Source organism: Parasteatoda tepidariorum, chromosome 2, assembly GCF_982258835.1.
Source record: "Parasteatoda tepidariorum strain Cologne lab strain chromosome 2, Ptep-v5.0, whole genome shotgun sequence".
In the NCBI taxonomy this organism is placed as follows: Eukaryota; Metazoa; Arthropoda; class Arachnida; order Araneae; family Theridiidae; genus Parasteatoda; species Parasteatoda tepidariorum.
This window is the reverse complement of record NC_141756.1, coordinates 40,051,470-40,628,185: the sequence shown is the minus strand read 5'-3', so window position 1 is coordinate 40,628,185 and position 576,716 is coordinate 40,051,470. Positions and strand designations below refer to the sequence as shown.

Here is a 576,716-nt window from a genome sequence, read left to right as displayed (position 1 = left end):
ACTAATAGAAGCTGAACACTGTTAAAACTAAACCAATTTTTTTTTTTGTTGCATGTTTTGATATTCTAACTAAAATAATTGCACTGGTGTCTTTTTTATTTTGAAAACATTTTACAGTATTCAAATGGTTCTGTAACTAGTTTTGAAGTTTGATGAGAAACAGCTAGCTACCAAAGCTGAAGGCAGCAAACTGCAACAACTGTAATTACCTTTAGCTGTTTTCTAAATCATTGGTCGTAATAGGGATACCAAGTAGATACAACCGGAATAGAACATTTAATAAAAATATTATGAAATGTAAGCCATATTTTACCATATAAGTAGAATTATTTCTTGAAAAAGTAAAATTATGATAATAAATTGTCAAATTCAACATTCAAATAAAAATACATAAAATATGATTACTTTTCTAGTTGTTCAAAAGCAAAATACTGAGAAAAGCTGCTTGACAACATAATAGTTCTTTTGATTTTGTGATCCTTTATGAATTTTGTAAGAAAGTCCAGATATTCTTTCACTCTACTCTGAAAAAGAATAATAATAATAACAATTAAAATGTTTATTACAATTAAAGAATACAATGTCCAAAGACGCCAGGACATGGGGGAAAATGCCTTTTGGTGGTGGGGCATTATTGACGCTCAGATTTTATAAAATTGTCCTCTCTGTAAAAAATAGAAACATGCAAATATTCTCCATGTTTTTTATATTAAAATATTAGTAGCACTTTATGATAGGAATTATGACACCAGTTTGCTTACATAGACTCCTTCCACCCATCTTCAGTCTATAGTTTGTCTATGGTAAGAACTCCCTCCACCCCAAAGTCTGAGGCCATCTGCTACTATAGAAACAAGAATAACACATTTGAGGAAGGTAGTTTCTCTTCACTCTAGGGCTAACATAATAGACCAAAGAAAAATTCTCTTCTGACCTGGGCCAAAACTTGTCCTAAACTGCGACCCCACGCTCCTACTTAAAATAGTCATACCTCGTTACCATAGTCACTGCCATGGGTTCAGACGAATGGCATGGGGAGTTCTTACTTTAGACAAACTATAGCTTTTGCACTCTATTTTTATTTTATTTTTCTACTTTGAAAAAATTGAAGCCAGTTAATATTTTAATTTCCATTTCGTTTGATATTGATAATATTAATTTTATAGACAATCTGCGCATTCTGCATTCTTATGTATCCCTTATCTCGAATATATAAAAACAGTATAACATATCTAGCAGTATAAATACATAGATATTATTTTTCTTATTTCATTTTAATTCATAAAATGATATTTGGGGGAGATAGTAGTTATGGTATTAATTTGTTTACATTGTTTTTTTTAAAGAAATGCTGAGATTATTCTCTTTTATTTTCTGTTCAGGATTAAAATTTTAAATAAAACTAAATAGGAAAGCATTGTATTATTTTCAACAAATTTTCAAATCATTTTATCATTTATATCAACTTGCTCCTCCCGACCTTTCTTACTACTACCCCCACCAAAATGATATTAAATGATATTTGGTGGGGGTAGTAGTAGTTAGGGTAGTAATTTGTTTATAATGTTTTTGTTTTTTTTAAAAAAGGCTAAAATTATTCTTTTTTATTTTCTGTTTAGGCTTAAAATTTTAAATAAAACTAAATAGGGAAGAATTATATTATTTTCAACAAATTTAAAAAACGGATTTTTTAAAAATCATTTTAACCTTTATATCAACTTGCTCCTCCCAACCTTTGTTTAATTTCAGCATCCCAGAAATTAGTAGAAAGTATTATAAGGATAACAATTAATGAAAGAGGTAAATAAAATCATAAAATACGTACATTGACTAATGGAGCTCTATGCTGAATGATAACAAGTCTTTTTTCTTTACATTCATACACTAAAAATATACAAAATTATCTTATTTGACTGAAAAATTATTTTAAAATCACATTTTGAATAAATTTATAATTTATACATATAACAATGTGTAGCAAGAACATATACTGAAAAAACTATATTATAGGGAATATTATATCAGATACTTCTCATAAAAAAATACTATTTTAAGAACATTTTACAATGAAATTGGCAATTTAAAAACTTTATAACGAAGTGCAACACAATAAAAGAATAATTGTAGAAAACAAAATTTAAAAATATTTAAAAAATAAATACATATAGTTTAATAATGCCACATTATAAAATAACTAGTTTTTAACTGTTTTCAGATGGTTATTTAATGGTGCTTAAAACCCATTGAAAATTGTAAAAACAAAAGGAAAAATTAATCATGAAAAAATTTACAATAAAACTATTTTATGATTTTTTTTTTTTTTTTTTTGCAAAATATTATTATAGAAAAAAAAATTAAATTGCAAAAATTTAAAAACAAAATTAAATTAAAAGCAAAAATTAAAATTTTAAATTTAACTTAAAAAGCTCTGAAAAATTTTATTAACATCTTTCTTATTGAAAAGAAGAAAAATATACAGATGGATAAGTCACAACATTTGTATTATTATTAAATTTTAAAGATAAAAATTTTAATTTAAAGAAAATTAAAAATCCTAATACATAATTATAGAAATTACTCCTTTTAAAAAATATAGTCCAATCAAAACATTATCTGAGCAAAAAAGAACAACTAATAACAATAAAGCAAGAACATATAAATATAAAAATAATAATGATTGTAATTACTTAGATTTAATTTTCTTGCATTATCCCAACAACATAAATGGCAATATTTAAAAAAATGAAAGGCCTTAAACTAACAATAAAAGTAGCAACAAAATAGTACCACCAACAGAGAAATTCTGAATATAATTGAAGCCTATTCACGATTTATTATAAAATGTTATTAGTACTAATAGTATTTAAATATTAATTTATAAAAATATTCTGTTTTTGTTCACAATATAATAAAATTCATAAAATTATTTTGCTTAACCATAACAACTCCATTTTTATGAATTTAGAGATAGTACTTAAGCTTGGTCTAATCTAATTTTTTATTACTTTGGAGATGATCAAATAATATTAATTAAAAAAATATTAAATATTTCTCAAATTATTATTTTATAATATTAATTATTATTTTGGAGTGTGTAATCTGTTTATTTCATTCTGAAAAGCAATTGTTATTAACTGTAAGCATGTAGAAAAATGTTAGTAAGTTTATTTAAAAAAATGTTTAATTCTTCTATTACTTCAAAAAAGATTCTGTTTTTGTTTTAAAAACAATACAAACTAACATTATATTTTTTTTAAAACTTTATTGATTTAAATTGATGAATTTTTTAAAAAAGAATCAGAATTAAGAATTTTAAATTGGATTTTAAGAAACAAACTTTAAGTTCGAATTTGATCCGAGTTTTAAATTTGATTTAAATTAAAGACATCATGGTATAGAGAAAAATATGAAATTGGCATATATATTTTTACATAACATTCTGGTGGGAGACACTTACTTTGACAACTTGTTGATAACTTATCGCTTTGGGGATCAAAAGCATCTGCTCCAGCAAAAGGTAAGAAACATGGATGATGGAGATAAGCAAGATTGTCTACATTTAGATTTCTAAGTAATAAATCTATTGCTAACTGCCCAACATTTCCAACAGCAATGGCAGGCTAGAATAAATTAATATTTCGTAAATTATATTCATCCACTATCAGCAATCATCAAAGTCTCATATAGTACTTGCAAGAAATTTTTAAAAAATATTTAATGGCTTGCTTGGAAGAAAAACTTTAGATTCAAGTTTGCTTCCAAAATATTTTTTCTGGTGTCAAGGGATGTCTCTATATTGGTACTATCTGTTTGCCAACCCTGACCCCAAGGGGCCAAAATGTAGATGTACTTTCAAAAATTAAAAAAAAATTTATGGTATGACCAGAGAGAGTATGAATCATACCCATCATGTTCGATCTCTTCTGTGATATATATACAGGGTGTTTATAAAGTCCCGGACCTATTTTGATGTTTAATAACTCATAAAATAATAAAAATAGATTAAAGTTAATAACATAAATGGTTAGATAGACTCAAAAAGCTTCATGACCCTTGTCAATGAACTTCCATGTGTGCCCCCTTCGTCGCACGGAGAATATTGGTACTGTATAGACATCCTGTGTGTGTGTATATATATATATATATATATATATATATATATATATATATATATATATAAGTCTTACTCATGCCATTGCCAAATTGTTGTTGAAATTTGCAAATAATGGAGATCTTACCAAGTTACTAACATCAGATTATAGTCATAACTTAGTGACTATTTAATGGCGATATTTGTTATTAAAAAAAACTTTTCTCTGGTTAATGTGAGTATTATGCAATGCAAGAAAGTAGAAACCATTATTAGAAATATTTCTATTATACTTTTTCAGAATGGACACCCGTTGGCTGAGTGGTAGCGTGTCACGCTCCCGTGCCACAGCTCCTGGGTCGGATCCTCAGCCCTCCATCCCTTCGGTGGGTCGATAAATGTGTACCAAGCATGCTTGGGAACTAAACAATGGGGGTACCGCAGTCGTTTGACCACCTGACCAGAACATCTGCTCCTGCACCCCAGAGCCCAAGGTCAAGAAAACTGAGATGGGCACAGTAGGACTTGGCTCTCTATGGGCTGTCACGCCATTGAGTTTAGTTTAGAATGATCTCCAGGTATTGACAGAAACTGGCCAGGAGCAAGAGAAGAAAAAAATACAGTTAGGAGAAAAATTAAGAGATATAATTCATAGCCCCTTTACAGAAAATCAATAAATATATAGATGCATACATATATTTTTTAAAACTTGAATTATATACAAGAATGGGCTGTGGCACTTAGGCAGTTGTAGTAAAATCAACAAGGCGGTATAGGAATATCATCCTAACATCATTCGAGAAACCTGAGACCAAATAAACATCAAACAATCAGATTGCTTAAAAATCTGCTAATTGTCATTATCCTTGAAATATATTGTTGCACAATCATTAAAAAAACAATCAATTTTAGAAATCGATCATTTACGGTTAAAAATACACAATAATAATATTCATTATTATTGTGTATTTTTAACCGTTTCAGAACAATAATAATACTCATTATGTCAACAGACAGTACGTAATTATCATTTATGACTACAAATTATTAGCTAAAACACTGTAAGTAATTAACAGTTATGGCAGAAAATTATTAAATACGAGGATGTGAGTAATTATGATAATCCTCCCAAAGAAACACTTCATTCCAGAATGAAAATTACACGAAAATCAAATTGAGCAGCAGAAATCAAAAAACTCTTTAAGGGCAATAATATATGGTTCGTAAATATTTTATTGTATAAAATCAAATCAATTCCAGAACAATTACAATAATCCCTCCCCACAATAATAATTATGAAAAACTAAAGAGAAAAAATTACGATTATAAGAATTAACAAAAACATCGTAATGCGTTCGTTGGTTACAGCGCTAGTTAATTGAAGAATCTGTTATTAAATACATGCTTTTAAAACCGTAGTATATTAAGTGTTGCAGAGTAATCTACATCATTAAATTACTAAGTTATCGGAGCCTCCTTAAATAAACCAATTTATTAAATGTTTCAAACGAAATAAGTAATGCCTACTAACCAAAATAAGAGTATAGTTTTCCAAATTTGTATTTTTTGTTTTTTCCCAGAATATGAAAGACATACTGAAAAATATGTTTCTATAATCGCAGGAAGGAATTAAAATATAACTAATTAATATTCTTAGAATAATATAAAACAATAATTTTTTCTTATTTGAAGAAATAACGCTGCTACCGCTCTCAAAAAATGTTTCGTCTGTTTACTATTTTTTGTCTTTTTGCCAATCATTTGTTTTGATTGCTACTTCGTGGTTATTTCACATCACTTCTTTTAAGCAAGCAATCATACATAATTAATGCTTACTGTGGAAAAACGCAATGACATCACAGAAACACACTTTCCAAAGCTGTACAGCAGAGTCCTCTATGAAAACTTTCCCTTAAAGACCATTCTCACTGTAGACTTGAATTGGAATGAAAACTTGATTGGTGAAATGGATGGTGTTTTCTACACTAGGGAACCCTGCAAGCTAGGTACCACCTAGATTTCCGGGTTTCTGTTTCCGTTGTATTTTAAAGCCATTTGGCATCGTTGTGTTTTGAGATTCTTGCAAACAATGTATTTGATAACTTATTACTTGTTTTTACAATGCTAACAATACTTGTGTTTACAATGCTAAAAATGTTAACACTAACGTAAGATGGTTCACGGCTTGCAGCAAGAACAAACAGTTATAAACTTATGGAAAGTGGCCAAATCAAGACTGCCAAAAAAGAGAGTTATTCAAAATCTAGCAACCATGTCGCCTTTTCTAATAATAAATAACAAAGGGTGGAATTCAACTGCAACATCGACTGTCTTAAGACGGGTGAAATCGTAACTTTCGCAATGCATGATGGGAAATCTCGTAAGTTTCAATTCAACTGAAACACTTACGCTGAAAATGACAAATCGGTCTTAAGACGGGTGGTTCGACTGACTTAAGACGCCCTAATCCAATATGGCGTTTGTGTTGTTTTGTTATGATGATCCGTTGGTGATCATGAAACAAAACTTACCTGTTAATTCTTAAATATTATTGATTTAATCCTTCTCATTTATCAGTCTGCACTTGTTATTAGTAATAATGTCCACAAAATTTGTTTTAAAAAGATAAATAAATACGAACCTAACACCTTATTTTTACTCTTATTCCTGTAAACAAAAAAGTATGTTTAATTTTATTTTTCCTGAACTGAAGTAAAACGTAAGAGTTCTATTGTTTAATGTGTGCATATTAAACTCTTTTGTATGTAAATTTTATTTGACTATTTTTTATATCTTCATCAAAGTTGTTTGCTGTATGTTTTGAACTAAAGCTATTATCGAATATAAATTTTTCTTAAAAGTACACGTTTCATACGTAAGTAATTTATTTGGTTACAAAGCGAGTAATCTTACGAAATTTAGTTAAAATTGTATCGATACACATTTTGTTATCTTTATTATTGTACAGTTATAAATTATGCTTATTTTTTATTGATATGCTTACGGATAATCTATTTCAGTTCTTAGGTTTATAAAATTTTAAACCCCTTAATGATTCTTGGTGTATAATAATTATTATTCATTTTAATTGTTAATAACTTTTAACTCTTTATCTTTTTAGATTTAACTGTTGCTAACATTTAATACTACAAAATGCACTAAATTTTTACCTTTTAAACTAAGAATAACTTTTTCATTGTTTTTTTTAAATTATTTATTTTTGTAGAAAAGTTGGTTTTGTATAAAGATATATTTATTGAAATCCTATCATAAAACATGTTTAACAATTTTAGAAATACAATTACTGATTTTTTAAACTTATATGTTCATTAAAAATATGGGATTATTTCTGTATCATGATTTGTCATGCCAACTACAATTGCTGAAGTCCCAAATAGCTTTTAAACTTGCAAATTTTTGTAAGAAAAAAAAACATGTAGATGTTTGCCCGTGGGTGGCTACGAGTTATTCTTTTTGTGATGTTTTTGTTTCTCGTGGGCCGCTGCCCAGAAATTGCCGAGACTTGGCAATAAATTACGATCCAAAAATCTCCCAAAAAATATTGGCTGTGTGAACTTATTTTATTACAGACATAACTGCTGTTTATGGATGTAAACTTTACAGAAATTAGGAAGTGAAATGCTTACAAGCTTGGTAATTTATGCTTTTGTGATGGTGTAATAAAAAATTGCCATACACTCTAGCAGAAATTTGTTGGCTTGTTTTAAAACATCCAGGAGTGATTGAAGATCAGGATACAATTATTACCTGTTTCTGAAGTTGAATAGACTGTCTTTTATTGTTAGGTAAGAGTGCTTACAATTGATTCAAACAATTATTTAAATTTTTTAATTAAATCCCAATTAATAAAAACTAATTGCAGATTTGCAATTAGTTTTTATTAGTTAGGATTTATAGGTCTTTTTATTGGGTTATGTTAAATGAATAGTATTTAGTTGATGACTTGTTTTATATGTGTATCAAAAATTTTAAAAATACTGTGATCAAATTTTAAATTGCCTTATCACATATAATATGCAAAATATATGTATTGTATTCTCTGTTACGAAGAGCATGTTAATTTCCATAAATAAGTGCTGTTATGTATGAGTACTTGAAACAAATCTTGGATAATATACCAAAGGCGTTTCTCAACAGATATTTTTTTTATACAGATTTCATTATTTATGTTACCAATTGGTAAAATTATAAAATAAAAATAATCTTAATGATTTTTTAATGGTGAATTTTAACTCTAATGCTGAACTCTTAATGTTGAATAATAACATAAAATTTTTAAAAACGAAAAACAACGTTAATATTCTAAACTCAAAATCATGGAAAAATTTAATGAGCACTTTCAAGAGCATTTACTGTTTCATGGTATTTAATTTAAAAGATAAGACTTGAAAATTTTTAACAGAATTATTTCCATATTTTGATAGCTATTCCTCTTTGATTTTACTTGAATAAATTTGGGTTAAGAAATTAGCTCTTGTAATTCTGTTGCTAAATGTTTTTTTTTTCTTTTAAAAAATGACAAGTGGTGAAAACCGTAATTAATATTTAAAATTACTATTAGTATTAATATTTGTAATGAAAATTTTAATAATTGAGAAAAAATTTAAAGTTATATTAAGTAAATAAGATTCAGAAGTAGTCTATCTTTTACTTTTAGGTACATGTTAATAGTAAATTGAAATTTATAATTTTTTAAATTTTTCAGTTCTTGCAGATTAGCATAAAGTAGTTATCAAATATGGTTTTTAAGTCAGTTTGTTTAGATATATAAAATAACTTGTATATAGCACTTAGGCTATCGAAATACATTTTTCTCGCAAAAAAGATCAAAAATATATATAAACGATTTTAAAATCTATTGAGTACTGACCTACTGATTCAAAGTCTATCATAATATGATTAAATCTAAGTTTGACTAACTTCAAAATATCTGTTAAATGCAGTTTTATTCTAAACCAAAAATCAAGTTTAGAAAATAACATAAATTAAGTCAGAGTTAATTAGTTAGAAATTTTACTTTTCTGAATAATGATTAGTAGTATTGAATTGAAGTCTTTTTCAATTTTATATCAATATAGTCTTTTTCAATTTTATATTTATTTTCATAGTTATTTTCAATTATTTTTAATTTATTATCTGAAAAGTTAGTGGTCTAAAGTTTGTTTTTTATTCAAAAAGAAGCACTGATAGCAACTTTAGAAATAAACTATAATATGGATTTTACTAAATTAAGTTCCAGCTTTTTTGTTCAATTTATAATGGTATTCATTTGAGAATAAAGTGCTTTGAATCATGTTAAAAGATAAGTTTTTTTCTTCCAAAAATTATTCCCCTTGAAGTGCATTTCTGCTAAAAGAGGGACAGGTTAACTTAATGTGATAGAAATCGATATATAAAAGGCACAAGATAAATTAAAGCATACTGATAAGCTTATACTCATGAATGTCATTCTTAACAGTAAGAATTTGTTCTAATAAACAATTTCACACTCAACTAACATATATCTCATATTTACTTTTGGCAAATGTAGGATTCAGTGTTACGATTTAATCTCATTAAAAGTAGCATACGACAATGCATTTATTAAAATATTAATAGTCATTAGCTTCATTGTTTTTCTTTTTTAAAGTGATTAACAACAATTAATTCAAAAGTACACTCAACAACAAACAGCACCGCATAGATAATTAAATTATTATTTGTAATTGAGTTGTATAAAAATATTGTTTTTATACATATAAAATGTGCTATGAGAAATTATTATTCTCATGTCTAGCAAACTAGTTAAATATTTTATAAAGCCTTTCTACCTTAGAATAAGCATCAGTAATTTTTGAAGTTAATATTGATATTGTTAATTATTTGAAATATGTTACTTTTCATTTATAAGACTATGCATTAACCAATAGGAAACTAAAAATTAATTCAATGCACAAAATAAAGGTTCTTTTTAATTTATTTTATAAATAAATGTTTTTTCTTTCTCTTTTACTACCATCATTAAATTTATTTATTAAAATTTTTAAACACCTTAGAACTAAAACTATTAATAATAAAAATAACAATTGTTATTAGATATGTGTATGATTTTATTTAAATCTTAATTGTTTTTCTTTCGTTGGATCACATTGAAAATTTCTGCAATCACTATTGTTTTCGTAAACATTTTTCGAATTTATATTTTTATTTTCAAATAAATTTAAAACATCAACGATTAATAAACGGAAACTAATCATGGAGCTTTTAAAGAAGCTTTATTACGCGACATGCGATTTATGCTTGTAGCTTTCTTTTCTTGTTTATTCACTGTGCAAAAGAATCTGATTGGACAAAAATATTTTGACGTCACTGCTGATCGTAGGGAGAAACAGGTAACAAAATCCCCGTCTTAAGCCAGGGTAAATTTAAGATACGACGCAAGTGTTTCACTTGAATAGCTATTTAAGACGATAGGCGTAACTTCCCGAACTTAAGACCGTCGCATACGTCGAGTGGCGTGTCTTAAGACTGTTTCAGTTGAATCCCAGCCAAAATAACTAAAACAAATTTTCACTCCAAACTCCTCAGAATTACATAATAACATTAATATCTTACGAAATACGGCAGATTTGAGCTCAGAAATCATCTAATTTATTTCTCTTATTAAAAACAAAATTATCCGTTTGAAAACATCGCCTATCAGAATAACATGTAGTAAGCAGCTGCAAACTTTTTAACCGGAACTAGAGTAGGTGCCGAGCTCGAGATTGTTATTGTTTACATTTCTACTGAAAACACCATCCATAAATTTCATGCAGAACTGCTAACCAATCAAAAGCAACACGATCTAGAAAACATATATTAGTTTGAGATGAAAAAGTCTGCTACTGAATTTACTGTCATCTAGTGAAAACTATAAAATATAAAAATCTCTTGCTATTTTTCTTCTTTTCTTTACAGAGTATCGTCTTATATAAAACTTGCTTTTAATGCAACGCATGCGTCATTAAAATAGTTTTATCTTTTTTTAAAAGAGAGCGAAGGGAAAGCAGCAGATTATTAATAACGTAGATAATCTTCACGTTCTGGGACTCAATCTTATAGGTTTGAAGGTGTTACTACACATTTGCTAATTAATTAGTGCAGACACTATTTTATGCAACGAAATCATACACAAAAACGTAATTTCTTTGAATAAACTCTGAAACTATTTTTTTTTACTGATTCGGATTTCTTACCCCTTTGGAAATATGGTTCTAATAGTTTAGTCAGGAGAGCTATCCAGTGCTTGGACCCCGTTAGGCTAATTTTACTTTCTGCGTATTTTGCTTTAACTCGATAACTTTTTAAGCGAACCAACAGTGATATCCTTTCTTTTGATATCCAACAGCATTTGTAAATGCTGGGAGAAAATCGGCCTTTTTGCAGCATTTTTCAGAATGGAATATTTTTTTAGATATTTTACAATATTATAATCAGGGTCCATTTTTATAAAGCACAATATTTCGTTATGATATCGTATAATGTTTAATTCTACGTTTTTACGATCTTTGCTAAAGGTCTGGTTTCTTAGGACAATTGCCTTATCTGAGCGTCAGCGGGACGTCAGCGTCCCGCTGACGCCAACAAAATATTGGTTTGTTAGCTCAAGACCTGGTTTCTTAGAACTAGCGCCTTATCTGGGCGTCAGCGGAAAGTTGACGTAGAGCTGATGCCACAAAAATACTTTTTTGTTAGCTCAGCTTGAGCAGTCGGTCCAACGCAGACATTATCTCTCATTGCGCATGCGTTAATAACGTAAACAAATATTTATTTTGAATTTGTATTGATTTTGTTATTGTCGACTAGTGTTTTAGAGAACAAATAATGACTTTGTCCAAGAAAAAACACATTATAGCTGAGTTAAACGAAGAGTGCTATGTTTAATGAAGAAGCTATGTTTAATGTCAAAATCAAAATCTTGGCTGATTTCAATGTGCTGTTGGATGTTGTCCGCCATTGCTTCTGTGGTTAACGTCACGTTGTAATCCAACTGCAGTTGAGTTTGACGGCAATTGTAGTTCAAGATGAGCGTTCAATGACGTATACTATCAAATTCACAAATGAACCAATCAGAGGTTAACGCTGATTTCCAGCTGACGGCGTCCTGTCCTAAGAAACCAGGCCTTAACTAGGGAAAGTTTCAAGCTATCTAAGTAATTAAGAGCTGTTCTCTCTAACTACTATTTTTTCGTATGTGAAAAAATCGCATCTGAATTAGAGTCTTCAGAATTTTATCATAATATGAAACTTTGAAATTATAAGCATATTGAGTACTTTTAGCTTCAACGAACTAATAGTTAATAAGGATAATTTAATTTGTCAAAATTTTATAACTTACTATTTATAACTATTTTCTTATACATAAATATTTTATTATTTATTATTGGCGATTGCAACACTCGAATACGCCATCTGGGGAGAGACCGGTTTCATGCTTTTAGCCCTTCTCCCTTCCCTCTCCTCCTCTTTTCAGTTGCATGGGAATGTACTACGCTATTTTCCCTTTTCTTAATATTTTTCCATTTTATTTAATAAAAATATTTTTTTAAAATTTCAGTGATACTTTTCTTTAGAACTATGTTTAATGTAGTTTTCAGTTCCATATAGTTTTCCAACTTAAAAGATTTTAATCCATATGAAAATCAAGAGAGAAACTAACATACTTCCTTCCTCTATGACTTTCCACACGCTAATGGTGAAAGCATGTGAAGTGTTGCCATAGGTAAAGAGTTCTGCTTTACGCCACCTGCAGCCCATTTCGATCGCCAATATTTATGATTATTCTACTATTTATAACTATTTTATTCTGTATCTGCAATAGACTACATGCGTATTAATATAATAGTGGGATGCATGAAATAAATTTGCTCATTCATTTATTTTTTGTTAAATAGTCGTTAATTTAAGTAGTAGCATTTTTTCAATGTTTGTTAGCTTACATAATCAGAAAAAATAATAGTTAATAAATTAGGGATAGCAATTTAAAAAATAACTGCATTTTCCATTTTTCTCTTTTATGGATTTTCTTTCTTATTTTCTCACAATTGGAAACTTATACATTTTACAAAAATAATAATAATAATAATCGTTAGTTTTTCAAAAAGCAATATTTCTTCTCTTATATAATAGTTTTTTTAAATAAATTACAATTTGCAAACACTAGCAACACAATATTTGTTTTTTCAAATTTAATAACTTATCTCTTTTTAGAGAATTGTATTTTTAATTGCTATGTGTTATTGAACTAGATTTGGTAGTATATTCTCTGCAGCTAAATTTTCGCCTTTTATAACCCTATTACATTGAGCCTTACACAATAGACAAGGGTGCCAAGTAGTGTCTTTATTTGTCATTTAAGTATTTCATGTTAGAATTTTTAGTAATACAATTTCAATGTTGTTGCTCTAGCCGAAAGGGTTATTCATGATTTTTTTTTAACATTACAAATCCGTGCCTGTAGTTTTACTCGATGCAAGCGCTTTCACCAGTAAATTGACAGGTTTTCCCTAGGAGTAGAAACAGGACGTCGAAGTGTCGTTATTTTTCTATCCCTGACCCATTTGATAGTTGCGAGTTTAGAACTCCTATAGCTAACGTGTAGTTTATAAAAATTCGCAAGCGCATCTAGGGCAGTCACATGCAGTACACTTGCAGTACTTCCCTTCACACTTGGAGAACATTTTCTTCCCCTTCAGATCTATATCTAAATTGAGGAACAAGCTTGATATTCTTAGAAGTTTTATTATTTGTCCTTCGTATTTTAATTTAGCTGTAATTTTACCGTTCATCAAGAGTTTTCTGTAATATATAAATTCTACAAGATCTTGTGCCTTAAAAATGTTAAATAAAATTAATATCGTAATATAGATAAAGCGTAAGATTCGCTATGTTTCCCCCCTTTTTTTGTATTCCATATTTGGCTATTCACGATCGCAACACTCGAATACGGCATCTAAGTATAGAAGACCGGTTCTATGTCTTCTCCTCTGATCAGTTGTATGGAAATGTACTACAAAAATTAATCCTTCTATAATACTTTTTGTGTTTAATTGACCAAAATATATTAGAAAATTTCCTCATTTCTTTCTTTAAGAACTATGTTTAGTGCAGTTTTGTGTTTTATGTGGTATGATAAATTAAATTTTAATCTGTTTGAAAATCGAGACAGAAACTTACATACTTCCTTCCCCCTATGACTATCCACACGCTAATGGAGAGAGTATGCAAAGTGTTGTCATTGGTAGAAATTCTGCTCTCTGCACATTTCGGTGACCAATATTAGTGTAAAATATCATTGTTTGTTATTTTTTGCGTATCATCATGGAATGTTCGTGGTGTTGTCCAATTTCATTCTCAGATAAAAATTAAGTGGATTAGGATAAAGTTATAAGGAAAAAATACGCTATATTGTAAAGGTAGATACTTCTGCGGGACGTTATATTGTAAATAATGCAAGTATAATAAACTGGGAGGCACGCTTTTTCAAGCTTAGGCGTAAAAATAAATTAGAAGTAATAAACTGGAAGTCGTAAGACGAATTTTATTACATAGCGCCACCTTTGCTTTGTCTTAAACAGTCAACCATATACAGTAGTCCGTTCACACTGAATCAGACTCCGGCCCAGTGTGGCGATGCTTGACCCTCCATTCCACTGTGATCCCCTGAATACGGTTCTGCAGATTTTACGAGCATGCGATATACATGCTCGTGAAGTCTATGGAATCGCAAATCCAGTGGTAGTGTGGCGTAACTACCACTACGTTTATTAAACATCAATTCACTAGTATGTATATTTTGATTGATGAAGGTTTGCATGATCGATAGCTTCTTTCCCCACATTGGCGACCTGTGGATGCAATATGAACTCTCCTACATCGAAAGTTAAGACTTTTTCGATGGGTGGTCCACATAGAATAGTTGATTTGCTGTTTGTGAATTCGCCATCGTCTCCTCACCCTGTTGCTTCTCAGTTTCCTTTACACACAATGGGATCCTGCACACACTCGACTGTTAATAGCAACACAGAAGGGATCACACACACAACCATGAACTCAATACAGCTCTCACCACAAGTGCTCAAAATCCAGTGAACTTAATACAGCTCTCTCGGACTTTCGCAAATACGGAAACTAGTGGTATCCGTACATCGAATTCTATCCCTTATAAAATTTTGGTGGGGGAGTACTGTGGCGTAACTACCACTACGATTATTTAGCATCAATTCACTAGTATGCATATTAGACATGCTAACTCGTTTCAATTTTGAGGTACTTTTTGATTGATGAAGGTCGGTATGGTCGATAACTCCAGTTTCATACTTTTGCCCCTTCCCCCTCCTTCTCTTTTCAGTGTATAGGAATGTACTACGATATTTTTCCTTTTCTTATTATTTTTCGTATTTAATTGTTAAAAATATTTTTTAAATTTTCAAGACGCTTTATTTTAGAACTGTGTTTAATGTAGTTTTCAGTTCCATATAGTTTCCTAATTTAAAAGATTTTAGTACTTCCTCCTTCTATGACTCTTCTCACGCTAATTCACGAACGCAGCGACCTGTAGGGGGCATTGCTATTTGAGACGAATTCCTGCTAGCAGAACAACGGGATCATCAGTTGCACTGGAGATTTCTTCAGAGTAGCATGGTAATATTCTTTCTATATTGTAGCTTATTAAATTTGAAAAAGAAAAGTGTATGATATTATTTCTTATGCAAGTGGAAACAAAATGGAATATCTTTTTTTTTAAAGAAGGAGCATCCAAAACACATTGGAAAATATTTATAAAACTCTTGTAACTAGAGTTAAAACCTAGTGTCGGAGAAATCGTTCTACTAAATTTAATGATCTAGTGTGAAAGATCTTTTTTAAATTTTGGATTCCATGCTTTTCTGTATACAGAAAAGCATGGCATGCAAAAAGTATACAGAAGCACATAATGTTACGTGCTTGTGTTAATGTTACAGCAGCTGAATACTTTGTAATCGGAACAAGAGCAGGTTTTGAGCTCGAGATTGTAGTTGTTTACATTTATATTCGCGATCGCAACGAACTATAGGGGGCGTTGTTGTATGAGACGCATACCTGCGATTTCTATATGAACAGTCATTCAGTTACTCTGGAGACGTCGTTAATGTAGCGTGTAGCATTGCAACGTTCCTTCTTTAATGTGGCTTATTAAATTTAAAAAAGAAAAATGCTTGATCTTCTTTCTTGTACAACCGACTAAAAACAATAGGAAATTGGCGTAATTCTGGCAAATATATATATACATATCAAAAACCCTTCCGAAATTATTCATTAATTGATTAATGAGCTATTCGGTTCGGTAAGTAAGATGTAGGTATATAAAATTTTCATGATTCAATTCTTTTGCTTTGTAATTTAAACATTATATATTAATTAAATACTACATTAAACATAATATTAAATAATAATTAAACATATATATATATATAACTACAAACTTGTACGGTTGCGCAAAAAAAACTTCTTACTATTAGTAACATTAGAGATCTTATAAAATCTTCAGTAGACATATTAAATCAATCTAGTAGACATACTAAATCTTCAATTTAAAGTTTCGAAAAAAAAAAAAAAAACATTTCAATCTACCATGACAAATTAATAATTAAAAAATATGCAAATATAAACTATTTGTTAGCTCGCTTAGCTCTTAAATTTTTAATTAGTTTAGAAAAAAATATTTTTCATCGAACGTACAAGTTGCAGGTGTGGAAAAAATATAAACATAAGCATGTCAGAAGGCTTAACACCTCCAAACATACTATAAAATTACGTCACTGTTTGCGAATATAAGAATTGAATAATGTGATATAATTAAATAGTTAAGCAGCCTGGACATGAAAAAAGAGGAAATCGATGTAATTCTGGCAATATATAATTATATATATTAAAAACAGCACATACCTGCCAAGATCAGAGAATTCGCTCACTTCAACAAGGTGCATTAATTCAGATTCATCTACAGCTGGTTTGCGTTTTCGGGCTCGCTTAATCGAAACACTTTCATTTCACTTACATTATGAGCTAAGATATAAATCTTATGAGACGAAATTAGATTTAAATATAAGAAGACAAAAGATAAATAGACCGCAGGCATAGCGGACAATGATAAACAGCATCTTAAAGGATTACGGTTGCGGTTTCGAGTGGAATATCGTAGATTTCAGTATTTAGAGAAAACAATCGATGTCGTGACAAAAACACGATTGCAATATTGATATCAAATATTGTCCGAGTGTTGTTCGGATATCTCTAAATTTATATTTTAAATTTATTTTTTGGAATTATAACTATTTGACGTCATTTTTTGTCTTTTAAATGATTAATTTTGATTTAAGAACACAATAAAGTTTAAAATGAAAAGTTTTACAAACAGACTTTTAATGTGAAATCGACGGGAATTGTACAATATCGTACACACAATTTCGATTTTCGCCAATATTGACAATGTCGGTCGATGTAGATTAAAGCTGTTACAATATCCCTGTGCTACTTGGGTCTATATCGGCTCATTTTCCACCGAAATCCGATTAACTATTTTGATTTTAAATAAAGTGTTTTATTTTATGAATTGTCGCAAAAATTTTAAGTGTAGATTGGCGGCACTTAAAAACCGCCAAATCTGTAGCGGCGGTGGCGTTAATAAAGTACCGAATTTTTATTCCATACTTTTCTGAATCATATTATTTCAAACATTGGAATATACAAGAAGTATACATAAATACATAATGTTATATCATTTAATTTTTCAAAAGTATTTTGAGAACAATTTTTATCAAAAAATTATAAACTAAAAAACGGAAAATAAAGAATTCTTAGGATAAAAAAAAAACGATTTTAAGAATTCTTAACATTGAAATAAAAACTTTCATATTGTTTCTTTTTTTATTATTCTTATAGTTCTTAATCAGACGTAAAAAACCATTCTGTAGAGAACCATCATCAAATGAAAAAAAATATTTACAAGCAAATTTTTTATTGTAAAAATCATTGCACTTACCTGATTTATGATTCCGGGAGAATTCCAAAATGATAAGTTCCTTGTTTGAAAACTTTATTCTCAAATAATAGATACATAGTTTATACCTTCATTACTTTTAGATAACATACTACACAGCAAAATTTTATAATTGATATGAATTTGAATATGTAGCTAAAAACAGAATAGCTGAATTCTAGTTGAACTTATTCTTTCAAAATTAGAAAATACTTACCAAGAAAACGATTTAAATTAATTAAGAATCAGCACAAATGGCACTATTTCAAGTAACTTGGATAATTTTTTATTGTTGTTTTCCGAATTATATGGATACAGAAACATATACTATTCTATAACGAAGAAGGATATGCTATAACTATTACAATTCTGTATGCTCTGAATTCATATTTATTCACTGGAATGACGAAAGCAATGTTGACTTCACTTTAATTCGTAATGAATTGAAGACAGAAGAAATGCATTTTACCTTAATACACACATCTGTAACAGTATCCGAAATCGGAAGTCATCAGTTGCAAGTTTGTTGATAATAGAAATTAAAAATTATTGAGGAATTTTTCTTCAAATGTTTGGCGTGTTCTGTTCCTGAAAGATTTACTAATATTCTGGAGATTTTTTTCAAGTTCTTCGGCCTTTTCCTTAGGGAAATTTTGTTTCTTATTTGCTGCTAAAAAATGGCGTCTGATTCAGTCAATGATTTCGATGGAACTAAATGAAAACGTGATAAATTAATGTCCGATATTTACAGGCTCCCGCTAGACGGCGTACTCGAGCGTTGCGATCGCGAATTGAAAACACCATCCATTTGTTGTTAAAAAAAATTGCGTCCGATTCTGCCAATGTTTCAAATAGAGTAAATGAAAACTTAATAAATAAAAGCCTGAAAATGTACTACCCGCTAGAGGACGGGTTCAATCGCTTCGATCGCGAATTTTAAAAAGTGTTGCCATAAGTAGAGAGTTATCCTTAACTTGTTTTTTTTCTACCTCTATTCATTTCGTCTCGATGGCAACAATTCTTTCTTGTGAAAAGTATCGATAATGTCGTAAATTTAATCGATTAGAAGTATCAAAAATTAAATCGAATATCGAAGTTAAAAATACCACAAATGATTCAATTAATCGTTGGAATGTTAATCTGATTCTACGCTATAAACGTAGCCTTTGTGTGGATTTATATAAAAAAAAATTGATATTTTAGGTAGGCGTTACGTAATTTATGGCTGTTCCGTGTGCAGTTTGGTTTTTCTGAAGTGATGTGATCCTTGATTACAGTTTGCACTTGTAATGATTAGTTAAATTTACATACTATAAGTAGCCTTTAGCACTAATGTTTATAAAATGCCTGTCGATTTTCGGGATTGCTTTTGGGTGAGTTTAAATAACTTTTTAAACATTTATTTCAAATGTCTGATTTCCTGTTATCTAATTTTTTAAAGATTTGATACAATCAATACACTTTTCCATCAAACTTTATTTAAATTCCTTAAAGGAAAGTTGCATTTGTTTAAATTTCACTTTGCACTGTATGTTTTTATAATTATTGCGATTTTATTTACAAACAATCATTTCTTTATATTAATTTTTGATTCTGCCGTTTCCTGTTATAAACGCCGCTACTTATGCTTTATTTGTTTAAATATGATGATCGGTAAATAATCCATTGAACAAAACAAATCACTGCGCTTAAAGCATTATTAAAGCAACTGAATTACACTTAATGCATAATTTTTCATTTTATTCAAACGTAGCAATCCTTCTTCATTTGAATAATTGGTCATTGTTTATCTCTCTGATATAATATGTTACTAAAATATGCTTAGTAAAATATTGAAATGTTTACTTTAATTGATTGTATTTACTTTACATTTTATCTATTTAATAGTTCTTTTCATTAGCCTTGTGCGTTAAAATGATTGACTTTTACTTTTCGTACTGAGTATTTAATAGAATTATTTAGCACTCTTATCATTTCAATAAATTTTTCAGGGTGAAGGAAATAATGGATTTCATGTACTCTACCGTAACATGAAATATGGATATGTTGTTAGTAAAGATTTGGCAGAATTCTTTAAAGAAAGGTATTAGATAGAATGCATTGAAATACTTATATTTATTTATTTATGAGTAAGAATTTTGAAATTTTTTGTTTTATTTACTTTGTCTAATATTAAAATCAAAGTGCTGTTGCTGAATATTTCCAATGGTGTTATCTACTCCTGCTAATTAAAATTGTGGAGGCACCAAATATAAATTGTTTATTATTTTGTAACTTAGAATCAATTCAAGAAATGTATATGATACTTTATAATGGGTTGTTATGAGTTTTATTTATTAAGTTTGTCCCATTCTGTGAATGTCCTTTTAGGTTTCTCCCATGCTCTGCTAAAAGCTTCCCAATTTGGCAATTTTCTATTGACCCAGATCAATATAGAGAAATTTTTCATACTACTGTATTTCATTTTAAATATTATATTAAATTACAAAAATTTCGATAGGTCAGGGTCAGAAATTTCCTTAAAGTGAGTCACATCATCTTATGTTGTTTTTTAATGCTGGAATTTAGGTATTTTTTACTGTGTACCAATTTTTTAAAGACAACACCTGATGTGCTCTCTATAGCAGAATGTTTGAATTAAGCAAATATTTTATCTCCAGACTTTTATAATTGCTACCACTTTAATAATAAAAAAATTAATACAGAAGATAGGTAAAATTTGGCAGCTAAGTTTATCTTAATTTAATGAAAAGAAATGAAAATAAAAGGATATAATTTGATTTAAAAAATAAAATTTATGTAAAATCGCATTAAATGAATGATTTTTAGTTCGTTTTATATTTATACATTTGCAAAGTAAAGATAAGTCTTAAAATAGAGTTTATATTTGACTGTTACACAATAATGAATTTAATTGAAAAATAAGCTATGTTTAATCATAAAAAATCATCCTTTCTTTAAAATAAAATAAATTAGAATTTAAAAAAAAATGTGGCGTGCATCGTGGAGAGGGGAGAAAAAATAGAAATATAGAATCTAATAATATGTTAATTCTTTTTTTAAATTTTTTTAATGTAAAATGCCAAATTGATTCACTATGAATGGAGGGAAGGTAGGGTTTCACAGAAAAATGTTCAAAATAATAGATTTAAATTGAAATATGGACTATTCAACAAGCAGAGTTAGATAAAATAGAAAAAGTCATCTGAATAAACAAATTACAAAGAAAATGTTTTTTCCCCCACCTTATTAACTTATATTATTCTAAGACTAATCATTAAAAATCTTCAATAGGCAGAAATATCACAGAAATCGACTTGAGCATTCAATAATTAAAAAATAATTAAAGATTTTTCTAAATATTAATGCTTAACCAATATTTCTGCGTGACAGCACATTTTATTATTGTCTTATAAGACATCTTATTTTGAAAAAAAAATTCTTTTCTATTAAGGATAATAATTTCTTCTTAGCATTCTTGTTCACAATAAATTGATTCTTCTTTCAAATATTTTAATTGTGTTCTATGAATCTTAATTCTTAAATTTGTGATTAATTGTTGTCGAAATCAACTCCACCCTATTTGCAATTTTTAAGTTTTTATCCTTCCCTTTTCCCACCAAAATAATGCAACTTTTTATCTTTTTCTAAAAAGAAGCAGGGGATGTCAGAGTTTTGACAATTTTTTGTTATTTTCTTTAACCTCTTCACTACCTCGGTCCGCATACGTCTACCTTCGCTTCTTAGCTTCTAAAAACACACTATAAGAAAATGTATAGTTTTACCCTTGCTGAAACATTCGTGGGCATTTAAACTTTCTGGGGATTTCAAAAGCAGCAGAACATGTAAATTATTTAAGTAGAATTCCGTAAAAACAGAAGTGATCTTCGAAAAGTGACGCTGAATCCACATGCTTGAAAACATTAGCAATTTTAAATATTATATAATTTAGTTATTCAGAAAGTAACATTTTTCTTTTGACTCAGTAGTTACATTTGCATTATTATCAATCAAGTTTATAAATAAATTGTAGTTAGTTTGTTAAAGAATAGTGTATAAATTGTTTGAGATTTTTAAATATTATCTCTCACTCAAGTATTCTACCATAATTTTACATTAATAAGAAAAAAAATGTGATTTATGGATTTTTTAAATTTTTCTTTAGCTGCATAAATTTGAACTTTTTAGTTATTAGAAAGTTTTAATATAATATTTTATTTATTCTACAGTAATTTTATGTTTTTTATTGGTTTAATAATGAGCATAATTTTTTTACTTTGTTAATTTGTAATTTATATTTGCATAGTACATAAATTCCTATTTTGTCATATTGAATTAAACTTTGTGATATGATTACATTTTTTTTAAAATTGCAATTAGATTTACTGTATGTAATATTTAAGTTTTTTTTTTCAACATTTTATTTACACATGTTAAAAATTAATAATATCATTCGAGAAATACTTTTTTCTTTTATGTTTTATAAATTTCATTTACAATTTTTATCATAATTTTTTTTTCTGTAGGTCTGTTATTGAGGAAACAAACTCAAAATTATTATCCAAATTGGCAAAACATGCCAGTAATTGTTGCTCTCAAGGGTATGTTTCGATTTTTTTCTTCGAAATCTTTTATTGTGTTTGATGATTTAATTTTTTTTTTTAAATATTGAATTTACTAATAAATTACTTGTAATAAATTCATTTTTGATTGATTAGTTTCTATTGGTTTTGTTCATAAAAGTTTTTTTATTGTCACTTTAATCTCTATGATAAAATAAATTATTTTATGTTGTATGTATAAATTGTAAATATTTTATAATTTTTATGCTTTTTTATTATTTTTAATATACTATCTTAAAATTTGAATGAAATTCTTCTTTCAATATAATTGTCTTTTAAAATGCTTTAATTTGTGTCTGAATTATCAAAAAGAAAAGCCAGGGTGTGTAGTTAGCTTGATTTAAATTAACACACTCTGCGATTGGAAATTTCAATCCTTATCTAATCAGTAAAATAATTCCAATTATTATTTAAATCAACTAAATTTTTAAAAACTTTTTTATTATTTTAGTTACTTTTTCTAAAGAAATCATTGATTTAAAAATTTACAAAGCTAGTTTAAAAATTTACTTTAACTTAAAATTTACTTAACTTTTATTTACTTCTATTTTTTATTTTACTATTACCTTGTACTTTAATTTAGGATTTTTGAAATATTTTGATTTTTTTTTCTTCAATTCATTTGATTTAAATTAATTTATTGTATTTAAATTTAATTTTCTAAATTTTGGATTCTGTTTCAATTTATTATTATTACTGTAGTATTTTTGCTGTTGGTGTTGTTAAATAAAGAGAAATTGTTTGCCTAAATTTTTTTTCATTGTTCATCCTTAAATATGAAGTTTTATTCCATTTTTATAAATATGAATAATGTACTGCATATATTATGCCTTACTGAAACAAGTTTTTAAGCAACAATATTATTTTTAATATATTTTATGATTTATAATTGTTAAAATTTAGTAATATTTAGGAAATTTAATTTATTATAAACTAAATTTCTTAATTTACCTTTGAAAATATTATAAAAAATATTCAATTTAAGAAAAAAAAACTTTTTTAAATGACACAAAGCTTTAATGAAAACATGTTTTAAAATGATTAAATGTTCAACACGTATGCTGTGAAATACATTATGACTAATAACTATTGATTCCGAAAATGTTTGAAATATCTATGCAAAATTCTCCCCAGTCATAGTCAGATTCTACCTTTAGCAAACATTTGGTCAGAAACATCTAAACAGTATTGGCAACAGAAACAAAAGAGATATAATATGCTCGATAGTTTGTACAGCAACATCTTCTGTTAGCTTTTGTGATTACCACCTATAAAGGATGAACAAAAGTTGCCATTATGCTTCTGTGGCCTTAACTAATGACCTTAATTTTAGAAATAATATGTATAAGAAATTTCGCATGTTTCTCTTTATTTCTTATCTACAAACAGTTTTCAAGCAAATTGAACTAAAAGAGTGTTTTTAATTTTTTTAACAAGCAATGAAATTTTCAAGTTCAGTGAGATTTTTTTTTGTTGCTGATATATTTATTGAAATAATTTTCCAGAAGTTTTTAAAAAAATTCATCATTAAATTATTTGTAACAATTAAGTCAGATTTAGTCTTTTCAATATGAAATCAATGTGTTATTGTAAATTCTCTTGTTTACTTGAGTTTGCATTAAATAAGTACAACTGAATGCAAATATAAATGTTTTCTGTTACGAATAATTTTCAAATTTATGTGCATAATTTTATAAGAATTTTAAGGATCTTCTATATTTTTTTAAATTTTTATAATGCAGTTTCCATTTTGGAATTTTTTTTTATCTCAAGTAAAATTTTATTTATTGATTTTATTTTATATTTAAATCTATATGTTATGTTTTAGGAGTTTTGCTCCATTATGGTCCATTTTAAGAACTTCCACTGAAAAGTTAGCTACATTGCATATGCAAATGGTTCAAAGATTTCAAGAGCTTATAAAAGACATAATTAAATATTCTGAAGATCAGCATAAGAGACATAAATCGGTAAGATAGTATTTTATTTTTGAAAAAGTTTATGTAGACTTATTATAATTATATAAAGATATGCTTTATCTCTCGTATTAAAAAATTGTAAGAATTTTCACTGCTACTTTGGATGTTCAACAAAACGTTTCATTTGTCTTTCTGCTAATAAATAAATTAATAAATACAAAAATAAGATTTAGAAACTTGAAGTGAAAAAAAGGATTGTCGAAAAATGCAACAGGGAGTATGATGTGATAAAAATTAGATTAGTAATTATTAACTGTTAAAGTTAGCTTGAAAAATACCAGTAAGGTTGCTCTGCAGGCCTCATGGATGGAACTACACAGTTAAAATTTGGCATGCTGAAAAAGCTCTATTTGTTTATTGATTTTTTTTCCTTCAAAATTCCAATTTTTTGAAAAGATATTGCTATTTTATGTGCTTTTTTGCAACTACACATTAAGTTGTTGAATCACCTCTTTAAAGGTAAATTTTATTCTTCTTGTGCACACAATTTAAATAATATTCATTTATATATTTAGTGTAAAGAAGAAGAGTCTGGGACTTGTGATGTTGTACAAACTATACAGCTTACAACTATTGCTTTACAAAAGGTATTTATCATTATATTTTAGTATTAGTAATACATATTTATTTTATTAGAAAGATCTAAATTATGTTTCTTCAATTTCTTATTATTTATCAATTAAAAACTTCTTACTCAAATGAGTCCAATTGCAAAGAAAAGTTTTTGTTAATTCAAAAGAATCTTATACCAAGTCATGAGGCTAAAGCCAACTTTCAGAGGGGAGCATTTTAAATGTGCTTATTATTACGTATTAATACCAAAATATAAATAAATGAAATAATACAAAAAAACACGGTTCTTGCTTTACATTCCTTTGTTTTTTGGTATGAAACACTCGGGTACTTAGATCTTTTTGAATTACATACCCTAATTATGAAAAAATTTTAATATTATCAGGCTTATAGAAATATTGATTCAATATCGTAAATTGTTGTTCTGTTCGCTATTTATTACTTTAAAATTTATCAAACTATGTTAACATTCTTTCCTTTACTGCAAATAAGCCTGTTTGATTGACCATCTTTTATATGAATGGAAGATTTAGATTGTTATCAATATTATACATTATCCAATAATTTTAAGTTTTTGTCCTCTTAAGCAAAGTACTTAAGGAAAACATAAGTCTAATTATAGTGAAGCTGAAAGCTACTGCTTTTTTCTTTAGTTGATATCTATATGAAAAGAAATTTTTAATGATATTCTCAAAGTGAGAACTTGATCTCTTTTATTTGAATAGTTTTTATATGTGTCATAGATTAAATTTTGCACATGTAATGCACATTGAAAATGTTTCATTTTCCAACTACAGTGGTACCTCGAGATACGAGTGCCCTAACATACGAGTTATTTGAGATACGAGCTATCGAACGAGCGAAGTTTTGCTTTGAGATACGAGCGACATTTGAGATACGAGGATCGACCATGCAAGTCCTTCTCGTCCTCGACAATGCTCCTGCTCAACCACCGAACCACGAACATGACATCCTCGAAGAGTTCAAGTTTATAAAGGTTCTCTATCTAACACCACTCCTATCCTGCAGCCCATGGATCAGCAGGTGATTTTTAATTTTAAAAAGCTGTTCACTAAGCACCTGTTCCGGCACTGCTTTCAGGTGACAGAGAACAAAAACCTCACCCTTCGAGAGTTCTGGAAGGACCACTTTAACATCATGATATGCCTCAGAATTATTGATCAGGCCTGGCTGAGTGTCACAACGTGGACCTTGACTTCTGCATGGAAGAAGCTGTGTCCTGAGTGAGTGTATAGCCGAAAATTGTGCTGTGGCCTGAGTCTGCAGCTTCGAAGGATTCGAACCCGAAGTGCCAGTGGAGGAGGAGATTGTGTCTCTGGGAAAATCTATGAACCTGGTGATGGGCGAGAGAGACGTGAACGAGCTCGTCTAGGAGCACTCTCAGGAACTGACGACCGAGGAATTACAAGAGTTACAGTCGCAGCTGCATTCGGGAGTTCTGCATGAAATTGGTTTCCAGGAAGAGCCAGAGGTGGAGGAGGTTACCTCTACAAGTGATATAAAAGAGTTCTTGGGAATGTAGGAGAGAATTTCACAGTTCATGGAAAAGAAACACCCCGAAAAAGTTGCAACTGGTCGTGCATCGGAGCTATTTCATGAAACTTGCCTAACTCATTTCTGCAGCATTCTGATAAAGAGGACGAAACAAACCTCCTTGAACAGTTTCTTTTAATCCGGCTAAAAAAGCAAAGACCAGTGAAGAGAAAAGCAGTGACTAAAATTAAGCATGCAGTAGCATTTAAGTTGTGTGTAAGTGACCGAAATACAAAATATGTATTTACACTTTGTAAAACCAGTTTTTTTTGCTTTACATTCTCTTTTATTATGTTTTTATACAATATTTGTCATTTATAAATACATTTCTCTTATTCAAAAACACGTAACAAAAAAAATTGGGGGGGGGGGCAGCATTTTTGGGGCTGGAACGAATTAATGGCATTTCAATTAATTTCAATGAGGAAAATTGCTTTAAGATACGAGCAAATTGACATACGAGCAAGGTTACGGAACGAATTAAACTCGTATCTCGAGGTATCACTGTAGTAATGTTTTTGCCCTTTGACCTTATGTATAGACTTATTGTGACCTGTTCTACTGAGTACTTCTTCGGATTAGCCAATGTCTCTAATATGCTTTTTTAATGCTTATTTGAGTAGCTAAGGAGCATTATTTGTATTTTTTGTGTATTTCCATCTTTTATTCCATTTATAGCATTTTATTTTTCTCTTATTTAGGCAAAAGAAAACTTCAATGCTAGGTCAATGGAGTATGAAAAGTTACGAAGAGACAATGCATCCTTAAAAGAACTAGAAAAGGTATAATATTGGAGCTTTGATAGTTTTATATTTGTTTTGCATTACTCTCAAAACAGTTGTGCCAATTTAAAATCATGAATATTTTAGTCAATTTTTAAAATTGGACTTTTATTATAAAAATATTATAATAAATATAATAAAAATATTATATTTTTACACTCTATTTTTTTTTTTTTTTACATTGTTTGCTTGACTAATATAGAAAGCTAAAAATGTGTTTAATTTGGGATTTTTATTTTCATTTAAACAGAATAATGAATTTAACTTTTGATATTTACTCATTTATTTGAAACTATTATAATGAATTTTGTGAGTCTTTCTTTATTGAATTATGTATACTTTATTCAACCATTACTATAAATTTTGTTAATTGTTATTATTGGAATGAATTAAGATAGTAAATAATAGGATCGAAACAATGAATTAAGGCAGTTTTTTGTTGGGCTATTAAAATTTATGTATCTGATCATTACAGTAAATTTTAGTGTTTTTTTTTAATAAATCTAGCTTTTCAACTATAATAAAAATCTTGGTAGTTCTTTCATTTTTTTAAAGCATATTTTCATTCATTATAAAGAAAGTTTTTCTTGGTTTTACTTTTTTTCAATAAGTTCAAAAATTTATGATTAGAAGCATTAGTCCTTAAGACAAGATCAATGCACAAATCAATTTTTAATTACCAAAAAGATTCCCATTTTTTCAGCAGGGTAAAATATAAGATAAATATAACTGAACAAATAACTGCCATGTATTTGGTGAAATATAAACATATATTTATTTTATTAAATTTTTTGGATTAAGCAAAATTTGAGCATCTTGGATAAGAAATATGCATAAATTTTGACTTTTATCCCTTAGTAAAATGATTAGTCAGTACTAGATTTAAATTTGATTTTTAATTTAAAATCTAATTTGGTGAATTTATTTATATTATAAAATGTTAAAATTTTATGTTAACACACTATGCAATTTTAAAGTTCGCTTCTAATATTCAATTAGGATGCTGTAAATTCTTATTCTAATTGAATTGATTGGTACCAAATAAAAATTCAATTTTTCTAATTTTTCTGTCTTTTTCACTAAATAATATATAAATATTTTATAAAATATGAAGATTAGGATTCCATCTTAATCTATTTTTAGCCATACTTGGTGTCCTTAAGAATCTTTTCTTTATACTTAAAAATTTTACAATTAGAAATACTGTTACATTATTTTTAATATCTTTTTGTAAGGTGTGAAGAGTAGTTCTTAATGTTACTGATACTGACTTATGCAAACTAAATACTATTTATAGAATTTTGCTTGATGTAGTTCATTTTAGATAAATGGAATTAATTAAAAACGAACCCTTTGCAAGTCAAAAATTACACTAAAGGATTATTGAAATAATTGACCAGATATTTGGTATAGGGTCATGAATATTTGAAATTACGAATACAGAGTATCTGCACACCCGGAAAGTCATGGATTTCAGTAAGGAACAAGATTTGCCATGAAATGTCATGATTTTCACTATTTTTTAAAAGAAAATTATGGAAAGTCATAGGTTTAGGTTGCCAAAAATTCTAATTTTTAAAATGGAATTGACCCCCTCTCCCTCCCAATTTCATAGTGTTGCAGATACCCTGCAAATAGAATTTTAACTATGCTTATAGTTTTCATTTATATTTTAATCACCCTTCCAAATTTAATCTTCTTGTTTCTTAGCCAGATTTTTAGAAATCTATATTTTTAATTTTAATGGAAAACTTGGTTTTGTTTTGTTAAATTGCAAATTCCTTAAGTGCATCATCTCATATGAGGTATTTCATACTACTGGGTTCCCACGGTCCTTGAGAGTCCTTGAAAGTTCTTGAATTTTTTTTGCTAAATTTAGGTCCTTGAAAGTGCTTGAAAAACGTCTTAGGTCCTTGAAAAACTTGATAGGACCTTGAATTTGTCCAATACTGCCGGCGGCCCTTTTTATAAAACACCCGCGGGTCTTTCTGTTTTGTTCCCGAGCTCTCTCACGTGGTTTTTAACGCCACCGTTTCTAACCGGGCCTAGCGTCTTGGTGTCTGCCAAGAGCGCGGAGCACAGCAGACAATCAATGCGTTCGGGGCGAGACTCCACTTCATCTTCTGTCGCATATGCATAGATCTTCTTTTATCTTATCGAAACTGGAATACTCTCGAATTTCGTAACAACATGTACCTTGTAGTTTTCAATAAATTTGCCGTTTTACCATCCGCACTTTTCCTTACGTTTGCGTCATTTCAAAACTTTATTGTAAAGCGTATTCGCAAAGGCACGACTTCGTATTTGTGTTATGTAGTTTAGACTAGTTATGCTTGGGAGGTGCTAATTTAATCCCCAATGGATGGATAATCAAGCTTATAAAGAATGGATTTTATCGATGCCCGAAAAGAAGTTCAGAGCCAAGTGCCGATTATGCATGAAGGAGATTGATATCGCGAAAATGGAAGAATCTGCTCTGAAATCACACATCAAAGAAAGGTAAAACAAAAAAGCAGTCTCATGCCCTGAGTTCTCTTTTTCCAAAGACATGAACATCTAATTCATTTGGTGTAAATACTCCTTCAACATCATGTGCCCCATGTGAAACAGAAACTTTAGTGGCCGAGGTAACATTGTCTTCTTATCTGGTCAAAAGGAATGTGCTTGATGCTGAAATTCTCTGGAGTCTGAAGTGCATCACTAGTAATTATTCATGTAACTCCTGTGAAGGGATTAGTAAATTGTTATCCAAAATATTTGCTGATAGCTGTATAGCGAGACAATTTTTTTGTAGTGCCACAAAGTGAGCCTATTTGGGCTCCTTTGGATTGGCACTATACTTCAAAGGGATTCTTATAAATGAGCTGAAGAATGTTGATTGCTACACTGTACTCTTTGATGAGACGTTAAATCAGTCTCTACAATCTAAGCAGGTGGACATTATGGTAAGAATTGATAATAAAGTTTGCACTAAGTATCTTACCTCCCAATTTATGGATCATGGAACTGCAGAAAATATTTTGTCCTCTTTTTACAAATGCATGGATGATGGTTAAAAGCTCTCTAAAATACTTCAATTATCCATGGATGGACCCTATGTCAATTGAAAATTCTATTAGAAGCTTCAGTGTGAATTAAAAGAGAAATATTCCCACCAGGTCATATTCATTGGCAGTTGTGGATTACACATAACGAATAATGCTTTTAAACATGGTGAAAATGGGATATGTTCCTTCTAATTTTTATTTTCAGAAAGAATTGTTGCTGCATAACATTTAGAGAAGGTTGTGTAAATTATGGATGAATAATTTCAGAAACGATGTTAAATAGAGGAGAGGAGGGGGTTATGGAATAGTCATGGAATATGGAATACCTAAGATTTAGCTCTGTCTTTCATGCAGCCTTCACATGGAAATACACAGGATTAAAGGATTTCACCATTAACACCTCATTACCATTAGTTATAGATTGTGCTGAAAATGATTTTGTGAATTAATATGTAAAACCAGTAGGGTTGTTTTTAAAAAAATATAAATTTTAGTCCATAATACATATTCTCTCTTCTCTCTATATCGGCAAAGCATTTAGGTATTATATTTGAAATTAATTATTGCCACAACAAGCATTGTTGTTTGTAGTAAAATAGAATAATTTTTAAAATTGGTCTTAGATTAAGGTCCTTGAAAATTTTGTTGAGGTCCTTGAAAAGTCCTGGAAAGTCCTTGAATTTCAATCTCATCATAGAGTGGGAACCATGTAGGTTATCCGATACAAGTAATACAAAGGTTTGAAAAAATAAATCATAAATTTTCTCTGCTCATTTTTTAATGCTGTAGTTTAATTTTTAATGAGATTATATTTGTTTATATCATTTAAGGGATTTTTAATAAATTAAATTTTTTTGATGCTTTTATTTTGTAGGCGGAGATGAAATGCAAGAAAGCCTGTAAGTGTTTTTTTATATTTTTAATATGCTTAATATTAAAACAAATACAGCGATGATTGTGCTCCAGAAAAAATCGAGATTTCCGGATTTTTCGCTAACCTCGATCCATAAGTTTCTCGGAATCCAAGGTCCAGAAATTTCAAGAAATCATCCATCGCATTTATAAATAAAAATTCTTGTATGTTTTTTTTTTTTTAAAATATTAGAACTAGAATTTATACTTTGCATCTCTTTCATTTGTAAATATTTTTTCTGGTAGAATAATAAATATGATTAGAGATAAAAGTTAACTTATACAGAATTATTCATTTAAATTATGCTTCATATAATTTATTTAGAATTTCATGTTTTAAAAATATTGATGATTTAAATTTATAAACACATTAATTTTTTGAAATGCGTCATTAATGATTTTACTCAAGAAATTTTCAGGATTTTTGAGTTGAACTCACAATCACCCCTGTAAATATATCTTCTTCATCAATATATGTTTTTCATAATTTGGTTCATTTACAGGGTTCCCACGGTCCTTAAAAGTCCTTAAAAACTGCTTAGTTTTTATTTTGAAAATTAAGGGCCCTTAAAAGTACTTAATTTTGATTCACAGTCCTTAAAAGTCCTTAATTTCTAGTAACACTAGTTGGTTGAAACAATTTTTTTATCTTAGGAAAATATCCACAATTAAAAAGTAACGTCTTTCGCCTAGAATGAGATCCTGCATTGAGGGTAGAATATTTTGAATGTGTGTGAGGATAGGGGTTACAAGCAAGTGGAAGAAAACACGTCCTTATTGTTTTTTTTTTCTTTTATTAATTTTTTCATTAAAATATTTCTTTCTGGATCACTCTGAAAGAAAAAAATTTAGTGTGGGGAGAGGGGAGCGGTCTTGACTTATTTTTAGACAGTACTTAGAGGTACTTTATCAGCTGAGGACCTGCATTGACCTTCAACAGCCATAGGGTTCGAGAAATTCAATTCTTCTGACAGCACACGTGGTAGCTTTGATACTTCATTCAAATGTGAAATTGTTAGAAATGCCAGGAAAGTGTGTTTTTAATAATTTATGCACACTTGATGAAAAATATAAGGAATGGATTAGCATCTAGTGATCGTCGCAAGGCAAAGTGGATTTTTTTCCATTGTATCAGATTTTCTTCTGAAATTGAATTTTATAAGTGACTCCATTTTTTTAATATAAGGGATATTACGAATATTCGGCGAAGTATAATTTTAATCAGGAAAGTCATTTCCGTCGTTTTCTCATTGACACTTTATTTTTTTTAAAAGAGTGAAATGTTTGCTTTCTGTTTTCACTTTTGCTGGGTTTTTTTTTTTTTATTTCATAGCGCGGCAATTGAACAGCGTTTCTGATATATTTTATCTCCACTTTTAAAGTTATACAGATAAATAGATAACCGGTAAAATAAAAAATTGAATTTCTGCGTTGCAAGTTTTGTCTTAAGAATTTAGGAAAATTTTCTGTTTCTCTTTTGCTTTTTTGATTATGTGTGTTTTTTTTTATTTATTTTGATAGCATGTTTTAAAGAGCTTCTTTTTCGTCATTTTTTCTAAAAATCCGGCGATGGGAAACACTTAAAGTGTATTTTTCAACGTAAAATTTTTCTTATAAAAATTGAGAACGATTTTTTTGTTTTTATTTCGTTTGGCTTTCCCATTTTTTTTTATTTTTTAAAAAAAGCTCTTGTTTTTGTTATGATGCGGCAATTTTAAAGAGCGCTACTCTTAGACATTTTTAAATCGATGTATCGCGATTTATCGACTTAATGCACAATTACTTTTATTTTAGACAGTGCATCAGGAATCTGATCTAAGACGCTCTTTGTTTTTCTTGCCTAATCGATGTATCGCGAATTATCGACGTAATGCACATATCGGCAAACCGATATAATTACTTTTTTTATTTTAGGCAATGCATCAGGAATCTGATTTCAGACGCTCGCGGTTTAACGTGCGAGGATTCTTGCCTATGCTAACGCTATCACCGCTCTGACGAAGACTATTTTGATTTCGTCTAGCTGCGAAGATGTTGATTACATTTTTAGCTACGAAGATGATGTTCGTTTCGTGATATTGAACATAGCCACCGAGAAATAAGGCCGTCGAGATCATCAAGGTCTTTTAGTGACGTCACATTCTGTGGGGATATGTGATTAGCCGCCAATTTCAAATATTTGTCCTTCATTGAATAGCAGTGTTGTTTGTCCGTCGGATGTGTCCTTTTAAACGATTTAAAATAATCGTGTGTAGTTCCAAGATGTAAAGGGAACTACAAAAATGTGCCTAAAGTATCAGTATTTAGGTTTCCAAAAAATGAGGAAATTTGAAAAAAAAAAAAAATGGATTAATTCTACCAAACGAGACAGTTATCAAATAACCGTTAATAGTCGAGTAAGTATTATTTATCTTTCATGTTTTAATATTCGTTTTTGCAGACTTAATAATAAGCTTTTTAATTAAATATTGAAATAAATTGTATTTAAGAATTACATTGCTTTAGGTATTGCTTATTGTTGGCAAACATTAGAATATGAAACTAGCAAAACATTCGTGCTTTTGCAAAACTCTTAGACGTGGAATAAAACAAATTTAAACATCATTTGTCGTGTTTAAATGTATATATAAACAAATATAAGATGTCATTAAGAGTTAACATTTATATTATTTAAAAAAAACTAGTAAAGAATCTTTAGTTTTATACTTTTAAAAGAAAGAAAAATTAATAACAATATTGATTGGCATTTGAAGCTTATTTATTCTTAACGATAGCTTACGATCATATGAGTAAAACTTCATAAATATTCATACTTGAAAAAAAAAACTCCGGTACATTAGATTATCTTAATAATAAAGGAATTTGATTCATTGTTAGTAGCCATTTTAAGTTTTGTATGTTATTATTTTAATGAATATTAATGAAACTGTTGTTCTTGATTCATATGGTATGAATCTTTCGAATACAGATGAATCGTATTTGTGTTATCTTTGTGCTGATACCTTAAAATTTTTTTTTTTTACTATTTTAACAATTAACATTTCATACCAATTAAGGACAGTTCTGTAAACTAATATATTTTATTTACTATGTTGAATTCGTTTTAAAACTCGCACCTGAAACTGTTTCGTTCTGTATCATTTTCTCCCTCATTTTGTGAAAGGCATGTATGTATATATATATATATATAAAATATATATATATATATAGCCCGAGCATTGTAATTTTCCCCACGAAGCTAACCAATCTAAAATTCTGCCGTTACTTGCTAGTGTGTATATATTAGAATATAATAGACAACTTTTTAATTAATATTCAAAGTAGTTTGTTCATATTAAAAAATCTTCTCTATTTTCTTAGAATATGTTTTTTTTCCCTATAATTATCCAATCAATATTTCCTCCTTGTAATATATTTTTGTACAAATCTAGCAACAAAAAATTATTATTAAATTGTTATGTTAATATTTTCTTTATTATTTTTTGAACTACCATATAATGATCTATACTAAAACTAAAAAAGAAACACTATTTTTTTTTTAAAAAATAAATAAAATTTAAATTTAGATTTTTGCAATTTTAAGGATAAATAAATTTTGAGTTTGCTCCAGAGATCTAAGTTATATATATATATTTATATACTATTCTCATTTTATCCCAAATTTAATGCTTATTTTATAAGTCTGGAAGAGTATATGTAAATTAAAAACTTCATAAATGTGCCAATAAAACTATTATTTCTTTATTTGTCTCTTTTTTGTTTTGCCATGATATAACATATTTTTATTTGTCTCGTATCCGTTTCATTATTAAAATGTATTATTTCTTATTTTCAAATACATATGATTAAATCTAATGTTTAATTACATATTAGAAAATAATAAATTATACACTTAAATAAGGTTTATTCTTTTGATATTAAAAATAGTTGTAAGGAATCAAGATTTAAAAGTGAAAAATTTCTTATTAAATTTGCTGTCTTCATTTCTATTCATTCATTTCTATTGAAAAGCATCAAGAAGTCCTACAGGTTCATTTTATTGAGTTGTAACTTTAAAAATAACTGAAAAAGCTAAAAATTCACCACTTGAAAAAATTTTTAATTAAAATTTAATTTTTTAAAAATTATTAGCTGAGGCAAAAATATATTACGTGGCTCAAAAGTTTGAATTATTTATTATAGTTTTCTCTTAATACAAACCTGTATACCGCGTTATCTTAGCTTCGCTAACCCGTCAGAGGATGACGTCACAAATCTACTGAGAGGCCTTCACTCTCGGTGGCTATGTATTGAATAACGAAGAGTGAGGATCAGCGTTGAAATATAGAACGCGATGCATAGTTTCCTTATGCTCCATTTTTTACCTTGGGATTTTACGTTTCTTGAAGATTATTTTCAACGGGACTTATCTTGCGTTCGCTGTGCGTTTTATTTCGACTTGATATAGCATTTCAAATAAATTATTTTCAGTGAGACTTCTGCTACTTAGCGATCGTTGCGCATTATTTCGTCACTTTTTTTTTCCTGTTTCGATTTAACGTTGTTAATTATTTTCAGCAAACCCACTGTTACTTGGCGATCATTGCTCAATCGCTGTTATCTTAAATTTTCGTTCTGAACTTAATATATTACTAAAACGAAATCATGAATTAAAAAAAAAGATTCATTATTGATTTTTTTAAAAGTGATACAATTTAATATTTTATATATTTTGTATTTAAGTAATTTATATTTTGTCATAGAAAGTAAATTTTTTTTAAAATTTATTTAATTCACGTTGCACCCCAGAGCCCAAGGTTAAGAAAACTGAGATGGGCACAGTAGGCCTAGGCCCTCTATGGGCTGCCGGGCCATTGAGTTTAGTTTTTTAAATATAATAATTTGATTAGTTTTTAAACCAATAAATCTTCAGTCGCTTTTAGTTTAAAAAAATTAGAATAAAGCCTACATTTAATTAATTTACTTTTATTTTTGAGGAAATTGAAACAGAGTTTGCCTTCTTTCTTTTTTTTAAGTTGGTTGTTAGTTAAAATGACTAAATTTTTTTAAATTAAGTAAAAAGTTAAGCAATGTTTTAACGTTTTTCATAATTTAGCAATAGTGCTCTTAAATATAGAATATATATATATATATATATTTTTAAAAATCCCTTCAATACATGTTCGTTTAATAATTTGTCAGATAGTGAGTATTATTTTTAAACATTTAAATCTTTAGTCTATTTCATTTTCAGAAAGGAAAATAATAATAAATAAATAAAAAAACTTACATTAAAACCATTTGACCATTAGTCAATACAACTTTATTATTTTAAATAAGTAATTAACAAAAGCCTAACAATGTTTCAAAAGCACATTTTTTTTTCCAGCAAATAATTTAAAAAATGTTTTATTTAAGTGGACATTTTCTTTTTTTTTTAATTTGTAATGTATGTAAAATATTTTGAAACAGTTTTATTATTATTTTTAAAAAATCTAAGTCGTTTTTAATTTAAAAAATTTAAAATAAAGCTTGTGTTTGTTTTTACTTTAAAACAAGTCAATCCTTAAGACAGTCTTAAGTCAATCCATCTTTATTTTAATTGAAAAAATTAAGCAATGCTATTGATGTTATAGAATCCATTTTTTTTAGAATTAACATTTTCTTTTGTTATAAATTTATTTTTGATTGATTTAAAGATCTCTGATTGATAAATTTTAAACATATGTTAAATTGCGATACATCGCGATGTCTGACTGACGATCTATCATGATATAAAATTTCTTACAATGCCCAGACCTATTTTTACATGAACAATAAAAATTCCTGAGGATTTTTTTTTTTTAAATGTTGTTTGATCACTGGGTAGGCGGCCGTTTTATTTGGCCAGATATTTGACTATTCGACCAAATCACTATTCATTATTCCCTACTTTATAATAAGTAATATATATATATATATATATATATATATATAATTCATATATTTGCATCCAATTTTCATTACCTTTGATTTATTTGAAAAATTATTGATTTATAATTTCAGACAATACTTTATTCCAAACAAATTTTTTTATCATCGATTATTTTAGTTCCTTTAATATCTATACAAGACACAATACTTTTTAATTCAATAAATTGTAATTCCTCAGAGGTGCAGTATTCCTTATCAGTGTAAGCATACAATTTTTTATGACTAAACGCAGACTATTTTACAAAGATTTTTTATCTTTTTTTATAAATGATGCTTCTGATTCCACTATGTTTTGTTGTTTTTTCCCCTTCATTCACAATAAATTTTGTACTTAATGAATTATTTCATTTCAATTTTTAGATATGGAATTTTTTCATTTTTATTTCAATTGATCATTACATCCTGCCTTGTCCTGTGTTTCAATATTTATGTTAGCACTTATTTTAACTATCATTTCTGTTTCTCAGTTCTGTTTAACTATCATTTTTGTTTATTTTAACTATCATTTCTTAATTTTAATTAATAAGTTTTCCTTGTAGTTTATTTATTTCTTTTTTCCTGATTGTTAGGTAATAAATATATTCTGATTTTAATCATTAAATTTTTTATATTTTGTGATATTAATAAATCTTGAGCTTATTATAATTAGGTTTTACTTAGTTTAAAATAATTGTCTTAACCTCAATAAACTTATATTTGTTAGTTTCTTTTTGTCTTGGTTTAGTATTAGTCACTTAAAGTAATATTTTTATTAATTTAATGAATTTACCGTCATAATTTATATATTTCTATATGTTTACACAATTTCTTGCTATTTTTAAAATAGAAAATTTTAATGTTTAATCTGAATGCTTTGAGTTTTTCTTTATATTCTTAAAAGCTTATCTGAGGTGATTAAATGCAATCTAATTTTAATTAAATACAGATTATTTGTATTAAACATTTCTTTCTTTCTTTATTTTTTATTTTTTAAAGGGTGTTGAAGAAAAGCTATTTCATTTTTTTTTAATCTATTATTATTAATCTATGATGTTTTATTTGATGATAAATAATCATTTTTAAGGTCCTTAATTTCTACAAAAAAAAGTCCTTAATTTTTTTGATAAAAGTCCTTAAAAGTGCTTAATTTTTGCTTTGATAAAAGAGTGGGAACCCTGATTTAATTGAAATTATCTTTAATCAAAGAGGGAATTTTATTTTAACCGTTTTTATCACATTTGTTATTACTCTGATAGTTTAATTGCAAATTTCGAAAAAAATACTGTCCAACTAATTTAATTTGGCCTTTATCAAAGACTGCATAGAAATCTCCAAGTGTAGTAGACTCTTTAAAATCTGCATGGTTTCAGACTGGAGGATTTGTGGCTTTTAGGTTGTTTAGATATTTATTTCAATTTTAACTAGGCAGTGTTTCTTCGTGTCTGAATATATAGAGTATATTTGAATCTAAATGTATTTTGATGCGATTTTTATTTGTGTCGAAAATGAACATTTAAGGATAAAAAACATATAAAATTTAAGTATAATTTATTTTTATTTTTTATCTGATTTTTAAATCTTTCAACTATATAGTTTTCTTGAGTTCTCCCCAGGAATAAACAGGGACATGGTGCTTCCTCACGGAAAAGGGCACTTTGATTTTTGAAATAGCACTCACTTCGTTAAAATTTATCAAAATGTGTAATATTATGTAATAATTGTATTTGATCCTCAGCAGTTTTTAAATTATCCTCTTATACTATTATATGCGGGTAATTCAAAAAGTAATTTTCACTCATTATCAAAATACGAGAAAATTTTGTAGTACATAAGAAATAATTAAAGGCATGCTAAAAGACAATTATTGTGTAGAAATTTTTTTCAAAAAAAGTAACCTAAAGAAGAAATTAATTTATAAGCAACTTGAAAGCTTTTTTTTCTCTTAAATTTAAATTGAAAACTTTGAGAAAGTGAACATTTAAAGGACATGAACATTTAATAATCATTTAAAAAAAAATGTAATTATTTAAATAATTTTAAAATTTAAAGTATCTTAATTTTTTAATATCCATAAAGAAGAGAAACTTATAAAAATTTAACCAGTTGGGAATAATCTTAATGATAAATATTTGTAATAGTATTAAACCTGTAAACAAGAATTAAACCTATAAACAGGAATTAAACCTATAAACACAGATAATTTCACTAGTGTATAATTATTATTTAACCGACCGGCTTGTGTAGGGGGCAGGGAACTGCCCTTTCATCAGAAAGGTACTGTTTTCGAATCGCGGGCAAGGCATGGATGTTCTTTCCTTCTTTGTACTATCTGTACTTACTGTGGGAGTGACGTTGGCCCACCTAATATGATGCCCCTATAAGAGAAGTCAACAAATCGCCCTGTAGACGCCTGAATCGACGGATGTTAACACAGGCGGGCATTAGAAAAAATTAATAAAAATTATTATTTAAATAGTGAATTAATTTTTTTAAAAATGGAGTATGAATAAAAAGGCAGCATATTTAAGAAATGGCAGTTTTTTATTTATCTGTTATTTTTTTTTATAGAAAGGACACATAAAAGGGCAGGTTGCCCTTTTGAAAACGCTTAAGAAGAACATTGCTTTTCTTTATCGCAGGTTGTAAAATAAAGACACAGATGGAATCATTCACGAATTTGAAAATTTATGCAAACTTTATTTAACTTAAGTCATAAAAATTATTTTATTTGGAAATTTAACTTTAATTGAGTTGTTTACTTTTAAAAATAAGTGAAAATTTTAGGATAGCTTTTTTTTAAGTATTGATATTGAAAAACAGCATTGGAAATTTGATAAAGCAAAAATTTAAGAAAAGAATAAAGAACAATTGAACTTTTTGCTGTTTACATGTTTGTTTAATCCCTTTTAACCCAATTAACACTGTTTATTTTAATGTAGTTTAGAAAAAAAAAATTCATCAAGAGAAAACTTTCATGCCGAACTTTATTTTACCAGTTTCAAGCCCGTTCCTAACTAACTCAATCCCTTTTATAATACTCAATAAATTATTCTCTCATATGACATGTTCACGAATCAAAATACTCCACTGCCATTTAAACTATGAATTATAAAGAGTCTGAGAATCATTTATAAGACTGCTTTGTTATTAGTACAGTAAAACTTGTGTAAGTTGACCACTTGTGGTGCATTGTTTTAGTGGTCAACTTAGACAAGTGGTCAACTTATAGAGGGGGTGGGTCATTGTTTATGTTTACTTTTCCGTTTCCTATATCATGTTGCTATTTAATTTTTTTTTTTACTTGACTTAAAAATTTTATTCAGAAAATATGCAAATGAATGTCTTAAGAAATGTGCTTAAACCTGAATGAACTTCAATTTGATATATTGTATAATTCTAATAATTAGCTAATTTTTTAAAAAAAATTTATTTCGTTAGTTATGCATGTGAAGTGTTTAATAAATATAATTTCTTAAAATATCAGAACACGAAAACATGTAATTTGAAAACTTTAACAAAATAAAATTATTTGAACACTTTAAAATTTATTTACTACACTTAAAAATCAAAGACCATAAATAAAGGATCAAAGCATATTTCAGAGCATTCATTTATTCAAATGCTCACTATTGCAACTGGAAGAATAACTTTTCAATTAACACACCTGTTTTCAATGAACGGATGAAAGAAATAGTCAAAAGCTTACAGTTTCCCTTGATGGTCAACTCACAAAAGGGTTTAGATTAGCTTTTTACACTATTTCACCAAACAAGTGAAATTTTAACATGCATTGCCAAAATGACAGAAAATTTTCTTAATTTTTCTTTTCTGGTCAACTTATGAGGGTTTTAGAATAGAATTTCATAATACTCCTATATAAAATTGACATATTTCAGTGGTCAACATACAAGATAGACAGGTGGTCAAGTTACAAAGGTTTTGCTTCTTTATATTATATAGGAAAAATTCTGTTCTTGATAATTGAGGTCAACTTATGCAGGTGCCCAACTTACAAGGGTGGTCAACTTAGCAGGTTTCACTGTATAATTTTTAAAACTTCAAATAATGATATTCAAATTTGCTATCATATTTTAATTAAAGTTATTTTTTGTGATTGATTTTCATTATATATATGCATTTAAAGCATTGTATTTATTTTATTAAATAAATAATTGGCATGAATTTTTTTTTTAATGAAATGCATTTTAATTACATTTATCTAAAATTTTTATATTGATTTATTAAAAAAAAATTTTTTTCTTCTGAATATTGGTATTTACAAATAACTCTCTTAAAAATAAAGCTTTTTTATTTATTTTTTAAACTGGAGTATCAGAAAGTATTATATTTCTGTTGCCTAAAGTAATGTAATTATTTTTATTGCTATTTGTTTGTCTTGTATTTAAGTATGATTGTTCTTTTTCCGTTACAGGTGATGATTACAAATTTTATATTGATAAGTATAGCACTGTTCGCGAAGATTTTGAAAAGAAAATGATGGTGACTTGTGAGGTAAGTCTTGTACTATATCTTGTTTAAAGAATTCTTATGTTTTTCATTATATTTTGCAATTTTTGAATAATTTTTTTTGTTTAGTGCAAGTTTCCCTTTCTACCTTTTACTGATGTAAACTGGGATCAAAAATTTTAGGACCTAGTTATTCTGACACTTAAATTATTCTAACTGGCATCTCAGTTTGTAGTTTTTCTATTCAATAAAGTATAGACATTTTAACGGGTCAAAAATTTTTTAAAATTTTGTCTACCTCATATTTTAAAAAAAAATTAGGTGTTAAGTATTTTTGTATTAATTTGTTGTATTATTTTGTATTTATTTAAAAAAATAGTAAAATTTAAAATCACAACAGAACTCAATGTACCCTCCAGATAAAAGATGTGAATATCTCTGAGGCCAAATGTCATGCATATTTTAATTATATAAAAAAAAAACAACAAAAAAAATCTTATTAAAATTAAGGAATGAAATTGAAAATTAAAGTTAAATAGTTATCAGTAACTAAATAAATCAGAAGTGGACTCTTCATTAAAACAGATGGTTACATGTAATCATATTTATAACTTGTTGGTATATTAAAAAAGTGCTTAATATGGTGTCTTTCTAATATCCTTTATCTATTTTCTTCCTCTCTATTAGCACTTTCAGAGCATAGAAGAAGCTCATATCAAACAAATAAAAGTTTTCCTTTCTAATTATGCTCATGTGCTAGAAAGTGGACATGCATTAATAGGACAAGTAAGTACACATTTCGTATTTGTTTTGTATTTTGTTCCATATATTAAAATTTCAAAACCAACACTGAAAATATTGATGTAGATGACCGAAACATGAAACTTTCCTCTTACTTGTTTTCATTAATAAAAGCATTTCTTGATGAAGTAAGAGGAATAGAATTAAGGAAATATTAAAATTAAAGATATGAACTCATAAAAGAGATTAATTTTTAAGGAATCAAAGATAAATATTTAAAAGTTATTAACAAATTGAATATGGTATGGAGTGGATTTGTTGTACAATGAATGTGATTTTGAAATTTTGTTTATAAATATTCTTGTGAGGCTGATTGCTTTGATCTTGCGAGGATTCAAAAAGAATAACTTAACTTTGCAAGGAAAACTGGTATTGATATTTATTCATTCTTTTTGTACTGTTTTATATGGACAGATAAATAATTTATTGCCTAGCCATGCATAATGACAAAGTGTGAGCATTCTATAAAACATGTATTTATTTCTGACACTTTTTGATAAAATGGGGTACACACAATTTATTTTGGAATTACAAAAAATTTTCTTATGTATTGTCATTATTATGGCTGTAGTGATTGGCTCACAGCTAGACGGCGAGTTAATCACTAACCCAATTAAAGAATTAAGAGAAGAGGAGCCGGCGTGTAGGCTGGTTTTTCCTTTATGAGAATATCTTTTTATATTTCTGTATTTTGGCCGCTGAGGGCCCTTAATATTTTCATAATTGTTTTGTTTATTGTTTTAAATATTAATAAATATATTTTTGTTGCTGTTGCGCTTGGATATATTTCAAAAGCAATAATCCTCATGACATTGGCGCATTAGACGCCAGGATTCGAACTGAATCACGTGAGTAATTTTTTTTTCTTCATATTTGTATGGAAAATGACTTTCCTAGTGAAAGGTAGGAAAGAGGATTTGCAGTTTATTGCTGCTGAATTTGGTGTTGAGAACACCCAAGACTTAAAACTTTATAAATTAAAAATAGCGATTGTTGAGAACGCTAACTATGAAGAAAATTTTGTTAGAGAAATGTTATTTTCAATAATTGATAGACAAAAAGAAGGAAATGAAGAAATGAAACGAAAGGAAAATATGGAGTTAGAATTACGAAAAGCTACTTTAGAATCAGAAGAGGCGAAGCTCGATTTGGAATCCCAGTTAGAATGTGAGAAAATAATTTTTGAGAAAACAAAGCTTGAGAAAACTTTGGCATCAAATATTTCATATTTAAGTACCTTAAGACTGTTGATTGCATTATAATATTTTTGTGTAAAATTTTAAATTGCTTACGTGAAATTTTGTTGCACCAACCTTATTTTTTCTTTATAAGTTAAAGTTTTTATTTTCTAGGTGCATGTAGAATTTTTGCAACAATGTAATGAAATGGATGTCGACAAGCTTTTAGAGCATATGATCAATGAACGAGGTACTGGAACTGAAAAACCAGGTGCGTTATTTTTTCAGGATTATCTATTCATTTAAATTGTTTACTTGTTTTTATTTTAGCTGATATATACTAATTATAATTTTAATTTTCAGAACTTTAAAAATTTAATGGTTAAATTTGATTGATTTTGACAATTACTTTAGAAGAATTATTTCACTTTTACTTGTCTTCTGATATTTGAGATAATATCTTCAAAAGTTCCATAAAAAAAAAGAACAGAGTAATAAACAAACCGAACCAAAAGAGACCTTTTCTTGATTTAAGTTTCTTACTTCAAATTTCTTATCGATTCTTTTCTTTTTCTTTAAATTAGTTGAGTATTATCTTTTTTCGAATGGGAGGGGGCATGCCATTTTAAAAATAAATTTAAATAAAAAAAATTAGTTCTTAACCGTATAATAATAGTGGTACTTCCCAGATAGCACAGGTCTCTTTGAAATGAATATTTTGACACCATTATTGTTAAAATTGGAAATACCATATAAACTTCTGCCATATAGCCGATTTCTGTTGAGGCTAAATTATCTGTTATGAAAAGGTTTTCTTACTTAATCCTTTAAAACTGGTTTTCAAATTTGAATTGTTTATTTTTTTTCTCTCTCCATTTATGATAAGGGCCTGTAAGTTTTGAAGATGCTGACTTGTCTCCAATAGGACAGCCTCAATCTCCGGACTCATCAGAAAATCACAATGAAGAAAAGTCATACAAGAAAGAAGGTAAAAAAATGTCACTTCACCGCAAAAGCAAACCATCCCGCCGAACCACTTCCTTACTGGACTTGTTTTTTTCATCATCCCTTGGTATGTTTTCTTACCTGCTGCTTCCAATGCACCATGCCATAGTTCTCTTGGCATGTCTGGTTTTAAGATTGCTTTTTCCTTCCAAGTAAACTCTTCCTTGTGAAAAGCCTTTCATAAAAGTTATTTTTGATGTAAAGTGTAGTATTATAAGAGCTGTAATTCATGTTTTAAGAATTATGGAGAAAAAGAATTAAATTATATTTTTAAGAATATTTACTATTAGTTTTATATTTCATAGCTGATAATTTATTTCTCTTATTCAAAAGAAAAAGTAAGGACTACAAATATTTATAATTAAATAAGTAATGAATAAACTATGCATCATTACTTACTGTTTATTTTCACATTTTTGTGCTATTTGTTTAAAAAAAAAAATTGGATTAGTTAATTTCCTATGCAAATTCTTATTCTTTCATCTTAATCCGCTAGTGTTTTTTATTGTGTCTAAAATGGATGCTCAGGATAGTACTCAGTTACAAAACTTTTAGTATTAAATTGCTCTTATAAGTGTAATAACTTTTAGTGTTAAATTGCTACCCAAGATTTTGTCTTTAACACCAGTGGTTCTGGATCTTCATCACTAATATAAAATGTAGATTTTGTCAAAATATAATTTTATGTATTATATATTATTTATTAAATTTTTTGTTTTTTAATCAGCAAAGCAATGAAAAATTTTTTCTAAAGCAATTTTTAAAAAAAATTATGAATTTATAATAATGTAGAACAGCAATTCCCAATTTTTAACTATGGAACCCTAAATGGCAGCAAAACACTGACTTTATAAGGATAGTATATATTGGCAATTTTATTATTAAGAAAAAAATGCTACTTTGTTTTAGAAATATTTAATAATAGGAAAGAAATTTTTTAATATTTTTAAATTATGTTTTACGTTCGACAGTTATGTATGTTATATTTTCTGACAAATTTCTTTTTTGTTTATATATCTAAACTAAATATGAATGAATTAAGTTGAATAACTTTCGTCAAAATTAAAGCAGAAGTTAACTGCAATAAATGTTGAAAATGGTTAATAAGGAAGCATGTTCCTTTATTAAAAAATTTAGTTATTTTATTTTGATTTTAATAGTGTAATGGGAAATACTATTTCAATTTTTTTAAAGCATAGTTTTTTTATAGTTTTATGCTTTTTTTATAGCGTTATTAAAAAAAGCATATTTTCTTGAAAAAAAATGAAGTACTTGGCATTTTTTATTTATTTACACTTAATTTTAAATAATTTCGTAAAAGCAATCAAAATATGAAGTAAATAATTGGTTTTTGATTGGATCTAAATGTAATTGCAGGTTTCAAAAGCATTTGAAAAAAACTTTTCTAAAGTAACTGAAAAAACTGCACAATTTTATTTGAAATCATGATTTTTATTACGAGAAATTACAATACTAACACTTATGTTACGAAGCTTATCTTTTGATTATTTAATAAGCTTAAGAATAATTTTTTTAAAAATCTTTAAATAAGGATAATGAATAGTTTTTGTAAGGATAATTAATAGTTTTGGAATTTTATTTAATTGTGATTGAGGGGTATTCACTTTCTACCTTATTATATATATGTTTTATACTTTATCAGAAAATTTTATACACATTCATCAACAACTTAATCTGATCCTTGTTTACCTACCATTTTTTTATAGTAATAATTTATTGTTGTTATTAGGGAAAAACGTTTAGGAAATAATTGCTTTAGGGTTGTATGGTATTTTTTCCATGTCTGGTAAAATCAATGCCTTAGTGTTAATAAAATGTATTTCTTAAAGGGACTTAACAAGATACTACATAGTTTGATGATTTTAGCTTTTACCACTTATTTAATTGTCACATTTTAAATTTTATTGCATGTCCATATAAATATAACAACAGTTTTTTTTTTATTATTTCAATATTCTTGAATATTTGATTATTGATTTGAGAAATGAGATAGGTAATTTTGATTCCTTAAGCTTTTGAAAAAAAGTTTTCATATGATATCTTTTGATTTGACTAAACAGTTGTGTCATTTTGTTGAGGGCAGAAAACTTTCATTACTTACATTATTTTTATAATTGATTTTTATTTAAATGTGCAGTTTGATCGATTGTGCTTTTTTTTAAGTAAAGAAAGAATTTTTTTTTTTTTTAGAAAAATCAGAATATTGTTTTTTCCCCCCATTTAGTATAAAAATTAATTTAAAAAAAGCAATACAAAGTAAACAATTTTTAAAAAAACCATTTACTTTTTATTTTAGGAAATGAAAAAAAAAATTTTTTTTCTTTCAAAAAAACTGATACGTTATTATCCAAATGTAATTTTATACAATTATTTAATAATCATAATATTTAACTGTCAAATTAAAATCAAATAAAGAGAAAAGATTAAAAATTTTTTTTTTACTTAAACTTTTCGATGCTTTGTTAAAATTATAGGCATAACTTTTTAACAAATGGAACTAGTTTTTTAATGGTTAGCTACAGTAGTTACCTATAAAAACCTGTTCTTTGTTTGCCGAGATAGTTTTTTGTTTTGTTCCTGCTTTAGCAGCCTATTAAAATTGGATTATTCATGAGTATTTGTAACACTTAAACATTTAAACACTTACATTTTAAATATGTACACTTGTTAGAAAGATTCGTTTATGTTTTAGAGTGCTTTATAGAGTATGTCTTTTCTTTATAGATTATGTAAGTACAGTATTATACATATTTGTGTGCTACATAGTTATAGACTGTTATTATATCTGTGTCTGTATGGTTAGAAATTTGTTCTAGTAGAATCATGTTTATGATACAGCAAACATTTCAAATAAGCAATATATTTTCTTTATAAATCGTTTTAATAATTTCTTTTTAAAAGTCCCTACCATGATTATTTATACTTTGATTCATGTATTTAATTTTTTAATTGTCGAAATTTTTATTTCTTAATTGTTTTATCCTTCATATGAACATTAGTTTTTGAAGGTTATAAAAAATAAAAATTGTTCTATTTAGTTGAATAAAAATTTGTTACTCATGCTACCTTTGAAAAAATCAATAATAACAAAAATATTATTAATTTTCATTGACAAGTTACATCATATTTTGATTATGCTATCAAAAAAAAGGGAAAAAAATTAAACATTTAATTGTAATATATTTTTCATTTATTTATATATTCATTTTACGAAATTTAAATTGAATATCAGTTCTGGTAAATTATTTATACCTAATTAAGGTATTAACTTTTAACTTTCTTTAGTATTATGAGCAGACTTCAATTTATTCAATGAAAAAATATATGTATGCATTTAAGAAGTAATGTCAGTACTAGCTTATTTTAATTAGTATGATAGATGAAAATATTTCTATAGTATTTTTTTAAAAGATTTTTTGTTTTAACTGTTAGATAATTGATGCAGATTTTTTGTTTTGCCATTTGCAAAATTCTTTCATACAATGGCTGAGCTTGTATGCAGTTAATCTTACAAGTATTCAAAGTTAATACAAATTGTACCAAGAGCAGACATATCAGTTACTACAAATTTTAGTTCCGATAGCATAATCAAGGAAAGTTTTTAGAAATAATAAAAAAGTAAAGTTTAAAATTTTTTTAATTATGCATCTTTTTTGTTTCTTTATTTTTAAATTTTTGAATGATCTCTTCATGTAATTTATGTTTTATGTCCTTTTTAACTTTATTTATTTAGAAATAAGATTTGAAACTATATTTCATATACTTCTCTGAGTTGTAAATATTTTTAATTATTAAACCATTTAGATATTGAATTTTAATATTTTTAATTAATAATAATATTTTTATTTTTTAAATAAAGGTCAACTTTAGAATTTTATTTAACCATACTATTTTTGCATTTTAATATTATTAGAGAAAGCGCAACAGAAAATAAGTTATCTCTCTTGCTTCAGAGAAACTACTTCTCATGGCATGTTATCCTTATAGCAATTGTAGCATCCAAAAGTAAATTCACATTATTCGAGAAAAAAAGATCAATTCATTATTTCTTTAACTAATATTTGCAAGGTAATTAAGTGTTTATGTGTAAATGTAATGGAAATTCTAATTAAATGACAGGAATATAATAATTTGTTATAACATTGAACATTTTTTTTCCTTTTTTTAGTACTCTTTTTGAATTGTTTAAAGTAGTTTTAGTTGCTAGTTTTATTATTTTTCTATGATCAAAATTAAATATTTAAATTTTTCAAATCAATATGTAATAATAATTTTGCAAATTAAAATGTAATAAAATTTAACTTGGAACACATATATACTATGATTTTGCTCCTCATTTAAATGTCACAACCAAACATTCAAATCAACATGAAAGTACCAGCCATTGCATATTTACCAACTTATTAAGTGACAACTTATGCACTTAATGATGATAAACATGTCATAAAAATTTTTACTATGGTTCCCAACTTATGTATTGATATTTTGTTCCCATTCCTTGTTCAAAGGTATTTTTAGGGATGCTAAATTTTTTGAAATTTTTATACTAATGTGTGTCTCCAAGGTATACCAAATAAAAGAATTGAAAGATTCAGAAAAGAGGTTTGAAATGTGGTAAATAAGGGCTGCTGTTTTGGTTCTGCTAGAAAGTTAAGCAAATGTGCCTTACACCATTACTGAGTACCTTTAGCTCTTTGTGTTAGAGCATAATTCTGTTCTCTCTTTTTTTTTTTGAAATATAGTTTAAAAGTTAAAAGGTAACATGCTAGTGGTAATTAGTTTTTGATTTTTGATATTGATATTATCAAACTAGTTTTTCTTTATTTTAGATCTAAAATCAGTAATACTCCTTTCTAATCTTATTTAATAAATAACTTATTTGAAATATTTGCTGATGTCATGAGCTGGCTTTAATTGTTATAATTGCCATGATATTTATCAAAATTATTTTCAATTGGCATGATGCTTGATTAGTAATTAGATGGCTTGCATATCCCAGCATGGCGTCTTAGCTAGTTGGGGGTTCTGCTCATCTCTTGGGGTTATGCACTTGAAACAAAAAGTGTATTTTGTAGTGTCTTTGAATGAAATTTTCTAGGTAACTCGGATCCCAGTGGAGTGACCAATTCAACGCCACCAAATAATCAGGTCATTGAGAATGATAATGATGTACCAAAGCCTACACCCCCTATCGGTAACACACTGAATAGGACTAACTTCCGAGCCTCAAAATGTAATTCAGCTTTTATGTTCTATTTGCCTCCTTTATTTTTAAAAAATGCCAAATAATTTATGTAGCCAATAGTTTATTTTAAGCTTAGTAATTTAGATAGTCTATCATATTTGTACTTTCTACATTTTTATGTGAGAATGATTAGATATTTTAAGAATAAGAAGTGTGAGACTATAAGCAAAATTTTCTCACCCTCATTTCGTAATATGACTAGTTTTCGCGATTGATAACCTATACTGCAGACATCTGTTGCTTTACCTACTTGAAAGCTGCTGTGATGATATATAGAAAATAATTCTGCTGAGATACATGACTTTGACTTTATTATGTTGCCACCAAAAAATTTATAGTTAAAATTCTAATTAAAAGTTACTACTTACAACAAAAGTTACTAATATGTTGTCCTACCTTTATTTTTTTTAATTCAAATTTATGTGTAATTAATTGCACAGACCATCCAATCATGGCTAAGTACTATTTTAAAGGCTTTATAGTCATGGTAAGAATATATAATTTTGAATGTGGACAGTGCTTGAGCTGGTATTTCTTTCTCTCCCCAAGAAAGAATAACACAAACAAGAGGACTTTGCATCACGATGGATGTAACTTGCACCTTGCCGTATATTCAAGCAGATTGCTTAGTGGGCAGCCAGAATTTAGCTCGTGACTCCCAGTTTTTCACCAGCTGTGAGAGTGATACCCTAACTGACTGCTTCATCTGAGCAATGGCAAATAAATTACACTTTAATTACTAAACGAACTATTTTCCCAAAATCTAAATATGATTAAATAGTTTTCAAGTAATGAAAATCTTCATGTGCCTGCAGTTTAGATTTTACTACTTGACAATTTTTGCATTGTTATTTTTTCAAACTGAATCAATTTACATATATTAGTATTGGGTATAGTAATCGAAACTTACAAAAATACAACTTTCCTCTTTTGTATGAAGGTTTTAAAACTTGCATTTATTTTTTAGTTCTTTTTATCGTCCATTTAGTTATGAAAAATAAAATCTCTTTATTAAAGTTAGGTTTTAGTTAATGAAAAAAAAAAAATTGAGAAAAGGGCTTCTGTTTTTAAGTGTATATAAGTTGCACACTTTTATGTTTTTCTGTTATAGACATGACTATTTTTAACTCTTGTATGTGTCTTATATTCACCCTGTTGCAAAACCCTATTTTTCTGTCTCTGTTGCAAAAGTGACACACATTCGTTGTTCATCTCTTGACACATATTTACCCATCTCTTCCATACTAACTTCATTTGTTGGCGGTGATGGTTTGCTTGAAGACATTATATGCATGTTTATATGATGTTGTCATGATTCTGTTTCATACTATGTTCTGCAATTCTGTAAATGCTGATCTGTGTTATTGCTTTATATGAATGTTAATGTTTTATAATGCAGTTTCAATAGCCATGGAATGTATCTTATGTGCTTTTCTTTTTATCACTAAGGGTGTTTCTTATAGATTACAGGCATAGCTGGTATGTGAACTATTTATTCTGTATTTTAAAACTCTTTTTAAATAAGGAAAATAGAGTTAAGAATTTGACTATTGTGAAGGTAATTTTTTTATGTAAGTTTAGTTCTTTTTTTTTTAAGTTAGATTTTTTTTTTAAAAATTAATATGAATAATAATATTTGTAATTGTGCAGTAAATGTAATTTTTTTGTTACTTTTAGACATTTCTTTAAATTTTTTAAAATTTCAATTTTTTTTTTATTACTTAAAAAAAAAATTTATTTTCTGAAATATTGTTAACAGTTTATAAGTCAACCTGTGATAATTTTAAAAAAAAGATTAGTTAATCTTCTCATAATACTGCTGTGTTTATAAATCTATATATTGCAACCTGAAAAGAATTATCATGCAACTGAAAAGATCCTCATTTGATAGTTCATTAAAAAGTATTCTCTTATTTTGCTAAATCAGAATAGGAATAATTTTTAAAAAACAATACCACATAAACCTTTATTAGTTAGAAATTAAGTTACATTATAAGATTTTTAAAAAAAATACACATTATATTGCATTAATAGATTAAGTTAAATTAAAAAATTACATTAATAGATCAAAATTGAAATTATTCAAATTAAAATAATTGAGTTATTCTTGCAGTGGGGCTATTTAATTGGCATATTTTGCTAACATTCAAGATTTATTTAAATATCAAACAAAGTGATAAGCTTAAGCAACACATTATTTTTTTTTGTAATATGTATATAATTTTTGTAATTTTCTTTTAATTCTTAGTTTTTTTTTAAGCATGTGGTATTATTTACAGTTTTCATGATTTTAGTTTTGCTCAGGTCTTTGGATGTATTTCATTTAGTGCAAATAGCTGCTTGTAACTAATGTAACACTATATAATTTGAACTAAAATTGAAACTTTAAAAGAAGTAGATAGAAGAAAGACATCAAAAATGACAAATTGCTTAATTATTCAAAATCCTGAAAAGCACTTCATTTACAACAATAAAAAATTTTGTTGTAATTTTAAAGGCTGAAGGACAAAGTGTTCCATTTTCATGATATTGCTTTTGGGAAGCAAAGTTTCAAAATCTAGAATCTGCACTGAATGACTGACTAAAATTTATGAGCAATATTATAAGATGACCTATGAAAAAACTTTATTGTATATTTAACCTTACTATATCAAGTAGTATTTATACTTCATTGAAATAACAAAAGTTGCATATTTGTCGGTTTCATAATTTTATTTAAAGTGTAGCATGTTTTTGCCCAAATTTGTCCAATATTGATGAAATAGAGGTAAATGTGTGTATTAATTTTATATACTGATAATATAGAGACTTTTCGTTGTAGCGTCAATTTTCGTTTGGACCATACAGACTGTTATATCGAGCGTGACTCTATTTATTTTTAACTAAAACGTACAAATCCTATTAAAAAATATTTTCAATAGATGTTTTTTTTTTTAAATTTATTTTTGTTATTTTTAAATTTAAGTTTTATTTTATTTAAAGAGAATTTAATATTAAGAGTTATTTTATTAAAGAGAATTTAATTAAAGAGAAGTTAATATTTTGAACTTGTATTTACTTTTGTAAAATATTGCTTGATCTTCAAATTGAATAAATTTATCTAAAAGTAATTTTAAAATAGTTAAGACATGTCATATTTTTTATAATGCATCAGTTGTGATGAAATACTATTACCAGTCCTATATAACTTTTAACATATTCTTTTACCACTATTATACCACTCTTACAACAAATGTTAGTCCCTGGTATTTTCTTTCTTTCTTTGTGACTGAGCATGTAAGTACTAAGTATAATACTACTTTTAATCCTATTTCCAATTCAGCTTTAATGAAATGATAACATTCCATTGTATTAATAACTAACTCTTTGCTGTCTTTTCCCTATGGCTGTGGCTCGCATGGATCACAGACTGGCAATCCTACTGGAACTCCTGGAGTTCAGGTGGCTACAGTCTACTTTCTTATTATTCTAACATTTCTGTCATTAACAATTTTAGAGGATGTTGTTTCTCTTTTATATTAAAATGGTTAAATGCTTAATTTTTTTTATTTCTTATTGCATGTTTAATTATCATCAGTGAATATTGTTTGATATCATAAATTCTTTTTCTTCAAATCTTCTCTTAAAATCTAGTGTAGTATTAAAAAAATTGTTTTGTAATTTTTTTCTAGTCTCTAAGAAATTTTTTTCGTATAAAAAAAATTATAATACTAATTGAGCATTAGGGTGAGGCCAAACTTTTTCTTTTTGACTTGTAATAGAGCTACAAAAAACTACTTATGGTAAGAGTTAATGTTTAAATATTGACAAATATCTGTTAATGTCTTGGATGTACTGCAGCCACAAAGTTTTATTGTAATTTTTCACTTAAAATAATGATTTTAACTAGTTTTATTACAGTATTTTATTTGTAAAAGATGGTTATCTAATAAAAATGTATTAACTGATATTCCTAAAAATACCATGCCATTTTAAGGTGGTGTTGCATCAGTTTGTGTTAAAAAAATGCAACAAAAAAGAAAGTTTATAAAATTGAACTAGAATTCCAGTTACATTTTTAGATTTGAATTGAGGCAGCTTTTAAACAGCTTTGAACTTTTAAAGAGCTTAACTCTTTTTTAGGAAGAACAATTAAAATGTTATTAATATATAAATATCTTTTATCAGTAAAAGATAGTCAATAAAATTAGTTAAAGCATTACTTTTCATTATCAGATGAAGAAATTGAGGAAAAAAAACCTATTAAAAAGTAAAACTTCACAACAGTGCCCCTTCAAGTCATTTATCAATATTTGTTGCATTTTGCTCATTAACTAAAATCAAAGGTAACTTTTGACTGGTATTAAAATTTGAGGTGAAAAACTTTTTTTTTTCCCTACACCCTATTGTGTATGCATTGGCTTCAGAATTATTCATCTTTAAAGCAAAGTGTTTCAGAAAAATATGAAAAATAAAAAGTGAATCTGATATTACATCAAACCTTAATTTTTGACTTCTGTTATTAAATTTAGGGTTTAAAACAAGTTAATAATTTTCATTTGGCTAAATTTATTAATCTTTTTTTTTACTATATTTCTATTAACATGAAAGAAAATTTTGATATCAAATAATAAAAGTAATTTTTTTCAATAATTTAAATTTCAGTTGCTTTAAGGTTTTGCAAACTGCAACGATTTCCACTATGATATTATTTAAAGTTTATTTATTTTTTACATTTAAGGGTTTCTAAAGAGTAAAAGAGAAAAAAGAAAAGAAAAAAAGAAGAAGAAAATGAATGGTATTAAAGATGATAGTGGTGTTACCAGTGGAGATGGGTACGTTTTGTTATTTTTTTTTCATTTTAGAGTAATAATCCTTCCAAAAAAGTTAATATTAATTTTTATTTCTAGGTATTCTAAAGATGAACACAATTTAGATAACAAAATTATTGAAGATAAAGTTATATATTTTTTTTACAGACAAAATTTAGATAACAAAATTATTAAAGATCAATTAACTATTTTAACTATTGTAGATAACTATAGCCACATAATTTTTTCTTCTTACAAACTCTGACCCAAAGTTGTTTGCAAATTTTGGATTTTTAAGATCAATAAAAATTTGTGCGTATGCTTAGTTTATTTTGTTAGAAAAAGTTTTTATCATTTAAAATAAGCTGAGAAAATTGAACAAACGAGAAAATCTTAAAATTGAAGAAAATGTTACTTTAGAATGTAAAAAAACAAATGCTCAAAAATATTCTAAATACTATTCTTATATTCTTCTATAAATCTACTAAAGAAGAAAAGATGCTGTAAAATTCTAAGAAACCTTAATAGAGAAGATCTAAAAAAATGAAAATGTGTTGGTGTGATGGTCATCAAAATCAGGATCTTATAATGCATTAACATTTCACGATCAGTAAAAAGAATATACTCAATTTAAAAACTTGTGTAAAAATATACTTACAATTTTTCACAGTCTTTAAAGTGTTCTGAAATCAACTAATTAACTGGAAATTTTTTTTTAATTTGACTTATTTGTGAATTTTTTTCCTAGATTAAAACAAATAATAACAAAATTCTAAAATATGATGATTGATATTATAAATAGCTTGCCGAATCTGACCAATTCATTATTTTACAATTTAAGAAAAAAAAGTAAGGAACAAAATAATAAACATAGATTTGGAAAAAAAATTTTAAAATTAATTTTAGTAATTTGGTTTGTTAATTTTTATTTATTCTTAGAGAAACATTTTGATTCTAACATTTACTTTGTTTTGATATTGAAAAACATTTTGATACTAGATATATGATTGATACTCTTGTAATGCTACTGGTCAAAATGTCACTAACACAAATTGCTATAAGTTTTGATATGGGCTGTCAAATTGCTAGTTGCTGACCAAATATTAATCATTTGAACGTTTTCTCTAATATTTATTTTGTTTAATGTCTCTAATATTTATTTTGTTAATTTTTTGAGTAACTGATTTTTATTTATTTCCTTTTTTAGGGATTCTCAAGATAGAGTGGTAAGTGTTTTGAATTCAAAAAATTGCTTTTTGTTTGTCTTCTATTTAACTTTTTTCTAAATATTTTTTAAAATATCTTTTATTTTTGTAGACTAATCCTCAGATTGATGCTGAAGGTTTTACTATCAGACCTCCAGAGAGAAATCAAGAATGTATCCTTACTTTTGAATAACTTTTGTTTGAAATTTATATTTTATTAAAAGACTATTTGTTTGTGATTTTTGAAACAAAATTTATTTTGTACTTTATATTTACTTTTCATTTATTATATTTTATCTATACATATTTACATATTTTCCAATTTCTGCTTTTGCCAACAGATTTTTTTCAAAATGTTTATAGAGTGGTAGGATAATTATATATTTAATATCATAAGGACTTAGACCACCATTTTGTGTGGTTAATTTAAATAAACGTACAATATCCGATAACCGTGCCACACATTTTTCAAGTGCTGTCAAATTTTAAGAACTTAAACTTTTCTTATCACTACAAATATTGTGCTGAATTGGACTTTTAGGTTCACTTGCATGCTTTTTCTGTGTTATTATTTTATTTGAACTATATTTAAGTTATTTATAGTAAATTTTTTTAAGATTAACTTGTTTATATTTCAAGTCAATTCAATGAAAATTGACAAAGTAATGCAGCTTAGAATGTTGTTTATGATTGCGTGAATATAACTTAAATAGCCAGTGTATGAAAAACATGTTTTTAAAGTTTGACTTAATTTCTCCACATCCAATTTATGTTTCCTTTTTATGTTCAGCAGTAATTTTGTGAGTTCTTAATCATTCAATTTTTCCTCTCTGATTAAAATTTGATTTTTCATGGTTGATCACAGAATAATGTTCAGGGTAAAAAAATTAGTCCCTAAAGTTTGCAAAGTTTTGTTAATTACAGTTTTTAAAACTTTTAACTGAATGTTTAAGTATTAGTTTATATTATTATTAAATGAAATCCCGTCGAAATTCTTGATTTTTGATTATTTTTCTAAGAAAAAGAGATGACACCACAATCATAATTATTAATCACCTTTGACGAAAAACAGCCTCAAAAGATTCGTTTTTTTATTTTGAAAGTGTTGCTTGTTTTTTAATTTAAAATTGTGTTTGAGTTCTTACTTTACTGTTAAGTATAATCTCTTAAACTTTAAATGTTTTCTGTTTACTGTAGTAGGTTCAAATTTCTGTTAAACATATTACGAGGAAAAGATTGTTAGGAAAAGACATGAAACTACTGCAGTTTAGTGACATGTGATCTCAATGAATCTTTTTCTTGTATTTTTGTGTGTTTCTGTCGAAACACACAAAGTATTAAATGAAATTTAATCCTTTATTTTAGTTAAATAACTTAAGCATTTTTGTTTGTTTTATGCTGTGATTCCTACTATTCTTTCTTAATCATAATTTTAGATCAGAAAGATCCTTTTTATTCAAGTTCAGATAATGACTCTGGTAAGAAGTATTTTAATTTTTTCACTTGTCAACTTTATGCAGTATTAATATTGCTTTATTTTGTTTATTATTTTATTGATTTATTTTTATTTTACTTATCTCTGTATAAATATTTTGTTCATTTAAAAAAATTGGTGAATTGAAATTTACCATTTTAATTTTTAAAATTTGATCTAAAAATATATGAAATTTTTAGATCACTTCCTTATTAGAATTTTTGTGCCCTTTAATTATTTGCTATGGGACTTCATTATTTCAAAATATCTACCTTTGTTTATCGTTCATTATATTGGTTCATTTGCAAACTAATCCCATAATAATTTTTGTTGCTAACCTCACTGTGTGTCTTCAGATAATACTTATGTTGATTAAATATTTTCAATTTGTTAGGTTTTTTCTAATAAAAAGTTTTCTCAGTTCTTCAAATTTATTTTTATATTTGACTCATGTCTTTCACAAATATATTGTGTTAAATATTTTTTACCTAAAAAACATAACAAAAGTTCATTGACTGAAGAAAAGTTCACAATGAACTATTTACGTAAATATGACTATTTACATAATATTACTATGTTAATGTATAATAAAGAAAAAATATATTAACAAATAATAAAGTAAGTGCTCTTAAGTAAAAAGGTTGAACATTTCTTTTTTAAAATTGTTAAAATTATTCTGTTTTAAAATCTTAAAAAAAATTGCAGCAGCAACAAAAGGCAAATAATTTCATCTAACTTCTTAGATCAGTTGCAAAAACATATCTTATTCATGTGTCAGCAAAGACCTTTAAAAAAATAAGTATAATTAAAAACTTCATACAAAAAGTGATAGGTGGAAATTGAATATTGTTAACTTGCCGAAATTAATATCTAAAAGATTAAATATCAGGTACATTTAAATATTTAGTTTTGTATGAATATAAAGAAAAAATGATTGCAAATTGTGTTAAAATTCTATATATTTTAAAATGATCTATCAAATGAATATATCTGTTATTCTTTTGTTAATTATTTTTAAACCTTCCTCACTTCAAACATCAGCGGCAATTATTTAAACTGTTTTTGACCGAAGCCACGTGTTATTCAGTGTAGTCTGATTTGTATGAGTGTCTTCTCAAAGAATGTTTCGATACATAGTGAGGTGATGTTAGAGGTACGCATTTATAAAAATAAAGTTTTCACTATATTATTATAACTTTTGAATGGTTAACGATTTCCAAATAAGCATGTGTTAGTAAAAAAATAAATATGTATAAAAAAATTACCCAATTATTACCTCAAACTAAAGTATGCTACGACTGACTTGGAAATTTTGTATCATAAGCATTATTTTTTTCAAAATTCAAATTTTTTAAGAAAAATTAATATTTATTATTTAGATATATTTAAATTATTATTAATTTGAACTTTAAAAAAATCTCCCAGGTGGAATATTTAAGCTCAACTACACACTTGATAATTATGCTGTGTGTGTATAAAACTATCATTAAACCTCTATCATTATTTTTCAAAATTTATTTCTTAAACATTTCAGCTTTCACTGATTCATTTCTTAAATTTTTTTAATACATTTAGCATTTTAAATGCATATTTCTTATTTATTAATAATACTTTAGATGCTACTACTGCATTTTCTCCATTGGGTGAGTGCATCTTTAAATGTATGATTCTTGTTTTCCCAATCTATTTTTACTATATCTAGTTTCTGAAAAAATGATTGCAAATAGCTTTGTTTTTTTTTCTTCACTATTCTAATTATTAATCATGAATTATAGATGATGATGAAAAAGATTGTAAAAATAGAATTCATATTGAAATTAAACCTGTGAGTAACTGCACTGGTATGAGTGCTAGTAATGATGAGCTTATAGCTACTGTGGGAAAATTTTCTTTATCACCGGATCCTCAGAGAACAGTAAGTGGTAATCAAATACTTTGGTTTCAATACGCTTGATAATTGTTTTACTTTTATATTGTAACTGATACGCTGTTTGAAATATATTTTGTGTTAATTTTTTTACATTGTACATTAAATTTTAAACAATTAAAGTTTTATCAAAAGAATGATTAGGACAATTAAGTGATATGTTATTTAAAAAAAAAAAAAATTTGTGCAAAAGGATTCAATGTAGCTCTGTTTTGCTTTTTTTCTTTTTTCGAAATAATTGTATTAATAATCCAACATTTATTAAAGACAGCATTGAATTATGTTTTCTGCTTAGCATGAAAATTGCAAGAAAAAGTTCTTATATATTATTCAATGAAATATATTATTCAATCTTCTTATATATTATTCAATCTTTTTATATTATTCAATGCAAAAAGATTAGATAAAATCCCAAAAATATTTATAGAAAATTTTTCAGCTTAGCATAAAAATTGCAAGAAAAAGTTCAATCTTTTTATGTTATTCAATGAAAAAAGATGAGATGAAATCCAAAAAATATTTATAGGGAATTCCTCGAAGCTTAATTCAGAAAAATTATAAGCTTTTGTGACAAGTTAAAAATTTTAATTGTTAGAAAATTCATAGTGTATTTAAGTAAAGGAAATTAACTTTTGCAAATATAAGTTAATTATTAACTATAGACAGTCAAATCAGTAAGATAATGCTTTTTAATTTCAAAATATATGAAAAAAAGTTATAACTTTTCATAATTTTGTTTTAGCGAAGGGTAAGTCAAATTAATTTTATTTGTACCGTAACTTTAAATAAAAATATTCTGATTTTTTCAATGTCAATGGCTCCTTTTGGCAACAATATTTTAGAAATTTTTATTGTTAAATTTTAAAATAATATTTTATTTTAATCTTTAAATAAACAAGTAGGGAATTTTATTATTTATTTCTATCTGATTTTAGAAAATCTTGAAAGATTCTACTTTTTTTTAACATCAAAATTTTCATCAAATATTTTTTTAAATTCTTGAATAATCATAGTTAAATCACATATATTTAATCAGCAATTTTTCTCCTGTAGATTAATCGGCCGACTAGCAGCGCAGCATCTACTCCAGATGAGGGACCTTTGAAGCGGTCTATCTCTATGTCTAATCCATTAAAGTAAATATGTGCAATTTTCTTTTAGGGGATTATTTTATCAGACAAACATACATATATACCTACAAATATATCAGACGAATATATAAACATAGCTGCCAACTCTACTGGATTTTCCAGTAGACTACTCTTCTAGTCTCTACTGGTTTAATTAAAATTCTTCTGGTTTTTGTGCATTTTAGAAAATTCCCTAAAATTAAGTAAGTTTCTTAAAAAAATCCCTATTGAAATAGTATTTTTGTATAGATTATTGCTTGCTTGAATATTTAAATAAGTGTTACTGATGCATGATGAAGCAAACCTCATTAATAGAGATCAGTTCAAAACTCTTTTTTTTCTAAACTGTTCAGTTTATTTTTATTCAGAACTTTCTTTTTTAAGTTAATTAAAAAAATCTTTTAACTATATTTGATGAATTTTATGTCTATTAATATTCAAAATTTTGAGTAAACATAATTCATAACATTTCGGGCATTGTTTAATGTCAATCATAACTTGAAAATATTGTAGTTTTTTATTTTTATTTTGATGACTATAAAAGTCTATAAAACTATGTGTAAAATATTTACTACATTATGTAACAATTATCACGAAATTTATATTATTTCGTAAAATCTACTGCATTTTTTCCCCTAATCATTTTGACAGCTATCATATTGCAATATAATAGGATTAAACAATATCCTATTATATACAATATCTACAACAATTGTCTGATTTTGGTTTTCCTTTTACACATAACTTTAAATATTGTATTTAATGCAAAAGTGTTGTCTTTAAAAATAATTATTATAAAATTTTTGATGAATCATTTTTAATTATAATTTCCAAATTAATTAGATACGAGTACAGTTTCATTTTTAATTGAGTCCAAAACACACAAAATCTTTGCATGTAAAAATTACCAAGTTTTTTCCTGCACAGAGACCAGAGTTAACAGTTAGCATTAATGATTAGAAATCAGTCTTTTAAATCAAGAATTTATTTTCTCAGTAAAACAGTTAAAAATCTCCAACTGAACTGAATATCAACCTACAAAATTTTTAACAATTTTCCCAAACTTTCATTTAATTTTTTTAGGTGCTTTTTTGTTTTATTATTTGAATTCTCACATTCGATTGTTTTACCTATCCTTTTATAGTAAAGCTGATACTGATTTATTCAGCATCTTCAGCCCTAGTGCATCCAGTGCCTCAACACCTACTGGTCCTGCTGTGGGTGGGTTTCCAAGCCCCTCAAGTAGTATTCCTAACTCTAAACCTCCATCATTGGGAGAGATGGCTCAAAGTACTACAGAATCTAAAAATTCTGGTAAGCAATGAACCTCACTTTATATTTTATACTGTTTTATAGTTTCAGATTTAGAGGTTGCGGCATCAGTAAATTATATTTTGAAGATCATTCATATTTAAGTTTTATGATTTAAAAATTTTAATGAAATGTCTGCTGTTAAAAATCATTAATTCAGAAATATTTCTTTTTGTTGCATTTTTTATTTTAAATACAGTTTTTAAATTTTAATTAAATTTTTTAATGGTTTTTTATATAATTTTTTTTAAATATTTTATTACAACTATGTAATTATTATCATTAATCAAAAAAAAAAAGTTTAGAATCTAAGTTTTAGATTTTGTTTTCAAGGTCTTTCTTTAAAAATATAATAAGCTAAGTTTGCTCACCTATATTTTTACAGGTATTAGTCAAAAATGTGGTCGCATATTTTGTTGACATTTTCGTGGAAAAGTTGGAAATATTTAAGTGAAATTGTTTGCGTAACCAATTGCTTTGTTTTTCTTTCAAAATTTTGCTTGAAAATCGAAATATAATTTAGCTCCCTGACAATCACATAAAATAGAAAGTAGCATTCTTCTCCATATCCTTCCATGTTATTAAATAAGGAATTGGTGTATAGAAGAGAAATATTTTCTCAAATTAACCCAAAACAAATTGTAATTTTATTTAGATTTTACTGTAGCAACCAAAATTATACCCTGTTTTTTTATTCTTTTTGCTATTTATATTATTTGCTACAAGTTGTTATATTTATTTCATAAATTTTATGAAGTTTCATTTTTAAGTAGCCCTAGATTCTTCCTCTGAAGTTGAGCCTGAACTTGCCAATAATGAAGTACAGAAGCCATTGTCAACAAGTCGAGTAGGCACTCCTACAAGTTCCATATTACCTCATGTTCTTCCACGGCCTCCTTCCAGAAGAGCTTTCGAAGTAATTTATTTCATTGCTTTTGTTTATTTTAAGTTAAAAAGAAATTTATACATTTTTGGCTTTTTGCACTAATAAGTATTTATGTCCCAAAATTATTACAAGTTTTGTTTACTATTCTTTTTCACTTTAAAATTGTTTTTTAATTGATTAAAGAAATTTTTTGATAAAAGCTTAGTAAATATAAATAATTGGCTTTTTTTAATCTGTTTATTTTTTATCTCTATTATTATTTATATATATATTATATTTTTCATTAGATTATTTTGATTCAAAAATTATTCAAAAAAATTAAAAAAAATTATTCAAAAAATGTGTTTAACCTTTTTGCTGCTCTTTACTTAAAATTCATATTTTAATAAATAATTTGTATTTTAGTACAATTTAATAATTATGTTGAGATATAGCTTTAATTTCACAGATTTGCTCTGTCTGTTTGGCAAGTGTATGCTTGATAAAAGTTTTGAAAAATGTCTAATATTTCTAGCTTGCTTGATACTTCTTGTTTTGCGTTAGTACAAATAGTTAACTAGTTCATCATTCTGCCTTGATGAGCAGTACAAAAAAATAAAAGTTTTTTATCGACCTTTAATTCATTTAATCTTGCATTCATCTGTAGATAATTAATTTTTTATATGTAATGAAGGAATCCCTGACCCCCAAAATGCCTTAGTTTTTCTTTTTCATTTTATTTGTTTCTTCATCTCGCTTTTTTATTACAGCAGACATAGTTTGTAACATTATTATGGGTTGTTTTGGTAAATATAGCAATATTCGATTTTCATTTCATTGAATTTAAACCAATCTTTAGATTTAATATTGACTTTTAAAACAAATGTCACTTGCTACTGATATTTTGAAATGTCTGTATAATGTATAAATGTCTAATAAATAAAGATGTTGAGTTCTTTGTGAACAATAGTTTGTTCATTGTAATTTATGTTCCTAGGCAACAACGCGTGGACGCATGTCCCCTCTTCCATATGCAATGACAAGAACAGAAAGTATTAGTAGCCTAACTAGCGACTTCAAAACAACATCTATGCCTGTTGGTTCCTCCAGGGGTCCTTCTCCATTAACAATTGGAATGAGTGACACTATACCCTTAGCCATTGCATTTAACGAAATTGTAAATGCATGTTTCAAGGGAACTGATGAAACAAGGTACATTTTTAAAGAAAGTGTAAAAGAATCCTTATTTATTCTAGTTCTTTATTTCCAGATACATTTTGTTGTATAATTTTGCAATAGGTTATATTTATCTGTAAATATTATTATTACTCATATAAGTTTATTGTAATAAACTTGCTAAATTGCTTTTAAAGAATTGAGTATTTTTTAATTAAATTCTTTATAAATTTTTTTTTTATATGTCTATAACATTTAATTTTTTTCCTAAATGTACTTTATATTGTTTTTCGAACGAAAAAATATCATACTTATGAGTTAACTTTAGTTCATGAAACTCCCTATAACTAGTGAATCTTTACAATTAAAAACTTTTATTTCAAAACTTATATTTTATTTAATTTTTCAATTTGAAATTTGTGCTTGAAATATTACACATAAATCTTCCAACCTGCTTAAACTATTTATTGCATTCTATAATAAATTTTTTTTCTTCCCATTCTCAGTTTAATACAAATGGAAATAAAAAACAGCAAATTTTTTGATGAAGTGTTCCTATGTATCTTCAAATTAAACTATTGAAACTGTATTTTCTAGATTGCAACTACTTCTTTCAATATTTTAAGCTGTAAAAGCTCAAATCCATTAAAAGAAAAGTTGCAGAAAAGTTATCAGAAAAAGCCATTCTGTTTTATAACTTATTAATCATCGGTTTTAAGTGATAAGTACACAAACGTCCTTGAAATTGTTAATATGCAATTAAATAGCAGAAATTCCAGTTATGCAATCAAAAATTATTTTTAGTAAGTTTTCTTTTATGTCCATTTTAATAACATTTTTTTTTATGTCCATTTTAATAATTTTTTTTAAAAGGCTTTTTTTTAGCTTCACAATTCTGCAACACAATTAGTATTAATTTGTGTTAAAATACTCAAATTGTTTTGTATTTTTTGTGTTGTCTTTACACATGACTGCATTCAAATAATTCTTTCAGGTGTCAAGTTCGTTTAATGGGTGATATGAAAGTGTCTTTTCCGGCTGGAATTGTTCAAGTTTTAGCCAACAATCCATCCCCTGCTCATCTTGTGTTCAAATTATCCAAAGCCAGTAAAATTGAAACTATACTGCCAAATAAGCAACTCATCTCCTTGTAATTGCTTCTTTTATTCATTTTTTAAAAATGTTATTCTTTTAGGCAAAACTTGACAGTTAAATTAACTGGAATAAAACCAAAAGTTTGCCAAAAACTATTATATTAAATTTGCAGTCAATTAAAATATTTTCAATAATTCAGCTTTTGCCATGTGACCTAAAGAGAACTGGCAATTTTAAAGGTCAATTAAACAAATCAGAAGGAGATATACAATGTACAGTTTGCTTCCTTCTGTTTAGAAAACTAGAGATTTTATTTCAGTGTTTCACAATTATTTATAAATTTCAATGACAGATGGCAGTGCTTGGAAAATTATCCAAAATGCCGGATAATATTGCTAACTGAGGAAACCTTTAAAACAACTTTCTTTTAAACGACTATTTGAAGCAACTATATGATGCAATTTGAGGACGGAAAAAGCTGCCTTTAATGATAGAAAAAAATAATTATTATTGCTGCACAGGTCCTAATTATGAATTTCTTTTTTTTGGAAAGTGATTAAAAATATTTTTTGAGTGCTTAAAAAGTACTTTAATGGTGCTTATTTTTTGTTGAAAAATCTGGCTATGCACCCTGCTTTATCTTTTTTTCTTTTCCCAAATAGTAATTTTTTGAGACAGGTGAGTTTTATTATTGCAATTTTATATATGTTTCTAAGTTACAGATGCATTTACTAATTTAAAAATCTATTATAGTAAGGGAAATAAATTAGAGGCATATAGAGCTGTAATTATAATACATCTATAGTTAAAATGCCTATGAATACATAAAAGGAACAATAAGCTTGCATTTTATAATCTATTTGCATACTATTGTGGAAATACATAATTTTATACATTATAGTATTACCACATTATAGTGTTTTTTATTCTAAGTTTCTTCCCCAGTGGAAAAAATGACCCCATAAGAATTTGCTTCTGTCCAACCCTAGTGGAAAAAATGGTAGAAACTCTTTTTCAAAAAGAAAATTCAACATTTAGAATGGTTTCAACAATTAATTGCAATCTAATTTGAATAAGAATATTAATGTTTAATCTGTTGTAAATAATTTTTAAATATGTAAAGAATATAAGAGTAACAATTTGAAGAAAAAAAAAATAACTATAATAACTTTCTTTAGAAATTAAAATAACTGATTTTTCAATTTTTTTTATATAAATCAGTATAATGAAATCTAAATTTATAATTCTATAAACAACTGTTAAAATAACAATCAAATTCCATGATTTCTACTTCATTAATAAATCACATACTAAACATGCACACTACTACAAAATGCATATTGAATTATTATTACAAATAACATACTAAATTTTATTATCAAAAGTTGTTAAATACAAATTCTTAAGCCAGCATAAATTTTTAAAATTCTGTATCAAACTTGTTCTATAATATATTTAATTTGTTTTAAATTTAAGTTATTCTTACACTACTTTTTGCTACCCAATGCTTATAATACTTATTTGTCATTTTTAATATTTTTTCTATTTCACCCAGTTTTTCCTGGAAGAAATAGGTTTCTTCCATAACAAATGCCAACCCTGCATGTAGCTAAACTGAACTTAATGGCTCAGAAAATATGTGTTGTGTAATGCCTGTTCGATTGTTTTTAAAATTATAGCCACATTACTTCACGTTCAATACATATTCCCCCACCCCTGTTGTAAACTTATCATCAATGGTTTATATCTATATGGTTTTTCTTTTGCAAAAGCAGCATATTTAAACTTCAGTTAGAACAATCAATTATTACTTGCTTATAAATATAATTTTTAAACATAAAACTACTACTAATAATAGTTTACTAATAATAATTGCACTGAGTTTTAATTTTTAGTATTTTGTTGCTGTAGAGTTTTGAATCTTATATATTTTGTTTGTGATTAATATTTTTTTAATATGTGTTGTATAATATCTTCTTGTAGAGATCCTAGTCAAAGTACAAAAGAGCAATATGTTTATGAATTTAATATGCAAGCTTTAACAGCATTACTAAGAAAGCAATATGAACAGTCTCCAACTGCATCATATTTTAACATAGATATTCTAAAATATCATGTAAGTATTAATCATTGATTATGATATTACTAAAATAAGTGATTATGTGCCATTTTATTCATTTTTTTTTTTCAATTGAGAATGCAAGTATTTGTTACCAATTATTCATTACCTTCATTAACAATTATTGTTTCATAGTAGTTAGTAATTTTTTATGCTTTATTTCGCGAATTGTGTATTATTTTACTAATTTTTTTCTCAGTTCAACATAGGAAGGGTTGAAAATGGCATTCTGAAACATAAGTGGTCAATATACCAGACAAGTTGTTAAATTACTAAGGTTTTGCTTCCTTGTATTATAGAATAAATTTCATTCTTGTTAAATAAGGTTAACTTAGGCAAGTAATCAACTTACAAGGGTAGTTAAACTGACTTGTTTCACTGTAACTTTAAAAGGAAAACATCTTAATACCTAATTATTGGCAAATAATTTTTTTTCACTTAATGTATTGTTTTTTAATCCATTTGAGAAAGTATATTATAAAAACTTAGTAAATATAAAAAATTGGCTTTTTATTTATCTCTGTTATATCTTGATTATTATTTATTTCTATTATATTTTTAATTCGATTATTTTGATATAATCAACCAAAAAATGTATCTAACCCTTTTTCTGCTCTTTATTTTAAAATTTCATTAAATAATTTGCATTTTAGTACTATTTGATAATAATTTTAATTGATATAGTTTTAATTCTAATTTATGGGTGAAATTCATTGATGTATCAGAAAAAAAAGTGAGATTTATAGCTAGTTGTCCTAGGAAATTACCACATAAGTAACGGCTAAATTAATGACAGCTGTTCTATGTACTACCTTGCATTGTTATACATTATAACATGAATGATATTTTTTTTTAAATTACAAAACCTGTTTTCGATCAAAATTACTTTCATGAATTTTGGGACACCTTGCATTTGTATGCGGATAGACAAACATCTTTTACTGATCTTTGATCCTAGCATAAAAAAAGCTTATTATATTTATAATTATTGTTGATCATAATTGACGTTTCATAAATTTTTAACTTGTTTTTAAGATCAAAACTCTCCATGGAGCAAAAAGTACTCCCTTGCATTTAGTTGCTTATTGGAAGTGTGAGCCTACATCTACAGATCTGCGTATAGACTATAAATTTAATGCTTCTTCTTTATCAAATCCATCTTCTTTATCTAACATAAATATTATTGTTCCTGTAAATGGTGGTGTCACTGATGTGCAGTCTAAACCTAAAATCATATGGTAAGTCTGTTTCGGAACTCTGTCTTTATAAATAAAGTTTACTAAGGTAACTGTGAGTGCTATAACCAATAAAAAGCTATGAATTTGATATTTACTTTGAGGAATTTGATATTTAATTTTTATCGTTTTATCATTAGTAATCTTAAATCAGGTTTTATTTCCGACATTTAAATTCACAGTCTTTGTTCTGTATCTAGCCTCGTTATGAATTTGTTTTTGGTGTATATACATCAATGAATAAAATAAGCAGAATTATGATTTACTTTGAGGTGAAAACTGCTGTTGAAGTTGGTTATTAAGGAAACATATATCTTTATTAAAGAATAATTTTATTTTGATTTGAAAAGTACGGTAGGAAATACTAATATAATATTTTATAAATGTTTCTTCTTTTCATAATTTGTTTATTATATGGTTATTAGAAATATTATATTTTCTTTTGAAAAATGCCACTTCCATTTCATTGACATTTTATTTGAAATAATTTCATAGAGATAATCGAATGATTATAGAAATTGTAGTTTGTATCTAAATATAATCAGAGGTTTAAAAAATCATCACTGGTTATAAAAAAGTACTTACTTAATTCCCTTTTCCGTGGAACACTAAAGTGTTCTGGAGCATTATTTGGGATCGGCTGCTCTAAATAAAAGTTCGAGCAATTAATGTATGTTCTTTTAATTTTTTTGAAGTTATTTATATATCCAGTCAACATATTACTCATACTAGGAAATTATAAAATTTAAATCTGAAAAATAATCACAAAAGGATTAATAATAATAAAAATAAAAAAAAATATTTTGTGTAGTACTTTGTGTTTTAATAATTTCCAGCTAATCAATTACATTAAAATTATTTTGTCTCTTCTTTTGTGTTGTGTTAATGATAATAAAACAAAATGATACAAAACTGTGTTTATCTATGTACAGTGCACGGAATAAAAAACAGAAATTAAACACTGACAGTTTTTGATGAAATAATTCAATTTTCAATTACTAAGCTGTAACCTTTATGATTCGAGAGACTAACCTTAAACATGCTAATTACTTTTGCAAATGATTTTTTGAAGTAGTAAAACAAAATTCTCTGTAAACATTTTTTTAATGTTATGGATTTTAATTCTCAAAATAAGGAGTAGAGACAATCTAGAAAATAAGGTAACTAGGTGGAAGAATGGCCCTCTTAATCTCTTAACCTTTATTTTACTTTTTGCATATTTGGTCATATCTCACGAACTAATTAAGGGAATTATAAACTTTTCATACCTTATTATAAAACTCATTTATTCAAAAATATTTTCATGAAAAATAACATAGTTTTGTCAATTAATAAATATTTTCAATTTAATATTGATTAAAAAAAAATTTAAATTTTAAGTTGTATAAGTTTCATCATATTCCTTCTTATTCTAATTAACAATATATGAAATTTAAGCAACATCCATTAGTCTCCCAGTACTTAAATTTCAAAACACTTTTGTGCCAAAACGTCTGATCATTAAATCAAAAATTGTTAATGTGTTCTTTTCTTGCACACTGTAAATAATATGAGTAAATGTTAAAATATTTCCTCTCTCTTTTAGGAATAGTGATACGAGCCGTGCAATGTGGAAGCTAGCTGAACTTTCTCAGTCATCGGATGGAGGTGGTCTAGGCTCTCTTCGCGCTCATTTTGATTTAAGCTCAGGGCCTTCTTCAGTATGTGCATTAGCTGCTCAGTTTATATGCAATAACACTTCACTCTCGGGAGCTGAATTTGAGCTTGTTGGTTTGGGGTATCGTCTGTCTTTAGTCAAAAAACAAGTGGTTGCTGGTGAGTTAAAATTTGGTTTTTAACTGGCAGAAAATTAATCTAACTGAGAATCTTTTTTACTGCATTTTGAAAATTTGCATACAGGAATTTTTCATAAGATCCTGATTGGTGAAATATTAATACATAGCTGCCAACTCTTCCGGCTTAGCCGAAAGATTTCCGGTTTTTTATCAAAACTTCCGCCGCCTTCCGGTTTTTTATTTTAATCTTCTGATTTTCCACGATTTAAAAAAAAAAAAAAAATTCCCATTTTATTTCATATTTTTTACAACAGAGCCACCGAATTTGTACCCGAACACATTTTTTAGAGCAGGAATCAAATTCTTGCATCTTCCTGGCACGTGCTCGAACAAGGGAGAAAATCAAAGCTACGACGCAGAAGTTGAAACTCACTTGGAAGCACAGCTGCATTTGAGAATCTGAAAGGCAGTGAGAACGCTCCCTAATGATAGATTGGGGAGAAAACGTTTCACTCGGCTACCGAACGAAGACGAAATTTTTTTAAAACAAATTCAGTTGACGGCATCTGGCAACAGAGCAAATGTTTACTATCATGAGGAAATCTCGTGCGTTTTTTAGCTTCTTAATCTACGGTTTTGAATCTTAGTTTTAAAAGGTAATTTAGTTAGTAGTTTATCTTAGTTTTTAGTGAAACCATTTTAAAATCACAGTTTAGGTCATCTCTTAGTGATGAGATACTAGAGAAAATATTAAAAGCTGATTATTTTTGTAAAAATCAAAATTGCTACAATGTAGCATTTGATGAAAATTTTTTAAAGAAAGCCAAATCGTGCACAAATGAAACTTCGAAAAATAATTAAAATTGATGTCCCTAAGTGTTCTTAATTGTCTTAAGATCTTTAAATTTAATTGTGTTCTGGAGAAAGAATACGTTGAAATTTTACAGCTTTTAATATCTTAAATTTTTTAGAACAAAATTTATTGTATACCTCTTATTTATTGTATTGCAATTTATTGTATACCACTTTAAAAAAATTTTAAAATTGTTTTTTAGGTAAATATCTGTGTGAATCTGATCCAGTATCTAATTATTATGGATAAAATATGTAAAGGTATCATCTGTAAAATCATTCCATTTGCCATATGCGATGAGAAATCTGTCTTCAGATGCAGTCACAAAAGTCTTTTCTTTCTAGAGGGAGCTCATCATATGAATGTAACGTTGCTGGATATTCAGAAATAGTTAAAATATTCAGAGTGAATCTTGCAACTATGGCTCATCAGAAGGCATGCACCTTAGAGTTGTATTGTTTAAGGCAGTAGTTATATTAATGTTAAAATACTACAGGCAAAACACACATTCGTAAAGAAATATTTTAATATTTTAAGTTGGCATTCTTTTAAGCATACTATTGTCAATGAACAATTTCTTTCTCAAAGAGTAAGATAAATTTTTTCACAAAAAAGAGTTGGAAATAGAAAATTAATAATAGTTTTGAAAATCTTAGTGGAATCCTTTGCCTAGAAACTACTAAGACTTGCTTAGATAGACTCAAGACTTGCCCAGAAGTTTACTTGATTTTGTCAGTCTCATCTGGTTTAATGAAAAATGTGCCTGTTTTTTTTAAATTTTTTTATTATATATTTTTGAAAAATACCCTAATTCATGAAATCTTCTAAAAGAAAATTCCTATTAAAATGTATATTTTACTCAGTTTATTACTTGTTTGAGTACTTAAATAAGAATTATTGATAAATAAAAATTGAAACGTCATTAGCAGTACCTAACATTACTTTTAACTTAACTAAAATGTACTTTTTTAAATATTTTTAAGTTTGTTTTTTATTTAAATCTCTTTATTTTTAAGTTAATTAAACAATATGCTATAACTATTTATTTGCTATCGATAAAATATTTTACATATTATGTAATAGTTGGCATGAAATCCTTATTATTTCATTTGGTAGCTATGCCGTCAATCAAAAAAGTTTTTTTTTTTTTTTTTTTTTGTTTTTGTAAAACATGATTTCATTATGAATGTTACAAATTTTGACCAATACAAATTTTAGCTTTCTAATAAGAAAGGCATTAAGGAATGATATTGGTACATATAAATGATATTGGTATATATTAAGGGAAAAAATTATTGCAAGTAGGTTCAGAGAGTTAAAAATATTAATTATGTTTATCACAAGTTATGCACTTATAATTTGGATTTTTTTCTCTCAAAAATAGCCAGCATTAGTTCGCTTTTAAATTTAAAACTATACAATGATATTTTTTAATGTACTTTTGAAATAATATTGTTTTTATTCTTAGAATCTTATATTATATTATAACCTTAATTTGCACCCAAATATTGTTTAGAAAAATACATTAAATAAAAAATAAATACCTTGTTGTTTTCAAAATTATTTAAACTAATAAGATTGCAATATGGTTTAAAAGTAACATCTATTGTTTATTATAAAAGAACCCTTAAAAATGAAAGCATTAAAATTCTGCTTTTTTTTGGCTTACAATATAGATATTTTTTTCTTAAAAACTGAATTTATGTGTTTAAGTAATTGCATAGATATACAGGGTGCTCACTAAAGTTTTTATCTATCCTTTTAACTTTCAATGACAACAGCTGTATTTGTAAAGGTGGTGTTTAAGTCTAGTAAAGTGGCTGTATGCTACAAGATGAGATTGTTTACAGTACCACCTGGTGGGAAACTCCAGAGTGAGTTTTTGCATCCCGAAAACGGCATGAGATAGTTAAGGCATGAGTTATTAAGTTGTAGAACATCAAAAATAGACTTCCTATGGGTATTATCCTTCCAAGCATTAATCCAAACTTTCAGCTGCAAGCTTTTATGCATCAAAGAAATGGTTTTTTTCCATGTTATTCAATAAGAAACTAGTTGGTTGCAGAGTAGTTCATGGGCTCAACATTTGGAAAGTTTATGCAAAAATGTAACTCTTATATATCAAAAATAATAGTAATTTGTAATAACTAGTTTTTTTCCTGAAATCCTGTTTTGTCACATTTCAGGAAATCTCAAACAAATGAATTCATGCTCTATGTATTTTTTCCAAGCAATAATGTTCATAAAAATTTTATACTTCATGCTAATGATGCTCTATAATGTTTACTTTTTTCTTCATTGCTGTTTTTGATGTAAGAATACTTTTTTTTAGGATTCATGCTTTAGTGCATAGTTTCTTCACTATCCCTTGACACCACTTTAATAATTATACCTACAACCATTTGAAAGTTAAAAGAGGGTGGTTACTGTATGTATATATACAGTTTCCGATACATATGCAGTACGCACCTGAGTATCAATTTCACAGTTTGTTAGACAACTGTTCCTTAGAGAAAATATTTTGCATACTGTTCAAATTGCTACAGTTACTACAATTTTTGAAAAGTATTTTGTCCGTAAGTTATACCCGACACTATTTTACTTGTGTGAAATTTTACCTCACATAATTTGTTTTAATGACTAGATATTCTTTTATTTTTCTATTTTAACCATTTGTTGATAATAAACTGTTCTTTTACTCTAATAAAAACTTCTAAAAAAAGATCACCTGTAAAAATATTTGGAAATAACATTTTAAAAACATTTTACTGATCATCTGTTGTTATTCCATCATCTAATTTGAGGAATAATCGAACTCTCAAATCATAATTATTTTTCATTATTGTATCTATCTGAGAAAATAAAGTAACTGATCATAATATGTTGAAATTATCTTCAGTTTTGTAGATTGAAACATTTATAAATATGTAATTTAATTTAGTAATCGATTTTATCTGAATTTCTTGGGGTCTTATTTAGAAAAATTGATCTTCAAAATGTATCTATTGATACAAGTGATTGCTTTGTAAATGTGTAAATAAATTTTTTAGTATTTATCCAGTAGGTTTTGATAAAATTTCTCACTTCTGCAAACTATCCGCTTTCTGTGATATATATATATAAAAAGCTTGCCTTTGATAGGAATGATAAAAGCACATCTACACATTAGTTATACCTATTTTTCATACATAATTCATTGATTACTGAAAAGTTAGAATTTTAAAGCTTATATTGTTAAGGTGCATGCCCTGCTGCCAAAGAACAGTTGTTTTGTGAGAAATGTCTAATGTACAGTCGTATGTGAACTGCTGTTTTTTTTTTTTTTTTTTTTTACAAATTATATATACACATATTATATATCATATGTACATAAGCTCTAGTTTTTTAACTTTTGATCTAGATTTACAATGTTATATTTTTTTGTATTTTATTTTCTGGCACTAGTATTATTAATGTTTACTACGATTGAAAAAAAAGAAAGTAATATTGTTGAATTGACTTGTGAGTTTTGAAATTTTTAGGCTATCGTTGCACTTGCCAAATCAATAAATGTTTGCTTGCACCTATCCATTTTTTTTTTAAAAAATTGAATTGTTATGTTTTATGTTTTGTTAAACTGTTATCAAAACAGAAGCTATATTATATATTTATTTTTTGTTAACTTTGAAGTTCTTATAAAACTATTTACATCTTATCAATAGAAATGAGTTGCATGTACAAAAGTGTTTTATATCTTATCAAATAATTTACTCTTAATGAATTTATTGCTTTTATTTTATTATATTATGAATTTTAGTATTTATTTATATGTTAGATGCTTAAAATTTATTTTTTAAATTCAGTGTTTTTTACCATCAACTTCTTTAATCTTGCAAACAAACTAAAATAGCATGCAGTATAGGTAATATATACAAATGTAAAATGCATTCAGCTCAAGCAGCTGCTTTGTAAAGAAATATTTCTATTTGACATTAAAGTTGATTATGAATATATTTGTTGAATTTATTACTCTTTATTATACTTTGAAAGGGATCTAGACGATTTTTATTTCATCAAAAAAGTATCAATGTTCAAATTTTTTTGATTTACATAATTTCTTAAAATCAGAGATGAGATTTTTCCGCTTTTTAGCGGATTTCCGCTTTTTTCACTTTTATCTCTTAAATTTCAGCTTTTTTATCAAAAATTCAGATTTTCTAAAAATTTCATTTTTTTTAATAAGTATTCCGCTTTTTCAGAAAATTCACCGATTTTCAAAGAGAAACAGAAAATTCAAACTACATAGCTACCAATCCTTTCTCATTTTTACTTATTTTACCTATTTTCTCCCCTTTTACAAGCAGCAGATAAGATTTTCCGAATTTTTTACACGCCCTCCAGATAGATCCGATTTTCGTAGTTCAAACGACGCTACTTCTGACAAGCCTTTTAGAGGTCTCAAGCCTGGAGTCTGCTAATATCTCGATTCTTATTCACACGATTTTAATATCAAACATAGCTTTTCATATTTGCGTGTTGCGATTCTTATTCAGCGATTTGAATATTGTACGTTGCGATTCTTATTTACGAGATTTAAAAATCCGATATTGTGATTCGTATTTACGTCTTTTTAAAAACCTATGTAGTGATTCGTATTCACGCAAGTTTAAAATTCAATGTGTTGATTTGCTCATGCGGTTTATAATATCAAACATTGATTTTCGTATTTATACGTGATTTTAAAATAAGGCATTGGGATTCGCATTCACGCATTCTAAAAGTTATGCATCATAATTCTTATTTATGCAATCTAAAAATTGCGCATCATGATTCGTATTTACGCGATCTAAAAATTATAAATCGTGATTTGTATTTACGCGTTTTAAAAATTCTATCTCCCAATTTGTATTTTCTCATTTTCAAAATCGTATATCTAGTTTCATATTCATGTGATTTCAAAATCCATAATTGTTATTCATATTCACGCAATTTTAAGATCAACAATCGTGATTCTTGTAAGAAGTAAAGTTTTTTTTTAATTAGTTACTATAACAGGGTTCCCACGGTCCTTAAAAGTCCTTAAAAACTGCTTAGTTTTTATTTTGAAAATTAAGGGCCCTTAAAAGTACTTAATTTTGATTCACAGTCCTTAAAAGTCCTTAATTTCTAGTAACACTAGTTGGTTGAAACAATTTTTTTATCTTAGGAAAATATCCACAATTAAAAAGTAACGTCTTTCGCCTAGAATGAGATCCTGCATTGAGGGTAGAATATTTTGAATGTGTGTGAGGATAGGGGTTACAAGCAAGTGGAAGAAAACACGTCCTTATTGTTTTTTTTTTCTTTTATTAATTTTTTCATTAAAATATTTCTTTCTGGATCACTCTGAAAGAAAAAAATTTAGTGTGGGGAGAGGGGAGCGGTCTTGACTTATTTTTAGACAGTACTTAGAGGTACTTTATCAGCTGAGGACCTGCATTGACCTTCAACAGCCATAGGGTTCGAGAAATTCAATTCTTCTGACAGCACACGTGGTAGCTTTGATACTTCATTCAAATGTGAAATTGTTAGAAATGCCAGGAAAGTGTGTTTTTAATAATTTATGCACACTTGATGAAAAATATAAGGAATGGATTAGCATCTAGTGATCGTCGCAAGGCAAAGTGGATTTTTTTCCATTGTATCAGATTTTCTTCTGAAATTGAATTTTATAAGTGACTCCATTTTTTTAATATAAGGGATATTACGAATATTCGGCGAAGTATAATTTTAATCAGGAAAGTCATTTCCGTCGTTTTCTCATTGACACTTTATTTTTTTTAAAAGAGTGAAATGTTTGCTTTCTGTTTTCACTTTTGCTGGGTTTTTTTTTTTTTATTTCATAGCGCGGCAATTGAACAGCGTTTCTGATATATTTTATCTCCACTTTTAAAGTTATACAGATAAATAGATAACCGGTAAAATAAAAAATTGAATTTCTGCGTTGCAAGTTTTGTCTTAAGAATTTAGGAAAATTTTCTGTTTCTCTTTTGCTTTTTTGATTATGTGTGTTTTTTTTTATTTATTTTGATAGCATGTTTTAAAGAGCTTCTTTTTCGTCATTTTTTCTAAAAATCCGGCGATGGGAAACACTTAAAGTGTATTTTTCAACGTAAAATTTTTCTTATAAAAATTGAGAACGATTTTTTTGTTTTTATTTCGTTTGGCTTTCCCATTTTTTTTTATTTTTTAAAAAAAGCTCTTGTTTTTGTTATGATGCGGCAATTTTAAAGAGCGCTACTCTTAGACATTTTTAAATCGATGTATCGCGATTTATCGACTTAATGCACAATTACTTTTATTTTAGACAGTGCATCAGGAATCTGATCTAAGACGCTCTTTGTTTTTCTTGCCTAATCGATGTATCGCGAATTATCGACGTAATGCACATATCGGCAAACCGATATAATTACTTTTTTTATTTTAGGCAATGCATCAGGAATCTGATTTCAGACGCTCGCGGTTTAACGTGCGAGGATTCTTGCCTATGCTAACGCTATCACCGCTCTGACGAAGACTATTTTGATTTCGTCTAGCTGCGAAGATGTTGATTACATTTTTAGCTACGAAGATGATGTTCGTTTCGTGATATTGAACATAGCCACCGAGAAATAAGGCCGTCGAGATCATCAAGGTCTTTTAGTGACGTCACATTCTGTGGGGATATGTGATTAGCCGCCAATTTCAAATATTTGTCCTTCATTGAATAGCAGTGTTGTTTGTCCGTCGGATGTGTCCTTTTAAACGATTTAAAATAATCGTGTGTAGTTCCAAGATGTAAAGGGAACTACAAAAATGTGCCTAAAGTATCAGTATTTAGGTTTCCAAAAAATGAGGAAATTTGAAAAAAAAAAAAAATGGATTAATTCTACCAAACGAGACAGTTATCAAATAACCGTTAATAGTCGAGTAAGTATTATTTATCTTTCATGTTTTAATATTCGTTTTTGCAGACTTAATAATAAGCTTTTTAATTAAATATTGAAATAAATTGTATTTAAGAATTACATTGCTTTAGGTATTGCTTATTGTTGGCAAACATTAGAATATGAAACTAGCAAAACATTCGTGCTTTTGCAAAACTCTTAGACGTGGAATAAAACAAATTTAAACATCATTTGTCGTGTTTAAATGTATATATAAACAAATATAAGATGTCATTAAGAGTTAACATTTATATTATTTAAAAAAAACTAGTAAAGAATCTTTAGTTTTATACTTTTAAAAGAAAGAAAAATTAATAACAATATTGATTGGCATTTGAAGCTTATTTATTCTTAACGATAGCTTACGATCATATGAGTAAAACTTCATAAATATTCATACTTGAAAAAAAAAACTCCGGTACATTAGATTATCTTAATAATAAAGGAATTTGATTCATTGTTAGTAGCCATTTTAAGTTTTGTATGTTATTATTTTAATGAATATTAATGAAACTGTTGTTCTTGATTCATATGGTATGAATCTTTCGAATACAGATGAATCGTATTTGTGTTATCTTTGTGCTGATACCTTAAAATTTTTTTTTTTTACTATTTTAACAATTAACATTTCATACCAATTAAGGACAGTTCTGTAAACTAATATATTTTATTTACTATGTTGAATTCGTTTTAAAACTCGCACCTGAAACTGTTTCGTTCTGTATCATTTTCTCCCTCATTTTGTGAAAGGCATGTATGTATATATATATATATATAAAATATATATATATATATAGCCCGAGCATTGTAATTTTCCCCACGAAGCTAACCAATCTAAAATTCTGCCGTTACTTGCTAGTGTGTATATATTAGAATATAATAGACAACTTTTTAATTAATATTCAAAGTAGTTTGTTCATATTAAAAAATCTTCTCTATTTTCTTAGAATATGTTTTTTTTCCCTATAATTATCCAATCAATATTTCCTCCTTGTAATATATTTTTGTACAAATCTAGCAACAAAAAATTATTATTAAATTGTTATGTTAATATTTTCTTTATTATTTTTTGAACTACCATATAATGATCTATACTAAAACTAAAAAAGAAACACTATTTTTTTTTTAAAAAATAAATAAAATTTAAATTTAGATTTTTGCAATTTTAAGGATAAATAAATTTTGAGTTTGCTCCAGAGATCTAAGTTATATATATATATTTATATACTATTCTCATTTTATCCCAAATTTAATGCTTATTTTATAAGTCTGGAAGAGTATATGTAAATTAAAAACTTCATAAATGTGCCAATAAAACTATTATTTCTTTATTTGTCTCTTTTTTGTTTTGCCATGATATAACATATTTTTATTTGTCTCGTATCCGTTTCATTATTAAAATGTATTATTTCTTATTTTCAAATACATATGATTAAATCTAATGTTTAATTACATATTAGAAAATAATAAATTATACACTTAAATAAGGTTTATTCTTTTGATATTAAAAATAGTTGTAAGGAATCAAGATTTAAAAGTGAAAAATTTCTTATTAAATTTGCTGTCTTCATTTCTATTCATTCATTTCTATTGAAAAGCATCAAGAAGTCCTACAGGTTCATTTTATTGAGTTGTAACTTTAAAAATAACTGAAAAAGCTAAAAATTCACCACTTGAAAAAATTTTTAATTAAAATTTAATTTTTTAAAAATTATTAGCTGAGGCAAAAATATATTACGTGGCTCAAAAGTTTGAATTATTTATTATAGTTTTCTCTTAATACAAACCTGTATACCGCGTTATCTTAGCTTCGCTAACCCGTCAGAGGATGACGTCACAAATCTACTGAGAGGCCTTCACTCTCGGTGGCTATGTATTGAATAACGAAGAGTGAGGATCAGCGTTGAAATATAGAACGCGATGCATAGTTTCCTTATGCTCCATTTTTGACCTTGGGATTTTACGTTTCTTGAAGATTATTTTCAACGGGACTTATCTTGCGTTCGCTGTGCGTTTTATTTCGACTTGATATAGCATTTCAAATAAATTATTTTCAGTGAGACTTCTGCTACTTAGCGATCGTTGCGCATTATTTCGTCACTTTTTTTTTCCTGTTTCGATTTAACGTTGTTAATTATTTTCAGCAAACCCACTGTTACTTGGCGATCATTGCTCAATCGCTGTTATCTTAAATTTTCGTTCTGAACTTAATATATTACTAAAACGAAATCATGAATTAAAAAAAAAGATTCATTATTGATTTTTTTAAAAGTGATACAATTTAATATTTTATATATTTTGTATTTAAGTAATTTATATTTTGTCATAGAAAGTAAATTTTTTTTAAAATTTATTTAATTCACGTTGCACCCCAGAGCCCAAGGTTAAGAAAACTGAGATGGGCACAGTAGGCCTAGGCCCTCTATGGGCTGCCGGGCCATTGAGTTTAGTTTTTTAAATATAATAATTTGATTAGTTTTTAAACCAATAAATCTTCAGTCGCTTTTAGTTTAAAAAAATTAGAATAAAGCCTACATTTAATTAATTTACTTTTATTTTTGAGGAAATTGAAACAGAGTTTGCCTTCTTTCTTTTTTTTAAGTTGGTTGTTAGTTAAAATGACTAAATTTTTTTAAATTAAGTAAAAAGTTAAGCAATGTTTTAACGTTTTTCATAATTTAGCAATAGTGCTCTTAAATATAGAATATATATATATATATATATTTTTAAAAATCCCTTCAATACATGTTCGTTTAATAATTTGTCAGATAGTGAGTATTATTTTTAAACATTTAAATCTTTAGTCTATTTCATTTTCAGAAAGGAAAATAATAATAAATAAATAAAAAAACTTACATTAAAACCATTTGACCATTAGTCAATACAACTTTATTATTTTAAATAAGTAATTAACAAAAGCCTAACAATGTTTCAAAAGCACATTTTTTTTTCCAGCAAATAATTTAAAAAATGTTTTATTTAAGTGGACATTTTCTTTTTTTTTTAATTTGTAATGTATGTAAAATATTTTGAAACAGTTTTATTATTATTTTTAAAAAATCTAAGTCGTTTTTAATTTAAAAAATTTAAAATAAAGCTTGTGTTTGTTTTTACTTTAAAACAAGTCAATCCTTAAGACAGTCTTAAGTCAATCCATCTTTATTTTAATTGAAAAAATTAAGCAATGCTATTGATGTTATAGAATCCATTTTTTTTAGAATTAACATTTTCTTTTGTTATAAATTTATTTTTGATTGATTTAAAGATCTCTGATTGATAAATTTTAAACATATGTTAAATTGCGATACATCGCGATGTCTGACTGACGATCTATCATGATATAAAATTTCTTACAATGCCCAGACCTATTTTTACATGAACAATAAAAATTCCTGAGGATTTTTTTTTTTTAAATGTTGTTTGATCACTGGGTAGGCGGCCGTTTTATTTGGCCAGATATTTGACTATTCGACCAAATCACTATTCATTATTCCCTACTTTATAATAAGTAATATATATATATATATATATATATATATATAATTCATATATTTGCATCCAATTTTCATTACCTTTGATTTATTTGAAAAATTATTGATTTATAATTTCAGACAATACTTTATTCCAAACAAATTTTTTTATCATCGATTATTTTAGTTCCTTTAATATCTATACAAGACACAATACTTTTTAATTCAATAAATTGTAATTCCTCAGAGGTGCAGTATTCCTTATCAGTGTAAGCATACAATTTTTTATGACTAAACGCAGACTATTTTACAAAGATTTTTTATCTTTTTTTATAAATGATGCTTCTGATTCCACTATGTTTTGTTGTTTTTTCCCCTTCATTCACAATAAATTTTGTACTTAATGAATTATTTCATTTCAATTTTTAGATATGGAATTTTTTCATTTTTATTTCAATTGATCATTACATCCTGCCTTGTCCTGTGTTTCAATATTTATGTTAGCACTTATTTTAACTATCATTTCTGTTTCTCAGTTCTGTTTAACTATCATTTTTGTTTATTTTAACTATCATTTCTTAATTTTAATTAATAAGTTTTCCTTGTAGTTTATTTATTTCTTTTTTCCTGATTGTTAGGTAATAAATATATTCTGATTTTAATCATTAAATTTTTTATATTTTGTGATATTAATAAATCTTGAGCTTATTATAATTAGGTTTTACTTAGTTTAAAATAATTGTCTTAACCTCAATAAACTTATATTTGTTAGTTTCTTTTTGTCTTGGTTTAGTATTAGTCACTTAAAGTAATATTTTTATTAATTTAATGAATTTACCGTCATAATTTATATATTTCTATATGTTTACACAATTTCTTGCTATTTTTAAAATAGAAAATTTTAATGTTTAATCTGAATGCTTTGAGTTTTTCTTTATATTCTTAAAAGCTTATCTGAGGTGATTAAATGCAATCTAATTTTAATTAAATACAGATTATTTGTATTAAACATTTCTTTCTTTCTTTATTTTTTATTTTTTAAAGGGTGTTGAAGAAAAGCTATTTCATTTTTTTTTAATCTATTATTATTAATCTATGATGTTTTATTTGATGATAAATAATCATTTTTAAGGTCCTTAATTTCTACAAAAAAAAGTCCTTAATTTTTTTGATAAAAGTCCTTAAAAGTGCTTAATTTTTGCTTTGATAAAAGAGTGGGAACCCTGTATAAAGGTGACTGTTTTTCTAACGACGATTATTAGTATATGTAAGTGTTACAACATCAGAGAAACTGGAAGGGAATATATTCAAAACTTACATTCTGTGCTTGCAAAGAAGAAAAAATAGGATTTGTCACAAGATGTTTGAAGATGGACTAACGACTAAATATAGCAAACATAAAAGATATAGCAAACAAAAGCAATCACTTAAAAAGGGATTTAATTAAAAAAAATTTTGGGGGAAAAAGAGTTAATTAACTCATCTTCAAAATTTTATTTATAATTGCTGTTATTTATGCTATAAAATGCAAAATTCTTATCAAATAAAAAACAATTATCTAAACAGTTACTGATTGTCATGTAATTTTTCAAACTAAAATAGCAATTTTTGTATGTTAAGGAGTTACTATATATATTTCTACTTCACTGTTATTAATATGTTTCAGAGGGCTGTAGTTAGATTAGACTATAATATGAACATAATGATTCGGTCCATTGTTAAAGTTTTTTTCCCCAATACAATTTAAAAAGTAATATTACTGATATATTTCCTGTAAATCACATAACAGTATTTATTAAAAGAAATAAAATATTAATATATATTCTCAGTAGTTTTAATTTGCTAAACCAGGTACTTTTTCAAGTAGTAATTGTCTCTTATGTGAACTGAGGAAAAATATAATTTCCAGCTTTATTTTTTCAATTGGTAATTTTTTTTTTCACTAAATGTTAAGTATCAATGTGATCGTTTTTATAATAATAGATTAGTACACAATTGTATGTCGCCACATTTTTTATTACCTTAAACTGTCTGGAATTTATTATTAAAGGGTTGCGCTTGCGTAAAATTTACTATCGTGGAAATTCAGCTTTTTTGCGTTTTGGCTAATCTCATCCCTGTAAAATTTAACTTAGGATTCAGTATTTTTTTATGAGAGTTTAACTTAACATCATCATCAGTAGCTCGACAGTCCTCGGTGGACCCTGGCTTTCTCAAGAAGACTGCACCAGTCCTTTCTTCTGCGTGCCACGGCTTTCCAGTCTCTGACCTTGATTGTGAAGTCCCTTTGGAGGCAATCCGCCCATCTCAGTTGGGGTCTGCCTCTCTTTCTAACTCCAGTTGGCCTTGCCAAAAAGATTCTTTTAGTTGTTCTGTCATCATTCATTCTTACAATGTGTCCGGCCCATTCCATGCGCTGGATCTTATGGTATTTCAGAATGTCCGGTTCGCTGAATGTGCTGTAAAGTTCAGAGTTAGTGTTTAACTTAACACTGACATTATTTAAATGTAAAGACTTGTGAAATAATTCAAATTTTTTTTTTAAATTTCATTTTGCTTAGATCTGAAGTATTAAGGAAAAACAATACTATGAAATCTAGTATGGGCAATGAAAGTTTTAAAAAATCATGTTAGTGACTTGAAACCAATTTTATTATAGTCAAATATGCACTCGTTATAAACCTCAGCAGCTTAGAGGAATTAATATAAAAAGTATATTTTTGAATTACGTAGAGGTTCTGCCCCTCTCTCACTCCACTGGACCAAAGAATATAGAAAGAAGTCCAGAACTTCAAATACGTAACTAACATTTGAAACTCTTTGGTGAGGCCTGCTCTACCAATAAAACAACTTGAAGGGTAAGCAAAATGCTGTTTCCCTCACCATAATTTTCTTTTTATGTCAAAATGAGTTCGTATATTCATCTAATATGGATAATAAAAATATTCTCAAAGAAATATCTTAATTAATAGTATAGTACTGTTTATCAATGGTGTGAAAATGTATAAAAAGTAAAAACTTTTCCTCTTCTCCCCAACCCTTCTTCAATTCCAGTAGTGGATTGGCAGAAACCCGTTTCAAGAACTACTGCTGTGCCCTTAAATGTTATTTTTTCTTTTACACATAGGGACCGCAACAAATCTATGGAATATAGTCTTGGTGCGGTGGTTTACATTATGTCTATGGAAAATAGACTTCCCTCCCTATGTATATTCTTTGACTCGCCAATCACCATGATTGCTTGTCATTCATCATTGTTTTTTTCAGCCAATATTTTCCTCAAAAAAAAAAAAAAACAATTTCTTTTTTGTTAATATAATATATTACTAGTATTATAATATGTAATAACATTTTGTTAATATGTTAATCGTTAGTGATGAATGATTGCTTTTATTAGACAAATAATCAACTGTAATTGGAAAAGAAAAATTAACTTGGGAATACTAATTGTGTGACTCAATAAGAAAATAAATGAGAAGTCATTTCACTTGTTAATGAGAATCTCTATAATAGTTGAAACAGGAAACTATTTTTACCTCGTGAGTTTAGGCTTTTACATTTTTAAAAATTTCAATCTAAATAAAGGTTAAGATTTATCATGTTAAGTTCTTAAATAAGAATTACCTTTTAAGCACGTCAGATTTCAACTCTGAAATTGCATTGCTGTGGTCGACATGTTATTTTTTACTGCAAGTTTAACAGTTAATAATATTCGAAGAAATTCTCAAATATTTAATATTTTTATTCCATCGTACTCTCTATACATATTTTTACTCACCCTCGTTAATTCAAGTTCATTATAATGAAATGACTTATAGTTCATATGCAGCAAAACTAAATGTAATGGAAAGTTAAGCACCGTTAACAGTGCTTAAGTTTTTTTTTTTAATGTTCAAGGGAAAAAAAACTTACTTTTTTGGATTATTATAAAAGAATTTATTTTGTCCACCCCCCCCCATTTTTTTTTTTTAAATATTGAGAGGCTAGTATGGATTTAATTTTTTGCAACAGGCTTTACTGAAATTTACCTATTTTACTGAAGGCTTGCTGAATTACAGGCTTTACTGAAATTACCTATTTTTAGCTACATTTATTAGAAATCCAGTAATCTTGTGCACAGAGTGAATAACTTTCAGTTGAGAAAGTTGTTAAAGTACTTGAGTCTGCAAATGATAGTTGTTTAAAAAATTGATGTGTCATTTTCCGTTTTCAGCTAGTGGGTTTCTCTATTTTTGCCGTAATTTTGGAAGTAATTTGACTATGATTTTGTTCTTTTGACAAATCGTTCAGTATAAAATTGGTCTTATCTTGCATTTCTTCAACAAAAAATCGCGAATTTCGTTGGGAAAAACCTTTTAGGCTGCTTTGTGAATGACTAAAACCAAATTTTATTTTATCGTTCATCTATTGCTAAAATTTCGCTCTAAAATTGCAAATTTCACTTCATCATTCAAAATTGATTTTTTCAGTAGACTTAGATTTTTGGGAGGCTTTTCATGTTTTTAAAAGCAATGCATCCGTAGCTAATGACTTTACTTTGTAACTATTTTTCTCAAGTATAAAACCTTTTACCTTTGAACTACTCCACCAGATGTAAACACTCGCTTTCTTCTAAGGGTTTTGATAATACAATGCTGTCTTTTTCTCGTTTAATTTCATTGGTTTTCTTTCTTACAAAGATAGAACCCGCTGGAAGCAAAGTTGTTAATATCAAACAAGCATTAGATGAACAAATATTTCTTCTTAAAAGATTTTAATAAAGGGGAAAAATATTTAAGTTTTCATGTGCTTGACCTTAGTCACAATTTGCTTTTGTTAGGTTTCACGGACTCTTAGAGGGTTTTGCCCTATATGCATATTATATTTAAATAAAAATCTATGGTATGTAATTTTTTCATACTATTCATTTTTATGTGTAAGTGTATAAAGTAAAAGAATAACATTAATAAAAAAAATATTTGCATGTTTATTAGTAAATCTTACTTTTCATTTAGGTTCAAAATTTTAGTGACGCTTGTCGTAAAAAAACAATAATTACTTATCGAGGAAGAAGAATTGTTCATTGTTTTTACCTCTTATTTTTACATAAAATATTAAATTTTTATATACTCCGTAATCATAGAGCACTACAAATATTTGTAAGCAATTATAAAAATTTTTCTTACAATAATGTACAAAAGGAAGTATTAAAAAATATACCAGCGCTTTATTTGCGGATATCACTGAAATGAAAAATAAAGGGTGTTTCAGAAGAAGTTATAGTAAATACGCGTAAATAAAAAGTCGTGATTAGCACTTAGAAAAAAACAACTATTCAACGGAGAGAGAACTTCTGCCTTCCACTTGTTTGTTGTGGAGAAATGTGTGGATAAATTTGGCAAATAGACTTGTGATGATGAAGAAAAAATATCCTTTGATTTTTCTTTATATAGTATTATTAATTTACGTCTTTTGTAAAAATTTATTACCGTGAAATTCAAGTGTCCATTGTAAAAAGTCCCTGCGGACAAAATATGCTGAAATCTCTTTAAAATCATAACTCAAATGCATAAACTAACTCTATATTGTCTCGAAAGGACCCTAGAGTGTCCCGAAAATAATTGATGATTTGAAAAATTAACATTCTATCATTTAAATATTTCAGTCGGAATGGTTTAACAAGCAACAGAAAACTTTTATTTAAATTTTTTTCAGCCTGCTATCGGTTGACTAACGTCGGTGAGAATGAATATTTCTGGTTTCCTATCTAGCAAAAAATAGCGAAAATATTTTCGAGATACCCGGTTGTTCTAATTTAGAGACATGTATTGAATTCTTTTTTTTTTTTTTTATATTTTAAAAATGATAGTGGGAATAATGTATAATTTTATTTTACTCTTATCCACGGACTATCTCTCTGGTAAAAACGCTGTCATTGTTAGAACTTTTTTTTCATCCCACTTTTTGTAAGATGGCTAACTTGAACTAAGACTATATATATCAATACTCTTATTTCTTCTTAGAAAATTCACGGAAGAACTTATCCACATTTTCATTTCCTGAGGAAAATCTGAAAAATGCAGTTGATTTTTATTTAATTATGTGTTATTATTGGATAAATTGAAACAGTAGTAAGTTTACCGGAAAGTTTTAATTGAATCAGGGCTAAATTTCGTGATTTTCTGATCTAGGAAAAGAAAATATTTTGAGTTTGTTCTACCATGTCGTAGGGTCATTTGTTCCTGTTGAAGAAATGATGAACAGAGAAAGAAAATAATGGCAAAAAGGGAGTATGCGAAAGTTAAACAAGAGATTTCCATCTAAAGATTAAATATTCAGCAAAATATAACTCCTTGCCACAACTAAAGGAAAAAAAATAAATTCAGAAACGAAGTGTACATAGTGACTGTTGACCTCCGTAGATCATAATCCCAGCAGGTCACTACTAGTCTTCTTTTTTTTTTTCTTCAGGTAAAGTCATTATGATTTTGAGGTAAGGTCACTTTTGCATGCAAAGTAACTTTTTTAGTAAAATAGTCGCAATTTTTTTCACGAGCACTGAAAAATTGTCGAAAACTGACTAATTTTTATAGAATTAAAAGTAATGGATGGCTTAAAGATGTTTAATAATGATCCTGTTAGTGCTTCTGTAACTAAAGCGCTAATTAAAATTGGTTCACAATGCACATCACAGTTATAAAATGTTCAGCGAAGAACAAAAAATTTAATTATTAAAGAACACTTTATTAAAAAGAACTGCGGAAACAGAAGAAAATACAATTATAAAGAAGGTAAAAACAGACATTCAAAACATAACATCGGAGTAGAAAGCAACTATAAAAAAAATTAAATAAAAACCTATTTCGGGAAACTAATGAAAGGTTAAAAAGTGCAATCTCAAAAAGTAATTTTAAAGAAGTCAACTTAACTGAAGAAATGATGGCTGATGTTTGTCGTCGCGTAAGTCAAAGGAAGCAGAACTCAAAGGAAATCTTTAAAAAGCTGTGGACGAAAAAAAACGTACTGTATTACTAAATTAATAAAATTAATTAAGATGCTATCGAAAAAGACAAAAATTTTGCAAGAAATAATAATCTCTGTCAATTTATTTATGCTTTTAAGTTCTAATTCCTCATACTGTCAGCATTTAAGGAAATGTTAAGTCCACCAAACTTTTTTAATTGACTGTTGCAATTTTAGTTCAAAACTTTCAGTAATTGTTTTTATAATAAAAGAAAATCAGTTATCAAATCAAAATATACTAAACGTAACTTTAGAAAAATTCTGTATACTAAATTTTTTTCTAATTTTTATTATTCCTTATTCAATAATTATATTTTAAGATTTTTATCTTGGGCAAGAACAAAATTTCTCATTGCCTAAATGCTGACGTATGTATATGGTCACTATTTAATTAAGTATGGTATTAAGATAAAGAAATTGTCGAAAACTGTAAAAGCCTGTGAAAATCTATGCCAAAGCGAGTGAAACTAGTTTTAAATTCGAATGGAGGGCATATTAAATATTAATTAAGAACAAAAACAATTAACATTCTCACATTCATTAAACTGTTATTTTTCAAAATAAGTGTTCCATTCAACTGCTACGCTTGATACTTTAACACGTCTTTGTAAGTCTAAGCGATTGAGAATGTGGTACTTAATAAATGCACTATACGCACATATTTCTATAAATTTCGTTCGTTATTCCTGGGGTCGATATTTTTTTTGAAATGATCCCGTCAGTTTAAAAGAACGGGACGAGTGCCCATCATACTAGTTTAAATGGTGGATGTCGGCTTTCACGTTCATTTTGAGGTTGACAGCCTATTTGGGTAGGGTCACACTCCTCTCGAGTCCTCTACGACCCTTCGTCACAATTCGCTTCTTCTCAAAAGAGATCTCTTTTTCAAGTTAAACATTTTTCTTTTTAAAGTGAGAAACAACATTTGGCTGTTAAGCCTTCTTCATTCTTCTTTTTCTCTCTTAAATCCTCTCCTTATCAAATTATTTTATTATTCTTTAACAGAAATGGTCTTCGAGGACTATAAAACTTCGAAAATGTTTTTTTTTTTTTAAATTTTGATTATTTAATTGTATGTAAATATTCTAAAAACTTTTTTTTTGTGTCAGCTCTACACATACAAGGTAGATTATACGAATTTCAAATTTTTAAAGTTTTTGGACGCAAAGCTTAAAGCAAAACCTTTAAATAATCTCAAGATTTACAGTAAGAAATGGAAAAATGGAGCACCCCCAGCAAAATAAATGAAAATTCCACTTTTATAGGGAGAAGCTTAGAATTGAAAGGGTCAGTCTAAAAAAACGTAACTGGTTTTTGGTTTTATATTTAATAATGTTGGTAACACATTATGAAATATTTTTATGTTGGTTTGACCATAAATAAATCAAAATTAATAATTTGGCACTGATGGTTGGCACTTAATGTTTACACCCACACTCTTTTTTTTCCCCGTTAACTCTAATTTAATTCTAAGTTAACTCTAACTTAAATTTGTAGAAAATTTCGCAGTATTTCAAACTGGTAAAGGCAAGATGTCTTTGTTATTTATTTTTTTTGAAAACTCAAATATATAAGTTATAAAATAAATATTACAAATGATAAGTTTGTATTTTAATCATTCGTAATTTGATGGTTTGTTGTATGAATGAAAGCAAAGAATTACAATGCTATCTATATTTAATTTTAAAAATACATCTAATATTTTGTCACTTTCATCTGTCGCCAACGGTTAGAAAAATGACTAATATTGGATTATACTTAAAAAGGCACTGTACTTTGACTTCAGATTAAAATATGCATGCATATTTATGTTATTAATGTATTATAGCACACAGCATTACCTAGTTTCTTTTAAAAAGAAAAAGTTGAATATAAAAAAAAAATTTTTTTGAAAAAAAAAAAAAAAAAAAAAACTTGCTTTGAAAAAAAGAACGACAGGCGTAAATGGGTTTAAAAGTGCAAATTATCGTCGATTTTTTTCAGAAGTGTCACAAAATATTCAAACAAACACACTGTCACTAAATTTTGCCAACTTTCTGATTTTGAACTACGTGACTTAAAATCAAAAATTAAAAACAAAAGGATAATAATTTTCCGCCAATAACCTGCTTTAAAAACATTTATCTTTTCTTCATCTTGGCGAAAACGTGCAAAAGATTTGGCGAGAAAAGGAATCTTCATAAAATAAGAAGATTTAAAAAAACTAATAAGCAAAAAAGTGAACAAACTAAATTGAACCATAGCGGCAAAGCAACCTTTGCAAAAGTCGCACGAATAGAGGGTGAGATGAGTCTCGCTTTTTTTCCGCCCTGAAGGTAAAAAAGAGGCATTTTCAGTCTTCTAAGTACAATCAGCTAAGATTCGATGGGCATTCATCTACTTTACTTAACCGTGCTGATTGTTTTACATTCTGCTTTGTCACGGCCAGAAGAGGATGTAACTGAATCGTCTGCAAATGTGGGGGTTCCACCCCCTCTTCTCGCACCTCCTGACCCAGGTAAGCGATTTAGATTCAAATTAAAAAGGGGTTAATGATCGATTAATCAAAACGGATCACATTGTTTCCGGATGTGACCGTGAAATCAGTCGGTCAAGGTTGTTCATTGAGGCTTCGGGGCTCGTTCAATTGATTGTTTATACTTTTTTAATTTCTCTTGGAAACATAATTTTAAATTCTATTTGTTGGTTTATTATGTTAAGTTGGATTCATTGAAAGTACAAAAAGGTGAGCAATTTATTTATAGCCATTTGCTTACTTTTGTAGATTGTAATTGTGCAAGCATAGTCATATTTCTGAAAGTCCAATATTTTTTTTAAATGAGTAGTAATATTTTAAAAATTAAAACTTCAACCATATTTGAACTGTTCTCAAATGTATGCTGGTTACTTTGATTGAAAGGAATAAATCAAATATCGTTCAAATGAATAATTATTTTCACTTATTTATCAAAGAATATTCTGTTAGATAACTCAGGTTAAATTAATCGCAGGGAACAGAGTTAAAGATTTTTTTTTACATAAAATGTTCAAATTAACTGAGTATATTTAAAATTAGGTATACTTAAAAAATAAATATGGGAGAAAAAAAAGTAAGAAAAAGGGATAAAAAGTGGCATAATGTTGAAAATGGCTCGAAAGCTTATTTCAATACAAACGCTTAAAAAAAAAAAATTACTTTTTGTCATCAATGATTACTGAAATTTTAACTATGCGAAAGCTCAATTCTACATTACTAATACAGTGGTACACACTTCTATGAAATGAAATATGAAACTTAAATATATTATGATTGTACCTTACAAACTTCGTACTGGCCAAATTTATATAATAATTTTATTTTTATTCTCTGTTATGATTTTTTAATAGGACTTGTTGGAACATGATTTTTTTAAAAGTCATAAATTATTCTATAAATTATTTTCATGAATTCTTAATTGTTTTTAAAGGGTTCACGTACATGCTTAGAGAATATCTGTAATGTTGTGTCAAAATAGGAATGTTTGAGCAAGAATTTTATAGCAATGATTCTGCAGTGAGCGAAAACAGGTTATTACCCAAAATAACTTTTGTTCTAATGATTGAATTTTCTAGTTAGAAGTGACAATCAAAGGGTTAAAACCTCTAACATCTATACAAAATTCTGTATATTAAAGAATTGTTAGTGATACTTATTTAGAATATTCGAAGTCAACGTTTTGATTGGCTGACTAACTTGGCATTTACGTACACATCCAATCATTCGGAGGAAGGTTATTTTAAGGTGATATCTATTTTCTTTACAATGTACAATATACGATTTAGACAAAGTACGATTACGTACAATATACGATTTAGACAAAATATACAGTTACTTCGGTATTGTACTAGATGACGTTTCTGTTCTGGTAAATAAAAGTAAATAATGGAAGTGAATTTTCCCTTATTTTAAATTCACACAATTGTTTGTGTAAATTTAAAATAAGGACTGCGTAAATAAAATCATATTGAATCAAAACTTTCATTTAAGTAGCATGTAAGTAACCTATCCTATCAAATGCTAAAATGGTCACATAAATAGAGAGATCTTAATGAAACATGTTTAAAAATATTGAATTCTGGTTTTTATTTAAATATTTAACCAAATTATAATGATAATTTGGCCAGTAGAGTATCTTTATAAAAATCATCAGTAAGAAAACATTAAAAAAAAAAAAAGTCAATACTTTTCCAGTTATTACATTTGTATATGTGAATCTAATATTCTTTGATTTTCAACTGATTTAACCAAAACTTTAACAGCTTATTGATAATGAAGTTTCCTTTTATTGGAGGTTGTTTCTTCATTGTGTTCTCTTTGATTAATTACATGGTATGATTTTTATAAATTTATTTATCAAAAATTAAAAACCTTATAATAAAATGCAAAGTACAATGAAAACTACATTAGTAATATATACAAACTTGTAAGTTTTTAGTCAAGTCGGTTAAAAGTCGGGGAAGCTGTCGGTGTGCCTACGAGAATGAAAAACATTATTTTGAGCAAAGAGTATTTAATATTTGCCGAAGTTCATTTCTTTTAAGTGCCGTATCTTTCTCATTTTTATGAGTTTGATGAAACAACGTTTTCAAATGTAAATATGCACAAAATAAAACAAAATAAAAGAAGGAACAACGAATAATTACCAGTATTGGATAATTAATTATTGGATTTTCAGGGACAAACATGTAATCTTATTGGTTCGAGGCATTGACTTTAAAAATGGTTTATTAGTACAGACAATATTTCAGGTTATAGAACAGACCTGAAAATTTAAATTTCTCTTAGTAACCAGTGGTCGGGGACCCTAATAACTTAGTAGCCACTTTTTCTCAAAACAAAAGAATCGGTGACCAATACCGATAGGTTCTATTAATTTAATAGCTTCTCTTTTTTTGCTTCAATTAAATTATATATTTTTTAAAACAAATTCATATTAGAAGTAGTCTATGGCTATAAAAAATTAGTTCAACAATAAGGATAATTTGAATATGTGAAAAAATTTAGTTCAACATACTGACTTGACTTCACCCTGCAAGGCAATTCGTTATAAAAAATTTAAAAAAAAAAGAAGATTAAAAAAGTGACCAATTGTTTATTTAATTTAAGCCACCACTTTTTTTGTTGACCCGATACGGGGTGAGTGGTTATTTTCAGACCTAATCAAACAGAAAAACGTACTTTTTCCTTCACTAAATATACTCTCTATTCGATAGACTTGAAACTTTTTTCGCCACGAGAGCTGTTCCCCAACCTTTGTGTGTTAATTTTGACTTTTTTTTTCTCCCTATTTCACCATATTCTTAAAACTTTTTAAGCAAATCATAAAATTTTTATGCATAATTTTAAAACTAATTTTTAACCTGCGCAAAAAATAATTTAATAATTTTTATAGTTTTTTATTATTTAAATTTAATAATGATCAAAACAATCTGAAATCTAAAGCCCTCACAAACTCGGTACTTTCTTATGCCTGGCTTTGTAACTTAAAATATATGCGCTATATAATAAATTACCATATTTTAAGTCCATCTCTCAGTCCATGAACATAGCATGTTAGTACGTGAAAAATTCGACCGTTAGATGAAAAGTTATTTAGCTGTTATGTTTTTTTCTTTATATTACGCACTGTGCATACTGCAGTATTACGTAAACAAAAAAAAAAAGGGCTTTAGTAGAAAGCAAAGAGATCTTTCTCATTAAAAAAAAAAACTTTTAATGAACCCTCAGTCACTTATTTTAGTATTCTGATATTTAGATTTGCTTCTTCAAAGATGTTACGGCCGATGGGGATGCTTTTCTATTGGGGAACCATTTCTTTCAATCTATCGTCCTGTCAATCTCTTTCCCTTGCATCCGGATGTGTTGGATGTAAAATTTTTCTTGAAGACCCGAAACAATCCCGATCTTTTTGAGAGATTGCGTCCAGAAAGCAATGACAGTTTCACGCAACGGTATTTTGACCCGAAGCAGCAAGTGAAGTTTATCATTCACGGATACTTGGAGCATGCGCATCAGAAATGGATTCAGGTGAGCGAATTTTCTTTTTTTCTTCTTTCGTTTTTTGTCCTTCATCTTGTTTATTATGCATACTTCTTTAATAGACTATGTAAGTAAATATCTTGTCACTCGATGAGATTGATTAAAAGGAAATAAAATCACTCTAAATTCTTTTCTGAAATGTAAACAGAATAAATTAGATTTAGTTTAGAAAACCCGGTTGTTTTTTTATTTTTTTATTTTTTTTTTTGTCTCATTGTTTTAACATTTTTTTAAAAACTAAAATGCATTTAATTATTTTAAAAATTATCAAAAAACTTGTGTGTTCATTAATTGTATCGATAAATTGAAATGATTCGATACTGAACTGCGAAAAACGGAGCAATAAAGTGACTAAAAAATTAAAAAATGTTAAACCATTTTTATATTTTTATTTTTTTTAAAATTTATTTTCAAATTTAGATAGAGTACATTAAGTATTTTCTCGTTTTTGTCCTTGATCTTGTTTATGATGCATACTTCTTTAATAGACTATGTAGGTAAATATCTTGTCATTCGATGAGATTGATTAAAAGGTAAATAAAATCACTGTAAATTCTTTTCTGAAATGTAAACAGAATAAATTAGATTTAGTTTAGAAAACCCGACTGTTTTTTTTGTCTTATTGTTTTAACTTTTTTTAAAAAAAATTCAAATGCATTTAATTATTTTACAAATTATCGAAAAACTTATGTGTTCATTTATTGTATCTATAAATTGTCACGATTCGATATTGTATTGCGAAAAACGGAACATTAAAGTTACTAAAGAATAAAAAATGTTAAGTAGTTTTTTTTAAAAATAATTTTAGCTAGAGTTTTATGATTTTATTATTTTTAATATATTAAAAAATGACTATTGTTTGATGGGAAATTGACACATAAATTAATCGATATAATAAATTCACGCTGTCTGGCCTTAAACTGTATGTAAACAATGGAACATAATAGTTAATAAAGAATTTAAAAAAATGTTCACGTTAAGATGATTAATAGACTATGCAAGTAAATATTTTGTCACTTGATGAGATTGATTAAAAGGAAATAAAATCATTATAAATTCTTTTATGAAATATTAGTTGTATCTGAAACATTAGTTTGAAAATAAGGATTCATGCTTAAATAAACAAAAACGCAAGTAAGGTTAAATTTACATTTAAACTTAATTGATTTAACTTAATCAAAGGACAAAATAACGTATTGAACGAATAGTGATTTTGTTAGCGTGTTTTTGAATATAGATAGTAATGTACTTCATACTGAAAATAAAAAATTTTTTTATAACTATTTCCTTAAATTTCGCTTTATTAAATTTATAATACGGATTTGCGAATGCAGTCAATATAACTTTATTCGGCAGCTTCAAAAACACTTTTCTTAAAATTATTTTTGTATTTAATAATAACTTTGATTTTAGCAACATATTTAAATTTTTAAAAGTTTTATTTCAAAATGTTTCAAGAGCATTTGCGACAGTTAAATTTGAGTTATTGAATATTTAATGAAAATACGTACTTCCTTATAGATATCGAAATTTACTTAGTACAATAAGTAAATAAGACTGTAATATTAGATTTTAAAAAAAGTAAGCATTCCCACAATAGTCCATAATATGCCTTGGGGGTCAAGGAGGTTAAGGCTTATTCCATGAATACCAAACTACAATGATTCTTTTTTCTTTTTTTTTTAAATAACGATGAATCTATCACAGGATTTGATAATTCAATACGAAAAAGTAAAAGGCACTTTCGGCACTTAGCAATTGTTTAGAATAAGGTTAAGTATGTTAAGGCTCCACAATTTCGGGATCAACGACATGATAGTGCGATATGATCAGCTTGATGCACCGACCACTTTTACTTTCCTGAGAAGTTGGTGCCATTAATCTTTTAGATGGGTGGGTTCCAAGCCATCTCCGGTCATCGAGCCCTTGCTCTTTACGCTTTGCAGCTCAGTGCCTTAATCACCGTGCCATAACGGCTCAATATTAGATTTAAGTGTAAAAAGATAAAAATATATATTTTTCTTTCATCAGGGGTCTGTTTAGAAGAAATTTGGGTCCGTTAACGGACCCTTCACAAAATATCTTTTCATAAAAACGGACCCTTCACAAAATAATTTATCTTTTAATCGGACCCTTCACAAATTTGTTTATCTTCAATATTGTTTTGTTAATCGAATAAACCCTTCCCGGGGGGGGAGGGGTAGATGGTTCGAGACAAACTAAGTTTCTCTAAGTTTAAATTCCAAATGTAGTATTCTAAGAAAGTATTTCTACTTTTACAAACATCGTGCGCGCATTCTTATTAATATTAAATCATAATTTTTTTTGTAAATAAATAATTAATCAATTTATATTTATTCATAAAATTAATTAATAAATATTATGTAAATAAAAATTAATTTCGGGCAGTTTTTTAAATAAAATATTATAAATTTTAGAATTCTTTAAGTTTACCTAATGCGTAACACATTAAAACTGATACATTACTAAGTTGTGTTATTTAAAATTTGTCAATTGAAATTATTAAAAATGTGAGTGATTTTGTTTCCATTATTCGTCCGAACTGAATGTTCTGTGTTGAGCAGAATAGGCTAAATACCAAATATTTGTATGTTGCATCTCTAATTTAGTAGCAGCAATTGTTGAGCAGAATCTAGTATTTATTTACACTTAAAAAACTTCGTGAAAAGGTTTTTTTTAGCAATTTTTGCAATAACAGGACCCTATTTGCACAAATTCACAAAAGCAGGACCCTGGTTGAAAGAATGTGACTTAACGCTTATTTATGTCCACAAATTATGAAAAGTTCTTTTCACAATTTTACAAAAACAGGACCTTTCACAAAATGTCTGGACAGACCCCTGTATATAGAAAACAGAAACTTATAAAGCGTTGTAAAATTAATTTTATTAATATAATAATTAATGAAGTTTGATATACATATTTTTTACAGTTGGAAGTACACAATTAAAATCAAAAATATTTATACCGCACAGTGAATATATACGGCTTATTTTCATAAGAATTTTGAGTACACTTGCCATTCCTGAAAATACAAAAATATCCCCTCTCCCGCAAAATATTTACGCAAATAATTGTGTTTTATTCCTGGTAAATTAATACATAATGTCCAGTTTTTATAAACAACCTTCATACAGCAGAAGAAAAGTATGCGGAAATTTTATGCAATTTATATTTTCAATTATATATTTCATTATTTAATAACTGAGAACTTATTTCATTCATAACATTATTTCATTCATAATAAGATTTGAGCAGTATACACAAACGTGGTAAGTATCTTTCTCTTTCATTTTTCTTATTGGTGCATTGTAAGATTATGTATTAAATTCTAACAAAATGTAATTACTCTAAATAACAAATTTCCTGGCGAATACGAAGTTGTTATAGGCTTAAGCTGTTTGAGGAAAAATTTTAAAATTATTGATTAATTCAAAGACAATTTTGACTTTTGACCCGGTGAGCCCATAAGGTTACAAAGTTAGTCTAAACCATAAAGTAACCAAAAAAAAATCATCAGATTTTAAAATGGATGGTTAAAATAATAACTAAAAAAAATAATATGTATAAATAAATTGAAAAAAAGAATCAGTCAAGCAAAACTGATTTTTCTAATTCTAACTCGAAAACAGTAATTATCTTCTTTTCCAACTGATAGATTATTAATTCAATAGCGTTTGTTAATTATTATTATTATTGTTTAGGATATGATCCGGGAATTGTTGACCAAAGATGATTTCAATGTTATATCAGTGGATTGGGTTTTTGGGGCTGCTCCTCCGTACACGCAAGCTGTAGCAAATGCTCGAATGGTAGGGGTCATTTTAGCTGACTTCATTGAAATTTTACAAGTAAGTATTTATTTTTTGATGAATCCAATAAATTATGAACTAACTCTGTGAACTTGCACCTATATTTCTAAAAGTAAATATGCATTGGCGTCTTTTTGTATCTGATTGTTGTTGTTGTTAATTTACGTCGCACTAGAGCTGCACAATGGGCTATTGGCGACGGTCTGGGAAACATCCCGGAGGATGATCCGAAGACATGCCATCACAATTTTGATCCTCTGCGGAGGAGATGGCACCCCCGCTTCGGTAGCCCGACGACCTGCGCGCGAAGTCGAGCACTTTACGGTAGCACAGTTTAACGAGGACCAATACCGCACACCCTCGGTCCCTACGCAGACTGATCCAAGTGGTCACCCACCCGCACACTGACCCGCACACTTCGGTGATCTGCTGGGAACCGTGTCTTAACGATCAGTCCACTGCGGGACTTTTGTATCTGAATGCTTTATAGAATGTATGGCACTAATATATACCATTACATAAAAAAAAGGCGATTTTGAGGTTGATAAACATATACCTAAGGTAGAAAACGAGGTTATGTTTTGCACCAGAAATAACCTCATCAATAAACCTTAATTTTAATCTCATATATAGAGCTCAGCAATGCTTTTAGTTGCAATCGGATGAAATTATTCACACCTCAAATATACATAATTACTTGACATGTATAAAAATAACCCATACAACTCAAAAATGACTCTAAGCTAGTTGATGCACTAAGATAGATTTCTATCAACCTCTAAACAACCTCAAGTGTGTATAAAACAGTTTCATACCTTGCTTATAAGCCTTTGGAGGTTGATTTAAGTTTGTTTTTGAAGTCAACTTAAAATAAACCTTAAATTAACCCAAACACTGCAAACAAATTTCAAATTAACTTCAAATTGTTTGTAAGGGTAGTTCCTGTTTTTGTGTTTTGATGCTTTGGAGAATTTAAACCTTTTCTGAAAAATAAATAAATAAATGAAATAAAATATAGCAAAAGCGTAGGATTGTTGCATTTTAAAACTGCGTAAACATTCAGACTACGTTTGGTTCACTTTTTTTTTAATAAAGCAATCAAAAATAAAATTCGAAATCTTTTTATGTAATATAAACATTTTATAAAGAAATTAAAGCAGTCTTTTTTTAGCAATCCTTTTTAATGATCACGTTCTTATGGTATGAATTATACTGTTGTACAAATCTGTTACATCTTGCTTCAGATTTGGAAAAAAAAATGAAGTTTTATTTCTCAATTCTGTAAGTTTTATTTTTCAATGGTTATCTGCGCAAATCTTTGTCAATATATCGTGTCTATGCTCTGAGTATACCGTGAATAATCGATTATTTTTGTTTGAAATATGAAGTTAAAATTTCAAAATTCAATAGGATGTGTACTCCATACCATTAACTTCCATGCACTTGATTGGTCACAGTTTAGGAGCCCATGTTGCTGGTTATGCTGGAGAAAGGTTAAAAAGACTTGGAAGAATTACAGGTACGTATTTTGAAATGATTTACTTTAAGTATCCAAATTATATATTATATATATACAATATAATTAGCGTCACTTTCAAAATGATCTTGCACTCAATTCTGTCTGTGGATTAGCGTGAACAAGCAATACAATTATTTAATTATTTGCCACCTTATAGTACAAGCTAAATCAAAATGGAACTAATTTATATCTAAAATTGCAGTCTTGAGTAAATTATCTTTTTCGTATTTATTTTATATTGGTTTTAAAGCCTAATACATATTAATATATAAGTAACGAATAAACGATTCTCCGCATAACTGCTTAAAAGTCAAAGATACTAAAGTAGAAATGTATTTTTCTTATATATTTCGTAGAAAAATATTTTATTAATCGATCTGAATTTATTTTTATTTCATTAGATAGTTTCAAAAATCAATACTAAATGTCAACTGAGAGGTAAAAGTATTAATAAAATTTTGGAGGAACAGATTTTACATTAGCTGTACAATATAATTAAATTTTACATGTAATTAACATTTTGAATTAAAAAAAACACATTCAGAATGTATTAAAGTATTAATTTTTGCTAAATTTTTCACCATTCAAGAATTAATATAATTTAATAAATAAAACGTGTAGGAAATTGTTAATAAATTAAATGCCTTATAAAATTAATTAGAAAATAAAAATATTATAACAAGTTATGCGTTAGTAATTAATCCATATTCTAATTTAATATAATTTTATAACTGGTGCTAAACAGTTAACCCAATTCTGACCTTACGACTACTAATGTTCAACTCCTTAGCCTTGTAATTTTAAACCCAACCCAGGAGACAAGGGAATTTTTGGATCAAGTATTTGGATAAACTCACCTTCGTGAAGGACTCTTTGATTGACTTAACTCACATTTACTTTACATGGAGAGAAAAACCACGAAAACCTACCACAGTTAGCCCAATGGTAAGGGGACTCTAACAACCATTTAACACTGAAGATATTTTACTCCAGCAATGTGGTTGGAGCGAGGCGGGAGCAAAATTCGTATCAACCAGCTACAGCTGTGATTCGAACATTGGACGCCTCATTGAGAGACGCACACTCTATTTAATGTCCACCGAACCCAAGGGTCCCGTGGAAGGATCACTGGAGCACCGACAGTTTAATTTTTTTAAACCAAACAGAAACTTGGTTTTATATTTATATCTAAACAATAAAGCATAATTTAGTTGATAGATTGGTTATTTTTATAAAATTATTTAAGTCAAATACCATTAAAAAAAGAAATAGCAAAATTTATGAAAACCTGCAGCAGTTCTCGTCGAACTTTTAAATTCAAAATAAAATGACCAAATTCAAGAAAAACGAATTTTGTTTCTCTGATAACTAATCTCAACGTTTCTAAGATTTCTCTTCCGAAAATTATAAATCAGCTTATTTTGTTCATTTGCAGCTTATTAAAGGGCCGAAAATAAATTCATTTATTTTAAGAGTTTTTGATAAAACGATTATTGAAAAAAAATTCATTCATCACCTTAAATATTATCAAAATAATGAGTAGTCTTTCTTTTGTTAGTCTTTCCATAGCTGTTATTTATATATTTACTAAATGTGTAGTGGAACTATTATATATAATATAAGTTCCACTAAAAGATGCTCTATCATTTAGATTTCCGTAGCCGTAAAAAATTGGGAACCACTGTTCAATAGATTTGAAATTTCTTCCTCTTTTCTTTTGACAGTATAATTTTTTTTTAACATTTGCTTTCAAATTTTGAGATGTTGTTTCAAAAAACTAATTAGACGCTATTTCATGGTGTCCTTAAGTCTTAAATAATGTTTACCGTCATGGTTACAGCGATGGCCGAGGAAAAAAATTCTTTTTCAAACCAGTAGAGCAAAAGCAATTTTGACACGCTACGCCGACAACTATTCTGAACGCGTTTTATCTTTGTGCGATCCTCTTCCTGTTCTGCAACTTAAATGAACAGTTTAAAAGAAGAAAATAAATCGTGCATTTTCAACTTTTTAGTTTGTGTTAACTTATTAAGGATAGTAAAGTACACATCTTATTATGGAGTTCTTTTCTTCTTCACGGATCTAACGAATTTCTTTCCTTCCATAAATAACATTTTTTCTTTTAACGACGTTCGTTATTAACTAGTTAAGGCAGATTAAGATTTAAAAAATGTAGTCAGTTAAAAGTTAAAAATGGCTAAATTTTCTTAAATTCAACAACAATTTGTGTTTCTGCTTAACTTTAAGATTTTGAACAGAACATCTTTAATTTTAATGTATGTGTTGCTGCTAAAAATCGCAGATTAAATAGGGTAAAGCGTTAAATTGCGAAATAAAGAATTTCAGCAGTTTACCTACGTAATGTGTGCTTTTACGGATTCCGTATCATTAAAATTAAAAGTCTCTCAATCTATCAGCTGAGAGTCGTGGTTGCTGAGGAGTTTGAGCGTTTGCCTTCCAATGAGGTGAACCGAATTCGAATACCAGCGATGCCTGATTGATACGAATTCCGCACCCAGATCACACTGACTACAGTGCTGACATTAAATATCCTCAGTGGTAGACGGATCATGGGTTAAAATACCTTTGCGGTCAGGCTAACCGTGGGAGGTCCTCATGATCTTCCTCTTCATGCAACGCAAATGCGGGTTAGTTCCATCAAAAAGTCCTACACGAAGGCAAATTTCTACCAAAACGTGATCCAGGAGTTCCCTTGTCTCCTGGATTGGATTCAAAATCACAAGGCTACGGAGTTGAACATTACTAGTCGTAAACCCAAAAAATTGGGTCGATGTGTGATTATAAAATAAAATCTATCAACCGGGAGCAGCTGTGGCTCAGGGGATAGAGCCAGAGCGACCCAAACTTGAATACCAGTGATGGATGGTTGTTACAATTCTGCTCCCGTCTCGCACCGACCACGGTGCTGACGTAATAATATCCTCAGTGGTAAATGGATCATGTGTTGGAATCCCCTTATGGTTGAGCTAACCGTAGCAGGTTTTCCTCACCATGTAACTTAAATTCTGGCTAGTACCCTCAAAAAGTCTTGCACGAAGGCTAGTTTCTCCCAATGTTTTATTCCAATGAATGCTGGCTTGTTTTTTGGGTTGGGTTCAAAATTTCTAGGGTTTATGGAGATAGATTCATGGAGTTGAGCATTGATAGTCGTAAACTCAAATTCGGCTCATGTCAGATGTTCAATGACGGTTATAAAAAATTCTATTTATTAATGTGTTTATTGTTTGTAATAGCTTGATTTTTTAAATAGCTGAAAATAAATAAATAACATTATGCTAATTTAAGCGAGCAAAAACGTTGCCAGCAAAGACCTTATTTTCACTTAAACGAGTGCCGAGTTGGTAATGTGTAGATTATCTAGGTAGTTTGCAGATTAACTACAATGTTAATCCATAGCCTAGCTAATTAGTACATTAGCTAGCTAATCAGTAGAATATCCGATTTTCGAAACATCAGATGCAAAATATGTATAATTATTCGGCTGTTTTAAAATCATCACCGTTGCCTTACAAGGCACCCATATTTCTTTACTTCCAATAATTTATTTGATATTTTTTTGATCGACAGCTATTAGCTCACTTAGCGTTGAGCTTAATTTCGGAAATTTTAATGCATAATTGCTAAATTTGCCAGTTTTATTATAAAGCATTTACAATGAATTCACAGTAGTGAAGACTTATGGGGGGGAAAAAGCAAAGTGAAGTGAAGGTTTATTAAAAAAATATGCAAAACGAATAAGTTAAAATTAAACTAGCTCCAGTTTTTTATTCAAAGCATCTGAAGAAAACAAGGCTCTTTGCTATAAATAACAGTAAATATAGGCTGATTTGAAAATTCTCTTCACATTATCTAATTAGACCAAGAGCATATAAGCTGATAGTAATAAGCTTAAAAATATCAGGTTCAATAACAAATAATGGAGACTTTTCCAATTATCGTTGTACATTGAGTAATGACGTTGACATTAACAGGAAAGCTGATTTTCCATTTAACCTATAAAAAATATACATTAGAACTAAAAGAAAAAAGTATAAAGGGAATTCGTAGGAACAAAAGGTATTCGTTATATAGAATAATCCAAGTGTATTTCATATGATGATTATCAGTGATGGTCTATATTTCAAATTATAGGTCTAGATCCTGCAGAACCATACTTCCAATACACATTGGAGGACGTCAGATTGGATCCAAGTGATGCTTATTTTGTAGATGTCATTCATACTGATGGTGGAAGTTTCATTACTGGAGGCTAGTTTTTCTCATTTTTTTTATTTTATTTGAATCACAGGAATAAAGCTAACTATTAAACTAATTCATATTTTAGTGAATAATTGGAAAGTTTATGAAAGAAGTATACACAGTTTGCAAGAAATAAATGAATGAACCACCTTTAATAACATTTGATCTAATGATCGGATCTTTACTTTCTAGGACTCAATCTTAATGATTCGAGGGGGTGACCTCAAAATTAATTAGTGTAGACGATATTTTATGTTAAATCAGACACAAAAAACGTTCTACTTCTGAGTAAATACATCTTCTTTTCCGATGGATTATGATTTCTGACCCCCCAAATATAGAGGGTAGTCCCTATCTTTGAAATATAGTCCCAATAGTTTGACCAGAAGAACGGTCCTCAGATTGGACTCTTGCTTTCTGCATATTTCACCCTATTTCGGGAATTTTTTCGGTGAATCGAACAATTGCACACAATTATAAAATTCGTTTATCCAAAGATAATTCCATTGAAAATTTTAACTTTTAGTAAATATTTATTATTTTATTTAATAATAGTTGAAGGAATTTTGAGTTGTCGTAAAGTATACAATTTCTACATTTTAAAGAATGTGATTTTAAATCGTAAAATAGAAAATTTGAACAAAATCGATTAAGTTCTTGAGAAATCTAGTTTCAAAATTACGACTTTTCCAAAACTAGATTTCTCAGGAACTATTTAGGGTGGTTCATTTTTTTTTTTTTTTGCGGTATACATAAATAAAAAAAATCGTTTTTTTTTTGCCGTATATAAAGGAGTTTTGTTTTGAGACATTGATATCATCGTTATAAAAAAGCTAGAATAGTAGACATATTCTTAGAAAACATCAATAGTTTTCTAGTTATTTGTCGAAATTTTTTTTTCTTGCTAAATATTTCCTTCAACTTCTAAAATTATATATTTGATACACAAGCCTGCGAAATTGAATTTTTTGAAAAATACAAGAGAAGTTATTGTTGATTTATATGCTATTTGATGTGCTGATCTCGAAAATGACCTTCATTTTCCCCAATCACATCAGGATTTTTTATAAAATCGATATTAATGTTTTTACTAAAATCCTATTTGGAAAGGAATTCTCTCAAATAATTTTGCATGTACCATCCGGTAACTCTTCTCTTCATTCATTTTGATCTATGTAAAATTTATTCTTGTGAAAGAAAATTGATTTTCGAGCTATCAACTAATTTTTTATAGGTTAAAATAAATAAAAAATACTGTTACCAGACAGCAGAAGTCACCTCTGGTCAAGAGAAAAACAATAAGTTCTTTGTGTTCAAACTTTTTACATAAGTTTTTAGAAAAAAATCACCAACATACCATTTTAATTTGTTTTTATTGAGATAACTTACGTAAAATTGACGATTAACCGAGAATAACAAATATTGTGTATATGTATATGAAAGTTTGAAACAAAAAACAAAACAAGCAAAAAACAAAAGAGAAAAGTTTCTATTTAAGTATATGCTCGTTTTCCTCTGAAACTTATTTTTGATGATCTTCTTTTATGCTTAATCTCAGGTTTATCCCGAGCTATCATCCAACAGTAGTCAGCGAACATGTTCTTGTCCCATCTACCTTGATATTAACGCTAAATATCTCTGATATCTTGATGGAACCTTTCCCCTATTCTTCGCTAACTGCTCCCAAATTTTCAGGGGAAAAGTCCACGTTTGAGTGAAGGAAATGCATTTTTACACTCATGGAGCAACCCAACGTTTTAAATTTCTCCAGCATTTTCATTACAATTTCCTTATAATCAGGATTCTTGTAATTACCCAGAAATTTACTGACATCTTTGAAAGCAACCCAAGCTTCTTTTTCCGTTTCTGTCATGTTAGTCTCAAATTCTTTATGCTTCATGAGTTTGCGGATATCTTGACCAACAACTATCCCTTCTTTCAACTTAGCTTGGGATAAACCTGGAAACGTTTTGCACAGGTATTTGAAACAACTGCCATCTTTTGGAACAGCCTTGACAGACTGCTTCATTACACCTAATTTTATATGTAGCGGTGGTAGCAATACTTTTTTCGGATCAACTAAGCTCTTTAGAATAACGTTCTTGGTGCCTGGGTCAAGATTTTGTCTTTTCGGCCATTCTTTTGTGACCCAATGTTGAGTCTTGTCACGGCTGTCCCACTCACAAATGAAACATGGGTACTTTATAAATCCCCCTTGTTAACCAAGAAGCATGGTGATAACTTTCAAATCACCGCAAATGATCCAACTGTGGTCGATTTATTTTATTTTGTTCAGGACGAGAGCCAGATTTAGATATTAGTCTTTGATTTTTCCGGTTATGCCCATGAGCATGGCAGGAGCAAAAATAACAATCATCAAAGTGGTTTTGGGGCTCTCTCCACGTCATAGGAATTCCAAATCGTAAATCAGTCTTCTTTCCTTGATGCCATAAGCGTAGATCATTGAGACACGGCACACAAACTTTATGAGGTGCCCAAGATTTGTCCTGATCTCCGAGTTTCATGTCAAAATATGCGAGATAAAGTTGTCTTACATAGTCTGTAATGCTTCTCATGCGATTTTTAACTACACTATATTCGCCGCATGTATAACAAAAGTCATCTGGGAAATTTTCACAATGTCTTGAACTCAAAGCCATGTTTCACGAAACGCACAGAAAAAAGCAAACTTTAAAATGACTCCCTATAACGCTTGCTTTTGTTTCTGAGAGATCAACGGACCTGGATAAGGATTCTCGCGACGCTATTGGTAGAGAGAGATTGATGTAGAGAGAGGGACGGTGACATGAAATAGTGATAGAGGGGTACTTTTGTAGATTTGACCAAAGTAGAATGCTGGTCAGTCAAGAAGGGTAGAAATTGAAAAATGAAATTTTTTTATGGTAAATGTTCATAAAAATTCCAGTAAAATTGAATTTTTCTAAAAAACGTGATGTGATGGACATGTTTCATTATTATTTTCCATTACAGCACCAAAAAATACATTAAGTTCAGCTATCAGACCCCTTGTATTTTTTTCATCGCAGGCCTTGATATTATTAGAGATCTTAAATTTGATTAAGATTTCACTCTAAATTTGATTCGGTTTCATTCTAAGCTGCAGTTTTTTTTAAAGCGACATTTCTAGTCTATTTTTTGTTGAAATTTGCGAGTTTAAGAAGGTTATATATAACTGAGGATCACATAAATGTTTCGAAAAATTTCTGGAATAGTTAGGGCACATTTGCAGGATTAAAATTACATAGAAACCCATGTCCGAAAATATCATCATACACCGATAGGGAAGCTTCTCCATAATGAATTATTTGTTAGTGTGCCTCTGAATTGGTCATAATGGAAAATCGCATCTAGCCGCATATGACGATATTATCTTCCTTTGCAGCGATATTATGAGTTCCTATGCAGTTTAATCCTGATAATGTTCTCTAACACTAGAAGTTTGTTGCAACATTCATGTGACACTCTGTTAGATACAACGTTTTTAAACTTGTACATTTCGACAAAAAATTGAGTAAACATAAACAGATAAAGCTTTAGATTTTTTTTAAAAATCTATAGCTTTAGGAGCAAAACTAATTTCGGATATGAAATCCCTACACCCGAATTAGTCAAGATTAAGTATTTGTGTAAATGCAACAAAATTTTTGTTTCTTAGTGTTATCGTTTAAATTTGCCAAAATCTTAACCTAATATGGTGCTTATTTGAACTATATTATCGTACTTCCCAAATTTGATTACACAATTCTATGGTTCAACTTGTGCGGAAACATGGTTCGATTTTAATACCTTAATAAAGTTGCAGATGTAGTGCCACAGCTAACAGAAATAAGTTAAAGCTTAAGTTCTTTTTAATCATGTTGCAACGTAATTTTGGAACGTGTACACATTTTATGAGAGCGTATTATTTTAACGTAATAAGCCAGAGGTTGTGAAAGCATTAAATATTGACAATTTATTATTCTTTTGGCTCAGATGGGACATCAGTGACTCTCTTATATTTTTTTCTGACCCTCCAAATGCAAGTAAAAATATATTTTGGTAATATTTAATTATTAAAAAAAACAATTTATTACTTAATAAAAAATATGTTAGATTCAGGGCTCGAAAAACCACCTGTCCGCTCGTCCTCGGCGGTCAAAAATTCCCCGCGGGCAACGAACTTCTCGTTAATGTTCATGATACATTTTCAATTTTTGTTTTGTTTAGCAATGAACTTACAAAAAACACATTACGTACTGATCTTAAACAAGAAGCGTTAAACGCAATTATGAACATCAGCCTAAATGGAAAACCCTTTTCAGATTTCTTTCCAGAAACCTCTGTAAATCATTGGCTTGATTGTGGAACTGGCAAATGTCATATTTGATTCATTTAAAAAACGTAGTACCCTCGGATAAATTGACATTCCAGATAACTTGATCTTTGTCATTTAAATTATTTCTTAAAGGAAATATTAGGTTACTATTAGTAACCTAGTATTTCTTTTATTACTGTATAATGTAATCCTAGTATTTGTAATCTTAGTAACTACTAATTCATTGTGCAATTTATATAAATGCTTGTAATAAGTAAGAGAAAATTATATTTTTATTTATATAGAAGCTACAGGTTAGTTTTAAAGGAGGACGGGTACATTGTTGGACCGGCCGTCCTCGAGGACGGGTAAAATGTCTGAGTTTTCTCGAGACCTGTGTTAGATTATTAGAATAATTTACTAAAATATAAAATCCAAAAGAAGTAGCTTGAAAAATCTTTTTTTTTATTCACATTCAAAAATTTATCAATAATTGATTTTGTAAATAAATAAAATTTTAATTATGAATTACTGTTTTTCTTAGATCTAAATAACTGCCAATAAGTGCAAATATGAAAAATTGTTGTTTGGAAGTGAGCCGTACTTGCCAAAGGATACACGTGTCCTTACCTTCGCCTATCTATATCTATTTCATAACCATAAATTATTAAAATTCTAAATATAATATTTTTCACTTATTTCGACCTAAATTAATACAAGATACGGAAAAAAAATTTGAAAAATGTGTTTAATGAAAATTCTGTGTCAAAAAGTAAATTGTGTACAACAAATTGAGACTATGATCATTATGATGAGAGTAGAGAGAGTAAAGAAAACGTCGTGCACTTAGGTAATCTATTTAAAACACTTGTTTTATTTCTTTGACACAGATGGAATTTTTCATAGACAAATAGATTCCATGATTGTAGTAATTTTCACATCTTATACACGTTATCTTACACTTGAGTTCACATAATCATTGTTCAACCGTAAATAAATAAAGAAGAAAGTTATTTTCTTCCCATTATTATTTTTTGGAGCAATTCTTTTTTCTTCAAACACGCAAGAATATCATTTATTAACTTTTATGATTATCTCGAGTACCATATCTATTTTAGAAAAGTGTTCTATTTATTAGTTGTCACGAATAATGAAGGGGATTTACTTTATCCTTATTTTAATTCTAAACTATTTAGAAATTCAGTTTTTTTCTCGATATTAGACGTAAGACTAACGAGATTACGTGTTTGTATTAAACGCTACGTTATAATATAAATAGCTGCCTTCGGGAGTCAGTTTTTCCACCCTCACGAACTTCTTACCATATGACTCCACGTAGGCCTTTTTGCTTTCGGTTGAATCGCTCTGAATGCTTGGTTCGCCTTCACGTACTCGGCGCTTTGCTGCTCCCTCTGGAGAATAAAAATTTTAAGCAGCAAATTTTTAAACAAAAATAGCGCGAAGGATTTTAAGAGCAAATAGGAGTTAGCTTGCTTGGAGAAATGACTTAAAATTTCGGCCTATTTTTTCTTTAAATACATAGATTTTTAGGAGAATAGGTCAATAGTTAAAAGATGAATATAAAAAGAACAGTTTGGTGCTAGAGTGCAAGTGAAACCACAACCTGCTAATTTGCTACTACTGTAATACGATGTTAAATAGAAACATGTTTTTCAATTGAAATATTTTTTTTATTTCCAATGTCCACCATGTGTATCAACATTTCGTCAATTCAGGTATTTACAGAGCAGATTTGTGAACCACTGTTTCAATGGCACCGTATTCAGTCGGTCAACGTGGCTCTCACAGTAAGGGCAGAGAATGAAAGAACATCTATGCCTTGTCCGCGATTCAAACCCAGAACCTTTCTGATGCAAGGCCCTGATCCCTACATAGTCCGGTCGGCATTTCATTTGAAATATGATATTGCGTTATAGTTGTAAGAAAAAAATAATTTGAGTAACACATCACTATGCAACAAATTTTCACCTTACTATGGTTCATCATGTGCATATAATATTTTTAACAGTGTAAATTTGTATCCGATGTTTTGTTAATAAAATTATATCCTATCTCACTTTTAGGATATAATTTTTTCCCTTTTTAGAGTGACGCATTTTATTGTCACTTTTTATTTATTTAAAATAATATTTTGTGTTTATTTTTTACACTTGATTATTTATTATGTTAAAAGTTCGACATATTTTTGCTTTCAGCTCATTCTAATATTTTTTTTTTATATTCTAACAAAATAATATTCAACACAACTCTTGTCTTTTACAAATTCTGTTTATTTTAATGTTTGAAAATTATACATTTTTAACAGGTTTGGGTATGATTCAAGATTGTGGTCATGTTGATTTTTATCCCAACGGAGGAAAGAGACAGCCTGGTTGCAATCAAAACGTTGTTGGAGCCATAGGCAAGGAAGGCGGAGATCTTCTTCATGGTACGTTTATTGACATGCTATAAATTATTTTCGCATGAATGTTTTTAAAGCTTTTATTTATTAAGACTTCATGTTGATTTGCATGCAATTTAACTTAATTATTTTAAAATTATTTAATGATAATATTATTTAAAAGGTTCCTTTTATTTGTACATGTGTTTAATCTTCAGTATTTTATTTTCAAGTAATTTTGCAATTATGCAGTACCATGCAATAATGTACCCTATAGTACCATGTAATACTTATATGAAATCTGTATCATCTTCCAGTTTTTGTTTAAGAATGGTATATGTATGTGAATCTATACAGTTTTGTAATGTTTCCCATTTGGATATTTATCCTGAGTTTGAATGATTTAAATACTTTTGAATTTTTATATGGATTAAAGCCCTTGCAGATCAGTTTAGATTTTCCCACCAAAGTTTATCTGATTTTTTTTTTACTTGGGTACCTGCTAATTTTCATGTGTAAGGATTCGTATTATATTTATTTGTACATTTCCTGTGTAGATTTGTAGGGGTTTCCCATCTAAGCCTATGAAGTTATCAAAAAACATTACAGGCTTTTTTTAAATTTGAGCAACTCATGTACATTTGTATAGGATAAGTGCATAAGATACTTACCAAACAAAAGAGGAAGAAAAAATTTCTAACATTTCCCCTTACCATCCAAAAGTAAAAACTGGAGACTATCCTTATGACCCCATGGCACCACCTAGTAGTGATTAATAGATGAGAAAAAAGAATGGCATCAGTCACTCAGAGCTATTAAAACTGTTTTGGAAATAAGGAAAGAAGATCATTTTGCATCCTTATCTTTAAAATTTTTCAGTGTAAAAGTAAACAAAATTACAATTTAATATATATATATATATATATATACCACCCCTGAGCTGTTAGCTAGGATTCGTTTTGAAATTTAGATTCTCCTAATGCATGCAATGCATTGTGTTATTATTCCCACAATGAAAAATAATTGTAAATGGTGTCCGTCTTAGGACAAAAACTTAGGAAAATCCCATTAGATTTAAAAATTTTTATGAGTGTTTTCTTATGTGTGCTAGACCTACATTTTGATCTTTAAGGTTGCTTTCCCGTGAATTCTGAGAAAATTTATTTCTATATTTTTATATTTTCGATATTTTTATAATTTCTAATCACTCTTCTTTAAACATTATTTAAAAGCAGATCTCAAAGGACATCGTTCAAATTCTTCTATAACATTATTTTGCCACACATCAAATACTTTTTATTAAACTGACCGATTTTATTTCAGGCATACGGCGTTTCATTGGTTGCAATCACATCCGTGCTTACGAGTTCTTCACCGAATCTGTAAATTCTGATTGTCCTTTCTATGGATATGTTTGTGACACGTATGATAATTTCTCAGTGGGCAAGTGTCCATGGGGTTGTGGACCTGACCAATCTCTATGCGCACCTATGGGTCTTCGAGCTGATAAATGGAAAAAATTCAAAACAGAAGAATCTGTCAAGATGTTCTTACACACCAGTAATACTGAGCCATTTTGTCGTAAGTTTAAAAATTATATAGCTTAATATTAGTATGCTCACTATTTATCCATCAGATGGGGTTTATTGAAACACAGGAAAAAATATAACATTGAAACACTTGAAAAGTATAGCATTGAAGCACTTGAAAAAAATATCGCATTGAAACACTTGAAAAGTATAGCATTGAAACACTTGAAAAAAATATAATATTAAAGCACTTTAAAAGTATAGCATTGAAACACTTGAAAAAAATATAACATTGAAACACTTTAAAAGTATAGCATTTAAACACTTGTTAAAATATAACTTGAAACACTTGAAAAGTATAGCATTGAAACACTTGAAAAAAATATAGCATTGAAACACTTGAAAAAAATATAGCATTGTAGCAATGGAAAAAAATAGTTATCCGTTTACATGATTCAAATACATTTTAGTTACAAATACATTTTAGTTACAAATGTAGCTTAATAATGTAATGCCTTATTTTTTAAAAATATTATTACAAAACTGATGTCAGAAATTTAGAAATACATTGATTAAATTATTGAAAACTGACTATCGAATTGTGTTGAACCATATTATCGTGCAAATAACTCCTTTTTAAACTTTATTACTCAATCTTACAAAAGAGCGGAAAAAATGGTTGAACATGATAGAATGGGTGAAACGTAATTCAATATAACAAACACATTATTAAGTTTGCAGCAAATTTGCTCGAAAATATCATTCCATATATTGATATTACGCTTCAACTTCGAACCAATTTTTCGGGAAGAATTTAAGAATAACTTAATCCATGATTTTGTGTGTTGCTACGAATTCTATTTAATTCTTTTACATTTAGCACATTTTAAAAGATATACATTTTTCTTTTATATAACGAGTGAAATATTTGAAATTTTTAGTTTATAGTTTTTTACTATTTGAACACTGAGTGTAATAAGTAAATAAACAGGTTTTTGGTTGAGAAGATTAAAATGTCTATTTATAAAATAATAATAGTAGTAAGTTTTTTTTATTTGTTTATTTCTACAAACATGTTAAACATTGTGTTTAATTGTTTTGGAATAGTTTTCTAACATTAACTAAACTAAATTAAGTTGTTGCTTCTGGATAACAAAAATCGGGTGCGTAATTTTTTATAGCATTTAAATTTTGCATGCAACCGCAGAATATTTTAAACAATAAAAAAAGTATTAAATATAATACTAAACAGAGCGTATCAAAGTGCTGTTGCTATACCACGTATAATTTTGAATTTATTATCATATATTTGATTTCGACATTAATTTAATTACAGCTGGACAATTCAATTATTTTAAAATATTTATTAAGTTCAATGTATATCTCTAAAGGGTATTACAGTATGTATGATTTTATTTAGCACTGTTAGATCTCCAAATCTAGAATGACATTTGAAATATTATCTTAAATGTATGTAACACTTATTATATAATAATAGTAAGATAATAAATGACGTTTTAGCTACGATAACTTTTATAATGGTTGTATTAATATAATATTAATAACATAATTTACTAACATAATCCCGTTTTCATGTTCTGATATTATAATATAATATTGTGATATCGAATATTTTGAAGGTCCATTTCGAATAGTTTCAATGATCAATAAAAAAAAAATTTAGAATTAAATAAATAATTTAAGCTAAATGTTACTTTTTTCTTTTCAGTCTTAATATGAATGAATGAAACAGATAATCTGAAAAATTCTTAAATTAATCTTGTTAGGAATATTTATAAATTTATTAACAACCTATTTTCAAGTTACAAAAGTTTATATTTTCTGAAATATTTGATGATTTATGCAATTCTATACCTATGGCTTTCTTACTTCCAAAAAGCATTTATTCATCGATTTTCTAGGTTGCTTAATTCACTTACATGGGAGCAAATGACGTTTTTAAATTATGTAAGGAATATTGAAATTTGATGATGCTAAAGTTTTATTTTTATTGTTAGTGTTTAATTTATTAAGAATACTGACGAATACATGTATCTGAATTCCACAATTACTTATGATATGATAAACAGACTAAAAAACAAGAAAACCAGATTATTAAAATCAAATAGTAAGGACTATAAAAATATTTGGCGCAGTCTAGCAGAATAATAGCAGGGTATTTGTTTAACTTTGAAATTTACCAAAAGTACAAGCCACCTGATAAAGCCATCAAATGCAATAGACTACGATGAGCCGCAATGGCTAAGGGGATAGAGCGTTCACCTTCCAATGAGGTGAACCGGGATTCGATCCCGGCGATGGCTGGTCGATACGAATTCTGCATCAGGCTCGCACCAACCACAGTGCTGACATGAAATATCCTCAGTGGTAGACGGATCATGGGTTAGAGTCCCTTTGCCGTCAGTCTAACAGTGGGAGGTTCTCGTGGTTTTCCTCTCCATGTAACGCAAATACGAATTGGTTCCATCAAAAAGTCCTCCACGAAGGCAAATTTCTCCCACTGTCCAGGAGTTCCCTTTTCTTCTGGTTTGGGATCAAAATTACAAGGCTACGGAGTTGAACATTAGCAGTCGTAAACCCAAAAATTGGGTCGGCTGTTCAACGACGGTTATGAAATAAAATAAAATAGACTACGATGACTCGGCGATCTATATCATTCTAATAATACAAATTCAACAAAAAAGCTCACTTTTACTAATGCCATGAGAAACAGAAGAAGACCACCAATTAGGTGGCTTTGACTTAGTGAAGGACTTTCATATAGTAAATTAGGGAAACTGAAAGAGCCTTGATACGGAAAGTACCATATGGCAAAGACTACTTGGGATGGTCTTGGCCTTTAACAGGCTGTAATGTTTTGAAAGAAGAAGTACGAACAATACAAAGAAACAAACTTGCATATAAATAATTTCAGAATTCATGATATACTGATAAACATGAAAGCTTCAAATAATTCATCTTAGAACCTAAATTATGAAGAATGAATGTTATTTAATGTGATTGTTACTTTCCAGGCCATCATTACATCATTAACTTGCGATGTTCTCTGGGAGAAGAAGCCAGGATGCATACGACAGAGAAAGGCAGACTTTTTGTTCGATTAACAGGAACCAAAGCACAATCTCCTGTTTTAGAAGCAAAAAAAGAGTGAGTTCTTTCATTTTTATATGTTGCATTGATTTAAACATTTTGAAGTATTCAATAAAATATAATAAAGTAAAATTTTTTCAAATTTTTCAAAAGGGAGAAAATGATTTATTTTTATCACATCTACGTTATTTTGTCAACAAAAAAAAAAAAAAAAAAAAACGTAGGGCACATCGTTTGCAGAGAACATGGGGTGTATTTTAGCTGCTGAATATATTTTTCTAAAGCTTACACTCAGCCAGCTTTAGGGCTATAGATTTGTTTTTGAAGCTAAACTCCATCTCTAGCCGGGCTATATTAATTTCCTGACTTACACTTTAAAGAAGTCAATAATAATTTATGGGTTCACATTAAGATTATGTTTTGTAAGGCATAGGCAGTCAAGAATATGTTCTGGTGAAACCTGGAAGGCAGAGCACCCAAGACTGATCAGAAAATCTTTGTTTATAGCATGTTAAGGTCAAAGATCTAAAGTGTTCACTGCAGAATTGGGTTATAGCAGTTTATTCTTGCCTGCTACACCGAAGGGACAGAGAATCACCTGGGTTAAAACTGTTGTTAGTGGAGGGCACCTCAAAGCAGCCAGAGAATCAGAAGACTGAACAGCGTCACATTTTGCCAGGGTGTTGCAATCTTGTTGCCAGCTATGTTGACGTGCAAAGGAATCCATTACGTGTGAATCTCGCGAGAAGATAAAAGACGTTTAAGCTTGCCTATATTATCTCCTACCCCATACAAATGGGAAAGATACTCGGTGGTGCTTCGACTGTCAGTTAAACACCAGCTGCTACCCGAATCAGGAAATGAAAGTACTTCACTGAGGTTTATATCAATTCGCTCCATAAAGAAACATATAAACCATCTGGAATTTTCAATTTGACACCACAGGAATCGTTTTAGGACCTAATATAGATAAAACTACCAAAACAAGGCTTTTCATTCTTGCTGCCTTTCGTAGAATAGCATCTTCTGGAATATTATTAATTAATTCAAGAGTAAGTTGCCTTAGATATTCAGGAGGATATAAAGTCTTGTTAATGGGTTGAGAGATGCTGTCAGAAATACATTTTGGAAAGATCCAGAGAGGAGTCGATGCAAAATTTAAAGGATGCGGCTCAACAGAGTTGAAAATCAAAGTATCAGTGATTATCTGGGTGTAGGGGATACTTTTTTTCAGTCTTTGATTGTTTCTCCAACACTTGATTGTTATCCCAACACTAACTGCAACAAAAACAGAAATGTATTTCTTTGATACTTTTCAATGAATAAAAATGTAATTTAAACATAGTTTGATGATAAATTTATTTTCAGGTACGTTCAATTTTTTCCGGGAGCAGCGATTGAGTTTTTGGTTTCCACAACTCAGATGGGACGACTTTTGAGGCTGGACCTTGAATGGCGTTCCACCGCATCCCTTCTCAACCCCCTCACCTGGAGATTGTTCAATGTCCCACAAGTTTATGTTCATGACGTGATTGTTACCCACCTAGAAACAGGGGAAAGGTAGTAATCTTTATTATTTATGTATTTTTTAAATTAAGATAAGTTTGAAAACAGGCTCGTTGCTTTCTGCTTAAGGAGCTTGAAGTATTTTTAGACTAAGTTTAAATATTAGATGTAAAGTTTGATAAAAGACCACACTACTATACACTACCTCACAAGACAAAAACTATAAAACAATGTTTTATACTTATGTCATCATTCCAACTGAAATAGTTAATTTGTACCTACAGCTGTGTCAAGCTGTTGCTCCCAAATCGTAGTTATTTTAAAATCTTTATTCGAAAATATTAGAACATTTTTTTTTATTATTGTTCTCAAGTAAGAATTGTTCGACGAATTTTGTAATTAATTTTGAAGAAATTAGTGAGAATTAACTTTTCGGTTTCTAAAAAGGAACGGTTAGCCATATGTTTTTTAATTTTTCGTTTGGCTTTGCATATCGTTACTTATTTTTGAGAAAATGGGAAATTGTTTTTATTTTAATTAATAAACGTTTAAACTACCATGGAGTGATTACGCATTCGATCTTGTTTAAAACCATCTCTCCTGAGCTTTTTATAGGTTTTCAATTTGTGCTTAGAGGAATTTTTAAACTTTTTTTTTTGAATTACAATTTTTTTGATGCTTTAAATTCTAAAAAGCAAAATATATCGAACATATTTGTTTGCTTGTTTATGTGACATTAATCGCACTGTTTTCATATTGTTTTCACCATATTAATAATCAACACAATGTTAATCCTGCTTTATTGGAATCTTCTTTTTCAGGGTAATATTTTGCGGAAAGGATGAAGCTTTAATACCTCATAAAATTAAAACAATTTTTGCCAACCAAAGCTGCATGAGGCATCCAACTCAAGCTGATGATAAAAAGAAAAAGAAAACAGCCGAATCTCCCCCCAAATATCGTGAAGGAAGATATTTTTAGGAGAAAGGAACATTTTACTGCACAATCTTATTTATTTTATTTATTAAATGTGATGTAAAATAAATTATTTTAATACTTTTCGCATGTTCAGTAGTCGATTTCTTTGCACTTTTTCACGCATGACAGACAGGTGACACTGATCAATATATTATTATATTTTGGCACGGTCTCAACATTTTTTTTTTAGAAAAAATATAAATTTTGTAATATTTGAAGAAAAATAAAAAGTGAGTTTAAAAATGGTAGAAAATAATTTAAGAAACAAATTATATATTTATAATTTCTTTCATATCGAAATCTATTTGTACGTTAAAGAAAATATATTTAGCTGTTAAGACTTGTCAACTAAACTCTTAAAATTAAAATTAAATTGAAACTTTTAAAGTTTCCACCAGATTCATGAATCATCTGTTATTACTTCTTAAGTTTTTCCATGTAATAATTTGAAACAAATAAATTTGAATCATTAAAATATTAATATAATAATTTTTAAAGCATATAGTTCTTATATATTTCTAATTAATATATTATGTAAGTGTATTTTTAGAATTACATATGTAAAAATTAAAAATATTAGAATTTCGAGAAAAAAAAACATATCCTTTAATAAATCAAGTAGCATGTTATTTTTTGATACACCTCTAGAACACACTATTATAAAATACAACACTCTGAGAAAATGTTATTTTGTGCATTATCAGGAAAGATGTGCAATTACAAGCGGCAGTTATCATTATTACTACTTTTTGTGAGGTAGGCAGAGAGGCATAAATTGTGTATTGACTAAGGATAACTTGTCATTTATTTTTAAACCTTCCATTTTTACTTTTTTTGCTCACTAACAAGTTTCCAAATTAGCACTTTTTCACTTAACTATGCTAATTGAAAGAAACAATTATTACTTAAATTTAATACATAAATTTATTATCGAGAATTGTCAATTTGTACAGTCATCGGAAAAGATTTTATAAAATAATCGTAAGTTGAAAGGATTTTCTAAAAATTAAGCTACTTTATCAACACTTGCAGGGATAGAACTTACTTACATAATGAATTTTTGATTTGACATAGAGAGTAAAACTATTTTTTTAATTTGAAAAAACCATGATTTTTTCAATAAAACTTAAATTAAGGAAAGTATTTCTCGACGACTGGGCAGCATTCTTGGCAGCAATAGAAAAATTAATTTTTTTAAAAAAACCAAAAAGGAAAAAAAACACAGTGATGTAATACTTCAGGTTATTTCCACATACATATAAATAGTATAACACTGAAGATAAATTTATGAACAAAACTACCAAAATATGGTTAAATTTATCGCGTTTTCTGGCTGTATGGGAACACCAAAAAATGAAGTAAATTCTTTGATAATGACTTTTGGTAAAATTTAGAAAAAATTATGTTTTTCTTATTATGCTATATGGCAGTAAATATGGTAAAAGCTTGTTGTTGTTGTAAATTTACGTCGCACTAGAGCTGCACAATGGGCTATTGGCGACGGTCTGGGAAACATCCCGGAGGATGATCCGAAGACATGCCATCACAATTTTGATCCTCTGCGGAGGGGATGGCACCCCCGCTTCGGTAGCCCGACAACCTACATGCGAAGTCGAGCACTTTACGGTAGCACAGTTTAACGAGGACCCATACCGCACACCCTCGGTCCCTACGCAGACTGATCCAAGTGGTCACCCACCGGCACACTGACCGCAGTCAGTGATGTTTGACTTCGGTGATCTGCTGGAAACCGTGTCTTAACGATCAGTCCACTGAGGGACGGTAAAAGTTTGTAATTTTACCAAAAGAAATTAAGTAATAGTAAAGATAATTAAGTCTTAATTATAAAAATTTTATTAAAATTTCTTTATTAATTTATACAATTTTTCCATGTGCAAATCCATTGCGGGCAAATCCGTGGATAAAATTATCTACTAAAATAATTTTTCTTAGTTAATTTTTATAATTTTTCCATTTTGGGCAAATCCGTGGGTAAAATTATTTACTAAAATTTTTTTATTAATTTTTCCATCTGCAGATCCATTTCGGGCAAATCCGTGTTATAATTATCTACTGAAATTTTTTTTCTTTGATAATTTATATTATTTTTCCATGTGCAAATCGTTTTCGGGCAAATCCGTGGCTAACATTATTTGCAAAACAGGCAATTTATGTTTATCATTTCTATTTTATATTTTTTCTTAGATAAATATTTATTTTCTAAAATTATTTATGGTCAAATTTTTAAATTATCCAGTATAATATTACCTTGCGCACATCTATTTCGGGCCCATCCTTGGTAACTAACAAATCAATGCACAGCATAACAAATCACTTCAGCAATGCAGTAAGAATGGCACTTTAAATTCCTCTAGTTACACTCAATTTGCACTTTTGTTTTCATATTTTGCAATCTGGCAATCTTGTTGCGAAAATATTTTTAAATCATTCTTAAAAAATTTCCCGTTCATGTAAGTACACCTGATTTCGCTACTCGCTTTATAGTTTTTGTTTTATACTGTTTCTTCTTTTATTTCGTTTTCTGTTTTTACGTGTTATTTTTATTTACTTATTGTGTTCTATTTTATTTGCTGTAACTTTTATAAAAAAAATTTTTTGAGTGCACCTCACACTATTGTAATAATATATTTTGCTTTGGCTATATTGATACAATATCAGAAAGCACCCTTTTTTGCGGATATAATCGTGTGGGCTGATGAAAAGATTATATCTTATATTTTCCGGTTTTTAAAAAAAAATTTAATCCTTTTTTTTCTTCTTTTAATCAGTTGATTGTTATTTTTTTCATTATTATTCCCCCCCCCCTTTTTCATACGTCTATAATTTTCCTTTGTTTTATCTTAATTTTGAACTTATATATATATATATATATATATATATATATATATATATATATATATATATATATATATATGTATATATATATATATATATATATATATATATATATATATATATATATATATATATATATATATATAGCGAAAGAGATATAAATATGTAATTGTCGAAAAAGTTTCGTAAAAAAAAAAACGTGAAGTAACCTGTAGAAAAATAGCCAACTCTCTTCAGTATAGTCCCGGAACACGCGCCACATGATAAATCGATTGCAATATCAAAATTAAAAATTGATTCCGAAATTATTTACTGTATTAACTTTGTTTAAATTTCCAATTTTATTAAGATGTAATTTAAATCCAATCATTCTGTTTGGTTACTATTGCAACCTTATCCATAATTTTATTTTATTTTTTTTTTAAATTTTTATATAGTATTGCTATAAAAGCTCTTTAAATTTTTTTCGATTAGGAGATTGAACAGCAATAGTTCGAAAATTTAGTTCTTAACATTGCTTTAGAATTTTGTATACTTTTTTAACTTTATTTAAATTGTACTCAAATATTTTTCACAGTTTCAAATAAAATTATTAAAGTACATGCAACTATTTAAACAGCAAATACAATTAATTTGATGTTTAATATTCCTTAAACGGTAAATAAGCATCTCTATTGTAGAATACTCCATACAGTGCAGTTATTTTATAATATAATTAAAAACTTTTAATTGTAAGTCTTTATCTTTGAATGATAATAAAACATAAAATAATATTAAGAAGGGATGATAAATAAAAATTATTGATAAATAACGTTAAATAAAGGATAAATAAATAATTCGCGGATAAATACAGTAAAAACTTTTATTAACTTAAAACTTATGTCAGACATTTTTTTTTTAAATATTTACACTGAGAAAAAAACATGATCAAAACTACCAAAATATATAAAACTTTACCGTGTTCCAGGCTTTATAGAAATATCAACAAAAAAAACCTAGGCATTTTTTACCTAATTAGCTTTGGTAATAGTTTTGGTAATATTCACAATAAAATATGGTTTTAAAATGTGTGATAAAGTTTCATAAACAAGGTAAAATTTGGTAATTTTATCATGATACCTTAGAGAAGGGCATTAAAACTCTTTATTATGTTAAATTTACTTTTTAGTTTAGTATTTTTAACTAAATATGGGGTAATAAGAACTCAAATTTTGAAAACTAGATTTTCCGGTAAACCGTTATCCTGTAAATGAAAATCTTACCCAATAAATGGTTTAAACATTATTATTAATATTATTATATTATTATTTTATTATTATATTAATATTTTATTATTATATTATTATTTTATTATTATATTATTATTATATTACATTAAACGTATATTACGGTTTTTGAAACCAGGATTATGTAGTTTTTTCCCAGTAATATCATAATCATGTATTAAGGTTCACCAGGTGATCTTTACAGAATATTTCTCACCGTGTAGGATTATATGAGAGTCTTCTGTCCAATGATAATGATCAAAACTGCGCGACTGCAATTATTCTTTCATGTTCTATAGAGAATTAAGAAGAAATGCATCGATCAATTACAAATTATTTTCAAAAAGTTTTTGAAACAAAAATGCTTATTATATCTTCTTGCTTGCAATCAAAAAGTCCTCCAACTTTTTTACCTCACCGTTGCTAAGATAACTAATACAATCAATAAAAGGTATCTCAGCAACCAGTATTGCTTCAAATATACTATGACTTACTCTACAAGAAGTCAGGGATTATACAGTTTTATTCCAAAGCGTTTTTCTGCTGCTTAAAGGATAAATCAAATCTATTTTGTCGAAAAAATACCACAAATCTTTTGGGAAAGATGAACTTTGAGGGCAGGTGGCCCTTTAAAGCGACGGGAGTATCATGGGGTGCCATGCAAGGTTTAAATAAGGCAAAAGGCAAGTTTCTCAATGTTGGAGGCGACGATTATATGAAGAATTTAAAGGTACTGTTAATCAAATATTTTTTTTTTCGAAAGTAAAAAGCATATTCTGTATTAATAACTGCATAATGATTGTTAAAAATACTTCAATACATATATATTAAAAATACAGTACAAAAAATATTAAGACATATTTGAGCATTTTTATTTATATTTTTACTAGTTAAAAATATATGTTTGTTAATCGTTTGGCGCAGAAGGAACAACGGTGTCTAAATTTAGCATTTATTTAACGCTCTAATTACAAGCAAAATATATTTTGGCGTTTTTTAAATTATATAAAACAATGTAATTGTCGCTAAAAAATTTATTAGATTATCAGACTTATACTGACTTATTTAGATTATATATTGTATTAAAATATGAAATTCGAAAAAAGTAGTTTTAATTTTTTTTTCTATTCATATTCAAAGCCTATCAATAATTGTTCTTTCAAATTAAAGAAATTTCAGTGATGGATACTTGTTTCTCCCAGATCTAAATATCAGCAAATTTAAAAAAATTACTGTTTGGAATTAAGCCATGTTTGGAAGATTTCGCCTTTAACACCAAAAAAGACACCGGTGTTTCGTGGTGTATTTCATAACAAAAAATATTTAAATACAATACTTCCTCCTTATTTTGACCGAAGTTACTTAAAAAACGAAAAAAAGTATAAAAAATATGTTTAATACGAATTCTGCATCAAAGGGTTAAGGGAAAAAAACGAATGAAAATTTTTTTATGTGTTATTTTGATGTCACATTATTTACAATAATTTTACACTGTTATGTAGTCACAAATTGTTTAAATTATTTCTTAAAAGTTTTTCTGTAACTGTATTAATAATTAACATGTTACATAACATATAAAATACGTTAATGTGCTTTGTAATATATATATATATATATATATATATATATATATATATATATATATATATATATATATATATATATATATATATATATATATATATATATATATATATATATATATATATATATATATATATATATATATATATAAAGTTAGAAAAAATCTTGCAAAGTAAATCAGTAAAACGTTTCATTTTAGGAAATAAGGTAACTTAGTAACTGTAATTGGTTTATTAAATAGGTCGCTCGATTCCCACAAAGAGCAAAGGGAAAAATGTCTTACTTTTAATTAATGCATACTTGAACCAAAAATAGATTTAAAAGACAGGATGTGAATTTAAAAGTGTGAGAAAGCGTTTCATTTTGAATAATAAATTAAGAAAAGTATTTACAGAAAGGGAATAACATAATTAACAAGATTAATTGAAGCTTTTTATGTTAATATATTAGCATATAACATATAATTAACGTATTAAAATAATTTTTCACACTAACATATTATTTAAGTGATATATGATTATAGTGATTGCAAGTATAAATTTTACTTCTTGAAATTTGCTTACACCACATTCATTATAAAACGTTTAATTTTTATAGATTTTTCAGTGTAATCTATTCTTAATTAGTATGAAACCTTTTCAGAAAAAAAGCAAAAAATCAATAGTGAAAATATTGCATTTGGACAGTCGTTATGAATACATGACTTCTTTAGTATGTCACTGTAGTGGAATATCAAAGGAAGAACTTACAGAAGAAAATGATCAACAAAGTAAAGTAAGTATCAATTCACATTCATAATACGGTTTTAATTCATTCTGACGAAATATCTCGCTTTACAGAAATTTCAATGAGTTGTGATTTTTATCTTACTAATATAAATCAGTAACAGAACAGGGGAGATTTTTATAAGAGAAAGCTTTCAGAAAGTGGACTAATGAATTAAATAAATGGGACTAATGCGGTTTTAAGATATTGTGACGAGATACTAGTATTACTGAAATTTAAAAGTGTCGTAATTTTTAAATTATTAATATGAATCTGTTAAAACCGGGGAAATGTGTACGAGACAAAGCTTTCAGAATGCAGAATTATCAATTAAACGACATTAACATAATTAGCAGCTTAAAATTATTCAGACTTTTCGTTTTTTTTTATTATACTGTGGAACTTATTACGATTATTATTGTTTTTTTTTTTAATTTAAGAATTTTTTGTATATTTGCATATTTTACACATAAAAATATAAAATATAATTATAATGAAATTATGAATGAAAATATAATGTTGAAATTATTATTTCATTAAACAATAAAGATAAGAAATAAAAACAAAAATAATAAATGTCCTTTTTAAATAGTAGAAATGATTTGATTCTGATGATTAGAAAAATCAATTTAAATAAAAAAGGTGGAAATAGAAATGCTCGGTTTCACTGCGCGCTTGTTAGAAAACAGAGAATCAATGCTTGTCCACAGAGGGCGTTGCTATCTATAAAACAACAAATCAATTTTTTCAAAATTTCCGACTGATGCAGGATCCACTTGATGGTGTTTGAGGACAAAATTAACAGAGGCTTATGAAAAAATTTCAGTTGGAATGTACTGACAAGCAACAGAAATCATTGTTTTATAGTTTTTCTAGTTAACAGTGCCATCTGTTGACAATATTTCGAACTAGTTTTGAAACTTGGCGGGAATAAATAGTTGATTTCTAAAGCGGATGCATGAAATCGTATATTTTTACCTACTTATCTTCTTTAAATTTATTTTTCAAATCAACGAACATTTTGTTTTGGTATCCGGAATGTAGGAAAAGTATTCTGCATTTTGTAATAGTCGAAATTATTAAGATTAAGTAGAAAATAATGAAAAAAACCATGATAGCAAACATCCTTAATTAATTATATGTTAAATCCTTTTTTCCAGGTTGATGTTGCCAATAGCTTCTTTACAAATCACAAAGTGAGACGATTATTGTATTTAAGTGTCAGTTCTTTCCTCGAAGCAGGTAAAATTTGATGTTTCATTCACTGCTCTGGTATTTATAATATTTATGCATAACTAGTACTTTAAACATAAAATTATGGTTATTTTTTTTATAAAATCATAAATAAAGAGAGACATTCAGTCAATTGAATCTTTAGATTTCAATTTGCAATTAACTTTAAAACTAGAAATAGATAACAAGTTTATAACAATATTTGAAATTACTGAATTTTTTTTTATAATTTAATTTGAAGTTATTCTGACAAGCTTAACAATATTTTACTTGCAGTACTATAGTTTTAGAATATAAGTTTTATCATTTTAATTGCGAAAAAGTAAGATTTTTTTCCCTGGATATACATTTTTTTTAAATTTTATTTTTCAGGATCAAGATTAAATCCAAATACAGTGTTTTTGCATAATGGCGAACCGTTTACCCTAAGTGGATTTTGTGCTCTATTCTTCAAAGATATTTCTAACGAGCCATTACCACAAAATATCATTAACTGTGTAAGTAAATACTATAATTTGAAAGCATACAGTTTTTAAGTATATAATTATTTATTCTTAAAATAATTCAAATGAATGTTCAATTCAAGTTACCTAAAGTTGATATTTTTAATATTCCTATGTGATTTTAGCGCTGTATTCTTCAAAAATATTTTTAATGAACCATTACCATAAAACATCATTAATTATGTAAGTAAATTTTATAATTTGAAAGTACTTAATTTTAAAGTAGTTAATTGTTTATGTATAAAAGTGAATGATTCTATAACTCAAGTTCCTTAAAAAGTGGTATTTTTTCTATTTTAAGCAGTTTTTGCACTCTATTCTTCAAAAATATTTTCAATGAATTATTAACACAAAATATCAGTAGCAAATTATATTAATACCATAAATTTACTTACTTTCATGTTAGAGTAAGAAAATACTATAATATGAAAGTACCTAATTTTAAAGTGTAAAATTGTTTATTTATAAAAATAAATGATTGTATAATTCAAGAATTCAAGTTCCTTGTAAGTGGTTTTTTCTATGCTAAGTGGTTTTTGCACCCTATTCTTCAAATAGATTTCTAATGAGCCAATTCTACAAAATATCAAGAACTGTGCAAATAATATTTTAATATCAAATGGTTTATTCATAAAAATAGTTCAAATGATTGCATATTTCAGTTAAATTAAATATTATTGCTATTTGATAAGAAAAATGCTTAAAAGGGTTATTTTTTCTTTTTATGCATACAACATACATTTTAAAATTTGTTTGTTGACAAATTTGCAGTTTACAGTTTATTAGTTTTCGAATTACTTATATATTTAGTAGTATGTAAACTTTTAATACTACTTAAAAATCAACTAAATTTCAGCCTCTGACATTTGGTGTAAAATAAATAATGAATAATAGTAATAATAAAGAATCCAAAAAGTAAATAAATTACAAAAGAATAAAAACGATTTAATATTGTTTATATAATTTTGTTATTGAGCAGGAAGGGAAATATTTTAAAACGCAGTGGTTCGATTGTTGTTTTTTCTTTGATAATCGTTCTTGTGTTAATATGATTCTCCAAAATAGCAATTCGTTTTAGGTCTTACAGAAAAGTATAAGTAATCATCTACGAATATTTTGATAGTTTTCACATTTGAAACATTCTGTAGCTTACTCATATAATTTTCATAACATTATCACTGAGTTATTGGGTTTTATGTGGTATACAAACACATAGCATACCATTTATTCTTATTCTATAATATTAAAACGCAAAATTGAGTAACCAAAAACACAGGCACTGCTCTCGATTGTTTACTATACAGAATTGGAACTTTAGTTTCTAAGTAATTCCTATACATTTTCATAATATTAAGTTTCAAAGTGTTTTATTGGTTCCGTGCACACAATTGAAAAAAAAAACGTATGGGCTATTAATTTTTTTATTCTACAGAGATTCTATAAAATTGTGTACAAATTTATCTTTACAGTGTGTCAGCTTTTTTACGTTATATGCCACGCCTCAATATATCTATGGAAGCTTATATCAGACATTTAAATATGTTTTCAATCCAAGATTAAGGAAGATCTGGTGTGAAAATACAAAAGACGCGGAAGTAGCGCTTCCCGCGGCTTATGAAAGTCTGCTTTACTCGCTTGAAGCTCTTGGAGACGCATTTAAAGGTAATGCTCCTTTTTTTTCAAGTTTAGCAAGTTTTATCCATAAAATTGCATTTATTTCATCATTACATTGGTGCTGATTTGGTGAGTGGTGATTTGTTCATTTAATCTTTTGTCTAAAATAATCTTAAGCAGTTGTTACAATAGTTTTACAATTTTCAGAAGCAAAAAACTTTATAAATCTTAAATAATTAATTGCGAAACTTCAAGAATGGGTTAACTAATGTACAACTACAACAAAATATACAAATTCTTTAAAGTTCGATTTCTCAGGAACTATTCAGCCAATTTTTACACAATGTTTGTATTTTGCCATATAAAATTATGTTCTTTAAAATAACGCAAAAATGCGTACCTTAAAATTCAAAATTTTTTCGACTATTATTAAATAAAGTAATAAAAAATAATAAATATATACGAAAATTTTTTTATGCATGGAAATATTTTTGCATGGATATTATTTTATGTAAAGAATTTTATAATTGTGAGCAAAAAATTTTCGATTCTCTTAAAAAGTTTTCGAGATATTGTGAAATACGAAAAAAGTGAAATTAGCATTAAAGGGTTCAAACTTCGGACCGCTCTCCTGACAAAACTATGGGGACCATATTTCCCAGAGTGTGGCTATCCCATATATTTTGGGGTTCAGAAAACGAAGTTCATCGAAAAAATAGGTATGTTTATTCAGAGAAAGTACATTATTGTGTCTGATTTCGCAACTTAAAATATTGTCTGCAATAATTAATTAGCATATGTGAGGTCATCCTCTCGAACCATTAAGATGGATTACTAGAACGTGAAGATTCAATAATTAAATCAAAAGTTATTTAAAGTGGTCTGTTTGTTTATTTTACGCACTGTACAATTCCACATTGCTATTTTATTCTGCTCCAATACTTTAAAAAAGATCAGTACTCATAAAAGAAGGTTAAAAAAATAGAATCAAATGCTATTTCTAAAACAGTTATGATCATTTCCCTAAAAACGCATTTGTAGTCGTAAACGTGCATTTCGAACTATGTCCAATTTCGTAAACACGCATTTTAGCTATGCCCATTTTCGAAAAATAGGTATGTTTATTCAGAGGGGAAAAAAATTTCGTCGGATTTCGTAACTTTAGGTATCGGCTGCACTAATTAATTAACATATTTGAAGTCACTTCCTTGAACCATTAAGATTGAGTCCTAGGACGTGAAGATCTGATCACTAGATCAAAAAATATTCAGAGTAGTCTGTTTTCTTTTTCTTTTGTTACATTGTACTTTACCTGAAAGGGGGAGTCGTAAGTTTAGTCAATTTATTGATAGAAATATAGATTGATTGTTTTTCGCATTTTTTTGCTTACACACTGAAGAAAACTTTTATAAACTTAGAATTTTTTTGCGAGCTAAATATTTCGAATATATTCCTAAAAATGAATTTATATACAGAAAAAAATAAATGCTGAATTTTAACTTTTTGATTGTAATTTTGCCACTTTTCAAATGATACCAATTTTTAAAATAAAAAGACATGTAATTGTAATATTAAGGTCAAAATATGGTACACGAATAAATTTTTTTTCTGCCAGTGGCTCACCTAGGAGTGACGAGAGGTTTGACTCTGAGAGAATCAGAAGCAGCTTTAGCAGAAGTTTTAGACTGTGAAGATACCGGACCCACCCAAGAAAGTACTAAAGAAGTGGAGAATTTGATTAAGATTTGGAAAGATCAAATTGAGCAGGTGAATTGTATTCAGAACTGAAACATCTATTCTCAACCAGTATAGAAAACGTATTTACATTAACAATTCTATTTTATACGAAGAAAAATTAATAAAATTATGCATGAAATGGTGTACTGAAATTGTCAACTGGGATATTTTGATTTTTAAAATATATTTATTTCTTTTTTCCTTTTTTATTTTTCATATTTAAATCATTTAATCTGTAATCAATTTAAAATTGAATTTTCAGCAACTTACATTATTTTGATTTTTAAAATAGATTTGGTTTCATTTTTCCTTGTTTTTAGTATTATATTTAAATCATTTCATAAGTAATCAATTTAAAAAAATAATTTTCAAATAATTTTGATGCTTTTTCTTTCCGAATTCTACTATGAAAAAACATTGTCCCAAAAATATACATTTAAACTAATAAAAAAAGAGCTTTTTGCATGAATGAAATGAAATTAACTTCTTTTATGAAATTAACTTCTGCATGCATTAAATACTAATTTTTAAAAACAAAGTTTTTTTTTCTACACTTTCAGACGTGACAACCTCTACAGTTTTCAACACGTAGCGCAACGGAATTAGGCGCAATGCAATATCTGTTGACTGCGATGTCTTTTTTAATTGATTTCAGAAGTTTTGATGGAAGTGTCTGTTTCTAAATGATGTTTAAATGCAGGTTTTGATAAATGAATAAATTAATCAGAATTCCTTAAGAATCAGATATTATCATTTATTATTTCGATTCGTGATAAAACTATAAAATTACAAAGAAACAAATTCCTTTATAGGACAGAAACGATACTAATCAATGCGTGCTGTTAAATGTTTTCTCGAATTGAATTAAAATTGAAGAAGTTATAGTGTCTGTGAGTATGAAAGAAGTTGTTTTAAGAAAACGTTATACGAAGTTGACAAAAGTAGATTTCCTCCATAAGCGCATCAATGCAAAAATTGCTATGTCCCGCAGTGGACTGATCGTTAAGACACGGTTCTCATCAGATCACCGAAGTCAAGCATCACTGGCTGCGGTCAGTGTGCGGGTGGGTGACCCACTTGGATCAGTCTGCGTAGGGACCGAGGGTGTGCGGTATTGGTCCTCGTTAAACTGTGCTACCGTAAAGTGCTCGACTTCGCGCGCAGGTCGTCGGGCTACCGAAGCGGGGGTGCCATCCCCTCCGCAGAGGATCAAAATTGTGATGGCATGTCTTCGGATCATCCTCCGGGATGTTTCCCAGACCGTCGCCAATAGCCCATTGTGCAGCTCTAGTGCGACGTAAATTAACAACAACAACAACAACAACAAAAATTGCTATAACTTGACCACTCAAGGTACCCATACTTTTTACCGTAAACTGATCCGGAAGATTTTACAGTGTGCAATTTATTTAAATAAGACGTACACCCATCTAATGTAATTACCAGTTACATAACGACTTTATCTCGTAGTGGACGAACAGTATATTTTTAAATTCAATGTTTTTGTTTCATTGTTTTCTTCTTCTTTTTTTAAATTTAGCTTTTGACTAAGAGTTCTTATCTCCGTAAAGAATCTGAGCTGCATGGACCACGGACCGAATTAGAATATTGGAAATGTCGTCGGGATTCTTTTGGTTACCTTGTCTACCAGTTTCGACAGGAAAATAACAAAAAGATACTAAGGAAAGCTTTGGAATCATCATCCGATCTACGCACGGTAAGTAATAAAAGTCATTTCTCGAACTCAATATAGAAGCAACTTTTTAAAAAGAAAAGAAAAGAAATTTCGATAGCTATCGATAACTTTTATCATATTATTTTAATTCTTTTTTGTTCCATCAATTTAGCAATTACTTTAATGTCTCAAAGTAGGATTGTGTCTGCTCTTTGTTCTAAGAATTTTTCGCCAGTGTATGCATTTTATAACTAAGTACACATTTTAGGCTTGGGATGTTCTCGAAAATCGAGTGAGAAATTCCTGGAGGGAAGCGAAGGAATGTACTGCTTTCCTTGAATGCCTTGAAAAGTATTGCCAGCCTCTTTACAGTTGCTGTCCAGTAAGTTACTGCCCTTTTTCTAAACTGAAGTTTTATTTTTAGAAAACCTTTTAAACATGATTAACTGATATTGAGAGTGGAAAGACTGGACATTACTGTATAACTAGAAATACTAAAGGAGCCAGCTTGGCCCTTCACAGACTGCTTGCGTTTAGATCAATTAGGCATCAAAACCTTTAAACTATAGTTATAATAAATTTAACAAAAACTTGTTATGGACTTGATCATCAAAATTATCTGGTATTTTATTCGATTTGGTTTACGAAAATATTTAGTTGGGAAAACTGACTTTTCAATTATGCGTATGCATTAGTTTCTTAGATAATTGATTTTCCCTTTCTCTACAATAAATAATTATAGATGTGTTGAAACAATCTTTTTTAACGAAACTTGGGTAGCTTATATATGACAAAAGATATCTTATACCCAAATTTATCTGGTGCTATGGGATGCCTTCCAAAATACTTTAGGGACCACTCAGATCCCTCCCGTAACTCTAGGTATAAGATTCTATGTATACGTTTCTATAAGGCTAACATCTAAATGAATAAATAGGCATTTAAATAGTATACAATTATGAAAAAGCAGAAATACTCGATACTTTAAGTTATATTTCGAATTACAGAGCAACAGAAAACAAAAGGGACCATATTGGCTTCATCCATCTTTTCAATGTTAATAAACATTTAAATTACTGCTAATTTATAATATTTTTTTATATTTTTAAAAATTAAAAATTTATTTATTGATTCTTTCAGGATATGATAGCCAAATGTCTTCCCGGATTGATTCGAACTCTTTTCACAATAAATACCGTTTCTCATTACTATAATTCAACAGAAAGAATGACAGCTGTTTTGACTAAGGTGATTTATTACGACTTTTTTATTAAAACTATTAAAAAAAGCAATTTTGTAGAAATGTGTGGATCATTATTGAAAAAAGTTACTTACAAACAGTGTAAAGTATGTAGTTGATTGTTGGAGTGTTCGAATAAAATTAAGACACTGGGTTGTTCTGAGTGCTCAATGCTTTCTCTAATTTTTAAATCTACTAAAATTCAAACAGATTACGAATAAGAAAGAGTTAAAAATTTCACAATAAAAATAATGTGATTAAAATAATATATAGAATAAGGTATTTCTTGAGATTAGGATGTCTAAGAATGCATCTAGAATGAATGAATGTATCTTGAATTAGTCTTCGATATCGATACCACATATATCTAGTTCGTAGTGTATTTCAAATATGCAGAATTTCTCTTAGAACTTCGTTATGAGATCTCATGTTTGATTTAAAATAAAGGTCTTAACTCCTATTTAGAAATATTTTTAACATTAAAATTCTAGTTTTTTTTGCTGTATATTTTGATCAAGATTGCAATTATTGGAATGACGAATGAAGATACATTGGAATGACGAAAGCAATGCTGATTTCACTTTAATTTGTAATGAATTGAAGACAGAAAAAAATATTTTACCGTAATACACACAATCTGTAACAGCAAGTGATTATGAAATTGGAAGTTATGTTGTTGGTAATAGAAAGGTAAAAATTATCGAGAAATTGTTCTTCAAATGCTTGGCGTGTTCTGCTTCAATGTTTGGCATGTTCTGGTTAGTTTTTTCAAGAAGTTCTACCTTTTCCTTAGGGAAATTTTGCTTCTTATTTGCTGCTTGAAATGGCGTCCGTCATTGCCAATGGCTTTGTGGGAACTAATGTCCGATATTTTCAGTCTCCCGCTAGATGGCGTACTCGAGCGTTGCGATCGCGAATATCTTGTGAGCATTTAATAATGACAGATAAGAAAAGAAGAAAAAAATCTTAATTTTTTTTAAAATTTTTTTTTATAGAAGATAATATAATAATGTCTGCTAACATATTTAAACGTAAATGAAGAAACGCTTTAAGAAATTGAAGGCTAGTTATGATATCCATCATATATTCAAAAATAGGGAGCAGTATTTATTACAAAGTTCCATGATTTTTTTAAAAGTGAAACTGACATTTTTTCTAACTTTAGGTTTCGCTCTAATTTATATAATTAAATTATGAAACTTTAATTTTAAATTGAAAGCGATTACTAAATTATAAATTGCAAACGATTTTATTTTAAACTCGCTGTGTAAAAAGAATCAGTAGACTTCATTAGGTTTATTCCACAGGTTTGTCCATTACTTTATTCTGCATAAATCTATGTCTATTTGATTAGGAAAATATCTATATCTATTTGAATAGGGCAAGTCAATTGATATTTTCTGTTACTATAGTAAATGGTTTTCTGTTAGTTTGCTAGTGTATTTCATACGTAGTAATTTTTTATAATTATTTTCACTTATTTATTAGATACTCTTTTTGTTATTATTTCATAGTAGGATATTTTTACGGATTTAATCTTAAAAGTAAGAGATTAATTTTTTAACCTCTGTTAAGATACTAACATAGTACTACTCTTATTGTTAATGGTAATAAAAAAATTATGACTATCAAATAATTTAATAATACATAATCAAGATTAATATCTTAATTTTGGTTGCGATCCAATTCTTAGTTATCTTAACACCCGATTTAAAATCAATATATATTTCTATTTATTATTATTTTATATAATGTATTGTTCTCTGATTCAGGTCAAATTTACGATCTGTGGATGAATGAATGAATGTATGAATGGGTCCGCTCTATAAACGGGTGTGACGTATGGGTGTCGCAGAAGTCGAATTCTTGGCCATAGATGGTGCCACTGGAAAACAAGAGCAATCGCACCCCTCTGCCTAAACCGGCATACGAAATCATCATATGATGTATTAAAAATAACTTTTAAAAAGTAGTTATGTAGATACTTTTTATATAGATTCTTGTAATTATATAGATTCTTGTAATTATATAGATACTTGATATATAGTGAATAGAAGGGGAAAAAAGTAAATGCAAGAAAGGAAGCTAATCATTAAGCCAGTCAATCAGCAAATCAAAAGGTGTTTTAATAAATGAAAAAATTGGATTATAAATACATTAAAATTGAGTTCAAACTTGTATAAGAGTCAAAGGCACCAATTTTTATTTAATAGTATTAATTTTTTTAACTTTCAGATTACAAATCAAATGATAAATTCTTGCAAAAGATACCTTTCTTGTAACGGCACAAGAAAAGTCTGGAATCAACAAGAAGAAATAATTAAGAAGAAAATGACAGCATGCATTCATCTCAATGAAGAATATCAAAGTTGTTTTCAGAGAATTAAAGAGGCTGTAGAATCGCCCCAGTCCAGAGAATTTCAGTTCTGCGAAGTCTTTGTCTTCGGGAAGTTTGAAGCCTTTTGTAACAGATTGAAAAAAATTTTGAAACTGTTTGAAATAGTTCAAGTTCACGACAGTATTATCGGATATCAGCAAGATGGTAAGCTGAAAGTTCGTTCATTTGTCTTATTTATTTATCTAATTTATTTTATATGCTTCTGATAAAAGTTCTATCGTTGAATAAATACTGAGGGCTTGTTATATTAAAATTTAAACAAAAATTATATAAATGCCGATTGTTGCGAAAATAATCGACGATTTCAAAAATCAATTAATTAAAATTAAAAGAAACAGAAATGCTTATTAAGGAGTGAACATGCTTAGCAAACTATAGAATTTATTTTCCTAGAGCTATTAAACTAATAATAAAATTTATTCACAGTTGAAATTTCCAATACGAAACCTAGTAAAACAATGTTTTCTAAATAATTATCATTTGTAGCAACATGAGAAGTTGTCCGAGTACAAAATTAACAGACGTACTTGCGAACATTTTAGTTTGAATGGCCTGTCATGCTTATAAGTAGCACCATCTGTTGATGAATTTTGTAAATCATTTTGAAACTTATTGAGGAAATATTCTGGTTTTCTAAACAGTTTGCAACAAACCGTGCATTTTTATATTCTCCCATTTTTACATGATTTTTTTTTCAACCTGTTGTTTGTTTTTAGGCCTACCGGCATGCAGATGATAATAAGAATTGGAATTGAAAATATTCGAATGAAAAATATTTTTAAATATACCAAGTCTATTTGAATATTTTTCGATTTTCATTTTTTTTAATGCAAGGGGAATTTAAAATTGAACATATAAAAAACTTAATGGTCCGGTAAACTACTAGTTTGAGAAATTATACATGGAGGTAAAATACTAAAATGATTAATCGAAAGGTTTGTCTTTATTTTTAAGAGACAAACTATAGAAGTAGAAATATACCTTTGAAATGTTGTTATCTTCCGAAAATTTTAATGGTCTTTTATTTTACTAGATGGTGGAAGACAAATTTTTAAGTGCAGCAATAAAAATTAAAAATTCTATTTTTCTTGTTCTAATGCGAATACATTAAAATATTATTACCCTTTTTGTGTGCTCTTAATCGTGTTCATGAACATTTTATCTTAACTTCCTTCTCCTTGTTCTAAATGGAAGATATATGGGCTCCATTTCTGTCTGATCTGCAAATGATTCAGTTGTTCTGATACTGTTATTGGGTATTGCTATATCAGGATATTTCTTCTGAAATTCTACAACGATATGAGAATATCACTTCCATGCGAAATAATTATACGGCATATATATTTGGTAAAGAAACTCCTGGGAAAACAATATGCTTCGGCCTTGAACATAAAATGCTTCTTAAATGAAGTCTAAGAGCACGATATCACCGACACCGACTTGAATACATTCGAAGCAATTTCTTTTGTCATCAAATAGAAAGAAAATAAAATTCAATGTGTATTTTTTTTGGACAGTAACTTTAATATGGTTGATTTTATGCTGACTCTGAATTAAAAATACAAAATACTAATAAACAGTTAAATTCCGTATATTTCATTTACTAGTTTTGGATGAGTTGCCCTATTCTCTGGAAGATTCTATGAACAAGATGAAAGGCAAAGATTATGACTTCTTAGATAACCAAGACCTCCATTTTGATGAAGATTATGCCGATGTTATGAAAGTATCAGACGAAATATTGGTAAGTTCTATTAATTTTCGTAGAAGGGGAAAATGGAAAACTCAATTGAATTTTTGAAAGTAAAATATTAATACGAAGTTCTGATTCCCAAACGAAAATATTTCGTCATTTTATTAATAAGTTGACCGTTGTTGTAACCGTCTAAAATGGAAAACTTGAATCAAATTTCAAAAATAAAATATTAATTTAAATTTTAAATTCTAAATAAAAATATTCCGTCATTCCATAGATAAATTGAGCTTTGTTAAAATTGTCAGAAATGAAAAACTTTAATCGATTTCTCGCAAAAAAATATTAATATAGGTTTTGAATTCTAAATTAAAATATTTCGTCATTCCATGGATAAATTAAGCTTTGATGTAAGTGTCTAGAATGACAATTTTAATCAACATCCTAAAATAAAATGCTAATATAAGTTTTATACTCTAAATAAAAAATATTTCTTCGTTACGTAGGTATAATTAAGCATTGTCGTAGCCATTAAAAAGGGAAAACTTCAAAATTTCAGTTTGAAAATAAAATATTAATAAGGGTTTCGTATAATGACGTAATATTTCGTCCAGAACGTAAATATTTCGTCATTTCATAGAGTTTTTTTTTAGTGACTTAAATTTTCTTCAACTAGACATATTTTTATTATATTGCATTGATTAAATGATTATAAAAGAAAATACTCATGGAATTAATAAAAGTTACGTATATATGCATGTTTTAATTAATATTGTAGTTCAAATCATGCTTTCTACAATGATAAATATTATAAGAGATTTGGAATAATTTTTAAATGGTTATCTCTTTTTAACGTAAAGAATTTAAAGGATGAAGTGCTAAAAAAGATTGAAAATCAGCGACAAAATTTATAATGTTAGTTTTATCACATCAGCGAAACAAAAAGAAAATTAAAACTCATGCATTATGGAATCAAAACATAGCGTTTCATTCATGAGTTGTAGAGTTAATTGCTTTATAAGAAAGAATAATAATTTTAGTTAACTATCAATTTTAGAAAAGCGTTACCAGTGCATTTGATGAAGAGTTTAACTCTACAAAATCGACAATTTTATCATTGAAATTTCTGGAGAAGCTAGAATCTCTGAATCTGCCTGGAGCTAAACTAAATGACAAGTATTTTCATGTAATGAAGGAATATAGACGTGAGTTAGAAGATATTAAAGCTCTTTTCCGAAAGCAAAAGCAAGAACCACCAATTCCACGTAATTTCTCACCCGTTGCAGGTAACTATTTTTCTTTAAAAGTATGAGTATTTTTAAATGAACAATTGACTATAAAAGAAATACTAATTGATTCCAATGACTTTATAAGATAAATTTTATAAGAAAAATAGCTACATTTTTAAATTTTAAGAGCTAAAAGTTTTATCTTATAATTTCATTTCGTGAATGAGAACTTAGTATAATTTTGCTTAAAATAATTTAAAAATGTCTAAATTTGTTTCATTGCTTAATATTCAATCAAGCAATTTCATTGTAAACTGAAATAAAGTTTTTGACATGTTGGAAAATTTTTTTTAAATCAATGAAGGATAGTAATAAGCCACACATTTCTTTGAGGTGACATTTACACATCAAAACGTTTCTCGGTATTGTCTCTAAATAAGTATAATTTATAGGGTTTGGAAATTCTACTATATATATCAGCTTAATACATGGAAATATTGTATTACCTATTGAATATGTTGATAATTGTTGAATATGTTGAACTGTCGAAAATATGTTGATAATTGTTGCTTTAACAATTTTCAAAAGTGTGTAATTATATTGCTTATATTATTCATACGCTTCATATCATCTGAAATATTGAAAAGTAAACTTGAGTTTTTTTTTTTTTTTTTTACTTTATTTAGAAAATAACTCTTTTGCACTCTTTCGCACGTTTTTGATTCAACAGTCGTCTCTGTGAATAAAGTTTATTAAGAAATTACGTTTGGCAAATAATTAATACGACAAAATATCTATGCAGTTACAAAACTGTAGTATCCTCTTATAATATACCTAGCTCTAATGCAAGTGATCACGATCTTCCCAAGAAGCTTTTAACACGTGGAGTTAAGTCTGGCTATTTTTTTATTTTAATTTACGCAATCCGACATTAGGTTTTATGGTTCGTTGATTATAGTTCTCAGATTAGTTTTTTACTTCTTAAAATATATGTGCATTGCCGCAACTGTAAATATCTTCTTAAAATGTATCTAGAGCTGATGCAATTGGTTAAATCTTCCAAAAAAATTTGTAACACCGAGGAATGAGTCTGGATACTTCAGATTTTAACTTACACAATACAACATTAATTATTTAAAATTGATCCTTTTCTTCCAAAAGGTGGAGAATATTTTTATTTCTGATACTTGATGACTAATAAAGAAAAAAAATTGAAATTTTGTTCTATAGGGGTTTATATAAAGCTATAATTATGTTTCAGAAAAATTATTTTTGATTAAAGAGTTGTCAAATAGTTAATCTACAAATTAATTCCATTTATAATTACGAAAAATTACATTCTAAATTGGTTATTTTCTTTAATCTTCTTCTTATTATTATTTTTGTTATGATTATTGTTTTATCCAAGTATCTGAGAATTAGTTACAAGAGTAATTATTTACAACTGATGAATGATACATTCCCTACAAATACAATTCTATAACACCGATGACATTAATTACTTTTGAACTTGTGCGCTACAACTGTGTGGGGATTGAAATTTCAGAAATCATGTGGAGACATTTGAGTGTTTAAATTTCTAAGCATATATTTCATTAACTGACTGGTTCGTTAGAAAATAAGAACTGGAAAATTATTTATTTAACAGCTTTTTAGGATAATACTTTCATTTATATTACATCTCAAAAGTTTAATGTCCAATTATCAACAACAACAGAAAATCAAACAGTGCACAAATAATCAATCAGTAAAAATCAATCAATCACAAATCAATCAATCTGTTGTAAAACGAGGACCGTATTTAATGACAGCAACCTCACAATTACCAGACTGCAATCCATTGGTTAATGTTTGAAAAATGAAGTTTTATTCGAATTGTTTTTTTTTAAATAACTATTTTAACTGTTTAAAACTATTTCAAGAAACATATTCGTGTACAAACGAATTCACTTTTGCACTCTTTTACGAACAAATTCACGTATAACACAGGTAAAAGGGGCGATGAAATAAAAATCACAATTTTATTAAGGAGAAAATTTTTTTTGTTGTGGTATACCGTTCAAATGTCTCCTTGATATTATTTTATTGCGAAACGTTGTCAACGCAAAACTTTGTGCTCGCTATGTTTTGCCTTAGAACCTTTTTAATAAATTAAAAAACTAATTCTTTCCCCACAGGTAAAATAAATTGGTGTCGGCAACTAAGAAATCGAATAGAAAAGCCTTTAAAAACTATAAAAGAGCGATGTCAAGTTTTAGATTCTGATTTAGGCAAGAAAATTCAACAAAAATACAAACTGCTTCATGCTTCACTCATGAAGTATGAAACCGATTGCTACAAGCAATGGTACCAAGAGGTGAGTTAAACTTCTGCTTTTATGAACTGTATAACTTAAGAATAAAACTGTTTTAATTTACAAGGGTATTTTTTTTTACTTCCGTTTGACAATTGGAAAGATAATTGTGGGAAACAAAATCAATTGACCATCTAATGAATGTTCAAACATTACTTTTCGACGCAATTATCATGACCATTTTTATTATGAATATTGATAATAGTCCAGAGATGTAATAGACACCTTTTCTTGGCCTAAGTTACAGTTCAACGGAAAGAACAAAATCAAATTCCAAATTGATTCATATCCCTATGACGCAAGGAAACTAATGTTTAAAATGAAGAAGAATGACATTTTATTGATTTGGCATAGAGATCTAAGCTTTAAGATCAAGAGAGATTTTTCTGATTTATTATGACTGCCTTCTCACATAATTCATGGAAATGATTTTTGAAGCAAAAATCTCAAAGCTCCCTCAACCATGTGCCATATTCCTACGAATTTGTTTTTGGCTTTTATTTCGAAAATTATATTTTTTCAGATAATCCGTTAAAAAAACCAAAAACTTGTCTTTTTTATCGTTTAACAGAGGTTAGAATAAAACAGCTTTAAAATTTTTTAAAAACAAAATTTTTATGGTTCTGTAAAAAAAAAGAAGTAAGAAATACAATTTTACGCCTAACTTGTAAGAATCGAGTTAATATAGTCTCATTTAATTTTACAGGTATTATGCTTATTTTATCTAAAGTTTAACTAAATATTTATTGTAAGATTTTCTTATCAAATTTTTAAAGAAAACAGATAAAAATTCGGCGTCTTTTTATGTGTTTATCGTTATTCAAAAGAAGAGAATTTATTAGAAATTTTATGAGAAAGTCTTGCAACTCATTTTAAGGTAAATTTTGCATAGAATAAACATAATGACTGGAAAATTAACTAAGCCTATATCAACTCGATTCTCATAAGTTATACGTAAAATTCTATTTCCTACTTTTTTGTTCGAAACCATAAAAAAAGTTTTCTTAAAAATTATTTTATTTTATATTAGGATTCGTAAAATCTTTAAAAAATTCCGCTTTACTTTTTTTTCTAACATTTTCTCATAAATTCATTCTATTGAAGCAGTATTAAGGTAGTATCCATTATAGTATGCTTGGGTCTTATTAAAAAGAGCAACTATTACCTTAATACCAGCAGAGTTGATTACCAAAATTAATTAAGCATCATTAGTGTCAATATTAGTATGGCGAATTTTTATGATTCTCATTAACGAATCAGTATCTTTTCTCAATCTTTATTTTTTTGCAAAAAACTTTTTCATTCAATTATGATTTCTTTTAAATAATTTAATTTTATGAATATCATTTAAAAACTACAATTATAAGCAAATTAAACTCTTGGTTTCAGATAACCTTAAGAATACTAATTCAGTGACATAGCCATGCTATCCGCATTGATCACTGAGCTCGTAAAAAGTATTTAAACATTTAAGAACGTGCAATAAAGTCATAAATATGAATTGTATGTGGTTTTATTATAACAATGGTTAATGTTAAATCAATGTTAAAAAATTATTTTTCAAATTCTCTCCCGAATGGACTAAGAAAAATTTTCAAATAATTTTTAGAATCAGAAGCTAAAATTGCTTCTTGTAGTTGATGTTCGATTTCCCGAACTCTAGCACCAACGGTTCTTAAGTTATAAAAGATTTAAAATAGCTTTCAGCGACAAGACAGATTAAAAACAGAGTAAGCACAAAAGGAAAGTTAAAAAACAATTAACTTACACATTTTAAATGTTTTTAGGCTGGTATAATGGGACACTGCTTGCTGATAAATCTATTGGAAGAAGATCTCGATACACAAGAAATGATTATAAATAAGAACGAACAGCTATTTGTATTCATTAGAGAGGCTGATTTACTTTCGCAAATGGATTTAGAAGTGCCCCCTGTTGCTAAGACAGCACTTTATCAACATCAAAAGCTCAAACAACACAAAAGTTATTTAGAAGTAAGATGATGTACTTTTCTTTTAATGTCTATGTTACCGGCAAAGTATGAAACGCCGGCATTGTATAGGATGCCTAGGCATTGTATAGAATGCCGGATGTTTTTAGGCAAACTATGAAATGTGAGAAGTATTACATACTTTCCCTAGGCATTGTATAAAATGCCTAGGCATTCTATAGAATGCCAAATGCTATTTAGGCAAAGTATGAAATAAACGTCCTGATGAGGTTATTATGTAAATGATGTGCATGTGAATGACCAAAATCGGTGGATGTTGACTTTCACCGGTGAATGTTGACAATCACGTTGTCGCTTTGGTGAATGTCCGAAATATTTATTACATCCGATTTGATATTAATTTATTCATGGATATAATTACATTTGCCCGATACTCCAAACACTCATGTTAATTCTAATCTATCGTCAGTAAGCATTAAAATATCGAAAAATGTAATTATATTCACGAATAAATTAATATCAAATCGGATGACGTTTTGAATTTGTCATTTTTGAATGACATTTTGACGAATCGGAGATGTATACTTTGCCGGTTTCTCATTTGGCATTCTATAGAATGCCTAGGCAATGTGTGAAATATAAATCATTTCATACTTTGCCGGCTAATTTTAGGCATTCTATGCAATGCCGGATTTCATACTTTGCCGGTAACATCTATATTAAAAATACTTTTACTTGTTTTACTTTATCACTGTTAAATAGCAATCTATCGACTTAATAGATTTGAGGATTAATCTCTGCATGCTTTCGTTGCGATTTATCTCTGCATTGTTTCGATTTTAAACCCAAATATAAAAACAAGGGAATTTTCTGTTAAATATTGAATTATTCCTTGGCTACGTTTTTTACTGAGTCAAAAAGATATATATCATAGTGAGTTCACCTGATCAAATGGAATGAAAATTAGTAGTAATCTTGATCAACTTGCATTCGTAAAGAACTTCTTGTTTTAAACTAACTAATATTTGCTTCATATAGGGATGAAATACGAAAATCTGACTTCGTTAACTAAATAACCCTTATGTTAGTACTGTGGTTTGGTGTGAAAAATTAATAGTGTATGAACTGAATAATTCATCAGTTTTTATTGAAACAAGACCAGAAATTCGAACTAAACTCGTTCAGAATAATCATAAAATTCAATAAAAAGTTAAATTAAAAAAATTTAAATTTTGTTTTTAAAATAATCTAAAATTTGCAAAGAATTTTTAAAAAGGTCGGAATTTAAGAAACTGTTAAACCTTGTGTCGCAAAGACAGTAGAAGAATTAAAATTACATTGCTTCAAATTTAAGAATATAATACATTAAGATTTTACATATTTTCTAAGTTATGTGTAGTGAAGCTTAACAAATTACTAATTTGAAATTTTTCTTGTTAAACAACTTTTCTCATTTTTTTTAATTTTCTAAGTCTGACACTGAATATTCATTGAAGTGAAAAAAGTCATTTGATACCTCTTAACATCGTCTCGGACTCCTCTAACTCTACGAAGTTCAGCAGCTCAACATGGTATGGACTCAACGTGTAGTATGAAGTCTCTTGCAGGAATATTCAACCATGCAGCCTAAATAGATGCCCATAATTACGAAAGTGTTGCGGGTACAGAATTTTGTACACGAACTCACCTCTCGATTATATCCCGTAAATGTTCGTTGGGATTCATGACGGGAGATTTAGGCGGGTAAATTATTCGTCCAGAATGTTCTTCAAACCAGTCGCGAACAATTTAGGTAAAGTGTGGCGCATTTTCTTAATTGAAATTACATCGTTGTTTCGGTAAATGAAGTCCATGAATGGCAGCAAGAGGTCTTCAAATAGCTGATCATAACCATTTCCTGTCAATGATCGGTGCAAATCGGACCATTGGACCCAGTCCATGCCATGAAAAAGCAGCCCACACTATTATGTAGACAACACCAGATTACATCAAGCCTTGTTGGCAACTTTGGTCCATGACTGATGGGTTCTGTGCCCCACTCAAACTCTCTCATCAACTCTGACCAACTGAAATCGTAATTCATTTAAGCAAGCTACAGTTTTCTAGTCGTCTTGGTATCAATATGGTCACGAGTTCATCAAAGGCGCTGAACGTGATATCGTGCTATTAATAAATACAGTCTAATAATTTGGCCAGAGTCTGTAGGTATACACTCTTGACACTGTAGATCTAGGAATATTGAATTCCCTCGCAACTTCCGAAATGCCCCATGCGTCTAGCTCCAACTACCATTTCACGTTCAAAGTCTGTTAGTTCTCATCTTGTGGTCATAATTACACCGGAAACATGGAAACATTCTAAAATGATTTACTTCAGCTCTAATAAAAGTTCTACCATCTGTATATTTGCATATTGTTATTCATAACTTTCGTCACCTCAGTGTGGTATCATTATTTGAATGCAGCTTTCACAATAGTTTTAGCCTTAGAAGTATGTTTAGTTCCATAAAACTGTTATTTTCTCTACAGAAACTTTTGATTCGACACAAAGAACTAAAAACTCTTCCTAGAGAAGAACTGGTTCCACTTTTGGACATACATTTGGATGTATTGGATGGAATTTTAAGACCCGGAATGACGACACTAACATGGTCAAGTCTCAATATTGATTCCTTTATTGAAGGGTATAGATCTGGAGTTGAACATGTAGAATCCCTTTTTGATAGGTAAAATTCAATGATAATGATTTCGATAATCAGAATCTTTATTATATCGCTCATGGGCTGCAATAGCGGCACAACTCAAAAAATAATGTTTTGAGATAAGTGGGTTTAAAGTTTTCATTCCTAAGGAAAATACATAAGAAATGCTTTCGTTTACTTAAACGAAGTTTACCTTCAAGTTGAATTATAAGTTGTGCTGGTATTGCAGCTGAAAGAATGTGTATTTTCATATTTACACCTGCTCTTAGTCCAAAAATTGTGTTTTTTGAGTTGTGCCACTATTGCAGCCTATGAGCGATATTACATTTTAGTATCATTATTAGAATTGAAGTCAAAACTTTGGAGTCACAATTAATTGTGCGGAACTTTTAAGCATTAAAAACATTTAGCACTTTTTTTCCATTATTTCAGAATAACAGCAGTAAAATAGAAGTTAAGTTGTGCCATTATTTTATCAAAATTGTCAGCTAATTTATTTAGAGAAAAAAAGTTTTCTGTTTTAGTACTAAAATATCTCTTAATTAAAAAGAAACTTAACTATGCGTGCTTTAAAAAAAATTATTTTGAGTCGATGGAAAAAATGCATTAAAGTAAACTCTTCAACAAATCAAAATTAGGTTTCTATAAATTATTCACTTTACATTTGTGCAAAAGTTTTTTTAATTTAAATAATAATTATACTTTTTAAAAATTGCGGATATTTGAGGGCTACGATGCGCAGAAAAAACCTATGGAGTTAATTATACTCAAAGTTACATATTATTTTACATGCACAATACTATTCTTTCATAAAAATATACTCTCAATTTAATCTCAATAAATAAATGTATTGTAAGCTTAATTCTTTAACATATGAATTTCTTAAAATATTTTTTTTATGTTTGATTACATCCAAAATAGCAAGAACGTAAAAATAAATTCATTTAAATTTCCATTTTCCCTGTTTTTAAATTACATATTTTGTTCATTCCTAAATAACCCAAAAATTACGAATTCACATATCTTCAAGTGAGCACGGGAACTAAAATATGTGTATCTTTTACTATGAAATCCATAAGGTTGTTTACTTAATATGTAAGTTTAATTATTTAATTGTTTATAATGTTATTAAATTAAAAGAAATACCCTAGTGTGATGTAATCAAGAAACAGAAGGATTAATATGAACATTATTGAGATTTAACTCGCTACTTTATTGAGGTTGTGGATTTCATAATTAAACGTTAATAAATAGAGTTGGACAAAATTATGCTTTGAGACGAATTTTGAAAATTTGTTCACGATTGTAAAGAAAATTATGTGAGATGTCAAATGGTACTATTATTTTAAGTGTTTCGTTATTTTCAATTCCTTATCCTTTCGAACATGCAGTTACTTAAAACATGCAGTTTATAGAAACTGAACCGGGAGATATTATTTGATCAAACAACCTCTTTATCTTCAGAAATAAACAGATTGAAAATAACAGTCGATATGTTTCAAGCTCTCCAAACTGAGAGCTTATTTTCGAGCACTTGAAACATGTTGGCTTTTATTTCCAGTCTGCTCATTTTTGAAGCAAATAAAAACTATTTAATCAAATAATTTGCATTTACTTATTTAAAATATATTTTTGATTAAATGTTTTATATGTAATCTTTGTTTAGTTTTATGATTTAATTCATGGATGCTGTGATAGAATTGAAACAAAAACAATATATTTTTAAGTTTTATGACTGCACACGCATTATTTCTGTATCGATTTTCAATTATTTCATTTTTTTTCCACAACAAAAAAAGACTAAAAGTAGGGTGTTGTTAATTTTATTCGATCACTTGTAGATTGTGTAAGATTCTAAACCACAGAGTTGACGAAACTTTGTCTCAGGTTGCTGATGTTAAGTTGTGTCCAGCACCGCCCGAAAACCCTGTTATTTTGGATACTTTTTCAACCATATTGCAAGTAAGAAAAAAGTGAATTTCTAATTTTACTAAATAACATGCTGATAATAAAATATCGAAAACACGATACATTTTACTTTAATAAACTTTTATATTTTTTAAAGTATGTAACATTTTTTAATTATAAATATTAAAATATGCACCGAAGAGCCATAACATTATGACCACCCTCCATCTATAACAATGGGCTTGCCCAGGTTTTCCTGGTTTCTCGCCCAGGAACAATGTTTTCATGGGGCACATTAGGACCCATAATCCTCATAGAACAATCCCTGACAACTGTAAACTACTTGAACATAGTTGCAGACCAGGTTCACCCATTCAGTGCAACAGTTTTTCCTGCGGGGGATGGATTAACCATGTCATAAGGGTCGAATCGTCATGGATTGGTTCGAGGAACATTCCAGTGACTTTCAAGTCATGTCTTGGCCCCCAAATTCACCTGACCATAATCCAATAGAGCATTTGTGGCCCTACTTGGAAAATCAAATTCGTGCTGCCACGCTACCCCCTCGCAATGGGAGGGAATTGCAGGACCAGTTGGTGAGCGCTTGGTACCAGATACCTCAGACTACCTCTCAGCACCTTGTGGAATCAATGCCACGGCGGTGCCAGCAGTTTTGAGGACTTCAGATGGTCCTACATGTTATTAGCAGGGTGGTCATAATGTAATGGCTCTTCGGTGTATAGTGCTTTCTTTGATTTCTATTTTCCAAGATAAACAAAGAAAAACATTATAAATGTAATTATCATGCTATAAACTTTTATAATTTTTCTTGTTCCTCAGTTTCTTTTAAATTACTATTATAAAACGTTCAATTTCAATTAAAATTAGACTTCATCATCTGAAGGAGCTGACTTTCTTGAGAAAAGAAGCCACGCTGTTGAAGATGCTGTTCAAGAAGTAATTCAAGTATTCGTAAAAGAAAGTTCTTTCAAAGAAGAAGAGGAAATATGTAATATTACTTTTCAATACAAAGTATCAAAAATTAAAATAAAATTATAACTGACTAATTAACATCAGAAGACCAAACATTCGATTGTTTTTCGATCCTAAGCTATTGGGATCGTATTTTCCAGATAGCAGCCATACCTCCTTCAATTTAAAGGTCAAAAATCCAAATCAGTCGAAAACAGTGCATGTTCAAAGAAATTACGTTTTTTGTGTCAAATTTTGTAATTTAACATAAACTCGTCACAAAATATTTCAGGCAAGTCTCGAAATTTTTTTTTTAAGATTGGATCTTAGTACATGACAATTCGATCAAAATTTATTAAGATGTTTTTTTATTTTGCTAACTCTGCAGAATTTATTATTACCTTAATTTAAAAAAAGTCGTATTCTTAATATTTGATTAATCAACTATTCGACTAATTTCGCTCACATTTTGTATTCTTCCATGCAAAATGACTGTCTTTAAAATGATGTAAAAAGTACCTTGCAATTAAAAAATTTGTTTCGATCATTATTAAATAAAAATATAAATAATTATTTTTCGCGGGGAATTATTTTTAGATGGACGAATTTTATAATTGTGAGCAAAAAGTTTTCAATTCACTTAAGTTGGCGAGATATGGCGAAGTACGAAAAAAAAAATTGACATTAAGGGGTCCAAACTTTGGTACGCTCTGCTGATCAAACTAGAGAAACCTTATTTCTCAGATGGCAGCAACCCTTAAATTTTGGGGATGAGAAATCCGTATCAGTCGAAAAAAAGACATGATTATTCAAAGAAAGTACATTTTTGTATCTGATTTTGTAACTTAAAATATCTTCTGCACTAACTAATTAGCGTATTGGAAGTCATTCCTTCCAACCTTTAAGATCAAGTCCTAGAATGTGAAGATCCGATCATTAGATCAAAAGTTATTCTGGGTCGTTCTTCTCTTTGTTTACATTGTTTAAACATTCATTTTCTAAAGACAGATTCTTAAGCACAAAAATCTTTGTTCGTTTAATACACAATATTTTGATGATTATTTATTCATTATTCCAATAATTTAAGAATTTCTTTTTAATAATTTTCGTGCTTGTCAATTCGGTTTTGTTTTGCAAAAAAAAAAAAAAAAAAACTAACAAGGGGATAGAAAAGACTAATGTAAGTTTCTCTGTATCATACGTTCTATCAAAGCTTAATATTTAAATAATTATTTCTTTTTTTTTTTCTTTTTTTTTTTTGGCTATTCAGGTAACATTATCTAATTATAGCTTCAGCTATACGCAATGAGTCCCACAAGCCTAAATATATTCTAACGTCAGGAAGATATTCGTTCTAGTGAATAATTAATCATTATAAGCAAAATTATGAAACATTGTCTGTAATTAAGCTCTAATCTATTGTATGAATGCAACAAATACAATTAAAAAAAGATAAATATGTTGCATTGCATTGTATAAAATTTTTAATCTTATTTTTTACATTAAACCTTTCATATTTAGATTAGATAAGTTTTATTAATTTGTTCGAATTTTAAAAAAATGTATCTTTTTATAAGTGATAACCGCGATAGGAAAACTAACATTACTTTTTATTTTTTTTAATAGCTAAACAACAGAGAAAGCAAATTGCGGATGTGTCAGTTGGGCTTCAACAGCAATGTAGCAAAAAACTATTGGAAAGTGTAATTGCATCCATTTGCAACTCTCTAGAAATATTGTTATATGGTACTTCATATAACGGTAAGAGTAGTCAGGGTTTTTGTTCTTCGTGTAACCTATTGAATAATTAATATATAAACAGTCTATTAAAATTGGTTTAAAGTTTAAAAGATATAGGCCAGGGCTGTTCAACTGGCGGCCTGCGGGCCACTTGCGGCCCGCCAACACATATTGTGCGGCCCGCCAACTTCTTATTCAACATATTTCTTTTTTCGAAATTTTATGGTATCAAGAAGCATCCGAGACTACCATTCTTGGTCAAGCAGAGGTCATTGATCATTAAAAAGATTATACTTATGATTTATAATATTTACTGTTCTTTTTTTGTGTTCTTATGATTTTTTAACTAAACGAAACTAATTTTAAACAACAAAAAAAAATTTTTTCTTTGCTTAAGATTTTAAGCTTAATTAAGATTTTAAGTAAAAAAAAATGCAAAGATGATGTAAATGCTTTGTTTTATATATTTATATGCAACTTTTTTTTGTAGATTAATGTGTATTAATTTATCCCACTTCGGTGTTTTGTGAGGGAAAAAAAGTCAACATAAGCAGGAAATCATTGAAAATGAAAAATATATTACCTATGTTTTTTAATATTTACTGTTCTTTTTTTTTATAAATAAAAAATTCAAATTTTTTTTTCAGAAAAGTTTTTTTTTTTACTATAAAAGTAATTTTTTTCTGAAATATATTTGCTTGCTGAAATATATTTGAGCAAGCTAAAGATTAATAACTTACAAAAGAAAAAAAGCTATCGATTAATAAGTAACAAAATAATACAAACTAACAAAAAACCATGCTTTAGTAATTAGCAACAAAAAAAGAAGAAAAAAATCTAATCTAATCTAATCTAACTAAATCAAACAACAAAAAATTAACAATTAATGCAAAAAAAAATTAATTAGTAACTAAAAACGAGCTAACAATAAATAACTAGTAAAAAACAAGAAATTTCAGATTAACATCGTAAAAACAATTTATTAACAGTTAATAACTAATAGAAAACAAAACAAAAGAACAATTAAGCGATACGAGTGAAAGAAAGCGAAATAAGAACCAACGCGGTCTCCCTGTCTCCAACGAGATCGCGTTGGAGACAGGGAGGCAGACAGGGAGGGAAGAGAGGAACATTTCAGATAAGCAAAACCTGAAAAATAAAGACCCCCCTCACTGACGCTGCTGCGTTTGTTGATTTCGAAAAAGAAATTGAGAGCGCGTTCGTCAACTTTCCGCTCCTTTCAATTGATGATCTTGATCTGACTGGATGCGACGAATGTTAGGTTCTCAGATAAGCTTGCAGATTTTGGATATGAAGTAAACCTCTCTTGTACCGTAGCTATATTTTTTTGGGAACGTGTGAAAACTAATTTTATTGCTGATTGTAAATATTTTATCTTCCAACGATGAGTAAGAAACGGAAGATAGAGAGTGAGAATCGAGTGTTCCAGGACCGCTGGGAAACCCAGTATTTCATCACGAATAGAAAGGACAAACTCCAGTGCTTGATTTGTATGCAAGTTGTGGCTGTGTGTAAAGAATATAATGTCAAAAGACATTACGCGAGTCTTCACGAAGGGAGCCACAGTAAATATCAAGGAGAAGCAAGATCTCTGATAGTTTCAGAACTGAAATCAAAACTGCAAAAACAGACACTGGGATGTTTACTCAAGTAAAATCTGAACAGTACAATGCTTTGCATGCTTCGTATGCAATTTCACTTGAGCTTGCTAAAGCGAAAAAACCTTACACTGATGGCGTCGTTGTTAAAAAGTGTGCTGTAGAAATGGCAAAATTATTTGGTGATAGCAAAATGGCTAAGCATTTTGATTCAGTTCCAGCTTCTCATCAGACAGTCCAACGAAGAGTTGCCGAAATGGGTGACCAAATACAAAAAAAATTGTCCTATGAGATTGAAAAATGCTGCTATTTCTCCTTGTGTATCGACGAGAGTACAGACCTGTCGGACGTTAGTCAACTCTTGATTTTCATTCGCAGTGCTAAAGAAGACTTTGAGATCAAATAGGAGCTCCTTACCATGTGTTCTCTTCACTCCACAACAAAGGGTAGGGACATATTTGAAGCAGTGATGAAAGCGGTCAACAGTGTCGGAGGTTTTGAAAAGTGTTCCGTCCTAGCTACAGACGGTGCAAAGGCAATGGTAGGACCAAAGATAGGATTGATTGGATGTTTGAGAGAAAATGGAATGAAATGCTCTGCACTTCATTGCATCATTCATCAGCATGCTTTATGTGGGAAATCGGTGAAGCAAACTGAAACCCTCAAAAAAGTTGTGAAAGTCATCAACATGATCAGAGGTGGCAACAGGGCTCTTATGCATTGGCAGTTTCGTAACTTTTTGGAAGAAATTGAAGCAGAATACTGAGACCTGCTTATGTACAATCAAGTTAGGTGGCTTAGTGCCGGAAACTGCCTCAAGAGATTTTTCGAGTTGAGAAAAGAAATCCCTCTTTTCCTTCACCAGTTTTTTCCATCAGAAAACCTTGAACAAGAACTTTTGAGCATGGATTTTTCACGTCACCTGGCATTTCTAACTGATATTACTGGCCACCTCAACGATGTGAACTTAAAACTGCAAGGAAGAGGCCAACTGGTGTCTGATCTAATGGCACACATTAATGGGTTTAGAAGCAAGCTGAAAATTTTCCATGCAACTTTGGGAAAAAATAACTTATCTCACTTCGCCAGCTGCAGTCGTTTGGCATCCGAGTGTGAGGAAGTGCTGGATTTTTCTGAATATTGCCCTGAGTTGCAAACAATTATTGATGAATTCAACACGAGATTTTCTGATTTTGAGAGCATCAAAAACGACGTGGCTCTGTTTAATAATCCAGTCACAGCAGGCATTGAAGAACAACCGGCCAACCTACAATTAGAGCTCTGTGATCTTCAAGCTGACCCGTTCTTTCAAACAAGAACCGAAAGGGGGCCCCATTTCTTCAAGTTGCTTCCAACTGAACGGTTTCCAAATCTGAGTGACTTAGGACTGAAAATAACTTCCATGTTTGGGAGCACATATTTATACGAAAGTGCTTTTTCGGCGATGAAGTTTATCAAGAATCGTCACAGGAGCTCTCTTTCCGACAGTTCATTGTTAGACTCTCTTCGGCTGGCAACGACAAACATCGATGTTGATATTCCTGCCCTTGTAAAGAAGGCTGATCGGCCTCAGTTTTCGCATTAAAATGTAAGCAAATTGTTTTATAATTCTTTTGCTCCATTATTTTATAATTTATAATTCAACTATTAATTGTTATTGTATAAGAGGTTAGAGGTTATTGATCAACTTTTTCAAACTGCGGCCCACCAGGTGATTAGTGACCGGAATTCTGGCTCGTGGGCTCATTGCAGTTGGACAGCCCTGATATAAGCAAAATAAAATTTACAAACATCAACTTAAAAATAAATAATAAAATTAAAATGGTGTATAATACGAAAGCCTATTTAAATAATTATGGTTTTCAAGACTTAATTATGTTTTAAAATGGAAGAAATTTTATTTTTAGTCAATGGTTTTAATGTTGTCTTTGTGTCTGGTCACTTTTAATAGGTATTTTATGTAGTAAATAGAATTATATTATGTATAGATTTCTGAAGAACTGGTGAACAAACTGGCTCCTAAATCATATTTTTTCTTTTTTTAGAAAAAATGAGCCCAGAAGAAATTTTGTCAAGAAAACCCTGGTTTAAAAGTGAAATTCATTTGAAAGAAAACTCACTGGTTCTCATACCATCGGTAGAAGATGTTCAAGAAGCAATCAACAAAGCTGCTATGGACATTATATCTGCATCAAAACATATTAATCAATGGGTTTTTAAGGTAAAAGAAATTAACCATTTCATGCAATCTACTTCTTATTAGTTTGAAAAAAAATATTTTTCAAATTATTTGAACTATAGTGATTCATTTAGGGTAGAGCTTAGGGAAAAAAAAATTCCAGAACTTTAGTTTAATTGCGCAAAATTAAATTCCTAGTGCACTTTAGCATCCAAATAGAGTCTCGGTGCTGCCATCTAGTGTGGCAGAAACTAGACGTCCAAATTAACATGACCAACGGTATTTCACCCATTGTGTTGGTCCTGAAAGAGTGGATACCACCTCTGGAGAGAACGCTCTAGGTCTGCTCATCGGCAAGACCGATTGTGCAGCTCATTGGAAATTTAAAAAAAAAAAAAAAAAAAAAATTATTGCGATTGGTCAATTTTTTATTTAAATTTTGTGATTTCTTATTTGAATTTGTCGGCGTCTTATTTCAATTTTGTGAGAAGCGAAACTCTCTGTAAATAACTTTAGAAAGGTAATAAAACTGGGTAAATTTTCAATCTTAATTGCAAGAGTAAGAGCAGGAAGAGAGAATATAAAAAGAGAAAAAAAACTTTACACAAAACTATATGGCCAAAAACAATGACATAAAAATGCTTAAAAAAGTGCTTACCAAGGAAAAGTTTTTTTTAAAACTTAAATTATCAGCTGTTACTCATGTATTTTTTACCAAAACTTTATAGCATAAAATTCAAATCTTGCAGGAATTTCGTAATGTATTTCATTTATTGTTATGAGCATTAAATTTCAGGAACCCAAAAAGAAGGAAGAGAAAAATACTAACTTAAATAAATCCTTCAGCAAATCCGAAATTTCTGCACTTTCTCTAACTTTATATCGACAAGTATCAGAAGATAAAGAAGTGTTGCAACTCTTCGGATCCATCCAAACTTGCTTAAAGAATACAAAACTGGTGAGTCAATTTAAAACTTAAGTTTAAAACTCTTTATCTAAAATTATAGTAAAAGTATAAGGGATGCTCAGATAAAAAGTGGATACATAAGATATTGCCACCATTTAGGCTATTTAAGGAAGATAGGAAAAATGCATCGCAGTTTGCATATGTATGATTAACCGGTATATATCAGTTAAGCGTCGTATCAGTATTTAAAGTAAATTTACAGTCGTATAAAAAAATTTCGCATCCGAAACAGTGCACAGCAGTATAGTTTTTAGAGCTAGACGGTGAAAGTTTGGTAAATTTTTACTATCAAACTGGAGATTGTTGATACCAAAATCTACCTCTAGAACATATGAATGTGAATAAATAGCGTAAAAATTTCATAACATTAATATCAGATTTGCCATGACTAGTGATAACAAACGCTATGATCTTCAATGAAACTTTTGCTTCTGATCATGAATTAATGCAAGGTAATAATAATAGTAATAATAATAATAATAATAATAATAACGATTTATGAAATTTGTGCATTACTCTATCTGAGTAAAGAAACAGTACAATCACATTCCGTCACTAAAGATTGTACTAATGCGCATTGTTCTGTTCCGATCGCATCGAACCTCAGTATTACTTTACATTCACTTGAAATGCTCTCATAAGAACTGATTAATCATTTTTACGCAATTAGTAGGGCACTCTGTCAAAAAAAAAATTTTCACTCTGAATGGTGCTGCTTTCGCTACTGTCTTTTTGAAGATATCACAGTAGTGTTCTTTTCCCCTCTTCATCATTAGAGCATAATGTATAATGATTTAGTTGAATTAGAGTGTGATTTATAATGTTTTAGTCGAATGTTTATTATTAATAAATATTTTTTTGATCTTTTAATATAAAATTTGAAAATTTGTGCAATTTATTAACAAGTTTAAATTGTAGGAGTTGGATAATTATTTGGATAGTTTCTCGAAGTATGAACACTTGTGGATGGAAGAAAGGAAGGTTGAAATAGAAAATTTCACATTTATAGAGAAAGAATTAATAGATTTTGAAAACAAAATAAAATATTACTTGAGTGTCAAGACTGATATTGAAGATGAAATCAATGAAACCACTATTGGTTGCATCAGACTATCTTTGGGTAAAATGTTTCTTTCTTTTTTTTCTTCCTAATCTAGTAATTTTGTATCTTTGAATTTTCTCTTTTGTCACATTTACTGTTAGCAAAAACAAGTTTTAAACCTAAAAAATTAAATTTTTTATTCGATTTCTCCTTGATAATGTAACTTATTAAGAATTATTATATCCTGTGTGTTTTATGTACTTTTTGTATTTTATGTACTTTTCTGTTTTTCTTGATTTTAATAAACATTTACCCGCATGCCCTAAATTGGGGCAGGTCAGGGTAAATATTTCATATCCTGTGTGTTGGTAGGCAGTGTGTCCCCTGAAGAAGTGCTCTCTTGCCAACACAAATATCTTTTATTTTATTGCTTTTTATTATTTTTTCCTGCATTATTGCTTGTTTGAATATCTGAATTATAATGCATATCATTTCAATTGTAAACTTGTTGAAATAATTGGAGGAAACATTTTTTTTGCATTATAAAAACTATGTTATAATATATTTAAAAAAAGGAACTGAAAATGAAATTGAACATCATACATTATTCTATTTTAATCTACCTCGTGGGAAAATACTGCTTATAATTATTGTATAAACAAAATAAATGTATAAAAAGCTAACTTATATCTATAGTTTGATTTTGTCAACCGAAGATGGTCCAACTATTACTAAACGGTCTTAGCATATAAATTATTTTTCATATGAGGCAGAAAAACTATATATTTTTTTCTCTGTTTGAGGAAAACTGAGGAAATTCAGGAAAAATATATTTTAACAAGCAGAAATTACAATGAAAACAAATCATTAATAATGTTATACTGAAATCAGGCTCATTTTGTGGTAAACTACAGTCAAATTTATTACGCTATGTTCTGAAATAAGTTTTCTATAGTATTTGAATAATAAATTAAAATTGACAAAAAATTTGAAACATTTTAATGGTATTCACTAGCCAAAAAATTAGTTTTCACATATTTCGAAAAGAAATTGGCAAAACTTTAAATGAATTGATGGTAAGTATTTTTACAATTAAGTCATACCGTCATATAGGATGTTCAGTAAGTACTTACATTAATATATACACCTAAATTCGGCAAAAATGAATTTAAAAAAAGCATAAGTATTAGATGTAGCAAATTAATATTTATGTAAATTAAAAAAATCTAATCAAAAGCCAGACTAATGCTCCATTGATCAAGGTGGAATTGAAAACATATCTAGTTTAAATATAATAATAAATATAATTTAATAACTTTTATAATTCAGTCATTAAATATAATTTAATAACTGAATATTTTTCTAATGATCGCTTTTAATCTCTCAATATCTTCTGACAGTCAAATTGTTTTTAATCTCGCTTTTCTTGTTGACGATTCACTAAGTTTAGATAACGATTTTTCCTTCCCTTGACTATAAATTTGTGACTTAAATATTAATTTTATGCAAATTTAAAAAAAAATATATATTAATAAAGACGGTGATTATTGAACTTTGAGGAGTGACAGACATGATTATTTCCTTATAAGTATCATCAGAAATTTTCTGTTTAAAACTCGTGAAAAAGATTTTAAATTCTAATTTAAGATTTTTTTTTTTCGTGTCTCCAGTACCTATGAAGAAAGTTCTGAGTTCAGAAGCTTGGAATTGGTGTGAAGCGTATGGAACATCTTGTCGTAACAAATACAAATCTAAAATGCAAAGTTGCAGTCAGGTGGTAAAAGGATTCATGCAAAGACTGAATCAGCCATTTTCTACTACAGAGGAAATAAAACAATTGATGTCAGTTTTGGAAGAAGTCAGAGAAAAAGAAGTAGATATAGATTATGAAATCATGCCCATTGAAGTAAGGAACCATTGATATGTTATAAAATGTTATTGTTTGCGAAATCGGAAAGTAATGTCGTTAGCGCGAGTGGTTTATGCGTTCATTGCGAGCTACAAAGTCGTATCAAAGATAATTTAAGTTTCGAGTGACTTGTTTTAAAGTAATTAATTAAATATTATTATTAATATTATGATAATTATTATTACCAATTTTTTGTAAGTAATTGTGAAATGACAAGCTAAATACCAGAAAAGATACATATCAGGTGATCCAATATAACTATCAATATAATAATAACTAATCAGGTGATCCAATAAACTATAACAAATGGTGATCCAATTGTCAAAGGTATCTTAATATGATTGCTTTCATCAGTCAATTGTAAGTTGTTCTTGATATAATTTTTTAAGTTAAAAGTTCAAAAGCTAATGAGGTTCATTGTGTGCATTTTGAATTGCAAAATGAAATAAAGCAACAACTGCTACCACAACATTTAGTGTGTTTATTAAAGTGTATTAGATGTTCGCAAATACCAAGGGTGTTTTTCAAAGTTAAAAACAGGTTATTTTGCTCTTTCCCATTCATTTCGATCAGGAAAAAAAATTATTTGAGGTGAGTGGTGTGGGCTGTTTTTTCACAGCCAGCTACATCATCATTGTGTAATAAACTCTTGAGAACTGATTTTCCACGGTACTGATTTGTCAAAACTTAGGAATTCTCAAGCAATAACAAATGGTGATCCAACTGTCAAAGGTATCATAATATGATTACTTTCATCAGTCACTTGTTAGTGGGTCTTGATATAATTTTTTAATCTAAAAGTTCAAAAGTTAATAAGGCTCTTCCTATGTTAAGTACACTGTAAAAAATTCAGTAAAATTACTGAGAAAAAAAACTACAATCCTTGTTAATTATAGAAGTCATTGTTCAAACGCATAAAACCGAGTTTCTCTTTAACAAGGTTACCGAAAATTCAGGTTTTTTCCTGCTCACTTGACTAAAGGTACTTTCAATATTTTAAGGGATTGTTATTCATTTGATTGAAAATCTTTCACCCATTCGGTGCTGTGGGTAGAATTTTGTTTTACTAGACATACGGCCAGGGTTTGATTCTCTGTGCTTAAAGCTAGGAATCTGATCGATTTTCCTTTAACTCTGATCCTATCTTAATGGTAGAGATTCCCATGTAATGTGAAGTCCACGGCACTTGATAAAGTAATGACTTCAGCATGTCCTAAAAATAACTGATGAATTTTAAAAATAAATTTAAAAAAGAAGGTGATTAAAAAGGATAGTTTGCTGATCAGGAAATTAGGGATTTCATCCCCCCAAGTAGCACATTTAGCAAACTTCACGTCAATAGGTGGCGTTACAGGTATGCGAGAGCTGTAGATACATTGAATCCTTAACATCCCCAGTCGACATGCTGCCATGCAATCTGTTAGTGAGTACTTATGAAGATTTTGATGAGATTCACATGTAAAGAACAGCGAATATTTTTCAGTTTATTTTTCATGATCATTGTTGAACAGCTGACCCAATTTTGAGTTTTCGACTACCAATTTTTAGTTTCGTAGCCTTGTAACATTGAACCCAATCCAGAAGATAAGGGAACTCATGGATCAAGTACTGGGAAAAACTTGCCTTCGTGGAGGACCCGCATTTGCATTACATGGAGAGCAAAACTACGTAAATCTCCCACGGTTAGCCTGATGGCAAGGAGAGTCTAATTTATGATCCGTCTGCCATTAAAGTTATTTTTTGTCAGCATTGGGGTTGGTGCGAGGCTGTTGGGCAATTCATATTGACCAACCAAAGCTGGGGTTCCGACCCAGTTTACTTCATTTGGAGGCGAGAGCTCTATCCTCTGAGATCCTACGCCTCGAACAGAGGATATTCTTCGTTTTGGAGAAAACCTTCGTTTGAAACATGGCTGTTTATAGACGGCACAGTTTCCAAAATCAATTATTTCTATAGTGCTGCTCCACCTATTGGCGGAAAGTTTAACTAAATGTGCAAATTGGAGGGAGGAAAATCGCTAGTTTCCTTATCATAATGTAGCAAACATACGTTTTTATCTCTTTCTATTCCTTTTTTACTGATTTTCAAAAAACATCCGTCATTTTTTAGACATCCGTTAAGAGTCTGATAGTAATTTACAGAGTTTTATTTACTTTATTTCCGTTTATCTACCAAGAGTGTAAATATTTTACAGAAACTTATTGCTTTAAATTCTCCTGTACTTTTACACGAGACTCCTTCTAAGTAATCTCTAAAATGTTCTTGTGCAAAACATTTTTTACAGAGTATGCATATCATTGACTGATCTGTTTTTTCTAGGAATGTTATGTGACACTTTCGTCTTACAAATTGGTTCCAAACAAGGAAGATCTGGACTCAGTCGAAGCTCTCCGTTATACCTGGGAGAAGACTCAAAAGCTGTCTATAGATACGCAGAATTCTCTTCTGGATATGAAAACTCAGTTTCAAACACAGCTCAACAACAGCATTTCAACATTTACTGCAGAATTTGAAAAATTTCAGCTCGATTATCAGGAGGTAAGAAAAAATTCCGTTTTTATCTTTTTTACGCATTTTTTTTCTAAAGACTTACAATTGTCTCATCAAGTAAAATTTGCTTTATTTATGTAATAAGAAGGTGTATTGAATAATAATATCTTTCAAATTCGATGCAACCACAACTTATTGTTAAGTTATACCATATTGTATACTGAAGCTGAACCATAGTATACCTTGATTATAGGATACTAGGGTTAAACATGGGTTAAACTTTGGTTTAAACTAATACATGACTTAATTTAACATCCTGTTAAGCTTGAAGCAAATTATGGCTTATCCATAAACGAATTTTTCTCAAAGTGGACGTAAACACTGGTACAGCGATCTCTTATTAATCTGTCTTAGTTTTTTTCGGGTTGCACTTTGAACTTGATTATTTTGCTACACTTTTTTTCTTTTGTTTGTTCATTTTTGAGTAAGACTTCAAAATCCTTATTGCAGAACCTAGCAGAAAAAGGTATTAAGCGAAATTCTAGGAAAAGACAAAACTTTGGGTTTAAAATCATGCTATAATTAGTTTTATTCGTAGAACCTAATTTTTTATGCTTTTTAATAAAATTGGTGAATTTAAGAAGGAAATGTGTTTCGTACTTCAGGATCAAGTATTGGGAGAAATTCGTCTTAGTTTTTGATGGAAGTAACCCACATTAACGTTACCTGGAGAGAAAAACTCGAAATCCTCCCACGGTTATACAGACGGCAAAGAGACTCTAACCCATGATTCGTGTACTACTGAGGATATTTTATGTCAGCATTGTGGTCGGTGTGAGCCGGGGGCGGAATTCGTATCCACCAGTTATCGCTGGGATTCGAATCCAGTTCAACTTATTGGAAAGCGAATGCTCTATCCCCTGAGCCACCACGGCTCCTTGCTTCTTGTTTTTTTATTATATCCGTCGTTGAACAGCAGACCCAATTTTGGGTTTACGACTACTAATGTTCAACTCTGTAGCCTTGTAATTGTGAACTAATCCAGAAGACAAGGGAACTCCTGGATCATTACCCCAGAGGTATTGATTTGTTATGGAAACATGGAGGACTTTGTTACTCGACAGATATAACGTGCATCAGTCACCATTTACTACACGGGGAGTCTTCGGCCAGCTGGGATCGAACCCACGTACTCTTGGACACGGGACCAGTGCCCAACCAACCAGGCTATCTCGGCCTCTTGCTTCTCGTTCTAGTTTTTTTTTTAAATTGATGATCCTTTAATTACTAAAATGTCACTTGAAATCTTCTGTTCTGAATCTTTTCTATTTTTAACGCCATCTGATGGAATCGATTTAAAAAATGTAAAATATTTAGGTTTGGCACAATATAGCTGACTTCGGCTCTAGAGAAATTCAAGTCTATATCGAATAAATTCAATCTATTGGATAAAGTGCTGCGAAATAGACTTTCTACGCATATCAGTATAACTAAATATAACTTCAATTTATTTGAGAACTCGCCAGACATAATGTTCCCATTTGTTTAAACAATTTCATTTTTCTTCTTCTGTTTTCTGAGAGCTTTAGTTCGCAAATGATTGTCAGATTTAGGACAAAATAATATATGCTTTTTATAATAATAATGTTTTATAGTCTCTAATTTCCTAGTCTATAGTCTCAAAAAATTTTAATACTTTTACAATTAAGCACTAAAATTATAAATAACAAACATGTAAAATGTATAAGTAAAACATTAGAAATTACTATGTTTTACAATCGTAATCTGCTATTAAAATTACATAATAAAGCTGCTATTTTATGGTTTTATTTCAGAAAGGACCACTGGTTGTTGGTTTATCAGCAATGGAAGCATCCAATAGATTGGCTGAGTACCAGGTAATATTTTTTACATTCAGCTTTTTTTTCCCTTTAAAATCCTGCTACTAATTATGTAAGTTCATCTATAACATATTTTTTCAGCAATTACATTGATTTTCACGTTTCTTCACTAAACTTACTCATTGTTTATTAGTAAATAACTGAAAGCAAGATGAATGTGTTTCATGCTAATTTGCTTACAAAATACAACTGAATACAAGATAAATGTGTTTCATATTTATTTTGTATGTCAAACGACAAGCAAAAAATTTATTAAGAATAAAAAAATTACTGTACATATTCACAGAAAATTTTATATTCGTAGACAAAGTCTATACAATATTTTTACGTATACAATAGTTTTACGTATTTAAAATAAAGGGAAGTTTCACACTGCTTCACATTTTGTACATAAACAATAATGTTGTTTAGATTGATAGTATATGATTTTAATATTAACACTTACCCTAGTATCAAAACTTATTGTTTTTTGTTAAAAATTAATAATTTTGAAATGAGCCGACCGGGTAGTAGTCAGGGAGGTGACCTAGCATCAGATAGGTCCTGGGTTCAAATACCGGGCAAGGCATGGATGTTCTTTCGTTCTCTGTATTATCTGTCCTTACTGTGGGAGCAACGTCGGCCTACCTAATATGGTTTTCCCCTGAAAGAGTGGCCAACAAATCTGCTCTACTGATAACTGAATGACTTGTGTCGGGCATTGGAAGAAAAATAATTTTGAAATGATTGTTGTAAAATTTTTTTAGCGATTACTTTGATTCCATGTTCCTTTTCAAAATTTTCCTTTTTGTTCATTGTTAAGGAACTGAATACAAGCTGAATGCTTTTCGTGCTTATTTAAATGATAAACAAAAGTTTGATTCAGAATAAAAGAGTTAGTATCCATACTCACTAAAATTTTTTAATTTATATACAAACTAAGACATTAGACGTATTTAAAAATAAGGGGCAATTTCATACTGCTTCATATTCTATACATAAATAATGCGGTTTACATTATTAAAGGAAGATTTTTTTTTAATATAAGCACTTATTCTACTGTCAGAACTTAATATTTTTGTTCATGATTGATAATTTTTAAAGGATTATTAACAAATATTCTAGAAATCAACAATGATTAAAAAAGTTATTTAAAGAAAAATTGACAGAGACAGAAATTTAAAATTGAAGAATTAAATTTGCGGAAAATAACGGTATTCAGAGTATTTCTTAGGAAGCAATTAATATATTTGCGAATAATTGTTAAACTTGTCCTTGAGTCACGTTGCTGCTGTAAATGGTTGTTATTTTGAACATCGCTAATAGTTTTTTGTAGTTAGTAGCACCATGAGTTCACAAACTGTGCAATCGATTCTCAAAAATCGTTGGAATAAATTATCCCGTTTTCTAAGATGCATTGAACACACCATGCATTACTATATCCTTAAGCCATCTATTACTATCTCCTTCTTCGATTCATCGTTTATTTTCTGGAAATACTGTATTCTGTTTATTATTTCTTTCAGAATCGCTTTGAGGCACTTTGGCAAAAATATATGACGTACACAGATGGAGCTATACTATTTGGTTATAAATGTAAAGAATTTCCTCGCTTGCATTACATTAAGAAGGAGCTGGGAATGATGCAGAAGCTGTACAAGTTGTACAATGATGTTCTGGACAGAGTTAACGGATATCAAGATATTTTGTGGAATAATGTAGACATTGATAAAATCACGAATGAACTGATAGAATTTCAAAATAGGTAAGAAAAACGCATTGCACCTTCTACTTTTTTATCAACTATGATTATTCGTCTATGTCGATATTAACAGAAAAGTATATACTTATGAACAAAAATACATAATCGAAACAGAAATGTTATATTTTGTTTCATCGAAACCTTGGTTTATCTTTTTGGATAATGCATCAATATATATATTTTTTCTTGTGCAGCGGTAAGAAAATGTTAAAAATAACCAACATTTATCGAACTTATTTTGTTGTTTACTTGAAAAAATAGTTGGGATACTAATGGCTTTTATACTCTTTTAGTTTATTTTAGTTAGTGTTTTTATGCATCGGAATGTCTTTTTATATTTTTGTGGACGTAAGTCAGATTATATTCTGAGATGCTTTTTATACTTTAATGGGATTTAATCTAGTTACGCATTAGGATGACTTTTACACTCTTATGAGGTCTTAAATTAGTGTAATTATGCATCGAAAAGTCTTTTATAATTTTTATAGGACTTGAGAGGCTCTTTCTCTCCCGGCGAAACTTAACTGTTGAAGAGGTGAAGGGGAAATTTTAAATATTCTTTTAATCTTTTTATTTAATTTTTACTGATGATGGGTATTTCATCTATTTGGCGGTATCTTTATACACAGATAAAATACAAGGTCGCCACTCATTTACAATTTGAGATCTAAAGCCTACGGTTAGACTCACTTTTAATTTTCCCTGACAAAATTATGTCAATACAATTCCGCAATCATCAGTTTTTGATAAGTAGTTGAATAGTATACAGTTCCCTGTAATTAGATTTTTATTAAGTATCTTTGTTTTTATGCAATTAAAATTAAAAGAATCTTTTAGTGCCATCCAAATCAGTTTTCATTAGCTTAAACTGTTAAAAAAATGAGATTTAAAAAACTCGAAAAACTGAGGAGCGTGAAGTTTTTAATTATTACAATAACCACAAAATGCCTCAGTTTACCGCTTTCCGATTTTGAAGAAATATTTTTAGAATTTCTAAAAATTACTAAATGTTGTTTCTTTTAAGATAATAACCCCTTTATTTTCTACCTTTTTTTAAAAGTATTTTGTTGACTAATAACACTTCATTATTAAAAGTTTGTTAAGTGCAAAAAAATATCAATAAAATACAATTAAAAATTTAACTTAGAATTCAAGATGGTGATGTTAGAGGACTCTTAAATTAATACATTTAAGTTTGAGATTGTTTTTATAATTTTATGGGGCTTAAGATAGCGTATTTAAACACTGATATGATTTTTATATTTAAATGTGACTTAAGTTTATTAATGCACGTGGATGATCTTTATACTCTTATGCGCTGGAATATTTTTTCAAATTTTTCACAGACTAAGTAAGTTTTTCCTACAGCATCAAAAACAGGTGCTAAAAAAGGTTTGAGTCTGTTTCAGTGCAAAATTGTCTAGAAGACGTAAAAACAGAAGAATAAAAATTAAAGAAATAAATGAAAAAATTTACAGTAATGGCAAAATTATTGCAATATATTCTGCAAAATTAAGTGCATTGGCTTGATAAGGGTAATATCGTAAATCTCACACTTCAAACTGAAATTTTTAGACAAATTTTTGTTTGCAAAGCGTATTTTACTTTCTAGATGCCGAAAATTGCCGAAAGGCCTAAAAGAATGGCCAGCTTTTACTACCTTAAAGAAAACGATCGACGATTTTAACGAATTGTGTCCATTGCTGGATCTCATGACCAACAAAGCCATGAAAAACAGACATTGGAAGAGACTTATGGAACTAACAGGCCAGGAATTTGATATAGGGTGTCCCCATTTTTGCTTGAAGGACATCTTGAAGGCACCTTTGTTAAGTCATAAAGAAGATATTGAGGTGAGTGTTTATTGAGTCAAATATAATCTTAAAACGTACTAGAAAAAGTTGTTAAAAATAACTTAACTCAGAGATAGATTTTAGATGTTAAGTTTAATTTCCAGAAAAGAAATGTCGTCAACCGGAATTACTTGGTCTACTAAGTTTATTGTGCCCATTTTTTAAAGGTTACAATGATTAGTATGAGATATCAGTTCTAATGAAAAAAGAATGAGAATTATATGGAGAAAATGGTTTTAATGAAGATATTTTATGATTCTAATGAGGAAAGAAAAACAGTCAAAATGATTTAAGAACCCTGAACTCACAAACAAGAGAGTTTGAGGCTGTGAATTTCTCAAAATTTTTTCTTTCGGGAAAAAAGTGCTTTGATGAATTTTCTGGGCGAAATTTTAAGCATACGCAGTTAGAAATTTCTCAGAAAAAAATACTTAAATCACAATTTATTTAATTGTTACTTCTCAAATTCAAACAAAACACTCGAATAATCATAAATGCGATGGTAATCATACTGTTAAATGGGATTTCAAGCCGTTTATTAACTGCTTCCAATAATATGGTTAAACAACCAGAATTTTATTGTTCCAACTAATCCCACCTAAAAAAGCCACTTAGTTCCTTGCATCTGAGTACATATAATAGCCAAGAGGGTTAACCTGTAAGTCTCATAACTGACCGAATAGGGAAGGGGGTCGAGTCCCAGCTTCGACACCACAATATTTCTTCTATTCCCTTCAACACGGGAAGTGTTTCCAGTGCCCTGTACTCCTCAGGTGGTGTCCTGCATTCTCCAACGCCCATTACCTAACAAAAAGCCTAGTTCCTATGTCCAATTAAATTTCTTTTTCTCAGGATTTTGAAACCATGCTAATTGTAAATGGTTAAAAAAAACATACAGTTTCGCGTTCATGGTCTTATAACCATACTAGTTGTAAACGCTTTCAAAACCGTAAAAATATTCCTAGCAGTAAACTTTACGATTAATTGGATTGGCAGACTGCTGCCAGTTATTTAATCATAACTTTAGAATGAAAATTCTAACAGTGTATCTGACTTGGAATTTTCTTGCGAGAGAATTTTAGATAAAAGGAAGTCGTTAACTTTTGTTGAAAACTAAATGAATCCAGTATGTTGCTTTCAAAACACCATCTTCAGATAAATTAAGTGGTAAATAGTTTTTTGGAGAAGATTTCTCAATTTTTTTCAAACAGTTTTAGTCATATCACAAACTTATACTTTTATTATCATTTCTCTCATATTTCTGACAAGTAATCATTTACCAAAATTAACCAGAATCTAACAATTTAGCGAGTAATCAGTTTAACTTATAAATTGACACAAGATTGATTGATTGATTTAATTAAAATAATAGTAAATACTTTTAACTGATCTCTAGTTTAATTTGGCACATGCCTCCAAAGAAATACCATTGTTCAGGAACGACTTTAAACGCACTTTTCTTTTAAAAATTGTCTCTGTAACATATAGGAAAAGTTTCTGTTATCTAAATATTTTTACAACCTAGTTCTTGAAGTTATACTAAAAACGAAAGCAATGAAAATGTAACTGAACTCCATTAATTAATTCCATTAGCACTCCAAGCCTAGATTTTATTTTCCTTTCTCCAACAGATACAGGACATGGATTTCATTAGAAATTCAAAATAAAGCGAAGTATGGAATATTTTATATAACTAGCCGACTTTGATGACCAGCTTGGTCACCTTTAAAAATAATCATGTACAACTTATAAATTTTTATGGTAACTAAGAAGAATGCACAACACAACTGTATTTGAACATTTTAATTCTTCAATCCCTTTACCAATTCTAACACTTCAATTAATTTTAAATAATATATTAACCGAATTTTCACTTTCTAGCTGTTGCCCACGACTTTGTCCTCGCGAAAGCACTTTGATTTAAATTTTACCTATTTTCAAGATAGGCTCTCAATATTGTCAAAGTTCTTTTAGTGTTGAATTTCACTACTAATTGGTTCAGTTAATAATCAGTCAGGCAGTCATTAAATTGCAAAAACCACCGTAAATATGAGCTCAGGACATTTCAGCACAACAGGCAGAAGAAAGATAGAAAACTCAAGCGAGACAAGATAGAAAACTCATTCCAGTATTCCATTACGTGTTCTACTATTTACTCACGCACCAATCGATCCATAACTTGAGTATCATATAAAATATACAAGCTATTGCTCGAAAAGGGCAAGTTCCGTCCCTAATAATTGATATGACAGTATGCTGCAATAAAATTACGACAGTAAAATCACGACATTAAAATTACGACATTAATAATTTATGTTTAAAATTACGACAGCCATTTTAGAAGGTATCAAAAATAGATCTAAATAATTAATTCTTAACTAAATTTTTATTATTTCGATCTATTCTTTATAAATTTTTATTATTAGATCTAAATTTCTATTATATTATAAAAATACAAAATTTATCTAAATAAACACTTAACGTATTGAACAATATTTAAATTATTACCTACGACCATCTAATAAAATGAATCTGAATAAATACTTAATGTATAACTAATTTTTTTAACACTACTTAAGTTATTACTTTAGACAATCTAACAAAATGAAAAATAACTATACAGTTGCCAATAGACAGAGAAATACTCGAGTTCATGATGCAACATGAGGGAAATATATATATAGATTACAACCAGAAAAAATAAATTTTTTAAACTTTTTTTGCAGTAACAATGTAGGAAATTTTTAAAAATATCTGTTTTTATAACAATTTTATTTTTCTTCAACCTATCTTTCATTATAATGTATTTCAAAATATTTAATGAAATGAGCGCTATATTTTTTTCAGCTTGAAATTCTTTATAGATAGTAATTTGCATTTTATACTTCAGGATATTTGTATATCAGCATTAAAAGAGCGAGATATTGAAGGAAAGCTGCGCCAAGTGACTTCTGAATGGAGCAATCAAAATTTAACTTTTGCAACTTTTAAGAACAGGGGAGAGTTATTGCTGAGAGGAGACACCACAGCCGAAATTATTTCTTTATTGGAAGACAGTCTCATGATTCTTGGGTCTTTACAAAGTAATCGGTAAGTAAATTGAAGGAATATTTTAAATTTTTATTTGTAGAGGATAATTTTTAATAATTGGGAAGGGTGATAAATTTTTAAAATATTTTTTCGTTAAAGATATCTTTTTAGTCTAAGATATCTTATCTTTTCTCTTATCTTCCCAAGGATTGAATAGTAAATGGAAAAAGCACATTTTTAACCAGTTGTTTAATTACACAAAAACTGCACGGACAAAAAAATTCTGGTAAATTGCCGTACTGCATGCTAATAACATTTCTGAAAAGAAAAAAAACTAAAATTCTGGTTAATAAAACCATAATATACAGTAATTAAACCAATCATTTGATAATTTTCCATTCATATAGTAACGGTTTACCGGAAATTTCAGTTTCCAAAATTGTAGTTCTAATTATCACGCATGCAGTGAAAAATACGAAACTGAAAAGTAAGTTTAACCGAATAAATGGAATCGAACCGAATATTATCGAATAAACCGAATAAATTTATGTCCCACTTTAAGGCATCGTGGTTAAGTTTCCAAATTTTACCACATTTATCAAATTTCATCACATATTATGCATATATACACACATATGTGCAAATATATATCATATATTTATCATATATATATATGCATATTTTATTACCTTATTTGATTGTTAATTTCACCAAAATCAGTACCAAAGCTCATCAGTAAAAATTGCCGACGTTTTTGTTTTTTATCATAGAACCAGAAGCACATTAAATTTTACCATATTCTGGTTGTTTTGCCCATATTTTTTTCTCAGTGTGGATTATTCACTTCGTTTATTTTTTAGCAGGAAAATTTTTTTTAAATTCTTTTTTGGGAGGAGATATTTTTCCTGCTCTTTTCTTTTCCTTTTAATGTATACTTTCAACTTCGTTGTCTCGAAACATTTATTTAAAACACCTTTATAATCAATCCTTTAACTGGACAGGAAAACACAATGGTGCCGTTTCTAAACGCCAATTTTAGTTCTTAATGAGGCTTATAAAATATTAATGTCAGTTCCGTTAAATATTTCTTTTATTTAAATCAGAGTTTATAATAATATTGATTCACAGTTCTAATGCTCTAATTACCCTGTAAAGAATGGCATTGCAGGGGATAGTTTTAATCATTTTTAATTTTGTTTTTTGAAAAAAAAAAGCTTGATATATTAATACTATGGATGATATCTTTGAAAGATTTTCATTGTGTTCTTAAATAACTAAAACTTGCTAAATTTAATTTTAAAAAATCAAATGGTAAATGTATTTTTGTTTTCGTGTTTTGAAATAGGGGGCTCTTACTATAGTTGAACGGGATAGTATTGCCCAGTAATTTGTCAATTTGTTAAGTTTAAGATGAGTAGGTGTTAAGATTTAACTGCATCCTTTAAAGTGTAAAAACGCTCCATTAGGCATTAATTTGAAATAAAGTAATCAAATTTTTCAACAACAAATTTGGATTTGTATTACACCACAATTTTTAAAGTGTATGGGTTGCATTTTTAGGTACAACAAAATGTTTTTTGTATATTTTTTTTGAATCTAGCACTTTTGATACCCATCTCCTAATATGGTTTATAAACTGATATTAAAATGACATAAATTGATTTCCAGAAATGCTTAATATACAATATATGAAACAATGCTTTTGATGTGAAGTTTTTTTGAGCTTTTTTAAACTGGGCGTATTTCAAATACACTATGGAAATTATTTATAACTACAAGAAATTACACAATATATATTATTTATTGTATTTGAAGTATTGCTTATTTAAACGAATTACTCATAAGTTAGCTTGCATCGCAAAGGAATTTATAATGCATCTCAAAATTATAATTCATTTTCTTTTGACTTTCATGCTTCAAGGTACAATGCACCATTCAAAATTCAGATCCAAAAGTGGGTTCAAGATCTCTCAAATACTAATGAATGTTTGGAAAGATGGCTTTTCACACAAAATATGTGGGTGTACCTGGAAGCAGTATTTGTTGGTGGTGATATAGCCAAACAATTACCGAAGGTATTTTAGTGTTTTTAGTATAATCAATAACTGCAAAAGTTTTAGTTTTTAACCGATATACACTTCAATAATTGTAACTTAATAACTGCGAATAAATGAGTGATTAAAAAAAATTTCTAAACATAAATCCTTGCGCTTTTAAAAATGCTTTCCACGATCACAATTTTCGTAATTTTTTTTAAGTTGTTATATTCAGCAAGGTAAAAAAAGTATTATTCTTTTTATAGAGAGTTTTGATAACATTACAAAAAACAAATGATGATACACCAATTTTTCTCGGAAAACACAAAACACTCTAAATAATAACGTCAGTTTCAATACAGAAGTAGTACAACAATTGGGTACCTGCAAGTGACGTCGTTGTAGGTAAATCATGTCATTCATCGATTCAAACTCAATCAGGTATGACACATACCTTGTGACGTCGCTTACATGTATTCAATTAAATCTGATTTAAATCACATGTTAAAGCATAATCACTTCACTTCTTCAAGTACCCAATGGTAACTTGTTATAGAAACTATTTTTTTAATATTTACTTATTTTTTACATAACATACTTCTATTTATTAAGTGTTTAGTTTTATTACTACTGCTGAACAAAATAAATTTCTGAGATCATATTTGATATTAAAACCTTCTATATTTAAACTTAATTTTTAATAATTACGGTATCGAACTAAGTTCATTTTGCGAAGCAAATTATTAACGACATTTGTAATTATTAATAAAATTATTATCGGCAAAATTCTAATAAGAGTTCCATTCGTGCAACAATTTCATAATGCAATTATAATACTGCTTTTTTGCATTTTGCAAAAACAAGTCTTGCGATGATAACGTGGATAGAGGAGATAATTCTCTTTTCAACAGTTTACTTTCAATTATTATGAATGATATTTCATGATAAATACAAATTGTTCCGTGGTGATCATCCTTAACTTAAAATTTAAAATTTTTGAAAAAAATGTAATCAAGAAACTGTGCATCATAAATTTATTTTAAAGCTAGGAAATAATAAAAACGCTTTCAAAATTTGTGTGCTAGTAGGGTGCATCAAATAAAAAAAACGTTATAATAGAAATAATAGTAAAAACTTATTTCTATCTCCATTCAACTTATTTCTATCTCCTTCAACAATCAAACATGTTTTCATGTCTCTACCCTCATTTTCTTACTTGTAATTGCTTATATCTCAAAAACGATTCTGTTATTTTTCTGTTTAAATTTTAATCTGCCACCCAAAATGTGCGCAACTTATTTTTATAGCTGACTTTTAGTTTCACTTTTGAGAAGGATTCTAAAAATGATTATTAAGAGTATTCATTTAGGAAAATTCCCCCTCTAAGGTACACTTTAATAAATTTCCATAGAATTCATATAGTTAGCTGTTAATTTATTCGGTAAGCACCCTTCTTTGAGGAAAAGCCCAACGTCCGTTATTGTAGCGAATTCAGAAAAAATCATAGAGTTGAACGTTGACTTATAAGGTTATTATATAAAGCTTCCTTACTTAGTTCGGGGATGAGAATTTTTTTCCCGAAGTGGTTACAACATCAGGATTCGGGCACAAAGATCCCGGGTTTGATCTTAGCCGGCACCAAAGAACATCTATCTAGCTTTTCCTCTACCTTAATAACCACAGGAAAATAATATGCAATTTCCCTCAATCCTCGATAAATGGCAACTGTACGCTACTTTGCCACGTTTCACAATTTGCCTTGAGTCGACTAACAAATCGCCCGAGTCTCAGACAACGTGAAAAAAGACGAAATTAAGGTATTTTTTAAGAGCATAAAATTAATTTACTTACAGTTGCCATATAATTTACGAGAAAGAATTTACGGTCATAATTTAGGTCATACAGTCAAAGTATATATAGTCTTTTCATTTTGAGCTTTATATTTTATTCGAAAATTTCACGATAGTCTAAAGCAATGTTTGTTATTAATGCATTTTACACATGGAAACGATACGAGTAAAAAGTACATTAATTCATTAAAAATTAAAGCTATACGAAATACATTAGTTTTTAATAAAATTATTTGAATATTTTTTATTTTTTGTTAAAATTTTCATTATAGGAGGCAAAGCGTTTCAACACAATTGACAAATCTTGGGGAAAGATTATGATCCGTGCTCATGAAAAGAGCAATGTTGTTGAATGCTGTGTTGGGGACGATACTTTGAAGCAATTACTGCCTTATTTGCAAGAACAACTTGAAATTTGTCAAAAGTCATTAGCAGGGTAGGTTTTGTTTTAAAGTAATTTTATTTGGTGTATACCAACTTTTTATAGTAGCTGTTTTATAAATTTATTTATGTTAAGTGTTTCTCTTACATAATATGAATATTACAAAAAAAACTTTTGTTTCAATTTTAATAATTTTTTTCACATTTTAACTGAAGTAATTTGGATCAGTTCATACAGTCAACGTTACGACACGGAAATTTTGGAACTGGTACAAATTCTTTCAACTTTTGAAAAGTAAACAATCTTCCAACTTTTGAAAAGTAAACAATCTTTCAACACTCAATTTTTCGAGTGATCATGTTCATAGTTTTCACTTGACGTCAATATTCTTTATTTAATAATAATTCCTTTATCGATAATTTAAAAAAATACATAAGAAAAACAAACTTCATTAAAAAAGTTAAAATCTTGAAAATAATAAAATATAATTACAGATTTTTTACAAACTTTAGGAACATTATTATTGAACTTGGTTTCGTTGTTCTGCTTAAAGTGCATCAAACAAATTCTCAATTTCTAAAGGTATATTTTATAAGAATTTTAATCTTCATGAAAAAGTTACTATAAAAAATATTGTCGATGAAACGTCAGAAAATAATTTGTATATAAATGAAAAGTTTATTTTCAAAACATTTTAATTATGCACAAAATCATTTGTTTATAACGAAAACAGAAGAATAGAATAAATAAACTCTTCTCTTAAGATTAAAACCAATTAATATTTTACTTCAGTTTTCGAACAGTATCGTCAGAACAACTTAGAGCGAGCACCAACAACTCCAAGTCAGGGAAGTGACCCAATATTCAATTTTAACCTTAATGTTTTTGTAATGTTTAATTCTAATCTTTAAATGTTTTAATTTTAATATATTTCATTAGCAACACTTTCTTTAATGTAGGTATTTGGAAAAGAAACGATTGATGTTTCCTCGATTTTTCTTTGTCTCCGATCCAGCTCTTCTGGAGATTTTAGGTCAAGCCAGCGACTCACATTCAATTCAGAGTCACCTTCTCAGCATATTTGACAATACAAAATCCTTAGTTTTCGATGACCTAGACTATAACAAAATTTTAGAAATTGTTTCTTCGGAAGGGGAAAAAATAACAGTGAGTATAATATTATATATTTTAAGAAAAATCAAGATAGGTTGTTAACATGAATCGCTTACTCTAAAATATATGCAATAAGCGCACCAGGAAGTAAAATAGTCAACCGGAGAAAAATCACGAAAATATATAACAGTGCAAATTCGTAAAGGAAATCATATGTGAAAAATTCCTTTTTCACACGTCCATCCCGAACAGACAAAGTAATATTTATTAAATGATTTTAAGGACAGGGAACTTAAAAAAAAAAAAAGCAAAAGCAAAGCAAAGAAAAAGCAAACTATTAACTTGTAAACTCAGTGATTTAGCTGTAAGCTTGGAGAACGAGCTTACGTGATTTTGGCAGTTTGATTAAGACAAAATACATTTTCCGCTGCAAACTAATATGTTGAATTAATTTCATTAAATGCAAGTGCAGGCTTGTGGGTTCAATACAAAAAAAAAAACTTACAAATTTTTGTTAAATAGAAGAAAATCTATCCCAAATAGGACAGGAAAGGCACAAGGATACATTCGGTGTTAAAAATGGAATTTGAACCCAGTACTTCTATGCTTCATAGCGTTTGGTGAGAAGGAGATACCATTCGGTCAAGTTTAACTAAGGTATGTTGAAGTGTTCTTCAGTACTATCGCTTCGATATTATATACACTGAATAACATAACGAACGCTGTGTCAGAATAACATTTGCTGTCTAACCATGGACATTTTATTAATAATAGAACTTAGCTCTTATATTCAAATGGTTCGCTTTTGAAAATCAAAATTGGAAATATATGTGTGAACAACTTGAATTTTATTGTTGGTGGGTAATATTTTATCGGCACCACGAACCTCTTACAGTAGATGTAGGCTTATTTGAACTAAATTCTTTTTCTTTTTGGCACAACAACTCAGAGCAGGCTAGGACCCTCCCCCAATGAGGTTTCTTTCTATCAAAGTCTACTACATGCATGTTGTTTCCAGTTGGTCACCTTTAATGCTTTTTAATCTTTTTCAACATTATCAAGCCCACTGAGGAGAGATCTCTACCTTCTAATGCCCTCTGATTCGTTATGAATGCTATCCGCTTAGTGAGGTTGTTGTTTCAAACCTAACGAAGAGTTCGCGATGCTTTATTGAGTTCAATTTTATGCTTTTTACCAAGTCTGTTTGCTTACATAAATTATAAATTTTATGATTGTGAAAAATTAACCTGACACTATTTTTCAGGAAAGCATCAAAAATTTTGCGTTATAGTTTTCTTTTAAAAAATAGCTGTCTGTTGCGGATATGCTTACTCAATGTTTATCAGTCGCTGCTATACAGGACTACTGGTCGGACTAGTGTTTTATTAGTACCAATTTCAGATATTGCTAAACGAAAGTTAACTTTATAAAAGCTCAATAAATGCAATTTCACTTTCAGATAAAGACTTGTTGCGTTTTAGTAATATGAGCTGAATTAATCTATACAACTTCTGTTTTTGAAATTGAAAAACTCTTTATATCCTTTTCAGTCTCACAAATTAGTTACTCTTGCCTCTAAAAACTTTAAAAAATTTCTCGATTTTTCATTAGAGCATACAATAAATTAAGGAAATGCTCATTTTTATCAATTTTATAGACATAATAAATGAAGCTATTTTTGAAGAACGAATTAAAATGTGAAGTATACTACTGACCACTGTAGTGAGCATTTGAATGATGAGATTCATATAATTTTCTTCTCGTGGTTTCAGTTGAACAAACCAGTCAAAGCAGAAGGAAATGTGGAGAGTTGGTTAATGAATTTATTGAAAATGTCACACCAGTCACTTCACAGTGTCATTCGCAAAGCTGCCATTTCTACGACTAGTCCTAAATTCACACTCATGGAATTTCTCAGAGATTACCCAGCTCAAGTAAGTACAAACTTTCTTAAGTTCAAATGTGAACACTGTTTAAGGGTGTTGTTACCTGATGTAACGCACAGATAAAATCAAATTACATTTGCAATAAGAAACGTATTCTGCTTTCACATTAAGCTACTTACAGACCTTTTGATTACTTACTGTGTGAAACATGTAGTTAGTTTATAGAAAGATAGTCACAAATTCTATGGCCGTCTGCTGCTATGGAAACAAGAAATAACGCATTTCAAAGAGGGGAGATTTTTCTCTACCCTGATTCTCTTTCCATCGCCGATCCGAGCTAAAACCTATCTTAAACATCAACCCAATACCTTAAAATAGTGAAATCTCGTAACCATAGTCACGAATGCCGAGAGAAGTTCTTAGCTTAGATAAACTATACTACCTACGACTTAGATAAACAATACTATTTCTAAAACTTATCGAATGCTCTCTTACTGGTTCAGAGCTCTCGAAGCTATGTCAGCAAATAAAAAGGTATAGATGATGCCACTACTTATGCTAAGCAAAAGAGAAAAACAGGTTTTCGAGAGTGTTATTGGGCTCATCAAAGAAAAGCTTTAAAAAAAAGAAGAAAAAAAGTTTAAGAAAATTTAATTGCTCAAAAGGATTTAGGCACACGCATGCTTTATTTCTTAAAATAATTAAATAAAAGTTGAAATTTAAGAAACGCGTTTCTTAAAGAAATAAATGCTGCAAAATTATTTAGCCAGAAAATAGCGTTTTTTTCTGAATTGGACATATTATTTTCTTGTAAAAAATAAACCAATGAGATTTTAAGATAATTTTAAAATACTTCTGACCTAAAATCATATTGAAAAACTAATACATAGACAATTCCAACAAATGAAGGATAAAAATAAAGCTCTATGTCATTTACAGATTCAGAATTTTCTGATTTATTATATTGCGCCAGAATTGAACAAATAATATTTTAAGATTGTGTTGTCGCGAAAATATAAATATATATTTGCATTAATGCTTATTTCATTTGAATGTCTTTTTGTTTTTTCAAAATTTTACATTCAAAAATTTTACAAAGTCAAGTAACAATTAACCAAGTCTACATTTTACCCATTTAAAATTAAAAAAAATTGCAATGAAAATATTTCATTTCAATTTTCATTTAGAATAATCAAACCATTGGTGATTTCTTAATAACAGTTATAATACATAAATTTTTGTTATAAATTTCACACATAAAAACCTATGTTCTAATCGAGAAAAATAAAATAGTAATCGCAAATAGTTAAGTAAGAGTCCTGATTTTACATTAACAAAGTCGGAAAACATCCTAAAAGTAGTTTTTCTTTTAGGTAGGTCTTCTTTGTCTTCAGATTATTTGGACTCGAGAATCAGAAGTGGCTCTAGCTTATTCCACTCAAGATAAAAAAGTTATGGAACAAACCAATGGACTATTCTTAGATCTTCTCAACACTCTAATCGAGGAAACTACTAAAGATCTAGGAGTTGTGGAGAGGACAAAATTTGAAACATTAATTACAATTCATGTTCACCAAAGAGACATCTTCAACGATTTGGTAATGGTGTCTGAAAAGTTTCATATTTATTATTTAAAACAAAAGGGAAATAAGTGAAATTTTATAAGTACTGGAAAGTAAAAAATTACAGTGCTAAAAAATTTTTTTTACCTTGAATTGATCTAATCTTTTATTTAAAAATGTCGTATGTTTAAAATTCGATTTTTCAGCATCTATTCAACCAATTTCGCTCAAATTTTGTATTTTGCATATTAAACTACATACTTTAAAATGATGTAAAAATTATTATATACCTTACAACTCAATATTTTTTTTGCTAGTATTAAATAAAATAATAAAAAATAATAAATATTTACTAAAATTTATTTTTTGCATGACATTATCTTAAGATATGCGAATTTTATTATTGTACACACAAATTTTTCGATTCGCTTAAAAATTTGCTGAGATATGGTGAAATACGCAACAAATATAATTAACATTAAGGGGTCTAAACTTTCCGAACTTTTAATCGAAATGAAACCATAACGAAACTATGAGGATCGTATTTTCCAGATTGCAGCTACCCCTTGAGGGGTCAGAAATCCGATTCCGTTAAAAAAAGTTATGTTTATTTAGCGAAAGTACGTTTTTATGTCTGATTTCGCATTTTAATATATCGCCTGCACCAATTAATTAGCATATTTGAGGTCATCTTCTTAAACCATTAAGATTGAGTGAACGTGAAGATCATTAGATCAAAAGTTATTAAGAGGAGTCCGGTTTCTTATTTTTATTATTTTTTTTGGCTCACTCTACGTATGTATTGCACTGAAATTTTATAACTCCTTAGAATATTGCTTCATTGTTTCGTAACATATTTTTATTCGGCTTAGTTTTAGCATTCTTTCAAACCTTACGGTAAGTGATGGTTCAGAGCTACAATTAATTCAATGCAATAATGTAATTTAAGAATTTTATTTTTTAAATTGCATGACTTTCAAATATTTAAACACAGATTAGATTTTCTTCGATTATTCAAAGCATATAAAGTAACAAAGCATAGAAAGTTACATGGAATATAAAGTAAAACTTTCAAATCACCATTGTTTGAAGTTCTTTTTTTTTCTTCTTAAATCATTGATCTGCAGATTTCATGTTCGTCTGCAGAAAAATTTCATCTGCAGATTTTCTTTATGAAAAAAATGTTAAACTAAAATTTAGAAGAGGTGAAATATTTTTCATATATAGTCATCGAAATGTAAATTTTCTCAGCACACTTTTTTATTACACGTAGTTTGAAACTTCAGAAGTTAATTAAAGTAATTTATTTATCAGTGTCGATATGGAATAAAATCAGCCAAAGATTTTGAATGGGTGAAGCAATTCAGATTCTACTTTGAGGCCGATGACGATCTTACAGCAATAGGAATAACAGATGTCAAATTTACTTACCAGAATGAATTTCTGGGATGTACCGAGAGGCTCGTCATCACACCTCTAACTGATAGGTAAATATTGAAAAATTAAACTGTGTAATATTAAAAGATAAAGGGATCAGAATTTTCTCAGTTTCGAATATTATAGTTTACTCGTAAAATTTTAAATTATGCAACTTACAGGATGTCCACCGAACTGATTCCGAAATTAAATATCTCGGAAACAAAGGGCGCTAGAGAAATGAAACAAATGGTATGTTTATTGAAAAAAAGAAAAAAAAAACTTAATTAAATTTAGTTACGGAATTTATTTACAGAAGTTATCAACAGACGGCGCTGAATACCATTAGTAACGAGAATGTCAGTTCTAGTGTTAAATAATGAAATAAGTTTGTCTTACCGGATTTGGAGTTTTAAACCACATATTTTATCGAACAACGCTTGTTTCGAGAGATCGGATTACAATCCTACGGTATTTGTACTTTTAAGAATTCTGTACATCATGCAACGAAATCTGTAGGAATCATTTGTAACTAAATCCCAAAATTTATGCATAATAATTTTTTTAGCTTTCACAATGGACCTATTGTGTGTTTTATTTCTCTCTCCCTATTATTTCCAAGATTTTTTTTTTTATTTTGAAATCACTTAGTAAACAGCTGGTAAAATAAGCGGTTTACTAAGTCAGGATTTTTATTTATACTGGTGATAGACTGGATTATGCGAAACAGCTTGAAAGATGAAAAAAGAGGAATAAGGTGGAATTTCACAACTACTTTAGAAGACCTTGATTTTGCTGATGACATCGTACTTATTTCATCAAAATGTACAGACCTTCAGCTTAAAACAGACAAATTCAACAAATATTCAAATAGTGTAGGTTTATTCATAAACAAGAAGAAAACTAAAGTAATAAGAATAAATCAAAAGAAAAATGACAAAATTAAAATCGAAAATCACGAAATAGATGACATAAAGTCATTTAGCTGTTTAGGTTCTATTGTAGATAAAAAAAAAAGTGGAAGTAGTGAAGATATTAATCAGACAGCGAATAATCAAAGCAAGAACATGTTTTAAGGGATTACATAAATTTTGGAGAGAGTTAAATATTGAAATGAAGATAAAAATAGTTGTTTACAAAGCTATTGTTAGAGCAGTACTATTATACGGCGCAGAAACCTGTTAACAGACTAAGATCGAAATACAAAAATTAGAAACCTTTCAAAACAAATGTTTTAGATTTATTTTTAAAATTTTCTGGCCTTACAAAGTATCAAGTCAAAATCTATTAAAGAAAGCTAAAATAAAAACAATAGAAGATGAAATTAAAAAACGAAGATGGAGCTGGCTCGGACATATCCTTAGAATGCCCAAAGAAAAAATTACATCTGTTGCGCTTACATGGGCCCCTGATGGTAAAAGAACAAGAGGAAGACCCAGACTTATCATCCAGCTCATGTTTTTGGACGAATTAAAAGAATGTAGAATATCTGCCTGGAAGGAAGCAAGATCTATTGCTAGAGACAGGAGGCGTTGGAGGGATATGCTAGAGGCCTTAAGTGCCCAAAGGCACGTAGAGGATAAGTAAGTAAGTAGAAAACCGCTGGACACTCTGTATATTTATATTTCATGGAAATGCCTTCAATTTAAGAATATTTAGGAAACTTATGCTTTTAACTTTAAAAAAAAATTTAGGACAAATATTAATAGCAATGCTTAGATTTATTTGTATTTTTATGATGTTATCAATGCAGTTTTTTGAAACATGAAAATTGAGTGAATTTTTTAAAAACCAATATTTTTTGTAAATTCGCAAATTGTATAGATGCTACATCACATTAGCTCAAGCTTTGCAATTGCATATGGGAGGTGCTCCAACAGGACCAGCTGGAACGGGGAAAACAGAAACAACTAAAGACATGGGAAAAATGCTCGGTAAATACGTCGTGGTGTTTAACTGTTCCGACCAGATGGACTACAAAGGATTAGGAAGAATATTTAAAGGTAAGAATAATGTGATATTGTCAACAGGATGTTCAAAAAGTGTGGAGGTAGTCAAATATCTGGAGAACGTACATCGGATCAAAAACCAGAATATACATGTGCGAAATAGTTTCAAAAGGTGCCTGAAATGAGCCTCCCTTGAGAGGCGGATAAATTTCCAAAATCACATAATATTTAGGAACACCCATTTTTTTTAGATCACAGATTTGGATTTCTCAGAATAAAAAAAAAAATATTTAAGAACTATAGGACTTTATATTTTAGTTTAGAGATGGCGTTGTAGTCGCAAAATGAAAAATGTGGCAAAAATGTCTAAAAAGTATTATATTTCTTGGGAGAAATACGGAGGGTGGAAAAATTAAAATACAGTAGAAGTCAGATAATCCGGCACGTTCGGGACCGGCTCGGTGCCGGACTACCGAAAATTCCGGTCTATCGGACGGTAATTATACGAACGATTAGGTTAATAATTAAACTAGCAAATAGATACAACAAAGTTTATTTTACATTTCATATAATGTATGTATGCGTACTGTAAAACATATTTCACTTAGATTTAAAAAAGTCACGAATGTCTTTTTGTTTTCTTGACTTTTGGCATTTTTGGAGTGTTGTATTTTTTACCTGGTTCCAAGACAGTGCAATAGCATAGACGGCATCTTTTACTGTAAACTTTTTTTGAAAATCAGTCACGTCACAGTCGGCATTTAACAGGCCTTGAATAAAAGACCTTCTTTAAAAGCATTTAAAATTTTGAATAACCCATGGGTTGAATCAAAGATGTTACGTTAGGTGGGAGCAGAGTAGCAACAATATTTCCAGAAACTGACTCATCTACTGGCGGGTGGGCTTTGCAATTGTACAAAAGAAGGATGGCTTTAGTAACGAGCGCTTCCGGATGATCCCGAACTACCCCGAAAACTTCCGAATAGCTCTCTGCTCCCGAATAGCTCGTTTTTATTTGCTTTAAAGATACACTTTTGGAGAAAACCAAAATTTTTACAATTTTCCGGAGCGATGCCGGACTATCGGGCATTCCGGACTGTTGGATGCCGGACTAATGGACTTCTACTGTAGATCTGTTTGATAATTTGAAACACTTAACTGATGACAAAAACTCAAATCCACCCAACCCCCTTATTTGGACGATTCCTAGATGGCGGAGCTCAGTTTGGGAATATAGGTTAAGTTTAATTTCACTAAATCGGCTTTTCAAAATATATCTTGAGATACATCTATTTTACACAATTTCTACCCCATTTTCATTTTGATAAAACAGAGCCATCTCTAATGCAAATTTAATGGCGAGAAGTTACATTATGCTATTATATAGGAGAATCCAAATTTGTTTTTAAAAAAGGGGGTCTTCTAATAGTTGAAAGTTTCCCCAAAGCAACCCAAGTGGATGAGATTGAGGAATCGAGATTGGTTTCATTAAATATATCCTTAGAAAATATCAAATAATTCGCCCAACTATTTTTTGACTTTCGATTCCAGATATTTGAACCTTATTCATATTTTTTGAACACCTTGCATATTAATTTATGTGTGTGTGTGTGTGTACAAAACATAATTTTACGAAAATTGCTTATAAAGTGTTATGTTTCATCAAATGCTGCCAAAGACTGGTGTTAAATCTATCATAATTTTAAAAAATGTTCTTTAGGAATAAATACTATAAACTGTAAGAAAAGAAAACAAAAAAAGAAGTTCTTATTTTTTTTTCTTTTTAAGAAGGAAATGAAATCAGTCTTTTTTTTTTATCGGTGCATCAAAATATAGTTTTCCTTAATTGCTCAGATTATTAAAATCTTGACTAATAGGGGGAGAAGGCTAGAAATAAAGCTTTCGCTTCTTATTCAATTGATCAATTATTTTTTTTTTACTTTTAAAATGTCTATACAAATAAATAAAAAGATGTATTTTTGCTTTTTGACCGCTGAAAGTTATAAAGAAAAAATGTCTAGTTAAAAATAAGTTTAACAAGGGCGGGGGAATTTTAGGCACTATATTGCAAAATCGCGTTACAGCTGCATTTATAATAATATTTAATAAATCAACAAGTGGAACCAAACTGAGAGTAAATAAAAATCCTTATCCATCTGCCAAGCTAGATAAGAAGATTAAGTTTCAGTAGTTTCAAATCGCATTTTGTATTTTTCCTTTTTCTTAAAAAACAGACCATTATCTCTACCATATATATGTGATCTTAACCATAGCGCGTTGTAATCCGTAGGAGAAAAAAAGAGAAGTTCAAGTTATGTAAAAAAATATATAAATATTATCTCTATTCTTTGCTTCAAATTGTTGAATAAATTATATCCAATTTATTTTTAGGCTTGGCACAATCAGGTTCATGGGGCTGCTTCGATGAATTTAACAGAATTGAACTTCCTGTTCTATCTGTGGCAGCTCAACAAATTTCAATTGTCTTAACATGTAAAAAAGAACATAAGGAAACCTTTATCTTCAGCGATGGAGAAGTAATAAGAATGAATCCAGAATTCGGAATATTCCTCACTATGGTAACTTTTATATACCTCTTTCTGAAATTTCTTTTACTTCAAATTACTTTGTTGGCTTATCACATCAGTCTATAACACTCCATTTACAAACAGTACTGACTAAATTTGAGGTAATATAACCTTACCAATTTTTCTTTACGACTGAAAAAAGCTTTAGAGTGGTGAACTTTCATTAAGTAATTAAACCAGTTTAAACCTTTAACTAATTTCTGAAACTAAACTAGAAATTAAATTGAATTATTTTTACCTTAATAATTTTTAACAAAATTGAATTATATTTCATTTCTACAATTTTTCTGTCTTACCGTTCATCATACCTATACGATTCTCTCTTTAAAATATACCATTAGTTCTTATTTGAAACTAAATCTGAGCGTATCCAGTAAAAATTAATTACATTTGTTAGTTGAAAATTTTCGAAACACGACAAGGGTTCAACAAATCACATTGAAAGGCTCCGGCAAACATCAGTAGGTATGGAATAGATTTACTTACCTCGTAATATATACATGTATAGAGCACAAAAAAAAAAAAAAAAACTGACCACATTGAATAACTTTTGATTTAATGATAGGATCCCCACGCTCTAGGACTCAATCTTAAAGGTTCGAAGGGGTGGACCCAAATATGCTAATTAATTAGTGCTGACGATATTTTAAGTTACGAAATCAGACACAAAAACGTATTTTACAAGCATAACTTTTTTTAAACGGATTCGGATTTCTGACCACCAAAATATGCGGGACAGCTGCGATCTACGAAATGTAGTTTGGTTAGGAAAGCTATCCGAAGTTAGGACATTACATATTTGAGTACAGTGAAACCTGCCAAGTTGACCACCCTTGTAAGTTGGACACCTGCATAAGTTGACCTCAATTATCAAGAACGAAATTTTTCCTATATTATATAAAGAAGCAAAAACTTTGTAACTTGACCACTTGTCTATCTTGTATGCTGACCAATGAAATAAGTCAATTTTGTCTAGGAGTATTATGAAATTCTATTCTAAGACCCTCATAAGTTGACCAGAAAAAAAAATTCAGAAAAGTTTCTGTCATTTTGCAATGTATATTAAAATTTTACTTGTTTGGGGAAATAGTGTAAAAAGCTAATCTAAACCCTTTTGTGAGTTGACCATCTGGGGAAACAGTAGGGGGTCAGTTTCTGACCATTTCTTTCATTCATTCATTGAAAACAGCTGTGTTAGTTGAAAGGTTTTTCTTCCAGTTGCAATAGTGAGCATAGTCAAATGCATAACTAACGAAATATTTTTTTTTTTTAAAGTTAGTTAAATATTAGAATTATATGTAAAAAATTGAAGTTCATTCAGGTCTAAACACATTTCTTAAGATATTCATTTTGCAATATATGCTAAATATAATATTTAAGTCAAGTAAAAAAAAATTAAATAGCAACATGATATAGGAAACGAAAAAGTAAACAATGACCCACCCCCTCTATAAGTTGCCCACTTGTCTAAGTTGACCACTAAAACAATGCACCACAAGTGGTCAACTTACACAAGTTTTACTGTATATAGATTTTAGAAACAAAAGTCTTAACATTAGATTAACGAAATTGGATTTTCAACCTGTTTCAACCAGGAGTGAAAGGTTATAACCAGCCACATTTTAAATTATTATTTCTTTTTATAAAAAATGTTCTTCTTTTTAATTTTGAATTTTTATTGACCTTTTTCTAACGAAATGGTCCTGAGCGCACAAGTATCAAATTTAAAGATTAGTTTTATATCTTAAATATTTTTTAATTTTAGATATTTTCAAAACTCTAAAAAGTATGAAAATGCATAAAACAAAGTTTTGTTATTGCGAAAAATATCATGACAGAAGGATAAAATTATTTCTCTCAAATATTGCGAAAAGATTTCATATTCACGAAAAAGATTGCCGTTTGGCTAATATCAGAATTTTCTCATTTATCTTTGAATGTTCAGCTTAATGAGATTAGTTGCAGCTGCAAGTTCGTAATATAGTTTCATTTGTGAAATCGTTAGCATAAGTTTTAAAAATATTTTATATGCATTTCAAAAGCAATTTACTTTAGTTTGCTTTTATTATAAAGGGAAATACTTTATTAGGTTTTGTAAGCTATAAAGGAACTTCTGCATAATGTTTAATCTGAAAACGAAACAAATTAATATACCAATTCGTTCCATAAGTAAAATTTTACTTTGACCCGCATTAAAGATTGAGTTTTTCGTCTGTTATTCAAAAATACTTTATTTTGAGAACTCGTTTATATACATGCAATAATATTTACAGAATTCTTGTTAAAAATAAGAGTAAATAAAAGGAGATGCACATACAAGGGATCGCAAATTAATATTCATGCAAAGCTATAAAAAAACTAACAGATGAAAGTATGGCTGAAATATAAAAACCTATTTAATTGTCTAAGGAAACAGGGAAGAGGCAATTATTAGACACTCCTCAATGTTTAATCAGGATACCCAGCTTGATATGATCCTTTCGGTACAGCCTTCCTCAGTAGTGATTCGAAAGAAGTTTAATTCTTCTTAACTTAAGCATTAGTCAGTGAAAAACAAGCACCGCTAATGATTATACCTATTTGACTTTCTTTACTAAGGAATCTAAAATAGGATAATTAGGGCGGTAATTAAGGAACACCATGTATCTTTATGATGTTTGGAGCATCACAACTGAAACGTATATTTGTGATAATATTCATTCCTCTTTCCATAGTAAAAAATCGCAAGAGCCGCCGCCGCTTTTTTAGGTGTTAAACTTTACGTTACATCATGTTTTGATGCTCAAAAACGATAGGACTTACTAAATTGGAAATTCCAGTGAATATAGAAAATATTTAGAATGTAAGGGGAAAAAAAGTTTTAGCATTCAATCAAAACTTTTTTTTTTAAAAGACATTATAACTAATATAATAACTTAAAAGTTATATATTTTTTTTAAAAAAAATCATCTCTCTTAACATAATTAGCGTGTTCTTTTAAAACTCAGCTAAATTTCTAAATCTGCAATATAGTTATGTTATGATGTCACAATTAAATTTTAACGCCATTCAAATGTAGTAGCGAACATGACGAAATAAACATGAATTACGTTTTAGCGTTCTACAATGTCAGATAGCAAACCCTCAATATCATCTAGGCTTACAAATCTGTTGATAACGGTACATTTATTTCTGACAACAATGGAAGCAATGAAATAAAAAAAAAAACAAGTTAATGTCAAACAATTTAAATGATGCAATCTCTAAAACTATTCAGTTAGCACGGAAACACAAATATTTAAAGCGTAATTACATGATTCAGCAGTTCTTTATAGCATTTATTAGAACATAGAGCTAGAATATTATTAGAAAATAGAGCTTTATAGAATTCTAATGAGACCTAATGAATGATTCATAGCCTTCATTAGAATTGTATAAGAGTAGCTAAGAAAAAAATTCTTTAGAAAAAGAAAATCCATTTGGAAATCCAATCCGCCAATTTGAAAATCCAATCCATCCCTTTACCATTTGGGGAAAGTTGCAACCAATGGGACATTTAACTTTCGTGTCAAAATTTGGCGAACTTCATTTTTATACATATTGATGTTATTTTTATTTTCCAGATTAACTATGCATGTCTATATATTAGAAATTATATGATAAGTTAAATAAAAAATCTCATTCGCCCAATGAAGGACACCTGTCACTTTCATTGAGTTACTGAGTCCTGTAAACATTTTATTTTTAATACATTAACATCTTAATACAGTCGAACTCGTTTATAACGAGCACAAAGGGACCGTAACATTGTACTCGTTAAATCTGAGTGTTCGTAATAAACGGGTCCTTAAGGCAGGCGTGCAGCCAGAAAAGGGGGGGGGGGCTTGGGAGGTCAAATGATTGAGTTTACTTAAAACTTAATTAATACTTACTTACTTTAATTACATTAATTAATTTAATTGAATACTTTTCTTAATTTAATGACAACTAACGCCCCCCCCCCCAGCCAGCAAAAAATTTCTAGTTGCGCTACAGTCTTAAAGGGCAATTAAGTGTCATTTCGCAGTTTTTTTTTTATTTCGCGCGCATTTCTTATCATTTTGAAAAAAAGATAAGACACAAAGACTAGAAAGATGATAAAAAAGATTGCAAGACAGAGAAATATTGCTCGCTAAAACTGGGTCTTGTTCGTTAAAAGCGACTTCTGTTCCATAGACTTAACATTGATCCAACCAAATATTTTCGTTTCCCTCGGTAAATCCGAGTTCTCGTTAAATCCGAGCTCGTTATAAACGAGTTTGACTGTACAGTTCAGTAAAATGTTTAAAATGATTATAAGCACAAATCGTAAATTTAAAATGCTGATTAGAAATCAACACTGACTACACACAACACAGACGCAACGTTTGCTAAAATAATTTGACTTATTCCCCCCTTTTCACTATGGATTACCTTTTCATTATTATGCTCATTACCTCCATTTCGAAACTCAAAATATATTTAAAGTATATTAATTCTGATTTAGATATTTTTCACAATGTCTGCCTAGAAGGAACAAAATAGATATTTCACTTATTTTAAATTGAATTTCTCCCGATATGCTTTCTATAAATCAAATGCAAGAATGCTTTATTGTACAACCTATAAAATTTGCAAAATATTGGTCTCGATATAATTTTCATGGTTAATAGAAAATTACCGACTGTTACCAGCCGATTCATATCACGTGAGGCTGACTGACTGAAGGCAACAAGTAGATTACATGTATGCGTCCGTGAATTCGGTCATAAAAGTATACGAGCATTATTAATATGGCTAAATAACACAGTTTCAAACATTATCAGTAATATTTAAAACACTTTTAGCATCACACAGATATCTATAATTTGTTTACATTTAAAAAGAACAAAAGTATAAAACTAGCACCGTCTTGTACTGAGATTTTCGAACTGAGAACAGTAAATTAATAGCGTCTGCTGCGAATAACTATAAAATAATGGAGGTAGCCCAACGAAAGAACCAGGCCAAAAACAGCAACCTTTTCGTTTCAAAAGTTGAACATTTTTCAACCGCCACATTGGAAGTTACATTTTCGTAGAAGCTGTGTCAGTTATTTTATGTCCGTGTCAAACCAACCTTCAGAAAGCATTGAATCTCATTTTTGACTTAGATGTCTGTTTATCAATCGCTCTATTGCAATAGTTGCAGTCAAATATCATCACAAACCTACCTTAAGAATAGGTGCTTAGCAACCACTAATTACTACTTGTTTCTTACATCGAAAGAGTATTTAACCGGAAGTCGATACAGTTTGGACAACGCAAGGGAAAGATGAGGTTTTGAGAAGAGACCCTTTTAATTGAGGAAAAGGTTTTTGATTATTAGTAAATTGCCACAAAAAGGGAAAAAAATATTAAAACCGTATCATGTAATAACACATATAAAATTTTATTAAAACATAATTTAAAAATGACAATATTGGAGTTACTATCTTCTTAGACATAAAATTTAAAGCAGGGTTCCCACTCAATTTCAGAAGGAAAAAAAAATTCCCCGACTTTTTCAGGTATACCAGGTAAATTTCAATGAAAATCGAGACCATATTTTTTATCAGAAAACTTTAATTCTTTTATTTGTAATGTGAAATATTAGATTTTCTGAGTAAAAAAAAAGTTATATAATGAGGATGCGAACATTTCAGTTTGACTAATATGTGAAATTTTTATAACAAATAATTGTAATAGATGTTAAAATTATTTAACTCGAATCTCAATAACTGATTACTGTTACTGACAATTTTAAGACTGGTTATTTTCCAGGCATGATATAAGAATATTCCTGATTTTTAGAGTTATAATAAAATTCCCTGACAATTCTAGCTTTTCTCTGTTCTCCCTGTAATGTTATTCGGTAAACTTCAGTATTTTTTAATGTTTATAGAAATGTTAAATGATTATTCAAACATCGTATTTTTCAACGTAACGACACATAGTGACTGCACAAAAATTTCAGTAAAAGAAAATAATATAATGCCTAAAAGGCAACTGTTATTACGCATTTTTGTTATTTTGTTTTAAAATTATGTTAAAAATACACTGAATTAGATAACTGGTAGAGATAGAGGATAATAAATTCAAAAGACAAACAAGGACAAGTATCAAAGTACGAATAATATTTATTATTTTGTGTACAACTAAAATTTATTGCCCATATCTATGAAATGTCTCATAATTTAAGCTTGTCAGATCAGTGTTATCTATCATGCCTTATCTTTTTTCTTATCGAAATAAATAAATAAAAGTGGGTCAAAATGTACAATATTTACAGTACTTATGTTTAATCTATATATGATATGAAAATGCCTATTTTCGTTGGGGGAAAAAAAGAGCTTAATATGCAGATAACAATCAAATTTTTATTATCAATTTAAGTACGGAAAGTAACAGTGATAACAGCATGATAAACTTCTTGACAATTTGGAATAAAGAAGAAGGGATTTCCTTGAAATGATAAAACAGAGTTGTAACTGCAAATTTTGAATCGTTAGTTGGAATGCTGAGCTCTAACTCCAGACTTTTTACACAAGTTCAACTTACACTATAAATTTACACCGAATTTTAGAAAAGTATTAACACTACTGCTAAATAAATTCTAATTTTAAATCGAATAGATATATATTTAAGTTCGATTGGATTTAAAAGTATTTTATTTATAATTACATTTTATATTGCCATATAACAGGAAAAACAAATAAATTTCACCATATATATTACAAAGATTTGAAATTGCACAAAACTATATTAGATCTCAATTGCTTAGGCACACACATAGTCGCAGAACATTACTGAGTTCTAGAAGAAAGATTTTTTATTTGGGAAGCAAAGAAGTTGGATTTTTTTTTAATCAGCAGAATTTTTCGAAATATTTTTTCTTGCATATAATTTTTTTCCTCTTTCTTGTGAATTATATTCCAAAAACGCCTTTCTCGCACATCGAAGGTAGAATAAACATTCGTGATTATTTTCTTTTTCTACCTCTTTTGATAATAACAAATTCCGCAATGACTGGCTTTAGCTAGAATTTCAGATTGATATTATAAAAAACTAATTTCCCAAAAACAAAAATTTAAAAATGGTTATCGATACAAATATTTTTTAGAACAGGAGAATATCACCAATAATATTAGAATATGTATTCTTTTATACTTAGATTTTTAAAAAAAATTCTTTTATTTATAATTTAAAAAATTATGTACTGTTCTGTTCTATACATGAAGGATTTTTTTTTTTTGTAAACAGGAAGTAATTCTGTTACTTTAAATTAGTAACATATATATTATTTGCTACTATTAAAAATGTTTTTCAGAAAGATATTTGTAATAGAGAGAATTGTCGCAGAAAGCTAGAAAAAATTCTGCCATAGAGCACATAAGAAAGATTCTTTAGTGAATGTTCATAAACTACGAAAATATTACAATATTTTGAAGTTACCTGTACGTTGGAATCGGGCGAATTGGAGGAGAATAACTTTGATGATACGGCTGTTAAGATCATCATCAATAGTTTCTGATTGAGTCGGGATATCTTTTATGATCTGTTACAATCTGCAAGGAAATAAATCCTCCTCATAATAACATTTCTGGAGATTGGTTGAATGCTTAACTAAGAAAAGCTTGATGCGATGTTTTGAATTGAAAAAGCTTCATAATTTGCTGTCGCAATGTTCAGTAACTTCATAAATTAAAATTCTTTAATCCTGTATTAGTTAGTTGATATTCAAAGATCAAATTAATAAACGCTAATATCTAGTTGATGTAACCGATATGAGCAAAGAGAAAGAAGGTTAATTAAAAGAGTATGAAGGGGTACAAAGTGAACGGTATGTGCGCATCTGTCCCTTATGTTCTGTTCACAAATGCCCCGTCATTTTCTTTCGGCCACTTCAATGTCTTGTTTTTAGCATACAAAAAAAAAAAAAAATCACTTGAATATTTAAGCAATATTCGATAATAATTGACTTCAGTTTATTAGTTTTAAGTTTTCATTTCAAGAAGTCATAGATAATAAAAGAAAGAAGTTCTCACTACAGAAAAACAAAATGACTCATAGTTCCGAAAGTTTTGTAGAGAAGAAGGGTTGTTACCTGCTACTGCTAAATATTGAGAAATTCAAGGATTTTTAATTATAAATTGTTCTTGTAAGGCATATTATGTTCACGTATCCCTCTTACAAAGCAAAACATTAAAAAAAAATTAGAATTTTTTTTTTTTTATTTCAGTTTTGAAAAGAAAGAAAAAAGCATTAACAAGGTGCCAGACAAAGACTTAAAACTCTATGTTTCTAGCTCCAAAAACGTTACAATTTTTTTGAATGTTTTTTTCCGATGGGATAAAAAAAATTTATTGATAGGACTTTTTGCTATGAGAAGGTGAAACCTTTAAAATTTCTCATTCTGCGTTTTGTAATTATTCAGGAACCATACATAATGAGCAAGTTCACCACCATCCTTTTATTTAAGGCAGTTTCAAATATTTTTAAAAGTTCTATTTTATTAGATATTGAAAATTCAAACCTCCACTTACTTTTTCGGACTCTTTAAAATCAGAACAAATTCTAATCAAAGATAAGATAAAATTTTCAATATTATCTTTTAAATAGAAGTTTTATGAATGTCAGATAGATAATGAGCGAACATAAACAGGAAGCTCAAGGTTCAAACATTTAATATCTATTAAATGTTAACAATTTGACAATAATGCTCCTTCTATCACCAGTTTTAATCTTAGCAATATTGAACTCATAGGATTAAAAGTAGAAGTTAATGGCACAAGAACCGGAAGTGGCAGTACCGTTCCAAGCACAAACGTTACATATTTGAATTATCTAAGTCAAACAGTTATAATCTAAGTCAGTCTCAAAAACTGAAGCTGATAATAAGACATGATCAGAAGAAAACTGTGAAGTTAGGGATAAGGCACAAATAACACCAGCTAAATTTATGAAGAATAGAATTAAAATAAGAGAATATGGTATATTTTGTGCAATGTTGACTTAAAAAAAAAATGTGAGCAAAGCATAAATTGTACTCAAATTGCCTCGGTGTCTAAACACCAAGTCATTTGGTGTAACACACTGAGGAAGTTTTTTGTTTATAAAACAGAGACTATAGTATGTTCAGTTCTGTACTTATATTTGTGCTTAATTCAGACTGCTCTTTTGCTTTAGATTTGCAATATAGTATACAAATAATTTAGCTTGCTAGTTATAGTATATATATAAATATAATTTTTCTCTCAAGTGCTTCAAAGTTTTTAACATGCTTCTTCATGCATGTTAAAAAAAAAGAGAGAAACTCACTGTTTAATAATTTATTTAAAATATGCAATGTGCTACTTACAATACCAATAATATTGTTCATGCTAATACAGTAGATCTATATATTATAACCGTCATTTAACAGCAGACCCAATTTTTTGGGTATATGACTACTAATGTTCAACTCTGTTGCCTTGTAATTTTGAACCCAATTCAGAAGACAAGGAAACTCCTGGATCAAGTATTGGGAAAAATTTGGTTTCATGGAAGACCCTTTGATGGAACTAACCTGCATTTGCATCTCATGGAGAGGAAAAATCATAAAAACCTCCTACAGTTAACCTGGCGGCAAAGAGATTCTTACCCATGATACATCAACTACAGAGGATATTTTACGTCAGCACTGTGGTCGGTGCAAGCCGGATGTGGAATTCGTACTGCCCAGCCATGGCTGGGATTCGAACCAGACTCACCATTCCCCGAGCCATCACGGCTCAGCAGATCTATATACATATATTAATAACCGTCGTTGAATAGTCGACCCATTTCTTGGGTTTACAACTACTAATGTTCAACTACGAAGCCTTGTAATTTTGAACCCAATCCAGAAGACAAGGGAACTCCTAGATTAAATATTGGGAGAAATTTGACTTTGTTGAAGACTTTTTGTCGCCACTAACTCGCATTTGCTTCTATATAACGAAATTCTCCGGCATTAACTTTACAATCTCCAAAAGCAAATCAAAGTCGATAAATTTAATACATCTTATTTTTCATTTCTGACGCTTTAGATAACTAGATTCAAATTTTTGTGGTTTTAAATATTTGCATTTAAAAAATTATTTTTAACCATTGATTTTGAACTGTTCCATGTGTAGCAAATAAGGTTAATAGTACAATCAATATAACACATTCTATATAATGCACAACCTAACATTTCAAGTTTTGCATTATAAAAATTTCTGATTGCATGTAAACAATTCATTACATGTTTAAAAAAAACTTTGCTTGAAATCATCAAAAATTAGCACTCTATAAAAAAAAAAGGGGGGGGGGAGATAACTTCGTTAATAAGTGAAACTGTTTAAAATTTGCTCTATATAACTATTTTTGTTTTGAATAACCTTGACAGCTATTTCATATAAATTAAGGTGTGCTGTGCACACAAGGCAGCGTTATTTATATCTCTTTTTATATTACCTAACTTACTATCTTCTTACTACCAGTCATAAGCTTAATACATGAAAATATTTTTCCTTTAGATACAATTTAAAATAGATTTCTTTCCTATTAGTCTGAGGAGATTGCACAAGGATAAATTAATTATTTTATTAATATGATGTCTAATCCTAAAATAAAGTTTAAGAAAGATAAAGACCACTAGTGTTACACACCAGGATAGAAACATCTTAAAAATTTTGTGCTTTCATTTTATGTTTGGAATTTAACAAGCAAAATATATCAATCATAACAAAAGGTTCAAAATATACAATATAAAAAATATGCATTTAAATCTTTATTTGTCGACTTTGATATAAATGAAATATTATAGAGAACTTTAAAGAAAATTCACAAAAAAGCATTAAACATTTTAAGCAAAAAAAAAAAAAAAAAGATCGAATTGAAATTATGAAGGGGACAGTTCTTCAGCATAATTTTTTTTTTTTTACTAAATAAAAATTTCATTTTCTGAACCTTTAGAATCACCTTTCCAAGAACTATGAAGGCGTGGCTAATGCATCTTTAAATTGATTGATTGTGAACATAAAATTTAATTAACTTTAAATTATCATTGCTTCAAACCTTCTTACTAACAAGATCTGATCTGTACGTAAAAATGGTTCAATAACTTTTGACAATATAAAGTTTTTACGAAATAAATGAAAAATGGGAGCCTACAAGCAAAATAAACTTAGGTATATAATAATCTCATAATATAAATTAATGAGAATATTTCAGTCTACAAGCAAACATTACAATAAAGGCACAAAACATTCTACATTCTTCCCAAAAAAAAAACAATTGAGTTTTTTTTTATAATAATTAAATTCTTTCTTTGCATTATAAGAACGACATGAATTGGTCTTTATGAATTACCAAGAAAAAGTATAGAAAATTCTATTTTTTCTGTACTTAATTTTAAATTTAATTAAAAATAAAAACATTTGAAGTTTTGCACACTAAGTTTTCTCCTCCTCAAAAAAACAAATAAATAAACAATAATAATACATAAAAAATACTAGTATAATAACAATAATATGAATTGGTATTAAGAAATACCAAGATAAACACAGTAAATTGTACAATTTTTTTTCTAAGTGTAGTTAATATAATTTTAAATAAATAAAAAAAATATTAATAAATAAAATAATAGGCATAAGTAATAATAATTTTGTAGCAGATTATGAACTTTCTCTCAAAAAAATAACTATTTATGTATCTAATTTTTTAAAATACTTTTGAACTATATGTGTTTAAAACATGTTTCGGTTTAAAAAAATTTTTGTTTGAGAAATCAATATGTAGAAAAATTTCAATATTTAAGCTATACTTCTCGATTTAGGTATTTGTATCCCATAATTTCAGTATCTCTCAAACTTTTTGCTTCTTTTACTATTTAAATTTCGGCTGCAGGGGGGGGGGGGAGGATGTACGTTAATGATCAGCAGGACACTGGTTGTTGATCCTACATTATAGGATAGATCCCTTCAGTATTTTTATCTGAAATCAATATTTTGGAAAACAAAATTAAGTAACTCTTATGTTTAGTAATATATATATATATATATATATATATATATATATATATATATATATATATATAAAGTAGAATTTTCATTTTCAGACTTGTATTAATAAGGATTGAACAGTATTCAACAACAATCTTTATTACATCAATAGTTTCTGACAACCAATATGAATACTTTTCATGATTCCTATAACTTAAAATTTAAAAAATTAACAAACCTATTGTAGAAGCGAGAATAATAAAGAACACTGAAGAAATAAAATATTTTCATCAAAAACATTAGTAATAAAATTATATATAAAGACAGATTTGTATAGTTAAAAAGTTGTTCAGGAAACTATCAACGATTTTAAAGAATATTTATTTTGATTGCCGAAAAGTGCGAAATCAAAGTTTTGAAATAAATATTATAATACCTATAATAAATTAAACTAAATTAAGTTCACATATTTACAACTTTTAAAACACACTTGCAAAATACTGAATTAAAAAAATTAATTGTATGAAATTTAAAATTACAGATAATGTAATTCAAAAAGCATATCAACAATAAGTTTAAAAACTTTTAACAGAACATTTTAATTTAATAATAAAGAAATGACAAGTTTTTGTTTTAAAGATTCCTAATCGATTCGTAAATACATGTAACAAATTATATAATCAATAATGAATAGAATTATATGACAATTGTGATACAATTTTAATGGATGCAATAAATGATGACAGAACTTAAAGTACCTTATGCAAATTGTAAAAATATCATTAACATATTTATTTTGCAATTAACATTGTTTTACAGTTAACTACTATCGTAAAATATAATACACCCTAAAAATTAATTGTAAATATATACTAAGTATATCCAACTTGTTCATATAATGTTCTAAACATTACCCGTTGCAACTATCAATATAACTATCTTTATAATACAATTTAGAAAATACTGTTGGCGAACATTTGTTCCTTGTGTAACACTTACATTAATAACTGTAATTAACATTGTTATAATTAAAAACCTCAATATAATTTCCAAATATATCTTAACATTCTATTGACTATATTGATATAGAAAAAAAATGAAACTAAAAAAAAAAAAATTAAAAAAAAACTCTAATACAAATTTTATGCTAGAAAAGTCATTCTATTGTATGAATTACATTTTTCAATAACATAACATACTTTATCAATTCAATAATAAAATTCAAACATAAAAAAAAATTACAATAATATTAAGTATTTGTTAAGAACATTAATTTTACTTGAACGAAAATTTAAAAAATTAAATTACTAGAATTAACTTTCAAACTTAACAGCACTTCATAAAACTGCATTTCAAGAAAAATAATAAACAGGTGTAAACTAAGTGCTTCACAAACAATATACCTAACCAGAATAAAATACTGTTTACAAAATAAACATTAAATAAAAATAATACAAGAAATAAGTTCCATTCTAAATGGTCAGATCGCAAAGGTTCACTACACATTCTTTATAGATAATGAAGAATAGTTAAGAATTCAATCATCAACTTAACATTATCACCAGACATAAATACGTAACCTATTCATGAATATATTATTAATCAATTTCTATAAATTAATGTCACCATTAGCCACTTGAAAAAACTGATGAGTTCTATACTTAGAGATTTCATTTAATTCTAATTTCTCATCAGCAATTTTAATATCATTCTTGATTTCAGCAATCAAATCATCCAAAGACAAGAAATCACGTTCAGGTCGTATGTGACCTAAAATCGCAACTTTCAGCTTCGCTCCGTAGAAATCACCATCAAAATCATGCAAAATATGAGTTTCCACTGATTTTTTATCATTCTGATAGAAAGGATTCCAGCCTATACTCAAAACAGCTTTGTATATAGGTCCATTGTTGACATTAGCCAAACCATAATAAATGCCACAGTCTAATTCAGAGGGTAAGTTCTGAATCACTTTATGATCGAAATTAGCAGTTGGAATTCCTAATTCTTTACTTCCTCGGCCAAATCCTTTACAAACAACCCCTTCTAAGAAATGGGGAAGAACTTTGTGATACCCATTTGGTATTGTAGAAAACATTTTTAAGGGAAATCGAATGATGTTCCACGCCGTCTTGTTTCAGATCGATGGCAGCGAATACCGCACTGGATTCTTTGAAAAGAGAAAATGGAATGTAAACGTCACGTTTTTAATCTTTTTCAGGTAGATATACGATTACATGTCGTTTCCAGAGATAATTTGATGCCGGTAATCAATGGAACAGAGAATAAATGTTTCTTGTAATCTTTTCTCCTACTGTTTACTTCCGTGTGATTACGTAATAAATGTTTTTTTACCAGTATGTAATACTTATGCTGAACTCTGGCAGATGGCGCTAGTAAGCAGTAACAGTTAAATGATACGTCAGAAAGGCGGTACTATGATTGCGTCATTTTCTTTCGGGTTGCGTTATGCTAATGTTTCAGTTTCTTCTTTCAAACTTTATTTTCCTTTAATTAATATAATTTATATAGATATAAACAGGAATGTTTTTTAGTCATTTGTATAATTATAAGATTTTAAATGCATATAAATTTTTGTAAATATGAATTTATTTTTAAGTCTGAAATATGGGTAGTAGGGCTCAAGTAAAAAGTCGCTAAGAAATGCAAACCCCCCGCCACCTCTTTTTCTACTATTTTTATTTAATTTTATTTTTTATTAATTTTTTTAAAAATTGAACAACATGGATGCTCTCAAAAAAAATTTATGAATAAATAAATAAAAAATATTTGCTTTAAATAATAGTGAAATTGGATTTTTCATATTTGCTTAATATAATTATTGCTTTGCTTTATTTTCATATTAAAAAAAAAATTTTTAACTCATACAAACTATACTCATTCAACAATTTCAGTTCAGATTTGTTATTTTTCATATGTAAAAAAATATTTGATATTTATTTAGACACAGTTCTTGTTTGTAGCATTTATTTAGAGATTATTGCTGTATAAGTTTCAATAATCATTTTGATTTCTATTGGTCAAACTTTCTCTGTAGTGGGTTAAACCAGTGTTCCCCAACCTTTTTATCACCGCGGACCTGTCAACGCTTGAAATTTTTTTTTACTGCTGCCAGCTGGGGGGGGGGGGAGTTGATTGTTCATATTTTAGATTACTTTGATTTATTAATTTAATTGTATTCAAACATGCCTTCAAAATAAAATACAGTAACACCAAAAAATAAGTATAAAGTGATTTGACATTTTATCTTACTAGAACGTTAAATCAATGAGAACCCTAAGCTTGTTTCTTTGCAATGAGATGGTTCCATCTGGGGGTAATCGGTGACAATGATACATTACAAACATTAAAAAATTTATGTCACTACCTTCGGGGGGGGGGGCTATTTATAAATAAATAAGATTTTAATGGAACACAGATATTTTTAATTTGGGGTATAAACCTAGGAATTTAAATTCAGTTTCAATGAAATGGGTGGCCCGGTACCATTTGATCCACTACAGACTGAAGGCTGGGAAACACTGGGTTAAACCATCCTCAAGTTGGGATGTTTGATCCGGTTTACACATTTTTGAAATATCACTGACATGATCAAAAAAACTTGACGTATAATTTTAGGGGGAAAATAATATTTGAGTAGATTGCAAACATTATAAGTCATCGAATAAAATCAACTTGGAAATTTTATTATTATAATTTTTTTTTTTTATAGAAGAAGTTAGAAAAATATTTTTGTTAAATGTAGGCCAAACCTCCCATATTATCCATATACCTAATAATATATTTTAATTGCATTATTATATTTTATTTGTTTTAGAATCCTGGGTATGCAGGCAGACAAGAGCTTCCGGAAAATTTGAAAATACAGTTTCGCACTGTAGCAATGATGGTTCCAGATAGACAGATAATTATCAGAGTAAAGTTGGCAAGTTGTGGATTTTTAGAAAATATCACTCTTGCGAGGAAGTTTTACACTCTGTATAAATTATGTGAAGAACAATTATCAAAACAGGTAATCTTTCAGCTATTAATTAAGTTAATTTTAAAGTTTCAAAATGAACTTAGCCAAAAATCTAATTTCTCTCTTTTAACTTCACTAGTTTACTGTGATGCCAGAATTGGCATAACATATTTATTTCCTATCTTTTAAATATCTCTTATTACTTAAGCTTATTTTTATTAATGGAATTACTTTTGGAATAAATCAAAAACTTAATCTTTTTAAACAAACATAAAATATTTATTTCTTCTCTTCCAGATCAATGTAACGGATTCTTTTTATTTCATTATTATGCAGACATATTAATTCACTGTCGCCTCTAATCGAAAACAAAAATCTATTTATAACTTTTTATTCTAATTTTCCAACGGCTAAATGTTTCGGTTGCATGGTTATAATAATTCACATAAATTTGTTGGCGACTCGTGATCGCCAAGGTGTTCTTTTAAATCCGTGTTGATATGCTAGTTGGCTTTGTTTTGGCTATGTTATAATTTATTAAATCGCCAATTTTGGATCTCCTACCCATGCTTCTCCTGTGTCCGTTGGGAACAAATTACACGTACTTTTTAATTTGGCTTTTGATTAGGCAGGTCGTGGGGATTTGTCTCCCATGGCCTGACCTATTTTATGCAAAACTTATTCAACTGAAATTCTTATTAATGATATATATATATTTGGTACCTCGAGCTCTACAAATATATTAAATAAAAGCTTTATATGATCCGATTCAAGTATTATATTCATCATCTTCTGTTTTCATTACTATCTTCAACTGGTCCACTATACCAATACAAACTCCACCCACACCTTAATATTCCACCATCACCACTTAAATTGACACCCTGAATATACCTTTCCCATATTTACAATTATTTTTTAACTCTTGAAGGAATACAAATATTTCCAATGCAGACACAGAAATATTAAAGATCAGTTTTGAAATCTTTTTGATAGCCTGAAACCACCATATAATCCTTGTAATCCAATCATTTTAAATTACAATCCGAGAAAGAATGATCCAAGCCCGATCGAGACTCACATAAATGTTTTGAACCCCGTGCCTAACAGATTGAAAATTTATTAATTGTATATAAAGCGATTTTAAGGACTTGTCAGCACATTTTTTTTCAAAGGGGAAATTTTCATGTAAAACTATCTTTATAGTTTCCAGATAGGTACTTTATAAAATTCCATAGTTTCCTCCAGATAACAGTAAACTACGCTAAAGCCTATGAACACCTACATAGCAATTGTGGTATTCTTTGTCATAAACGCACTGTTGGGCTATTTAAAAATGGTGGCATATTATGTGTGGCCCAAAACTCCAAATCCTTCACATATATCAGATAAAAGAAAAATTTCGAAATTACAACTTTACCTTAATGATCAAATGATCAGTAATAATAATAATATGAAGAAAACAGACTAAAAGCCAAAACAAAAAATAATGCTAAAAATTAAACTAACTAATCTAAATTTAACTGTAGTTTGACATGAAAAGAAAACAAACCTTTTTCTGAGCCTGCAGTAACTATTTTTAACTATTAAATCCGAGCTCGTGTCGAACCTGGCTTTGTGTTTCAGGCTTTGGCTGAGCTGAGGCTATCTCATCTCAATATAAACGCGTGCTATTTGTTATAGAGATGAGGCTATCTCATCTCTATAACAAATGTACCACTTTAGGAGCACATAATCAAACTTCGATGTTTGTAACCGAATCTCTGAAAATATCCATCCGATTTCCATCTTGTGAATTAATGAATCTAAATCTTCAAGATTTTAATGAATCTTGTTCACCGTTATGCTTCACGCATTACGATTAATAAAAAGAAATATATATAATTTTCCTGATGTCCTTCAATAAAAAAAAGGGAGAACAAAGAAAGCACAATAACAATCAATTAAATTTTTTAAAATTTCTAATATCAACATCTACATTTTATTTATCTTAAAAAATACAATTGCTTCCTTAGAAATTCAAAATCTGTTAAATAGCAGAGCATATTATCAGCATAGGGGTGGATTTTGACTGAAAAAATGCTTCTGATATTTATCACTTACAACCATTGCATCAATGAACATATACCTGAATAAGCCAGTGAAAGTGAAAAATAATTATGATTAACAAAAATATATTATCCCATATGCACCATCCGTGAATGAGAATAGTTATTGTTCACTGAAGATGCTCAAGATTCAATAATTTAGTTCTATTGTATTAACCTGTTCATAGAATTTTCTCTCTAATTATCAACTAAGTTTAAAAGTATCAGGGTTAGCAGAAGTATGAAAAATACTTCAAAACATCCTTTAAACCATTATCTACGTACAAAAACAAATTACTATGACTGAAATTGAAAACTATTCACTTATTTTAGATGAAATAGCAAACAATATTTTTGAAAACAGTCCATTTGAGTTGAAATCTGTTTTAGGGCAAGGGTCTTTTGGTAGAGTTTACGAAGTTCGAGAAAAATCGACTGGAGCAAAATATGCTGCTAAGTTGGTAGTTAAGGCTACCTTTGGGGAAACGACCTTATGGCCTTTACTGCAGCATCCGAATGTGTTACCTTTAAAGAAAAATCTTCTTGATATTGGCGCAACAGGTGGATACGATGCGTATTTAATGCCGTACGTTGGCGCCGATCTCTTCCACCTACTTCATGAAAGGGTCCCTAACTTTCATGCAGATAGTTCTGCATTCACAAGAAAGAAAAAATATGTTTTTGATGTGCTTAAAGGAATTGAATATATGCATGGTAAACGTCTTTGCCACTTAGATATTAAAGAAGAGAATATTTTAATATGTGAAAGAACTGACTCAGCAATCATTTGCGATTTTTCGACCTTGACAAACTACCAAGATGTACAAATTAAGAAATTCGGATTGCACTTACCCTCTTTACCGCCAGAAGTTGCATTGGGAAGTAATGATTCATTGGATGGTTTCCAAGCAGAGATGTGGACTTACGGTATCTTTGTTTTGCAGATATTTACAAGACAATACTTATACAGGAATGTGGATACCAAAGCTGAAGTCTCATATGCTGCAGATATACTGCCAGTTGTGTTAAGTGCCACAAGCAAGGCAGAGAAGGACTTTAACAAGCTTCACAAGAATTGTGCATTGCCAAATAATTGTGCTTCTCAGCTTTTTAGTTTCATCAATAGATTCTTAGTGGTGGCGCCTAGAAGAAGAGCAACAGCTTACGACGCACTTTTAGATACTTTTTTTGCTGATACAGCACGCGGGAGAAAACGATCTTATTTATATGCAAATCAGCTTGAGGATACTGTTTCTTTATTGGATACTTTATCCATAAAAGAAGAAAAAAGGAATACAAAGATTGTAAAATGTCAAAAAGTGAATTTAGCAAATGATGCTTATTTCGAGTCATGTCATTCAAATGTACCACGAGGTTCTTTTGACAATCGAGGTTATGGAGTGTCAACTTTTATCGAAGAATCATCAATTTTGAAGGAGACTGATAGTAGAAAAATTAAGTATGATTTGAGACGAAGAGATAATAAAAATATAGGCAAAGATCAGCCAAAAAATAAACACAGAACTTGTAATAAAATGTCTGATGCCATCCAGACAAGATATGACTGTTCACCTAATACACTTTCTAAAGATCAATTTAGATATAAACATGAAAACACATTTAATAACAATGAAGATATTTCAACCTGTAACAACTACGATTTACATCCACTAAATTCAAATATTCAGATTGACATGAAACAAAAAATTAAACGCCATAAAGGTGCTTTCACTGAACACAGTGCAGTGAGTTGTAGTTTTCAGCCTATTCTAACTGCTCATTCAACACACTTTTCTCGTATAGATCTTAATGAAGAAAGCAACAGGGGTTTAGTTCATAGATTTTTTGCACAGTGCAAACCTAACGTAGTTACCAGAGCAAGAAAAAGGTTGATTACATCAATTTGGCGAAAATTTCGCTTGCGACTGAAATCTCGTCGAAGAACCAGACTAGGTGACATTTCCAAAGAAAGACTTTTGAGAAATATGGAAACAGAGAACTCTGAAGACAACCGTCGACTAACTGATGACAACATTAATTTAGTCAGAGAAACAAGCAAAAAATAGAAAATTACAAGTTTTTACCTAGTTATGTGAACTGATGATTATGAAATGAACTTATCATTAACTGAACTTATTTTGAACTGCATTTAACGCCTCGTCTCACAAAAATAACAGATGATTTAAAAACGTAACGAGATGATTAACGTAATGAGTGAAAAGTAAAAGATTTGGTGTGTTCTGCCTAAGGAAACTTGGCTATTTATTAACATACAATTTCTAATTTCTATGATAGTCGAAAATTGGCTCTGCTGATCAGGACAATTTTTTTGCTACTTTTTAGCTGAAATTAATTTGGCGTCTGATTATTTTCGCGCCAGACTGCACTACAGACTGTAGCTACAAATGATGGCTTATTGGAAAACATTTTTTTATGGTTTATCAGTTAGCAAAGTCATCAATTGACGATCGTTGTAACTTATTACTGGATTTTGAAACTTGTTGAAATGGTTATCTAAGCAGAATGTAGTGAACCATGTTTCCAATCCTTCATCGTTGGTCATTTTTGGGACACGAGGTTACGGATTTTAATATTCTGAACATTAAAAGAAATTTATTTATGAGGAAAACTTTTTGAACTTAGGATTTATTGATAACTTACAATAAAGTCCAATTCACAACTTATCTGTGCTACACAAGACAATGAAATACAGTTTGTTTAATTAAAGTTGCTTTATGCTTTTAAATCGTAGATCTGTATGAATTGTATGTCAAGTATTGCATTACACTACTATACTCGGAAAAGGTTGTAGCAGCCCAGTGGTTAGAGAATCGAATTCCGGTCTGAAAGAGTGAGGCCATGGTGGCGCAGGGGATAGAGCGCTCCCCTTTCAATTAAGTGAACCGGATTCCTATCCCAGAGATGACTGGTTGATAGAATTCCGGACCCGGCTAGCACCGACCACAGTGTTTGCCGACATAAGATATCCTCATCGGTAGACCGTTCATGGTTTAGCGTTCCATTGCGGTCAGACTATCTGTGAGAGGTTTGCGTGGTTTTCCTCCCCATACAAATGCGGGCTAGTTCCATCTAAAAGTCCTCCACGAAGGCAAGTTTCTCTCAATACTTGATCCAGGAGTTCCCTTGTCTTTTGGATTGGGTTCAAAATTACAAGGCTTCGGAGTTGAACATTGGTAGTCGTAAACCCAAAAATTGGGTCGACTGTTCAACGACAGTTATAAAATAAGAGGTGCTACCCTTTATCTGTGGGATTCTGAGCTAAGATGTACTTTCACCCTTGTGGTGCTCTCTTGTCAAACTAAAGACGCACCTTCCTAGCTTAATTCGCAAAATGCCAATGGCTGTCGAGTTTGACTTGTCTAAGTGTCATTAGAAACAACATGCTCGCAAAAATGCTTTAAAAGTAAAGTACCTATTCAATCCATTCCTTGGAGAAAATAAATCCACACCTATTACAAAGCGTGCAGCAACCGATTTCATGAGCAAACAAAGTAACAGAACTATATATTATGCAAACTAAATAGAAATATAAGTAATTTAATAAAATGAAATGAGTTAAAATTTTATAGAATTTAATAGTATTTCCGCATTGAGAGTTGCGGTCACAAGAGAGTTGCAGTTACCATAATGAAACTACTTATCCAGTGCTTGATTTTATACGAGTCCCGCCATAAAGTATATATTTGATTAAAATAAACGAAAAGAAGTTAATTGTATAATATTTTTTCCTTCAAAATTTGGCAATTGTGTAGAATTTTATAATATTAAGCATAACTCAGTTTTTTCTCTTATTAATTTTTTTTTTTTACCTATTTGGAAAATGGGTGTTTTTCAAGTTCCACGACAAAATCAACTTCAACACCATAATCACAAATAAAAAGTAGTAAGAGTCGCAAAAAATATGGCTATCATAAGCATTAATAAAAAAACGACGCAATAAGATAAAAAAGAAAAGCAGACGATAATAAAACACAACTACTTCGATTTAGTAGGAACAATATATGACGCAATGCTAAACGAATGGAATTTAGCTGTTGTTTATTTAGTTATTGTTATTAGTAGTTGTTGTTATTTGTTTTAGTTGTTGTTGTTTATTTAGTTGTATTTAGTTTCAATAACTTTTCTTTATAATGCAATAAAATCTGGCGAGCAGCTATTTAAACGATCGAACACTTCGTTTGTTTATTTGTGGCTTGAAGTTAGGCTCGCAGAAAATGCCGTTCATGGGTTAAATTTAGTAGGAACAACACAACCTGTGACGTAGGCTATATTATACCCAATTATGGTATATTTGCAGTTGACTGTTTTCCAGACTGAGCTTTTTCTATTTATTTTGACTAGTGTGCATTTTTAATATTCTTGCATTGTATTAATTAAAAGTATTTATATGCTCTTTTCATGATTAACTTATTCATAACTACTGTCTGGGTGGAAATTTAAATATAAATAGGAATACTGTTGAAGGAAATTTTTTTTAATGGCGCCTTAAGAAATGTATATTGGCTGGAATTAAAAACTAAATCAGTCCATTGGGGCGACAAAAGAGAAAAACATTTGACTAATGGTTAATCAGTGATGATTCCAATAATGCGATCACGGATTTCTCCCTTTTTATATATTTGTAAGATATTTTGGTTTTTTATTTCAAATTTAGGTGCATTATGATTTTGGTCTGCGAAATATCCTTTCTGTTTTGCGCACCCTTGGTGCTACTAAACGAAGCAATACCACAGATTCCGAAAGTGCCATAGTCATGAGAGTATTAAAAGACATGAATTTATCCAAATTGGTAAGGATTTTAGCTTTCATCATTTAAAAATTTATTACAATATTTTATTGTTATTACTTATAATTATACTTGTTTCCTTGGATAATATACCACTAAATAACTGTTACGAATTTATCAAGTTGAATCAGATAGTAATTTTAATATCATATACCACGAGATAAAAGCAAAAGAAGTTGCGAGGAGAAGCGATTAGGTTTTCTCAGAAACAGCGGCAATAGTTAAACTCCAACCTAACAATCGATATTACAACGACACAGCCAAAAGTGTATGTCCAGTTTCGATTAACTCACTAATAATTTTTATATAATAACATTCGTCTGAATAATATTATAATTTTAATAACAGCATCACTAATCTAAGTTATGATCATAATTTTAACATCTGTAAAAAGTCTATATATATATATTTTTTTAATATTAAATTTCCTAATTTTTGCAAATTTCAAATTAGAGACGCGATGGCTCAGGGGATAGAGCGTTCGCCTTCCAATGAGGCGAACCGGGTTAGAATCCCAGTCGATACGAATTCCGCATCCGACTTGCAGCGACCACAGTGCTGACGTGAAATATCCTCAGTGGTAGACGGATCATGGGTAAGAGTCTCCTTGCCGCCAGGTTAACCGTGGGAGGTTCTCGTGGTCTTACTCTACATGTAACGAAAATGCGGGTTAGCTCCATCGAAAAGTCCTTCACGAAGGTAAAACTTTCTCCCAATACTCGAACGAGGAGTTCCATTGTCTTCTACATTGGGTTAAAAATTACAAGGCTGCGGAGTTGAACATTAGAAATCCTAAACCCATAAAAATTGGGTCTGCTGTTCAACGACTGTTATAAAAAAAATTCGAATTAAAAAAAAAAAGTTTTTTTTTGAGCAACAATATGTTTGGAAGTGTGAATAAGCTGTTCTAAGTTTTATTAAAGACACATTAATAAACTTTAAAGGTTAGTTTTAACTAACCTTTAAACGCGTTTGCATTACATTTGAGACGCAATTCTCTTAAGTTCTGATGTTACGCAAATGAATGTATCAGATATTTCTATATAATATTTAAATATTTCTGAAAACAGTTGTTTAATTAAAATAGCTGCCAGAAGTTAATATTTGAAAGTAAATATTCATAACTTTTATAGAATGTTTCAAAACCTTACTCATTATGAGTTTAGATAAATGTCTGGGTTATTAAATTTCACCATTGTTCTGTCACGAATTGCAACACGTTGTTAATTTTCATTACTTGCATTTATGGAAGTCGGAGGAGATTATAATCTTAAATATAGATTTTATAAATTGAATATGAATTATTTCACAATTTTAAATATTCTTAATGTACTTTCACTATTGGTGTTTGAAATTTTTTCAATAACTTTGCCTCTATTTTCCTTTTATGAAAATATTTTTTGTTAATCAATTTCTATTTTAAATATTTACAAATTTCATTTTTTTTTTGGAATTTTATTTTAATTGCTTACATCATCAATTTGTTAAATACATTAAATGCGTGATAAATTCCAGAAAAAGCTTCTTTTTTTTAGTTTGATGAACAGTTAGCAGTCAAAAGTCATTAAGTGTACCAGTTAAAAAATAAAAATCGACGAATTAATAATAATTTCTACAGCAGTTTAGTTTTTGTGTTTTATTCTATTTTATAACCGTCGTTGAACAGCCGATCGAATTTTGGATTTACGATTACTAATGTTCAACTGCGTAGCCTTGGAAATTTGAACCAATCCAGAAGACAAGGAAACTCCTGGACCAGCACCCTAGAGGCATGATTTGTTATGGAAACATGGGGGAGTTTGAGACTCGACAGATTTAACGTGCATCAGTCCCCATTTACTACACTGGGAGTCTTCAGCCGGAGAGTATCGAACCCACTACTCTTTGGACTTCAGCCCAGTACCCTACCAACCAGGCTATTCCAGCCCTAGTTTTTGTGTTTAAAATTATTTAAGTTCTTTTAAAGCAGCTGAGATTAGACAGTTGATCCATATAGCAGAAGTATGGTTTATAATATGCAACTCGGAGCCTTCTAATTCGGAACCTAATATTGAAGACAAGGGAACTCCTGGGTCAAACTCGAATTATTGAAGAATTCGCTGGGTAAGACTAACCCGTATTTACGTTACATAGAAAAGAAATCCACAGAAGCCTTATATGGCAAGTCCGGTGACAAAAGGGAATCTAGCCTATTAACCGAATTTTACAGGGCAGCGAATATTTTGCGTCAATTCTATGGTCAATACAAGTCATCGTTGAGATTTAGACTCGGATTGCCTTAATGAAGAGCGAGTGTTTTATTGTTTAACCCTCCTGGTTGTTATATGATACCAATTTGAACTCTTCGTTAATAATTTTCAGCATTTTAAAAGAAAAGCTACAGTGAAAAAATTTGAATTATACAATGAATATGATTGCCCACTGTAATATTTGAACTCATTTCTATATTTAAACTGTTACGATATAACAAGTTTCAAAGGTTAAATTCTTTTTAATGAACCTAAGTTTATTCAACAGCTTGAAAATAAAAAGTATGATTTAAAAAAAAAAGAAGTTTTTTTTTCTTTTAATTATCTTTTAATAAGCAGCTTGTAAATTGTCTGCAACCATCAGTTTTTGTTTATTTCTTGTGAAGAGTAAATATAGTAATATTTCAACGTTCTATTTTATGAATATTTTTACTTTTTAATTTTGAGTTTATTATTATTTTCTCGAAGTACTATTTTAGGAATTCATAAAGGACACAGCTATGAAAACGGAAGTATAGAAGTATAGAACAGAACTGGTATTCATTGGAGAACTAAGGAAAAAAATTAATAATCATATTATGTTAGAACCATCTTTTTACCTTTTTCATCGTTTGTGAAATATCATTCATTCATTATTCAGATTGATGAGAACGAGCCCTTATTTTTGTCTCTGCTGAATGACCTCTTCCCTGGTATTAAAGATCGCAAAAAAGGCAACACTGAACTGGAAGAGGCTATAGAAGCGCAGGTGAAAGAGGCAGGCTTAGTATCATATCCCGCTTGGACAGTCAAGCTTTTGCAGGTATTCCATTCTTTTATCTTATTTTTCACAATAAACTTCACCTTTCTTGTTTCACTGCGGTACATGCAACTTTTAAGCAAGTTCTCCGGGGAAAAAAATGAGCCCCCGCTTGAAAAATCATAAAAAAAACACACTTTAATCCGTTATATAAAATTTAAATTTAATATTTTTGTGTTTTACATTAATGCCGGGAAAACCGAGCATTCCGTTTCAGGGAGTCGTAAAAAATTGCATAAATACGAGGAAGAGTAAAAATTAGCTTAGGGCCCAGAAAAGAGGCCAACGCATGGGAGCTTTTTAATCTCGTGCTATCGTTCATTTGTATTTGATCACTTTTTATCGAGTTTATTTGTAGTTATAAACACAAAATTTATAAATTTTTGTGTTTATAACTACAAATAAATATTTATAAGAATAGAAGTTAAAGCTTATGGATATATTTTTACAGTAGATAAAGATTTGAAAAATATCTCCTACTTTTCCCTTCAAACAATTTTCGTGAAAATCAATAAATTTTACTCAATATGCTAAATGAATTTCTTTCTGCAAATCAATATTATTCTAAAACATATTTTAATACAGCATTACTAGAAAAAATATCTCTATAAATGGTTAATGGAGGTGGGTCTGTGATGTTTTGGGGCTACTTTTTTTAAAAAAAATTATATAGTATCAGCTTACTGAAGTGAACACTGATATAAACCAAAATCAGGAATCAACAGATTTTTTTAACATTCTGAATGATCAGGTGCTGTTTTTCAAGCACCGTTTTCATGATGAGTTGATTCCATTATTTGTCATGATGACAACAGCAAAGTTCAACGGGCTGATAGAATATTCTGGTTTTATGTAGACATAGACACTCTATTACATTTTGATTGACCTGCAAAATCACCTGATTGAACTCCATAGAAAATGTGAGGACACAGTACAGTTTGGAACAGCTGTGAAATTCAGCATTCATCCTCTCAGTTTGTTGGATTTACGTAATTAGATTCAAAACCAGTGGTTTGAACTGAATACGACGTACTTGTAAAACCTTAATAACCGTAGCCAAGCAGTTATAGTGTGCAACACAGAGTTATGTGGTATCAAAATATGTTTTTCGTGATTTTTCTTGCGGAGACCAATTTTTATCCAGGGAGCTTACTTAAAAAGTATACGAAGTTATTTTTAAAAAAATAGCATTCAATTTTTATTTAGGTTTATGTAATACACACTTCAAAAGTATCAGCTTAAAGACACTACCTAAATGTGTCATTCAGCCCGCCATTGAATTCAAAGTCTGGTTTTATTTATTCATTCATTTTTGTAACTATAAGTTCATTTTTTATTGTGAAAATAATAATCTGTAATTTAGAAAAAAATTTATTCAGGTAATCTTGAACAAGCTTGGCATTTTATGATCACCCATGTGACTGAGCTTGTTTTAATCGGTGAGCCTGTTTATAAAGGATATGAAATTACATTATGTCTAAAAAAAATATCGTAGCTTCATCTACAATTTTGTTTTTTAACTTTTCATTTAATTATTGGCTGCTATAAAAGATTGTTTATTTGCTAGAAAGACTATTTTAGTAATGATATGAAAAATTATTTCCTCATGCCTTACAATTTCATTTTTAATATTTTAAGTGTACACGTTGACTAGAAATAGTTATATCGAAAGTTTCTAATAAAATTAAATGCAACTTTTTAACAACAGTTTAATAATCGTAAAATAGTTAGTAAGTTTAGATATATGTTAATTAATGTGTTATGTTAATTAATATATCAATCACAAAATGCTGCGTTAATATGATAATATCATAGGATTATTTTATATCAAAGAAACATTGCTATAAGTTTTAAGCCCTTAATATGGAATGACATATTTCAGTAATTTCGAATAATAATAATAAAAATCGAACGAAAATAAAAGCAAATGCCTTTAAATTTGGAAATAAAAATATAAATTTTTTTTATACTTTTTGGTTAGCTAGACGCAAGGAAATTCACCTATTTTTTTTTCAATTTATTTAATTTTAATTGTTAGAGAATGATAAGATATGCCCCAATATTTTCATATATCATTTTTACTTTGCAGTTATATGAAACTCAGTTAGTTCGACATGGAATTATGACACTAGGGCCGGCAGGAGGTGGCAAAAGTTCATGTATTCGTATCCTCATGGCGGCTTTAACGGCTCTTGGTACTCCTCACAAAGAAATGAGGATGAATCCGAAAGCGATTACTGCACCGCAGATGTTCGGAAGATTGGATGTGGCCACTGATGATTGGACAGACGGTATTTTTTCTGCACTATGGAGAAAAACTTTGAAGGCAAAGAAAGGTTCGATGCAAACATTCAATACGGATTTTTATTTTATAATTTTAATTTATGAAACCTAAATGCTTAATGGATTTGAAAAAGTAGTTTTAATATGTTTCTTCCTCTTTGTTGAATTCGAATTCTTATCCAATTACCATATAATATTTGTCCCCGAATTTTATAGTACTGTCAAATTAGAATATTGTGATGTTTGCAAAAAAGTTTCATTCATCAATTTTCATGGATTTTAAAAGATAGTATGTCAAGCAATTGTTGTCGTTCCCACATCAGTTACGATACACTCTTTTGGGTATTTAAAGTTTGCAACTTTCTTTTGAAGATTTATTAAAGATTTATTTATTTTATTAAAGAGAATAACTGATATTGGTTTGCGTTTATTAAATAAAAAGTAAAACTGTCTGTTTAGACGTCGTTTAAATTTGCAATGTTTTTGGGTACTAGTCACCGTCTTTAATATTCAAACATCGCCTTTGAAATTTAGAATATTCGTTAAAAATAAAGTTATTCTTTCACAAAAATAAAATTTAAAATGGCGCTGGAGTATGGCCAGTAATGATTACAGATTAAACCACAAAATTAAACCATATGATCAAAAGTGAGATAAATTTATAACTTTTATAGCTCTGAAGATCGATTATACTCTCTTTTTTCCTTCCATTATTTGGCTCATAACTTGTCGAATTTCTGAGTAGCTGGCAGAACAAGGAAGCATAAAAAAAAATCTCGAAAGAGAGGTTTCTTTCCTCGCCATAGTCACCAACAATCACATAAGAATGCTTTTATAAATCACGTGTATTCATTACTTAATGATTGACCAACATTCTGTTTTCAATTAGTGATACGCTCTCTCTGCTATGATCTGAAGTTCATACATTTTGCAGAACTCAAACCATTAAATAAAAAGAGAAATGTTACCTCAATCTGAAGAATCATTGTCAGTGTTAATTTACGTGCAAGGATTTTTTAAAAAATGAATAGCAGAAACTGTGTTTAGCTAACACATTTCATATTTTGCGGATGACATTATTTTACTTTTCAATATTTAGGAGAATTCGTCTGGATAATTCTGGATGGTCCTGTAGATGCCATTTGGATTGAAAATCTTAACTCTGTATTAGATGATAATAAGACTTTGACATTGGCGAATGGAGATCGAATCCCGATGGCCCCTAATTGCAAGGTACTCTTTGAAGTACATAATCTAGACAATGCATCACATGCAACTGTGTCTCGTAACGGCATGGTTTACATGAGCTCATCTTGCTTACCTTGGAAGCCCATACTTACAGTAAGAAATTCAGCTTTTGAACAATACAAGACGCATCCAGGAAGTAAGTTTCCCCATTTTTTTTAAAAAAAAGAACTCTCAATTTGAGAAACATATTTATTGGCAACAAGTACTGCAATGTTTCAGCTATTTTTCAACATAGCCACTACCAGAATTGAGGCACTTGTTGTATCGTGGGATCAACTTTTGTATCCCTCTGTCGTAGAACTCTGCCGCCTGTGAATGGAACCAGCGTATCACAGACATCTTCAGCTTTTCGTCGTTGCCAAAACGCTCACCGGAGGACAGGAATTTCTTGAGATGCAAGAAAACGTGAAAATCGCTGGGAGCAAGATCAGGGCAGTAGGGTGGATGATCAAACAACTCCGATCCAAATTCCGTCAAAACACCTGCTGTGAGTCGAGTCGTATGTGGACGAGCACAATACCTGCAGTAAGCATTTCAAGCCTCTTGTTTTGAATGCACGTCGAATGTTGAATGTTTCACATTAACGGTCAGCGTTTACTGTTTCACCACGTTGTTCCATTCACAGGTGGCAGAGTTCTACGTCAGAGGGATACAGAAGTTGATCCCACGATACGGCAAGTGTCTCAATTCTGGTAGTGGCTATGTTGAAAAATAGCTGAAACATTGCTTTACTTGTTGCCAATAAATATGTTCCTGAAAGTGTGAGTTTTTTTTTTTTTTAAAAATAGGGAAACTTACTTTCTGGATGCGCCTCGTAATAATAATATTTTCAAATTTTTGTCTTTTATTCAACTACATTTTGTGTTTTCCAAAATGTTTTTATTTTTGAGGTGAAGATTTTTATTATTTTACGGAAAATGTTATCAACAATTAAAGATTTACGATACTCAAATTATAAGCTTGAATTATAAACTCTTGTTGTATAAATAATTTTATTTTCTATTTTTTATTAGGCTTGGCTTATGAAACAACCGAAAATGCTTGCCCGAGGAGTTTCTCAACTTTTCGAGAGATCATTTGAAGCAATTTACATATGGTCCACTGAAAACTTAGTTTTCAAAATGAAAATATTACAGTGTATGATAATTACGCAAGTATGTACAGTGTATATAAGTACAATATATTTAAAAATAATTTTAATTCAAATATGAGTTGGTGTGTTTCAATCTCTGAAAATATTTCTTGGAATATTTTTATGGACTTGATTTTGACAAGTCCATAAAAATATTCTTCGAAATTTTTTCGATGCATCCGCAATGCTATTTTTTTTTTTTTTGCTTTATATTTGTTTTTACTTTTTTGTCTTAATTGGGTTAAAAATAACTCGATTGCTTAAAAAAATTTAAAATTTCTTTACGACGTTGTTTTTTTTTATTCCCATCAATTTTTCTTACACACAAACAAATTCCATTCTCAGTTAGGACAATTTTTCCTGTGTGCATTATGTTTCAATATATCCACAATACTATTTTTTGATGCTTTGATTGCGTTAAAAATAACACGAAATGTTCTTTTTTTTTAAATCCTTGAATTTTTTTTTAATTCCCATCAATTTTTCATAAATAAAAAAAATCTGTTTTTAGCTACGATTCTGTTATTTACAAATTCTGTTTTTCTACAATTTTCTCCCTTTGCATCATGAATGAAAAAAAAAAGAAAATCACGAGACTAACTTAAATTAAAAAGAAACTTACTCTGTTTAAATTTTAAAAAAAATGTTTGCGAATAAACTGATGTGATAAACACAATGATATAAACAGTTAGAAGAAAAATAGCGTTTATGAGTTTGTTAAAGAATTTAGAATTGTATTGTTTAGAAACATTCCAGATGTGAAATTCTTATTGAAATGACCTACAAACCGTATTTCTTACTTGTTAAATCAAAAGTGTTTTCTTACGATGATCTCAACAATTCTTATTACGGACTTAAATGCTTTTAATATGGTCCACCTACAATTACAAACATCTTGTTTCCTGCTGTGAACTGCATATTTAAAATTATTATTCACTTATTAGGTTGTATGTTAAAAGATTTATCGAGAATTTGCCCTACTTCTGAAAATTTGAAATGGCAGATTCCGTGGTATGGGAACAAAATTTATTGATTGGTTGAGGAAAAAAATTAAAATTTGCTATCTCTAAATTTCTGATTATTTTAAAACGTAAAGAAGACTATTAAGTTCTAAGGTAAAACAACAAGACTATTTTTACAAAAGGAGCAAGTGTTGAACAATTAAATAATGGTTAAATCAATTTCTAAAGTCTTTTTTAACGGTAAAATTTTTTTACATAATCAAAATATGTCAATCCTAGCAACGTTTGGAACTTTTTTAGAGAAACCAAAAGAAGGAGAATCAAAAAGCATTCAAGTTTTGTTTTTTCATAATGTATTTAAGAATTGAAACTGTTACGTATGTGTATAATTCCAGCTTATTTCCTTCAAAATTGAACAGTCAATTGAAATTTGTTCAAAAGATTTAATTGTTTTGAAATTTTATCTCATTGATATCCAAAAAAAAAAAAACGAATTTTCTCGTACTTTTGAATACCTTGAACAGAACCTAAGTAAAACTGAGCACTGCATTGAACTATAATAATAAATAAGAGTGAGATGCGATTGATTTTATTTTGTTTAATAAAATATTTTTGTACCTTAAATTGTTAAATATTATGGGGACAGGAAAGTTATGTAGTTTCGGAGCAATAAATATTCGTTAATCTGAAAAACCAATTCATTTTTTTCTCGATTCATTTTCGATCCGGTATTGAAAGGTTGTTGCTAACGAGGGTGAATACATTATTGATTAAAAATAAAATCTTAACAAATATCAAAGGCACCGAAATTACAATACTTTCCGGTCCCCCTATTACATTCAAGAATTTAGCAATGAAGCTGTGAGCGTTTGAAACATGTTTATTATTATTATGTCACATATATTTATACGTTTCAGAATTTTTAAAATCACGCTCCTTTGGATAATTTTATCATGCAAATTCGTTAAAACCTTATGAAAGTATTATTTTAAAAATCTGCTACAGTGAAGCTGAAGTCATAATATTATGCATTGAACAATTGAAAAATGTTAAACTGGCACAGTAATATGACACCTTACTAAGGTTTGTAACTTACAAGCACAATATGATTTAATGTGAACTATGAGCATTTTATTGGTAAAATTGAAATCTATGTTTTGACTCAATATATTCCTATGTTTAGTTCATAAAATTGATGGATGGTTTGCTCCCATTGGAGGAAAAGGACCAAAAAGATTTGAACGTGCTAGCTGGAATACTACAAAAAACATATGTTTTCTGTCTTATGTGGAGTATTGGAGCATTTTTAGAAATACCAGATCGTCTAAAATTTGAAAAATATTTACAGGATGAAACCGATTATAATCTTGATCTACCACATATCACAGATCTTAATGATTCTATCTTCGATTTCAACGTTGATAGTACAGGTAACACTTGTAAAATAGGTTTTATTTAATTTAATTACTTTTCATAAGTACATTGAATTCGAATGTGTTTTTTTTGTTCCTTTTTTTGTAAATAAATCAAAATCTACGCAGTTTTATTATTATTTATAATTTATGTTTACCTATCTTATCTATGTTAACATAATAAATTTTGCCATTCTGATAATGAAAAAAGCAATATTACTACACAGCATTTTGCATATTTATATTTATTTTCGTATTACAGGAAATAATTTCTGGAAATCATAAATTAGGAAATATGGAGATACTGAGATTTAAAATAACTAATAAAAAAAAGCTTTCGTTATTTGTAGAATTATTATTAAATATGACATTCCTTAAAACGATTCAATATGTCTGATTTTATGAACTTAGGATGTCAATTACTTATGTGATAAAATATTAAGGTAATTTATAAACATGTACACTTAATATTTGTAATTCGTTTTTAATTCATTTTTGAAAGTATTAAATAAAAAGGTAGTTTCTTAGAACGAGTATATTATTAGAGTAAAAATGCATGGTTTCTTCATGATAAGGAAGAATCAAAATTTACACTTAAGCACGAATAAAATTGCTTAAATTATTATTTAAGGATAAAATATACCTTTAACTTTACAAACTTTAACTTTTCACAACAACTAATTAATTTAAAAAAATAAAACAAACTTTTCACAACAACTAATTAATTTAAAAAAATAAAACAATCATTTTTAAATGGTAAATGAATTATATTTCTGGAATTATAATTTTAAATATGTTATAATAATTTTTTTTTATTTGAGCAGTCAGATAAAACTTTTAGATATACTTTTCCCCCCTATAAAATACAACGACTGTTACAACTCCCTTACATTGAGAAATATGCAGGGTTTAAACAATTCAGGAACATATGCATATTTTTTAAATGCATCGTATTTATGTTAGTTGATTATATTTAAGAACAAAAACCGCAATTAATGTTCATCTGCAATGGTACAGGCTTCGCTTGCCAATCGTTTTTGGTTGAGACACTGCACTCAAACTTATCAGGAATCTTGGTCATGCACGACTGATAAGTTACCTGACAGGGCCATTTACCAGGAAGAAAGGATAAAGAGGGCTTATCATATTTTAAACATAATGTAAAACCTATTTTAACAATTGAAAACAATCACTAAAAAGAGGCGTAATCAGGTGTTGTACTAAAACACCTTGTATTCACCTTGATGTAATAGATTTTATTAGCATTTAAGAAAACGCCAAAATATGTATTAAGAGTGGTGATTACGGGGCAGTATATATATATATATATATATATATATATATATATATATATATATATATATATATATATATATATATATATATATATATATATATATATATTACATATATATTACATATATATATATATATATATATATATATATTACATATATATTATATATATATATATATATATATATATATATATATATTACATATATATTATATATATATATATATATATATATATATATATATATATATATATATATATATATATATATTACATATATATTACATATATATATATATATATATATATATATTACATATATATTATATATATATATATATATATATATATATATATATATATATATATATATATATATATATATATATATATATATATATATATATATATATATATATTATATATATATATATATATATATATATATATATATATATATATATATATATATATATTACATATATATTATATATATATATATATATATATATATATATATATATATATATATATATATATATATATATATATATATATATATTATATATATATATATATATATATATATATATATATATATATATATATTATATATATATATATATATATATATATATATATATATATATATATATATATATATATATATATATATATATATATATATATATATATATATATATATATATATATATATATATATATATATATATATATATATATATATATATATATATGTGTGGGAGATAGTGCAGCATAGGAGTAAATGATGACGATAATTTAATAAACATAACAATTTAATAGAAATAAAAAGATACGTAGAAGGATATAGCAGTTAGCAGTATTGACATGTCTCGTGAGAGCTGCCTTCTCGCAGTGGTCTCCGGAATGCATGTGACTAAGAATTAGAGTGTTCTATGGTATAAAGTAAGAGTTAATTATAAATTCGGGAGTTTCCCTTCGGGACTTCCCCTTCTGGTCTGGCTGGCGCCTCTCAATGTCAAGATGATGATGCAACTTCCTTTAATATTACAAGATGGTGGATGACGTAATGTTCGAAGTTGTTACACTATGGTATTGAAACCTACATATATATATATATATATATATATATATATATATATATATATATATATATATATATATATATATATATATATCTATATATATATATATATATATATATATATATATAGAGAGAGAGAGAGAGAGAGAGAGAGAGAAAAGAGAGCCGCGTTGGCTCAGAGGATAGAGCGTTCACCTCCTAATGAGGTCACCCAGAAATGAATTCTGCTCTCGGCTCACAAGTACCACAGTGTTGTTGTAAAATATCCTCAGTGGTAGGCGGATCATAGGTTAGAATTCCCTTGCCATCCGGTTAACCGTGGAAGGTGTTTTGATTTTCTCCTTCATGTAACGCAAATACTGGTTAGTTCCATCAAAAAGTCCTCCACAAAGGCAAGTTTGTCCCTATGCTTGATTCAAAAGCTCCCTTATTTCCTGAATAATGTTCGAAATTCAGGACTATGTAGTTTAACATTGATAACTGTTAACGCAGAATTAGGTCGGCTGTTCAAGGCTTGTTATAAAATAAACTGAAATTAATATGTATGAACATAAATGGTATTAATGTTTTGCATGGCTCTCTAATTTGCTTCACCTATCCAGTATATATTTTATTTTCAGGGGAATGGAAGCATTGGAAGTCCTATGTCCCAGATTATGTCTATAAACCCTCTAATAGTGCGGAGTATATATCTATTCTTATACCAAACATAGATAATGTTAGAACAGATTTCCTTATCAACACCATTGCTAAGCAAGGAGATGTAAGAATGGAGTAAAACTTTTACTTTTTAAATAAATTTTATACATATTTCAAAATCTTTTAATTAATTTCATTTAAATTATTACTGAGACAATTATTATCACCTCACAGTGCTTTATTGACAAATTATTTATCTAATTGTTGTTTTTGTTATATACTACAGCCTGTTTTGTTACTGGGGGAGCCTGGCACAGCAAAGACTGTGATTTTGAAAGCCTATACATCAAAGTTTAATCCTGAAATTCATGTAAGCAAAAGTGTAAATTTTTCATCTGCAACAACACCATTACACTTTCAGGTAATAATTTTGTATTTATCAGAAATTAAAAAAATTATAATACTGATGGTCATGTTAGTTTTTTTTTCTAATTTTCCCAAAAAATGGGTGTCTAACGCAATTATTTTTAACCAACTAGATCCAAATTTTGTAGAATCTAATATTAAGTTATAAGTACTATTCTTTGTACAAAATTTTAAAATATGTTTTTGAAAATAAAATATAATTTGTTAGACAAAATATAATAAAGTTGTCCAGTTAAATTATATTTGGTTTGGACCAAACAACGATTTTAAATTCACCATTAAGTTATTGTTCTAGTAGTAGTTATTAGATATTAAAATGAGCCAATATTAAAAACAAATTCAAAGTGTTAGTGCTTCCTGAACTCAAAATTTTTTTGTGCTGTAGCCCCATCATGAAATTTTTCTTAGTGAACATAGAATCCTGACAGTTAGTAACACTACCGTCGTGCATACGCATTACGATGCATGGCAAATCTGTGGTTGCTGTCAGCTTGAAAAGAGAGGTACCAGTTCAGGAGCTGTCCACGTTGTCTGACTGTAATAAAAATTCTTACCACGACCGTTAAACAATAAATGCTTCGAAAATAAGATGCTTGGGGATGGCTAGCTTATTTGGTGAACACCGGGCAACAACCTCAATTCATTTTTTCTTTGTTTCTTTGTCATATTAAGTTTATAAAAGCACATGTGATTTCGGTATCTTAATCCTAGAAAACCTTTTGAGTTTGGAAGAGTATTGTTGATGCCATAATTATGGTTATTAATTTCAGAAAGCAATTGAAAGCTACATTGAAAAACGAGCTGGAAACATCTATGGACCTGCAGCTGGAAAAAAGTTAACAATCATAGTTGATGACATAAACATGCCTCTAATCAATACCTGGGGTGATCAGGTAAAACTATGCATTGAACTTCTTTTATTAATTATTCATTTATTAAAAAGTTCGGACGTAAAAACAATTCTATGGGATTTAGAGTATATTTGTTGCATCATGGACTTAGGGATATAAAAATCTGTCATGCATTCGTGCATGTCGTGCATTTGAAAAAGTTTTGACTCGAAACTTATCGAAGCAAATTATTTAAACCGAATACTTACGAACGAGCATACATTATAACATACGAATACTATACATTATAACGAAAATACATTATATTTATGACGATTGATTTAAATAATTGCAATAAATAATTTAAATGCTTTTCTGGCTAAGGATATTTTAAATTACTCTAAAAAATTTCAAAATTACAAAAAAAAAATTTTTTGGCTTTGATCAAAGACTTTTATCAAATCCTTCTAATATCGAGGATAATATATTCTAAGAACTATTTAAGAATTATGTGAGGAATGAATAATAAAAATTTCATTTTGATTTAGTTAATAATATAATTATTCGTAAGAATTGGGATTTTATTCCCATAAAAAAGTTTTTCTCTCTTATTTTTTAAACAACGAATGAAGGAATAAAAAGCGTTGCCTCTCCTCAACGGTCACGTAAAGGAACTGTTGAATCTCAGAACTTTAGATTTTTTTTTGATTGATATAAAAGTATTCTTTACTTATATAGATAGAAAATACTCGTTTAGTATATTGATATTTAAATAGCATCTCTTTGAGTATCCTTCCAATTACAATGAATATAAGTCTATTCATTAGGTCGAATGCTATTCATGGTGTAATGTACATTTATTTGACATTCTATGTATTTTGATATAACCTTCAACACAAAAAACCTTTGAATATTTAAAACTATTTTTACTTCCTCCCTCAGGTTACCAATGAAATTGTACGGCAGACAATAGAAATGACTGGATTCTACTGCTTAGAACGTCCAGGAGAATTTTTAAAGTTAGCGGATCTTCATTATTTGGCCGCTATGTGTCAGCCCGGGGGTGGAAGGAATGAGATACCTGAAAGATTGAAACGGCACTTCGCCATTTTCAATTGTACTCTTCCTACAGATTCCTCTATTGACAAAATATTCGGTAAGTTCAAGCTATTTTTTCAATGAGATTCTGCTGAATTTCCAGTCGCATTTCTCCTTCGTTGACAAGATTAGTCATTCAATCTGTTTTTAAATGAACTTAATATAAACATTAAATTGCGTTCTCCATTATGCGTTTTAAGTAAAACCTAATCACGTACTTCTATAATTCTGTTCTATAATATAAACACAAAAGTTTGTGGCCTTTATTATTTGTTACCTTGACTTAGATCAGTGTTTCTCAAAGTGTGGTACGCATACCCCCTGGCGTGCGGGAACAGTTTAGACGGGGTACGAGTTCTTAAGCGAAATATATCACAACAAACGAAAATTTCAAAAAATTTTATTTAAAAAAAATTAGCCATGAAAATTTACGATTTCGTATTTTTCTATTGGCTATTTTTTGCAGAGTTAACAGTTTATAATTAGAGGCGTCAACAGCCAGTTATGATTTTGAACTTTCGTGCAATTTCTTATAGTAAAAAATACATTCATTTTTTTTATTGGTGGTACGCAGCATTACGAAAAATTTAGAAAGGGTACACAAAAATCATATGTTTGGGAATAATAATAGATAATAATAGATGCAGGCAAATTTGTTTTTTCGTTGTTGTATAAGATTTTTTAACAGATCTTAGATACTTTCGTATCGCTTATTTCTAATATGCAATTGGTTTCTCTCTCTTAGTTACAGTTCTTTTCCTTTAAAAATCACATTTGTGGTCAATTTTTTGTCGAACTGTACAAGTTTGAAGACGTTATATAAAAGAGGGTCCTATAAATACGGCGGCAAACTATTAGGGGAGTTATAGCATAACATCAGGATAAAAATGGCATAAGAACCCATTCTCAGAAATGCCATCATACGTCGCTGGGGATGCTTTCCAATTATGAACTGTTTTTCGGTCTATTTCTGGGCATTGGAAAAGTTTTTTCGCTTGTGTAATAGTAGATACGATGCACTAGTAAACAAATCACGAAATTAAATTTCCTTTTTTAGATCGAAAAGAACGTGAAACGTTCTCCTTATCGGTAAATTTGTCAATTACACAATTATCTAATTTATTTCCAAGCTTCAAAATTTCTAAGTAATGGTAGGTTTATTGAATTGTTTTTTCATGGTTGATGATAAATAAAAACAAATTTCCCAGACATAAAATATTTTATGAAAAGTAAGATGTTTGCTTCTAGGAGTTTTTGTTTTTAGATTTAATTTAATTTTATTTTAGGTTGTATCGTTAAAGGTGCTTTCTCTCTCGAGCAAGGTTTCTCTGATGAGATTCTTAGCTTGACTGAAAAACTAGTGCCGGTGACTCGAAAACTTTGGCAAGCAACAAAGGTAAGAAAAAATACGTATTCAATTATTCGATGAATTATATAAGTTCAATTTCTTAGCCCGTGAATATTAATAAGATCACGATCACATGGAGAATTTAGTGTGTGTCTCTAAACTTCTAATGAGAAAGAGGTACTTGTTTCCGTGCGAATAGGAAGACAAATCTGTAGAATCAACCTCGACGAAAGTAGCAAGCAGGGATTTGAAATGTACTACAAAAATTAAGACAAAGGCTTTTTTTTAAAATTGAAAGTGGTAACAAGTACGTATGAGCCATTAGAAGTATGAGCCATTAGAAATATGAGCCATATGCACGTATAAGTCACTTCTAATAGTAATAGTTTCTTAGCAAGAAAACTAACGTTTTATTAAAAAAAGATAACTCTGTTTGACATATAAAATATAGCATAAATAACTGTATAAAGGTGCCATTTATAGCTGCCATAGATGTTAAAAGACAAATATTTAAAAGATATACTTTTAAAAGGGAAAAAACATATGGTTGCTGAACCCTAATTTTGCGTATAAAAACATTTGGATACAATTTTAAGCGAAGCAAGAAAGAAGAACGCTTAACCATAGTCTAGAGAGTTCGCCGGTTGAAGATACCTTGTCGATTTTAAGTTTATAAGGGAATTTTAGTTTTGTTTCTTTTCTAAAAGTTTTGGCTCTGATCCAATCTCACAGAACGTCAGTTATATGTCTAACTCTCTAAGTTAGATACCGCAATTCCAGTTTCACGTGTCACAATTTATTTTTCAGGCTACCATGCTACCAACTCCAACTAAATTCCACTACGTTTTCAATCTAAGGGAGCTATCACGAATATGGCAAGGAATGACGTCCGCCTTACCGTCTGTTTTGGGTGATAAAGAAACGCTTCTTTCTTTGTGGAAGCATGAATGTTGTCGTGTCATAGCTGACAGGTAACAAGCAGTCTTTATATTATCTTAAATAATTTTGCGAGATCTTCTGTGTATGGAATGTTTCCAAAACACCATTCTCATTGTCCCTTGCCAAATTATTAGATTCACTGTAAAGGTCTGGTTTCTTAGGACAAGCGCCTTATCTGGGCGTCAGCGGAAAGTTGACGTAGAACTGACGCCAAAAAAATACTTTTTTGTTAGCTCAGCGTGAGCAGTTGGTCCAACGCAGACATTATCTCTCATTGCGCATGCGTTAATAACGTAAACAAATATTTATTTTGAATTTGTATTGATTTTGTTACTGTCGACCAGTGTTTTAGAGAACAAATAATGACTTTGTCCAAGAAAAAACACATTATAACTGAGCTAAATGAAGAGTGCTATGTTTAATGTCAAAATCAAAATCTTGGCTGATTTCAATGTGCTGTAGGATGTTGTCCGTCATTGCTTCTGTGGTTAACGTCACGTTGTAATCCAACTGCAGTTGAGTTGGACGGCAATTGTAGTTCAAGATGAGCGTTCGATGACGTATACTATCAAACTCACAAATGGACCAATCAGAGGTTAGCGCTGATTTCCAGCTGACAACGTCCTGTCCTAAGAAACCAGGCCTTAAGATTCTATGTAAAAGTTTACTTATCAGGTGATACTATACAGCTTTATTGTTTTTAAGTGACTGAAACCGGTTTGCACTTGTTTACGTTCGTGTATCAATTGATTAAATTAGACGATATATAATATAAATTTGACGATTGGATAAATTAGACGACATATTATATAAATACAGAATATTTATTATATCAAGTATTATATTAGTATATCATAATAATTAGACCTAATTATTCGATGCACTGTAGTTTTGTTTTTAAAATTACATGCTTTGCACAAATAAGTATGCAATCTTTTTAAATTTAAGGATATATGTATTGGGTTTTTATTCAGGAGATTTTTTATATACTTCTTATTTGTATTTATTTTTAACGTATTGCATTACAATGTTGACCAATTAATACGCGAACGTAAACAAATGCAAACCGGTTTCTCGTAAAGACAATAAAGCTGTCTAGTATCACTTGAGAAATTAGATTTTACATAGAATCTTATAGTGCGTTTAATAATTTGCCCAGGGACTGTATATCTTTTGATTCCATAACAAATAAGGAAAGTAATCCAATCACCTAACTACTAAAACTAATTACTATATTACATTTAACATATGATTAAAATTATTATCATTACGCATAATCACTTCTAATACATTGTGAAGTTTAATTAATTAATTTATAATTGCTTTATTTTTATGTACAACTTGGCAACTAAGTATATAAATCTAAATTGTGACTTCTTTGCTATGTTTTGCTTTACATTTTGTGCAATTTTGGAGAAACTTTATAATAAAGAAATTCCCATATTAAACTCAAATATTAACTCTCAATTAATAATATAGATTTATACAACAGCAAGATTACGATTGGTTTGAAGACACATTAGCCCAACTGTTATCAGATGAACTTGGCGAGAGTATTTCTTATTCCAAAGAAGATATTTGCTTTTTCGTGGATTTTCTCAGGTAAAAGCAAAACTTATAGATTTATTTTGGTAAAAGTACTATCTTAATTTATAAATACGAGATTTGTGAAGATATTTATGTTAAACCGTTACTTTACATGCACTCATAAGAGATACTCCAGAAGTTACAGGAGAGGATGAAGCAGAAGTAGAAATGCCTAAAATTTATGAACCTGTAAGCGATTTATTGCAACTACTTTACTGACTAATTCCACTTTAATAAATTGGTAGATAAAATATTAAATAAATGATCCAAGTGAAGAAATGGTTGACTTTGTGATATATGGGAATTAAATCAAACAACTTTTAAGCAGCACAAATAATGCAGCATAAACAGACATGTTATAATTTTGGTTCGATAATGTTTGGATAGTAGTCTATAAGGTTCTTCAGGGTCGAAACACAGAATTAAAGTGAGAAACAATGGTATGCAGAAAACAAGTTAAAACTCGAAGAAGGAAGAGGATAAAAACATAATATATATATGTTCCTTTTCTCTTATTTTGTTTATGAATCCTGTTCAAGCTAATTCACCATAACTTTTTGATCAACACCTTTGTGGTTCTTAGTGCTTGTCATTTTCATCCTGTGTTCTGAGCGGTTATAGACCACTATCAAACAGTTAGAGAACTAGAACTATGATATATGACTTTATATGTAGTCTTTTACCTTTGTACTTTTTCACATTGTTTAGTTTTATTCAAATAACTTGTAATTGATTAAAAGTAAACTTAATAAATTCAAAACAACTGCACCTGCATTCTATATTTTATAATTTAACATTCGGAAGACCCCTATGTGGTGTACTTTTTTATTAAAAAATAGTTTAGATCATTATCGATTGGACCTTCTCTATTACCGTTAGTAATTGACAGCAGGTTCTTCTTGTTGATTTTTTAGTATATGAACTTCGTAAATTACCATCTTGAGCGTAAGTTAATTCACATTGAAACGAATTTCCTGAACAAAAAAGTGTACTCTTCTTCTAAGTTTTGAACTTTACGTCTAATTTTCAAGGGCTTCATAGATATCAGTGAGACGTTAATAATGTTTTAATTTTTTATGATAACATTTAAAACTGTATCCAATCGGCATTATTTAGCAATATTTTTAATGATTGTATACTTTTTTTTACAACAGGATACATATTACATGCAGATTACAGGATACATATTTACATACTGATTTCGATGAGCTAGTCCCATTTCCTTCGAATGTATTTGTAACTGAACCATGGAAACATTATTCAAGCCAACATTTTTAGAGTTGTATAAAAAAACAATTCTATTTGGTTTAGCATCGAAATGATCATTAAAACTGAATTAGTCGAATTTATTCGTCAATGATCAATATATTCAAATAAAAATCTCGAAGTTTTAGAAGTCGATCAAAAAATTGGAATAATTATGCCTGCACTCCTAAGCCACACAGGCTCATAATACTAGTAAACATTTTATTGACTTGTATTAAGGTGATTCTTTATTTAAAAAAATATTCTTATTCATGGAAACTCTCTGGCCTTCTAAAAGTCATTAGTTTCCTTTAATGGGCCGATTGCACTTATTTTTCCAAATATTTAAGGAACATTTTTTACAACTGTAAAAAAGGTAATCCAATGATAGAAACCTTCTACGATATCTTTTTTCTCGCTTTTGAATAAAAAAGATGCGAGAAATTTTTTGAAGAATTTCGATTTTTAATTTTTTTTTAAATTACCAGGATCCTAGAAATAACGTCAAAAATTATAGTTTATACTGCAACGCAAACCAGCAGAAGATCATAGTGGTTTGAAAATGGAAATAGAACATTTGAATATGAATTTGGAAAATAAATTTAATGCATGCCACTTTTAAATTATAAGTCATACTTTTTAATTGTTTCTTTTTAAATTCATAATACACACAAGTGTAAAATTTAATAAAGCATGTAATTGCAGTGCAAACAAAGCTAAAACTGTAAACATATTTCCATAAACACTGGGTAATAAACTTTATATTGCATTTATGCAAATATTTGATCTCGTGGTGGTTCGGATGTGGGATTTTCAAATACAGTTCTTCAAATACCTAAAGCAATAGATTTTTTTTTCAAAATGCAATATTTTTCATCCATTTTTTGCCGATATGTTCGGGTTTAAAAATGTTATATATAACAAGGGGGTTGCACAAATGTTACGACAAACTTCTAGGGCACATCATCAAGGCTGAAACTGCATAGAAATGTCATTGCACGTGGCTAGGGATGCTTCTCTAATATGATCTGTTCAGAAGCACAGGAATAAACAGTTTATTATCGGGAAGCTGTGTAATATGGAATTTCGAGCATGGGTTCCTGTGCACTTTTAATCCTTATATCAACATTTATGCAACCCCTTGTTATTTATAACATTTTCATACTCGTAGATTAGGGCACATCAACATATTTACAATTTCATACTTGTTCATTTCGACAAGAAAAGGACTAAAAATGTCGTTTAAAAAACTGTAGCTTGGAGAGAGAAACAGATTTTCAGATTTGAAATCAGAGATACGAAAGTGCCTAAGATTTTTGTTAAAAGATCTCATGCAATAGTAAAAAAAAGAATAGAAAAATTGTTTCCCATCGTAATGAACCATGGGCAAAATAACAATTTCTGGTAAATAAAAATTCGAGCAATCAATAAAATTAATTTTAATATTAATTTTTATTTTAAAAAAACTTACTTTGCCGGAAAAAGTATACATTTTAAGTAAATTGTGATTTCTGCAATTATGTAGGTGCGATCATTGGACGTTCTTCAAGACAGATTGACCTTCCTCCTAAGTTTATACAACGAAGTAGCCAGAACGGCTCATATGGATATAGTTTTCTTTAAAGACGCCGTTTCCCATTTAACAAGGGTATTTATTTTCTACTTTGTTCTATTATTGGAGGAGAAATTCAAATTCAAATGCCATGTTTCATTTTTTTTTACTTCCATCATCTTCTAGTACAAGCGCGTTGAACCATCATATAGCAGTACGTATGTGCCACAACCTTATTGTGGTTCCAAGTTCAATCATATTATTGTGAAAATTAATCCTTCTCAAACTTGACTTTTTGATATTATGGCTCAACTTAAAAGCATAATACAATTCAAAACCTTATCAAGATTGCAGCAAATTTGCACTGTAATATGGTAGCTCAATGTTGGATCAATTTTTCTGTGAGTGAAAGGTATTATAAACTTTTATTATAGATTTTTTTCTTCACCGATAATAATTAGGAGCTCATTTTGTATTGGAAGTGTACTAATAGAAGTGCAAATTGTGTCATAATTTACAAAAAAAAAATAATAAAAAAAATTATTTCTAATTTGCAAGCCTATAATATTTTGGAACAAATTATAAAAATAGCGTCTAACCTGGAGGACACATTCATAAACCATCCATCCACAGATCGTAGTTTTGACCTGAATCAGAGCATGATCGATCAGCGATTTCGTACCCCAGAGGTACAGATTTAACGTGCATCAGTCACCATTTTTTACTCGGGACAATATCTAAGACAGTAATGTATTCGTTTAGTAAGCAATATTTTACCGTAAACAAACTTTTAAGTGGCTCAAAGTAAAAATCAAATTAATATTTTACGAAGAAAAAAAAATTAGGATATTTTGGGTATTTTTAAGAAGGTGAAACCAGGATCGGAAAAAAATATTGCATCCACTGCTTTGAAGATTTATTTCTTGTGGCTTATGTCTTTTACTGTTCGCAACGTTAAAAAAAACTCGGGCAATGTTTTAAATGAAGTTTATCAGAGGCAATTTTGGTCAAAAATGGTGTGAGTTTGGTCATGCGCACATACAAGGAAAAATCTCGGAACCTGAATTTTCTTGGTTTCAGAAATAAATTCCTAGATATAGTAAAATAAATTTAAAAGTGAATTGTTAATTATCTATATTTTCGAGCAATAATAATTTACTTTATAGCTAAATTAACACTTTCACTTAAATGTCCCTTAAATTTTCTCTTTTTATTCAAAAGTCACTTAAAACCTGCTTCCAATAAGCTCTCCGATTCATAAAAATATTTCGATTTTCACTCAAAATCATATATTGTTAAGAACGTTTCATTTCTCACTCAAATGTAAATTCTTTAAATAAGCTTTCCAATTGTTAGGAACTTTTCCATTTTCTCTCAAAAGTTACTTAGTAACATTTCCCAATAAACTTTTCAATTGTTAAGAACATTTCTTTTTTCACTCAAATGTCATTTATATTCTTTGAACAATGAATTCCTCAAATGTTAAATGCATTTCTTTTTTCACTCAAATGCCACTTATATTTTTTTAAACAAAAAAGTTCTTCAATTGTTAAGAACAATTCGTCTTTCTTTTGAATGTCACTTAGTACCTTCTTCCAATAAGCTTTTCAATTGCTAAAAACTCTTCATTTTTTACTCAAATGTCACTTAGCACATTCACCCAAAAAGATTTTCAATTTTTAGGAACTTTCCTTAAATTTAAGGATAAAATTAAAAAATTACCTTTAACAAATAATCGCATAAAAAGTTCAAACTGAAAAAGGAAAAAAAAAACATTGTTCTTTAAATCTTTTTTTATTAATAAATTTTTAAAAAAAATACCCAATTCATTAGAAATCTCTAAACACACATTAATTAATTAAATGTCACTTAAATTCTCCTTACCTGCTACAATACTTTGTTAAAGACGAATCACATTAACCTCTATCAATGTCCTCAACAATTGATTGAACTTTAATTAATTTAGATATCCAGGATAATTCGAGCTCCAGGGGGTCACGCTCTTCTCGTCGGCGTGGGAGGATCTGGAAAACAGTCTTTAACGAAACTAGCAGCTTTCATTGCTCACTACAATACTCAGCAAATTAGTTTGACCAGGTAATTCTCTTTAAAGTTTCGAATCAATTACAAAATTTTCATTACACAAAATCGGAAATTGGGTGGGAAAGAAATACAAGTTTGGAAATAAACTAGACGGGAAGTTTACAAATTTTAATTAATATTATTGAAGGCCAGCTTCATTTGTACGCATTATAGAAATCCAAATAAGGCTGCTCCAAACGTTTTATAAGAATTTTATACTGCTTATTAAAACAGCACTGATTTGCTTCTAAATCAGTTACTTATACTATAGTTATAGCTATAAATAACATAGATATAAAAACAGGTGAATTTATTATACTTAGAGAAAATTCATTTTCACTTTAAAGCTCAAAAACATTTTATTTACAGATGGCGCTGCTAACTAAGGAAAACTGTTAAACAATATTTTCTGCTGCTCTAATTCAAATAAATGTTTGTTCAATTTGACCTTAGACTTCACCGTGTTGTTCTACAAGTTTTAGTTATTTGAAAAACAATGTCTTTTAGTTTTCATTAGTTATAAATAGCATTTGCTGATGATACTTGGAGAATTGATTAAAACTTTTTAAAATTTTGAGATATTCCATTTGGACTTTTTTCTGTGGGTTGCCAAAAATCAAAATTAAGAAAACAAAAATTTAAATTTTTCCAGCTCATATGCAGTATAAAGAAACTTATTTAGTTACTTCTGAGGCTTTAAAAAAATTTTTCTCAAATTTTAAAGCAATAATTTTGCATTCAATTTTAAATTGCTCCAAAAAGTTTGTTCAATTTTATTGAATATTTAAATACGTATACACGTATATATATGTTGAATACAAAAAACATAAGATTAAAGAAAAAATATTTTTTTTAATAAAACTGTCCATATCTCCATATATTTAAGCTAAGTTTATGAAATTTTGTGCATCTATTGCATATAATAACGAAAATGATTGTTACAAGTTACGAATTTATTGCTACATTTTCTGGTATAGAGTGTTCAAAAACACTATTTTCCATTCGTAATTTATTGTCGGTCCCTTAAATCTCTAAAAGCTTTAAACTTAATTGATATGTATGCGAAATCGTAAAGCCTAACAAATCTAAATTTATAAAATGATTCTCTAAGCATTTTTTGAGAAGTTCAAAAAATTAGTCAGTATAAAAGTGTTTCAACTATTTTGTCCAACCCCTGTAATTATTGCTAAATACAGTTATTGGTATATTATTTGCTATAGATATAATCATCGCTATAGGTACAGAAATTGTACGTTTTGTATCGTACGAAAAGAAATCTGTTTTAAAAGCCGTGGTCACGAAATACTTGCAGCGCAATATGACACACTATTTCAGACATTCTATATTTCATATGCATATTTTGTCTAAATATGTAGAATGAAGCAAAATTATTACTGCTTACTGATTTTGTTGATGATAAAAACGCAAAAATAAAATTAACAACAAAAAAAACTTTTTAATACTTAGCAAATAAACAGAAATTAATTGTTATTAAATTAAATAAATATATCTGTAACGTCTCTGGCACTAATTTTAAATCTATGGCATTTTAAAATCTAACTTCAATTATGTTTTCTCTTGTAGGATTCGGAACACTAAGACCGTTATCAAAAATCTTGCTAATTGTGCTTAGAATAAGCACATGCTTAGACTAATCTGAAATCCATATTCAGAAACCGAGCTAAAGTTGAAAAAGAGAGAGCATGTTTAAAAAGTGGCAGCCTCGAACACCAAATTCTTAGACATGGTCGAAGGCATGACTAATCTGAATATGCAAAGAATATTATCAACTAGAAAACTACATTTTGCGCATGTGAAACTAATTTTCAGATAGAATTTACTAAAAAAATAACTTAAAACTACACATCCAATCATTTTAGTGCAGTTTAGTAGAAGAAAACTTGATAAATATGAATGCCGATTGTGCGTTCTGGGAAATAGTCCACAGAATAAAATTCTCATAAAAATTTTAATTAATTTATTCGAACAAACACGTGAGTAAAACTGTCAAAAAACTTCAAGTACACAATTTTAACAACTAGAAAAGGCTGTATATTATTAGATGAAAATACAAATCCAGTTATTCTTCTTCATCCACTTGTCATCTATTTACATATTTTTACAGTGTTCAAAATATTATTTAGAAACGATAATACTTGAAAATGTTTAAATACATACAAGTTTTAGATTCCTACCAAAATCATATGTATTTTGTATTAAAAACCAAGGCGAGGCTACGTCTTTTTGTGCGCTATACATGCATCATAGTTGTTTTAGTTTGCATAGAACAGAAAGTTTCAAACACAATTCAATTTATGCTCAGTGGTAGACGGATCATGGATTGGAATCTCCTTCCCATCGAGCTGACCGTGTGAGGATCTCGTGGTTTTCCTCTCCCTGTAACTCAAATGCACGTTAGTTCAAACAAAAAGTTCTGCACGAAGGTAAATATCGATTCAGAAGTTCCTTTGTCTTTTGTATTGGGTTCAAAATTAGAAGGCTACGGAGTTGAACATTGGCAATCATACATTCGAAATTGAGTTCGCTCTTCAATGACGTTTATAAAAAATAAAATAAACCATTTCAATAGTTATGTTACAAGCGCATGATCGTACGCAACTCACGATCTAGTCACAAGGTGTGTAACAGTGGTCTTAGAATTGAAAAAAAATCAGTTAATCGGAATATAGTTTCCATTACAGAAATGCATATTAGAGATGATATATACTCTGCAAAGCATGTCTGAGATACTCTGCGTAGATCAGTTATAACTCATCACCCCGCCCCTATTGCTATCCAGAGTCTGCAAATAGCGATGTTGGCCAATTCTTGCCATTTTCATACTTCCGTGTTATTTCCAACGAGAAATTAAAATTTGAGATTCTTTTTATCCATAAGAAGAGACCAAGTTTCATATAAACCAAATTTTGGTTCGATTCCTTAACCATTGTTTCCTACCTTCCAACTTTAATAAGTTTAGGATCATGCGAGTTTATTACAATTACAAAATAGCTGTGCTTTTTCTCTATGATACCAACTGTATGATGCTTCGATTTAAGTCAGACCAATAATTTGGAAGATAATTGTAAAAATCAGAAAAATTCTCCTTATTATGAATGCAAGAATTTTTGAAAGTTTTATTTTGTTTAAATATAAACTTTTTTTTTCTGTAGGAGCTACGGTGCGTCGAATTTCTTAGAAGATTTAAAACTTCTTTATAGAGCAACAGGAGTTCACGATAAAGGCACTACTTTTATATTTACTGACCAAGCATTAAAAGATGAGTGTTTTCTAGAATATTTGAACAACGTATTAACTTGTGGAGTGGTAAGAAATTTAATTACTTTATTTTTTTCCTTGTATTTCATAAATTAATTGTATAAAATACTTTGTATTGGAATAAATAAATTAACGCTCAGTTCGAATTAATATTTTTCGAAAATCAGTTTAAAGTAATAATTATTTTTTTACATACTGTTGAGAAATGAAATTTAAAAATAAAATAATTAATATATGCTGTAACTTTTATTAATTAATATTTTTTTATTATATGTTTTTTCAAAACGTTCTATGGCAACTTTTGGAAAGGAATATTGATGCGTTTATTTAATCTAAAAGGCAAGCAAGCTATAGTAATAAATGCAATAAAACGCAAGTGAGAAAATCAATTAATCTGCAAATTTATCTGCGATATTTTAGTTTATTCATTAACTAGGTTATTTTCCTAGAATAATCCTAATCGCTAATTAAAGTGTAATGATTTATTTAATGTTTCACAATAAACAGAAATAAATATATATATTTGAATGGACATTGAGTTAAAAAAGAAATGATTTATCATTTTTTTGTTCATTAATTTTAAATTTGAGCCCAAATATTTCGACTAAGGTATAAATTTAAGGTGATTGTGATCCTTATAATTTTGAACTTACTTCAGAACATGAAAAAAATCCAAGTAATAGAACAAATTCTTCTAGAAAACCCTTTTTCTTCTAGAACCTTCTTCTTCTAGAAACTTACCAACATTTGTACAGTATCCAAGTCATTCAATCCACGCTAATACCACCTGATTTCTTTATGAATGGAAAAAAATTCAGAAATATCGTATTATGTATTTCATTTACCCATTTTATCTAGACAAAGTCGCACACTGAACATTGATCTGCACTAGGTATTAACGTCGATTAAAAGATGTTCCTATTAGGTTTAAGATTTTATAATGAATTTAGGTGTCCAACTTGTTTAACCGAGATGAGAAAGCTGATATTATTGGAGAATTGACTCCTATCATGAAAAGAGAGAGACCGCGATGTCCACCAACACCGGAGAATGTCATGGATTATTTTCTTTACAGAACTCGGAAGAATTTACATGTGGTACTCTGTTTCTCGCCTGTAAGTATTCATGTAATCAACATTTTAGATTTCGTAAGACTTTACCAGATCATAAAAATAGAATTTCTGGCACCTTATGAAGTGTTTGACCAAAAAATTCGTCTTTTTACGAATTACGAGACAAATGTCTCATCCATCGGTTCACTCAGAAATTAGTTAAGACACACCAAAAATTGTATTTTCATATCGTTTAATGAAAAAGTGTAAGGAGAAGATGTTAAAATCAATTGAAAGAACAGTTAAATACTCAATTTGGAAATAATTTCTCTTCCATTGTTTCGCTCAGGAACTTTTAAGAGCTAAATGTAACTTTTTTCAAAAAATGTCAGCAAAGTTGTCTCGGTTCTCTATCTAAATTTGGATATAAGTGTTTTCCCTATCGCTACATTCAGGAACTACTCATGACTTCGAAAAGTGTAATTTTTAATAATTTATAAATAGAGAAAATGACGGAATACACCAAAGAGCAAATAAAAACGAGGAAATGGAATACTTAAAATAATAGCAGGAGCAGTTAAATACTTAATTAGGATTCAATTGTTCCATTTTACGTTCAAGATCTAGTGCTAAAAGTTTTTTTTTCAAAAATTTAACAAAAATGTCTCTTAATAAGGATATCTTCATTCCTTCGTTTAGGAGTTCGTCAGGGTGCCAAAAAATTTTTATTTTAAAATCATATGGTAATCGGGAAAACATTAGAGTAGAGAAAAGAGGAAATACAAAAGAGATTGAAGGACACATAAAGCAACGGAGGAAACTTCTATAAATGCTCAACTTCAAAACATTTGTCTCTTCGAATGTATCTTTAAAAAACCAATGAAAGTTTAAAAAAATTTTTTTAAAATATTTAGCATAAAATGTCTCAGGTTTCATTTTTAGACTGCCGTATAAATAACGAAATTTCTAAATGTCGTTGGAGACTGTGGCTAAAGACTGATTATTTTAACAGAATTTTTCAAATCCTTTATACCACCTAGGTTCGGTATAAATGTTTTGAAAAATTCAACAATTTGATTTCAATAATACGTTTCGGTTAAATGCAGCTAAAACACAAATAAGTTTTCATTATTTATCAAACATTTGGAAAAATGGTGATATTTCTTGATAAACTTTTTTTTACATAAGTGGGTAGTGAGCTAGAGAAAGAGCAATTCATATAATTTTTTCCCCTTTTATTAAATGCAGTAAACCCTTTAATGTTTATTTTGCATTAAAAATTTAATCAAGCGTATAAAAGTATATAACTTTTCATACATTTTTTTGAAATTATAAATACCATATTTCTTATTAAAATAAAAAAATATACAATTTTGAGATTCAGAAAAATTAAACATTTAGGTTTTATCAAAATAAAAAAAGTTCTCTTGCTTTAAAATCTTTACAAACATTGCTTTTTTCTAATCTTTACAAACATACGCTTTCTCAAAAAATTGCAAATCGCTCATTATTTGTATATATAAATCTACCATAATGAGATATTTTCTTTTGCTTTCATTTAAAATAACATAATCTATCGAAATTATTTTTGTTAATCATTTTAGTAAAGCTATAATATATAGTATTATAAAAATATTGAATCTACTCCCCTTCTCAATTACTACGAAGTGAGTGAGACGGGAAAAACAAAATTATATAAATTTAGAACAGTTTACTGCTTTGTCGTCATTTGACATATATGTATTATGATCATATTTGGTTGATCAAAGACAAATTTCACTAAATCATTTACACTAATGATACAGCAAATAAGACGATTCCCTCATAATGAAATCTGTCAGATTTTTATACAGATTACACTGAGTTCAGTCCCCGTAAGTCGATGAAGGCCAAATTATGGTACGAGCTCCTAAGTTAAAAATAGGATTTACGTAGAAACTCGTTAAAGTATATGATAGGGTAAGTTTAGGATAGATTGGCATAGCTTTTTTTCCACCCGAAATAAAAGTATTACGAATAAGATATAAGAAGTATTTATGCTTTTTTAGAATTATCTTGCATGAAATCAACATATTTTGAGTAAAAAGAATTGGAATATTAAAAACGAAATTTGAAGAAAAAAAGAACAACAACTTCACAAGTAGCAATCTCTCCTTAATGTCTATGTGAATTAGCTATCCAATACAGCTAGGGAAGGTAAAGTTAAAATATTGAAAATGGCAAATTTTATACAGTAACTATAAAAAAGTTACGAAAAGTTGTAAGGAATCGATTTCATCATGGAAAATAAGTATAAAGAAAATAATAAAAATATCTAAAGTATAGATTTAATTCATCACTTTTGGAAAATCTTTATCACATTTTGGCAACAAATTTTAAAATTTGTACATGTTATGGAGCTATTACAAGCGCCTAAGTCATTTTATCCATCCATCAGTTTTATGTTGCGGTATTGGTATATTTAGTGATATGGCTATTTTTAGTTGTGCTTCTTCATGGCTAAAGCTCTGAGTCTGTAGAATTAATTAATATGTAGAGATCTATCGTGTTGGTTATAGGGTTCTATAGGATAATATGTTAGGCCTGTAGAATCTAAATGAAATATGCAGAGCTTGTATGGGGCTTAAAAAATTTTAAAAAGTGTTTTCAATATTTTAATAAAAAAATTGAGGTTTATTTTTTATTAGCTTTCATTATAAAATTAAGAAACCTAACGAAACCAAACCAAACGAAAACCATTAAAGATAGATTGATGTTTGATTCAATGATTTCGGAACTAGATTTATTCATTTGGAAATATTAAGCTTGATGGTGAATACAATTTTACTGAAATAAATTTTATTTTCTTACTTTTTTTTAAATCATTTTTAAAAATTTTAAGCATCTCACGATTCCTAATATGCGAATTAATAAAAAGATTCGATTTTACGTGGTTGTCATCTCTACTAAAGTTGAAGATGACATGACTGCCAAATTTATAGCGTCACTCCGCTAATTATATTTGGACAGCCATTATACAGGAACAAAGATTGGATTGCACGAGCCTCAAATGTCCTTCATGTGGGAGAAAAATATAACTTTCACACTAAAAAACAAGAAAATGCGTAATTCACAAAAAGATATAATAAGCCTAATTTTACATACTTTTTGCTGTCACAAAAAGCAACTCTATGTCCGAATTGATAAGAAAAGTTAAACTGCTTCATGCGAAACTGTATCTGCTGCATATGTTAAGAAGTATAGGAGATCTTTAAATTGGGCAATTCTCTTCTATGACCCTCTAACCTATACTTATCCTAACTGAAGAAAGAGCTGCATTACGATGACTCTTTCAAGTCGAAATTAGTTCTTTGAAGATCAATCATCTTCTTACTGTGGATGAGCTTTTATAAATGTATCAATTCATTTTTTATTTTTACTTTTAACACAGGTTGGTGAGAAATTGCGTGCACACGCTCTAAGATTTCCAGGCATCGTATCGGGTTGTACAGTAGACTGGTTCCAACCGTGGCCCAAAGAAGCATTAATATCTGTGTCCAAGCATTTTCTTCGAGACTTTGATCTTCAGTGTGAAGCTCCTGTAAAAACTGAAGTCATTCGCACCATGGGAGATATTCACGACCTAGTAGCTGAACAATGTGCTGAATACTATCAAAAGTAAGAGAAGTATAATGTTTTGTCTGTAAAATTTCTTACGATAATATTTAAAAAGTATATGTGATGGGACGTGTAAAAATATTTAATTCAATAAAATTATCTCATTATTTTTTTGTTTTGTTTTTAAAAATCCAGGTGTGTTGCCTAGAGGTCCTCGACCAGAGAGTTAAATATGTAAAACCTGCGAATAATGTTTCCTTGTAGGACTGTGATGTAAGAAGCTGTGTTTTTCAAAAGAGTGTAATTCAGAATTATCAATGAATTGAAGAAAAAATAAATAAAATAACATAAACAGTAGAATTAATGGACTAAAATGTTGAGACAAGAATGATTACTTTCTACTTTAAATATAATTAATTTGCATTTTTCGACTAATTTGTGTTTTCCGACTTGCGTTGCTATTTTTCGCACGCTTATTCTTTTTTTAAAATTCTCAACAACTTTGATTATATATTTCAATGTAAGTAATTTTTGCTCATTATCATTATTCATTTGCTAAAGTTTTCATCCATCACTACCAGTGTTTGGAAGTGAAAGACAGAAAAAATAAAATTGGTCAATGAATATTGGACTGACGCATTAACAAATTACTTTTTTTGCGCATATACGCCAGTAATTTTTCCGAATTGCATAATATGAGAGCAAACCAATGACACATCAGGAATCGCTGCTCATTTAAAATATCAGATTGAGATTCATGCAATTCATTAAGACTACCTATGAAAGATGCAGACTATATGTAGCAGCTGGAATTGACTGTTGAATTGAAATCAATCAAATACCATCCAGTCACTTTCATGTTACCACCTGTCAAAAGCCAGAATAACCACCTTTCGCAGAGCGGACAGCGGCGAGACGTGCAGGGAGATTGTCAATTAAGCTCTTGAAGGTGTTCACTAAGATATTGAACCCTATCGATTCTAATGCCGTGGCTAGCTGAGCTAGGTTACGTGGTTGATGATCCATGGCATGAACAACCCGAGAGGTGGTCCCACAGATCTAGATTGAATTTCAGTCCGAGGAGCATTGTTTTTAATTAATTCACGGCATCTGTGTAGATAAGTTTGCTTTAGAATGTTGACTCTCTAACGTTCTTTGGTTTTTAAACTAGCCTTATTTATTGGACGTTAAAGTTGTAAAAATTATTTTTAGTCCAGAACGTTTATCAAAGATTCATACCCTAACAGATAACTTTTCGATAACCTTATTTGCTTTTGGGATAAAGGTTCCCGGGTATTGCCCGGTCTAGCTCTAATTCTCCCACCTTGATGTTTTATTTTTTAACAGTCGTTGAACAGCCGACCCAATTTTATGGATTTACTACTACTAATATTCAACTCCGTAGCCTTGTAATTTTGAACCCAATCCAAAAGACAAGGGAACTCCTGGATCGAGTATTAGGGGAAATTTGCCTTCGTGGAGGACTTTTTGATGGAACTAACCCGCATTTGCGTTACATGGAGAGGAAGACCACGAGAACCTCCCACTGTGAACCTGACGGCAAGGGGACTCTAACCCATGATCTGTCTACCACTGAGGATATTTCACCTCAGCACTGTGGTCGGTGCAGGCCGGATGCGGAATTCGTATCGACTGGGATTCGAACCCGGTTCGCTGCATTGGAAGGCGAACGCTCCATCCCCTGAGCCATGTGCAGCGGAGGAAGATAACTACATCCAGGGCTGAAGAAGGGTTGTGCTGGCTTTGGGGCAAAATTTATTCCGGACCCCTTGCTCAAAGGAAAAGAAAAAAAAAGCCTTATTTTCATATTTTGTGGAATTTTCGAGGTTCTTGTAATCCTTGATTGAATTGTAGTTTTTCTAAAGATAAAGAAATTCTCTGCAATTTTCTTTTATAAAAAAAAATCATGACAACTATATATCTTGCAAGGAATTTTGGTCGGGCTCTCATCAGTCTCGGGTACCGGGGCAATTGTCCCTCCCTCCCTTCCCCTAGAGAACGGCCTTGATTACATCGCATAAAGACTACATAATTTTCTTAAATTGTGATATAAAATAGACATTCCTGCTACTTTTTTACTTAGTGGGGATAGGCCTACCTCACTAACCAGGCTGTATGAATTATTAAAAGATTTTATCAGACTTTTTTTTTAATTGTAATATTTTTACATTTCCCGTGGAGTTCAAACGTGTACTCAGCCGTACACTGCTAGTGGGGACCTAGTGATTTACTTTATTTCAGAAAAAAAAATGTCATCTATAAAAAAATAAGGTACACCTATGACTTTATGCGGATAATTATATTCCACACAGCTGAACAATGAATATTTTGATTAAATTTGATAGTTTTTTTGGTCGAACACTTAAGCTCCAACAGGTAGCTACTCGGTCTTACCCCACTTTTCCCAAATCATATTTATTTTTAGAAGTAGTTCAATATAATATGTAATTATAATTATTATTGTAATCGTAAATCTCTCAGTTACGAATAAAATATTTTAATCGTTCATTATAATTACTTGCAAATTACATTTTGCCCACCTTTTTAGTATGGTATAATCTAATGCTCGCTCACTGCTGCCACTGATAAAAATGTAAAGCTTTTAAACGATGTATCATGATGTTTTTTTAAGTGTGAGGAAAAAATAAAAATCATTGCTTTAATGCTTCAAATAAACTAATGAGAAAATATTTTCCTTTATTTTTAAACTTATTTTTATGGAGTAAGAATTATTCTGTTTAATATTAAAAATCATTTTTTTCTTATTATTATTTTGAAACTTAATACTGCTAAAATATAAAATGAAAAAAAAATGAAGTTATTTTTGTTTTTAATGTGGTTAAAAATTGCAAAATTTTACTATATAAGGTGCTCCAAAACTCCTGGTATATACGTTAGGAGGTGATAGTACACTAGACAAGCACAAATCACCATAACTAAACCATGGTCGGAACTCAAGTATTAACGCGCTAGCGGGCCCTTGAGCTGTTTAATACAGTGTCGGTGTCGTGTCTCAATTTAATTTTCTATGATTTTGAAATCATATGATGTTTGTAAAATATTTCAACTTTTCATGCAATATCTCGAAAATTACTACGAAGTAATAAAAATAAATAAAATAAATTCCAAAGATGCTGTAAGTTATCACAAAAAACTGTCCATAAATTGTTTAATATTCTTTTCATTCTGCAAGACCAGTTTCTTACGCTTAAAGCATTTTTAGAGTGAAAACACTTAATATAAATATCATTTAAAAACTCTTATTATTAAATAATACATCTATTGAACACACAAAACCTGTAATAATTTTCTTTTGACTGATTTAAAAGGATTTTTTTTATTCAATTCGCTATCAATTATTTTATTTCACATTTCGAGTGTATTACTATTGGTCAAAATTTGATGTAACGTTGCTACATTTTTCATTTCATAATTAACTCTTAAATTTCTTAGTACTTTTGGTGATAAAGTATTCATAATTTCATTTCGTTATGAACTATTTAATTTTTTATACTTTTCATTCGGTGATAAGAGTCTTATAATTTTATAACCGTTGCAGTTGACCCAATTTAAGGTTTACGGCTACTAATGTTCAACTCAACAGCCTTGTAATTTTGAACCCAATCCAGAAGACAAGAGAACTCCTTGGTCAAGTATTGGGAGAAATTTTCCTTTGTGGAATACTTCTTGATGGAACTAACTCGCATTTGCGTTACATGGAGAGAAAAACCACGAAAACGTTCCAAGGTTAGCTTGATAGCGAAGGGATTGTAACCCATGATCCACCTACACTGAGATTATTTTACATCAGCACTGTGATCAGTGCGAGCAGGGCACGGAATTCAAATTGTCCAGGATCGAACCCGGGTCACCTCATTGGGAGGCGAGCGCTCTATCCCCTGAGCAACCACGACTCTGTGTTAAGAATTCGAAAATCTGAAAATCCATAAATATTTTGAAGAAAAAAAATTGCAGTATATGATCTTTATACATTTTTTTCGTTGTTAGATTTCGCCGTCCAGCTCACGTGACGCCCAAGTCATTCTTATCTTTCATCAATGGTTATAAAAAACTGTACGAAGAGAAACATAAAGAGATTGGTAACACTTGTACTCGAATGGAGAACGGAATATCAAAATTGGAAGAAGCTTCTATGCTCGTAGAAAGAATGAAGGAGACATTAGCTGTTATGGATGAAGAGTTAGAACAAGCCTCTAAGACTGCCGAACAAGTATGTCATTTGGAAATGTATTCATAGCTCAAAGGAAATAGAAAAATTAAAATTTAATAAATAAATAACGAATAAAAAATCCTCGTTTCTATTCTCCAAAACATTATTATTTGATAACTATTATTTACTTCTCTCTTCTTTTATTGAATTTTCATATAGTGCAATTTTATGTTTTGTAATGCAATAAAGAATTTGTGTGAGGCAAGTAAATATAGTTTAATGTCAAAATATTTAGTTAGTTTATCAATTGAAATTATGTTCTCAGTTGGCTAAGTTTCGATTGCGTTAAAAAGATCTATTGACAATATTTAAAACAGATTGTTGAGTAAAGGAGACTTTTTTTTTTTAATGACAACAAAAATATTTAAGTATTAAATATATTAAGTATTAAATAATAAAGTATTAAATAGAAATATAAATGTAATAGATTTGTTATTTTAATAGTAGCGTTATTATGAATTTTAATTCAAGATTGGCTTATTAGTTAATAGAGCTGAGTAATTCTTTTTTAAATATGTGATAAAAATTTGAATTTCACCAATTATCATAACTATGCAAAATTTATTCTTATTTTAATTAAAACATATAATCTGTTATCAGATTTATTAATTCAATTATCAAACAAAAGATGTTACTTCAGATTCCGTATAATTATTAAATTTTGATAACAAAAGTACCGTAAACGAAAGGAATTTCGCCCTAATGTATAATATATTTAAAATTTGATGAACAAAAAAAAGTCCTTTTTATTTTTAAACAGAAATTCATAAATAAAAATATTAATTTCATATATGACCTGTTATCAGACTATCAATTTAATTATCAAAAAATTGTTATTTCAAATGCTATATAATAAGGCAATTTTGATAACAAAAGAACCATAAACGAAGGATAACTTGCCTTAATGAGCATTTAAAATTTGATGAACTTGAAAAATGCTATGTTTATATTAGTAAATTTTTGGTTCTGAGCATCATAAACGCAATCTTTGCATGATATATTAAAGTGTTAGTTTTTACATAAAGTAAAACATTTTTAAATTCATGAACTCAACTTTTAATTTCGTCTACAGGTGCTAGCTGAAGTGTCAGTTAGAGCAGAGGCTGCAGAAGTTGCTCGTGATAGTGTAGAGAAAGCCAAATACGCTGCTCAAGAAATAGTAAAAGAAATACAAGTGGATAAAGCTATAGCTGAAGAGAAATTAGAAGCTGCTAGACCTGCTTTAGAAGATGCAGAAGCAGCCTTAAACACTATACAGCCTACACATATTGGTAAGAAAGATTAAATTCTCCAAGATATGATAATAAAATTCCTCATCCTCATTTTAACAAAAAGAAACTATTCTTAAGGGAAATTAAATGCTGTATCGTGTTTTGTCGATATGTGTTTATCGTGTTTTGCGACAAGATTTGTCGATTTTTTTTTAAGGTTCTTAGCAGTTTTACATTTTGAGTATTTTTATAGGTTTCAATTTTAAATACGTAATAAAGAGCAGTCATGCAATTTTAAGTATGTTGAAACTTTTTTTGTGAACTTATACAGCACGCTAAATGTCCTTAAAAAATTTCTACACAGACAATATTAGTCAAAAACTTTGTCAAAAGAAGGCGCTGCTAACAAACAATTGTTAAGGAAAGTTTCAAAATAACCACTATTCGCACCAACAACGTGGCATTTTTTGGGAACAGAATTAGCAGACGCATATTGTTAATAATTATATATAATATTTTTTTTGCATATGTAAAATTTTTTACGTTTTTATAGCTTGATGCGGAAATATATGAGCGCAAGTATTCTTATTTATTGAAATGATTTGAAATGCAGCGGAAACATTGTTCTAATATAGTTTCGATTTGTAATGATTTGAAACTTGGTTAATAAAGTTTCTGATTTCCTAAACAGAACGGAATATCTTGTACATTTCTTTTCCCATTTTTTTATCAGTTTATTTTCATATCGTTGGTTATATTTAGAATGCAGGATCAGCTTTACTTTTTTTTCCCAGCAAACTTTGTATAGCATTTATTTTTCTTTATGATTGATTCAGTAAGTACTTTTTAAGGGGTAATGGGTACATGACTGTAACCACTGGAGTAGAACTCGATCATTTGTTCTACTGTAGTTTTTCTATAACCAAACAAATATTAAGTTAGTCGTGTTTTCTTCGACTTAGTAATCTGTCTCATGTCGGCCCAAAATATTATAAAATTTTACCTACCAAAATTAATTAAATTGATTAATGGACACATGGAAACGATCACATTTGATGGGTGGTTCTTTAACTTAACAAGTTATGTTAGCAACTTCTTGTGAGTAAGTTTGTAAGAAAAATTAAATTCACTTTTATGAAAATAACTGTGTTTAGTTTTGGTAAGATTGGTTAATTGTTAACTTTGCTATGATACAAAATACAAAAATCTCACGTTGTCTCATCGCAATGCCCAGATTCGGCATCCAATGACTTTTTTATTTGTCGTTGTTCCAAGCAACGACTAAAGTGGTTGATATATTTGAAATGCACACTTTCGAGTTAATTCAAATGGAATTGAAAAAGGCATTTTTGAAAATCAATAAAACCATTTTAATTGGTAAGTGCTTTTTTTTGTTAATTCTTCTTCTCATACCCATAACAATACTGTTATAAAGGCCCATGCTTATGCGAAGAGTAGTTTTAGTAATTACATGAATCTATCAAGTAAGTTATGGGCTATTTTATGAAGTTAAGATATTTGGGTATACTATAGCCTACGTCACAGATCGTGTTATTCCTACTAAATTTAACTAGTAAACAGCATATTCTGTGAACCTGATTTCTAGCAACATGTAAAAGCATCAAACGAAGTGTCTTGTTATAAGTCGCTACTCGCCAGGTTGGAATTGTATTAGTCTAGTTCCTTTGGAAATAATTTATATTGTTGTTTTACCGAAGTTTATGAATTTAGTAAGCATATTTAAAACTCAGTTTATTAATTGAACTAAAAGGTGAATGTTATTCCTAGTAAGTGGAAGTAGTTGTGCTTTTTTCATATTATACCCAATTATGTACCTGACTGTTTCCATGGAAACAAAGTGGAACCATAATCACGTGATTGAGATTTTCTTTAGAACGGAGAACGGTGAGATGGGATGATGAATTCGTATGATAGCTTGTGGATGTTACGGTAGAGTATATGAGCTTGAATAAGTGCACATGAAGAAGTATCTGTTTTTCATTTGTGTTTTTCATTTTCGTTAAATAAATCACCTTTGTATATTTTTATCTGTCTCATTCATTGAAAAGAACACATAATTAAAATAGAAAGTAACAATACATACATCGTCTATTTTGCATTTATTACTTATTACTTTAGAAAAAGATTACAAATTTATTCAAAATGCCACAAATTTAACACCACGATGGTTCAAAAATAAAATTCCAATATAAATATTTTACCGATCAACCATTTCATTTTGAAGAAAAGAAAGGATAAGAATATTTCATATTTGATTTTACAACGTAGTAAAATTTGTTCAATTTTATTGCAGCGACTGTCCGTAAACTGGGTCGTCCTCCAGCTCTGATCATGTACATCATGGATTGCGTTATGATTCTTTTCCAAAAAAGATTACAGTCTGTGCAAGTGGATCCTATGAGAAAATTCATCAAACCATCCTGGGAGGAATCTTTAAAAGTAATCTTTGACTTAAGATAAGCATGCGTTATGTTCGTGAATGATATTTTTTTCATTTTTATAGTCATTCTACGAAATACTGGTTAACAAGATATGACTTGGACAGTAGATACATACAGAACAAAATGTTAATGCTTCTTAAAATAACACTAATAAGTTTTTAAGAACATTACTATAATAACATTACTATCTGCAAGATATTTGCAAATTTCTGAAGTGGTCACATTTGCTCTTAATGTAGAACTGTAAACGGGTCGTAAGAATACCTACTAGTAGCTGCTACTGATATTTTCTCCCATTTCTTGCACAAAAACTCTATTAGGGGTTCCAAAGATTTAGCACAAACTTTTGTCTCAGAGATGGACTACACGAAAAAAATAAATCATTTGAGTTCAAGTCTAATTAATGAGGGGCCTATTTTTGAGTTATAAGAAATCAGAAAAATGTAAGCTTGCAGGAGAGAGAGGGGATGTTCGAGAACCTATAGTTTTGAGTGCTGTAGCAGTATCTTCAGTATTATGGTGGAAGTCGTTTTTTTGTCCTCCAAAGACTTTTTGTGATGAAGGAAACCCAACGTCTAAAGGAGTTTGTGACATATTAGTATAAAAGTATTTAATTTTTAACTTTAATTAAATAATATTTCGTCACACTTTTATATTACGAGGTTAGGTCATTAAATAGTGAGAAAAACGAACTGTAGAATCATTCTTTTCAATTTATTGTATTGTTATGACATTTCAAGTTCAGGAGACTAGTAGATTGCTGCCTGCTGTTTATATGAGTCAAACATTCAAAGGTGCGCATAATAATTAGTCTGTTGAGTTTTTGATGTTTCTATTAAACAAATAAAATTTTAAATATTCTTTTGACTTGATATAAAACTACTGTGAAACTATGCAAAACTTTTGATAAAAACATTTTTACAGAATTTTTACAAAGATTATTAATGAAGTGAAATTGACGGTATTCTGATGGAGACTAAGTCAACAAACGAATTCCTTATTAAAATAATTTAAAGCGTTTATAATGAACTTTTATGATCATTTTTGTATATGCTTGAATTTCTATTTTTCTGATTTTGCTTTTAAATACTGCAATTGAAAAAGGTTAAGTTTATGACACCTGCAAAACATTTTTTAAAAAAAAAATTTTTATTATGATTTAAAAATGTAAGTTTTTTATACATTTTAATGTTGTACTAAATCTTAATTGCAACGTTTTATCCTAAATTTTTAAAGAATAATTTAAAAGAAACCATAAATTAATATCTGTGCAACTTTTTAAATATAAAAAATATTTTGAATTTTAAATAATTCTGAAAATTTAATTTTATAGTAAAAAAAATTATTTTCTACTATAAAATTAAATTTTTTATTTAATTAAAATCTGCCTGATTTTAAATTTTAGAAATAGGGTAAATATATTTGATTACTTAAAGGTGAATATAATGAGTTTAAATAAATATTAAAAATATTTCAAATTGCAATGAAAAGTTTTTGAATTGTAATAACGAGTAATAAATCTTCCGCTTGTAGGGTTCTTACTAAGTTGTATCGCTCATTTTGAAATAAAAACAGAAAAAAATAGAAATAATGCAATTAAATTAAATTGAGATATGTTCGATAAAATAATTTTTCGTGCATATTATTCGCTAACTTAATTTTTTCGCAAGATAAGAATTTTTATTTTGTATATAGTATTCTTTTCTTATTCTAAATAAGAGATGGCAGCACCATTTTCAACAAAATATACTTTTGAAATAAGGAAAATAAAGTTTTTTCTTTTTCTCTTCGCTGAAAAATTCTCTTTACTGAAATTTATTGTATCTTAGGATGTAAAGTTTCAAAATGAAAATTTAGTCAATCTAATTATTAGCTTAATCTACTTTTAAGTAAATAAATCACTCATAAACTGTTTCGTCAACAAATTATAAATAACTGAATGAAAAATGAGAATAGTATAGTAAATTGTGTTATTTTTACGATGTTCTAATGAAAATATATTTTCTCTTGAATAATTAAACTGAAAAATTTTCGTTTAACACTTTAATATTTCTGCATAATACTTAGAGGTTCCACACCCTGCTCGCTGCTCTCCCCAACCCCCCACAATTTCTTCTTATTCATAATTTTTTTTCTCTCTTTTGAACGTCAATATTTTTATAATAACACGGAGGGAAAAAATTTCTCTCCAAATATACAGTCAATGCAGCTCTATGTAAGGACATTTTGTGCTCATGTTTATTTATCTTTTCTATGTTTATTTATCTAGATGCTTACCCAGATTTCATCTGTCCTTAAAAATTAACCAAAAGAATGCAGATTGTGAGACTCAATATTCGTTAACGAGACTTATAACAAATAATAATCGAGAGTAAATCGTGAAATTTGTTTATGCTACAATTCAGCAGCAAATCAGACTTGACGCCCACGAGTAGTGCCATTTTGAATTGTATTATAATCTTTAAACAATGTTGGATAAATTAAATTATTTATTTTATGTGCCACTCTTAAAAATCAAATGAGACAGCTGCTTAAGAAATAATGTCCAATACTTCTAATATAATTGCACTTCTAAAGAAATAGAAACATTGCAACTTTCTGTGAAGTTTTAAATAATAAATCAGGATTTCAAATGTTTGATTAAAATTTAAGATCAATGTTTAATTTTTCAAAAAATAATTTTGAATCAATTAGGTCATTCCTTAAACATTAAAAATTAAGGACACTCATGCTTACCAATTGCTTTAGGGCTGTTTTTACATCATTGTTTAAAATTGCATTTTGCCATTTAAAATTTCTCCTGTCTTGCAGTTTATGTCAACCACGGGATTTCTCGCGGCTTTACAAAATTTTCCAAAAGACACGATCAACGATGAAGTTGTAGAGTTATTGGAACCGTACTTGATCATGAAAGATTACAATATGGAGACAGCAAAAAGGGTGTGCGGCGATGTTGCAGGTCTTCTCTCCTGGACAAAATCCATGGCGTTTTTCTTCGGAATAAATAAAGAAGTTTTACCTCTAAAGGTAGGTATAAGTTATTGGCTGAATTGAAATGCCTCTTGTTTGAAGCGTCACAGTCATTTTCAGATGCACTAAGAATATTGGAAAAGTCTCCTGTATTATCTAATCAGCCTATTATTTTTAGGTTTATTAAAATGAGCCAAGCTGATTTTAAGCTAATTAGAAAATATATCAGTGATTGCTCCGTGTGTCTAATTCTTTACATTACTTTATTCAATATGGCGGCATAATAGAAGACTCATTTCAATAACCTTGAGCAAATTCAAGCTCAGCAAATTCTTTTTGCATATTGACTAACTTAAATATAAACCCGGCTGATTATAAGCCTAAAAATATTAAGCTCAATAGAAATACTGAAGACTTTTCCATAGCCTGGAGCATTACAAATTGAACGGTATTTGCAAAGAGACAGATTTTCCACTACACATATCAATGTCTTTCGTTAATCATATAAATAGTGTCTGAATAATTTTGAATAAGAATCGAGAAAAAAAAACACTATAAAAGTTAATTTACGATATTTCACAAATACTACAAGCTAAATATTTCACAAATACTAAGCTAACGGTCTTCAGAAAGAAACATTTTTCAAAATTCTACATGTTAACCTACGGAGAATAATATGAACGTTATTTATTGCGATATTCTTTATTTATATCGTTATTTCTTTATTTATTAAGTAACTAATTAATATTTTAAAACATTTTTTTGTATCGTTTTATTCATTGAAATCTGTTCTATTGATCCAGGCTGTCAAAATGTAAGCTTTAAGTTAGTAATTTTTTAAAAGTAATTTTCAACATTCATATTTTAATAAACCTTAAACTTAGTTTACAAGGTTTAATAAAACATGTTTCAATGGATAAAATGAAGGAAAAAAAAGGATAACAAAATATCGCTTAGTTCATAAAAATTTCACGTTCATATAACTTTTTGTTGATTTACGCAAAGAAAGAATTTCTTTTTTCTGTCTGATAAGGAACCTTAACAAGTCACATTATCATAATAAGTAGTTGTTTTGAAATTTCAATATCCATACTCAGAATCCGTTTGAATAAAAATAAGTTACAAATAAGTTTAATTGTTAAATAGTAAGTTTTCTTAATAATTATAAACTATTAAGTTTTCAGCAATTACTAAGCTAAGTTTGCAGTTTGATTTATTAAGTTTGTATATTAACTCACTAACCTTGTTCAGTGTACCAATCGTCTACATTGAGCAGTAGTTTTTAAGATTGAAGTACAGGAGGAATAAAAATAATCCAAACAATTACACCGAAGAAAAATAAGGTAGATAAATTATGTTGCTTGTATAAGTGATAACAAAATAAGACATTTTATTGATGTAGAAAAAATAAATAATCACAGCACGAAAAAAAATACAGGAAAATCCTATAACATCATAAAGCAACACATAAAAATAAAAAAGTACTATGTAAAAATATGAAATACGAAAATCTCATTACCTGATTTTGAAAAAGATATTTAAATCTACGAACCCGTTTTTAAATCACGAAATAAATTGCTTGTTTGAATTCAATTGTTTTCATTACGTTAATGATTACAGAACTTTCAAAATGGTAATTTTTCTTATAAAATATTAATTTCACAATTGTTGTTTTATAACATATGGTGTATTGAAAACAAAAATTAGAATTTTGGCTATTTAAGGCTTGTCACAAATGTATTCATCGTCTGAAAGTAATTCTGAGATTTATAACATTTTATTAAAAATAATTTGATAATTATAAAACTACTTTGGATGTTAAAACTTTCCGAAACAGCGAATTTCAATTTAAAATTCTAGTCAGGCAATACAAAAGCAAGGCAGCACTTTTTTAAATGAAGTGGCATGCTTGAAATCTTGTAGTTTATAGTCATAGTTAAAAATCCGTAAACGAAATAGCAGTGAGTTTCACATTTCTAGCTGTTTGTAACAATAGTTAAATTAATGTTACCAGTCAAGCTACGCTTCCCCGGAAAGGGTGTAAGAAATTTTTTATTACCAAGACTTACTTTTTGTTTTGATACTTTTAAATTGAAATAAAATAAAACAGATTGGTATGAGAATATCACTCACTTTTGGTGTGTCACTTTTGTATTTGCATTCATAAAAATGTGAAGACAAGTGCAGACATATAATCATCAGTAGACAAATTGTAAGGTGTTAGTTATCCAAACTAAAAATGTCGAGTAACTTTACCGTTTGATGAGAATTTGTAATTACTTTATTGTTACTATTGAAAATCGCTAGGCGTTACGCTTAAAGTTATTTTACTCTTCAATCGTTCAAATTTGATAGTAATTAAAATTTCAAAAAAGGAGATAAATAATTCATAAAAGTTTTTTACCCTTATTATAATCATTTTTAATAATATTTTACGGAACTTTTTCGGCAGCATAACTTAGCCGTCCAGGAAGCTCGTTTAGCCGTTGCCATGAAGGAACTAAAATCAGTGGAACAACAACTCGAAGATAAAGAGAACGATTTGAAAGAAGTCAAAGCTCAATATGAGAATGCTATTGCAAACAAAGAGGTACTGTTTTAGATATCCTTTTCGGAAACATTAACTTTTTTTGTGATCCTTAATGTTATGCTAACGAGCTACTGTTGGTATTTTTGGATGTCTATCTAAAAGAGTTATATGCTTTAAAACAGGAAGTTGTTTCAAAATAACAATCAACTAATGATTTATCTTGTTTGTTTCTACAAACTTGTCCAATACATATTTCAAGATTATTTAAAGGAGGGCTTAAAGAAGGAATTTCAAATATTAATCTTTCAATTTTCAAAATGCAATAAAAAGTCATGAAGTTCATTAAAAAAATTAAATCGTTCGTAAACGTTTTATTCAATTTAAAAAGTTATTATAGTCGAAGCTATTTTAAAGTTTGAATTCTGCATTCAAAAAACCATACATGTTGTACGGCTGAACAAAGCGCTTTTAAATTTCAGAGAAATTATGCTTACAACAAAATTTGTCACACGTTTCAGTCTTGGCTTGTGAGTCATATCAATGTAACTAGAAACTAAACCTAAAATTTTGGAGTTGAAAAAAGATACACCTTAAAACAAGTAAAGAATTTCAACTTTTGTTTATTCGTCATACAATGTATGGTTTGTATTACTTCGTCAATACAAACCATACATTTACAGAATAAGTTCGATGTCACTGAAATTATTCAGATATGGACCATGACTTTTCCCCATTCTTTATGCATTTTATTCGAGTTTTAGATAAAAGGTTTTCATAGTCGTTATTATCATAGTGATTGAACGTTGCTTTCAGGAAACCATACGCGTTGGATAAAAATATAAAAAAAGATGTTAAGATTAAAGTAAAATTCTTGATACGTTTCCGTTCAAGACAAATGTTATCAGAAGCTAAAAGTAAGTGGCTATGTAAAATTTAATTCGATTGTTGTTTAATTGTTACTTTAATTATTAGCTAACTTTATTTAACTTGTATTAAAATACTAAGAATAATAAACACATTTAAAGAAGTATTCAATAAATAATTAAAATATGTAAAGCTCTTAAAATGTATGTGGCAATAAAATTCGATTATTCTTTTAATATGAATTCCATATTTGCCATAGCCTTTTTTTCCTAATACGATTACATTCATGTAAGGAATCTGCAGCGCATCTAAAGCCCTGTAACTTTAAAATCAAAACAAACTGCGAAATGGCATCTGTTATTATTGTATTGGTGATTGGGTCAGTAATTGCGGCAAACATATTTTTTTTGTCACATTTTCATGTACAAGAAGAGTAAATAAGTAAAAACTTCTCGCTGTTAGTCCCTTACCCAAAGTCCTCTATTACTTGCCAACTCCTTCCGTTCATGACGGATGATTATTCTCAAATACTTAAAGTGGTGGTAAAATCTAGCTTTACTGTTGTATTAAATTTAATAAATTTGATTACCAATAATTTTTTTTTAACTTTCTCATTCTTTCTTCCTTCCATGTTTTTTTTTTTTAATGCATAATTTTAATTTGAAGGTTTTCAATACTCTAGTCAAACTGTTCATTTATATTTTCCAAATACAAATTTTTAATTCAAACACTAACCAACTTATTCTAATAATTTTTTTTTCTTTTGATGAGACCAAAATAACATTTTTCTAATACATCACCATTTTAGTATTTTATAGAACCAAGCTGTCGCATAAATGAAGGATTCGATTCGACATTGGTGTAATATATTTCTTTTTCAATAGAATCATCTCTCATTATTTACTATATTTTTTGTTTTTATTTCAGAGAGCAAAATTATATATGCTCAACATACCTTATTATGTACGTCACCGATATTGAACAAATTTTAATATTAATATCTGATATATACATTCTGGTCCTGATTTAATTTTACAGATAATCTATAAACGTATGCATGAACAATTAACATAAGAACTGTAAAAGTCGTCATCTCCTAGCAATTGTCATTACAAAATATTAGAGAGAAAATTAATATTATAATTTGGCCGGTTCTACACTGCTATGCTTTCTTTTTCAAATTGATCGACGATAATTGATGTAATAAGTATAATTATTAGAGAATAATACATCAATATGCCTATGGATATTGAGATTAATTTTGAATGTAATGATCAATTTTTCTCTGAAACTGTTTTTTTTTCTTCTTTTTTTCTTAGAAATTAGCTGAAGAAGCTGCAGTGTGTCGCCGAAAGATGTCGCGAGCGTCTATGCTCATAACTGAGTTAGGAGGAGAATACAAGAGATGGACGAATGAAAGCAAACAACTGAAAGAGCAAATCAAAAAGTATCTTCTAATTCAAAACACTTTTTTACTATAATTTCATAAATTAAGACTAGTTAAAAAAAAAAAAGACGCTATGTTCGTCGCTTGTCGTCTGTTTTAACATGCTAGTTTAAAGTTTTGAAATTCACAAAAATGCAACTCACATTTTTGACTATTCCGTAATCTTTGTGGAGTTCTTTAACGATTCAGTAATCGTAATTTTTGACAAGATTTTTTGCCCCAAAATTTTTCATTCTTCAGCATCTTTAAAGCCATTCTTTCCATTTGACAGGATGAGACAGGGATTAGTGCTCTCGTTTGACAAGTATATTTGTTTGGTTCAATTCTTGGCTGCCTCTGAGTAACCATTCATATGGATTGCTTTTACTCTCTGTTGCATTTTCTATTCAAAAGTGTTTATCGATATGTAACATTAAGCTTAATGCTTTTGACGAAATTTCTATTCGTTCATTAAGCTTCGTACTAGTGAGGTTGTTAATTTCACTTGCTCGATTCACTTGACGAATTGTTAGTTCGTAACATTTCCCAAGGAATGATTTTTCAAAAAATAAAAAAAAGAAGGAAAAAAGGAAGAATAAGAAGAAAATTTTGTTAATTGAAAATATCTGGGGTTTTTTAAGTGAAAAAATGGACACTAATACTTTTTCTAGTTTGACAAATTGATTTAAATTGAGAATGTTAGTCCGTCTTAACTCGTTTTTTTTTCAGAATTAATTAAAAGTTAATTTAATATTAAGTAAAAAAAGATCATAGTCCTTAATAAGACGAAATCGTAACTTTTTCCTGAACAATATAGGAATAAAAATTGCTGACTAATTTCTGAAACAATATATTAAGGATTATAATTGTTGTTTTTTTATCATTAAATTTTATTAAGTTCGGGTAAGGGTAGAAAAAAGGTGCTTGATATGAGATAGATCTATAATTTTCTGCATGTGACACTTATATTGTCGCAGAAAGAGATGGTAGATTCTAACAAAATCAATCTAGAACAAAAGCTGTGGGGAGGATATTGAGAAAACAGAAGATTTCTATTGGTTGTTGTGCGAGCATGGTTGATGTTAGCAAAAATTGCCTTTCTTGAGTTCTTGAGTTCGTCACGACATTGAAATGTATTATTTTTTATCAATTCAGCGTGAATGATTTATAATGCTTTTTTAATTTCGTGAGTAATAAAATTATCATAAATCGAAATTATTACAATTAGCGCTTTAATATTTAATTTGTTTTGATACTATATTAATATCTCATAAAAAGGCCCTTTCCTAGATTCTGCAGATTTTTTCGTATTTTTATTTTTTGAGACATTACTGAGGTGTTTTTGAGTTTTGTAAGTTTGCGTATTTCGCTATATCTACAGAACTGTTTAAGCGAATTGAAAAACTTTTTACACACAGTTATAAAATTAGTTTCTGTAAAAATAATTCCGTGATAAAAATAATTTTTAACAAGTATTTATTATTTATTTTATAATAATTATTTTATAATTTATTATTTATATTTCGCTATATCTACAGAACTGTTTAAGCGAATTGATAAACTTTTTTCACACAATTATAAAATTCGTTTCTGTGCAAATAATTCCGTGATAAAAATAATTTTTCATAATTATTTATTATTTATTTTATAATATATTTTATTATTCGAAATCAATTCAATAGTTCTAGAAAAAATAAATTTTAAATATCTGAAGTTTTTAAAATTCGATTTCACAGGAATTATTGGACCAATTTCATTCAAATTTTGTATTTTTCCATATAGAATTACTTTCTTCAAAATGATGTAAAAATTTACTAACCTTGCAATTAAAATTTATTTCGATTATTACTAAATAAAATAATTAAAAATAATAAATAAGGAATTATTAAAAATCGTTTTTTTTTTTGCATGAAATTTTTGTGTCTGATTTCGTAACTTAAAATATCGTCTGCGGTTAGCATATTTGAGGTTTCCCCTTCTACCTATTAAAATTGTATCCTAGTATGAGAAAATCTGATCTTTGGATCAAAAGTTATCTAGGGTGATTCATATTTTTTGTTTGCTTTTTGAACACTGTTTGTTTCGAGAGCAAACAGCAGCGGTCGTCATAGCACCGCATGTTATGACAACGCGTACGCACTGTTTGCTCTTGAACATGCATCTGATTTGTACAGTAGATTTCTGATCAAAAATGACATCTAAACATCTACAAACATCAAAATTGGACTTAAATAAAGTTGTGAAGGTAATGCATTATTTTTTGATGCAAATAGTTTGAGAGCAATCAAATTCGCAGTGTCAATTAAAGTGACTACTTTATCTTTTCGCTTAGTTACCGATGATTTTAAGACTCTCTTTTGAGTTTTCAACTTATCCATAATGTAAAATCGAATTGAAACGTTGTAGTAAAAGCGAACTCATCTTGAACTTAAAATACACTTTGCACTGTAGACTAGATTTCTAATTCCTAAAAAGGCAAGGTGAATGCAAACTTCGTTCAAGGGATGAAATTCTCTTTACTGACAACTTTAGCAGTATTTTATAGGCTTTCTCGGGCCATTTTCTCAGGTCATTCATTTAAACTCACCAAAAATATCAATGCATAATAAACTTAATAAAAAATAAAGAATTCTAAAAATTATTAAACAGCAGCAGTTGCCATAGCAACACGTTCAATGACAACGCGTGCTCGCTATTTGCTCTTGAACACTGTATATTACATTTAAAAATACTAAGCATGCTAATCATAATTTTGAAAAGCGTGGATTAATACTAGGGTCCTTTCCCCTAGATTAAATATCGTTGCTTAAACCTATATTTGCTAAATCCTATTTTCACTCAAACCTTGAGTACTCACGTGTCACATTTTTCTTTTCTTTAGACTAGTTGGTGATGTTCTGGTAGCTACTGGTTTCCTCTCATATGCTGGACCATTTAATCAAGACTATCGATCATCACTCATGAGCTCTTGGCATTCAGAAATTCTTAAGCGAAAAATTCCGGTCAGCCAAAAAATAAATACCATGGAGATGTTGGTCAGTGCATCCACGGTAAGGAGAAACCCAACACTTTTCTTTTCATTACTTAGAAACTAAATAAATACAACTTAATAACACAACCTAACTTGATTAAAACTGAACACTGTAAAGTTTCGAAACTATTCAAATTTTATGGCATTTCTGTCGGCGAAAATCATTGTAAATATAACATTTTTCAAGTCAATGAAGTATGTGTTTGAAGCAATATTTATGCATTCTTTGGTTGAAATAACATAGCTCACTTTTTTTAACCTAAACGTTATTAAAATTGGCTACATCTTTATTGCGGTGATTAGTTGAATCATATTATCGTGCAAATTAACTATATGGCACCTAAACTTAATTATATGGTACTTACTTGATGACACATTCCTACACTTTTATCCAACCTACTTGCAAACCTACTACTACCAACCAACAGCCTACTTTATCAAAATTTTATAGTAAAGAGAGAATTTAAAATTTAATGCTGAGAACAATGTACTGATAAGCCACACGCTTGTTGAAGAAAACGTTTAAGAAAAAAGAAAAACGTCCAGTTCAAACTTAAACGTTTTTGTTATTTTGAAATATTGGGGAAAAACTTAGTTCTTAAATACTAATTCATCACCACAACTAATGGTACGTTAAAATAGTACACCTTAAATGATAGTTTCAACTATCATTTAAGTTGTACTATTTAACAATTCAACACCTTACTTAGTTTCTAAAACATTGGCATTGTAATATAATATGAACTATATAGAAACAATTGTATTATAATTATTATTTTGTGAGTAGCATCAAAATACAGAAAATATCATAGAAGCAATTCTTAATGTGTTCGTATAAAAGGCAAAATTATTCAAATTATTGTCGTAATGAGTGAAATTATGTTTTTCAGATTTCAGAATGGAATTTGTGTGGCCTGCCTAGTGATGAGCTGTCGTCACAGAATGGCATACTTGTCACTAATGCTCTTAGATATCCTCTTCTAATCGATCCTCAAGGGCAAGGGAAATCATGGCTGAAAAACTCTGAAGCAAAACACGACCTACAAGTAAGATATTGTATTCTAATAAACACAAATGTTAAGGATTTTAAAAATTAGTTTTTAGCATCTCATCCAAGTTCTATAATGTCATATTTTGACAATGTTATATTCTTACAAATTGTTATCCACAACTTAATTAGTTTTAAATTTATTCACTGATTAATAGAAGATAATAATTAGGTTTGAAGAAATGCTACACTCAGTTTTGCATAAGGTTAAATATAGATGGCGCAATCAACAAATATATTCATATATTTGGTTTAACGTACAGCAGCTATCGTCTTAATACATCTTTAAAATATTGAAGAAGGAAATTTGATAATAGGTGTGTAAGAGAATTCAATAAGTAAACTTTTTTTTTCGTACAAATTAAAAGCAGCCTCAAGTCTAAAAATAATTAAATTTTTTTAAAGAAAAAGCAAGAAGGATATTGAAGTGGTGTTAATAGGATTATAATATACTATAGTTCCTCTATTCAATTCTAGTTGAGAGTTGCAATAGCTGAAAAATTGTATTAAACATTGGGGTTGAGAAGGAGAAAGGTAAATGGGGTTTCTCCCCACTCACGTCATTTTCATAAGTGCAAGGAAATTTTCTTTTGCAGAGTGAATTTTTATTTTATTTATTTATTTATTAGTAGAATGCGAACTTTAGGTTAAAGATATATTAATAATAAAACTAAAATGAACAACATTTTAATTGAAAGGATAACTTTACAAAAAATTAAATTGCAAAAGTTTTTTTAGTTATTTTTATAAAAATATTTGCCATCATTTAGATAATTATTTTTATTGTAATATAAAAACTCTTTTTATAGTACTAAATTTTTAATTTATTCGATGGAATCTTGCTATCTTTACGATAAAATCTCCATGGATGAATGTTCGAATCTGGTAGTCAAAACTTAGACTTCTTTCCGATTAGCTAGAACACTCAAAACTGTTTTGAAACGCAGGCGTTTTTTTCTCGAAGCTGTATTTCGAAATCTATTGTGTTCATTAATATGCAGCCTTAAACCTAATGGTTTTGATGAAACTCGTGTTCTCATGTTCTCAAACAATGAACACTGTAATTTATTCAATTTGCTAAAATGTTTGCTCAGTGCCCTTGAAACCCTTGAGCCCCTTGGTTTAGCCAAATTATTTTTTTACAGTATCCGTTGTCTTCATTTTACAGTGAAATATCTTTTGTAAGAATGCGATTTACAGATAAAACATTAACGTTTACAATATATTACATATTCCATCCCATAACTAAATCTAAAATTTATGAAAAAGTATGACATAGCAACAAACAAAAACTTATCGAATTTTCTAAAATAAACAGTAACATTTCTTGCAGATAACATCGTTAAACCACAAATATTTTAGACAACTTTTGGAAGAATGTTTATCACTTGGCAAACCTCTCCTTATTGAAGATGTTGGAGAGGAATTAGATCCAATTTTAGAAAATATTTTAGAAAAGAACTATATTAAAAGTGGATCAACATTCAAGGTAAGTAGTGACTCTTAAGAACAAATTTTAAGTTCAAAAAAATAAAATGAATTAAAATAAAATAAATTTTAATTTATTTCGCATAAATTCATAAGCATGTGCGGGAGATATGCTATTCATAAACATTCATCTGATGATCTAGGAAGATACTTAGAAAATCATCTTCCTATTCCTTTCACTTTAAAAGTTTCAAGTGTTCACGTATTTTAAGACAAATGTTTATGAATATGGAGTAAAATAAACAAATTCACAACATATTACTTAAAAATTTGCGAAGAAATATTTTTTGTGACTTCAAAAGCACTAAAAAAATGTGCTTAAAATAACTTTTTTTTCCAAGATAACATTGTAACCAGTTTTGGAGCATAATGGATTATATTATCGTTAAAATTTTTTGTAACTTCAATACGGTTCCAATACGGCTTTATTACGGTATCTAGTTTAACTACATTATTGCGCAAATTAATCCTTTTTTAAAACTTTTATAATTCGATATTAAAGCTAAACTTGAATTAAACTCATTATTAATTTTGAAACAAATTTGCACAGATTTTTTTAAAGGTACTGACAATATAAAGACTTCTCAGTTTTACGTTGAATACACGTATGTTTACGTAATTATTAATACAAGTTGAATACACGTACATTGCAATCACTACCCAACAACTTGTGTTAGTTACAGCGTTTGCACAGAGAAATTTGCTATAGAGCTTTTCGTACGTGAATTTGCGGGATACTACGTGAAAGTGCTGAATCTCATGATTCAACGTTGTACTAATTTTTATAAAATTGCAGTAACAAATATTTTTGAAAACTTTAAATTCTAAATTTGAAAATACTGTTTTAAGCGATAATAAATAATTAATTAACATTTTATTCAATAGAATAATAATAATAATGTTTAATGAATTGATGAAAGAACAGTAAAAAATTCCTATTTCCTAAATAATTTTATATTATTATCCAGGTTATGTTGGGAGAAAAAGAATGTGATGTAACAGATGGTTTTCAATTGTTTGTAACAACGAAATTGCCAAATCCAGCCTTTTCACCAGAAATAAGCGCCAAGACTTCGGTGATAGACTTTACGGTCACAGCTAAAGGGCTAGAAGATCAGCTACTTGGTAGAGTCATGTTATCCGAAAAATCGGTTCGTGAATCATACAGTTTTGCTTCTTTGTAAAAAATTATTATTCGATATTGTTTAAAAAATGGCTTTTCAAGAAATATTCTTAAAAAATTTGGTAACCTGCTCTTAAATTGAGTTTTTACGAGTATCATTCTTTTTTAATCTAATAAATTGACATTAATATAAAACAAGTGACCCCCTTTAAAACATTATAAGTAAAATAGAAAAACTTTTAAAAAAATGGTTGTATGCAAAGGAAAAAAAATGGCTTCACGTATGAGTTGTAAGTAAAAAATTTAGAGCCGGGATTTTTCCACTTACCAACAAAAAAAAAATTTAAATAAATAAATAATCGGTGAAATAAAAAGGAATTCACGGGAGAAGGTAAATTAAATATTATGTGAACATTTTTTTGCTGTACCTTATAACTACAACATGACGTGACGTAATTTAACATAAGTGTTAATAGCGCTTTCATTATTTAGTTGTTAACAAAACGAATGAAATAATGACTTCAATTATGAAAAATTAAATCCAAATTTTTTTTTTGTCAGCAAAGCTTTTTTGATGATGTGAATTAGTAATTTTTGGTTCTAGTTATCTTACGTAGGATTACTTGTTGCTTCTCATATAGGGTGACTAAAGCAACGAATTTCTGATTTACATTATAAAGAAACTTTGCTTGCAGAAAAAGTTAGAACAGAAAAACATATCGTCTCAAAATTTTTGCAACCTACTATAAAATCAGAGAATGGTGTCATACAAGTTCATGAAAGTAGTATAAGTTGAATCCAAAAATATTTTTTCTTGTGCCTTGTGTAAAATTATTAGTTTGACATTTGTTTTAATATAAAGCTGAAAGTAATATAACTTAGAGGAAATACTCCAATTTGGAAATACTATGTATCGCACATAAGATCTGACGGTCAAATAAGAAGTTTGGCCTGTAATAAAAAAGATTTTCTTCTGTTTTTCACTAGAATACGGTTTTGCAAAAGCTACGGAGATAATTGATGTGAATATATGAACTTTTTTCTCCGTCTAATACTTTAACATTAGTATTATTCCTGTTTAAAATGAAATGTTGAATGTTGAAAAAATCTTAAATTTGATTTGTTTTCCATTTATTATGAGAAAATTATTTGGTAAAAATTTAAGAAAACAGCAATACTTCTTTTTTCCATGGATAACACAATAAACTTCATATTTTATACATAGCATATATAAAAAAATTGCAAAATTATCAATTACACAAAATTAGTTTTGATTCGGTTGCTAATGATAAAAAATTGCCTATATACAAACATATTTTTTTTTCTTATGAATAATTCCATTGCAGTTATTTAAAAAAATACTGTAACCATTTTAACCTGAATCTTAAATTTTGAATTTCAGGAATTAGAAAATGAAAGAGTTAAAGTCATTAGTGAGATTGTTGAAAGTAAAAACAACATCAAAGAATTGGAAAACAATTTACTGGATCACCTAACTAGCGCTCAGGTACTTTGGCAATTTAATTGATATTCTAATTTGAACTGATGATATAAGATTTTTTTTATTTATTTCCAAATGTCAATTAATTTGATGTAAAAATTCCCTTAAGCCAACTGATTATTTTGCACGACTTAAAAATATGTACAATATGACAGTTAAGAACAGAACGCATTAATAATACTTTTGATCTAATTATTGGATTTCCACGTAATTTTTATAAATCATGGAACCAATCCTCACGGTGCTAGAATATTTGTGCTAACAATATTTTAAAGTATGAAATCAGAAACAAAAATGTTCTTTTTCTGATTAAACCTGCATTTTTCGACGAGTTTGATTTCTTGACCCTACAAATAGGAGAAGTTGCCGCAATTTAGAAAATATGTTCCTAATAGTTTAGGCAGGAGAGCGAAATAATCATTTTTACATTATTTTTAACTATGTAGTTTTCAATGACAAAATTCAAAAATGCAACTTTTTTATACTATTCAGTCGGAAAAAAGGAAATCGACAACCGCTCTCCTCCCTAATTTATTGAGACAGTATTTTCCAGAACCCCCCCCCCCCCTGCTGTTTTGAAGAGCCTGGAATCAAAATCATTCTAATATAAAACATGTTAATGGGATACCTGCAAGTGACGTAGTGTGAGTAACTTGATGCTGATTGGTTGTTGAAACGTGGCATTTGTTTACGTTAGCAACTTTTCCTTCCCTTCTGAGCAACCCAAGCCCAAAAATCAACAAAAAATATCAACAAATATTAAATTTAAACTAAGTAAAAGACGTAGACGAGGAAGAATTATATTTCAACAAATTCGATCTGCGATACGGCTCTGTATTAAGATAAACTTAACGTAAATTAACATTAAACATGAAACTTAGCTCAACTTTAACTCGCTAATTTGCTTATAAACGATCAGCAGGTGATACGTCAGAGGTCACACGTGTGGGTATCCGTGATCTTATTCTTCTTTTTGAAGTGCAAGTACCCAATTACGAGAAAGTAAGTTTTCAAGTCTTATTTCAAAACTTTAAAAATCGTCTGCTCAAAATAATTACTAAATTTAAGGCTAGTCTCACAGGTAATCAAGATTTCATCTTAGAACGTAACAATACGATTGTTAGATCAGAAATAATTAAGGTGTTCTGTTTTTTAAATTGTCCCCTCTCTATTTTATAAAGGGTGTTTTGTAAATTACGCCTGTTTATAATGAAATTAGATTTTTCTTTCGATGATTGGCTTCACTTTATTCATTAATTTATTCACTTCGATTTAGTATTCTTTCAATGTAAAACAGCCTGAGAGCGATTTCCTTTCCTGCAACGCATTTTGATATTGGAAAGTTATCACACATATGAAGTATCATTCGCAGTGACTGGTTGTAAATTTTATGCTATCATTGTGCTTGGCAATGTCTCTAGAACAACAACGATTACGCGGCAGATACTTCATAAAATCTGTAACAATTGTAACCGAAAAATCTATAGGTTGAAATCGTTATGTTTAAACAAAACATTGAGTTAGTGCAAGATAATATAATAGATGAATGGTGAATTCAAAACTTCATTATTTCTTTTCATATATTTCTAGCCCAAAACCATATTTTCGAAAACATTTCCTACACATTAAAATCATTTAAAAAAAATATTCATTTTCCTTCTCAAATCCTTAAAAATTATAACACTTTTCTATAAAATGCTATAAAACTCTATTAATTGTTCATAAAATAATAATAATAATAAAGAAATTTTACAAAAAGTTCTTCAGTGAAAACCAATCCTCAAAATTTCTAAAAAGGAAATTTATATTTATCGAAAATAGAAAAAAATCCCTCTCTTTAGTAAAGCAGTCTAAGAATGGGTTCCGTTTAGATTTCTTAATATAGAAAAAGTGCAAGTAGATATGCATTTATTATTTTCAATAATTAAATTGTAAATTTTAAATAAATTTTGAAATTTGCTCGAGATATAAGCGAAAAAATTGGCGATTTCAAACCAAATCTTAATAGCTAAACTCTAAATCGTAGTAAACTAAATATCTTGAATGTTGAAACTGGAGATTAGTTATAGGTCGCTGTTGTAGGTCCAAGTGCAAAGAATTTTAATCCTAACCCTGAACCCGAGATATATAGGAGTGCTTAGATCCCGGGTACGCCCGAGATATACGTCAAATAAAGACCAAAATTGAAGTTTCGCCACTTGGAACTTTGAGGTCTCGCATGGCAAGGAAATTCCTCATTAAAACCTTTTTAATTACTAACCTGCAAAACAAAAAGCGAAGAGAAAAATCTTGAATTGAATGTGAAAGATAATTACCAATAACAGTAGGCAATTAAGTCTTTCATCTTCTGTAAGATTCCCAATCAAAAACTCTCTTTGTAAACCGTAAGAACTTAAGAATTTATTTTTATTAAACTGTGCTTCACCAACTCCTTTTTGCAAGAAGATCTAAATAAAGCAGTAAGAAAGAGTATGAATGTTCGAGCCCACTTGAGCCTTTTTTTCATTTCACGAGCCGGAGCTTTCGTCGGGATTTCGAGCTCAGCCCATTTCATCTCTATTTGAAACACTCTTTATTACCTCACGGGTTACGTTCTCAAATATTTTATGGAAGTAGAAAATTCATTTTAACGTATAATTCCTTATAAAAGTTAAAATTAAGTAACAATTATATTTTCCTATTTTATTTTAGGGATCATTGGTGGACAATGAGGGCCTTATGGGAATTCTCCAGGACACAAAAGCTACTACTCTCCAAGTGTCTACCAAGTTGGGTGTAGCAGCTACAACGCAAGCTAAGATAAACGAAGCCAGAGAAGAATTTCGTTTTGTAGCAGCCCGTGGCAGCCTCCTATATTTTCTTATAGTGGAGATGAGTGTCATCAATGTTATGTACCAGACATCTTTAAAGCAGTTTTTAGGACTTTTTGATATTTCTATTGTAAGGTAACAGAGAGTAATCAATGTCTGATTAAGGAACATGAAAAAAGCGCTAATAATGCTACATAAACAGTCGATACGATAGTTTCGGATCCATAATAAAAAGTTTTCAGTGTTGAGACATAAAATGAACGAGAGAAACGCAGAGATGTAAAAGAATATTATAAACAAATTACATCAAGGGAAAAAGGTTTGACTGATTGAGTGGGGTGAACAAGCTTAGAAAAGATAATCAAATTATAAAAAGGGACAGTTGATAAAGACTTGGGGGTAGGATAAGAGCGCCTAATGTTGCAAGATGTAGAACAGTGGTTACCAACTGGCGGCCCGCAGGCCACATCCGGTCCGCGAAGCCTTTTTTTGTGGCCTAACGAATTAAAATATATTAGTTGTCATTTTTTAGGACAATTTTCGAAAAAAATCTACATGGATTAAAAGTACTTTTCTTCGTTTAAAAAAAAACTTAATTTCTTCGTTTCTGGAAATTTGACACACCAACGGTGCAAATAAATTATTTCTCAGGTAAAGATCTACTTCTTATTTTAATTTGTAATTCAATGTTCCTTCAAACATAAAAGAGTCCTATATAAAATTTTGATAAAGTTGCGGCCCGCCATTTGACTGGTGTTTTTAATTGTGGCCCCCGGCCTCACGTAAGTTGGAAATCCCTGATGTAGAAAATAAAAACAAAATGGATTTCCAAATATTTGGAAAGAATAGGAAATAAGAATTGTCATTAAATAGATTATTAGAATTTTTCAAAATATAAAATGATTCCCAGAAATCTAGGTCAATTGTTGAGAAACTGTGTTGAATGATTTTACCCGAAGAATACTCAACTACTTTTGATTAAAAATTCAGCTATGAAGGACAATGGAAGACTTATTATCCTGATTTTGAACGCATAAACCATTTTCTTTAGGTCGTAGTTTTAAGAGTACGTTTTATGTGGTTATTACTCGTGCTTTTTTATGCTATTTTGCTCATATATTTCGAAAAGTTCATGCTTGCTATACTTGAATAAAAGCATCGACTAACATATTCTTCAATGCTGATTCTTTTAGGTCAGATCCAGACGCAGATATTCAAAAAAGAATTCGAAACATTAGTGAGTATTTAACTTATGAAGTGTACCGTTACGCCGTAAGGGGATTTTATGAATGCCACAGATTTCTTTTTGTTCTTATGTTGGCTTTAAAACTGCAAATGGAAGGTGGAAAAATCCAGTATAATGAGTTCTTTGCTTTCGTTAAAGGTAAATAGCAGTTGATACATTTCATTCGATTTTTTTTCTATTCATAATACCTGTCTACAGCAATTTGTTTTTTTTCTGCAGGAGGTGCCTCTTTAGATCTGAAATCAGTCAGAACTAAGCCTTATACTTGGATACCTGATGTGATTTGGCTCAATATTGTTCAACTGAGTCGATTACGCAACTTCTCAACACTTCTTGATGAAGTAAGAGTAACAATTTTACTTCACTTTCTACACTTTTAATATTAGTCACTTAACTTTACAAAACAATTGAAAACTTTATATCATGCCAGAAACATCATGTGGTTTGTTTTTTAACAGCGCCAGGATGCAATGTTTTTTAAAACGTTTCTTAATGTAGAGCTCCTATATATTTATAGACATCATAACATTATCGGGATTTAAAATGCAAAAGGATTCCTCTCTATAACTCTCACATACCCTCATCAGAGATAAAAATAATACTATATTTTAATATCTTTTTAAAAATTGAATAGAAATTATGCATACATTAGATGTCAGAAATTAGTATTTAAACTTCATTATGGTGGGACGAATTAATTATTTATGACGAGATTACGCAGATTAAAACTAACCAGATTGCCAGATGAAATTTTAATGCGTTTTTAATATTCGCTATTCAATTTTATCCCCGCAAAAAATTAGTTCTGATATTTTAAATATGGTCTTTTTTATAATTTATTTGTCAAGCTTTTGTTCATGTTTTTTTCTCCTCGCTTAATTTATCAAGTAGAGAAAGTATACAAATAGCAGCGTTAATTTTTGTCCCCTTATGTGTATATGATTTTGAATTCATTTTTGACCAATATTTCAATTTATTCTCGTTTTATTTAATCATTCATACCCTATATTACTCTATTATTTCATAATATACAATGCATAATATCCTACACAATTAGCAATAAGCGTTAAAACCCATTACTTAATTTATGAAAGAAAATTCCAAACGAAAGATGAAATATTTTACAAAATATGTAAGTACCTGTCTTTAATTTTTGAGGTATGCAGCAAAGAACAGGAATGGAAAATCTGGTATGACTCTGAAGCACCGGAAAATACGCCTTTCCCTTGTGGTTATGACAAAGTTTTAGATTCTTTTGGAATTTTATTGATGATAAGAGCATGGTGTCCAGATAGAACACTCTCTCAAGCAAAACGATTTATTTCGGGTAAGCTAACCCATTAATAAAATCCTCTTTTTGTGACATTTATTATATTAAATTATTTAAAAGATTATTTGCTTTTATTTTGCAGTCCTTATCTTACTATACATATTAAATAACTTCCTTACTAATTAGAATTTGTTGTATTAAATTATTACATATTTACATTAAAGTTCATTGTAATATAACTATATTACATGCATTTTAAATATTGCATTAATATTGGATTAATTCAGCTAATATGATTTTACTGGATAAAACATTAGATAAACTGAACTTATATACTATTCATATTCTCATATGAATAGTATATAAGCGACGTAATATTTAACATTATTATTTAACATAATGCGCATAGGGAAATTTGATATTATGTGATATATAGTTTATAGCAGACTGTTTAAATTTCTCAGTAAAAAAAAAGCATCATATTATTTTTTAAATGTTTACATTTTAGCTCGATCTTAGCAAAGAAATAGGTAGGCGATAATTCATAGTTATATGTTTCTATTGTGACTGTAAAATCTTTATGGTCTTATATTACAGAGTTAGCCTAAATGCCCAAAGGACACTTTTTTATTTACAAAAATACAATGCACAAAGAGAGGTGACACATGGAAAGACACATATACTCAAGTTTCAGGTAGATATGTTCATTATGGGCGTTCTAGGTCACCCCCAAAAGTAATTCGGTTATTGTACATTAGTTCAATAACATGCCCCTGTCATCACAGCAGCAGTGCTGTGTTTCTGCAGTGTTAATGAGATTGGACGTAGGCAACCTTTGTCCTTCAGAAGTTGTCATTGGGAGTAGTACGTAAATATTGTCCTTCATAAGTTCATGTTCAGTTTGCAAAAAAAAGTTAACATCTTTAGTAACTTTTGATGTAATGATTGGATTTGCACATACTGGAACTCAATCCTAATAGGTGAGGAACTTAACCTTAAATATTCTCATTAATTAGTGCAAACGCTGTTTTAAGTTAGATTAGGCTAGTTAGTTTTGGTTAGGTATGTATTAAGTTAGGTTAGATTAGATTTGGTTAGGCTTAGATTACATTAGGTTAAAACATGAAAAACATAGAGTTATTTTGCTACCTCCTTACATGATCTTTGCAGAAACACATTATTGCTGCTGTGATGAAAATTAATAGAATCATTTGATTAAATATATGGACGAAAAAAAGTTGTCGTTAGTATGCGTTTCGGGTGAATAAAGGTGCATACGCTGAACATTTGTCTTATGTAACTTAGTGAGTGTTCCGGGAATAACCTGTCTTTGTTTGTCTTACACTTATAAATAAACAGTTCTTTAAAACAGGAAAAAACATTTAAGCTAACCTTGTAATTCTTCAGATACCATTCCTCGAGGTGAATAAGGGTTTGGTTTAGTATTTTGTCAGTCAGGAAGGAAGACCTTCTCTTTGGGGTCTCAGTCCAAATGAGGAGGTCATCGGTATGGAGTAGACATTTGATACCAGGGATAGATTCTTTTATTTTATTTTATGACCGCCGTTGAACAGTCGACCCAATTTTTGGATTTACGACTACTAATGTTCAACGCCGTAGCCTTGTAATTTTGAACCAATCCAGAAGACAAGGAAACTCCTGGATCGGTACCCCCAGAGGTATTGATTTGTTATGGGAACATGGAGGACTTTGAGACTCGACAGATTTAACGTGCATCAGTCAACATTTACTACACGTGGAGTCTTTGACCGGCGGGGACCGAACCCACGAACTCTTAGACATGGGCCCGGCACCCCACTGACCAGGCTATCCCGGCCTAGTAGCGACAATTTAATTTTACATAGATAAACTAGCAACGTTACATTACAGACTCAAAGGATGGACATCGACAATAACAGTACAATATAAAATAGCTAGTCACGTCACAGGTATTTTTATTTATTTATTTATTTATTTTTTTAACTTTTTTTTTTTTACATTTAACATAAATGGCCTCCACGGGTAGCTGAAAAGCTCCGGACTCACTGTCTGTCCCCGGGGACTGGGAGCAGGGTCAGTGGTGTGGCGTGTGTGGTGATCAGTCACATTGGCTGCTATTGTGAGCCAGTCCGTGGTTGATTGTGTGTTATGTATGTTTTGTTTATGTTGTGTTGTGTGTTTTACCTATTTTTATTATGAGTAGTAGTTGAGGCAGTGTTTTGGTGGTATAGATTGAGATATGATATAGATTAGTGTATTATTGTGTGTGCGTCAATCAACAGTTAAGCCATCTCTTGTTTGTGTGGATCGAGCTTGTGGGGTTTTTTTTATTTTATTTATTTATTTATTTATTATTATTATTATTATTATTAGCCTCACGGACAACAGCTTGTGTTGACTGACTGCCTGCCAAATGTTTGCTGGTCAGGGATGGGGCCAGAGTGTGTTTTTATGCTGCAGAAATGGTTTGCTTGGAGTCCTGACACCTCATGATTTTATTTGCTGCCAGTATTTTTACAAAGTTATTATTAGGTTTTTAACTTCTGGACAAGGTCGTTGATATATATGTTAAAAAGAATACAGCTTAAGACTGCTCCCTGAGGGAGTCCAGTCTGAAGAAGACCATATTTTGAAAGTTTTGTTCCGTATCTGACTCTGCAGAGGCGCTGACCTATGAAACTCTTGATCCAGTTTAGCATGTGTCCAGCTATTTCCATATTGTAAAGTTTAAGTAGGAGATTTTCTTTCCAAACTGTATCATATGCTGATTTCAAATCGACGGCAATTGCTGTAAGAACTTACCTTGAATCCAAAACGTCTTTTATAGCTTGACTAAAAAGAGTTACATGATGCGAAGTTGATCTTGACCTTCGAAAACCAGTCTGTTCTTCAGCAAGCAAGGAATGAGACTCCAGGTGCCAATTGAGTCTGTTGTAAATCATTCTTTCCATTGTTTTACACATAAGGCTTGTCAATGATATTAGTCTATAATTACGTTATAAATTATTTAATTCGATGTAAAATATCGGTCATGGTTAATTTTTTTAATCTAGTTTTAAAGTCCAGTTTATTGTTTTATGTATTTTTGGGATCCTTATTTATTAGAATTAAAGTTTTTTTTCTGTTTTAGCCTCTTTAGGTTCGAAGTTTGTGGAAGGTGTTCTTCTTGACTATGAAGATATGTGGCAAGAATCGGATAGCCGAACACCTCTAGTATGTTTGCTTTCAACCAGCGGTGATCCGAGCATGCAAGTTCATTTTTTTGCTAAAAAGAATGAACTGGGTATGTCATGTTTATAATATGCACTCTTTCTCATGTCTTCTAAGATTTAATGTTATTCGAATTTAAAGGAAATACCTGTATCTATATTTTTACTTTAAGCGATTGAAAACGAGTTTATAGTTCTGCTAAATTTAGACATATTCAAATAGATAGATATTAAAGTTATACAGTTGTAACTCACCTTGTATGCAACAAAACAACTGGGGACAGGTTGTACCAAGTTTCTGAGCAGTGGTCACGTAAAATCGAGATAATCCGACTTAGTGATGTTTGATGTCTGAGCTGCCTTTCTATGACATCCAAAATATACTCTATTGGATTAAGATCCGACGAGCTGAGTGGCCAGGGCATTTAATTGGTATTCGTCATTATGCTCTTCGAACCACTTCAATATTATTAAAGCCTTGTTAATTGAGGCGTTGTCAACGTTGGAAAATTCTATTTCCAGTTGGGAAAACCGATGCCATGTATGGGTGCAACTTATCCGCAATTATATTCAGGCAGTTCTCAACCAATGTATAATTCAGCCTCCACCAGCTTGTGTTTAACATGCAGTACATTTGGTGAGCAACTGTTTGCCCGGAAGATGGCGTAAATACGGTGGACTTCACTTATCCACGATCCGATATCCATGTAGGCATAGTTGGCAATGTTGGAACTATGCGATGTAGGTTACTGTAGGCACAGTTTGTAATAACACTGGGTCATCGCAAACCCAGGCTTAGAGGTAGAAAGACACTTGGCCAACAGAGGTCACAAGCGAGTTAAGAAGATACTTTTGGATATGGGGACGTCTGCTGCGCAGTCCCATATCCAACAGTGTCTACTTAACTGTAAGTTCCTATGAACTCCCACCTGAACCTGTACTGTACTGAGCTGTCAGCTGAGCCACTGTCTGGCGCTTATTTTTTCCCCCATCGGGGAAGTTTTCAGCTTCGTTTTCTTTGATGGGGTGTCGAAGTTTATCACCTTGATGTCTACTGCTTGGCTTCACCTTCACTTATCCACTTTGCATTTATTCTAAGAACGGCAGACTGTTAACAACCTATCAGACGTGTGACTCAAAGACTTGAAATGGCCAAAAGTTTCGAAACGAGTATCTTCGAAATTCGTTTCTAGTCTTCGTTCTATTAAGATTTTCCAGATACAAAATTCTCTTAAATCAGTAGCCTTTCCTATCACTCGTGAAAGTAAATTAAAAAATAATGTCTTCCCTTCTTCAGCCGTAGTTCAATAGCATTCCAATATAATAATGTGACCTCTGCGACATCCAAATGAATTCATTGAAAAATGGGGGGAGGAGTTATTGTCAGGTTCATTCTGCTTTGACTCATTAGAGTATAATCTAATAAATAATGTTAGAAGATAAACAGGGCAGAAGATATATTTAATTAAATAAGATCACGCCTTAAGTTAGACAAAATCATAAGATAATATCTAATGATCTTGAAACAGTGTTCAACCATAAATTGAGGAGGTATTCTAGAAATATCATTTTTTTGTTGCTGACTTTACAATCGACGGATCAAGAAAAGTCCCTTACTATTAACAAAAATGAAACAGTTAATGACTTAGAATCATACACTCTCGTCACCCCTAAAATATTCAATATTTGACAGAGAAGCTTTAAAAATCTGGGGTCTAAAAACAACTGTCTAAAAACATCTTGCAAATTCAAAATCATGTTTTCGTAACCACCTTACATCCAGCACTAAAATCTGTAACTAAACTTAACTAAAATTTACAATGGTGCTGCCAAAATGTTACATGGATTGTTTTTAAACCACCAGATTGTTTAACGAAACAACAAAAAAAATATTTCAGAAAAACAACATTTAAACCTGAGATGAAGAAAAAAAAGGCTGTGAGTATTTTTCTGTAATTAACTAACTATTTTTTACTTTAACCTATTTGCAATTTTGGCCTAGTTATTTAGTGATTATCCAGACAACTGAGATATTTCTTCTTTTGTAAGTGTATTTTTAACGCTAAATTGAGTCTAAATCTGAATAGATAGGAAAAATAGTTCAAAAGAAAAATCTAAATAAATACAAGTCAAAAATAACACTTTTTATGCATAGAAATCCTTGCAACGTCTGAACTATAAGTCAAAAGTTGCTAAGGTCTATTGACTAGTATTTGGTTAGAGTTGTTCCAAAACAGTACATTGGAATACGATTCCGAAATATTTCACTGGTAATAATGCCTGACTTCTCTAGATAGCATTCAAGTTTAAGTTCCTCCTCTCTTTTCCTGCCAAAATCCGAAGCTTGAGTTCTTGCAATTTTTTTAAGACTAGCAAAAAAAAGAATGTTTAGGTAAAACTTTCTTCTTTTCTTTTTTCGGATTTCTTTGTTTCGATGATTTTTGAATTAGCTTTACAGTAATACAAGCTATTTGTTAAAAATTAAAGGTAAAGAAAAATTTTACATTGAAATGAATTACAAAACAACAAAAAATACTATTATTTGTAAAGTTTATAGCATCGCTAGTTTATATTCCATCTCTTAGTTGAGATTTTCAATTAAATACTGCTTACATTGTTTTGTTTAATATTTAAAAACATTTTTAAAGAATACTATAAACTGCATAGTTTTATTCTCTTCTACAGTTTTGCATTTAATTGCAAATTACTGAATAATGACCTTTTTTCTTAGAGTATAATGCAGTTTCAATGGGACAAGGACAAGAAGTACCAGCTCGTCGAATATTGAATAAGATGTGCAAGACTGGTGGTTGGGTTATGCTGCAGAACTGCCACTTGAGCTTAGATTTCATTCAAGAAGTACTAGAAATTTTGTCCGAAGAAAATGATATTCACGAAAACTTTCGACTCTGGATAACAACGGAAGTACATCCAGTGTTTCCCATCAGTCTACTTCAGGTACACACTCATTTACATTTGTCACTACTTTTAATCGGTTGTTCCTTATATCATACTGTCGTAATTTGTTAATAATAGCATTGTCTTATTGTTTAAAATCTACGTTTCAAGGAATCAAAACTGATAAGAAACAAATTTGGATTTTCAGTTCGAGAGTTAATAAAGTAACGGTAATGTAACTCAGAAAGTAGCAGAATATCGGGTATGTGCAAACGGGATATCGGAGCAGTGAGGGGACAATGCAGTTGATGTGAAGAGTACATAAAACCATAGATCTAGTTGTAGCGTGGAAGTAGTTTCGTGGAAAAAACGGCTGCCAATGTTATCAAGAATTATCTACAGCGTGTGGCGAGACATTTCTTTACAGGGCAGTTTTACAATAGGTTTTGAGCTGATAGGACTGAAGATGCTAAATTGTACCTCGCAGGTTGACCCCCATTCATTTCTAAACATCTCGCTGTTGTCGTGAGTGGTCTTCTTTCTGTAGACCATTAATAGATTGTTCTGGAATTATTCGTTGAAGTTGGGCTCAATCACCATCAGATGTCAGTTGGATGAGGCATAAGAATTTCCGACATGCCATCTGTGATCGTAACATTAACAAAAAACTCTTGCCATCTAAGTACAAGACTGCTGATTAGTTTATATTGAAGGGAAGTAATGTAATTTTAATTATGCGTTCATGAACAAAAAGTTTTCTTATATGTTGCCATTACTTTTAAATATACATTTATATTATTATAATCATCGTATATTATTCAGCGATTCTCTGTACTTAACTGTATTCATATCTTGTTCTTCTGGGTTTCCTATACTTGTTGCAAATTAAACTAGAAAATTAAAGGAAGCTAAATATATGTAATACAGCACTTAATAACAGGTTTGTGAATTGTGGTAAGAATTAGAATGATGTAAGCGATAACTTATTTAATAATGTGTTTTGAGTGTATTGTTTTTTCTTATCTCATTTCCCTTCTGAGGCCTACTTTATGAGAGCAGAAACAAGCTAGTTGTGTAATAACTTTAAAATAAGATAAAAATGACTTGAATGAAAATGAAAGTGTAGCTAACTTTTTCAGTAAATGGAGCTTGACCACTTTTAAAACTAAGTCTTCAAATGTGTACATTTCTACAGCAAAAATAAATACATCTAACTATTTTCATACTTTAGATTTCGATTAAGTTCACAAACGAGCCGCCACAAGGAATTAAAGCTAGTCTAAAAAGAACTTATGCCAGCCTCCCAGATGACATACTAGAATACAGTAATGCTCCCCAATGGCAGCCTCTGCTTTTTGGCATTGCTTTCCTGAATACCATTGTCCAGGAAAGAAGGAAATTTGGACCTTTGGGCTGGAACATTCCTTACGAGTTCAACCAGGCTGATTTTCTGGCTTCTATGAAATTCATGCAGAAGCATCTTGATGATATGGAAACGAAGAAAGTATGTTATTATTACTCTTCATTCAATTAATTTTAAATCCTTTTGCTTAGAAATGAAAAAGTGCAGTTAAAGTTGAGTTTTTCTCTTTGTTGTATGAATAACTCGCAATTGATTAGTTGCGAGTTATTCATACAACAATGGAGTTTCATACCATAAAATAATCAAAAAGATTGAACCGTTTGGAATCAGAAAATAGTGAAATTTTAATCACGTTATAATATATCCCTTTTTCCCTTATTTCGAACCGTTTTCCAGATAGAAATCCAAACTCCACAGTTTTCACTTGGGGGCGCTGTAAGCGGCGTAATTTAGTGCATAGCTATTTTATTATGCATTGATACCATTTCTATAACTTTAACTGTAATTGCTTCACAGTTAAAAGGGTGATTACGAGTTTTATTGAGCACTTTTTGTTCCAAATAATTTCAAGATCGGGTTCGAAAACGTCCTGTGGTTTTTGGTTTTAGGTTACCAAAAGAAAAAACTTACTCATTACTATACTGCTAGTAACATCAAAACTTTTAAATGGTTTGCTTCCAAATGCAAAGCAAAAGCTTGCTTACCAAAGAATTTTTCGATAAATGCAAGTTTTATCCGATATTTGTCTTAGATATTACCATGTCTTCTGAGTTAAGTTCAAAACTATAAATTCTTGAAGGTTAATTTAAATACTTTATCTTAACATTTTGTTTAGACTGTTCATCGATGGTGATAAAGTGAAATAAATCATGTCTGGATTTAAAATTTTATAACAGTGCACAGAAATGTGTTTGAAATGTCTGTATGCATTTTAATGGCTATATTAAAGGTTAACGAAGAATGTTGTATAAATCATTTGTTTGCTTATAATTTCAATTAAATTTTATTATTTTTAAATTTAAAAATTTAATTTTAGCTAAGCATTTCATATGCATTTAATAGTATTTCAATTCAAAGAGGCTCAAATCAAAAATTCTACAATTTTTTCTTCGAATTGAAGTAATAAAATATACTTAGGCTTGTAAAGACTATTTATAGCAATTTTGTAATAAGTTTTGCTTGTTTTCGATAATATCAAGCATTGAAGTTTTAGATAAAGTCGAAATCTTTTCGTAAAAAAACATCACGAAAAGAATTTTAGATAAACATCACATATCTTGCCTGTATATAAATAAACTTTTTTAAATAAGGTTATTTGTTGACTCTTCGAAAGCATAATATTTTATTCTAAATATCAATCCAATTTTAAAGTAAAATATTTAATATAGTTTTCAAAGGTCGTATATTAATGCAAATTGTTTCTAGACTTAAGTAAGAAGTATATGAAATATTCCCTTTTTTCCCTCACATCTAATATTTTATTCACTTTTACTTTCCACTTTATGAATTCGAAAATTTATATCTGGACTTTCAAATATCTTATTTGTCTTATTTCTTACATTTTCTCTTTGATTTAGGAGGCTGTTAGTTTTTTTATATTATTTTTTTCGACATTGTAAAGAATAATAAATTAAATTCGTTATAAAAACCTTCAACGAAAAATAAATTCTTTGATGTCTGAAAATTTCATATCATTACAGTAAAGAATATAAAATTGTATGTACAGGGGATGAATGAAAATAAGAAATATTTTACTTGCGTTATTTCGAAATGTGTGGAAAAAATAAACTAAAGATTTCTTATAGAACAAAACTGTTGAAACCCATTTGTTTGAGAAATAAAATTTAATAAATATCTTTTTTTCATTCAGTAGGCTTAGAACACAAGAAAATACGGGCGACTCCTTAACATTCTCGTTTTGCTCACCTCTTTTAACTTTCTTGATCAAAACCGTTACATCAAAATTAAAAACCATTAAATTAAGAAATTATAAATATTTTTATCGTATTAACAATTCCGATTCTGTAAGGAAAGTTTAAAATCTTCTGAATGAAAATTCTTTTCTTGCGTTGACAAGAAAAATTGATCTAAACTAAACAGTTGTGAAGAATTGAAAGGTCAAAAGCGAATATTTCATATCAACACACAAAGCATTCGATATTATGCTCATGCAGATTCAATAATAATAATTTTATTCATTGTTATTGTTATTCATTAAAAATTGACTATTAGTCGGGTTGTTATGTTTAAGTGTAATAAGAAAGAACTGTGCTCGAAGACCAGAAAAAGCGTGAGTGACAATTATAAACGAGGTAACATTGAAAAATGTGCAGAGGACGTGACGTCATACATGTTTGTTGTTTTCAACCCCTTACCGATCGGTTAATTTTCAAGAAAACGGTCATAAGAGTGCCTATTTTTTTTTGGCTTTTGTATTTGTCTTACGTAATTGATTAGTGCTGACATCTAGTTTAAAATGAACTAACTATGTACAATTACCTTAATATCTTGGTACTGCCATCTGGTGTGTAAAATGAGAAATAAAATGCTTTCAGAGCAAAAGAAATTAATTAGTTTTATTTTTATTGGCGCGTTACTACTGAACACTCCAGCCCGTCAATAACACGGGAGCGAGAAATAGAGGGCGAAACCTCACCCCGTCATTTTCACGGGAGCGAGAAGGAAGGGGTTAAAAAGCATTGTATGCTTTCTGCAAGTTTTTCAATCGCATGTCATTTATTTGAATTTGAAATTTTTTAATTCAATAACTTATAATTGATTAAAAAACTTACTTTTTTAAGAGAACTGACTTTAATAATTGATTTAAACTCTTAAGATTTTAACTCCTAAAATTCTTCTAATAGAACATAATTCAAATAGGTTTAACTTAGTAGCGAAGTGAGTATGGTTTACAAAGCAAACCATATAAGATTGCATAAGGCTTTGGGGGTTGAGGTTGAGGAGCGTCACCGACCAGAGAGTGGAGTCCACTAGTATAATTTATTTACCGTTTCATATCATTGTAAGGCGATAACTAAATATTTCTATCAAATAACGGAATTCGTTTGATTGGATGGAGTCGTTATTTTTGAGTCGTTTGTTTTGGAAAATTCCTTAAAAATTTAACATAATGTAATAAATGGTAGAATGTTGAAAGTTTTCAACGTGCGCAAATTCAAGAAATTTATATTTTTTGAGAATGAAATATTTAAAAAGTTGTGATTCATAAAACAGTTAAATACAAATTTAATGAAGGAAAAATCGTAAAAGCCCTTACCCGGCAATGTGGATGATTCAAATTAATAACTTAATATAACTTGTCCTTCTGTAATTTTGTTTTAGAAATGCTATTACACATTTTTCTGAATGTTTAACAAACTTCACCAATATTCGAAACCTGTGTGATTATGCAAGGTCCTTAAAAAGTGTTACGTATGATAGGTTAATTGATAAATGATAGAATAACGTAGCAACTAAACAACATGGAACATCATTTATTGTTTCATAATATAAACTAAGGGACAATTTATTTTTACACTGTATGCATTGTATGCAACAAAGTTGAGTTCTTTTTATCTATTACTCAAAAATAATTGAAAATCAAAAAATATTGAACAAATTAAATTTTTATTTTACAATAATGAATTATAAAATTCATAAACTAGTTATAAGCAAGTTGCTTACGAAGCTGTTTTTGAGAAATTGCGCATTTTTTTATTATACAATTTCGAGTTTTATCGCCTAATAATAATTCTAAACAATCACCTCAAACAAATACATTTTCAATCAAATTTTACTGATTCCTTTTTCTTTCTAAAATCGATTAAGTATAAATCAATATACGCCATAAATGTAATAAAAACATCATTAAAGTATAATACAAATTGAATAATTGTTATTTTAAAGTTGTTTTTGTTTTTTTAATTTCTTTAGTTGTTGTTTTTTTTTAAATTTAAGGGGTACCACCCCTTTTTGCTTAATTAATTCTCCCCCACGATTGATATTTTTTTCTGAACGTAACAATTATTGTTACAGCCAAATTTAAAATTATTCAATTAAAATAATTCAAAGTATCTTTTATTGTTAGCAGATTTGGTTACTCAGATAAGTTATTCAATTTGATTGGGAATAAAAGTAAACTTAACCATTTTTCCCTTCTCTCACTATTCCCTACTATTTATATTTTGTTTGGAAGGTAACAATAACTGTTTCATAAAAATTTAAAATTACTCAATTAAAAAAAATCAACGTTTCTTATAACACTCGCGCAGATTTGGTTACGTAGATTAAATTTCCAATTTGATTGGGATAAAATGTAAACCTAACTATTTTGCTACGTCTTACCATTACAACTTCATCCAAAATCTTGATTTTAAAAAAAAATTAACATTTAAATTACTAAATTTGCAAAATGTTTTTTTTTTTCGTCAAAGGAATTATTTTAGCAATAGTACCTAAAAAGAATAGTTTAGTTTTGCTTCTATTTAAAATAATATTTTAATTTTGTATTTAATTGCATTAATTGGTTATTTTAATTGCATGTGTTGACATCGCACAATTTAAGATAAAATTGATTAAAAATTAAATATAACTTGTTTACAGCATGATGGTTGCAAAACAATATGATAAAATTTTTATCTAAATTTATTTATAGTTTTAAATGAAATTTAAATAAAGACTAAATCTTTAAGGTATCCGACTACCTTAAAAAAGAGGATTTTCACAAAAAATCACTTTTTTATTTTATTGCTTTATAATAATGCCCAATTTTTCTAGTTTTAAAAACTGTTTTGTTTTTGAATGCACGTCAAGCAGAACTTTAGTTATAGCTATTTTAGTAACAGATGACAGCTGTCCAACTTGCCGGAAATTACAAAAATGAAGCCGGTAGTAGGTAATAGTTTCGGTTCCATTTCTATTTGTGTGTTTATTTTTCTTAGATATTTAATTTTTAAAAGCTCTTAAACTCACGGCTAATAATCTGAATTATATTTTAATTAGATTTTACGTTTCGTGGTTACTATTTGTGGGTAACATGAAAAGTTAGCATATTTCTGATAGTTTGTTTACATTTGAAGCGTACTTTCTATATCTTGATTTTGATTTGTTTTGAAGAAATTTATTGATTTCTTTCAAACAAATTTGTTATTTATTTTGATGAATTTATTGAAATGGGTAAAGGACGTACTTCTCGATCTATGAAACGTAAATATTACGGTAATCAACATGCCACCAAAAGCGATGATTTGAGTAAAGTTGATTATACCATTTATTCAAAATTGTGTAAAGAAGATGAATCTATTACTTCAAGCTCTTCAAAATTATCGATTTCTATGGATGTCAATAAAGAACTGATGCCTTTGGATAAAAACAATCCGTGTGGCAATCGAATAATTGATATTGAGATCCTAATGGTGATATTAGCTTCATTATGTTGTCCGGTTTGCTATGATAACAAATTGCATTTAGAAGAAAATTCTAGATTTGAGCTATTATAAATATTATAAAAAATATTTTTTACTTCTAATTATTAATAAAAACTATATTTAGACATATATATTAAAGTGTGAAAATACAGTAAGATGGTTGTTTAATAAAAAATTGTTCCTGTGTTAAATGTTTTATAAGTAGTAGACTTTTGATGTTATTCACTAAATACTTTAAAATATCGCTAAATAATACGTTAAAATATCGTTACGTTAAATAAAACTAGGAAAATGTGTGAAGGAATGTGCCCCCTATAAAATATAATAACTTCCTACTGACAAACATTCATAGTTTTTGGAAAAAATGTAATTATAAACTTTAATTGTGTTTTTCTCCAAATGACAATTTTGCTGTTTTTTGTCTACGGAAAACAAGATAACTCAACTAATTATAATAAATTTGTCTTCAAACTTTCAGAGATTGTTTCTTGTATTGGTGGTTATGTAACAGACCTCCAGAATTCAGATAACTGTATTATTTTTTGTTTTATGAGATATTTTGCAATAGATAATGTGAAGAAAATGTGAAAAAAATGGAAAAATATGCTTAACACTCCATAAATTTTTTTAATTTCATGCTATCATTTAAGTTGAGGTTCATAACACTTCAGAGGGTTATACGAAACGGCTCAAAAAGTTTGATAGCTGCATGTACATTAGTTTTTTGTGTAGAGTGTTTTCCGTTAATGAGTTATTTTCATTAAAATTATCTAAAAAATACTCTTTAAACAAAAAATTTCCTGTATATTAAACTTTTCTCTATTAAATATGTTTATTTAAATTAATATACAATATAAATTGCAATAATGTTGTGAAAAATATTTATTTTTCAAAAATTTTGTCCCGAAGGTAGTCGGATACCTTAATGGTCGAGTTATTCTCGGTATTATTTTCGACCGAGTACGACACTGATTTTCCTGTGTTTGATTATAAACAGATAAACCTCAAGGAATTACTTTTCCAATCTATTTGAATTAATTTGCGAATACAAATCACTATTCTCCATATTAAATGACATTTAAAATCAACGTTACTCATTCGGCATAACGAATATGATTTATTCAAACATTAAATACAGTTAGTTCTTATATAATAACTTTGATTTTGATTACCTAATATTTTTTTCTGTTTTTGTAAGTGGTAGTTTCATGTTTTTCAACAAAAGTCTTATAAAGGGAGTTCATAGTTATAATAATAATGAATATCTAATGACATTAAAATAATAATTAAGATATTTAAAACTTTTTTTTTTCGAATGGGCGCCTGTGTTAACATCCGTCAATTCAGGCATCTACAGGGCGATTTTGTTGACCTCTCTGTCAGGGGCGCCATATTAGATGGGCCAACGTCGCTCCCACAGTAAGGACAGATAGTACAGAGAAGGAAAGAACATCCATGACTTGCCCGGAATTCGAACCCAGAACCTTTCTGATGCAAGGGCAGTTCCTTGCCCCCTACACAGACCGGTCGGCATATTCAAAACTAATACTGTTCTTTGCATTCTCGGAGAGTTTAGATTTGGGTGAAAATTTCGTTTCGTTTCCTGCTGGGTGTAATATATAGGCTTATTGCAAAAGTTTTATTCATAAAAATTATGTTTGTGATAGGGTCCATGTTGGCGAACCATAAGATTTATGCTGGCGGAGGTGAAATATGGAGGTCGCGTAACTGACGATTTCGACAAAAGACTGCTCACAACTTACATGAATGAATGGTTCAATGAAAAGATACTTCACCACCATTTTGAATTCTATCCAGGCTACAAATTGCCAGTGTGCAATAATCTGAGACAATGCTTGGATGGAATCAGAAGAATTCCAGCCGATGATTGCCCTCCAGTGTTTGGATTGCATCAGAATGCAGATATAACGTAAGTACCATAGAAATTTATTTAGTGAAAAAAATTCCGTAAAAACGCAGAAAAAAAAACTAAACTGTTTAACTAAAACTGTTTAATTATTTAAGTTCTTGTTCAAAAAGGTATATAACTGGACATCTCATTCACAAAATTTTGGAAAACTCTTGATTTTTTTCGGGGTATTTCTTTTAGATATTTCAAAATATTGTTATTATTTGATAAATATCTAGTTGATAAACATCTAGTCTGGTGGGTAAGAATTTCTTACCTTGTCTTCAGCGGGGTTGCAGTTTATGGGGCAGCTTTTAGCTGTTTATGTGATCGGACTGTACTTTCAATGATCGTGTTTTAGTGGTTCAGATTTGACTTCTAATGTAATGTACCCGGTGGTTTCAGAGCCGGGAAGTAATTTACAGAGTTATACTTATTTTATTTCTGTAATATAATTTAAACTTCTGTAAATATCTTTTTTATTTTCACAGAAATTTTCCGTTATTAATTCTCAGTTATTTTACGCGAGACTCACGATAAATGATTTTCAGATGGTTCTCGCATACAATCTTTTTACAGTGCATCTTGGAGTGCTTTGTTTTTGCTTGCAGCTTAGCTGTTGATTTGCATGAAAAGAATAAACACACGAATATAAATAAGGTAATGGAATATAATTAATATGTTAATCGAATATAAATATGCTTGCACGTTTGGCATAAATATGGTACCATATACATTTGGTGATGAGTTCATCCTGTTTAGTGGTATGCCTGAACCAATTTAGTATATGACGCATAATAACATCCAAATTAATAAAGAACCAAGAAATTCTGATTTAATTTTGAAGTGTTAATTCTCAGTCTTAATCTTCTCTTAAATCTTTTTCCTTGTGATGAGTTGTTAATCAGAAATTTTGCCAATGCTCGATTTCGAGTACGCAAGATGTTAACTCTGCGGGAATTTTCCTAGTGATTAAAACAATTGAAAACCTGCAAGTGACGTTATCATAAGTGAAACGTGTCTTTTTGTTGACTCAGATATCAATCAGGTTCGACACGCCTCCCTGACGTCACTTACAGGTATCCAATTAAATTGATTTAAATCCCATGTGTAATCAATTTACTTCTTCTTGAGTTGCAAGAACACTATTGGAAGAAATTTGAAAAAATTAAGAAGTGGTTGGTAAAATATTCGCAAAATAAACGAATTTGTTTACGAATAATATTACATGAATTTTATGTTTATTGGATAACCATTTTCTGTTATACTCGTATTTCGACGTTTCAGTTTTACATAAATTTTACGCATACTTAGTAAAATTTAAAGGTGAAATATACGTATTTTGGACGTAAAATTGATGGTTCTCCACATGGGAATTCCTTATTTTTGTAATTATTTGAAATTTTTAGGCTGTCAAAAGCTCTTGTTGTCAGAACAAAATTAACAGGATTTCAAAATTTAAAGATAATCAGTTCATATCTACAGCTTTTTGGCTATTAACTTATTGAAGAGGTTGATGGCTACCGAATTTCCCCAAAATAACCAACCATATGAAATATCGAAAGAAAACGAGAAGATAGTGGAAATGTACGTTTTGATCCGTTTTGAAACAAGAAACTATGTAATTTTTTTAAAAAAAAAAATAACCATTTGCAGCTACAACTTGGCACAGTATGAGAACAAAAATGACAGTTGATCTTATAACTATTTCAGCAGAACAGTCTGACATGCAGCAGAAAATATTGTTTTATAGTTTTTCCTGTCTGTGCCGCCATCTATCTGCTTATTTTGTAACCGATTGTGAATTCTAGTTGGCGAAACAAATTACATTTCTGTCTACTTCAATTTTTTTATAAATTTATTTTTCATACCTAAAATAATCGGCTTATTTACACTCTCTCGGAGCGACAATAAAAAATTCAAAAGCCTAAACCTTAACTGAAACTTTTTAAAAAGTATTTGATTTTTAAAAAACTTTCCCTTAAAAATGGTTTCTATTCTACTTTTCATGACTCTTATAGTTTTTTAAAAGTTTTATAATGAGACCGTCTTTTGAGTTCTATAAATTACTAATATTTTTAATATAAAAATTAATATATTAATTGCTATCTTCAATATTTCAGTATGGAACAATGTATTATACATTGTTAAATGTTTAATTAAAACAAAAAGGATTTCCTCATATATACAAATTGAGTTTGAAAATTGTTGTTTTTAATTTAACATTTTGTTTAATGTAGTGGACCTAAATTATGTTGAAACAATCGTAACTGAAAAAAATATATTTGTATATTTTAAATTAACACGAGAATACCGTATTGTGCGTCATTGAACAGACTGTATTGGAACAAACGTAATCGATGCGATTATCATATGCAACGAAAATAAAAAAAAGTAATATGCGTGCTAACATTTAATAAAATCAGATGCAAAAAATTATGAAGTTATATCATGCTTCTAAGACTGCAAATTTGAAAAAAGATTTGTCAGGTTCGTGAAAACGTGCTTTTTCCATATTCTTCCGATCTCATCGATACTGTTAAATTATGCAAGAAATAAACGGGAAAAAAACGGATTTTAAAAAAAAGATACTGTGAATTATATAAAGTGAGAGCAATGTAAAATAAAACCTTTCTATTCACTCAATGAAATAATAAGTTTATTTGAAGAAGCGCATAAGAAGTGCAAACATTAAAGTTATTGTAAATATAAAGAATTATTATTTTGGTAATAATATTTTCAAAATTATAGAAAACTGGGGTACTTTTTGTGTTAGTTATTGAAGGCAAAGGTTTTAGAGCGTTAAATAATCTAGTTTAAAAAGAGAAAGCTTTATTTGTGGTAATCTTTTATTTCCAGTGTGAACACCCTATTTTTAAATGGGTGATTTTATATTTCTGTTCACGATCGAAGTACCTTTGTTTTTCTTAAATATTTAAAATCTTTCATTCACTGTTTCAAATAAATTTGGGCCTTTATATCATTTTAAACTTGTACACTCTTTATTTTTCATAACTGACACGATTGTTACATACAATTAAAGTATTATTAATGTTTTTTTTCATTTTTATTGCAACTTCAAAGCATATTTCATTTTTGTTTAAAAATAGTTATTAATAAACAAATTTATTTAACGTTTAAATTTTCCAAATATGTTTTTAAAATTCAACTGTAAGCATGGTGAATAAAACCTTCCACCAAACCTGTCATTTGCCTCAGCTGTAAATTAAACATTGGCACTAATTTGCATCCACAGTTAATCTTTATTATCTTTTGAAAAATCAAACGGAAGTGACTTTAGATTTGGAGCTAAAAAGTTTAAGAACCCAATTGCAGGTCAAAGTGGCTCTCTCCCGAGACAATAAAAATACCAGTGCGTACAAACGAAGACCATACTAGCACTTCATTGAAGTGCTCTGTTAGATATTTTGAACCTTGATGAATTGTAATATAGTTCCAAGTCACTACCACCTTAATATGATGCTAATTTTAGACCTTATTATTGCTCTTCTTAAACTTGATTACAAAGTGCTATGGTTCAACTTGTACGAAAACTTGGTTCAATTTAACGCATTTTAAGAGATGCAGCAAATTTGCAATGGTTTATGGTTACATATTAACATACATATATTCGTATAAACGCGTACATACATTCGTATAAACAGTATAGTTTATGGTTTAAAATAAAAACATCATGGTTTATGATTTCAAGTACTAATATTACGTTATGGTTTAAGATTCCATGTAAAAATATCTATATACATATTAACAGCATGGTTTAAAGTACGAAAATTGTATCATTTTTAATGGTTACATATACATATAAACAGTATGGTTTACGGTACTAACATTATGATTCAACGTTGCTCCAATTTTTCAAAGAGTGTAAAATTAGTTTTATTATTATACCCACTATTTAAATGTTTTAGTTTAAAATTTTATGGTAATTTTAAATTTAACTTTTAAAATATTTTCAAATTGTTAGACTTTTTTATTAACTTAGAAAGAGGACAAAAAAATAGTCATTATAAACCAAATCATTTTTTAAACGACAAAGAGTTTTGTTTTGATGTTACGAGCCATTTTAAATTAATTAAATATCTGGTTTATTACAAAGACTGTTGCAGATACTTAGTAGTGTGTTTTGTGTTTAATTAATTAGAAAATATTAAAAGACGATGCAATTTGTATAATACAGCTTTCTTCTTTATTTCCACCTTTTCCTATTAAAATATATTTCAAAACTCCATTTATTATTGATCAACAAAACATAATAACGTTTTCTTTTTTTGGAAAATAAAGACACATTTTGATACATCTGCATAGTTAGAAATCAATTCTATAAATATTTAATTTTTAGCTATTGATAGTTTTTTACACAATATTTGTAATATTATTATTATTTCTCGGAAAAAAGGGTTAAATAACAATTTCTAAAAGGATATCGTAAACTTTGTTCTAAGTAGACTAAAGTGAATAATAACGGAAAAAGCACAAATAAAGTACAGATGTGGACATTCTATAGTTTTGGTACTCTATTACCAATATAAAATAACTAAAAATCATAACTATATTTACCTGTAAATCATTTATTTGGTCCCCATTTAAAGGTATGCATTTACCAAAAATTTTGATTTATTATCTTTTCCTAATGTTATTCTCTGTTATTACTTCGTTTTTAGTATTATTTTCAATTTAAAATTTTAATCTTGAAGCGAAAAGTGATCTTCCTTTATTAGAATATAAAGTAATTGTATGATATTACTTTGCTCAAAACATTTTAGGATAAACATACGCAGTAACCGCTTTTTAGTTTTCAAACTGTAAATACGGTTTCCTTACTTTTATACTAATTTTTTTGTTAAAACTGAGTATGGTTAGCATATGCATTTAAAATAATGAATACAATATAATTAATCAAATCATAAAGTGATGTTACGAATTAACTTTCCACTCTGATGTTAAATAATAAATTCGGAAAACAATATTTCATGAGTATTTATAGTAACATAAAGTTAAATAAGAATTTAAAAAGCACGTTTGTGGAGGAAATTACAAGAAAATTTAATCTATTTAAATTTTATGGATAAATTTTTTTAAAAAATCGGTATTAAATCTTGCAGTACCTAATGTATGTAAATGCGACGAAACATTTTTTAATATTTTAATGAATTTGAATAATACTTAACTTTGATATAAAAAATGTTTACTGTTTATAAAAAAACTTAAAAATAAAATCGTGGGATTGGTGATCAAAGCGAGCAGGGAATGGATCCTAATTACTCATAACTTTAAATGGAGTCCAATTTCAGTAGCATTCAGTCTTATTCACTAATTATTTTTACAATTAAATTAGATTGATGTAAGCAAATTTAATTATGCTGTGTCTAAGAAAAAAATATCAACAATTTAAATGAAAAAATTCTTAAACAGTCTTGTATGCATATGAAATTTAAATGTTCAACTATTTTAAAGAAATAAAATAAAGCCTGAATAAATTTAAGAATTTACAATTATCAATAGCTTTATTTAAATCTCTCTTAAAAAATTTTATGTTTAATGTCATAAATTTATATAAGTCTAAACGGATGGCCATTAAACAGATAAATACTTTTTTTCCGAGTTTTATAGCTTAAAAATACATTTATTCATTTATCAATATTAACTTTCGCATAAATTTCTTTGTTTCAACGATAATGACTGGAAAATTTAGCTATGAAATATTGGCGAGCATTAACATCAAATGATTTACATGCGCTTGTTGTATGATTATGGCTGGCTTTAAAATGCTCTTAAAAATAGATGCTTTTATAGAACGAAAGAAAATTGAATGTTTTGAGCTTAATCTTAGATAGGGAAAAAATTCGATTACGATCAAAAGTTATTATTTATATGTTTTTCTTCGTTCTGCGGAATTTCATTATTTATGTATTTTGATTCGTTTATAGTTCCCTTAAAATGATTGGATTAAATGTCTAACAAAATGTTTAACGACTCATTTCTTTTATTTTGTAGTTAAAAAGTATGATGTTTCTTAAGTGCTTTATTTTATAACCTGGTTTAGTCATGTTTTTTTTTTTTTTTTTTTTTAACATCATCTTATTTCATTTAGTTCTAGTTTATATTCTTTCGTAACAAACAAATGAATTTATTGTTAACTAGATTAATTTATTTTGATTTTTTAATTAACTTTTGTACTACGTTTTTATTAATTTGCTTTCTTACTTGTGAGGTTGATGATGTCTAAAGCTAAGCCAAAGCTCTTAGCTGAATAAAATTCAGGTTTAATTATTTCAACACAATTATACGTAGTATACCTCGAATTTTTATCACCAACTAAGAATAATTTGTTATACTAGTGATAGGACTTATTCCAATGGTTTAGATTAGCTCTAAACCTTAAAACTGTACAAAGGTTCATTTAAATTTGAGGCAACCATTGATGTTATTAAGAGTCGATCCTCCACAGCAGTGTTGAGTCAGTCAAGGATGTGCTATGCAGATATTGTAGTTTGAGCATGGTCGAAATTTCATTCAATTTTCAAATTTGATGCCCTTGAGTCAGCTCTAAGTCTACGAAGAATTGTTGAGATGCTTCGAGGGACCTTGAATTTCAAAAGCTTAACAGCAGATTTTCTGGTATACCAGTTATGAACATGGGCAGGAAGTTGGTCTAGTTTCTTTTTCAAAATGGAAAGATTATCATTTTCAGAGGGAAGTGTCATGTTCTCTTTAGTTCTTTGGTTCCGAATTTCTCCTAGTCGTCAGCCCTTTTTTGATATTTCAATGTGAGAAAGGATTAACTAAAAAATTAGATCTGATTCCTTATGAAAATTGATTATATAGGCTAGGCTAGCTAGGCAGGCTATTTTAGTAGTATTATTATCGATTATAATGGCACCCATCCTCAAATAAATTTCAATCTGTAAATTTTTTTAATCATCGTCTGAAGAAGTCAATTTAATGGCTGCGGATTTTAGTAGTTCTGGTAAATCCTGATTTTTTTTATACATTTGAAGTAAGCTGAGTTCGAAATACAGTAGTTGGAAGGGTTTCGTGTGAAAAGAAGTAAGTGTTAGGATGTCAGTTGCTATAGGAACTTGTCTGAATTCTTCCAAAAGAACGAGGTGGTGAGAGAATAGTTGCTATAATCGTTTATAAGGGTTCCATTACTGGATATAGTCCCTATCTCCGCCGAGCAATAAAAGCTCAAATTTGAACTGGAGCTTTGTACCTGGGGCCGACATAAGTTGGAATTGTTTCTTGAGTTGTTTAAGCACAATTTAGTACAGTTTTATTGCCAATAGAAATTATTTCAACCACTTAAAATAAGAATTTTAAGAAAAAGAAATCGAAACGTATAGTTTAAAAGTTCACGAATTTGCTGATAACATTTCCTAAATTCAATTTTGAAGAAACCATTACGAAAGGTTGTTTGACATGATTTCATAAATGATATGGTGTTCAAGATTAATTTATTCAAAACCACATATTCATTATACATCCAAACATTTAAGAAAAAATAGCAGTTTTTACTAGATTCCAAATTTCTTCCTGTACTGCACCAAATCAATTGAGAATATTCCTAAATATCATTTCCAAATGTTGGTTTTAATTTTTTTTTCTTACATATAAATTTGCGACACCTGGTGTGCATATTTTTTAACACAATTTTCAAAGATTTAAAAATATACATTGAGGGTGGCGGTAACGGAACACCTGGTATAAACTGTTATTAATTAAATATTAGCAAGGATTCTAAAAATTTTGTGATCGAAGCAATGTGTAATTTGAAAATTAATAAATTCAACGACAACATTTTAAAACCCCTACTTAACAGTCGAAACCATCACAAAAGGCTGCTCAATATGCTTTTAAAAATGATGCGATATCAACTGATGAAATGAAAGATCCATTCACTTAAAATCAAATATCCATTAGACATCCAAATCTTCAATAATAGCCGGCAATTTATACAGGATCCCAAACTCCTCCCACACTGCATCGAATCAACTGAGAACAATCATAAATATCGTTCCCATAAGCACTCGCAAAACATCTTTCCCAGAGAACGAAAATTCCTTTTCTGCTTTTAAAACTTTTCAATAACCCGGGAATAAATGATTTCTAATGCAAGAAAACTGAATAAACACAGAATGATATCTTCTGCTGGATGAGATGTACACACACACACATGTTAGAGTTTCGAATCGATTTGCGTTTAAATGAAATTCCTTTTTTTTTATTATCCCGGAAATAAGAAGGAATTTATGTGGATGTATATTTTTCCTCCATGAAACGTCCACTTTTCTCTCCCCCTCTTCACTTCACTTCAGATGAAATGTATTGTTGCTGCCAGTTTTTGTATCGTCCTGTGATATTGATGTAATGCGTTCAAATATAATTTTCTTTCTTTGGTTCCCCCCACTCCCGTTATAAAATGCTTGATAACCTTTAAATCTACTGGATTTTTTAGTTTTTCTGTCTTTATTTTTCCACCAGGATCTTGGTGGAATGGTTTTTGTTGGGATAGAGAAGAAATTCCTACTCCCAGAATATTTCTTTTGTAATGATTGAGTGATACCAAGGAATTCTGCACTGGTCGATTTCAATGCAGAGCTTAAAAAATAATTGACAACTGGTTGTTATTGTTATAACTACAAATTGTGAGATAAAATACCATAATTTATTTTAAAGGAAAGTTGATTATGTGCCAACAATATGCTTTTCAAGGGTAATATTATTTACAGAGAAATATAGGAGTATGTATTTTAGAATTTATTTATGGAAAAACTAAGGACGTGAGTATGGAAGATTAATCATGAGATAGCAGAGAAATGCAGGCTGAGAGTTGAAATCAGGAAAGCAAGAAGGAGATAGATTAGAGAAATGCAGTCTGAGAGTTGAAATCAGGAAAGCAAAAAGGAGATAGATTAGAGAAATGCAGTCTGAGAGTTGAAATCAGGTAAGCAAAAAGGAGATAGATTAGAGAAATGCAGTCTGAGAGCTGAAATCAGGTATGCAAAAAGTAACATTTTCCCCACATATGACGAACGATTTAAATTAGAGAAACGCTTAGGCCAGCGGTTCCAGCCTCTTTAGTTGAACGGTCCATGCTTTTTGTAAAAAAAAGAAAAAAAACCTTAGAGGCACTTTAAGTACTGAAAACGTTACAAATAAAAATGTAACGACAAATAGACGCCTATTTTATGTGCATGAAATACACCCTAACTTTATCCTGACTTAGATTCTCGATCATCCTCCACAGCTTAGTACAATGCTGTCCGTGGTCCATTTGTGGGCAGTGACCCATAGGTTGTAAGCCTCTAGCTAACGGAACAGAACGTTTGCTTCCCAATTATGTGATCAAGTTCGACTTCGTTTTCTAGTGATGATTGGTTTATTCGTTTACTGTTCCCGGCTCTCACCATCGGACAGACAATATCTTCAAGACATTGCTTAAAACTCCCTTGTCGTTGAACTAAACGTGGGTAGTTTCCGAGGTTTTCCCTTTCATATAACCATGATTATGTTAATGTATATAATATAAGAGTTTAATTACGTAATATAATATTATAATATATTAGTTTAACGCAAAAAGTTTTTCATGATCAAAAAGTTTCTTTGTGTTTTGGGTAAAACTCAAGACTATAAAATGAATGATATTTTTTCTTATTATTATTTAATGGTATTTATCATTTATTATTATTTTATTCAACCCGCATGCTCATTTTTTTGCAATACGTAAAAATATATTTTCTATGTGTAAAAATGCAATTAAAAAAATTCTTTTAAACTTATTTTTGTACTATGTTATAGACTGTTTTCAGCTTGTTTTATTTATTATTTGGTTCTAAAAATGCACTGTTTATGAATTATCTCTTTTTCATTTAAGTATAGTATGAACTTGTAATACTTGGCCGTTGTAACATTAGAGTTTACATTCTCAATTGGTCATTTAATGAAGGCATCAATGCTTTAATGGAGCACTCCTATAAATGACTCTCTTAATTTAAAACCGTGAACTTCCAAATAATTTGATATAGTATCTTTAGTTTGATTGGTCTCGTTTGTAGCCTATATTCATAGTTTAGATCACAGTTCAGATTCCTCATTTAGGTAGAAACTTTGCGGGGGGTTTTTTGTTGTTTTTTTTTAACACTTTTAGAAATAAATTTCTTGCTTTTGACGATATACCAAACTGTGGGCTGCTGTATTTTGGACGATCATTTTACCACGAAAGCTAGGATTTTAGACAAAACGCAAATTTGAGAGTAACAGCTTTGTCATATGTGTGTCTTTTCTATGCATTCTAAAAAATATGCAATTTCCTAAATTTTAGGTAATTATTACTGAAGGATTTCTATTCTTTAGTAGCATTCAACATTTGCCGTGAATTATAAGGGGAAATTAGCATAGTTTAAAGATAATAGAAGGCCGTGGTTGCCTTCTTTTCATCACCGCTGACGTAACAATCAGTTATCCAACATTTTTAAACTTATCTCAAAATATTGTTACCAAATTAAATTTTTAACCGGGGAAGTAACTTTTGTTCAACACGTTTTACAATGGGGACATTTTTTCATTGTTATAAGTAATATTATCTCTTCCCCAGTAATTGCCATAACAAAAAATACCATATCCATTGCATTTGAAGTTCGTGTATGACGAAATATTTCGTAATATCCAGTTAACAGGTTCACACTTCTTAAGACACCATATTAAAACAACTAAAAAAAATGGTACTTTCTATTATTGGGTAGTAAAAGGTCTTGTTCATTGAGTAACCAGGTGATTAATCCCCTGATAAAGGTGGTTAATCCCCGTCTTATCTGAACGCGTATTTGTTTTTATTCTGAAATATTATGTTTCAAGAATTGTTAATACATATTCACATGAGTTTCACAGCCGATTTTGTTATAAATTATGGTAGTGTAATATGAACATGTGCCATATCAAGGAGGAAACACTGACAATCGCCAATAGCTCATAAGTGTAAATCTAGAACGACAGGTATAACCAATCGAAAACACGTCAATTTTCGATTCTCCATTTAATTTGAAGCGTTTGCACTGAAGCACATCGTTAAAGAAGTTAGTGCGCTACTAGGTTTCCCGTGTTTTGTAGTCTTACACACCTTTTATTCTTTTGCAGTATTTTCCATCAGTTTCATTACTTTAAACATCGCCTTAATGCTTTTGGCGAAATTCATACCCTTAAACAAGCCAAGACTATAATTTTCTCAACTGGATGAATTTCCTTAAAGCCTTCTACGAAAAAGTTCTGTCAAAAACGAAAAAAAAAAAATCTTGAAATTTAATTATTTATTTCTAAACTCTATGATTATCGTTTTGAAATACTTGAAAAGAGTAATAAACTCATTGTTGAACGTCACAAGTATACCGTTTAATAATTCATTTTCTGTTAAATTTAATTAAAAACTATACTTTATAGTGATTTTGTTGCCATTGATATTTTAAAAATCTCTTTTAATTAAAACTTAAGATCTTTCGAAAGAAAAAATAAACTCGTCAAAGCATGTGCACCACTTATTAAATTAGAGTATAATTAATTTTATTCTCATACAATAAAAAATAACGAAATTTTCTGATTTGGAGAAATATATTTTTCATCTCTATCGCTAAAATTTTACAAGAATTTAATTCTTTTAAATAAAACGCTGGTTCTTTTACTAATTAATGCAAGTTTTATTAATGAACAAACTAGAATATTTTAAATTAACTGTTTTTGAGAATGCAACTTTATTTTCGACGAAGAGTTTTTGTTTAAGCAATTAATTATTTAAACATAAAATTTTAATAAGTAAATGCCTGATAAATGTAATTATGCTTCTGAAAGATTTATTTAGAAACTACAAAGATAGTTTAAATTCTTTTTCCAACCAATTTATTTTAATTAGGAAAATATCTTTCGCTGTTATTGCTTTATTAGTAAACTTATGAATAATTAGCGTCACGTAATCCTTATTTTTATTTATTTCGTTCTTAGAAATATGGTAAGATACTTTGAGTAAAGTATTCTAGAAAATGTTGAAAACTATGTACGAATTTCGTTAATTGAATATTTGTATTTGGCTTTCTTAAAAAACATAATAAATATTCATGGAATAATTTATTTTGTATGCATCTAGTGATTCGTCGCAGGGGAAATCTAATTATTTAATGAAAGTTATACTTAATTGATTTTATGAACAAGCATTATTTAAACTTTTAAGGAGAAACTATTTTCAAGCCCCATTGCACTTTTATCTTATTATTTGTTGCCTAAGTGTATGATTAAGTTTATAAGTAGGACATTTACCATTAAATGTCTAAAAGCCAATTAGTTAAGATATTGCCATAATTATAAATTCGATATTTTCATGTTTTAGTCTCTGTAAGTACTACATACTTCGGATTGAAATATTTTGTTTGTGCCATATATAGAGCCATATTATATATTTAATGATAGTCTCAAACAAAATGCTCTTAATTTTGTAGTTTATTTTCGTATGGTCATTATAAGGTTTTTCCAGAATATCGGAGCCTAGAACCATGGTGGCACAGGGCATAGAACGCTCGTGAGGTGACACTGGTTCGAATCCCATCGACGGCTGGTCGATACGAATCCGCTACCGGCTCGCTCCAACCACAATACTGACGTAAAATATCCTTAGTGTTAGACGGATCATGGGTTAGAGTCCTCTTGCCATCAAGCTAACCGTGGGAAGTTTTCGGGGTTTTCTTTTTCATGTAACTCAAATGCGAGTTAGTTCCATTAAGAAGTCCACGACGAAGACAGAATTCTCTCAATACTTGATACAGGAGTTCCCTTGTTTTCTGGATTGGGTTCAAAATTAAAAGGCTACGGGTTGAACATTGGTAGTTGTAAACTCTAAAAATTAGGTCGGCCGTTCAACGACGATTATAAAATATAAAATGAAATATCGGAACCAAAAATTAGATGGGGTACTCCGTAATCCGAGGATGAAATCTAATTTACATTTTAGTTTAGCACTTGTTAGCACAAATAGAATGTAGATTTATACTAACAACTGTAAGCAAGAGGTTTGTTTAAGACATAGGGAAACATTTTTAGCTGCGAGTCAATTTTCAACGAAAAGAAACATAACAAAAATTTCATCGTAATCTTAACATGGAGTAATGAAGAAGGTAATTTTATCTGGGGGAATATGAAATTTTAAGATATTTATTTATTTTTTTTTTTTTTTTTGCTTTAAAAATCAATCTTGACAATTTAAAATATCTATGTATTATTAAATGCTATCAAATTATTATAAATATATTTTCAATAATGATCTCTTTAAATCTATGACACACATACTTGATATTTTATAGAATATAAGATATTATAAGATGTAAGTACCTCGGTGGGAAAAAAATATATCAGGTATATTTGGGCTTCGGTTATTTTTAATTGAAATTTGCAAATGAGCTAAATTTAAAATTACACTTTTATAATTACAGATATGAATCAATTAGTTACTAATTTGCGTAGCTTGTCTTGTTTTTTCGGCTGGTGAAACAAAAAACACAGCTCTACACAATTAATGAAATTTTAACGTGGAGTAAGAAGGAGTTTGTTTACCTAGTTTGGGTTACCTTAATCCGCAACTTTTCTTTCTCTTGTTGAAAATATCTAGCTATGTTAGATTCAGGGACTCTATCGGAATATTGTGTCATGTAGTTAGTAATCATGCGTACCTCGCAAATGTCTCTCTGCATGACTTTTGTTCTTATAAAATCTAATTTTCACGAGCAAAGAGTCAATCTTAATTGTTAAAAAATGTGACTTCAAATTTTATAATTGAATAGTTAAACAATAATTTAAGTAACAAAATTAGACACAAAAATATACTTTATCTGAATAAACACATATTTTTTACAAAGGATTTAGATTCATCAAAATATAAGAAACAGCCACAATTTTAAACATATGATCTCAAAAGTTAGTCAAGAGAGCAGTCGAAGGTTAGGACCCCTTAATGTTAGTTTCACTTTTTGTGCATTACACCGTAAGTCGGGAAATTTTTGAGTGAATCAAAAAATTTTTGTGCACAATTATAAAATTTATTAAAAGAAAATCTCAATAAATTTTTTTTTAATGATTACTTATTATAATAGACGATAGAGTTAGTTTCTGAGGTAGAATATAGTTTTTATCTATTTAATCAATCTAATTTTTAATGACAAAATACAAATTTTAAACAAACTCGGTCAAATAGTATTTGAGAAACGAAAGTTTAAAGAAAACTTCTTTCTTGTGTTTTTATTATTTAGAAAAATTTCTATGAATCTTCGTCCAAATGTAGTATAAATTTGTATATCTAACAATGTTTAGCTCAATTTAATGAAAAAAGAGTTACGCTTAAAAAAATTAGTTTTGCTTAGTCTAATACTGACGAAATCCAACAATAATAATAAAAAATATAATTGTTTTAACTTTTTTAAATTACCACAGTTTTGTGTACAATTGTACTGTGTCGTAACTACCACGATAAATATTAAATACCAATTCACTAGTATATAAGACATGTTAACTTGATTATGTCAGGAAGTACCTTTTGATAGATGAATTTTGACATAGTCGATAATTAAATCCCTTCAATGGTGACCCGGACGTGATATGAGCTTGCCAATATAGATGGATGGTCCACATTTAAACAGTTTATTCGCTTAAAAATATTCACTGCTCAAAGAAGAAAAAATCCGGTGAAGTAAATAATGTCTCCCGGTAATAAACAATATTGAGAAAAAAGCCAACTGAGCGAAATGTTGTGAAGAAAAAACATAATGAGCAAAAATGATATAATGATATAAGAGCCTAAATCAACTAGTGGTATTCATTCATCGAATTCTATCACAGATAAAATTCTGGAAGGGGAGTTGTGTTGCTTAACTACCACTATAAATATTAAATACCAATTCACTGGTACATAAGACATGTTAACTTGATTCTATCAGGAGGTACCTTTTGATAGATGAAGGTTGACATAGTCTATAATTAAATCCTTTCAGTACATTGTTGATTAATATTGGTTGATTAATATTGTTTAATTAATGGTTTACTTTCTTTTTATTCTGTTTAAAGAATAGATAGTCATTTAGTTTATTATAAAATTTATGTTTCAGGTATCAAATTAATACTGCTAATGACGTTTTGGATGCCTTGATCCGTGTACCCCCACAAGATTCGGCGAGTGGGGTGGAGACTAAAGAAGATATAGTCAGCAAAATGGCAGAAGAAATGCTTCAGAAAATGCCGCCAGAATATGTGTCACACGAGGTAAAGTATTATAACTGTCTTCTACCAACCTTAATCATAGCTATCTGTAGTAAGATATAAAATTTTAACCTTTTAATTACTTTTCATATAATGCTAAGATTTCAAATAGTTTACAACACAACTTCACAATTCAAGGACATAACTATTACATGATGTCAATTTGCTTTATAGTTGACATGCTTAGTTTCGGAATCGTAAAACTTTTTCTAAAAGTTTGTCTTTAGAAAGCTCAACTTACTGGAAGAAGACTAGGTTTTAAAATGTTGGCACTAATGTAAGACGAATGAAATGAGGTCAATACTTTGAATGTCACGGCATGCAGAGTATTTTTAACATACAGAGTGTCCCTGGAATATTGGAACAAATTTTAAAGCGAGGTAAGGAGATCAAGAGAATATTTGCGTAGCAACCCATGGTCGGAAATGTCTTTGTTCGCCTCTAGGTAGTGTTATTCACAAAATGGATTGGGCGCGGTTAACCGGTTACCTTGCCACCACGTTTTCCTAATTTAAGCTGCATGTATTTTTTTCGATGGAGTACACTGAAAAGTGCTATGGTTGCAAGAATCGTCTGTGTTGCTGTGGTTATCCAACAAAATATAGGTGTATTAGAGCGAGTCAGCCAATCTATGGCCCGACGGTGTGACGTAGGCATCGCCAGCAATGGTGGAAACTATTATCATCTTTTGTGACGTGTACCACAGCACATGTTATATCTTTGACCAATAAATATTTCAGATGTTTTCAGTCTTGTGTCACTTTAGTTCTCGTTCCTGTCCTACTACTTTTCCATGATGTTTCCGATCATGGGTTGCTATGTATTTCTGAATCCTTGTGATGTCCCCTACCTCCCCTTAAAGTTGGTCCCATTAATTCTAGGACACTCTACATTTTCTTTGTGGTATGAAGGTAAACCAATTTTTTTTAAAATTACAGCGAAAAAATAAAAATAAAAAGCAAATCTCATCAAGTGGCAAATTCTCCAAACTTGCTTTACCTGTTATATGGGTCATTCTCACAAAAACAGTCATTTTCATGTCCCCAATATATTTTATGTTTGTTTTACAGCTTACGAAAAAAAAAAATTCAGGGAAAGTGTCCTTCAGAATGCAAGCTAACAAAAGAATAAAAATAAAATTATCAATTTTCATTTTTTATTTATTTTAGGTAATTAAAATATACCAATATGTCATTCCCTCACTTGTCCCCACTGCTGATTTAAAAAGGGAAAAAAATTGTTTCTGAAACAAAATTTTTTTTTACAAATTCGTGTTTTTTATTTCAGAATACTGAAATATAGAATTCAGAAAATGAATTTTAAATTTAATTTCTGATAAAAATATTAACACAGTACTATTTTAAACTTTGTCCCCAGTGTTTCGCGTCATTCCCTCACAACAATGTTCTTACCACCTGCAATCTTCTTAGAATAAAAATATTTCAATAAAAACTTCAGAAGTTAACAACTGGCATCATAGAACAAAATTGCAGTATGTTTCCATCTTCCACTTAAAGAAGCTTCGCTGTGGAATAAATTTGAATGGATCAAACCAGGTAAAATTTTTTACATTTGTCATTCCCTCATGTCATTTTTTAGAGTAAAATAAAATACAACTTCATCGAGAAAGTGGATAATTATATGTTGCTTTCTTGTATGAATATAATTGTATGTGATTGACTTCAGAAATTAATTAGGCCTAACTGTTATTTTCAAATTTTATTGAATTCGTCATTCCCTCACTAGTGTATAAAGTGAGGGAATGACGCTGAAGTGAGGGAATGATTCAAGATGAGTATATTATTAAATTTTTTTTTTGTTCAATCGTGCCAGCCAATTTTATTTCCCAAACCTGTAAAAACAATTTAATATATAAGACTAAATTATAATAAATACTAGATATACTTAGTATGTTATCATTTTCAAACTTTAGGTAAATGTAACTTAGATAAAAACATGTATTAAAATAAAATATCATTCCCTCACTATTAGTGTCATTCCCTCACTTTTTAAATAGTGAAAATAATTAATTTACTTATTAATTAATTTGAAAAATAAATTAATAAATTAATTTATTAAATTAATTAATGATTAATTATTATAAATTAATTAATTATAAATTAATTATTTAAAAAATTAATTAATTTAAATATTAAGTATAATTTATAGGATATATACTTTTATTATAATGCCATTACATATTTCTATTCATATAAAAAGTTTCAGAGCTTTTTATTCACTTTACTATTTTGGGATTTTATGAACTGAAAAATGACAGTTTTCGTGAGAATGACCCATATAGTGATTTTTGAATAGAAACTTATTGATTTTAAAGGTGCGTTTGTTTTAAGGAAGTTTGTTAGTTGCGCGGTGCTGGTTCACATTGTCCAAAAGTTTTTAATGAACAATGATCTCAATTGAAATCTTATCATTGGAACAAAGGGTATGATTGTTCGGGGTTTTCTGGTTTCTTATATCTCAGTAGCAAAATATATATATATATATATTTTTTTACAGTTTCTTAATGTTATTGATGTTTGAAAGTAACAAAGTGATAGTCCAAATCTTCACACAAAGACTTACTTTAACAAATCTGGAAGAAGCTTACAAGTTTAATTGTGATAGCAAAAAGCACTGGATTCGGGAAACGATAGAACCTTTGTATTTAGTACACGAATAGTATACGAAAAAATATCAAATAGTATAATTTTTTTTTCTTTTCTGTACTTAATAAGAGTTTTTACTTATTGCTAAGATTTGAACAAGTAACGGAATATATGTATTTTGATTATTTTAGGTATTAATGTGCGTCAAAATTAGAAAAAATGATTTTATTTAACCCTGAGTTCTCTCACGTTACTCATACTTTAAAAAAAAATTTTAATTTTATGTAACACTTAAACGGATTTAAAAAATGAGCAAGAGAATGCTTTAATTTAAAACTTCGCGAAATCTACATAATTTATGACTTTCCTTAAACAGTTTATTCGCAATTTTGACATTCTACTAATAGAACCCAAAAACATTATTCATTAATAAAACAGATATAAAGCCTTGTTTATAATCCAAAATTTGCTTTACGGTTTCTTAGAAAACTCCTTACGCAATATCGCTGACTTTTGATGAAATTTGATTTTCAATATCAAAATTTTCCAGCGACTCCTCTTTACGTGGTTTCCCCTCCCCAACCACGTACCCTCCCTCATATGCAGACGACATTTCATGGACATTAACGACCAATTCGAACCTTAGGAAGATGCATGGTAATGGCCTAGGTACCCCTATTTTAATGCCCTACCCCCATTACATCTCATTAGGTACGTTATTCACTTGCAAATGATGTCAGAAAGTAGAGTGCCATTCATTTGAAAGACTGAGGGGATATTGGGGAACAGGGGGGGAGGGCTGACCCAACTGTTAGTGGACACAAAACAAAGTCGGAAATGGAAAAGATGGGAATATTGCGAGGGGGGTGCGTCGCGGTTTCCCAGTCACTAAATATGCACATTTAGAATTATGAGTTAACATTATTTTAGAAACTGGGAATGTCGGGAGTTCTTTAATGAAGGTTTGTAGCTCCCATTTTGACAATTTCGAATGGAAGAAGACACAATGGTAATATGGCAATTTCTTCCTTTTGCTTTCTGGAAGAAAGGGGGTGGAAGAGAAATGTATAAAGTCTTTCAAAATAGATCTTTTCCTCAACTGGAGTTGTTCAATGACCTAATGAAGCTTGCTTTAGTTTTGAATATTTGTAGTTAAGTTCCTAAGAGGTGGTTAGTTTTGGTTAAATGGTACGTAAACACAAATAATAACGATTAATTCCATACTCAGGGTTATGGAATTTGAAAGATGATCCAATCTATGTTTGACTTAAAAACATTATAAAACACATTAATGAGTATTATTATTATAATTAAAAGCCCTTGAAATTCTTTTTAGCGTTGGCATCAAAGAACTGCAAACCGAAGTATCAAAGGAGTGAGTTATAAGCATGAACGTTAACTACATTATTTAAAATTTCTGAATGAAAATTATTTTCTCTCTTGGTCATTGAAAAGCTGAAATTAACTGAGCCATAAGTCAAACAGAAATAAAAGTTTAAAGGGGGACAATTCATATAAACAAACTGTTCTACATTTCTGCTTTATTTATGTTATTAAGTTCCGCTCCTTGGTTCGGTCCTCGGGCAGGGCAAGGTTAACTCAGCCTTTCATCCCTTCAGTGGATCGATAAAATGAGTACCAAGCATGTTTGGGAACTAAACACTGGGGGTTCCACGTTGGGCTGACCATCCAACTGGAACATCTGCTCTTGCACCCCAGAGCCCAAAGGTCAAGAAAATTGAGATGGGCACAGTAGGTCTTGGTCCTCTATGGGCTGTCGCGCCACTGAATTTAGTTTAGTTTAAGTTCCGCAGGTTCAATATTTTTCTTTGGTTTTGTATACATTTCATGAGTTGATGCTAAAATAATGGGATTAAAGCAGTAATTAATCCATCACTTAAATTTATAATCGTGTACATTAGGGAAATTTTATTATTGTTTTGTTTCGAATGCATTTTCGAGTAGCATTGAAATATATATAAATCAAATCATAACGCATATAATTTGAATAAAGTGTTTCTAATTCTAAGGCTTAACAGAATATAGATGTTGCATATATTCAGAACTTCATTCTAAAAAGAGTACTCATACAAATTCAAAGTTAGACTAAAATAGAAAGGTACTCAAAGGACTAACACAGTGAGATCGAACGACAAAACAATCTGTAAGGGACTCTGATGGCAAGTGAACCCCTTCTTAGAACTTTATTTCCTCAACTGTAATTGATCAATGACTTTATGACAGCACCTGTAGCTTGCTTTAGTTATAAATAATTATAGAGACCGTTACCAATAGCCCATTACTGTAACTTTAATGATACATTTATAACCAAATCAATTACTTATAACTAGATTTAGTTTTAATTGAATGGTGCATATACAGCACACATCACAAACCATAATACACAATCAGAGTATAGAATTAAAACGGTATTCTAAACCGTGTTAGATACGAAAGTAAAAGAGGTAAGATGGAAGTCAACCTTGAAGTAGATAATAGATCTAAATTTCCTTAACTGAAATTAATCAATGGCCTAATGTAGTTATCACTTACTTTAAATTCCAACATAGTTCTGTTTTAATAAGCTATGCAGCAAAATTGCAATTTCTATTACAATCTCAGAACATGGTATTTAAATGGGGAGCTAAATTTTGTCTGATGTTAACATTTTCGTTGTCTATCCTGCGCCTGAACAGATTGTGGCGTCAACGCTACAGGGCTAATCAAGAGCCAGTGTGGGTCTGATGTCTCATTCAACAATCACGCGTTCTGGAGGAAGAGTTTTTGCAATAGGGTAATATCTATGAATGTCAAACAGCAGAGAGAAGACGACTGAAGGTCTGGTTTCTTAGGACAAGCGCCTTATCTGGGCGTCAGCGGAAAGTTGACTTAGAGCTGACGCCAAAAAAATACTTTTTTGTTAGCTCAGCGTGAGCAGTCGGTCCAACGCAGACATTATCTCTCATTGCGCATGCGTTAATAACGTAAACAAATATTTATTTTGAATTTGTATTGATTTTGTTATTGTCGACCAGTGTTTCTGAGAACAAATAATGACTTTGTCCAAGAAAAAACACAATATAGCTGAGCTAAATGAAGAGTGCTATGTTTAATGAAGAAGCTATGTTTAATGTCAAAATCAAAATCTTGGCTGATTTCAATGTGGTGTTAAATGTTGTCCGCCATTGCTTCTGTGGTTAACGTCACGTTGTAATCCAACTGCAGTTGAGTTCGACGGCAATTGTAGTTCAAGATGAGCGTTCGATGACGTATACTATCAAACTCACAAGTGGACCAATCAGAGGTAAGCGCTGATTTCCAGCTGACGGCTTCCTGTCCTAAGAAACCAGGCCCTGAGATACGACAACAGAGTGAATGCAACAGAGATCAGAGTTAATACTCACCATGCGTCAATAATGTCCAATCCTTATTAGCTCTTGAATTTATTGTTTTTAAAGTGAGTTATGTGGTTTTTATTTTTGGTTTTTCTGCATTAATTACACCTAGATATTCTTTTGAAGAACATCGATGCCAAAGTAATTATACACCTTCAGAAAAATTAATTTTAATTCATAAATTATAATATTATACCAAGAATCATGATATTATGCAAATTAACAGCAATTTAAATAAGGTGTTTATTTAAATCATAATATGATGTAATCAAGTACAATAAAAAAAATTTTTTAAAAGAGAAAGTTCAACTTTAAGCTTTATAAAGGTTGCAGTAAGTTAGCAAGATGCTTTACTTATCCATAGAATAGGCCACTTCAACTTAACCAAACTTGTTTATTTTATTCCTCTTCTTATTGGTCAATTTTTACCACTCGACAACTTCTAGTTTCAATTATTTCTGTTGATTCTGCCTATCGACGTTGATAATGCTTATTTATTGTACCGAAACGACTGTCTTTTTAAATCTCACGTTTGTTTTTCACGTTGTTATTAAAGTTACTATAAAGTGTTGCAATCCTCGGGCCGGGCAAGGCTGACTCAGCCTTTCATCCCTTCAGTGGGTCGATAAATGAGTACCAAGCATGCTTGGGAACTAAATACTAGGGGTTCCGCGTTCGGCTGACCACCTGACCGGAACATCTGCCCCTGCACCCCAGAGCACAAGGTCAAAAAAAACTGAGATGGGCACAGTAGGCCTTGGCCCTCTATGGGCTGTCGCGCCACTGAGTTTAGTATAAATTGTAAGTGCAGTATTTTTTTAACTATGTCATATAATTTATTTTATTTAATAGACTTAAAAATAAATATGTTGCACATTTTAATCATTTGTATATACTAATCAAAGATAAATATTTATTTGTGTTTTATGTATAAGCATTTTAATTTTCTTGTTCGTATGAAAGACAATGAAGCATTAAAAATAGTTCTTTTAAGCTACACTTTTCTTTGTATTTTATAGAATACACTGTTTCATGGATATTTTTATTTGAAGCAAGATGCTTATTTTGTTTTAAATTAGCTTACAGTGAATTTTGAAAAAAATACACTCAAACAAAATATAGTTATTTGAAATTGAAAGCTAAAAATATATTCATAAATCCACTACGTATTTCAAGAAAATTAATTAATTATTTAATGAAATAAAGATTTTCCATTATATTATTACATGATTTATTAAAATTCAAATACGATACTTTTAAGTGACGTTTTATTAATCATAATCGTTACTATTACGATTGAATTTAACGTCAAAACCTTATGTTTAGTAGAAAATGTTTATTATAGTAAGCTATAACATTAAAACAGATTTTCGTACATAGTTAAACTGTTAAAAGGGAAGCGGAGTTTAGTAATGGAATGAAAGTGCTTCATTTATAATCTATTAATTCCTTTTACAATTAAATTTAAATCAAGCTATATAATTAGGCATCTTTGAAATTTAAATATCTGATTGATAGTTAAAAAGGATATTCTGAATTCGAAACTTTTAACTATACTTTTGCTAGTAAACGTTAACCAAACTATTTCGATTTAAAAAGTATTAGTTATTTTAATAGATGCGATTTATTTTAGATGATAGGTGACGGTTTATTTTGATAATCAGCGTTTTTGAATATAAATATTATTGGAATTCTTTTATGCAGTTATCACGTAGCGTTATTGCTCTTTTTTACTGTTCTGTTATTAAATTAGTTTTGTGTCTACGTTTAATGAATCTTGCCATCGATATTTTTCCTCTGACTAGAGCACCAAAATTCCCGTTGGAACTCTGTGCTCGTTGGCAATGCAAACTTCAATTGTTCCTTGATAACTAAGTAGAATTCATTACCCTTTCATCATCAAATAGAATATATCATCAATCATATATGACCATATAAGGGAGCAGCTAAGTAGGCAAAAGTTTCATCTGGATCTCTGTTTTTGTTGCAAAATAAAAAGCATCTATCGTTTCCTCGTTTCTTCAAGCAAAATTAATATCGACATACTAGTCACGCGAAACTTATCATTAATCATGATTCCATTAATTTTTAATAGGAGCGTTTGTTACAGAAACAAAGACACAGAGTATTAAATGTTTGCGTAACATCCCATGTCACACCTTTACAAATTTCCAATACTTTTTTCTGGCATTCAATTTTCTAATTACTGCTGTTTTAGGAATTTCCGTACCAATTTAAATATAAAAAGCTATTTTTTTATAATATTCTACAAATGGTGACAAACCTTTAGCGATTCCGATTCCAGATAGATTTTTAAGAGTGCAAAACTTTTCATTACGGTAGAGTTGATGATTCCCCTAAATTTGAATAAATAGCAATTTATGTTATGACCTTTGCTGACAAACAGTAAGAAATTTTGAAAAAAAAATTCTGTAATCACACAGAATTTTTATAAGAGTTGAGTTTATTTCTGTCCAAATTTAAATAAAATGTAATATTTTCTGATGATCTACTAAAAATATTTTACAAAATGAAGGCTTTTTTCAATACCTATCGATATGCTATATATTATGCTTGCGTGGTTTCGAAAACACGAACACTTTTCTTTTTAAAATAAACAGTATAAGAGCAACTATAGCGACCACAGTAGTCACTGTTCCTTAGACAAGAATTCTTTATTTGGAATGTACTTTAAGTAAATTTATTTTATTTGTACTTTAAATAATGGAAAAGTCCAGAATGCTATAATTTTCATTGACGTCCCAACAATAAGTGAAATAGGTTTATGATATTAACCTTTTCTTATTTAAAACTGATAAAGAAATAATGGTTACGACCAGCAAAGCAGCGAATTAGCAATATGGTTTAAAACTGACCAATCTAAATGTCAAAGATGAGTTCGTATTGTCATAATTATCGTTCGTATCGACATAATTTAAATTAGAACATTTAGTACCCACACAGAATTATCGTTTCAAGATATATATAGTTGGTAATCTTGAACCACAATTCTACGCATGTTTGTTGACAATTTAATAAGATGTTAAACTGAACAACGCTTCTGTTCAAGTTGAACAACAGTATCTTCTAATCAAGTTTAAGATAATTTAATTTAAAAGATAATATAATTTGCTAGATAATATCTTTCAACACGTTCCAAAATTTCTGACTATGTTGTGTACTGTTTTAGCAATTCTAATACGTATGACTGACTACAGCTACAGCACATTACGCAATAATTATCATCGATAATTAAATCTATCGATATTCCGAAACACTCATCATTTCTTGAACCATCATTGGCATTTATATTTTTGCTTCTGTCCCCGAGAAGACTCCACTAAAGCAGAAGCGTCATCAGTCTTTATGTTGTAACCATGGAGATGACGTTTGATCGCAGTAAGTCATACCTCTGAGACAAACTCTCTTTCCCCCTCTTATAAATATGAAATGTGAAGTGAAACTGATAATATTTTGTTACCTAATAACAGATCCCCCTTTGGAATAATTGCTCACATTTGTGGCGAATTGAGTGCCGTTCTGTGTAAGATAATTCCGACGCCTATAGTTTACGCGAGCTTTAATTATTCGATTTGGGATGGATAAACACTCTATTGTTTCGTTTGGTAATGGACCTAAAGTATTGTTTTTATTGACATCTGGAACAAAATAATTTGCTTTAAAAATGGGCTTGCAAGTGGCGATTGCAAGATTTGTGTTGGTAGTACCTCGCAATATGGATGATATGATGATATAATATAATATTTTATTTTCATTCTATAAATATCTGGATTGATTGATTTGAAATAAACTTTATGATGTAGCAGGCCCCAAAAAATATAAATGCGTTGAAATCTTTAAATTATGAATTTTGCAATGATCTAAATACACTCATTGGATTATATTTCGTCGGAGAGTATTTAAATCTGGAAACAGATAGTTAGTTCCATCAAAAAGTGTTTGTTCCAATTCTTGATTCAAAGTTCCCTTGTCTTCTGAGTTGTGTTCAAAATCGCTAAACATTATTATGCTAATTAATATTAAATATGCTAACATTTTATTTTCGTTAGCATCTACATGAAGAATAAATTAACTGCTATTTATTTATTACAAAAGAAATTAAAGGATTGTATAAAAATTTAAAAAAAGGTAGAAAACATACAATGCCTCTAAATGCAAGACAAATGGCATTCTTATGTAATGGAGAAATGATATCTAATTCATACAGATCTTGGTGAGAATAACGTTACAACTAAAAAAAGAAAGTAAAAAGCCTAATTTCATTTTATGAAATCAATGTCCAAGTAGATTTTCATTTTATTTTACATCCGTCGGTGAACAGCCGACCCAATTTTTGGGTTTACGACTACTATTGTTCAGCTCCGTAACCTTGTAATTTTGAACCAATCCAGAGGACAAGGAAACTCCTGGATCCCCCAGAGTTATTGATTTGTTATGGGAACATGGAGGACTTTGCTACTCGACAGATTTAACGTCCTTCAGTCACCACTTACTACACGGGGATTCTTCGGCCGGCGGGGATCAAACCCACGAACTCTTGGACATGGGTCCAATGCCCTACCAACCAGGCTTTCCCGGCCTGTTGTCCAAGTTGCTTGGAAAGAATGAGTTGTGAATCATGTACCTTCTCATTTCGAAATAGAAATAGCGCATTCATCACTCTTTCAACACCTTACAAACTAGCCTAATAAATGCTAACTCAAATGTGGACATTTTTATATTTTGATTCTATTCTAATGGCTTGCGATCTATTAATAGCTATACCCATAGTCATTTCACAGGAATCAGCCAAGAATTATTAAGTTTCCGCTAGAATAAATTGCGTAGATATTTCTTTAAGTAAAAATTAAGAAAAGAACACGGTTGTAATGCTCTATTAGAAATAATGAGCAATCGAGTGAGGGCACGTGTCCTGTAATACACGGTTTCTTCTTTCTCAACAAATTGTACTCTCAGAAAAATTGGTTCAAAGCTGAAAAATAATACCTGTAACATTAATCATAATATTGTGCAAATTTGCTGAAACGTTGATAAGTTGTTAAATTAAAACAATTTTGTTTCTGTTAAAGCCATATTATGTTATAATACATTCAAGAAAGATTAATTTACACGGTAAAAAGAAATTAAAAAGGAAATGCACGGTAAAATGCAATGGTTCAACTGGGTACTTGCAAAAAATCACGTGGTTGTGCATGCCGTGTTAACGTTGCAGCTTTAAAGCTTGCGTTTATTACCATGAGGAATCAGTTTTCGGAACAGATTTATTTGGATACCTGCAAGCGACGTCATATGTATTTGCCAAACTTGATTGGCTAACAAAAGCGTGACGTCGCTTGCAGTTAGTATTCAGTTAGGCACCGTTTTGAGATTGAAGAAATTTTTCGCAATATTACGGTTCAACACACACAAAAAATTATAAAAGTAAAACATAGGTTTTAAAAACGTATTTTTTTTTAAATAAATAAAATCAATATAAGTTTAAAAAAAGTGTTACGAATTAAGATTACTTATAGGTTCGTCGAGCACTTCAAGAGATGGGTCCATTGCAGCCTATGAATATTTTCCTGAGACTTGAGTTAGATCGCATGAATAAAGTACTGACCACAGTCCGGAATGATTTGGTAGACTTACAATTAGCCATTGATGGTGTCATAATCATGAAAGATTCCTTACGAGATGCTCTGGATGCCATCTACGAAGCAAGAGTTCCTGAACTCTGGACTAAGGTTAGTGTTACAAATAAATAGTAAAAAATAATGATGGTGTTATTATTGCAAATTAAATATTTACTTTTTATATAATGGGCGAATGACGTCGAACGAAAACTGAGCAAGCAACATAAATTACACACATTCTTTCGCAACGTTGGCAACACTGTCGTTACGAATCCATGCTGCCATCTGTAGAGTAAAAAAATGCGTTGTGAAAACTCTCAACTCAACAAAGTAGATTTCTTAATGCTCTGGAATAAAAATTGAGTTCATCCAATATTGAAAAAGAAGACAAACGAAGAAGGGCGGTTCGTTTTTCGGGAACTGAAGGTGCTGGAACAAGCGGAATTCATTGTTGTATATGCGTTGCGTTTGGCGAACACATAATGTTCTTAACACGTGCACACGAGTAGCAACTAAGATTTTGCGAAGAACGCACATCACCGCAAAGCGATCGAACTCTCTCGAAGCGAATTACGCTGGATAAAATTGCCTGGTTTCATCTGATCCTGGAAATTCGACGAGTCACAAAGGGAAGAAATTCGTTTTCGATCATTATCATCCATTATTAGATTTTTCTTCTTTGTGACTTCCATATTTTTGGTCATGTGAAGATAGATGTTTGTGTTGACAGGACGTTGGTTTCTTTCAGAGGATGAAGTGCAAGAGTGAGGGACGTTCTGCCAGTCATTATAACTCTTTCTGCAAGACTGAAATTGATTGTGTTGTCTCCCTGTATGATAAATGTATCAACGCTTCGGGAATTATTTTTGAATAAAACAAATTCTACTGTCCATTTGTAGTGAGTGTCCAGTTTTCATTTGACTGCCTGTTATATTTATAATAATCTGCTGAAATTTCCTCTTTGAGTTCCACCTTCACAGAAACTGAAAACGATCATTAGAGTTTAATTATGTTTATGTGCTTTTTGAATTTAAACACTAACTTGCAAAGTCATGTACTTATTTTTTAACAACGATTTTACATTACTGAACACTCCGTAAAAAACTATTTTCCTTAACATTTATTTTTAGGTATCTTGGGAATCGAGTACTTTGGGATTTTGGTTTACAGAACTATTAGAAAGAGATCAGCAATTCAGACAGTGGTGTTTCAATGGAAAACCACATGCTTTTTGGATTTCTGGTTTATTCAATCCAACAGGATTTTTAACTGCTATGAGACAGGTATGAATCTTATTCGTAATTTATCGTCTTATGAAATTCGTAACTTATGAATCTTATTCGTGAAAATTTCGGACTTTAGTTAAGGTTCGAACTAAGGTTGCCGACAGAAGGTGCTACAAATCATCGATGACAAGAGCTATAAGTTCTTGAGTTAAAACGTAAAAGGACTCTGTTGCAAAGGTTTAGGAAGTTTGAGGCGTATATTCTATAGAACAACAAGTGTTTCTGGTACTGGAATATCACAGATTGATAACAGTTTTATGGCATTTGTATTCTTTTCAAGAAATCTGCACACCATATTGGGCTTCCTGTTGGCAACCTTTGTGACTAAATTCCGAAATTTCTGCATAAAACTTTTAGAATAGACATACTGTTAGTTCCATTTTTATTACTCTTTATTTCCGAGATTTATAATTATGAAATCAGTCAGTCATGTGCTGAACACTCTACAAGTAGTTCTTTTGTTTTTACTAAGTGTTTGTTTTTACTTAACTCTCTTTAGGTTTAGTGTAAGGAATCTTGCACTCGAAATTTCAACAGCTTAAGACTAGTTAAAGCAGTCAAATTTCTATTAAAGTTTTGTGATTGATATTAATACAAATGTTTACAAAACGTTCGAAGCACAAATATAATCATTTTACCAACAAGTGGAAGTGATCATCAATCTAAATTTCTACCACTTTCCTACTAGTTAGAGCGTTCAGAACTGAATAAGAATTTTGTTCTGGATTAAAATAACTTTTTCAATCCTTTCCTGTCTACAATGTGCCGAATCGATCATTAACACTAAATCGAATCTATCGTCAGAATAATTTTCGACTGAAATTTCAACCGGAGATTTGTTCCTGATATCAAAAGCAAATTATAATAATTTACATAGAGGTGCAAGCAAAACATATATTTATTTGAAATTTATACCACTTATCTGCATTAACAGATTAAAGAAAAATTAAAAATCACGCTTCTTAAATAGACCTAAAAGAAACAAATTTGTGTAGGCCTATCCTAAAACGAAGAACGTAGTCACAATAAACTTCTACCACCTCTGAAAATCAATCACTATTGCTTTTCGAAAATGATGCGCTCTACATTTTTCGTCTTAGATCTGCAAAAATAAATTACTTTCTTCGTTTTTATTTTACTTGAAAAACGTTTCGTTTAAAATTTTCATTATCTGTCTATTTCAAAGAGGCATTTAAAAGTGCATTTAGATATTTGAGCTTTTTTCCATCCAAATGTATAAAAATTTTGCAGGACTTATTGGAAAACAACAACATATCACATATCCAATCCTATAACGATATTTGAAAGGAAAAAGGAAAATAAAAAGTCTTGGCAAATCATATTGGTTTTAGTGCATAAAGAAAAGAGCCATAATACAATCGCGAATACCATTGATGCTTGCAATCGAAACATATATAATTCATATCTAAGATTTTCTTAACTTCACAGCTCAAAAATTAAATAGTTTCTGAAAAGAAAAAAGAGTCATATTACTCATACATTTTACTCTGTCTTCAATTTGCTGTGGTTTTTAATTGTTTAATAATAAGCTCTTCAATAACGTGTGATAAATAAAGAATTGAGCTGACTATATATTATATTATAGTGATATTAAAGTCTTTCCTGTGATACATCCTTACATTTAAAATTCAAAATAAAAAACAATATTTTTAAAAACCACGTTTTTGTAGTAGAGAATAATAATTAAAGAAAAATTTGAAAAACGAAAAACGTGGGGCGCTTGAAATACATAACAGTAATGTTATATTAGTGTGTGTATGTGTGCTCTTGAGAATATGTGTATGTATATCTGTAATTGCAATTGTATCTGAATGTAGATATGGAATATGTTTGTGTATATGCATATGCATGTAGCTGTGCATGTGTAAATGTGTATAGAAAATGTGTATATATATGCGTATATGTTCTGTTATGTATTTCATTCGCCCCACGTTTTTCGTTTTTCAAATTTTTTTTTAATTATTATTCTCCACTACAAAAACGTGGTTTTTAAAAATATTGTTTTTTATTTTGAATTTTTTTATTTTAAATTATAATTTTTTTAATTTTTATTTTATATTTTTTAAAATTATTACTTTTCAATTATTATTCTTCACTACAAAAATCGTGGTTTTTAAAAATATATATTTTTATTTAGATTATTTTTCTTAGTCAAGAGTAGTCAAGACTACTACAAGACCACTACTAAAATAATAGAACTTTCATTTTAAATTAGGGATCCGAAAATCTTTATAGAAAAACAATACCTTTACGACTTTCATTAGTTTTATGCTGATGACAACCAAAACGATCTAGAAATGAATGAGGAAAAACTGGATCCTACCACGTGATTTTTCAGCCAATAAAAATACTCCGACAGTAAAAATCTTTTCACCTGACATGTAATACTAATTTGAAATAATGGAATCGACAACAAAAGACAATCTCGAAAATGATTTTTTTTCTAAATTTTAATTTTATTCTACTTTGTATGTCTTTTTTCTCTTCATTTTCATGCATTGTCATCCAATTCTGAACTATGCGCCAAATTTGAAGTTTGTGGCTAGTCGGAAAGTTAGTTTAAAATCGATTGCAAAATTCCACCCGGACAGACATACACGAAGGCAAGTCTATATAAACGTGGTAAAATACAATAAAATATTGTTAACAAGTAACGGAAGTAACATATCAAACAAGTCGGGGAAGTAACATATCAAAATCTAACATTCAGGTTTGAATTAAAAGAATTCATCTTAAATTCTCATACCTCATTTACAATATTAAGTTTGAAACTGATCGATTTTTCGGAAATTTTTTAAGCTATGATTCAGATTTAAATGTTTTACCTCTAAAAACAGTCATGATTCAAATAATTTTCATAGGGCCTTTACAATCATGTTTGGGTCCCGCAGTGGACTGATCATAAGATTCCCAGTAGAACAACTAAGTCGAGGAGCGTGGCTTTTAGCAATGAAATTTCTGAGCATCAAGGCTCGCACCCCCGATATAATGATTGAGAGAGAGAAAAGTAACTGAAGATGTTAATCTAACAAATTTATACACCAAAATCAAGCATCATTGCAGATAGGTGACACTTAGATCAGCCTGCTTAGGTCCCGAGAGTGAGCGGTTTGGGTTCTCGTTAAACTTTTCTACCGTAAAGTGCTCGACTTCGCGCATATCGTTGGGTTACCAAGGTAGGGAAGCCATCTTCTCTACTAAAACTAAACTCAGTAGCGCAACAACCCATAGAGGGCCATCGCCCACTGTGCCCACCTCAGCTCAGCCGAACTCGGAACCCTCAGTGTTTAGTTCCCAAGCATGCTTGGTACTCATTTTATCGACCCACTAAAGCATTGTTTCTCAACGGGGCGATACCGCCCCCCTAGGGGCGGTGGGAGTATGCGGAGGGGCGGTGAACTTGTTTTTGGCGGTAGGGGGGTGTTGGGTATGTTTTGGGCACTAGGGGGGCGATGAGCATGTTTTGTTATTCAAATTTAACTTAACACGTTCACGCCGGGGTGACCCACCGGTGGGTCACGCTAGATTGTCTCATCTTGGCATCGCACCGGAGTAAAAACTGGTAACAATAAATTTCATTTTTTAGTTTTTTTCCGGGAATAATAAAAATCCACAACTACCAATTGTTTTTAACGGATGCAATCTTTATATTGAATTGCTTCTTCGCCGTGATAAATTTCCTTACAGTGAATTGTTATTGTTGAGAATGGATTAACTCCTCCCGAATATTATCTAATATTGAAATAGTTCTTCTACCAATATTTTCTCTTTTCCCGTACCAGTATTTTCACTTTTCCCGGCGTGAACGAGTTAATAACTCCTAAATAAAATTAATAAATTAAGATTTATATAATAAATAAAATTAATCTGAAATTAATATTAAGGAAAAAAGATTAAATTATTATAATAAACTAAGACTATCTGATACACGATTTGTACCACCAACAAAACGAACTCATGCGACACCTATCCACCGATCCGAACCAGCACAGCGTAGAGCAGGAATTTTTGCCTCTGACTCATTCAAGTTTATTTAGTGAAAATTGAAGTGTATGCGCTTTTAGTATGTATGCTCGATTTGATCCGAGTTTCTTATGATGGTTTTCGTTCGCTTCAATCAAGTTTTTTCCCAGTTTCGATTCGATTTTATTCTTTATTTGGCCAGGTACGTGGATGAATTAGTTCTTTATCCTAAATTGTTTATTAATTTGGAGAAATAGTTGATTTTCTTTCATCGTTTGTATTTTGCTGCCACCAACGGTTAAACTGTCGGTTAAATAAGTGTCGTTAATACAGTGTCACGTACTTGAAGTTTGTATTTGCTCAATCGCTGTCAAACTCTCAACTACCCATGTGTTTATTTTATAACAAAATTATCTAATGTGGCAATGGATACTTTTCATTAGAAGGACCATTTGCAAAAAACTCATCCTGAGAAACAAAAGAAAGATATATCATGTTTCCGATCATCAAAGTCAAGTTTCTAAAGTCACCTACAGTCTCAGGCTTACTAGCAACCTCATCACAAAAATGCGACGAAGGTTTGATTGTCTCTTATAATGCATAAAAATTAATTCCTAAATTTGGGAAGGCTCATACCATCAGCAAAGAGTTGATGCTCCCGGCTGACGAGGAAGTTTTAGAAAGTTTTACCCCATCCAGCCGCATCGAATTTAATCAAAAATATCCAATTAAGCAACGATACAGTGCTGTGACGAATTGATGAAATGGCTGAAGAGGTTGAAGTTACCGTATGCAAGCTTTTGATATCCGACGAATTTTCCTTTCAAGTTGATGAATCAGCCTTGCCAAGTAATGTAGACTTTACTGTTGGCGTATGTCCGGTTTGTGAAGGAAAGAAAAATTATTGAGGAGATGCTTTTTGCTGTACTGTAGATACCAAAGGTGAATCTATTTTCAATACAGTCAAATATTATTTTAAAGAGCAAAACATTCCTCTTGTGAATATTTTGTCTGCTGTCACTGACGAAGCTCCTGCAATAGTGGATTGGCAGGTTGGTTTATCGCCGTTTTGAAGAAGGAGTTATCAGATATTTTAGCTGTTCACTGCATGATTCACAGACAGCATTTAGTAGGAAAAAATAAAAGCGACAGTTGGCATCAGTCTTAGCAATGTGTTATACCTGCTGTGAACAAAATTAGCAGTAATGCTCCCAAAGATTGATTATTCAAACAGCTATGTCAGAAAAACGATGAAGAAAATCACTGGCTCATACACACCGAGATTCACTGGCTTTCCAAAGGTGCATGTTTCAATAGGTTTCGACTCTGTTCTTGAGTTCCTCGAAGACAGAGCTGTAGCTCTGTTATTTGCAAAGATGTTATTTGCAAAATTTAATGGCTTTAATTTACAACTTCAAGTCAACGAGCTCAATTTTGATCCCTACTAAATCAGCTATTTCTACCTTTCGAAGAAAACTCATTTTGTGGAGGCAGAATTTTGGTGGGAATGAGTTCAGCCAATGCCCAATCTTATCATATCTTAAAAAGAAGGACGAAATTACCACTGATGATGCACAAGAATATTGTCAACACCTTGACTCTTTGCACATGGACTTTTCTGATTATTTCAATGATGTTTTGTCTCTGGAAGTCCCTCAATGGGTTATGAACCCTTTTGTGAATATTGAGATAACAGAGGTTCAGATTCAGGAGGAATTGGTTGAACTTCGGTTGAACTAATGAAGCTTTGAAATGGTGATCGTCTCACAAAAGTTTGGCTTCCCTTGAAGCCAAACTTTTGTGAGACGATAAACGTCAGTCGTAAGTAACGTCAGTCGACTCTACCCTGGACTGTGGATTATCGCCAAAAAATTTTTAATCGGCCTTCCTTTCTCCACCTTTTTGAACGTAGGTTCAATGCTATCTAGTCACAGAAAAGAGAAATCGACTCGAGATCGTGCTATGAAGGGACTTGCGTCTTCACCTCACTAAAAATATTGAACCGAACGTTACACTGATATAGTTACTTGATTGTTTCGTTGATACTACTTTTTAATGTAAAAAAAAAATAATTTTGGGTGTTTTTTTAATTATTTAATTAAGAATAAATTACTATTTTTTGTTGCATTTTTTTAAATTTCCGTTACCGTATTTATTTTGATTATGACAAATAGACTGCGAATACCAGGCGGTATAAAAGTATCGAGTTAACGTACACATTAATTTAAAGAAAAAAAGAAAACCAACGAATTTAACGCATAAAAAAACTGGATTTTCACAAAGGGGGGCGTTGAAAAGATTTTGGCTCTTTAAGGGGGCGGCAGCGTTAAAAAGGTTGAGAATCTATGCACTAAAGGGATGAAAGGCTGAGTCGGCCTAGCCCAGCTCTAGGATTGAACCGTGGACCTGTGGCACGAGAGCGCGAACAGCTACCATTCCGCCACCGGGCGTCCATCTCCTCTACAGAGGATCAAATTTGTGATGGCTTGTCTTCGGATCATCCTCAGGGATGTTTCCCAGACCGTCGGTAATAGCCCATTGCGCAGCTCTAGAATAACGTAAATAAAGTTCCTACCTACCTGGATACTGGGAAGTAAGGTTCATATTCATCTGAAAAATATCTGATATGCAACCAGGAAAAATTATAAAAAAAGTCGAATTCAGTAAAAATCGTCAATTTTATTGGTTTTGTAGAAATTTAAATTATCCCATTTTAAAAACATCACATCAGTTATCTTGCTTAATAGTAGTTAAACAATGCATCTGTACATATTCTTTTTTTTGTAAGCATCCAGTGCATCAATAATTCAAACCATAATCGGTATAATTTAAGCAATTTTCTTATTAACCATGTGTGGTTAGTAACACTCATATTTATTTGAAAATTTCTGAGGTTCAGCCAGGGAAAATGAAACACAAACACCAATTTCTGTGAAAACCAACAGTTTTATTGATTTTGCAGAAACGAAAAATATCAAATTTCAAAAACATCACATCAACTGATAGATTTAGTAGCGTGGTTAAACAATGCATCTGTACGTATTCTTTTTTTTAGGAAGTAACAAGAGCACACCAAGGTTGGGCTCTCGATTCCGTGTCTCAACGCAACAAAGTGACATCGTTCATAAGTTCGTCTGATGTGACAGAACCTCCCACAGAAGGTGTGTATATTTATGGCCTGCATCTGGAAGGTGCCTCTTGGGATAACAAGTCCGGTTGTCTCAGGGAGTCAATACCCAAAGTTCTGTTCGAACTTTTACCTGTATTACACGTGTACGCTATACAGAGTACAGCTGGAAAGAGTCCAGATGTGTATGAGTGTCCAGTGTACAAGAAAATACGAAGAACGGATGAAACGTACATAACATCGATCGATTTAAAAAGTGAACGGAACCCAAATTACTGGATATTACGAGGAGTTGCTCTGTTGTCGGATATAAAATAAAAGTATTAGATCATAGAAAATATTTAATGCAAGTTATCAAGTCCTATATCAAAATGTAAGAACTTTATACGTCATGTAATATATCTTTAATACTTTTATTGTGTAATCAGTTCAAAAACTGATGGTTTCATCGCTGATATTTGATAGGTAAGTTTGCTTCACTTACTGATCTGGTTCTGCTGTTTAGTATTTCTATTTATATCCGTATCTGTTTATGTCTTCTATTGTTATATATTACATGCTGAACAAAATGATATTTTTAAAAACATTGCTTTTATATAATTTCAAAACACTGATTTTTAATTAATTGCAAGATTAAAACTATTTATTACACGCATTTCATACGTTTAATTTGAAATGTTGCTCGCAGTTTAATCTCATTTTTAAGCATAATTATTATAATTACCTTTCCAAGTGATGCTGTAAAGTTAATTTTTCTAATTTCTGGCATAATAATTCTGACAGAAACATAACGAGATTCATTTTGGTCAACGGTTACAGGATTTCAGCTGTCGATTTTTCCGAAAATGTAATAAGTCTCTATTTAATAGTGCTATAAATGTAAGAATGCTTTAAATCTCGATTATTTTTTGTGAGAAACTAATTACAATTTTCTCTTCCAAAAATTTCTTTAAAATGTTTTAAAATTTAATTTTACTAATTTGCATCACAAATCTAAAACATTTTGACGTAAACGATTTTAGTTCAATATATTTTGCTACATAGTATCATTTATTTTGAATTTAATCTGTAGTTTTTTTTATTCTAAAAATGTTAACTATGAATGTATATATTTTTTTCAAGAAAATGTATTTTTTCTCTTTTCACAATAGTTTCTTAAAATGATTTAGAATTTAATTTTTTTATGGCATCTCAGATCTAAATTATTTAGACGTAAATAATTTCAGCTTAATTGATTCTGCTATATAGTGTAATTTATTTTGGATTTGAGCTATAGTTTTTTCTATAAATGTTAACTATGAATATCAATTGTTTTTTTAATGTATTAAATGTATTTTTTTTTCTCTTTTCGAAAGATTTCTTTAAAATGCTGAAGAATTTAACTTTTCTAATTTACATCTCAAATATAAAATAGTTAGTCTTAAGTAATTTGAGTGAAATTTATTCTGCTAAATTGTGTAATGCGAAATTTAAACAGGATTAATTAAAAGGGTTAAGTCCATGAGGGCTCATTAATTTGCGTAAGTAAGCAACTAGGAAAGTAAATTAAGAATAAAATTTCAGCCACTCAATTTAAAAATTTTGTTTGAAAATTATACACGAGAGTGTGCTAAAAAGATGTTACTATTTATTATGTGCATTGTAGTACAAACTGATTTGTAAATAGTTTAAATATTGCTACTTATAGTTATTTTGTATATAAATTTATAATAAAAGAATATTTTTAGATGTATTTAATTTTAAATGTATCAAACTCAGTGTACTAATTTTTGTACCATTTCTTAGTTAGCTATAGATTTTTTTTAAAAATTTTAAAACTCAGAAGGAGTGATAAAACCAATTTTGTAGTATTATTGGGTTAGAAAAATCTTTTGCCTCATTAAGGCTTATTAAAGATTACGTAATTTTCGTAGAAAATATGGGATTTTCAATTTTGATAAAAAAATGAGTCGTATGGAGTATTGTTAAGAAAAGCACTAAAATCAAACATCAATATTTTTCAAAAAATTCAATTAGTTTCAGAAATAAATTTACGACTTTTAATAGTTTTTTTCCACCTTAATGAAGTACGTTATCAGTAGTAAGTGAAATTAAATTAAAAAATTAATTTGCGATTTTTGCATATAATTTTTATTTTCTTTAGTCCTTAACGTAATAGTTTGCTCTTTCGTAAATAGATGGCAGCACATTATTTTTTACCATATACATTTTAGACTTTCCAACAACGAAACTGTGAGTTTTCATCAATAGTTGCTGAAAAGACTAAAGATTAAGTTATAAACATGTGTCTACAGTGTAAGCAGTAAATAGAAACAGGTCTGTTTTTTTTCTCTTATTCATTAAAATCTTTAACGTTTATGGAATCGTTTATGAATACGGAATTACCTTCGTGGTTAATTTTAAAATAAATTTCGAGCAAAATTTTATTTATGTATGTAAAGTTTTACTCAAGAATGTCTCATTAAGCTTTCCATCATGTAAAGGACGTTTCCCATTATTAAATACGACTAAAAACAGTCTAAGCCTCATCGTCAGTATAAATATTAAAATGCGATCTTTCTTTAAACTCCTTTAGGAGTTATGATATAAGCGTGAAAATTTAATTGCTATAAATTTTATCTGCGCCATAAAGTATCAGAAATCTAAGCATCATGCATTTTAAAACCTTAAACTAATTATTGAACCTTTCTACGTAAATCTCAAAAATTTCTCAAAGCATTTAAGATTAATGTTTCTTAAAACACATTCTAAAGTAATCAATTTTTGAACTTCACTTGAATTGTCATTCTCTTAAACGACAGTTGGATATTTGCTATCAAATTTTTAAACGCATTAAAGTTAATTTAGGAAACTTAAGTGCGTAAAATGTCAAACTCAGTTGTTGTTTCATTATCAAAGCTGTCACATGATTTATTGATAAAACTCCCATTTGAACTTGGGTTATTTTTGCTTGATGATTTTTTTTTTTTTTGGTTTATTTTCATCTGTTTGAATACCGTAATTATTACTCATCATTTTCATCTGGAATTTCTTTACTATTATAGATTAAATTTTTTCCACGTTTCTAATTCTGTATCTGAAAAAATATTTTTATGATAAATGTTTTATAAAGCCTTAACATTTTATGTTTTTGTATAAGAATTTTAAAACTTATTAAAAGTATTGATTTCATCATATACCAGTAAAATTTAATGCAGATTCATACCGATTGAATTCTTGTTCAGAATACTGAAACTTGATTTAGTATAATAGATTTTATATGTAATATCTGGAAAAATAACACTTATAATATGAATAAGTCTTGTCAAAGCTCTTTTAAAACAAGTTGAAATTAAAAAATGAATTTTCAAACTAAATTCAACAAAAAAGGAAAGGAAAAACTTCGTCTAAATATTTTAACAATTATGTAAAAGTTATTTTTTCTGGTATTATGTATTACTATTAGGTATTTCTGGTATTAGGTGAAAAAAAAGTATCTGTTATTATTTATCTTTTGTATAAATTTCTCTTATGTAGTATTATAAATCCTGCTGCATTTAATTTTTTTCGGTTGGCAACACTAAATTTTTTTTTGCAAAGCAGGCATTTTGTTTTAATTGCAATACTAAGAAAGAATCTGATAGAGGAAATACGGTTACGATATTATCGTATTTGAAATATCGATGAAATATTTTATGTTAATTATATTATGATGAATAAAATTACACTAACATCTATAATCAAAAGAAGTGAAGATTAATGCCGTGCCTTCAAGATGCTTTTAAATTACGATAACATAAGGTTGATACACTCTGGTCGGCACATATTTTTCGTAATGTATATACATTTTATTAAACTAATTTTGACAGCAACCGAGGTCATAAGGACACACATTGAAAAAAAAAACAGAGAGAATATTAATGATGATTGTGATATGAAAATTGCAGTTTGTGGTTCTTCCAGTGGATCAACTTACATATTGTAGATTGTGGTAGAGTGCGACGAGATCTTTGCAATATAGCTCTGTATTTCCATTAATGTAGCTTAGGGTTGAGGCTTGATAGATAACTTACATATTCTTATTTGTTTATATAAAATAACGTCGATTTTAAACAGTGAAAGCTAATTTAAATTACAAATTATATCATGCTGATACTTACAATCGACAGGGCCGTTACGATTGGCGGAGAATGGGCAACAGTAATCGTCTAGCATTCAACCTAAAAGCTGTTCACTCATTCAAGATGTTTGAAAAGAGCAAAACTGATTTAAGTCATACTTTTTCTATGTCTTATATAAATATGAAATTTCCTGAAGTTGTCTAGCAATTGATTCTATTGTCAAACACTAGGACGAGGTTTTAAACACGACTAACTTGATAGCAAGTGGACCATTTAAGATTGCGTGGTAATCTTTGATCGGCGAGAGTTAGTAATCATTTGAAATACAATTTTTTACTTATTTTTGTTTCGAAGCATTTTTTTTTCGATTTTAAATTTTAATGCCATTGTTCTTTTAACCTCATATTAAGTATATTTGCTTTTTTTTTCTAGAAATATTAATTTTTTTCCATTAAATTTATTTAGTCCAATTCTAGTCAGAATCTTGAAGCCACCTGAAATACTTTCGAAATGCTAATGAGACATTACAAAAAGGTAAATTAAAGTTTTAACTAGTTTTTTCGTAAGGGAATAATTTTATTTTAAATTAATCTTTTGTGGTGATTTTTTAAACGTTTTTGTACATTACAAATCACTTGTAGGGACTGATGTTACAGGTGTGAGAATTTTGATTGTTTCTTTGTGTATTCAACTCGTTTTTTGACAGATTCGCCGCTATGTACCTTACTTAATGGATTTCTGTAGACGTAGAGTTACATTTAAAATTTATGGTGAATATATTGCCGAAAGTGGCTAAGTGAGATGATGCACCTCTATCTTTTAAGCAACTGTTACGTTTTTGGATTATATAAAAAACAAAAACAAATTAAAGTTAATAAATATAGTCTTTGGAAGGAAACGCTACGTATATTGAATCGGATTTTTTTGAGAAAAGGGTAACATGTTTAAATGATTTAAGCGCATCATCTCCATTCTTAACAATTAAACGCAATATTTTTTTTTAAAAATAAGTCAGTTTCCAGCTTAAGTTGTATTGTTTAATGCGTTAATTCTTTAAAATATCTTCTCGTCTTCAGAAAGTGAAAGTATTATTATTTTTGTTTCTTATTTTGTATACCTTTCTATCATTTAGCTTTGATCCAAATCTTGGAAGAACTTTCAAATTTATAAAATTCTGGTAAATATTTCTTGCATATTTTTTTGGTAAAATTCTTACTAGCTTTTTGAGTTGAAACTTTAATTTCTTCCAATATCATACAAGTAAATTCTGGTAAAATTACCGTACTATATGGTAATGAAATTTCTGGTAAACAACAACATAATTCTGGTCAATAAAATAAAAATATACGGTATTTAAATCATTCATTGAGTAATTTTTCCGTTTATATATGGTTAACTGCAAATTCTGGATTTCAAAATTATAGTTTTTATTACCACACATTTAGTAAAAAAAATACAAAACTAAAAAGTAAATTTAACCAAATAAATGTTATGTATTGATAATATGTATGACGCATCTAATTTTTCCTACAATAACAAACATAACATTGATTATCTTAATTTTATTCAATTATTTACCAAAAAGGGTGCTTAGGAGACTTTATCGTAACTCATTATTAAGCTGAAATATTTTTCAATTACTGTTTATTAGATTTCAATTAAAATCAAATTAATAGCTAAACAGCAAATCTACTTGCACACGAAGTTTTATAATGCGAAATAAAAGCTATGATTCAGAGATTATTTTCAAACAGACACATACCAAGCGGCACTCTGGCCGCCTGGAAAGAATAGAACGTAATTTAATTAGCACATAAATAGAATAAAAGGTTCGCTATTTCTGCCCTAATTCCATTGACAGAATTTTGATCATATCGTTTTAGAGGAATTTTATGTTTCAGTTAGTGATATTTCATTAAAATTGATGAGGTGAAATCGTAACAAAGCATTCCTGTATCACCCAGTTGTGGGCCTAAGGAGTTGGGGAGGTAAAGTGTCCACGATTTGGTGACCAATCTTGTATCGATAGCAATCTGGCATCGATAGATCTAAAGCTGGATAGGTTTTAATCACCCGCGAGTATAGAACTATGTTTCTTATAACTGGAGTTCCAGTTCCTTAACTGCTAGGCAATCATGGTTTAAGATTGATGAGGTAGTCTTAGAAAATTAAGTACCTAATACCATACCATTGTTAATATTAAGTTTACTAACTTTAAATCCATTTAAGGTTTGGGAAGACGATAGGAAAATTAAATTCATTAAAGCTTCAATCAATTGTTGATGCATTTATGGTCGTATAATCAGAACATATTTATGAACTTAGGCTTAAGGTATCCGAGTGAACGAAAATCGGCAATTTCGACGCAAATTTCGCTTTTTCTTACAATCCATATCTGAACTTTAATTCATAAGCATTATATTTAGAATTTTTTTAAAACAAAAATAAACACTATATTTAGTTCTATTTCACTGTCTTTTTGAATTTTTTAAGATAATAGTTCAAAACACAGGTAATAACATTATTGATCGAGAAAAAAAAATTTTTTTATGCATTGCAAGCTTGTTGAAGAGTTGTTAGCATTTATAATCTTAGAGCTCCTGCTTACCAAACTAAAGATTAATATTTTATTTGGGCTTTTTAAAAAATATCTCGAAACCAGTTGGATACCTTAATAGTGAGTTCACAAATCATAATACAACTCAGAAAAGAAAGAATATAAAATGAAATAAACACAAAGGCTGCTTTTGTAACATATTTTTTTATTCAGTTTTTCACTTAAATACAAGACTTACATTTTATGCACACATGTAACATCTTATTTCCGCATGGAAAGCAGATATATAAACTCAAAAAAAAGAAAGATTTTTTTTATCTGCAGAAATTAAAATACAAAGCGAACACTAAAATTCCTCATTAAGAAATTATAATTTAAATTTGCACCCAAAATAGCGAAAACGTTTAAAAAAACCACCAGAAAGTTATTCAGTGAGAACTCAAAAGGTTTTTGAATTTTCTTTATATTTTATCCCAAATTAAGATATTTATAGACTATTCAAGAAATTAGTAAATATCGTCCATTGAATTGAAATATTTTACTTTATTTATTACTTTTTTGATTTACAAATAAACATTTCGATTCTCTTCGGCCCAAATTTTTGCATTTTAAATAAAGAGATAATTGAAAACGTAGAACATAACCCCAGAATAAAAATAAACTTTCTAACCGAGAAAAAAATTCCAAATTTTTAGAATACTATTTTTAGCATCCTGTCAAGTTTCTGAACCGGAAAATAGAATTTGGTTCAGAACAATGCACTAAAAATAATATTTTGAAAACCTGGATAGTAAATGAGTTTACAATAATTTGTTTAATTGTTAGTCAGAAAGGAATTTTATTCCCATAAGTTTAAATTCTTTGTCGTATAAGCAACAATATAGAACATGAAAATTACCATTAGTTAGATTATGAGCAACAATTAAATTTTTCTTACCAAAATCAAAAATAAAATTAAACAAATATTGGGCCTCAGAGTATAAAAAAATGGAAGTAGAGTAAAATTTTTAGAAATAGAGAATGAACAAAATATTATTTGTAACATTCAAGGTCTTACGAAATGACCGCTTAAAGTACACATTTTAGCCAAATTTATACAATAAAGCCAAAATTGAAATAAAAAGAGGAATAAGAAAAGCGATATTTGGACATTTCTGAGGATGTTGAACTAAAAAACACAAAATCAAGTTTGATCCTTTTAAAAATCTCGAAGAAGTAATCACCTTTCAATACTATTCTGTGTCCTTCGGCAATCAAACATGTTTTCGATTCCGCTTTTCTCAGTAGTAATTCGCAAGATATTGAAAGAGGTTTTTGTTTTTTCTAGCTTTAATAATTAGTGACTTTACTTTCGTTGTCTACTTTTTGACAGAGATTTCAAAAAATAATTTTTAAGGATGGCCATTACGCAACACCTTGTATAAAATGAACACTCCCAATTTTAGTTTTGAAGATATAAAATAGGTAATAGAATTTTAACTCAGTGTTATTTTGCATGATATATTAGAATACCAGAAAAAAAATTGTTTTTAACCCATTTCTTTTAAAAACTTTTATATACACAGTAATAAAGACAACTTCTTAATGCGTTCACTTCTTTACTAAAGTTTCTATAGTTCTTAACAATTAATACAACACTAGAACCATAGAAACAATCTACAATTCTACAGACAGAAATGTTATTTTAAAATGTCAACCCCACACCAACGTGGAACAAAAAATGTTCGGTGTCAAAATATACACACAATATTTTTATTTTTGTTGTTTGAATGTACAAAAACGCTGCAATAGTAGTGAGCTTTTTAAATAACTCTACTAAAAAAACTTGTTTATACATTTACATATATGGTTTATATGTATATGATACTAGATAATATGGTTTTTAAAACATAATAATCTAAATTTTTAAAAAAACGGGGAGTTTTTATATTAATTTCATATTATATTACTTATATTAAATTCAATTTGTTAAAAGAAAAAGTATAAACATTTCAAAAGTCGTCCATACACATTATTATTACTTTTTTCATGAAATTTTAGACCCCTACCCAAAGTAATAAGTTCTCATCATTTTTATTACTTAATTTTTTTTTATAAAAGCGGTTTCAATTTTAAAGACAGTGAGAGTTTTCCCAATAATTTCCTTTATAAAAGTTTTTCTAATTTCTAATGTATGCAAACTTTTTATTTAATTCTTTTAATAAGCATTCTCAATTTCATATGCAATCAAATAGCTTCTCATTAAATACAAATAAACTGTACTATATTTAACTCTACAATGCATTTTTAACGACTATTTTTACAATTAAAAAATAATGAATCTGCCGAAAATTAATTAAAAAATAAATACAGACAAAATTCAATATTGGTATTATAAGCCAAAGAACCAACGACCACAATCAGTACTATAATGAATCTGCCGAAAATTAATTAAAAAATAAATAAAGACAAAATTCAATATTGGTATCACAAGCCAAATACCAACAACCACAATCAATATTACATTTGAATCCCTCAGAACGATATGCATAGAGATTATGTATGGACAACCCCAAAACAAAAATAGAATTTAATTTATTTAATATAACTTTTGAACAATAAATTTTGCTTATTTTATTTTATTGATTAGGATATATGAAGACTAATGTGTTGCAAAATATATAACGAATTTAAAACGCTAATCATTTTTTAGCCAGTATATTAAAAAGTGTCATTTAAAACAGAATAGTTTGAGATATCTAACAGTGATGAAAATAAGTCGATGCACATTGATGAGCATATGAATTATTTTACGAATTACAAAACATAAATTATCTTGAGAGACAGTCTCTTAGTCATTCTTTGACTTGCAGTGACTGTGTTTGGTACAAAATGCATTGACATTGAAAATCGACACAAAGTTTCTGACTTAATTGACAGTTTTTTATTTTAAAGAAATTTCAAAACATAATTAGATCAATGCACGAAACAAGAAGTACATAGATGTTAAATTATAAGAAATATTGCTTAACATGCAGAATGCAGTTAACCAAAACTGTGATTCGTGGCTAAATTTCTTAATTGTTTTCAGAAATATAATCAGAAATCATGGTGGAGAATTTCTATTATTCTTTTAATAACATTATCCATGCTGATTTAAAATTATATATTAATATTAGAAATTATAATCAATTTTCAGTTTGTGGTATTATACGACAAATTATAAACAATAACATCAATGCACCGTTTTTTTTCTTAGAGAACTACAAAACAATTTTTATAGTTCTTATTTTGATATTCATAACAATCCACTTTAAGCAATTTGAAACATCAAAAAACAAATTCCAATTTTCACAAAGATGTATCAATAAATTTTTTACTTTTCACTGATTTTATAATCACAAGTTACAATAAAAAATCACAATAAACATATTTTTTTTCCAACATATATCTTCTTAATCTTTTACCCTGTCGTAAGCAGTGCACCATAGCCGAAGCATTCAAAAAATTGACAATAATATAGTATTTTCGAATATAGTCTTCATGATAATCAACCAAGAAAATTCTAATTTGTCATTTACACTTTTTTTCTGTACACAATAAGTTTTAGTGATTGAATCACAAACAATGCGAATTCCTCACTCGCGTTTAGAAGCGGTTTTATACACGGCAATTCAAGATTTAAGTTTTCTTGCTGCAGTACAAAACTTTAAACATAAAAGTATCGAACATATTGACGAGAACAACTAGTTAAACTAACTTGCTTCTTTCTCCTGATCAAATAGTCTACATATTTGTTGAGAGTTTGATGTGAGAAAATATAATTCAGACACTATTTTGTATATACCTTTTCATTCTTTCACGGGGAAAAGAGGAAAAACAATCACCAAATGAAAATTATATCTGTGTTAATCGTGGTTATAATAAGAATAATAATAATAAATCAATAGTCGTTTATGCATTACGCGGAATCTGTGCGTAGTCTCTCTGAAGTCAACTAACTCATTCATAAAGTCATCTGTTTTAAGTCATTTTTCTTCACAACAATTCACCGCGTTTAATTTGTTTTTATTGTTTCAATTTTACAGTGTACTCTAGTTTAAAGAGGATTTCAACTTATTTTACAGATGCATAAGAATTTTGAGGAGGTCTGGCAGCAACCCACGTTGTGAAGACATCCCTAAAAAAAAGAGAGAAAAAATTAAATTAAGTTACATAAAAATTATTAATAGTTAATGTGTGTCATTAAAAAATTAATTTTGAAATTTATTTATTGGTTTAAATAAATTAAATATACAGAATTAATTTATTAGTTTTCATTCGGAATTAGAATGTTTCAATACAAAACTCCATTTACAAGAGTTTCTTTTCAAGCGATTGAAAAATATGATTGAATTGAACTCAGTTAATTTTAACGAGTTTTATAACAAAGGACAAAACAAACTTGTCTAAGCATTATCTCGGTCATTTATTAAATGCATTCAGGTTTGGATATTTCTATACTTTGATGCTTATGGTATATGAGTTACCATAACGATTTTGTTCCCAAAATTAGTACTTTTCAAATTTTAGTTATTTAATATTATATGTGTCATTAAATAGATTATATATTCGAAAGTAAATGCGAATAGACTATTATTTTACATTTCATATATTACTGAGAGAACCGAATGTTGGATCCAAAAATTAAGACACCAGTCTATTATTCTTAGAGCAGTGATTTTACTATAGTTTTACTTCGCATAGTAGAGTAAGTTTTAAGAAAAAGTTTTACATAAGTTGTTTTTGAAGATGAAAGTGCTACTAAAAATATTAAGTACTCTTCTCAAATGATTATCCACGTAGCAAATGAACTATCCAAAACATTATTAGACATAATTTAACTTTCTAAATGTTAATAAAACAATTAATACTAGAGTGAAAAAAACTCCGTATCGAATGACGGTAAGAAGTACCGGACCGCAGGGTGCCAGTACTTTTTACCGTGAAATAAATTTTTACCTTTAAAGTTTGCGAAACAAACCATCTGATATATCGTATTTTTTACAGTAATATTTGCTATAAAATCACTGTAATTAAATAAATATTATTGTAAAAGTGAATTTTAGGGGGAAATGGATTTTACGGACTCATGGTGTCAGTACTTTTTACTGTAATGTGACCAGGAATTTTTTACAGTGTACTTTTTGTGCAATTTTGGATTGCCTAACTATTTATAAAAATAAGATATATTTGTTCGTACCTGCAATGTGAGACAACGCAGTCGTTATTGCAGTAATCACCCCTGTCCCATTCTTGTGGTGTGTCTCCTCTGGAGCAGCTATTCTGGAGTGGCGATGCACACATCATGCCTCCTTGCTGCTGTGGTTGCTGTCCTGGATGTTGCATCTGCTGTGACTGCAACAGAAAAACAAATTTAAAAATCAGGAACGCCCACGTAAAAAGTCTCTGTAAAAATCAATAATTTCAAAAACTTACCATGTTTGAAGGGTAAGATATATTGTTGTTGTTACTGTTGGCGTTATTGTTGATAGGTGTTAAGTGTTGCATTCCTGGATGTTGTTGCATAACATGCTGGGGCGGAGGTGATCCCATGTGCATCATTTGCTGTTGAGGTGGCCCAGGGCTCAGCATTTGATGCAGCATCTGATGTGATGGCGCAGAAGAATGAGGAGACATGTGTTGCTGCATCATGTGCGGATGATGTCCACCATTCATCTGGCCCTAAGGAAAGTGAGAAGTCGTTTGTGAACAAGAAAATACACTCTCAGCAAATTTAAATTAAGTGGAATCATTTGGATGTTTCCAATAGGTTTATTGTAAAAGAATTCCAAAAAAAAAGATTACATTGCAAACTTTGTGGACAAAACTTCGTTCACCAAATATTGAGCAGTCACATTAGTGTGTTATGTCAAAAAGCTGAAGCCATGTTATGTCCTAGCCAGAAGGTGAACTATATCACTGAGTGAAATAAATGAATCGTCATCTGCACCATCTCTATTGGTCAATTCATATTCACATCCCAATAGAAACTTATTCTTTTTGGTTGCTATCTGTAACTCATTGATCATTGATGGATTGTCAGTGGACAGAGAAGTGAAATGACGTCAGTTTAGATATCTCTATATACAGTGTAATATTGCTCATTGGAAATAGCTCTTACTTTTGATAGCTATTCCGGCCCGAATAATAGCTAGGGTTCGGTTTCAGCATACAGCTCCAAGCACGAGTTAAACTATCTGTAATTGTCGTTGGATTCTGGATCAGATAGGATTCTAGATTAGAGATCTTTATTACAATCTAGATCAGGGATGGCGAACCATTGGCACGCGTGCCATTTATGGCACGAGGCACAATATTTTGGGCACGCCACCAATCACAATTTTTATTTCACTATGAAGTATATGTAACAATTAAATTAAAATTCAATAAAACAAAGGAAATGATAAACAATTATTAATAAAAAAAATTACAATTAATGCTAAAAAACAATTAATAACTATAAAAAGCAAGCTAACAATAGATAACTAGCAAAAAAAATAAAAAATTAACAGTCCTACTTAAACTAACATCTTACAACCTAATATAAGTTATTTGTAACTAATCTATCTAAACAGAAGTCACACTGATGTTACTTTAAGTTGTTTCAAGACATGGCAAAATGTTTATTTTTCTTTTTTTCAATGTAAATAAAGAGTTTTGAGTTGAAAGTATTTAGTATTATTATTATCCCAATAATCATGAAGTCAAAATTATTTGACGGCACGTCTATGAATTCACTAAACGATTTTTTAGAAAAAATGGCACGTTGGTGTATAAAGGTTCGCCACCCCTGATCTAGATAATATGTGAAAGGTTTCATGGTTTTTCTTTTTATGCTTGCTTTTATTTTTATTTGAGATTGGTTACAGTAAAAATATCTTCATACCTGCCAACTTTTACGCATTTGGCGTAAAATTTCATTTCTATATTTAAAGTGGTAGTAAAATGTATACTTACTATATATTCCTTGCATTTATAAACATAATTTACAATATTTCTGACCATCACTCTATTTTTAAAAAAATTAAGCATATAGATTAAAATGTAATACTTATGTTGAAGCCAGTCTACGCTTGTTCAAAGTGCAGCATATGTTTCTGCCTAATATTGTAATTTAGATTTCACTTTGCTACCACAGGGAAAAATCATCCTCGAAATGATTAAATGTTGGCAGGCATGTATCTTCCACGAAAATAAGTTTGTTTTTGGGCTCTCCTTGTTTCCTGAATTTTTTTAGGTTCTGAAGCGCTTGGATTAAAATTTACAAGAATTTAAGGTGATTGATATATGGGATCTATTAAATTTCGTAAGACAATATAACCGCGCAATATAATATTATACAATGAAACTTCGTTCATTTTAGTTTACCTAACAAGATTTTGCCTACACTAAAATTATTTCATTAACAACAATGTTTGATTAATGTTTAATGATGAAAGTAGATTCCCTTACCTGCCCCATGATGAGAGACTGAGAGTTTGACATGTTCTGCAGATTTGAAACCGGATTTCCCTCCATAAGAGAAGTCAAAAGTGGTGATTTTTTCTGCAACGGCGATAACGCTTGGCCAGGCATTGAGTTCATGGCTGAAGACATAGATGTTGGAGTAGAGCCAGTCCCATAAATATTATCCGACTGATCATTCGCAGCCTGCAAATTATCATACATTTCACATTTAATCAAACATTTTCAAAGGACTACTCATAGTGCAGTTCTACATTACAAGTTCAGGATTGTCCTATTACTAAAGTGGTTGCACAATTATAAAAATTTCATCTAATGCTTTCTAATATTTAATAAACTTTGGACATTTACTTTTTAGAGACCTACACACTAGGGGACTATACTCTTTAGCAAAAATCTTTGGTAGGGAATACTCAGATACATGTAAAAATTTAATAACTTCAGGTTAAAACAAGCCTATAAAATTAGCCAAATGTGATGGGAATTTTCATATTACAAGGAACATTTAATATTTTCTTCTCAACGGTACTGAATAATCAGAAAAATATGTTTAAAAAAAATCAAAATTCTTCTAGCCAATATGTAACTTTTTATTTAACTTAAAATATAAAATGCAAGAATATTATATTTTGCATCTAAATATGCAAAATAAATCGAAAAGAAATATTTCAAATTTAACTGTTTTTTTTTTTTTTTTTAAATATTTTCAGCGTTGTTTTCCAGATAGCACGAACATTTAATAACAAACATAACGGATGAAACGTTTTCGCACGCAAAAAGGATAATAAGATTAAAAAATTGCAATTGTTAGAACTGAATGTGAAACTCGAATTTGAATTATTTCGAATTTACTTTATTGAATTATTTCAAACTTACATTTTTGTTAAAAAAAAATCATTACATAATCTGCGTTAGCCGGAAAAGTATTTAATGCAAAAAGAAAAAAGTTAATAACCTATTGTTCTGCTGTATACCATTTACCTTATTTTTCAAGCACTTTTTACCTTTTAGATTTTTGTTAATTGTTTTAGCTTTATAAAATAGCATTTGCTCATTTTATTTTTAACGATTATTTTCGCCAACATTTTCAAAATTTCATATAACACAGTTAAAAATCCAACAACACATAAAAACTTATTTTAGTTTGTAAATAAGATTAAATAAAATTAACTAACCATTAAGCTTAAGTTCATAAATATTTACTGATTTTACGACCATATTCGCATTAACAATTAACTGCATTAAATGGATTTAATGTCATTACTGAATACCAAGAATAGTATTTGGTACTTAATTTAATAAGACTACCTCATCAATTTTAATGAAATATCACTAATTGCAATATCGAATTCCTCGAAACTAAAATGGTCTAAACACAGCTTCAATAGAATTAGAGAAGTGGAACTTAAGCATTATCCATAGCAGTCGAAATTACAGAATAGACTTTGAATTTCTTAAATTAATTATGTTTATTTCAAAATAAATCGTATACAGTTCTTTGTTCGGATTTTTATCTGGTGTATTATTTTAAAGAAAACAAACATTTGAGTTTATAATAAGTACTCCAGTTGTTGCAGTTAAAAGAAGAAAAATTAAAATTTCTTGTCATATATATAAACATTTGACTGAAATTTAAGTTAAAAAAAAGTACTTACCAACATTTCACAAAACAGAAGAGATCCTTATACCAAAACATGCATTCTAACATCCGCTCTCAAACATTCATACACTTAATGATTTTTTTATAAGAACAAAACTACTCACAAAAGATTGAAAAGAAAAAACATAAAAAGAAAATAAGCATTTTTTGAACACAAGACACAGATTTTATTGAAACAGGTGGAAACAAAAAGCGAAATTTATATCATTTAAAAATGTATGATTTAAAAAAATATTTTCTCTTTCCTGTCTAAGAAATATAAGTTTTAAAATACAAAAATTGTTATGAAATGTCAGTCTAATTAAAGCGTACGAAAGTTTGCTTATAGTAATAAAAACAAGTTTTTTTTTAAATGATTGATCAAAATTATTGTTAAACAATTGTAGGAAATAATTTATTGTTTTTAAAGAAAAATTGCGATACAATTTATGAAAGGCTTATTTCAATCATAAAAAATTAAGTTCAAGTTCAAGTTTCAATTTGGTAGCAATGTATTAATATAAGAAATATGTATTTTGTAAACACACTGTAATATGCAATAATCGATACTGATTCATATTCATTTCATAAAGAAAATGATACAGTAAACTAATTAATAACACTAAACGCTCACAGGAATTTAGTCATCTGTTTTTAACAGTTATTTAGCCATAGTAATTTATAACTATTTTGAGTGACTTCATTCAACATTTGCTTTTTTTTTCATTGCTGTTCACTTATAATGTTACAATTTCGAACTAAAACACACATAAACGGGGGATGAATATAATTAAACATTTTAATTAATAACTAAATTAATAACTTAAATTTAAATTCTAAATCAAAACTTATTCAAAAAAGTGGTACAAAATTTTTAAGTTGCAAATTTGAAGCTAATAACCATAGATCAGAAATGTCATTTTGTTTGGAAGTTCTTCCTTAAAATTCTAAATCATTTTAATTCTTACACTCAATATAATTAAATTTAACAGCAAAACAATTAGTTAGAAAATGAAAGCGAGATAATATTTACCTTGGAAACAAGACTTGCTCTATAAGCTGCAAGTGCTTTCAAATATTCTTTCTTGGCTGCTTCAGTTTTCTTTTTGTATACCTAAATTAATAATCATTAGGTTTTACGTTCATTTTTACCATTAATTATAAATAAAATATCTTTATAAAATTTTACTTTGAAGTATATAGTTTTTAGTATGTCCTCACAAAATACATTGACATGAATAATTGGTAACATATAAATAATATCTTGGCCATAAATTGAAAAGAAATTGGACATTTTGTTACTTAACTAAAAGGACAAAAATTCAAAAAACTTATTATGAATAAATGTACTCTTATTGTTTTTGACTAACCTACTTGTGTCATTTGATTGATTCTACTAAGTTCGAAATTCTCTACTTTTGTTTTAGTTGATAATTACATTAGTTAATACTTACTAAGTTGAAAATATTTTAATTAAAAATTATTTGGATTTAGAAATTGATTAATTCTAGGTCGCAGTTTGTACTGTAGTGCAAAAATTTATTTATGTAACATTAACTTATAATAAGTTAAGAGAAGATCGGTTTCATATTACAAAGTCAATGGAGTACAACCACAGAACGACTAAGTTATGCAAATATCTCTGGAGTTAAATTTACAATATTTGTAAGGTACACGGTAAAAAATTCCGGATCAAATTAAGGTAAAAAGTATCGGCACTTTAAGTCCATCATCTGTTTTTAAGTTCAAAATCCATTTTTACCTTAAAATATTATACCGAAATTTTTACAATGGTATTTATTTAATTACTGATTCAGTGATTTCACGGTAATTATTACTGTAATCATTACGGATTTTTTGTTCAGTACCATGCTACGGTAAAAATTAACTTAACGGTAAAAAGTACCGGAACCCTGATTGCCAGTACTTTCCTCCGGAATTTTTAAAAGTGTATAGATGAATCTAAAGTGTGACTTTATGTAAGACGTAAACAAATTTAAATGAACTCATTAATATGGCGAATTCATATGGATTAAAGAAAGAGCATCGATCATGTCTTATCATTGAAGTCACGCCTTATCATTTATCGAAAATCAGAAAGCTCATTCAATTCAATTTTCAAATATTTCAAAAACGCATCCATGCAGAGTTTGTTAAGGCATCTAAAAGGATTAAATAAAACTGCAATAAGCCATAAAATTTAATATCAATCGCAAACCTCAATAATTATTTTAATATTTATTATTCCCGGGAGGTAAATCTATTCCATTAAAAATTTCTCACGGAATTTAAATGTTTGTCCGCTTTCAGTTATAACTCATCTTCCGTGATTAGGTAAAGAGCCATATTAAATCTGTTTACCGTAAAGCCATCTACTCAATTTCCTTAATTTAAAAGAGCTAAAATGGAAAATAAACGCACTTAAAAACCTCTTCTCCCTCTAACCCAAATCATCTTGAAAATGACTCATTTTTCACATTCACTGCAACAACGCGGCTGCAGTGTAGGTTGGTGATAAGGGCCCGCCTCTAACAATAAATATATTCATTCTGGGGGGCTCTTATAAAGCCTTGCCAAGATTAGATGCAAGGGAAAAGAGAAAGTGATCTATGTTTAAGTCTGGAAGGAAATCGTAAAGCTTTCAAAACGGGGGGAGAAGAGATGATTTGGAGTTTGAAGTTTATCATCAATTCGTGGCTAGGTAATCAATTTAAATTAATGTCCAATAATTTATTTTGAAGGTATTTTAATTATATTGACACATGCGAAGCTTCAGAGAGAGATCCATCCAACCCATTCTAATAAAGAGAATGAGAAGGAAGATGAAAAGGGTTACTGCGATTTTTTGGCTTCCATTGGCTCACATTTTGGCGATGTTCTGTAACGAAAATGTAAATAATATAGCAGTTTTAAAACGCATCCGATAGCATAACGAAAATTCATCATTTGTATATTGCAAGAAATAATTATCATTTGTATATTGCAATAAATAATTATTCAAAAATGCCGGCATTCGGTGCAAATAATGTCGAGCGGATATGTGTTAAATGTAAAAACACCTAAATGGCAGAATGATAATTGTTCAAATATTAAAATTTTAAAAAAAAATTTAGAAATCCATGAAAAAATTGCATGGTAGTGTGCGTGAATGTATATTTTAAACACAACTTTTAAACAGCTTTACATCATTAATGATGTTAAATCATAGTTAGTCATATCCTATTAATATTAAAATCGCTAGTCTGTAGTAATATCATGATTGTTTTAAGTTTAAAAAAAAGAACATAAAATACAAAAAATAAAGTAAAAGAAAATGTGTTTTAAATTTTTATATTGCGTTGCACTCTATTTTCCCCCCTACAAAATTAGGAAACTTATTAACAAAAGTATTTAACTCAAATTGTAAAGGAACAATTCCTCCACAGTATTTAATTACATTTAAAGCTGGATATAAGTGGGGAATTTAATTAGAATGCTCTTGCTTTAATTAGAATGAACAGTTAAAAAATAGTTACATAAAATAGAATTGCGAAATGTTAAAAAATTAAATATAAAAGTATTTTTAAAAAAAATTAATAAACATTTATTGAAGTGACTTAGTACATCGAACAAATAAATTTATATATTAAATGTGCACTGAACGTAGATTTGCACTATTCAAAGTAAAAAACAAAAATGCGTTTTTCTGTCATATTACAAAACATGAAGAATTTAAATAAATAAAAGTTCGATTTGGCACAGGGTCGATGTTATTCAGATCGATTCTTAAAAGTGATATCTTTTAAAAGTAAATTTATTATGCTTGCAGAAACAAAACAAAAATTTAACTTTTTAAGCTAGTTTGAAACTATGTTTCGAAACAAATATTGTTTCCATATCAAAATATTTGAAAAGAATTTCATACGCAAATTCCTTACTGTTTTTATTTCTTTCATGTTAATTAAAAAGCATTTATTTTATAAACGTCGTTGAACAGCCATTTAGGGTTTACAATTACTATTCAACTCCGTAACCTTGTAATTTAGAACCCGATCCAAAAGACAAGGGAACTCTTTGATCAAGTATTGGGAGAAATTTGCCTTCGAGGAGGACTTTTTTGAGGGAACAAACCCGCATTTTCGTTGCATGGAGAGGAATACCGCGAAAACTTCATACGATTATCCTTACAATAAGGGGACCTTAACCCATGATCCGTCTGCCACTGAGGATATTTTATGTCCGCACTGTGGTCGGTGCGAGCCGGCTGCGGAATTCCAGGCATTACCGGTATTCGAAACCGGTTCACCTCATTGGAAGGCAAATGAGAGGCAATCCTCTGAGCCACCACGGCTCAAGATCCATATAATTTCCGAAATGAGCATAGTTAAAAATTTTAAATTTTGAAGAAAAAATGTCCAATAGTATGTTCCTTGTTTGTCGCCAAATAAGGCGATAAGTAACCGATAGTGTATCAAGTTCTCCAATATTCCGGCAAAGATAGCTAAGGCGTAACAACCAGTTACAAATCATGTTTGTTTACATTCACGTGCGATTGTTTGCTCAACAAACTCCAACCCAGATATAAACCGGAAACAATAAACCTAATTAATGTAGTAACTGGAACGCTCCTCTACAAATTAAACAAATTTCAGATTTGCTTGGAAATGATTTGTTGCAGGCTGCTCTTCTCCCTCCACCCCCAATAACTCCACCCATCCCCCTCATATAATCAGAAAATTGAAGTTTGCATTGTTCTAATTATCCCAAATGTAGATTATTGTTATTATAATCATCTCTTTCTACAGAAAGGGGAATTGTTCAATAATTATTTACTCAGTAATTAGTTGGATTGAATCTATATTTTCCGCATCTTTTTTAAAAGCAGAACTGATTCTTCAAATGGAAGAGAATTGCTTCCCTGCACCCATTTTGGACTTGAATGAACTTAGTTCAATTGTTTTGAGCTTTTGTATTACTAAATACTTTGAATTTTCAAAGAGAATAATTGCTTTTCTCTTTTCTTTTTTTTTTTTCGCTTTCCAGTTTTGTTTGTAGTAGTTGTTCCTTTATGTATGATTAGTACATTGCAAAGATTGCGAGATATTTTGTCATTTAATTTTGTCATAATCAGAGTTGCTCAAATCATTTGAAAATGAAAGAAAAAAATAATTACTTATTTTGAAGAAATATTGCTTATGGAACAAAATTATTAATACTTAAAGATGTAATGAGTTTTGGAATGCTTTTATTAGAACAAAAAATTCATACTGCAAAAAAGAAGAAAATCCACTTGCAGACTTTATCCATGAAAATACTGGTAAATAAAAACAGCCCTATTTACTTTTTGTTTTTATTTTAAATATCTCAACTATTTATATTTTGTGACCTTAAGAAAAATCACCTGATCAATCAAAAAATAATTTTTAAAAAAATCGATTTCTTTGAACTTTTTGATTTACATATAATTTTGATCCCCACGTCAAAAATATATTAAAAATATCAAATACTTAAATTTAGTTGTCTCAAATTTTTACGTTATACTTTTCTTTGCTAACAGGAAAGTTAAACACAATGATAATAATAAAAACGAACTATGTCAATTTATGCTTTAAATCTGTGAATCATACTATTTTCGTAAATTTTTTAAAAAAAAGTAATACAATTAGTCGATCATAAATAGTGTTTTATTTGAACTTTATAAATAGTGTTTTATTTCAACTTTTAAGTTCAAATTCAATTTGAGCTCCACAATGAAAAATGAGTCAAAATGTAAAATATATGATGTAATTAATTTTTAAATAAATTAAATTTCATCATCTTGACAAAACTCAATTTTTTTTCTTTCTGCTTCTTATAGTTTTTTACTTAACTTCATAAGCTAAGAGAGAATAAGTAATAAAACTAATTTTAACTAGAACATGAATTGAAAGATTTTTTTAAAAACTATTAAGTAGAAGGTTTATTTACTGCTATTTATTCCTAATGTATTCTGTTTTTTTATAGCATTTTACAAATTTTTAATGTAGGGCAACTTACATTGCAGATATATACAGAAATATTTTAGCTCGCAACGAAAAAAAACTAAGATTATAATTTTCATTACAAACTTTTTGGAATTCGTAGTAATGAAAAAGTATTTATCTTATGTTTTTATATTACTGAAAATAATTCATTTCATGAATGATAAACAAACTATCATTAGCTTTATTTGTTCTTGAAATTTTTTTCCCTTATTTTTAAAAAACTATTTTACTTTTCTATATTTACTTAATGTTTAGAAATAGTTAGAAGCGAGTATAATTTTATTGCAGCGAGTGCAATCTCGCTGCAATATTGTACTCAATATTGATATAAAACTACTGAACTATCTCAGGGAGTTCCGTAATGGTTGCCATTATTACATATTTCAGAATCCTCGTTAAAAATTAAAGTAAAAAAAATCATGAACAATAAAATAAGGTCACTAATTACTATTTAAGGGAGGAAAAAATAAAAAAGATATCGGTATCTATAACGATATCGTTCTAAGATCTAAGACAGATAAGATCTAAGATAAGATCTGAGATAAGATCTAAGAACTAAGATAATAAAGAACTAAGATAAGATCTGATAAGATCTAAGAAAGATCAAAACATGCTGGATTGCAGAGAAGAATTGATAAGTTGCTTTCAAATTTCACTAAAATGTTTTTTTTTTTTTTTTTTTTTTTTTTTTTTTTTTTTTTGTAGTTTTAACCATTTAGGTAGTAATTACTGGGGTTGCGCCATTTTATTCTTCATATTAATTTGCAATTTCTTATATGTGCACTTTTCAGATTTCCTTTCGTCAAGGATTCTAAATATATATATTCATACCAGTCATTATGAAACACCTCCATTTATAGAAATATTTTGAGCAGTTTTCTTCCGATGATAGTGATAAACATAAGAAACTTAACTACGTAATATTAAAATAATCTTAGAAAAACATTTTTAATTAGAGAACTATAGTTGTACTTACGTTTTTATGATCAATATCAAGTCCATCCCACATCGAAGCGACAATTTTCGACACTTCCCCAAAACTTGCATTCGGGTTTTGACCCTTAATTGCAGCTTGAGTATCACGGAAGAAAAGTGCATAAGCAGATACCGGTCTAAAATTGAGAGCAAAAAAGAGAAATTAATTCACTTACAATCATTTGCACAATTTTTTATTTTTTTAAGTATAAATCTTAAAAAAAAATCAATAATTATTAAATATATATTTAATAAAAGTTGCAATTGAGTGATTGTAGAAGTTCATTATACCTATTTGAAAATAAATGAAATATCACCCAGTTATTTAGTTAACATTTTCAATAATATGTGACTGAATATCTGACTGAAAAGATAACTTATCATGGAAAACATGCAATAGTTCAATACTGCCTTTGACCAGTTTTTTAGAATTTTTATTCCAAAATTATGATAAAGTAACCGACAGCAGTCTGTCTATTCAATTAACCGTAAAGTCTGCGGTAAAGAGCATTTTTTACCTTTATGGTTTTAAAACCGTTTACAAATAATATAGTAATAAAACCATGAATATAAAACTAACCGTTTTTTTAACCATTTATAACTAGCAGGGTTTCAAAACCGTAAAAAATAAATTTAACTGGACTTTGGAGCTAGGCTTTTCGTTAGGTAATTGTCATGGAGAGCGCAGGACACTGAAAACTCTTCGTGTATTGAAGGAAATGGAGGAAATATTGTGATATCAACGCTGAGACTCGAACCCCCGTTCCGTCGATCATGAGATTGACAGTTCAGCCTTCTCGACTACAATATATACCCAACGGCAGAAAACTAAGAGGCGTCATTAAGTGGGCCTAGTTGGTGCGCAAAAAATTCTGGTTGTTTAAACGTATTGGGTGAAAGTAGTTAATAAACGGTTTTTCTCACAATTGACTGTTTAAATACCATCTTATTTATGGTTATTTGACTATTTCGTGAGAATATGGTAAAATAACAATTAAATAAATTGCTATTTAACCATTTTTTCCGAGAAATGTTTAACAGTGTGCTGCTCTCCGTAACATTAAAAAAAATTGAAATATCGGACACTTAACATATTTTTACAATACGAGTGTCCGTAACATTAAAAAAAATTGTTTGCATAACGAGATTCTCCGTAAAGAGTATTGAAATTAAAAAGAAATTAATATTAAAAAATGCGAGAAAAAATAACATTTGGAAAACCATCGTAATTCAATTCGAGCTGCAATCTAAAAAATTGATGCATGTAGAATTATTAACTTCAAAAACATGCTAATAAATAAATAAAAGCATAAATATGTTAATCTGAGTGTTCAAAAGTCTTAGTGCTAATTTTAAAGATATGTAAATTAAAAAATACATTACAAAGAAACTAAAATAAAAGTTTTAAAATAGGGCTAAGGGATGTATAAACTGGAGTTGATATCCATCATCACCATAAAAAATTTCGCAGTTGTGAAGTGACACTGTTTTCTTAAATACTGGCACATAGACAAAAAGTTATATTTTTTTATTCTATGTTGAGATTATTTATTATTGTTTCTATTTTATTTAACTTTTTTATAACTATAACATGCATACAACTAATTAAACTGGTTTTTTCTAGCCATTTCTAAAAGAGCTAAATCTTTGAATATAATAACTTTAAATTAATAATACAGATTAATTCATAACTATTTATTTTCTACGCGTGAATAATTTGTCATAGTTCCATTCGTTGTCCTTCCAAAATTAGATTTATTTATTATTTGGTATTCATCTATGAAGAAGCATAAATGCCGATTAGTTTCTCTAAAATTTCCTCCCCTCCGCAAATTGTTCTAATACTTAAAAAAGATCCTCCTTGTCTTTTTCATAAGTAGAAAATTCTAAAAGCGATAAGTTTTAGCATAAGAAATTAATTAATATCTTAAATTTATAATATGGACAACATTTATTTATGGTTATCAAATATATGTTCAAATAAGAAGCTAAACAATTAAAGTGATTTTTTCCAGCTAATTCCAAAATTGAGAGTTAAAAAAAAAAATTAGGTAAATTTTTGAAAGTGATTATATTTCGTCGCAATACACCACATCATCAACTTATAAAGATAAAGATATGGTTCGTTTTACCTGTTACTATTCTGAATAAATGGTAAATTATACCAGGAGTTCGAATATGATAGATTGTAAAGCTTTAAAATTTTTACTCGAAATATACTGGAAAAGGGGTGTAGGAAGGGTTTTGCAATCAAAAATCCCTAAACAGGGGAAAGATGGTCGTTTGAAATGGAAGGGCTTTTTCCCTTTTTAAAAGAATGTGAAACGAGATAGAAATATATATAAAAATAAAGTCAAGTCACATCGCAAAAATCCAATATTCAAAAGTGAAGCAAGGGCGGTAAATCACTCGGCTTTTATGAAAGCTCGCCAAGTAATGTCATTTTATAGCAGCCATTAAAACCGACAAGACTTGTTCGTACTGGGCCAATAGTGTGGGGTGGGTCTGGAGTAGTTTTCCCCCGTATGTTTATGGGGACCGGGGGTACCTTCGAGGCGGCCCATGTTTATGGTCTTTGCAGGGCCGTAAAGACAAATGTAATCTTTGTAATGGCCAGAGTTTCCTCGTTCTGGTACGACATCTGTTCTGTTGCGCAGCAAGTCGCTCGGATGATATTTCCAAAATTTAATCGCCACTTTTGGCGATTTCCTATTTGTCTTCATCGACATTTTTATTAAGCTTTTGGATACATTACATCATGTAGTTATGGATATTACACTGTTACGTAATTTTAAATGATGAAAGTAGAAGTTGCTAATTGCCATAGAAAAGAAATTTACTTCGAAATCTTAAATTCATAATTAGATTTACGTAAAGTGAATAGTTTTTGTTTTCAATATTTGTTTTATTTTTACAGAAACTGTGCAACTTATTACGTTATGAATTAATGCTGAATTATTATTATTTAATATTTTTAGGATAATGGTTTTAATACTCTTTTAGACATTACATATTTTTGTAGGGGTAGCAAAATGTGGTGTAATAAGAAAAAGAAAAATCTGATAAATATCCGACACTATCTGGAGTAGGAATTTGGAGAAAATTATAATGGTCTGTAGTTTAGAAGTAAATAAAATGCAGTTCTACTTTTTTGTAGCTGACCAATACTTTACATGAATTTATGATATTGATATTTTATTGATTGGTATTTTTCTTAGTCTTTTAATTATGATATTTTTAATTACTTTATTTATTTTTAATAGCTATAATTACTTTTTATCTATTTATGTTTTGATACCTTAATTTTAATTGCTTAATTTCTTGACTCTCAAAATTGATTTTATTTCATGCATCTTTCAGTTGTTTTATTTTTCTCTAGGGTTCCTTAATTTATAATTGATTACTTTGCTTTATTTTAAAAAGTAAATCTTTTATTATAAGTTTAGATCATTTATAAAGTCATTATACAACATTATTTTGAAGAAAAAAAAACTGATTATTTTGACGGTTTTCTTGCAGTTTTCAGATAAAACAGAAAACTTATTCTAAATACGTTATTGTATTCATTTAAAAAAGAAAATCAATATATCTATTTGAAAAAGAAAGCAGTTTTTATCATCAATAGATTTGAAAGAGTTGCAATGGAAAATAGAGAAACTAAAGCACCAAGTTGTTAACATTTTAGTTAACGAAAATTTTAACTATCAAATAAATTATAGGAGAGCAGTTAATCTAATTAAAACAAATAATTTACAAACTAATGGTACAATTAATGTAGACAGAAAAGTAATTGGTATTTTTGAGAAGAAGAAAAAATCCAATTTCAAACTATAAAAAAATCTTGCATTTATCGATTACGACGAAGTTTCCACGTTAAGTACGACGGGAAAAACAACATACGGTTATGTACTTTATCAAGTGAGCCAATTTTGGCGGTGAATCGTATATTGGGTGGAAAATAAAAGTGACAACCCTACTTCTCTTTCCACTTACGTTTCAAGTTGAGCAGCAATTAAGGAAAATAATCAGTTTCTCTTGATGCTGTTGTCTACAGTTTTTATATCCTTTCTTTTCTAAATTTCTCCCTCGTTTTTCCCTTTTTTTTGTGTGTGTCTTTTGGTGAACTTTCATTGGTTAAATTGCTTTCGTTATTTTTGTAGTAAATTTTCTTTCAGATACAGACAGAGTTAGTCTTACATTTATTTTTCTATTTACTTATTTACTATTTTTCACTTAAGATAATTTAATATACTTGGTATAGATATCTTGCATTGGGTGAAACTCGTAGACTTGTGATGATAATGTTATAGAAACTTTTCTGACAAAAATAAACTTTATCTAAATTTTGTGATTTTTTTTATTATTATTATAAAAGCTGTGCTCTCAGTAATGAAAACATTAAAAAAATATATAGATTTGCGTATAACCAAATGTCTCATTAATTTTAAAAATCATATTTTTACATTAAACATTACTAGTAATATTATAAATATTTGTACTAATATAATTCAAAATTTTTGCTTAGGAAAAATCAATATTGCTGTTATATTTTTATTTTAAGAAAGAATTATTTTTCTTATTTTTAATTTTAAAAAAATATATAAGTCGCGAAAAATTATGAATTATTATTAATTCAAAACGGAAAAATAAATAAATAAATATACCTAAGTAAATAAATAAATAGCGCGCGGAAAAATGTATAGATTTATTAACATTATGCAGAAACTAACTAAAATCCATTTTATTTCAAACAACATCCATAGATTTAAATTTGTAATTTTAATTTAGTAATTGCAGAAAAGTTTAAAGCATAAAGATTTTCTTGGTGCAATTCATGACGTTACAATAATACAGTTTTTTTAAACTTTATTACCAACATATGCACCAAATAAAAGGAGATATTTATTACTGCAAATAATAACAATTGAGCAATATAGGTGAAATATATAACTTTTTTTTCTCATTGTAGTCAAACAATGTCTTTGATAAATTATAAACATTATAACATGAACCTATAATAGTTATAATATCTTTATCGCAGTTTTTAATATCTTATCAATCAGTAGTTTCTAATGTGCAAAAATATTTTTATTTTAGTTATAAAATAAAAACCATAATTTTCCCAGAAAATTTTTTATTCCTTTCGCAATTTACACAACGTTTAATTTCTTATAACATACTATTATTAACTGCCAATTAAAAAGAGTTATCACTAGCTTTTTTAAAACAAAATTTAACTGTACTCAATTTAATGGAGTATCATAATTTTAAAAACAATAAATATTTATGAAATGTTTATTACAAAAAAAGAATAATACAGTTCATGTAAAGATAAAGATAATAATAAAATTGAAAGCGAATAATTAAGTAGAGATAATAATATAGTCAAAATAAAAGTCATAATAATAAGAAAATGATAATGTCATGAAAAATAATAAAGTTCATGTAAATAAAAGAGGAAAAAAAACTAGAGTATGTAATGATTTTAGTCCTGATAAAAAAAAAACTATCAACATCAAGTTTAATGGAGTTAATTTCATAAATAGCTATATACTGTAAAATATTCCGGGTCAAATTACGGTATAAATGCCGGTACTTTGGGTGCATCATCCGTAAAATCCACTTAACCGTAAAAACTATTTAACAGTAAATTAATAAAATATTTTACCGTAAATTTTACAGTAATATTTATTTAGAGTGATTCAGTGGTTTCATGCTAATTATTATTGTAAAGATTACGGTAAATCAGATATTTCTCTGCGAAACGTGTTCCAATAAAAATGGATTTTACGGTAAAATGTATCGACACCCTGAGTGCCGTAACTTGATCCGGAATTTTTTACAGTTTAGATTACATGTTTGAATCTTAATTTTGGTATTTTAATCTCCAATATTGAAATCATTTTTTAGTTAATAACTTTTTAATCCATCGTGAATTTATTTCAAGAAATGTAAACTAAAAAAAGAAAAACAAAAAGGAATGGACAAACATTTTTTTTTCGGTAATGATTTTAACTCATAATATGTAATCAAATAATGAGATTACAAATAAAACAGAGGGGAAAATAAAACCGTAACACAAAATTGAAGCTAAGAGGTATTTCCAAATCCCCTACTCCACAAAATCCTTTCATGATCAAACCACACTAACAAGATACATACTATCATTTTTTTTTTTTAACCAAAGACAAGCCCTCCTTAAAATACATTTTCTTCCTCATGATTCTCTCGAAAACTATAAGACAAAAAGGGTTCATATACCCCTTCTAACATTCCTCACGATCTTATAGGACATATGTCTCATAAATGTGACAACCCCAATAGTTCATGGCACTATTTGAACCATTATACCTATATATACTTTTGAACTTTTTTTTATTTTTACTTCATACCTAACATTCCATACAGTATCTCATTTTATTCTTAGAGCCATATCTCACGAATAAACGATATAAAGATATATAAGGAATTATATATATATATATATATATATATATATATATATATATATATATATATATATATATATATATATATATATATATTAAAAAAAGTACATTAGGCATGAAAAAGAGAGATAAGAATGGAAGGGGGGTGTAGGAAATTTTTATTTTGAAGAATGAAGGCTGTCAGTGCAAACTGGAATGGGAAAAAAAGATAGTAAAAAAAAGGGGGATGCTGGTAGTAGAGGTAAAAGCGTGTTTGTTGTATGTAATCTATGATCTATTGCTTGGACTATGGTGATGGCTCATTTTTCATAAGGTTTCTTTTTATTTTTTTTATCGTTTTCTTATTTCATTTATCGTTAGATATGAAATGTATATATCTATATTTGAGTTTCCTTTTTGGATACGTTCGTGAAAAAGTAGAAATAAAAAAGTTTTTGCTTTCCTTTTCTTACGGTCGAAATTTGATGTATGAAGCAGAGCTGAATGGGATGAAGAAAAAAAAGTGTATATTTGATTGTTTCGTTAATGCTGTGAGCGTTTCAATTGGAATTCATTTACATAAATTGTTTTTTTGAAATAGAAATTTATCTTTGTGTTATTTAGAGAAGATTACTTCATTCTTTTGTAAACTGGTTGATATCGAAAAATTGTAGGAGTGTTTCATACTAATGACGTAATTAAATGAGCCTTATGCATTTATATAATAAATATCTATAATTGCATTTTAAATCGACAAAATTTACTGTCGGAATTTCGCCTGCTGCTTGTCGCAATTTTTAAATTTTATTTGAATGGAGTGGATTTCAGATTCTAAATTGTATATGTAAGAAGAAGAAAAATTCTTGTATCTCTTCTATCTTTAGTTTTTAACAATATAGATATATTTCTATAGGTATAAACACTTTTAGAAATAAAAATTATAAAATATGTAAAATAAGATTATGGAAACAAAAAAACTAAAGGGCAAAACGTTCTAACATGTTGTCCATCAACGTAGACAATATAGATAAGTAGATTGCCTACTTCCAAAAAGTTTAAATGGAAAACAACGCTAAAATTACAATAAGTATCTCATTTAAATCGCAATATAAACTAGAGTAAAACAAAAAGACGCAACTATTTTTACAAAAAAAATTAGTTAAAGAAAAATTGCTAATACTAATGATTTCACACATGTCTAAAAATACTAAGCATTTTCACATTATATCCATAATGCATGATAAAAAGGCATGATTTTACACTTTAATAGAAGGATATAATTGATATTGCCTATATTTTTATGCTCCAAAAATTATCAGCAGTAATTGTTAAGACAAATTAAATTAACTGCATCATTATGATCACAATATCAGTTCTAAAGACCAGTCGTTTTCATTATATACCAATCATTTTCATACATAATATCGAAAATATTAAGCATTGCGAAAAATAAATAAATTAATTAATTAAATAAAACAAAACTAAGCAAAAGACTGAATTCTATGATGACACCTACTTTTGGGGTTCGTTGGGGTCCCTCTTCTTCTTTTTCTTCTGTACTTTGGGTTTCTTGATGGGTTTCCCTACACTTGGGGGCCTTTCAACTGGTTCTGGTGAAGGCCGTTTCATTCCACACATCAACTGTTAGAATAAAAAATGGAAAGAAATTCTTTAATGATCAAAACATATACAGTTCAATAATTTTAAACCCCTATTTTTTAAATCGCTTCTTTTTTACATGATTAAAAACAGTACAATATGATTATAAGAGTAGTACAATATGATTAGAAGAATTAGACATTCATGCAAATAATTATCAGGGTACGTAGCCAGATTTTTCAACAAAAAATAAGCACCTTTTAAGTACTTTTTAAGCACTCAAAAATATTTTTCATCACTTTCAAAAAAAAAAAATCATAGTTAGGATCTGTACAGCAATAAAAATTATTTTTGTCTATCGTTTAAAGCTTTTAATTTATAAACATAGAATCAAAAAAATAAAAAAACATTTTCAATAATTTCACATAATCATGATAAAATAACTAGTTTCTGATAAATATTGCAGAGAAAATAGTAAATAGAAATTAGTTTTTTTTTTTTCGTAAATTAGAACGACAATCGAAGCGGCAAAGAAAACTTTCATTTTAAAAGATAGAAAATTAAGCACTTTTTATAAACCCCGAATAAAAAAAAGCACCATTAAGGGCTTTTTAAAAACATAAATCAAAAATAAGCACCTTTAAGCACTTTTTAAAAACGCTACGCACCCTGATTATGTTTTAAATATATATATTTTTCAGACTAAAATTGTCAAATTAATCATTACTTTTTCTTTACACCATAAAAAAGAGATTTTTTTTTAAAATTAATTTTTAGGCAAAAATAGGTTTTGAAAATTTATACAAGGATATGCATTGTTACTTTTACACAAAAAGAATTTAAAGCAATATAATTCTAAATAAAATTGGTGTACACTTTCAGTTTAGAATAAACCATATTATTCCCGTTTCAATTATAAAATCTAACATGAACAAATCGAATTTAATTTCTAACAATCAGAAAATTTCTATTTGAAACACAATCTAACTTAAAAGTATAAATAAATTTTAAAAAAATAAAAACATCTTAATTTTTGAGCATGCCTTGTTATAAAAAGAACAACAAATAAAAGATATGAATTAAAATTTCTTGAATAACAAAGCATAACAAAACCAATTTTATTTTCTCCACTTTTGAAATATACTTTTCGAATATAATTTTATCCTTTCGTTCAGAAAAAGTTTCTATTAATAACAATGGAAATACAATATTTTAATTTTAGAAATCTCGGAAAGGACTTCGCAGATTACTATTTACCCTATAGGTCAAATTATCTGATGACAAACTTCATAAAATGTTATTTTTTTTACTAATTTAGTAAGTGGTTAGTAAAATATTTTCCTTTCAATTATTCAAACACTACTGGAATAAGTGAAAATATTTAAAGTTTTTATAAGTTGAATTAAATGATAAAAACAGTTTCAGTTTAATATAATTATAAAAATGTATTCAAGTTTCATAAATAAGAAAAATAATGAAATAAATACTAAAAATAAAAATCAATCTCAGTTGAAAACAACAATAATTCTCCCTAAATAAGTTAACTTCTATAAAAGAAAATTGAATACTTTTAAGAAAAAGGACTAAGTTTTAAGTTGCTCGTTTAAATCATAGATGGCAGCACAACAATGTAGAATGATAAATCCTTTTCTTCGCGGATAACTGATGCAGCTGAGGATCTTATTAAGAGTTGATGTTCTCAATCAAATAGATACTATTACAAAAAGATTAGATACAGTGTTTCAGGTGGAACAAATTCAACACGGAAAAAAAAGCGAAAGAGACCAAAGAAGAAAAAAAAAAATTCCTCTGTCTAAAATCTGAATTTTTAACTTATTTTAAAATTTAGTTGACTAACTTCTCAACCTCTGAAAAACTAGGTATTCTTATTATATTTCTGACAAACGGATTAAAGTAATTTTGAATGATTTTCTAATTCTTAAGTTAAGGTATTCTTTAGTTAGAAAAATTTCCATTTATTTAAATTTTTAAATGACTCTACTGATATTTGAAAGTTTTAGTTTCTTAAAAAAATAAACGTTATATATATTGCAGATTTGTTGAAAAAATAACTATTTGAAATCCACTGCAAGATTATAAGAAAAAAAATTTAATATTTCTAAGACAATAACACTTTGCAAAACAAATTTTAGAGCTAACAGAGTATTTTAAGTCATTTATCGAATTAACTAACATTAAGTAATTATCACATTTGGAAAAACATATCGAGATACAAAAACTATTAGTAAAAAAAAAAACTACAATAAAGCAATTTGAATGAAAAATCAAAGTTAATTAAATGTAAATGAGAACTTTTCTTTCTCAGGTAAATAAAAAGTAATCGCCATATAAAATGTTTTATGACTAAACTCTTTTTTACGACCATGCAATCACATTAACGTCATGGTAAATACATTTCTTGATCACCATCATTATGTTTTTATTGATTTGTTATACTAATTTCTTCTGAAAAATCTAGATCAAAAAAACGACAGCTGATATTTCATAACTATTTCTCACACTCAGTTTTCGAAATAAAATCCTTCAGTTTTAATTTCGTACACTAAAACGTTTTTATTGAGAACTAATTGCTAAATAAACACCACAAACAATTCCCTTAGTTGAAAATTATCTGCTCATAAAAAGGAATTTTTTTTATACGAAAACAAAAGAGAACTAAATAATTATTTCATTGTTATTGAGAAAAATAATTATGTCATAAAATACAACACTTATAGACCAAGGCCACTATTTATTGCGAAAAGTTTTTAACTTCTTTTCAATTCTTAGGTAAGGTCTAAAGCTGGCTCAATTTCAGAACTATTTCGGGGAGGAAAATAGATTTTGGTGAAATCCGTTTGTATTTCGCAGCTATCGATCATATCAGTGAGTTGAAGCCGGCATCTGTTGCAGAGCCGATAACGATTTTAAGCGTTTTGTTTGATATGATGTATCAAATCGATTTTAAAATTGCGTTTCGGAAATTATCGTAATTCTGTTACGACGGTATCCTTAGCTGGAGATAAAAAGATTTTTATGCAGTTGGATATTGTAATTAAAATATGAAGTAAATTTCACTTGACACAGATTGAAGATAAATACTTTATGTTTTTATATTTATGGATGTAAAATTATATTTTTCTTATTTTAAAATAAAAATAGATTTTAAAAATTAATTGCAGCGTTTGCTCTTTAATTTTTTTGTGAGGGAAAAAAATGCATATTACCGGTATTAAGAAAAAGAATTCTGTACGAATATATTTAGGAAATAGAAAAATTATTTTATAAGTTTTGAGTTCAGCTCAGTATCAATATTTGTAGTATGTTTGCCTTTTCACCTAAGATGGATTCTCCATCTTGAATTTATTTACAGGGAAAGAATCACAAGCTTAAACATTGTTAGGTATTGCTTTGATGTAATTTTCACTCTAAATCCGTTGGAATAAAACTCAGATTCTAGATTAAATGAGACCAAAACCAAATTGTATGACATTCCTACTTTTGTGCAGGATAGAAAATAGTGGTGAAATCGAACAGCTTGGAACAATAATCAAGCAATTATCGTTTAATTTTATTTTATTTTTTTGAACAGCTTACATAGTTTTGAACTTACAACTATCGATGTTCAATTCCGTAGCCATCTGATTTTTAATCAAACTCATCGTGCATTGTTCAAACCTATGATGCTTTTGGTGGAACTAACTCTACATAGCGAAGAAGATCACGAAAATCTCCCTTGGTAAGCCTCGTGGTAAGAAATTTAGCTAACCCATGATCCGTTTACCCCCCCAGGATATTTTACGTCAGTATTGTAATGGGTTCGATTCGGGAACAGAATTTTATCAGCAAAACATCACAGGAATTCAAACCTGGATTTAGTTTCGAGCGCCCGTATCCCGTGAGTCACCCCTTCTCCAAAAGCTACTTGTTGTAAAATCGGTGTTGAGCAACAGACCCGATTCTGAGTTTACGACTATCAATTTTCAACTCCGTAGCCTTTTGAGCCTAACCCAGAAGATAAGAGAACTCCTGGATCAAGCATTGAAACAAACTAGTCTTCGTGGAGAACTTTTTGATGGAACTAACCCGAATTTGCGTTAAACGGCTAGAAAGACGGCAAAGTGATTCTAACCCATAATTCGTCTACCACTGAGGATGTTTTACATCAGCACTGTAGTCGGTGCGAACCGGGAGCAGAATTCCTATCAACTAGCCAATTATTGGAATTCGAACTTGGGTCACCTCATTGGGAGGCGAATGCTCTATTCCTTGAGCAATCCAATACCTTCGAGAAGTAAGAAAATCCTCGCACGGGTTACATTAACGAGAAATCCAATCCCTTAGTAGTTCGAAAGTTGTGACATCTTTATTATTTTTCACTCACTGCGCAGTTTATGCTTGTTAAGCCTGACTACAAAATTCTTCCGTGCAGAGGCCTTCTCTCCTCTACAAGGTGGCTCCCAACAACACCCATTGTAAATATTATGTCTATTTTAAAGAAGCAATTTAGGCTCTGTTTATGATTTTTTTTTAAACTTTCATTCCTAATTTTGATTGATTCAAGCATAATAACTACTTACTTGAGACAAATGTCCGCTATCATCGCTATCCTCACTAGTTTCAAGACCGGGAGATGTGTGATTAGAGCCGGGTGGTGATGATCCCACTGACCCGGGCCTCTGATGTCTAGGTCCTCCAAGCTGCAGAGCCAGCATAGGTGAAGGCGGTAGAAGTTGCTGGTGATGATGCTGTGGGTGCACAGATGGATGGTGTGGGTGAATGCCCATGTTGTGGTGTTGAGGAACTTGGTGGAGATGTTGCTGTTGTTGGTGTTGCGCGTGCTCCATGTGGAGATGTGACTGTGGCATTGGCCCATTAGGGTAACTTGTAGGAATTGCATATTGTTGGACACTGCGAAAAAATATTTCCTTGTTTTATTATGCGAGTATTAAAGTAAGAAAAGTTATAATTTTATGATATTATAATTGCAATATATATTCTCATATCGAGTAGTTATAATTGTTATATCGAGATTATTTACACATTTAAAACAGGATTAAAAGCATCACTTTCTTATTTTGATTGCCAGATGAAACTGAAAACTATTTTTAATAATAATCGCCTAACTATTTTTAATAATAAACTATTTTTAAAATAACTATTTTTAATAATAAATTTTTTTCACTTTCACCCGAAAATCAAACTTATTCTATGCTTGGCTGCGTTTTTCAAGGCTCTGTCGCTAAGGAAAATAAAAAAAGCCACAGTTTAAATGCCTTACACTCGAAGAGCAAAGCGATAATTTTAAGCTATATATATTATGTTGCCGTGAAGAATTATCTGGGCTTTAAAACTGACAAATAAATTAAATATTTTAAAAGTTATTAAACTTTTTAATAAATCGCCAATTTGGCGATATTTTTCCACAAGTGAAAATTATCAAAATCGCTGCCTTATTCTCAGTTTCAGTAAATTTTTATGAGCCCAGATAATGCAGCACTGGCGTAAGTTTTTAAATATTAAAATATTAGACGACACACGCTTTTAATTTTCACAAAACTGTGACTTTTCTTCATACTGACGTTTCGAGCCATTTTCAAAATAAGCATAGACAGTGTAGGCTTTAGACGGTCTAAACTTGACCTAATAGTTATGAGTAACTGTTGCAAACTCACATCAGTTATGAAAATAGTATATTATTCGTGAAAAAGCATTTCACATGTCAAGGAAGCCTTTGAAAAACAGACTTAACCTTTTGAAAATGATTCTGGGCACTTATAGACTACTTACTGAAATTGCACAGATTGTTGTGGAATCATGTTGCCAGGAGCTATCTGCAACATATACATATCACCGGGATGAGGATTGCCATAATGCTGTTGTTGTTGTTGCTGCTGCTGTTGCTGTTGTTGAAGCATGTGGGGCGAATGATGGTGTTGGTGCTGATGATGTGGAGAACCAGAAAAAGAAGTCATCATTGTCGGTGGTGAAGGTGCCGTCGTGACAGTTGTCATAATTGCACCTATCCTTTCCATTCCACTTCCAGATTGACTACAAGGGCTAGGAGACATTTGGGGAGGAGGAGACATGATGTGCTGTTGCTGGTTATTGTTGGGAGACTGTTGGGGTTGTGTCGATTGTTCTTGATGGCTCAGCGGCTATTAAGGAATAAAAATAAATTATGACTAATTTGTGTAGAAATATAATGTTACAACGCTAATTGATATGTTTTAATGCAATTATTTTCAGATCTCTAAAAGGATGCCAGCATTTTAAGACTTAGCGGTATTTAATTATAATTAATGACGATTAAAGTTATTGAGAGATGCATGGAAAACTTAGTAAAAACCCTGTAAAAAGATATGATAAGACAAAATGACTACTTGAAAGTTTAAAAGCATCATGACATCTTTTCAGCACCTTTTATTAATAATTTTTTTCGGATAATTATGACGTAAAATACGAAAATGTTTTTAGTCTCACATATTGTTTTTTATTTAACCCCAAACATTTATATTGGAAGATAATTCAGACTGAAACAAGATTTTCAGATGAATCGAAAGAAATAAGGCAATTTTTTTTATTTTATTTATTTTTAGATTTCATGATTATTTTTACCACATTAAATCGCTTTTCAATTAATTCAAAATTCATTAACTTTTCAAATATTAAAACGTTTTTTTCCAAGTATAACCCTGCTACTGATCGAATTAATCGAATTTAGATTAAATTTAAATAAGAGTTTCGATTCAAGTAAAGTGTTTACTCAAAACAACTTAAAATACCGATTGAGTTTTAACTTTAAAATAAACCTAACATTGCATTAATGCAATTCTCAGTTACTTAATAAATAATTTAATAAGATTTTACATCGCTTTGAACTATTATCTATATACTAATATACTATATATAGCAACACTACTGCTAATTAAAATCAAATTATTGTACTATTAATATTGAAATTTTAATGTGTAAGCTAAAAACTTACTATAAAATCGTTGATATATAAATGCGATAGATAATGTTAAATTTTGTTTCTTTTCTAAAGATAGCATTATAAGAAAATTAAACGACGCAAACACACAAATTAGCAATAGTGTTAAATCTTTAAATAAAATATCCTATGAAGTGTCGTGCAAGTGTTTCAGATTAATGTATGCTTGAAAAAGCGTTCGAATTAAAGGAATAAAATGTACCTGTGTAGAGCCATATACATCACTAGAATTAGTATCACTGCTTGGTGTTGTGGGGGGTAGATTAATTGGTGGAATGTCAAATTCTTCGTCACCAAAACTTGGCGTATGGAATGTCTACAAAAAACAAATTTAGAGTTTAGGTTAGCGAGAAGTTTATAACAGTAAACTTAGATTAACAATATTTTTGAATAAAATTTCATTTCAGAATAAAAACAAGTGATGTCGATTTATATGGAATCCGGATAAATTACCGCTAATAGTTCACCATTGGGCATCTCAATATTGGAGGTATTAATTTTCAAAATTACTTAAAATTAATTATATTATTAGTTAAACTACTACAGTCAACTCCAAAAGAGAAGCACTGCGATTAGCTTTTGATCTAATATTTCTATTTCTGGAACAAAATTGCGGCATCTTGGTCAGGAAGGTACTCTAAAGAAATGTAAATTAATAAAAAAACATACTTTCCATGAGTATACTATTTTTTACGTGTTCATATTCTTAACCCTCAAAGCAAATAGGAAACACAATCTAAAACATTTTTGCCATATATTTGGAATAAGTTGCGCCAATTTAAAAAAAAAAAAATTCTGCAGAATGCAATAAGTATTAATTCTTACTTTTTAAACTTTTATTTGCAATTTTCTCGAATCATTTTTCTTTCCTTCTTTTTTGCTTTACTAATCAACTTTATATTCAAACAAATTAATTTTGAAAAAAGATATTGAATTGTTTCTGATAGTAATAAAATTAATAAAAAAGCTTATTTTAAATAAAAATAACACTTTATTATGTAAATAAAATTTTAATGTAATTTTTTCGAGCCGTTCAACTAGTACAAACTGGTAACCATGGTGTCCAACCAGAATGCATGTACTTTCTCCCATTGTGTCAAAACTTTTCGGGGTCTAATTTACTTCGTTTACACCAAGTGCAATTTATTACGATAAATTATAGCGATAATGCTAAACAGTATTTCAACTAATTGTCGTCTACTACGAAGGCAAATAAACTTTCCAGTCAAGCCGAGCAATGATATCATCGTGTATGTTTCTAGTGAGCGAAATTAACTTTTAGTTACAAGAAAGAAAATTTTTGGAACCTTTTCTTGTTTACTTTACTTGGTTTTTTGGAACCTTTTCATGTCTTAATGCTACTTAATCAAATTGTTCTCAATCTTTACAAAAAAAAACTTTTATATATATACAACTATTTAAACGGCATAATTATTAATAAAAGAACGATGACAATAAGTTTGATCAAAAAAATTTTAATAAATAAAAATAACAAAAATAAACAATTTTTAAAAAATTAATAAAATAAAAGAGTTAAGTATTGATGTGATATCTAAGTGTAAATGGTTATGTAGCAAATTTTTAGCATAAAAATCTAGAAGAGTATATATTTACAACCTTAAAATTTTTGATTAATTTACTTCTGTTAAATGGTAAAACCAGAGGTGGTTTAGTCACAGGTATAAAGTGTAGATAAGCTGGCCATTAAATACCATTCAATCAATGAAGTCGGTAATACTTTAGTCTGATTTCTTTACAAATAACGAGTTTGTGGTTGTATGACGTAGGCGACGCTACACCACCGCCGTGGCTTAGCCACAGGTGCCCACTGTGTAATGATAAGAGAGTAGCAATTCCGGCACTTCTGAGGATAATGGGAAAAAGTGCCCACCATTAAAAAAATTGTTTATAAATATAAATGCCGTGATTCAACACTCTAAAAAATAAAATGTTCGCGACTACTAACTGATAGTTTAAGCTGAACAAAGTGTTTTGCATTGCACAATGGCAGCCAAAATGCTAAACAATACATATCCTAAGCTAAAGACAAACTGAATTCAACCTAACATATATTTTTTACATCATAACTTCATCACATAGTTTTTTTTTTGGGGGTATTATAACCAGAAATAATGAAATTGACATTGATATTGCAGACAACAATTAATAATAAGAAAGAAATTTAAACCCAATTTATAGTATAATACTAAAACGCCCAAAATTGATAATAATTTAGTGATATATTAAAACCCGTTTTCAAATTTAAATTGAGTAAGAATAATACAATATACAACAAAATAAAATTTAATACATAATTGAGTAATATTGCATCATTAACTCATATCATTTAGAAAATACCCAAAATTCGTGACTAGCAGTTGTTAATTATTCCAAATAACCGGTATGTTTCACATTCATTAAGCGTCTAAGTGTTACTTTTTTTAAAAAAGAACAATAAATCTTATGTATAAAATAGCCCTTTAATGAATAATAATAGAATCAATAAGTTAAATTTTAAATAATAGATCGTTTTTAACCAGGAAAAAACGTAAGAAACAATGATATGTCCTTGTTGGAGTATCGTAAAACTTCTTGAAGGTTCAAGACAAGCAACGAGGCCAAACGAAGGTCAGGAGCAATTAATATCGTTTACAAGAAGTGTGTATTTATGATCACGCCATCTATCTACACACGAGAGAAAAAACAATTTCCAAGAATAAACCGATATCTTTGTATCAGATTTGTAGCCTGAAACGAAAGAACAAAGTATTCTTTTCCAGAAAATAAACAGATCGCGTTGTTAAATCAAAAAAACCTTTTTTATGATAGTTCCTCCAAGAAAATAGCAGTTCCTCCATGTTTGATCTTGTTGCAATAACGTTGAAACATTGTTTAAGTCTATTTGGTACAATAACTGAGTTTAATTATCTTTTTTCTTTAGCTCCCCTAGGATAGTGCTTATGAAACTATCTATTGTATTATTTTATGAGTAATTCGCGTGATTCGGCTCGATTTTAAGGTTTAGTTAGACTAAGGGTGGAGTTGTGAAACCTATCAATATAGACCGAGGCCACTTATGTTTGTTATTACATAATTTAAATTATAACTTATAAAAAAAAAAGGAATCCTGTAATCTTTTGATATGTATCACCACATTAAGAAAATTTTTATTTTTTACTCTTCTTTGCTTTTTTAATTATATAAACTTTTAATAAAAAATGTGAAGTAATCGGTTCAAAATTACACGACAAATAAAAATAGTTATTCTAAGTAAAACATAGTAATTTTAAATAGATATTCTTTCGGAATTTTAAATCGATTCCGAGTTGTGAATTCCGTCCGAAGAATTACAATGACTATCATAATACAAGCAGTTTGCGGATACATTGATAAATATTTGATTTCTGAAGAAAAAAACTTTCAATAACTTTTTCATTGGGAGATAACTTTTATAATTGAGAGAAAAGTATTTTAGATTCACATAATACATTTTAAAAAGTTAGTAAAGATAATAAGAATAATAATTAATGTTTAGAATTTTCGATATATTTCTGACTAATCTCTTAGTACCGTGGAATTAAGAGATTAATCAGCATGCTATTAAAGATGCAACTACATCATTAAAGTTGAAACTAGATTTATTCGAAGGATTTAAATTCATAAAGTCATTATGATTTTAGAGAAAGTGCGTTTCTGTAACTAAATTTGTAACATAATTGATATTTAGACAAATTATCGATTATATATGTTAGATAGGCATCACGAATCTGTAAGGGAAATGAATGTGAACTACAATTAAATTTATGATAATGCACCGTCACATAACTAGGGAACAGGAAAATTGTAACAAACTTTAAATGATATAATTGATTATTGTAAATTGTAAAAAAAAAAAAAAAAAAAAAAAAAAAAAACGGAAAATTCATGTCAGCAAAGTTGCCAGAGATAATCCTTATGCTAAGGAAGAAAAAAAAATATGTTGACGGAAATTGTCTGTAGCAAAACACTACGGAAAATATTTGTACACAATCGGATATTTTCCGTAGATCAGGCTTCAGTAGAGAAACTCGCCTAGATGGAAGCTGCATATCCTCTGGTTTGCATAGCGAAACAGATTTCGAAAATATTGATTAGTTTTTTAATTATTTCATTTTCTGCTCGGTTTTCAAGGTATCGAAAACCATCTTGTTTGAACAAATCGTCGTAGAATTTTTATTACTTTTTATCGCTAAATCGGGATTCGAACACAAGACCTTCCAGGCTAACTCCTTCACCAACATTTAAGCTGTTTGGCATCTGTTTCAACGGATCAAATTATTTGTAGCCGCTTTGATCTCCAATGTTTTTCATGTTCAAAACTGGAAAAAAAATCTGTACCCAACAGATACAATCTGTATCAATTGTTACAGATTTCATTTTTTAACATAAAAAATGTAGATTGCGATGTAGTTTAATTTGTTGCAGTTGCATTTGAGCCAGCGACACATTGTCCAAATAAAGATCTTCCAACAACTAACAACGTGTTGATATTGGTACAAAAGAAATTTTAATTTTGCAAATAAATAAATAAACACAATTACTCTAATGTAATATAATGGGTCTAATTTTTATACGTGATAAAAATCAAGTAAATATTACTAAAACTTCAAACGAAGAAGATTCCCAGTATGTATGGGAAATAGATGGTATCGCCAAACAAATACACGAAGTACGCTGTTTTCCTCTGCCGTAATAGTTTTATTATTTATTGCAGTAATAAACAATCGTTCATCAATGGGTAAAATTGAAGAACAATGCTCTGCTAATTTAAGCAAATATGGAAGCGATTTAAAATACTTTATATAGTAGATTAAAAACGATAGGAGAAATACATCCAACAATTTATTGAATTGAGAAGCAAGCAGGGTAAAAACGTAGATCGTGACTGGCATAATACTGTAAGCGTGATCAAGACAATGTATTTATCTTCACTTTTCTACTGGTAAAAAAAAAAGTAGTTTTCTTAGTTTCGGGCATCGTATATCAAAAGAAGGAATATTAAAGTAAGATCATTATCTGGCAAATAGATTATTAGATTGGCGATAATTTTGGCAAATGCCAGGTATATAAGTTGTTACAGATTTTTGTGAAAACAATCGACAGAGTATTGTGGGATAAATTTTGAGAATTCTTTAGTCCTCTTTTAATGTTTGGAGGTTCTGTATTCAAACGAAATAACGCATTTTTGTAATTAGGATCATTTGTAATTAGGAACTGTTAGGATCTGTTACACTGTTAGAATTTTCATTCCAAAACTACTATAAAATAACCGGCATCAGTATATCTATCTAATTAACAGTAAAATTCAGGATAAAGAGAACATTTTTTACCTTTACAGTTTTGGAACAGTTTACAACTAGTATGGTTAAAAAACTATGGATACAAAACTATACGGGTTTTTTGAACAATTTACAACTAGCACGGTTTCTAAAACCGTAAAAAAAAGAAATTTAACTGGGCATTGGAGCTATGCTTTTGATTAGGTAATGAGCATTGGAGTTAGAGTGTAGTTGAGCTGTGTTTTGTAGAACGAATCGAGGAGTTTAATTTAATAATTTAATCTGGTTGTTTCTTCTATGTATGAGATAATCTACAAAACTTAAAAATAGGGAGAACAGTAACAGAAAAAAAACAGAGCAATATTTTTATGGCATTCTGCATAATTTTTTATTTTTATTTTTGTTTTGTTTCGAGAATTAGCCTTTTTTTACTTAATTTATACTTAAACATTCGAAGGGGTTTTTTAATTTTTGAGGTGAAATTACGAAAAAATGTTGGTAACAATTTTGTGAGCAAAAGTATTTATAGAATTCATTTATTCTTTTTAAAAATTATACTTTCTGACTATATAGTTGAACAAATGAAACTTCAAGCAAATAACATTTAATAAATTTAATTATTAGGCAAAATCATTAGATAAATTAAACAAAATTAAATTACAGCAGAATTGTGATAGACATTTAAAACAAAATTACATGAATCAGTAAAGCGAAATTATTATCAAGCTATCTAGAAAAAAAATATTAAATTAACAATAGCATTTGTTAATTTCTTGCGTTAAAATTTGTTTCAGATTATTGTAAAGGTAACAGGATGAACTTTTCGGAAAGAATTTTGTGGGATAAATTCCCAACATTCTTCGATATTTTCTTTTTTAAAATATACACCGGTTTCGTGTTCTAATTCTAAAATGAAATTCCTCTAGCTTCAAAGGTGTTTTATACGGCTAACATCATTGTATAAAGTGACTTAGAGATTTATTACACTTCCTTACTAAAGTTTAGAATAAATTCTTCTTCCAAAGCCTTAAATGTTGAGCTTTCAAAAGGTATACAAAAATAACTCTAAATAAAAATGTTAACTTTCAGTTTAAATCTTTGCAATGAAGTTTTCGAAAACTTTCAAAATTATGGGTAAAAATATATTATATAAACCGTTACATGTAAGATACATTATAAAACTTAGTTCGTAATTATAATATAAAAATATATATCTGTTCAGTAGTGAAATGTTCAATTTCTTGTTCAATAATGAAGAAAAAAATAACCTAAATTATTTTCTTAGTACAAAATACATGAGTTTAAAATAAATTGTCACTTAAAATATTAATACTTTCTAATAAGTTTATCAATTATTAACTTTTTGACATTTAAGTCATAAATGAGTTTTGGTAAATTTATCAGAAAAAGGTAAAATATTATCTATATTTTCATCTTGGCTTATCAGGTAAAATTTAAAATCATTTTGTTATTCAAAACATTATCATTTTCTGGTAAGTTAATCAGGTAAAATATTTTTACCATTAAAAACATAATTAATATTTTCTGGAAAATTTATCAGGTAAAGTCTTTTTTTGTCATTAAAAGCATCATTATATTTAAATAATCATATATCGGTTTTAAAAAAATCAATTTATTGTACGTCCAAATGTGAAAAAATAAATTACAAAATAAATTAGCGTTAAAACAAAATTCATGAATTTTTTTTAAAAAATATGCTGTATATGTAATAGTTTTTGATGTTTTACATGCAATTTTGAGCTTTTCACTATACTCAATAATGAGCTTTATTTCTTTAAGAGCTAATATGACACATTTTGCTTGTTCTTTAAACCCCATTCTTTTACAGCGATTCGCATTGTATGCTATATTCATTTTTATTTACGCATTTAAAGCTAGGTCCGTTTTATTAACAACGCTTTATGAGCCATGTCCATTTTCTTAATACACATTTTGCACTATGTTCTAAACAAGAATCTAACCGACGATTTATAGCGCAACGCCTTAGAGGTCTACTTAATCTTATAAAGCTCAGTTGTTATTTCGCTAAATGACTTGCTTATAACAGCATAAAAAAGTACTGATTGTTGTTTAAATTTCATAGATATTATCTATGAAATTTAGATATTAGATATTATAGTCTCCTCTATTAATCAGTTTGATTTCTTTAAAATAAAACACGTAGTTAATTTAAAACATTAAAAGTTAAAATATTATCAGATTTTTTAGACAATAACGACACAGAACCCATCTCAACAAAATGCGCCAAATAAAACGATGCCAAACTATTTGTGGTCAGACGTCGATTAAAGAAAATGAAGCGAGCATTTAATGTAGACTTGCACAAATTACAACCTGCCGCAGCAGGTGTATTAATCATATGAACAGGATTCTCTTCACTCATATGTTATTACACAAATCCAGGTATTTATTTCAAATGCAAAACCGATAATTTAGCGGACCACGCTTTCCCCGGGCGACACCCACAGTTGATTTTAAAACGTTCCATTTTTTATTTATTGTGATCGTAATCTTTTATTTCTCATAGCAAATAAAAGTTTTTTGATGTGAGGGTGAGATTTTTAAGACTTGCCTGATAAGAAAATTACACTAAAAGTGATAAAAATAAAAAAACGCACAAAAAAAAAATTCAAAAAGAAAATAAACAGATTTTGAAATATTTTAAGGAGAGATGTTCCATTTATGATAATTCAAATTGATTATTATTATTTTTATTACTGTTATTACTGTTTCAAGTGTATTTATTGGGTTAGGTTAGAATGGAGTACAGAAAATACTATCATCTATTGTCTTAAAATTCTTAGCTCCGACTGTAGATATTGAGTCAGGTTTGTTTAAATAAAAAGTTTTCAAGTATATAAAAAATAAGCGAGTCAGTCTTCTACAAATTAATTACTTAAAATATAACTTCTAATAACTTCTTAATAAGTTCTTTAAAAACTTCGAGAAATGAGTAAGACAGTTAAACATCTTGAAATGAATTTTGATAACTTGCATAAAGACGTTGCTCAGTTTAAAATTTTGAAATGCAATTTTATATACTCTAAAAATTACCTAAATAGTTCTACAAATTGAAATAAGTTTTAATAATTACTACAAATCAGCTAGATCGGTAAAAATTTCGAAATGCATTTAAAGTAACATACAAAGAATTTAGTTAGTTAAAAATTGAAATAAGTTTTAATAACTTTTACAAATGTGTCAGAACATAATAAAAAATTTTTAATAAGACTTCTTTAGAGGAAAATGTTAAAAAAAAAATTATTTTGCTTTCATAGCATAAACTGTTTTGCCCAACTAATACCTGTTTTTAATACAGAGCAAAATAATGATAAAAAAAATTCTCAACATAATTTTTTTTATTTCAATAGATATCATTTAGGAATCACTTTTTTTACTTAAAAAATGGAAAGAAAGAAATAGAACATAAAAAAAACTAGTTTTCAGAAAAAAATTCTTTTTCTGAAGTTGTACACAAAGGAAAAAAATAAGGTCAAAAATACCAGAAAATGATAAAATATACGTGTTGTTACTCTATGAGAACGCCAAAAAAGCTCGGTAATTTTTACCAAAGTGCTTAGTTAATGATTTTGGTAAAATTAACAATAAAATATATTTTTATAGTAAATAATGGAATTTGACAAAAGTGGTAAAATTTGGACAAATTTATAATGATACCTTAAGTCATAGCATAAAAAACTAGGTAGTTGGTTAAATTTAATTTTCCGTTTTGTATTTTTATCAAATGTGTGGTTATACGAACTATAATTTTTAAAACCAATATTTCCGGTAAAACATTACCATACAAACGGAAATATTATTTGTTGAATGGTTTAAATCCCGTATATTTCCTTTTTTCTTTTTTTGTTAAAAGAATTGCATTTTTATGTCATTACCATAATGTACGCTAATTTTACCAGAATTTTATACTCTATGAAGAAATTCAACTCTTACTCTACACCACAATAGTAATGGTACAAACAGAATGGCAACACTAAATTGATGACATTTTTGAGGTGGTTTAAAGAAAGACGTAGTATACATTATTTTTGAAATTGTATGATAGAGTGGTATAAAAGAATTTTCAAAATGGTATTTTTGAATGGTAAAAATGGTATAAAACACCAAAATGAAGAAAAAAAATATAAAAAATATTTTTTTCGGAAACGTGCTAAACGTAACAAAAGCAAAAAAATTCTAAAACAATTTTAGCTAAACATCAGAAACAATTCTTTTAGAAATTTATATTATCGCTAAATCGAAGGAAAATATTTATTAATTTCAAAAATTTCATTCCGGTGTGAGAAACTATAAAACATGCCCAGTTACTCGATCCCCATTTCTGTAACTTAACGATTCTGTTTTTCGCCCTTTTGTAAAATTTAAAATATTTTTATAGGCGCATTGTTTTTTACTAAACAACACGAAACTTTTTACATTACTCAATAAATAATTAATGAATCGACTGCCTCTATTTAATATGTATTTTGAAAAATGAAAGTGCTTATTAGTCTAATTAATACCAAAGGTAACAATTTTTCAAAAAACAATCTATCATCAAAATAGTTCACATAAAGAATTTTTTAAATTACCAATTTTCTTAATTTCATTTTACGAACAGTAAAAAAAGCTTCGAATTTATACTTAATTACTTTAAAAACAACCAATAACAGCAAATTAAACCGATATTTCTTAAAAATATTTAATTAAAAGATGGAATACTAATTATAAAAATTCCATCATGAGCACTCCCTAATTATTTCATTTCAGTTAATTACCCAGAGATCCCGTCAATATTTAAAACTGAAATACATTTAGTACCTCAATTAAAACTAATCACCATAATTAATTAACGCGGGATCTCCATCGTTCGACTCATTGGACGAAATTCCAAACGAAACATTTTAATCAGCCAATTACAGCAAAAGAGAATTTATGAAGAAGAAAAAAATTTTAAATTTTCTGCGTCACCCCCTCCTCAATTTTGTCATTAAATTTATGAATCGCAATTAGACATTTGTTTCTAAAAGATTTTTATTTTTATGTAGTTAAAGAACAAGAACTGAAAAAACGAGGGTAAAATTTTATGTGAGTTTTATACGTCCTCTTCGATGATTATTAAAGACAAGAGAAATATTGTTGAGGGGAAAAAACTAAGCAGGAATGAAAATCCAATTAAGTTAAATACACGTCAATTGGCTTACATTGTTTACATCATTACGTGTTAGTGCTGCCAAAGAATAAAATACAAATAACTAACTTATTTTAAGAGATAAGAGGGAAGATGAAACGAAAGAGGGAAAAAAAAAACTTATGTTCGTCAAGCACTATGTCGTCGTAATTAATTTCTACTCTATTAGTTCATTAATAAAAGAGCTTTTCTTTGAATTCTCCAGAGAGAAGCAATTAAAAAGATCGTTTCAAACAAGGTTTGGTAATAGAGTTCAGATACTCATTTAAGAAAACACAATGCTTAAAAGTATGAAAATAAGTACATTATAATCTCTTAGATTTATATTAGATGTTGGATATTGCTTAAAGTAAATTTTTTTCCTTCCGTTATCGAAATTGATTATTGTTTTCATTTTCTCATAATACAAATAATTTATTGTTGTAACCTTTAGCTATTTAGAACATAATTATACTTCCACTGATGAAGTTTATTAAGATCTTTTCTATATTGTCTAAACGCTTACTGCAAGGGTGATTTAACTTTTGTCTCATAAAAAAATAAAAGCTATTAAGTTGATTTATTTAATTTAAATAAAGATATTGTAAGTAAATTGAGAGTAAAAGTTGCAATTATTACTTAAGTCTTAAGCAATTGCTACGTACAGTAGAGCCTTAATTATTCGAAATAATGGGGACCAATGATACTTCAGATAAGAGGTTTTTTCCTGTTAATTATTGAATTTCATCGAAAACTATGAAAATCAAGCTGAATTGCACAGATGGATTTCGATAAATTCTACGCTTAATTTCTGTACAAATTAAGTTTCTGACTTTTTTATTATTTTATTTTTAAATTTTGCTCTGAGAAAATTTAGATGTAAGTAATAATTCATAGCTCACAATGTTTTTGTTTTTTTCATAATTGTACTATCAATGGAACGGTAATATTATATTCGAAAATATTACTATCAATAGGACATTTAAAAAAATGTTTCTATCAACTGTACTGTATTATACCTTTGAGAAAATTGTACCAATCTTTTTACCGTACCCATATTTAAACTTATTCTAACTTTTACTATCAGTTGTACAGTTTTATTTTCCATCAGTTTCACTTTAATTAATTATTTTTATAATTTTTTAATTATGATATCAATCGTACCACATTGTAGTCTTTCAAAATTGTACAATCAGGTGCGAACTTAATTTTAATTTAATTAATAATGCACAATTAATTTTAATTTTTAGTCTTAATTTTTCTAAATTGCATTATCAATAGTATCTTTATATTTTTTCAAAACAAATTGTACTATCTTTCAATTTTTCTGCCTTTCAATGTTCAATTTTTTTTTTAAATTTAAAAATGAATATGAAATTACCCTCTTTAATCAATAATTTTTATAAAAATATCGCATTGATTTATAAATTTCATTATTGTCTTCCGAACGTGAATGAAATTTTCCAAAAAAGTTTTCGAATGTACAAAATTTAAAAACCATTTTTAATGTATTTGATATAGTAAATGTGAGTATGCATTTTTTAATGCTTTTCTATTTGAAAGTAAACAACAGCAGAAAACTATGTAAAAAACAAAGTCAAATTTAATGACAACATTATTTTACATAAATTAGAAGAAAAAAATTCCACCATATAAAATAATTGTTGAATTAGAACATACTACAAGGAAAACCAGCATATCTTCGTGTAACTAATAATTCTGTTCTAACTTGAATCGTGATTAAATTTCAAGTCTAACATATCAAAAACTACGAAATAATAAATAAATACAAAAAAGCAGTTGTTGTTTATTGTTGATTACAAAATAAATTAATAGATAATCGATCAGAAACGAATAAGGTTGTAAGCATGGAAACAAAGCAATTTAGGCCTAATATCAGGAATTCGAATCTAAACAACATAACAATTACCCGAAAGATTTCCGCTCTAGTTATCAATTGTTTTGAGTGCTTTTGGAATTTCAATTCAAAGCTATCATTATAAAGTAATTTTGAAATGAAATTTCAATAGTTAAAGAAAATTTTATGATTGAAATTTTAATGCAAGTGTAGAATTTGTAATCCTTTATTATATTTCCTGTGATTTCCCATACCGCAGTCTAAAATACCATAGTAAGTACAACGTTAAATGAATCCAAATTTCCACATTTAAAATAAATCATATTCAAATTAATTATCAAATTAATTAATTATTAAAAATTATTTATCAATAAACAGTTAAAACAGTTTTTGATTGAATTCTGTATTCGAAATACACTGTAAATTATCAAATTACGGTATAAAGTAAACCGGCATCAGTCGTAAAATCTTTTTTATCGAAAATAATATACCGTAATTTTTACAGTAATATTTATTTAATTAGAGTGATTAAGTTATTTTACTGTAATTATTATATTAAAAATTACGGTACAGCAAGTTTTTTGTTCAGTAACATGTTCCGGTAGAAATGTATTTTACGGTAAAAAGAACCGGCACCTTGAGTATCGGTCACTTTTACCGTAATTTGAACAGAAATTTTTTACAGTATATGGAATAAGTTACAAACATTTCATTTAGTTTAATAAAGTTATGTAGTAGTTCTGACTTTACAATTTATAATTATACTATAAATACTTTAGATAAATGATATATTATCAGTTATTTAATAAATTAGATAGGGTAGAAGATAGTCACATTAATGTATTATTGATTTGCCAATAAAAGTGTGTTTTTTTTCTCTGTTTTAAAAAACCATAAGCGCCGCTGTAGTTTTTGAGTTTTATACTTAACGTTACATTTTGTTTTGCAACGCAAAAACTATAAGAATTATTTTTAACTTGAAATAACGAATACGATTAGAAAAATGTAAAGTTCGACGGAATAAAAAAAAAAATTAAACGTTCGCTTATTAATTTGAGAATTATATTAACTATTAAACTTTAGAAACACTATGCGGTCGGTTAATTGTATTACAAATAAATGCAACTACAGGGTTGAAATATGTGGTGAAAAACCCATTTTTATTCATTAACGGAACACCATTTTTTCTTCGAAATTAATATTTGTTGTAAACGCATCGCAATATTAAATTCTTTTTCGTGATTTTTCTTTTCACCTGTTATTTTAAGGAATGAATATTTATCCATTGTTGTGGAAAGTTTTAACTATTTATCTTATCGCTGACTAAATCTTACATATACAAAAATAAATTTAAAGACTTAATTCAAGAGAGATATTCATTGTTTCCGATTTGAACTGTTATAATGATGCATAACGATTAACATGCATCATTCTTATCGTTATGCATCGTTAACGAGAAGTTTTAATTTGTTTCTACTTATTGTATTACATAATCTGCAAGCTTAATTTCTGATAATTTTACAAATTCAAGTAATTGTTCATATCGTTAAGCTTAACATACTATAAATCATACACGTTTTTGAAAAATATGGACTTTTAATTTTAAAAAAATATGATAAATGAGAATAAACTATGTGCGAAGCGAGCAGAATCGAAGCCTCCTAGTAAAAAAAGCCTTCAGTTGAATTTCGTATTTGCATTAGATTTCTCTTTCGTTTTAGCATAAAATTACCACTTTAACAATACTGTAATTGCTAAATTAATTTAGTACCGTAACTAGATAAAAACTTTAGTTCAGAACTTGAAAATAGCACAAAAGAAATTTTGATAACTAAAATCGTATTGCTTTTTAAGACGCTTAATTTTGAATACAATTACATAAATGTTAGCGAGGAATTTTAATTGTAAGCTTGTAAAAGGATTTTTGGATTTCATAATAATAAGTATTCCAATATATTTAATTTTTATTTTGCAAAACCATGATAATACATATAGAATTAGTCTGTCTCACAATTGTCCCGTAGTGGACTAATCATTAAGACACGGGTGCATCAGTAGATATGGTCAGTGTACGGATGGGTGACCACTTGAATCAGTCTGCGAAGGAACCGAGGGTGTGCGGTATTGGTCCTCATTAAAACGTTCTACCGTAAAGTGCTCTATTTCACACGCAGATAGTCAAGCCACGGAAGTGGGGTTGCTCACCCCTCTTCAGAAGATGAAAATTGTGAAGGAGTGCCTTCGGACGATTATTCACTGGGATGTTTCCCAGAACCGTCGCCAAAAGCTCATTGTGCAGCTCTAGTGCGGCGTAAATAAACAATAACTACAACTATCTCATAATGAAAAGTACCTCATAAATAATTTGTTATCAGCTTCTTTTTTATTCCGCTCATTTCCATTCAAACAACAATATTTTTACTTCTTAAAATGTACTGTCATAACATAAAATATTTTACTGCATACCAAAAGATATTTACTAATCCGAAGGAGATTTTTCATCATAGAATATTTATCACTATATCAAGAATCCTTTACTATACCATTAAACCATATGATTTGAGTGAAATTCGTATATAACACACTAATCAATGGAGAGGAAAGCTTAGCAAGCCAGAGTTCCGTCAGACTAATCTTTCTTACTCTGGGCGCTAAAAACTTTTATTACAAAAATCCTTCGTATATGTGGGATTTCACCCTCTCAAATTATTTATTAAGTATTATAGATTACATTAAAAGTTTTACTTTGGGACGGGATAGCCTGGTTGGTAGGGCACTGGGTCCATGTCCAAGGGGTCGTGGGTTCGATCTCAGCTGGCCGAAGATTCCCCGTGTAGTAAATGGTGACTGACGGACGTTAAATCTGTCCAGTTACAAAGTTCTCCATGTTCCCATAACAAATCATGCCTCTGGGGTAGTGATCAAGGACTTTCCTTGTCTTCTGGATAGGTTCAAAATTGCTAGGCTACGGAGTTGAACATTAGTAGTCGTAAACCCAAAATTGAGTCGGCTGTTCAACGACGGTTATAAAAATAAAATATATAAGTTTTACTTAAAGTCCTCCACGAAGGCCAATTTCTCCCAATACTTGATGCAGGAGTTCCCTTGTCTTCTGGATTGGGTTAAAACTTACGGAGTTGAATATTAGTAGTCGTAAGCCCAAAAATCAACAACGAATGTTCAACGACGGTTATAAACAAAAAAAAAAGTTTTTCTGACAACATAAGAAGCGTATTAACTTAGTAAATATTATTAAAATCGGAAAAAAAATATAAAGTATTACGTCAATGTTCATTTTGGGTATTAGCTTAGTAAATATTATTAAAATTGGACAAAAAATATAAAGTATTACGTCAATGTTTATTTTGGGGTATTAACTTAGTAAATATTATTAAAATTGGACAAAAAAATATTAAAGTATTACGCCAATGTTTATTTTGGGGTATTCACTTAGTAAATATTATTAAAATTGGAGAAAAAAATATTAAAGTATTACGTCAATGTTTATTTTGGGGTATTAACTTAGCAAATATTATTAAAATTGGACAAAAAAATATTAAAGTATTACGTCAATGTTTATTTTGGGGTATTAACTTAGTAAATATTATTAAAATTGGACAAAAAAATATTAAAGTATTACGTCAATGTTTATTTTGGGGTATTCACTTAGTAAATATTATTAAAATTGGAGAAAAAAATATTAAAGTATTACGTCAATGTTTATTTTGGGGTATTAACTTAGTAAATATTATTAAAATTGGACAAAAAAATATTAAAGTATTACGTCAATGTTTATTTTGGGGTATTCACTTAGTAAATATTATTAAAATTGGACAAAAAAATATTAAAGTATTACGTCAATGTTTATTTTGGGGTATTAACTTAGTAAATATTATTAAAATTGGACAAAAAAATATTAAAGTATTACGTCAATGTTTATTTTGGGGTATTAACTTAGTAAATATTATTAAAATTGGACAAAAAAATATTAAAGTATTACGTCAATGCTTATTTTGGGGTATTCACTTAGTAAATATTATTAAAATTGGAGAAAAAAATATTAAAGTATTACGTCAATGTTTATTTTGGGGTATTCACTTAGTAAATATTATTAAAATTGGACAAAAAAATATTAAAGTATTACGTCAATGTTTATTTTGGGGTATTCACTTAGTAAATATTATTAAAATTGGAGAAAAAAATATAAAGTATTACGTCAATGTTTATTTCATAAGTAAATTTTAAGTTTTATCATGAGAACTAACGCAAGGAATACATAATGCAAATAATATCGATCTGACTGAAATATATTAAAGAAGGTGTAAGCGAAGGTGCTATGACAGAATCTTTCTTTTCACTGTTTATTCGGACATCACTTCTAATTATATTCACCCTTCAAATATTCACAATACAAAGAATATATTCCTTCTCAAACAATTAATGTATTTCAATTCTAATACGAAAGTATTCTGCAATTAAGAGCGTCTTCTCCTTCAGTTCGCTATCGTCTTTCGACACCCCCAATTTCCAATTTTAACGAACTCCCCCTAAGGGCTGAAAGGCATCCCCTTGATTCTTTTCCCGTTAATAACACGAGCAACATCCCTTCTCTCACCCCTCACCCTTATTCTCATCCCCCAGATTTTCGGCCATCCCTTCATTACCGACATTCCAATTAATCGTAGAAATTCCTTTGTCATTAAGAAATCCGACAACTCAACTCGTCTCTGACAACTTCGCAGTTCGTTGCAAGCAGTGTCTTCCGATTCTTTCGGCATGGATTTTGAGGGAGTTTTCGTCAGGGCGGACCTTTTAAAACGATGTAACTTCGGGTTATTTGTATATGAATTTATATTTGAGGTTAAGAGTTTTTTTTTTTTTAAATCTAAAGGAGTTGAAAGAATCTATTTTTGGAGAAAATTATAGATTAAAATGCAAAAACTCTTCTATAAATTGGGTAGTAATTTATAATTCAACATGAATTTCAGAATGTAATTGTAAAAATTCACAAAAAAATCTATATATTTTTATTGGTTTTTATTAATATGTTTAATTTTTATTTACAGGTTAATATTTTTATTTTAAATTTGTAGATTTCTTTAACTAAATTAAAGTTTTGTTATTCGACCATAACACTAGGTAGCAAATTTTTGTTGCTTTTATAAAAATACTTGATCTTACCTAATTTGGGTGTAAAGATTTCAAATCTGAGATTAGTGTTGCTTCTAAAGCTAAAGTATTTTTAAAATGATATTTTCAGTCTATTTTTTTGTGGAAATACAAAGTTTAAATACGTTATATAAAGCTAGGGGTGGTGTAAATGTTTCGACGAACTTCTAGGGGCACATTATCAGGATTACAATTAAGTAGGAACCCATGCCCGGAAACGTCGTACTCGGCTAGGGGATCGTCCTTATTACGAACTGTTCAGAAGCATATGAAGAAACAATTTATAATTGGGAAGTGCCACTAACCCGCATGATGAAATTTCCAATAATAGGTCTTACGCAATTTGAATATTGATGATTGACTGATTGAATTTGACGCAACATTTTATCCCTTGTTTTATATAACGTTTTTAAATTTGTGCATGTGTATTCAAACTTGTATTGAAACCAACATGATATTCCTTACTATAACTACGAATCTTCAGCTACCGATTCAGGTATGCAGTACAGTATTTTATGGAATGTAAAATAGAATAGCAACTTTTTGCTTTCATGTAATTACTTAACGGCAATAAATGTTTTTAAATTATACTGGGGAATACTTTTCTTTTCTTTTCTGTTGCATGCGGAGTTTTTTTAACAGATTTTAAATACTTTCCTATAGCTGATTTCAAACTTGCATACGATTCCTAACTCCATGCTTCAGATTTTTTTAAAAGATACTTTTAAAGGCCTGGTTGGTAGGGCACTGGGCCCATGTCCAAGAGTTCGTGGGTTCGATCCCCGCCAGCCGAAGACTCCCCGTGTAGAAAATGTGACTGATGCACGTATTAAATCCGTCCAGTCACAAAGTCCACCATGTTCCCATAACATATCAATACCTCTGGGGGTACTGATCCAGGAGTTTCCTTGTCTTCTGGATTGGTTCAAAATTACAAGGCTACGAAGTTGAACATTAGCAGTTGTAAACCCAAAATTGGGTCGGCTGTTCAACGACGGATATAAGATATAAAAATAAAAATGATACTCTTAGTTTATAGTTTCTACGTGTGCTTTTGAACAGGTTATAATAAGGGTAGCGCCCTTCTATTTTTATTCCCGGTGTTAACATTTCCGGGCATGAGTTTCTCTGCAGTTTTAATCCTGATGATATGCCCAAACTCTCTTAGAAATTAGTCGTACCATTTACGCGATCCCGTGTTTTATACAACGTTTCTAAACGTGTACTTTACGAAAAAGAATAGACTAAAAATGACATTTTTTTTAAAAAAAACTGGAGCTTTAAGAAGCAAAACTAATCTCAGATTTACATCCGATTAAGGCTATATCAAGTATACATATAAATGAAACAAAAAGTTTGTTCCCCTATGTTACCTAACAATAAATAAGAATAAAAAAATGTCCAGATCTCGATAATTTCAAAGTAAGATAAGACTAAAGGAAAAACATGCAAAATGAGTAAATGAAATATAGAAATATAGAAAAAGAACAACATAACAAAGATGAGATCATCCAATTCGGTAAGAAAGACAAATTTCAAAAAAGAAAAAGAAGATAAAAAATATAGTCAGATTTAATTTTTAATTTTTTTTACCTTTTTGAGTAGTCTGAATTTTAAGGTCGTAAAAAATCAGATAATTTTTAACAAAATATTAAGCTCTATGAACGATTTTCCACATCCCTGTTAACATTGTACTTAGCTTCTTAACATGTTCGAGCTAAAACTATACTTATTCCATTTGGCAGCTTTCTTTAATAATGACTGCACTTAGCTTTACTATAAACATCTTCAAATTTTCCAATGTGTCTGCAACCACATTTGGAAATGCTCGAATAAGAATTTTGATTATCATTGCTTTTTAAGTAAAATTTCAATTATTTCATAGTGAGGAAATAAAAAATTTTCTTAATTCGAACGTTCCCAGTTAGATTAGTTCCGTTGTTCCAAATTCTTCACGGTTGGAAGGTTCGCAGACAGGAAGTTTCTGAAATGCATCACCACAGTGAATCTTCATTGCCGGCTTTTTATTTTCAAATATGATCGCATTGAGAGGTGAAACTGCTGAACCCGGGGAACATTTGAACTTCCTCGAGAATCGTAGAATGGAATTTCGAAAAAAAAAGATGAACAGAAATATGAGAATGTTTTTTTTTCATATCGATATTTTTCAGATTAATTTAAATTTTAAAAAAAAATTATAACATTCAAGCTAGTTTTTCTATTAAAATTTGTCACGATGAAAATTAAATTATTAATCTTTCAATAACTCTTTTTTATGTTTGACGCTTTTAAACAATGCATCATTATCAGACAGTGAAATAATCAAATTCTTTAACTCATCGTAAGAAAATGACTTAAGAAATAATGAACGAATCTTTTTCAATAGCAATGGAAGATTGTTTAATTCGTTTAGTAAAACATTCTTAAATGTTAGAATCATAAAAAGATTTATGTATAGATTGAAAAAAAAGTTAAAGTTATTTAAAAAAAAGTTATCAAAAAGAAATTCTAATGATACTTACATGATCAACATTCATATATTCTCCGTTTTCTTGCACGTTGCCGTTCATCATACTGAGATCAAAATTGTCAACCGACTAGAAAGAAAGAAAAATTATGAAATTAATTACCTTCCAAAGTGCATAACATAATATTCACAAAAAAACGAATAAGATACATAGACTATGTTATTTTAGAAACATTTTCGCATAAGTCGAAAAATTTACTTTACTTTACAAGTATATATAGCTATTTAAAATATGATTTAACAATATACTCTTCCAGAACTTTTAAAAATGGTCAAATTTGCGAGACATTTTTGTCCCTTTTTCCCTTTAGCTCGACCAAATAACGTAATAAAATCTGGTTTCTTATGGTAAAAAGAATGCAGGTTAAAGAACAATTTTCAATGAGCCGTGGAAAATAAGTCATATTTTAATAAAAATGTACAGTAGGGGAGAGTGGGGTCAACTGTAGCAGGGTACGATTGTAACAGAGCGAAAATTTCGAGTGTCGGGTTCTGGATTTGGTTCCTATGTGTTGCACAAGGTGTATTTAATAAATCTACATGTACACCCCTGCTTGCAGCCATTTTTATGTACTTTTGAAAGAGTTACATCACAAAACATATTTTCAAGCTACGTAAGTACTTTTTTTTGGTATTAGAGTATTATATTGTAACAAAGTAATTTTGTTTAAACAAATAAAAATTATTAACCGAATATGTAAGTGGACACCTTAATTAACATTTCAATAAAAAAAAAGATTAGTTTTGTGAATTAACTAGCATTGTTTTTAACAAATGAAGCTGAAATATAGCGTCTTGGGGACGATTGTAACAATAAGTAAAGGGACGAATGTAACAGCTGAAAATAAATAATCTTATGTTTACAAACCATTACTTAACTCTTTAAGAACCACCACTATATCATTTATATTATGCTGCATGAGCATTATTTTATTTGTCACCTTTCACAGCATAAATTAAAATTTTTAACCCGTTAAAGTTAAAAGTTTAATCCTTTAGGTTTCTGCTCATTATTATTTTTACTCCTAAAATAACACTACTATTTTGATCAATAATAAAATGTGTCACAACTATGATAATATGTATAATTAACAATGTTTTAGTTAAATTTATGAACTGTTACAATTGACCCCGTAAGTGGGGACAATTGTAACAAGTGCACGACTGTCGAAAATTGTTAATAACTAATATAATAACATTTAAAATAAGGCATTTATTTTTTTTTCTAGTAGAGGATAGTCTACTTTACTCGTCTGTAAATTAATACTAATAATATATTGGATTTTTTGTTAACTAAAAATAGTTAAGTAAAAAATGTTACAATTGACCCCACTCTCCCCTACTGTTAATAATTAATGAAAAAATATATCCAAAAACTAACCATAAATAACAAGATAAACAATTCCCTCATCCTCAACCCCAGCAGTGGTTGAGAATAGTGGCGCGAACCCACCATTTCAAAAACATTCCCTGTTGCTGAACCCCTAAATACTGTTTTTCCTTCTTTAAACACGTGGCCCTTATAGAAACTGTTTACATTAAGTCGATGGAAACTAGCCTTCTTATTTTAAGCAGGATATCTTTTAGCAAAAGTCAATGTAAACTGAAGCCGAAAGTATGTTAAATTAATTTTTTAACAAATTACAGCAATATAAGATTTCTAAAAAAAAAAGACATTCACACATAAATTCTCAATAAAATCCTTTTAAATATTTAGAGAAACATAAAAACTTTTAAGAGACTATAAAATTAAGCCATTTCTCTCTAAAGGACGAAACTCACATAAGATGGAACATAAATATTTGATTGAAAATCATATTTATGCTTAAACTACTGTTAAACTTGTCTATTGCAATGATCATTGTAATAAAATTATATTAAATATCGAACTATTTCATTTATCATAAAAAAAATACTAAAGTTAATATATTACATGTAAAAGAAAAGAAGAAGAAAAAACTTTAAAGAGAAAACTACTGTACTTTAAAATATGTAAGTGAATAATGTAAATAATATTCCTTTCATAGAGTAAATTTTATGTTTCAAAAGCTGTTGATAAATTGACGATGCACTTTCTATAATAAATCATAAACTATTTATCACAACGTAAAGAAAGTGTTGATCATTTATTTACGTCAAGTTTGAACAATTTTATTTCGATATCAACATTTCACATTTCTTATGATTCAATTTTAAAGGGAATAGAAAAATAAAGGAAAATACTAGTACTTGAATCAAATATATTGTTCTTTGAAAAGGAAAAAAGAAATATTACTTTTCAAGACGATATATTTTTCAACATTATTTATTTCAATATTATTTAATTTTCAATATTAGTCATTTATATTTATTATTATTTAGATATTATGCTTCAATATTTTTTTAAGAAAAACTTTCTTTTAAAGAATTATTTATGAAATATTTATTTAACTCTTTGAGTCTCTGCAGCGAGTTTTAAATCCAGCGGCTTTGAACAACTTGATCTCCTGTTATTCTCTGCATATTTTTCTGGATATTTTTAAATCTCTCTGCATATTTTTAAATAATGAAAAACATGATTTTTGACTTTTTTTTAGTTCAAATAACAAAAAAAAAATTTGCATTATAACTGCGACCAACTACAGAAAATAGGAAAATCTCCAAAAAAGAGAGCTCGTTGTTAATTTTATTATAAATTAGCATTATAAATTAGCGTCTTGTCTTCTTTCGAACTTAAAAACAAGTTTCTTCTATTTTATTTATCGAAATTATCTACAATTTTGCTAAGTGTCAAAACTCTTGAAGGTTACATTTCTAGTTTTATAATTTGTTATTCGTAACAGTAGATATAAAATGTTTTGATGGGAAAAAAAGTAAAATAAAAAAATAAAAAACAGTCGAATAATCAATGCTTCAATATGGGAAGTTTTTCACTTTGATTCAAAATACTCGTTTTCTTAAAAAATATCCGTTTCATTAAAATTAAAATTTCAGAATGAATTCTTTTAATTTTGGAATGTACGATGGGTACTGTATTTATTTTTAGCTTATAGAAGAAGATTAAAAATTTTGAAGTGAAGACAATGATCATAGCAGAAGGATTTTTTTTCTCGAATTTTTATGCTCCAAAAATTATTGTAACATGGAACGTTATAAAGGAATAATAGTCTTAATAGAAACTATTTTAAATTTTTGTTCAGTTATTTTGAAGCATGCTTCATATTTGATTAAATTCATTTTATAAATGATAAATTACTAGGGAATTTCATTTGGGGGTATGCCGTTTTTCTTGACTACCACACACTCATTATCTTATGTAGAATTAATGAAGTAAACATGCTCTTCTAAGTTATCAGATTAAATAACGATTAAAATACAAAAGAGAACTTTAACAAAAGACAAAATGGTTATTTGCTTTTGTTGTTCTCTGTAGATTTCGTGCGAAAAATAACAGCAAACGATTTAAATCGTCGCTTGATATTATCTGGCGATCTAACTGTAACCATGAAAAATGGAACCCACCCATTTTGAAATGGAATCAAAAGAATGGGGAGGGCAAAACATGAAAAATATATATTCAAAATAAATGAAAGGAAGAAAATTCTAAAAAGGAAAAAAAAATATTTAGAACAAAGCAAGTTAGATAAAACAGATTCGAATTGCAAAGATAAAGCATAGAACAGAACGACTTTTTTCGATTTGTTTTTTATTTGCAAGTATGGCGTTACGGTCCAGAGGATATGAGGGATTCAATTAACATTTAAGAGTAGAATTTTATATCATTTCCTGAGTTGATATCGAATATTTACGTTAGATTTATGATTTATTTTTATGACATGAAAGGGTTCTAGAATCAGAATTAAATCATTAAATATGATCAATGACAAAATTTGCTTTGACCATAAATTTGCAAATGCACGCCAGTCTGGGACAATAATGTAAATAGGTCTTTGAAAGACCTTTAATTTATGCCATACTTCATGTACTGTAATTTTCTCGAAATTTCTTTAAGAAAGTAACACACTGACCTTTAAAGTAAAAGTATATATTTTATTTAACCTTTTTTAGAACGTTTTTGTTTAATACAATTAAATTAAAAAGTTTTTTAAGCGAAATAAGATTAAAAATAGATAATTTATCTTAAAGTGTATGTCGAATGAACAGGTAACATCGTTATTTTTTAAAGATTTAATAAAGCTATGTTTACATATAATAAATAAAATTTTAATTAAAAAATACTAGAATTTTATTTTGACGTTAACAGGGGATTTTTTTTATGAATAGTATATGTTATATAATTTCATTTATAACTTTAATAGTTTTTTTCGATAATATGTACTGTATTTTTCGGTCACCAAAATGTTTTGTGATTATCTAAAGGTAATGTTTATTGAATATCTAAATTATAAATTTCTTGCCAATTTCTTTTTAAATTTACGCTGAAATCTTTCGCTTTGTTTTGAAGACTATAGTTTCAATGACCAACAAAAAATACATTGGCAATCGTCATAAAATCAATTTGTTTTCAAACTGCACAGAAGATTTTTGTTTATGAGCGATATGATTTTTAAGTTAGGCCATTTAAAGAAAATATTTCCTATGCTTAATAAACACTGCTTAATACTTCAAAATGAAGGAGCATTTTAAAATTGCTTTTGTTTTCACGATCAAATTGAGATTCATCATGCATATCTCATTGTTGGATGGAAGAATTAGTACTTTTTATTCTAATTTTTCCCTATTCAGAGATATTGTTTTTTCGAACATATTCTCATGCATATGAACTTGTTTATAACATAAAAATCAGTATTAACCATACCAGTAAGGTAAACTACTAAACAAACAGCATAAGAAAAGGCGTTCTTCTTTCTGTTAGAAGTTCGAATTTTGTTGATTTTTTTAAAAATAATTATTAATTATATTAACTTTGACCCTGTTATTAAAACAATTGTTTAAAAGCGAAATAATTTATAGAGTTATGACTTAACTATTTCGCAATAAGTATGTATATTAACTTTAGCTTCACAATCAAGGGGTTAGGGTAAGGGCTCCTAAAATGTGTGTCATTGGTACTCTGATGTGTAGCAAACAATATGAGATGAGAGGTGCCTTGAATTTTTCTTGAAATCAATTCAAATTTTATCGGAAACCCTTACGTAGTCAAATAATATAATAATTATTATTGTTATTATATAATAATTATTTATCCAAATATAATAATTATTGTTCCAAAATCATTATTAATATTTATCATAAATTCATTAGTAGATACGATAATTTTAGTTTTCGTAAGAGCGTAGCAATTAGAGAAAAGTTAGTAATCGCGGGGTAAAGAAATATAAAATTATTTGTGTTACTATATATGACATTATTATTATTTAAATAATTTTTTTAAAATAAAGGAATCGTAGAATTATTTAATTATTTGATATACCATTTTGCATAAAAAGTTAGACGTTAATTTACTTAGGATTATTTTTCAATCTCTAAAGTTAATAAAACGCATTTAAAAATTATAAATAGCATATTTTTAAATGCTATGTCTAGATAAATACTTGCAATTGGTAATGGTTTGTAAAGATAAACCAGTTTTTTATCTGTAACTCCCACATTTATTGCTTTTCTATTTTTCATGTTCACATTAAATATCTCTGAAATATTGTTGAGCACTTCAAAACACGAGTAATACTCAAATTCGAAAAAGAAAATGAAAAATATAAGAAATGTATTTTAGCTACTGAAATAAGTTTTTAAAAATATTTAATACATCTACAAAAAGGTCACATTTTACTAACAGTTTTCAAATGTCGACAAAAAAATATGTTTAGAAAAATATATTAAACGTGATGTCAAATATACTACTCATAGTATGAAAAATTCACCATAAACTATTTGAGTATTTTAATATATTGAAATTTCATTCAGTTTTTTACTTCCTCATTCAATTGAGAACAATAGAAGAGTATAATAAATATATATATTTATATATGTAACGGAAGTATTCAAGTTATATATTGTTGGGTGAATTAATATTAAAAGGATAACGGATGTGCTTTCATTTCGTTTCGACCGCCAATATTTTTGTTAGTTCTTTCCAAATATCTTTTGGAGTAGAAGAATCACACAAAAGAGTTCGAGCAAATAATTTATGAGTTTGGTACAACTGTATTGCCGTTCGAAAAGTCCTTGTAAATAAGGAAATTTGTATGGGTGATTTTTGTATTTAATGCAACTGCTGAGTAAACTGCCTCGTTTTTTTTAATTTATTTTTTTAACGAAATCAATAAAAATAACTGAAGAGGAATAAATAGAGGATAATGGTTTTGGTTGAAAGTTTTATAAGCATTTAGAGTGGTTTATAAATAAACATAATTGTATGGCCAAATGATAGCAATAACAAATATTTAGTATATAGTTTAAAAAAATATATAAATTTGTTGTACATAGAAATCTTACGAATGGAAATAAAAAGTACAAAATATATTTGGCCCGTAAATTTAAATCTCAAGAGTCTAAGACACATGGTAATTTTCGAAAATTCTATCCTAGTTCCTTTATCAGAAAAACAATCAAACTAACATAAAATAAACGATAAACCTCTTTTTTTTTTAAATGTCATGCCACAAACACTGAGTATGCTGTTAAAAATAATTCGGAGTGAGTTGAACCACAATATCGATATTTTATTTTTATCTAATAATGAAATATCGATACTTTATAACACATATTTTAACTACTTAAAATTAAGTTTAAAAAAATTTATATGAGTTCCTGGGTTAAATCACATGCATATCTCATTGAAATAAAAAAGGTAATAAGTAACAACATAAAAAAGGGAAAAGTTTCTCCAATAATTTTTAAAAAGGTTTTACCGAGTAAGATAAATAGTATTTATCAACACTCCTGATAGTATCGTTTTCGCTAATTATCGTGTTAGCGGTATTTAAAATAAGACGTAATATTACTGAGATATCGGTAACTCTCATATATCAGCCATAAAATATAAATAGTAGACGAAATATCGTATGATTTTTTCTCAAGTTACATTTTCTTACATTAATCAGTATTTTTGTTACTCAAACTAAATTTACTTATGTTCAAAATATTTTCCGCTTTCGATATTTATCAAAATTGATAATTATCTTATTTTCGATATTTTTCCGAGAGATATATTTTTAAAATCGCGAAACTGAGAAAAATTTTAAAAAATACCGTTATCGCAATACTTAAATTAGATAGATTTTCTTTTTTACTTCGCCTACATTTAAGGTAAATGATTTTACACTAAAATAATTACTAACGAAACATGGCGAAATTTACCGTGTTTCTGGCATTAAGGGAACTCCAAAAATCTCTGTAATTTTTACCAAAGCGTTTTGATAATGATTTTGGTAAAATAAAGAATAAAATATGGTTGCCTATTATAATTTTAGGCTTATACTGAAAAAAAAATCAGTTATAATTCTCAACATAAATTTAGTTCGATTATTAATCAGGATAATGACAACACTGTTTTAGATGATGTGACAAAATTTTGGTAATTTAATCATGATACCTTAGCTTAGAGCATGGCCTAAAAACTATTTATTCGTTTAAATTTACTTCTCAGCTTTTTTTTTTTTTTTTTTTTTTTTATTACTAAATGTATTGTAATGAGAACTATAATTTTGAAAATCAGACTTTCCGGTTAACCGTTATTATAAGAACCGAAAAATTACCAAATCAATGGTTAAAATTACATATATATTGGTTTTATCAACTAGAATTATGTTCTTGTTTTTTTACCATAAATGTCATTAACATATAGTACGGTAGTTTACCAAACATTTTGACTCAGTGTACAACATAAACAAAACCGTATACATTTCAAACATAAGGAACTTTCTTAACCAATATTATGAGTCTTAAATGATGCTTTTATATAATAATCTGGGAATAAAAAAAGAATTTTAAGGTTAATATCAAAGTTAATTGAATAATTCGAATTTCAGAGTCTTAAATCTTCCTCATAAAAATCGTTCAGCAAATCATTTGTCCTAAATACTTTGACCTTCAAAAAGGAAATGAGGAATTGCCATCCATTTTCGAGAACATTTTTAGAGAAAAAAAGAGGTTAGTGAACGCAAAATTCCATCCTTTTTGCACGGCGGGAAAGCTAATTTCGAATGTTAATTATGTACTTTAATGAAGGACATCACACCGTTTACAGCAACCATTGCCATTTGCAACTCAACAAGCAAAACATGATACGCATATTTAAACAAACGAATTGAATTAATTTGTGATTAATGTTGCTTCTGTACGATATTTAATCAATTAAAGGGAAATAAATATTTTTAGATTCAATTTTAGATGATGGGTTTTCATTAATCATTTAGGTTGAAGTAATATGGATCAAGACGCCGACAAACTCTAGTTTATCTACTTAGTTCGCCAAAAAAAATTTAACTAAATTATTCGTAAAATAATACCCGCACATTTATAAATTAAATATATTTTTAGATTTTTTTTTGTAACACTTTAATTTCTTTTTATGTCAGTAATATATTAAATTATTTTTATTTTTTTGGAATTTTCTATTCTATATGAGAATTTGTTAATCTTAGGCAAATTTTCTACTGTGTTTTGCTAGTTAGCGAATTTGTTATTCTTATTCTGTTCGCTTACTAGCATTGTGAATTAATGTAACGGGTGCATGACTTAAAGATTGTACATATCAAGACGGAAAAGAGCAAAAAATGCTGAGATAATCTTTCATTTAAAATTCTTTTCAGAAAACGAAAAATATTCATGACTACCAAGATAATGAATATGGTAATGAATAGCTTACTATCACTTATAGTAAAAGCTTATTTTACACTAAGAAAAAAAAAAGTAAGATCAAAACTACCAGAATATGTTAAAATGGTTCGTGTTTCTGGTTCTATGGGAACTGTTACAGAAGCATTGTGGTTATGAATTTGCTAAAATTAACAATAAACTATAGCTTTGCAATGGTAAAATTTGGTAAATGTGGTAAAATTTAATAACTTTGCCATGATACCTTTGAGCAAGGCAAAAAATCATTTCATGGGTTAAATTTACTTCGGTTATTTTTTACTAAATGTGTAGTATCAAGAACTATAATCTTTAAAACCAGAATTTCAAGGAAACCATTACCATAGAAACGGAAAAATTACCAATGAAAGATTTAAATACTGTATATTTTGATTTTTATTACTAAAATTATGTTGTTGTTTTTTTGCCATAACCATACAATACGGTAATTTTACCAAAATTCTTTTCTCCGTGTACTCGCCAGGAAAAAAAAACCAGACATAATTGAAATAGTTTTAATACAAGACCTGGAAGGATATTCAGCTTATAGTTAAACCCGTAAACTTCAAATGTTTAACACAGCCCAAAAGACAAAAGAACTTTTCGGTCAATCAACGAGGCGGCATTGTTTGCATCCGTTAAAAAAGTTTTTTCTGAATCGGAAAACATCAAAATCTTCTCGTGGTCAGTCCAAAAGAAAAGTGACTTTAACTTCGTTCATCACCATCACAATATAAAATTAATATAAGTATTATATTTTGCATACGTTTATCTCTTTTTTTAATATAAATGATCAATAACGTTTAATACATGTACATTTTCTTCTGCATGTTTTTATTTACTTGTAATGCACTATTTATGTTGATATCTCAATCTTAGGATCTAAATGTTTTTAATAACAATTATTCACAAAATCTTATTAAAATCTCGCAATTATTGAAATAAAAATAATTACATTGATAAACGTTTAAAAATAGTTATATTAATTACTATTTCACAATAAAAAAAAATTCAAATTAATCTATGCAGTTCATTTTGCATGCGTTTATCTTTTTTTTTCTATTAAAATATAATACAAATGATCAATAACGTTTACGTTTAATGCATAAATATTTTTTTCTGCATGTTTTTACTTACTTGTAATGCACTATTTATGTTGATACCTAAATCTTAGGATCTGAATGTTTTTAATAACAATTATTCACAAAACCTTAATAAAATCTCGAAATTTTTTAAATAAAAATAATTACATTGATAAACGTCTAAAAATATTTTTATTAATTACTATTTTACGATGAAAAAGAAATTCTCGTTCAACAACATAACAATTTAATTCTTAAAACAAAAATATATGTAGACCGTTTCTAACAATGGTCCTCATATTTTATAATAAAAACTGGCGCCATGTCCCTTGAACAAAAGTACCGGGACAGAATACATCAAATAAAACTAATTTTGCTTATTTGCGGATCTAAATCATTTTATAACATGCATATACTAGGTTCTCAAAAACAGGCATATCAGCCGAGCTTAGAAAGGAGCCATCTAATTTTCTCATTCGCATATATCATTATTTATTTTTTATTCTGAAGAACATAAAATTATTCAAACATTTCGAAATTATAGACTAACGAGTTTTGGAAGGAAAAAAAAGCGTTTTTAAATTTATTGTTCTAAGTAAACGTTAACAACCGGTTCTCTGAGGGATGCAATGAAAGTTAAAAAATAGTTTGTTTAGGAAAGCAAAATCTCTTTTAGACAAAATAAACAGTAAATAGTCACACCTGCATAAGTTTTGGTTAAAAAAAACGCATAAAAATAATACTTCAGCACTATAGACCACACAAGAGGTTCTAAGGGAACAGTCTAAACAAAAATTAAGGGGGAAAAAACAACCAACAGATTTAGGTTTTAGGAAATAAAAAAATAATAATTGTAATTGCACTCAAATGTATATGCGATTTAAAAATCTGATGAAAATTACAAACTTAGATTCATTTTATTGAAAAAAAAATTGGCTGTTTGGTGCTTGGAATTAATAGGTATGACAATGCTATTTTCAGAAGAAATATTTTAAGGTACTTGAATTTAAAAATAATAATAGGCATTATACTTTACTCCTATAAATAAAGCAGAATTTAACGATTCATTTTTTATAGATAATCCATGGGAAAGAATGCTCTGATTTGTTTGAAAGGAATACGGTCGGAAATATAATTACAGCATTCGAATGTAAATATTATTTAGATAAAATTCAGAAAACTATAAAAATTTCCAAAAAATTTAAAATGATAAGAAATTTACAGAAAAAATGATTTTTGTTATAACGATAATGATGCGTTTGTTTAATAAACAATGACAATAAAATCTCCCTTCAAACGTTCTATTGTTGGCACAGTTACACTTATATAGTTAAAAACTTTCTGGGGACGAAACAGGCTTTTAAAGTTTTTAAACTTTAAACGTTTAACATTTTTAAACTAGTTTAAATCTTTAAACGTTTTTAAACTTCACGTGACTTTTTCCCCCCAATTCATAAACAAAGACCGAAAGCAAAATAGAATAAAGGAGATTTTTTGAGCTCATATACTTTGAAAAAAGAATGATCAAAACAAGCACAATGTGGTAAAATTTACAATGTTCCGCGAACACCAGAACTATTCGGTAATTTTTTTATTGAAGCACTTAGGTAATAATTTTGGAAAATGAACCATAAATCATAGTGTCATAATATGTGATAGAATTTAGGTTATCTGACATGTTGTAATTTTTTCGGAAAATCTTAAAGCATGGCATACAAGTCATTAATTTCTTTTCAGTTTCGTATGTTTTTGATAAATGTGTGGTAATAAGAACTATAAATACACAAGTGGGCGACCTTTGTGCTTAAATACAAACTAAGGTAAACAACGTTTAAGGGCACAAAAAATATTTATAAATGCAAAATAAATATTTTTTGTGCTCTTAAACGTTGTTTACCTTAGTTTGAATGAGAACTATAATTTTGAAAATCCAGAATTTCCGGTAAACATCAGTTACGCTATTACAATAAACGGAAAAAGTACCAGAAATGGTTTAAGTGCCGTCTATCCTGGTTTTATTAAGCAGAATTATGTATTTTTTGGTGGCGTTGTTAGAAATGTCATTACCATACAGTACGGTAATTTTACCATTTTTTTTTACGTCTATGCATTTGTCTTTTATTATTATGTTTCCCTTTTTTTCCCCAGCATTTTTAGAACTTTTTAGAATTGTTAACTCCGCTTATCGTTCGTGCTGATTGATGAACGAACCTATACAAAATCAACGGAAAACTCAACGTAATTATTCTAAATGTGTAACTTTTCCAGGGTTTTACCTCTATCTTTAAATGTCCACTACTATTCTTAAATATACCAACTGTTTTTCGATTCCTATCGTTCTTTTCTTACATCAATATCCAATCGAATTCCAAAACATTTTTTTACACTGAAACATCATACACGCGTCTAGCGGCATGTCCCGTAAGTCAGGATGTGCCATAAATCGTGTCACTTGCAGCGTTCATGCATGTAACGGTTCGAGACAGGCGCTATCGTTCAAAAAAGAAGCTTTTGTCAACCCTATGTCATTCCTAAATGTAACAGTCAGGAAGTTGACGGGAGAACAGATCCAGTATAGTAAATACCTTTTGTTCTATGCGTCTCCAATTCGACAATACTGACGCATGTAAGCTAAAGTGGTCTTTTATGTCGGGGAAATTTGTGTCAATTTGGCTACCATTGATTTTTTTATGCCTGTGTCATTCATCAGCTTTGTAAAAGGAAGGTATTTAAGATTCGAAATGTTTTGTAATGGAGCGCCAAGCCTTCATTTCAGTATTTCTATCTTTTTTGAAGTACAGATTTTAATGAAACCGAGGGACTTCGAAATAAATCTTGCTGTGTAATGTTCTATATATTTTAATGGGACTTTTTTTATTTATAAAATTTGTATGTCTACCGCTGATGGAACGATAAAGTAATTTCCGGTAGATTTTTTCCGGGAAATATCAAATGTATGATAACTATTATAATGTATACTAACATTTTAGAAGTAATTAGCAATTTATTATAGAAAGGGGATTAGGCTTCTTTTGGGGACCATTCACAAATGATGTCACAAAATTGAACAGTCGATGACAAGGAATAGGGAAAGGGTTACATTAAGTGTAAAATCATATCTTTTATTTAAACTGGAAGATTAGCAGATTATTTATATATTAATATTTTTTTCATCATTGTCAACATTAATAGACTAAAGCATAACAGAATTATAAAATAAATTACGGTGTGTTTTTGGAAGACAGTTTCTTTAAAATTATGTGTGATTGGAGTTTTCTGTTAGCAGCGCAATATAATATTTTGGTTACAAACTAAATAATTAAATTGTAAAATTTAAGGTGCATTTTTGTCTTTTCAAAAAATAAATTAAATAATTTTGAACAAATTAAAAGAAAAAACTTTCATTTTTTTTATAAATGTTTGAGAGAGTTGAAAAGTAGTGATGTCAGTTAAACGCTATTGGAATCGTTTGTAATAAATGGGTGTGTAAAGTTCATTAGCATTCACATAACATTAATTATATTATCATCATACAATATCATTAATTTAATATTCATATGTCATAAATTAGTTTACTATTCATATGAAGTCAATTAATTTAATATTCATACATCATAGAATATCAATTCAAAATAAATGTATCAAAAATTATACAAATTGTTACTCTTTTTTTTAACATGCTCATTATTAATTAAATTAAAATAGAATGAAATGCAATTAAAAGCATTTTTAAAATTAAAAAAGAAAGCTTGAGGAAAAAAAACGTGAATGTTTAATTGTAACATTCAAAATAAAACTGTTTTTATAATAGTTTTATATTTTTTTTAGAAATAAAAAAGAAAAACTCAAATTCTGCTAATGAGCTATGTAAATTGTTTATATGGGAAAGATTTATTTTGATAAAAAAGAAAAGAAAGTAGTTATAAAGTAGTAAAAAATAGTTAAATTATTTGAGTTGAATGAGAAAAATTGAAACTTAAATTAAAAAAATTCAATTCCTAATTCAAAAGTTCTCAGTTCTCAACGAATGTATTAACAAATTTGAAAAAAAAAAACAATATTTCAATAAACAAAAAAAAATGTAAATAAATTATTATTTATTATACTGAATTATATACTTAAATACTTTATTATATACTCGATAACGTTTAACAGATAAAATACTTAGACAAATTCGTTTATTAAAAAATACACTTTTTCAAAAACTGTAAGTAAAATCAACAAATTAATAAAAAAAATCTTGAAACGCTAATACAGGTTAGAGAGTAGAGAAGAGTTTGAACAAGCGACATTGGTCTAATTAGCTCTTTTAAATTTTAAAGATCTTGATGAAACTGAGATGAATATTTTATAAGTCACTCAAAAAAACTTAGAATTTTCTTTCTAACACGCACACCAAGGTTATGAGACATATTTGATCTATTAAAAATTTCACTTCTAATGGTAACAGTCAATGAACTTAAATTATTATTTGCCAATCATTTATCAACAAAAATTGGCAACAAATGAAGCACGTGTTGAAAATTCAAGGATTACTGCTTGGAATGGGAAATAAAGTAAACAAATATAGGTCATTGCTCGTTTATTTTTCGGAAGTTCTTCAAGGCTTTTTAGAGTTTAAGGTAAATTATTCGTGCAGCCTACTTGTTTTTAAACAATATTAATACAAATGGCTTCAGTAAGAGTTTTAATTAATTTTTTATATATTTTTGTAACTCAATTGATAAGTATCAAAAGAAATTTTTAAATAAGAAAGATTGAGTAAAGGAACATCGAGAATATTCTTTTAAGTAGTTGAATATCTCAGACAATGAGGGGGACGAGCATAGGAGTTAAAGTGCGCCGTAATGCCTAAAACTGTCATGGAACGTAGAAAAAATTACGCTAATAAAATTATTGTGGTAGTTCTGCAAAGTGCGCCTGCTAATAAAGTTAGTAGAAATTAAATAATTTTCAATTATTTTAAGAAAAATATCTAATAATTTTTTAATAAGCAACCATGCATTTTAAAAGCACACCATTCATAATTGAAATAAAGTCATTATCCAGAATGTTGCGACCATACATTTTTCAAAGTGTAGAATATTTTAATTTTAATAACTGCTGAGAAGCAAAAGTAGCCTATTAAAATTTTTAAATAGTAAAAAGCAATGTTCTAATTCATGGACCAAAAATTACTATTTCATCATTATTCAACGTTAAAAACACTGTAGAACACTATTTCGTTCAATATTCACGTTTTTAAAACGTTTTTTTTTTTTTTCATTTCCTAATAAAGATATTAAAAATTAATTAAATCAACTATATCAAAGCCTCATAAACCATGCCATTTTTAAATAACTCTAAATCGATGAAATAAAAAAATACTAACTAAACTAAAGCAATAAAATTATTTCAAAATAAAAGTCTATTCAATTTTATAGCTAAGAGGAAAAAAAGTAAAAAGACAAAACAAAGGGTTTTTTATAAATCTTTTGAATAGTAACGCACTAATTAAAATAAATCGCTTGTTTTCTACCAAATCAAATAATTAACTATTAGCTTTTCTTTCTTAATGCAGAATAAATGTTAAAGCAATCGTAAAAAAAAACCTTTTTAACAATATGAGGCACTTCTTTGGCTATCATTCACCTTTAGTTTGTTAAAAGCTTTCAGGATCGAATTATCGTCCCGTTCTTTCTCTGCTTAGCGGGCGAGCATAATTTCAACAATTCATCCTCATTAAAATGCTCTGTACTGCTATCATTTGGTGAGCATAATAATAAAGGTTAATTGCATCCAAGCGGAAAAAAATGTTGACGTAGCCGTACTAAATTAATGTTTTAAAGGAAGTAATAGTGAACTTTCATTATAAATGACTGCTTAAATGAAGTAGTGGTAGTGGCAAACGATAATTTGAAGGAGTCATTTATTCCGAAACTACCATTTTTTTTAAAACTTTTTGTCTTTCCCCCGATCGTTACTTTTATAAAATTCTAATTAAAAGTATTTTTCCCAGACTATTTCTTTGTCTCAAAAACGTTATAAATCTCTAATGATCATAAATAAAGAAAAGATAAAAGAAAATAGCGATATCTTACGTTTAAGGTTGAAAGTCGTTTGCAAAATGGAAGATAAAATTAGAAAAATGGCGAAAAGGGAAATATAATTTAAGAATTTATTTTAGGATGTCCACAGCACTACTGTTAATTTCTTACAATATTTTAACGAAAATCATATTTTAAGCTATAGGTTTTATAACTTTTTTTTATATTTATTTTACCTGAAATTATACTTGCAATCTATTTGTAACTCGTAAATATTCCTTCATTTTTTTAAATATTAATTACGTTATCTTAACTCAAATTTATAAATAAGTAATAAAAGTAACTTAAAATCAAATTTGTATACCAATATTGGTTAGAAAAATTTATTTCGTTAAAAAATTATATTATGATGCTTTTAATAACATAAGATTATCAAAAGTAAAATGGAAGCATAATTAAAACCTATTACTAAAATGTTTTACTGAATTTAACATTATTATTTGCATAAATCTCAATTTTTGAAAGTTCAAGTGCTCATCTTTCATAAAAATAATAAATTCATGAAAGCTACGAACACATAAAATAATTTCTGATGTTTTCTTGAAGACACTGTGTAAAATGAAGTTTAACTTTGCAAAAAAAAAAAATATCGTCTTAAAAAAAAATTTTTGAAAAATATGATTTTCAGTAAATAAATATTTTTATTTTAAATTTCAATTTATTAAGTCTTTCAACATTCTTTTTGTTGAGCCTTAATAATTAAAGCTTTAAAAATACATACTGTGGCAAACGATCTTATTTAACAACTAATTAAATAAACTAATACAATAATTTTAGTAAAGTATTTACACAATATAAACCTTTTGAGCTAGCGATTATAAACTATCCGTAAGATAGGGAAAAATCATTACACAATCGAATGTGGAAATACTAGAATTTAGTAATAAAATAAATCGCCTCAAATTTGCATTAACGTCTGAAAAAGTTATTTTGAAACTTGACCTTGAACAATTCTCAGGTAAGAGAATTTACAACTGTTTTTGTAATGGATTTTTATGTAAAATTATAGAGAAAAATTGGGAGACGTTTTTTTTTGTTTTATTATGGAATAATTCCATGGCGAAATGGTTCAGAATTTCACCGAACTTTATTGCTCTTTGTTAGAAAATATGACATTTAAAACATGGCACTTTTTTTTAGAAATCATGACGACAAAGATTATATTTTTTACTTAATATATTTCAAAAGAACAGTTGCAATCGCAAATCATAACTTAACGTATAATTTTATTAGTTTTTTAAGTGAAAAAATATAGTAATTTTTTACTGCAAAATAACAATAATAAAGTGAAATAAATATGAAATGACTTGCCTTGAGAAATATTAAATAAGTGCGTCTTATGACGTCTGTATCAATTTATATAATTTTTATAGTAGAAAAATCTAAAAATATTCTTATTCGATTTAATGGAAGAATTAGTTTAGTTTATACGATATTTTTAAGAGAATTGTCCAATGCATAATTGTTAATTTAGATAAAATTAAAAAAAAATTATTTATATTTTGTTGAGCGGTATCGATTTATGTGAATGTTTTAGTGGAAATAATTAAAAAATATTGCAGTTAAAGTAAATTAAAAATGTTGCAACAATTAAAAAGAGAAATAAATAAAAAATATGAGATTAAGTAAAATCTGCATCAGTTTATGTGAACTTTTTAAGGGAAAATATCTAAAAATATAAATTTCTGAGTTGATATAAGAATCTGCATTAATTTATGTGAATTCTTTAATGGACACAATCTAAAACAAAAAATATTATTATTCGCATTGATGACAGAACCTATGGAATAGTTTGCTAGAAATATCTGAACCTTGATATATTTTTGGTTTGTGTACCTGACAGCCTTGATGCATAATTAGTTTGTTTATGTTTTACATGGCTTCGTGCCAGTCTTTTAGTCGAGTAAAGAGTAGTGTATAAATAGAAATCTTTATGTAAGAATCTGTGTGAAAGAATACAGAATGTGTCACTTAAGAGAATTGATACTTGATAGGCTTGGCTTGCTCGAAATATAATGGAAAGAACAGTCGCTAACGTAAACAAAAGCTAGGTTTTAATTTCTTGCAGGTATCCCATTAATGGATTCTGAAAATTTTGAATGGTGACATTTTAATGAAAATTTTGTTTTCCAGAGTGCTTCTACATTGATATAGTACTTTTATCATTAAAAAATATTTTTTAAAAAAAGCGATGGGAAAAAGTGACCAGTTGTTAATTTATTTAAGTAGCCACTTTTTTCTGTTGATTCGCCACGTGGCGAGTGGTTATTTTTAGGTCTACCAGGGTGCGTAACCAAATTATTCAACAAAAAATAAGCACCTTTTAAGCACTCTTCAAGCACTCAAATAATATTTTAAGCACTTAAAAAATATCATAATTAAGCAGATTTGCAATTGACGGTTTTATCTGGTTTTAACCGTCATGTCAAAAAAGATATCTTTTGGCATTATTTTTGACAATTGTCAAATTTTTTTAATCATGTAAATCGAATGGCGTTTTCATATGCTACGGACTGACAATGCGCCGAAATAGAATGGGGTTGAAATAACTGTGAAAACGTTGAATAGAACAATGTGAACAGGGTCTTTCTGCATAATTCGTAGCGAAAATCAACATGGTAAAGGAAAAATCTCAATTTGGAAAAGAGAAAATTAAGCACTTTTTAATAACACCCAATGAAAAAAAGCACCTTTAAGGGCTTTTAAAAAACGAAAATCGAAAAGAAGCACCTTAAAGCACTATTTACAAACGCTACGCAGCCTGTCTACATACAACGACATAAGATGAATTAAAGTTATACCGTAGGGGAAGAAGGCTCCCAAAATAATCTCTTAAAGTAAAATTATTATAATAGTTTATCTCTAGAAAAAATTTATTTTAATAGTTTTTATTTTAATTCATTTATTCCTTCCCTAAAATAATAAAAAATTCTAAATAATTTTAAAAAAATTCATAACTTTCACGTGAGGCATTCGTGATGAGACGACACCCACACTGTCAAAGTGAAAGGGAAAGGAAGAAGTTAAGAGAAAGGGGCGATTAACTGTTTTGGCGACCTACATCCACTGACCTTGAGGCACAGCGGTTGTCACGGAACAGTTGACGCAAATAAATTGCGATTAAGGGGTCGCCGAACTGTTGAACTTGGGTTCGTAATCAGAAGCAGAAAGTCAAGGTATTCTGATGACAGAATCTCACTACCGAAAAGTTAAAAAAAAAAAGAAAGAAAGAATTAAATTGAAAGACACGTTTGTGAGTTTCGAGTAAATAAATAGAACAGCATCCATATCTAGCAATAGTTACCCCCCTTTTCTTTTTTTTCTTTTTTGCAAACATTATTTGTATAATTTAAATTTAAGCTACGTTATTTAAATTATAAAATATGATGGAATTTTAAAAAAAAGAAAGGCTGGAAAAAATATTGCAAATAATGTACACTGAAAAAAAATTCGAATCAAATTACGTGAACCCAATTACGTTAAGAAATACCGGCACTCAAGTTACCGGTAATTTTTACCGTAAAATCCATCTTTCCGCAAAATCCATTTTTACCGGAATATGATATAGAACAAAAAGTCTATTATATCGTAATTTTTACAGTAATAATTACCGTAAAATCACAGAGTCATTCTAATCAAATAAACATTAATGTAAAAGTTATGGTACAATTGTTACTATTTATAATTATTATATACAATAATTATTACTTATATTCATGATACCGTTGTTAATATATATATATTACTTACGTCAATAATCAGGGGTCTGTCCAGACATTTTGTGAAAGGTCCGTTTTTCGTGAAATTGTGAAAAAATTACTCATATTCTTTCAACCAGGGTCCGCTTTTATGAATATGTGCAAATAGAGTCCGATTATTGCAAAACACTTTTTCAAGGAGTTTTTAACTTGTAAATAGATACAAGATTATACTCGGCACTGTAAAATTATAATAAAAAAATTAAATTTTCAAAAATAAACACCAATTTCTGCTTTTAAATTCGAGATGGAGGCAGAATATTCATTTGGGACCAATAATGGAAGAATCGTCTGCCGAAGACAAAACTTAATTCGTTTACATCCATCTTTCTTGTTTTCTGCCCTGGGAAGGGTTTATTCGATTAACAAAACAATAATGAAGATAAACAAATTTGTGAAGGGTCCGTTAACAGACCCAAATTTCTTCTAAACAGATCCCTGATAATGATTGATAATATTGACATCAATAATGATTACTTTCAATTATAATATTGATGTTAATATTGATAATTGATACAGATATTATTGATATCAATTACGTGCGCCAATATTGATTTCTAATTATTGTTAATTAAAAATAACCTGATCTGTTCAATTTTTAAAACAAAGATGTTAAAACCACAATTAAATTTAATAAAATATTAGATGTTACTATATAGCATAAATGTAAAATTTTTAATATCAGTATTAAACAGCATTTTTAAAAACATACTCTGTATTTGTAAATGTATATATCCCATATCAAATAACAACTTCTTTGAAAGTTAAAGGCGTCTCTTAAAGGTTTTTTTTTCTTTTTTGTTTAAATTTTCTTTTTCAAATAGGTTTTCTTCTTTAGAAATAAAATCCTTTAAAAAAAAGGAAATTCTAGAAAGAAATTACTTTGAAGAAGAGAAATAACCAAAAGAAAGAAAATAAATTTCGTAAAAAAGGGGGAAAAGATACAACTAAAAAGTTTCCGCTAAGTTCAGTAGTTCGCAAACTATGCGCCAAAGTATGTTTTATTCGATCAGATTTTTTTAATGTCTTATCTAAGAACAATTTAAAAACATACTTTAGTGTACAAAACTGTAATATTTTTGTTAAATACGATTATATTTAACTGCAATATGCAATAAAAATATTAAATATTATCTTTAGAAATAGAATAAATGAAGAACAAAGCATAGATTTAATAAACTAAGTAATCAAAATAAGTTCTTTAAAGTATATTTGTACATCAAAATTTAAGTAAAAAAAAACTCTAATACTTGAAGCTATTTTATGTGTATGCTAATAAGGACACGTATTCTTTTCCTTTTTTTTTTTTTTCTAAGTTTCATACATTAAAATACATTTTCTAGAAAATAATTGTACAAGTATTAGGATTGTCATTAATTATGAAAGCATGTATTAATAGTTTTTGGTTTATTTTGAATAAAAAAATTTCATAATTGAGTTTATTTTCATTTTTTATTGTTAGTGTTTAAAGAACTTTTTTAAAATTATTTCACTTTTTCCTTTATAAATTTTTTTTCTTCAAAAAATTGCAAATTCCTTGGGGATAATTTAAGTAAAATAACTAAAGCCTATAATGCATTCCAAATTTCCATGAAGTTATTTTTTATAGGTTTTCAAATATATCGTTTTAAAGTTGGAAGAAGAAAAAATAAATAAATACTAGAAAAAAGAGCCTACGCTTGAATCTCAATATGAGTAAAAACGAAACCAAGCCTTATCTTAGATTCAGATTGAGATAAAAACAAACTTTTTTCTCCATTTAAAACATAATTAATTGCTTGTTTTTTAAAGTAAGCAAAAAAATCTCACTGTTTTTTAGAGTTTGCAGAGCACCTCTAATTAATAAACAATTATTTTCAATAGAAAACCTAAAATTTAACCTATTTCTCTAAGAAATAATATAGATTTTGCGATATAGCTTACTGGGTTATTTTATCATGTATAACATCATATACGTCATCCCGATTTTAAATTATTCATACTCCATCGACATTCCAAAATGCATAAAAGCTGTACGCCGCCTTGACAGCCTATTTAAGAGCTTTGTTCTTTTTCGCGTACAAAACAAGAGAGAGAGAGAAAGAAGCGGGGGTGGGTCTGGGGGTAGAATGCACTTAAGAAAGGGAAACGAAATTAGTAGAGAACACTATTTGGAGGTAACGTTGTTAAGTGATCCTTGAAGTAAAGTGATTCTGATTACTTTGTAGTGAGTTTTCGGGATAAAATAATTTACCCGTGAGTGCAGTTGCTAGAGAAAATGCAATGTTATTTCTGCTTGTTACTCGAAAAAGGGACTGTAATTTTTGGCGCCGCTTTTGGCGATATATTTTCTTCCCGCGATGCCGATTTGATTACAATCGGTAGAGGTTTCCGTAATGAATTATGCATTTCATTGCAGCTGTGGTATTTTATGCGCATTTTTTGGGAGATAATGTATGGATGAGGGAGTGTAGGTGTATTATAAATGTTCATAAATACTACCTTTTGTTGTTTTATCTGTTCAAATGTCGAAGCAATTGAATAAATTTAGATTTTGTTCAAAAGGGCATTCGCAATTGGAAATACTATGTTTAATGGAATACGTTTAATAGAACAGTTATTTAAATGGCGTAAATGATGAATCACTTTCTTGATGCCAGTTTATTGATGATATAATTTTTCATTTCTTTTTCGAGCGATAATTCTGATTTAAAAATAAGATTTCGACAATTTAAAAAAAAACTTTTGAATTCCATTTTTAAATTTTCTGTTGTATAATGATTGTTAAGAATGTTCTAAATCGTTTGCTTCATGTTCGTGCAGCCATTCTTTTAAATAATTTCTTTAAAGGTTTCAAATATTTTTGAACCTGTTTAGCAGATTTTAAACGAAACTTAAATTCTGTCAATAGACATCATGGAAAGCTTATATGTCTATTGACAGAATTCATAAGTTCAAAGATAATTATTATTATTGTGATTATTTTAAGAATTTGTTCTTTATAGAATTCCTTCGTTGATTTTTTTTTTATTTTAAAAATATTTTTTTATTTTTTCTTTATAGTTATTTAACTATCAGAGAACATATATTCTCTTTATTAGTGAAATATTAATATTTATCAGAAGATTTTTTTAAATTCCATTTCAATTATAGTTAAATTAGTTTTCGTCAGTTAGTAAAACCTCTATTCACATAGCCATACATTTAAATTACATTCTAGAAATGTTAGATGCGTACTAACTACAGCTTAACTACTTCTAAATTACGATGTAGAATAACTAAGAAAGTTCAGTATACTATTCAAATGAAAACAGTGAAACACATACTGATAGTCAATTCATAAAAAAATTCTCATAGCAATACAAAGCAGACAAAATGTTTCTATTTAAAATTACTTAATTATTATTATTTTCACTTACTTAAGATTGCTTAATTGATAATTTATATTTTTATGTAATAAAGTCTCACCGTTTGTTAAAACTGGGCTAATCTTTGTTCAATGTTATTATTGTATGTTATTTAAGAATAACAGTTTTTGAAATTGAATGAAACTTATAATTAAGATAATAAATATAATCTTAATATATCTTAATATAATTAATATATATAATATTATCTTAATATAATTAAGATAATAAATAAATAAATCTAACTTATAATTAAGATAATAAATAAATAAGATAATAAATATAATAAATACTTATAAATATGATCATTATACTTTTCTATAACGTTTTCGTAAAATTTATTGTTATTGATTTTAGTTTGAAATTGGACAGCTCATCTTAACAGTTTTTTAAATGTGTCTGGAACTTATCTAAATGAAAAAGAAACTCTATTTCTTACTATGAATACTTAAAATTTTAGTTCTTTTTCTTGGGATTTTTAAAAGTACAAAACCTATTTCAAAATTATATATTAATATATGTTTTAATTGAAAAAAAAAACATTTTAAAGGGTTTTTGGAATGACTGATTATATTTGAATCTGCAAAACATTACCCTAAGAAGGTGTAAACGTATAGACAAAAAGATGAAAGTGAAATTCAAAAAGTTATTGTGAAATATAAACGAGATAAAAATGCAGAAACATAGTTTTTGCATTTTTATCATGTTTGTTATAAACAGGAAATAAAATGCAAAATTATAAATATATGAAATAAACTGATAATAATTGTCTAATTAAATATTTCTATTATAAAACAAGCATCAGTTTAAGGTAACGAATTAAACCAAAATAAAATAACCAAGAAGTACTTTTTTTGTTGTATAAATATTTTGTTATAAATCATAGTTTCATAAATATCTTTTTAGTTGTCTAACTATTTTGTTAAAAATCATAAATATTTTTCACGTTTTTGTATTATACCAGAAGCGGAAATATTTAAAAACGTTTATATCTTCAACTCGTTGTACTCCTTAATTAAAATGTGATGTTAAAACGGCAACATTTCCTTTTTTTTTTTAGAGGAAAGCCTGAAAGTAGAGACTAGCTATAAGCACAAACGTCATCAACACCAAGCTTTATACACCTTAATTCAATGAGAGAAAAAAATTCTGAAATCTATTTATTTAAGATACCTGGTGTTGACACCACACGAGTTTCGTCAAAGTGGTTTTCAGTTTAGAAGAGTGTTTATGACATTAAATTTGTGTACAAGCGAAACATATCATAGAAATGTTTCCTTTACAATATATGCCTTAAAAATATCAGTTCAATTGGTTTAAAAATTTCAAAGACATAATGATAGGAGAAACCATTTATTTCAGTTAATGTCTCTAACAACTGTTCCCAGTTTTATGATTAATTTGTCACAGTTACGTAAAAAGATTGTTAAAGCAGTTAATTATAAATATGGCAATAGTTTTCTTAAATATATAAAAATAACCTCATAACCTCACTCTTTTTAAAAAACAGATAACAAGGGCACATAATTACAAAATGTACGTAATGTAAACGTTCATTTATTTTTTTGTTGGAGTAATAAGAAAAATTGAAAAAATTCCACGAGTTTTTAAAATCCTTTTTGCGATATGTAAGAATTAGTATTAATCATTTATACATACATTGAAAATCTACATCTTAAGCTTGATATTTCAATCTTTTTAAAACAAATTTTAATTTCTAAACAAAATATATTAATTTATGATAATTTAAACAATTCTTATTCAAATATTAGTTCAATTTAAATTGAATACTATAAACCAATTAAGTGTAATTCTATAAAATTAAACTTTATATATTTAAAGCAGTATGTAATATGCTTTTTATAGTTTCTACATGTGTTGTAAGTAAGATTTTTTTTAAAAATATTCAGAAAATGAATAGTTAATCTCGTATTTTATATTCAAATAATTTTGTCTTTTCAAGCAAAAGCAATAAATATTACGAATCAGTATTTAAATATTTATATAGAATTGAATTCAAATACATATTTGGGTTACATTAGTCAATCATGCAACTTTCAATAATGTGTACTTTGAAATTATTTAAAATAGATCTGTTTAATCCAAACACTACTAATATTTTATAAATAATGGATGCATTAGAAAGATATTGAAATGCTGCAGATCCTTTGGCATTATTAAAACATTCTTTCGTATAGAAATGAGTTGACAAATGAGGATTAATATTTTTAAAAATAACCTTCGTCAAACAAAATGGATTTATCTTAGTCAAACCTTCACTCAAATGAAAATCATGCGAATCAATCATTAATATACATGTCACAAAGGAGAAATTTAATGTGTCTGTTATTCACCATAAATTAACGATGATGAATAATTCACGACATGAGCTGCTCGTTCAAGATCAATGGTTTTTAATTTTTCATCTATAAAATGGCGACGATTTGAACTCGCCAATTAGGTATCGTAACTATCCGCATTAACTTTATTACTTCCCGAACGGTGAATGGAATAACCGAAATTGGAATTGGTTTTACGGTCGAGATCGATACTCTGTCACTTACAGAGATTAGTTAAAGGAAATTAGATTAGGTTAATCTATTTTTTATGATTAGTGGCTGGTTAGTTACAGGGTTATAAATATTAATTTTCATCTTCCTACAGTGATAAAGATTATGAGACGCGTATTGATTTAATTTATTGGAAATAAATGTAAATGACTCTTTTTTCAATATTTAAAAGAAATGATCTAGCTAGTGAGATTATTCTCGTTCAGAACTGATTTAAAATAAAAAAGTCGTTACAAATCGTATTTCATCACCCATATCTTCATTAATTATATTATTTTACATAATAGTCATTTCACTTAGTTGTTAATACTTAAGAAAGGAATTAAATGTAATTGCTATCAAAATATTTTTTTACGATCATAAATCATATGAAAGTTAATTCAGAATGATTATATAATTGGTTGTGTCAAGACTTGAATAAAATGTTTGGTAATTTAAATCTTAAATAAATAAATTTGAGAAACTAATCATTACTAAAGGCTTTTAAATATTATTTCAATTAACATATTAATTTTAAAATATGTAATATGTGTAAACTGTTTCATTCTATCACACATTGATTGAAGAAAAATTAAAGTGGCGTCACAAACAACTTAAAGTTCACAAATATTTGGAAGAAGAATTTATTTTTCTGATAGAATTTTTGGCGCAGATTATATACTGTCGCTATTGCCATGAGTAGTTGTTAAAAACGCATTTTTTTGAGAGAATTTTTGACTTACGCCAGTTTTGTAAACTTGTTTTTGATGAACGAGTTTTGTATAATCGAAGTTAGAGTTGATGAGCTGGTTAGAATTATTGGCTTAAACTAATATACCAATTTTCGTGAGTAAAGTGATTTGACATTGAATAGTTTCCTATTTTAAGATGCTGTTGCTCTGTAATAGAATTTTCGTTATGCAAACATTCTTAAATTTTGAAATAATGACACACATTAATATCGTCTTATTTGTTATTTGATAAAATATTTGAAACCAGCTAGTAACGAACTTGAGCAAAATAGGTGGTGTAAACTAATTTCATATTTTTGAACAAAGATGCTTTTTTTATAAGATCTTGTTAGAGTTTAGACCTAGATACATCATTAATAAAAAAACATTATCAAGTTGAATACAAAGGAAACTAAATGTAATGAAATGTTCAAAATGCAAAGAATATGAACTCAGGGAGTAAAACAAGCCCTATGTTATAGATTAACGCCAAAAATTGCAAAGATCAATAATGTGACGAACTTAAATGTTACTCATTGGATTGCTTAGTGACGAATTTTGGGCAGTTTCTAGAATCTGTCAATTGAGCAATACATGTGGGAGTATTGAAATGTATGGACATTTTTTGGCTGATTTTATGGTTAACCGTTAACCAATAACTTAACCACGGTAACACTTATTATAAAGTCTAGTGTATTACCAAATTATAAAGTCTAGTGTATTACCAATTACGTAAAATTAGTAAATTACGAGTTATTTATGCTGATTAAATATTTGCGTTTCATCAAACAATTGTTTCAAGTGAAAAATATACTCAGACGGTTCATTTGAAACTATTTGAATATTTCATTTATCGAAACTATAAAATTACGATCATTGTCCAAGTAATTAAAGTAGTATGCTTCATAATTCCATTATAAACAATTCTCATATTCTAGGAAATAATAACAAATCTACTAGTTTTAAACTCTTTAATTTCTGTTAGAAGACAATTCCAGTAATCCAGGCTATAACACAGAAATTTTCAATAGGAAATATCAAAATGTCAGAAAAATAGTTAAAAAGCATATTTCAAAAGGAAGTCTTCCATTACGTTAATCTCTCCTAATAAATGCACAAATATTAAAATTTCGAAAGAGTCCCCCCCCCCCTTTTACTTTAAATTTATGAATCCATTCGCCCTATTCGATAAAGTTTTCCATTATCCCGTATGTTGCCAGATTCCTTTGCAGCACATATTTCCAAGTCTTTAAATTTAATTAAATATATACTTTCGACTTGAAGCATTTTCTACGGTTTGCTGAAGAGCTTAATTTTATGCCAACTACTACTTCTGTTGGAATCCAACAATGTTCCCAAAGACTCGAGTAGATGAATAATTTAAAATTCAAATGAATCAAAAGCTTAACGCTCGTGTGTCTGCTTTTCTTGGGTTGGGGAGTAAGAAAATTAACTAATTAATATGAAATCACGCCCGAAATTAGAATTTGTTTAGAACGAGAGAAAATCGGGAGACCCCCGTTCTACTCCCTAACCCCCCTCGTAGCTGTTAATTATCGTTGCCCAGATTCCCTAATGTATCTGTCAGTCGCGCAGCAGTCTCAATTAATCAAGAAGCGTTTCGTAGTCGTTTGTGAATCTACAGTGAAATACAAATTCGATTTGCATTTGTTAATGTTAGGGGTGGAGGCCTCTGCTTGTGATTATTATTAAACATTTAAGCGGTAGGGGGCGCTCTTCTGCATCTTGAAATTATTTATGGGGAAGAAAATCACGTCTTGAGATTTAAAGACTTTTGTATTTTAGGAGGTTGTTAATATCGACGATAATATTTAAAGGTATTTTATTTTAGGCATTTACTAATTCTTAGTATTTGAGTTTAATAAAAACTATTACAGGATATTTATTTTTTTAATTATTGTTTTATAATTAATTTCGAATGGAATATTTAAATATTTTATCATTTTTTAATAATCATTTTATTTTATTTTGTTTTGGGTTGAAATTATCAGTAGAAAAATATCTACTCAAAACACATTCACTGACAACTTTTTTTATTTAAATTTTTCTTTTTATTTAAATTTTTTTTATAGTAAAATATCATAAGATCAATAATTTTTTAACTGATTGTATAAGTTATTGTTAATATAATTTAATGTTGACATAACTGATCTTTTAAAATGAAAAATTGCAGCTGCAAGCGCACGGAGAGAAAAATTCTGGTAAAATTACCGCACTGTATAGTAGTGGCATTTCTGGTAAAAAAAATAATAATAATTCTAGTGAACAAAACCAAAATATACGGCATTTAAACTCATTTGGTAATTTTTCTGTTCATATGGTAACGGTTTACCGGAAGTGCGGGCTGGCTTTCACAATTATACCAATAAGTAAAAAGTACGAAACTAAAAAGTAAATTTGTTCGAATAAATGTTTTATATGCTATACTCTAAAGTATCAAGATAAAATTACCAAATTTTATCCCATTTATCAAATTTTATAAAACCATATTGCTAACTTTAGCAAAATCATTACCAGAGCATTTCGCTGAAATAACCGAAAGTTTTGATGTTCCCTTAGAGCCACAAACACGGTAAATATTACCATGTTCTAGTAGTTCTGACCATACTTATTTTTTGTCAGAGTAGGAACTAGAAAATCATTGTCAAAAAAGATAAATCATTGTTGCCATAAAGCTATTTCCAGAACGTTATAGTTAGTTTCAACTCAAATAACGCAAACGTGGGTAAGTAACCTAAATTTTACTTCTGTCTTTCTAATTGTTGTTCAAAATGCAAAACCTTCAGATAAAGAAATCAATGGTATGTTTAGATTTCAATCCAATTTGGATTCTGGTCTTAAATTCGAATCCTCCTGTACTTTAAATTCTCTAAGAAATTCAAAATTTACGCCCAGTTCTGCATCACCGTGCTCACTTTCAGATCTGAAAATTTATCAGTACAAATTGGCTTACTTACTTACTCATAGCCTTCTCTTCAGTTTCATAACAATAGAAATCTCGATTGCAAAACGAATATTTGAAAAATTTTATTTCAAAGATTTTTTTTTTTTACATTAACTGTAAACCGTTTTAAATTTTGTATCCTCTTAAATTCTAGCGTCGTTCAAATATGCTATATAACTTTAATATGGTGCTAAGGTAAATAATATTGTCACGCAAGTTAATATTTCTTAATATTAATTATACGATATTGTAATTACTTTGATTTATCTTGAAGGGATTAATTAGATTTTTTATTTATTGAAATAAAATATTTTAGCTTGACCAGTATGTTTTAAAAATGTAAAAATACAATTGCAAAAAGAAATAACAATATTTGTTTTTGTTTCTTTATCTTTCTCTATAATTATTATTACATAATACATGAGCGTTAAGTAATGAAATTTTTACTTTCGGTTCTGGTTTTTATAACTAGAAACCTTGTATTTATGAGTTAAATTATAAAAAAATATCAAAAGGCAACTTCAGCTTCATGTGTTTTAAAAGAAAAAACACAATTATTTTCTTTCATTTAAAATTAGCAAAAATTAAAAGTTTTACTTAAAATTTCACAAAAAAGTTTTGCACTGGACGTAAGATTTTGACAATCATCAATCAGTGTTCTTATGCTTTAGAAACATTTTTATGAAATTCTTAAGTAAACAGATACGATTAAAGAGTTAATTTTACATTTTTTTATGCTCTATTTTATCTGCTCTTAAATAATTCTCAGCCCTGTAATCGATTGAATGGTTTTTATAATCCAGCTTTGACGATAAACTCAAGAGTTTTATAACAGGGAGGGGGGATGAAAATTATACAAGACCATAAATCTTTAAACGTAGTTATTATTACCGCTTGAAGAAACTTCCAATAAAATAAATGGAGTTCAGCCTCAAATTACGGTCGCAGAAATGAAATGAAATGAGGAATAAAAAATATATATAACAAAAAAAACTACAACTAATTCGTATCACGTTACGAAGGAAATGAATTCTCGTCTGCCAGATAAAATGGAAGAGCATTATAAAAAATGGCGAAATGTCAAAAACAGACGATGGGTGAGAAAGCTCGTTATTGAACTGGGGCTTCTTGATAAATAAAAGAACCGCTTTATTAAATCTTTCGGCTAAACACCCCATTCTTAAAATAAAAAATCCCGAAAATAAATATATCAACATAATATATAACTTACGCACAGTTAATAAATCAAGGCTATTAAAAAACACCCTCAACACTAATTCAGAATTATTTTAAGAACGGTACTTTCTAAAAGAAAACATTCTTTCGGAATATATAGTTTATGAAAAGATCAAAATTAAGTCCTAAGTCTTTTAAGTGAATTGATTTTTTAAAAACTTAAAGAGAATATGCTGATAGATTCGAATAAACATTAAATGCAAAATTTCTATTAAATAATAAATGTTAGACTGATAAATTATATTGCATAATTGAAAAGAATTCATTACTTCTTCTTCGAACTATGAACGATTTATACTATTTTTATTTAAACTATATTATCGTAATTTATTAAATAGTAATTAAAAATATTTCATTTTAAATTTTTTAAAAATGAGTTTTTGTAGCAATGAAGAAAAATATAGCTTTAAGAATTGTGAAAGTAATTTTATCGCGTTACCAGTTGGTTTTATACTAATTAAGAATTATGCAAGTTGTTCAAATTTATTTTTAAAAAAAAAAATTTTCATTTAAGTATTAATCGCCAAAAGTTTCTAATAAAAAATATTTCGTTGGTAATTTTTAGATAGAATGTATCTAACGTTATCACAATATTCTTTTTTTGAACCTTAATTTTTTTTAAAAAATATTTTAATGCATACTAAAAATTAGACAAATTTTTAAAATTATTCCTGTATATATTTCTATAATATATCCTTAATTACAGAAAACACGTTACAGCATTTTTTGCTTTAAATTTCCATCTTTGAACATTGTTGGCTTTAAAATGGTTCACTGTTTTTTCAAGACATTTAAAGCGACTCCAAAAAATAAATGCAAACAGTTCTTCCTTAGTTACAGAAATAAATTTCTTGCAAAATATTTTTGGAAAATCAAGCACCGTTATAAAACATTTCATTGTTTTGAAACTTAAAATAAATTCTTCTAGAAATTTCTCAAGCGCCATCTTAAATATTTATCCAAGTTATGTGCAAACCTTGTTTCATTTATTAAATATAAAAATCTAAATTTCTAAACTGGCTTTTATCATTCTTGCAACAATCATAAAGAAATCAAACTCACGACTAGGTAATTTGAGAGTTAGAAAAAAAAATTCGCCGTCAATATGAAACCGTCAAGGCCACTCCCGTATAAAACTGAATGGTCTATTGTATGTATAATATAATAAGAAAAAAAAATAAAAAATGAAGAAAAAAAAGAACATAAAGATGAGATACAACCACCATCACAATTATGCTTGAATAATATAATACATTTATTGCTCTTTTTTTTTTCTCTTGCTCTGTTCTTTTTGGTTATTTTCGAATACGCAGTTTTCCAGAAGAAAAGAATAAGTATTGTGTGGGCCATTCTTTTTTTTATTATTTTATTACATTTTTATCTGATTTAAACATTTCCCGTAAACAAACTTCTTAATGAGAGTAGAGAAATTTGCATTTTATGAGGGTTTGATTTTTCTCAGCGGAGAGTTATTACTTTATAACAATGAAAGAAAAATATCGATAAATGTAATATATTATGCTTTTTTATTGTGAGTTGGAAAAGTAAATACCAGGTGTTTAATATATTTGGAAACAATTCAGAATTTATAAGGTGTTAAAATATAATGCATGTTGCACTTAAAACAGGGAACAATAACTTAAGGTTTTATAATCAAATTAAGTTAGATGTTTAAAAAACTAAAGTTATTGTTTTTTAGTTAATTTTTCGTTATCACATTTTGATTTGTGTAGAATTTAATTAAAATATTTATAGTCTTGTATATTTCCATCTTAAAATCTAACGATCTTTTTTTAAAGCTTAAAATAAAAATAGATTAAAAACTCTACTGCTACTGGTTTTTATTGCATTTGAAAACTGATAAAAGGCAAGATTGATGAAAGGTGTTAAAATATTATATATATTTACACTTAAATAGGAACACGATAGGTTTTGAAATTAAGCTAAACCATAGATGTTTAAAAAAGTAGAGTTTTTATTTCTTCAGCTATTAAGCATACAGTATTTTGCAGTTTGTATTTGATTTTTAAAACATTTCAATGTTTAGAAAGATGCTAAAAATGCATTTAAATGTTCAGATATATTTCTGCCATTAAATTCCACTTTAGTTTTACATATAATTAAGAGAAGTAAAAATTTTTGTTTTGAAATTATTAACAAAACAAAAATTAGATACACCCACAGCGACTGTTTTTGTTCTTTTTTTTCAATAAGAAAACGACTTTTCTGGTCCAATTTTCAGAATTAAATATTCTGGTTGAAGATGTGATTAAAACTTAACAAAGACTGCTGTACTTAAACAATTTTTCTTACATATACAAATCATTAGCTTTGAAGAATATTTCAAATACGTTTCTTTCTCACAAAAATAAATAAAAAAAAGACATTGCAATATTAATACCTGCACTGAGAAAAAATGGTATGATCAAATCTACAAGAATATGGTAAAATTCACCGTGTTTCTGGATCTATATAAACACGAAAGAGCTCGGTAACTTTTACCAAAGATTGTTATTATTAACATAATAAAATGAGTAAAATTGTAAAATTAACAATATGTTATAAAATAAATTATGTTCTAAAATTATCATTGAAATATGATTAAAATAAAAAATGTGGTAAAATTTGGTAATTTCGTTATGATACCTTAGAGACAAAAAAAAAATCATTTATTCGGTTTAATTTACTTTTCAGTTTTGTATATTTTACTAAATCTGTAGTAAGAAAAACAATAAATTTTGAAAATCAAAATTTCCTGTAAACCGTTACGTTTTAAACGGAAAAGTTATCAAATGAATGATATAAATATCGTAAATTTTGGTTTTTAATACCAGAAGTAAGGTTTCTTTACGATAACCTTACGATAATTTTATCAGAATTTTTTTCTCCGTGTGGATGCATCAATTGCAATCGCAGATACAAAAGCAATATTATTTTTTTCCCGCAAAAATTTACGCACGATATCAATATGGAATAAAATCGTCACATTTAATTATTTTAAACTCAATCTAACGAACTAGCTAAACGTTTTATCTTTTGTATCCTGTTTATCCCCAAAAATTATAATTCCACCCGAGCAATAACGATATTTTTAGCACCTGAGTTCATCTCATAACTAGAATAAAATCTCTTTTTTCTTTTATTTACAGATTCAGCTACAAAGCTCCAAGATAAAAGAACACATAGGATCGAGAATAAATGGTTCGAAAACAACCTAAACCGGATAAAGAATTTAGCTAGTGATATAGGTTACCTAATGAAACAAAATTGAGTAGTATAACTACATCTCAGCACAGCCAACGGGAGGGACAGGGGGAAAAAAGAAAAACATATAAAAGAAGAAGAAGAAAAAAAAAACTAATTCCCCCACAAAAACACCATTGATGGAATGAGAGTAAAAGGGAGGATTGAGGTGGGATGTTCGATTTCTATTCGAATTCCTTTGGGGACCAGAGCGAAGTGACCACCGCAGACCATGAATGTCATATGAGGAGCAATTTAAGAGTCGATCGGATACCGAACAATAGATAGGTTTAGTATCGCAGATCCATGATTACTTTTTTATGGCTTGGGGGTCTTTGTTTCTTAGTTTTAGGGGAAGGTAGTAGCCTTGTGCTATGTTTTAGGACAAACAGAAAGAGAAAAAAATATCAGGAATAAATAATGGAATGGAATAACGGCTATTAAATGAGATTTTTAGGAATTCATTTAAAACTCAATGATACGTAGAATTTGTTTGAAATCGTCCTGGGATAAACACTCAAAGTATATCATTAAACAAGTTATATATATATATATATATATATATATAAATTGAACACGATATATAAACATACATAGGGAGAGCGTGAACTAATAGTAGGAATTGAAAAAAAAAATGGCATACACTAGCAATTAAAATCGCAATTTACCAATTGATGAGATAATATTAGCAATTTAACAGCCAGTTGAACTACTCATTTGATAACAAATGTAAAAATCAATTCACTTACAGATTTGATAAAACTAAGCTAAGTAGTAATTAGTTTAACTGCCTACTTAATAACACTAAATACTGTTAATATCAATTCACCTACAGATTTGATAATATTTTTAAAAAAACGTTCTTAAATAACCAAGTTATTTGATGACACTAAGTAATATAAATGTCAATTCATCTACTGATTTGAGAATTCTAGATAATATTACTAATTAGCTAGCACTAAATATTTTAGATTTTCATGCATCTGGTATGGTTAAAGGCTCTGAGTTATCATAGCGAAGGACTGGAGTTCGATTCTCAGTGGCGGTTAAGTTCACATTACAAGCTTGGAAGTAAGGCGATCTATGAGAAATGTTGACCACATTGCCACTCTCACGCCGTTGGTCACAAAACTGGGCACGACTTTAACATCCTTGACTTTCAATGGACTATTGCAGGAATGCTTGTACGTATATAATACAAATAATGAAATTTATACAAAAGCTTTACTATTGTACTACAATTTCTTTTTCTTGACAACATCATAATTAAATATGACTAACCATTTCAAACCATAAATGTAACTATCGTTACATATATGTATTTTTCATATGGGAAATTTTTATTTAAAATACAAAAAGTACAAAACGTTTTGCAGAATAATTTTTTATTCATAATTCCTTGATTATTTTACTTGATATGTGCGGAATAAATTTTAAACAAAACTCATCGCTTTACAGTATGTGTAAAATAAATGTGTTATTTTACAGTTTTTAAAGCATATTTTTAAAATAGTTAAAATATTTGAATGAAATTTTTTTAACAAAAATACTACGAATGACGTTAGTAATTCTAAGAAGAACAAAAAGATTATAAAACGTGTGATATTAAATTTTTTCTCAGAAAATCGATCAGTTACAAAGTAGCTATGTTAAAATTTAATCAACCAAAGTTTAATTAAGTACTAAGTAAAGGGCCGCCAGTTTCCGTCTTTTCACCATTAAATTGGTTATATTTTAAATACTTATAAAAGTAATTTCTTGAAATGAAACGTTATTTACGACTTTCTTAAAAATCCATTTAACTTTCTCAAATAACTTTGAAGTTTAAGAAACATCAAACATTAAATTAATTTCTTTCAGCAATATTTTTTGGAGGCATCACAGAACCGATCACTTTTAACAGCCAATCAGAAACATTTTATATCACTTTCGTCCCAGAAGTCAACGCGCGTAGTTGTTACCATAGCAACAGCCATTAACCTCTGCCACTTAATGACGGCCATATTGGTTTTATGCGTTGTCAACATTGTCATTAACAAAGTGCTATCTTTCCTCCAACACAGCTCTTTTAGGAGGCCGTTATCTAATCGAAATAGTTTTATTTAATGTCTTGGAAGTGTCCCTGACAGCTAATAAAGTTCCTCTAAAATGCAACTAGTGTCCGTAGATAATTAGTATTCAAGATGTACAGCTATTTTTAGTGAAGCACTAATTTATGAATCGAAATGAAGAGAAAAAAATTATTAATGGCATAATATGCAAATTCTATTCTTTCATAGTCGCATGCACAAACGAAAAACAGGCCATTGATTTATTTTTCAGTTTCTAATCACTGTATTATGATAATTAAGTGAAACTAACGAAATGATGACTATCTCATTTTTGCATTTCTTTTTGACAAAGTAAAAATACTTAATTAAAATAAAAGCAATTACTTCCAAATAATGAACTAGATTTTATCTAACATTAAAATAAGCTAAATTTTAATAAATAGTATGGTCATAAATCTGTTTAAGCAAATAAAAAATTAGTTCAAAGTTAAAAATTAATTTATTCCTATCGAAACCTTGGAACTGTGATAAAAAAAAAATATTTTGAATTTTTTAAACCTGTCTCGAAGGTTAAATAATAATGTTTTTATATTTTAAAAATCAATGACTAGCTTTTATTTTCTTTCGGTTTTTAATTTCTTCCTTTTTATAAAAGTTCTTCCGATTTTGAACACATTATTATCAATTTAAGTTGTAATAAACATAAAGGGTGTTTCGCAATGACCACTCTTAATATAAAAATGCCAACTCTTTGAAAAAATATATGCATTAAGAGCCACAAATTAATATTTGAACCGGAAAAAGAACACTAAAGAACTCCAGCGAAAAAGGAGGAACTGAAAATATCCAAACCTGTCTGATTGTCGCAGTAAACAGTGGATTTGAATGGCGAATATTAGAAACGTACTCATTAGTGATAAAACTGATTTAAAAACTTTTTTCTTGATCCTTCTCCCCGCTTACATTTTCTGTTTACTTTTTTGACTTTATTTTAGACAACAGTTCTAAAAAGATGCATTTTATAACCGTCGTTGAACAGCTGACCCAAATTTTTGTTTAACTACTACTAATGTTCAACTCCATAGTCTTGTAATTTTGAACCCAATCCAGAAAACAAGGGAACCTCTGGAACAAATATTGGAAGAAAATTTGCCTTCGTGGAGGACTTTTTGATAAAACTAGCCCGCATTTGCGTTATATGAAGAGGATTACCTCTCACGGTTAGTCTAATGGCAAGGGGACTCTAATCCATGATTCGTCTACCACTGAGGATATTTTACGTCAGCACTGTGGTTGGTGCATGCCGGATGCGGAATTCCTACCGAACAGCCATCGCTGGGATTCGAACCAGGTTCACCTCATTGGAAGATGAACGCTTTATCCCCTGAGCCATCACGGCTCAAAAACACGCTTTAAAAATCATCATTATAGAACACCGTTATATAATTATTATAAACAATAATTACATTAAAATTGTTTTAAATACAGAGTCCTACAAGAGTCGTCTAATCTTAATAAGATGGCTACATCACCAACGCGCTGATCAAAATCGATACAATATAATACAAAGAAAAAGTTTTTGAAAATAAAATTTTTCTGCTGATGACATGTCAAAAATATTTCCTCACTACCGTAAAAGCTTAAAACAATTATAAGTGGCAATTTTCGAATCTTTCTGCCACTGCGAGTTTTTATATATTCTTATCAAAGCCACTAAACAAATCGTACTTAAAACACAACCAAAGATATAAACTTCTTCGAATAATATAGGTGAGTTATATTTGCCTTAGTTTCAAATGAAGATAAAACAATCAATTATGAATAAACACTTCAGCATTTAGCACAATATCCATGTCATAGAAAACTACATGTTAATATTGCACAAAAATACTTTTAATGTATCCAAAATGGCGGAACTCCCGTCGTGCATTTCATTTCCTTTTTATTTCATCTTATCGCTGGAAAAATATTTACCAGCGTTTTTATAATGAAGCCGTACTTTTTATGACCCAATAAAAACACGTCATTTCCAAAGAGATAAAATATCAATGAGATATATATTATTTTTCGTCTTTTGCCGAAATGACCCAAATACATGCGCAAAAATCATGCCAGCATATAAGAATTAAAAAAATATTTGATTTCTTTCTTTTTCGTGACTTAATTTCATTTGTTTTAAAATTCATTCTTTATGTAAACATTTCATAAAACTTTAAAGAATTCTATATGTAAAAATTTCATAGATCAGTATCCAATTTGTTTAGCTACTAAAACTTTAATTAAATGTTGAACTCGTATATTTTTTACGAAATCATTTTTCAAGTACTTAAGGTATTGAAAATTTCCTCGGACTTTTTTTGTCTATGAGCTTCCAATTTCTTTTAGTTATTTTATAAAATATGACTATTCGAATTTATTTTAAAATAAGTTTAAATGTTAAGTCTAATGGAGGGGGGGGGGAGAAGGAAAAAAAAAGTGCAGTGAGATTGCTAGCTGATTTGATGGCATACGTTCTTAAAATTCGTCGTTTTCTTTCACAGATCTACTCAAATATTGTCTTGGAAAGTAAAGGGCAATATGAAAAAAAATTTTATGACGTAAGTTGTAAAAAATTCCGGATCAAATTTGGGTTGATGTACCCAAAGTGACGGTACTTTGGGTGCATCATACGTAAAATGCATTTTTACCTTAAACTATTACTATACAGTAAATTTTACAGTATTTTTTATTTAATTAAGAGTGTTTCAGTGATTTTACCTTAATTATTACAGTAAAAGTTAACTTATGACAGCTCTTTTGTTCCGTAACATGTTTCGGTAAAAGTGGATTTTACGGTAAAAAGTATCGGCACTCTGATTGCTGGAACTTTTTACTGTAATTTGATTCGGAATTTTTTACAGTGCCAGTATTCACCGAATAGGATACTAAACGAATTAAATTATAAATCTGTATCGTATTAATTTTCAAAAGTAAGGCAATTATAGACGAAAGAGTCATAATTGTCAAATAACAGATTAAAAAATACATAGAAAATAAAGTTTTTTTTTTTTTAAATCTGAAACTTATCTTCAATGAAAGCTCAAAGTAAAGCATAATTTATTTTTCCTACACTAGTTTTCAGGGTCAAGTCCTCTGGAGATTACTGTTAAGCTTTTGCCAATTTTTTTTTTTTTTTTTTTTTTTTTTTTTTTTACAATTTTACAAACACACCATCCGAAATTTAAACACAAACAATGTTATCATTTTAAATTTTTATAATCCCAAAAATAGCCATTTAGCTACTAATTTAATTTTGATAGCGTAAAAAAAATAAAAAGGTTTGCTTTAATTTATACAGAGACCGTTCTCGGAAAAAAAAAAAGTTCAGTAATATGTCAACAACTAAAATAATTCATTAAACTTTGAATAGTTGAAAATTAAATTTGCACACGTGTAAATATGATTTAGCATTTTAATTCATGCTTGCATAATAGCAAAACCTCTTCCTTTAGTTCTGAGTACTGTATTGGAGTCAACTGCGTTTGCATTAAACAGCCTGATTTGATTATATCCACTTTAAGGGAATAAAAAATCTCGTTGATCAAACAAATATTGGTTCTTTTGCGAAGCACAAAGCAAAAACCCATAAAGAAAATTGAAAACTATATTATTCATAAAATTTTCCTCTTTTTGTTTATATATTCTATTGAAAATTTTACCTTATTTACCTAAGCTATTCATTTATATCTAAATGTGAGGGGAGAGAAAAGAAAGAAAGAAAAAAAAACTTATAAAACAAAATAGAAGAAAAGAGCCTGAAAAAACTCAACAAGCGTACTTGTGCAAATAACTTGATTCACAAAATCAGCAGCTCGTAGCATTCCATAAAAAAAACTAAATAGGAGAAGATGGCTAATGTTTTACAAAACTAATGAACCCCCTTAAAAATAGGGGGAGAATTAATACATCCAATGAGTCACGCTTTCCTTCCCCCCCCCCTGTATTGTGGGGGTGAAAATGAGGGGAAATTTGAAGGGATATTTAATGCAAAAGGACAAGTTAGAGGGAAATCTTTACTGTTTCGTATTGCTATTCATCTTCGAAAAATCCCCAAGATAACAATGGATAAGGGTGATGGGCTGAATATTCCAAGTATTATTTTTTTTTTATAAGGCAAGTATTTAAGGGGAGGATGTCGTTTGTCAATCCATGTATTAATAAGCACGGAGGGGGAGTGTTGAAGAACATGGATGGTACATCAAAATTAATATGATGCATGGATTGGTAAGAACTAAAGTGTATTGCATGTCTAGGAAATTAAAAAAAAAGAAAATCTTTGAAGGGGGAGTTTTAATTAACGTGTATTTTAAAGGACAATCTTTATTTCATTGTTTAGTTGTTGGATTTTGTTATAATTGACAGCATTCATAAGTCTGAAGTCATTTAAAGACTTTAGTTTTTTGGAGATATCTACAATTTTTATTTTGAGAATTTTCAAAATGAAGCATTTTCTTGAAAAGAGTCTTACTTCAGCGTCATTTATCAGAACTTAAACTGATATATCGCTTCGTTAAATAGAACATTATACCGTCTTTCTCTTTAAGGACTGTATTATTAGGCACAAAATAGTACAAGACGATGATTGATTCATTTTAAATAATACAATTCATCGATTCATTATTTGACCTGTTAAATTTCGCAACGCAATTAAATTATTTGAATTGTTAAATTCTGCTTTGTTCTTAAATTTTGATACGCAAGCCACAAAGTCTTCTAGATGGTTGTGGTGTGGCAGTTTGGAGAGACTGGTACCAGGTCATGCGCTGTCCACATCATCTGCCTGGGGTCCAAAATTAAGCGGCATTCATGTTATGGCTGTTTAAACTTAAAGGAAAGAACCCTGAAAACGGGGTTAAATACTTTTTTATGAATAGTTGTGGGGGCAAGCATGAAAATCATAGCATATTTCACTATGGGGACAATATTCGTTAATAAAAATATCAATATTGTATGTAAATCGTAATTTGAAATTTTAAAGTATTCCAAACTAATGAGGAATGTTAAAATTTTAATTTATTTAATGAACTGTAGAAACTATTCATGCTGATTTTATAAATTACAAGGACTGTAGTAAACGAAAATAAATAATGGCAGAATTTCTCCGTTAATGTCGCTCGCTTTAAAATCTGAAGTTCTTTTTTTATGCTGTATCATTATTGACAGCCATGAGTTTCATAGAATAATTTTTCACCCACGATTCAGAAAAAAAAGCACACTAAAAGGACAATTTTGAAGCTAGACGTAAAAAAAAAATCCATAAGGTAAGTTTATAAATTTGTCTGACTGAATTAATTGTTGCTATTCTTTCTTAAACTACAAGCTATAACTGTTATAGACGTAAATCATTTCCTTTCAACGCAGTTACGTTTAAAAAAGAAAGTGTTTTGTAAGGTCTCACGCCATTAATCATGTTTTGAGGCACCTATTCAAACACATTTCATATCGTTGAGTGCGACAGAATGCTCTTTGGAATTTTTATTTCCTCAGTGGTACACTAAACCGCCTTAAAATGTCCAGCTGTTCCACCACAATTCCCTGATGTCCTTTCAATCTTCTGTTGGATCAGGCAGGCGTGAACAGAGAATTATTTAACTTCTTATCTCGTATTTATTCGCCTGTTTTTCTTCCAGACATGCCTCCTAATCATGTTTTTTTATTTTATTTCATTCGAAGAGAATAACAACCCAAGGAGATAACCAATTTAATATTTTAACTAGAGTAGCTAATCTTGTTGCTTGTCTGAGTTTCGGTTGAACCATACAAAATTTTCCTTTTTGCTTTCTTGGACAAATATTTTAATTTTCCATGAATGATTTTTACTGCTACATTTTCTTTAAGCATGTCTTTTAATTATATTTTGCTTAATTTCACTTGAATTAAGTAACAAGGAAATGACTGTGGTAGTATCTTAAATTTTCGAAGGAAAAACTTTAAGTTATGTTGGTACTTACATAAGTTTTTAACTAATTGCTGGCCACGCAACTTAAAAAAATTGTTTAATTTCTATCTTAAAGCCGTTTTTCAAACAGAATATGCTTTATATTTTTAAGTTTTGTTAAAAAGGTATAAAAATGTCAAAGTAAGAAATAATATAAATTTTTTTTCCGGCAAAGGTATTCTTAGTTGTCAATAATCTTCAATTTTCAATAAAAACTTATCATTTAATTTCTTCCTTCTCCGGCATGAAATCTAATAAGATTTGTTTTAAAGCGGAAAATAATAATAAAAAAAACTCCTTCCATTATTTTAAATTATGTATCAGAAAACAAATTTTCAAAAAATAATATTTTTTGAATGAAATTCAAATCCTTTTTGCTTCGCTAGATCCACAGCACAAATAAATCCTTCATGGAGAAAAAGAATTCTGGCAAAATTACCATACTGCATAGTAAAAACATTTCTGATAATAAAATCCCAAATATACAGTATTTTAACCATACATTTGTTAATTTTCTTCTTCAAATGGCAACGGTTAAGCAAAAATTATGGTTTTTAAAATAGTTCTTATTACCGCACATTTAGTAAAAAATTTTAAACTGAAAAGTAAATTCATCCGAATAAAAGGTTTTTATGTCTTGCTCTACGGTATCATGATAAAATTACCAAGTTTTATCACGTATTATGTAATCATATTTTATTGTTAGGTTTACCAAAATCATTATCTTCGGTAAATATTACCAAGCTTTTTAGTGTTCACATAGAGCTAGAAAGTCTGTAAATGTTATCAAATTCAGGTAGTGCTGTCCATCTTTTTTTCTTAGTTTTGTAAGAAAATAAAGTGCCATGGATCTTTGAAGCATCGATATCATCCTAACTCCCTGTATTATAAATTGCGAACCTGTAACCTATATTCAGTACTGAAAAACATATAATTGCAAACAGTAAATCATAATCCCAATTAGAAAGATTTGAATCTCCAAGCGATTAAAATGCGATGTGTAAAAAGGTCATAAATCTGTTAAAAGAGTTGATGTTTTCTTTTTGGAAGCAACATTTAAAAACGTAGTGTCTAAATGGCATTGGAGTGATAATATATAACTTGACACATTTATCACCGTAAAATAAAAAAAGAACATAAATTTACAACAATTCATTGAATCTATCTAAACAAATCGAAAATTATAACAACAATCGAACTTTCAATTGAAAGGGTTAACAACTGCGAAACTATAGACCTTTGGCAAAATTCCATGAATTAGGTACATTTTTCTTAGTTTTTTTTTTTCGTTACATCTACACTTTGTGCCTATTTTCTATAAACATAGTATTTGTTTGATTAATGGTTCTTTTAAAAAACGTCATTCGTTGGAGCGAATGCTGCTCTCCCATTGGTTGACAAGTGATTCATCATTTTCCATTTCACAAAATTATCTCTGTCTACTTTCTCTCTCCCCTTTTCACTTTTTCATCCCCCCCTCCAGTTCCTGACTTATTCCGGCTAAGCAATTTTTGATGAAACGCCATCTAGTGTGTAGAGAAAGTTGTGGACATATGACTCACACTTAACAAAATTGGTTGACAGCATTTTTTTCTCTAGGAAACTGAGATTTTATTCGAATTCCGGATAATTATTTGTTTTAGTTTAGCTTGGAACAGAGCTCTTAGTGATAAATGTTTGAAAGAATGTAAATGGTATTTTCTTTTTTTAAAAAAAGGGCGTATGTTTCTATTTCCCAATCAAAGTTTAAAACTAAATCGATTCAAAGCATAAAATTCTCGTTCAAAACAAGAAAAATCCATCGAATGTCCTTTAGCAAAATAATTAAATTATTCTTTTCTTTTTTTTTTATTTAGCCTCTGATTTGAGACAATGTTGATGTTTTCGCCTTTCTATAAAAAGTTTTTTAAAATATATTAAGAGTGGTGATTATGGAATATCATGTTTTTATATATGCGCAGGTGCAGTTTTAATTCTTCTCGACTTAAAAATCGTCAAATAAAGTTGGTAAAGAAATGCTAAAATAGCTAAGCAACTAATCTTTGCAAAATCAAAGTATTTGTAACTTCACGATAAGAAAAAAAATAAGTTCAAAAACCACCTAAACACACTTATTTATAACAAAAAAATTTCCTAGGATTTCAATTTACCTTATAACTTCGTTAACAATGTAAAGTTAAAATGGTTTAAAACCTCGATCTCAAACTAAACTCATTTATGGCCTTCTTTAAAGAACACAGCAAAATAATGCAAATGCCATGTACTATAACTTCTCATACAATGGTCAGGAGGAAGGTAAACATTTCACTTTGCAAAATGATATTTGATGTATTAATACATTTCGAAACGCTTGTTTCTCAACTTCCACAAAACACAAAGGGAAACCCAGTTAAACAGAGAGTCGTAAATTTATTTCAAATTTATATCATCACTTTACCAGTATCTGTTGCTATTCAAAAGAATTTGAATATTCAAATTGTTATTTGCAATAACAATCGATGACTTGAAATAACGTTGACAAGAAATCAAAACGTTTTCTCACTCTCTTGGAATTCCTTCGAAAAGCAATACGACACATCTTAAAACTCGAAACTTTTTTTTTAATAGCTTAATGTAACAAACTATTCTTAACAAAATCAGGCCAAGCGCCCTTGTCTGGTTCTTGTACTTGCAATATATTGTGACTTTCCATTTTAGTATGTTGATAATTTTTATTATATAAACTAAAATGTATACAATTAACGTAAGTGAACAAAACATTCAAAATTGAGATTTTTGATGTCACTTTTGTTTAATAAGCTCCTTACTGCAAATAAATAGATAAATTTTGTTTTATCAGTTTGTTGAAATCTTCATTTTAGAGTTGATAGGAATATATATATATATATATATATAATTTTTTTCAAACATTTAGAAGCGTAATTTTTGATTTCTTTAAACATTTTACAAATTCTGAGATCATGTATTACAAAAGAAACAAATGGACTTGTACACGGAGAAAACTTTTTTTTAAATTATCGTACTGTAGAGAAATTGTAGTACTGGTTTAAAAAAAACTATAATTCCAGTAATAAAAACCCAAATATACGGCATTCAAACCATTCATTTGGTAATTTTTCCTTTGATATGGTAAGTGTTTACCGAAAATTCTGGTTTTCAAAATTACAGCTCTTAAAATACCACATTTAGTAAAAATTGCAAAACTGAAAAGTAAATTTAACCGAATAAATGGTTTTTACGCCTTTCTCTAATGTATCATGATAAAATTACCAAATTTTATCACAATTTATAAATTCATATTTTATTGTTAATTTTACTAAAACGCGTTGGTAAAAATTACTGAGCACTTTGGTGTTCTTATAGCTCCAGAAATTAGGTACATTTGATCATATTCTGGTAGTTATGACCAATATTTTTCTTTATCAAAAGCAGTCTTAGAAATAATTCATTAGTTCTGAATTGTTCTATTATTGATCCACATAAAAAAATTATCTGATTCCGTTTTATATCTTGTAAAATAAAATCTTATTTCAGTTCATTTAGAACTGTAGTCCCCAAACTACGGCCAGTCAGTATTAAGAAACCACTTTCCTCTTATATAGCCTCTTCCTGGCTAAATGAGAATTAGAACTTAATTCAGATGCGTTTTCGACCTTTATGCACAAAGTTTTAAAAAAATTTAGTAGCAAAGAAAAGTTTTTTTTTCGATTTACATTTTAAAATATATATAGAAAACAAAAATGGCAATAGAAAGATTTTTAAGCTATTTTGACGAGTGATTTAGTTTTTATATGGAAATAAACCTAACAAATAAATCTTCGTAGAATGTTTTCTTGTTCGTTGAATGTCTTCTCGTTTTCGTGCAGAAAGAAAACAATAAAATAAATAGAAAAACATCCATGTATATATGACGTTATTAAAACAACAATCATAAACTAAAACGATTATTAGGCGAAAAAAGTGAACTCTTTAATTTACAATACTGATAAAAAAAGTTAGAATGAAAAAAAAGGAAGAATTAATTATAGCCAAGTGAAAGAATGTAACTTTATCTCAAACATTTTTTATTAAAAAAAAATCTAGACATAAATATGTTGATGTCTGCTATTTTGGCAATTCGCCAAGAAATACATTATCCGAAAGTGTTAGAAAGATATAATAACGGTGTAAGAAAAACAATGTTGTATTTCAGAATATCAGTGATATGAAAACAACAAAGCTTTGAATAAAATAAACTATTACAAACATTTACAAAAGGTAATGAAAACTTTTGATACAAGAAAGTCCACACCTTGACTAAAAATTAATAATTCTATTCTACTCATAATAAATTTTTAATACCGCATTTTTTGCACATATTAAATTCCATTTTGGATGAAGGATGTTATTTAAATATTGGGATTAATTTATTAAATATGCCATATTTTGAAGCAAACATAATCAGATTTAAAATTTGCGTACAAAAAAATCGACTTCGACAGGAATTATGTTTCGAGTCTGTATATCAACCTAAAAATTTTTATTTTAAAATTATTAAATTTTTTTTCTCGGAAAAGTTAGAATGAATTAGGTATTCTAGTAAATAAATTATTCAAACGGTAAGATTTTAAATTATTAGAAGAGAAAATCTTAACATTCTAAATAACAAATAAATTAAAAACTCAGCTTTGGAATATTCAGAAATATTTTACTGCCTGCAAAGAAGATCATGCAAACATAATTTTTTAATTCTGAATTTAACTTCTCTTGTATATGGCTTGAACCAACTTTTAATGAAATCTCTATTAAGTATAAATTTTATCCCTTTCCGAGCTAGCAAAACTCTTCATTAAAACATATTTATTATTCAAAACAGTAAATGAACTCTTTTACGTTTTCGGGAAATAAGCATTTTTTTTTTATTTCCTTATCTTTTAAATTAAATATAAAAAGACAGTAGTTTATAATACACGTGTAGGTATTCTGACTGATTAGCTTTGCTGATGTATTACCTTACAAGGAGTTACAGCAATGTGCAGGAGAAAAAAATTAACTTTCCCAAAAATCCGTTCATACGCAGTTTTTATATTTAAACATAATAGCCTTATTTTGAAAATCGTAAGCAAAGATTTGTTTTTAATTAAATTTTGGAGACCGTATAATCTTCTGCCAACATTTTGTTTTCAAAATTCGGGGAAAACAAACTCAGTTAAAATATAACAAAAACGGCTTTATGAAATAGCGTTGCCAGATTCTGAAGCAATAATTAATGAAGTAAATAACGACGACTATGCTCACAACTTTAATTAACTTAGGGATACATAAATAATGGAACCTTAAGAAAAAGAAGGAATAAAAAAAAAGCATCTTACCGGTCTCTATACAAACACAACATAAATCATTCAACGATTCTAATAGTGACAAGTGCAGAAGCAGAAAATTGCAAAGAAATAATAACGATGAACAAAAATAATGAAAAGAAAATAATTTTCCCACGTAATTATAAGCTTAAAACCTTAATGAAAGAAAAAAAAATTATGAATTCATATTATGATCTTTGAAAAGCTTTAATGGTAAACGTCGAAAATTAACGCTGTTTTAATTGACCCTAAAAAAATAATGTCAGAGTCTTTTTCAAAAAAAATTAATGGGGAAATTTTACCTTATAAAGAATTAAAACTAAATCAACTCCGATTTATTTAGTGAGATTTTTAAGCGATAATTTTTTTTTTCAAAAAGGGAACATTTTATTAGAGCAACAAGCGGAATATTTTTGCTTTTTTTCATTACTTAAAACCTTTCTTTATCGTCTGCTTTTAATTTTTGGGTGAGAAAACGGAATCTGTTAATGGCAACAATTTTGTTCTTTTATTATTTTTGGGACGCCATTTTTAATGGGGATTACTTCGCATCTATTAAGATGAATAAGTTACAATTCGCTAATTGCCCTAAGATTTTTTACATTCCGCCGTTTAATTACGAAAATGCTTAATGAGGATAAAGTTAAGAAAACGTGCTGCATGGAATTCTTTTTCCTTGTTTAATTTTTTATCATGTTGTTGTAAAGTCCTTTGTGTTAATGTTTTAATGCAACGGAATTTAATTCTCATTTTTTTTTTATTCTTCAAAGTAACATAATATATTTGTCTTTTTTAAGCGCAATAATAGATAATGGAAATATTATATTTTCTTTCAGAACAAAAGGACAAAAAAAATCTTTTTGAAACTACGTTTTAAATAAATGATGTAAATGATAAAAATGTTTTAAAACTACCTAACTTTTAAATAATATTTTACACACTTAATAGAAACCTAAGTGATAATGGAAAATATTTTTATTTCATATGGGAATGAAACGTCTCGGGAGATAAATGCGTTAAATATTAGTTAATGCACGCATTTAACTATTTTTTATTGTCTCATAAGTTAGCTTACTAAATTTATATCTAGTTAGGAGAAATGTAACAACGATAATAAATGGTAAGATGATAATATTAAATATAATTATTTAAAAAGGCAAAGCCCTATTTTTGTGTTTATTTGTTACGGAAAAAACATGATTTTAGTTTTATATTTTTTTCATTAATAATATATAAATAATGGAAGTGCATTAATCAATTAGCATAAAAACACTAATCCATGGTTATTTTTTTCCTATTAATCTAACTATATCAGTTATCTTTCATTTTTGTAAGATGTTTTTTACTAACGGGTTCAAACTGCAATCATGTGAAGTTAGAAAGCAAAATTTATAAGTCTGCAAAATTCTGCATGATTTAAAATTACTTTTTTAATATAAATGTGGCTGCAAAGTGACAAAAACACATCCCTCAGTTTCTTAGGTTTAACATTTTAAGCAATAAAAAATATAAGTTTATAAAAAAATTCAATTTTGAACATTATAATTTTTTTTTACAACTGTACAGGTATTATTCGGAAAAAAGGGGTAATAAATTGCCCCGATTTCCTATTTACTTTTGATTTGAATGACGTTAAGAAATAAAGTGCCCAGAATAAAACTAAAGAAAAGAAAAACAAAACACACTTTTAGAATGTATACTTACATATGGATTAAATTTACGTAACATATTTTACATTAAAATCTTATTCAAATAAGTACATAACAAAATAAATAAGAGTATTATACTTGCAAACTTTTTTTGAATGAGAAAACTCTCGCACTTTCCTTCATTAAAAAACATAGTATGTTATTCCACAAGAGTTTCTATTATCAATGTAACTAATATTTGTGTTTCTATTATCAAGTACAAGTGTTAAGTAATCGCCTATATCCTTGCCAGGAACATACATCAAATTGATGTTTAAACAAGAAAGAAAAAAATGCTTTTGAAGTCCGCTCAATAATTAGTGAAAAAATCGATATAAAAAACCTCCCTCCCTCCAATAAAACCAGCTTGATTGCCTGATGAAATTTCGAGGTGTTTCTAAAAATCATCTTCCAACTTATCTCTGTTTTCTCTGGCAAACACAAGTTTTGCCGTTTTTCTTCATATCTTCCTTAGTCATGATTCGTAACATTTTAATTGTGTTTTTATTTATTTATTTATTAATTTTTTTTGGTTAAACAATAGATGCTTGATCCCTAATGAATTCATCTTAAAAAAATTCAAAAAAGGTCATTATGGAATTAAGGAAATTTTTAAAGTCGGTCTTTACGGAATATTATGCACATTACGGTGGTAGCAAGAAATAAGTAATTTTTACGTCATAACACTAAATCAAAGCTCAATTTATCATCAATTAACTTAATAAACCATCAATTCATTTTATAACAGTTGAATATGCGCTAACATTGTACTTGCATGGCGTGGTAAAATGCGTTAAGCAGTTCTTATGTAACATTTCTTTAATAACACTTTTTCTTATTAAGATCAAATTATTTAAATATTAGCCTATTTTGAATTGGTATACGTTCCCGATTCTAAGCCCCCGAGGGCTTGAGAGGGGCTAAAAACGAGTCGATTCTCGAACGAATGAGAAAAATAAGGTAGTAGTACTGTTGGATAGATCTGTAGGTATGAGAAGTATTCTAGGAGTTTGGGGGTAGGCGGTGAGGGATCTATAATAGAAGAGAAAATATGAAAAAGGAACTTATGAATACCGAATGAGTATAGCTTTGCCGCAAAGCGCAATTCCAATTCCATTACTTTTTTTTTTTCAATAAATTTCGTTGATACCGAATGGCATCACTCAAGTGTCGTACATTCCTTCAGGTTTGCAATTTCGGTATGTATATGTATTTTCGTTTGCTGGCATTGGGGTGCATTGAATCTTTTATTGAACGCGAATTTCTTATTATGGTGATGACAGTTGGAACAAACATTTTGGAATATGGGAATATTTTTTATTAATCTTTTGCTATTGTTTCAAAATACTTTCTATATTAGGAATTTTGTTGGAATATATGTTCATAAGGAATTCCATTTATTCTGGGGATGTAAGGAAAAATACATTCATTTACAAGTGAAATTTCGAAATAAAATGTTGGGCGTTTTCGATTTTCTTCCGAAATAAAAGATAATTTTGACGCCAAATACAAGTTTGATTTTGTATTCGAAGTATTATGCTATGTTTTTGGTTTATTAGAATCAAAAAAATGACGTGTATTTGTTTCACTAGTTCAAATAGTGTTTGAATCCTTTTAGGATAAACAGGAAAATATTTCTATTTGTAATTTATTCAATATTATTTCCGAATTTTTCAGTACTTAGGAAAGCAAACTGTCTATGAATCGCAACATAAAAAAATTACATTTAAGAAATCTAACTAGCTTGGTACGAAAATATGGAAACTTTTGATTTCATGCCATTTACAGAATTTTCAGTGCTGCATTTCTATATTTTTTTCAGTAAATAAAAGTATAGTTAGGATTCATATTTTCCTAAAACATTTTGTTTTATTTAAAAAAACTCAGTTTAATTAAAAAATTGAAGATAGTTATTTTTTAAATGTTTTATCAGCAGATCTGATACTAGAATCAAAATTCACAGTTTAACGTATATAAAATAATTCATTCTATGAATTAACAACATATTTGAATTCTTATTAGAATATTAAGGGTTGATTTTAAATAACTTTTCTTTTCGTCAAAATAACCTTAAATAATTTTAGTTTTTAAAAATTAAATATTATTTTATTTTGAATTTAAAAAAATGAGAGCTTAGTTTCCAAAATATTTATATTAGAAAAGTTTGAATTTTTTTTTCTAATTTCAGATGTGTTGGCAATATGTTGCGCACCATTAAATTCAAATTTTACAAAACATTTAAACATTAATCTATTTCAATTACAGATTCATTTACATTCTTAAATAAACTAAAATATAATGTTTTATTAAAAATATGAACACCGACTATCCTTTAATATATTAAAAAGTATTTCAAATGTAGCACACCAATTATTTTTACAAAATATATATTTTAAAAATTATTGGAGTACTGTAATAAAAATTTTGATGATATCATGGATGCTTAAAAATTTTAATTTTGGAACACTTACTTATAATAGTCGCTTAAATTAAAATAACCCTTTAATGTAGCACTTTCTGTCAAATGATTGTTTTATTCACTCTCTTAATCTCCCAAAAATCTCTTACTCACAATGAAAAATTTTTTTTACATCGTTAAATGTACACGTTAATAAAAATTAAACATTTGAAACAAATAAAAAAATATGTTGAAAATAAAATAGCGTAACAATTCTAAGAAAGCGCCTAACATAAAAACTGTATTTCACAAAATGCATTTCCCTAAATCTCATGGTAATGTAAATACTCACTCCTTCAATGCGATAAAATTTGGCAATAAGCATTACTTCTATGCTTTTTTTCTTTTCACACTTTCGAATCTATATGCATTTTTCAACCTCCTCCAAAAATACTCACTGTTTTCATAAAATAATTTCAACTATTCAAAATGTTTTCGTTTCAGCAATATTTCAGGAGCGATTTTATTTGAATAACAAAAGTCAAAAGGAATTTTCATTCCCACCTTAAATTTTTGCGAACATTAAGAGTTTAGAGATATTATACGCGTCAATATCCTTTACGTTAACCCCCTTGTCCGCCTTTCCTTCTACCAACGACCCTTAAAGCTTCTTTTCGGAGGGGAAGGAGGAGAAAAAAAAGGGGTGAGTTGAGAAGAAGGAGAATATTGCGCTTTCCCCTTCAAAGAGATATTGGAATAGGAAGAAAATTGTCCCTTTATTTTATTTTATTTAGAGAAAGAATAGCTTCTCAGAATAGGGTAAAGCCCAAAGAAAATGGAAGTTTTATACAATCTGACAACGATTTTCAGATCACTGAAATTAAAGTGTCACATTTTCAATCTTATTTTTTTGCGTCCCTCCTGCACGGATATATTCCCCTCCTCAAACTTTCAAAGTCAGCTTTCTCAACGTTTTCACCCCTCCATTCTTTCGTCAGAGGATATAAGCGTATGTATATGTACATTCTTACGTATTACCTCAATTTTGCACAATATTCTTATATTTTGATCGCATTCTTCTTTCCACCATTATAGACAACGGTTAAAGTTAAGAAAAAAAAGTAAGAAAACAATATAAAAGAAAAGCAAACGATTTTTTTCCCACTCGCATTTTTTTTTTAAATCAATTTTTTTCGCTTCAATTTTTTAAACTTATTTTATATACTTTTAACCCAGAATAGAATTGACTTGGTAAGTTTTTCTTTCTTTCCTTTTTTTTTTTTTAAAAAAAAGAAAGAAACAAAAGAAAAGATTTAGATTTCAATCTGAAAGTCAATTACATGTTTGACTTGAAAAAAGTGTTGTACATTTGAAAAATATCTTAGAAAGTTCAATTTGCTTTTATAGTCGTTTTTTCCTTTCACAAAAAAGTTATACATCGGAGTTAACTTTAGATGTAATCAAAATAAGCAATAAAATCATGGGATTTTAAATTGTATTATCAAAACGATTTATGTTTCTAATTTTAAACTGTCAAATAAAAACACAGTCTGCAATATTTTAACAGCAAAAACACGAAGGAAAAAAAGAAATCAGTTTAATATCACAATTTTCTATTTCCGTAACATTAATTTGTCAATAATAAATAATCGAACTTAAACTATTTATATTCTCGTTTTTTTATTTTCAAACATCAGAATTATTTTTTGCATAGGAAAATAATAAAATCTTTGTCTCTAACAAAATAAGAAAATGAAGTAATAAAATTTGTTTGCAAAACTAGGTGTTTAATTTCGTTTAGATTTTGTAACTTTTTATTATTTAAAATTACATATAAGTGCAGTACGTAAAATATTACAAAGATAAGAAAACGTAACAGCTAAATAGCTTTTGATCTAATTTTCACGTACTAAAAGATTTAATCTTAATAGTTCGAAAGTCTAACCTCACAAATATGCTAATTAATTGTGTAGACCATATTTTAAATTGATAAATCAGATACAAAAATGCACTTTTATTGAATATGAATACTTTTGCTTTTGACGGATATTTAACGTAGCCCCTTAAATTACTATCCCAGTACTACAGGAGTACTTTACCTAATTGATGGGGTAATAGGTAAAATATTACTTGACTTACGGCCTTAGCTGTAATATTAAAAATATTATCCCGATATTTTTGGAAGGAAAACTGCTGAAAGTTTGGCCCTATATGTTAATTAAAATATTATGTGTAGTCGCCATATATTTGAAACTATTTAAGCGAGTCAAAAGAATTTTGTACAGTTTTGTATGGTTCTAAGAGATATTTTCTAGCAAAATATCGTTTTTTTTTAAGAAAAAAAATACAATTTCATTGCTAAACGGACAATTTTTATTTTATTTTATATTTATCTATTTTAAATAGTGACACATAATTTGTCATATTTTTAAATTTTCATTTCTTCAGAACTATGCCACCGATTTAAAGCAAATTTTGTATTTTGTCAGTTCAAATTACTCAGTTTGAAATACTGTAAATATTTCTGTATCTTACAACTAAAAATTTTTTTGAGCATTACCAAATTAAATAATAATAAAAATTTATGTAAAAGAGTGTATTTTTACGTTGATTTATGATGATAAATTTTGATGTTGATTTATGATAAGATGAGATATATTTTCAAAATTGTGTTATGAAAATTTTAGATTCTCTTAAACAATTTTATAGATAAGGCAAAATACGGAAATTTTGAAATGAGAATTAAAGGCATCAAACCTTTGATCGCTCTTATTTGCCTTAACTGTTCAGGTCATATTTTCTTCCCTACTGTTGTTTATGTACATACAACGTTCGTTTTTGTATCGGATGTCTTAGCTAAAATATCGTCTGCACAAGACAACTAGCATATTAACTCCTCGAACTAATCGAACACGATAGCACTTCTAATGCTATCGTGTTCATTAACTGTTCATGACATATTTTCTTCCCCACTGTTATTTATATACAACGTTCGTATTATGACTTTTCAGCAGACCTGTATAATATAAATGAACGCGCAAACACCGATTTGTAAACCTCGAGGAATTTTTTTAATTATTACTCAAAAAGAAAAAGAAAAGAAAGTTGTTTTTTTTTCGAATTCCCGAAGAGAAGAAAAGATTCATATTTACGCCTTTTCCTACCAATGCAAACGCGATTCAAAACTACATTCACATGATTTACAATTACACATCGCTATCCCTATTCACACTATTCAAGATTGCGCATCGTGTTTCGTATTTTCACGATTTTAAATTAAATATCGTGTTTCGTGATCAAAGGATTTAAAAGCCACTATTATGATTCGTATTGAAGGGACTTAAAAATTACACATCGGAATTCGTATTCACGCGATTTTAAAGTCAAACATCGAGATTCGTATTCACGCGATTTTTTAAATTAAATGCTGAGATTCCTATTCGCGGGATTGAAAAACCACACAATGAGATTCATATTCACACAATTTAAATGTTGTTGTTGTCGGCCATTAAGGCAAGGGTGGGTGCGATTGCTCTTTTTATCCAGTGGCGTCATCTATGGCCAAGAATTTGAATTCTTTTTTTACATTTTTTATCTCTTCCCTGCGGTAAAAATCAATGTCTAAATAAAATTAAACAGTTCTAAGAAAATCCGAATTTTTTAGACGAATTTCGCCATAAGGATTGAAACTAGTTACAAGAGTTGATCAATGCGTGCAGAAAGTTTTTTGATTGAGATTTTGTGTTCGCAAAAAGTTTTTCATTTTATTTAAGTCTGCTTTTCAGAAAGAAGCACACCAATTCCTTCGATTATATTTCCGATTATTTTTAAAATTGTTTTTTTTTCTGATTATATTTTAACAAGCAGCTTATAAACGCCACGAAATGGCAAAAAAATATGTTTAATTTTATTTGGTAACTCAGAAAAAAAACAGTATAATAACTGAATAATTTTGACCAATACCACGAAGAACATTTTTATTCCCTCCCCCAAATACTAATATATTCAAATTGGAATAAAAAACCTTACAGACCAATAAAATAAAATACACCGCAAGCAAATGTAAGATGATAAGTCATAATAAATAGATAAGCGCTCCAACTTATCTCTAAAAAAAGCCTGAACACTGGGTAATAGAATCAAAGAAAAACAAAGTAAGAGAGTCGAAGAAATCGAAATGAAATAAGCGATTTACTGTCAAAAGCTTTTATCAAGTTAGTAGAAAACATCTAATGTTAGTAATGTTCTGAAAAAGCAGAATCGGAAATAAATAACACGATCCCGAACATTCTGGATTGTTTTCTTCTATCAGTTGACTCTACCTCTTTAATTTCTCCCCCTCGAGGCAAAAGGAAATGAAAATACACTAACAAATTTCAACAACAAAACATAGAATTGAAGCAATTTAAGGAGGTATTTTAACAATGCCACAAATACATTTTTTTCTTTCCCTTTTGGCTTTACTTTTTGGCGACAAAAGTATTTTTGATTCTGACTTTTGACACAAGACGTAAATTTTAATGTAGGGTTTATTTAAATGACACAAAAAAGTGTTTGCGAAGCTTGTTATTTATTATTATTTTTTTTGTGTACTGTTTGATATTGATTATCTCTAGGGTTTAAGGATTTGTATTATTCTGGTTTAGAAATTTTTATGAGAAATACACTAAAAAAAGAAAGGATAAAAATTTAAATGAAATATGTTTTTAATAGAAGTCGACTCAATTGGGAGTGTTTCTTTGCTTTTTTACTAAATATATATTTTTTTGAAGATTAGAGAGAAAGATAAATAAAAAAATAAATTCAACAGGAGAAAAGGGATAGTGAAGATAATTATTATTCTTTAAAATGGTATTTTTTATTGTTTTGATAGGTGTATTTCGTACATATAACATTTTATGCAAATAGTAAGAACTTTAAAATAATTAATTTTCATAGTTAATGAGATACCATTTGGTAAACAATGCGTTTTAAGTCGGGAAAAACAAATGTTTTGTTCTTTAAAACAAGTAGAAAATAAAAAAGCGAACCAAAAATTAAATTGAAGATCTATGAAATCTTTTTGCTGTAAACTACAATTAACAATTTTTTTACAACAATCAAATTTTAGATATTCGCATAATTGTTTTCTACCTAACTAAATTCGATTTTTTTAAAAAAAAATTTAGGGTCTTTTTTTAGCAGGCGTAAACGAAAAGTCGCCAAAAAATGCAGATCACCGCCAACTTTTCTTTTAAATTTTTTTTATTAAGTAAAAAATATAGTTGAATATAATGATAGTTGCATTTATAAAAAATTTAGTAAGGAACCAATCAGTTCTATGATAGAGAAAACTTAATGCATTCTCTCATTTAGGAATTTTGCTTTTGTAAATTGGAATTTAAATAAAATTAATTTGCAATACACATGTTCTAAACATAGCCCTAACAGAAACAGCATATTTTTACTTACTTTATAAATTTTTAGTTTTTGTCATAGAATTGAAAAAAGAACAAAAAAGTTAAGGAAATTAAAATTTAAAATTTATTAACCATCCCTTGATTCCGTTTGTTTATTACTAGATAGAGAGAGTTAGCTGGAACTTTCTCATTACGGAATTTTGTTGTCGTAAAATAGAATACATACTACATGCATATTCCTCTTCACTCCGAATGGGAGCATAGGGTTTCTACCATATTTTTCATATCACTCTATTTGTGGCCAGATATTTTACCTCTCTTCATGACTTACCTATTGTTTTCAATTCGTTTACAATCGTCCTGGGCCAAGTATTTTTAGGTCTTCCTCTTTTTCTATTTCCCTGAGGGTTCCAATCAAAAACTTGCTTACGTTTTTTAATTTCCAGATCAATTGGTTTCGGTTTTGATTTTCTATAAATTTCGGGATTACAAATTTTATGGAACCACTTGAAACTCGAAGACTCTACATAAACAGTTGTTAATGAACACTTGAAGTTTTTTCGTGTTGTTTTTATCGCAGTGCATTGCCTCAGATCCATATAGTAGGGCAGATTTAACATTACTATTTAAAATTCTAATTTTTGTTGAATTTATTCTATTTTTGTTTTTTCTAGAATTTATTGAGAGTAGCGTAACTGCTTTGGGCTTTATTTAATCTATATAGTATATTTTCACCAGTTTCTCCTTTGTTTTCTATTATACTTCCAAGGAACGTAAAACTGCCTACCTCCTCTAGTTTATTTAATAAGAATCTAGTTTATTTTGCTTAGAATTAATTTTCAAAAGTTTAATTTTAATTTAGTTGATAATAAGTCCCATTTTTTTTATCTCTTAAGTTTAAAATGCTTGTTTGCATGTTCTGAAGGGTGTTGGTCAGTAAACATAAATCGTCTCCAAAATTACGATCAGAAAGATATTCAGCAAGGTTCTATCTTATAACCCTTTTATTCTCTGATACTCTCATTGTAATAAAGTCAATAGCAATTAAAAAGATTGTTAGAGAAAGTATACAACCCTGTCTAACACCGGAAACAACCTTGAAGGTTTCTAATTAATATATACTACCTTTGTAATATATTCTTTAAAACCAAGTACTAACAATGCATTATTACTTATTTCAAAATTTTGAGTAATAAAAATGGAAAAAAAAGAGAAAAATTCATAAAAAATGGGAAAAATTATGGAAACTGTTTAGCTCCAATCAATCCGTCTAAGAGAGAATTTATTACTGCCATTAAGGAACCATGAAATTGTAAAATGGAATGCAAATACTCTTAACAGCGACAACATAATGGTGGAAATAAAAATATTACGAAAACTAAAATGGAATTTTTAATCGACCCTGATAAATTTCGCGTTATAGTTTTCTGCACTCACCATTAATGAACTCTAAGGCTGTACTGTATGCCTTAAAAATGTACACTAACAGTAATGTTACATAATTACTACTTCTTCTGTAATCTTATATAGATTTATATACTTATATAGAATTTGCGAGAGAAAAAATTTTGGGTACCGATTAATATTGTATTGAAAAAAATTTACTGTACTTTTTCATTAAGGAACTTGGCTGCTGTAAACTGGAATGTAAATCATCAACGCTTTGCTATAAATGCTTTAAAAATGAATTCGAATTCAGTACATTTCATGTTATGCATTATTTTTTTTTCAAAAGAGTAAAACAAAAACAGAGTTTTGAAACTGGCGTCACAAAAACATCTATCAAATATTACTTAATATTTTCCATTAAAGTACATATCATTAAGAACAAAGAGAAAATAGTCTAAGTGGCGTTGGATTTGACCTAAAGGCGCCAAGAAAGAAATGACGGTAAAATTAAAAAGTAAATATTTGCCGTTTCGTGTCTAGTGCGTATTAAAAAATGCTTTTATATTAGAGAAACCAGTACATTATATGCACTCAAGAGTTCCTCCCCTATTACGTTCCACCCCCATTCTAACTTTTAAAACGAAAATGGATCCATCCAAGCATAACGTGATTAGAAAATGGAATAAAAAGAAACGCTGCTGCAGAACAGGGGGGTAGGGGGAGAAATTAATTATTTTTCTTGTTGAGTAAATTACGTTCGGAGCTGAAAGCAAAGCATGAATAAAATTTAAATGCAATTAAATTTGGGTGCTATTCTACGGCGAATCTTAAGTAGGAAGGATAAAATGAAAGTTCAAGCAGATTTTTTTCTTAATTTTTTTTAAAAAAAATTTATAATATATCTAAAAATTTATCTTCCCAAATTTTAAACAATTTTTTTGAAGTTTTAATTTTTATTGACACTACAACTGTATTAAATAACCAGATAAATCTTACAAATAAGTAAACATTTAAATATTTTTTTCTTTAAAAATAAATATTTAACATAATGATAAATATTTTCTATTCCTTTTCAAATTCACATGCAATTTTTCTAAAAAGAGAAAAAAAAGTATAATACGCTATTTGGAAAATAGTATAGGAATCAAATATTTATGCATTACTTACCTAATGAAAAGATCAATACATTCATTCAAAAAGGAATTTAAATATCTTACCTGTAAAAATACATAAAAACAAATTAATACATATAGAAAATAAAATGAAAACAAACAAGTTTGCAACCAATATGATTTTTTATTTTTAAATTACCCACAATGTCGAAATTACATTTTTCAGACAAGCCACATGAAATTCCTCAAAGAAAAATATTTTACTATTTACAATAAAATTAATTTTAAAAAGAAGTTTTAAGAAAGCAGAATTTCTGCATGCTACACCACCAACAAATACATAGAAATTTGTTGCTTTTCAAGTTATTCTCAAATATGTTTAAACATTATAAAATATTTCAAGTAGTAAATCAGTTGATTATTCTATAGAAAGAATGAAGAACAATATATCAAAATTAAACAGTGAAATAAATAGCGTTTAGGCAGTGATCAAATAAATCTGAACTTAACAAAGTTATTTTTATAATGTATCAAGTACCTTAAAGTAAATAATTTATTATTGCACAGCAAAAAGTAGTAAAATGTTTAAAGAACTTATAATTTTTAACGCAACCCAAAACAATTTTAATGCTAAATAGGTTGTTATTGTATAATGTAAATAACGAAAAGGAATTCAAAATTTAATGAGAGGTGATGAAATACTTTTTACACCATTTTGTTCTAAATTTAAATTTCATGATATTATGACTTGCAGCACGATAGAAGAAAAAATTGTTTAGAAAATCTACATTAACTTAATACCTATCACGAATAATTATAATGAATTGCAAGCGTTATATTTCTACAAGTATCGTTTGATAAATGACAGTTTAATGAAATAATGAGGTACAAAATAGCTTTCCAAAGAGTGATAAAAATCTCCATTTTTTTCTGCTTTTATACCGAAACATGCGCAGTTATACCTGACGGATACAGTTTTTCTGATGATCGATTGCGTTCGCAAATCAGACAAATGATGAAAAAAAAATTATTGTGATATAAAAATGATTCATCTTATATCGTGAGTAACAAAATCACCAATATTTAAAAAATAATTATGGCAATCGCCTTACAATAACAGCAACATTAAATACAATAGAAAGTAAAAGAATATATTCTCATCATTCATTAAGTTTATAAAATTATCGAACTGATTGCTTTGAATTTTATGATACAAAAATATATCCTCGTCATTCACTAAGTTTATAAAATTATCGGACTGATTGCTTTGAATTTTATGATACAAAAATATATTCTCGTCATTCATTAGGTTAATAAAATTATCGGACTGATTGCTTTGAATTTTATGATATAATAATAAGTTTTTATGTTGGACAAATAAAAAAAGTTTGCTCATATGAGGGCAAACAGCAATTTACTTTAAACTGCAAAAAAGGTGGTTATAATAAAAATTTAAAAATGAAGTGAAAATATGGATGTGTATCAGAAAAAAAAACAATAAATTCGGTGGGTAATTAACCAAGATAATCAAATTAATAACTTTTTGTAAAGATTTATGTGAATTTATAGATAGAATTAATTATGCAGAAACTACAAAATATTTGTAGCAGTTGAGATCCATTGACATGAGTTTAAGAATTTTTTTTTAAACGAAAAACTCAGTTCGAGTAAAATTAGTTTAAAAAAATAACTGTTTTTTATGATAATTACCAAGATATGGTTAAGTAATAAGCAAATGACTTATAAAATTGAAATAACTGTTAATTCGGTTAGATCGAGAGCAAAAAATGGATCTAAATATTTTAACAACAAAACGTTTAATTTATAAATTTAAATTTTTTAGCAGCTGAAATTTGTAGAAAAAAATATTGAAAAAAAAAACGTAAAGTAGATGTAAATGTACTTGTTTTTTCTGATATAAAATGTTTGACAAAATCAACACAACTACAAACGTAAAAAAATAAAATCTCAATTTTTTGACTAATTACTATATAAACAATCTTATTGTTCTAAAAACTTTTTGAAAACCGAGTTTTTTTTCGTTAAAGGATGCCCATAACAATTAAATTCTTTTTCCGTGAAAAATAAGGTATTTATTAGTTTTTTTTTCTACGAAAAACTCAATTCAATAAAAATTAGTTTAAAAAAACAGTTGTTTTTATCATAATTACCTAGAGTAAGTAATTACTAAGAGTAAGGCTAAGTAATGGAAATTTGACTTACAATGCTCCGAAATATCTTAATCCTGTTTGATCGAAAGCAAACAATGGATCTAATTATTTTACGAACATAACTATCGATTTATTAACTTAAATTTTTTTTTCATTAATGTATATTGCCAGCTATAATTTGTAAAAATAAAAAACAATATAAATTTTTTTTAAAGAGGTGCAAATACAGTTTCAATGTCAAGTTTTTCTTTTCTGACATAAAATGTTTAAGAAGGTCAACACAATTACAATCATTAATTTATTTTTTACTTCTCCTTTTTTAACTGAATAATCTTATAGTTTTTGAAAAAAAAAAATTTGAACAAAGCGTTTGTTTCATTTGTTCCATGAGGATATGATATTGTTCGATTATAATAAATGATCATTTAATAATATTGTTCTTATTCGCACATTCCAATTATTTCTAGGTCGTAATACTTTTATAATCTTTATTTAGAAGGTAAGTGAAAGCCCATACTTTCTCAATGTCAACTACGGAAAGTGACACTTCTCTAAATCAACCAAGCGATTCGATCAAAAAAAAGCAAACTATTTTCCGGATCACCTCCAAGACAAACGTTCTAAAAGGGTTGTCAAAAGAGCATCATCCTCTTATTTACAAGCAGGAAAAAAAATAAGTAAAGTTTATGCCAATATATATAATCCTGTCCTAGTTTTCAGTCAAGTTCACGCCAACAGATGCAACGACCTGTGGAAACACGGCAGAAGAAAAAAAAATAATAACTAAATAAAGAAAAATATACTAAGTTTTCATCAAAATTAGGTCAGGATCCGCTCTTATCTTCTTAATTACCCGCCAAAAAATACTTTCAATGTCATTCAACTTATTGCATTAATATCTTGTAAGGCATATTTCGTGTTTGTTCTTTTTAGAGAGTATAACGCCAAATATTTGTTCTCTTAATATTAATGACATGTAGTGTTCTTTTTATATTTATATCACTCCAAGGAAGTAAGAAGAAAAAAAAGTTTATTTTTTTTTAAACAATGAAAAATAAACGATATAATCATTTATTATTACATGTACTTAAGATGAAATAGTGTTTTTTTTATGTCCAGTTCTCTTAGTAAACTGATGACATGCTGTACGAGTCAAAATAAACATGTTAATCATTCTGCTGTTTAATCGCCGATAAGTGAAAATGAGAGCAGATGACAGCCGATAAATAGAAGTGATAATATTTTTATTCCTTCACTTTCTCAATGGAGATTTGTTCTTAACAGGTTCGCAATGTAAGATTATCTAATGTAGTGGTTCCTAAATTTTTACTGCTACGGAACCCTAAACATAAAAATGAAATTTATTAGCCGTGAACATATTGACCAAAGAAAGACTATCAATTATTTTGATAATATATAATGTAAAGAATGAAATTTTTTGCGTGAATCTTTTTATTAATAAAATTTTTAAAATAATAGGTTTTATGCCAAATAGTTGAATTCGCACGCCTCGCGTGGTATCTAGTTTAGTTCTGAATTTGTGAATTGAAATTGAATAAAATAAACTGAATTATGGTTTACAAAAGAGGAAAAAAAAAACACTTGTACACGTTGCGAATTGTTATCAGAGGATTATAATTCGCTATCCTTGAAATCAGTCATTTTAATTTGAATTGACGAAAAATAATGTTATTTTTTTTACACATTTTGCCTTTTTTTTTACTGGCATTTTACTTAAATAATTTCATAAAAATGATTTCACTGTCAAATAAATTACGGTTTACTGTTTTGATATAAAAGATCCAAAATTTAAAACCAATTTAAAAAATTTAAACTCTCAAAACCTCTCTGACTCTTTCACGGAACTCCAGGGTTCCGCGGAACACCATTTAATAAGCTCTCATTTAATGAATGATGTGATAGACATAGTGATAGTAAAATGTAATGATGTGATAGACATATTAAACAAATACATATGTATAGCGTATTGGACTTAACATGCATGTAAAAGCCCTTAACACACATCTGAATTATTTTTTCCTTTTTAAATTAAAATTTTATAAAGTCGATAACAAATTTACATAATATTGAACAATTGATGGTAATGACGGATTTAACTATTTAATATTCTATAAGGGGTTATTTACATCTAGTGACGTTTAAAATATCGAACGAAAATGTTAATCAATCTACTGTTTCATTTCCGATAAGTGGGATTGAAAGCAGATAGCAGCCGATAAGTTCAAGCGATAGTAGTATTTTTATTCACTTTATCAAAATTTATTTTCAGATTTATTTAAAACCATTTGGAAGTTCAACATCAAATTTGGACAGATAGTACACCACACTTTTAAAAGTTACACCACACTTTTAAAAGAGTGGGAAGCAAAAGGATCGCATAAGGTGTGTAACTTTTAAGCGTTATATTTTAAAGAAATAAATATATAATTTAATGTCAAAAAATATTAAATGTTTAAAACTCTAATTATTTTTAGATTTTGTTAAAAGTGCCATATAATAGTGCATGGGGACTTTTATGAAAACAATATAAATGATATAAAAATTACAACTTACAAAATTCAATGCAAGAAAAAAAATTAGAGAATTTATCATTAAACATTTTTACACAATGTTTCTGATATAAAAGCTAATGTATTATAAGCGGAAGTTTCTTAAATTAGTGTCATGTTGCTGTTGTGCGGTTAAAGAAGAAAGCGAATCATATTATGTGCACATGCAGAAAAATATACAATGTTGAATAGTGTGAACCATGATTGGTGTAATATTGATCAATTACTGTAATTTTAATAAAATATTAAATTGTGCACATGTTCAAATCGAACAGTAGTAACATTTAATCAAAGTAAGACAACATTGATGAACTTTGCATTTAATTAATGTTGCAGTGAATTTGAAGATTATAATAGTCTACTGCCTAATTTCATATTTGGAATTTCATGCTTTATGGTTACATGTCACGTAACAGCAAATTGAAAAGCATAAAAAGTTTTGACGGTTAAAAATAAACATTACATTTTCTGTAATTTTGGCTCTATGGGAACATTAAAAAGCTCGAAAATTTTTACTGAAGAGTTTTAGTAATGATTTTGGTAAAATTAACTATATAATATAGTTTTATAATATATGGTAAAATTTAGTAAAATGGTGGTAAAATGTGTAAGTTTTATCATGGTACCTTGTAGCATACATAAAAAACAATTAATTTTTTAAATTTACTTTTTAGTTTCGTATTCTTCTTTAAATGTGTGATAAGAAATTTAGTTCAGAAAACCTGAATTACCGGACAAAATTATTACTATAACGAAGGAAAAATTACCATATAGTTTAAAAACCGTATATTTTGGTTTTAATCGCTTCTTCTTTCTTATGCCAGATTGTCATTTCAATACAGTAGGGTAATTTTACCAGAATTTTTCTTCCGAGTAATTTTTGCACAAATCCAAGTAATTCAATTAATCCGAAAATATTTTCAAACCCATGAATTTAAATATTTTATATTCTCATTACATCCCAAGCTAAGTCGATTGATATGCATATTTTTTAAAAAAAAGTTGCGATGAAATTCAGAAAAATAATTATTTTCAAGCGCAAAATCCATTTTTAATTAAATTCGAACAATAATTTTCGCAACCAAATAAAGAAGGAACTATTTTTAATTCAGTGTGCCGATTTGCTCTCATTTCTTATTCTTTATCCTGAAGCTCTTCATCAGCCATCGATAAATTGCCTTCAGAGACTAGAAGCATTTTGAACTTTTATTAGTTCATAATAACACAGATTTAGGCAGAAATACCGTAAAATAAGTTTGCGATTATTTTTAAATGCTGACCCAAATTTTCCATTTCATGTTTGAATTAGTGAAAAGTTTATATCATTATTTTTTCTCAACAAATAAATGTTCCTTAAAATCTAGAAGTTTTTTCTTTATTAATAAATTGATTTTGAGTAAAATAGAATTACATAATAACAATTGGGCTAACGAAAAAGGTAACACCATGAATAGTTAGAAGATTGAACGTTGCGCTTAAAATTTCTTTTAATATTCTATTAGATTTATAACTTCCAAAGCAACGGCTTCTTTAATGACGGAATATAACATTAAAAATTACCAATATCAGGGTGATTTGAGGGTTTTTCATTTACGGTTCAATAACAGTAAATTGTTATTGAACCGTAAAGGCAAAACCCATAAAAGTTTTTTACGGTTCAAAACAGTAAAAAAAACTTTTGGACATTTCTCAATCGAAAAGAAACTGAAGCGGTAAGATATTGCATGATTAAAAACCGTATCTTGATGTTTAGTTGGTAACTTTACGTTAAATATTTCATATCACCTTTGTTTCTTCTCATTCACGTCTGGAGAGTCTTGTATACAGGCGCCTGTTTTTGAACGCTTAAAAAATTTCTAATTTTAATATTTTTGTAGCGAATGAAGTTTTTAATCAAGTGAGAAAGTAAGTTAGTTACATACAGCGTTTGGAAATTTGGATTGTATAAACATCGTCCAGATTTGCCACAACCTGAATATGTGGCTTAACTGAATCATAAACTTTATTACAGTACAATCCTAAACTTTATTACAGTACAATCCTAAACTTTATTACAGTACAATCCTAAACTTTATTACAGTACATCTTAAACTTCATTATACCATACTGAACCATATTATAGCATTTCACAAATCTGATTATTTAATACTATAGTTTTACTTGCATAGTTACAAGATTTCTTTAACACCTTGGCATTAAAAACAATTTATTTGGATAAATTTACTTTTAAGTATTGTATTTTTTACTAAATGCTTGGTAATAAGAAGTACACTTTTGAAAACTAGAATTTCTGGTAAACTGTTACCACATGAATACAAAAATTATTAAATTAATTGTTTAAATACCGTATATTAAAGTTATATAAATCAGTTTTATTTTACCAGAAATGTCATTACAGTAAGGTAGTTTCACCAGAATTTTCCCCCCGTGTATAACAAACTGGTTCAACTTTGCATCTTAGTTAGAAGTAAGGTTGCTGTGGTAATGTGGTTTAACTAGTTTCAAAATATCTGAAATTATAGTATAAAATATTTATTGTTAATTTTCCTTTCTAAAAAAAATATTTTATTAAGAAAAAAACAATATTTTAAATTTTAACTGTGTTGTTGCCTCTTAAAATTAAAAAAAAACTTTTTATATCTACATACGCGTCAATAATTCTTATTTTAAAAAAATAATCAACCACCTTTTTTGAGACAATTTTATCTAGTCTTAAAGATTTCAATAGAATAATATTTTTCAATACATACTCGAATTATTTAAAAATAATATTAAAGAATTACATGAAAATTGTGTAATGATTCCTCTTTCCTGGTACTGGGTAATGTTAATATTTTAAAATCGTGATTTATTTCAATGAAATAGCGATGTTTAACAATGATTAGCAAAAATATTCTGATTTAACTAAGAAACATTATTTTTACATAAGCTTATGTTTACATTATCCCAACGAAATTTATTAACAGACACGATAATATCGCTTTCGATAATTGTCATGAGCAATAAAATGTTCAATAGTATAGTATTTAATTATTATATGCAATGATCTACAATGATTAGTATTTTTCATTTTACAATGATTCCGCTATTTCGGATTTGATTGCAAAACTATCATTGCCAACACTTATCATTTAATCGAAATTTATCGCAAGAAAGGTTATGCACGATGCATGATTTTTAAAAACATCGATATTTCACGATGATGTTTAACCCGGCTCCACATGAGAAAAGAAAGCTATATAACAGAAATAATTCTAAAACGCAGAGACACAAGATAGCGGAAACAGATCAAGTTGTAAATATTAATCATTCTTATTCGCTGGAAAAAAAAACGTTTATGTATACATAAGAAACGATACTTGTTTAGATATAAAAACAAATAAAGAAAGCAAATCTAAACTTCAACCCCCGAAGGAAAGGATAAAAAAAAAATTATAAATCAAAACAATTGTCGATCGTTTCCAGAGCGTTACTTTCTAACGTTACCATTTCCTTTTCAATCAGAATTATGCATCGCTGGGTGGCAACACTCTTGACACTTAAAACGTTCAACGAAGCAGCGCGATCAATTCGAAGGCTAGGAAGGAAAAAAAAAAAAAACTAATTCATCTTATCTTCATTCAAGTATGGATGAGTTTTCTTTAGATCATGGAAGAAGTGATGATTATCCGAAGAATTAAAAAGGGTTGAAATGGTTTCACTTGTAGGTCGCCCTGCCGGCGATATTCAACGAGTTGTAAAATGATGCATGTACGATGTCAGAGAAACGTTCACTTTATTTACAAGCTGTTTATACTAAAATTCTATTGACAAGGTTTAGATAAACAATCACATTTGTAATGTTTGTTTATTTTTCTTTTAAAAAAAAAGATGTTAAATAACGCTTAAGTAAAGATACAATTTAAAGTTAAGCGGTTCCCAATTCTTTCGACTGCGGAACCCTGAATTGTCGATCTTCTTTGGACGGAGCCCCGAGAACAAATTTCATTAGCAATTGTGAATACATAAACTAACGAAAGACTATTAATTGTTTTGGAAATATGTAATGATCTAAATTTTATTAATTACTTTGAACTGAATGAATTTTTTTATCACGTCGTTTTATCAGTATTGGTCTTAAAATATTGGGTTTTACGTCAGATAGTTGAATTCGCAGGTCTGGGGTGGCATCTGTAGTCTAGTTCTTAATTTGAATTTAGTGCATGCATAAAGGAAGGAAATTTTTTGGTCCTAAAAACACGCAAATTGCTCTTTTTTTAAAAAAAATTATTCATCTCTACTAGTTAAACTACTAGGCTGGCTAAATTTTTAAGCCTAAATTAAATATAATTAATAATTCTTCATTAATAAATATATACATTTACGAGTCCAAACAATGCAATATGAAAGTAAATTAATATACCTCATACTCATATTTTGCGCCTTTTCTTAATTAAGCCAAGGGCTCTAGCCAAGTAATGTTGCATAACTGTTCTAATTCCACAGCAGTATTATATCTTAAAAGGCTGTTTTTTAAAGTCGTGTGAAATGCTTTTTTTCCCCAAATAATATGCTGCTTTCGTAACTGATGTGACTTTGCTACAGTTACTCATGACAGTTAGATCATGTTTTGCTTATCTTAGCCAGCGCCCTCTATGATGTCTGAAAATGGCGTAAAACGTCAATATAAAAAAAAAATCACATTTTTAAAAAAATTAAAAGCGACTGTGGTCTTATTTACTAATATTTCAAAATTTACTTCAATTCTGCATTATCCAGGTTCATAAAAATTTTAAAAAGAAAAATGAGATTATGACATTGATTTTGGTAATTTTCATTTCGATGCACAAATGTCGCCAAAATGGCGATTTTTAAAAAAGCTTAATAATTTTTAAAATATTTTAGTAATTTCTCCGTTCTAAAGTCTAGATTAGTCTTTACAGCAAGATGGCATATATAGTTTTAAAATTATATTTTTGCTTCAAGGATAAGGCACTTAAACTCTGACTTTTTTTATTTTCCTTGCCGTAAGAGCTTTGGAAAACCTTGTTAAAAGCTTTATTTCACAAAACGTGGTCCTTCGTCAAATGTGAATTACCAAATAAATAAGGAAGCTCAATAAAAATATGAAAATAAATACACATCAAAGGAAATTTTTAAAATTCAAACAAATTATTAAACTTTGCATTAAGGTGATTTTGTTTCAAAAATCATTATCTGATAAAAAGTAAATTTTCATTCTTGAAATGAATTCTTAAATTATTTAATTAAATACTTATCTTTTTGAATTATGAGAGATTGATGCATTTTTCAATGGGTGATTTGCGCTTATTAATTTTTAAAAAAAACATTTTAAACTTTGTAAACTTTTTAAATTTTATGATTTTAATAAAAAAATTGTTTAATTTTCTTAACATTTCTTCATGTCATACGCTTTTTAAATGATAAATACCCTTCATATAACAAGAAAAACGAGTAAATAAGGAAAGAAAATTCGAATGGTATTGAATCCTACTCATGAGTGACAATGACTGAAATTTCAATAACACTAGAAATGATTTAATTAAAAAACTAGTCCAACAGCCTTAGGTAGAGAGCAATTTCAGAATTGCAATCAATCTGGACATCAACGCCCTTCTGCAAAGGATTTATTTTTGTTTGTCAGCGTGGGAACACGTTTATTCAGTCTGCAGTACCTTTATAAATGAATTACCCCTGAACTTCGACATTAAGGGTTGATTAGTTATCAATTCAAATCAGAAAATGGTTAGAAAGTAAACGAAACTTGAATTTCCACCCTCCTCTCAGAGCCTTGAATGGTCAGTGAAGTCAATTGCCACGATGACCTTGGAAGTCCTCAACAGTCTTCAAGGATGATGGGTCAATGTGTTCCAAAATTCGAATTTCCAAGGGTGAATTGTTGAAAGTCCGTTAGGTGGTTCAAATACCTTTATTTTCTTTTTAAACGTTCGTCTATTTTTTATTGCTATTGTTTAAAATGATTTATATATTTTTTAAAAATATTTTATATGATGTTTCATTTTAAAAATTATGACTAAAGGAACCATATCAAATAGTCCATGAATAAAGTTATCAATCACCTCTTTCATGCCTAACTTCTTTTAAGAACTAAAACATTACCTTCGTTAAAAACATTTAAAAAATTATGAAAGTTTCAAAAAAAAAAATTTCTTCTAATTAACTTTCAATAATCGTTTCTGGAAACTGAATTTCAAAAATTTAATTCTTATAATTACATTTCAAAAATTTATAGTAATAATTCTTTTATTTGTTGTTTTCATTTTATAAACTATGACTAAGGAAACCATAACACTGTTCGTAAATAAAGTTATCAATCATCTTTTCACACCGGCATTTTTTGGAATTCAAAAAAAAAAATAAATGAAAAACTACTTTTGTCTTGTTTAGGTTAAAAACGTTTAGAAAATTATAAAAGTTTTAAAAATTACTTATCTTCTAATTAATTTTCAAACATAAATTTTTCCAATGACATTTCAATATCGTAATTAATTATTTTATTTGTTGTTGCTTTCATTTTATAAATTATGACTAAAGGAACCATATCACAGCACGTAAATCAAATTATCAATCATCTCTTTCATATTTAATATATTTTTTGGAACAAAGAAAATAATTTCGTCTTGTTCGGGTTTAAAATCTTAAAAAAAAAAAAAAACAATGAAACACGTAAACTTTTCAAACATTAAAAAGAATAACTAAACAAATGATGTTTCATTATTATTTATGTAAAATAACAAGAATGTCTAACATTATTGATCTACACTGAAGTAAATTTTGGAGAGCATTGAACTTTATCGTACAAATTTGTTTTAACTTTAATATGGTCACACGGTTTAACTATATAGCAAAAGCATGGCTCGATTATAAAGTTACAATAAATTCACGTCGTATTTGGTCCAAATAATGGTTTAATATTAAAACCAATTTTCTAAGTGTGTACTTTACCCCCAAAAAATAAAGTTCATAAAGTAGTGTTTTTTTATATCCAGAAAAAAAATCTTTATAAAAATTAGAGTTAATGAAACGTTAAAAGTAATTTAGCTTCAATGAAAGTGGGTATTTCAGGTGGGTTTATACAGAATTACGACATCAAGTGTTCAATTATTGTGAACTTTAATTGATTTAAAGTATGTGTTATTGTGAAATTCACAAAAATTACACTAAAAAATGAAAAGCATAAATTGCGAAAAAAAATGAGTAAAGTGAAAGATGCAAACGATTTTGAGAACAACAGAAAAAGTTGTATTTAACAAAATAACTTCGGATAAAAGAAATGAATAACGTCTGTTATGTTCGAAAGAGAATAAAAAAAATGAAAATATAAATAAATAAAAATGCTTGATGGTCTAGTCAATGCGTTGGTTTCGAATGACTGCTCCTATGCACACGTAGAACTGCATTTTCTGATAAAGCAACAACAAAAATTTTGCTTAAGAGAAAAAAGAACGAATTGCGGAAGTGTAAATCTGGCAACGGTATTGGACTCACTTCATTTGTTGTGCTACGCTCTGCCATTAGATAGAAATATAATAACAGATAAATAAAACAAAAATTTGCTGCTATTCTTCGCGAACAAAAGTTTACTGTTGGTTCGTAGAGAAATTTCAAAGAAAATATCTAACTTTCAATTCAAGTATGAGCATTCGATATTAATCACATTTACAAAAATCAATCGTTTGCATCTTTTAAAACAACAGAAGGCCAACACGAAAAGATTTCAATTGATATAAATTATTACTAAACAAATACGTTCTAGTTGAATAATATAAACTCGTTTAAAAAGAGATAAAACTATTTTTTTTTAATAAATGTAATTTAAACAGTAAAAAAAAAACTTAAAAATACAGAAATAACAATATAAATGTTAAATTGGTCAAGACATCAATGAAAACAATGCGTTTTATAGTTGGTTTCTTTTACATGCAAATGAAACAAGATAAAAAAAATGTTGTTTTTATGAAATTAAAAGGATATCCGCGGACTCAATTCCAGCTTAATATTTCATTCATTTGCGAGTTAAAAGTCTTCTGCCAGTTCATAAAACTAAACCGTTATCGAATAAAAAATATTTATGTACTATGACAGTTACAGCCAGATACCAATTACTTTCATATTTTGATATATATTTGATACATAACCTATTAAGATCCACTCTCCAATATATTATGCAACATTAAGTGCAATTTTATCACTTAATTAATATTTTAAAATTATTTTTCTGTTTGATGCCTTGGCAAAGTAGTTGTCTCTGTGCAAATATCTAATTGTTGTTTGAAGTTTTTAATTACTTTGAAAAATCATAAGATATTCGATCCAAGTAACATTTTAGAAAATTTTTGCACATAAATATCTTATTACATTATAAAAATATTTCCCAGCATGCAAAAAAGCTAATAATTAAAAATTAAATCATTTAACCAATGTATAATTTGAAAATAACTAAAAATAAATAATTAAGTTTCAATAATAATCGCATTTTCGGCCATTATTTAAAGTTCGGGTTTTAGGAGGATATACTGGAGTGATAAAATTTGTCGGAAATGTAAGTTAAGGCTGTTTTTTGAAGGCTAGGCGTAAATGAAATTATGCATTTTTGCAAATAATATACTGTGAGTTTGCCACTGTTACTCTTGGGTCAAGACGTTAATATGCAGAAAAGCCACTGTTTAGTGAAAATAAAAAGTGTTTGTGGTCCAAATTTTTAATATTTAAAAACTTATTCCAATGCTGCATTACCTGGGTTCATAAAACTATGAAAAATTGAGAACACGGCAGCGGTTTTGATAATTTTCTTCTAGCCGAAGAAATATAGCTAAATTGGCGATTTTTTAAAAAAAACTTTAATAGCTTTTAAAATATTTAAGTTGTTTTTCTGTTTTAAAGCCCAAATATTTTTTTTACGACAAGATAAGTTAAAAATCATCGCATTGCTTTGAGTGTAAGAAATTTAACTATGGCTTTTTTATTTTCGACAAAGCTTCGAAAGACAGCGTTAATATTAAATTATAAGCGACTGTATTTCAAGTAAAGAAGTTCTCAATAAAAATGTGTCTAAAATTATTTCTACTACTCTAACTACACTCTGAAGACTGTGGTGTAATATCTGTTCGATTTTGGTGCTGCAAAACTCTAAAAAAGGTCTGAATGATTACTTCATTTCAAGTTAATACGTATTCTTAATCAAGTATTATTACACACTGGCAGGACATGTTGTAAACACGTAACATATGCTTTTGAGCTATTATTAGATGTTAAGAGAAATAAATGTGCAATCTCAAGATAGTGTTAATATGACAACCAAAATGGCTGTTGGTTTTTCGACAAAAAGTGTACTTTCGGTCAAATTAAATTGATAAACTCGTCATAGACTTATTAATACCAAATAAGTTTTGATACATTATCCTGATTGATAAAAATTATTGATTGAAGGCTACTATTGATTGTGGGATTGTGTGACTATCATTTTATGTCCCGAAGAAAAAAACCTCTTCCCAATTTTTTATTTTTTTTTATTTTAGATGTTTTGAATTCGTCGAGAGATGAATAATAATGTAAAGGAAGAGATAATTTTAACAATTTTTTTCACGTTTAATATTTGCAAAACGTTTGAATATTAAAATTAAAGTTTAATTGTCGTTCAAAACACAGTGAATTAAATATATAAATATGTGGTAAGAATTCCTAATAAAATGTTTTCAGGTTTTTGAAAAACGATATTTGCTATTAATGAATATATATGTATTACAAAAACAAAGTCTTGCAAGAATGTATTATGCTGTAAAATATTTGTTTAAACACAGCAAAAAATTTTTTTATAACTCTTAACTGTGATACTCAAGAGACACATATTAGTTTTCCTGACACAGGTTGAAAATAATATAAATTAACGACCACTCTCGGTTTTTCAGTCGACTATAAATTTTCTTCTATAAATCGAAAAATGAATAATAAACAGTTTCAAAATCCTAAATCTTTCTTCTTTTAAAAATATGACATAAAATCGATATTTTCTTTTAAAAAAATCGACGCATTTGCCACAGGTATCAGTGTTCATACATTGTTTAAAAAAATAATGTATTCAGCACTTACTTTTAATAAATTGTTTTGGGTAACAGCAATATCCATTCAGTATTTGAAAAAGTAACGCATTTACCTTTTACTTTTAGTTATTTTTTGGGTTACAGCAATATTCACACATTGTTTAAGAATAATATATTCAACATTTACTTTTAGTAAATTGTTTTAAGAAACAGCAATATTCCTATGTTGTTTAAAAAAAATAATGCACTTCATTTACTTTTAGTAAATTATTTTTGATAACATTAATATTCAAACATTGTTTAAAAAATAATGCATTTAGCATTCACTTTTAGTAAATTGTTTTGAAAAAGCACTATTCATATATTGTTTAAAAAGTAATGCACTTCATTTACTTTTAGTAAATTATTTTTGATAACAGCAATATTCATTTGGTAACAGCATTGTTTAAAAATAATGCACTTCATTAACTTTTAGTTAATACTTTAGGGCAGGGGTCTGTTTGGAAGAAATTTGGGTCCGTTGAAGGACTCTTCACAAAATATCTTTTCATAAAAACGGACCCTTCACAAAATAATTTATCTTTTAAACGGACCCTTCACAAATTTGTTTATCCTCATTATTGTTTTGTTAATCGAATTAACCCTTCCTAGGAAGGAGAGGAAAGAAAGACAGTTGTAAACGAACTAAGTTTTGTCTTTGACAGACGCTTCTTCCTTAATTCGTCCGAAATGAATATCCTGCGTTCAGCAGTATAGGCTAAGTACCAAATATTTGCATGTTGCATCTCTAATTTAGAAACAGCATTTGCTGTTTATTTTTTAAAATTAAATTTTTTTAATTATAATTTTACAGTGTTGAGCATGATCTTGTATGTCTTTACAATTTAAAAACTCCCTGAATAGGTTTTTTGCAATAACCGGACCCTATTTGCACAAATTCACAAAAGCAGGACCCTGGTTGAAAGAATGTGTCTTAACGTTTATTTTGTATTTACAAACTACGAGTAATTTTTTCACAATTTTACAAAAACGGACCTTTTTCAAAATGTCTGGACAGACCCTTGCTTTAGGGTAACATTGTTTAAAAAATAATTCACATAGCAATTAATTTCAGTGAAATGTTTTGGATAACACCAATATTCATACATCGTTTAAAATAATAATTCGCTTAGTGTTTACTTAGTATTTATATTTACTCTTGATAATTTTTATTTTATTTTACTTACATAAATTTTTCTTTAGAAAATGAAAATACGAGTGCCGAGTAAACTAAATCAATGGCGTGCTCGATCCACGTGTGATTCGCGTGAATCAACTAAACCTCTTGATCACAATTTGTCAGGTGGGTAACGGTCCGTAGAAAATAAAAGGGACACAGAACACGATTGTTATTTCAGGGGCATCGTTCCATTAGATTGATTGATTGATTGACCAAAGGTAACTTTCTAACAGAAAATCCTTTTTTTTTTTCGCCATCCTATCTTATGATCATAATTGTTGTTTTTAATTATTTAGTAGATCTGTATTATATGATCTGACAATTGTTAATGCTGAACAACCTTGAAATTCCCAATATGTTTAGAAAATAGCACAATAGAATTTTTTTTGATACGATAATAGCTACTTCAATAAACTACTACTTACTTCACTAAGATCATTCTTTTTTTTTTCTTAAGTAATTTTTTATTATCGTTAAATTGGGGTTTGAGGTTACATAACAAATCTCTTTAGAGTGTACAAAACTAAATTTTTAGCCATATTAAATTATAAATATATTAAAATAAGCATTTATTTAACTACCCTTTAAATAAAAATATCAATTTTAAATTAAATTTTCTAGAAAATTTAACATTATATTTGAATTTAAAAAAGTCATTATTTATGATTAGAGAAAAATAAAAGAAATCTAATTGTAATTCATTTTTGAAACTAAGTGACAAAACACATCCATTTAAAGAAACGACCACTTTAAACGTGTTAAGCCCCTTTTAAATAAAAACAATCAGGTGTTTCCTATTAATTGATTATTTTACACGTCTTCCTTAGCTTATTTTTGCTATCGTTTTATCAGTAAATTTATTTTCTAATAAAACCTAAATCGTTATTTTTACCGTTTTATTAGTATTCACTTCATGAAAAATAAGGTGAAATTTTAATACGTATAAAAAACCGAATCTTAAAATTTTAAATAAGTTATAACAAACCTTTTTATAACTAAAAAAACTGTTTAAATTTCATTAAGTAAATTTTATAAAGCACAGTTTCCAGAGTTTTCGTTTTTACTTATTTTCAGTCACCTAAAAACAAACCAATGTAAGTTTCATTGTCAGATCTTAGTATTGTTTTCATAATTGTTTCAGTTACTTTGAAAATTAAGTTTTTAGTGTAATTTCATTATAATTAAATTTAAACTAGATATATACTTTCTTCCAAATTGATTTATAAAACAGAAAAAAAATTGAATAACACGATTAATCTATCATTTAATTATTGCATTTGTACTTCATTTAAATTATTGCATTGAAATTTTGGACTGATTTTGAATCAAAATATCGTTTGAGCTCACTACAACTACACCATATTGGGTGGCATATTGCATAATACTGTCGAATATTGCATAATACAGCTCCATAAAATAGAATATAATCTGTCTTTAACTCTATTACTTGATAATATGGTTCTACCTAAACTGAAAATTAGTTTGAATTTAGTTTTTACAGTACATTTTTAAAAAAAATCTGATTCAAATTCTTGTAAAAAAGTATCGGCACTCAGGATGACCGTAAAATCGATTTTTACCGTAAAATTGATTTTTTACCAAATTTTTTATGCATCAAGAAACATGATTTTTAACAATAATAGTTACCATAAAATCACTGAATCACTGTTAAATAAATAGTATTGCAAAAATTATGGTATGTTATTTTACGGTAAAAATAAATTTGAAGATAAAATGAATTTTACTGATAATGCACCAAAAATATCGTTACATTTAAACCATAATTTGATTCCGATTCTTTTTTCAATGTTGTAAAGTTCATGGTACCAGTTCAACATTCAATCATTTAAAAAAAATTTACAAAAAATTAATGGTCCTAAATAACAATATTTAGATAAATTCTTTTTTGAATAAAAAATTTAATTATTTCTTAAATTAAAAAAAAAAATTACAGAAACATAGATAACTGAGTGGAAAAAAAATGTAACAAAACTAAATTACTTTATTAACTTAAATGTTGAAAATCATATTTGTATATGATTTCCAAAATAATTGCAATTTAAAAGCAATTTAATCTATTCCAAATACCTTTTATTTCTTGCATTTATGCCCGCACAAGAATACAATATCTTAGTAATAAAAACGAAATTTATTCCTCAACTATTATAGTTAACTTTAGCGTACATTACTTAAACTTCTTATATTTCAGTTAACTATTAAACAAACGCAATATTGGTTTCGTAAAAATTCCCCTCACTTCAGATATCAGAAACATTTTTGAAAGTTCTGCGATAAAACTATCGCTTTTTGATGGGACTTAAAAGAACTACAGATATCCAGCAATATTGATGGCTCTAGAAAAAAGATGAACCTCGTATAAAATACAAAAGCCGAATAAATAACTATATACCGTAAAGGAAAGGGAAAAGAAATAACAAAAAATAAAATATATAAAAGGAAATTTTTTTCGAGGACCCCAAAAAATGTATGAATATTTCAACACCGAATAACTGTAAAAAAAAAAAACTTCTCCAAACTCCTTGGTGTTGGTGAATTATAATGTATACGCAGTATTTGCCATAAAAAATAAATCAAGGTGGAATTTTGATTCGTTCTTTTAGTTTAGAAGTGAAATGACAATGCATCTTTAAACATTTTTCTTGAGCTTTTTAAGCTGTCAGGAAAAACAATTTGGTGTGCACACATGCCTTTTTGTAATTTTTCTTTTTGTTTTTTTATGTATATGCGTTTACGTTCGTAAAAAAACATATCTACAGCTACTGTGAAGGTTAGGAAAGATATATAAATTTCGTCATGAGTTTTTATTATGCAAAAATATTTCCGTTTGTTGGTAGTGACAGTTGGAAATGGTGATTGTCTGTTGTGTTGCATTGTATTCTGCGATTATAGAAGTTGCTATTGAATTAATAAGGCTGTTTGAAATTTCTCGATGCAAGGGGGAGCTGTAGATGTAAAAAAAGTTATTAGTGCTTTACATGCAAGGTTGATTTTTTATATGATTAATATTGAATTCAAGAGAAATTGCACAATTTCGAATGTTGCCTTATCTTAAGGATCAACAGTTGTCGAAATGATTAATTTGTATGATTGATACTGAATATAATTAACATTAAGATGGATATCTCGAAAAAAGATTACACAATCACAAACTTTTATGATTTTTTTAAAAATATAAATGACAGCTGTTACTCAACTTTCAGATATAATTTTCTATTATAGAGGCTAATTCATTTGATAAATTTTATAATCTTTTTAGGCATTCAGGATATTTGTTAAACATTCAGAATAATTATGTATATATACATTTTTTGCTAGAGATTACTAAATTAAATTAAATTTTTCTGACTTAAAATAAAAGAAAACTATTAAAAATCACGACCATTAAAAAATTAATAACGATCTCTTAAAAAAAAACTTTTAACTTTTAAAAAAATATGCCGCAAAAAAATACATTGTTATAAGAAATTTTCCATAATATAAAAAATACCATAGTACAAAAATTGTCATGTTGTAAAAAGTTACGACTGTTAAAAAAATGAAAAATATATATATAAACTAATATTTCTTCCAGCAATTATATGTATTTTGTCTTCATGAGGAGTTTAATATAAACAAAATAGTTTATACATTTATTTTTCACAATTATTTTTTATTCTCAAGAAACATTCTAAATCACAGATTAAACAAGTGCGAAACGTTTTCATCATCTACTGCTCACTAACTTAGTTTAAACTTTATTTTTATTATATTACATTTCATCTTTAAAGTTTTATAAATTAATTTTCTTTGAATCATTAAGTTATTTTAAGTCACGATTTAATAGTTTTATCAGTTAATTTATGTTACAAGCATCTATCTCCTCATGTTATAATTTTAATTTTTATCAGTTACTATGCGTTACAATTATAAATTCATTATTTTGAATTACAACTTTAAAATTGCATTAGTTACTACACGTTGCAAATTTGAATTTTTATCAGTTACTTCAGGCTGCACTTTTAAATATTTTCCTACACACATAGTCGAAATTATTATACAGTATATATGAAAAGTTTTCTAGGAAATAGATGATATCTGTCAATCAATTTCAAGTTAGATAACTAAGCTATCAAGTTTGGAAATAAAGAAAGAAAATGCATGAATATTTTGAAAAGAACATTGATGGTGAAAAGATTCGGAAACTTTATCCAAACATTCATCATATTACCATAAAAGGAGAAATACGAAGCTATATCGGAGAAATGTATAGCTTCTACGTCAATAGATCGACGTTAAATAAATATCAATTATTAAGGTAACATACTACGACAAGAATTCATATGTAGTATCATCAGTTCTGTTACATTTTTATATTCAAACAGTTATTTTAAATATAAATCAGTTATCGTATGTTACTTTAAAGTTGAATTACATATTTCATTCTACAATTTTAAAGTTGTAGTGTATGCTTTATGTAGCGGTTTTAAAATTAAAGCAGTTAATTTTGAAAAGGTTTACGAATAAATCGATAGAAAATAGATGAACATTTTTCATATTTTAAAAACGAACTTTTCGTATCGCGAAAATAATTTGAAATTTGATGCACTAAATGTTTCAAGACAATTCATCATATTATTCAAAAAAAAAAAAAAGTGAGACAGAGGCTCCAAATAATGAATTGCTCATATGAAATGAATTACTCGGAGTTAGATATAAAACAAGGTTAGGATACAAAACAATAATTAGAGTTAACGGATGCGGCATGAATTCATATTGTATATCATGATGCTATGTTACAATTTAACATTTTGTCACTTACTTTATAATACAATTTAAAAGTAATATAAATTTTTTATGTTACAATTTTAAAAGGGAATCCGTTACTTAAGTTTCAATTTTAAGATTGAAAAAGTTAATTTTTAGTTAAAATTACAAATAAACAAAATGCTTGAATATCTTTAAAAGAGATTTCATATTGTAAGGATAAGATTCTGAAACTTTATCCGAACATTTTTCAGAAAATTCCTTATTATCAATAATGGAGGGCGGAAGAATCTACAAAAGAAATGAATTGCTCCCATGTTAAGAATTATTCCTCGGTGTCAAATAAAAATCAATAAGCAACAAGCTGCGACAAGAATTCATATTGTGTATCATCAGTTCTGTTACAATTTTATATTGCATTAGTTATTTTAAAGTTAAATCAGTTATCGATATTACCACTTTGAAGTTGAATTACATATTTCATTCTTCAATTTTAAAGTTGTTTCAATTATTGTAGAACACAATCTTTAAGTTATAGCGGACACTTTCCAGTTTTAAAATTAAGATGATAATTCTGTTACAATTAAAGTAGTATAAATTTCTTTATGCTACAATTTTAAAAGGGTATATGTTACTTAAGTTTCAATTTTAAGATTGAAAAAGTTAATTTTTAGTTAATATTATAAATAAACAAAATGCTTGATTATCTTTAGAAGAAATTTTATATTGTAACGATAGATTCTGAAACTTTATCGGAACATTTTTCGGAAAATTCCTTATTATCAATAATGGAGGGCGAAAGAATCTACAAAAGAAATGAATTGATCCCATGTTAAGAATTATTCCTCGGTGTCAAATAAAAATCAATAAGCAACAAGCTGCCACAAGAATTCATATGGTGTATCATCAGTTCTGTTACAATTTTATGTTGCATCAGTTATTTTAAAGTTAAATCAGTTATCGATATTACCACTTTCAAGTTGAATTACATATTTCATTCTTCAATTTTAAAGTTGTTTCAATTATTGTAGAACACAATCTTTAAGTTGTAGCGGACACTTTTGTGGTGATAGGTTCGACGCTCATCGTAAAATCAAGTTTATTTCATATTGTTATCTGTTTGTCTTTAATCAATTGTGTTTTTACTTATTTTTGAAGTGAACTGAAATAAGAGTTCTGACGTCATCATATTAGAATTGTATAAATTCCAGTTTTAAAATTAAGACCGTTAATTTCGATTAAAGTTGAGAAATAAATAAATAAATAAAATAGAAGAATATTTTTCATATCTTTTTAGACAATTAATTTCTTATATTATCCAAAAAAGAGAGAAAAATAAGCTGCAAAACATGACTTGTTCACGTATCAAGAATTATTCGACGTAAAATTATTATGGCATGAGTTCACATGGTGTATCATGAGTTCTGTTACCATTTTGCATCTAATCAGTTACTTTTTAATACAATTTTAAAGTAGCGTAAATTGCATTTTGTTGTAATTTTAAATTATTATCAGTAACTTTACATTACAATTTTAAAAATGGAAAAGTCAATTTTTAATTAAGATAAATGCATGAATATTTTTCAAACAAGTTTTCATATTGTAAGGATAAGATTCTGAAACTTTATCCAAACATTTCTCAGACAATTCCTCATATTATCCATAAATGGAAGGAAGCTACAAAAGAAATGAATTGCTACCATGTCAAGAATAATTCTTCGACGTTAGATAGAAACCGCTAATTAAGGTAACAGGCTACGACAAGAATTGATATTGTGTATCATGAGTTCTGACGACCGTTATTATCCGGGCTGCCCGTAATTACATCAACTTGTGAATAGATATATCTCTTCCTTTAATAGACCGGGAGAATGTATTTCATTTAACTATACTCACCAATTGGACACACAGTGTTTATCAGGCAGATTGAATAGATACTGGAAGATTCATGAAATGGAAGTGCGAGCATTGCAGGGAAGCCAACGCGTTTAACTTAGTAGTTAATGATTTTAATGAGTTAAGTTTCCATATAGCAATATGGAGGAGTGTGAAGTAAGTTTAGCCAGAGGTGTTTCCAACCATAAAATTATTTTTTTAAAATTCAAAAAAATTATCCAAGGTTTAATTTATTGCAGGGAAACGAATTAAAGGTACATAAATGTTAAGGTTCGTTAAAATGGAATTATCCTAAACTTAACTATTTGAAAATTATAAAAAAAAATAATTCAATGTCAAATTAGTTGGATTAACCAAACTAACTTAATCAGATTGCACTAATACTAGAATACACATTTGGATTATCGCGGTGCGTTTATTGCCGGGAATCAAACATTAATGTTGTTTAACTACAAATAATTTTAGTGACAATGAATAATTCTTGTGCTTTGGTATAAAAATATTAAAGGTTGTGCATAATCTGTATTAGGATGGAATGAAAGTTTTGTAAGAAAAATTTTAGTGACAATGAATTATTTCAGCGTTTCGGTATAAAAATATTAAAGATTGTGCATAATCTGTATTAGAATGGAATGAAAGTTTCGTAAGAAACATTTTAGTGACAATTAATTTAGTGACAATGAATAATTTTAGTGTTTCGGTATATAGATATTAAAGGTTGTACATAACCTGTACTAGAATGGAATGAAAGGTTTGTAAGAAAAATTTTAGTGACAATTAATTTAGTGAAAATGAATAACTTTAGTGCTTTGGTATAAAAATTTCAAAGGTTGTGCATAATCTGTATTAGAATGGAATGAAAGCTTTATAAAAAATTTTTTAGTGATAATTAATTTAGTGACAATGAATAATTTTAGTGATTTCATTTGGTATAAAAATATCAAAGGTTGTGCATAATCTGTATTAGAATGGAATGAAAGTTTTGTAAGAAAAATTTTAGTGACAATTAATTATTTTAGTGTTTCGGTATAAAAATATCAAAGGTTGTGCATAATCTGTATTAGAATGGAATGAAAGCTTTATAAGAAAAATTTTAGTGACAATTAATTTAGTGAAAATGAATAACTTTAGTGCTTTGGTATAAAAATATCAAAGGTTGTGCATCATCTGTATTAGAATAGAATGAAAGCTTTATAAGAAAAATTTTAGTGACAATTAATTTAGTGACAATGAATAATTTTAGTGATTTGGTATAAAAATATCAAAGGTTGTGCATAATTTGTATTAGAATGGAATGAAAGTTTTGTAAGAAAAATTTTAGTGACAATGAATTATTTTAGTGTTTCGGTATAAAAATATCAAATGTTGTGCATAATCTGTATTAGAATGCAAGGAAAGCTTCGTAAGAAATTTTTCAAATTTTTATCTCGTGCTTATTTATTAATTTTATGGAATTAAAATTTTTTTAAGATGGTTCAGACCAATTCAACCAGATTGAATACATTGGAAACATCGCAGTGTAATTTGTTTCAAGGAAAACAAATTAGTTTTCAAGAATGCAAAAAAAAATTACATATTTCGATAAAATACATTTTAACGAAAGTTTTAAGCGTCAAAAAATCTTATATACAGAAATTTTAAATTACTGACAAACTGTAATTAAATAAATTACGTTACAAAATTTCACGGTAAATATCAATTTTATGTTAAAATGGATTTTACCGATGATGCACCCAGGGTACGAGTACTTTTTACCGTAAATTTGATTCCGAATTTTATACAGTTTGGCTTAGCCAATAATAATTTCATAAGTTATATTCCTATTTAAATTTGTTAATTGAGAAGTAATCAAATATGTCTAAGTTAAACATTTAAATTATAAAACTCATTCTATAAAAAATAATAAATAAATAATTTTAAAAATAATAATTTAGTAATAAATAATTTATAAAATAATAAATAAATAATTTCTAACTCTTACGAACTGATGTTGGGGATTGATTTTATGATCTCGTACACCGTAATTTCCGAAAAAAAGTGCATTGGTGAAATGTAACATTGCTGTTAATAATTTCATAGCGCTATATTGTAACATAAAATTTCAGGGAAATGAACTAAATTGCATTTATGAAAAATATTTTTCAAATATGCAAATCTTATAAGCATTTATTCAAAAAATATATTAAAATATTGTTATATTTTATTAGTATTTTATATCTAAAGTTATAAAAAATATGTTACTCGTGAATTAAAAAAATAAACACAGGAAACAAATAGCGAAACAACAATAAAAATATGACATTCACTAAAAACAAGTAAATAAAAAGGAAACCCTTGTTATTTAATATAATAAAAAATAAATAAAACTTTACACCCGAAAACGTACGTGTTTGTAGAAAACTTGTCGATTATTTAAAATAATTCGAATTGTATTATTCATAACAGGAATAGATTAAATTCTCGTTACAGAGTTTAAATCATTAATAGTTGAAATTTTAGATTTTGAAAACCAATTTGCATACTACAATTAACTAAAAGTCGACCATGGTTTAACATTTGTTTTAATTACAGGTTGTGAGTTAAAGGTTTTTTTGTAAAGTAATTTAAGCTAAAAATGGGATACTTTTCTATGAAATCAGGAAAAGTATTACACTTGCCAGAGTTTCTTAATATAACAACATTGAGTTACAATAAATGTAACAACAGAGTTTCTAAATGTAACAACAGATATACTAAATGTAATAAATGTAACAGCTATTATTAAAGTGAAGAAAGAAAATGCATTACGTATTATACGTATTACGAAAAAAATAAAAAATATTTGCATAAAAATAAAGAATTAATTTATAAAATTACTATTATTTTATTTAAAAAAATAATAATAATAAAGAAAGAAATAAAATCAGCAGTTACGTAATTAATTATATTTAATTCTGCAGCCTAAAAAATGTATGCTTTTGCATCAATAAAAAATTTATATGCATTCAAAGTTGAAATAAATTTAAAAGAGTTTCAGAAAAATCAAAAATAATAGGAAAGAAATTGCCAGTAATATGTATATTAGATTCAAATGTCATTAATTATGTTTATTCTATTATAAGTAATCAGCTGATTAAACTAAAGAAATTTTAAAATTAAAAAAAAAACACAGGGTGAATTTTCTTTTTCTTAATTGTATTTTAGTAATTTAAAATATTAGTTACAAAAAGTTTTATTAAATTTTATTTCTATCTTATTCTGAATTTAAAAATGTTAATTTATTAAATCATAAATAAAACTTTGTGTCTTAAGCATGCGTTAGGAATGTTAAGCGATAGTGAATTAACAAAAATTTACTTACATTTATCATTTCGAACAATAATTTGAGTTTTTTTTTAAATTTTATATGCTTAAAGTTTTATCCCTTACGTAAAGCCGGTAATAAAAATTTACGTTAAGAGCAAGCTACTTTATATAATTCTGAAAACGACTACTTATTGTAAAATTTTATGTCTTCCGTATTAAGTTAAGTATGTTAGTTGTTTTAAAATTAATGCGGCACTTCATTTACATGAGAGGCTCATTTAGAACGAAGTTTTAAAGAAAAAGAAAATAAAGTCACTTTTTACAATTTTTAATATATAACCACCCTTACGAGATTTGGTGCCAAGGGAGGAAAATGAGGTAACTGCCCAAAGATCGGAGCGTCCACCCCATGGAAAAAGATTGCAGACTTTAATCTAATAAATTAATACAACGTATTAATTCTTAGTTACGTTTTCAAAAAAATGTTAAAACAATCATAGTGAGTCATTTTTTGTCTAAAATTATAACGTTTTCAATAAAATATTGCAAAAAAAAAGACTCGACGAGTAATAGTTCGATTATGCACGGGAATTACAGTTTTCCTGTCGGGTTTAAATCCTAGCACTCCGCCTGTACCTTACTCATAAAAATAATTTTCTAGAAAAAAAAATTTAAAAATTTTTTCAAGTTTAAATAAATTTGCATATTTTAAAACAATCAAGTGAGATTTAATTGGAATAATTTTAACAACAAATCAAAAAGAGAGAAAATGTATTTTAAACATAGCTTGCGCAACAATTTGATTAAAAAGATTATTATTTTTAGACGGAAATACATTTTTTCAAATAATAAAGTATTAAGAAACAAGATAATTTAAATACATATCTCAGGTTTTAATTTTTTTGTATAGCATACATACTTGACTTACGTAAAATGCGTCGGTCAAATCAATCAGTTTTATGAGTTTATTTAAAAAAAAAGCTAAATTCTTAATAAACAGTTTATATCTTACCTCATCTTGGCATGCTTTATCCCACTGCAATATAGATTGAGCGATGGGAGACATAATTTCCAATTCAGCCATTTCTTCCAACAAAAAAAAGTTGATACAAAATATAACAAAGTATTTCAAATATATTTATTAAGTTGAAAAAGGGCTGGAAAATCCGTCCGTAAATAAAATCCTTCACACTATCAACACTTTTCACTACAAAAAAAAGAAAGAATCTTTGCTTTATTCTATTATAGAATCAATCCAAGAAAAGCAAAACAAGAATCCATGTGGTATTTTGGGCACGATCCGCAGCATCATGTATCCAGTCCTTCTTCATCCATCTACACCTGAATCACTAAAGGAAAAGCAACAGCGAGTTGTGTGATGAAGTTTTCGCTCAATAGAGGGCGCTCCGAACAAGAAAGAGAATGTCTTTTATTCCCTCCCGATACGATTTCCCCTCATCTGCATAAAGATGATGATGGATGTGCGCTGGTGAATATTTTTCGATTATTTATTCATTTTTTTTTTTAATTTCTTTTCTTTAAGGGGATAATTTGGATACGCAGTTTTTCTTTAAAGGCTCCTCCAGAGACACGTTATTAATTATCGTGTATTTTATTGTGGCATACTAATTGTTTGTAGAATGGTCGGTTTTAGGTTGATATCCTTTTACAAGGTTGTTGAGTAATTATGCTAAATCCTCGCCAAGCAGACTTTCTCGTATGCTCCATCACTTTGAAATGTGATAGATTGCAGTCGACGTTTGTGATAATTCGTTTACATTGCATATGTTATCTTCGATAAGCCAGTTCTGAGCCTGTTTAAATATTGTTGTTTTAAACATCGTTAAATTAAACTTTGTATTGTCAAACAGGTTATGAGTGTTATAATCTAGTTAAGTTAAACAAAAGGTTTGATAAATGTTTCTGTTGGTTCGAAATTTTATGCTTAAAGCTAGAAAAAAAACGTACATACGTGTTCTAATTTTTTTTTCTATTTTTTTCTTATTTTTCATTTTATTTCAATAAAAGATTTAAAATCAGGCTTGATAATGCTTTGTTTTAAACTAAGAAGCTGAATCCAAACTTAAATGTAAATCAGAAAAATGAAAAGAAATATTTTTAAACATCTTCTACAATGCGAAAAAAAAAAAAACTGAACATCCAAATAACTTTTGTTTTAATGATCGGATTATCACGTATTACATTAAAAGGCACAAATATTCAACCTCTGTTCGTTCTAAACTATTGGTACAATATTTACCAATTTTCGGTTAGTTCAAATTTGACGAAAAATTGTTGATTGATTTCGTAATTTAAAGTATCACCAGCGAATATCGATTAGCATATTCGAGTTTAACCTCTCGAATCACTAAATAAGCATCTAAGCACGTAATAATTCAACCACAATATTATATTTTAACAAGGTATTCCGTTTATAGCTATGAGCGATTTACACATCGGTTTTTAATTTCTGTATTTTTGGAATTACTTGTTAAAGGGATAAGATGATTCTCAAGTATTTTGTGAGCGATATTTTTTTTTTTTTTTTTGAATTAGCGTGATTTAAAATATTTCCATGCGAGAAAGAGATAAGTTTTCAGATTAGAAATTAATTAACTGAACTGCTCTTTAGGGGGAAATGTTACAGTAAATATATCACCTCACCAAGGGCAATAGATTGAGGTTAGGTAAAAGTTGCGATTTAATTTAGTTTGTATGTTAATGTCACAATAAAGCTAAACACTTTGGTTACCGACCCTCCTTAATGATGATCTGAAGACATTATTTACAAACTAAAATATCATTATTTAGATCGGAGGGCAGATGGTAGTAATAATCAACCAATCTTTGCAACACGCTCTCCAACTGCCCTACCTCGCATAGACTTTTGCAACACTGAAGCCACTAGGGACACTACTTTAGATTGAATTTCAGCCATTTATTTCAATCAGAAAAAGTATAGTTCGTTCGAACACTCATCCTTAAACGAGGAAAATCGAGTCAGCCGTGGCAAACTCACCACACCAACTAGGCGCAGTACATCTGTTTTAATTTTTAAAGTGATCATATTCACTTACAAATACTTCATGTATTTCTATTTAACATAGATGCTTAAATAGTCACAGATTAGTTCTATGTTCCAAGATTTGACAATCAATCTCCCTATACAGGCCACCTACCAAAGATAACGCTCAATAGGTATTTTAGACTATTTGACAAAAATTAATCAAAAAGTCATACACTTTAATAATCAATTTCAAGATCGAAAGAATCACTAGCGGGAAAAGCTGGGATGGAAAGCATCAAAACCTGTTTTGATTGCTGAAAGCAACATGTAGGAGTTAAAATATCTTTATTAGAACCACCTTCACATTCCAACAGACAATCAAACTTGCTTTGATTCCTTTTTCTCATTCGCATTTCTCACAATCCAACTGGGTTCGATAAAGTTTTTATTTTATTTTCGATAAATTATAATGTAGACGAAATAAAAAAATTCTGGTAAAATTACCGCACTGTATGGTAAGGACATATCTAGTAAAAATAACCATAATTCATGTACTTAAAATCAGAATATATGGAACTTAAATCATTCAATTGATAATTTTCATGCTCATATGATAACGATTTACAGGAAATTCTTGTTTTATAGTTTTTATGACTACACATTTAGTAAAAAATACAAAACTGAAAAAGTAAATTTAACAGAATAAATGGTTTTTATGCCAAGCTTTAAAGTATCGCGATAAAATTTCCAAATTCTACCACATTTACCAAATTTTATCACATATTTGGTAAAAAATACCGAACTTTTTGGTGTTCCCCAAACACGGTAAATTGTACCTTAATCTGGTAGTTTTGAGCATAGTGTTTTTTTTTTTCTTAGTGTACGATTTTTTATGGGAACTACCTTTATTTTTGACAAAGAATGCAAAAAAAATATACGAAGGGTGGTGATTACTGATATTTCTTAATTATAGTTTGTTGTTTGTTGTTAATTTACGTCGCACTAGAGCTGCACAATGGGCTATTGGCGACGGTCTGGGAAACATCCCGGAGGATGATCCGAAGACATGCCATCACAATTTTGATCCTCTGCGGAGGGGATGGCACCCCCGCTTCGGTAGCCCGACGACCTGCGCGCGAAGTCGAGCACTTTACGGTAGCACAGTTTAACGAGGACCAATACCGCACACCCTCAGTCCCTACACAGACTGATCCAAGTGGTCACCCACCCGCACACTGACCGTAGCCAGTGATGCTTGATTTCGGTGATCTGCTGAGAACCGTGTCTTAACGATCAGTCCACTGCGGGACTCTCAATTATAGGTAATTATAATTTATTAATTGTAGAGTATCATAATGCACTTTTACATGAAGCTTGAGCATGGCCTGTTTCCTATTTCGTATGAGTTATTTTGTATGTTTTATAGGTTATTTTACATGTATTATTATCATACTATTTCTTTAATAAAGATTAAAGAAAATAATAACGTTACGTGTTTCTTAACATTATTTTTTCCTTCTTCCAAGTTTTGGTATTTTAAGCAATATATTTTTAAAAAAAGGCATTTAATAGTAAGTTTTTCAGATTTAAAATCAAGAAGAAATTTCATTTCGAATGCATTTTAAATAACAATATCCGGGCACTTTTTGAAGCCACCTCGATGGGTAACCTTCCTTCCCATTCCGCCTAACACTCGCTCAAAACTGTTCTTTTGGGAAAATAGATTTTGAAAGGTATTACAAAATAAAGAAAGAAATGGCAACAGCTGTTCAAAATCAATAAGAAAATCATCTCGGCACAAAAGATTTCGCTAGGCACATAACGTTTGAATTTGATGTGATGTTTTCCGAATTGAAAGAAAAAAAGATTGAGCATTTTAACATTCAAAATCTAAAATATATTCCTGCTTCCATACCAATCAAAATTCTTCTATAAATGGAAAACAAAAGTATAGTCTGTATTGTATTAAAATAGAATTGACCATTAAAATTGTCATACGCAGTAGGAAGTGTTTTTTTTTCTTCTTCTTCTCAAGATTAAAACATTTCTTTTTTGAAAAGCATAAGAAAAAAAAATTTTTTTTTGCTTGCTTTTGGAAAATTTTTAATAAAACGGGAATACTACGGTTTTTCTTTCGCTTTCAGAAACAAATTTAATAAAATTGGAATAAATATTACATTTTATTGTTTTGCTTTCTGAAATTTTGTTTAACGCACACAATTACGGTTTTACCTAAAACCGTAATATCCAGGAGAATTGCTGCAACATAAGGTACACCGAGAAAAAAAACATGTGCAAAATTACCAGAATATGGTAACATTTACTGTATTGCTGGCTCTATTGGAATGTAAAAATCTCGGTAATTTATACTAGGAAATGCTTAGGTGATGATTTGGGTAAAATTAATAATAAAATGTAGTTTTATAATATGTGATAAAATTTGGTAAATGTGGTAAAATTCGGTAATTTCGTCGTTATAATACAGAGCATAGCATAAAAACCATTTCTTCGGTTAAATTTACTTTTGAGTTTTTTATAAAATGTGTGGTAAAAAAAATTGTAATTTTGAAAACCAGAATTTCCAGTAAACCATATGAATAGAAAAATTACCAAAGAAAATGGTTTAAATAACGTATATTTTGATTTTATTAACCAGAATTTTTTTTTAACCCAGAAATGTCATTATTGTACAGTAATGACATTTCTGAGTGAAAAAAAATTATCAAATTAATTATTAAATTATCAAAATAAAATAAAAAATCATCAAAATTATCATACTGTACAGTGTACAGTATGATAATTTTACAAGAAATCTTTCTTTGTGTTTTAAATTAAGAAAGGTTATTATTCAAATTGAACCGTAATTCATTTAATCAAGTTTGAGAGAATTTAATTTACACTATAATAAGGTTCAACGCAATACGGCTACAATATTTTCTGAAAATTCGCCTGATATTGTAGTTGAATTAGCTCCTAGATTTCAAGCATTGTATTACAGTGTAAATCGTTTTTTTTCTCAATAATATTTTGTATTTTTTTAAAAAATTTTAATTATATTTTTTAATTGGCTCTACAAAAAATTTGGTATCATCAAATTATGGTAAAAAAGAACCTGCCGGTACTTTTGGTGTCTTCGGTACTTCTAACCGTAAAATTCATTTTTATCGCAACATGTTACTCAACAAAAATCTGATATACAGTAACTTTTACAGTAATTAATACCTTAAAATCAATAAATCACTGTAAAAATATAAACAATACTGTAAAAATTACAATATAATATTTTACGGTAAAAATAGGTTTTACGGTAAAATGGAATTTACGGATGATGCACGCAAAGTGCACTTTATACCGTAAATTGATCTGAATTTTTTTATTATGTAAGAAAAGATAGTGGCCAAGGTTATCTATAATCTATCTGATCAATCCCTTATCATCTAGGAAACAATAAAGTATTGATAATTCCCGTCTCGTTGTTTCAAAATAGCTTATGATAATTATTTCTTAATTGGCTATTCTCAAATACTAAATTAGTAAAATGTTAATGATGTTACAATTGTTGTTTTAATTTATTAATAATTAGCTATAATTTAATTTACAAGGAAAGAATACGATATTTAGAAAAACATTTCTTCTCTGTTAAGCGTGTTGCTTAGCAACCATGATTGAAAATGAGAAATATCTACTTGCTCAGTAGATAGGAAGTTAACAAAAATTTTACTTATTCAGTAGAATATTTATTAAAGTTTTCCCGAAACACAGCAGACCTTTCCTTTATTTGTGACGAACTGTATTAATATAGATAATTTTTACTTTGAATTTAGCGTACATTTAAAAAGAGTGATTGTCTCAAAATGAGGTGCCCTAGGTTGGAATCCCAGCAATGACTGGTCGATAGAAATTCCGCACCCGGCTGCCGCGGAACACCGTGTTGACTTAAAATATCTTCTGTCGTAGACGGGTCATGGGTTAGAGTTCCCTTGTCGTTAGGCTAACCCTGGGAAAATGCAGGTTAGTTTCATCAAAAAGTCTTCCACGAAGTAAAATTTCTCCCAATACTTAATTCAGGAGTCCCCTTGTCTTCTGGAGTGAGTTCAAAATTGCCATCACTAGAAGTTGAACATTGGTAGTCGTAAACTCAAAATTGGGTTGTTTAACGACGGTTATAAAATCTGACATCGAATGCATACCAGTCGTACAACTAAAAGGAATTCCAAACACTTTTAAAACCAGAAACAAAAGAAAAACGATTAAAATCCCATCTTTTTTTATTTCCGTAATTAATTTTCAATAACTAAAAATATTAAAAACGTTGGCAAACTTGAAAAAGCGATGTAAAATATAAAGTGGGTAAAAATAGTATCAAATTTGCGATGGCTCCAAAATCTTAGATGAGGAATTTTTTAAAACAAATTTCAACATTCAAAATTTAATTTAGAATATTCTGATGTATTATAGAACATTTAATTTAATGTTAGAATATTTAGCAAAATTTTCCCAAACCAAGGCAGACCATTTCCTTGTTATCTACTGTATTTGAATAGTTGTATTAATGTAGATAATTTATTTGAATTTAGCATATATTTACAAAGACAACTAATGCGCACGGAACATACAATTGAAAAGAATTCAAAACGCTTTTGAAACAAGAAACAAAAGAAAAACTATTTGAAATCCATTATTTTATTTTCGTTTTTAATAACTAAAAATATTAAAATATATTAAATTATACCAAGTACGCAAGAAGAATTAAAAAGAATGTGTAAAAACTTCGTCGCCATAGAATAATCGAAAAAATATGATTACGCAATTCCAGAATTCCATAACGCTTCAAGAAGAGCGTTGGCAAATAAGAAAAATGTAAAAAGTTGGCAAAAATAGCATTAAGTTTGCGATAAATCCAAAATCTTTCAAAAGGAATTTTATAGAATAAATATCAATACACAAAATTTAATTCATAAATTTTCCAAAATTTCCGAAGTAAGAACTTTTACGGAAGTGTGCCTAAAGTAGAATTTAATTTTCTAATCGAAAAAACGTAAGATATTTATTTTTCTTGTCGAAAATGATGTTTATAGTGAAAGCGTTTAAAGATGAGCATTGTAAAGCCCGCGCGGAATGCAAAGCTCCGAGACATGACGTTGGCAAATCTCCCCTTTTTCTCTATAATTCGTGTAGGTGCGCAATATTCTAAACTACTGAGTGTCATTGACATCAAAAAAATCATTGCCGTAGGGGGGAAGTAAGAATAAATAAAAAAAGTAAAATAAACTTTACTTTTTCGGCATGCATAACTTTTCATGAAAAATAGGGGAATAAGTAATAAGATAATTGAAAAAAAAATGAAAGAGGAAAATACAAAATCCCGTTATTCCTAATGTCGAGTTCTATTTTAAAATAAATCATTGTCATCGATTTCGACTATTTAAAACAAAATAAATGTGTCATGCATAAATTTTCATTAAAAATGTGGGATTTAAGCTATAATAAATGAAAAAAAACAATTCGTATAAGAAATCATCATTAAATATTTCCCAAAGTAAAGATTTTATAAAATAAAAAAAATAAAAAAATTGCTGTTACCATTTGTGAACCTGATAACAGTCTCATTTTAAAAATGATGGCGATAACGAAATATATTTGTTATTACTATTAGAAATTTCGCCACTAACTAAGATGTAGATTGTAGATGAAGTTTATTAATCTAGTTATCATCTAGTTTATTAATATTTAACACTGTAGATGAAGTTTATTAATCTAGTTATCATCTAGTTTATTAATATTTAACACTGTAGATGAAGTTCATTAATCTAGTTATCATCTAGTTTATTAATATTTAACATTGTAGATGAAGTTTATTAATCTAGTTATCATCCAGTTTATTAATATTTAACATTGTACATGAAGTATATTAATCTAGTTATCATCTAGTTTATTAATATTTAACATTGTAGATAAAGGAGAAGTAAGAATAAAAATATTGTAAAACGAAAATTACTTTTTCGGCATGTATTACTATCGCTGTTGGTAGGGAAGCTAAAAAAATGTAAATAAAAATAAATTTTTTTCAGAAACAATACTTTTTTTATGAAAAATACGGAAAAAAGTTACAAATAAATAGGGGAAAAAAAGAAAATACGAATTGTAAAAATCAAATTGATGAAAATTACAAAATATACATTACATTTTATGTTTTGTTTACTGTATTGTATCTTTAATGTGTAGCATATTTTATATTGTATATTTTATGATATTGCACTGCCTTGTTACGCGTATGCCATTAGATTAGCTGCATTATATTAAAACTCTGCTTTCAAACATAAAATTCAATAAGTATTATTATTTAAAAGAAGAACATCATTTCAATTAATTTAAATGCATAAAGAATGATAAACACAAATTTTAAGCTACGTTATTCTCGAAGTTAATTTATTTTAAATTCAAAGAAAAATTCGTTCTAAGCCATAAGTAAATAAAATTCTTGCTTAAAACATGAAGAAAAGAAATGAAATACGATAAAAGAAAGTATAAGTTATTTAGTTTTCTTTTGTACAGGAAAGCTTGCAGTGATCTTTATAATTTGAAATAATGAATGCAATAAAATTAAAAATACTTTCAAATGTTAAATGCACATGAAATATATACATTCAACTTTTTCTACACTTAAAATATTCTGCATGATTAATTATAACATTAGTAGAGTTTAAAATTTTTTGATTAACATTATTATTTGATGGCGGGATGCTATTCAAAACTATAAAATCTATACTAATTGCATGTACCCAAAAATATAAAATGTAAAGAAAACGTATATGTTGAAAATATGAAAAAATATTTTGGAATAATTTACATTCTGAACTATGTTTAACTAATTTATTAAACGAGAATAATTATAAAAATCTGAAAAAATTAAATGAGTAATTGAAAGACATGTAAAGATATATTTTGATGAATCAAATTGTCGTTTTAAGTTAACTTAAATTCAAAATATCGACCCTAAATATTTAAAAAACAATATAATTTTTCTAATAAAATTAAATTTTTTTAAATATTTTGGTTAAAAGTTTATTTTTAAAAATTATTAAATTCTTTTACATAAAGAAACGATATTAAACATGCAATTGTTTTACAAAAACCAATTCACACTTTGTTTCATTGTTTCGATATAATTTCAGCAAAAGATGGCGGCGATATCAACTTGACAACTCGATTCAGGTAGTTAATGTTTGTCACAGATCGGTAGTCAACCTTCCTCTCCCTATTGTTGTTCTCTTATTCTATTTAATATCAGGCAATAATACATTATTTTGACAAAATAGAGGCTGGTCACACGTGGATAGATATGAAGGGGATTTTGAAAAATCTTTTCGAATAATAACTAATCCCCTTTTCAAGCAGTTTTGTTCAAAACAGGCTGCAAAAATAAAAAAAGTTAAATAACTTGAATTTGTTTGTTGTGAATAGTTAAACAACATAATAATTAACTTAATAAACTATTCTACAACTAGTTATAAAATCCTTGTTACAACTAGTTTGATTTAATTAATTATTAATTAAAATAAAAAGAAGTTTAGGAAGTAATTTTTAAATCATGCACCAAAAAGTAATTTGATGTGAATTTCAATTAAAATCGAAATGATTTGAATAATAATTTTTATCATAATTAAAATAAAAAGTACATTATTTTTTGCAAACTCGTGCTCTTTGAAACTTTGAAATGTAACGAAAAAATTAATTAAAAAAGGCGGATAAATGCTATTAATTTTTAATAGTACAATGAGCAAAAAAAAAAATAAATAAAATAATAATAATAATAAACTGGCCAACCTAAATAACTTTTGATCTAACGACCGGATCTTTAGATCAAACCCTTAAACAGCTTTTCTAACCAAACTGTTGGGACCATATTTCCCAGATCGCGGCTATGCGTATATTTTTGGAGTCAGAAATCCGAAACAGTAAAAAAAGGTGTGTTTATTCAGAAAGGTACATTTTTGTGTCTGATTTGGTATTTTAAATTATCGCCTACACTAATTAATTACTATAATTGAAGTTACCATTAAGATTGAGTCCTAGAACATGAGAATCGGATCAAAATTTATTATTTCCTATGATTATTTGGTAGTTATTAGTTGGGAGAATTGTATAAAACAACATATGTTAAATTTATTCTTCAGTTTTAAAATGCTGTTTCTTCAAGTGTCAACTTTTTATAAGGAAAAAAAATTGAATGTTAAACTGAAATGGTATATAATTATTAAATAATAAAATGAAATGTGAAAATTTTACTAAACTCTCTTTTTCAAATTGACTAAGATGATGAAAATAAATCAATTTCTGTCTTACTTCAAGCGTAAAACGTAAGATGTGGCACTTTCGAAAATCGTAGAATAAACTTTTAGAGGCGATAGGAGATTTTTACGAAAGTGATACACACTACGTTTTCCCTTTTAGGTATGATAAAAATTGGATGATTCTTCTCATTTTCAGCCCACAAGTCTTAAAAAATGTATCTTATTTAATTTTTTTTTGTTAAATGCGTATAATTTCTGATTGCAATGTTTTGGAAACGATTGCATCTTACATTGAAATCAGGCTCAGAGCTGCAGCTCAGATTTAGGGGCTCTATCTAGTCGGAATGTCCTCTACATTTTAATAAACACTAAATGCCTAACATCGCGATAAATTCTGTTTGTAATGGATCAGGATACGATTCAAATTTGGATTACCATCCATCACAAGACTCCAGTTTAGGTTTAATCACTCTAGTCACATATAAAAGGGTCAAAATTTTAATTGATGCTAAATTATTTTCTGTCTTGATAGCACAGGGAAACCAATTTAAAATTTTATCTTGTTGGAAAAAAGTCAAAATTTCGTTAATGTGTTCTATCAGGGCAGAATTTTGATATACCACGTTGTCCTTCTAACGGTTATCGCGAAAAATTTTGTTTATCAGAAAAATAAGTCTACTTTGTATTGTTTTCTTTTTCACAGTAGAGCTACAAGAGCTCTAGCTGATCAGTAATTGGTCGAAATTTCAATTAAATTATTCCCCTCTCATCGACACGAAAGCAAGCAAAAAAAAATTAGTAAATTATTCATTACGGATAATCAAATGCTACTCGACACTCATAAATGATTTAAGTCATAAAATTCAGACTGAATTCAGCACAACAAAACACATATGACAGTCAATTTTTGACAAATCATCTTCTTTTGTCCTCATAAATTTTGACCTATAAAATCTTTCCTATCCCAACAATATTTGCAAAGAAAATTGCTAGAGAATAATTTTAGGAGAACTTGACAATTATATCTAGATACATATGAAGAAGAATGCAGCATATGTTTGAAAGTATTTCATTTCTCTTTAACCCGCCTCATAGTTATTGATTCAATACACTTTCTTAAAGAAAAAAGCCGTAGTGCACCATACGGCGTAAAGCGTATTGTATACAGAAAGCCTCATATTTACGTATTTTATTACGTACATTTCGACGTAAAGTGCTATATATCATACCTCGAGACAAAAATCCCGCATTATATGTTATTTTTTCCTATCCCCCATAAAATTCCGTCCCCCCACCCTTCGCTCAGGGGTTCTGGAAAACCTATATATAACTTCGATTGAGTTGGGGGAGGTAAAAAAATTAAAGAAATAAAGAAATTTCTTCTTTTTTTTTATATATACATTCTTTTTATTTATGTTTTATTGATCGCAAGGAAACGGGGGAAAGGGGGATTTTGGGAGTGGGGGGGGGCTGTGCGGAATAACGTGTAACGGAGATGAAATACATTCGCGCAATGAATCTTTCCCCCCCGCGAGGAGAGAGAAAGAAAGAAGTACTATTGATTTTGTCTATTCGAATTACTGTAGGGGTGCTTCAGGGGACCGAACATACCCTTGCGGACTTTCGCTTACAGGTTGAAATCAATTGTTTGCTTTTATTCTTTCTTTTAGTGTTTGCAAAGAGCGGATGTGGTCAACGTCCGGGCTGGAGATTTTTCGGGAAAGGGTTGTTTTGTTCTAATATCGTATTTAATACATTTTATAATTAGAATTTATTATTTTTTATTTAATACATTCAAATTAGCTTATTTATATTTTTTAACATTATTTTCATTAGTATTCCCGTTTTAAGAATTAACAACAACAAAAAAAAAAAACTTTCTTTTCTAAAACCTTGATCAACATTTCCGTTAAGTTCGGAAAAGTTATATTAAGTTGAATAATATGAGTGCAGTGGATTTATTTTTTAAGGTTATTTATTTAAATTTTTTAATGTATTGAGATCGGTATGTCCTTTCGGAAACATACAATAAATACAATCTTTACGGTTAAAAAAAGAAAGAAAAAAGTTGAGTTGTTATTCAATATAGGAACATCAAAGATTCTAATTAACATTAGAGATTCTAATTAAAGATTCTAATTAACATTAGAGTGAACCTAAATAAATTAACCTTAAAGTTTATGTATAGGTTGAGAATAGGAAATTGAGATTAACAACCATAACTGGTCGCGTCGTAGCGTCCGCATTCTTTTCGTTTTAATTTTCTGTGTCAGAAAATTACCTACTAAGGTTGCACGTCGACGAAATGTTTGTTGCGATAAATAATTTTGCTCCGCCGTTTGTTGTGAAATGTATTTGGAATTTTCTTCCATTCCAAAAATACTCAGAGATTGTTATTCAGTAGCACCATCCACTGAGGCTTGCGAAATTTAAAGTTAAATCGTCGCTGTAAAGAAATTCAATGTTGATAAATCAATGATAGATAAATTAATGATGGATAAATCAATGGGGGATAAATCAATTATGATGTATTGATGCTGTATAGTTAAATGAGACTAAATTAGAATTTTTTTTTAATTACAATCATTTAACATAAAACATTCTTTCTTTAAGATTTTAATTTATTCATCTGAAGGCTTAATTTATTCATTGATTCAAAAATATCATTTATTCAAAAATAGCAAAAAAATTACAAAATAAATGGTTAAAATACAGTATATTTGAACTTTTATTACCAAAATTATTTTTTTTAACCAAAAATATCATTACTATACAGTACGGTAATTTCAACAGAATTTTTTGTTCTATCCATTCATAACTCATTTAAGTTTTGCTAATTTTAACCGTTTTAAAAATTAAATTCTGTTCGTTTTTATTTTCAGCAGCAGGTAAGTCATAAAAATTTATTGAATTATACGTCATAACTATTTTAAATTCATTTATATAAATTATTCGAAAAAAAGTTTCTAGGCTTGTTTTTTAATAAACGAAAAATCAAATTTGTGTCAGTCCGGTGACGTTTAGCTGATCCCAAGCGATTTAAAATTAAATTCTAGTTAGCGTAATTAGCAGTAGTAGAAGCTAAACGTTGTTTGAAATATATGATTGACAGCCAGTCTATTTTTAAAACACATCTCCAATCAAAACGCAATTTTTAACAAGCTTGACGTCTAATAGGCTCAAAAAAACTAAAAGTAAATAGAAGCTGTAAGAAAAGAATAACAACGCGCAATATTGCTGTCGCGAAACATAATTCGAAGTGTCTTTTGATACAGCATCTTCCCGTTTATTTTGTTCGTTTGTGTCTTCTATAAAACAATAGAAAACTTGTACCAATATAAGAGGATTAGAAACTTCTCTACTGAAACTTGTACAACTGAAAAAAGAAGAACGTTAACTTTATTGCTTTACTTTGTTATTTGAAAACTTTTAAATCGCAGCGCCCTCTATACGTATAAATCACATATATTTCTCTTTTATTTTTATTTATGCTGCAGTATTTTAAGTTTTTGGAGAATGAGAAGGTTTTCTTCACACTAAATGTAGGCCGTCTAAAATCAGATTTCGATGAAAGATGATTTTGTTCCTTTCTGAAAAGAAAACTATTTTTCTTCCTGACAGCGAAAAGCTTACGAAATAAATATATAAAGTTTATCCATTTTTTTGCCAGAGTCGAAATATAATGTCAGATATTTCGAAATGGTTTTTGAACCATATATGTATATGTATATATTTATGATTATATCCCTATATCAAACTTGAAGCAAGAATACATCTATTTTATTCCCATTTAAAGACGAAATTTTGAAGATGCATTCCCTATATTCAAAACATCTGCTAACCTAAATAAAATAATGTAGAAAACTCGAATAACGCAATTATATTTTTTAGAAATATATAGTTAGACATATAGTTTAAAATGCATAGATGGTTATCTAAATTTAGATAAAATGTCAAGTCTAAATATTTATAGTTTATAGGAGAAAAAAATTTAAATACAAATAAAACAAAGGTTTAAAAAGAAATAACAACATGAAAACCCTTATTTTTCTTAAAGATTTAACTTTGTTTTTAATAAAAATAACATTGTATAGAGAAAATATATTTTTTATTGAAAGAAATTCAGTGTAGTTGGATTTAAGGTGAGTTTTTTTAATTTTTTATCTATCTATAATAATTTCGAAATTCAAAACAATTTTAACATTTCTTGTATTATGTTTAGATACAAGAGCTAACTATTCACAGCAAAATGTAATGAGCTGTAACTTGCAAATTCATTTTCTTTGTTCTTACCTGTAATTCTGTAAGTTAACGGGGTCACAATTCCCTTATTATCCAAATAAAGGTAAAGCAAATAATTTTTAGTTGCCTATCATGCACACTTAGATATAAACTTTAATTTCTTTTCAAAAAATGGTAACTTTATTCAGTCCTTTTTTTTTAATTTTTCCTCATCTTTAAATCCTTATTTTTATATTCCTAAAACTGTTCTTTTTAATTGTGTATTTTTCACAATTTATTTATTTTCCTTAATGATTCAGTAATCAATTCCAAATTTTTATATTTCCAAAGGTTTTTTTTAGCGTATTTTTCATAATTTAGTCATTAATTTATTTTGCTTAGTGATTATAATGATCATTGCCAAAAATCATTTGTTTATTCATTTTCTTACATATAAAGTGGAATGTAAACTACGGTTAGTTTTGAGCAATAATAAAGAAAAATTATATTAAAACAAAACTTTAAAGAAATTAAGGATAAATAAATATTAAATTAATTCAACGAAAAGATTTAAATAAAGGAGTGACTGTAACATTACTCTAAAAGTGTAAATGTGAATTTAACTTTTGCGAAAAACTAATTAATTTAATACTGATACAGAAGTAATCGATTACCAAATTGAAGTGAAGTTTTTAAAACAGAAACTCTTAAACATTGTTAAAACTTGAATTTAAATTTATACTTTTATTAAAAAAAATTTATCTGAATTCATAAGTCAGCTGCTGCAGACTTTAATTTTTAGATGACGCGTTCTCTGTCGATTCGGAACAAAACGATGACAAAATGATACAGCGCGGGGGAAGTTCTCAGATCCATCTTTAAAAGAAGCAATCGTTACTTTACACAGTTACATCCATGAAACTGTTCCGAATATAATTTGATGTTAAAAGTAATTATCAAAATTTGCCATTTTTGGTTTTCATAAAACTTTTAATTATTTTTTTTTCTTCCTATTTCTTTCCTTTTTATCCCAGTTTAAACTGTTCTTCATCAGTTTTTAGAACTTCACCAAAAAATATACCATACTTTAAGAAAACTTTAAAATAATATTCTATTTCACGTGGTTATAAAAATTTTCTGCTTTGTATATTGTGACTAGATTTTTATCCATTCTGAGAATTTTTCAAAATGTAATTTTGCTTTAAATAACCTGCAAAATCCCATGATTTGTTACGTTTTTCTACCACCTTTCGTCTCTGACCATTTTGTCAGTTGAGGAAATTCTCGAAAAGGCACTTACAAAGAAGCAGTAACTGATATAACTGTAGTACTGATTTTATGCATTTACAAAAATGAATTTTTTATTATCATTTTTATGCTTAAACAATATATTTTAGAACTTTTGAGTATTTTCTCGAAAGTAAAATATACAGTAAATATAAGGTCGACAAATTATGCATTTATATATTTCCAGCATTAAAAAATTATGTTAATGAAACATGTTTTTTATGTTGAAATTAATAAAGTTATAGCATTACTAAAACAAAAGGCTAAGTAGGGTCAGGGTCGGTAAATTTTCAAGAGTTATTTGTAAATAATATTTGGAGCAGGATCATTGAAAATACTTGCTACAACGTATTACAATTTTTTGCAGTTGAATCAGATACGAAAATGAAACGAACGAAAAAGAACAACACTGAAGCAGACGATCATACTTTTAAGTAGGCAAACGATAAATAAATACAGCTTCTTTCTGAAAATAAATTCCACATCTACGAAAGTAATACAAAGGAATGCGCTGAATAAATATTTTTGCATGAAATTACATTTTTAGTAAAAGTGAATTATAACAAATTAAATTAAGCTTTTCAGCAACGATTTAATGGTTAAGTCGTAACCCGAGAAACATTTTGAGCTATGTTGCCAACCAACATAGAACTGCAAAAAATTAATGCAACAAAAATAAAAACGTTCACAAGTTAAGCAAATTTCTGAATATGAAATATAATGCACGTAAACTGACGTTTTCATTTTATCGTAGTTTTAAATTAAAGTAAAATAGAAACGAATGAAAAATCGTATAACTCAGATTTAATATGAAAAAAGAAATCGTCTGCGTTTTACTTTATTCGAATTTCCGTTACGGAACTATAATAAACATCTTTCGGAATAGTAAAAATGCAAAGCAGGTCTTTTTGCAGCTTTCATTGTTACTGTTGCCTGCTATGAAGAAAACAATGCAGATAATTCCATTTTTATTTCAGCTTTGACTTCGACAATAAAGAGCAACGTTGCTTTCGTGTTAGGAGTGCTTGGAATAAAAAGTCTTCTTTTTTTACATTTCTTTACTTAATGCATAAAAAGAAATGCAAAAGCTAACGTCGCTTTGAATTCACCATGGAATTTCTATTTGGAACATTTGTTCTTTGTTTGCTAAAGCGTTTGTTTTACACTTTGCTCAATCTATTTCAAAAATAATTCACCTTCATAAAAAATATTTTTTCGAATTAGAGTTAGTATATTATTAAAAAAAAGTAAATGTAGGTAAATATTTATTCTTTTCTATAACTTTCCGTATATGTCGCAGAGATAAACAAATGCTGCTTGTGGCTCAAAATAAAATATTTAACCAATGAATTTTCATTACGCAAATTAATTTTCTAAAATAATTTGTAAAAAAAAAAAAAAAAAAAAAAAAATGCGGATTGCTTATAAAAATAAATTTTAAAATCTCTAGGCATTATTTTTTATTTGAAATTAATTAAAAATAACATGAAAAAAACGAGCAATTGTAAAAATGTCTAGATTGTTTAAAGACATAAATATGATATTTAATTTTAACAGAATGAATGTTTGAATTTGTAAAATTCGCAATATGTTTATAGTGTAATAACTCTTACGTATCGTTTAAATAAAGATTATAAACTATTTTTTTAATTAGCTTTTAAGCTTAGTATTTTAAAACTAATTCTTTTTCATTGTTTTTTGTCTTATGTTGTGGTAATAGATGAAGTATACCTTTTGATTTTTTAGTGTATTAAATTTTTTAAAAATTTTATTTAATCAACTTATCCAGATTACCTGCCACTCATTTAGTTATTTAACTGACGTAGTTTAAATAGTTTCGGGTTCGAGCCTCAGCCATATGCTTTGAACAAAAATAATCACGTTATTCGTTATTGGCACTTGCATACTTATTGCCAGCTTTGAAATATGACGAAGTAGGTCTTTTAGGGGGTGGGGCTTATATTGTTAAACATTTGGTCTAAAATAACTTAATGATTATGTAATGAAAAATGTACGAAATAATTGGAAAAGTAAAGCCGCTATTCTCTATTGCAGCAACTTTTAGCGAGTAAATATTTTAATTTTTTTTTTTTTTGTACCAATAAAATGAAACGGTAAACAAGAATCGATTTTATAGCAGAACATTCATCCATAACAAATTAATTTCACTTTCGAAACGTTCTGAAATAAAAGCAGTTAACAACATTGTATTTTTTATTTTCTTGTACACTTTCTTATCACAAAAAGTAACAAAATACTCGAACACTCCGGAAATTTTCTTCAGTTCAGAGCACAAACCAGTGAACCGTTCGAAAACTCCAAGAGCTAAATTACACTTTAGTTGAATAATTATTCCCAACTTTTGCCGTAACTCCAAAATCATTTCAACTAGGAACAATGAAGCTCTAGGTGCATAAAAATAACGAAATGTTCTACCTGAAGTTTACTTTGTATGGAATAAAAATGTTACCTACTACAATTACGTTTTATACTGCTGGCAATTAGTTGAGTTTTTCCCCCTTTTCACGTGAGCCTCATTAATTGGATATGCATTTAAAAGCTTTTGTTTCCGAGGCTAAGAGAAAGCACATCAGTGGAAGGACAGTAGTGACCTCTGGTGGGGAAAGTAGAGGTACTTAATGCGATCTGTTGCTTTTTTGTTTTTCTGTGTTTTGTTTGTCTTTACTCTCATTTGTTAGGTCTTAATGGAGGATCTCTGTTTTTCACTTAGATTGAAAATACAGACAAACATTTCTGCTGTCTGGACACTAGTTTAAACACTGAAAGGGTTTAGTTTAGAATGTTGCAATAATAGTTTACAAAGTTTTAGTTTTTTTCGATGGCTTTTAAGAGAGGAGGAATTCTGTTAATTTATGAGAATACGGAAAGTAATATAAATTCTATTTTAAGAGTATATGCAATAAATATATATTTTTGTAAAAAACAAAGTGACAAATCTGATAACGAAAACATCATGAATATATTATTTATAAAACAACACAAATATTGAAATTTTGAAATCGATTGAAGGAATAAATTAAATTAAAAAAATTCAATTTTGGTGTCATGAGTTTCATTTAAAAAGGGTCTTATGTATCCCAAGTTAAAAAGGGTCGTATATATCCCAAGTTGACTGTTGAGCTAAATAGATCCCACTTAACATTAAATTTGCACATTGTAGCATTTTAAACTTTTCTCCCTCTGTTTGGATGGTTAGCAGAACTTGTAAAACTGTCATGGCGATGTATCTTTAAAGAATCGCATGTTTGTGAAGAAATTACAAGTTGTGATTCAGTTCTTTTCGTAAAGAAAATAGCTGAAATAGAGCTAAGAAACACTGAATGTCATAATATTAGTATTATTTATAGCCTTTTACGTTGTTTCGAGTCATAATTTGCATGATTTTGTTAGTTATAGTTGTTTTGTATGTTATAATATATATAGTTTTTTTTTTTGTAAGTCATTATATACTTATAGCTGTTTTGTAAGTTATGTGAAAATAATAAAAACAACCTTAGCTTTAGGGTTTGGGATGTATATATCCCACCAGTCGTTTTTTTTTCGTGGATTAATAGGTAATCAAAATGACTAATAGGACATAAATTTCCCAGGGCCTGATTGCAGGCCTGAATCCAGATTTTAAGAAAACTTACTTGTAATATTATCAATGGTAAAAACCAAGGTTCTGCCATAAAAAATTAGAAATCAATCTTGCAAGGGTCAATCGACTTATTAATAAAGGTTAATCGATTTATTGATAAGGGTTAATTGCCGATTATTAAATCCCTTCAGATACCCAGAACACATGGAAATGATGACTATATGAACTTTCCCAACTAACAGAAGATCGGGTTAATTGTGCACGAAAGGAATGAAATGAAAATAATCCGATCATTAAATTATTATAAAATAATTTAATGATTCGGATTATCAGGTACAAACATGTTATCTTAAAGGTTCTCAGATCTGATTTTAAATTTGCTAGCTAATTTAACTAAGGATGGTCCAGACACGAAACCGAAATCAAGCACAAAGACGTACTTTCTCTGAATTAACATGCATTATTTTCGATAGATTTGGATTCTATAACCTGGAAATTCGGGAAAATATAGTCCTTATTTAGTTAAGCTAAGAGTGTCATCGATAGTTTAGTTCACATACAATTGAATTTCATTCTTTGGGCATTTCGTCAGCGAATCAAAACTTTATTTATTTACTTTTTGAGCACACAATTATGAAACACCTTTTCTTTTTAAAGATAAATCCTAATAAAATAAAAATTAAGAAGTGAAATATGTGCAAAGTAAAGAAGTGGAAAAGTAAAAAAAAATTAGAATATTATAACCGAATTCGATTATTATTATTCGATTATTACTATTATACGATTATTATTATTCGATTATTACTATTATACGATTATTATTATTCGATTATTACTATTATACGATTATTATTATTTGATTATTACTTTATACGATTATTATTATTCGAATAATTGTATTACTCAAAAATTATTCAGCCGACTTGCATTGAAATGAACGTAGTGATGAAAAAATCTAATTGCTCTTAAGAATTCTAGTACTGCTTTCTATTTATCATATTTCACGTGGTTTTCTAAAGTGTCTTTCACCAAGGAAAATAAAAAAGCAGCAGTTTTAGTACCTTTTACTTAGAGCAAAGCCATAATTTTAAACTATATATGCCATCTTGCTGTGAAGAATTATCTGGGCTTTAGAACGGAACAAATAACTAAAATATTTTAAAGTTTATTAAACTTTTTTTAAAAACCACCAATTTGGCAACATTTTCTCCACCTGTATGAAAATTATTAAAATCAATGAATAATTCTCAATTTATGTCATTTTTATGGGCCTACATAATTCAGTGTTGGAGTAATTTTTAAATTACTATACCTTTAGACCATAAACGCTTTTCATTTTATAACATTGTGGCTTTTCTTCATATTGATGTATTAAACCATTTTTAGAATAAGCATATGGAGCGCTGGCTATAGATAGGCTAAACGTGACCTAACAGTCAGGAATAACTCTTGCAAACTAACAGCAGTTATAAAAAGACCATACTATTCGAAAAAAAATATTTCATATGACGAGGGAGCATTTGAGAAACAACCTTAACTACTTTACTATAATTAGATTGTGACTTTTTGTATAAAAAAAAGAAGTGCTGTGTGAATAATAATACTTTTCACTTACCCATCATTATGTATATAAATTTAAATACGTTGACAACTATCCAATACAATGATGAGCAACATGAAAATGCACCAGTATAACTTATTTCTTCAAGTATAAAGTTTAAGAAAGAACGACGACTTTCATTTGCCCATGTTCGCAAAATTAATTTTCATAACAGGAACAACAGGGCTCGAAAAACATCAATTTTTTTTGCTCAGCCCAGACCAGTCGGGCATATTACTCTATAAAACACAAGCTGGAACATCCTTTCGAATATATATTACTGAAAACATATAGATGTACCTACTATTAATCTGTCGAAATAAACGACATTAACACCATTACATACACAACAAAACTATTATTTTAAGTACAAATAATAAGCATTGTGAGCTCAGAAATGTTGTGCATTATTAGCAAGGAGGTATTAAGCCCCAAAAAGAATTGATGGGGTAAACGAATATTATTATTAACAAAGAAGTCATAAAAAATATTAAAAAAATATTGGCAAGCCCTTCAACGATGTTATAAAACTTTATTTTAACTTCTTATGCACAGCGATTGGAATAATCTTTTATATAATAAAAAAAAAAAATGAGTGACAATGGGAATAAAAAAAGAATGAGCCAACTTTATTCAATAAATTCTTGTCTACATAATTGAATTCAATAATATGTTATCCAATAAAATCAATTTTATGTTATCCTCGCGTTGGTACCGTCTTGGCTATTCCTGTCAAAATTTGAGGGTTTATTAATCGGTATTTGAAGTTTAACATTTACAAGCCAAGCTTTTCGCTTAAGGGTAAAATATACTTGCCTGATTGAAATTTTTACATGCTCCAGGCATTTTTATCATACCAAATGAATACTACCTTTTTTATCATATTTTTGCATGCTCCAGGCATTTTTATCATACCAAATGAATACTACCTTTTCTATCATATTTTTACACGCTCCAGGCATTTTCATCATACCAAATGAATACTACCTTTTCTATTATATTTTTACATGCTCCAGGCATTTTTATCATACCAAATGAATACCACCTTTTTCTATCATATCAAGCTTAAGAGACCGATCAAAATTTTTCTTTGTAATGGCCAAACAGATCCTTTCATTTTTAACAGAATATTCCTTAAATGGTAAGCCAAAGGAATAACCTTTTTTGTGCAGAAAATTGATCACAGTTACCCTATTGTTTACAATATCCCGATAGCTCGTAAGGAAAATTCTATTTATTTTACAGTACTATATCAAGAGAATGAATACGATCTTTTTTACCATACAAAGTTTAAGAAAACCGATCGAACCAAGAGGGTTTTTTGTTTTTCACCATAGGACAATTAAAAAAAAAAAAAAAAGAAAAACGAAAGAAACTGATTGGAGTGTCTCATTTCTTCTGTTCGAACAGCTATTCCATAATATTAGACATTTTAATGGAATACTACGTGAATACCATATCAAAGAAATCCTAATTTTAAAAAAAAATAATAATATTAAGTTTAAGAAAAAAGATCAGAGCATTTGATTTGTTAACTATATTTAACGGTTCCTTACCATATCAAAAGACTTAACCATATCATTTTTTTCCCACAATACAAAGTTTAAGAAAAACGATCGAAGCGTCTCATTTGTTATGTCCGAACAGCCCCTTAATAAAATTCCATTTCGTCGAGATAATTCTTAACTCCCTCCGGACTTAGAACTAACCCCCCCCCTCCCAATCCATTCCATTTTAAAGAGAAAAATAATATAAGCCCAAAAGCAGAGCGCGAATTATCTAAAGTCCATTACACATAACCGTTTAATGGTCTACAATTGGAAGTAGAGAATGAGTGAAAGTGAAATATATATATAAAAACGTTATTTATGGCCTGTATTTAGCTCGCGTTAAAACAGCCTTTATAAATGGATGCCATTTTAATCATCCTCCTGAGTGCACATTGGAAAAAAGAAAGAATCGGGGGGATTGGAACAGGAGAGCCCTTATTTGATTGGCTATTTTAAAATGAAAGGTTCTTTAGCTATCATGAGTAATTGCTATCTTGACCTTCGATTATTTTAATGGCGTAGAATAATGTGTATTTTAACAATAGAGTTCGCCACCATGGTAATTCTGACTTAGGTTTTCGCAGTTAAGAATGAAATTAAGGAAAGCTACGGAAAGGATCAATTTCCAATTCTTCTTGTCTCATTCGAATATACTTTTCATGGATCAACTTCATGAAGCTGCATTTGTTGTACATTGTTTCAAGTTTTAAATGCACTGCATTTGTTGTACATTGTTTCAAGTTTTAAATGCACTGCATTTGTTGTACATTGTTTCAAGTTTTAGTTTAATGCAAGAACAATCAATTTTAAAATTTAAAAATGCTGTAAAATGCGGTTTTTATATCTAACAGGTTTGCTAGTGTCGATTTTTATCATTCCTTTTCAAGTGCCGTCAGTTTTTCTTGCGGTTAACTTTTTTTCAGCTGATTACACCTTATTTTGTTTCACACGGATTTTGTTGAACACTAATTCGGTTTTTTTTGCTGCTAGCATTTTTTAGCCGATTACACATTATTTTGTGAAACACTGATTTTAGCTGTTCACCCATCTATGGTTCACATTTCACCATCATGTTCACCCATCTATGGTTCATATTTCACCATCATGTTCACCCATCTATGGTTCACCTTTCACCATCATGTACACCTCTCTATGGTTCACCTTTCACCATCATTTTCACCCATCTATGGTTCACCACAAATTAGCTTTCCGTGAACCAATAGAACAGGTTCAACACCTGTTCTATTGGTTCACGGAAAGATATTTTATGTAGATTCCGTAATACAGTTTCTTGGGTTGCTTTTTCTCATTAGAATGAACAGAATTATCAGCCAAATACACAACCTTTTGCCTAACACTGATATTGGTTGTTCACCCATTCTATTGGTTCACGGAAAGATATTTTATGTAGATTCCGTAATACAGTTTCTTGGGTTGCTTTTTCTCATTAGAATGAACAGAATTATCAGCCAAATACACAACCTTTTGCCTAACACTGATATTGGTTGTTCACCCATTCTATTGGTTCACGGAAAGATATTTTATGTAGATTCCTGTAATACTGTTTCTTGGGTTGCTTTTTCTAATTAGAATAAACAGAATTATCAGCCAAATACACACCTTTTGCCTAACACTGATATTGGTTGTTTGTGCATTGCATTGGTTAGATAAAAGTTATTTTACGAACATTTCTTTTGAAGTATGCTTTTGGTTGTTCTTGGTTTAGGTTGTTAAGACATTTAAATATAGTTGATTGTACAGCGTATTGATACACACTGATTTTAGTTTTAAGTAATCAGTCAATTCAACCTATTGACCTATTGATTTTCTGCACTTTCTCTTGAATTATATGTTTATAGTTTTTGACAATAAAAAGTAAGATATTTCACAACCTTTAGCCGAACTTTAGTATTGGTTATTAGCGTATTGCATCAATTCGAATAAAACTATTTTGTAATTTGCTTGAAAATGTACCTGTGATTGCTCTTGTTAATTACAGTAAAGGTATTTAACTGATTACTCAACCTATTGATTGATTATTTAACCTACTGACTAACTTTTAACTGATTATTCAACCTACTGACAAACACAGATATTGGTTTCAAAGTAGTACATAGGCTTAATGAAAGTGATTTTCTGTACTTCCTCCTAAATGTGTGTTTGGGAGTTTTTGGCACTAGAAATTAATACTTTTTATCTGATTGCGCAATCTTTTGACGAACATTGATATTAGTTGGTCGTGCATGGCAATGGTTAGATGGAAATTATTTTATGAACATTCTTTAAAAATGTGCCTTTAGTTCTTCTTCTTAGTGACAGTATACGCCTTGATTATACAAATTATTGACACACACTGATTTCAGTTTTTAGTAATCAGTTAATACAACCAATTGAATGATTTTCTGTACTTCCAGCTAAAATATGTGTTAGGTAGTTTCCGGCACTAGCTGATTTTACAAAATTTCGCCAAACTCTGATATTGGTTGTTTGTGCATCACATAAATTCGAAAGGAGCAATATTTTGTGCTTGTTTCAAAAAAGATGCCACTGATTGCTGCTGATGTTAAAATTCTAGCATTTTTAAAGAAATAATAATTCTACGTGAAATTTGCATAAAACAATTTTAAAATTCGATTCTATGTTGCAAAAAAAAATAATAATTATGTTGTTAAGTTATCTTGATATAAAATAATCAAAATGAAATAATTTAAAATACATAAGTGAAATGATTATAAAAAAAAATTATGAAATCTCTACATTAGCATAATCAATTTACAAAAAAAAACTATTCTTCAAAACAAACTAATCTATAATTGTTCACGTTCCTAAGAGCAGCGATTATTTCGAAGCTTTTGAAAGAAATAAAAAATATATATATATAAATATATTGTTGCATCTCTTAACAGCAAAACTCTTTAAAAAGTACTTTCTTAAGTGAAAAATTAAATTTTGATTGCTTTTTTATACAATTAATACATCTGTAAATACAAGTTCGTTATTTCAATAAAGCGCAGAAACTAAAAATATACTACTCAAAAATAAAATTTTTTATAACCTAAAGTTTTTATTAAAACTTTAAAAAGCTCTTCTAAAAGAGGCAAAGAATTAGTTTAATGCTTGAATTTTGAATTAAATTATGTTTAAAACTAAAATTATTTAAAAAGTCATGAAATAAAATATATGACTAAGAACTTTACTTACATAACGAGGAAAAAATTTTCTTGAAGGAAAATTAGGATGAAATCCCAACACACAAATTTTAAATAGAGGTATAAGAAATGAATCATAACATCTTTAAATTTGTATTTCGAAGAGAATATTATTCTAAATAAAGTATTTCATGGAAAGATCACAAGAGAAATATAAAATATATTCAAACAAATGATATTTCTAATGAATCTATATCTATAATATATGAATCGATTTAACGATTATATATCTATAATATATGAATCTATTTAATTAAATCTATGTAATAAAATAATCTATTTAATCTTAACTTAATTGCTGATGAAATTAAAATTGTTTAAAATGAAAGAAAATAAAATTATTAAAAAAATCATCGACGCTCCACATTTTCTTTAATTATAATAAAGGTAGTGTTATATTTCAAAAGCGTTACTAAAAATTACTTCATCAAAAAAATTTATTTTTAATTACTTTTTTGTCTACTATTTTATAATTCATTTTTAGTTGCGAGTTTATGATTTAATTGATATACACGGGACAAAATTGCATAAAAAGTACTTTTAAAGTGCTGAACAAAATATTTATTATTTCATCATAACGAAAAATTTAAAATATACTCAAAAATTATAATTAATATTTTAAATGAATCTATAATATTTATTATGATTTTAAAACTATTCTAAGCAAATATAAAATTTAATTACGAAATTAAGTTATCTTAAAATGAAATTAAAATTGTTCATGGAAAAAAGAAAGTGTAATTTAAGAAAATCATAAAAGTTCCACATTATCTTGATTAATTTATAAACAGCGAGAAAAATAATTATTCTTTAAAACAAAACACTATAATTGCTACACACTTTTCAGAAAAAGACACAAAGACTTTCGAAGTTATTTGAATAAATTTATCGTAACATTTTTTATAGCATTACTTAAGAAAAATTACTTTCCCAAATAAAGGATTAATCTTTAATTGCTTTTTTTTACTAGCTTATAATACATTTTTAAGCGCGAGTTTATCATTTCATTAAAATACATAAGACAACGCATTCATATTTGATTATTCATTTCTTCATTAGAAAGTCAAATGTCTTTTTTATGAGTAGTTAGTATCGCGAAACACAAGAACGAAAAAGAATTATCCTTACGAGTTAATTTTTCAGCTAGCGCGTTAATCACATTAAGCTAAAAGCTTTTCCTGCAGAAAAAAAAAATGTTTCGCAAACGATAATAAAAAAAAACAAGAAAAAGATATCTTTATCGATATAACAAGGAACGATACGACATTTTGATATCGCAGCAAACAAAAGAATGCGAAAAAAAAAACTATCTAAGATGAGAAAAAAATAGAATTAGAGTCTAAGAAAAGTTCATTTTATTTAACAATTTATTTTCGTCATTAATTTCTACTCTAATGCGATAAATTTTAATTGTTCCCTAATTAATCTGAATGACTAAATTAAGAGGATGTATTCTTTTTTCTTTCGTTTTCTTCTTTTTTTTATTTTCTCTTCAAAGAGCCCTAAAATTACACTGATGAAGAAATAAAGGAGGAGGAAAAAATTAGAAATACAAGAAGAAAAGAGAGGAATAAAAAATAGCTGAAACTTAATTGCTAGAGATTTGTGGTAAATTGAGGAATTACAGTTAAAGTTAAAAATGAATTCATTAACGAAATTATTTTGAAATAAGCGTGTCGTTAAAATTACTTTTTGTGCTGCAACATTCCATCTTAATGTCTTAACTTTTGAATAAAGCGAAAAGAAAAACCAATTCACTTGTTAATTAAAATAACTCAAATGAATTGCGAGGATATAAAATATGCGTTAAAAGAAATAAATCTGAAAAATCCGAAACAGTTATTTTATTACTAAACATTTTAAGTACTTTCGGACTCATTAATCTTTATAATGTGCAAAAATGCATCGTTAGAATTTAGAGAATAGCGTGATATATTTTATTATGAAGTAATAAAATTTAGTTTTTCTACCGTCTTACTTTAAACAATGACTAGCAATTTAGATGAAAGCTAATTAAAAATTTTTATTAAATGATTAGCGGATAAAAACGTTAAAATGTTATTACGCAATTTATGTCTAAATGACTCAGTGCGCACAAAAAAAAAACTTGATGATAAAATATATATCACAAAATTTAGAATAAAAATATTAAAATGTTTCATATTTTAAATTACTTTAATTATCAAAGCAGAAAATAATGGTAACTTACTACCGAACAACTAATTTATTGTTCATTTTAATTTTAAAATCAACTCAGTTAAACAAAATGTAGAATAAAAATATTAAAATGTTTCAGATTTTAAATTACTTTTATCTAAGCAAAAAAGAAATGGTAACCAATTATCGAAGAATTAATTTAAAATTTTAATTTTTCATTTTAGTTTTAAAATCAACTCCGTTAAACAAAATGTAGAATAAAAATAATAGTATGTTTCATATTTTAAGTTACTTTAATTATTTAAGCCAAAAGCAAATGGTAAAATAATAATTAAAGTAAAGCTATTTTGTTGTTTTTATTTGTTTATTTTTAGTCTAAATGCAGTTCAATGTGACAAAATGCCAGAAAAACCAGAATCAGTAGAATGAAGCAAATGATTATCGAAAAACTAATTTATTGTAAGCGTTTGGTTATTTTAATTTTTGAAACTTATTTGGGACATAGTAAAGTAAGCACGTTAAAAATATTGGATAAAATAAAAAAATCCAGTTTTAAAAATTTTAATTTTTTCAAACTACTTAACTAAATTAACTGTTTGAAACAAAGCTTACTTAAAAGGAAAAAAAAACCCAGAAGCACCAAAAACTTGCTGACTCAGTTAAAAAAGAGCATTAAATCGGTTCCTATAGTCGAGTTTTTACTGATTTGAAATAAATATAACTGATATTTTTACGCCATTTTTTTCTAACTTAAAACTTTATCTTATATTCCAGTTTTTGTGATACTTGGGTTACTTGTTTCCTTAGAAGACTGAAAACCATTAGATAAAACCAATTTTTAAACCATAATACTTGTAATTTAAATATTCTTACAATTAATATTTCTTTATTTAATTTTTTATCGTATTCTTATTTGTGGTTTTAAAAAAATTTCTGAAGTTTAATTAATTTTCTTATTTTAATTAAATTGTTAGTTTTTAGAAGCCGAATTGAAAAAAAAATAGAAAGAACAATTGTTATAAAAATAGTTTTCATTGACAATATATTTTTTTTATAGTAAACTTAAAAAAAAGGCATTTTTGTTTAGGTGGTTTTTGATACGAAAACTAATTCCTTTGTAAGTCGGTAAACATTCATTTTTGTAAACATAATCTGAAACTCGATGGTACATATTTAAGTTGTGGTAGATCTGTTTTTATTATGAAAGTAATATCAAACTTGTTGTTTCTAAGAACTACTCAAATTTTTACATTTTTTAAAGAATTATTTTATTGTTTTATTTTATTAACGCAAAACTGTCTTTTAATTGTTATATTATTATTAAAAATAATTTTACAGATAGAAATGGTAATACTAAAGGGCGAATATATAATTTTTCTTAATTGTTTAGACATTTTTTTGAGAAACTAATTTTAAGATTACAATGTTTAATGTTACAAACTTTACCAGGAGTTCCCTTGCCTTCTGGGTTGGATTCAAAATTACAAGGCTACGAAGTTTAACATTGGTAGTCGTAAACTCAAAAATTGGGTTGGGTATTAAGCGACGGTTATAAAAAAATGAGATGAAAGCCGCTGTAGCCCAGGGAATAGAGCGTTCGCGTTCCAATATTGTGATCCGAGTTCAAATCCCGAGGTTGCTGGTTGAGACGAATTCTGTTCCAGTAAGCACCGAACACATATCCTCAGTGGTAAACATATTATGGGTTAGAATTCCCTTGTCATCGGACTTACAGTAAGAGATTTTCGTGGTTTTCCTCTAAATGTTAAGCATCCGGATTAGTTCCATCAAAAAGTCCGAAACGAAGGCTATTTTGTCACAATTCTTGATTTAGGTGTTCCTTTATTTTCTGGGTAGGGTTCAAAATTATAAGGGCAAGGGGTTGAACATCGATTGTAGTAAACTCAGAATTGGGTACGCTTTTCAACGTCGGTTATAAACTATGAAATAAAACTTGTCAATGAATTTCATAAACCTTCTCGCATATGTCATTATAAACCACTGCTCAAAATTAAGGCTTTAGCTAGTGATCGTGGGCTTTAGCTCAAAATTAATCATGATCCCGGCAAAGTCTTTTAGAATTAAATTCTTCGGGGATTTCAATAAATTAGCGTTGAACATATGGTTCATTTACTTTATAATGAAACAGTGTTAGTCTGTGATATCTTTTACAGATTTTGTTATACATTTATCCATTGAGAAGGGTTTGTTTGACGATAATGTAAGATTCACGCTTCACTCTCTGGATTAAGTACTGGTTTTCTGAGATTTAGGTTATTTTCTTTTTCTAAGCAGCGAGTTTTACGGATTCATTTGTTTACATATTTCTATTTGTTTGTAGATTTGTATGCAACAAAATTAGTCTGTTTTGCTATGAAATTAAAGCAAAAGAGAATTATATAATTTTTTTAATGTATAATACCTTTTCGCAACAATATAGCATAATATTTTATTCTGTTCAGTAAAATATTTTTCTTTCATAGTAATAATATTGAATCTCAATTTAAAAATATTTTTTTGTTAAAAAAAATCTTGTTATTGTTGTAAGACATATACTTTTTTTTAACAATTTCCTTTTACAATTAGTTTTTTAGTTTCAACACTACTTCATTCATGAAAAGTATAGAATTTAATCATTCTATATAATAACTATCGAACTATTGAAGTCAGTACTAATTACGAAAAGATTAACAGCATTCGTGGCTATTTAAGATACTTTTCGATTTTAGACATCGAATAGAATTTAAGAGTATTTACATTAAAAACTAAATAATTCTTCAAAAACAATCTATGGTTATTTTTTATGCTAGCACGCATGAAAGTTTTTACAACATACAATTTAAAAAAAAAAATGCAAAGGAGAAACTTATGTCAACTTAAGTTTCCCCTCAGTATGGGGAAATCAAATCAGCAGTATGAATTCAAAATTTGGCAAACTTACACTGTTAGAATTTTCATTCTAAAATTATGGGAAAATAACCAGCAGCAATCTGTCCATCCGGTTAAACCGTACAGTTTACGGTAAAGAAGACTTTCTACATTTACTGTTTTTAAACGGTTTACATCTAGTATGGCTATAAAACTATATAATACAAAACTATATGGATTTTTAATTATTTAAAAATAGCATGGTTTTAAAACCGTAAATAATAAATTTAATTGGATATAGTTTATTTAGCAGCTTTATAGTGCAGCCATCCATTCGAAAATGAAAGAAACGTAGTCTAATAGTCCAGGGTCACAAATTGGAGAGTGCAAGACACTGGTAATTCTTCATGTGTTGAAGGAAATGTTGGAAATATCGTGGTGCCAACGCTGTACTCGAACCCTCGTTCTGTCGGTCTAGAGATTGACAGATTAGCCCTCTCAGCTGTATTATGTACACATCTGCAAGACGCTAAGTGGCTTCATTAGGTGGGACTAGTTTCTGCTATAGAATTCTGGTTGTTTGACCGTATTAGACGAAAGCAGTTAATAAGCTGTTTTTATCTCAGTTTACAGTTTGAATACCATTTCATGTATGGTTATTTAGCTGTTTTGTTTGAATAATGTAAAATAACAATTAAATAAATTGCTATTTAGCCATTTTTGGAGAAATTTCGAATCAGATAATTGAAATTCAACGAATCATAAAAAATTAGCTATAAATTGAATCATTTAATAAGAAAAGGACAATAAAAGTGAGAGAGTTAACGAATCAGTCAATAATGAATCAATCACTAAAAATTTAAACAAATTTTTTAATAAATTTTTAATTATACAATTGTTGTTAATCAATGCTCTTTAATGGAAGAATTATTATAAGTATAACTATCGTTAATTATAGTCAAGCAAAACAAAATGTAGCCAATAAGAGAAACTACAATTGATAAGAAAGTTATAAGTTAACGAATCAGTCAATAATGAATCAACCACTAAAAATTTAAATGAATTTTACAATAAATTTTTAACTATACAATTGTTGTTAATTGATACTCTATTATGAAAGAATTCTTATAAGTATAACTATCATTAACTATAGTCAAGCAAAACAAAATGTCGCGAAATAAGAGAAACTGCAATTGATAGAAAAGTAGTTATATCTGTCTTCTGATAGTAAAATTGTATCGATTAATGCAGCGGAAGCTGAATGAGTCGAGGTATCAAATTATTGGAAAGAGCTCATTCCGAATTCAATGACCTGCAGCAAAGAGCACTCATTCAAAATTTACGCTCTCTTAAAGGCTTATGACATTTTTCAGAAACTGCGTAAAATTCATTTTATTCCTTTGTTCACTATATTGTTCAACAGTAAGGCATTACAAATGAAAACGAATGAGAATTTTTAAAAAAATAATAATTGACAATAAATTGTCCAACGTATGTTTATGTTTATTAGAAACTATTTAAATGAATATAAATATCTATAAATGGTTTACGTAGTTTTTAATAGCGTAAAAATACTCTGAATAGTTTTTTATAACCAAAAGTAAAGATGTCTTCTGGGAATATTTGTTAATTTATGCATTATAGTAAAAAACAATTAACGATTACCATTAAAGAAGACAAAACAATTAGATGAAAATGCTTAATCATTCTCTGTATGCAAATTTATCAAATCAGAATTAACTAACTATCATTAGTAGCAGTATCTAATTTATGCTATCTAATTTCACATTTGAATAACAGTATTAAATAATTCAGATCAGTGTTCAAGGTAATTAATTTGCAAATAATCTAATTTAATGACTAATTAATAATTCACATTAAAAATTTTAGAAAGTTAAATTTTAATATTAAATATTATGTAAGGATATTTCCTACAATTAAAAAAATTTTGTTAGTATTTATTATATTTTTAGAAAAATATAAAAAATATTTAAAAAAATTAATTATTAAAATTAAAAATTAATTAGTAAAATTAAAAATTAATTAGTAAAATTAGAAATTAATTATTAAACTTAAAAATTATTTATTAATTATTAAAAATTAATAATTTAGAAAAATATGTAAAAAAATTCTGCATTTACAAGAATTACAAAACATTAAAAAAAATTACTTTTTTTAGAATATCCATTTAAAAATAAAACTATATAAAAATATAATACTGTGCATACAAATTATTTTTATATAGATTAATATTATGTATTTAAATGTTTAATACAAACATCTTTTAAAACATTAGTAATAAAAAATCTTATTCGAATAAAGAAATGAGTTAAACTACACACTAGTTTCCTTTCCATCCATACCCTATTAATAAAAAAGAATTTTTACAATTTTCTTTAATAAAAAAAAATAAATAACAAGAACATTATGATGTTTGCTAATTTATCCACTCTGAACATAAATACAACCACGAATTTGTGCTCGTTTTAGGTATTTACGCTATTAAACTATATTTAAGTCATACTATGGAAATACAATTGCAAAAACTCAAAAAACCACGTTTTTAAAACACAATGAATTGAAGAAAATTTATTTTCACAAACCTTAAAAAAATGAAATGCAAAAGTCACTTTATTTTCGAAATGCGTAGCTGAAATTTTCAGTGGTATTAGAGGTTTTATATAACGGTGAAGCGGTCTGAGTTTTTTGTTTTATCTCTGACAGAAATATATTCTTTTTCCTTTTTCATTCTACTTGCATACAAAAATTTTGTTTTATTTCTTTGTTGTTTTGTCTCTTGCAATTTGACTAAGTTGGAAAGTGGTCAAAATTTAATTGAAAATGAATTCTTTCTGGCGATGTAATTTTTTTTTTTGCTAGAAGGTTGAAACTAGCCAGCCAACTCAAGCCAACCCTAAATTCTAAACCAAAACTCTGTAACTCTAGACTAAAACTTTGAAAACTCTGGACATTCGAAAAGTGGTCAAAATTTTGAAGGATTATAAGGACTTGATAAATTCTACTTTCGCACTGTAAAAAATTTCGGATCAAATTAGGATTAAAATGTACCGGGACTCAGAGTGCCAGTACTTTATATCATAAATTTCATTTTTACTAGAACATGTTACAGAACAAAAATATCTGATAAGCAGTGATTTTTACAGTCAGAATTACCGTAAAATAATTGAATCATTCTAATTAAATAAATATTACTGTGAAGATTATTATAGAATGATTTACGGTAAAAATGGATTTCACGGTAAAATGGATTTTACGAATGATTCACCATAGTGCCGGTAATTTATACCGTAATTTGCACATTTTTTCAGTGTAGAAATCAACAAATCGCTAAAACATTAACTTTTATCCAACATTGGACTCCAGTTTCTTAGCAATTTACCTTGCTGACAAGTGAACAAAAGTTTTACTTATTCTAGAGGTCAAACTTTTATACTATTTATTATATCTATATTTGGCGATATCTTGTTTAGAAATTCTGAGTAATTTAAACTTTATAGTGTTGCAAAAGAAATTTAAGATCTCTAGTTACAATAGTTGGTTGACGGTAAAATCTATATTGTATAAAATACGGTAAATTCTGTTTAAAGCAGTCAGTAAACTAGTGATTTTTTTAAACTTTCATTAAAAGACATGCTTAAAAAAATATAATTCCAATACTCACATTGAAATAAATGAGAAAAAAATTCGATTTTTTTTCTTCACAAAGTTAAAAGCCTGCTATAAATAGTTTTTGAAAAAGACATATTTTGAAAAACTTCTTTTTTTAAATTTTTATACTTATACCATGTAAATAATTTATGTAAATTGCTGAGCTTTGTCTCAAATAAGCAATTTGATGAAATTTAAACTATAAACCGATAGTTCAGAAGATTAATTATGTTAAATGAAATGATAAGAATTACAATATCTAAATACAGACTAATGATTTAATAACGTGTTTAAAAGAGACACAACTTATTTACGAATTTGGAACATTTTCTGTTAACTGATTTCAGCACATTTGTAATATACCCGATGCATTGTGGGAATTGTTTCTGAGTTTATTCCTTTAAGGAAGTTTAAAACGAAAGTTAAAATGAGTTGAAAGCTGATCATAAATTTTTATTAATTCTTTTAAGTGTTCGCAAAACCTGATTTTAAAATAAAACCATACCCTAACCATAACTAAAACTTTAATTGTGAATTTCAAACTATAAAACGATATTTACAGAACAATAATTTTGTAAAAATGAAATGATAAAGAAGAAATACAAACATCTCCAATTATTATATGCATTCAGACTAATAATGTAATTACGTGTTTAAAAGAGAAACAACTTATTTACGAATTTGAAACATTTTCTGTTAACTAATTTCGGCACATTTGTTATATGCCCGGTGCATTGTGGGAATTGTTTCTGAGTTTATTCTTTTAAGGAATTGAAATGAGTTGAAAGCTGATCATAAATTTTTATTAATTCCTTTAAGTATTCGCAAAACCTGATTTTAAAATAAAACCATACCCTAACCATAATTAAAACTTTTATTGTGAATTTTAAACTATAAAACTAAATTTATAGAACAATAATTTTGTAAAAATGAAATGATAAAGAAGAAATACAAACATCTTCAATTATTATATGCATTCAAACTAATAAACACTTTGAAACATTTTGTGTTAGCTGATTTCAGTACATTTGTTATATGCCCGGTGCATTGTGGGAATTGTTTCTGAGTTTATTCCTTTAAGAAAGTTAATCATAAATTTTTATTAATTCTTTTAAGTAGATTCGCAAAACCTTATTTTAAAATAAAACCATACCCTAACCATAATTAAAACTTTAATTGTGAATTTCAAACTATAAAACGATATTTACAGAACAATTATTATGCAAAAATGAAATGATAAGAAGAAATACAAACATATACATTCAGACTGATGATTTAATAACGTGTTCAAAAGAGAAACAACTTATTCATTAACGTATTTGGTCCATTTTCTCGCAAACGATTTCATCACATATGTTAGAGGAGAAAACATATTCACTATTCTGCCAAAATCGTTTTAATCTCTCTTTGCATAGAACTGAAGTGAAATAAACAGTGAGAGTCATTACACCACTTTATCTAGGAGCAGAGCGGTGGCGAAATATATTATTGTGGTAGAACACGTTGTTTCGGGTAATTATGGGAAAGATAGCCAAATGCGTGCAGGGCGATTAGCCCTTCGTAGATTAACTATATGCAGATAAGTTGTAATTACTTAGAGAGTTAATTAGTTTATTCGAATTAGAATTGCGGTTGGCAATCACTGTCGATGTATATTGCGTTTCACGATATTGCACCGGTGCATTGTGGGAATTGTTTCTGTGTGCATTCCTTTTAGAAAGTTGAATAATTGTTATTCCCCTTTTAATAGGTGAGGGTTGTAAACTAACTGAATCTTCCAGATTCTTAAGCAAATACGTCTTTGTTATGATTTCTGTTGTTATGTTATTTTATGCTTAGAAATGTAATAAGCGAAGCAAACTTGAAAAGATGCTATAAATGTTGCGAGAGCACAATGTAATACAATGTTTTTAAATTAATTTAGTAACAAAACTATGAGAAACGAAATTTATCTTAAACTTTTAAGGGGAGCAGTTCAAATAGATTATTTACCGGTTTAAGAGTACAATAATTATACAGAAAATACGAATATATATTGTTTAGAGATAAAAGTGTTTATTTATTTATAGAAATTGAAACAAATTAGAGCAAATGAAATAATTTAAATTTGTCTAATCAAAATGAATTATTTCCCCTTTTCCATGTTTTGTTTTGAAAACAACAAAGCTCTAAATAGTTTACCTTGGAAAATGAATCGAATCTATAAATACGGTTAATAGCCTAAGCCTAAAATCTTAAAACACTGATAATAAATTTTTATTGTTTTAACAATTGTTATTTAAATGTTTAATTATTCTTAAAAAAATTTGATTTTGAAAAAAATTCATTAAGTTAAATTAATAATTTTGATTTAACTTAAATAACTTAATAACTTGATTTTACTCAAATAACTTAATAACTTGACTTTACTTAAATAACTTAATAGCTTGATTTAACTTAGATAAGAAAATTTGCACAACGAATTTTCCTGCTTTTAGGAAAATTTAAAATGAAGAGGAGAAAAAAATTTAATATTTAAAAAGCTTTAAAATAATGCAAAATTTTTAAACAAGCTTATTTAATAATTTAAATACACTGATTAACACATGAGTCATTTCATAGATTTCTCAAATGGTCATGCTTTTAACAAGTTGCAATAAATCTTCTGATAACTTTGTTAATTTGCGAAAACAAGATATAATTTTTACGTTTTTGTAAAAAAATCAGTGGTTTGTTTACACTTTTCAATGTAAGGGTTTTTTTATAGCATAAAAACATATATTTTACGGACTTATACTTTTATTCAACAATTCGATTCATAAAATTAATCATATTATTAATCAAATTATTTATTTGTTTAGTTTTAAAAATCATTTTTATACCCAAATTTTAACGCAGAGCGTCGCTTATGCTGCAAAAATTGTACATTTGATGCATTTCTTATAAAACAAAAAAGGTTTTACAAATTCTAAGAGAAGGTTTTGCGTCCTTATTTTTACAACAATGAAAACAATAATGATTCCAGACAAACAAAGAATTATTTCTGAATTTCTCTATATTTTTTTTCTTTGAATAATTATTCGTTTAGTATATGCAATTAATAAGCGCAAATAAAACAAAAGAATTTTTCTTGAAATTTACTGCTCTATATTTAAACACTAGAAACCAAAATTACTTTAAATGTTGATAAATAATCACAGTTTGCCCTAAAGAACAATATAACAATACCGTTTTTGAAAACCAAAACACTAGATTTTGCCGAGGAAATCTTAGTAGAGTTTTTGGAATTAAATCATCATAAATTTCTAAAACGTACTCAATTAACTAATGAAATGTTATTTTACCAGATGCAAGAAATAAAATTTCCGTTTATAATCCATTATCCATCTCAGTTAAAAGTAATTCTCCAAAACAACTCCAATAAAAATAAATTAAGAAATACTTCTTCAGTCCTCCGGGACATACCGAGACATTAATAAAATTAATACGATAAAACATATCACCGTAACTTTAAACGATGTTATTACATTTGTTTCCAAAATAGTGTAAGCTCATTTAATGAGAAAGTGGATTCGAAGATAACTATTAGTAATTACAGAACCACGCAATTAACGTTGAACAGAAAAGGGGGGGGGGTTCAAACTGTTCAGAGTAATTAGTCGTGAAGTTGATTTGTTAACTAGACAAATAACCACTCTGTTTCAAAGCGCCACGAAGACGACTTTAGCTTTAAAGGGACCTTAACGAGGGAAGTAGAATGTTATACCCTCACACATAATTGCACACTTTCAACGAAAAAGTACATAATTGCAGCTATTAACTCAGATTTGAAGTGAAGAAGGGAATAAAAGTGCCGCAGGGGGGGATGAATTGATTTGATTACATTTCTTTGGAAAGAAGTCTTAGTCTTATTTCTGTATCCATACGAGAAGTCTTTTAGAATTTAATTGATGGACTGACTAGGTTTTTGTAACCAAAATTATGACTAAATTGATTGGTATTGATTAAAAATCAATTAGTTATCTGAAACATCTTTACTCTTGCATATGATAGATTAGATTGTACAAAATTTATCGATTAAATATTTGGAGTTTAATACAAAAGTAACAAGTCCCAACAAAAAAGAAAGTAATCGATTACAGCTGTATAACTTTCAATCAGCAAGAAGATCCATAGATAAACCGTAAGGCGATGGCACTTTAAACAATGGGGTCCATGGACTAAACGTGATCCGCCGGCCATTTAAACTTGGTCCATGAAGAACCTAATGAAAATTATCCACACGAAAAGTCTTTTAGGATTTAACTGATGGACTGACTAGGTTTTTGTAACAAAAATTATGACTAAATTGATTGGTATTGATTAAAAATCAAATAGTTACATAAAACATCTTTACTCTTGCATATGATAGATTAAATTGTACAAAATTTATCGATTAAATGTTTGTGGTTTAATACAAAAGTAACCAGTCCCAACAAAAAAGAAAGTAATCGAGTACAGCTGTATAACTTTCAATCAGAAAGAATATGCATAAATAAACCATAAAGCGATGGAATTTTAAACAATGGGGCTCATGGACCAAACGTGATCCGCCGACCAATTAAACTTGGTTCGTGAAGATCTTAATAAAAATTATTGCTATTATAGTTGCTAGGGTAGCTAGTGTAGGGCTGATCCGACATTTATGACTCGAATCGCGGTGACTCATGGATAAAGAGATCTTGCCTCCTAATGAGATGACCAAGATTCAAATCAAAACGATGGCTGGCCCATATGAATTATTCTTCCGACTATCACCATTTACAGTGCTGACATAAAATATCTTCAGTTGTAGATAGATCATGGGTTAGAATACCCTTGCTGTCGGGCTAACACTGGGAGATTTTAGTTCCCCCCTCCCTCCATGCAACTCTAATAAAAGTTAGTTCCGTATTAAATTCCTCCATCATTGCTAGTTTGTCTCAATGCTTGATCCGGGAGTTCCCTTGTCTTCTTAATTGGGTTCAAAGTGACAAGCTCTTTAATTGGGTTCAAATGCTCTTTACCGGAAACTTCACGGTTAATTGAATGGACAGACAGCTGTCGGTTATTTTACCATGATTTTAGAACTAAAATTCTAACAGTGTGAAAAGCAGTCAGACAGTAGATTATTATTGTAAAAATTCAGCTTAATCTACCATATATGTAATAAAATTTACCAACCATAAAACACTATGCATATAAACTTAAAACCCTTCGAAAATATACATAAAAAGTTCATGTTGCTTAAATTTTAATAGAATTTAATGCTATGATATTAAAAGAAATTGAATATATTCCCATACAGTAAAGTATGTAAACAAGCAACAACAACAAAAATCTTTGCTTTTTTTTCTTTGCTGTGTTTTCTCAATTCAGCAAATTTAATTTTTATTAAAAACATGTTTAGAGATGTTTTAAACAGGGCAATTTTCCTCCATTTGCTTGTTTGCTTTTTAAAAATAAAAAGAACACAAAAAGATAATCTGCAGGTAAGTTTCTGCTACCAGGTAGTAGGAATATGTGAAATTGAGTTGTGTGCTTAGGAGGATTACAAATTCTATATTATATTTCTATTCTTAGAATGATATAAAAATGAGTCCAAACAAAATACCCAAAATGCATTAGTAAGACGCTTTCACTAATAATCTAAATTTAAATGGATGATTACTGAAGTAATAGAAATGTTCAAAACATACAATATATGTATAGATTATTATAAGTTTCTTTAAAATAATAAAACTGGGTTTTATAACTTTTTATTTAAAAATTTTAAATTTTATTAAAATGCAACAACATATAGAAAAAAGTATGGTCAAAACTACCAGAATGTGGTAAAATTTACAGCATTAATTTTTAAACAGCTCAATAATTTTTACTGTTGTGCTTTGGTAATGAGTTTGGGAAAAATTAATAATAAAATATGGTTTTACATATTGTGATAAAATTTGATAAATTTGGCGAAATTTGGTAATTTTATCATGACACCTTAAAACATGGCGTAAAAACAATTTATTCGGTTGAATTTACTTCTCAGTTTTGGGCGACCGGACTATGTAGGGGTCAGGGAACTAGTCTTGCATCAGAAAGGTTATGGGTTCGAATCCCGGGCAAGTCATGGATGTTCTTCCATTCTCTGTATATCTGGGAGCATTGTTGGCCCAACTAATATGGTGCCCCTGAAAGAGTGGCCGACAAATATGCCCTTCAGAGGATACCCTATTGACGGAAGGTCATTCCCCAGGAGGGTATTGGGAAGAAAAAAAACTTTTCAGTTTTGTACTTTTCACTGAATATGTGGTAATATGAAGATCCGGCAAACCATTACCAAATTACCAGAAAATTACCAAAAGAATGGTTTGAATATCCTAAATTTTGGTTTTATGTTATTTACCTAAAATATGTTTTTTTTTTCTTTTCTTTTTCTTAAATTATAACTAGAGATAAAATGCATGCTTTTCGTTGCTCAAATAGTTAAATATTAAATTAATAAAATTGTTATATGAATATAGAAATGCAATGATTGTATTATTATTAGCACTGGTGGAGCGATGTCAAGTTGAAGTGCTTGTTCCAAAAAGCACTTCAATCTATGTAGATTTCTAAATAAATTGATGGATTCGAAGCTTTTAGTAGAACCCTTGTGTAAAACCATTACTCAAAGTTAGAAAAAAAAAACCTAAAATGCATTGATAATTATGGGTTTCTTTTGGAGACTAAAGCCGTATATTTTATTACATTATCATTTTAAAAATTTAAAGCATTCATGTATTAACATAGAATGACAATAAAAAAATTCTAGCTATAGAATTAATAGTTTTTGGTACTTAAAGGTTACATATTGAATTAGTAAAAATATTATTTATTTATGAAAGCGCAATAATTGTATTATTAATAACACTTGCGGGGGGCTATTTCACTTAAATTCAAGTTGAAGTGCTTATTCCGAAAATGGATTTTCAAATTATGTTTATTTCCAAATAAATTGATGGATTTGAAGCTTTTAGTATTTTGAATCGTGTTTTACACACACAACGATTGCTGTTTGAAAAATGAAGCTTATCTATAATGTGAAATTGACTTGTACGCATAGGATGATTAGAAATTCTCTATTATATCTCTATCTGTAAGAGTAATACGAAAATGAATTACATCTAAAATGCATTTTGAGAAAGCTTTTACGAATCATCTGAAATCGAGGTCAAAATAGAGGAACCCCGAAGTAAAAGTATTATTCAACGTCAAGTAAAACATATAATGCATTTTAAAAGTACAATTTTTCTCCCACTCCTCACTACCACTTTCCCCCCTTCTTTTTTTCAGCAGAAGAAAAAGGAGTACATTTAATGTTCGCGCAAAGGAAGAATAAAGTAACGTCGGGCGAAAAATAAAAACACGAACAAAAACATGATGGAAAATAAATATATACCGAAAAAAAGTATTTCTCCAAAAGATATTACATTTTGTGTTTAAGAATTGCTTTCTGAAAAGATATTTTGTTGCTTTGCTCTCTCATTCTATCGTTCTATTTTGAAGGGAAATAAAAAGAATGAACGTACGAAGACAGAAAAAGAGAAAAAGAATTTTTATTATTATACTGGAAATGTGGGCTAGCATGTATTTTGTCTTCATTTCCCTTGTTGCTATGGTTACCAGCTCGAAGAGTGCATATCCAATCAGAGTAAGTTTAAACGAGGGGACGGGCAAATAATGCTTTGCGTGTAAAAAGGGTATCCCTTTTTAAATGTTTATACACATCAGTGGGTAAACCAATTTTTCACTCTTTATTTTTCAGTTAATTCTTGCTGGGGTGTTATTACGTTGCAGATTAAATGAAAAAAGCTACATTTTCGAACAGCTTTTTCGTAACTTAATGAAAGCGCTCTGATGATAAGGTATTAATTTTTCTTTCGTTAATTTTAAATATTTTTCGGAGAATGTTCCAATATTTTTTTTAAATGAAGAAATCGGATTTATGTTTTCACTTTCTTTGCTAATTCAATGATTAATTAATAATCTCTATACGGGAATTATTTCTAAATAGGGTGGGAAAATCGAAAAAAATTTTTTATCGATAAATACAGAACGTTTCACAATGACTGCCCTTAAAATATATTTGGAGTTATTGTAAAAATAAAAAAAAAAATTAATATTGGGAGGTTTTCGTAGTTTTCCTCTCCACGCAAAAGAAATGTGAGTCAGTTCCATTAAAAAATCCTCCAAGAAGACAAATTACTCCCAATACTTTATCCCGGAGTTCCCTTGTCTTCTGGATTGAGTTCAAACTTACTAGGATATGGAGTTGGACATTGGTAATGTTAAACTGAAATTCGGTCTGCTGTTCAACGATGGTAATAAAATAAAATATGTACTGTGCATAAAATAAAAAAGATATCATTCTGAAAAACCTTTGTACTAAAGATCGCATTTTCACGAATTAAGTGCTAACTCTAAGGGTTCAAAAGGACAGTGTCAAATATGCTAATTGATTCGTGCTAATTAATAATTACGTAACTGAATAAGACACAAAAATGAATTTCTTCTTTTGAGCATAGTTTCTTTTGACAGATTCAGATTCTTGACTTCGAAAATATCGAAAATTCGCAATCTGAAAAACATGACCACAATAGTTCGGACAGAAAATCTGTTAAAACTTTGGACCCCTTAAAGTTAATTTTACTTGTTGTGTTTGTTGCCATATCACGAGAACTTTTTCATACAATTATTAAATTCGCTTTTCAAAAATTAATTCCAAGCAAAAAATAGTTTTTTAGCGATTCTTTTATTTTCTTTATTTTTTATTAAATAATATTAGAAAAGTTTTCGAATTATAAGATATTCAAATTTTGACTTTCATTTAAAAACATAATGTTAATTAAAATGTAGTTTCAAGCCACAAATTCTAAATGTTTAAGCAAAAGAAAATCTATGGTGTGATTTTTTTCTAAATGCTTATTTCTCAAAATAATTTTACTGATTTGGGAATTTTTGGTTTCATCTTTAAAATTATATTTTTTTTAACAGGATTTAAAAAGTTCCCTAATTTTCAAGACAATATTTTTTGGTCATTAATAAATTAAATAATCAAAATAGAATGTGATTATTGAATTTTATTCATTGTATGAATTCATCTTTTAGTAAGTGAACCTGATCAATAATGTTTTGATTTGCACAAAATGCTGCAAGATGGAAAACGCGAAAAGTAAAATCCCATTTACGGGATATAACTTTCGTCCGCTATTTTAACTACACTTTGGAGACCACATTCTCCAGACCCTTTCTTTTCCATATTTTTAGGGTCAGAAATCCAAATCCGTCAAAAATTATATTCTTCCCGAGCAAAAACATTTTTTTAGTCTCAATCTTTTGGAAATTTTTGACACAAAAAATAATTTTTTGCGACAAAAAGACATAAAATTTCTTGAAAGCCGATTTTTTTTATAGAAGGCAGTAATGGTTTATTTCAAATCTGCCCCTTCTTTAAACCATTACGATTGAAACATAATACGAAAAAATTTGATAATTTGATTAAAAGTTAATTAGGGAGAATGGTTATTTTTTTAAAAATTTTATTTTGTTCTGCAGACCATTCTCACAGATATTTATAACAGTAATTTATTTGCTATGTTCGTGAAGATTGTAACAGGTTTCTAAAAATGTAATAAATCTAAAACAACATTTTAATTCTAAAAATAGGCAATCAAAACTGGTTTATACTCAAAAGAAAAGAAAATATCATCGGAGGCAAATATTTCTTTATTTTAGAAATATCCTAAATACAAAAAATAAACTCAAACTCATTTAACAAAAAAGCGACAAAAAATAAAGAAATAATTCATCTTGATATGGGTAAACATTAATTTCAATTATTACAAACGATTTGAGTAGAAAGGGAATTAACCTATGCAGGATTAAATCCTAAGATATGTAAGACTAGCATAGAGTTAAACAAATGTAAGCATTTTTAAACATTAAATCTGCAAGATACGTTTCACATATTAAAAACTTCTTATTGTGTTTTTTTCAACAAATACAATTTGTTTTTATCAAAACGCGAAAATTAACTACTAGAAAGTTAGAAAAATTACGAATAATTAATACCTTAAATTATTAATCGGTATAATCTGTTCTTTCAACCACAAAGATGGAAAAAATTTTTATTTGAAAATCTGATCATCAGATAGAAAGTCATTCAGCATGATCTGTTATTTATTCGCATTTTGTTTTTCATTTTATTTCCTTTTTCTGACCTTACATTCAGAAATTTAAAGCAATTAATTTAGTTGTTGACAAAGACTGCGATTGATCTTTTTAAATGTAATAAATCTAAGACATTAATTCTCAAAATTCTACAATTAAAGAATTAAAACAGATTTGTACTCAAAAGAAATTTAATATCGTCAAATACAAGTATTTCTTTTCTTTTAAAATGATTCGAAAAATAAAAAAACTCATTAAACAGAAAAAGCAAAAAATAGAAATAAATAAAATAGCAAATAATTCATCTTGACATGGGTAAACATTAATTTCAATTAATGCAAACGATTTGAGTAGAACAAGAAATAAAAACAACTCCAAGATATGCAAGACTAACACAAAGTTAAAAATAAGATTTGCATTTTTAAACATTTCTTCCACAAGATACGCTTTGCATTAAATTACATATTAAAAACTTCTTTTAATATTTTTTCCACAAATGCAAAAAAAAGAAAAAAAAAGAAAAAGGATCAGAACACGAAAAATGACTAGAAAGTCATGAAAAATTACGCGACGAAACTCGTGTCACTACAAAAAGAAAAAAAGAAAAGAAAACGATTTCATTTTTGGCGATCTGGCGTTAATATATTCAGACAGGAAAAAGCTGTTACATGTTATTTTTAAGTCATTCCGAGAGAGATAAATAGATGAAAAGAGAAGATGATAAAAATCAATCATAATTAGGAAATGTGGAGGAAAAAGAAGTTAAAGATAAAAAGAAGAAAGAAAATAAATGTTGCACGCCTCGGCGACAAAAAACAATTAGAAGAACCCTACAATAGGTGCAATTTTATCAGCTTCGTTACTGCAATATCTTACTCGTTATGTTACAGTGAAAGAACTTTATGGAATCCCTTTTAATGATGGTTCATTAATTTTGATTTAAGACTTTTTACGCTTCAAAATTTACCAACCGTGCAGGAAGGGAGACATTTTTATTTTTAACTCTTACACATTTATGGTGGAATTTTAAACGTTTTCTTATTCACCTCTTTTTTTTTTAATACTTGAATGTGAAATATTTCTTTGCAACTATCCGCAATCGCAGCTGGCTTTAACAATTCGGAATTGTAGCAATGAAAATTAATCAACTACACACAAAATTACGCGAAATAAAAAATTTTTTTGGCAATTTATTTTATCAAAAGAAGATTAGGGAAAAAGAATGAAGTTGTAATAGCTTCTCATGAATATAAAATACGTTCTCTGTGCTAAATATGCAATATTAAACATTTAGACTAACAATTATTAAAGTACTGTCTTAGTTACGAATCGAAAACTGTTCTTATTAAATTTGCTCTGAAAATTATGTAATGTGCAATTATAAATACTATCTCATAAACCATTTAAATTTTATTAAAACTATATTCAAATTTCATAATTACTAGCAAAATAGTAGGTTTGTAAAATTTAATATTCCTTAAATCCTTAATTTACTTTTTCATTTCGTGGTATTTGTAAATAAGGTACTATATAATAATTAAGAAAGTGGAAAATTTGAATTTCGTGTAATGGAAATAAGGTAAAATAATTTATTCGAGTATTATAAAATTCTTTTGTACCATTGAAGTTAGAAAATTACTTTTAAAAGAACTTTTCTAGAACATTAATATTTACAAACTTTACATTACTTACTTTTTATTTTGTAGTTAGTGTTAAAAATGTGTCATAAAATAGTAAAATAAATTTAAATGATCTAAAATTTTATTTTGTTTCCGTGTTAAAAAAAGAATATGGAATATTTAAAGAAAGAATTAACTTAATAGCGGCATTAACTAACGTTATTTTAAGTTAAAAAGTAGTCTTTCAAAACTGTGTATTCTTAATTAATATATTAAATTTCTAAAACTATTTCTATATTATTTACGAATATAATATTAGTTTTGTTTCTTGATCGCAACATTCATTCTTTATAATTTTGTATATAGTAACAATTTAAAAAGAAACATCTGCGATAAATTAAATTTATTCTTTTATGTTTTGTATAAGCATGACGTTGAGTATAAGCATTATGATACAAAATGTTTTACATTAGTATTAATTTTTTATTCACAATATAATTTTTTAACATGAAATATTAATACTTTTATATTATTACAATATTATTACATGACGTCGAATAGTTCCTAAAAAATCGAATTCTAAAAAAGTCGCATAGATAAAATTTGGATTCTCAAAAACTATTCAACCGATTTTTGTCAAATTTTTTATTTTGCTATGTAAAATTACATAACTTTAAAATGATGTAAAAAATTCCATGACTTACAATTCAAATTTTTTCGACTATTAGTAAATAAAACAATAAAAAATAATAAACAGTTATTAAGATTTATCTTTTTTTTTGCATCAAATTTTCTTTAGATAAACTAATTTTATAGGTGTGCGCAAAAATGTTTCAATTACCTTTTTAAGCTAATTGAAACGTTCTCGAGATATGGCGAGATACGCAAAAAATAAAATTAACATTATGAAGTACAAACTTTGGATCTTTAAAAAGGTATGTTTATTCAGAAAAAATACGTTTTGGTGTCTGATTTTGTAACTTGAAATATCATCTGCTCTATAATTAACAAGCATCACCTACTCGAAGTATTAAGGCTCAGTCTTAGAATGGGAAGACCCGATCATTAGAACAAAAGTTATTCAGGGTAGTCTGTCTCCCCCCCCTTTTTTTGGTGCACTGTACATTACCTAACGAAAAACCTCACAAAACCTAACTCCAAAATCCGGTTCAGTTTCACTTTTACGATTTTCAAACCATACTAATTGTAAAAGGTTGACTAAAAAAAATGTCCCTAACCATAAATTTTACTGATGGTCAGACTGCTGCCTTTTTTTTTACCGTAACTTTAGAATGACAATTCTAACACTGCAGGGAGTTCAGACTTCTATTTTGTTATTGGTTTTTTTTAACAAACAGTTTTGTGTCTCTCGTTTTACTTTTTTTTTGATTCGTCGAAAATAATATGAAGTCTAAATTTGAGTGCCACGATATATCATCATTAAATGTCTATATATAACGATATATCACAATATTCTTTCTTATTTAAGTAACTAACATTATTTTTTATTTTAATCATAGTTTTTTTTTATCCAAGTGAAATTTATCATACCTCAGAGTATAATATCCGATAACTATCGTCGTCCTTAATACTCTAGATATTATTTGATTTAATGTTTATCGCCGATGATATTGATATCTATAGTATTATTGTAGATAGTATCGTATATTCGATTATAATCAAAATCATAATATTCACTTTTTTGTGATAAATCCTTTTAAAATGGTGTTCTTACAATGCTTTAAATATATTGATATTTGTAGTATACAAAATATAATCATCATAGTATACAAAATCATCTAGTAATTCATATAATAATCTGTATACAAAATATATCACGATGAAAGCAATGACTTAGAGTTATTAGAAAAAATTTGTAGAATTACAGCACAAGAAATGTTTTTTTTCAAAGTTATAGTACAGGGTAAACCATCCAGTGAAGGAACATTTCATATATATTGATTAAAAATAAGAATTTGAAAGTTTTTCTTTAGATTGATTGGTAACAATAGCTTACTGCCAAACAATAAGAAGTTATCTAGCAATGTTTCGGATTACCTGGTCAAATAGACTTCTCTGGAAAAATTTTTGAATTAGTTATTATCTATGCAACACCTTGTTTCTTTGAAAAAATTATAAGGTGACTGCTCGTATTTATATGTTTGAAGTGGAATTAATTGCATGTAATAGTTTTATTTTTCTCACTGTGAAAAAGAGAATTCAAAATATAGTTATTGAAGTTACGTTTTATTTTTTTTAAGCATAATAGCATAATAAAGTACTGAGATAAGGGGGTGTTTATTCACTGGATCACCAAACGATGAAAAACCAGTGAAGGAACAAGTGTTCCTTTACTAGTTTTTTTTCTAAGCTAATGAAAATAAAAGATAAACTTGAATTTTCTTGTACCTTTAGTGATGTTCCGCATCAAAAGCATGTTAAAAATACGAAAAACAACTTCTAACCAGTGAGGGAACAGGCATGTTCCTTTACTGGGCATACTTGTTATTTGAACCTCCAAAACTTTAAAACAATATTATGTAAGTTCTCTAAATTTTTTTTACATAATTTGCAATTAGTAACAAATATGTTGACACTGTCATTTAACTAAAATTACGAATTTTGAAATTAATATGATTTTTTAAAAGGCAAGCGAAGCTTAAGTTTTCCTTCCCTGGTTAGTTTACCCTAATTGCCAAAATGAAAAAGGGCAAAGGCAAAATTGCGCCCGTTTTCCAGCAAATGAAGCATTCGAAAAAAGTCGCCCTAACTTTAAAAACTGTTCCAATTATGAAGTTAATAAAGTTTTTACTGTCAACAATTCGCAACAGTTTTCTTTGAATCTTCGTTTCACTATGTTTAGTTATTCGTTCGGTTTGTAGGTCTTCTCATTTATATTTATTGAGAGTTGTTTTTGCAATTTAGTGTTAAAATAAAGATTGATATTTTTTATTTATTCCGATAACTAAGGAACAAAAATAAACTTATAATTGAGTTTATCATTGTGAATTAATTCAACAGCGCATTTTGTAAACCAGTCGGCGATATTTATGGCTAATAATTTAATAATAATCCGTTGTAACTTTGTTTCTACCGAAATTAAATTAACTTTTTTTTTCTGTTTGCCAAGCTTTCATTTTCTTACAGCCATTCGCAAATAAATTCTCTTTAATTTAGAAATTTAATCACCTTAATTCAGCTGTTTTCGAAAATACATTTTCCCTTTTCAATCAATTCTTTTTCCCTGCCTGAAAAAAAAATCCCGATTCTTAACCGAATAAATTGCTTTTACTTTTTATTATTGGAGAACTCAGAAAAATCCTCATTTACTCATCTTTTAAACGTGATTAAATGATTGTAGGCTCTGAGAAAATAAATTCCAATCAGTACAGAAGGATAGAGTGGAGTTGAGTTGCCACATTGAAGGAGGTTTTAAATACATTTTCGTCCCCTTTTTTATGACTGGACGGATAATATGCACGAAACTCTACTTTTATTTTATGATTCGAATATGTTGTGTAGGGGAAAAAAGATAGGGAAAAAATTAATCGATTCTTTTTCGATCAATATCGATGATTTTTCGGGCACCCGTCGCGAACGAACCAGATTGCATAATTGCTTTTTTTTTCTCCTCTCTTTTTTTGAATCTTTCACTTTCAAATTTTTTCTCATTAAATACGAGGCTATAACGAGTCCTTATAAAAGCTTTCCTTTTTCTTGAAGAACGTTTTTTTTTCTAATTCCTTAAAAATTATATACAAAAAAATTCTTTTAAAAAATCGATACCACTTTCGGTCATTAAAAGGGGATTAAGACAGAGGTAGGAAGGTGAGGGGGTATGTGAAATATAAAAAAGGGGAGGGTGTGAGGGGGGTTAAACCTCATTATTCTACGTTTCGTACTTCTCTTTGCTAAAAAGGAAGACTAGCAATTTTTATTCTTTTAATTTCATTTTCATTATTCCTTTTTTATACCCCCCCTGGAAGACATACTTTCCCCTACCTTTCCTCTTCTTTATAAAGAATTTTTCTCCGATGTATTTTTTTTCCTTAATAAAATCGTAGTAAAAATATAAAATAAGGTAGGGAAAAAAAAGTTGATTTTTTTTCCCTAAGGAGCGAGTGAAAGTCGGAAAAAAGTTGTGGAAATTCGTCATGAATTTTCTTAGCTTTTTTTATCCACATGAATTGTAGTTAATTAAGGTTATAATATCGAATCCCAACTTTCCGTTACCGCTAATGAAGACGAAGGCTATTTTAAAGTAATGTTTTCATTTTCTTACAGAGAAGTTGATGTTCTTCTATTTCATCACCTCTTATTTATTATAGTCAGGTACACTTATGGCCCTTTTAATAAGAACATTAAATTTATAATAATTTCTTTAAATACAAATATAATTTAAATAATATTTTTACCAAGCTAACATTATTTAACTGTTTTTTTAAATATATGTTTTTAGGGGCCATTCAAACAGATAAAAAAATAGGGTAAAATTACTGTATGTATGGTTATGACATTTCTGGTAAAAAATATATATATATATTATTCAGCTTAATAAAACGAATATATACGGCATTTAAATAATTTATTTGATAAAATTTTCATTCATATGATTATGGTATTCCGGAATACTGGTTTTTAGAATCATTGTTATTATTGCCAAACATTTAGTAAAATATCGAAACTAAAATGTAAACTTAACCGAAGAAATAGTTTTTATGCCATGTCTTAAAGGATCACACTAAAATTACCAAATTTTACCGCATTTACCAAATTTTTATCCCATATTACAAAACGATGTTTTAATGTTAACTTTACCAAAATCATTACCTAAACACTTCCGCAAAAATTACCGAGTTTTTTGATGTTCCCGGAGTCAGAAATACTGCAAATTTTACCATATTCTGGCATTTTTTATTATAATTTTTTCTCATTTCATAAATGATGTTCCTTTTTTTTAAATTTTTTAACTCGTTCACCCATTTGTCACAAGGTTCGTCATCTACTTTCCCACTTCGCTACACACCTACCCCCTCCCCTTTGTCACCCTATTTCATATAAACATATAAAAGTAATTTAAAAGCAAAACACAACACGTGTTATAGAACAGTTTTCAAATTTTGTTTTTAAACTTTAACTACTTTTTTAATGGTATTTTTGAGTATAACAATTATTATGATTACATGTGTATTTATTTTTGTAAAAAATATGTATATAAATTAATTTATATAAAATTTTTTAATGTGGCTTTTATTTTAATTGAAATTACGGATGTCACGCTGTTTGTCACCCCTCCTTCACTCTTGTCACCAAAGTGTCACAATTTTACGGACCTCCTTCCCCTCCAAGTGTCACATCATTTATGGACGGTTCCTTATACTATATACCATTAAGTTATTACTATATTTTATTTAGAATTAAAGCAAAAAGATTCTCGAAGTAAAAAACTAAATAAATAAATACTAAAACCAACAAAAGAAAATTGAAAATTTGATCGAAAATCATATTTTTAATGAATAGAACAAAATAAAGCAAGACGAACAAATATTAAATAAAATTCATTAAAGTACAGTCTTATATCACAATTTTGGAAAAAAAAACAGGTTAATATCAGATATTATTTAATCACTTGCTCACGCTAAAATTCTCTTAGGGGGTACGGAAAGTAAATTTAACGATACAATTCTATTTAATAGCCCTAATAAGGGTGGATTGGAATAATTGTCGAACATGATTTTTTTTTTCTTTGCGTACATACCTAAGGGCATGGCCGTGGCCTTCAACCTACAGGTGCTAAACTAGTTTGAGAAAAGAAATTATTAAGAACATGAATTACTGCCATATTTTTATGGTCTTCTTCTAAATCATATTTAAAAAAAAAAAAGGAAATGTAGGTAATCGAGAAAATGCCTCCTATTTTATTTTACTTTTATTTATGTACAGGAACTATTTTATGATTTAAACGTTTTAGGTTATCAACTTTTAGGATCTCTGCGAGATTTTTGAATCCGTAAGTGTTTTAATTTAAATTTTTTTTTTTTGAAATTCCACGTTTTGGATTTGTTTTTTTAGATGCTTGTCTGCAGAATAATGTTATGTTGAACGTGAAAATTAAATTAAAAATTGTTGTGCATAGTCGGCGGCAGATTATTCTAATGATTGATTAATAAATTTTATTTTTAAATAGAGCAATTCTTTTACGGACTCGACTAATAATTGATTTGCCTATTGTCCAATACATTTATTCTCTGATCCTCTGATACTGATCCAATAATTAATTAGCTTATAGACTATCACGATGATTAAGTCAGTTGCTTTCTTATGAATACCCTGGATCATTAATATTTCTCTCATGCATTTTTTAAGTAATATTTAAAAAAAAACCTGTCTATACACTGAGAAAAAATAAAAAGTATTGTCAAATCTATCAAAATATAGGAAAATTTACCGTGTTTTAAATACAATAGGAATATATATTCTTTGTATTTATGTGTTTGTCTTTGTTCTCAATAAGGTTTTTTTTTTTTTGGTTTTGTTTGTTTATTCTTGCTCTATGGGAACACCGAAAATATCGGTAATTTTTACCAAACCACTTGGGTAATGACGTTGGTAAAATTAATGATAAAATATGGTTTTATAGTGTGCGATAAAATTTAGAAAACGTCATAAAATTTGGTAACGTCATGATACTAAGGCATGACATTGAAAATCATTTATTCGGTTAAATTTACCTTTTAGTTCTAGATTTTTTACCAAACGTGTGGTTGTAAATGTGGCGTAACTACCACTACGATTATCAAACATCAATTCATTTGTATACAAGACATGCTGACTCCATTCAATCTTGAGGTACTTTTTGATAGATGAAGGTAGAAACAGTCGATAACATCTTTCCCCACTTTGGTGACTTGCGGACGTGATATGTATGGTCCACATTGAACAGTTGACTTGCTATTTGTGACTGCGTCATCGTCTTCCTCGCGCTGTTGCTTCTCAGTCTCATTTTCACACAACAGGTTTTTGCACACACTCGACTGCTAATAGCAACACAGGAGTGACCACACACACACAACCATGAGCTTAATACAGCTCTCATGGCTAAAGCTCAAAACCCTTAATCCAGCTCTCCCCGGTCTTTCACAAGTACAGCAACTAGGGGTATCCGTTCATCGAATTCTTTCCCTGATAAAATTCTGGTGGAGTAGTATTGTGGCGTAACTACCACTACGATTATTAAACATCAATTCACTGGTATATAAGACATGCTAACTTTATACAATCTTTACTTTCAATTTTAGGAAACAAGGACCTCAAGGATACACCTCAAGGATCCGCATCTTACGATGAAGGGGTAAAGGGCTTCAGGCACCCCAACCAACCAACAGGACTAAGACTAGGATTTGATTCAATCTTGAAGTACCTTTTAACAGATGAAGGTAGGCATTGTCTAATGGTCATTCCCCACATGAGAACTATAATTTTGAAAACCAAAATTTCCAGTAAACCGTTATCATATAAATAGAAAAATAACCAAATGAATGGTTTAAATACCGTATACTTTGGTTTATAATACCAGAATTAAGGTTTTTAAAAAAAAAAAAAAAAAAAAAAAATGACATTAACACACACTTCGGTAATCTTACCAGAATGTTTTTTTCGTGAAGAATTGAGATTTTAATGAATATTAAAAAAACGTTATAATCGATCACCGAAGTTCAAACCACAGTCAATAGGTCAATAAATTGTATGTTTTATTTATAAACTGATTCTCCTATTCCCTCTTACACTTAATCAAAGTTCTGTCTATTCCCAAATACATTTATTCATTGTTTTACCTAATTGTTTATTCACTAATACGCTGATTTACTAGTACGTTATTCATTATTATGCTGATTCATTAATCTTTTCCCCTTTGCTTATTGACTGATACCGCTGATTCACGAGTATATTTATTCATTAATATGCTGATTCATTAATTTGTTTCCCTTCTTTCTTCGACCTATTATTGCATTAGACAACTACCTTGCTCATTTGCTAACTTACTTTTTGCTTAATCATTTTTTAAATCAATCAATGATCATCGTATAGTACAGCAATATAAAATTTAACTTTAACAGTAGTTTTAAAGAAAACACACATTTAAAGCATAAATTTTTAACAACGAGTTTTTTGATTTATTTATAAATAGTCTTAACATGTTTACATGGGTAAATTAACCATCCAAAACCTAGCATGCGTAGAAAATTAAAAGATTTAAAAAAAATAATAAGTTTTTTTTAAATATTTTAGATGATTGTTATGTTTTTAAAGTTAAAAAATCGACAATTAAATTAACTGGCTAAAATATAAACTATTTAAACAAACAAGTTTAACTAATTAAACAAACAAGTAATTATAGTATTAAAAATGATCATGTAGGAAAAATCTTCTCGGGAAAAAAATGAGAGCTCGTAACGAAAAATATAAAAGAACACATACGTGCTAATCCTATTATATGAATTGAAGTCAAGCCTCTCTCACCAAATTAACCTAGGATTCATAAACGAATAATAACGAATAATATGAAAATTTTTTTATTTAACTTCTTTTAAAGTTATTTTTATATGTATAATTTTATATCATATAAGGTTTAAGTAATACGAAAAATCCAAGTTTTTATAATAATAGTTTATATAACCTAGTTCTTATTAAAAAAATCTTAAGATATTACCGACGTATATTACTAAAGATATGATTGTTTTCTTATTCACCCAAAAAGCTATTACTTATTACGTCAAAAAATATAGCTGATCAGAAGCATGCACTGCTATTTTTGGCATGCAATTATATATATATATATATATATATATATATATATATATATATATATATATATATATATATATATATATAAATAAAAAACAGTTGATGCATGGCGAAAGGAACCATCAAAAAAGAAAAATACTGTTTTGCAATAGTTTATTAAAACTAAAGTAACAATCTGCCTGTCAAGAATCACATCAAGGGAAACATTGAAAAATTAAAAAAAAATAAATAATAATAGCTTAAAAACGAGAAGATTTATAATTAAGAAGATTTATGATCTTTTTATAACTATAAAAAGATTGTAAATCTTCATATTTTATACTTTTATTCGATCAACAAACAAATTTCGAAAATGAAAATATGCAATTTCACTGCCAAAAGTCAAATTATGATCGAATAAATCAGTGCCTATATTGCGAACAGTAACATACTCTACTCTAAATTCCTGTCGAAAAGTTTCTTCTAATTGGATTATGATCATCTTTCTGAATTTAGTTCGCAAAATCAATGGAATAAACCATACAAATGTATCTAGGAATAAATGAGTAAAATTTTCTTCGCGCCTAAACATTTGCTATTGTGAGTTTAATGTTGATTCTTTACGATTGAAATTTCTTACAATAAATGGACTGAATTCATTTTATACCGATTTAAAATCTTTTTAAACGACGGATTTAAAATTATCTATACACCAAATAATTTTCTATTTAATTTAGTCCGATTCAAAAAGAAAAAAAAACGCTTATAGAACCAGATTTCGAATCAGCAATCGATTTCAGACAAAGATGAACCTTTTTTATTTATTTTTGGAACCATATATATATAATTGAAAAATATATGCTCGTTACTAAAAAGTAAAAGAGGTTTAAAGGATTTAGAATGAATGAATTTAAAACAAAAGGAATGTGTAATAAAATATTACATTTTAAATTTTAACGATATTTTGTTTAAAAGGAATTTATTTAAAGAAACAATTAATAACTGACACACAGATAAAAACTCTGGTAAAATTTTCGTACTGTATGGTCATGACATTTTTGGTGAAACAAACTATAATTCTGGTTGAGAAAATCATATTATGCGGTACTTAAGCCATCTATTTGGAAATTTTCCCCTTCATATGGTAACGGTTTATTGGAAATTCCAGTTTTCAAAATTATAGTTCTTATTACCCCATAATTAGTAAAAAATGCAAAACCTAAAATTAAATTTTACCGAATAAATGGTTTATTTTAGTAGTCTATACAATACATGGTTTATATTACCAGAGTTTTGAAACATAATATTCCGTTGAAAATATGCTGAAAACTAATCAAAGTTCCTATATTTAAGGTAGAAAAGATATCCTTTATTTCTAATCCATAAATGGATCATTCATATATAGAGTATGGATAGAACACGTCGAAAAAATGATGAATGCATTTTTCATCTTAGCCGTCATCGCCATCATATCCTCCTATTCATAATGATGAAGAAAGGTCATAAAGAGGTCAATACGATTTGCCTGCTATAAGGGCACAAAATTAGTGGCATAAAAATAAAATGATAAAGACCATTTCTTAATTTCTGTAATAAAAAAAATTGTTAAAGTTATATCCTGTTATTAGTATGTCGTTAAAGCTACAGTTAAGTGCATCGAAGACAACAATAATGGTGGATGGTCACGAAAATCAGAAGGTAATACGTTGTGCATTATATACATGGGCAACATGAATACCTATTTTGAACATGGTTTTCTCGGTGTTACGGTCACGAATTAGAAAAAAATAATAGTCACTATCTTGATTGTTAACTAAATTAAGTTTATAGGAATTTTTTTTCTTCTTTAAAATGTGCCTTTTTCATCATGTTTCGATTTGATTAACTTAAAAGTAAAAACAATATACATTGGTTAGAGTAGACATGACAAAATAAAAATGACACAGATGTATAGTTTGGGAGATGTTTGGTAATATTTTGGAAATTTTCTGGAATTTAAGATTTTTGGTGAAAATTTTAGGGCTATTCAGTTTAATTATTAATGAATATTATTAATTCCGGTCTGATTTTCCGGTTCAATTATTAATTAATTCTATTATTTATTAAATAAATCAAAATATCTCCAAAATCCTTAAAAATCCTCTAAATTACTTAAAGAATTCCTGAAAATTTTTAGAATATCAACAAAATTCCATAAAAATTCCTAAAATCCTTATATATATATTTAAAAATTCTTAAGATATAATCAAAAATCTTTAAAATTGCATCAAAACACAACAAGAATCCCCAAATCTTGAACTGAAAAAAAGAAGAATTAAACTTACTTTACTTTTTATTTAAAATGATTCTTGACTTCGACAAAAAAATTTTTTCTTTGTTTTAGGGTTTTTATTTTAATGTTTTGTTAAAAAACTGTGAGAAAATCGTTTATTGACTGCTTTTACCAGAATTTTTATCCGCGCCATCATCTAGGCTTATCTTATGAAGCCATTTAGTTTGTTGCAATCGGGTACACAGCCCAGATGGCTAATCTTTCAATCTCATAAACGGTTGGACGAGGGTTCGAATTCAAGCTCTGACACCGTGATATTTCTTCCATTCCTTTAATTCATTCAGTTCCAGTGTCCTGCGCTCCCCAATTGGGTAAAACTGGACTATTGTAGTACGAAACTCTTATTCGCGCATAGTTGGCAGCATCCCAAAGCTGCTTAATACAAAAAAGTCTAGCATTTCTCATTTCTGAAGATACATGGTAACACCGGATAAACTCATTAAACCTCATCACAAAGCACAACTTACTCCAATGTCAATTACCTAACGAAAAGCCTAATACAACCATAACCCACTTCCAACATCCAGTTAAATTTCATTGTTACGGTTTTGAAACCATGCTAGTTGTAAATGGTTACAGAACTATTTTACTTGTTATTCATGGTCTTCTATCCACGCCCGTTTTAAACGAATTATTCCAAACCGTAAACTTTACAGTTAACCGTGGGAACAGACTGCTACCTGTTATTTTACCATAGTTTTAGATTGAAAATTTTTAGAGGGTGTACAGATTTCAGAAACTTTGTGCGAAATTTCCTTATTTGAGGAACTATTCAATTATGAATAAAATTTTGCCAAATATTTTTTTTTTTAAATTATAGCTACGAAATTCTGATGCCTAACATTATAAAATTAAGGCAACTTTCTCTCCTCTAAGTTATTTAAATCCTATTTTGCCAGACATTTTTATTAAAAAAATATTTTTTTAATCTAAATTTCCTTATTTAATTATTTTTGATGCTATCCAAAAACATTTTGAAATAATAACATTAAAGCTTCGTTTGTAAAATTAATCAAATTAAAGTCTCATTAAATCAAAGTCTTAAAGATATGAGCATTTGCTAAATGTATTTTTTCACTTGAAATATGTTAATACAAGGCGTTTTACCTTTATTAACTGTCATATTTGTTTTTAATTTATTACTTAATATCGACTTTATAATTATAGAATCATAAAAACTAAATTATTACAAACTATTTAAAAGTGTAGAACAATTTTTTAAAATTATTTATAATCAGACTTATATTTTAACTATCAATATTTTAACTTGACTTTTTTTTAATTAATAAGCGTGCAATAAAGATACAATTATTCTTTTAATTCTATTTTAAGTGTATCAGTTACTTTGACGTGATTAACAAAAAATATACAATATCTCATTCGCATTCTATTTTATTTAATTATAGTTCGAAATCTTTACATTATTTCTATCATTTTCTTAAAGTTTTTACAACAAAACTTGCATGTTTTGTTCGTTTTTATCTAACTTTACAAAAAATAGTTTCTTTTTTTTATTTATCCTACACGTGTGACACTAATAACATGTATTTGAATAAGATGAATACCAGTAAACAGCAAAGAACTTAATAGTTCGAAAAGAAAAAGAATATTTTTGTTTACTTTAATCTCAAAATCGTTTTCTATTGTGACAGAATAAAAATGAAGGATAATACGATGTCAAATTCATCCAAATCCACGGAGTGGATTTAGTCAAAAGAGTTTTTCGAAACATTTTTGACTTAGGAGATGGCAAGACAAATTGTGGTGTTTTAAGTGGAATTCGAAGGCGGAAATTCGACTGCAGATTTTGCCAATTTAACGTGTTTGCATACATTTTGGAACAAAAAAAAAAGGAAAAAAAAAAAGAATTCAAAGCCCTCTCTTTGAACATGGGGAAGAAATACATTGCATTAGTGGAACGCAAACACTTCTTTTGTACTTCTGCTTTTAAGTACCAGGAAGCTAAAACTATTTTTTTTCGATGTTTACTTAAAAAGGTTTATTCAATAAGAAAACGAACTCTTACCTACACCTCAAGCCATTGAAGTTTGATACCTTGGGAACAAAATTGAACAATTTATGTAAATGTGATCTTTTTGTTACTCTGGAATTTTAAATTTAAAGATATATTTCATTTTTAGAAAAAGAAAAATAAATTTATAAAAATAACATTCCATTACAATGTCATCTTATATTATATCGTAACATAATATGTATTCTAATTTAATCAAATTAATTTAATTATTATTTTAATTTAAATATTTATTTAATTGCTGTTTTTATACCTAAGATTCAATTCATAAAATTTAATTAAATTCCAGTCCTACACAGTTTTTAGAAAACATTTGTTTGGGGGGAGGAATTGCTGACGTCTTTAACCTTTCCTGCCCGTTATTCGATTGTAAGAAAAATATCCTATTAAGAGGTTTCAAATGACTCTTGGCCTGATATTTTCGATAGAAGAAGGTGGATCCTAAATTTCAACTCTGATGCTTCGGATTGGTGAAATTATTTTAGCCTTTTATTGGGTCATTACTCTTAATCTATGATTGGTTTATAAATTTAAAAAGGTATAGAATTTTAGAGACAGTCAAAATAAATTTCTGGAGTTGTGAGGAGAATTAAAGAAGAAAAAGATGTACAAAAAATTAAAAAAAAAAGAGGAAAGTTGAAAAATGTATAGTAGTATAAAAAATAAAGTGAAATTCTTCATTATATATCTTCAATAAATATTCTTCCTAATTCAAATAAATATTCTTCAAATATTCTTCATAAAGTGAAATTCTTCATAATTCTTCAGTAAATATTAATTTCCTTTCTTCTTGCTGTATATTAAAATTTTAGTATAAAAACTGTAAAGAAAATATCAGTTATCGTTTATCTATTGATCTTTTAAAATTAAATAAAGTACATAATTGTTCTTTTTAGAAGTTGAATCTTGTACGTTGTCTTTAATTTCACCACTGTATACTAACGGTCGGGTACGCATAGTTGTTATTGTTATTTATTAGATTTATATATTAATATAATTAAAATTAAATCATAAAATATGTTCCGATATTTTTCAGCTAAATTACATCCGCAAAAAAGGATGAATATAATGATTAAAGTTTACGTATCCGACTAATCATTAACTTCAATATCTCCAGTTTATAAATAATATTAAGTATTTAGAATATAAATATTATTCAATAATAACCTCTCGCTTAATTATAATGTTTTATTCGGTTAAAGATTCGGTATTGCACATTGCATACAAAATAGAATATTGTCTTAAATCTTCCTTTAATCAAAATAACCCCCTTTGGAGACCTACACTCTGTAATTAATTTATTGGTTACATTGACTGAGACTTCGACTAACTGTGACTTTAGTTTGTTGACTCTGGTTAGTTTATCCAATATTTAGGAGATGAATCAAAACCATTGAGACATGATCGCTAAAACTCTAGTTAGGCGCTCTTCCGGGTTTCGATAAAAGTTGAATTAAGATTTGGCTTAAGACAACAAATGCAAAAGCACTCACCACTATATCAGATGGCAGAAAAAAAAAAAAGAATTTTAGGAATCATAACTAAAGTTTCTTTTTTTAAAAATTCGTTAATGGTGCCACGGTGGCTCAGGGAATAGAGATTTCGTCACTCAATGGGGTTCCAAGGTTCGAATCCCAGCGGTGACTAGTTGATACGAATTTTCCCCCAACTCGAACCGACAACAGTGCTGACATAAAATGTCCTCGGAAGTAGACGGATAAGGAGGTTAGATATCGTGGAAGGTTTTTGTGGTTTACTTCTCCATGTAACGCAAACGTGGGTAATTTAATCAAAAAGTCCTCTACGAATGCTTGTGTCCCAATGTTTGATCCAGGAGTTAGCTTGTCTTCTTGGTTGAGTTCAAAACTACAAGGCAAGTTGTTGAACATTGATAAACGTAAACTCAAAATTGGATCGGCAGTTGATCACCGGCCATAAAATAAAAATAAAATTTTAATAATAAAATGATTAAGGATGAATGAAAATTATTTCTTAAATTTTGGAATGCAATGCAATTTATAATGAATTAGTTCTGTTTCCTTAAATGTCTAAATGTTATAATAAGAATTTCGACGTAGTTTTTATGTTAAATTCGTTCTCGCTGTACTATTTATATATTTTTCACTGAAATAACAGCAAACAGCATCGGGGAGTTGTAAAAACAATTTGCAAAAGCGTCTGTCATGCTGTATCCTGTATAGACGAAAATCAATATTAAGACACCCAAGTTTCTGAAGTTTCCATAAATGCTTTTTGAAGTGTCAAAAAAACAACTCCACAATTGGGAAAACCGACTCAGGAGTCAGCAGAAAAAAAAAAAAAAAAAAAAAAAAAAAAAAAATGCCTGTTTAACCACATATCCAGTTCCGAGAACTCACCTAAAAACCCCTTTTTTCCCCCTCCCAATTTTTTTCCCTATCTTCCACTACACTAACACACTATCTTATGCACCTATTTGGGAATTTTTTTTTCTTCCTCGGGGGTGGAGAATCTCATAAAATACTCCATAAAATAACACTTCCCTCTCCCCTGTTCTTCACCCACTCTCTGTACACGCGTATCTTAAACGGGAAAAAGAGAAAAACGACTCGTTGCTTTTTAAACTTTTTGGAATGAAAAGAAAAATAAAATAATATAAAAAAAGAGAGGCAGAGAAGGGAAATAAATCCAGAAATCTCCCAGAAAAAAAAAATTCAAAGAAAAAAAAACTGACAGTGAAATGACTGATAGTTTGGGACTGCAAAGTCATTTGACAATCTCCTTTACCACCCCTCCTACCTCTTCTCTTTTTCATCGTTACTTTTTTTCTTCTTTCTTTTTATTATTATTCCTTCGTGTTTGATGGAAGACGTGAATCGTCATTTACAAAATGGCACAAACGTAGACGTAAATCTGCCGACATCTTTGTAAATTTCAAATGTAACGATTTTTTTAGCTGTTGCCATATCAGTTATGCGAAATAGTTTTATAAATACGTTAATTAAGTTAGTAATAGTTGATAATAGTTTAAGGAATTTAGATATCAAATACTTTATTTGTTGTTGTTGTTACGAATGTCGCTCGGACAAGCCAAGCTCGTGAATTAAATCAGGAAGGTGCGCCTTTCGTTTGACAAGAACGCACCGCAAAGGTGAAAGTACGTCTTAACTCAGAGTCCCACGGATAGATAGCAGTACCACTCATTCTGCAGGCCACTTTGTCAATTTTTACCACTTTCTTAATTTTTACCGAAGTGCTCTGGTAATCAGTTTTGTAAAATCAACACTAAAATAAGGTTTATGTGGTAAATTTTTAAAATTTTATATTAACACCTCAGAACTAACTATAAAAACCATTTATTAGGTTAAATTTACTTTGCAGTTTTGTATTTCTTACTAAATATGGGATATTAAGAATTGCAATTTTAAAAATCAGAATTTCCAATCACCATACCTTTACCTGAAAGATCATTACGCCACAGAACGGTAATTTTGCCAATTATTTTTTCAGTATGTACCTTACATTTCAAACTATACAATTTATGATTGCAAAATAAAATATTAATAGAATTAAAACAATTATAGTTAAAAAAGTATTTTTGCATGAAACTGTTTTCGAGCAAAATGACTTCTATAATTAGGTGAAAAGGTGTATTGTCCCTTACAATGAGGTTTAGTGAAGAACACAAAAGATTAAATTAACATAAAGAGGCCCAAACTCTTTTCATTTTGACTAAAATTAAAAAAAAATGATATTTTTCAGATTTCTGATACCCTTCATAATTTGAAGAACAAAAATCCGAATCAGCTACATGAAATTATGTTTGCGCAATAAAAGTGTGTTTCAATGTTGGTTTTAGTTGTGTAAGTTAAGTCTTCACTAATTATTTAAAATGCATAAAGTGTGTTTAGTGAAGCATTATTTCTGCTTATTGAAGCTTTATTTATTAATTCTTTGGTTCTACTGTTGCACTGTTAGAATTTTCATTCTGAAATCACGGTAAAATAACCGGCAGCAGTCTGTCCATCCGATTAACCATAAATTTTAAGGTTTGGAACAAATTTTTGCCTTTACGGTTTTGAAACCATTTTTTACTGATACGGTTAAAAAACTGTGAATACAAAACTATACGGTTTTGTAACCATTTACAAGTAGCATAGTTTCTAGGCCATAAAAATAAAACTTAAACGAAAATAAAACTTAAACGAACACTGAAGCTCTATCGGTGCTGTGTCAATTATGCGTGAATAAAAGTTTTGTATTCTAATGTCCAGGGTTACCGATTGAAAAGAGTAGGACACTGGTACCTCGTGTACTGACCTTCCTGCATGGAACCTCATGCAGGACCGCATGTATTGAAAGAAATGGAAAAAAATATTCTGGTGTTAACGCTGGGATTCGAACCCCTGTTCAGCCGGTTATGAGATTGACCAATTAGCCTTCTTAGCTTCAGCATGTACCAAGCTGCTCGGAGCAAAATGGTGGTTAATAAGGTGGGCCTAGTTATCACGGATAGATATCTATTTGTTAAACCAATTAGGTAAAAACAATAAATAAACTTCTTTTCTCACACTTAACAGTTTGAATATCGTCTTTTTTAATCATATTATTTGGACAGTTTTAGTTGCAGATGGTAAATTAAAAATTAAATAAATTTGCTATTTAATAATTTTTACCCCGAAATTTGTAATACGTAATAAGTGAATATTTCGATTAAAAAATGTAAAATTCACCCTATCTTTCAATAAACTTCTTGACCAAACATACGTGATTTAAATATCTTAAAATTCTATCTATATAAAAATAGTTATCAAAGAACTATATCTAACTATAACGTTCTTTTCAGGTAACTATAGAATTTTTATTACCATATATATTGTAATAAAAAAAGAAAGCCTAACTGCATATAAATATAAGATGCTTTATCAATTTCTTATAAAAAAGACACATAAATATTCATCGTTAACAAAAAGGTTCCTCAAAGAATAGATACAAAACTACAGACAAATAATTACGTAGGAAGAATTTACTGTGTTTACTTTGCTTTTATTTTTTATACCGTCGAAGAAAAATGAGGAAAGATTTTGAAAATACAGCCGTTTGGAAGAGAAACCTTTAACATTTTTCTTAAGGAAAGAAAAGTCTAGAAGTTTATTGATCAAAAACTTTCTTTTTTCTACACTTTTATTCAGATTTTATTCGAATATGCAACTACACGTCGATAAACGGGATCGATTCTTATTTTCACAAAATATTTATCTTAAAAATATGCTTACGTTATAGTGCATCTTAAACACCATAGATAATTCTGTGGAAAGGCTGCATTTCTTTCCCCTTCGAAATCTTAAAATAAAGTAATAATATTTAAATTTTATCAACATTATACGAAATTTTATTGAATAACAATAGATTCTAATTACATATGCGCAAGTTTTATTTCGATTTCGAAATTTTTCTTGTTTATAATTTATAGTGATGCATATTTTTATTTATTTATATATTCAGTTGGATTATATTTTATGTGAATCAAATTGTAATATGTAAATTTCAAATTGTAACATTTTTTTCAGCTAAAAAGAATATTAAGGGCATTATAAATTTTAAAGTAAATTTTTTAACAATCCTTTTTCGAAAATAAAGTGTTAAATAATTTTTATTGTGTTTTTATACATTTATTGCTAGAGGCCATGAGCTGAAAATACCGCATGCATCTATTCTTATTTTTACAATATATGTATCTAAAAATATATTTACATTGTAATGGGTCAGAAACTGTACAGATAGTAAATTGCTTATAATAAATCGTAAAAATTAATAATAAATTACACCAAAATTACACAAAATGTTATTAAATAAAAATATTGATTTGAATATGCAACTACTATTGATACTACTATTGCAACTACTTTGCAATTACATACTTGCAAAGTCTTATTTCAAATTTCAATTTTGTTGTCACCCGTAATGTATAGTGATGCGCATTTTTGTCTATTTCTATTTTTAGCTAGATTAGATAAAGTATGTTTTCATGACAGTATTTTTCATAGGGTAGTAGAAACATGAAAGAGCGAAGTTAGTTTTACCTATGTCCTGAGAAAGGTAACAGAAACATGAGAGGTTTGATCGACATTTAATATTTAAGCATTCAATTTGCATTATTTTTGATCTGATTGCAGAGTGGTTTAAAGCAGAATCATATGCTGTTTCGACCTATCAGTTATTTGTAAGTAACAGAAACATGAGAGGTTTAACCGACCAAACCATTTTAATATTTAAACATTTAATTTGTTTTATTTTTCATCTGATTGCAGAGTGGTTTAAAGCAGAATCATATGCTGTTTCGGCCTATTAGTTATTTGTAAGTAACAGAAACATGAGAGGTTTAACCGACCAAACCATTTTAATATTTAAACATTTAATTTGTTTTATTTTTCATCTGATTGCAGAGTGGTTTAAAGCAGAATCATATGCTGTTTCGGCCTAGTAGTTATTTGTAAGTAACAGAAACATGAGAGGTTTAACCGACCAAACCATTTTAATATTTAAACATTTAATTTGCTTTATTTTTCATCTGATTGCAGAGTGGTTTAAAGCAGAATCATATGCTGTTTCGGCCTATTAGTAATTTGTAAGTAACAGAAACATGAGAGGTTTAACCGACCAAACCATTTTAATATTTAAACATTTAATTTGCTTTATTTTTCATCTGATTGCAGAGTGGTTTAAAGCAGAATCATATGCTGTTTCGGCCTAGTAGTTATTTGTAAGTAACAGAAACATGAGAGCTTTAACCGACCAAACCATTTTAATATTTAAACATTTATTTTGCTTCATTTTTTATGTGATTGCAGAGTGGTTTAAAGCAGAATTATGTGCTGTCCAGTTATTTGCTTGTAAAATCACAAATGATGTTTTCCTCAACAAAAGTAATTATTTTATATTCAAATTATCTTATTAATTATTTTATTTCAAATTCGGCTCTCCTATGACTTTTGTTATTTGCATACATTGAAAAAGAATGGACACTTTGTGTACTTAGCGTGGCTCAAAAAATCTCAGCTTTTTGTAATGCCCTGCAAAATATATACTCAAATGCAAAAGCCCAAACATCTTTTTCGATTGCATAAGAACATTTAAGAGCCGATTATTATTCTGTCTGGAAAAAGAATAAAATTACATTATGCTTACAAACACACTTTTATTTCAAATAAAAATCTGATGTACTATTGGTGGAGCAAATTCAGAATATTATTAACAAAGAAGTAATATCAAAATCATTTAGAATTACCGGCAAAGGCTTAAAAAGATGTTACAAACTTTTGTATTATTTTTTTCTTACTCACACCAATCGGGGTAAACCTTTTTTTAATAAAAATGAGCATGACGAAGAGAATAAAAAAGAATTTTAAAAGACTAAATACTTATTTATATAACTAAATTTAATTATATTTATGCTCAGTTAAATATAATCGATTTTCTTTCTTTTCTCCCTTTGGTACCGCATATTTGCCACATCTGACATCTTGGCTATTTTTATCAAAATTTGAGAGGAGCTAAATCGTTATTTTATTGTATTTTTTTAATAGAACATTGAATCTTCCAGTAGAGAAAATAAGGGTAAAAATTACATGCACAGTAAAATTTTTTTCACTCTCCGGCAATGTAATTTTCAAGCCTTGACACTAAGACTAATTTATTAAACACCAAAACAATTATTGTTTGCCTTTACTTTCTATAGTAATTATTTTATTTACTTATTTCACAAAATGGTTGTTAAAAATTGTTTGATCAACAATACCAAACGACTAAGCTTGAAGACTCCTCTAAAAAACTAAATTAATACGAGGCATAGCATATAAAAGTAAAGATAACTTCACAAAATATTAAGAAGAAAAAAAAAGTGAAAACAGTAACTGCTATTAGTTATTTCATACTTAAATTGTTATAGAAATAACTTTATCATTAAATCCTCAGCTTTTCGAAAACAAATGTGCATGAACATCAGAAACATTGTAATATTAAAACACGACCTTTAATAAAATCATTGTCACACTTTTTAACTGTTAAGTTTTGGATAATATGTATTTTAAAAATGGAAAACGTCATGTTTTGTCTTTTCAGATCATTTTATATATTTTTTTATTTTATGACCGCCGTTGATCAGCCGACCCAATTTTTCAGATCATTTGGAATTTTTTTGAAGAAAGTTTCAAAAGGTGTGTAGCATATAAATAACAAATTCCGTCTTGTCATACACCAACAAAATGAACAACGCTACAATTGTTGATTACCCTTTATACTTATTTACTTATTTAAGAAAATTTATAAATGGGTTCTGCCAAGAGAGCAGACCTATTTCAATTCTTAAATTTTTAATAAACTTTTAGAAAACACAATCAAATTCTTATTTTTATCTTAAAATGTAACTAATTTTTTTAATCATAGTATTTGAAATTACACATTTCAGATATAACAATAATATAAGATATTCAGATATAATAATAAGTTAATAGTATATGCTAAATCTTATTTAATTTGATTTACATTTATTATAAATCCCAGTAAATAATATGATTTATAGTAATTAAAATGAAATTTTATAACAAATTCATCCCTTTTTAATTTCAACATTAACTTCTACGAGTGAACAGATTGCTCAAATACCTAACCTAATATAATTTTGAAATCTTTAAACGTGCCGATTTACAGGCATCTAGAAATCATATAAGTGTAATCAACGCTATAATTGTTGATAACATTTATATCTTAAAAAAGAAAACCTATGATAAATGAGATCTGCCAACTAAGCTTACATTTGTTAATTCTTAAATTTCAAATCAACTTTTAAAAAATAGAAATCAAATCCTTATTTTCATTTTAAAGTGTAAAAAAAGCTTTTCTATTTTTTTAAACATGGTATTTACAGCACATGTTACAGGTATTTACTTTTGAATAACGATAAAAAATAAGGATGATAAAATAAAGCATAAAACACCAATTACTCGTATATGCTATGCAACATTTAATTAAATAAATATTTATTATAAATCCCCGTAAACAATATGATTTATAATAATTAAATTTAACTCCAATAAAAAAATAATTTCAGCAGAGACTAACTACTACGCGCGGAAAAGATCGCGCTAGCAACCTAACCCAATCCATTATTGAATCTTTAAACGTGCCGATTTAAAGGTTTACTGGTACCTAGAGAGAGCTCCAAAGCTTCAGCCAATGAGCTATCTACAATCCAAGATTGGAAACCATTCCTCCCTTAACATTGATCTGCGTTTGCTAAAACGTCATTCGATTTAATCACGTTAATAAATATTGGCTTCGACATTTGTTGGCACGAAACGGAAATATGTTATTAGAACATTTAAACACGCATCTCTTATGAAGCAGAAATACAATTGATAAGTCACGATATTTTGTTACATGTTGTTTTCAACAATCGTGCTATTTATATTCGAACGTTTATTTACGGAAGTTCATTACGTATTTTCTAAGCTACTGAACGAATTAGTTTTTAGCAAACGATATTGATGTAAGTTAAAATATCGTTTGCTGGTAGGAAAAATAAGTGTTCTTATTATGTTATAATCAGATTAAAATATGTATATTAAGGCAAAACCTAAAAGATTTATATCAGGTAATATTGCAATATTTATGTACGCAATAATTCTTAAATGAATAAATAAATATTAAATAAATGAGCAATATAATTTCAACGAATAAAAAGGGAAATCGAGTATAAATACAAGCAATATTGATGTAAGCTAAAATATCGTTTGTTTTTTATAAAAAATAAATGTTCTTGTTATGGTATAATCGGATTAAAATAGGGATATTAAAGCAGAATTGGAAAAAATTATGTCAGGTAATATTGCAATATTTATATACGCATGAATTTTTAAGTGAGCAGTACATTTTAAATTAATAAATATGAAATTCTTACCAATTGATAATTAAAGTGTTTCCGTAGTAAGAGATTAAACATTTTAGAACTGTAAATCAAAATCAATAATTGTGGTTGTGTTAGCTGCTGAAGCTCTTAATAATAATTCGTTGTTAAATGTTTTGAAAAATGTATCTTATATTGTATTTGAAATTAGAAGAAATTTATAAATAATTCAGCTAGGATTTTTTTATATACAGTAAGAAAATTTCATAGATGGTAATATTTTAACTTTTATTTAAATTGTTTTTTATTTGTTTGTTGGTTTCAATTAATTTAAAAAAACAAAACAATATTCTGCATGATTTAACTTAACTGGTTAACTTCAACTTTCGTCGAAAAAAAAAACTTAAGTTAAAAAAATATATTCATTTAATTATACTTAAGGATAAAATCATTTCATTGTAAAGATCTAAAACTTCGTTAAATCATAAATCATTAAAAAATAAACGTCAAAAGAATTTGACTTTTTTTAACTAATCTTTCCAAGTAATAATTAAATTAATAAATATGCTGAAATTTTTGGGTTACAAAGAATGTTAACTTTGTTTATTGATTATTCAAATGCTTAGTTGCGTAACATTTAATAAGTCATGCAAGCATCATAAAATGTTTCAAATGATAAAATAAATTTCCAGTTATGACTTATGTTAAACATCATTCTATACTCAAATATTCTTTATTTTTAAAACAAACACTTGCTTCATTATTGTTTATACATAATATTTCCTACTTATTTCATTAATCTGTAAAAAAATGTTTATTTCATTAAATGTATTATATTTGGAAAGGAATAAAGTAATTCATATATTTTCAAAGATTTTTTTTAAAAATTTAACCAGAAAAAAAGCAACAAATTCTTAGGATGAAAAAAATAGTTAAGCAATTTACTTATAAACTGCGAAGGAATTAAATCACTATTTAATTTTTAATCCATTAAAACCAGTAAACAAATGTTTTTTTAATTTTTTTTTTATAAATTTCTAAACCAATTTTACGCATTGTTTTATTAATACTCTGACAAGTTTCGATACAAAATGTAGAACTCACTGAATGCCTAGCAACGCATGTAAACTCAACCTTTTTTTAATAGTCACCTACCTTATTTTTAGTAAAAATCTTACTCACTGCCTTACTTATGCGTAAAAAATGCTGAGTGCTTGCATTAAAGTGACGCGAAGCCTAACGCTTAAAACGATATTAATGACAATTTTCAAGCAGAACAATTCCGCGAGCTCTTTGATGATTAAAGTAGTGTCGACTGTTTCCAACATTTTCCAGAAAAAAGCACTTATTCTTCTTATTATTAAGGATTACTTTTTTTTAATGAAAGAAAATGCCGGATCAGTTCTTCGTTGTCCGGCTTACGCAATACTAAACATTAAAAGATACATAAATGCAACAATAATAGCTGATTAAGAATTATAAATCTAAGAACAACCAATTCAAAAATGACAGAAGACTTATGTTAAACAAAAGTTTTATCTCAATCAAATTTAAAATGTTAATTTTAAAGTATTCTCAAGACAAATTTAATGTTTTTCCTGGTTCTCGCTCATGTGAATGCCAATCCCCCTTTGGAATATGTTTCGTTTTTCATAATTTTCTGAAACATATTTTGTGGATTTAGTTACCATGTTTCCGTTCTTAAGTATTTTGAAAACTTTTTAATATGCTACTATAGTAATTTGGAGAAAAAAATTTTTGAAGTACTTAATCTTAAAATTAGGTAACAAAATTACGTAAAATATATTCCAAAATATTACTTAGGAACTTGTTAAATAGGACATTAATGTTCCTATAATTCTCCACTAAAATTAGAGAAGAAACTTGTTAGAAAACTGTTCCCTAATTTGAACAAATGTAACTCCGTAAATACGAAATATTCATAGAGTTAATCTTTTCGCTTCCACCATCTTGATATTTGTTGTTCTTGTAATAGCTACAAAATTGTTTTTACTTGCATTATAAAAATATTACTTACCTTGTACATGTATGATTCATACATTTGCGCCATATTCATAGAGGAGAATTTCTTGTTTGTTTCAAAAGTTACTTCACTTTAGAAGAAAATTATTTCCATAATGTTTTTATTACATTAGAATGTTCCACGAACTCACGTGACAAGTGTTAATTAACTCCTTTGATATTCTGTTTTAAATATTTAGATCAAAATGTCCGTTTATCAGTGAAAAGTTCAACTATTTTCCATAGTAAAACTCTTTCACACAAGTCTTTAATGACAGAGTACGTAAGTTTCTTCCAAATCATGCATAGTAAACAATAAAAAAGCTTTGCTAATGGGAAATAATTACTTGTAATTGCCTTTATGTAATTAAATTTTAATGAGTGATAAATGAAATATTAAGTGGTGTACGAAAAATAAATATGACGAAATAAAAATTATTTTATGTTTGGGTTAAGTAGCGATTAAAAAATTTTCGCACCCCATCATTTAATCGAAATAAAATAATGTTCTTTAGTATTGCATTTTCGAAATCCCAGAAGGGAGTACGGTCTTTATTCACAAAATCCATTTCAAAAATGCCGCCGTTTATCGCAACAATCAAAAGAAATCTCTGAGAAACCAAAGTCAAAAACAAAACACGTCACAAGGATCAGTAAAACGGACAACTACTAGAAACGGAGGAAAAGGAAAAAATTGTCCAACATCCGAAGTGGATAAAAAAAAATTCTTTCTTGGAAAAAATTCCGATCTCCAAACGATTCCTCCTTCTTTTCCTCGCTATCGTCTACTCTTAAAAAAAATCTATCGTCTGCCGGCGGCCGGAACAAACAACAAAGAACGCAGCAGCCAACAGGTTGAAACACTATTCCCGCCGGTAATACTCAACTCCTCTCGTAGTAGTAGAAGTCGTAGTAAATAGCCTCACAGCGCGGGAAAAGAAACAAAGGACATCGTAAGGCGGGAAAGAGAAGAGGAAAAAAAAGCAACGTTTTCCACGTGACGCTGTCTATTCGAAACGCGTCACAGCAGGTAGGCGAATTAAGCGCAAAACGCGACAAGGCGCTAATCACGGTTTAAGCGCGTGACAGATCACTAATGATCGGTTTGCTTGGCTTTCCACTGAATGGGGGATTGTTTTCCGGCAAGCAGGGATTGTCGATCCGGAGGGAGGGGGGAATGAAAGAGATAGGGTTGCCATTGTGATGGTCTTCAGGCGATGAGGAGAAATCAGCCAAAGTGATCGCCAAACGTTTGATGGATTCGGATGCTTGCTCTTGAGCCTCTTTTCCTCCCGTGCCAATCGACTTGGTCAGTTTGACCTTAACGGAGATCGCTTCTATGTCCATTATGGCGGCAACTCAGCGTGTAACAGTTACAATAATTGAATGAGTTTCGATAGTGGCTTCAAGAGCATTTATCTTTAAATTCTATTTTATTTATTTTTTCTGAACGGTTTAACGTCTAGTCTTTTTATATCTTTTGTTTTAACTTTTAAAGATAAAAGTTTAGTTTTTTTTATTAAGTTAAAAAAAGGGATGGTAGTTATTTATATATAGTTTATTAAATGCATATTAAATACGTAATAAATAATTAACAATGAAAGTTAAACGTGCAACATTATTGAACATCAAATACAAACAAAACGTTGTTCAAAATATTGTTTGATATTTTTTACTGCATTTCGGTTTGAGAATTCTTAATTCTTTAGAACTTTAGGCTTTACATTTAAATAATTCAAATTGATATAAAAAATTTGATAAGCAATATTTGACAATCAAATATTTTCTTTTTTTAAAATCATTTTTCATACATTTTTTATGAATATTTGTTCACAAAAAAATTAAGTCAACAGAATTTTTTTTCTTTTTCCATTTCGAAAACCTTTACTGATTACAGAAAATTGTATGCAAAAACTAATTATTTGAATTTATCTGAATAAAAATTTCTGAATAAATTTCTTACTAATTATTTGAATTTATCTGAATAAAATACAATTTTGAATGATCTCAATTAAATACGATTAAACATGAAGAGATATCCAATCACATTTTATTAGTAAAAAAATTAATAATATGTTAAAAAATATTTTTAGCGCAATACGTGTTATAAAAATGGTTCGATAGCAATTGTTTAAAATGTTCAAACAGTTTAACAATTATCCTGGATTGCAACAGAAAAAGAAATATCTTTTTAAAAATTATGAAGATATGAAGTTGTTGAATCATCTGTTTAAAGCATGTAAAAGAGTTTATCCTGCAGATTTTTTACTAAACAGCAAGATTTGTGTGTTATTTTAATATACTGATAATTCGGCGAGCTAAGACTTGTAAAAATGTATTTCCAACAGACAAATATTTCTCGCAAAGAACGGTCTTTTATACAGTAAAAGAATATCTTATAACGCGATCTTGCAAGCATGTAAAAAGGTTATTTTTGAAAGCAACATCTTTTGCAAAAAAAATTAATAAAGTGAAATTGTGTCTTTTGAGCATCTAGTGAGAAGCAAGTAAAAAAGTCTTTCCTGCAGACAAAGATTTGTTGCAAGAAAGACTTTTTTACATGATGTTTTAATATTGTGAACATCGTGTCCTTTGAGCAATAGTATGGGAAGCGTGTAAAAAGGTCTTTCCTGCAGACAAAGATTTGTTGCAAGAAAGACGCTTTTACATGATGCTTTAATATTGTGAACATCGTATCCTTTGAGCAATAGTATGGGAAGCGTGTAAAAAGGTCTTTCCTGCAGACAAAGATTTGTTGCAAGAAAGACGCTTTTACATGATGCTTTAATATTGTAAACATCGTATCCTTTGAGCAATAGTATGGGAAGCGTGTAAAGAGGTCTTTCCTGCAGACAAAGATTTGTTGCAAGAAAGACGCTTTTACATGATGCTTTAATATTGTGAACATCGTATCCTTTGAGCAATAGTATGGGAAGCGTGTAAAAAGGTCTTTCCTGCAGACAAAGATTTGTTGCAAGAAAGACGCTTTTACATGATGCTTTAATATTGTAAACATCGTATCCTTTGAGCAATAGTATGGGAAGCGTGTAAAAAAGTCTTTCCTGCAGACAAAGATTTGTTGCAAGAAAGACGCTTTTACATGATGTTTTAATATTGTGATCATCGTATCCTTTCAGCAATAGTGTGGGAAGCATGTAAAAAGGTCTTTCCTGCAGACAAAGATTTCTTGCAAGAAAGACTCTTTTACATGACGTTTAATATCGTGAACCTTTATTTTAATGTTTTGCTCATGTATAAGTGTAGCGTGTAAAATCTTTGATGACAAAGACTCCTTATAAGAAAATCCAATCTACATGACTGCAAGTGTGTGTGTGTGTGTGTGTGTGTGTGTGTATGTATATATATATATATATATATATATATATATATATATATATATATATATTGATAATTTTTGTAATTAAATTTAAGATTTTGTAGTATTATTAATTGAAAATAAATAAATAATTAACTGATTAACGCATCACAATATATTATAAACAATATCTAAAGAAAGAGTAATTAAGTAGATAAACGATTTAAATCAATTAATTAAATTAATACTAATTTGACAGATATTTATTAAGAAAATTTAAAAAAAAAAAAACTTATTGCTATTTTACTTTCAAGAATAATATTTCAATGAAGCATTGAAATATGTTGATTGATAAAAACAGGAAATTTTATCTCGAATACTCAAACAGTGTAGAATCTTTTTTTTGATGCTCAATTACATAAACGATTTACCAAAAGCATTTTGGGATTGATTTTTCTGGATTCTCCTTTTAAAAATTAACCCCTTGATTTCCACGGATCAAGATTATTTGGCGAAAGGTTTGGCGAACGAACGAAAAGGGAGAAATTCATGATTTCTACCCTTGAGGTCGAGTCTTCTTTAATCGTTCTCTCTAGAATGAGAGTGTAAAAATGTTTATAAATTTAAAGCGGTGATGATTTAGACTGGGCAACGCGGTCAATCTATTCTAGCAGCAGAGGTGAAGAGCGCAGTGAATTAATTTAAATATAAAAGCATAGTATCCTCTGTAAAATTATGGGGAGTTCCTGGCTAACGCATTTTTTTATTCTTTTACGCGAAGAGGGAATAAGCTTTACTCTTTCATATTAAGACTTGTAAAAGAAATTAAGTCAAAATTATATTATATATTATCTTAAAATTATAAGAAATCAAATTTTAAGAGAATATCTTAAAAATAAATCCCATCTCAAAAAAAAAAAAAAAAAATTCATATCTGATTTTATTTAGGTTGATGCAAAGAGGTTTTATCACAAAAGTTTGCGTACATTGAGTCAGTTCCACAACAAGGAGATTAATAATAATTTTTTAACCAATAATTTTATTAAGTTTCTCAGAAAAACAAACCACAATAAAAAAGTTAAAATACCGATGAATGATTATTACAATTTACGATGTTTAGAAACATAGGGAACATTGCTACTGAATCTAGTTTGATCATTCTATTAAAATAGCCCCAATCAAATTATTGATTTCTAAATGTATGTTTCCTATAAATTTTTATTTTGATCAAAAAAAAGTTACATTAAAAAGTTCTTCTAGTGTCTCGCTTGAAAATATTTTGTATTAAAATAAAAAGTATGTTTTCAAATCATTTTGATTCAACACAATATCATTTTTTCATAACAAAAACAGATGGAAGGAATATCTTGACTCGTTTACTAAGATTAAAACTGAGTAAACCTTTTTGTCCGTTTTCGTGCGGTATCATCAGTGCTAGCTCCAAAAACTCCAAGGCGGGAAAATGACACAATTTTTTCACAAATTAATGAATGCCTATAAAAATGCGATATATTAATATCAAATGACAATGTTAAAAAATTCTATTTAACTAAAATTCTGTATAATTCTTTAAAATGCACGATTCTATGTTTTAAAAAGGACGGTGGGATTAAAAGCATCAAAAAATAAAATTTGATTCTAATTATACCTTTTATTTTTCTCGGATAATAAAAAAGTTTGTTGTTTTCAATGTCGTCTTCCTTTCCAATCTAATATTTCGATAATGTTTTTAATGTTTTACTCGCTTAGACATTATGATGCGTATGTGTATATATATGTGAATATTGCGTACATTTGTTCTCTTCAGTTTTTAAAGATTCTAAAAAGATAAACAAAGGATCTCTGAATAAACAAAAACATGGAGTCAAAATTGTTATGATACAAAAAATGATCAGAAAATTTTTTCTAGTGATTTTTATTATACAATTAATATTTTTAAAGAGACTCTTTGAAGTTGTATTTATATTGGATCAAGCTGTAAGAAAGATTTTATTGTAATACGGAGAACGACGCGCCCCAATCATATTCATAAAGTTTTTTTACTGTGAATGGCATCGCGACTCGACAGATGGCATTGACACTTTCACTGAGATTTGTAGATTTCGACTTGTGGACAGCAGAATTGTAGGAATAAAATTGAATCTACTGATAGAAATCGATAAGGAAACAGGTTCGACTATTTCAGAACCCTGAATGTATCACGTTATAGTGCTTATTCATATCTTTAATTATTAGGAATTTTTTTTTCAGTAAGTCAAATACTAAACTTGTGTAAACGTACACGAGAAAATTGAAACTTTGAAGTGGAAATTTTAGAATATTTTCTTTTAAAAATCCAATATGAAAATTCTTAATAAAATTTATTAATTTTTTGGCTTAATTTCAAAATTCTTTAATTACATTTTTGACAATTTTAATGAATTTCATCACAGATAAAAAAAAAGTATGGTCAAAACTACCGATTTATGGTAAAATTTACCGCGTTTTTAGCTTAATGGGAACTCCGAAAATCATGGTTATATTTATCCGAAACACCTTGATAATGATTTTGGTGAAATGAACAATAAAATCGGTTTTTATAATCCGTCAGGGTTTTTATAATTATGCACAAAATTATGCGTTTTGTCGCTCTTAAACCTCATTAAAGAATGAAAAAGTTTTTAAAACAATTTTTAGCGAATTTTTTAAATTATTTTTTCAAATCTATGTCAAATAATTTTCAGGAATTTAAAAAAATATTTTTAACAATAAACATCTAGATTTTACCCAACTTCACTTATTTAATTGTTATAATACCTTTAAAAACTATTTTATTGGTAAAAGAGACAATTCAAAATGGAAAACGTAAGCTTTCTTTACTTTAAAACGGAAAAAAAAAAATTTCCCTCGAAAATGTGGTGATTTTCAGGGATTTGTGCTCTCTTAAATAATGGGGAAGTAATGGCAAACTGCAAATAAAATGTGCACAGACTAGTATATTTTGCTTACTGCTAGTGGATAAATAAGACGCCTGTTTTGAAAAATAAAATTAAAAGTTTAAAATAATCTTTTTGTTTTATTTTAATAGTCGTATCAGATTCAACACCTACTGCTGCAGGTTTTATGTACTACAACTTTTTTAAAGTTATAACGTTTCAAAGCTAGCCCTCTAATCTACAAATCATACAGAACATATATAGAACTTTAAATTAAAAAATATGTAGTTATAGGACCATATTCACAATGCATTGATTCTTAAAAAAAATCCTGATATCTACACTTATCAAAAAAAAAAAAAAATTAAAATAAAGCACTGTCTCAATATCCAGGTAATGGCTGAAACAATTTTATGATCAGCAATTTCATAATCAGCAGCATTGTGATCAGCCTTGCTCACCAGCCACCTTTTATTATTAAATCTTAATTGGCTATACCTACAAAAGAAAGTTATCATTATTTTCATATAAGATGTATTTTTTAATCCATAATCAACTAACAGTATGTCGTCTATAAATCCCACTTGACTTTTGAAAAGTCATTTAAGGTTTTTAAAAAACACAGCATTCTATTTTTTCCCCTTCATATTAAAACTGATATTCGTTAATGTAACAATCTATTTATTGTAACTCATTCAATTAAATTTCACGCTATTTACTTCGCAATGTTAGGGTACCGGAAGGTTTAGAAATATAAATTTTATTTTTACAACGAATATTCTCTTACGAGCAAAAGAACACAACAAATTTATCCCTTAAGTTGAACCAACTCCTTTACAATGTTGCAAAAGTACCCCGTTCCGCAATCAAGAGCACTTTCCCGGAGGATGATCCTCAAACATAATAGCCCCCTCTTTCCATTGACCGCAGATTCCGGTACCGGGGGAGCGCCCCTTAAATGCCTCCTTAAACGTTTTTCCCAGCTGTCGCCAAGTTGTCACACTTCAAAAGGGGAATAAGTTGCCAAATATGGTTTTAGAGAATTATTAAGACAAGCGCTTCGCTAGAGAGAGAGATGGGGGAATTGGAGAAAAGGAAGCAAGGGGGGGGGGAGTGAAGAAAAAGAAATATAAACGTAATGTGTTGGGGGGAGGGTAAATCATCCAATGAGCCCGAGGCACGCCCAGGCGACGCCTGCTATTGGTTGTTGCTCTTGGCAATGGTCGAGTTCAAGCAAATGATGGGGGGTTTTGATGGGATGGGAGCGATTTTATGTGCCGAGGAGTTTTTGAACGCGGAGCTGAATACAAGGGGGACATTTAGTTATAAAAAAATTATGTTCATAAATTTCTCAACCAATCATGTTAAGTTTTCTCTATCATTTTAATGTATTATAATACAGTATTTGTGACATTTTTCTTATCGAATTGTGGTCAGAGGTTATTGATTAGGAATCCAAAAATCATATTTAGATTAATCAATATGGGAGTGGCCCCTCTTGTGCTTCCCTTGACGGGAAGGAGGTGAATATTATTATCAAGTGTAATAAGGTGTATCAATAATCATTTTCTGTTGCAAATCCGTTTGGAGGGCTCGTCTAATTTCCTATGAATTGGGAGTTCAACAAGTCTTATTGAGAGTGTTCTATTGTTTCTTTCGTGACTAAGAAAAACTTAATTGAATTAAGTACTTGCTCCTGGGGTTCTTTTTCTTCCTTTCCAAAGTTTATCAAAAGTTCTACTTTCATTTGTTCTGACATGCTTGACGGTCCAACAAAGGTTTTCTGATTTTTATTCACAGGCATCGGTATCATTCAATTAACTACGCGAAAATGGTTTTCCGATATTTGTTCGGTCGATTTGCGTTTGTATTTATTTTATTTATTACTGTGAGAAGCAAACGAAGATGTTTTTAAAGTAGATATTTAAATGTGTAGGTTGGGTTGGATTTAATAAGCAGGATATTTGGTAAGAAACGCACTAAATTTAAATTTTCAAAATTTCTAGTCATACTAACTATTTACGCTCGGACATTGTCACAATTTAATACACTTTTGAATTTTGAAAACAAATTAAAAAAAAGAACGTTTTTCTTTTTTTTTTAAGAAAAAAAAAATCTGTAACTCCTATGCGCAAATTAGGTATCAGAGAATACTAAACTGTTCGGGGAAACCTTCGCCAAGAAGTTGTCTCCGACGTTGTAAGACCTTGGTTCTATGATCTCGTCCGTGTAGAGGTACCTCATTTACTTGCCGAAGCTTGTAACGTTTAGACGTTTTGAAACATCGTAGTTTAGCCCAATCTTTGTTTTTTTAAAGTTTCTTTGCTTACCCATCGTTAGTACGACCTGACTTCATCGTCAACAAGATAGCTGAAAGACTCGAGGTATGGCAATCACTGGCTGCCTGTTGTAGTTTGAAAAATGTGGTGGCCTCTCTGTAGAAACAGGAAAAGTTGTTCACCGACCTAGCCAAGGCTGTAAAAGGGCAACAACGATGATTTACGGCAGTTCTTTTAGACTTCTAGCCAAAAAGAATAGGTTCGCAACAGTGCCACAACTGTCTCGCAACGTGAATGCAACAGGGATATCCATTTCATAAATAACAGTCGGTCTAAAAAATAATGCAGGTCGTATGCATGCCAGGCGTCCTGAAGTCTGCATTTCTTTGACTATGAGAAACAAAAAGGACCATCTATCATGTTGCCGAGAACATCTATCCCAGACAGGGAGCAGGTTCTCTTCAGTGATAAGTCGTGATTCAGTCTGGACAGCTATTTGAGATGAGTTTACGTCTGAGGAAACCCAGGAATGGATATCGGCAGACCCTTTAACATTGCGAAAAGGACCACTATCGTCGAGGTGGTTTGATGGTCAGCGTCGGTATATCGACCTTCACGTGTTCGAAAGAAGTTCTCTGACAGGTCAGCGTACATGGACAACAAAATCCTCTCTCCCTATGTAAGTATTTTTCCTCGGAGCATGTGGGCAGAATTTCATCTTTGTCGACGATAATGCTCGTCTACACAGGGCTCAGTTGGTGGAAGAATACCTCCAATCGGAAGATATTTAACTATTCGTGTGACCTGCGAAGTCAATTGATGCGGCCTGCAATGCACTTGGATGCTCAATTGTAGTTAGCTGACCATCTATATCAACCATCGATAAGCTAAAAGGTGCTTTGGTTTAATAGTGAGTGCTGTCGCCAGGAGGATTGGTAGAGAGTATGATACTCCGATTCGATATCTTTGTTGCTGTTAGAAGTGCTCATATACCATATTAGACATATGTTTCTGTGTCAGACGGGGTCTCGGTTAGCTGCTGGGCTCGGCAAGTGACTAGGGTTCTTATTCAAGATACAAGTTGTGCCAATTTTTGATTTCTTATACATTTGATCTTATATCGTATGATATTTTGCTCATGTTTGGTTTTATTTGCTATGTTGGTTTTTTTTATTTAAAAAAAAAACATTTGTCCCTTTTATCCTTTTCGCCTGTGTATTAAAGGGAGAGAAGGGGGAGGTGTCTCAAACAACCTATATCGAAGAATAAAGTTAAAAAAATTGGTGTTTTTAAGAGATTGGAGATGTTTTTAACTGTCGTTTTTCAAATACTTTCTGTTTTCTCCATCAATAAATCTTAGTTTGATGCTTTTTGATCTACCTTTTTTGGTATCGGTTCGTTGGATTTCTAAATTTCCTTTGTCTAAATTTTATTTTGCGTTCACAAAAGTTTATACTAAGAAACCAGAGACTAAATCTGTACCAATATCATATTTGGCGGATGCAAAAACAGTAGCCAGAGTTAGATTTTTACCCCATTTATCAAAAAACGAATTTTTTTTTTGTTGGTAATCTTCAAATTCCCGATCAAAATAATTAGCACACTCGTCAATTTTTTTTAAAGAAGCCAGGTCACCAGAGGAAAAATTATAATACTTGTACAACAAAGCAAATAATATAAAACTTGTGCAACAACTACAGCTAACTACAAATTTTTGTTCTATGTTATGCCATTTAATGTTAATTTCACTTATTGTGCATTTCCTCACATATAGCACACAATTATAAAGCTCGTTTATCCAAAGAGTATTACTTGTAAAACTTTTCTCAAACATTTACAATTTTTTTGTTATTTAATTTAATAACGGTCCATTCTTTTAATTTTTAATGACAAAATCCAAACTTTGATTGAAATTGATCGAAGAATTCTTAAGAAACCAAAATTACACAATACTTCTTTTCTAAAATTGCAAAAACTCGGATACTATTCGACTGATTTCGCCTAATTTTATTCTTTCATTTTTGTTTCCAATATTTCCTATTTATATAATTATTTCCAGGCATAACAAAATACACAAAATACCGAAGTGAGCCAATAAGAGGTCCCAACTATCAACCACTCTCCTAATAAAAGTATTCGCATCATGCTTGAAATTACGCTCTTACATTTTAAGAGTCAAGAATCTAAATCCATCAAAAAAGTTTATTCATTCTTAGAAACTACTCAGTTAGAATTTTTATTTTAAATTATGGTATAATATGGAAAATTATACTATAATTACCGGCAACAATTTGTCCATCCAATTTATTGTAAAATTCACCTTTAAAAACATCTCTTTAACTTTTTGAATTTGAAATCGTTAAAAACTGGTATGGTTAAGAAACCGTGAATGCAAAATTGTAATGTTTTGTAAACATTTAAAACTATCATGGTTCAAAAACAGTAAAAATGAAATTAAGCTGGATATTAAGATTAGGTTATTCTTTGTCTTTCGTTAGGTAATGGGCTATTGAGTCATGTTATTGTTGAATTATGTTTTGCCTAGTGAACCGTGGTATGTGGCTTGACAAGTTTATTTAGTGGTGCCATCTATCGGGAAAAATTTGAAATATTAGTATTTGTATTAAGCAGCTCTGTCTGTGGTACTACCATCTATGCGTGAATGAGAGTTTCGTAATAGTTCAGGATCACCGATTGATGAATGACTGGAAACTTTTCATGGGTTTAAGGAATGGAAAAAATTGTGCGGTGCCAACGCTGTGATTCATACCCCCATTCAGCCGATCATGAGAAAGACAGTCCTCGCAGCTAACGGATGTATTCAGTCGTAAATGCTTTAAAGGAAGGCCTAGTTTGCGTGGACTCTTGATGGTTAAACGTGTAAAAACAGTCAATAAAATAATGTTTCTCTCAGTTAAAAGTTTGAATACCGTCTTTTCCATAGCTATTTTACTATTTTAATTGAATGTGGTAAAATAACTATGAGATAAATTGTTATTTAACCATTTCTTGCAACACCATACGTTTTTTTTAAGTCTAAAATTATTGTTTGTTTTAATTTGATTAGTAAGTTTAAGGTTAGACATTAGCGCAATTAGGATTGTATCTTTGCACTTAAATATCTAATCTCTCTAGATAAATTTTATTAAGGTGTATTTTTTTTTCCTGTGAATTTTGCATAGACAACTGTGCAATGAGGTGGTCTGGATTAAATTATAATTTGCTTATAGAAGGACGGAGTCTTCGGAGTATTTATCAAAAAACAACATCGCTGAAATACTCGGAAATAGTACTGGGTAAACTCAATAGAAAGCTACAAAACAATTAGCGAATACTTAATAGCGAATGCTGCTATTGTGGCTGCAACAGTAGCTTACCCTAAAAATTTAAGTGTTCTCACTGAAGTCTGAAACTACTTTTTTAACTTACGAACGTCTGTAGCTATAGTTATATAAGTAGTGCCTTGGTATTGCAATGAGGCTATGCATTGCAGAATTAAACTGCGATTTAACGAAATGATTTAAAAAAGTAAATTAACAACTAATTATCAGAATATTTCTTTTATTTTCGATGTAAAGCTTAAGAAAATCTTGAGCATTGAAAATGAAAGGTATGTTGTGATAATCATATATTTTGTGTTTCTTTGGAGTGTTACGTTATGTCAAATGGTAGAAAATCGTAAACAAACAAATGCATGTATTTAAGCCTTCCTTTCTTACCATTGATGTCCAACATAGCATTAGTGTCCACTTGGCATCAACTCGTAGTTAATCAGCAATGTGCAGCAATTTTGCAATTTACTTTTTTCCCTCCATCCCGTACCGTTTCCGATACAGAAACTCTAACTTCGAAGTTTTCTTCCAGGTGACACTGTAAGCGGTGTGATGTTCATTTCTTATCATTAATGTCCCCAAGCCCCTAGTCATATGTTCTACAGTTTTTTAATTCACTTTGCCTCTCTATCTCGAACCGTTTTTGTGACAGAAGTGCTAAAGTGACTGTCTTCCACCAGGTGGCACTGTAAATGGAGTAGCGTCCTTTTCTTAGCATTAATATCCACAGAGCGTCTATTCGTACACTGTAAAACATTTTGGTGTATAGTTGCCACCATATTTGCTGTTGAAGTAAACTAAATACATATTTAAGTAGAGAACTGAAGTTATCGTGTAAGAAGCTGAATAAAATTGATAAATAATAATTAATTGAAAGAAATAGTGCGAATATATACCAAAAATATACTTGTTTTTTTAAACAATATAGTCCTGAATTGAAGTCATAAATTGATTCTAATGAGTATGAAAGTTTAAGTTGTCAGTAAATAAACAAACAAAAAATGAATAACTAAATAAATAAAACTATGATAGGGAAAAAGTGAATAAAAAATGTGAGTTCATGCATTGTAAAAATTTTAGCTTGACTCAACACCAAAAATATGACAATTTTACAATTATACATTTAAGTTTTTTATAGTGTACAAAATCGACGGTGCTTTACTATTTTATCATTCACTTTTTAACTCTATCTTCTGCCGTTTTCGAGATAGAAATAATAACTTCGGAGTTTTCGACTAGGCGGTGGTGTAAACTCATAGCCCATAGGAATTTGTTTATATATGGTCATGACTTTTATAACTGTAGCTGCATTCGCTCCACTGTATAGTTGATGATAATAGTAAGCATCTTATTTATTTATTTATTAATTAATTTTATTTATTAATTAGTTTTATTTATTAATTAATTTTATTTATTAATTAATTTTATTTATTAATTAAATTTATGTATTTATTTAGTTTTTTGTTGTGAGAAATCAATTTAAGAAAAGATCATTTAACCTTTGTCAAGTTAAAAGTCCACACAATTTGTTGAAAACATGAAAAAAGGAAAGATACACGCCTTGTTAGGTTGGGAATCAAACTCATGTTTCGCACGATGCTACAAAGTATTAAACCCCCAAGGGTCTCTGCCCCCCGAAAAAATCCTAGCAATGGCATTGACTAAAATAAAAATAGGTAGCAGGAAGTATATTGAACTAATTAAATTTTGAAAATTTTTTAAATAATGAGGACCTGAAAAATGCACTTAATTTTAAACAAAATTCTACAATTTATATTCCTTGAAGTTATAAATAATCTACGTAACAACGGTACGGAAAAAGTAACAAAATTATTTAAATATTATTTTTTGTGCCGATGAAAATTTTCTCCTTGCCTCCATTTTTACAGCATTGCGTCACCATAATTAAATTGCTTTCTGGAATATATATTTTCGTCTGCTTTCTAAAGCCGAAGTTAATTTATCGAAATTTAATGACGTTGCTTCGGTATTTTTATTCCTCCTTCATTTTCGCTTATTACTTTCATATTTTCTTTACTTTTTTCCTAAAAATATTTATTATTCTTTTTTTTTAATATTTCTGAATTCGTTTGACTTTCAATAACAATGCCTGGTTATTATTTAAATTAATGTATCGACGCTATCTTCTCCTTTCCAATTTTTAATGACTTTCGGGGCCTTTGTCATTATTATATTTCATTCTCTTTTTCACATTTTTCTGGGCAGTTCTTAAGTTTAATTTAATGATAATTATTTCATGTATAAATATTTTTGAGGTGGATAATTTATGTAGAAACCTAGGGACATTGTTTTGTTAAGATTTAGTTAAATTAGTAAATTTTATGTTATAAAATTAATTAGTAGTTCATTAATTGAACATTTTAAGTTAACATTGTAAAGAGTGCGTTTTAACAAAGCATTTGCTTAAAAAATTTTGTAAAATCTCGAAAGCTTAATTATAATAGTGAAAATATCAAATTAAAAGTAAATATTTTTTTTAATATTTTAATATATTTTTAATAATAAAAATAAATATTTTTTTATTAAAAATGAATATTGAGGGAATTTTTAAGATAATTTTTGCATCACCCTTAAAGTATGCCCAGTTTTCATGAGATATATAATGTGCAAAAAAAGAAAAAGAAAAAAGAAAGAAATGTATTCCGTGTAATTTTTGATCTAATTTTAGCAATTTTTAACATCATTTTTGCCATCTTAAAATTTAATAAATGATTGATCAATAGATTGTGATTAAAAGTCCTTAATCGGAATTTAAAAGGTTTGGGAGGTACATATAAATAATTCAATTTACTTGTTTAGACAATATTTTAAGTTATAAAATTTTACTTCTATGGCTCAGCGTAATTTTTTTCCTTCCTTTTTTTCCTTTCAAACTTTAAGGAATAGCTTAAAATTTGAAAATATGGTCCCAGTAGCTTATTTAGGATTGGTCAAGATGTAGGGCATCTTGATTAATTAATTATTAATTAATTATTAAGCATACATTTTTTATAATGTCTATTTTATCATATTCTTAGAATATTTATTTAGCCAAATATTTCCCTCTTTAGCACACATTTATTCATCTCATTTATCTAAAAACATGTGAAAAATAACTTGTAATAACACTTTTTGCTATTTTTTTTAAAAATTAATATAAATCAAAATTGAAAAGCAAGCAATGTTAAATTTTTTTTAATCAATGCTATTTTAGGGAAAAATAAACTAAATTTTAAAAAAATTGATGGTAAAAGAAGATTGTAAAAAGACACCCGAGCAATCCTGACATCCTGACGATCCATATGATCCATATTTTCCCAGAATGGGGCAACTACAGTTTGTATACGGCAAGAACTGCCCCTTCCAAAAGTCTGAGGCCTTCTGCTGCTATGGAAACAAGAATAGCGCACTTCAAGGAGGGTAGCTTCTCTTCACTCTGGAGCTAACACAATAGACCGGAGAAAAAGAGTCTCTTTTTCTCACCCACCCAAGCCAAAACCTGTCCTAAACAATGTCCCCACACCCCTAGTTGAATTAGTTATACCTCGTTACCATAGTCACCACCACGGGTCAAGACGAATGGCTAGGAGAGTTCTTACTTTAGACAAACTATAGCTATATTTTGAAGGTCAACAATTCTGATACGTCAGGAGCATAAAGAGTTTGTTTGTTTAGAACAGAGGTTCCCAAACTTTTTTTTCTCGTGGACCACTTTCAAATTTTTACTATTTTCGGTAGACCCCTTGCTGCTACATTTCTACTGTATTCCCAAAACTCCTAAAAAAATATCACCCTAAATTGGGGGTGTTAAGAAGAAAAAAAAGTAGCACATTTTCTTGTGTCCTATTTATTAAAATAATACTTGTGGTTATACAAAATTATAAACATTTATTATTACAAACATTGACAAAAAATCAACAATGAATTCTGAAATGTAAATCAACAATAAAAAATAGTCATACTTTTAATGAGATGGATGTACTTGATGAATTGGCAGCAAATTATCAATATTTAGCTTCAGCTTTGTAAGAAGTAATCTCAAATCTGTGGTGTCCAATCTGCTCCTTTTTTTGTTAACAGGTTGGTAACGACACTAAAACTTGTTTCGACAAGATATGACAAAGGAAACGCTATCAAAAATTTTCTCACAATTTCCCACAGCCCAGGATATTTTTCGGGGATTTCTGCCTTTAGCCAAAATGTTTGATAGCCTTTTTTAAATTTCACCTTCAGTTCCTCGTTGGCGCTGAGCTCAAGTAGCTCCTCTTGTAATACCACATCCACCTCTTCCGTTTCATCAAATGGGGTTATGATCTATGGTAGTATTTCCATCGTCAGAATATCTTCAAATCTATTTTTGAAGTCATCATGCAGGGTATTTAAATGCGAGCGGGCGCACGGGCGGCACTTTGCAAGTCTCGACATGTGGTACTATTAGCACACACACTTGTACTATTATCTATTGTTCTATTCAATTCTGTGATTGAACTGAGTCTAGAATATTTTTGAGTACCTACCTAGTGAATGATGCTCCCTGCCTACGTTGATAGGTAAATCCAAGCCAAAATTTTTGTTCTTTATTATGAAAACCAGAAAATTTTTCTTGGACCCCCACTTACAACTTGTGAACCCCTGTTTTCTTTTCACGTCTACGTGGACCCCCGTGTGGTCTCGTATGGACCCCTGGGGGTCCACCTGGACCACTTTGGGAACCTATGGTTTAGAAAGAGTACGTCTTTGTATTTGATTTCTTAATCAAAAATATTATCTGCATTAAATAGTTTGTTTATCATGTCACTTGAATCGTCAAGATTTCATCTTTGTTTGTGAAAATCATTAGATCAAAACTTAGATTAATTTTGTTCTTCATTTTGTTCAAAATTTCTATTAAATGATGCCATTTCTTACAAAGTAATTAATTTAATTATTCCTTAATATATTTTAAAGGAATTTTCTGTTAAACATTTTAAACAAATGGATACGTAAAATCAATTAAGGAATATTACATAAGGCCAGAAAATCTTTTATATCCTTAATTATTCCTTTTACTTAGTTTAAACATATGCAGTTTTATTTATGATTGACCTAAAAATATATTTTTTAAAGCATTTATTTAAATAAAAATTAGTTTCCATAATTTGTAAATTTTTTTCTATTTTTTTTACATAACTTTCTTAAGAAGTCTCAATTTTATACAGGTTTAGTTTATAAGAGTCCGTGCTTCGTAAAAAACGAAATCAGCACATTTTACGTTTTTATCTTTCATTTTTTTAACCTGTTATTTTTTCTTTATAACTAATTTTTTTTCTCGGAATAGTTTTCGGTAAAGATAAACACCGAAATTCTAATATATAGTTAAGGTTTAACTATGCAATGCTATATTTAAGTACATTTCATCACTTGGTTTAGAGCCGCGATGGCTCAGGGGATAGAGCGTTCGCCTTCCAATGAGGCGAATCGGGTTCGAATCCCTGTCGATACGAATTTCGCTTCCGACTTGCACCGACCACAGTGCTGACGTGAAATATCCTCATGGGTTAGAGTCCCTTTGCCATCAGGCTAACCGTGGGAGGTTCTCGTGGTCTTCCTCTCCATGTAACGCAAATGCAGGTTAGCTTCATCAGAAAGTTCTCCACGAAGGCAAATTTCTCCCAATACTTGATCCAGGAGTTCCCTTGTCTTCTGGATTGTGTCCAAAATTACAAGGCTACGGAGTTGAACATCAGTAGTCGTAAACCCCTAAAATTGGATCGGCTGTTCAACAACGGTTATGAAATAAAATACTTGGTTAAATAGTTTTTTGACAAAAAAAAAACATTTTTATTTTACATATTTAGTGAGACAAAATTTGAATAAATACAATACATAATTTGTGTAGATGTTAATAAAATATAAGCAAAAAATATAAGCATAATCATAACCAAATTTATATTATCTATGCAATTTCATTTTTTTCACAAAGTAAAAAAAAATCGCATCGAAGTAAAACAAGATTAGAGATAAGCAGAGAATATCTCGAAAAAACCTGAATAACAAAAATGGATAAGAATTGAAGAATTTTATCTCCATCGTAGGGGTGGACACGAAGTTTGGGCTGTATTATGTATCATTCCTTCCCCACCCACACACACAGGACCATACATCATCTTAGTATTTTCTTTTAATTTTAGTTTGATTATTTATTTTCCCTCTTTGAAGGATATGTATTTTCTTTGCTTTTTACTTCCGTATTTGAAGATAATTATTCACATTTGGTTTTATAGATGCTGGTCAGAAAGAATGAGATAACTGTTATTATTATTATTATTTTTTTTAATTCGCTGACCGTTTTGAAGATCTAGAATGATACGATTTTTAATACTAGAGCAGAATATTATTATGGTTTTATGAAGTTTGTTTTGTTTTGTTTATTGTTGTTCTTTGCGAAAATTTTGTACATTAGTTGAAGCAGTAAATAATATATATATTTATTGCTTGCTTCAATTTTTTCGACCAAATATATGTTTTTTAATTTCATTTTATTCGATTCAAGTTATAAGCACAACTTTAAAAATTTTGCTTCTTCTCGAAATTTGTTAACTGTTTAAGTATTTTACTTTTAAACTTAAACCACATTTTAACACGCGGTAAGTTTGGTTTCTGCTTTCTTTTATTTCATGCTCTTCTTCAACTGAATTTTTTAGTGATATCGACGTATATAAAGAATAATTTTTATTTTAGGATAACTGTTCTTTATTCAGAAATATCGCATTAAATTATACCAAAAGATGTGTCTTGAGGAAGACTTTTGGTTTTTCTCATTAATAGTTTATATATATACAAAGAAAAAGATATACTTCATTGGTTTATGTTTGATACAAATAATATTTTGTAAAAGATAGGCAAAGCTATGAAATCAATAATTCTCTCTTGAAGTCTCAAAATTGTTCAGCGCGCAAACACTATTTACAACTTTTTGAATAACTTTTTATCTGTTACTTGGATTTTCAAGTCTGATTGCAAATTTTTCATGGTTCATGGAGTATTTCATAAATATAATTTGTTTGTGCAAATGATATTTTAAATTACAAAACCAAATGAAGCAAACTAACTTTTGTATTGTTGCTCTTAATTAACGTACATTTCCTAAGAGAATTGGGTGTTCAACCCTAATTTGATGGGGTCACCCTCACCCTCATCTGGAAAAGGGATCTCGGTAAATTTTTTTTTAGGTAAAGACTAAACTAGATCAGTAATTTTACTATTATGTATCACGGCGTCTTATTATACACAAAAGGACTGACACTAAAGCAGGTTGGTAACGCCCTTAATTTAAACAATAATTGAAGTTTGATAATAAAATTTCATTTGCTCAGAAATGTTTTGAAGGTGGTAAGCAACGACATGCTTTGAACAACAAGTTGATAACTGAAAAAGGAATAATAAATAGATAAAACAAAACCAGAAAAGTCGCGGTAACCAAGATTGAAAAGAAAACGCAAGCGAAAAAAATTAAACGTTAGGAAAAGTATCACAACGTAGCGTTTTTCATTACGTAAACGTATTGATAAAAATTGAGAGGTAAATCAAGGCGGAATGCATTTCCACTCTACTGTGCTTATAGTCAATACTTCTGTACAAAGATAAACATATACCTGGACAAAACCATGTTTTAAAATGAATATTTACTTTAAAATAGGAAATATTATTTATCATAATTGAAAATATGATTTATCTTAAACTTAAACAATTAATATTTTGTAAGTTAAACTTGTTCTTTGTAACACTTATGCATCTTCACTTTTCTATTACAATAATAAAATCGATTAAAACATTCAAAGTAATAAATAGAATTTAAAATATTGTCTTATTTAATAGTAAATATTGTAATAATATTGAATAATTTCACGAGCAAAATTTTGTTTCATATAGCATCAAAATCTAATTTGCTATACCACGTTTACTAATGATTCTTTTAATTTAATCTTAATATGGCCTAGCATATCATAAATCCAAAACAAATGACACATATTTTTTCTCTTAGTACCAAAAAACAAAACAAAAAACAAACTAAAACATATTATATAGTGTCGAAATTTGAACCGCGATGGCTCAGGGGACAGAGCGTTCGCCTTCCAATGATGCGAACTGGGTTCGAATCCCAGTCGATAAGAATTCCGCATCCGGCTTGCACCGACCACAGTGCTGACGTGAAATATCCTCAGTGGCAGACGGATCATGGGTTAGAGTCCCCTTGCCGTCAGGATTACCGTAGGAGGTTCTCGTGGTCTTCCTCTCCATGTAACGCAAATGCGGGTTAGCTCCATCAGGAAGTCCTCCACGAAGGCAAATTTCCAGGAGTTCCCTTGTCTTCTGGATTGGATTCAAAATTACAAGGCTATGAAGTTGAACATTAGTAGTCGTAAATCCATAAAATTGGGTCGGTTGATCAACGACGGTTATAAAATAAAATGTCGAAATTTGATTCATTATATGACGAAAAAGTTAATTTGTTTTCTAATGTTGTTAGCTCACCTTTAATTGCTAGAGTTGAAATTTTACAATAGATTAAATTCAGGTACTGAGTAAGCCTGTATACAGATGGTTACAGTCAAGTTCAGCCTTGGTCAGATGGTCAGTTTTAATTTCAGTCTCATGATGTAGTTTTTATTTTCTCATATTTGTCTTACCTTTGAAACTATATACTTGAATTAAGAAATGCACAATATTATAAAACCTTTTCTTCAACATATTATTGAATAAAGCTAAAACAACGTTAATAAGAGCACAAATAATATGATATAAGTAATTATATTATCCTTTATGTACTATTATGAAGCAATTTCTTCAGTAAATTTATTAGTACTGAAATGTATAGTACCTATTTGTAATTTAGTACCTAATTTTAGTATATTATCTGCTTATAGTATAGAACCTGCATATAAAGTATTGAACTTGATTATGCGTCATTTGTGCTTTTTTCAGGTTGCATTATACTCATACAGCACAAAGTTAACCCTATCTTATATGGGAAGTATGCAAACCTGTATTTTTATTATTTTTTGGAGATAAATTTAATGCTGGTCAGAAAGAATTTTGCATAGTTATGCATTAGTTAAAATCACCTGAATTATTCGAATGTGAAATGATCAGTTTTAAAATTTGAGCAGAATCAGTCAAATTTTGGTAAAAGTACCGTATTTGCAGGTTAATGACGTTTCTGGTTAAAAGAAAAACTTAATTCGGATAATAAAACTAAATTATATGGTAATTAAACCATTCATTTGGTAATTTTTTCCCTTTCATACGGTAATGGTTTATCACAAATTCTGGTTTTCAAAATTATTGTTCTTATTACTACACATTTAGGAAAAAAAAATACAAAACTAAATAATTATAGAATAAATAAGTAAATAAATAAATTTTAGAACAAATAAATGAATAATTATATTAATAAATTTGATCGAAAATTGGTTTTCATGCCATACTCTAAGGCATCATGTTTAATTTATCTAATTCTACCATATTTATTCATCATATTTATTTCCAAACAGCATAGTAAAAAAAAAAAAAAACTACCAAAGATACCACAAACCGCAAGATAATCAAAGCCCTTTGGAAATATTGCTATGCTTTTTGGAGACCCAGAAATATGGTAAATTTTACCATTTCTAAAACTACTATATGTTACCTTTTACCATTTCTAAATTCAAAACTACTAGAATATGATAAACTTTACCATATTCCAGTAGTTTTGACCATACTTTTTTCTCAGTGTGTATTTATCCTAAGTCAATTTTTAGAACTGTATAATTATTTTAATAATGATTCTACTTTTTCAAACATTTTGCGATAACGTTCTGAACGAATTTATAATTACCATAACATAAGGGAAGCAAAAACAACTTATCATTCCATCACATCAAAATCATTCCAAAATAATTCAAAAACAACGGTTTTGCCATGTTCATCTGACTACCAGGTGATTTGAGTAGTCCATCTCAATCTCTCTTCACGTAAGTGCTCATCATTTCCAGTTATTACTCCTCTTATCTCTCGAATCCTAACTTATCACCAACATTCGAATCACGCACGTCTCGGGGTCTAAACGTCATCCCAACCTCTCCGGAAGAAAACAATAAAAAAAATGGCAAAAAAGTATCTTTTCTTCAAATGTGTTGTCCACAACTTCCATTTCAACGTATTATAATGGAGATTCGGCGCAGAAGATGGAGATATGATATAGTTTTCTGAGGGTTATTACAAAAGTAACAAAGAAGGAGCACACGGATGTTAGTTGGTATTTTTCGTTTAGGTAAAAAGAAACCTTTTCTTTTCAAAAAAAGGTTGAAATTAGAGAGATAGATGCGGCGATAATGTTCTGTGTGGTTCATGTTCTTACAGCTTGCAGTGTTAAGGTCGAAGAATTAAACTCGTGATTTCTCAAATTTTTATAATGTAAGTGAACTATGATTTTGAGATTATTCTTGGTTTGATTTAAATTGTAGGCATGCATCTAAGCAGTCGTAAAGGTCAAAGATAGGCAGTTGACAGGAAAATTCTGGTGTCTGCATTTCCTATTCCAATTAAATTAGGTATAACGCGCTGTAAAAATTTGCTTGATGAAACAAGAGCTGTATTAATAAAATACAATACAGTAATACTTTTTTTCAAGTTGACAAAAATTTACATTGAAAAGCTATCAAAACTTTGATTAAAGACAAACTTTGCTGTCACTATTTAGTAACTATTTAATACAATGAGGAAAAAAATTGATCATAACTACTAGAATATAGTAAAATTCACCCAGTTCCTGGCTCTACTGGAATACCAAAAAGCTCGACAGTTTTTGCAGAAGCTCTTTGGTAATGATTTTGGTAAAATTAATAATAAAATATTTTTCTATAATCTATTATATATAATTCTCTTACGTGGCTCCCAAATTTTGGCTGTATTTCTTTTCCGCCGGTGGCAACGTATGCTTTGTTTTGTTTACGTTTTGAAAACATCAAAGCATTCTGCCTTTTAATGATGTGTATCTGATCTAATATATATAATTCTCTTACGTGGCTCCCAAATTTTGGCTGAAGTACTTTGTACAACTAAATAAAATTCTTCTCACAACACTTAAATATTTACTTTGTTTTCTTCATATATCAGTCGGCAAAGAATTCTGTTAGGTTAAAAAACATTTCGCTAAAAAAATAACGAATTCTAACAGAAATAAAAATAAACAACTTAAAAAATAAAAATGCTGTTGCCAGCCATAGAATTTTTTGAAAGTTAACTTAATAAATTAAAATGACATAGAAGCGCAACTAGATCAAAATTATGATACCTGAGCGCTTGACATAACAAATCCTTCAATTCTATAAGTGTTGTATCGCCAAATGCCCAAATTAACAATTGTGTTTTTAAAGAAATTCTATAAAAAGTTTTTAAATAAACAACCTACTTCTACAACTGCTTCTTGAAGAACTTGGCTCATATTGTTTTAATTTTACAGTACTAACTTTACTTCTACTTTCTTTATTGCTATGACCCTCTTTCATTACATTTTGCAACTTCATGCTAAATTTGAGGACTTTAAGTTGTTTTGTGGTTGAATACTGACATTTAGAAATGTGTACATAAAAAAGTAATATTTGGAGGTTAAGAGTTTGCCTCAGAAAAATTTGAATTGTTGACATTGAATTTAACAATGGAAACAATCGTTTTTGTGAAAAATTGAATTGTATTGTTGACATCAAAACTAAAAATATTGTGTTTCAACTTAACAATACTACCTTAATTTATACTTTAGAATTGCCTCGGAGAAATTTGAATTGTTAGAAATGACTTAAACAAAAAGTTTTATTTTAACTGACAAATACTATATTATAATTTAAACTTTTTCTATGACTATACTCATTTTCTTACTCTTTTCTTTGTTTTTTACACATTTTATATTTCTGTGATAAAATAAAAAACTTATAGCTGTTCTGCTTCTGAACACTGATGAAAACACAAAATGATGGGCTTCATCAACAATCAAAAATATATACATTTATTTTACAAATTCCATATTATTAGGGTGGCGCCCTTCAGGGAATTAAAAATACAAAATTATCTTCATCGAAGCCGATGCTTTACATCCGGCGTTCAGTGGCAGTCTACTATTGCATACTGTTTTACAACACATGGCTTCAACACTCTGGTGGGAAAGACTTTGAAACAAAACTTACAACAGTTACTTTTCTCAACAACTGAAATTTAGAATAGTGTGATTTAGAATAGTGTGAATATGTCAACTGTTTGCAATTTCAAATTAATATTGAAATGTACTGGTATAGAATTTTCTACAGTGAAAAGTTTTCGGAACTTCAGTATTCAAAAAGGTATACAAAAGCTAAGGACGTTAAGAGCGTATCCAATGAGCGAGCAAAGCGAGCATTGGATTGCGAAGCAATCCGAAATGAACTGCGAAAGCAGTTCCGGGGGTTGGTGAGAGTTATCAAGCAGGGGGCGAAGCCTACTAGTGTGTTATAAAATTTGGAAAATGTCTCAAAGTTTGGTAATTCTGTCATGATATTTTAGGGCATGGCACTAAAACCATTTATTCGGCTAAATTTACTTTTCAGTTTTGTATTTTTTATTAAATGTTTAGTAATAAGAAGTATAATTTTGAAATTCAAAATTCTTGGCAAACCTTTACCACAGCAATGCAAAAATTATCAAATGAATGGTTTATAATTACCTTATTTTGGTTTTATTGCAAGTATTATGGTGCTTTTTACCAGAAATGTGCTTGCCATACAGTATGGTAATTTTACTAGAATTTTTCTCCTTGTACTAGCATTAGAAGGCAGGGTCCTGAAATTTAGATTGACGATAAAGTAATTTTATTTAAGTTAACGATTTTACTTGATCAAATGGATGGTTGGTTGTCAAGGTTTGAAGCTCTACTGTTTTATCTGCTAATGGATATATAGTGCAATTTTACCTTTTTATTTCTTATTTTTTAAACTTCGGTTTCCCTACAAATATCATTTAAACTCAGTGTTTTCAAATCTAATTAATCGAACGGTAGGTAAATTATTTCTGTGCTTTATCACGAACCGGTACGATTAACAATTCAGACCATTGGAATAATTTATACATATACAAAATTGTGGCTAAGCACATTTTTGACCAGTTTGTTTATCACAATTCCCATACTCTTTGCGATGAAAAATATGCAGAGGCTAATCGTATTTAAACAGAAATGAAATTTATATTAATTCCAATACAAGTATTTTATCCACTAACCAGTAGTTGAGAAATAATGTCTTTGCGTTCTTAAAAATCCTCAGAAAAACTTTTTGCTATTTTATTGGCTAATGCGAAAATATTTTTGTTTTCCTTCCACAATGTACATTAAAAGAAATCTAATCAATTTTTACGTTTTTTTATTTTTGAATTCGCCTTAGTCACAAAAATAAAGGCTTCAAACAAAATAATTTAACTAAATAGGTGTATTTCGTAATTTATAATAGGTGGATAAATAGGTGGATCGCGTAATGTTTTAAAATCAGGAAGGTTTCAATATTTCGAAAATTAGGATATTCTTGACCAACTGGTTTTGTCTCACTGATGGTTGACAATGAAACACTGAACCACTAATTTATGAAATTTTCGCTTCTGGTGGAGCGATTTTTCAACTTTTCAGTTGGTAACCTTCTCTTAACTTTAATTCCACACCAGGGAATTGATATGAAACTTCAGCAAAGAAGGTTTTTACGTAAGTTTAGAGTTTCTAAGCACCTGATATTTTCTTGGTATCAAGAATTACAAAGAATAAGGATTTTAGAGCATCAAGTTGCCGACAGAAATGAACCGACGCCAAGGAACATCTCTCTCGCACTCCCTTTACATTGATGATCGCGGACATTATACATGCACCTCTCTTCTTCCTCGAAAGATGGCAGCACTATTCTACTTTATTTCGATCCATAATTCTCTTTAATTCGACAAGCAAGTCTCTTCAGTCTCAAACAACAGGCCTGAACTGAAGATAACTATCAATCTCATAAAATCAATTACGGTTAGTGGCCGCACATTTTACTAGAATTTACTGACAGATCTGTATTTTTATGGTCGTGTTAGATTTACGGGCATAAATGTATATTTACGGTCAGTGATTGAAACATTTTTTGCCGGTCGCTGCACTAAGTTATGCACACAGTGGAATATATATGCTATTGGTCAATTGAAAAATTTGACTCTTAGCACATGTCACTGGCATTTTACTATGTGTTATTCTAATTGAAAAAATGTCTAATAATTTTTAAACCTATTACAATTAACCAATATGCCTTTATTATAAGAAAATATGAGTAGAATTACTCAATCAGACTGAATTTGCTAATACTCATAGTAAAAAATCTTTAACAAGCCTATTTACAATAAACGCCTAAAGGTATGTCACTGCAATAAGTCTAAAAATTACTCAGGCTAGTTCGAAAATACGAGGGTTGCTGTTTATATTTCTGGCCTTGGCAACAGTAAGTGTTGTTAGGCGACCGCAGACGATTTTAATCGAAAGTTTGATATTTTTAAACATAAATTCAGCAGTCGATTTACCATTATAGCTTCATTTGTGTTGTTGACAGTAAATTGAAAAGTTCTTTTCTTTCAAAAAATGGAATTGAATCGTGAACATTTTCGTGCCATTATTTTTCATAACTTTCGACGTGGATTGTCAAGACAAGAGTGCTTCGATGAACTTAATTCTTTATTCAGCGATAAAGCGCCATCCTACAGCACTGTAAAAAATTGGTATAACGAATTTAATCGTGGTCGATGTTCGGTCCTGGACGAATCCCGTGCAGGTCGTCCAAAATCCGTTGTTGTGCCAGAAAAGATCGATGCTGTGCGTGAACTGATAAAGCAAGATCGTCATGTCATATACCGTGAGATAGAGAATCCTTTGGACATTATTAGTCATCAAGAAAATATTGCACGAACATTTGAGCGTAAAAAAAATTTTTTTCGCGTTGGATCCCGCATAATCTGAGAAACGCTCAAAAAAAGGCTCGTGTCGATTGGTGCTAGGAAATGTTGGAAAAATACGTTCAAGGTACATCAAAGGCTGTGTATAACATCTGTACAGGTGACGAATCATGGATCTATGCATATGAGCCGGAAACAAAACAGGCCTTCCGAGACGAGGCAAAACCAACAAAAGTTGTTCGAGGAAGAAGCACATCGAAACAAATGATTGCCTGTTTCTTCGGCATTAACGGTCATGTGGCAACAGTGGCGTTAGAGCAACGCAGGACGGTCAATTCTGAATGGTACACGACCATTTGTTTGCCAGAAGTCATCGGAGAAATTCGAAAAAAGCAGAAGAACAGGCGAATCATTCTTCATCATGACAATGCGAGCTCTCACACATCGACTCAAACAAAGGCATTTCTGACGGAGCGAAAGATCGAACTGATGGGTGATCCGCCGTACAGCCCTGATTTGGCACCCAATGACTTCTTCTTATTCCCACACATCAAAAATAAATTACGTGGACAACGATTTTCGACCCCCGAAGAAGCGGTTGATGCATTCAAAACGCATGTTTTGGAGTTACCTCAATCGGACTGGAAAAAGTGCTTTGAAAATTGGTTCAAACGCATGCAAAAGTGTATTGATCATCATGGAGAATATTTTGAAAAACAATAAAACCAATTTCGATCCTATATATTTGTTTTTTCATTATTAGGCCAGAAATATAAATAGCAACCCTCGTATTAGGGATTTGTCCAACATGTTTGACACATGGCAAAATGACGGCAGTTGTTTGGAACGATTCAGATTATTCAATTACATCTATACATATGCATAGTTTGAAATCAGAGGTTTTATCTCTTAAAAAGCAATAAGTAATACTGATTTACTTCATAAATTAAAATCTTTTTTTTTCGGCACTTAATTATAAAAAATAATAGAAGTTGCATTGTTATAAATTAATATCTTTCCCCTAAAAGAAGTAATTAAATCTTTTGAATAATAATGTGATTAAACTTATCTTTTTTTCTTTTCAAAATTAATCTATTACATAAATTCATTGTTTTATTGAACATCAAGATCTAAATGTATTGAATCGTTTAATGTTTACGTTAATTAAACATTACGGAATAGTTTCCTCGATTAAATTAATTTTTTTTAATGTTTTCCTACAAAAGCTACTTTTAATTTCATGAATGTTTACAATTAGGTATTATAGAAATATGCATAATGTAAAACATCAATTTTGTACATTGAAATTTCAATGATATTTTAATCTAAAATCTTTAGATAAATTCATTACTTAATTAAGCATTTACTTCTTTATTTGCTCAAATAATTTTCTAATGAATACATTAAGAAATGTAATCTTAATACAAACAATCAATTTAATTTTTTTCTTCGACCCTTTTATTTTCTTTTGATATTTGCAGCAGTACAATTCTCATTTAAATTAAATATAAATTGAGACAAAATTAAAAGCAAACATTGCAGCTCAGCGAGTCTCTATTTTCCTATTGTTACTTTTTAGTACGAAGTGAATTAATTTTCTAAATTAAAATAATAAATCAGCTTTATCTTCAATTTCTTTCATCCAATTCGCATAATTAATTTGTTCCCTCATTATAAAAGTCTTATCAATTTTATGATTTTTTTTTATTCTTTCGAAGCAGAGGCGTGTTTTATACACGTATTATTCCGGCAATTTTAACTTAACAAGCAACGAATTTGATTTTATCAACTAATGCAGACGATAAAGGAGAAAAAAAATGGACGAAAAAAACTGCTACTCTTTCTTAATTATTTCGAATCAGATGCTAAATTTTTTTGCTGCTTATTTTTATTCAAAGTAGCTGAAAAAATGAAAAAAAGTGAGCGAAAAAACTTAATAAGGAAATGATGAAAAAATAATTCCCGTGCGCCGAAAGCGAAAAAAAAAAACCCGTAATAACGAAAAAAAAAATGTTCTAAAAAAATGTTTTTCATTACGTTTCTTTTCCCATTATTATCTTTATTAAATACACAATGGAAGACTGAAAAAGAAATGTTTCTAAAAATTCCTGTAAGAATTTTTATGAAGGAAGATGGAAAAAAATGCCTGGAAAAAAGAAATTAGATTGTTCAATTACATAAAATGTAAAAACAATTATCTTTTAGCTCAGGAGCGAGACTACGAGTATAATATTTTTTTATTCGAACGTTTTTTTTTTCGTTAAACAACATTTCGCATACCCTAGTTCTTAATAAAAGTTTTTTTTAATTATTTTTTTTCCTTTTCAAACAGATACATTTTCCTTGGCAAACCAAAAGAACATATATACTTCATTTCCATTTGCAACTATTTTTTTTTGTGAGTGAGTGTGTGTGAGTTCGTAATTTCATGTATGATATTTTTTTTAAATGTTTTTCTCTGCAAAGAGTAAACGTTTTTTTTAAGCTCTTAAAAAACGAGACTTTTTGAAATTATTAATTGAAAAGGGAAGATTCATTTATTAAATTTAATATCGAATTAGCAGTCTTTTCAAATGAGCGAAATAAATGGAAGTGCTATAAAATGAACTCGTGGTTATGATACATGGCGTAACCAGTTTTCATATATCTTAATTTTCAGCTCACTAATCAATTAGCATGTGTCATTTGTTATTGTTATATGCAATACCCCTCACATCAATTTCAAGTTTAGGAACCTGGTATTTTTAACGACAAATTTTCTTAGAGAATGAGCATGGTTAAACTTTTAGTGAAAGTTCTTATTTCTACTTTGAACCCTGTATATATATTTCGTCCAAAATTCAATTTTCAAAGTTCTCCTATTTCTACTTTGAACCCATATGTATAATTCGTCCAAAATTCAATTTTCAAAGTTCTTACTTCTTTTTTGAACCTGTATATATATTTCGTCCAAAATTCATTTTTCGAAGCTCTCTTATTTCTACTTTGAACCCGTATATATATTTCATCCAAAATTAATTTTTCAAATTTCTCTTATTTCTACTTAGAACCCGTATATATACTTCGTCCAAAATTCAATTTTCAAAGTTCTCTTATTTCTACTTTGAACTCGTTTATATATTTCGTCCAAAATCAAATTTTCAAAGTTCTTGCTTCTTTTTTGAACCCGTATATATATTTCGTCCAAAATTCAATTTTCAAAGCTCTCTTATTTTTACTTAGAACCCGTGTATATATTTCGTCAAAAATTCAATTTTCAAAGCTCTCTTATTTCTACTTTGAACCCGTATACATATGTCGTCCAAAATTCAATTTTCAAAGTTCTCTTATTTCTACTTTGAACCCATATATATAATTCGTCCAAAATTCAATTTTCAAAGCTCTTACTTCTTTTTTGAACCTGTATATATATTTCGTCCAAAATTCATTTTTCGAAGCTCTCTTATTTCTACTTTGAACCCGTATATATATTTCATCCAAAATTAATTTTTCAAATTTCTCTTATTTCTACTTAGAACCCGTATATATATTTCATCCAAAATTCAATTTTCAAAATTCTCTTATTTCTACTTTGAACTCGTTTATATATTTCGTCCAAAATCAAATTTTCAAAGTTCTTACTTCTTTTTTGAACCCGTATATATATTTCATCAGAAATTCAATTTTCAAATTTCTCTTATTTCTACTTAGAACCCGTGTATATATTTCGTCAAAAATTCAATTTTCAAAGCTCTCTTATTTCTACTTAGAACCCGTATACATATTTCATCCAAAAATTAATTTTCAAAGCTTTCTTATTTCTACTTTGAACCCGTATATATATTTCATCCAAAATTCAATTTTCAAAGCTTTCTTATTTCTACTTTGAACCCGTATATTTATTTCATACAAATTTCAATTTTCAAAGCTTTCTTATTTCTACTTTGAACCCGTATATATATTTCATCCAAAATTCAATTTTTTAATAATATGTTAAAGGGAATCGGTAGGGAATATACCAATAATGCTAAAACTGACCTTTCTCAATGTATATTTTCTTATCATCTAAACACGATATTGATTAAACTTTTTTTCACAGAATATTTACATATACATGTTTACACTGTAATAACTGTTAATACATATCTTTGGCAGAAATGTTTTTTAAAATTTATAAAATGAGAACTTTTCAATTTTTTAAAAACGCTTCATCATTTTTGTTCGAAAATATTTCATAACTCGAAAGATATACATGTTAACCCAAAAACAAATGTATTTATGAAAATCATATTTCATCCTTACGGCAATAAAGCAGATTTTTATGTTTTTAATTTCGCTTCTTTTTTAAATGATACATTACGTTTAAAATTTTTTTATTCACTTAAATAGATCTCTAATCTGTTTATTTACTTCGTTATACCAAGGATTCTATCAATTTTTTAATAAAAGCAGTGAACAAAAACTTACAAAAATATTTCCTTTTGGTTCATGTTGATGGAGCAATTGAGTGTTGCAATTACACATGGAGGGAAAAAAATCTGGTAAAATTTCCGCATTTTAGGATAATGACATTTTTGATTAAAAAAAATCATAATTGTGGTAATAAAACCAAAATAGATGGTATATAAAACATTCATTTGATAATTCGTCCTTTCATATGTTAACAGTTTAACGTAAATTCTGGTTTTCAAAATTATAGTTCTTATTACCCTACAATTAGAAAAAAACACAAAACTGAATAGATGGTTTTTTCGCCATGCGCCCTTACAGGCCATGATAAAATTAAAATGTTACCAGATTCGCCAAATTTTATCCCACATTATTAAACCCCATTTTTTTCGTATCTTATCAAAATTATTACCAAAGGGCTTCGGTAAAAATTACCGAGCTTTTTAATGATCCCATCCACACGGTAAATTCGGTCATATTCCGTTAGTTTTAACCTTACTTTTTTTGAACGTATGTTTTCATAACTTAAAATACCATCTACACTAATTAATTTGCATCTTTGGAGTAAGGCCTTCATGTCATTAAGATTGAGTCCCAGATTGTGAAAATCTGATAATTTGATCAAAGGTGATTAGGTTGTACTCTCTTTTTCTTTGTAATACTATTCTTAGAGCTTTTTCTACTAGAGTTAAAATTTCATCTTTTTCCTCCTTGTTTTTTTCTCTCTTAAATTACAGTAATAAAATTGTTTCTATGTTAAGCTTTGTGCTGTTATTTTGAGATATAGCGTTTTAAAATAAAAATAAAAACATGATGATGAAATGCATCTTTCTGTATTGATAAAAAAATAATGGTTATGAGAGTATGGTGGAACTTATGCACTCCATATAAGTGTGTACTTTCAAGTGTTTGCTATCACTTAATGTATTTTTATAAATTATATTCATATAGTTTTAGATAAAATTAAAGATATTTTTTTCATTTATATATATTGAGGGAATATTTTGTTTCCTTAAAATAAATTTTATAAAAGGTATGTAATTGACCCACTAATATTTGTATCTCTTAAAAGAAATATAATGTTTCCAAACAATATGTCATGCAAGAAACATTAAGGATATATATATCCAAAATGGATGATTGGATTAAGAGCAATTTTTTTGAATTAAAAATATTCAGCCCTAATTTAATTCAATATTTATTTAAAAAATTTCATTTGCATGTTTAAATAGATGAAGACTAATATTTTAAAATAGCTCTTGAGAAAAAAGTAAAGTATAAAAGCAGACATATAATAATTATCAAAAAAATGAACAGTTTTTATTTTTAAAAGATTTTAAAATACTATACATTAAATAATTTTGAAACAAAAAATATCTCTTAGTATTATAACTCATAATAAACAAGATTTAAATTGTATCTCCCGCAGTTCTCTAAAAGAATAAAGACTAACTATGACATTTAAAGCAAATATTCTTTGAAGTCTTCTGATCAGGAAAGAAGAATTAATATTTCTTATTTTTTTAAGATTTCAAAATATTTTTTTATTCAACAATATAAGCTGTTATGAATAACCAGATTTCTTTTCTTTGTGTATTGACACAAAGAAAAGGTATTAAGTACAAACTGTATCTTTTCTTTTCTCAGTGATCACAAAGACATTTAGCGTTTTCTATTAAATTTCAATCAATATGAGAAAAATTCAAGAAAGCTTTTGCCTTAAGTAGATTACATTTAATATGTTCTGTTCGAATCTGATAATATGAGTTGTGATACAATAGTACGTTTTTATGCTTTTCTTTGGAATAGAATTCCACTAAGAAGGGCTTTATAAAATTAAAGTAATATCTTCTTAATTTTCTTATAATAACTATTATAATATACGGTTTAAATATTCTATCATATCAGCTTAAGAAGATGGAAATATTAGTTTTTAACGGTAGCCTATTTGTTTCTTAAATTTAATACTGTGTAAGTATACTGTATAAGTACTAAATTGTTTGTCATTTTTTAAATTTTATCGGTTCTTTTTCTAGGCCTCTCTCTCCAAATATTTTTTTCTAATCCTTTTGTTCTGAAGGAAAAAAATTATTTTATCATTTTTTTTTCTGGAAAGCTATTTTATGGAAGAATTTATTAATGTTTTTGTTCAGAATTTGAAAAGAATGAGATATTGCAAAAATAAACGATAAAATATTCTTCGCTTTATTCTTATGTTTTTTTTTATTTATTTCTTAATACTTAGAGTTGAAAAATATTTTTAAAAAAAAATCGTTATGCAAAATCGAAAGGATGGAGGATAAATTTCTTCCTTTGAAAACAATTTTTAATTAACGAAAACAGAAAATATTTAAAATAATATTTCATATTTAATGCTAAAAAAATTAAAAAAAATGTTTCAAATTGTGTATTTTATAAAGCGTGGTTCATGACAATTAAAAAAAAAATCTTAAAACATTCACGAAGCATTGATACAGTAAAAATATATCATTTTTCTTACATGTATTTTAAGATAAATTATATATTTTTACTCTAGGAATATATTACTTATTATTATTTTTTAATTCTAAACTCTATAAAATATAAATATTCGATTGTTTTCGCTTTAGTAGTTTTATCAGATTTTTCTTATAAAAAAATAATAATTCTAACTTTTTTAGTTTCTTTTTTTTAGAAATTCCATTTAAATTATTAAAAGCAATTTTTGTTAAATATCAGGAAGTCTCCGCCCCCTACTCGCTGCGCTCTTAAATCCCTGAAGCTTCTTTAAAAGTTTCTTAAGTTTCTTCTTGAAGCTGCTTTCAAGCTTTAGGAGTTTACTTCACTGATTCATTGACTACTTATATTAGTCAAGCTCTGTATTTTAAATAATTAAATTTTGAAACATTTAAGTTAAATGCATTACGGTTGGATTTGAATATATTTCAATACTATTTAGAAATTAAACTTGAAACTAAATATCATGGAATTTTCCTATATGCACTTCATCTGATATGAAGAACACATTTTTTCTTAGGAACACGATACAGAAATTACATTCAGAACAACTGTATATTCTGAGTACATACAAGCAAATCCGGAACCTCAAAAAACGAAATAGTCACATGAATGCTGCGACGTCAAAAGAAGACCTCAAGACTTCCGGTAAGGTTTGCTTGTTTTTTTAAAATAGATGGTGAATATGGCTCTAATTTTATAAAAAAAAAAATAACCGATGTAAATTAATAACCATAACTAAAACAAAATCTAAGCTTAGTTTATTTATGTTAACACTATGCTTTTAACTTTTTATTTCTCACTAGCTTATACCTCAGTATTTATCAGCTCATTGTTGCCAACGTGAGAAAAAAAACTTTTATCGATTTTGTAATAATATACGCGTGTTAATTGTTTTATATAATATAAATTTATTAATGTATTATTGTTGGAGAGGTTAATAAAATGCTGTTGGAATCTATATATACTGAAATGAACGTTTATCTGTCTGTCTCTGGTAAGCTCCTGTATAAGATTGCAATGAAATTTGGCGTAGATGCATGAGGTAAAAAAAAATCTACTCCGAACTCCGATGTGAAAAACAATGTTAATTTACAGTTAAACTAATTTAAAAGCGTCATTTAATCTCATAAATCATTCATTTTCGTAATGCAGTAAAGCATTTTATTCATTCGCACATAATTTACATACAATAAGTCATGGATTGATTGAATACGATGACATTACAAACAATTTATCAATTTCTTTCTATCACCAAATGCCTTCCATTACAAGAAATGTTTGCACACTGCGATTGCGCATAAAATAGTTAATGGTTGTTGTCAATGGTGACTCTGAAATGCAGGTCAAATTCAGTAGCCTCGTAAAAAAATGTATGTTAATGGTTTAAATGCCCAAGTTTCAATATTGAAACATATCCCTTTTTCAAAAAGATAAAGGCTGGTAACTCAATTTCATTGATAATTTTGGATAACATTCGTATCCAGCAAAATATTTTAATAATACTAAAATCTATATTTCTTTTTGAAGTATTGCGCTTATTGCTATAATTTTTAACCAAATTTTGGCTAAAAAAGAATGAAATATTTATTTAATATAATCACAAATGAGCTACCACTAGTTGTATTAAAAGCAGTTTTCTTACTGTTCCAAAATGTGATTTCGGTGGCCAAGCGGTCAAGGTTGACCTTAACCTTCTAAGATATTTCGGAATTTAAATGATGGCAGAAAATGTCATTTTTACTCAGAATATTTACTCAAAAAACAAATTAACTAATAAATGTGATAAAATTTAATTTTTTAAATTCAACCAATTAAACGTAGTTAATTTTAAGTTAGATTTAATTATTACATAAAAAGGAAAAAAATTTGATTTTTTTGCCTTTCGCATGTTACAAAATTTACTTAAGTATTATCACGTCGACCATTTTCTCCCAAAATCACACCAAAGTAAATTAAGTACCAGTTAAGTAGTAAAATATTGGCAAATTACAAAAAAAAAAAAAAAAACTTATTGCTTGCAAAAATATGAGATAATATTTAAATATAAACCATATCAAAATTTATCTACAGATTTGGTGAAAATGGTCGACGAGATAATACGTGAGTACCCCCCCCCCCCCAATTAAAATTTTTTTTTCTTTTTTAGTATTTTTTCACATTTTTGTTATGAAACAAAATACACTAGGCTAAAATAAAATATTTACGTACCATGAAATTATTTGAAAGGTTGCTTAAATTGGATTTCAGACATTGCATATATTTTTTTTTATTGTAAGTAAGAACTTCGGGGTAAGAATGAGCTAAATGATGGTAAATGCATTTAAATTTTTATAATTGCTTTGTTAAAATATATGAATTGAAAAATATTTTAAAATATTATTTTGAAGTTTTAAAACTGTACCAAATATTATCTAACTTATTGGACGCATAGTATCAGACGGTAAAAGTATCACCACTGGTTAACTTTAAACATATTCTCTGATATATCGAGATAAAATAAAATAATGTAATACCAATATTTAATTTTGTAATAGACCCTCTTCTAAACCATATTGGATAAAAATGGAACACTATTCATTATGCGATATGTAAAAAAAGTATGTAATTCTCAAAAATAAATATTGAGGTTATTACATTTTTAATATCTTTTGTGTACAAGACAATACGGCACTACAGTCACCTATTTTTGACCTCATTTAAGTTATCCCACTTAATTTTCAATCACTTTATTAAGTTTTTAGTTATTACATAACAATTATTGTCCTTGTTACAAATTTTTTCATTGTTACATAATTGTTCTTCCCATTGGTCTAAAAAGTGCCTCATTTGCTTTATGAAGCTGTTTTTGTCACATAGTTGTCTCCTCTATTTCTTTTAATCTATAAGTTTAGGAAAGATCGTTTTGAAGGACAATTTTTACTAAATTTTTTATTTAATTTCTGCAGCCATGATGCAAATTATCTCATTGGAACTTTGTCCAAACTTTTGCTCTGAACTGTAAGTTGGAACTTCGTTCATGACTTTTTTTCTTGAATGTTGTCCTTCCCGATGATTCAATATTACTCTAAAAAATTATTACTTACTGCTATTGGAGCTCTGATACTGATTTTTGGTTAATAACAATAGGAATAGGTACTAAAAACTATTATTTTAACAAATCCTTTTTCTTAGACCAACCAACCATTAATTATTCATATGCATTAGCATTGCTGCACGACTGTTAATTTTTGCCTTTCACAATGATTTTACATAATTATGTTCGTCAAAACATCTTTAAGAAACAACTACCACTAAAAGAAACTCGTGGCTACACACAGCTTACAAAAAACGAAAAGTAGTCTTTACCAACTAGAAAAAAAATAGTAAATTCTAACCTCAAATTTGCCTGCTAAGCTCTGAGGAGGCGAAGTTATGGATCTGCGAAGTTTTGTACCCGCCAAAAGTTAAGAATCGGGGATTGGGCCGTGAAGTTTTATCCGGTAAAGATTTTGCCGCGAAGTTTTTAACCTGAACCTAACTAGCTGATGAATAATTTGAGCAACTTCATCGTTATTTTTTATCTCTTGGTTCAACGGAAAAAAGTGAAACTTAGCATATAAAAATGTTCCTAGCCGTAGTAACAAAGCACCATCTTCGATGGCTGTTGTTTATTTATTTTCTAACTTTAAGTAATAAAGCAAATTCGTCATCGTTTAAATAAAAGAGTAGATACAGACAAATATTTAACAGCAGAAATAAAATTGCAATAAAAAATCAAATTACGAGGGAAAATTCTCCTAGAAAGAGTAATAAGCCAGAATTTGTGAGAAACGCAGCCAAGTGTTTTAACTGGACTCAGCTGTCTTTCTCTTTCGCATCCTCTATTTCGGACAATTTTGAAAATACTGTCATAACGTTTTAATTTTAATGATATACAGGGAATCTAACTTGTAGTAATTATCAAAAGCGTGCAGTATACTTTTAGTGAAAAACATTTCGATTAAATAGGGCTATAAGTCAGCACTATTTAATCGTAAACGTTCGATACTATGAAATACGTATATTATCTCTTAATAATTAAAAAGAAAACACACCATCATCGGCAGATGGTATAAGAATACATTCGAAACAAATTATCGTTTTAACATTTTCAGCCGTATATTTTTCACTATAACGTTACTTTCCGTTAGCTCCCGTAGGTAAGATTTGAAGTACGTGCGCATGCGAAATTGCAGAGCTCATGCGTCAATTCTGATGAGCTACGTATGCACCAGTAAAAAACATTAGATATACGTGAGTCAAAAGAACTGACTTTTAAGAACCAGTAAGTTAAAAATGCTTGCTTAGATATCACCTTGACTTCGAAGAGTAGTAGAATATCATCTTAACTTTGACCGCGAAATCAAAGTACCCTTTTCCATAGACATGTATATTATGAAATTTAGCTTCTTCTAACTGAAATTGTATAAATTAAATAAATATAATCTACAACTTTAAAATAACGAAAAGAAAATCTAATTCCTTATGGACCAAGCCCAATTAGACAATTATAATATTTATCTAAAAACATTAAAAAATATTTTTTTTCATAAAAATTGTTGCAAGATTGTTGCAAAATCTCTCGATTCGTTTTTACCATTTGTAATAACGAATTCCACATCTTCATTTTGCGTTTTCGTTCCTCTTAATACATCATTCACATGTTCTTCTTATTAAATCGAAGATAGGTTTAAGCAGTAAACAGCATTTAACAGCAGCATGTTTGTGGCTTTGTTAAACCGTACCGATAAAATATAAAGATGTAACTAACAAAAACTTTAAAATTGTGTGCTAGCGTAGTTGCTTCAAATTGTACGTAGGGGAGCGTTACGTAATCTAATGTATATTTGTGAAAACTCAACTCCATATTTTGTTGTTAAAAGCAGGCATTATATTCTCAGTGAAGTTTATTTTTGGCTCAATAGTGCTGAAAGTTAGAAAAAGTAGCACAAATATCATCTTTTAAACAACTAAAATGATAAAACAATCTGTTATTAATATAAAACGAACTCTGGACAAAAACAAGTAGACACCAGTAGTTAGACAAATATTTATTTTTACATCCAAAGTTGAGTCCTAAAATTATTTAATATGTTTTCTATTCTTTATCATGCATTTAATATATTCCTGTTCTCTGTGTAGACTTAACAAATCTTTCTAATTGTGTTAAATAGATAAGTATTATACGTTACGTAATTTTAAAAGATGCAGAATCCTGAAATTTAAATTTACTTTTTTCTTTCCTCTAAATATACCATCTATATCTTAAATATACCTATAAAACACTTTTTTTCATCTGATATTAATATCAAAACTCATTCCGACAAAAAAAAAATTAACACGCAGTAGATAGAGGAATATTCGTTTTATTTCTAAAGATAAGTCCTAAAATTAATTAATATGTTTTTACTTCTCGTTATGTATTGAATATATTACTGTTCTCTGTGTTGAATATATAATTCTTCCTAAATGTGTTAAATAGATAAGCATGTCACGTTACTTCATTTTGACAGATGCAAACTATAGATAAGTTCAAACTTATTTAACATGTTTTCCATTCCTCATCACGTGTTTAATATACTACTACTCTCTGTGTTGAGCAGATAAATCTTTCTAAATATGTTAAATAGATAAGCATGTCACGTTACTTCATTTTGACCGATACAAACTATAGATAAGTTCAAACTTATTTAACATGTTTTCCATTCCTCATCACGTGTTTAATATGCTACTACTCTCTGTGTTGAGCAGATAAATCTTTCTAAATATGTTAAATAGATAAGCATGTCACGTTACTTCATTTTGACAGATGCAAACTATAGATAGGTTCAAACTTATTTAACATGTTTTCCATTCCTCATCACGTGTTTAATACACTACTATTCTCTGTGTTGAGCAGATAAATCTTTCTAAATATGTTAAATAGATAAGCATGTCACGTTACTTTATTTTGACTGATACAAACTACAGATAAGTCCAAACTTATTCAACATGTTTTCTATTCCTCAACATGTGTTTAACGTACAACTATTCTCTGTATTGGATATATTAATCTTTCTAAATGTGTTAAATAGATAAGCATGTTACGTTACTTCATTTTGACTGATACAAACTATAGATAAGTCCAAACTTATTTAGCATGTTTTCTATTCCTCATCACGTGTTTAATAAACTACTATTCTCTATGATGAACAGATAAATCTTTCTAAATGTGTTAAATAGATAAGCATGTCACGTTGCTTAATATTAAACGATACGAAATCCTGAAATTTAAATTTACTTCCTTCTTTTCTTTAAATATACCACCCGATGAATATTTCATCACTTTTAAAAGAAACAAAATCCTTTTCTTCCAAATCATTTTCAACCTGAATAAATCCAACGTTCAAAGATCAAAACGAATAATTCGGTAATTCAGCTTATTCGAAAAAATAAAAGTGTTCGAGTGCCTATCTCCACCTCCCACTAAAAGAAAACTGTTCTTTGTGATATGTGATTGGTCGAAACCACCTCATGCGACATAATCTGTAATTTTAGGATAACCCCGAGGAAAATATGTAAAGCAACTGAAATTCGAAGGAATGCAAGATAACTAAAAAAGGAAAAAGAATAATAAAAAAAAAGGATGAAAGGGAAAAAAAATCCCTACCCAAAATGGAATTGAATAAACCGGCGGTGTAAGTAAAGGGAGTAAGGGAAAAAAAAAGAATTAAGCTCTGGGTAGGGGACGCAAGAAAAAAAAGAAGAAAAAAAATACTTTAAAAAGAATTATACTGAATCTAAAATGAGAGCTTAGTAAAATGCAATGGAAGTCCAAAGAAATAAGATTAAAAGGTACCATCAAGAAAAAAATGTAAAAAACTGGTAGCAAGCAAATTATAATTTCTTTTTCTTGATTCTAAAGAAGGGATGAAAAAAATAGTGGAGAAAAATACCGACTAAAATCTTTTTTAGAGGCATTATACAAAAATTTCCAATTTCTCGGTCCGCTGATCAGTAAAATGCAAATGCTTTTTGCGTAAAAAATGACTAAGATAAACTAAAGCGTATAAAAGTTTAAACTCGTGCTCTTTAAGAAAAAAAAAATTCTTCGTTTTCCTCAAGAAATTCAAAATCGTTTTTAATTGTATTTGACGCTAACACGATATTTTATTTGCTTCAAAATTGTGATTAAAATTTTCATCGGGAGATAAGTTTTTTGATTTATCGCGTCTATTACTTCGTCTTATATTCATACAAGAGAAATTAAAGTGAAAGTGTTTATTTCGAAAACTCTCATTTATTCTAGTTATCACAACACATTTATTTTTCTAGAAAAAGAAGTTAACATTGCAAATCCTTTTTTTTTTTTGAAACTCTATTTACAACAAATGCCATTAGGACTAGCGTTTTTTAAACTTAAATTTAGCAAGTTGTAGAATATATAGGAAAATTTTATTATTTTTATTAAAAGATTATTTTTATTATTATTTTTATTATTATTTTTTTTGGTATAGTTTAAAAAAGTATCATACGAATTCGAGAATTAATTTTTGATGTAATAACTATAATTATATATTCAACTTCACCTTACTTAAATTTAGCAAGCTGTAGAATATATAGGAAACGCTTATTATTTTTATTAAAAGATTATATTTATTATTATTTTTTTTTGGTATAGTTTAAAAAAGTATACGAATTCGAGCATTACTTTCGATGTAATAACTATAATTATATATTTTCTTGGATTAAATATTTCAAGTATTGGTTGAAGTATTAAATGTTATACTTCAATACATAAACTTGTTGTAAAACTTCATTATTGTTTTTACGTTATATTGTGTCAAGTGGCGTACACTGAGAAAAAAAAGCATGGTCAAAACTACCAAAATATGGTAAAATTTAAAGCGTTTCTGGCTCCATAGGAACACCAAAAAGTGTTATCGAAAAATTGTGTAGGGTTTTGGTAAAATTCACAAGAACTTTTTCTCAGTGTAAAATAAAATTGTTTGAAGCTGCCATAAAAGGGGGAATTGAGAATCTGAACTTGGGGTTTTTAACTACTTGAGAACTACATAACTTTGGGGTTTTTAACCACTAAAGTCATCGAGGCGTAACTTCATTAATTAAGCGTTATTACTTTTCCTTTCATTAATTTAATATTATGATGAAATATTATGCTTCTATGTTTTATTTTTTTAGTGTTTCGACAAAATAGCTAAATAAAAAACATTTGAGCGGAATTTAAATGAACAAATGTTTATTTATTTTTTTTAATTAAAGTGAGAGCATTAATGATTTAGTGCTCTTTTCGAAAAATAAATTGTTAATTTAGGATACTTTTTGGTTTAGTTTCTTTTGTGGAAGGAAGATTTTGGTTATAAATAATTATTTAATAAAACTAAAGTTTGAATAAAAAAACAAATATTGCTATCTAAGTTTCTGAAAATCTGAAAAATCTACACAGTTACTGTTTAATTTATTATTATGACATAAACACCGGAAAAGTCTAATTTCAATAAAAATTAGTGTACAGTGCAAAAAAAAAACGTAAAATTTTAATCGCAGTTGCCAGCCATCTACCATTAACACTGTTAAAGTTACGTTAGGTTTAAGGATGGCTCTAAAGAAATTTCTTTAATCTTACTTGAAGACATTTTTATATGAACAGTATTGTGAAGCTGCATGCAATTCATTGCATTTATCAGTATTTCCGTAAATTGTTAATCCACAACTTTTAACAGTGTATATATTCAAAGCATGATTCATTGTTACACCACGTCATTGTTCACTGTATTCCAGGTGATGGTTCACTATAATATTAGCAGATGGCAGCACAGTAAGAAGCATTTATACGAATGCATTGATTTACACTGATCTGAGTGCTGCTATATCCTCAAAGAGTAACTGTTTTATTTTTCTTTTAGGATACTGCGTGAATAAAACTATAATATCGTGTTTTTAAACAAATTATTCGTTTAAATTTAATCAAAATCATATTTAATAGTTTTTGAGGCTAGCACGATGCATTATTTTCTTAAACATTGTGAATGAAGTGTTCATAAGAAGACATTATTTTTTCACTCATTACGTTCACTATTTCTTGAATTCGTACAAGTGAAACTAAACTTAAAGTGTTTATTTGGAAAACACTGAATTGTTATCCCTATCAACACATTATATTTTTAGAAAAAACAAAAAATGATACTGCAAGTAGTTTAGAAACCCTTTTTCATACTACTTTCTACACATAGCTGTTATAAAAACAAGTGTTTTGAAAAACAAGTGTTTATAAAAACAAAAATTTTGAGGAACGGAAAACAAACAAAAGAAGGGACTCTTTTTAGCGATAGATATTTTTTTTCGGATAATTTTATAATTTACTTTGCTAAAAACAATTGAGAAGTCTTTTTTAAATTTTGTATTTGAAATGATCAGGGAAATATATAAACTAGTACAAACGCATGGTATAGTTTTGGAATGTTTGGAACTTTAAAACAGAAATTAAAGCATGAAATAAATATTTATTTGAAAAAAAGTAACCACGTCTTAAACGTGATTTTTTTTATCAAAATGCTTTATATTTTTTTATTGGTTTTATACATAATTAAATAGACAAAAAAGTGTTTTTTTTTAAAAATAATGTATAATAATACTTAAAATAAAATATGTGCAATGCTTACTTGTAAATTTGATAAGCTGTAGATTTCATATAAATGAACTATTTATTATTAAGGCATGATATATTTGCGTTAAGTTTAAAAATCATTTAAGTGTTAAATTAAATTTGAACTGCAATATGCTCCATTGTTACTTTTATTTTTGCACTATAACTAAAAAGTTACTAAACAAGTAATCTCAACAAACTGAAGTAGTAAAATATTACTTGATTAAAAGCTTTACTCGATTAAAAGCTTATTACTTGATCGATAAGAGAATTTTTTTTTATAAATTTCATATCTCTGTTAATTATTTCCCTCTATTTTTCTTCGTTGAAGTACTGAGAGATCGATCATTGCAATGCTTATAATCATTATTCCTATTCTCATAATGCTTTGATTAATCACTCTACGAAGTTATTGTAGATATAGAATTTGCAGGAAATTTTCTCTAGTTTTCATCAGAAATTTTCTATTTTTACCGAAAGAAAATATTATATGCAAAACAACTGCATTTTTCCA

At 28.6% G+C, this 576,716-nt stretch overlaps 6 protein-coding genes and 1 long non-coding RNA gene across 21 annotated transcripts in view; 3 read left to right on the top strand and 4 right to left on the bottom strand.

The window, feature by feature from the left end:
- Positions 1–5,886, bottom strand: part of LOC107442967 (proteasome assembly chaperone 2) — an 11,877-nt gene extending 5,991 nt beyond the window's left edge. Inside the window, exons 1-4 of the mRNA XM_016056679.4 lie at positions 5,622–5,886; positions 3,458–3,620; positions 1,826–1,884; positions 406–524 (exon numbers count right to left, since the gene is read on the bottom strand). Coding sequence (XP_015912165.3) covers positions 406–524; positions 1,826–1,884; positions 3,458–3,620; positions 5,622–5,684 — 404 coding nt within the window. The 5' untranslated portion in view covers positions 5,685–5,886. The remainder of the gene's footprint in view (positions 1–405; positions 525–1,825; positions 1,885–3,457; positions 3,621–5,621) is intronic.
- Positions 5,887–19,232: 13,346 nt separating this feature from the next.
- On the top strand, positions 19,233–72,001 carry LOC107442970 (F-BAR domain only protein 2). Of its 13 annotated transcripts, none has more exons than XM_071177446.2 (28): positions 19,233–19,525; positions 20,144–20,235; positions 22,679–22,753; positions 24,603–24,744; positions 25,269–25,340; positions 27,582–27,662; positions 31,584–31,608; positions 41,985–42,064; positions 42,707–42,805; positions 44,173–44,269; positions 44,885–44,986; positions 50,123–50,257; positions 53,678–53,710; positions 54,990–55,083; positions 56,267–56,285; positions 56,377–56,437; positions 57,701–57,742; positions 59,355–59,381; positions 59,514–59,653; positions 60,719–60,801; positions 61,940–62,109; positions 62,877–63,022; positions 63,969–64,183; positions 65,142–65,297; positions 67,226–67,358; positions 68,397–68,599; positions 70,182–70,411; positions 71,427–71,726. In XM_071177446.2, the coding sequence occupies exons 1-28, from the start codon at positions 19,496–19,498 to the stop codon at positions 71,471–71,473; spliced, it is 2,829 nt and encodes a 942-aa protein (XP_071033547.2). In that variant the 5' UTR covers positions 19,233–19,495; the 3' UTR covers positions 71,474–71,726. The 13 variants fall into 13 exon arrangements, with proteins under 13 accessions (XP_071033547.2, XP_071033542.2, XP_015912168.3 ...); XM_071177441.2 differs by having other exon boundaries at positions 44,885–45,070; positions 62,880–63,022; XM_016056682.4 differs by having other exon boundaries at positions 44,885–45,070.
- An 18,758-nt stretch (positions 72,002–90,759) lies between these two features.
- LOC107449877 (pancreatic triacylglycerol lipase) lies at positions 90,760–118,239 on the top strand. Its single transcript, XM_087157236.1, has 10 exons — positions 90,760–91,137; positions 94,415–94,686; positions 98,424–98,570; positions 99,942–100,050; positions 104,203–104,319; positions 110,952–111,074; positions 112,350–112,607; positions 115,591–115,723; positions 117,035–117,226; positions 117,994–118,239. Exons 1-10 carry the CDS (start codon positions 91,005–91,007, stop codon positions 118,151–118,153), a joined length of 1,644 nt encoding a protein of 547 aa, XP_087013362.1. The 5' UTR covers positions 90,760–91,004; the 3' UTR covers positions 118,154–118,239.
- LOC139424979 (uncharacterized) lies at positions 103,807–178,983 on the bottom strand. Its single transcript, XR_011636127.2, has 4 exons — positions 178,943–178,983; positions 115,584–115,701; positions 111,698–111,788; positions 103,807–104,064 (listed from the first exon to the last, which is right to left on the bottom strand). It is a non-coding gene; the product is annotated as an uncharacterized LOC139424979 (long non-coding RNA).
- On the top strand, positions 163,203–319,290 carry LOC107437090 (dynein axonemal heavy chain 5). The gene is made up of 54 exons (XM_043043611.3): positions 163,203–163,418; positions 165,028–165,268; positions 168,159–168,358; positions 170,220–170,373; positions 172,457–172,620; positions 173,526–173,733; positions 175,452–175,613; positions 176,939–177,163; positions 178,442–178,614; positions 180,368–180,546; positions 182,884–183,071; positions 198,941–199,135; positions 205,847–205,981; positions 208,868–209,029; positions 211,116–211,362; positions 212,409–212,650; positions 213,571–213,711; positions 215,835–216,081; positions 219,068–219,210; positions 219,373–219,507; positions 220,283–220,405; positions 221,285–221,498; positions 222,727–222,836; positions 223,596–223,759; positions 225,207–225,329; positions 225,440–225,503; positions 228,085–228,207; positions 230,078–230,208; positions 233,367–233,520; positions 234,423–234,587; positions 237,955–238,181; positions 242,151–242,373; positions 243,446–243,644; positions 245,899–246,044; positions 248,858–249,073; positions 251,469–251,606; positions 253,730–253,857; positions 256,718–256,886; positions 257,758–257,913; positions 259,249–259,404; positions 260,372–260,554; positions 261,929–262,033; positions 264,719–264,972; positions 266,031–266,221; positions 266,303–266,424; positions 267,242–267,410; positions 270,484–270,636; positions 273,294–273,520; positions 274,692–274,964; positions 281,917–282,179; positions 297,311–297,464; positions 308,997–309,209; positions 310,229–310,381; positions 317,424–319,290. The coding sequence occupies exons 1-54, from the start codon at positions 163,210–163,212 to the stop codon at positions 317,811–317,813; spliced, it is 9,729 nt and encodes a 3,242-aa protein (XP_042899545.3). The 5' UTR covers positions 163,203–163,209; the 3' UTR covers positions 317,814–319,290.
- Positions 195,246–197,502, bottom strand: Rfk (Riboflavin kinase). Its single transcript, XM_016048982.5, has one exon. The coding sequence runs from the start codon at positions 197,198–197,200 to the stop codon at positions 196,712–196,714; it is 489 nt and encodes a 162-aa protein (XP_015904468.2). The 5' UTR covers positions 197,201–197,502; the 3' UTR covers positions 195,246–196,711.
- A 5,050-nt stretch (positions 319,291–324,340) lies between the features above and the next one.
- Positions 324,341–533,951, bottom strand: LOC107437091 (uncharacterized). Of its 3 annotated transcripts, none has more exons than XM_016048981.4 (12): positions 532,837–533,951; positions 375,333–375,407; positions 355,477–355,590; positions 354,071–354,438; positions 352,861–353,191; positions 348,198–348,322; positions 340,255–340,390; positions 334,310–334,390; positions 331,626–331,823; positions 329,610–329,855; positions 329,374–329,528; positions 324,341–328,311 (listed from the first exon to the last, which is right to left on the bottom strand). In XM_016048981.4, the coding sequence occupies exons 1-12, from the start codon at positions 532,873–532,875 to the stop codon at positions 328,248–328,250; spliced, it is 1,932 nt and encodes a 643-aa protein (XP_015904467.3). In that variant the 5' UTR covers positions 532,876–533,951; the 3' UTR covers positions 324,341–328,247. The 3 variants fall into 3 exon arrangements, with proteins under 3 accessions (XP_015904467.3, XP_015904466.3, XP_087013361.1); XM_016048980.5 differs by lacking the exon at positions 532,837–533,951 and adding an exon at positions 461,501–461,850; XM_087157235.1 differs by lacking the exon at positions 532,837–533,951 and adding an exon at positions 434,578–434,622.
- Between the last annotated feature and the right edge of the window lie 42,765 nt (positions 533,952–576,716).

Coding starts and splice junctions, on each gene's coding strand:
- LOC107442970 (XM_016056682.4), top strand. CDS start 19,496: ATGCCTGTCGATTTTCGGGATTGCTTTTGG. Junction 59,382..59,513: donor TACTGCATTTTCTCCATTGG/GTGAGTGCATCT, acceptor CATGAATTATAG/ATGATGATGAAAAAGATTGT. Junction 70,412..71,426: donor CAAAAAACAAGTGGTTGCTG/GTGAGTTAAAAT, acceptor ATTGTTTTTTAG/GTAAATATCTGTGTGAATCT.
- LOC107449877 (XM_087157236.1), top strand. CDS start 91,005: ATGGGCATTCATCTACTTTACTTAACCGTGCTGATTGTTTTACATTCT. Junction 91,138..94,414: donor TCTCGCACCTCCTGACCCAG/GTAAGCGATTTA, acceptor TCTGATATTTAG/ATTTGCTTCTTCAAAGATGT. Junction 112,608..115,590: donor TAATACTGAGCCATTTTGTC/GTAAGTTTAAAA, acceptor GTTACTTTCCAG/GCCATCATTACATCATTAAC.
- LOC107437090 (XM_043043611.3), top strand. CDS start 163,210: ATGACGTACACAGATGGAGCTATACTATTTGGTTATAAATGTAAAGAA. Junction 220,406..221,284: donor TCAATACCTGGGGTGATCAG/GTAAAACTATGC, acceptor TTCCTCCCTCAG/GTTACCAATGAAATTGTACG. Junction 270,637..273,293: donor TGCTAAAAAGAATGAACTGG/GTATGTCATGTT, acceptor CTTTTTTCTTAG/AGTATAATGCAGTTTCAATG.
- Rfk (XM_016048982.5), bottom strand. CDS start 197,200: ATGTTTTCTACAATACCAAATGGGTATCACAAAGTTCTTCCCCATTTC.
- LOC107437091 (XM_016048980.5), bottom strand. CDS start 461,572: ATGGCTGAATTGGAAATTATGTCTCCCATCGCTCAATCTATATTGCAG. Junction 348,323..352,860: donor ATAGCGGACATTTGTCTCAA/GTAAGTAGTTAT, acceptor TTATTCTAACAG/TTGATGTGTGGAATGAAACG. Junction 334,391..340,254: donor TTGATATTGATCATAAAAAC/GTAAGTACAACT, acceptor TTATTAATTTAG/GTATACAAAAAGAAAACTGA.